General features: G+C 35.8%; 2 protein-coding genes across 3 annotated transcripts; one reads left to right on the forward strand and one right to left on the reverse strand.

Annotated features, from left to right (window-relative positions):
- The first annotated feature begins 4,627 nt into the window (after positions 1-4,627).
- Positions 4,628-261,595, forward strand: LOC150105034 (MAGUK p55 subfamily member 7-like). Its single transcript, XM_090395105.1, has 17 exons — positions 4,628-4,642; positions 28,529-28,631; positions 42,437-43,358; positions 71,853-71,956; positions 100,707-100,825; positions 119,697-119,765; positions 147,851-147,928; positions 160,525-160,659; positions 178,210-178,291; positions 187,950-188,035; positions 219,015-219,277; positions 230,293-230,375; positions 230,486-230,572; positions 251,812-251,892; positions 257,196-257,398; positions 260,844-260,984; positions 261,162-261,595. Exons 1-17 carry the CDS (start codon positions 4,628-4,630, stop codon positions 261,336-261,338), a joined length of 2,748 nt encoding a protein of 915 aa, XP_090251231.1. The 3' UTR covers positions 261,339-261,595.
- An 85,820-nt stretch (positions 261,596-347,415) lies between these two features.
- On the reverse strand, positions 347,416-438,043 carry LOC150105035 (2',5'-phosphodiesterase 12-like). 2 transcript variants are annotated; one of them, XM_090396109.1, is made up of 7 exons: positions 437,110-438,043; positions 420,502-420,620; positions 396,152-396,311; positions 391,993-392,125; positions 365,766-365,921; positions 348,322-348,442; positions 347,416-347,948 (listed from the first exon to the last, which is right to left on the reverse strand). In XM_090396109.1, the coding sequence occupies exons 1-7, from the start codon at positions 437,940-437,942 to the stop codon at positions 347,689-347,691; spliced, it is 1,782 nt and encodes a 593-aa protein (XP_090252235.1). In that variant the 5' UTR covers positions 437,943-438,043; the 3' UTR covers positions 347,416-347,688. The 2 variants fall into 2 exon arrangements, with proteins under 2 accessions (XP_090252235.1, XP_090252236.1); XM_090396110.1 differs by lacking the exon at positions 420,502-420,620 and having other exon boundaries at positions 437,087-438,043.
- Positions 438,044-451,556: the final 13,513 nt, after the last annotated feature.

A 451,556-nucleotide genomic window follows, 5' to 3' on the forward strand; every position in this document is an offset into this window, starting at 1 on the left:
CACATGCATACATATTATTTATATAATAGTACTGACCATAGATGTAAATGAAATCATTTCGGAATCTTTCACGTTAAACCGGTGTATCCCAATATTTATTTCACCAGAGCGTATTTTCTTTTATTTGTTAAATATATATTTATAAACGGCTTATTCCAAAGTAAACCTGATTGGTGATGTTCACAACTTTGGTATAATTTCGTTCCAGATATAACAATTGGGTAGATGAAATTCTAATTAACACTACACCTTTTTTTTTTTTTTTTTTTTTTTTCCCTAGCAAAATTTTTAACTCTCGTAGTTTGTCTTTATACCGATTCAAGTCGATATGAGTATTTGCATACGTATACCAACTGACGAAAATGTAAAACATAAAACACAATTCTACTCAATTTACATTTTCATGTCATGACAATTCCTATCTTTCACAATCAATAGGTTAAAAATAAACTAGAAATGCTGCATTGTTGATTTGCTATTTCGATTATTTTAACGCGAAGCAAAAAAAAAAACCGTAATTAATAAACAAAAAAGGGCCCTCAAGCATAGAACATGAATGATCACCTACATTAAAACAGTAAAACTGTAGGGACATGAAATTTAAAATTACTTTCAAGTATTTCACGCCCCGCCCCACTGTTTGAGCACTGCTGTTTCATAACATTGCCGTAGAAACTAGCGACATCGTTTAGCGTCAGCGTGGTCAGATCTTGCTCTATTCCAGGAGTAAATCACGTTAAGTGTGTTATAGTATGTGTGATATTTAATTTAATCTCAAGCAAGCGCTCACAGGCAAGTAACTATCGTAAGCGTGGGAAAAAAGGATCCGTCATAACATGAGTAGAAAGGAAGAAAGCGAGAGAAAGAAAGAGAATGAGTAAATGAAAGAACAGTTGGGGGAGAGCTTGAAGAATGAGCATATCCACAGTTACAGTCAGGGCCGAATTTAGACTTGCTGAGACCCTAAGCTATACAAAACCCACAGGCCCCCTACAGTTTTAAATTATATCAGCTGGTCTTTTTGTTTTTTTTATTTGAGGCCCCGGCAGATTGCGAGGCCCTAAGCTGTAGCTTTTTTTAGCTTATACGTAAATCCGGCACTGGTTACAGTAGACCTATCTTAAGGAGTATACAAAGTCATTTTCTTTTTTTTTTTAAATGAAACTCGATCACCAGTAATAAGAAAACTACTATGTTTTTGCTTATCGAAAGCAAGTCTCACTCCAAAAGCACGATACAAAAAATAGTTTGATTTATTAGTTTGAACCAAGAAACGGAAGTTATATCAACTTGAATTTCTTGATATTAATTTAAAAATATACATTCCATAGCAGAATTGTGGTGGTTTTGGCCAAAATTGTTCACATTAAAGTCGAATCTTCTCTTAATTTACAAATTGAAACCCAGGATGAATCATCTATTCAAATACATTCTCTCCCTCCCACACACTATTTCCATAGGTGTGTGAGACGTGCAAGTTATTCTTGCTTCAAATCATATTACAAACTGTTTTAATTAATTTATATATTTTCTTATATCTGTTGAAAATTTATTATTTTGTTTATCTGTAATGCATGCTATAAGTTGAAATATATTGTTGTTCTTCACTAATTGTCTTCTGATCCATCTTTAGCATGTGACTAGTAAATGGGTGTAGCACTAGATTTTTAAATGTGGAAAGAGAGAAAATACATTATGGTATTGTTCACTTTATTTCTGGGAAATATTATTCAGTTACAATTATCCTTCATTTTGTGACAGTTCTTTTAGTTTAGCTTATGTAAATTTATATTACTGTGAGAATGACAGTTAAATGAATGTACTCTGCATGTGAGATATGACAGTTATTATCAAAGTGGGCTGTCCATCTTTGGAGAGGTCTCATAATAATAAAGATTAATAATTTTGTTTGGTTTAATTTTAAAATTTATCATGGCATTAATTTCAGCCTATTTTACAAAGCTGATTTTTCTTTTACTAGAAGTGGGCTGGTGTGGTTAATAAAATTTGCATTTATAATGCACTTGGCATTAAGGACGTAAATTTATATTCATAATTATTTTTAATTTTCAAGCTTTACATATACTTTAGTTCAGTCTGCTTTTCATTTCCAGTAAGCAATCAGAACACCTCTCAGGTCTTCTGATAATTGGATATAACCACAACTAAATGGAATAAATCTAACTTAATTACCAACTTAATGTTGGTATTTTTTGGAGTGCATATTTCTTGTCTTCTAAATTTTTGATTTATTTATAAATAATAAAAAAAAATTGGGAAAAGCTTAATTGTACCAAAAACCAAGAATAATCCTATCTTCTGCAGAAAATGTCATAATTCTTCAAATTACATCTTGCATCTTATGTCATCTGATGTGTGATCAAGGTAAATTTTACATGAATATTTTTGAGGATACTCAGCCTATTCGATACTTAAGCAGCTGCAAATGATGTATTAATAACAGACAGGTTACAAGTAGTTACTGCTGCAAATGAAAGTATTCAAAGAAAATTATCCTAGTCTAATCTTTTAAATGAAATCATCTAACCTAGTGAGACTATCTAAATCCAGCTATCAGTAACCTTTTCATGTCTACTGCACACAGGAACCTGAAATTGCGACAGGCTTGTCATTGCAAGTGAGAGAATAAACAGGATGAGTTGACTTGGAGAATGGACGTATTCATGATTATTATAGAAAAAAATTGAATGCATAAGACAACAATATGCATCTGTAGTTATTATGCTTACTATGTGCAATACTTTTTTTTTTCCTTACTAGATATGAGCATTCGCTTTTGAATGCTAAATAAAAATTGTTTCATGATTAATTATTAACTTATATCTCACATGATCTCAGAAGATTTTGTACATTTTCGAAAAAAAAAAGTGTCTATTGCACTTTTCACTTGGCACGGTTTCAATTGATCTACTACTATCTAAAAAGATAAGATAGTGTTTTTAGTTTTATATTTGTTACCTATTTTTTTAAATTTTAATTATAAATTGATGTTCACAAATGGCAGTGAAGTGTGGATCACTTTTATTCCTATTTATTTCATTTCTGCCTTCCACTATTTCTGCAAAATATGTTGTAAAAGGTTTAATGTTAATGTAACATTATTGGTGAAGGGGAAGTGAGGGGGATATTGATATGGATGAAAGGGTATTTCAAGAATAATGTCATATCACAAAGAAGTGTCAGAAAAGCATTTTAGAAAGAAATTTTGGATTTTTCAGATTAGAAAGATTGCATGTTAACATTTTAAAATGTTAAAAATTCTAAAAAAATTGTCGAATATGAACAGAATTTGTTTGATCTATCTTAGACTTCTAAAATCTGTAATTGAAGTTACAAAAATTAGAAATAACTATATTGGGAAAGTTTAAAGGCCAAACTTTAAATATATTTTGTCAAGCAGACAGACAGATAATATATGGAGGCAGTGGTGGCTCGTGGCTTGAAATCATGGGGTGCTGCTACTTTCAAAATACAGTATACATACACATTGTAAGTACAACGTATACGTGTTTGGATAAAATATCAAAATTATGGTAAAAATTAAACATGAAAAAAATATTGTTTATTATCGATAAAATTATACAGTTTGGTATAATTCAAAATTACTTAAAAATAAAATCCATTCTTCTTGTTTTGTTTCGAGCAAAAAGGTCAATAACTTTTTCCTTGATGTTTGTGTGACTGTTGAAGAATTTTTTCTCCGTTGAAATCATTGCAAATGCATTTAACCTATCCTGATTCATAATGCTAATCAGAAATGTTTTTATTCTCTTTAATGTTGAAAAACAGCATTCAGGCTCTGATGTAGTCATAGGAATTGTCAAGAGAATTTTTATATATACAGTAATTTCACTAAGAACACAATCCAAATTATTTTCTGTTATAAATTTTAACAAGTCAATTAATTTACAAAAATCATGCATGTCAGGTCTACTGTAAAATACTCAAAGTTCAGTTTCAAGTTTTTCTTTGTTGATCATGGGATATGCTTCAGTGGTCAATTTTATTTCTTCTCTAGGCAATTTATTCTTAAAATTAGCTAATTTATCCTTGTTAAATAATTTAGCAGTTACAAACACTCTACTACTGGCGCAAACTGCATATAAACAACAGTGGAACTGTGCGATGGACAGTGCCGAATTATGCTAATAGCTTGCATCTCACTGTGACGTGCATATGCTTGCGTGCGTAGCAATATGACAGCGTGGTAAACACAGTGTAGCTAGCATCCTTCGCCCTCTTAAGGGCTACAAGATGGATTTTTATTATTTTTTATACAAAATAAAAGAATTGTATTGGATTGTTGATGATAAAATTAATAAATAAATTAATAAATATATTTATATATCGAGAAAAATTGGGGGTTCTGCAGTGCCTATGCACGAGCCAACCCTATATGGAGGATTAAAATCCAGGAAAATGGAGGTGACTAGTGGAGTGCTGTAGGACTCTTGTACTGGAGCCACTGTTGTTTAATTTGTATTATACAGGGAGTAATTTGAGGGAGAACATCCAGTTATTTGCTGAATGGAAAAATGCAATAGTTAACCAGGATGATTTAAAAAGATTGATAGCATGGAAAAAAGATAATGTTAGTGAGTCTAACATGGGAAATCATAAGGTATGTACTTTGGAATGAGATTACATACTGTGTGATACACTGATAGAACTGGACCTTTAAATAGTGCTGCCAGTTCTGACATGAAGCTTTGTAATACACTGACAGAATTTCAGGGATGCTGTGCACAGTAATTACAATGAAACCATATCAGACCTCCTATGAAGAGGGATAATAACACACACTGAGTAGAGATGGGGAGATTATAATTCCTCTTTTTAAATGTTAGATACTGCTGCATCTTGACTTCTGTGAATGCACGGGTTGCGAAGATTGGCTCATAGGTGGAAAAGAGGGGACATGAACATGGTAGAAGCACAAGTTACCAAAGGCGTTTTATAAAACTCACATTATATTTGACAAGTATGGAAAAAACAAAGGGTCAACAATCATGTCTGTCATGATTGTGATTGATTTGTCGGTGAATGAATGTAAGAAGAGGTATGATGTATGACAAAAGGTTAGTGTGGACCTCCTGCAATGAATCTTCAGACTTTATGGAGTTACTTGTATAAATAATAATTTAAATTAATGTTATTAAAATATTTAAGGGAATATTTTAGCACCAAAGCTAGATAACTGGGAAGCCTGATAGCCTGTAAGGAATGTGAAGAACTGGCAAGGGCTTCTGACCTAGTGTCTGGTCCTCACCCACACATAGTATGTCCCATTATTAGATATTTACTTAGATATGGAATGAACAAGAATCTGCTTGCAATTTTGACTTAGCTAATCGAACTCTCTTCCATATTGGCTTAAACTACAACAGACATGATGGTACATGGCGAAATGTAATGCCGCATAGGGTGCTGCCCACTTAAATAGGTCCCCGCTGTTTTCTTCAGAAAACCCCGGTATAGTAATTTGTTCCAGTAGCTGACAGTGAAAAGTTTAGCTAATGGAACAAATTCATTGACAATAGAATTGGAAATAGGCATCATTAACCTGAACGGTATCACTGGAAACGAAATAGAACTTGCAGAAGAATTATTAGGAAAGTGTCATGTTGACATTACTGAAACTAAGAAGACTACAATAGGTGAGATATTGCTAAGTAATAACTAAGTTATGTTCTGGCAGCAGTAACCAGGGAAGGGAAGGAATAGCTATAGTAGTCAATACATTAAAATAAACTTCTTGAATGGCAGCTAGTTTCAAGTAAACATTGATGTGGACAAATTTCAAAATAGAAATTGAACAATGAGACTTATATGTGCCTGTGATTTCAAACCTGCTCTAGAGACCAAACATGGAATGTTTTGAATTGTTACAGATCTCTGATAAGTAGAGTGGTGGTCTAACACCAAAACATGAAATTGTTTTGGTGTGAGAAAACAAAATCATGAAAACAAAACCACCGTGAGATGTTCACAATGGGACTTAAACCCACTGTTTGTTGGTTGAAGAGTGGACACTGTATCCACTTGGCCAACAAGGCTAGCAAATGTCTCATATAATTGTTTTAAACTGGCTTGTAGTTTTTGTATCACTGATGATGAAATGAGTTATTCATTCTGTGATGATTTGTTTATTCACATTGTTTTGTCAGTGGGATTCATAAAAAAAAGTTCCTAAATTTCTCTGCCTCTTTCAATATGTCTTCATCTGAATGCAGAACATCCAGGCCTTGCTTTTCAAATTTTAAAACCATATATGTAATACTAAGCAGATAATGGGGTACCAGTTCAGTACTGCACTTTGGAAAGTATCAGCAGATGTGTATGGGGGAGTGATATCCCAGAAGAGGAAAGTCACTAGTCATCTGTTTTGGGGCCATTGTTGTTTAATTTGTATATAAATGGCATTGGAAAGAGCTTAAATGGTACAGTTGTTTGCAGATGATGCAAAGTTGGGGAGAGTTATGAGAAGTAAAGCAGATGTTGTAACTTTGCAAGTGGATCTAAATAGACCTGTTTGAATGGGCAAGTGTGTGGGGATGTCAGTTTAATGTTACAAAGTATAAGGCTTTAAAATTTGGTAACAAAGATGGGATGCAGGGGGATTGGAGGAGATAAAGGATTTGGGGGTTTCTGGTGGAAAGAGACTTGAAATTTTGTGGAAATTTTGAGGATGACACAGCAGATTATGGGATGTGATGTGAAGAACATTGACATGTAGAAGTAAGGATGTTTTGATTCTATTGTACAAGACTTTGATCAAGCCACATATGGAGAACAGATTTGGTCACCAGGTTTTCAAAAGGTTGATGAGATGATCCAGAGACGATTGACTAAGTTAGTTTCTGGTCTCTGGAATGTGAAATATGAAGAGAGCTTGAGAGAATGCAAATTACAGAACCTAGTGGCTAGAAGGAAGAGGGGAGAAACACGATTGAGATCTATTGGTTGGTAGGGATATATACCAGATTAACGTGGATGAGATTTTTCATAGAATGTCTAGTGATGAGAAGAAAGAGAGGCTATCTCTGGAAATTGTATAAGGTGGGTGGTGAGCAATGATGGACTGGGGTGCAAAGATAATTTTGCACCCCAGGCAGACTCCGTGTGTGATGCACCTAAGTTTTTTTTTTGTTTTTTTTTATTTAAGTACTTTCTAATTGTAGGTATAAGTATTTTTTCAAATTATTAATAATTTCATAACTTCATTATTTCTACTTATCATTTTTATTCACTCAGATATACTACATAAAAAAGAAACATAAAAATGATTATAAACAAAAATTATTGATTTTGCACTGTAATTTTAAATTAATCAGTTATAATTTAGATATATATATTTTTTTGATTTTATAATCTTTTATTCTTTCACTAATGTCTGTTTTCTGAGCAACAACATTTTCAATAGATAACAAGGCTAAAGAATTTAATCTCTCACTTCCCATTGTCGATTGCAAAGATGTTTTGATAAGTTTTAATTTGTGAAAACTTCTTTCAACCATTCCTACCGTTATAGGAATTGTCAGCAAAATTCTCAAAATTCCCACATATTTGGAAATATATTCTGCGAATTGCTTGCTTTTAAAATTGTAAGGTTTCTAATGGCAAATTGATGTTTTCCAGAAGTAAACTGTCATTTTTGAATTTGAAGTTTGCGAATCATTATTTTCATTATTTTTGGAAGCAGCACAGGCTCTAATGCCCGAGTGCCAGCCTTAGTTTTGGCGCCCCCTACGTTTGGTGCCCTGGACAGTTGCCCAGTCAGCCCACCCCTTAATCCGGCACTGAGTGTAAGCAAGGGAGTGAGGAGTAGATTTTTTGCATGGAGAGTGGTGGGTGATTGGAATGATTGAAGAGTCTGGTGAGTGCAGGGACAATGTATGAAATTAAGTCGAGGTATGATGAGCTATGCATATGAGAGTGGGACCTCCCATTACAAGTCTCTTGACTCCAGGTCTGTTGATAATAATAATAACAGCAGCATTCTTGATTATGGTCAGCATTGGTTTGTTAAAGGAAGGTGTTTTAGCACTCACACACATATTACAACAAGGTAATAAATGCACTAGACAAAGGAAATGTGTGTACAGTGGTATATTTAGATTTTGCAATGGCCTTTGACAGATTGCCACATAACACTTGGTTACAAAGTGAATTATACTTGCTGAGAAATTATATTCTTCTGTTTAATCTTTTATCCAAGTGCAAGCAAAGTTGCATGAAGTATCTTCAAGATTAGTACTTATAAATAGAAGCTGATGGCTTTGCATAATTTTCCTTAGTAGCCCATAATGTAAAGCACACTTCTATAATGCTATGTATTATGGGAGGATCACTACCCATACTGATTTCGACCTTTACTGAGGTACTGTTAAAGTACAGGGTACTTCTCCAAAAACTCGAGGTGATCTAGAAGATCACTCTAAATCAGGGGTCGGGAACCGGCGGCTCTGGAGCTGCATGCAGCTCTTGGCTGAACAAAGTGTGGCTCTTTTATATTGAATTAAAAGATACATAATACAAAGAACTAAATATTGTTTTTTGATACAGCCTCTTCGTGGTGTTAGATACTATGCATGTGACGTTGTTACGCATGAAATTTTATGACATGAACAACTGACAACTACGGTACATTTGAAATACCATTAAATGTTAACCCTGCCTAAGGTAACTAGCGCTAGCGAAAATTTGAACTAATTGATCAGCTGTCCTGTCAAACACCACGATTTTTAGATACATACGGATTTTAACTGTTAAAATAAATATGCTGTTAGTTAACTTATTTATTGTGGTACTAAACTGATGTTTAATTTAGTGTCAGCTTAGGTTAAGTTTTTTGATAATAACCCTCCTAATATGAGTTCAAGAAAAAGAAAAATAATCGAAGAAAACAGAGGATTCAATAAAATGTGAGTAGAGACATTGTGGATACATTTTCAAGGAAAACATTTAGCCTTCAGTAAAAAAAAAATATCCTGAGGGTGTTAATAGAAAAAAAAGCTATTGAAGAATTACAAAAGAAAACATTGCTTCAGCAAAGAAATTTGTCAACTTGGATGAAATCTTCGTCGAATACTACTGAAGCAAGTTTTTTGTTATCCCTTGAAATAGCAAATGTGGGAAAACCTTTTATCGATGGTGAATTTCTAAAAAATTGCATGTATAATATTGCTGAAATTCTATTGAAGGATATGAAAAATAAGGACGAGATACATAAAAAAAAATTAAAGATTTACCTCTTTCGGTTAGAACTATCAAGGAACTGATTGTAACAATTTCTACAGAAGTTTCAAATATGCAAATTATTATTATTATTATTGTTATTACATGGCACCTCCAGGGAGTCCAAAGACTCATCGAGGGAGGTCACCTACTCCATACCTCTCTGTCTCCACCACTCAATCCACCAACTATGTTCATCATCTACACCAATGCCATCTACCGCCTACCACCACCACTAGTATTTTCACAGACTATCACAAACATCCATGCCCACGGCAGGATACGAACGCAACCTTTTGGCTGGAGAGCGGATACGCTAACCACTCGGCCAACCACGCCAGCACTTACACTTATCCAAGTGTAAGCAAACAAAGTTTGCACCTGAAGTATTTGCAAGACTGGAGCAACTCGTATATATAGAGCTTCTATATAATTGTTGACAAATTGAACCATCCAAGGTCTGCCGATTTTATATCTATTGCGGTTGATGAATCAAATGATATTTCCGATATGGCACAATGTTGCTTGATGGTTAAATATATTGCATCTTCTGGTATTCGAGAAGAGCTTCTTGATCTGCTAACACTTAAAGGACACACTACAGGTCAAGATATTTCAGAAAACCTTCTAACAAGTTATTATATATAAGATGCCTCCATGGAGTCAAAAGACTCATCGCGGAAGTTTATAGAATAAAAATATAAATATTAATAATATAGTATGCATTGCGAGCGATGGCGCTCCTTCTATGATTGTGAAAAATAAGGGGCTTGTTAAATTATTCTCCACTGATATTCGACATGGAGTTATTTCATTTCATTGCATTTTGCATCAAGAAGCTTTAGTTGCAAATTCTTTGGGATTATTACCACAACTAAAAAGAGTGATGAATGTTGTTGTGCCAATGATCAATTTCATCCGATTTCAGACATTGAATCACAGACTTTTTGACACATTTTTAGAGGAACTAGGTAGTCAACATAAAGATTTAGTGACATTTACATCTGTATGATGGTTATCAAGAGGAAAAACATTAAAACGTTTTTTTCAGTGCTTAAAAGAAGTAACAGTTTTCTTAACCACTAAAAATTATAACGTAAATCATGTGGAACTTCTGAGTAATCCCGAATGGATACAAAATTTTTGTTTTATGCTTGATATGACAGAACATTTTAATTAGCTAAATTTGAAGTTGCAGGGGAAGGGAAACAGCTTTACAATTACTAGAGGAAGTCCTTACCTTTGTGAGTGTTTTTTCGAAGATGTTACTGAAGAAAAATTTATATATTTTGAAAATCTAAAAAAATTATAGATTGAATTTAAATCAAGAAAAAGTTGATTGCAAAATATTCTCTGAAATGATTACTGTAATTTTAGATTCATTTACAAGCAGATTTCAGGATTTTAAAAAATATCAGGAGATGATCAAATTTATATTACAACCGTTAATTTGCAATTTAAAATTAATAGATATTGAAGCTTTTCCTGGAATATCAATTGCAGAACTACAATTGAAGCTTCTGAAAATTCAGAATAAAAGCATCTGGATACAAAAACTTCAGGAAATGGTAGCACAAATTGAAGAAAATGAGGAAACTATGGAAGAAACACCACAGGAAATTATATTTAAATTTGGAATTCTTTCCCAACTAATTATTCAAATACCAGGCGATTTACTTTTGGGGATTTGACTCTTTTCGGTTCAACATACAATTACGAACAATTTTCCTCTTCAATGAATTACATTAAAAATAAGTATAGGAACAAATTGACTGATGAAAGTTTGAAAGCCGAATTACTATTAAAGTGCACGACATACAATCCAGATTTAAGTAAATTGGCTGAGAAGATGCAAAATCAAAAGTCTCATTAGTGAATTTTAAATTTAAACAATCAAATATCTATTAAAATACATAATATTGTATTTTTGTTCGGACTAATTCTTTTTGCAATACAAATTCTGACTTTTTTACAATATTATACTTAAACATGTTTTGTGATTAAAAATTTAATCAAACTTAATGTTGTTTTATTTATTGAACATATAAAAAATTTATATGCAAATATAAAAGTGGTATTTGATATCTGGAAATACTGAATTAAAAACAAATTTACCTAAGTTTGAACTAACTGCAACTTTGAGTCACCAGGAAAAATCGAATTGAAGTTGCGGCTCCCAAAATTTTGTTTAAATTAATTTTTTTGGTAAAATGGCTCTTTGGTTCAAAAAGGTTCCCGACCCCTGCTCTAAATCTTGCTGAGTAACCTGAAAGAATCACTAAATTCATCACTATCCTCAGTGGTTGCTCTGCTCAGTGAGGTAAAAACCAACTAAGCATGACCCCTACTCCCAAGGCACAAGCCCAAAGATGAACATTATCAAAATGTCATTACTGGGAGTTAGGATGATCTGATCTTCCCTTTCAGTTGTTTGACTGTAGGTGATGCTGTAGGCACTACCCACAAAGTATTCCTGGTGAGATTTTTACAAGGTAGTTCACCATTGCTATCTCCCCCCCCCAATTTTATCCAGGCTTGGGACTAGCATATGGCTGGGACATATTCATGATTCTAATCCATGTGTGTTTCACGGGGGCTAGTTTGCCTGTTCTGTGGGACAAAAAAACCCGAGTTTCCAGGTGAAAAAATCCCCTACCTCCATATGAGACCGGCTAACTCATATTTAGTCAAAAGAGACCAGATAAAGGTTCCTCACGTCGCTGACGGGAATCGAACTCGAGTCTTTCTAACCAAAGGGTTTTGTCTATATTGGCTGAGCTACAAATTAAATAATATTCTTGTGTAAACGTGTATATATTTTATAATGAGCTACGGAGGCTCGTTAGGATGATACCAAGGTTGAATTAGACTAGAAATCATATATTTCCCATACATACATACACACATATATATATATATATAAAGGTGCACCTTATTATTAAAATACTCTGGGTCAGAGATAGCTGTAGAAAGTTTTTTCACTTGGTTACAAAGTAAATTATGCTTTCCAAGAAATTCTTGTTTAATTTTTTTTTCAAGTGTAGGTAAACAAAGTTTGCATGTGAAGTATCTTCATGACTAGGCTACTTGTGACATGACATCAATTGCCTTAGTATCCTATAATGTAAAGCACACTTCTTTTCAGAAATGCATAATTCATGTTAAATTAAAGGTCAAACACACAAAATGTAGGTCAAAAGATCTGGGTAGTGATCTTCTCCATAATGCAAAACACACTTCCAAAAGGAGTGTGTTTTACATTATGGGATAATAAGGCAATTGTTAAGGTGATATGAAGTCATGAGCTTCTATATAAAAGAGCCTGGTCATGAAGACAGATACTTCACACTCAAATGTTGTATTTTTACACTTGGATAAAGGCTTAAACAAGAATATAATTTCTTGGCAAGTATGATTAACTTTAAGTTGGTAACTAAATTGAAATGGATGGTGAAGTTAGATAGATTAGTAAGTTGGAAAGGCAACTGTCAAAGACGTATCTGCAAGTTGCGTATGAGGTAGGAAGCATTTCCCAGAAGAGGAGGCCCTAGTGGTGCACTGCAAAGGCTAGTTTAGTGATCATTGTTAACGATATTGGCAGTGGTTTAACTGAAGATATGATTATTTTCAGATTATGCCAAGTTGTAGAGAAAGAAGTAGATCAAGTGTTGTGGCCTTACAGGAGGATCTAAATGTATTGCGTGAGTAGACAAGTAAGTAGAGCTATCTTTGGTGTTGTGAGGTGTAAGTTTTGAAATTTGAGATGCAGAGTATATAATTGGTAAGAAAATTTTGAAGGAGATGAGCAATCTGGGAGTGGTGAACAGAAACCTGAAGTTTAGGAGAGTCATATTGCTAAAATTGTGACAACAAAACATTAGTTATGGAAATGATGACAAGGACCTTGACAAATAGAAGAAAAGAAGTTATGGTTCCATTGTATAAGATCTTGATCAGCAACATTACTGTATGTTGCTGATTACACAGTTGTGCAAATCTGGTACCTTGTTTTTGAGAGGAATATTTCCACTGAGTGCATCATTGAAACAATAGGTACTGAAATATTCATTTCCCATTCCATTTTAAATTCTCATCCCCAATTTGGCAGTTTGGTGTTGGGTCTTTGGAATTATTTGTTGGGAATTTGGAAATAGTTCACTGTTTACCAAGGACTAAAATCTCTAGCTGTTCAAAGAGAACCTGACTAAGTTTCTTCTTTCTTAATCAGCACCCATACATGGTACTAATAAGTACTATAGTACTGTGTAGTCTTTCGGCAGCTGCAGTTGATATTAAAAAAAATAAGCAAGGAATTTTGTTAGCATGATTGTGGATGAGAAGTTGAAGATATATGATTTGTTAAAAGGCATTGGCAAGTAGCAACTAGCATATAATTCTCTAGTCAGACTACATCTACACCACCATGAAGACATCATTAGTGTCACTTGGATTTCAGGAGGAAACTGGAGAGAGTTAGAAATTGATTACGAAGGTAATATCAGGACTATGACATCACTCATAGGTGAGAGATGAATTTCATTACCTGGTGTGAAACCATCACCCTGCTTATTGGAAACCTAAGTGATTTGAAAAAAAAAAAAAAGTTCCATTTTTAGTCTCTGGAGCAGGATTTCTGTAGTATTTAATCTTTTGTATCCATGGTGCTAACACTAATGTATAACAGGCTAATATTATACTTTCAAGGGTGGGATTCACATAAAAAAGTGCTTTGTCCCCAAAGTGTAGTAAATAGGAAAAGACGCAACATGATTGACAACTTATAAGCTGTTAAAGGAGGATGTTTTTCTTGAAAGAAAGATCTCACTTTACTTTTCCTTACTTTCAGTAATATCCAGATCTCCAAACATAATCAGATTTCTCTTCCTGAGGTGATGATTTACATCACTAGCCCTTCCTGGCATACATATCAGCCATGGCATCTTCAACCTCTGAAAAACCTAGGTGGATGTACTTTCTGCTTAAGAGTACTACTTACCTGCACAACTGTTTACTGATAGCACTGCCTAAACTGATGCAGTGAATGGTACCTTAGAAGACTGAAATATAAATTTGACCATATTAGATCTAACAAATAATATATATATATATATATATACATACAGGGTGTTCGGGATAAATTTGACAGTTTCGTAAAGAAAAAGAAAATCTTCTTTGTATCTATTAAATTTAATGAATTGACAAAAAAACATTACAGGCAGAGTTAATTACAATACTATCAACAAGATTTACTCCAAATAACCACCATTAGCATCGATCACAGCTTCAATTCTGCTTCGGAACCTCGAACAAGCTGATGCTACAGTCTCCCTGGGAAGGGCCGCAAAAACTGTTTTAATTTTATCCATTAACTGGGCTTTTGTATTACTGGAAGTGCGATTGGTGTCTTTTTCAACTGCGCCCCATACAAAATAATCCATGGGGTTAAGGTCTGGGGAGTTTGGAGGCCAAACATTTGGACTGGTGAAGTCGTAGAAATTTTCAGACAACCATTTTTGACTTTTCCCAGAGGTGTGGCAAGGGGCCGAATCCTGCTGCCATACATACGGCCTACCATTGGCTACCCTTGTTATCCAGGGCTTGACTACAGTTAGCAACTCCACGAACAAAGCCCGAATTCCAATGTCAGGGTTCTTCAACACCTGTTCCTGCAGATTTGCGAGGAATTCTGCTGTACGAACGCAATCAGATCGTCTGCTAGGGATCTTTCTTCTTGCTACATCCTCGTAGTCACCATTGCAAGTCTCTAGTTCATGCCTGATTGTTTTTACTGTATTCAGGGAGCATTGGGCAGCAGTCGTAATATCCTTATTTTGATGGCGGGCACGAATCATCATGATACAAGTTATTCTCTTCCATGATTCAGGTGGGTTCCAGCTATCCATCCTTTCTGACATCTTGTATATGAATGAAGAAGGGTCCAAACTTTTAAATGAAGAGAAGTGTGTGTTAATACATGTAACTTACGGAAAAATATAATTAATTATAAATATGTCAAATTTATCCCGAACACCCTGTATATATATAATGACAAGGAAGATTTTATGTAGTACTATCATATCAGGAACTCTATTATTATTTATCTACTATTATGAAAAATATTTTTTGCATATTTAGATTTTATTCTGCTAGGGGTACTTACTAAACGATTAAATCTTTCATGTTTTCCCTTTTCTATATAAGTCCATATAGAAAAGGGGAAATAATAAGTTTAATGAATTCTTTTATTGAGTACAATGTCATTTATAAAAATGTATTTGTATCATAAGCAAGCATTTCATGGTTGTTTTGTGATTATTAGAAGTGGATGTGTCTGGATTTATACCTGCTTGAATTAGATGAAATGTATTGGACAACTTATAAGAGGTTCTATTAATATTGTGAAGTTTTGGATAACAGTCATTCTGCTGATTAGTGGAAGAATGATGGTAAGTATTTTTAATACATTCATAAGCTGTTTTTAAAGTATTACTGCATTTAAATAACTGCATTAATCTTACTTATTCTTTTCATTATGTCTTCTTCTTTCTGTTTAATCCTTGTTTATTCTAGAGTTTCTGTTTGGACTCTCCTGTAAGTTGGGTGGATTTTTTTGAACTTTGATATTCTTTTCCATAATTTACCATCTTCTTCACATTTTCATTAAGGGATACCATTATCTTTAATTTTAAATTAATATTGGCAAAAAAAACCAAATACATGTAAAATAAGACAATTTAATAATTAATGATTAGTCTTATACATCACTATTGTGTACTTCTTCAGATTGACAATGTATAAGTGAAATATGTGGATGATGTTTTCATCATTTGGCCAGGCTCAAAAGAATCTCTCCATAACTTCACTGATTTCCTTCATGATTAAAATCAGGGGTTGAAATAAATATCTGAAGAATGAATCCTTTCACACAGTTATTTCGGAGTGTGCTGAAATATTTTTTTTTTTTTGTAAATATATTTCTATCCTACTGAAACAGTTGATGTTTAAGTTTTAGGATATATGCCTTTTAAGGATTTAATATCCACTATTTCTATGATTGTAGTTCTTTATGTATTGTTGCTATTAACATGGAAAAGAATATTGATAGTTTCAATTTAATGAAATACAAAATGGAAATAAAAGTTTTATTTATGGAGAAGATATAAGTGCTGTGTGTGTGTGTTCCGTCATGGATTTAAAATAAGTATGTGTGTGTGCATGTGTTTAATCCAGAGGAATGAAATATTTTTTCATTCTGGTAAATTGTTCTGATTCCGAGCAAAAAAATTTCACTCAGAAAATAATGCTCCATCTGAAAAAAGCTGATACACACACCGCTTATATCTTCTCCATAAATAAAACTTTTCTTTTATTTCCGTTTTCTATTTCATTAAATTGAAATTATCAATATTCTTTTCCTTGTTAATGGTAACAATAAATAAAGAAATACTATATAGCTGGGGTGGCCAACTACACATCCTTTTTTTAGCCACGATAATTCCGGTGAGACTTAGAAGAGCTGCAACCTTTGGCGGATGCGATGGTACTGGAGTAAGTAAGTGTATGCGTGGCAAGGATGTAACAAGCTTGTAAGAACTGCTTTTGACTAATTACACACCTAATTTTAAGGAGCTTGCTAAGAAAATGGATACAAGGAAGGCTTTTACTAGTACATAAGTAACTAAAATGATTGTGTTTCAACTTTAAAATTATTCTAATTGTTCAACGTAGACTTCGTTTAATGTTTCAAATTAAACTTTTATTGCAGTAATTTTTATTGACCCTGTTTTTCTCTCTTCTCTTTTTATTTTGTTTCTCTTTTTTGTTGTCTTCTCTTCTCTTTTATTTATTTTTTCCTGCTAAATCATGAAGAGCTGCGTGATGCGTGGACGCAAGCTGCATGCGGCTTGAGAGCCATGCTGTGGCCACCCCTGCTATATAGAAATAGTGGATATCAAAGATCCAACATTATTTCAAAGCTGAATGTATGTAGAAACTGAAAGAACTCGACCTGAGAGCTTATGAGAATACAATTCTTGGCATCAGCGTTACACTACTTATATTATCAAATGCTGCTAATAAAAGGCGAATATACGGACACTTGGGCAGCAGTTGTGTTCATTACGTGCAATCTAGGGCAACTCTGATGCCAAGAATAATATTCTTATAAGATCTCAGGTCAAATTTATGAAACTTTTACAGTTTCTACATACATTCAGCTTTGAAATAATGTTGGATCTTTAATATTCACTATTCCTATAAAATTTATGTTACCAAAATGTATATATTGTTTTTACACACACACACACACACACACACACACACACACACACACACACACACACACACACACACACACACACACACACACACACACACACACACACACACACACACACACACACTCACTCTCTCTCTCTCTCTCTCTCTCTCTCTCAGATATAAGTGGTGCGTGTTCTATAATGGATTTTAAAAAACAAGTAAATATATATATAGATATAAATTGTTAAACTTGAACTTTATATTGGCTTTATTAGTTGACCAGAAATTTTGATGAAAAATATATGATTGTCTACAAGTTTCGCCAGCTGTTCTGTCTGGCTTCTTCAGGACGTGTAATGGTACATGGAACTAAATGTTTGCTAGTAAAAAAGAATGGAGTTACACTATTAAATAAATTAAACCGGTGCGTAACATCATAAACATGGAACGTGGTGTATCAGTCATTGTTTTTTGAGTGTGTTATATAGTTTTTAGTGAAATAAAATTCTGGTAAGCTGAGCAAAATCATTAGGCTTTTCCAGATGTCTTTCAGAATCATTCCTTGATTTCTGTTTAGATTTTCTCCAGAACGGAGTACCATTTGGCGTATTGTCTTGACCGGTTTAAGAGCAACTCTGACGTTGAAGGACTTAAGGAGTTTTGCAAATTTTTGACACTGAACCTGCATAAGGGATGCTGAGTTTCTGTTCAATATGGTGAGTCGATCTGAGGTGTAGGTAACGTCCGGTGTGTGTTGATTGGCAGTAGATTGTGAGCTGGATTTGTCCATCCTCTTGTTTCTTGATTGTAGTGTATCTAGAAGAGTCAATTGGCTATTCTTTTCAAGCTCTAATGTGAACTGTATTTTTTTTTGGTGGAAGGAATTTATTTTTGTAAGAAATTCAACACACACTGTACGTTACCTGCACTTCAAATTGACTCACCATATTGCACAGAAACTCAGCATAATTCATATGCTTAAGAATGGAGCGACCAGCATTATATCAAAAGAAAAAGATCTCCTTGATGAACTCACTCTCATATCTCAGACCCTGGTAAACAACGGTTACCCAGAAAATATAATCAAAAGGATTCTTCATAGAAACCCTCCACAACAGCAACCTTCTGTAATGCAATATACATTGTCCATCGTCATCCCTTATGCAAGCTCAGTGTCAACAAAAATTGCAAAACTCCTTAAGTCCTTCAACATCAGAGTTGCTCTTAAACCAATCAAGACAATACACCAGATTTTAAGATCACCAAAGGACATTAATGCCTTCTTCAAATACGCAGGTGTGTACAACATTCCATGTTCCTGTGGATTAAATTACATTCGGTAAACATCGAGAAGCCTGGAAATTTGAAACAAAAGAACGTGTAGGTGATGTGAACAATAACAGAACAGATACTTCAGGATTAGCCCATCACTTCTTGATCACTAACCACACCATCGACTGGGATAAAAGCTCCAAGCCCTCGATAGAAGAGGATTTTCGATGTAGAAACTTTAAAGAAGCGGCCGTGGAACTCTGCTCTGGAGAAAATTTAAACAGAAATCAAGGAATGATTCTGAAAGACATCTGGAAAAGCCTAATAAGTTTGCTCAGCTTACCAGAATTTCATTTCACTAAAAACTATATAACATGCTCAAAAAAACAATGACTGATACACCACGTTTCGTGCTTATGATGTTACGCGTTGGTTTAATTTATTTCATAGTGTTACTCCATTCTTTTTTACTAGCAAACGTTGAGTTCCATGTACCATTATACATGCCCTGAAGAAGCCAGACAGAACAGCTGGCAAAACTTGTAGACAATTATATATTTTTCAACAAAATTTCCAGTCAACTAATAAAGCCAATATAAAGTTTAATATTTGATAAATGACCAAATACAGCATAGAGAGATATATATATTGTGTGAGTTCAAGCATCTCATCATTGGTCTTCTGAGCATAAAAGTGGAGCTGAGATTCAGCAGAGAGAGAGAGAGAGAGAGAGAGAGAGAGGGGGGAAGGAAGAGAAAAAGATAGTGAAATAGTGATAGAACAAAGAAAGAAGCTCAGTTGACCAGATTTTAGCTGTTGATATACTGGGTCCTTCTAAAATGGTAGTTTGACTTTTCACTCATTAACCACGCTACCAGCCAAGACGTATATACAGTATACAGTAGACTCGCGACTATCCGGCCTCCGCACTGTCCGGAGCCCGGATTTTTATCACGGAGAATTATAATAATACAGTAATTCTCCATGATAAAATGAGGAATACGTACTGCAAGGCGTTGCAAGCGGGCGTCTGCTACAATCCTCCTACATGCTGTGTGCATAACACAAGTTGAGACATGCAAAGTGCGGATTTCCCCGCTTTGTCAGTTGTGCATCGGATGTCCACAAGTGCAGAATACGTTTGCTACTGTTCCTGGTTACATTAGTAAATTGTTGTTTGGTGTGCTTCATTGTTTTTTTATTAAAGATTACGAAATGGATGATAAACAAAAAAAGGTTGTAGTGACTATGAAGGAGAAACTCTGCACTTTATAGCAACTAGACTGGGGTAACAGCAAAAACTATTGCTTCAGAAGTAGGAGTCGGGAAAAGTACAGTTGGAGACTGGAAGAAAAATCGAGCAGAAATTGAAAAGTGGCGTGCTGCCCAAGCTAGTGGAAGTGGAATGAAAGTAAGAAAAATGATGGTGAAAGGTAAGCATAAAGAAGTTGAGGAAGCTTTATTTTTGTGGCATGAACATTTAAGAGGAAAAGGCTTGCCTGTTACTGGGCCGATATTGCAGGAAAAAGCATTGCAATTTAAGTGACAAATACATGTAGAAGGAGAAGATTCAGAATTTAATGCCAGTGATGGATGGTTAGATTGGTGGAAAAAACTATTCAGTATTTGCCAGATTACCATAAGTGGGGAGGCTTTATCTGCTGATAAAGAGGCTGTACCTTTGTTCAAAGACTATCTTTTTAAGCTTATTGAAAAGGAGGGAATTTCTGGGGAGCAGTTGTACAACTGCGATGAGACCGGTTTAAATTATAAGATGCTCCCTACAAAAATGCTTGCATCAAAAAAAGAAGCCGCTGCACCAGGATACAAGAAAAGCAAGGAACGAGTCACCATCTTGGCTTGCAGTAGTACAACTGGCAACCACAAGCGCTTAGGCTTACGTTAATAGGAAAATCAAAGAAACCTAGAGCTTTTAAAAAACTGAAAAATCAGGAATCACTACCCCTATATTACACACATCAAAAGAAAGCATGGATGAATTCAGAAATCTTGGTTCCATAACCTGGTTCAAAATGAATTCGTACTGACCGTAGAAAAACATTTGAAAAACAACAATTTGCCGAGAAAAGCTGTGCTACTTCTTGACAATGCACCTTCGCATCCTGCCAATGACGAACTCACAGATGGAGACATCAAAGTTTTATTTTTACCACCCAATGTGACTGCTGTTTGTCAGCCAATGGACCAGGGCATCCTTGAAATGCTAAAGAAAAAGTATCGTCGGCATCTTCTCAGTTCATTGATATCAGCGATTGATAATAATGAAGACTGCATAACCACTCTGAAAAAGATTGACTTGCTAGATGTCATAAGGTGGTTGGCCGAAGTATGAGAAGAGATTCAAAACATATCACTTGTAAAGTCTTGGAAAATTCTTTTGGACCATGAAAGTGGACATTTCAACCTTGGACCCGTGTGTGAAACCGAAGTGGAAGATGAAAACGATAAACTTGTTTCGTTGCTCAAAAATGTGCCGAGCTGACGATGTCAATGCAGATGACATTACAGAATGGATGTCAAATGAAGAAGTTGTTGAAATAACTGACAACGATATTGTGGAAATGGTGACACAGGGGGAAGAAGAAGAGGAGGAGGAAGGCATCCTTAGATGACAGGAAAAAATCTCATCCCACATTCGGAAGGGTTCAAGACAATTGAGGCAGCGCTGTAGTATATTAGTGAGCAGGAGGAAGCGATGCCAACTGATATCATCTGCTTGTGTAAGTGAAGGGACATTGTGTCGCAGAAGAGGGCTAAAAGGGCGAAGCAGTCATCTATCAAGGACTTTTTCAAAAACTAAAAACTGTAAATTTTGACTCTTTCATCTTAGGCCTACCTTTTCACACAAATGTGAAAAGGTAGGCCTAGAACTCTGGCCTATCTGGCTTTTGTGTTATCCGGCCTACCCTTCTGCCACATTAGGCCGGATAGTCGAGGGTCTAGTGTATACGTCCAAGTTACCATGGATGCAAAGTGCATTTTAAAATTGTAATACCTTTGATATTACATTGAAATATATGATGGATACGAAGTGTATGAGGATGTGTATTTGATCCATAATGGCCGGTAAGGTGGTTAAAGGAAAAGTCCCAAAAGGGAAAAATACATAAAAACCTAAAAAAGTAAACAAATAAGAAAGAAAAAAAATAATACCATAAAAACCGTATATGAAGAATTAAAAAAAAATCCTGCAAAATGGAATAAATTAATAAAAACAAGTGAGCAAACTGAGGAAACCTGGCCCAGGAGATCCCGTCCTAAAAGGGCTCAGGACTGCCTCAGTGTTGGCCTTCGCAGCCTGAATTTGTTCAGACCAATCCCTCTACATTGGAATAAAATGAAATTAGACTAAGATATTAAAATCTAAGTTTAAATGTCATGAAAACAATGATGTTACAGATATATGCAAACTTTAATTCTCCCTTGTATGATATGGTATGTGGTTGGTGGCCAACACCATCTCCTTAAAAACCATTCTTCACCAAAGAGGTATCTCCTGCTCCATGAATCAAGGGAAATAGGTGGAGAAGCAGTTCCTAATATGATGGTAGACTCTATTTTCTTCAGTGAGGAGATGTTCTTTACATATTTTCCATATATGATATATGATACTTTAGAACATTGATGAGAAAAAATATATTTTTATTTTTTCTAACCAGGAGGGGGGAGAACTGTAATAGTACTACTTCAGACAAAGTCGGCACTGAGATATTAAGCACCTCAGCCAGCCTATGTCAAATGCTCTGCACTGGTTAACACTGGTAGAAGAGATGCCCTACAGTTTCAACTGCATGGCATACTTTGCAAAAGTGGTCACAAGGTCAGGAGCCATATATATATATATATATATATGTGTGTGTATGTATATGTTGGATCTTTAATATCCACTATTCCTATAAAATTTCATCATCATCATCAAATTCCTGCATGTACCCTCAAGGGGTGTACAGCATATGATAGTACTACATGAAAAATTTACATCATTGCTAACTTCCTATCTACAATTTTCCTGAAAAATCACCAAGACTCCAACATTATCAGATCTTATTTTTCTATCTTTTAAGACACTTTTTAACATATCAATCCACCTATATCTTGGTCTTCCTCTGGGTCGTTTCGTCCCCTAATCTTTCTCAGGACTCTCATATCTGCGGTCTCTAGTCCTTGGTCAAGTGTTTTACTTCTGACCCAGCTCTCAGATACATAAGATAAAACTGGTTTGAACAACTTTTTTGGTCGGAACGTTAAATTAGCTCATACAGCTAATTTAGTGTTCCGACTAATTTCTCTCTTACTCCATATGAATTTATTCAATTGACTTCCTATCATACCAGCTTTGTTGATTCTGTTGTCTCTTTCCATATTTAATTTACCATCTTCACTAAAAATCGTGCCTAAGTAGTTGAAATGTTTTACTTGTTCCACAGGTTCTCCATTCACAATGGAGTTGACATTTTCAACGATTCTGCCTATTTTCATTGTATTTGTCTTTTTATTGCTGACCTTCATACCATATCTATTACAACAGTTATTCAATTTAGTCAGGGAATCTTGCAGACTTGTAGCGGATTAATTTAGAAGTATAACATTGTCTGCATAAAGCAAGGAGCTGATATTAACATCTCCAATTTTGATATCATGTTTAATACCACTTTCCTTCATAATGTGATCCATATAGATAACGAACAACAGAGGGAATAATGTACATCCTTTTCTCACACCAGATTTAACATTAAACCATCTTCCTGTACTTCCTTCAATTCTAACTGCTGACTTACCACTCAAATAAAGACTAAGTATTGCTTGATATAATGCCCCATTGACATCATATAACTGTAGCACATTGAACAGCTTCTCTCTCGGCACCTTGTCATATACCTTTTCCAGATCGACAAAACTTAAATACAGATCTTTGTTATATTTCAATGACTTCTCAACTATTTGTCGTAAAGTGAAGATCTGATCCTGACAGCCTCTATTTGGCCTGAATCCAGTTTGTTCTTAACCAAGCTTTTCTTCCACAATTCTTCTCAAACGTTTCTCAAATATACTTGTATAAATCTTCCCATGAACACTCAGTAGGGAAATACCTCTATAATTTTCATGTTCAGTTTTATTTCCCTTTTTATATATGGGTACTATGAGAGCTCTACTCCAATCATCGGGAATTCGTCCGTCTGTTCAGGCCTTCTGAAGTATGCATTGCAGCCACTGTAAGACTTTTATAACACAATACTTCAGCATTTCTGGTCGAATATCATCTACTCCTCAACCTCACCACATGCTGGCTGAGTCAGTCAGGGTTTTCTTCAAGGCTTGGTTCCTGTTCTCAAAAGCCTATTTGAGAACTCTTTCATTTTTTCTTAAATAATCTTTGTGTATTTTAGTCTACAGTTCATATCTGAGAGCTGCTCAACTTTTATTCTCTTGAAAACTTTCTTACATGTTCTTCTTTTCAATATGAAATTCAATTTCATCCTGCTCAAGACTAAATAGTGATCACTTCCAATTTCAAATCTTCTGTACACTCTGGTGTCCTGTACCAGGGAGAAAACATCACTCTCAACAATAACATAGTCAATGGGACTTTTCTTATTCCTTGCCTCTTCTCTCCATGTATATTTGTGCACATTTTTATGTTAGAAGATGGTGTTAGTAATAACCAGTCCATGTCCTGAGCAGAAATCCAACAGGTATTTGCCATTATTATTAGCTTTGCTCTTTTCTCCAAATTTTCCCAAACTATTTTTGTATGTCTGACAATCATTTCCTACTCTGCTATTTAGATCTCCAATAAGGACCAACTTTTCCTTTTTCATTATATCAGTTGCTTTCTCTAAAGCCTCAAAAAATTCCTCCATTTCTATCTTAGTAGAACCTTCTGTGGGACCATAGACACAAATAAGTCTCATTGTCCAGTTGCCCCATTCTGATATTAGCCCACATCACTCTACTTGAGACTGCCTGCCATTCAAGAAGATTAGCCTCGTATTTAGTGTTGAATACTATGCCCAATCCTTCTTTTCCTTGATTGTCATTTCCTGAACGTAACATTTTTTATATATTGTTCAGAAAGATCTCACCAGTTTTTGTCTTTATTGTTTCCATCACCCCTATTATGTCGATCTGGTACTTATCTAATTCCTCCATTTCTTAGTTCCATTTCTTTACCATTCAGGCTTCTTATGTTGATAGTACCGATCTTTAACTCTGGTGATGTTGAGTTGGGGTGTGTTTTCAGATTTGTTCCACTAGCTTACATTTCGCTGTTGCTCTGGTTTCCTGCCGAAAACATCGGGGCCTTTTTTAACTGGGTGACGCCCCAGCCGGCATGAAATTTTGTCATGTTGTACCATCATTTTGTATTTTGGTTTAAGCCAATAAGAATACAATTTGGTCGGCTAAATTCCAAATTGCCAGCCCATCCTCGTTTGTTCAGTATCCAGGTAGATAGCCAACAGGGTGCACCACGAGAAGGTGAGGATTGGACATTAGGTCAGAAGTCCTGGTCGGTTTTCCGCATTTCTTTAAAGGCTATGTGGAGGTGTCTTCTCAGTTATAAAGCTTTGACTCTTAAGCACCCCTATAAAATTTATGTTACTGAAATGATTTTTTTTTTTTTCTCAAATGGAAAATTTTTCCTCCAACCCAGAAATATATCTTCAAAGGAACAAGTAAATTGTTTTGATATGGATAGCTATCCAGATAGATAAAAAAGTTCCATTTGAATTGTTCTGAGAGGAACATTTTACATTACAATAAGAAAAAGATGATCCATTTCCTTCTTAAATGTTCTACCCTCAGTTGAAAATCATAACAATCTTACTTTGATGTATACATAAAAAAAAAAAGTTTAATACAGGTCGGTATCTACATGCCAGTTCTTATCCATCAAAACATTGAAAGAGAGAATGATTACATTATCAAGTGATGATAATAAAAGAAACAAGGAAATAACTTATATTTAAAAGGCTTAAAGACAACAACCAGATGACCAAAGGCACAGTTTCTTTATCTTATATCAAAAACATTACAGACAAAAAAGTAAAAGTTCTACAAGAGCATAACTTGAAAGCTGCCTTTAGACCTACAGAAAGTCTCCATGATGTTAAGATTGCAAAACAACTTCTTCAACCTATGAAGAGACCAGGAGTTTATAAAATCTATTGTAATTGTGGTCTTTGTTAAGTTGGACATATGGGACAGTCTGGAAAAATCCATCAAAAAGAACATTTCAGAGATGTGGAGGAAAAAATGGACATATAAATTAGATTGGCCTTTCACACCATTAACGAAAGCCATCAAATTAATTGGCAGTTCACTAAAATAGCATACTTAAAATTTAATACTTATGTATGCAAATTTAAGGAGGCTAGTAAGATGATACAATTTCCAAACTAGTGTAATAAAAAAGCAAGGTATGATCTTAAATCAACTCAGCAACATAAAAGATCTATGTATTGATCTTTTATGTTGCCTTTTTTACAGAACAAAGTATGATATGCTATGTCCTGTAAATGACCCATGCTCATGATATCTCGTTCCTACATTCAGCATATAGTAGGTGATGAATTAATTATAAAATGACAGTTTGTAATTCAGAAATCTCCTTGTCAATACCTCTTTATATTTGTGTTTCTTGTATCACTCTTAAGAAGTATGCAATAATGATATACAAAACTAGTCATTAAATGGTTTTACTGTTTTATGCAATTTTTGCCAATATTAATTTAAAAATATGGATACTACAAACCATGAAAATATAAAAACAGTTATAAACAATTATCCCTTTCTTAAATGCTTTCTTGCTACTATCACATCAAATGCTTTCCTAACCTGACTCTGCCTCATTCCTCCACAGTGTGTTGAGCCCGTTTAAGACAATTTTTTTTTTTTTATCTTTCTGACAACTAACTGAACTGTATACACACATTTTTCATCTCTACCCTTTCCAGTTATTGTTCTTTTTTCCTTCTAAGAATCCATTTTTGATCAGTACAGAGTTGATCATATCATGAGTTTATTTTTTTTTTAGGTTCATAGGAAACATTTTAGCATGTGCAGACATTATTTTCTATTTTGCTTGACCTACCTTCACTCTTTCTCTTATACCACTTTCATAACTTCCTATTTCCTTGCTATCTTGATTCCTAAGTAGTAATCCATCAGTTACCTGACCACAGTGGAAAAGTTATTTCCTGATTGAATAACTGAAGGCACACTTATATGGTGCTACCAAAAACTCAGTCAACATGCTAACCCATTCAAGGATGAAGGTCAGATGACTGAGAGATCATTGTATTTAAATTTTTCTCACATTTCACTATCCTAATTATTCCTAATTGTCATGAAAGTCACATTTATTTTCAATACTTACATTTGTAGATTTTCTTGTCACTCCACAGATTTTATTTGTATATCTTGTTTTGATTTTCACATAACTATCATCTCTTCATACAGCAGCATATCACAATGTGTCTGTTTTCTTTCACTGCTGCTAGAATTGCAATGGACAGAAATAAGTAAAAGGCTTATCCTTGATATAATCCTACCTTAATATCAAAATATACATAATATTGTTTTATAGGTTTTCATAGTCATGATGCTCAGTTTACAGAAGAAAGACCATTATAGGTTTCAATTCTCACTGACCAGAGGAACTTTTTTTAAAGCCAATTCATTGATCTTTGGCACATGTAAGCAGGATTTTTCGCTTGGAAGAAACTTCAGCTTGTAAAATTGATCATGGGCAACACAGGTGCATGCAAATAAAATATGAATTAAGATTAGGAACATGATCTCTTATGTTATTATGCCATGGGGATGCACTTAACCTTGTTAGTGGTGAAAGGTGATCTGACTGGTGATTCCAGAATGTTAGGACTGAAAAAAGAATATCATTTACTTCCTTTTGAGAATGAAAATGGGTTATGAAAATATGATTTTATTTTTACACCATTAATTTTTCTTATATTGGCTCTGCATTATTTTATCATTTTTTTTTTATTTATAACCAAGGCTTTTTTCCCTTCCCTAGCAAACTGCACTGGCCAGCACACCATTCTTCTTAATATGTATATATATATATATATATATATATATTAAGATTATTATTTAAGAAGCATATATATATATCTGTGAATTTTCAGCCTGGTTCTAGGTCCGTTCAGAATATATTATTTGCTTCGCATAATTCACACATTTTTTTCCCATTTTAAAACATGTCATTCACTGTCAGTTTATTTGATCAGGGGTGATTGTCAATGAATTAAATTAATTTAGGCAACACCAAAATGACATGTCTGTTATTGCTGATGTTATTAAACAAGAATTATTTAAGGAAATTGAAGACCAATAGATTCAGGCTTTTCTAGATGTTTCTACAGATATTTCAAATGAGCAGGAAGTTGTCCATTAAATGCAATATACTGGTAAAAATCAGAAACAGAAAGAGGCATTTATTATGGTAATTTCATTGAAGAACTTGTATTTGGTTAGTAAGCATCGGAACAGATGGAGCAGCTAACATGCTGAGAAAGAATAATGGGCTAGTGTCAAAATTAAAGAGAGATGTGCCAGATCTTATATCAACATACTGTATTGCACATAACTTGAATCTTGTTTTAAATTCTATTAAAGAAGTTCCTTTTGTTGCTAAAATTGAAACAGTAGTAAAAAATTATATACTTTTTTTAATAGAATTCATTTTTTTTAATAGAGCTATTTGAATGTTGAACAAAAAATCTTGGGAAAGAAAGAAATTGAGAAAAGTAGTAGCCATGTTACAAGGAAAAATCCTGAAGTTCAAGTACCTGCATTCAGTAAGGTTGGTGTCTGTTAGAGTGGGGGCAATGACTGCACTTGTTAACAACTACTCTGCAGTGGAACAGGAGATGATGCTACAACATCTCAAGTCTTGTTTAAGAAAATGAAGACATACATTGGCATTCAGATAATGAATGCAGAGAGCTATTTGAATGTTGAACAAAAAATCTAATAGATGAAGGAATAATCTGCTTGATAAAAAGATTTAGTGAAAATGAATCAGAAATTGCTAAAGCTGCCTCAAATTTACCTGTCCTGAAGATCTGGAAGATTTTGGGAAAGAAAAAAATTAAGATTTTCAGTAAATATTTCAATGATAATGAAGAAACAGTTTCGGTAAATTTGGGAAACAAATGGTAATGAGCTTAGAGTTGTGGGGAAGTATTTATACATAGAAAAGGTTTTTGAAAGAACAATGAGTAATAAGAACAGGTTTTTATTTCTTTCAAAACTGCTTGAAATTGTAGCCATTTTACTGGCAAGTATGTCATCGTATGATATTTTAGTCTGTAAATTTAATAAAAGGGAAACTAAGATCAATGAATTCCTCCTGGCTGAATGATTTATTCACTGTACGTATGAATGACTCCTCTCTGCAGGACTTTATTAAGGAAAAGATATGGAGGACATATGAAGTCCCTTATGTGAATGAATAATAAGCATTAGTGACATACATTTTAACCACCTTACCGGCCATTATGGATCAAACACGCATTCTCATACACTTCATATCCATCATATTTCAATGTAAAATCAATGTTATTAAAATTTTAATGTGCACTTTGCATCCATGGTAAACTTGACGTCCATAGACGTCTTGGCCAGTAGCGTGGTTAAACCCACATTGAAAGGAAAGGATATTCCTGTATAATTATGTGTAATGTGCATTAAAAATTAAATAATGTATTACTTTATTTTGTGATCATAATATTTAGCTTTTGAAAGCATTACTAATAACAATATTTATATAAAATAGACCAATACATTGGGCAAGCAATTTTTGTGTGTGTGTGTGTCTAGTAGATTTAAGTTATTTCTTGTGCTTCTAATTTCTAATATTTAAGTTATTATTAAGTTATTTAATATTAAAGTATTAAGTATAAATATATATTTAATACTTTAGTAAAAAAAACAACAACTAATTTTTATTATATTTATCTCTGTTTGTCATCATCATCAAATTCCTGTCATGTACCCTTAAGAGTCGTACAGGATATGATAGTATTACATGAAAAATTTACATCATTACTAACTTCCTATTTACAATTTTCCTCCCAATCAGTCTGTTACTTGTCAAGACTCCAAAATTATCAGATCTTATATTTCTATCATCTAAGGCACTTTTCACCGTATCAATCTACCTATATCTTGGTCGTCCTTTGGGTCGTTTTCCTACCAACCTTGCAGAGAACACTTGTTTTGCTAATCTTTCCTCGCAAATTCTGTTTAAGTGACCATGCCACCTGAGATTAGTTCTGCTAACTCATTCTGAATGCTGACAGTGTCAAGTTCTTTCCTAATATCCTTGATGTTAATATGATACTGCTATTGATGCCATCTGTTCGTGCCCCTCATCTTTCTCAGGACTCTCATATCTGCAGTCTCTAGTCTTTGGTCAAGTGTTTTACTTCTGACCCAGCTTTCAGATCCATAAGTTAAAACTGGTTTGAACACTGTCTTGTATACAGCTAATTTAGTGTTCTGACTAATTTCTCTCTTATTCCATATGAATTTATTCAGTTGACTTCCTATCATACCAGCTTTGTTGATTCTGTTGTCCATTTCTATATTTAATTTACCATCTTCACTAAAAATCATGCCTAAGTAGCTGAAATATTTTATTTGTTCCACAGGTTCTCCATTCACAACGCAGTTGACATTTTCAATGATTCTGCCTATTTTCATTGTCTTTGTCTTTTTATTGCTGACCCTCATACCATATCTATTACAACAGCTATTCAATTTAGTCAGAGAATCTTGCAGACTTGTAGCGGATTTATTTAGAAGTATAACATCATCCGCATAAAGCAAAGAGCTGACATTAACATCTCCAATTTTGATATCAGGTTTATTACCACTTTCCTTCATAATGTGATCAATATAGATAATGAATAACAGAGGGGATAATGTTCGTCCTTGTCTGACACCATATTTAACATTAAACCATCTTCCTGTACTTCCTTCAATTCTAACTGCTGACTTACAACTCAAATAAAGACTAAGTATTCCTTGATATAATGCCCCATTGACACCATATAACTGGATTGTATTGAACAGCTTCTCTCTAGGCACCTTGTCATATGCATTTTCCAGATCTACAAAACTTAAATACAGATCTTTGTTATATTCCCATTATTTCTCAACTATTTGTCGTAAAGTGAAGATCTGATCCTAACAGCCTCTATTCGGCCTGTATCCAGCTTGTTCTTCACCAAGCTTTTCTTCCACAATTTTTCTCAACCGTTTCTCAAGTATACTTGCATAAATCTTACTAGGAACACTCAGTAGGGAAATATATCTGTAATTTACACATTCAGTTTTATTTCCCTTTTTTTATATATATGGGTACTATGAGAGGTCTACTCCAATCATTGAGAATTCGTCCCTCTGTCCAGGCCTTCTGAACTATGCAGTGCAGCCACTGAAAGACTTTTATACCTCCATACTTCAGTATTTCTGGTCTAATATCATCTATTCCTGCTGCCTTTCCACATTTCAAGCCATTGATGGCTTTTTTTACTTCAAGTATGGATATGTATTCCTGACTGTATGCCTGTTGAGTGTTTTTTACCACTGCTATCACTGCTTGTTTCATTTAGCAATTTTTCGAAGTAATTACTCCATACTTCAAGGATATCTTTTTCTCCAGTTTTCATGTCACCTTTATCATCTCTAATTCATTTTACAACACACACTTTCCACCATTTCTGAGCTTCTTCAACACCCTCCAGAATATCTTGCTACCTTCTTGATATTTATTTTCTATGTTCTTACCAAAGTCTTCTCATGACTTTTGTTTAGCTAGTTTTACACAGTTTTTTACATTTGTCTCTGTATTCTCTAAGAGCACAAGCTGACTTATTTGCTAGGAACTTTTGATATGCTTTCTTCTATTCCTTTGCTGACTCTTTAACTTCCTGTAATCACCCTGGAGTTCTGATTTTTCTATCCTTGCAGACAACCTCACCACATGCCTCTTTGGCTGAATCAATCAATGTTTTCTTCAAGGCTTGCCACTGAATCTCTAAGGTTTGGTTCCTGTTCTCAAACACTTTCATTTTTTCTTCAATAATCTTTGTGTATTTTAGTCTACAGTTCACGTTGGAGAGCTGCTCAACTTTTATTTACTTTAAAACTTTTAAATATTCTGCTTTTCAAAATGAACTTCAATTTTATCCTGCTCAAGATAAAATAGTGATCATTTCCAATTTCAAATCGTTTGTACACTCTGGTGTCCTGCACCAGGGAGAGAACATCACTATTGACAACAACATAGTCAATGAGACTTTTTTATTCCTTGCCTCTTCTCTCCATGTGAATTTGTGCACATTTTTATGTTTGAAGATGGTGTTAGTAATAACCAGTCCATGTCCTGAGCAGAAATCCAACAGGTATTTGCCATTAGTATTAGCTTTGCTCTTTTCTCCAAATTTTCCCAAAATATTTTTGTATGTCAATTAATACTCTGCAATTTAAATCCCCAACAAGGTCTTTTCCTTTTTCATTATGTTAGTTGCTTTCTCTAAAGCCTAAAAAAATTCCTCCACTTCTCCCTTAGTGTAAAATCTTCTGTGGGACCATAGACACAAATAAGTCTCATTGTCCAGTTCCCCGTTCTTGATATCTGCCCACATCACTCAACTTGAAATTGCCTGCCATTCAAGAAGTTAGCCTCATATTTAGTGTTGAATACTATAGCTACTCTTCTTTTCCTTGATTGTCATTGCCTGAATATGACAGTTTGTATTTATTGCTCAGAAAGATCTCACCAGTTTTTGTCTTTTTTCGTTTCTGTCACACCTGTTAGTTGATCTGGTACTTATCTAATTCCTTAGCTAGCTCCATTTCTTTGCAGTTCAGGCTTCTTATGTTGATAGTACCAATCTTTAACTATGATGTTGAGTTGGGGTGTGTTTTCAGATTTGTTCCAGTAGCTGACTTTTTGCTGTTTGCCCTGGCAAAAACAACGGAGCCTTTTTTAACCAGGTGACACCTCAGCCGGCATGGAATTCTGTCATGTTGTACCATCATTTTGTATTTTGGTTTAAGCCAATAAGAATACAATTTGGTCGGCTAAATCCCAAATTGCCAGCCCATCCTCATTTGTTCAGTATCCAGTAGATACCTAACAGGGTACACCACGAGAAGATGAGGATTGGACATTAGGTCAGTTCTCCGCATTCCTTTAAAGGCTATGTGGAGGTCTCCTCTCAGCTTTATACAACTTTATACAGCTTTGACCCTTAAGCACTCCATCTCTGTTTGTTTACTTTAAAATTGCTAAAGAATATTTTAAAATAAATTATAAATCTCACATTAATATTGATATCATCAGATATCAATATTCTATTCAATGCAGTTTAGATCAATATTAATCTTCACTGCACTGACTCACTTGGAGATTGATCACAGGGACAGCTTCTTTTAGTGCAGTGTCAGCACTCTCTAGAGTCTAGATACTGCTGAAATCTAAATAAAGTTTAGATCAGTATCTAGACTCTAGAGATAATGGTAGTGATGAGAAGAAAAGCAATGATTATGAACAGTACAATAATAAGGATGTGTAGGAAGAGAGAGACCTTTATAATAAAGAAAGAATATAGTGAGTGAAGAGGTTCTGTTCATGAAATATCAAATTAATGATATATTCATTATGCTTGCCTGGTTAGCTGAGTGGTTAGCATATCTGCTCTCCAGCCAAAAGGCTGCGGGTTCAGATCCCACCATCGGCATGAATGTTTGTGATTATCTGTTAAAAGACTAGTGGTGGGTGGTAGATGGCATTGGTGTAAATGATGCAGTTCTCTGTAGTTGGTGGACTGAGTGGTGGAGACAGAGAGTTATAGAGCAGGTGCCCTCCATCGATGAGCCCTTGGACTCCCTGGAAGTGTCATGTAATAGTAGTAATAATAATAGTTAGCATGGGTCTCCATGATAAGTCCTCTGACTCCATGGAGACATCTGTATTATAATAATAAGAATGTTGATCTGTGGGTTGTTTGAGGATGGTTTGCATCTGAGCAAGAGAAGTAATGAGAAGTTTGATAGGCTGAGTGAAGGAGAGAGTTTGTCTTGGAAGAGAAACAAGGACTTATTTCCATATGTGAGCTCTCACAATAGGTATGTGCTGGATGGTGATGGTGATGGGATGTGTAATATGACTTTAGGGATTGTCTTTGAATGATATAGTTAGGTTAAGGGTTTAGTCCCACGTGACTATTAGGAATTGTATGATGAGAAGGGGGGTTTAATGAGTGCTTGAGTGTGCCTATTAAGATAGGATTGGAAGTGCAAACTCAGGGAAACTAGGGATTCAGAGAAAATGCAGATGAGGATATGTGTGTAGGCACCAATAAGAGAGTGTGTGAGTAGAGGAAAAGCTGGATTTAATTCCTGGAAGTTGTGTCGTGACGTTCTCTTTTTCCAATGTTCGAATCCGCCATCTTGTTATAAGTTACTTTCATAAAAAGAAAACAACCAATTATGAATTGGTCACCAATCCAAGGTAGAGAAATTTCTATTATACTGCACCACTCTAGCCTTACATTAGTCTATATAAAATAGCAGGATCAATTCACAGATAGTTAGTTAGCAGTCTCCTCATTCATTCTGGCCGAAGTATTTGTTTTCCACTTGGGATTCCTGAAAGATTCAAATTTTTTTTATGAACGGTGCAATAAAAAGGAATTCAGGCAAACACAATGATTAGATTAACAAAATAAAACATTTAATATAAGTTATATAATACATACATACATTTCACTTCTAATTTCAAACAATAGGATCAAGTTAAACATTAGGTCAAGTCAATCACATTAGTTCAATCTTCCAAAGCATCACATACACTTTCTCAGTTTCTGAGTCACAAAGTTCCTACACTTAATTAAATACAATAGAACTTCCTATCTGAATGGTTTCCACACAGTTCTCAGCTATGTCATATGCTTAAAGAACACCGCAGGCACTAATTTGCTGTAAATATCTCTCAACAATTTTTATTTTCAAATTCTCATTCGCAAAGAATTTCCACAGTTAAAGTTAGGTTAAACGTAGCGTAACTAACATTCAATTCTTCATACATTGAAAATGATCAATATGTCAGTGCTTACCAGAAACAGTTCCTAGTACATCAATTACATTGCGAATAACTTTCAAAATATATTTGTTGCACTTAAGAACACATTTATAAGACTTCTCTGCAATTATAACTAAAACACTATTAATCACGCTTCACAACTATGGATATCAACTGTAAGGTACTTTGATTATCCTTATTACCACTCATTAAATAATTAAACACTGTGCAGTTCTCCTTAGGGCGATTTGGAATTAAGTCGCAATTCTAGATTAACTGGGTTTAATCAGAATTCTTCACTGAACATCCAGTTTCTTCATATTATCTGATTGCAGCATTAAATTCCTTTAATTATCACTGGTGACTTTACTTTCAGCTAACTATAAAATTCACTTCGTCTTTTTTTGCTTATAATTATTATCGCCTTTAACTTCTGCCCTTGAGAACTTTTTATTTACTTCCACCTCTCTAGTTTATACCCTTGCTTCCTTTCACTTCAAAATTTCCATTCCAACTCCCCCTTGTTACCTCTATATAATTTTTTTATTATCCTTGTCCTAGCTCACGCTCTGTTCCACTTGCGCTTGCTTCTTCATGCGTTTCCATGACAACAAAACAAAATATAATAAAATTGAGCTATTACATAACGCTAAACTTTACAAACAGGAATAAATAGAGAATATTTACATTTCAAATAATACGCAGTTAATTTATCAAATACAAATTCTTATAATATTAACATAGTAATAAATAAAATAGCTTAATAATATTTAACACAGTCTTTTCATTATTAACACATATATCTTGATTAAATAATTAAATATTAAATAAAGTTAAAGGTAGTTATATGAATATTAAATTTTAAAATAAGTTGTTTACATTAAATAATATTTACAAGTCTAGCCTATGTGATGGGAGATCATGTTGGATTCTGAAGCAAATAATAATTACTTCAATCTCTATATAATCAGAATCCAACAGTTGCAAATCAGAATAGAATGACCATTATAAAGTGTAGGGATAGTTGTGGGCACAGAAAGCAACTAAGGTTTATCTCCAAGAGGAGATGATATGATTATTGGGAGAGAATATGAAGATTGTTATTTTAAGGGTGGAGAGGCATTACTAACGATAGCAGACAAAAAAGAGGAGTTCATCAGGAGATCAGTGGGTTGAAAAGCAAGCAGTGCATTTGAAGTCATCTGATGTGAGATGGAGACTAACAGGGCAAAATATGAGGTAGGTTCCAAACGTTTCTGGCCTGGCATACAAAATTTGCACCAGTTTTAAAATGCTATGCATGAAAGATAGCACCATCTATGGGGAGGATAGTGTACCATTTTCAACTCTCTACCAGCATCATTCAGTTGGAGGCACTCGTCTGACTAACACGTGGCATGCTAAGTGTTAGTCATTGAGTACTGCACTGTAATAAAGTTTTTCACCAAAGAAGGGTTTCTCCAAGTGCTATCAAACAGCAATTGAATGGTGTTTATGGAGAAGCTGCTTCTTCATATTCCACTGTGAAGAATGGGCTAAACAGTTTTGCCTAGGAAGAGAGAGAGAGAGAGCATTGAAGGTGATCCTCATGATGGTCAGCCTGTGGAAGTGAAGACTGAGGAAAATGTCTCTCTTGTTGAGGAGGTACTGCTCAGTGACAGATGGCTGAACCTCAAAGAAATCTCAGCAAGGTTGTGTGTTTCTATAACTGTCTTTTGCATCATTCATGAGAAGCTTCACATGATGAAGGTCAGTGTAAGGTGAGTGTCCCAACTTCTCTTCAGTTCAGAAGTAGCATTGTGTGACCTGTTCCCGCAAATTTCTAGAGCTTTGCCAAGGGAATCAGAGAGAAGTGCTGGAATCCACTGTCACTGGAGATGAAATCATGGTCCTTTATTATGATCCTCTTTCCAAAAGGGAATCCATGGAGTAGCACAAACTAAGTGAACCACCACTGAGAAAAGCCATAGTCACTCAATCCACCAAGAAGATCATGGCAACAATCTTTTGGAATTGCCAGGAATTCTCTTGATTGACTTCAAGGAAAGGCATACCACCATGAATGCAGAATATTATGCTTCACTCCTGCACAAACTGCATGATGCCATAAAGGAGAAGAGACAATGCTGAATTGTGGTGTTCACCTACTTCATGTCATTGCTTCAGTCCATACGTTGTTGCGAAGGCTGCAGTGAAGGACTGTGACTTCCATGAGATTGAACACCCACCCTTCAGCCCAGATCTAGCACCCAGTGAATGCTCCCCCCTTTTCAAAACGGAAGAAAGACCTTGAGAAAAAAAATTTGCAGATGACAATGAGATGAAAGATGCAGTTTCAGGTCATTTTGCAGACAAAAGTACAGACTATTTTTTCAAGGGCATAGAAATGTTAATTCTGATTCTGTTAATTCTGTGTTGATTCCTTTCTAATTAACATAGTTGTTTTCTTTCTATCACCTCTAAAAGTTCGTCAGACTAGAAACTTATGGAACCACCCTCATATATAGTTGGTTGCTGCTGTAGGCCAGGAAATGCAAAGGATGATGTGGATGGTATGCATCAGCAAATAAACTTAGTGAGTGAGAGTAGGTCATTACTGTGGGGGGGGGCTTCAACTATGAGGACACAGATTGAAAGGAATAAAATGACATGAAGCAGCATGTGATGGAGGGTACTAAGGGATTGAGTGAGCTGGGTCTTGTGACTGCATCACAGGATTTGTCTTTAACCAAGGTGTTTATTTATATTGTTGTCAGATGTAATTCTGTCGATTTCACCTGGGAGGTGGCTAATGTGGAATTCTCAGTAAAGAAGGATTGTATGTCAAATTACAGAGCTGGTAATTATGCCAAACATGTAAATGTGAATGCATAACTTGAAATATTTTTAAAATCAACAATTCTTGTAAAGCTATATGATTGTCACTTTGTTAATCTTTTACTGTTTCTTTATCTGCTAGTTTTTGTTTTACACCTGAAGAAAGTCCTATGTAATTAGGATAAAGCATTGTGTATTTTGATTAAAGTAATTATTAATATCTTATTTTGGTTTACTGCCTTATGAATTTATTTGTTTGATCATGAACTGGTAAAGTCTACGTGAACAAATGATGGACATCGCAAACATCCATGTCCAAGGCAGGATTCAAACCCAAAGCCCTTTGGCTGTGGGTTTGAATCCTGAGGATATGCTAACCACTTTTCCAACCAGGTCAGCCATTTTAGTATTACCTGCAAATATCAAGAGATATTGCAGGTAATGCCAAAATGGCTGGCCTGGTACAAGTGGTTAGCATATCCACTCTCCAGCTAAAGGGCTGTGGGTTTTTAAATCCTGCCTTTGGCATGGATGTTTGTGATGTTCCTTCATTTGTTCATACATACAATGCATACATTTTCTGAAGATGGACTGTCACACCAGGAGAAGTAGATGCCCTCCCCCATTATGAGAGGAGATGCCTTCCTCAGCATTGAGTGAGATCAGTGGCAGCACAACATATGTTGTGCATGACTCTCAGTCAAGAATATAATAAATTTAGTTTAATCCTTTATCCAAGTGTGAGCAAACAAAGTTTGCGCCTGAAAGTATCTTCAGGACTGGGGTAAGGTGGTGCAACACCAGGACGACTCCTTGCAAAGGTGGAGCAAGCTACTAACACTCCTATCTCAGTATCTCCCATAATGCAAAACACATCTCCATGTGGATATGTCTAATGTTATGCATTAAGGGAAGGGCCACTACCCAGACTAGTTTTGACCTTTATTGAGGTAGAACGGGAGTTCATGTCTTTCATCATCGGCCTTTGGAGTATAAAGATTGCTGAGGGTCAGCAGGTAGTAATAGGGGAAGTTAAAGAAAGGTAGAGTAGGATAGTAGGAGGTAAAAAGAGGCCTCAGTCAACCTGTTTAGCTGTATAATAACCCAGAGGTTGTGGCTAAAAGGTCTGTAAAACATAATTTCCTTACACCTGTTCTAAAAAAAAAACTTAAAATTTACACTTCACTTTACCCGAAAAACATAACTTATAAATCATTAATCCAGGTGTCTGGAGACGTCATCTCGTAACCCCTAAAAAAAAAAAAAAGAAAAAAGTTTGTTAAAATTTGGAACTTGGATTATTCTTAAACTATGCCTTACAACTAAAAACAAGAACTGAGATAGCAGGATCGTATTGAGGTGGACTTTATCAACCAGAGAACCGAGAGTTGGGGGAAGAACCCGGCCTGAGTGATGCAGCCCACAAGGAGCTGCACCGCCTCGACGTAAACCTTTGCAGCCCGGGTTCTCAGGTCTTCCCCCTCCTATGTGGACTAAACGTGAATACACAGAAACAAAACCAAAAGTAAAAACTTAGAAGGGGCTTTTTTTTTTTTTTTTTTTTAACTCATATTTGCCCTCCAATTTTTAATCGCTATCTCAAAGTCTTTTACCACGTTTTCCATCACTGTGAGTACGTGTACTGACTCTTCATCATTTAGTTTCCATATTCTCTTCAAGCTTTCATTCCATTTCATTCGGTGGTAATGGAAGTTATCCCACTTCATCCATATACTAAGACTATCTAGCTCGCCTTTACATTGCAAACAAGCATCTCCTTTTTCCTGTATGTGTGGACTTTGTTCCTTATCTCAGGTTTGTCCCTAAGATCAAGTAGGATTTGTCTTGTTATATTCGAATTTTCGTATGGGGGTTTTTCTCCTTCTACCGGTTTTGTAATGGGGTGAGAAGAGTCTGTTGGGATTGTCTGTTCCTTCCGTGGGTTTTGGATCGTTTCCTTGCTCTGTGTCTTCTTCTGATGAGGTTACTTCCTCATTTTCTGTGTTGTTTCGCGTTATTATCTCATTTCCTTCCTCATGTTCCTCCGAACTTGAGGCTTCTATTTGGCTTTCAATGTCTTGTTTATTTTGTTTCATTTCTCCTTCTTCTTCTGGTGTGATGGGTCATTTTGTTGAACTGGTATTGATTTCCATTTCCTCTGTTTCTGTGCTGTTATTGTTGCTTTCCATTTCAATGGTGTGAGATTTCTTAGCGTTCCGTTTCTTTTTCTTCCTAGTTTTTCCTCCTGCGTTGTTCCCGCTTATTGCCTGGTTTCCTAATGTAGTCGTCGCATTAGATGGGGTTGTAGGGCTGGAAACTCTTCTGATTCAGTTGTTTGTGGTTCGTTTACTGTTTGGCCGGTAGCTCGAGAGTCCTGTGTTGTGAGCTTAGGACTGATTACTGGAATGGCTACTGCCGCAGGTGTTATGGCACCTCCTACTCTTTCTGAAAGGGTCTGGTTAGGACAAACGTCTATTTTATGGGATGTGTTCCCACATTTACGGCACGGTGACTCACATTGATTCAATGTGTGTTCTGTCAATAAGCAGTTGCGACATGTGTTGTTTTTCGGGCAGTGAGCGCTAAGGTGGCCCAAAGCGGTGTACCAAAAACATTGTTTTCTTATGCCTGGATAATTGACTATTACTCTTGCTGAGCCTAAAAAAATCAAGTTGGGGACCTCTGTTTTCATCTCGATTGAAATGCTCACTTCCCCTGATTTCCACTCTGGGATATCCGCGTCTTGTCCGATTGTTACATTTCGGACAGTCCCCCACTTGGAGAAAATGGTTTTAATGATTTCCTCCCCTTTCTCTAGATATTCTAGAGGAAACATGTCAATTTTTATGGTTTTTAAAATACTCCCGACTAGGAAGGGTAGGTATTTTTTCCCTTCACATTCTACGCCTTTAAGGAGTGTTTCTCTTGTCTCTATGTTGTTCATTACTATTTGGAATTGTCCCCCCCCGTAAGGGGTAAGCCCGTAAATGCTTTCGTGACGTTGAGAAGAGCTCTCACAAACGTCGCTTTCTCTATGCTTGGGTCAGTTTCGATCCCGAGAGTGCAAACTCTTGGTAAGAATTTAGATATTATTTAAAGGCAAATACTTTTCCCACAGTAAAAGAAAGTTGAGTTCCCGAAAAGGGAAGACCTTAAGACAGGCCTGTACCGTTTGGCACGAGGCTGCAAGGAAAACCACCAAAAGAAAAACTATAAGGGTTCTTACCAAAGGATACTGCAATAGGAGCTCTCTCTCGGGATCTTGTAAATGGCAACTGGAATCCAACAATGGCACCTTTGTTGTAACAGGACTGGAATAGGAGCTCTCTCTCGGGTTCTGGTAACTGGCAGGTCTCATCAGTGGGAGCCAGGCTAGAAATATATTCAATATTCAAGAGGGATGGATGTGCAATATATGATCTCTCAAGTAGGATCCCATAGCCTCTCCAATCCAACTCTCACATCCACATGGTGAACCCTGAAACTCGAGAAACCAAGTGGAAGATTGAGTACTAATTGAGTACTTCCCAACCCATTGGGAAGCTTGGTTGGGTATAAATGAAAGAAGGGAAACTTGGAGCAAGTTTGACAGCCCTACCACCAAACTAGGTTGCAGATGGCCAGTAACCAACCCAGCTGAATCTTTTTCTTACTCCAAAGTCTCAGGAAACAAATAACCAAACTACCACTCTGGAAAATGATTCTGACAGGTTAACAGCTATGATAAATTTAGTTTAATCCTTTATCCAAGTGTGAGCAAACAAAGTTTGCGCCTGAAAGTATCTTCAGGACTGGGGTAAGGTGGTGCAACACTAGGACGACTCCTTGCAAAGGTGGAGCAAGCTACTAACACTCTTATCTCAGTATCTCCCATAATGCAAAACACATCTGCTTGTGTATATGTCTAATGTTATGCATTAAGGGATACCTTATCAGAGTCCTGAAGATACTTTCAGGCGCAAACTTTGTTTGCTCACACTTGGATAAAGGATTAAACTAAATTTATTATATTCTAACCAAGTGAAAAATAAACTTTCAACATCTTTCTCTAAATCCAGAGTAATTTATTAAAAAGGTGGCACACCATTTGGCAACTCCTATAGGTAGAGACCGCAATAATAGGACCTAAAGGAGAGCTTCAGTTCCAGATCAAAGAGAAAAAGCGTTTTTGATGTTGCACTACATTAAGGATCAGCTAGACAGCCTGTGCCTCCCAGTCCAAAAGAATATCCAGTTTCAGCAGCCTGAACAGAGAACTCCATGCTAAGGTTCTACCGTAGTACCCAAGCCTTGGTAAGACCTCTTTTCTCTTTATTTGTTGTTTTATCTTTCCCTTCTGGTATCTCTTTGCTTGCTCGACTTTGCCCACCTTTACATCCCCTTTCTACAGCCAGTAGTTAGGAATTCCTTTAACAATGCCGCTTTTTTTGCCCAGAACTAGGACGCTCAGTATTGAGGTCAAGCAGACCGTAAATGAGTGGGCATTAGTGAAAGCTCTGATAGGGACAGTAGGGGCAGTAAACATATACAGTTTCATGCCATACTCGACGGAGAGATTTCAAATCGTGGTCAAAAACGACCAAACAAGAATGAAATTATTATTGTTTGTCCCTTGTTTGGGACAAACAATCAAGCCTTTTTTAGTAGGGAGTCTACGCAAAACATTAAAAATAACCAGATTTCCCCTAGAATACCTGGAGAATGAAGCCGACATCAAGAAATTCTTTAGCCAATGGGGTGAAATTCATGATATCAAAGCGATTGAACACACAGAATACAAAGGCTGGAAAACAGGTGAAGTAGAAATCCAGATGGATATGAATACAAAAGTTCCCAACTTCGTTTTGCTGGTCCAAACAAGGTTTATGGTCAACTACCCAGGTCTTAAAAGATTGTGCTTTCGATGTGGCTCCGATAAACACCTCGGTCCAGATTGCCCGAGAATACAATGTAGAAACTGCAAATCAACGAAGCACAAATTAGAAAGCTGCACAGAACCTTGTCTTAAATGTGGGGACTTGACCCACAAAGTTAACACATGCCCGCACAAGACGCATTCAGAAGTAATTGGAGGGACCATAACACCGGTCAGGGCTACACCCACGGGAAAACCTGAGGCATTACCAAGGAGCGATTTTCCAGAGCTCCGCCATCAGGCCGAAAAAGGAGCATCAGTGGAAAACACAACCTCCACAAAAACCCCAATGGGTAAGATATCCAAGGCAACCCACCACACGAAGGACAAAACTGCCAACATCGAGATTGTAAATATCGAAACGCGCAGGAAAGAGGAAGAAGTTGTCACAACCAGCGCTCCAACAAAATGCACAAGAGAAATAGAAACAGAGGAAAAGAAAAAAGCTAAACAAAGCAGCCTACTGTCATCGGAGGATGAATCAGATAACACCCAAATTACAGGCCAACGTGGAGCAACAGGCACAAAGCCCCTCGACGTAGATGCAACAAGGCTGGGAAACCCTCCCCCGGTAACAAACGAAACCACGGAACGGACATTGCCAGCGACACAGATAGGGAATATGAAGGCCACCTCGTTATTGATACGGACGCAAATAGTACAAACAGGTCTGACGAAGAACCAGATGTGGTTCAAGTAGACCCACGAACAGATGAAACCCCCCCCTTCCTTTTAACATCAACATGGAATTTAAAATCGCCACTTTAAACACTAACGGTCTACGCAACCCTTTTGCGCAAAGCGCTGTCTGGAGGGTAATGTTAACGCACAAAATTAATATCCTCCTGATCCAAGAAACCCATTTCTATAAGTATTGGGACGTGGAGAACTTCTCGAGAGGCTACCCGGTCACCAGCTACTGGTGCTTCGGGAACGCACACTCGCGAGGGGTGGGGATACTAATTCACCCCCCAAATCGCGGGGGGTTCTTCAACGTCCAGAAAGACGCCACAGGATGTTTAGTAGCGGTGGACTGGAAGTACGGTGGCCGTACCATCCGACTTGTTGCAGTTTACGCCCCGAACAACCCACGCCGCAGAAGTGGTTTCTTCTCTGCCCTTGAAAACTATCTCCTGGGAGCAGACCACCTCATAGTAGCCAGAGATTGGAATTGTGTGGAAAACACACGTTTAGACAAAGTGGGCGGGAATGCAAATACAGGAACTGGCGGCATTGCCGCCTTAAAACGATGTTGTGTAAACTTTGACCTCATCGATGTCTGGAGGCAGAATAACCCCTTCCAAGTAGAGACAACGTGGTGCCGCAGCCAGATATTGACAAGACTAGACAGGGTGTACGTATCTCAAAACTTGGAACAACATGTTCAGAGGATACATCACACCGCAGTACACATGTTAACAGACCACAAAATGGTCATATTCAAAATCACACTCCCAGAGGTTATGGAAACAGCCAGAGGTCCTTGGAGGCTCCCTCCTACCTTTCCCAGTCTTTTTAGCGACCAGCTACAGAACCTTTGTGACAGATGGACAAACACCAACTGGGACTGGGAAAACTGGCTGCGCTTCAAGTGACAGGCTAAGGAACTGTTTCAAAATTGTGGGTGTGAAAGGGCCTACCAACAACGTAAACGGCTGAGGGATCTCTACAGGGAACTCGGCTGGTACCGAATAAATGAACGGAGCGGAGTTCCCTGTGGAGATCTTATCAGACAAGTAGAAATAGAGCTGCAGCAAGAGCGGCAGAGTAGAGTCGAGGACCTCGACTTTCGAACGAGACTCTATCTCAGAAATTTGGAAATGCCTTCCGCCGCATTCTACAATGAACAACGGGTGGCGGCAAATGACGAAAGAACGATTTACCAGATCGAAGAGAAGGGCCAAATTCTAAACTCAACCCATGAAATACTCCGTCATTTTCATCAGCAGTATCTCGGCATCTTCTCTGACCAGCAGGGCACAGATGACTTCAGCGAGTGGGATGTCAAACGTTTTCCTTATCATCTTAGTGCCCTGCATGACAGGCCGATAACTGCGGCGGAAATAAAGGCAACGTGCAAAACAATGAAGACAAAAAAGACCCCAGGGCTAGACTGACTGGGGATAGAATTCTATAGATCTATCTGGGATTTTGCACTGCTAGCATTAGTAAACATCTTCAACAAATTCCTCACTTCGGGAAACATTCCCGAGGAATTCATTAAGAGCTATACAATCTTTATCCCCAAGAAAGACCGAGATCGGACTTTGTCAAATAACTGGCGTCCGATCTCCTTAACCAATTTAGACTACGAGTTTTTCGCAAAAATTATCTGCACGCGCATTAAGGGTGGAATAGAAAATATAATGACAAGCTCACAGGTCTATGGAATCCCAGGTAGAGCTATGGAATTTAATCTCTTCTTGTTAAGAGACCTAATCAGACTGGCCAAGGAAAAAAAATACCCCCTGGCACTTCTCTCCACCGACCTGGAAAAAGCGTTTGACAGCGTCAACCACATGTACTTGCAGGACACCCTCAAAAAAATAGGTGTGGGCCCGAGACTTCAGCGTACAATTAAAAATATGTACACGGAGGCCTCGACACAACTGTCTATTAATGGGTTTTTGACAGAACCAATCCGCATAAAGAGAGGGGTTAGGCAAGGCTGCCCACTAAGCCCCCTCCTCTTTTCTCTAGCATTAGAACCCCTCTTCAACAGAATTGAGAACACCCCCGCAATTAACGGTATTCCACTGCCCCAAGTCTCCAGACAATGCAAAACAGTGGCATATGCAGATGATGTAGTGGCTACACTCAGAGATTCTGAGTCCATCTGCATCTATCTTGACATACTGCAAAACTTCAGCATAGTCAGTGGTCTCCAAGTTCACGCACAAAAAACTAGAATCAAAAGTTTTGGAAATTTCCATAACACTGGGCTTCCCTACGGTTTAACGCTGCATACGCAGTCCCTAACAATACTAGGCGTTCCATTTTCTGAGACCCTAGCATTACCAACTCAAAAATTACAGGAAACAAGCATGGAAAGGATAAAGCTGTTCAAACCAACCTTTTTCTCCTTTTATGGCAGAACCACAGTAATAAGAACAATCATTACCCCAATGCTGATGCACACAGTCAACATCACAGGCATCACACTGCTACAAGAAAATCAATTATCAAAAAAACTCATAGACTTCTTCTGGAATGAGAAAAAACACGAGGTAAAAAAAGAATACCTACAACTAAAACATGAAGGGGGGGGGTACGCTGTGCCCAATCTCAAAAGCTTGCTCCATGCAAACACATTCAAAACCGTACGGAAGGCCTTAAACTCAAACCACACTTCAGGCCTCTTCATTAGATATTTTATAGGATTTTTCCTCCCCCTCTTTGGGATCACGGACTATGCTGGACCCCACACAAGGGTTGTGCCCAAGTGGTACCGCACACTAGTGAAATCGCTCACAACACTCAGTGACAAAGGAACAGAAATCTTCACACACAAACCCAAAGCAGTATACTTGGATTTCTTGCAACTCTCCAGGCGTGATACACCAAATCTCATGACCAACAACGAAATTCTTTTTAGAAACATTAAAAATAGCTGGGGACAGCCTTTTCATCGGGATCTCGCCTGGCGAATAGCCTACGGGTGGCTCCCGGTGAAACAGGTTAAGTCCCAGTATGTACCCAGTTCATGCGACCCCCTTCTGTGATGTCTGCTGAGGCGTGGAAACGGTGGAGCATTTTTTTTATTTTTGCCCACCAGCCCAACGCATCTGGCAAAGACTGAGCGCAGCATTGGGAATCCCGATGCTGTCACTAGAAGAGGTCGTATGTCTACAATTCCCTCCACGGTCAACAGTCCAAAAGTTCGCTATCTTCTTAATTAACGTCTTAAAGTATCACATCTGGAAGGTACGGAAAAAATCCCAGGTACAGGACGCAAATTTAATGTACACAAGAATAAGGAAAGGTTTTTTTTTTCTATCTACCTAAATTCCTTGTGCAAGAGAGACATTTACTAGGAGACTTTAAATTTGTGAACAAATACTGCAAACCACCGAAAATATGCTTTCTCATACAGAGACGCATCAAGCCCTGTATATATCTTTAGAATCTACAAAACCTCACCTAACTCTCCCTAGGAAAAGTAATAACTATTCTGTCCTTCCTCGCCACAAAGCTTTCGCTGGCACGGATTCTCTTACTCCAAATAAGGGGAGTAGATCTGAGAACCCGGGCTGCGAAGGCTTACAGTAAGGCGGTGCCGCTCCCTGTGAACGGCATATCCCAGGCCAGATTCTACCCCATTTTAAGTCCCAATGGTACCAGGTCTGCAAGTTCTTCAAAACGTTCTTATTCATTTCAACTTACCGGACCTTAAGTCCTTTAAAAAAAAAAAAAAATCTAATCCGGGCCTTAAGTTCGAATTTTATGGTAAATTTATATATCCAGTCTGGACCATAAGTCCTTAGATTTTTCAATAACAGCAGTAAATTTTAATAACCTGGAATACAAATAAAGCTATTATACTTAGTAATAAAATTTACGAACAAACATTTAAACTTTAAAGTATTGTTCCAAAACAGGTCAAGGGATATCCTCCTTAGACACCTGCCTAAATTATTAAATTGGATAAATTTATATGCGAATTCTAGACAAAATTTTATGGTTAACTATTTTTTTTTTTTTTTTTTTTTTTTGAACAGGTGAATTGAGATTATGTGTTACAGACCAATTAGCCCAAAACGGCTAAACAGGTTGACTGAGGCCTCTTTTACCTCCTACTATCCTACTCTATCATTATCCTCCTCTCTTACTGTCTGCTGATCCTCAGCATGCTTTATTCTCCAGAGGCCAGTGATGAGAGACATGAACTCCCATTCTACCTCAATAAAGGTCGAAACTAGTCTGGGTAGTGGCCCTTCCCTTAATGCATAACATTAGACATATCCACAAGGAGATGTGTTTTGCATTATGAGAGATACTGATATAGGAGTGTTAGTAGCTTGCTCCACCTTTGCAAGGAGCCACCTGGTGTTGCACCACCTTACCCCAGTCCTGAAGATACTTTCAGGCGCAAACTTTGTTTGCTCACACTTGGATAAAGGATTAAACTAAATTTATTATATTCCAACCAAGTGAAAAATAAACTTTCAACATCTCAGTCAAGAACTTGCACTCATATAGTATATACAGATTTGCATGCTTTGCCTGTTTTGGGATTTTGGATCATTTAAACATTTTTATTATCAAAAGTAATAAAACCAAAGAGAACTTTAGCAATTTGCATAACTTTTTGAATGGATGAATTGTTTATCTAGTTATCATGCATTCACAAAAATAAATAAATAAATAGGAAAAAGTAATACTGTGAATCTAAAAAAAGTTTACAGATTTGGATATGAAAAACTTTATATCCTTGAACAAGCTAACAATCATGAACATGTGGCTGTTTTCCAATTTAACATTTTGCATTTAAATTTTCAGTTATAATTTAAGCTTATTTTAAATTAAAATGCAATGGATAATTGTGTTTCTAAGTGTTTTTAATTATTTTTGTTTTTTAGCAGCTAACATTTTTATATTAGCAACATAATGAAACAATTTAAACACTTTTATTTTTTAAATAAAAGTATTTAAATTGAAAAAAAAAAAAAAAAAAAACTCCTCCTCCATTGTTTGCTATAAATTTGCTTACCTTGTTTTTTTTTCCCAGTTAATCATAGTAAGCAGATACTCAGTGGATTATATATATAAATATATATAAATGTGTATTATAGTATTATTCTATTATATTGTTTTTCAATTTTTCAAAAAATTGAAAAACAATATAATAATAAGTATAATAGAATTTGATAGTATATCTGATCGAATAGCAAGTATTGTTGTTCAGATCTCAAAAAAGATACACGCTTGACATTATCTAAGTCTATGCACCAACAATAAGTTATACTGATGAAGAAATTGAAGACTTCTATCATGATGTATCCCAACTTTACAATAAAGGAAAACATGATTTCAGAATTGTAATAGGAGATTTTAATGCTAGAATTGGTATACAACAATCAGATGAAAGTGCAATAGGAAATTTTGGATATGGCATGAGAGATGATAGAGTTAATAGAATTTGCAGAAAAAGAAAACCTGTACATCATGAATTCCTTTTTCAAGAAAAAAGCACATAGGAATGGAAAAACTAGTGAAATTAACTATATCCTCAGCAATAAGAAAAACATCATTCAAGACTGTTCTGTTATAAACATCTTCAACATTGGAAGTGACCATCATAAGGTATGCAGTAAGATTCAAATAAACTACCAAAAAGAAAGAAGAAAAATGTTTCGAAAATCAAAGCAAAACATGGATGTACACAAACTCGACATTAAAAAATATATTCCAGCATGAACTAAACAATAGATTTAAAAATCTTATTATAGATGACAATGCTGATTCATCAGAAAGTAATGACATTATTACCCAAAACTTTTTACAATGCTCAGTTGAAATAGGTGGTGCCACAGAACAGAAACAAGACAAAATTTCTGAAGAAACAAAACAATCAAATAACCTACAGAATAAAATTGAATACACTGAATTGCAAAACAATCAGAAAATGTATCACGGAAGAAATAAGGAAATTCAATTGTAAATTCACGTAACAAACAATCGAAAACAACCATAGTCTCAAAAAAGCGAAACAGCAATAAACAGATGATTGCAGTCAAACTACAAGATGGGACCATAACCAGAGATAGATATGCTATAGCAAAAAGAATTGAAAAATTTTACTCAGTATTATATCAGGATGATGAATTAAATGAAGAAGACAACTACGAAATAGCTGAAGTATGACAGATTCTACTAGAAGAAGTCATGTGGAGCATCCAAAGCTTGCAAAATGGAAAAGCTGCAGGTGAGGATGGAGTTATAGTTGAACTTCTAAAAGCAGGTGGAGAAACGATCTACAAAATCTTGGCAAAACTATTTACCTTGTGTCTGAAGAAAAATGATGTACCAAGAACATGGAAGAAGGCTATCCTAATTCTGATACATAGAAGACCTGAGAAACTACCGACCCATCAATGGTTTACAAAAGTCTTGGCTCATAGGCTTTGTACTACTCTATACCTAGTACAACCAAAAGTATAGGCAGGCTTTTGAAGTGGCTTTAGTGCAATTACCACCACCTTAACCCAGTCCTGAAGATACTTTCAGGCGCAAACTTTGTTTGCTCACACTTGGATAAAGGATTAAACTAAATTTATTATACTCTAACCAAGTGGAAAATAAACTTTCAACATATTCAAGTTGTACAACAGATTATCGAACATGTAATGAATATCAGTTACCATGTCTTGGTTTTATTGATTATGAAAAAGCCTTTGATTCAGTAAAAACTTGTGCAATACTTAAAGCATTACGAAACCAACAAGTGGAGGAGCCATACGTCAGGACATCAAATCAGTGTTCACCAATGCCACAGCAGCAATTCATTTCAATGGAAACATCTCTTCTGTGGAATTACAGAGAGGTATAAGACAGGGTGACACAATATCTCCAAAATTATCCACAGCATGCCTAGAAGAAATATTCAAACTTCTTGATTGGGAAGGGAAAGGTATGAAGATAAATGGAAGCTGTTTAAGCCATTTATGCTTTGCAGATGACATAGTTATCTTTACTTGAACTGTGCATGAATTACAGACCTGTATCCATGAACTTCAAATTGCTAGCAAAACAGCTGGCCTGAAGATAAATCTAAACAAGACCCAAGTTATGTTCAATAGCTATGTCCAACCAGAAATAATAAAAATCAATAACAATGAAATTAAACAAGTAGATCATTACATATACTTAGGACAACAGATATCAATGGAACAAAATACCATGGACAAAATTAAAAGATGCACGATGCTTGGGTAGAAAGCATTTGGAAAACTACATTAAGTATTCAAAAGCCAACTACCATTATGCTTGAAGAGAAAGTTTTTAATCAACGTATTCTTCCTATATTGACATATGGCTATGAAACATGGACACTAAAGGAAGGAAATTCAAAAATTAAGAACAGCATAATTTGGTATGGAAAGAAGTATGCTTGGTATCACAAGATTGGATCACAAAAGGAATATGTGGATAAGAAACCAAACCAAAGTCTCTGACATCATAGGAAGAATGAAACATCTGTCCATATGACCAGCCCATTGCCACTTCAGAAATCCAACAGGTATTTGCCAATATTATTAGCTTTGCTCTTTTCTCCAAATTTTCCCAAAATATTTTCGTATGTCTGACAATCATTTCCTACTCTGCTATTTAGATCCCCCAACACGGACCAACTTTTCCTTTTTCATTGTGTCAGTTGCTTTTTCTAAAGCATCAAAAAATTCCTCCACTTCTACCTTAGTAGAACCTTCTGTGCGACCATAGGCACAAATAAGTCTCATTGTCCAATTCCCCATTCTGATATTAGCCCACATTACTCTACTTGAAACTGACTGCCATTCAAGAAGATTAGCCTCATATTTTGTGTTGAATACTATGGCTACTCCTTCTTTTCCTTGATTGTCATTTCCTGAATATAACATTTTGTATTTATTGCTCAGAAAGATCTCACCAGTTTTTGTCTTTTTTGTTTCAGTCATCCCTATTATGTCGATCTGGTACTTATCTAATTCCTCAGCTAGCTCCGTTTCTTTGCCATTCAGACTTCTTATGTTGATGGTACCGATATTTAACTCTGATGGTGTTGAGTTGGGATGTGCTTTCAGATTTGTTCCAGTAGCTGACTTTTCGCTGTTCGCCCTGGTTCCCTGGCGAAAACAATGGGGGACTTGTTTAACCGGGCAACGCCCCAGCCGGCATGAAATTTTGTCTTGTTGTACCATCATTTTGTATATTGGTTTAAGCCAATAAGAATACAATTTGGTCGGCTAAATCCCAAATGGCCAGCCCATCCTCGTTCATTCAGTATCCAGGTAGATAGCCAACAGGGTACACCACGAGAAGGTGAGGATTGGACATTAGGTCAGAAGCCCTGGTCGGTTCTCTGCATTCCTTTAAAGGTTATGTGGAGGTCTCCTCTCAGTTATACAGCTTTGACCCTTAAGCACCCCTGACTTATAGCTGGTGATTTATGTTTTTGCATTTCAATTTTCTTTATATTGAAATGCAAAAACATAAATCACCAACTATAAGTCAGTCACTGAACTATTATATATTTTACTACTCAGGTAAGTGAAGGTAGGTAAGAAAAAAAAAATTCAAAATCAAAAATAGTGGTCAAAGGATTGATGAGCATTACCAGTCTGACAGCAGAGTATAAATTTCAGGCAGGAAAAGGAAAAACTTTCATGTGGGTAATTACTACATGCAGAATTGAATTTGATAACTTGACATATGGGAATGTAAGCCATAACTAAATAAAACTAGATATGGATTACTTATGTAATTTTTATTTAACAAGCATAGAATTTTTGCCCTAGTGTCAAGGTCATCTTCAACATGACTTTCAAATTAAAGAAGTGGAATAGAAACGAGAAGAATCATCAATGAAAATTCATCAACTACATGTACATGTTATACAGTGACATGGTCTTAAATATATTAAGTCCTTAAAGCATTAGTAATTCAAGATCAAAATGAATACTACAGAAAATTAACCTTAATGCTACTTGATTATTTCACATATTGTCTTGCTGATGATTCTACAGCTATCCAGATTAAGAAATTAAACACATTGGTAATGTCTCTTGTTGGGATGAGGAAACCAAGAAGAAACTATAAAGCTATCATTGACATTTTCATTGTTTGTATGAACTTTTCCAAAATTCACAAAACAAATATTCAATTACGTCCTGTGGTAGACTTCATTGGCTCTCCTTGCTACAAAATTGCTAAACACCTTTCTAATTTTCAGCATTTATAGGAGAGTCCTCTTTATTTATTAAGAATAGTTTTGATTTTAAAGGAAAAATATCAGAGCTTCATCTTTGTCTCAGTGATATACTTTTCAGCTTATATATATATTGTCTTTATTCACCAGTGTTTCCCTAAATGGAACACTTGACTTCTTCAAACAAGTGTTTCTGGTGGATATTGTCCACCTATTTGACTGTTATTCACTCTGGCTACTTCACATGCCAGAATAAAAGCTTTACCAACAAATTGAAAGTAGTCATTTCAATGGGCAATCCTTTTTCTCCAACACTTGTTTACTTCATGGAATGATTTGAACAATAGATACCGAACAGCATCTTTTTTTAAACTGTCATTATGGTAAAGATATGTGGATGATATCCTTGCAGTTTGGCATGGTTCTTTTAAGGATCTACAAGTGTTTTTCACTAAGATCAACAGATTTTACCATTGCATCTGTTTCACTCTTGAGGTAGGAGAGGACAATTAGATTGCCTTTTTAGGTCTCCTGTTTTCTCAACCAGGTGGTAGCCTTCATTTCTCTGTTTTTAGAAAGAAAATCTATACTGGGCTTTACATTTATGATGTTTTACATCATCATACTTGTCAAAAATCTGGCAATTAAGACTCTGGTACATTGAGCTCACACTCTGCTCTACTGAAATGCTACTTTCTCAGGAAATAAATTATGTCAAGTCCACCTACCTTGCTAATGGCTTTACTGAGTCTTATGTCAACAAAATCATTGATGGTTATAGTTTTTTGTCTGCCTCCCAAGAGGTGGTCCATCGTGTCACCATTCCTTATGTTAAAAGTGTCTCTGAAGGTATGGCCTGCAAGTGTCCTTATACCCTATTAACAAGATTTCTACTTTTCTGTGCTCTGCAAATGATAAATTTCCATGGCCCACTCTGGATTCAATCAAATTCCTTGCCTATGTGGATTACCATATTTTGGCCAAACTGGTAGATTGGCAGCCATATATCATGAATGTATAGACTACATTCAATTCCATGAGCCTGAACATTCGGGACTTGCAGAACAAATTCTTTGGAAGACGATTAAGGTTCATCATAAACAGTAATTATTTTATGATGCTTATATAAAGAAAATTGTGAAACCTTTGCTACATCATCCCAATCTAAAATGATGGACTGAAATTACCCATTTTATGGGAAAATAGCACTTTTTCACATGATCTGCAAATAATTTTTTTAATTAATTTATGGTCTTTTATTTTAATCCTTTGGTTAGGACCATAATATATTTAAAACCACGTCACTCTATATCATGTACATGTAGTTCATGCATTTCCATTGTAGAATCTTCCAGTCTCTGTTCCACTTGTTTAATTTATTGGTGACACTGAGGTGAAAAATTCTGTGCTTGTTAAATAAAAATTACAAAAGTAAAATCACTATCAAGTTTTATTTATTTAACTTAACTGAATTTGATTTTCAAGGATAGTATATGTATAATAATCTTCATTATTATTTTTATTATTATCATCATTAGACTACCATAGATTTGTGCAGATCATTGTAGGATATCCTTGCTACTATGCTGTACTTTCTAGCAATGCATTCTACTTGCCTGCCACTCTCCAAGCAAAACAATCTATGCTTCACTCTCTTCATACAACTTCAAACTTTACACAGTATCATTAACATCCTATCCAACTTGCTGTGCTATTTATCCTCATGCCTCAACCTCCCCTTAACAAACTCGTGCTGATGCTAGAGAATCATCCTGCTCTTAACAATCCAATCAAGGATTCTAGCCCTCACCAATCTCCAGTATCCTTAACCCACTTTATAAAATGCAATTACCCCGTGGTTTAAAGTATCTTGCTTTTGTGTCCCTCTCCTCTCTCATGAAGTGGTACTTACTCTTTGTTCCCTCTTTTGGTACCTTCCCTGTTAAGCCTTCTTTAAACAAATAATTAAAAGGATTATTAACTCCCAGAATATTGTCTCAGCAGCATAGATGTAAACACAGTGTGAAATTTGTTCTTGAAAGACCTTGCTCTGCTTTTATTCAGGATGAAAAGAATCTTTATAAGGGCTTTTCAAGTAAAGATAAGTTAGCTTGTTTAATATGAAGGTGGCAGAAATCTTCATATGAGATAGATTTCCCTCCCAAAAAAGACCCTGGATTTTTCATTCCTCAAAATGGACCTATAACATGCAGTTAGCAGACATAATATGCTCACTTAGATTTAGTTGTTTCACCCACAGTTCTGAACAACACCACATGCAAAACAGGTAGACCAGCGAGATAACAATATTTTTATTTATTTATTTTCATCATTTTGAGACACAGGAGGTAGAATAACCTATAACATGTCATTTTCTTGAACAGTTGGAAGTTTTAGTTGCTAGGAAACACCGTATAGAAGGCTATTCCAGAGGACTAGGGGCAGATGGAATAAATGAGAAAAAGAGAAGCAGGTTGAATTGCAACAGAAGTTGCAATTCAACAGAAAAAGGATGCTAGACAACAATTGGTCTTGTTTTAACAAGCCTAGCTGAAAGTATGAGCCTTCGTAGCTCAGTCGGTATAGACAAAGCCCTTTGGTCAGAAAGACCTCGGTTTGATTCCCATCCAAGACGTGAGGAACCTTTATCTGGTCTCTTTCGAGTAAAGGTGAGTTAGCCGGTCACCCGGAAACTCGTGTTTTTCATCCCCCAGAATAGGCAAACCAGACCTGTGAACACACGCTGCTACAGACATAGGACACCTCCAGGAATAAGGAGTAACCAACCTATTCCATAGGATTTCACTGTGCCTACACAGTGAAATGTGTAGGTCTATGTGTGAGCATAAATTAGGATAACTGAAAGTGAAGGAATGATGGTTGCCAGTAAGTGAAGCAGTGTCCATGAAGGTACAGGTAGAAAAGACACAGATGAAACAGTGCATCCCCGAGATGGTGGTTGAGGTGAGTCAGTGAGTGAAGGATCATCTATCAACCAGATTGATCTCCTTTGGACAGTATGAAAAATTTTTATTTTAGGACTGTTTTGGGTACATCACCCCAATGTGATTAATATTCTGGGGTGAGCAGAATTTAGATTTCTACAGCATTAGAACCATGCCTTACTTCATGTAATATACATCTGTTAATTATCTGTAGACTGGTCCCTCCTCTTCCTTCCTTGCTTCTTTCTTCTCTTCTTGCTCCTTACCCCCAATGCTATTAGAGTATTCGAGGACTAGGGGTGAATCTTTCCTATTTTGCTGTGTCATTTCATCTTATGCACTATTGTGAGGCACAACCTGTCTGGCCAGCGTGGTGCTATAAGGCCAAATACCTCCCCATGAAGACAATGCAAATGATAAATAAAATAGGAAAATTACATACTGGCTTGTATGTAATTAAAAAGGGACACATCCTGGACTTAGGCAGAGGGTCTAGGTCGAAAAATATGATGCTTACAGTCTCCACCTCCTACAATGAGTTCACCTACATTGCACGATGGTAGAAGGATATTAGTAGGAACATATAATTGTAGATCTCTATGGGATGATGATAGATTGGAAGAACTGATAAGAAGGAAAGAAGAAACTCTCATGCATTTAAAAGATGGACATCTACTCTACCACTGTGAATGTGATTCTAGTAGTAAGACTTATACGTTGGTTAGACATAACTGGTAATTAATTTACGGAATTGACAACGCATATAAAGTAAATAAATTAAAGATAACTTTAATGAATCACTTCTATATTTCGGCAATGTCACATTGCCATCTTCGGGAACATAAAGATATGGTATGTGCACTAAGGAACTAACAAAGCAAATGAGGAAGAAAATAAGAACTAATTTTGTTCCTAAAGTCCTAATGGTGCCCTCTTGCGGGCTAATTTGGTAGTCTTGGCAGTTGGGCTGAAGTTCTCAAAATGAAAGTCTCCCAAATTTGGGGCAGTTTCATGCACCCAAATTTGTTGAGGTTAGAAACGTTTTTTAGAGCTGCTGAAGATTCTTTGAATAGTCTTTCGTATTTAAACTTGCTGCGATGGATTATTTTTGTCTTCTTCCAACGAATTTTATGGTGGGTATCTAAGGCATGGTCTGCCAGTCCAGAGCGGCTGTACTGGTGAAAACGGATGTAGTCTTGGTGTTCTGAAATCCTGATATTTGTTGTTCTGCCTGTTTGGCCAAAGTAGGACAATTTGCAGCTGCAAGGGACCTGGTATACACCAGGTAGGTCTAGGGGAAGTGGTTGGTCTTTGGTAGAGCGGATAAGGGATGCCAACTTTTTATATGGTCTGTAACAGGAAGTAAGGTCATATTTTTTGAGGATATTAGTTATTTTTTCAGAGGTGCCCTGGATGTAGGGGATAGTGATAGACTTTGTGTAGTCTTTATTGTGGAGGGGGGGAGGGGGGTTGTGGTTTACAGGTTTTAGTATTTTTTGGATTTTTTTGGGGTTGTAGCCATTGGCTAAGAAAGTGTTGAGGATGTGGTTTAGTTCCATAGTCAGGGCCTTGTCATCTGAGCAGATTAATTTTGCCCTGTTATATAGTGTTTTTATCACCCCATATTGTTGTGAGGGGGGGGGGGATTGCTGGTGAATGTATCTGCCAGTGTGGGTGGGTTTTCTGTAAACAGAGAAAACCAAAGATCCATCAAGCTGGCGGGTGATTAAAGTGTCTAGGAAGGGGAGGGTGTTGTTTTCCTCTTTTTCTAAGGTGAACTGGACTCTGGGATGTTGGTTGTTTAAGTGTGTTAGGAAGGAGTGGAGTGTATCTGAGCCATGTGGCCAAATAGCAAACACATCATCCACATAACGAAGCCAAATAGTGGGTTTTTGTGGGGCGGAGTTTAAGGCTTTCTCTTCAAAAGTCTCCATAAAGAAATTGGCCAAGGGTGGGGAAAGTGGTGAACCCATGGCTGTCCCCTCTATCTGTTTGTAGAACTTTCCTTGCGAAACGAAATAGCCTGAGTTCATTGTGAACTGAAATAGGGCTGAGATATCGGGAGGAAACTTGGCTTGGATGAGCTCAAAGGTTTCTTTGAGTGGGACATTAGTGAATAGGGAGGAGACGTCAAAACTGACCATTATGTCAGTGTGTTGGAGTGTGAGGTTTTCTATACTGGCTTTAAAGTGGGCCGAGTTTTTTATGTGTGATGGTGTGTTGCCAGTGTAGTGTGTGAGCGTTTTGGCTAAATGTTTGGCTAATTTATATGTGGGGGAATCAATGCCATCCACTATGGGACGTAATGGCACATTTTGTTTATGTATTTTTGGGAGTCCATATAATCGGGGGGGTCTAGAGTTATAAGGTTTAAGTTTGTTGGTGACTTCCACAGGCCAAGAAGTGACTTTCTTAAGGAGACTGTGAATAGTTCTAATCTGAGAGTTGGTCGGATTATATTCAATGGGGAGGTAAGTAGTACGGTCTCGTATTAAAGAATTTAGCTTACCTTTGTAGTCTTTTTGGTTAAGTAGCATAGTGGCGCTTCCCTTATCAGCTTTGGTGATTACTATTTTTTTGTTGTTTTTTAATTCTTGTAGGGCTGTATATTCGTTTTTGGATAAGTTGGATTTTGGAGGTTTGGCTTTAGTGAGAACACCGACTACATCCAGTCTCACGTTGTTGGCGATGTGGTTAGGCAGGTTGCGAATTCCACGCTCTATTTGGATCATGATTTCTTCAGCAGGTATCCTTTTAGGAGCTAGGGCGAAATTGTGACCACGTGAAAGTGCGGTGAGTGCTTCAGGCTTTAAAACTGCCGACGAGAGGTTGACTACTGTGTTAAGTGGTGGCTGGGGTACAGAAGTCTTTGTCAGGTTTTCGTATTTTTTTACGTGCCGACTACGTATTTTTTCGAATTCCTTTCTTGCCGATGTGCATGAAATGTCATGAAGTATCGACCATAGATCAAGGCCGAGTGTGTTAGGAAGCTCTTCCTCTAGTGCCCGTACGGTTTTGTTTTCCTCGGCAAGGAGAACGCGCGTCGCGGTAATTTGTTCTCTTAACAGGGCGAAGCTAGTGCGGTTGTAAATACGTAGAGCTTTCTCGGAAGTGAAACGGTGCTTTAGTTTGACACAGTTGGGGATCACTTTGTTTTCCCGGCAGTTATCCCACACTGGCAGATGCATTCACCAGCAATCCCCCCCCCTCCACAACAATATGGGGTGATAAAAACACTATATAACAGGGCAAAATTAATCTGCTCAGATGACAAGGCCCTGACTATGGAACTAAACCACATCCTCAACACTTTCTTAGCCAATGGCTACAACCCCAAAAAAATCCAAAAAATACTAAAACCTGTAAACCACAACCCCCCTCCCCCCCTCCACAATAAAGACTACACCAAGTCTATCACTATCCCCTACATCCAGGGCACCTCTGAAAAAATAACTAATATCCTCAAAAAATATGACCTTACTTCCTGTTACAGACCATATAAAAAGTTGGCATCCCTTATCCGCTCTACCAAAGACCAACCACTTCCCCTAGACCTACCTGGTGTATACCAGGTCCCTTGCAGCTGCAAATTGTCCTACTTTGGCCAAACAGGCAGAACAACAAATATCAGGATTTCAGAACACCAAGACTACATCCGTTTTCACCAGTACAGCCGCTCTGGACTGGCAGACCATGCCTTAGATACCTACCATAAAATTCGTTGGAAGAAGACAAAAATAATCCATCGCAGCAAGTTTAAATACGAAAGACTATTCAAAGAATCTTCAGCAGCTCTAAAAAACGTTCCTAACCTCAACAAATTTGGGTGCATGAAACTGCCCCAAATTTGGGAGACTTTCATTTTGAGAACTTCAGCCCAACTGCCAAGACTACCAAATTAGCCCGCAAGAGGGCACCATTAGGACTTTAGGAACAAAATTAGTTCTTATTTTCTTCCTCATTTGCTTTGTTAGTTCCTTAGTGCACATACCATATCTTTATGTTTCCGAAGATGGCAATGTGACATTGCCGAAATATAGAAGTGATTCATTAAAGTTATCTTTAATTTATTTACTTTATATGCGTTGTCAATTCCGTAAATTAATTACCAGTTACTGTGAATGTGACAGAAACTCAACTGGTGGTGTAGGATTCCTAATAAATAAAACAATCAAGAACAATGTCCTGTTTGTTAATAAAATAATATCAAGAATAGCTGAACTAAATCTCTTCATAAATAAAAGATACCAACTGAAAATTATACAAGTATATGTATAATTTGATGAAGAGATAGAAGATTTCTATGAAACATTAGAATCCACATTAAATAATTCTAAAGAATTCTACATAATTATAATGGGTGACTTTAATGCCAAGACTGGAAGCAGAGATGACCATGTGAACTCCATTGGTAAATTTGGATTTGGACAGAGGAATGAAAGAGGAGAAAGACTTATTGAATTTGCAGAAGAAAATAACCTCTTTATTATGAACAGCTTTTTCAAGAAGAAAATCAACCGAAAATGGACTTGGAGAAGCCCAAATGGACAAACTTACACTGAAATAGACTTCATCCTCTCCATCAGAAGATATATAATAAATAATACCGAAGTGCTTAATAGATTTAAGACAGGAAGTGACCACAGACTAGTAAGGGCAAAAGTATGGATCAACAAAAAATGGGAATGGAATAAGCTCATGAGAAAAAAGTCCAATTTAGTGAATTTACAAAACCTCTACCACAATAAAAGCTGTTATAGAGAATCACTCAAAAATGAACTAAAAAATTTAAACACAGCTACTACCATCGATGATACTAATTAAATATTAACAAAATCTATCTTGAATTGTGCACTAGAAATAGGAGGTGTAAAAAGGCACCAAAGAGTGGAAAAACCAAGACAGGAAACCTAGATCTGATGAAGAAAAAAAGAGACATGAAAAGAGATTTGAATGACACCAATAAAATAGAATATACAGAAATTTGTAAAACTATACGTAAAAAGATGAAACATTAGCTTAAATCGTATAATACTAGGAAAATGAAAGAAACAATAGAAAACAATAGTAATATGAAGATCCTAAGACAAACATTATCAGTTGGAAAAAAGGAAATAGCTGCTGTAAGAGGGAAAAAATGGTGAACTTATAAAAAATAGAGATGCAATAATCAAAAGAATTCAGGAATTTTATACTGAACTCTATGAAGACAAAGACCGGGACATCCAAGAATCATCTATGGATAACTCGATTAAGGAAGAACATGATGCCCCTGAGATCTTACAAGGTGAAGTGAAATGGCACTCCAGGAAATGAAGAATGGAAAGGCCCCAGGAGAAGATGGAATTATGGTAGACTTCTTAAAACTAGGAGGAAGCCCTGTCATCAAGCAGCTGACTAAACTCTTTAATAAATGCCTAAAACAGAGAAAATTTCCAAAAAATTGGAACAAATCACTTCTAATATTAATTTTTAAGAAGGGCAATAAGGAAGAAATTAAAAAATACAGACCTATAAGCCTACTCCCCACCATATATAAAGTTTTCACAAAATTTTTAAATAATAGAATAAAATCTAAACTAGAGGGAATGCAATCCTGTGAACAAGCTGGATTTAGAAAGAATTACAATACTTTGGACCATATTCACACATTAAGACAGCTCATTAAAAAATCAATTGAATACAGTAAACCCTTATGTCTGGCCTATATAGACTATGAAAGAGCATTTGATTCAGTTAAAACATCTACAACACTAAAAGCACTTGAAACCCAGGGAACTGAGAAACCATATATTGAAACACTAAAACATATTTACAATAATGCAACTTCTGTAATTAAATTATATAAAAACAGTGAAAGTTCCCAATACAAAAGGCATCTGATAAGGCGACACCATATCTCCCAAATTATTTACAGCTGCACTAGAGGAAGTCTTTAGAAGTCTTGATTGGGAAACAAAATGAATAAACATAAGTGGAGAAATGCTGCATCATCCGAAATTTGCAGATGATATTGTCCTAATAGCAGATAATCTTGACAATCTAGAAGAAAGGTTAAATCAGCTAAATGAAGCCTCCAGAGTAATTGGATTAAAAATAAATAGAGAAAAAACAAAAATAATGATGAATAAATATATTAACCATGAACTGTCAAAGTTGAAAACCATTAAATAGAACAAGTTAATTTATGTGTATATTTGGGCCAATTGTTATCCTTTGTGGAGTGCCAAAGAAAAGAGATTGAACGAAGAATGTTCTTGGATGGATGGCTTATGGGAAAATGAGGCATATTCATAAGTGACATCCCTATGAGTCTAAAAAGGAAAGCTTTCGACCAGTGCATACTTCCTGTCCTAACATATGGAGGAGAAACATGGACTTTAACAGAAGCCCTAAACAAAAAGCTGAGAACAACACAACATCGCATGGAAAGAAGTATGCTAAAAATAACATTAAGAGATAGGAAGACAAATACCTGGATAAGATCTCAAACAGGTGTCATGGATATTGTAAAATACATTAAACAGGCTAAGTGGAGATGGGCTGACCATATTGCCAGATGAAATGATGGGAGATGGACTAGAAAAACAACAGAGTGGAGACTAATGGATGGAGCAAGACAAAGAGGAAGACCGAGAAGAAGGTGGAGGGATGAGCTGGAACAAATTGCAGGAGTGAGATGGATGGGAGAGGTAGAAAATCGAGTGATCTGAAAAATCATGATGGAGACCTTTGTCGAGCAGTGGACAGAACCAAACGGTTGAAGAAGAAGAAGTAGCTGGTTGGGTAAAAAGTAGTCTTGAGAAGAAAAGAATGCTTAGCTTTTTTTAGAGGTTGAGAAAGCTATTGATGTGATGAGTTTATGTCAGGAAGATAAGGTAAATGTCAATCCAAGGAGTGAGATCGGATCCTGTCTGGTGAATTGTGTATTACTAAGAGTAAGCTTAGTAATACACAAATTTAGATGAGCTGAGTTCATTTTGTGATAAATAAGGCAATACTGAATAATAATATTTGGTTAACCGATCAAGTGTTGATCAATTTTATTAATTAACTGGACCAACTAGTTTCGCCACACTTATCTGTTGGCTTCTTCAGGGCACTTACATATAGGTTTAAACATTCTCACAATTATGCGTAACTGCAAAACTGACAAGAATAAAAACTGACTAGAATAATTACAAATAAAATAGTATCGAACGTGAGTGAAACACGTATCGCATGTACAAGATCAGCTAGCTGTTGCTGAGGAACCTTCTGTAGTTTGTATTAAAGTTCATTTCTTCTGTTTTTAAGGCTCTGATTAGGGTTTTCCATATCTCTGGGAGTATTAGGCCTTGATTTCTGTTAAGGTTCACAGTAGAACGGGCGACTGTGGCTGCTTCTTTGAACATTCTTGAATGGTAATCTTCCTCTAAGTAAGGGGAACAGCTTTTGTCCCACTCGATGACATGGTTAGTTGTGGAGAAATGAGACGATAGGCCAGAAATGTCCTGTCTGTTGTTTTTGACATAGCCAATGTGCTCCTTTCCTGATTTCGAGGCTTCTCGAAGTCTGTCCGATGTAATTAGAGCCACATGAGCATGGAATATTATAGACTCCAGCATATTTGTAGAAAGGATGAAAAGGAGCACATTGGCTATGTCAAAAACAACAGACAGGACATTTCTGGCCTATCGTCTCATTTCTCCACAACTAACCATGTCATCGAGTGGGACAAAAGCTGTTCCCCTTACTTAGAGGAAGATTACCATTCAAGAATGTTCAAAGAAGCAGCCACAGTCGCCCGTTCTACTGTGAACCTTAACAGAAATCAAGGCCTAATACTCCCAGAGATATGGAAAACCCTAATCAGAGACTTAAAAACGGAAGAAATGAACTTTAATACAAACTACAGAAGGTTCCTCAGCAACAGCTAGCTGATCTTGTACACGCGATACGTGTTTCACTCACGTTCGATACTATTTTATTTGTAATTATTCTAGTCAGTTTTTATTCTTGTCAGTTTTGCAGTTACGCATAATTGTGAGAGTGTTTAAACCTATATGTAAGTGCCCTGAAGAAGCCAACAGATAAGTGTGGCGAAACTAGTTGGTACAGTTAATTAATAAAATTGATCAACACTTGATCGGTTAACCAAATATTATTATTTACTAATTTATGATCAAGAAAACAACCTTCATGATGAAGGCAATACTGAGTTTTGACAGCACTGAAGGTGATCAGGTTTCTTGCTCTATTTAAAGATTCAAGATCATCTGGCTGCAGATGATCTTGAAGCTTGAAATGCATGAGTACTACATGGTTTTTTTGAATGAGTAGGATGAATGAGATATACTTCCATCAGCAAAGCTGTGAATAGGGTTAGTGGTGATTGAAAATGGGTCATTTATGCATAGGAGAAAGAAGGCATCTGAGAGAACAGAACCCTGTGGCACTCCTGCAATGGTGGAAGTGGAGAGAAAGTCATCCACCACAACATGCAGTAAACAATCAGAGAGAGAAAGAAAGAAAGTAGCATGAAGACCAAAGGATAGCAATTTATTGAGCAGGCTTTGATGCCACACACAATAAAATGATCTGAAAATATCAAGAGTGATGGCATATTTCTTAAAACCTTTCAATGGCTGTTGTCCAGGTAGTGGGTAATGTTGGCTAAGGGGTCATCTGTGGATTTAGAGTGGTGGAATCCATTCTGATAGTCATAGATTAACGTAGGCTTCCAAGTAGTGGAGAAATTGACTACTGATGACATTCTCCATTAATCTGGAGAGGATTGAAGTGATGGTGTTCAGTGAGTAGTTGGTTTGCAGACTTTTAACCCTTTTTCAGAATAGGTTGGATATGATTGCTTTCATTCACTGAGATAAGTGTCAGCTGAGTATTATTATGGGCTACTGTTCTTAAACCATATTGTTCTTAAACTCATCGAGAGAGGCCCTAAACATCATGTTAAGCACTATCCAACATTTGTGCAGTATCTATCACCCTTTGCTTTGTACTCATTATCAGTCATGGCACACCCACAACAGACTCTGGCAACCTATTCCACTCATTCACACTCTCCAAGCAAAAAAAAACCTAGTTTTAATAGCCTTGCTAACTACATTCTTACTTATTTCCAAGGATGCCCCCACAATTCTTCCACTACCAGACCTATTCTGAAAAATTTCCTCTGAATTAATCTTGTAAAACCTCTTCGGTACTTTATATGTCTCAATCATATCACTCCTTTTCTGCCTGTCAACCAGTTTCTGTAACCCATAAATCCCCAACCCATTTTTGTAAGGTTCATTCCATACACCTGCTACCATCTCTGGTCACTCACCTCTGGATCCTCTCCAGAGGTGAGTGACCTCAACTCATCACCAAGAAATCCTGGTTACCAGGATTGTTACATGGGATCTTATCAAGGCTTGATAAAAAGGAATAATAACCTGCTTGTCAAAGTACTCTTCAGTAACCAAGTAATCTGATGAGCTGCTTTAGCCACTTTTGTTATGTGCCCCATAAACTTTAACTCCCGATCCACTAACATCCCAAACGTCAATTTCCTGGAGTACAGTTCCATCAATTTGGTATACAGCTGGTAATCTTTTTCACCCCAAAATGAATAACTTTACACTTTGCGACATTAAACTGACATCCATTCTCCTTTTCCCAGTCTATCCAAATCATCCTGCAAAATATTAATATCTATATTAACTATTGATCTACCCAACTTTGCATCATTGGGAAACAACTGAACAATTTCTCTCAGATCCTTTCCTATATCATTAATGTACAAATTAAACAGTAGTGACCCAAGAACAGAGTCCTGCAGTATGCCACTGGTACAGGCCTTCGTCTGGACTCTACTCCTAAATAAACTACTCTCTGATATCTCTCCATCAACCACCCTCCCATCCACCTCACAACCCTATATCTATCCTCATGTGCTGTAGTTTACTAATTAGAATTCCATGTGGTATCCTGTCAAATGCTTTTGCAAAGTCTAGCAGTATCACTGTAAACGCATCACCTTTATCCAGCTCAGCTGTCACTGTATTATAAAACATGAGCAAGTTACTGAGGCATGAACTTCACAAAACCATGTTGCCCCCTGCTATCCATTCCTGTATTTTGCTCTTGACCAACTTCTCCATTACTTTGACAAGAACGAGATGCTGATCAGTCACTAATTTGCTACATCAGTCTTGAAGCCTCCTTTATGCAATAGAACTATTTTCTCCTCTTTCCACCCCCTCTGGGACTAACACAGAGCAGCAACTTTGATTAAACAATATAGTCAAAGGCACTGACAATTGCCTAGCACCTTCACATAAAACTCGATGGTATACCATCTAATCCCATAGCTGTATTCACATCAAGGTTCTGTAATATGCTATGCATCCTCATTTCATTTACCTGTTCCCATAAAAGTCTTTGCCTCTCTCGTTACGGCAGTATCTCCACCTGGATGATAAACTCTTGCAAAGTGTTCCCTTAGTAATTGTATTATTACAACTGATTCAGTGACCTCCCCTATCATCAGCATTCGTTACAATCATTCTGCCATAAACATTCCTTCTTTTACTTGCAACATATTGAAAGAACTGTGTGCAGTTATCTTTGACCTGTACTGCTCATTTCCTTTCATACTCTGCTTTTGCCTTTCTTACCACACTTGATACCCTTCTGGCCTATGCTTTGTACTGCTCATGTGCCTATTGGTCTCCTTGAATTCCCTCCAAAATTTTTTTATTTTTTTTCAGCTCCAGCTTAATGAGATATTCATCCATTTAATTCCCACTTGATTTACTCTCTCCTGACTCTCACTCAAGCAGCAGTCTCCTAAGCTTGTCATACTTACCAGTCCTGTAATTCCTGGTTGGCCAAGTGGTTAGCATATCTGGTCTCCAGCCAAACAGGTTGCGGGTTCAAATCCTGCCGTGGGCATGGATGTTTGCAATTGTCTTTAGGTAAAAGATGAATTTCATCGCCCAGCTTGAGACCACTGCTCTACTTATTGGAGGCCTGAAGTGATTGTAAAAGTTCCGTGTTTGGTCTCTAGAGCAAGGCTTCTGGACCATGTAAAAATAAATAAAAAATTACAATAAAAATATATAAAATTGATAAAAATGGAGAAAAAAAAATCCTTAGCCCACGCACAGTAGAAATGTGTACTGTAGGTTTAGTAATAACCTTTCGTGGGTAGTAACCACATAAAAAAAAAATATATATATATATATATATATGTACATACCCTCTCTTAACTGAAAATTCCACACATTTAGCCACCTCCCAGGTCAAGACCATATGACCACTTCACCAATTGGCAGCAACATGGTCATATTGGTTATAGACAAATTCTCAGCGGCAATTACTAGATCGAGCACTCTCAAACCCATATATTCCATTATATGCTGCCTCAGGTAATTATTCCTTAGTAACTGCATAAATTCCATTTTCTTCCTCCCATGTCTTCCAATCCATGTTCCCATAGTTGAAATCCTCCATAATAATTAGCCAGCCTCTACTCATTGAGCATATTTGGCAATGCATTTCTATCCCTATAATCTTTTCCATCCTCTGGTCTATATCAGCATCCAACTTAGGTTATGCAGGAGGAGTGGCGTGGAGTGAGTTTGACAAGTGAAAGGACTTATACAAGAAGGATGGTTTGCATCTGAATGGATTTACTGTTTAATCTGGAAAAAGTGTTGTTGAATGAAGTGTTAAGTGGATGTGCAAAATCAGGGAAACGGATTTGACATCAGTGTATATCTTGTTCAGCGTTGCAGACATCAATGTATATTTTGTATCAGTATCAGTGTATATTTTGTTCTGCTGGCCTCTATCTCACACCAGATAGCCTCAAATATGCTATTTTCATTGGACTGCAGTTGAATTTCTACTCTCTTTGGTTGCAGTTCATCAGCTATCATTAATAACATTTCATCCCCATTCTTTTCTCTGTATCCTCAGTGAACACACTTATACCCTTCACATTCTATCCCACTAACTATATCATATTCTGTCAACCATGTCTCACTAATGCCAATAACCTTTGGCCAGGTGAGGATGAACTAACCAATGCTAACAATTCCTCCCCCCCCCCCTTGTTCTGAATGCTCCTGGCATTAATGTACATAAAGTGCAAAAGCTCTTTGGGCCCACCGTTATCCTGATGCTTTATACTAACTATCCTGTTCTGGTTTTTTACGAGTGGTACTAACTTACGCATTTTATACACATTCTTACACTCAACTGCCTGACTGATGTCTGCATATCCACTCAACATCCCTCTCCCCTCTCTCCCCCAAAAAAAGCTCTGGTTTCCCTGATTTTGCACATCCACTTACACTTCATTCAACAACCCTTTTTTCAGAATGAAAAGGGAAAGCTCTGGTTTCCCTGATTTTGCATATCCACTTACACTTCATTCAACAACCCTTTTTCCAGAATGAACATCAAATCCATTCAGATGCAAACCATCTTTCTTGTATAAGTCCTTTCACCTGTCAAACTCACTCCACACTACTCCTCCCGCATAACCTGTGCATAAAGTCATTCACTATTATGGCCCTCCTCATCAGCTCTACTCTGTCATATTATGGCAACAGACTGTTAACTCTCTCCCTCCCTCTTTTCTTTTGCTACTTCCAGTAATTCTTTCATGTCCTCTCTTATACCATACTTTTCTCCTTTCAAACCATTCGTTCCAGCCAAATGTAAAAAAAAAGATGCATTTCAGTGCTGAAGGGTTTGACTTTTTTTCAGATTCTTTATTCATCTTGTTTTTCATAATTTTCAGCACAATAACAATAAAGCACTAAAATGGAAAATGATAATGTCGGAATTAATATTGAACATGCAGCAGTGGAAACAGAGGAGAACAAAGTAAATAGGGAAATAGTACACTTGAATGCTATCCTTTGCAGGACAAAGTGCATGATAGAAAATTTGCAGAAGCAGCAAGAGATTAGCAGGGCTGAGAAGAGAAAAAAGCAGATGGTTCAAGGTAAAAATCGAGATCATGTCATCAAACAAGAAAAACACAGTAAGGAGAAAATTATATACAGGGGACTTGATGATCAGAGGAGTACTTAACAAAAGTATAACAATCTTGTTTCCCTGGTGCAAAAATTAATGATATTAGTCATGCCATCTGGATGCAAAAGGTAAGATAAAAGAACTAACTGTCTTGGTTGGCTCTAACGATCTGAGAGGTGATAGATATTCTATGAGGGAGAATATGAAGGAGTTGTCGGATGAAAAAAAAATGAAGAACAAGAAGCTAAAAATTGTAGGTCTCCTGCCATGCTATGATAGTTGAATTCAGGAGGAGGGTGAGGGCATTAATGGTAAACAAATCAATACACACATTGTGCAAAAGGAATGATGTGGAGTTTGTGGACCTATGGTTTGTGTTTGATGAAAAGAAGAATTTGTATAAAGCTGATGGACTGCATCTAAATGGTTTTGGTGTTAGGTGTCTAAAGAAAACTTTGTTCACCAAGCATGCTGAAACACAAATCCAGGAAAACTTAAGCAATTAGGGTGGATGCAGGAGAATGGGTGAAAGAACCCATAAGATGAGTGAGTGTGAGAATGACCAGCAAGTGCAGAATCTAATCTCTCAAGCGCCAAAATATTGAATAGGATATTCAATTGAGGAAATAAATGTGGTTAACGGCCTAAAGGGATGCTGCAGTTTCTATATACTAATATAGAAATTATGAACAAGAGGGATGAGTTTTTGGCATTAGTTAGTGCAACCACACCAAAAGTAATCGGTATTAGTAAGACTTGGTTAACAGCAGATGATGTAGTCAGGGATAGAATGTGAAGAGTTTAGTATTTTCAGGGAAGATAGAATGAAGGGATGGATACTGCTTGATAATACAGAAGTGCAGCCCAGAAGAATAGGAGATAGATGGGAGGGTGACTGTTCATTTGAAGCAGTCTGATGTTGAGATCAAGGCCAATAAGATAAAGTATATGATTGGTTATTGCTATAGGCCAGGTAGTTCCATGGATAACTTGGAAGACATGCATCAGCAAATTAGTATGAGTAAAGGTCAAGTGATTATCGTGGGGGACTTCAACTATGGACACATAGATTGGAAGGAAGAGAGATCACATGGTAGGAAGGAAATTGAATTTATAGACCTGCCGATAGATAACTACTTGAGGCAGTATGTTATGGAGGGGACAAATCATCATGGTTATGAATAGGCTTAGTTACTAATAAAATGTTACAAAGTAATTGTTATAAATTAAAAAAAAAAATGTTCAAACTTTATTTCCAATTTTTGCATTGATAAACATCATTATTATACTTAATCCTGACTTCTCAGGTCAATATATTTAGGATAAATCAAAACCCTTTCAAATAGATCCTTTTACTTTTCTGTAAGGTGGAGATCTCTGTGTCTAGGAACTAAAATTCTGCTAGTTATTGTAAACTATCTTGCTTTTAATTTTAGAAGATTTGGATTCTATGGAATACTTAAATATCCATATATTTTTATTGCATATATTCAGGAAAGTTATTAATAAAATCAGATGAGTCATAATTTTAAATCAAGTTAAAGCAATAAACGTTTGCACTAAGAAACTGAAATTTTGGAAAGTGACACATTAGCCTGTATGGATGGAACTTGCTCTATCTTTGTGTGTACTGCTAAAGGACGGTATTGTCTTTTAGCATGTTGTACCATTTTGTCATATGATTTCATTGACCAGATTTTCAATAAGTTTTGAGGAATAGACAAATTCGCCATTGAATTCACTAGTTTATGATAGTCATGTTTTATCTATAATATTATAAGCTATAATAATAGACAAATTCGCTATTGAATTCACTAGTTTATGATAGTCATGTTTTATCAATTTTTTGAAAGCTATAATATCATTTTGTATTCATTGTTTTCACTACTGTTATGTGGCATCTCCAAGGAGTTCCTCATTGTGGGATGGACACTACACACAGCTTAAGCAGCGTGATTGTTTTAAATGAATGGAACTCAGCATGATTGTGTCTACATTTAATTTTAATACTTTTAAGTTAGAATTATGGATTATAAATAAATTGATTTACAGGAAAAAAAACATCGAAAAAGTTCAGTGTCAATAATAAATGTTAGAATAAATCTTCAGAGTAAATTAGATAAAGTTCGTTTAAAATACAGCTCAGAAATTCTTTCCTTTATATTTTTAGAATCTCACTACACTAAAAGCATGAAAATATTTCTTATAATAATAAAAAATTATAACGAATATTTTACTTTTACTTTTGAAGTTGCTTTGAATTCGGGTTCTATGATCTCTTCCCTGTGGCCATACTGAAAGACAGCCCTTATCTCAATATGATTAGAGACAAATAACGTGTATGTTCTGAAATATAAACAAGAATTATTAAAATTAGCGGCACACTTTCCATTTGTACACAAACACTGTTGATACCAAGTCGTTACCTCCTTTAGAATATTTCTGTGAAATCATTGTCAGCCCTAGGTTAATTCATGCTCTATTCATCTTTCCTCTTCCTAACATTATAGTGTTGTGTAAACGCTGAGGTGTTTCCGAGTGCCAAAAATAGCGTTGAGAGAAGAAGGATAACACGTGAAATACTAGCAGTGATTCTTTGGGATGTCGTAAGAAAAGTACTTTCGTTTATATTATCGTGACTAGTGAAAGAAAAAGTTTGTTATATGTGCTGCTATTCGTTGCATGTTTTAATAGCTTGTTCTTTCACATTCTTTTCATTGAAGGGTATGGTACTCAATTTAGTTCGCCAGGCAGCGAGAATAAAAAAAAAATGAAGAAAATTTACGCGTTGCTGTAGCGTGCTACTTTAGTGTAATGTTTCGTTATTGCTATATTAGTTAACTTTAATTCGTAATATAGTCGCAGCAAAAAGGAACGTTTATTTACAATTTCTTTGAAATGCATAATACAAAATTTCCCCTTTTCTCCTAACAAAATAAAATTGCGGTTAAGTAAAACGTAAATTTTAGAGGTGCCCTTCATTCAGATAAGGACATTTAAAAAAATGTATATATATATTGCTCAAATAGCGCAGAATTTCAAGTAGTGTATATGTTAGATTTTATGGCCGACACAGGTCGTGAATATCATGGAATCACTGTAGCGTATATTTTAACCTAAAAGTCTTATCTATCCTTGTGACAGATTTCTGTTTTTGATATTCAAGTGGAATTAGACACACAGACTTGCTTGTTTCAGTTGTTTGGTAGTTGAATCGTGTGAATAAATTTGTAAATGCTATCTTGAACAATATGCATATGAGGATTTCCACCTGTTGATGAGAATGAACTGTTTATGTTGTAGGAGAACACGTGGACGCGATCAGAAAGACGTACTTCACAGTGACGGACCGAATGTCAACAGTATGTCGGGAGGGACAATCCAGAACGGCGCTGGTAGCGATACAGGTAAACTTTTTTTAAGACGAAATATTGAATTACATATTTTCTAATGGGAAGTCTTTCACTAATATACTTGCATTTTGTAATAAGATGACTACGGTTGATTCATTTACTGTGATATTTCTGGATTTTTGAAAAAAAAAGCATATGACAGACTACCATATATTATTATATCGTTGCATAAATTACGGCAAATGGATTGGATCGGAAACGCAACCCCTTAATATCTAATAGATATTAAAGGGCTGTGTCTCTGAGGAAGAGAGTCCCTAGTAAAGTTTCGCGAGCGTCTATTATGGGATTATCACCGATGTTTAATCTGTTTGCTATTGATATTGCGAGTTGTTTGCAGATAATGCAATGTTGGACAAAACTATTAAGAATAACATGGTGGCCTATACCGATTTGAATATATGGGTGTATGAGTGGGGATGACAATTTATCATCAATAAATGTAAGGTTTTACATTTTGGAACCTGGAAATGTAATGCTGTATATCACATTGGGTGGTGTTGTATTACCTGAGGTGGAAGAAGTAAGAGATTTTGGGATGGTGGTGGATAGAAAGTTGATGTTCAAAGGACATATTGCAAAAGTGATAAGAACAACATGACGAAATGCCACTATAGTAAGAAGAACATTGATAAATAGAGATAAGGAGGTGGACGTTCCAACTGTACGTGAGATATGGTCTAATCAAAACCTACTACTATGCACAGATTTGGCCACCTGGATTTCTAGGTGAGAAGCAATTGTGTTCCGAACCAGCATGAAGATACCACTCTCAACAATAACATAGTTGATAAGACTTTTCTTGTGTGTGTTTTTTTCTTTTCTCTCTATGTGGATTTATTATTATTATTATTATTCCTGATACCTCCAAGGAGTCCGAAGACTCATCGCAGAAGGACACCTACAACTGTCTCAACCACTACACCGAACCTCTACTATAAATCAACGCCATCTACCGCCCACCTCCACCACCACAACAACTAGTATTTTTTGTCTGTAAATTGCATGTGTTCTGAAGGGCTGATTTGTCTGTATACGGGATGAAAAACCCGAGTTTCCGGGAGAAAAAAACCCTGCTACCTCCGTATGAGATCGGCTAACTCACCTTCAATTGAAATCGTCCAGATAAGGATTCCTCCTGTCACGACGAGAATCGAACTTAGGCCTATTCCAATCGAAGGGCATAATGTACCGTTGTTCTTCCAATTGCACTACGGAGGCACTTTTGCACATCTTTATATTGGCACATGGTGTTAGTGGTGACTAATACATGTCCTTAACAGAAATAAAACAGGTATTATTTTCATTGTTATTAGTTTGTTATTTTCCCAAAATAATCCTATAAAATCTGGTATTGATTTCCTTAATTGTTTATAATGCCAACAAGGATTAACTTTTTCTTAATTTCAACTGCCTTCTCTAATGACTCAAAAAATTCATTCACTTCTTCCTTAATACAACCTTTTGTGGAATAATAATATTGCTAATACGTCTCATTGTCCAATTTCCTATTTTGATGTTTGCCCACATCATTCTACTTAAAATTTCCTGCCATTGATGAAGATTATCCTGATGTTTGGTGTTGAATACAATAAGTACTCTATCCTTTTATTGATCACTATTGTCCAAATGTATAACAGCTTGTGTGTTATTTAGAAGTATATCATCTGTTTTTATCATCTTTGTTTTGGTAACGTCAATTATGTCAGTGTGGTATTCTGCTAATTCTGCTTACATGATGATCAAAATTATAGTATCCCTGTTTAAGGCCTTGTGGAGCACCACCCAGTGATCCAGATACAATAAAACTTTATCGGAATACATTGTGTATCATATGGAAGCGATATCTGAGGGGGGGGGGAGTTCAAATTGAACACCAGGGCATTGTAAACACCAAATGCATGGAATTTGCATATCACGTAATGTGGCAGTTGCCAGGAGGGTTTAAAAAGATGGTCATGAGATTTTTCCCTTCATTCTGGTTGTTAATACTGTCCACAGTGATGGCACTAACCTTGTCCCAACATACTTTGCTTGTGAAGCTGTACTACCTAACCAATTTCAGTGCTGTTGCTGCACTCTGTGAATTTTCTCACCTGAATAAATGTTGATAAGGGCTACTATCTTCATGTTCTCTGTGATGAATCTGATCTTCTGTTAATATCCTAAGTCTCCAGAAGTATCTCCACTGCTTGTGTACAATGTGGTGTGGCATTTGTCATCCATAAAAATTAATTCTTTGCCTACAGCAGCACCACGGAACAATTGAACATGACATTGAAGAACTTTGTTGCAATATTGTTTACCAGTCATAGCTCTGTTTTCCAACACTTGCACCCCAGTGAGTCTATTAAGCATAATGCCTCCTCACACTATAACTCTAGCACTGCCATATCTATCTTTTCAAGAACATTCTCACGATGGTAAGCAGTACCACTTTCATGCCAGATCAAGTGTCTAGAATCAGAGGAAAGACTAAAACAACTTTCATTTGTAAAGAATACATTAACCCATTGGTGTCTTGTCCAATTTTTATGGATACAGCACCACTGAAAATATGCTCTATGATGAGCTGTGGATAAAGGAATGCAGACTACAGACCTTCTGGCAGAGAGACCTATTTGTTACATATGTCTTGTCACAGTTTCGCGAGATATCCACTTACCTGTGCTTGAATGGAGCTGGCTTGCAAGCTGACATGCCTTGGTGCATCGATTATGTTTTGCTGTTATAACCTAAATTCTGTCTTTGTGTTCCATGGCAGAGCAAGAGTGACCTCTTAGCAAATGTCTTGAACATGTTCCATTGGTTTGAAACACTACCCAGATCCTGTATCCGTCACTAGGTGAGATTCCAAACTCTCTAGCAATATCAGTAATTCTGCTGCCTTCTTCAAGCTTTCCAATAATTCTCCATGTGAAATCGTATAGATCAGGTGTTCCCAACCTGGGGTACCCGTACCCCGCTGGGGGTATGGGAAGCTTGTCTGTGGGGAGTTACGGTGAATAGCAGGCAAATAAGTATATTATGCTATTAATATATTCCAAAAATAGTTATGCTATCAACATTTCAGGGCTATTCTGTGTTGATACTGTCTGTCAGCCACACAAGCAACATTTCAGGTCTCTTTTCGGACACAGACACGGTGAGGTTGCATAGACTTTTTTCTCATTGCAGGGACCGATAACTCAAAATGCCCAGTTAAGATTCAAGATAGCTAGTGAAATTGCCAGATTGGTGCTCCCTCGAGGCTTGCCTCCGTGGCATCTGCACCTCCTGCTCACGCGTGTGACATACTGTATGGTACACACTCCAACTGCTTCATTTCGACATGCTCACAGTACACACGTTTTAGAGATAAACATAGGTTAGCTAAATTACTTTTGTTCACCTCACTTCTGCTGAGTAAATTTTAATCTAATTGTAAGTAGCTTATAGTTTATTTTTATCATCATCAAATTCCTGCTATGTACCTTCAAGGGGTGTATAGGATATGATAGTACCACATGAAAAATTTACATCATTATTAATTTCCTATCTACAATTTTTGTCCAAATCAGTCTGTTACTTGTCAAGACTCCAACATTATCAGATCTTATATTTCTATCGTCTAAGGCACTTTGTACCGTATCAATCCACCTATATCTTGGTCTTTCTCTGGGTCATTTTGCTGCCAACATGGCAGAGAACACTTGTTTTGCTAATCTTTCCTCGCCCACTCTGTTTAAGTGACCATACCACCTGAGATTAGCTCTGCTAACACATTCCTGGATGCTGACAATGTCAAGTTCTTTCCTAATATCCTTGTTTTTAATATGATATTGCCATTGATGCCATCTATTCACGCCTATAATCTTTCTCAGGACTCTCATATCTGTGGTCTCTAGTCTTTGGTCAAGTGTTTTACTTCTGACCCAGCTCTCAGATCCATAAGTTAAAACTGGTTTGAACACTGTCTTGTATACAGCTAATTTAGTGTTCCGACTAATTTCTCTCTTATTCCATATGAATTTATTCAATTGACTTCCCACCATACCAGCTTTGCTGATTCTGTTGTCTATTTCTATATTTAATTTACCATCTTCAGTAAAAATCATGCCTAAATAGCTGAAATGTTTTACTTGTTTCACAGGTTCTCCATTCACAACACAGTTGACATTTTCAATGATTCTGCCTATTTTCATTGTCTTTGTCTTTTTATTGCTGACCTTCATACCATATCTATTACAACAGCTATTCAATTTAGTCAGAGAATCTTGCAGACTTGTAGCGGATTTATTTAGAAGTATAACATCATCCGCATAAAGCAAAGAGCTGACATTAACATCTCCAATTTTTATATCATGTTTAGTACCACTTTCCTTCATAATGTGATCCATATAGATAATGAATAACAGAGGGGATAATGTACATCCTTGTCTCACACCAGATTTAACATTAAACCATCTTCCTGTACTTCCTTCAATTCTAACTGCTGACTTACAACTCAAATAAAGACTAAGTATTGCTTGATATAATGCCCCATTGACACCATATAACTGCAGCGTATTGAATAGCTTCTCTCTTGGCACCTTGTCATATGCCTTTTCCAAATCGACAAAACTTAAATACAGATCTTTGTTATATTCCCATGCTTTCTCGACTATTTGTCGTAAAGTGAAGATCTGATCCTGACAGCCTCTATTTGGCCTGAATCCAGTTTGTTCTTCACCAAGCTTTTCTTCCACAATTCTTCTCAACTGTTTCTCAAGTATACTTGCATAGATCTTGCCAGGAACACTCAGTAGGGAAATACCTCTGTAATTCTCACATTCAGTTTTATTTCCCTTTTTATATATGGGTACTATGAGAGCTCTACTCCAATCATCGGGAATTCGTCCCTCTGTCCAGGCTTTCTGAACTATGCAGTGCAGCCACTGTAAGACTCTTATACCACCATACTTCAGCATTTCTGGTCGAATATCATCTATTCCTGCTGCCTTTCGACATTTCCAGCTTTTGATGGCTTTTTCTACTTCAAGTATGGATATGTATTCCTGACTGTATGCCTGTTGAGTGTTTTTTAGCACTGTGCTGTCATCACTGCTTGTTTCATTTAGAAGTTTTTCAAAGTAATTACTCCATACTTCAAGGATATCTTTTTCTCCCGTTTTCATGTCACCTTTATCATCTCTAACTCCTTTTACGGCACACTTTCCTCCGTTCCTAAGCTTCTTCAATAACCTCCAGAATATTTTGCCACCTTCTTGATATTTATTTTCTATATTCTTGCCAAAGTCCTCCCATGACTTTTGTTTAGCTAATTTTACACAGTGTTTAGCATTCTTGCATTTGTCTCTATATTCTCTAAGAGCACAAGCTGACTTATTTGACAGGAACTTTTGATATGCTTTCTTCTTTTCCTTCACTGCCTCTTTAACTTTCTGTGTCCACCAGGGAGTTCTGATTTTTCTATCCTTGCAGACAACCTCACCACATGCCTCTCTGGCTGAATCAATCAGTGTTTTCTTGAAGGCTTGCCACTGAATCTCCAAGGTTTGGTTCCTGTTCTCAAACTCTTTCATTTTTTCTTCAATAATCTTTGTGTATTTTAGTCTACAGTTCACATCTGAGAGCTGCTCAACTTTTATTCGCTTTAAAACTTTCTTACATATTATTCTTTTCAATATGAAATTCAATTTTATCCTGCTCAAGACTAAATAGTGATCACTTCCAATTTCAAATCCTCTGTACACTCTGGTGTCCTGCACCAGGGAGAAAACATCACTATCAACAATAACATAGTCAATGAGACTTTTCTTATTCATTGCCTCTTCTCTCTATGTGAATTTGTGCGCATTTTTATGTTGGAACATGGTGTTAGTAATAACCAGTCCATGTCCTGAGCAGAAATCCAACAGATATTTGGCATTATTATTAGCTTTGCTCTTTACTCCAAATTTTCCCAAAATATTTTTGTATGTCTCACAATCATTTCCTACTCTGCTATTTAGATCAGATCTCCAACAAGGACCAACTTTTCATTTTTCATTTTGTCAGTGGCTTTTTCTAAAGCCTCAAAAAATTCCTCCACTTCTACCTTAGTAGAACCTTCTGTGGGACCATAGGCACAAATAAGTCTCATTGTCCAGTTCCCCCATTCTCATATTTGCCCACATTACTCTACTTGAGACTGACTGCCATTCAGTAAGATTAGCCTCGTATTTTGTGTTGAATACTATGGCTACTCCTTCTTTTCCTTGATTGTCATTGCCCGAATATAACGTTTTGTATTTATTGCTCAGAAAGATCTCACCAGTTTTGGACTTTTTTGTTTCAGTCACCCCGATTATGTCAATCTGGTACTTATCTAATTCCTCAGCTAGCTGCATTTCTTTGCCATTCAGGCTTCTTACGTTGATAGTACCGATCTTTAACTCTAGTGATGTTGAGTTGGGGTTTGTTTTCAGATTTGTTCCAGTAGCTGACTTTTCGCTGTTCGCCCTGGTTCCCTGGCAAAAACAACGTGGGCCTTGTTTAACCGGGCGACGCCCCAGCCGGCATGAAATTTTGTCATGTTGTACCATCATTTTTAATTTTGGTTTAACCAATAAGAATACAATTTGGTCGGCTAAAGCCCAAATTGACAGCCCATCCTCGTTCGTTCAGTATCCAAGTAGATACCCAACAGGGTGCACCACGAGAAGGTGAGGATTGGACATTAGGTCAGAAGCCCTGCTCGGTTCTCCGCATTCCTTTAAAGGCTATGTGGAGGTCTCCTCTCAGTTATACAGCTTTGACCCTTAAGCACCCCCAGTTTATTTTTAGCCTATTCTAAAAATGAAAGGATAGATCAAGATTTAAATACATTAAAATATTATTTATTTTTTAGCTTATTTTTAAAATGAAAGGTTAGATCAGGATTTATATACAAAAAAATATTATTTTTGTGGACCCAAGGAATGATCACTCCAAAGAAAGGTTGTTACCAAGATTCATATGTGCAATATGGTTTTACTTTTGTGCTTCACAAAGAAGGTGTGCAAAAGCCGCAATGCTTCATTTGCTCCAACATATTCAGCAATGGCAGTATGAAGCCATCAAAATTGAGAGAGCATCATCAGAATGTTCATCCCGAACATTCTAACGAGTCAGAGTCCTCATTTAGAATAAAACGAGCATGATTTGGTTCTTCGTGACCATGGATTTATTACCCCGAAGAAGCCAGCACTAGAGGCCAGTTATCACGTTGCATTGAAGTTCGCCAAAGAAAAGAAACCACATACAATTGCTGACACATTAGTGAAGCCATGTGCTATGGACATGGATGAGTTGATGTGTGGTAAAGAACCAAAAGAGAAAATTGCACAAATACCATTATCAAATAATACAATTTGTGATCGGATTCGAGAAATGTCAGAAGACATACGTGTACAGGTAGTGGAGGAAATCAAGAAAAGTCCGGCAAGAATTAGTTTACAGTTGGATGAATCAACTGATGTCTCTAACTGCGCACAGCTTCTTGTTTGTACTGGATATATACATCAGAATGAAATAAAAGATTGTTTTTTTTTTTTTGTAAACCCTTGAAAGAAACAGCAAAGGTAATGGACATTATGAATTTGGTGAATGATTTTTTTGATTCTAATGGCCTTTCATGGGAATTAGTAGAATCTTTTTATACTGACGGTTCTCCTGCTATGTTGGGGAAAAAATCAGGTTTCACCACTTTAGTTAAAGAAATCAACACAAATATTTTTACAAGCCATTGCATCCTTCACTGGTATGCTTTAGCATCTAAAACACTTCCACATAATTTGAAAGCCGTGAATTTTATCAAAGCAAAAGCATTGAATCACCGTGTGTTTAAATCTTTGTATGAAGAGGTTGGAGCAGATCATATCGTATTGCTGCTTCGTACAGAAGTACAATGGTTATCCAGAGGAAATCTTTTAGGAAGGGTTTTTGAACTTTGAAATTTAATTGAAATTTTTTTAGTCAAAAAAGAATCTGTTTGCTTCATATTTCAAAGATCTAACTTTGAGATTTCTCTGGCTTATCTTTCTGATGTATTTGGAATTCTTCATTCTGTGAACATTTCACTACAAGATACAGATGTCATTCTTGCAGAGGCTGAAGAAAAGATGCAATCATTTCAAGAAAAATTGACTCTGGGGAAGAAGGGTGGAGTTAGGTAACTTTGTCAGTTTCAAATCTCTTGATGAAATCACTTCAGATCCGGCTTATGAACTAAAACAGGAAGTTCGTGATAGCATTATATTGCATTTAAAAACTGAAAGAAGCACTTGCAAGAATAATTTCTCCTGACCAAATGAATGAAATCTGGATACGTAACCCTTTTCATATTGAGTGACAATGACCCAGTAAAAGACGAGCTAATTGATCTCCACAATAACAAGAAACTCCGAATTGAATTCCAATCAGTGAAGTTACAAAATGTTTGGTGTACACTTGGAGAAGCATATCCCGTTATCACCAAACGTGCTTACATGTAATAATTCCATTTATAACAACTTATCTATGTGAATCAGGATTCTCAGTTCTATATTCAATGATATGTGGGTATCTATTTCAAAAACTGTACCAAGAATAAAACTGTTGGTGGATAAGAAACAGAATCAAGGGTCTCACTAGTCGATTTTACAATTTTATGATAATGTAACTGAATTATTTACTGATTAAAGCTTTTATGAAAACTTAATTACTGTTTATTTCTTATATTCTTTGAATCTGTATGGTAAACTTAAGAATTTATTTCTTATTATAATGAATGGGGGGTACCAGATAATTTACTAAACGCCAAGGGGGTATGGGGACCAAAAAGGTTGGGAATCCCTGATCTAGATGATGTCGTTGAGACCATTACAAGGCATCCAAGTTTGCAAGTTTATTTTTTCACAAAAAGAGCTTCTTTCAAACACAGTTCACTTAGCTCAGTCTTTTGTCCTTTATCCTGTTGAGTGCTACCACGTGAACCCCTTTGCCCATGATTTGAAAATTTGGATGCGTATCTGCTTTTTCCTTTTTGAAGTTACTTTTAATTTCAAGTTAGTATTATCTGATTTTTTTGTAGAGACCAGTGTCACCTGTAAAGAGATACTCTAGGCACTATGAGGATGTGCATTGTAGTCAGAGTTGTATATATATGTTGTCCAAAACTTGGAGATTTTTAGGCCATAATTTTTGTTTAAATTTGGTTGTTTTATGAATGTCTCACATTCCTTCTTAAATATTCTTTCATACTAGGTTCTTGTGTAGTGTAAGAGTTGAGTGTTTCAGCTTCCTACCTATTTCTAGTTTCTTTCAACTCTTACACCACTTAAGAACCTGGTATGAAAGAAAACTTGAAAATTCATATGAGATATTCATAAAACAACCAAATTTAAACAAAAATGGCAGGCTAAAAATTTCCAAAGTTTGGACAACATATATTACAACTCTGACAATAATGTGCACATCCTCATATTGCCTCATTACAGGTGACATTGATCTCTACAAAAAAAAAAAAAAAAAAAAAAAAAAAAAAAAAAAAAAAAAAAAAAAAAAGAGAGAGATAAATTACATCAGATAATGGCAACTCAAAAGTAAAATTAACTTCAAAAAGAAAAAGCCAACATGATATCCTAATATCCTTTTTATTTAATTTACATATAGGCTAAAGGACTCTAGGCTAAACACCATTGGTTAAACCAGTGAATGAATACAGTAATATAATATCAAGATTAAAAGTAAGGTGTTATAACCAGATGTTATAAGGATATTCCTGATTGGCTGATGTATTTAATGATCTTACCTGGATTTTTTTTTATTTGAAATTTTATGTTATTTATTATTCTGTTTAATTTTATTATTATTATTTATTTATTTATTCTGTACGACAGGAGGTCGGGCTAGATAGGTTAAGTAGTTTTAGACAATGTGACTTACTACGATATGTTGTGAGTTGTTATGTAGTATGTACAGTTATCCCTTTACTTACGTAAGGGTTCTGCTCCATCTGGAAGGACGTGTCTATACATTAAATCAACAGAGTTATAGGGGTTAGGGACTTAACCATAATAAGTATATTGTCATTTTAATTTTTAAACCCCTTATAAAACTATACTGTGTGGTACTTTCTTTTCACTCTTCCTTTTCTCGTTCTTCTTCTTCTTCTTCTGCAACATATTGTTCCTCCAGTTCGACCAATTCTTCATTTGTCAGCTCATCAGGGGGCACTTTCTATGAGTTGAATTATGTCGTCATTATTCACTTTGAGGTTGAGATTGTTTGCTAGGCCCACTATTTCTTTATTCAATTTTTTAAATTGAGTAAAACTTTGATTCTGTAATGATAATACTTAAGGAAGGTAAAACATACACTATATGTTAATTAGAATAACTTATTATTTCCAATATTTTGGCAGAGTCAAACTGCCATCAACAAGAAACAAAGAACAAATTGATATGTGCATGCAGGCAGTACATAGGGTAAGTATGAGCAAAGCAGAACAACAAAAGCAAGTCTAAAGTCCTTAATACTGCTTCCCAGATTTGAGGAAGTTTCATAGAACTAAATTTGTTTAGATTCTTAAGGCTGAGGCAGATTCTAGGAAAAGTCTTTCATATTTAAATTTGCTCCTGTGAAGTAAGGTGGCCTTTTTCCATCGTATCTTATGGCAGGTGTTTAAGGTACAGTCAGCAAGTCCTGAGTGGCTGTAATGGTGAACCCGGATGTAGTCTTTGTGTTTTGACAATTCTTATGTTGGCTGGCATGCCTGTTTGGCTATAGTAGGACCTGCCTGTTTGGCCACAGCTGCATGGTACCTGGTAGACACCTGGCAGGTCTAGGGTTTGTTTTTGAGAAAGGGGATAAGGGATGCAAATTTTTTTTATACGGTCTGTAAGTGATTACATGGTATCTTTTGAGGATTTTTGTTATTTATTCTGAAGTGCCACATATATATGAGATGGTAATAGATTTGGTGTAGAATCTCTTTCGGAGGAGGGTGTTAATATTTTTTGGATGTGGTGGGAATTGTAGTCATTGACTAAGAAGATGTTGTGAATGTGTTCAAGTTCAGTGGTTAGGGTATTGTTGGAGACGATCATTTTTTTTTCTATTGTACAGTGTTTTAATAATCCCATACTGTTGGGATGCGGGGGAAGGGGGATGAGACTGTTGGAGAATGCATCTGCCTATGGGTCTTCTGTAAATTGAGAATTCCAAGGATCCATCAGGTTAGCCTGTAATCAAGGTGTTTAGGAAGGGGAGACTGTTATATTTTTTTTTCCAAAGAGAAACTGAATCCTAGAATGCTGGTTATTAGGATGTGTTAAGAAGGTATTTAGAGCCCCCCTCCGAGCCATGTGTCAAAGGGAGAAACAAAATGTGCCATTATGGCACTGATTCACCAACAAACTAGCTAAACATTTTGCCAAAGTGCTTACCCAATGTGAAGAGGTGCTGCCAGTATATTGGGCAAGCACTTTGGCAAAATGTTTAGCTAGTTTGTTAGTGAATCAGTGCCATAATGGTACATTCTGTTTGTGAATTTTTGGCAGCCCATATATCTGACGATTGGGGGGGGGGGAGAATAGAATTGTGTGATTTAAATTTATTTGTAATTTCCACAGGCCAAGGTGTGCTTTTTAAGGAGCCAGATGGATCATTGGCACTCTCAATTTACAGATCCCCCCCCCCCTCCACTCTCTCCCTCTCTCTCTCTCTCTCAGACAGGTACATTCACCAACAGTTACATCACCTCCCCTTTCCCAATAGTATGGAATTTAAAACTCTGTGCAACAGGGTAAAATTGATTAGCTCCAATAATAATGCTCTCACTACTGAACTTGAACACATTCTTAACACTCTTTTTAGCCAAAGGCTATGATATCCCCATCCAGTCCAAAAAATATTAAAACCACAAAACCCTTCTGATGGTGGGGGAGGAAGATCCACCTCCAGATCAGAAGCTACACTAAAACTATTACCATCCCATTTATCAGTGGGATGGTAATTTAGAAAATCTAACAAAAAGCCTCAAAAGATACAACCTTGTAACCACTTACAGACCACATAAAAAATTAGTATCCCTTATTCCCCTCTCCCAAAGACAAGCCAGAGTTCCTAGGCCTGCCAGGTGTCTGTTAGGTATATCATGTAGCTGTAAGCTATCCTACTATGGCAGCAAGCAGGCAGGGCAGCCAACATAAGAATTGTCCATGCCTTAGACCCCCACCATAAAATACAATGGAAAAGGCCATCTTACTCCACATGGCTGGCTGGTTTTCCCTTTCAGTCGTTTCCAACTGAAAGTTGTAGTTGTAGGTGACTTTGTAGGCATTGCCCACAAAGTATTCCTGGTGAGATTTTTACAGGGTAGTTCACCATTGCTTCCCCCCCCCCCCCAGTTTTATCTGGACTTGGGTCTGGCACATGGCTGGGACGTATTCATGTGTGTTCTGGAGGACGAAAAACCTGAGTATCCAGGTGAAAAAATCCCCACCTCCGTATGAGACCGACTAACTCACCTTTAGTTGAAAGAGACCAGATAAAGGTTCCTCACATCACTGATGAGAATCAAACCCAGGTCTTTCCGACCAAAGGGGTTTCATCTATACTGACTGAGCTACGGAGGCTTTTTACTCCACATGAACAAATTTAAATTTGAAAGGCTTATCTTAGAATCTGCCTCAGCCTTAAGGTACTTATGGCAAGACTTATATGTTGTGACTTCCTCAAGTAATATCACTTTGAATAACCAATGTATAAGTCTTGAAGTGGATTTTGGTGTAGATCAAACTTTAGGAGAGGGGACGAGAGTAGCCATCTTCATATGATGTTTGAAAGCAGTGTACAGATCATATTTCTTTAAAGTTCTGGCTCTATTTTCTGAGGGTTTTATATTTTTTATATACAGTCATACCCGAAAGTTACGCGGTAGGTGGGACCAACAAAAAGCACGAAAGTCTAATTCGCGTAACTCGGGTATAATTTTGCATGCAAACATACAAAATATTAGTTAATTGGGACCAAAGGTTTACATAAAACACCTATTTTTTTAAGAAATATAATCATAATTGTAGTTTTTCGTACATAAAAAAAAAGAAAGTTATTTCGATGTCAATGGTTTCATAAAATCTAATAGATTTGTCTGACGGCATAATGTCTTTTTCTTGACACGCAAAATTTCTTCATAGCAAGCTAATGATTTTTTTATTCCTTACCTTGTGGCTACAATTCATTCCTCGTTAGAATCTATGTCCTCCAAAATCTATAAACCTTTCTTTTATGATTGTTCTTACTGTGGAGTCTTGTAGATCAAACTTGTTTGCTAGCTCACAAATTTTCATTCCGCCTTCAAAATCCTTAACAATATTGAGTTTTGTTTCCAAAGTCAATGTTTTTCTTTCCTTGCTAGCTGTAGAAGAATCGGACTTGCTTCCTTTGGACGACATTATTATTTTTTGTGTGATAAAATTTTTATCAAGAACATAACATTAAACAATCGCAAGGTTTGTAGACTATAAAAATCCTGTATGAATGGAGACCGCGCAAAACACATCAGTGCTTGTTCACAGCATGTGCGACACTGGCGAATGCGGCCGGTGCCGGAAAGATACGACTAGTGGTGAAGCGGGATGGGAATACGTACATATATGAAACCGCTTAACTCCGGATTCACGTAAGTCAGGGTATGACTGTATATATTTTAATGCTGTGTTTGTGTGTGGGTGGGTAAGATGCAGCGGCGGCCAGTGAAAATTTTTAGTGGGGGTGCTACATATACAAAAAAAAAAAAAAAAAAAATCTTTTTTTTTTTCTAATCAGTAACCAATTTATTGTAAATTAATAAATTAATTTACATATTAAAAAATTGCTTTATTAAAAATATTTCGCCCTCACCAAACCAATTTCTCTACCGCCTCTTTCATTCCATTTACTTACAAACACCAATAATAATAGTTTTGTATCTCACAGAAATAACGCGCGCAAGCATACGATACACTGCTCAACCGAGCAGTGTCAGAATGACTTGTTATTTGCAATCACAAGCGCAAACGAATATCAGCTAGTCCGGCTGCATTTGGCCAAACCGCGATGACTCTTACACTGCGTTAGATCGCAGTGTATTTGTTTCGTGTAATGATAATTAAAAAAATATAATTCTTTTCATATTTTTAACAGTGAGACTCATCATAATTCAGCCTTGTATCTATAATAAATAAATAATTATATGTTATTTTAACAGAATAAAATAAGATTTGCAAAAAATAGTTCACCCTCACTTCTAACAAACACCAATAATAAAAATTTCATATCTCACAGAAATAACGTGCGCACGCATATAATACACTGCCTAACTGAGCAGTGTCAGAATGACTTGTAATGCGCAAACGAATATCGGCGAGTCTGGCTGCATCATGATGATATCAACACTGCATTAGATCACAATGTATTTGTTTCGTAATCTAAAGCGTTAATCGAACAATTCCAATTATTAACTATTCAATCACTGTCGAAACATAAGCTGTAACCTTTAACATGCTCTGTTGCATTTATGTAATGTTATAAACATTGTTATTATTTTGAAAGGTTATTTTTCACTTGGTCAGACTATAATAAATTTAGTTTAATCCTTTATCCAAGTGCGTGCAAACAAAGTTTGTGCCTAAAAGTATCTTCAGGACTGGAGTAAAGTGGTACACCACCGGGCAACTCCTTGCAAAGGTGGAGCAAGCTACTAACAGTCCTATCTCAGTATCTTTCATAATGCAAAACACATCTCCTTGTGGATATGTATAATGTTATGCATTAAGGAAAGGGCCACTACTCACACTAGTTTCGACCTTTATTGAGGTAGAATGGGAGTTCATGTCTCTCATCATTGGCCTTTGGAGAATAAAGCATGCTGAGGATCAGCAGACAGTAAAAGAGGAGTATGATATAAGATAGAGTAGGATAGTAGGAGGTAAAAAGAGGCGTCAGTCAACCTGTTTAGCCTTATTGGCTAATTGGTCTGTAACATATAATCTCAATTTATCTGTTCAGAAAAAAAGGTTAAACATAGACTTTTGTCTATAGTTCACATATTATTTTATCTAAAGTAATGATTTACTCCACTGTTAATGGAGGTTCTTTTTATGTTACTAGATATAATATCCTTATTTTTATTCCAGGTAAATATTTTTTTTTTTTTTTTTTTTTATTTATTATTTTTTTTTAAGACAAGATGTAAATAATAGGACTTATTTAAATATTTATTTTAAATCTAAAATAATAGGACTTAAGGTCCGGTAAGTAGGAATGAAGAGGAACTTACCGAGGAACGTGTATACCTGGTACCACTGGGACTTAGAATGGGGAAGAGACTGGCCCGGGAGATGCCGCTCACGAGGAGCGGCACCGCCTCGCAGTAAGCCGTCGCCGCCCAGGTTCTCAGCTCTCCCCCCCTTGTTTGGAGTAAAGAAACCGTGCCAGCGAAAGCTTTGTGGCTAGGGGAGACAGAGTGGTTATTCTTTTTCCTGGGGTGGGGGGGGGGGGATGGTGGGTTTTTTTTTGGTTCTAAAGAGATATACAGGGCCTGATGCGTCCCTGTATAAGAAAGCATATTGTCGGTGGTTTGCAGTATTGATTCACAAATTTAAAGTCTCCTAGTAAGTGCCTTTCTTGTGCAAGAAATTTGGGTAAGTAGAAAAAGAAACCTTTTCTTATTCTTGCATACATTAAATTTACGTCTCGTACCTGGGATTTTTTCCGTACTTTCCAGATGTGATATTTTAGTACATTGATTAGGAAGATAGCGAACTTTTGGGTTTTTTTGACTGGTGGCGGGAATTGTAGTCGTACGACCTCTTCTACTGTCAGCATGGGGATTCCCAATGCTGTGCTGAGTCTCCGCCAGATGCGTTGGGCTGGTGGGCAAAAATAAAAGAAGTGGTCCACCGTTTCCACGTCCCGGCAGACATCGCAGAATGGGTCGCACGGGTTAGGTGCATACCAGGATTTCACCTGTTTCACCGGGAGCCGCCCGTAGGCTATTCTCCAGGCTAGATCCCGATGAAAAGGCTGTCCCCAGCTATTTTTGATGTTTCTAAAGAGAATTTCATTATTTGTACTAAGATTGGGTGTATCACGCCTGGATAGCTGGAAGAAATCCCAGTATACTGCTTTGGGTTTGTGTGTGAGGATTGCTATTCCTCTGTCTCTGAGTGTTGTGATCGATTTCACTACTGTACGGTACCACTTGGGTGCCCCCCTTGCACGGGGTCCAGCATAGTCCATGATCCCAAAGAGGGGGAGGAAAAGTCCTATAAAATATCTAATTAGTAGGCCAGAAATGTGGTTGGAGTTTAAGGCCTTCTGTACGGTTTTGAACGTGTTTTCTTGTAGCAAGCTTTTGTGATCGGGCAGAGCATAACCCCCTTCTTCCTGTTTGAGTTGTAGGTATTCTTTCCTTACTTCTCGTTTTCTCCCATTCCAGAAGAAATCCAGGAGTTCTTTTGATAACTTATTTTCTTGTGCCAGTGTGATGCCTGTGATATTGACAGCGTGCATCAGCATTGGGGTGACGATTGTTTTTATTACTGTCGCTTTGCCATGAAAGGAGAAGAAGGTTGGTTTGAACAGCCTTATCCTTTCCCTGCTTGTCTCCTGCAATTTTTGGATTGGTAGTGCTAGGGTGTCTGAAAAGGGCACGCCTAGTATAGTTAGGGGCTGTGTTTGTAGCGTTAAACCGTAGGGAAGTCCAGTGCTATGGAAATTTCCGAAACTTTTGATTTTGGTTTTTTGTGCGTTAACGCGAAGACCACTGACTATGCTGAATTTTTGCAGCATGTGCAGATAGATATAGATGGACTCAGAGTCTCTAAGTGTATCCACTACATCGTCCGCATATGCCACTATTTTGCATTGTCTGGAGCCTTGGGGCAGTGGAATACCGTTAATTGCGGGGGTGTTATCAATTCTTTTGATTAGGGGTTCTAATACTAGGGAGAAGAGGAGGGGGCTTAGCAGGCAGCCTTGCCTAACCCCTCTCTTTATGCGGATTGGTTCTGTCAGAAACCCATTAATAGATAGTTGGGTCGTGGCTTCCGCGTACATGTTTTTAATTGTACGCCGAAGTCTCGGGCCCACGCCTGTTTTTTGTAGGATGTTCTGCAAGTACCTGTGGTTGACGCTGTCAAACGCTTTCTCCAGGTCGGTGGAGAGAAGTGCCAGGGGGTATTTTTTTTCCTTAGCCAGTCTGATCAAGTCTCTTAACAAGAAGAGATTGAGTTCCATAGATCTACCGGGGATCCCGTAGACCTGTGAGCTTGTTATTATATTTTCGATACCACCCTTAAGGCGTGTGCAGATAATTTTTGCAAAGATCTTATAGTCTAAATTGGTTAAGGAGATTGGGCGCCAGTTATTCGACAAAGTCCGATCTTGGTCTTTCTTGGGGATAAATATGGTATAGCTCTTAACAAATTCCTCGGGGATGTTTCCCGAAGTGAGGAATTCGTTAAAGATGTTTATTAATGCTGCCACTGCAAATTCCCAGATAGATCTATAGAATTCTATCCCCAGTCCGTCTGGCCCTGGGGTCTTCTTTGTTTTCATTGTTTTGCACGTAGCCTTTATTTCGGCTGCAGTTATCGGCCTGTCATGCAGGGCACTGAGATGATCAGGAAAACGTGTTGCGTCCCACTCACTGAAGTCATCTGTGCGCTGCTGATCAGAGAAGATGCCGATATACTGCTGATGAAAGTGACGGAGTATTTCGTGGGATGAGCATAGAATCTGGACCTTCTCTTCGATCTGGTAAATCGTTTTCTCGTCATTAGCCACCACCCATTGTTGGTTGTAGAATGCGGCGGAAGGTGTTTCCAAATTTCTGAGATAGAGTCTCGTTCGAAAATCGAGGTCCTCGACTCTACTCTGCCGCTCTTGCTGCAGCTCTATTTCTACTTGCCTGATAAGATGTCCGCAGGGAACTCCGCTCCGTTTGTTTGTCCGGTACCAGCCGAGTTCCCTGTAGAGATCCCTCAGCCGTTTGCATTGTTGGTAGGCCCTTTCGCGCCCGCATTTTTGGAACAGTTCCCTAGCCTGCCACTTGAAGCTCAGCCAGTTTTCCCAGTCCCAGTTGGTATTTGTCCATCTGTCACAGAGGTTCTGTAGCTGGTCGCTAAAAAGACTGGGAAAGGTGGGAGGAAGCCTCCAAGGCCCTCTGGCTGTTTCCATAACCTCCGGGAGCATGATTTTGAGTATGACCATTTTGTGGTCAGTTGTCATGTTGTGCACTGCGGTGTGACGTATCCTCTGAACATATTGTTCCAAGTTTTGGGACACGTATACCCTGTCTAGTCTTGTCGCTATCTGGCCGCGGCACCACGTATTTTCTACTTTGGAGGGGTTATTCCGCCTCCAGATATCGACGAGATCAAAATTAATACAGCATCGTTTTAAAGCGTCAATGCCGCCAGTTCCGGTGTTTGGATTCCCACCGATTTTGTCTAGACGTGTCTTCCACACAGTTCCAGTCTCCTGCAACTATTAGGTGTTCTGCTCCCAGGAGATAGTTTTCAAGGGCAGAGAAGAGACCAATTCTGTGGTATGGATTGTTCGGGACGTAAACTGCAGCAAGTCGGATGGTACGGCCACCGTACTTCCAGTCCACCGTTACTAGGCATCCTGTGGCGTCCCTTTGGACGTTGAAGAACCCCCCCCGCGATTGGGGGGCGAATTAGTATCCCCACCCCTCGCGAGTGAGTGTCCCCGAAGCACCAGTAGCTGGTGACCGGATAGCTTCTCGAGAAGTTCTCCACGTCCCAGTGCTTAGAGAAATGGGTTTCTTGTATCAGGAGGATATTGATTTTGTGTGTTAACATTAGCCTCCAGACAGCGCTTTGCGCAAAGGGGTTGCGTAGTCCGTTAGTGTTTAAGGTTGCGATTTTAACTTCCATGTTGGTGTTAGTATGAGGGGGCGTTATCTGTTGGTTGTTCTAAGCAGGCCAGTTCTGGTTCCTCGTCGGTGCTGGTTTCACATTCAGCACCCGAGTCAATGACGAGCCTGTTTGGGGAGTCCCTCTCCCCTTCGTCTTCAGAGTCCATTTCGTGGACTTGTGGTTCTGTCGGTTGATCCCTTACTGGGGGTAGGCTCTCTAGCATTGTTATGTCATTGTCGAGGGGCTTTGTGCCTATTGTTTGACATCGACCTTTAGTATGGGTATACTCTGTCTCGTCCTCCGATGACATCAGGCTGCTTTGTTTCGCTTTTTTCTTTTCTTTTGATTCCGTTTCTCTTGTGCGCTTTGTTGGGGCACTGGGTGTGACTTCTTCCTCTTTCCTGCGCATTTCATAGTTTGCCACCTTGATGCTGGTGATGTTGTCCTGTGTGTGGTGGCTTGCCTTGGATATCTTTTGGGTTTTTGTGGAGGTTGTGATTTCCGTTGATGCTCCCTTTTCAGCCTGTTGGCAGAGCTCCGGAAAATCGCTCCTTGCTACTGTCTCAGGCTTCCCGATGGGTGTAGCCCTAATCGGTGTTATGGTCCCTCCAATTACTTCTGAGCTTGTCCTGTTTGGACATGTGTCCACTTTGTGGATCAGATCCCCACACTTCAGACAAGGTTCCGTACAGCTTTCTATTTTATGTTTTGATGCTTTGCAATTTCTGCATTGTATTCGAGGGCAATCTCCTCCAAGGTGTTCTTCCGAGTTACATCTAAAGCACCTTCTTTTCACACCCGGGTAGTTGATCATTACCCTTGTTCCCCCCCAAAAAAACGAAGTTGGGGACTTCTTTTTTCATTTCAATCTGGATTTCGACGTCTCCTGTTTTCCATCCTTTATAGTCTGCGTACTCCATTGCTTTAATCTCGTGAATTTCCCCCCATTGGCTAAAGAATTTCTTGACTTCAGGTTCGTTCTCTAGGTATTCTAGTGGAAACCTGGTTATTTTTAGCGTTTTGCGTAGGCTCCCTACTAGAAACGGTCTGATTGTTTGTCCACAACAAATGAAACCCTCTAATAATTTCTTTTTTGTTTGTTCGCTTTTGACCACTATTTGGAATCTATTGTTCCCATAAGGTATAAAACGTATATATTTTCAGCCCCTACTGTTTCGATTAGAGCTCTCGCTAACACCCGCTGATCTACGGGCTTCGTGAGCTCGATACCGAGCGTCCTAGTTCTAGGCAAAAAATGCGACATGGTTGCAGAAATTCCTGACTACTGGGTGTAGAAAGGGGATGTAAGGGAGGGCAAAATCGAGGAACGTTGGGCGTTCCTCGCCGCAAACAAAGCGATACCAGAATAGACAGATAAAACAGGCAATAAAAAGAAAAAAAGGTCTTACCAAAGCTGGGGTACTACTGCGGAATCTGAGCATGGAGCTCTCTTTTCGGGCCGTTGAAACTGGATCTTCTTGAGAGGTAGACGTCTGCCTTCGGCCGGAGCTTTCTCGGGGGGTCCTCGGGAACTGTCTCTGGAATCCGCTGCGTTCTGTCGATGTCGATATTGAGATCTCTTCAGTGGGAGCCAGGTCCAAGTGGAGATACCAAGGCAGAAGAATTAGCAAGGTCAACTCCTCCTATAGGAGTTGCCAAACGGTGTGCCACCTTTTTATTAAATTACTCTGGATTTAGAGAAAGATGTTGAAAAGTTATTTTTCACTTGGTCAGACTATAATAAATTTAGTTTAATCCTTTATCCAAGTGTGTGCAAACAAAGTTTGCGCCTGAAAGTATCTTCAGACTGGGGTAAAGTGGTACAACACCGGGTGATTCCTTGCAAAGGTGGAGCAAGCTACCAACACTCCTATCTCAGTATCTTTCATAATGCAAAACACATCTCCTTGCGGTTATGTATAATGTTATGCATTAAGGGAACGGCCACTACCCAGACTAGTTTCGACCTTTATTGAGGTCTCTTCAGTGGGAGCCAGGCCCAAGTGGAGATACCAAGGCAGAAGCATTTGCAAGGTCATCTCCTCCTATAGGAGTTGCCAAATGGTGTGCCGCGTTTGGCAACTCTTATAGAAAGAGACGAAACCACCCATCACCTACACACACAATGAACAACCAGTGAGGAAGCTAGTAGTCCGATCACAGAGTGCAGGAGGGAAGCCTTAAGCTGACATGATCAAATGCCTTTGAAATATCGAGAGTGATAACGTGGGTTTTTCCAAATCTTTCTTTGACCTGTGTCCAAAGGTGGGTGAGATTAGCTAGGAGGTCAGCTATAGAATGAGAATGGTGGAATCCATATTGGTAATTGCTAATTAACTCATGAGTCTCCAGGTGGTGAAGAAGCTGATTGTTGATAACTTTCTCCATTTTTGAAAGTACTGAGGTGAGAGCAATGGGATAATAGTTAGATGGCTGACTTTTACTCCCTTTTTTAGGACAAGCTAGATGTAGAATTGTTTCCATGCTGTTGGATAGCTTATAAAGGTGATACAGGCATGCAGTGGACAGTTTGATGCTGGGATTGTTTGGGAGGAGGACAAACTGTAGAAAAGGAGACGTAAATAAAATTGTAGTCAGAGTTGCCAAGGAGAGAGCAGACATCAACAGTGTACTTAGAGGGAGAGGAGGAGGAAGATGAGGATTGTCTGGTATTCGGCTGGTAAGTTAATCATTTGTGTTAGTTCATGACTTGATGACAAAAGATTCAGCCTCCCTTGATCTGTGAAGTTGAATCATCTGCATCAAATGTATGCCATCATTTGCCATTTGATGTATGTAAGTGTGAAGTAGGGGAGCCAGTTTGTATTATAGATGTTAACATCCCTTAGGAAGACAATCTCATAATTTAGGTAATTAGTTTGTATGAAATTATTTGATGCAATCTATATGATGAGACGACTATAAGAAAAGTACAGTGGTATCTCGCTAATCCGAACTAATAAAAATCGTGCTTGTTCGGATCTAACAAAAAGTTCGGATTAGCGAATTTTAGCCCAAGAGACAACAATAACTAGCTTTTAAGACAAAAATAATCAGATTCCAATGGTGCATCAATTGAATTCTGTAAATAAATGTAGTATCTGATAGAAAAAAGCTACTATACTGTAACGTAAAACTTAAAAAATAATACAGTACACAAGCTTATTTTAATAAAAAATTTAGTTTGTATGTACCTGTATTGTTGAGGATTCTGATTTAATAAAACTGCAATAAAAAAACTATTAGTACATAACTTAATTTGTGTAAAAAATATTACTTTCTTGTACACAACCCACAAAAAAAAAAATTTCAAAATAACACAAAAAAGTTTTTTTTTATTTCTTTGTAAAAAAAAAGTCACTGATTTTTTTTGCTTCTTGGAAGCTAAACCTTTTTCGAATGCTTCTTCTCAGAGCTGCATTAGCAATAAAATTTTGTGGAATGGCGTATCATTCTGCTTAGCCCATTCTATACACATGTTAAAACTGTCAACTGCCTCTTTATGTCATCATCATCATGCGTATCAAGGATTTAGGCCTAGCATGTCCTGTTCTGGTCTTAGAAGTCATCATTGAATCGTTTAAGAGGATGTCCTGGTTTTCTTTTTCCTAATGGCTTGTACTTTAAGGCTTGTTTTGGTAATCTTTCTGTTTTCATTCTTTGAACACGTGTTCCATCCATTTATGTTTATATTTTTTAATTTTTCTATTACTAGTTCTTGGTTTAATTTTTTCTTAATATCTTTGTTTCTTTTATGATCAAATAGGGTATACTTTGCAATTTGTCTCATAAACTTCATTTCTGCTGTTGTTAATCTTTGTTTGTCTTTTTGTTTTATTGTCCAGATTTCACTTCCATACATTAAGACCGCTAGGGCTAATGTATTGTATACTTTTAGCCTGGTTTGTTTTTGAACTAGGTTTGGTTTAAATATAGAGTTAATTACACCTGTTATTTTTAAATATTTTGCAATTTTTACGTTTATATCTTTATGTGTTACTCTTTTTCCATTTCGTAACATCTATTTGTGATATTTCAACATCTGGATTTATATTTTTAACCAAATTAGGCACGTTTTGAATTTCCTCTTTTTGTGTATCACCATAGTTATCTTGGTAAATTCAAGAAGGCCACAGTTTTTTCCATGAGGCTCAAATTGCCAACAGAAATCAGGTTCGGCAGCTTCCCAGGCAAACGTGAACACACAAAAAAATCAAAATAGACCTACACCATAACTGTACAATCGACAACATGAAAAAATACTCTACTGTAATAAAAATAAAATAAATAATATTAGTTAAAATAATAATTATTAAATAAAAATAATAGTACACAATATAATAATACGTAATAAATAAAACTTTTTTTTCTTTCGAACCCCAGTTCAGATTACTGGAGGGTTCGGATTAGCGAGATACCACTGTACCTCAAGAAAAATAAAAAGTCTTATCCATATATTTGTAGACCTGGAAAAGGCATATGACAGAATACCAAGGAACCTAATCTACTGGGCCCTCAAAAGGAAGGGTGTAACAGAAAAATTAGTAAGGATTATATAAGCAATGAAAAAACCAAGACAGCAGTAAAAACAACATCAGAACAACAGAATTTTTAACATCAAAGTGGGCTTGCATCAAGTCTCTATTTGTGATTATTTTAGATGCACTCAGTCAAGGAGTAGCCAAAAATACACCGTGGAATATATTATCTGCAGATGACTTGGTTATCACAGGTAAAACTGTAGAAGAGGCCCAAAAGTTTTACAGAGTGGCAAGATACCTTGGATTATGCAGGTCTAAAGATAAATACTAAGAAAACTGAAATAATGGTTAGTGAGAGGGAAGGACATGAAGAAACTAGTATAAAGGATAGAAAAGGTGGTATCTTGAAAAAAGTTGACCATTTTAGGTACCTGCAATCAACCATAGAGAGAGAAGATACATGTAACTTGGCAGAGAAAGAATTAGGGCACGTTGAACTAAATGGAAGGAGATATCAGGAGTGATATATGACAAAAATGCATTAAAAAAAGTAAAAACAAGGTATATATAAATCAGCCATTAGACCAGCCTTGTTGTACAGAGCAGAGACATGGGCAACAAAGATAACTCAGGAGGAACAATTGGAAAAAACAGAGATGAGGATGCTAAGATGGATAAATGGAACATCAAGGAAAGAGCCTAGGAGGAATGGAGATATAAGGAAGGAGATCAGGGTTAGCAAAATTAACGACAAAGTGAGAGAAAGTAGATTGAGTGAGGTGAGCCAGCCATGTATAGTGAAGACTAGTAGACTACCCAATTCAGAGAGTACCTGTCACTCCCATTCACAACAATGAAAGTGAAGGGTAAGAAAAGGAAGACCAAGGAAAAGATGGTGGGAAAACATCAAAAGGGATACGGAAGAAGCTGGAGTGCAAAGGAGAGAGGCCCAAGATAGAAATAAGTTAATAAGAAAATTGTCCAAGTGGCAGACCTCAGGACTGTGGAACTAAAATGCCAAAAAGAAGTTTGTATGAAATAATTTAGTGACACGTAGTCAAAAAGGGTAGCATAATTGTCTGAGTTAGTGGAGTGGTTTTTTTTTTTTTTTTAATTTGTGTGGAGTCCCCCCCCCCATCCTCGACCGCCCCTTGGGAACTGGTTGAGCCCTCGTAATGAAGGATTAAGTACTATATTCTATGACTGTAGCCCGTGTGTGTTCACTGGGCTGGTTTGCCTGCTTGCTGCATGAAAAACCCCAGATAAATGGGGGGGATAGAACCCTGCTGTCCATGCTCAAGACCGCCCTAACTTGGCTATGTCTGAGAAAGATCCTTTAGCTCCTCACGTTGTCGACAGGAATCGAACCTAGGATACCCCTTCCCTGGGCATATGGTTGTGAAGCGTATAGCCACTAGGCTAACCATGCAGACAGTGGAGTAGTAAAAGGTAGACTGTAAAGTAAGGCAAGGAAACCTTGAGGCCAGAGCAGAAAGTGGGGATTCTGGGATGGATAGCCTTTGGCAAAGGATATCAGATTTTAAAAAAGTATGTGTTCCTTCCTTTTTTGTGGAAAGTGTTATGCAAGTTGTAGTTGGGACAGTTGAGGTGAGCTGTGGTCATGGAGGATGCTAACTGGGGTTCTGTAAGGAAAAGGAGATCATCATGTTTTTTTTTTTTTGATGTATCTAAGTGATAGTGTATATCACTGATGTTTGTATTGATGCCTTGAATGTTAGTGAAATGGATATAGAAATGTTTTTTTACGAGAACAAATTTTTGTGTTGTTTGGGGTGGGGAGACTTTTTATTATTTTTCTGTTCAGTTTCACTCACTTTGGGTTTTTTTTTTTTGTAATGGAGAAACCCATTTACGAGGGTGGTCTGGAAAGTTCTCGGCCTAACAATGAAAAAACGAATTTATAATTTCAAAATTATTTTTATTTTTCAACATAATCTCCCTTAAGACTAATATATTTATTCCAGCAATGCTCCAGTGCCATTATCCCATCCCTGTAGTGGTTCTCAGTAAGATCTGCAATCACGTCTTGATTCGAAGAAAAATGCTGACCAGCGAGGAAGAGTTTTAGTTTTGGGAAGAGATAGAAGTCAGAGGGAGCCAAATCTGCAGAATAGGATGGATGTTCCAACAATTCATAGTGCAGATCCCTTAATTATCCCATTGCCAAAACAACTTTTGGGGCAGTTGCATTGTCCTGATGAAAGATGATGTTTTTCTTCTGCGAACTGGGTCTTTTCTCACGAATTTTTTCTTCTAGTCTGGTTAAAAGATTGGAATGGTATTCCCCAGTAATTTTTTTACCTTTATCAAGATAATTAATAAACAAAATGCCCTGAGCATCCCAAAACACCAATGCCATGACCTTTCCTGCTGATGGAACTGACTTTGTCTTCTTTGGTGCTGAACAACTGGCTTCTGTCCACTATTTTGACTGCTGTTTGGATTCTTCTGTGTAATGGTGAATCCAAGTCTCATCCATAGTAATAAATCGATGCATAAAATCAGTTTTATTCTTGTTAAAACTCTTGTTAATTCAGCACTGTTCAGAGATTTTCATGCAAGTGCGTTTTTGATTTGCTGTGAGCAAGCGCAGCACCCATCTTGTGCAAAGCTTTTTCATTTGCAATTCTTCATGCAAAATATATCCTACACATCTTTTTGAAATGCATATAGTCTCAACAGTTTCACATACTTTGACTCGCCGGTTGTCCAACACCATATCGTGCACTTGATCAATGATTTCTGGTGTTGTTACACTTTTTGGACGTCCTTCACATGGATCATCTTCAAGGCTGGTATGGCCATGTTTAAACTCGGCAGCCCATTTCTTGTCAGAAATGAAGGAGAAGAGTGCCCATAAACTTTTATGAACTTCGAATGAATTTGTTTTGGTTTGAACCTTTTTTTACAAAGAATTTTATCACCGCATGATACTCAATTTTATCCATTTCAAGGGATACAGCACTTTTTTGCTTTAGACAGCTGTATAAAACAAACTACTTGATAGAATGACTTACAGTTTCACATGGATGCTTATGAAAGATGTACCAACTTAGAAAAAAAAAATCTTAATGATAATGTTGCTATCTATTGTCAAGGCCGAGAACTTTTCAGACCACCCTTGTACACTTATCTTCTAAGCTGCCTTGAATCCTATCAAATAATAAACAATCATCAGTATGGATTCTACCACTGTCAACCAGTAGGCAATCTTCTTGCTTAGAATTCTCACCTTTGGACAGATGCCAGAGAGGGGGGGAGGTGACCCAGAGAGAAGTTTTGGTAATCTCAATTGGTTGCTCTTGATACCTTTAAAGGATTTGATCATGCCTGACACAAAGGCCTGTTAAAAGTAGGCTTCAATCATTGTCTGTCTTTTGACTTCTGCAAGTGGGTTGCCAGCTTTCTGTCTAAATGTACATTATGTGTAATGGTGTGGATGAATCTTTATCCTCACCCTTTGCAACTAATGCTGGTTTTCCACAAAGCTCTTCTTTCACTTACTTTCTTCCTTTATAACTCTGACCTTCTTCATTTGACTGCAAGTGTGATATACAGTTTTATTGATGACAGTTTGCTGCTCTTTTCTTTCTCATTTGACAAACCTTGTACTACACTAATCTGCAAAACTTCGAATATTAACTTCTACACCCTTAGTTGTTTCTTTCAAAAAAAAAAAAATAATAATTCTTTTTACAACTCAAATCTGTGTATAAACTCCAATGTTTCTTGGCATCAACATATTACAAATATTGCCTTATAAGCATCCAAGAAATTAAGTTTTCTCTTTCATTCAAGGCATTACTTTACTTCTGAACAGTTATTAATTCATACAAATCATAAATCCATTTACCTGTTGAATGCTGTTTTCACATTTGGATGGTGTCCCTAGGAGCTCCCTAAATTAAATAATTGACTTGGTACAAAAAGACAACAGTTGATTAATGATTCATAACCCAACAATTTGCACTACTTTCTTTCACAGATATTCAGTCTTTTGCTTGTATTTTCTACAAATATTTCCATGGTCACTATTCATCACAATTAATATCAGTTCCCCCAACTTACTTTAAATCTCTTAAAACACATGTAATGTCCATTTAACACTCCTTCACTTAATAAGTTTCTTCTTTCTCCTTAACTTTCTGACAGTCCACTGTACTGATGTGGTATAGGTTGAAGAGCCTCTGATAATGAATAATAAACAATCACTCATCCTTTTCACATAAGCAAAAAATGCTGAAATGTTTTTTTGAATAAATATTTGATTGAAACAAAGATTCATACTTTTCTTGGACATTATTCTGCATTTGACACAATTGTTTCTCAACATAATCACTTGTGCAAATGTTCGTGTAATTGATGAGTTCCTCATGATACAACTGGATATCTTATTGGGCCATAGCTTCACTGATGTTTTGACTTTATAATTTTATTTACAGGAGTATTTTGTCAGCTTTGGGAAGAGATGGAAGAATGTCAGGTGGGGCCAAGTCCAAGCTATATGGTAGGTGGCTCAAGACATTGAATCTATAATGATAAATTTCTGCAAATGTTGGATGGTGGAAGTCCTGAAGTATCTTCAGGACTTCCACCTTTACTACAATTTGCTTTAGTCCTGAAGATACTTCAGGTGCAAACTTTGGTTACACATAATAAATTTAGTTTAATCCTTTATCCAAGTGTAAGCAAACAAAGTTTGCACGAAGGAAGTCCTGAAGATGCTTCAGGTGCAAACTTTGTTTGCTTACACTTGGATAAAGGATTAAACTAAATTTATTATAGTCTAACCAAGTGGAAAATAAACTTCAAACATCTTTCTCTAAATCCAGAGTAATTTAATAATAAGGTGGTACACCTTTTGGCAACTCGTATAAGTAAATATGACCTCTCCATTGCTTCTGCCTTAGTATCTCCACTTCTGGGTCTGACTCCCACTAATGAGACCACAATAAAGGTCGAAACCTGTCTGGGTAATGGCCCTACCCTTAATGCATAGCATTATACATGTCCACAAGGAGATGTGCTTTGCATTATGGGAGATAGATACTGAGACAAGGAGTGATGAGAGCTTGGTCCACCTTTACTACGAGTTACCTCAGTCCTGAAGATACTTCAGGTGCAAACTTTGTTTGCTTACACTTGGATAAAGGATTAAACTAAATTTATTAGAGTTTTGTTTATGCTTTTGTATGGGTTTGTTTCATAAAAAATAAAATATGAGGAATTATTTTTCAGCATGAACTTATATTTAATTGCATTAATTCATTAATTAATATCAGAAAATTTAGGTATTTAAGTTAATAATATAAACAATATTTAAATTTTCAGCTTTACAGTCATTGTTGGCATCATTGGACCAGGTGCATAAAAAAGTCGATAGCAGTGAAGAAGACAAAGTGTTTCTCATTAAGCTTTTACAGAGTCGTCACTTGCAGCCATTGATTTTGGTATGTGGGTGTTTTGCTTATAATAAAAGTGTAATGTTAATTTTTATGTAAGAAACTTTTAAGCACTACACACTCGCACACATTTGGAACACAAATGATGGTGGCAAAAAAACATTTTTCCATCTTTCTAAAGACAGAAAAATTTTACCAAAGCATTGGTATTGTTAGAGCCTTAACAAAATACAGCTATTTGAATTTACTCTTCTGAAGTTGTCTTAAAAACATAACCAACATGTTTTATGGTAGTGACAAAATACTTTATACAATATTTAAAACGGTTACATGTTGCGTGTGTACACACACACACACAGAGTAGAATTCATTTAATTAGAGCAACTGCTTATTTGGGGCAAATCTTAAAGAATAAAACAAAATTGAGAAAATTGCCTGAGTTTTCTTCACTTAATTGAGACAGCAAGCCATTTATTTGGGGGACAGGACTGGTGCCTGCAACAATCAAGATTCTCTCTCTCTCTCTCTCTCTGAGGTAATCAATTGTAAATGTCAGTGGTTTAAGAATTATTGGCAAAAGGAGTGCACAGTTTATACTGTGTCAAACTACAGCTTGTAAATGACTCATCATTCCTCTCACCAACTCAAGTTATGCAATGTATTACTTCCTAAAGGGGGGGGGGCAATAGTTTCTAATTAGTGTCAGTTGAATACACTTGTCATCTTTCATGCTGAGCCAACACTCATCAGAAAAATGTAGAGATTTTTCAGTGCTCTGTTTTTGGGTAATTTTGTTTTTTATTTTATAAAATTTTGAGCCCTTACCAAGATGGCACATAAAGATTTGTAACTAGATGAAAAAATTGCCTTATTAAACCAAATCAGAGGCTATTCTCCCTGTCATCACCATCTGGTGGAGATAACTGGGGTACCAACATTTATTTTTGCATGTTTGATACAACAGCGGGATAAACTGCGAGAAGATTGAACATGCCATAGAAAACAGGGAATTTCCCAAAAAACGGGAGCTTGAAGGTGAGGATCCTGATATTGAGGATGCTTTAAATCAATGGTTCTCCATTATAACTGAACAAGGAGTGTGCATCAATGGCCCAGTGTTAAAAAAGAAGTCGGAGGAGGTTGCTAATAAGCTAGGTCATGATGATTTTAAATAGAATTACATTGAAGGACTTAAAGAATGACAGGTCATTGTCTTTGTTGATATTGACAATGAGAGAAATTTAAATATGTACATATTTCATTATTATATTTAATTGTTAAAATGATTTGTTGCTCAGTGAGATGTTAGCTTGTCTTTGTATTTTAACTGTCAACATGAAACTTTTCTTTGTATTTTAACTGTCAACATGAAATTTTGCTTAATTGGGCCAAAATGTTTTAGTCCCATTGTGTCTCAATTAAATCTACTGTGTGTGTGTGTGTGTAGCTTTGTATATGCAGCACCTTTCAGCCATCTTAATTATCTTAGAATGATTACCCTGCATTAAAGATACTGCTGAAAAGCCTGTGCAGTACAACCTCAGGGCTGTTTTTAACTGTCCTATGCTCTGCCAAGGATTTTTCTTGACCTGCTTTCATATAACGATATGTTTAGAATTATTCCATATTTACAACAAATTGATAGACCTACAGCCATTACAGTCCATCATTCCTAGGCAAGTAACTTATTCTTTTTCAACCTGAGTTTACTGATGAGTGAAAGTTCTCCCCCTCCCCTTTTCCCATTCTTATTTCAGCTTTTCTCATCTACTGTACTTTAGTGATCATTAAAATTTCATCTACTAATTAAATAACCTTTATTTAATTTTCAATGATTTAAATATCACAGTACAATATAAATACAATATACAGTTATAATATAAATTCACAATATTTTAACTTTTAAAATATCACAAATATTTTACAATGATAACCTCATTTCATGTGAATAACAAAAAGGTGATTCATACAATTGCAAGTGCTGCTTTCTATAAATAATGCCTCATTATACATAACAGAACTTGTTTAACTGGAAAGTGCTTATAAAAGTTCATTGATTCATTTCAAGATCACAATCTTCAAACCTTTTGGAATGGTTAGAAGAATGCAAAAGAGCTTCTGAACAACTTGAAAGAGTTTCTGAAAACACTTTATGTCTAAAACTGCTTCTGTGAATTACTTGGTATTACTCCAAAGGATTCTGTGGCTAGTTTCACCATGCCAGCTCGCTCTGTATTTATGAGGTTTGATATGGCACATATAATGCATGCTTACAGTTCTCTTCACTGGAGGATGGCTTGTCTACCAAAATGTTAGTCTCACATCAGATTCCCACATCTTTCCATCTTAAGGTGAAGAAGTTATATTAATATGGCACTTTGAATGCACACAGGAATATATGGAGGTATCTGCTTGTTCTTTTTAGAAAGCAATAAACTGTATAATTTATTGAAAGGCTTATAGATAGCAGATAACAAGAACTTTTTCAATATTCTGTTATCTTATTCTGAAATGCTTGATCCATGTGGGATGAGAGCTCTTTTTTTTTTTTTTTTTCAGGTGTCATTGTATGTAATTCTTTGGATAATCATCATCATCATCAAATTCCTGACATGTACCCACAAGGGGTGTACAGGATATGATAGTACTACATGAAAAATTTATATCATTACTAACTTCCTATCTACAATTTTCCTCCAAATCAGTCTGTTACTTGTCAAGACTCCAACATTATCAGATCTTATATTTCTATCGTCTAAGGCACTTTGTACCATATCAATCCACCTATATCTTGGTCTTCCTCTGGGTCGTTTTCCTGCCAACCTGGCAGAGAACACTTGTTTTGCTAATCTTTCCTCGCCCATTCTGTTTAAGTGACCATACCACCTGAGATTAGCTCTGCTAACGCATTCCTGGATGCAGACAATGTCAAGGTCTTTCCTAATATCCTCATTTTTAATATGATATTGCCATTGATGCCATCTGTTCATGCTTATAATCTTTCTCAGGACTCTCATATCTGTGGTCTCTAGTCTTTGGTCAAGTGTTTTACTTCTGACAGCTCTCAGATCCATAAGTTAAAACTGGTTTGAACACTGTCTTGTATACAGCTAATTTAGTGTTCCGACTAATTTCTCTCTTATTCCATATGAATTTATTCAGTTGACTTCCCACCATACCAGCTTTGCTGATTCTGTTGTCTATTTCCATATTTAATTTACCATCTTCAGTAAAAATCGTGCCTAAGTAGCTGAAATGTTTTACTTGTTACACACATTCTCCATTCACAACACAGTTGAGATTTTCAATGATTCTGCCTATTTTCATTGTCTTTGTCTTTTTATTGCTGATCTTCATACCATATCTATTACAACAGCTATTCAATTTAGTCAGAGAATCTTACAGACTTGTAGCGGATTTATTTAGAAGTATAACATCATATGCATAAAGCAAAGAGCTGACATTAACATCTCCAATTTTGATATCATGTTTAATACCACTTTTCTTCATAATGTGATCCATATAGATAATGAATAACAGAGGGGATAATGTACATCCTTGTCTCACACCAGATTTAACATTAAACCATCTTCCTGTACTTCCTTCAATTCTAACCACTGACTTACAACTCAAATAAAGACTAAGTATTGCTTGATATAATGCCCCATTGACACCATATAACTGCAGTGTATTGAATAGCTTCTCTCTTGGCACCTTATCATATGCCTTTTCCAAATCGACAAAACTTAAATACAGATCTTTGTTATATTCCCATGCTTTCTCGACTATTTGTCGTAAAGTGAAGATCTGATCCTGACAGCCTCTGTTTGGCCTGAATCCAGCTTGTTCTATACCAAGCTTTTCGTCCACAATTCTTCTCAACCGTTTCTCAAGTATACTTGCATAGATTTTGCCAGGAACACTCAGTAGGGAAATACCTCTGTAATTCTCACATTCAGTTTTATTTCCCTTTTTATATATAGGTACTACAAGAGCTCTACTCCAATCATCGGGAATTCGTCCCTCTGTCCAGGCTTTCTGAACTATGCAATGCAGCCACTGTAAGACTCTTATACCACCATACTTCAGCATTTCTGGTCGAATATCATCTACTCCAGTTGCCTTTCCACATTTCAAGCCTTTGATGGCTTTTTTTACTTCAAGTATGGATATGTATTCCTGCTTGCATGCCTGGTCAGTGTTTTTTACCACTGTGCTGTCATCACTGCTTGCTTCATTTAGCAGTTTTTCAAAGTAATTACTCCATACTTCAAGGATATCTTTTATTCCAGTTTTCATGTCACGTGTATCATCTCCAACTCCTTTTCCAGCACTCTTTCCTCCATTCCTAAGCTGCTTCAACAACCTCCAGAATATTTTGCCACCTTCTTGATATTTATTTTCTATATTCTTGCCAAAGTCCTCCCATGACTTTTGTTTAGCTAGTTTTACACAGTGTTTAGCATTCTTGCATTTGTCTCTATATTCTCTAAGAGCACAAGCTGACTTATTTGCCAGGAACTTTTGATATGCTTTCTTCTTTTCCTTCACTGACTCTTTAACTTCCTGTGTCTACCAGGGAGTTCTGATTTTTCTATCTTTGCAGACAACCTCACCACATGCCTCTCTGGCTGAATCAATCAGTGTTTTCTTGAAGGCTTGCAACTGAATCTCCAAGGTTTGGTTCCTGTTCTCAAATTCTTTCATTTTTTCTTCAATAATCTTTGTGTATTTTAGTCTACAGTTCACATCTGAGAGCTGCTCAACTTTTATTCGCTTTAAAACTTTCTTACATATTATTCTTTTCAATATGAAATTCAATTTTATCCTGCTCAAAACTAAATAGTGATCACTTCCAATTTCAAATCCTCTGTACACTCTGGTGTCCTGCACCAGGGAGAAAACATCACTATCAACAATAACATGGTCAATGAGACTTTTCTTATTCCTAGCCTCTTCTCTCCATGTGAATTTGTGCACATTTTTATGTTGGAACATGGTGTTAGTAATAACCAGTCCATGTCCTGAGCAGAAATCCAACAGATATTTGCCATTATTATTAACTTTTCTCTTTTCTCCAAATTTTCCCAAAATATTTTTGTATGTCTCACAATCATTTCCTACTCTGCTATTTAGATCCCCAACAAGGACCAATTTTTCATTGTGTCAGTTGCTTTTTCTAACGCATCAAAAAATTCCTCCACTTCTACCTTAGTAGAACCTTCTGTGGGACCATAGGCACAAATAAGTCTCATTGTCCAGTTTCCCCATTCTCATATTTGCTCACATTACTGTACTTGAGACTGCCTGCCATTCAAGAAGATTACCCTCGTACTTTGTGTTGAATACTATGGCTACTCCTTCTTTTCCTTGATTGTCATTGCCTGAATATAACATTTTGTATTTATTGCTCAGAAAGATCTAACCAGTTTTGGTCTTTTTTGTTTCAGTCACCCCTATTATGTCGATCTGGTACTTATCTAATTCCTCAGCTAGCTCCATTTCTTTGCCATTCAGGCTTCTTACGTTGATAGTACCGATCTTTAACTCTGGTGATGTTGAGTTGGGGTTTGTTTTCAGATTTGTTCCAGTAGCTGACTTTTTGCTGTTCGCCCTGGTTCCCTGGCGAAAACAACGGGGGCCTTGTTTAACCGGGTGACGCCCCAGCCGGCATGAAATTTTGTCATGTTGTACCATCATTTTTAATTTTGGTTTAACCAATAAGAATACAATTTGGTCGGCTAAATCCCAAATTGCCAGCCCATCCTCGTTCGTTCAGTATTCAAGTAGATACCCAACAGAGTGCACCACGAGAAGGTGAGGATTGGACATTAGGTCAGAAGTCCTGGTCGGTTCTCCGCATTCCTTTAAAGGCTATGTGGAGGTCTCCTCTCAGTTATACAGCTTCGACCCTTAATCACCCATTCTTTGGATAACTTTGTGGAAAATACTTGTTTTGGTGTATTGTATTAAATTGTATACTGTTCTTTGATAAGGCAGTATTTATGACTCATCAAAGATATGGAACCATTGGGGTGAGCTCTGTTTAATGTTTTCATAACATATTTTTTAGCAAAGAATGAAGTGCTGGCTTCTGCATAAAGTTATCTCCCTTTAAAGATCAGTAGCAACAAGGAAGCTGATTATTATTATTATTGTTGTACAGGCACCTCCATGGAGTCTGAAGACTTATCGTTGGAGACCCAAACTATATCCACACAATCTATTATACCATTATACCTCTCCTTGAACCCATTAATGGACAAAGCACTCACAACTGACTCTGGCAACCCATTCCACTCATTCACAATTCTCCAAGCACAAAATCTAGTCTCGCATTCTAACTACCCTGTATTCAATGTCCAGGGATGATCTCTTGTTCTGGGCCCCCTCTAACCAAGTGCTGAAACATTTCCCCTGCATCAATCCAATAAAACCCTTTAAGTAACTTAAATGTTTCTATCATATCCTTTGTCTCCTATCAACCAACTTCTGCAATCCATACACCCATACAATCACTCTATCCTCATAGGGAAGGAATATTCCACAGTGAAAACCTACCGTCTTGGTCGCTTGCCTCTGAATCTTCTTCACTGCTTCCTCATGCCCAAGAAAACCCAGGAAACCAGACCTGAGCACAATAATAATCCAGATGTGGACATATGGATTATTGTCTTATAAAGGCCTTATAAAGATTACTTGCTTCAATAGCCAAGTAATCTCGTGAGCTATCTTAGCAATATGTCCTCTAAACTTTAACTCTGTCTACCACCACCCCTATATCTCTATTTCATCTGTTTCCTGGAGTACAGTTCCATCAATATGGTACACAGCTTGTAATCTGTTTATCTCAAAATGCATAATTTTACATTTTTCCACATTAAACCAATATCCATTATCTTTTGCCCATACTAATAGCTTATTTTAATTGTCATTCAAGCTCCCCAGATCACTTTGATTAACTATTAATCTACCTAATTTCACATCTTCATCAGCAAACAAATGAATATTTCCTTTCAGGTTATTCAGTTGTGTGTTGATAGTGACAAGGTCACAGAAGATAATAAAATAGTTGAGTTAATGAGTAATCACTTTGCACAAGTATATCATTCAATTGAGGTTACTGCATATGTGACAGAGATATGTTGTGGTAAAAGAGATGGATGAATTGGAAGTTCTTAGGATATTGCAGAATCTCAATGTAAATACAGCTATAGGATTAGATGAGATATCAACTCAAGTTTTGCGAGAATGTGCCAGGGTCTGACTAGACTCTTTAAGTCTCAGATGTGGTAAAGTTTCAAGGGATTGGAAAGAGGACATAATAAATCCCTTGCATAAAGACTGCAATAGCAAATTATAGACCTATATTATCATCATCATCAAATTCCTGATATATACCCTCAAGGGGTGTAAAGGATATGATAGTACTACATGAAATATTACATCATTACTAACTTCCTATCTACAATTTTCCTCCAAATCAGTCTGTTACCTGTCAAGACGCCAAAATTGTCAGATCTAATATTTCTATCTTCTAAGGCACTTTTTTACATGTATCAATCCACCTATATCTCGGTCTTCCTCTGAGTCTTTTCCTGCCAACCTAGCAGAGAACACTTGTTTGGCTAACCTTTCCTCTCCCATTCTGTTTAAGTGACCATACTACCCAAGATTGGCTCTGCTAATGCATTCCTGTATGCTGACAATGTCAAGTTCTTTCCTAATATCCTCATTTTTAATATTATATTGCCATTGATGCCATCTGCGGTCTCTAGTCTTTGGTCAAATGTTTTTTTACTTCTGATCCAGCTCTCAGATCCATAAGTTAAAATTGGCTTGAATACTGTCTTGTATACAGCTAATTTAGTGTTTTGGCTAATTTCTCTCTTATTCCATATAAATTTATTCAGTTGACTTCCTATCATACCAGCTCTGTCGATTCTGTTGTGTATTTCCATATATTTAATTTACCATCTTCACTAAAAATCGTGCATAAGTAACTGAAATGTTTTACTTGTTCTATAGGTTCTCCATTCACAATGCAGTTGATATTTTCAATGTTTCTGCCTGTTTTCATTGTGTTTGTCATTTTAATGCTGACCTTCATACCATATCTATTACAACAGTTATTCAATTTAGTCAGGGAATCTTGCAGACTTGTAGCGGATTTATTTAGAAGTATAACATCATCTGCATTAAAGCAAAGAGCTGACATTAACATCTCCAATTTTGATATCAGGTTTAATACCACTTTTCTTCATAATGTGATCCATATAGATAATGAATAACAGAGGAGATAATGTACATCCTTGTCTGACACCAGATTTAACATTAAACTACCTTCCTGTACTTCCTTCAATTCTAACTGCTGACTTACATATAAATTTTACAAATCTGAAAACAAACCCCAACTCTACATCACCAGAGTTAAAGATCGGTACTATCAACGTAAGAAGCCTGAATGGCAAAGAAATGGAGCTAGCTGAGGAATTAGATAAGTACCAGATCGACATAATAGGGGTGACTGAAACAAAAAAGACCAAAACTGGTGAGATCTTTCTGAGCAATAAATACAAAATGTTATATTCAGGCAATAACAATCAAGGAAAAGAAGGAGTAGCCATAGTATTCAACACAAAATACGAGGCTAATCTTCTTGAATGGCAGTCAGTCTCAAGTAGAGTAATGTGGGCAAATATGAGAATGGGGAACTGGACAATGAGACTTATTTGTGCCTATGGTCCCACAGAAGGTTCTACTAAGGTAGAAGTGGAGGAATTTTTTGAGGCTTTAGAAAAAGCAACTGACACAATGAAAAAGGAAAAGTTGGTCCTTGTTGGGGATCTAAATAGTAGAGTAGGAAATGATTGTGAGACATACAAAAATATTTTGGGAAAATTTGGAGAAAAGAGCAAAGCTAATAATAATGGCAAATATCTGTTGGATTTCTGCTCAGGACATGGACTGGTTATTACTAACACCATGTTCCAACATAAAAATGTGCACAAATTCACATGGAGAGAAGAGGCTAGGAATAAGAAAAGTCTCATTGACTATGTTATTGTTGATAGTGATGTTTTCTCCCTGGTGCAGGACACCAGAGTGTACAGAGGATTTGAAATTGGAAGTGATCACTATTTAGTCTTGAGCAGGATAAAATTGAATTTCATATTGAAAAGAATAACATGTAAGAAAGTTTTAAAGCGAATAAAAGTTGAGCAGCTCTCAGATGTAAACTGTAGACTAAAATACAGAAATATTATTGAAAAGAAAATGAAAGAGTTTGAGAACAGGAATCAAACCTTGGAGATTCAGTGGCAAACTCTGAAGGAAACATTGATTGATTCTGCCAGAGAGGCATGTGGTGAGGTTGTGTGCAAAGATAAAAAAATCAGAACTCCCTGGTGGACACAGGAAGTTAAAGAGGCAGTGAAGGAAAAGAAGAAAGCATATCAAAAGTTCCTGGCAAATAAGTCAGCTTTTACTCTTACAGAATACAGAGACAAATGTAAGAAAGCTAAACAGTGTGTAAAACTAGCTAAACAAAAGTCATGGGAGGACTTTGGCAAGAATATAGAAAATAAATATCAAGAAGGTGGCAAAATATGCTGGAGGTTGTTGAAGAAGCTTAGGAATGGAGGAAAGAGTGCTGTAAAAGGAATTAGAGATGATAAAGGTGAAATGAAAACAGGAGAAAAAGATATCCTTGAAGTATGGAGTAATTACTTTGAAAAACTGCTAAATGAAACAAGCAGTGATGACAGCACAGTGATAAAAAACACTGACCAGGCATGCAGTCAGGAATACATATCCATACTTGAAGTAGAAAAAGCCATCAAAGGCTTGAAATGTGGAAAGGCAGCAGGAGTAGATGATATTCGACCAGAAATGCTGAAGTATGGTGGTATAAGAGTCTTACAGTGGCTGCACTGCATAGTTCAGAAAGCCTGGACAGAGGGACGAATTCCCGATGATTGGAGTAGAGCTCTCATAGTACCCATATATAAAAAGGGAAATAAAACTGAATGCGAGAATTACAGAGGTATTTCCCTACTGAGTGTTCCTGGCAAGATCTATGCAAGTATACTTGAGAAACGGTTGAGAAGAATTGTGGAAGAAAAGCTTGGTGAAGAACAAGCTGGATTCAGGCCAAATAGAGGCTGTCAGGATCAGATCTTCACTTTACGACAAATAGTCGAGAAAGCATGGGAATATAACAAAGATCTGTATTTAAGTTTTGTCGATTTGGAAAAGGCATGTGACAAGGTGCCAAGAGAGAAGCTATTCAATACGCTGCAGTTATATGGTGTCAATGGGGCATTATATCAAGCAATACTTAGTCTTTATTTGAGTTGTGAGTCAGCAGTTAGAATTGAAGGAAGTACAGGAAGATGGTTTAATGTTAAATCTGGTGTGAGACAAGGATGTACATTATCCCCTCTGTTATTCATTATCTATATGGATCACATTATGAAGGAATGTGGTATTAAACCTGATATCAAAATTGGAGATGTTAATGTCAGCTGTTTGCTTTATGCGGATGATGTTATACTTCTAAATAAATCCGCTACAAGTCTGCAAGATTCTCTGACTAAATTGAATAGCTGTTGTAATAGATATGGTATGAGGGTCAGCAATAAAAAGACAAAGACAATGAAAATAGGCAGAATCATTGAAAATGTCAACTGTGTTATGAATGGAGAACCTGTGGAACAAGTAAAACATTTCAGCTACTTAGGCACAATTTTTACTGAAGATGGTAAACTAAATATAGAAATAGACAACAGAATCAGCAAAGCTGGTATCGTGGGAAGTCAATTGAATAAATTCATATGGAATAAGAAAGAAATTAGTCGGAACACTAAATTAGCTGTATACAAGACTGTGTTCAAACCAATTTTAACTTATGGATCTGAGAGCTGGGTCAGAAGTAAAACACTTGACCAAAGAGTAGAGACCGCAGATATGAGAGTCCTGAGAAAGATTAGAGGCGTGAACAGATGGCATCAATGGCAATATCATATTAAAAATGAGGATATTAGGAAAGAACTTGACATTGTCAGCATGCAGGAATGCGTTAGCAGAGCTAATCTCAGATGGTATGGTCACTTAAATAGAATGGGAGAGGAAAGATTAGCAAAACAAGTGTTCTCTGCCAGGTTGGCAGGAAAACGACCCAGAGGAAGACCAAGATATAGGTGGATTGATACGGTACAAAGTGCCTTAGACGATAGAAATATAAGATCTGATAATGTTGGAGTCTTGTCAAGTAACAGACTGATTTGGAGGAAAATTGTAGATAGGAAGTTAGTAATGATGTAATTTTTTCATGTAGTACTGTCATATCCTGTACACCCCTTGAGGGTACATGGCAGGAATTTGATGATGATGATGATGATGATGACTTACATATAACTGTAACGTGCTGAATAGCTTCTCTCTTGGCACCTTGTCACATGCCTTTTCCAGATCTACAAAACTTAAATACAGATCTTTGTTATATTCCCATGATTTCTCAACTATCTGTCGTAAAGTGAAAATCTGATCCTGACAGCCTCTATTTGGCTTGAATCCAGCTTGTTCTTCACCAAGCTTCCCTTCTGCAATCTTTCTGAACCATTTCTGAAATATACTTCCATATATCTCACCTGGAACATTCAGTCGACAAATACCTCTATAATTCTCGCATTCAGTTTTATTTTCCTTTTTATATATGGGTACTATGAGAGCCCTACTCCAGTCATCTAGAATTTGTCCCTCTGTCCAGGCCTTCTGAACTATGCAGTGTGGCCACTGTAAGACTTTTATATTTCTATACTTGAGCATTTCTGGTGGAATATCATCTACTCCTGCTGCCTTTCCACATATCAGGCTTTTGATGGCTTTTTCTACTTCAGGTATGGGTATGCATTTCTGACTGCATGCCTGGTCAGTGTTGTTTACCATTGTGCTGTCATCACTATCCTATCCCAATGGCTTTAACACGCCTTTAAAGCCCACAACATTCCAAGCATGCTTGTATTTCATAACCGAAATACGAGGATAGAATGGTCACTCCTATGCCTCAAGGTATTATTAGCTGTATCCCTGTGTGTTCACGGGGCTGGTTTGCCTGCTTGCAGGATGAAAAACGCCAGATAAACTGGTGGAAAATCTCTACTGCCCGCGCCCAAGACTGGCTAACTTGGCTATGGCTGAGGAAGATCCTTTAGCTCCTCACGTCCCTGACGGGAATCGAGCCTAGGACACTCCTTCCCCAGGCATATGGTTGCGAAGTGCAAAGCCACTAGGCTAACCGCACGGACGCTGTCATCACTGCTTGTTTCATTTAGCAACTTTTCAAAGTAATTACTCCATACTTCATGGATATCTTTTTCTCTTGATTTCATGTCACCTTTATCATCTCTAATTCCCTTTACAGCACTCTTTCCTCCATTTCTGAGCTTCTTCAACAACCTCCAGAATATTTTGCCACCTTCTTGATATTTATTTTCTATGTTCTTGCCAAAGTCCTTCCATGACTTTTGTTTAGCTAGTTTAACATAGTCTTTAGCTTTCTTACATTTGTCTCTGTATTCTCTAAGAGCACTAGGTGACTTATTTGCCAGGAACTTTTGATATGCTTTCTTCTTTTTCTTCACTGCCTCTTTTACTTCCTGTGTCCACCATGTAGTTCTGATTTTTCTATCCTTGGAGACAACCTCACCACATGCCTCTTTGGCTGAATCACTCTGGGTTTTCTTCAAGGTTTGCCACTGAATCTCCAAGGTTTGGTTCTTGTTCTCAAACTCTTTTATTTTTTCTTCAATAATCTTTCTGTATTTTAGTCTGCAATTCACATCTGAGAGCTGCTCAACTTTTATTCGCTTTAAAACTTTCTTACATGTTCTTCTTTTCAAAATGAAATTCAATTTTATTCTGCTTAAGACTAAATAGTGATCACTTCCAATTTCAAATCCTCTGTACACTCTGGTGTTCTGCACCAAGGAGAAAGTATCACTATCAACAATAACATAGTCAATGAGACTTTTCTTATTCCTAGCCTCTTCTCTCCACGTGAATTTGTGCACATTTTTATGTTGGAACATTGTGTTAGTAATAACCAGTCCATGTCCTGAGCAGAAATCCAACAGGTACTGGCCATTATTATTAGCTTTTTGCTCTTTTCTCCAAATTTTCCCAATAGATTTTTGTATGTCTGACAATCATTTCCTACTCTGCTATTTAGATCCCCAACAAGGACCAACTTTTCCTTTTTCATTGTATCAGTTGCTTTCTCTAAAAGCCTCAAAAAATTCCTTCGCTTCTACCTTAGTAGAACCTTCTGTGGGACAATAGGCACAAATAAGTCTCATTGTCCAGTTCCCCATTCCGATATTTGCCCAGTCACTCTACTTGAGATTGCCTGCCATTAAAGAAGATTAGCCTCGTATTTAGTGTTGAATACTATGGCTACTCTGTATCATTTATGTGCAAATTAAATAGTAAGCTTCTAGCACTGAACCTTGTGGTTAACCACTAGTCACCTTCTTTTGCTTGGATTCTTATTATATCCTCCATATACCGCTTTTTGATATCTATCCAGTATGTCATATCCATCCCCATTTGTTTTAATTTGCATAACAGAGTTCCATGTGGTATTCTATCAAATGCCTTTGCAAATTTCAGCAGAATCATTGTTTAGCATTTCCTTTATCCAACTCGGCTGTCACTCTGTTATAAAAAGTTAGTTAATTATTAAGGCATGACTGACCTTCACATATAGTTTGATATTCTTATCTGCCCATTCTTGAATTTTCTTTTTGACCATTTTTTGCAGTACTTTTACCACCACTTCTGAGTTACTGGTTGGGTCTTCATAACTTATTTTAATGGCATTAACAACACCAAACAAAGTATTTTATAAAAAAAAATATGTTTATTAACTGGCTTATATTTTACTGAATTTCAAATCATCATCTTTAGAGCACAAAACAGCATGTTATAGTTTATATGTAACAATGAGTAAGTGAAGGAATTTAAATTTTAACAGACAAAATATCTAAAGTCCTAATTTGGAACCCTCTAGTGTTGTAAAAAAAGAAGTATTACAGTTATGTAGGAGTTGATCTTAAGATACTCCTAATTTATGGTGAATTAATATAACCATATTTGTTCAAGTTAGAATTCTTTATAACCATGGCTTACTCTGAAAATAATCTCTCTGATCTCTAATGACTTGTAAATAGCACATTAGTTTTCTTCCATCAAATCCTGTGTGAAGAGGTGTCCAAAGCATTGTCTGCCAGTTCTGACTTGCCATAATAATGGTAGCGAATGTATTTTTCATGCTCTTCAAGTCAGATGTTAACAAATCTGTCTGCCCATGGTAGGCCATGTCACAGTTACAAGGAAATTCATACAATCCAAGATATACTAGAGGATGGAGTTTATTCTTAGGCGAGTTGATCAGAGTTGCTTATTTAAATTAGAAAATTAGGACTTTAGATCTTTTGTCCATTACAATTTGAATTGTTTCACTTACTCATTGTCGTATATAAACTATAACCTACTACTTTGTGCTCCGAAGATGCTGATTTGAAATTCAGCGAAATATCTTTTTTATAAAATAGTTTTTTTGTTGTTGTTAATTCTGTTAAAATAAGTTATGAATAACGTTCAACACCTAAACTTGTTTGTTAGACTGATTGGTGTATAATTTGCTACTGCAGTCCTCTTCCCACCCCCTTGAAAACTCTACAAGAGCTGAGACTTAAAGAGCCTAGCCAGAAGCATTGCTAGTTCCCTTTCACATTCTCACAAAACCCAAGCTGATATCCCATCTAATCCCATGTCGTTGTCAACATTGAAATCAGCTTCCCTTTTCTTAACTTCAAAGATTAAGCTGAAATGTAAAAAATGAATAGAACCAACCAAAGGTGGGGAATGAGTAGAATCAATTAGGACTGCCAACATTGGGTTGTCAATGCTGATTGGTTCTCTCTTTTCCTTACTTGCTATATGGAGGTGTTTTCACAGTTAATGATGAAAGCACTCCCAGAAAAATAAAAAATAATATATTAAGCCAGAAAACAGTTGGCAGTTTTCTGTTATTCTTCAAACAACATATGTTGTTTGATTTTTATGCTGATGATGCATGTGATATATAGGCAAAAATTCAACTAACAGAGTTAATTTTATGTAAGCCCTCCTCTCTTTATTCATTTTATGTCTACTTACATTCCTATCATGAAAAGGATACATAGCCACTGACTTTCAGATATTAATGAGAACAATTTAAAGTTGCAACAGACATAAGAAAGAACTAAAGTCTTGATTTGGCAATATCAGCTGTTGGTTAAAACAAAAGTTACATGGATTAAGTCTTAAAATGATGGCCTCCCACATTTGTGGAAAATTAATACAGTTTTACCTGTTAAGGTTTGAGCATCGTCTCTGCTGACACCAAAAACAGTCTCTCCAACTTGTAATAACAGGTTTTTGTGTAGCACTTTGGATTTCCTCCATCTCATCCTGTTTGAGGAGTATCTAATGCATTGTCTGGCATCCCAAACAGTTACAGTGAATGTGTTTCCTATGTTCTCTCAAGCAGATGTCAGTAGATCTTCCTGTCCATAGTAAGCTCAGTCAGTTTCGATGCTGCCCTTTGGTTGGAAAGACTTGGGTTCAAATCCCATCTAGGACGCGAACCTTTATTAGGACTTTTCAACTGAAGGTGAGTTAACCAGTCTCATACAGAGGTGGCGGAGCTTTTACTCCCAGAAACTCAGATTTTTCATCCTGCAAAGCAGGCAGACCAGCCATTAGAACGTGTGCAATTAACAGACATAGCCTGAGTTGCTTTGGCTGTAAATCCAAATAAACCCGAACCGAACCATAGTAAGCCAATTCATAGACACACTGAACTCATACACTCCTGAATGTGATAAAGAATGGGGTTTTGCTAATTTGATGTATCATTTTGAATATAGCATGGAGTTTATATTTATTAACTAATATGGCTGTTTTTTTAGATATGCCCTGGATATATATGAGTTAGGGATAGTTTTGGGTCTTGTGTATTGGGGGGGGGGGTCTAGTATTTTATCTAATTTATAGAAGTCTTCTAATTTACCAAGCAGCCAAAGTCTCTCTCTCCTGCTTCCCTCACAGGTAACTCCCCTTTCTTTTGTAAAATATTTTGTTTAAATTATATTTAAAATTGAAACATCATGATGAGCTTTAATATTGCATCTGTTTACATAATGTACCACTCAGCAATAGTCTCCCCCCCCCTTGAGAGAACATGTGGGGATATGACAAACATATCCTCACATGTCCCAAGGGACACAGAGGTCTGACATACGTCAGTTTTCAGGCTGAAGTTTACCCTGTGATAATGGCCAGTCCTCAGCAAAGTGCCAGCAGCATCGAACAATTGATCCTCTTCCAACTACTAACTGCCCTCAGACTTGTTTAACTTTTTGTGGGAGCTATTAGTATCAGAGACTCTACCAATTGACCAACCTTTGCCACACCTTCATCCAGGCCCAACAATCAGGTATCCTAAAATCAATAACACACAGAGGGCTGCCTATTTCAGTTTCTGTGACTGAACTTATATACCTTTAAAATTTTAGTCAATGGCTGTTAACTAAAACCTTATTAACATAAATAAAAAAATAATATACTAGCACCCCAGTTGTCCTCCTCCTCTTCTGATACACAACACCACCACAAAACTCTCACCATCCTGTTTATCTAGGGTGTATCCAAAAAAAAAAAAAAATAGCTAGAATGCTTAATAAATATAACCTACACACCACATTCAAACTATATATCAAATTATCAACCTTCATCTATTTGCCTGGAGACACAGCATCCTTTTTTCTCATCCAGTATTGTACAAAGTACAAAGCCATGAGTTGGCTTACTGTGGACAAACAGGAAGATCTGTTGACTTCCACCTCAGAACATAGATTTATATTTGCAGCCATTGTTAAGACATGTGAAGACTGTCTTAACCAGTCTTGACATGTCTAGTAGACCATTTGCATAGGATTACATGGCAAAAAAAACCAAAATGCAACATAGAAGTCATTATAAGTCAGAGAGACTGTTTTTGATGTCAGCAGCAATGAGGAGGTGCTAAATTAGTACTTGAGTTATTTTTTTTATGTCAATTAAAGTTTTAAATTGTCCTCACTAATGACAGATTGTCATTGCTTATGTATAATGACAAACTAATTGTACTCAGATGTTAGAAAGATAACAAAGCATTAGCAGTTAAACAAAATATTTTAGACTATTGATCCACTTTTGATTGACCAGTGCTGATTGTGTAGTACTTTTGCAGAACAGCATGCATGCATACATGTTTGCACATGTTTAGAATTTTCCATAGTTTGGTCTATGGCCCAGTACAGACCTTGGGAAAAAAAATTACTACCCTCATAAAATAAAAATACAAAAATTCAAATATGGCATATGAGCTGCTAGAGAAAATAAAGTTATAAACAATAAAAAAATAAATAAATGCACAACAGAAATGTGTAAACTGTCATTTATTCAAGTGTGCATGTATACATATACACATAGAAAATACAGTCTGGGTTTATTGCCCAAATGATATCAGATACTAATAAAAAATATCAGACAATTTTACTTGTATTACAAATTTACTTATTTAATTCATTAAACTGCATGCATGCACACTTGCATATATATGCGATGGGCTGCCAAAAATTATATTGATAAGTACTGATTTTTGGTTATGTAAAGTTAGGGAAATGCTTCTCTAGTTATTGAGAATAAAGATCAGTATTCATGTTATGTATTCACTTCTGGAACCAGCTCAAAGTGGATTACTTCATCCAAATGGTTAGCATTGTTTTGTTGAACTGACATCTTATCAAGACTAGACATGCTACATAATCCATATTGATTTTGTATTTTGAAATTATTGAAACAGGCACATCATTTTACTGCAGGTAACAATGTGTTTGATAAGGGATTCATTCAGAGTGTTGTCAACTAATCTACAGATATTGCAAGTCTGAGTGTCAACTTTTGTGAAATATTTTGACAGCTTCTTTACTGACCAAGATGATATATTATAATTTCCTTGAAGTACTGATTTTAGCTAACAGTCTACAAGCATTTGTCTCATCAGCTTTGACTTGACACAAAATTTTGAAATCAGTGGAGTAGTTGTCCAGATCAGGTTATTTTTTTTTTGGAATGACGGTGCTTGCTCCCAAGAGAACAAGCATCATTTACTAATTAGATAGGCATTATTATGACAGAGTTAAAAAAGAATATAAAGACAAATTTTAAAAACTTTTGAGTCACCCTTGTAATTGATATTTTTATTTTATTTTATTATTTTTTTTTTTAATTTCAACAATGAGGACAGTGATTCTGCCCTCATTGTTGAATCGTTTTAATTGCAAATGAGGACGATTTGTGATTGAGCACTTCTGACAGAAAATCTGTTCATGGGGCTAGTTGATTAAGCATAGTATAAAACAATATGTGATTTACTGTGCTACACAATTAAACTGTATGAACTGTTTCTTTGTGAAACAGTTCATAGTTTAATGCATACATCACACATGAATTATATGCATATATTTAATGCATAGCATACATCACACATGAATTATAAGCTGTGCATTCAGATTTATAATAAGTCACCTCTCACTATATCACCAGCCTAGTTTGCTACAGTTAGTACTCTCCCTATGGCAATATAGAAAACTCCCAGTCATAGCTCTATAGGCATTTACTGTTCTAAAAGAAATTCATTATTACAAATCATCCATTGTAACAAATTATTCTTTTGGTCGTCCTTGTATAGTGAACATTGACTGCATAAATGCAAGTAAATAATTTGTTGCCATGCACTAAAACTGTATGATGCATTTTTTGTTTTAAGGTACATAATAGGATAATTGGCCAAGCATTGCATCCATGCAGTTTAGAAGCCAGACAGCTTTCATCAGAGGTATTAGCTAAATGTTTTGAAAATTGTGCTGTTTTTTATTATAATAATTATTATTATTTTTGAATAACATAGTGCTTATTTTCATTCCTTCACAAAAGTATTATTTTTTATCTGTTTTCAAATTTTGCTGAAATACCATTCATTTTCCAAACTCATGTAAATACATAGGGAAATATGTTTTTATTATTATTATTTTTAGACTTATTTAGAACTACTTAATGTTATGCTCATCTATATATAGTTATCTTTTATTTGAAAACATTAGTTTTTAAGTTTTAAAAGAGGTAAACCATGAGTAGACATATCGATACAAAATAAATAACAGAAAAAACTCGCGTAGAAAGATTATTTAATAGTATAATTTTCGCCTGTGTGTCACAGGCATCTTCAGTACATTAAGCTCAAAATTAAACACTAACTGACAATTCCAAAAAGCGCCCCTAAGTAGCTGGTGTAAGATATAACTAAAAAGGTCAATAACTTTCCTAAAATAAAATAAAAATAAAAATAAAAAATTAATACAATAAAAAGTTAAGAAAGATTAGCTGATTTGTAAAGTACTATCTCCCATAAAGGGGATAGACGTAAGCCGTCGGATCTGTTTAAGTTAGGAGAATGAAGTAGAGTTTCACATGTTTCTTTATAAAGGCGTTCCATGAGAAACTGACTTTTGTGAAGAACTCTTGTCTTTCTCCAATGAACTCTGTGTCTAGTGAAGATGGCATGTTCAGAAAGTCCAGACTTTTCAGGTTTTAAGTATTCAATATAAGATTGGTGTTCTTCTAGCCGAATAGAGGCAGATCTTCCCGTTTGTCCGAAATAAGATAATCCACAAGAGCACGGAATCTGGTAGACACCTGGATGATTAAGATGTGGAAGCTTGTCCTTAGGAGAAGTGAGAAAGGTGGAGATTTTTCTAAACGGTCGAAAGGCAACAAAAATATTCAGTGGTTTTAAAACTTTTGCTATACGTTCACTGATGCCTTGTACATAAGGGATAGTAATGCGCGTTATTTCCTCTGTGTTTGAAGAGGAAGACATTAAAACTACTCAAAGTTCTTTTAATGAAGCAATTCTTATAACCATTAGATAGAAAGGAAGTTCTTTCTGTAAAAGATCGTCTGTAGAACAAAAGGCGTGGGCCCGATGAACCAGTGTTTTAATAGTTCCTGCATTAACAGATTAATATTCCTTAAACGATGTAAGATGGCCCAGGTTATTCCAACCTGTTGTAAAATAAAAGAAGTTTTTAGGTCCCCAAAAGCTCATCGGATCTACTTCAAAAGCTAGTAAGTCTCTTTTAAATATTCAGCTACACGAAGCTAAAAAATCTCTTGCCATCTTAAATAGAGAAATTATGGATATAAAAAATGCTCTGGAATCTGTTTTAACTGTTGAAACTTTTACTACTGTAATGCGCATATCTTTGAGTTCTTACTTAAGGTCTTTAACGATTCTCGTGACAAGCTAAAACGCAAATTTGAATCACTAGTCAGCTTACCTAGATCCAGTAATAATACTATTGATATAGATAAAGTAGTCATAAATGTTTCTGGATGTCCAAAACGTTAACAGACTGTGAACGTTTTGTTTTATCAAAAGGATATGATTTCGCTGTTACGCCGAATAAGGCGCCAATTATGGATTTTTTTCATAACATAGACAGGGGTATTCGATCCTTATCCCAAAAAACAGCCAACAGATTATGTTTTGAATGTGCACAAATTCTTTTTCATGCCAAGCCTCCTCGTCCTAATCTTTCTTACTCTGGATGATTAAGATGTGGAATAATAATCGAGTTTAAAGCATTGAAATCACTGAAGAATAACAATAATTTAATAATTACGAAAGCTGATAAGGGGAAGGCTGTAGTGATTCAAGATAGGAAGGAATATGAGAGAAAAATGTCTCTTTTACTTCGCGACTATTCAACTTATAGGCCTCTTACATCGGATCCTACCCGGAGTCAATTGAAGAGACTTAATTCTCTTATAGATAATGTATCTACATGGAATGAAGATCAAAAGAAAAAACTTAAAACCTTCTTCGGTCGTCCACCTAGATTGTATGGTCTTCCAAAAGTTCATAAACCAGGCATTCCGTTAAGACCAGTCGTTGATTGTATAGGTTGCCCCACTTACAAAATCTCAAAATTTTTATCAAATTTACTCTCCTCTTCAACTAGAAGAACTGATACTTATATAAAAAATACTTTGGATTTCAAAAATAAAATTTCAGATCTTCATTTGGACGTTTCTGATATCATGATCAGTTTAGATGTTGTTTCTTTATTTACAAATGTGCCTCTTTCGGAAAGTATTGAATTACTACAACAGGAATTTCCTTCAGACATTGTAAACGTATTTGATTTTGTAATAAATTCTGGTTATTTTTCCTTTAAAAATAAGTTGTATCAACAAATTGAAGGAACAGCAATGGGTAATCCTCTCTCTCCTGCTATCTCCAATTTCTTTATGGAACATTTTGAACAACGTATCTTTGACAATATTTCTCCCAGACCTACTCATTGGTTCAGATATGTTGATGGCATTTTTGCTGTATGGAATGGCTTTTCTGATGAACTTCAACAATTTCTCACTAAGTTAAACGCATTTCATCCTAGGATCAAGTTTACTCTAGAAGTAGAATCAAATAAGCAGTTAGCCTTTTTAGATCTTCTAATTCTTCGCCAACCAGATGGTAACCTACATTTCTCAGTTTATAGAAAGAAGACTCATACAGGCTATTATATCCATGCGGAATCTCATCACCATCCCAGTCAAAAGGCAGGAACTATTAAAACACTGGTTCATTGGGCCCTCTCCTTTTGTTCTACAGACGATCTTTTACAGAAAGAACTACAATATATAACTTCTTCCTTTCTATCTAATGGTTATAAGAATTGCTTCATTAAAAGAACTTTGAGTAGTTTTAATATGTCTTCCTCTTCAAACACAGAGGAAATAACGCACATTACTATCCCTTATGTACAAGGCATCAGTGAACGTATAGCAAAAGTTTTAAAACCACTGAATATTTTTGTTGCCTTTCGACCGTTTAGAAAAATCTCCACCTTTCTCACTTCTCCTAAGGACAAGCTTCCACATCTTAATCATCCAGGTGTCTACCAGATTCCGTGCTCTTGTGGATTATCTTATTTCGAACAAACGGGAAGATCTGCCTCTATTCGGCTAGAAGAACATCAATCTTATATTGAATACTTTAAACCTGAAAAGTCTGGACTTTCTGAACATGCCATCTTCACTAGACACAGAGTTCATTGGAGAAAGACAAGAGTTCTTCACAAAAGTCAGTTTCTCATGGAACGCCTTTATAAAGAAACATGTGAAACTCTACTTCATTCTCCTAACTTAAACAGATCCGACGGCTTACATCTATCCCCTTTATGGTCTGAGATAGTACTTTACAAATCAGCTAATCTTTCCTAACTTTTTATTGTATTAATTTTTTTTTTTTAATTTTTTATTTTTTTTTTATTTTAGGAAAGTTATTGACCTTTTTAGTTATCTTACACCAGATACTTATGTGGCGTTTTTTGGAATTGTCAGTTAGTGTTTAATTTTGAGCTTAATGTACTGAAGATGCCTGTGACACACAGGCGAAAATTATACTATTAAATAATCTTTCTACGTGAGTTTTTTCTGTTATTTATTTTGCATCAACATTAGTTTTTGAATTATCCATATACAGCCAAATCTCTCTATAACTAATCTATATGCACCACAGAATAGTTTACTATAATGAATTTTTTTAACATAGCTTGCAACCTAAAAAGCTTTGGTTAGGACTTTTTTGATAGTTTGTTACAGTGGCATTTGCTATAGTGAGAGTCACCTGTATAAAGGATAATTTAAAGAGACTCTTTTGCAGATTTTAAATATGTTCTTTAATCTCTTGTATTAACTGTGATAAAAAAAAATATTGTATGTAAAAAAACAGTGAGGCAGTGTACTGAGGAAACAGAAAGTTGGTTCTGATTTTTTCCTTTCCTTTAGTGTTACACGGTGATCAGCATTCATTTTAGGCAAATTAATGGACTCTACAACTGTGTTATAAATAACTATTTTAATTTCTTGATGTTTCAACCTTCATATTAAGATCATCATCTGGAGTATACACATATATACAGAGACAAGTTGAATTACATTTTACACAGTATGCTAAAGAGACAATGATTTGATCAACTGTTATTCTACTGGCATGACCTCTAGTGAAAATAAATTTAAAAAAATTAAAATAAAAAAATTACTTTAAAAAAACTACATCAAAGCTATATTCTATTCTATAATAGAATTCTATTATAGAATATAATATAATATTCTATATTATATTCTATTTAAGATAACATCAGAGAAACATTTCCTCATGTAGATAGTTTTATTACAGTAACAATGATTTCCTAATTTAACATGACAATTGTTAGATTTAAGATCCTGGATTATCTATGGTGCTATTTATAGTTAACTCTTAGGGAGAAGGTTAAGTGGGTAAAATATGTGCCTTCCATATTCTTGGGATAGTTAGACCATCATTATTGTTAAGATTAGGGTGGTTGATAAGAATCTCACAGGCGTCCTTAAATTTACGTTCATACCATGTTTTGGTGTGATGTTCCAGTCAATTCTATGTTACGTGTTCAGGGCATGATCAGAAAGGCCACTTCACCATAGTTATTATATTTAATGTGTCGTTTATATTCCTTTTGTCTGATAGGAATTGTGTGTCCCGTTTCCCCTGTATAGGGTAGATTACAGGTGCAATACTCCAGGGTGGGCCAGCAGAGGGAGTGAATCCTTGGATAAGTTTAGTAAGCTCTTTAATTTTGAAGGAGGTTTAATGGTGGCTTTAAGGTTGTATTTCTGTAGTATTCTGTTTATTTTATCTGATGTTCCTTTAATGTATAGAATGGTTACAGTTTTATTGTAATCTAGTTTATCTTTGTTTTAAGTGAGGCCTTGTAGAGAAATTTGTTGATAGTATTTTGTTTGTAACCATTTTTTTTTTAGGCAAGTATTGCTGTTAACTTTAAATTCATCCTTAAACACTTGTTCATTGGAGTAAATCTTCAAAGCCCTGTTTTTTAGAGTATTAATGACACCTGGTTTTTGTGTTGGGTGGTGGTGGTGATAGGAGTTTATGTGTCGGTTTTTGGTAAACAGTGAAGGAAAGACTGCCAGAAAGAAGACGTGTGACAAGTGTATCTAGAAATGGAAGTGCATTCTGCTTTTCATTCTCAATTGTGAACTGTGTGCCTTTGTAAAAATGCATCTAAAATGATTGGTTCTAATTTAGAAGCTTCTACTTGAGTGATATTTTTAATAATTAGTGGTATTCTTGTTGCTGAGGGAATTTCAGAGGAAATTTACATTCTTAACAATAAAACATGTTGATAATGTAAAATAGTAATGTCAACCAAGTAGTAACTTCTAATTTTTTTTAATCTGAATCCTTTCAAAAAGGATGCAAACTTATTGTACTTTAATAATAGGTGGACTAAGGGTTAAATAAATCCAGAAGCTCTGCTCTTAGACCACCAGATGTAGCACTTTTGCAAGCTACTTCATGCATCTAATAAACAGGATAGTGATCTCTCACTAGGCATTGAAAATCATCTACTACCCATTGACATTCACGAACATCTCTGCCTGCATTCAGATTTGAATTCATGACCTGTTTGGTTGGAGAGTGGAATCATTATCCACTTGGCCAACCAGGCTGGGAAATTGGCATTTTTTAAATGAGTAAATCATTTGAGCAGTGACCGGATAACCCTAAGCAGTTATTTCCTAATTTGTATCCTTAAGGGGTATGCAGGGTACTATAATAGTACTGTACCCTGCATACCCCTTGAGGATATGCATTTTTAATATTAATTTGTTATTTGAGGTTTCCAGTATGTTACATATTACACTTTACTTTAAGGCAGTGGTTTCCAAAATGTGGTACGCATACCCAAGGGGATACGCGTGTCGATACATGGGGTACGTCAAAAAAGTTTTATATTGATAGGAAAAAAATTAAGTAATTAATTAAAGATAAAGAATATTACTTTCTTTCATCAATTAAACATATATCTAATATAGACAAAGACGTTATAAAGATCCTGTAAACTTAAATTTGCAAGTAGCGCAAATTGGGTGACTTTGCATACATAATCGTCCATGGCAAAGCTGTCATGTTTTTTAAAACTAGGGAGTAAATCTCTTACTTATCATTGTCATTGTTTGTAGAGCATCCTAGTGTTGACAAGCCGAACTAGAGAAGAAAAATTGCTTAGTTATCCTGCTATCTACAGATGACACCACAGTTGTATTAATTATTTGACTATTAGTAGTAAGTTTAACGATTTTATAGTATATATTGCTTCTGTGCAATTCCAATGCCTTTTTGTGCTTACTTTCACATTTACACTAGAAATAGTGAATTAATATTATCAAAGTTGCTTACATTTTTTAAAAGTGTTTGATATTATCAATAGTAAATGAATTATATTTACATTTTACAAATTAATCCTCACAAAATGGATAAATGGTTAAAAAAATTTCCTCCGAAGATACCGCAAATTGAAGATAATTATGATAGTACTTCTACATCAGACGAACAACAAGGAAAAGATAGGATTGATTCTTCCATTCAAACAAGTTCATTATCAGTCAAATTAGGTGATAAAAATATTAATCTGAAACTTAACAAAACCTTGCCCAAGAAAGTTCGAAATTATCAAGAAGACTACTTGAAATGGGGATTTGCATCAACGATAGTCAACAATGAACCTCGTCCTACATGTGTATTGTGTCATGAGACGCTATATGTAATGGAAGTATGAAACCATCATTATTAGTAAGTTTGAAGATATGTAATTCTCAATCCAACAACTTAAAAAAATTCACTAAAATTAACGATAAATATTTGGAGGCATCTCTTGAGGTTGCATTCTTAATTGCAAAAGACCAAAAGCCACACGTAATTGGGGAAACATTTGTACTCCCAACCGCCATAAAAATGGTAGAAATAATCATGGAAAAGAATATGCAGATAAACTAAAATGTATTCCCTTATCAGCAAATACTATTGGTAGACGTATAGAAATCATTGCAGATAATTTAAAGAAGCAACGTATCGCAGCATCAGAAACCATCAAACCAGAATTTCAAGAAATTATGAAAGAAATGCAAGGTCGTTTTTCACATTAAATATTGTAATAAATATGTTTGTAAGCTGTTAATAATAAAAATATCTAGCATTTTTAATTATTATATGATGATGCTAGACATATTTCCTCTTTATAATACTTATTACAATAGATTTTTGCTCAATCAATTGGGAGTGTGCGCTATTTATTTTTTCTGTCTTGTGGGTATGCAATCAAAAAAGTTTGGAGACCACTGCTCTAAGGCACTAGTAATGCATCAATCCACTTATATCTTTGTTTTCCTTTGGTATGTTTTCATGCCATCCTGCCTAAACCACTGTTTATGATAATACCACCTTCTTCTTGTTCTTCTTCTTCTTCTTCATGTAGCATCCTCAGTGAGAGGGTGCAGCACCATATCCTTCCAGTTCTTGGTGGCTTTCCTTTTTGTTTCTGCATAGCCATGTGATCCTGTCGATTATCTTATATCTTCAAGCCATGTCCTTCGTTTTTTGCCTCTTGATCCTTTTCCCAAAATTTTTCCTTCTAAAACTGTTAGTATTTTCTGTCTTTCTGAACCTCTCAGTACATATCTCACCAATCTCATCTTTCTCTGGATCATTTCCTGTGATAAAGATCTCTGTAGGACATCTGTATTTGTCACATGTTCTGTCCATGAGATTTTCAGAGCTCTCCTATAGCACCACATTTCAAAGCCCATTATCTGTTGTCTTACCACCTTATAATACCACCTTAGATTAGCTCTATTAATTCTTAAATGTTAATAATGTCAAATTCCTTTCTACTGTTGCCATTTTTAATGATTCTACCATTGATGCCATTCATTTTGCTTCCATTGTGCAATGGATTGCATTTCACTTCCTTATTTTCCTTAGAACTTGCATATATCTTGGTCTCTAGAAGTGACTATTTTATTTCCATCTTTCAGATCAATTAGTACAATACTTTTTATGACTTATTATCTGCTTCCAAACTAAATTTGGTAATACATCTAATAATAGCATAAATAAAACTGGCATATAGTGCGGAGTAGCTAGAGGAATAAATTTATATAGAATAAGAAAGAAATTAGCCAAAACACTAAATTAACTATAACCTACTCTATATATATAAAAAGATGAGCCAAAATTTGAAACATTTTTATAATGTTTTTTGTCTTACCTGCTTACCAGCCCAGAACTCAGGGAGTTGGGAACCGTAAGTGCCAGGGGAACAGAGCCCCCCCCCCCCCAGTGTGTGTGTGTGTGTGTGTGTGTGTGTGTGTGTGTGTGTGTGTGTGTGTGTGTGTGTGTGTGTGTGTGTGAGATAATGTTCAAACCAGTTATAAATTGTGTTTAGTTAACATGTCGACTACCATTAGCCTAATGTGTAAGCTTGCTGCTGGTGCCAATAGGTTCTTAGTGGTTTTTTCTTCAAAAAGTTATAATTGTTGGTACATTTTTTACTTTGTCACTGAACTATGAACATTAATTAAATTAAGGGGATATTAGATCCCACATTGTTTTAAAACCGAATAAGAAACTCAAAGATTGGAATCAGAGAGTTTCATGCCGAATATAGTATATAAAAACTATAAAAGTATCGGCGAATACTAGCGTGAGCTGAATGCAAGTAGTCCTAGAACGTAGTACAAACACGGGCAACTTGTTGCAAAGGTGGGGAAAGTTCTGATCACTATTCTTTGGTATTTACCATAATGTAAAAACACATTTCCTAGGAAATGTATGCTGTTATTACATTATGGTAGGGAGGTCACTACCCAGGCCAGTTTCAGCCTTTATTGAGGCTTCATCAGTGAGTAGCTAGACCAAATTATTAATACCAAAGGGTATAGCGAAAATAACTTATATACTCTGCTATAACGAGTTGTCCAAAAAGGTGCACTCATTAAGTTACTTAAATATAAGGAGCCAACAGGCTTCATTTCGGCGATATAAACATTAATTAAATTAAGGGGATATTAGATCTATGAACTTTTCTTTAGTAAAAAAGGTTGTTCAGAGCTTGTGTGATTATATTGATTGGAAGATTCTGTTCCCATGTGGGTAGTTGGTGATGCACCACTTGTATATTAATGTATAGTGTGAAAAATACGATATAAGATAACTCATAGTTGGTAACCTAATATAGATAGCCAAGGCCAAATACGAGTTATCTCATAGTTGGCCTTGGTCAAATGTTTTAGTTAAGAATGCAATCAATGTTTTCCATGCTTCTGCCTCTTTTCATAGTTTTGTCTTTTTATTTCTGATATATATACCAAATTTGTTGTGAGAAGGGAGGGAAAAGTGCAGTATTATTATTATTATTAAACCTTCAGGGAGTCAAGGATTCATTGAGGCACTGTCATGCCTTCTCTTAAACTCGTTCAAATTAGATGCACTCACTACTTCAACCAGCAAACTGTTTCACTCACTCATAATTCTTTAAGAGAAAAAATTTAGCTCTCATCCATTTCTTAACCTTGCACAAAGTTAATTTCCAGACATTCCACCTTGTTCTCTCCCTGCCTTCCATGTAATGAAAACGTTTATCAACAGATATTCTCTAACACTCTCAAAAGCTTATAGACCTCTATCATATTGCCTCTCTTTTCACCTGTCTGCAGCCCACATACTCTGTCTTTCCTCAAAATCTACATTCCATAATCCCAATATCATTTTTGTAACTGTTCTTTGCTCCTTTTCCACATCTGTCACCCAGGAGACCAAATCTGTACACAGGAGTCCAGTTGTGGTGATATCAAGGCCTTGAAAAGAGGCAGAATTACTTTACATATCAATGTTCGTTTCAACATCAAAAGTATCCTCTGGGTTGTATTTGCAATTTTTGCTATGCAACTCTTGAACTTCAACTTTCTATAGATCATAACTCCAAGATCTCTAGCTTCATCAGCTCCAAGCATAATCCCACCAATATAATATACTGTTAGGCATTTCATCATGCCAATGGACATAATTTAAACTTGCTAACACTTTCAGCCTATTCAAATCGCTCTATAAATGCTGATATCAGTAGCATCTTTGATTGCCCTACCTATGTTTGCATCATCAGCAAACAATTTAAGATCTGCTGTCAAGCCCTTTCCAGTATTATTGATATATAGATTAAACACCAGTGGTCCAAAGACTGATTCTGGAGCATACCACTGGTCACCTTAAATCTGGCAGATTCACCTCCTCCCTCCATATACCGCTTTCTGTACCTGTCCATCAGGCACGCACTTATCCAAACCAGTAGTTACTTTCCGATCTTATGTTCTCCAGTTTATGCAACAGCCTTTCATGTGGTGTTCTATCAAATGCATTAACAAAGTCCAACAATATCATATTGTATCCACTCCCATTATCTAACTGAGTCATAACATTGTTATAAAGCATGAGCAAGTTGTAAAACATAACTTTCCTTTAGTACACCCATGTGTGTGAGATGTATTCAATGTGCAAACTAAAGGAGATGTGGAAAAAGATTGAAACTAGAGAGAGAGAAAGAGGGTGTGTATATTAAATGTTTCAAAATTGAGTGGCTATTAGGTGACAAGAACAGAGCAGATATTTGTAGAGTGGACAGTGTTGATGGTAGGATGGAAAATGTTGGAATTAAGTCAAACGTATGGTGGTGGAAATACAGGAGAACGAAATGGATATAAATAAAGAAACAGCATGTTTGAATGTTATCCTTTACAAGGAAAAATGCAAAATTGAAAAGTTGCAGAAGCAGCAAGAGATTAGCAGGCTGAGAAGAGAAAGAAGCAGGTGGTCTGAAGTAATAATAAAGACCAAGCAAGCAAACAAGGAGAAAATACTGAAAATGTTGAGACTTGATGATCATAGGGGTATACTTAATGAAAGTGTAACAAAATCATGTATCCCTGGTGCAAAAATTCACAATACTAGTCATGTCATCCGGATGTAAAAAAAAGGTAAGAAGAAAGAGCTAATTGTCTTAGTTGGCACAAATGATCTGAGATGCAAGAAGTATTCTGTGAGGGAGAGTGTAAAGGAGTTAGAAGCAAAACTTCATGAGTGATAAGGTGAAGATGTCTCCTGCCATGCTATGATAGAGGCGAACTGAGGAGGAAGGCATTGGTAACAAATGATCATATATATGTGTGTGTGTGTGTGTATATATATATATATATATTGCAAAATTTTTATTTATGATATATAATGAGTATAAATTTAATTTTTGATTGTGTTTACTCTTCTATGATCTATTTTTCCTTTCCTTAAATCATGGCTTATGTTGTATTATTTATACTTGTTATTTCTTCAACTCTAAAATTTTTGTCCTACACAATTCTTACAGACTCTATCCTTATTATTACCTCTAACCCTTGGCCACTATTAGTGTATTGCCCACGTGTGCAAAACTCTATAGACAAAGGAAATGCCTCTGGCTAGAGCCGATTCTTTTGTCAGTATACTAGTGTTAACCCTGTTTCAAATTTTGGAAAATTTATTTGTTTACACTGTGCCATCAAAATTCTATAGATAAGAGAAATTTCTTTATCTAAGAGCAAACACCTGGTATGGCACACAATCCTGTATGCTTTCCTTTCTCTATTTCTAACCACAATAATCAAATATATTCTTATTTCACACTGCAGTTGTGACTGTCTCCAATATATTTATGCATAGGTTCTCTTTATGAGTGGTGCATTGAGATTAGTGATCAGGCAAGTTATTTGGTTGACAAGAAAAAATTTATTCATTACTAATAAAGCAAGTTACAATTAGTTTTGTAGACACTAACTTAACTAGTGTTGGTATGAAAGGTAAATAAGATAACTCGACGTAACATGGACATTCTAGTTCCCTTACAACATGAAATATTATCAAACACTATTAAAATAGGATGTCCTTCTAATTACTTAACACTCCTAGATTATTTTCACACAATTATTTGTTCCAGAACTACCCGACCATGGCAAACTAAAATATTTTCACACTGCACCTATACGCATGTTGGCATTCTACTTGGCCGCATCGCTGCTTTCATTCATCTCATCCCAACCTCACTAGAACTTTCTTTCTCCGGGAACAACTGGAATTTTCCAAGTTTTCTGACTCAGATCAATCATTTCCTATTCATGGTTCAACTCCTAAAGTCCTACAACACTTCATAAATCACAATTCGAATTAGTCCCTTTTTCCATCACAATCTAACTTTCTTTGTATATAAAAATTGAAAAGTTCTTACTTTACGGAGGTGTCGGGATCTCACTGGCTTATACTTGTGATCATCAATTGGAATTATACGGCTCGCGTTTTCTTCATCTGGTCCCTTTTCGACGAGGTTACCTGGCTGATATGTTCCTTAGGTTCTTGCTTCTGGAAGGTAGATATACGAATATGATCACGATTCGTTTGCCTACAATGTTAATGAAGCACTGCTGCTGATGTTGGTCCACGGGGTTCCGCATTTTCTTCTCGGCCTACGCTGACCTTTTGCTATGCCGATACCTATAGGCATGTTGGCATTCTACTTGGCCGCATCGCCGCTTTCATTCATCTCATCCCAACCTCACTGGAACTTTCTTTCTCCGGGAACAACTGGAACAGGTAAAAGGCAAAAGCAAAAAGCCGTGTTTTCGTGTTGCAAAAAACTATATACCTCCTTGATGACCTTCACACGGCACCTTAATTCCTCTGCACTCCGTTCCGACGCTTCTCGTTCTCGTCCACGGGAGATCCCCCCCCCGTGCAACGTAGACCTTTGCGTACGTGATGGCCCATCAGGTCATGATTTAATCTTTTTATCTTGCCTGGGATTTTAGCCTAATGTTCGCATATTAACACATACTTCACCCATTCCTAAATTGCTTCTCTCCTTTCTTTTTTTTTTTTTTTTTTTTTCACATAAGACATTTGACAATACAATAATCAGCAAATTTCAAATCAAGGATGTTATTATCATTTCATTTACATTCAATTTCTTTTTATTAATATACAAGTCTTACATCAAGAATTTAGGTACGTGTTAAATCTGAATGAAAGGCAGTACATTATAAATTCTCTTTCATTCAAGATTTAACAATATATATATCTGATCAACACACGGAAGGCCACAAGACCTATAGCACATTAGTACCATGTCAGGGGCAAGAGGAATGGAAGAAAACAGGAATCTGTTCACATTTTTCTTGAACAGCTGAGAATATCTTGCTGCCTTCTTGATATTTATTTTCTATATTCTTACCATGACTTTTGTTTAGCTAGTTTTATACAGTGTTTAGCTTTCTTACATTTGTCTCTGTATTCTCTAAGAGCACAAGCTGACTTATTTGCCAGGAACTTTTGATATGCTTTCTTCTTTTCCTTCAACTGCCTCTTTGACTTCCTGTGTCCACCATGGAGTTCTGATTTTTCTATCCTTGCAGACGACCTCACTACATGCCTCTCTGGCTGAATCAATCAATGTTTTCTTCAAGGCTTGCCACTGAATCTCCAAGATGTACTGTACTGGCCATTATTATTAGCTTTTTGCTCTTTTCTCCAAATTTTCCCAAATTATTTTTGTATAGCTGACAATCATTTCCTACTCTGCTATTTAGATCCCCAACAAGGACCAACTTTTCCTTTTTCATTGTGTCAGTTGCTTTTTCTAAAGCCTCAAAAAATTCCTCCATTCTACCTTAGTAGAACCTTCTGTTGGACATAGGCACAAATAAGTCTCACTGTTCAGTTCCCCATTCTCATATTTGCCCACATTACTCTACTTGATACTGCCTACCATTCAAGAAGATTAGCCTCGTATTTTGTGTTGAATACTATGGCTACTGCTTCTTTTCCTTGATTGTCATTGCCTGAGTATAACATTTTGTATTTATTGCTCAGAAAGATCTCACCACTTTTTGTCTTTTTTTTTTTTTTTTTTTATTGCAGTGACCCCTATTATGTCGATCTGGTACTTATCCAATTCCTTCGCTAGCTCGATTTCTTTGCCATTCAGTCTTCTTATGTTGTTAGTGCCGATCTTGAAGTCTGCTGATGTTCAGTTGGGGTGTGTTTTAGAATTTGTTCCAGTAGCTGACTTTTCGCTGTTTACCCCTGGTTCCCTGGAAAAAAACAACAGAGGCTTTGTTTAACCAGGTGACACCCCAGCCTGCATGGAATTCTGTCATGTTGTACCATCATTTTATATTGTGGTTTAAGCAAATAAAAATACAATTTGTTGTCCAAAATCACGAATTGCCAGCTCCTTGTTTGTTCAGTATCCAAGTAGATACCTGACAGGGTGCACCACAAGAAGGTGAGGATTGGACATTAGGTCATAAGCAGTGATATTCTATATTAAAATATAGAATATCATTGCTGGCTTGGTTGGCTGATTGGTTAAATGTGCCCAATCTCCAGCTAACAGACTGCAGGTTTGAATCCCCACCTTGAGTGTATATTTTTGTGAATATTTAGATGCGAGATGAAGTTCATCATGCAATACGAGGACTATCTTACTTATTGGAGGCATAAAGTGGCTTGAAAAGTTTATTTAGTTTCTATTGCAGGATTTCCTGATATATAAAAATAATAATAAAAGCAGAAGCAAAAAAACCTCAGTCCATTTACTTTACTGATGTCTTATAGGTTTACAGCCGTTTGTGGATGGGATTTATCTTGTTTGTTTGCAAGAGATATAAAAACATATTTTACATGTGTGAAAAAAATTATCTAATTTGAAATATGATGAGAGATTAGTCCTAGCAGTGAATTCATTTGCTGATGGTAAATTTTTCACTTTTTTTGAGATCACGTCAGTAAAATATAATTATTTGTGTTCTTGCATTCTAGTGAAAATATTAGTAGCAGAAATTATTTTTGTCCTATTTTCAAATGCTTTCATTTAAAATTGTCATCTTAAATGTTTATAAATGGCATGATGTTTTCACATAACATTTATTGAAATAAACATCGACTTTTTTTTTCTTCTTCCCTGAAAAATTCTATTATATGGATTTTCTTCATGCTTACAGTTTTAGATGAGTTATTTTAATATAATGTTAAATTACATTACTCACTTTCCAATTGTGAAACTTTTTTTAACATCAAAAATTTCTATTTCACCGAGACAATTCATCGAATGAACTATTGATCGCTGAAAATGTTATTCGCTAGAAAATTGAAATGATATTGCATTGATACCGATATATGAAAAGTAAATGCAGTGCAAGATAAATTTCACAAAATATAATTTTATTATGTATCTATGTATTAGTTTGTGCGGTTAGCTGAGTGGCTGGTTGCTTCATAACCATATTCCTGGGAAAGGAGTGTCCTGGGTTCGATTTCCTTCGCTGACGTGAGGAGCTTAGGATCTTTCTCAGACATAGCCAAGTTGGCCGGTCTTGGGCGAGGACTGCAGCGTTTTTCTCCCCAGTTTATATGGATATTTCTGCCCGCAAGAAGGCAAACCAGACTTGAGAACATAATGTTTCTACAGACATAGGATACACTTGGAGGCATAGGCCAACCACCTTATCCTCGTATAATAACAGGGGCCCAAGAACAGAACTACGGTTCTGTTCTTGGGCCCCTGCTGTTTTAACAATGGTTCTGTTGTGGTAATCTGTCAGATGCCCTTATCTTTTTCCCTTATGATTTTCTCTTATCTAACACACTCGTGTCTGCACAGTTAGCCTAGTGGCTATGTACTTTGCAACCATATGCCTGGGGAAAGAGTGTCCTAGATTCAATTCCTGTTGATGACATGGGGAGCTTAAGGATCTTCCTCAGCCATAGCCAAGTTGGTCTTGGACGTGGACAGCAGGGTTTTTGTCCCAATTTATCTGGGGTTTTTTATCCCACAAACAGGTAAACTGGCCCCATGAGTACACACAGATACAGTCATGAATATCACCCTTAGGAGATGCAGCAGAGGAGTGGCGAACTGGCTGCATTAATATGCCCGTAACCTTTCATTAGGAGGGGACTCAACCCATCCTAGACGGATGAGAAGGATAGGATAACACACTCATTACCTTATCATAAAATTCAAGCAAATTGCTCAAAAAGACTTACCCTTTACAAATTCATGCTGACCATCATAAAGAATACAATGTTTATCACCCCAATCTTGTATTCTATTCCTAACCAATCTCTCTAACACCTTGACTACAACTGCAGTTATACAGACTGGCTTATAATTGGAAATTTCTGTCCTGGAACCATGCTTGTGGAGTGATACTATTTTGCCTTCTTTCCACTCCATATAAATCTTATCTGCTGCAAGACTTTCATTAAATAACCAGATCAAGGGCATAGCTAACTGTTATGCACATTCCTTAAAAATACGTGATGATATACGCCATTCCCACAACTGTGTTAACATCTAACCCAATCAACACCTGATATACCTCTGATTCTCTCACTTCCAGTACTCCTGATACTTTCCTCCCTTCTACATATTACATGGCATCATTTACACACTATGATATATATGCTGATAAAGTGCCCATTCATTAATTCCACTATATCCTTTGCAACTGCCACTCTGCTATCATGACTATCCACCATATGTCAACCTGCCATAATTATTCTTCCTCTTGATTGGCATATAGCAAAAGAATTCCCATGAATTAACCTGGGCCTGACCAACTAATTTCCTTCATATTGCACCTTTTCTTTCTTTACTATGCTCATCACCCTCCTAGCCTGCACTTTATACTCTTCATGGATCTGGTCACTACCAACTGTCTTGTCTTCTACTCTAATATTTTCTTTTCCAACACAGCTTGCTTGATTTCACTGTTCATCCATTTTACTCTTATTCTGTTTACTTGCTTAACCCTTGGGCTGCAGTTATACATTGTTTGTGGCAAATACTATCTTATGAATTTCAATGCACTGTCAGCATCTTTTCTGCACAGCTCATCTACCCAATGTATTGATTCTAGTTGACTACAGAGTTTCCCACAATCACCCCACCTTATAATTTGACATATATCCTTTTTTGGTAATAACTTTTTCTCCATGTATCAAAAAAGCATCTCATGATCACTCTCACCAACTGCAGCAGTGTCAGTAGCTCATTAACAACTACATCTTGTGATGTTATCACCAAATCCAAAACACTAAAGCCTCTAGTTGCCTTTGGTCACATGCTGCTTAAAATATTTATCCCTCAGAAATTCAACAAACTCACTCTCCTTATTCCCATACACTTTCTCCTCATTCCAATTTGCATAAACTTTTCACAATCAGTATTTTCTCTGTGTTCCATGACCTATAATAATATCCTATCAGATATACTAGCCTGTTAATTTCAACTTCACCACACAGATTCAAAATCTGCACGTGTACTATCAACTTCCACAGTTTGTTGGCACAATTCTTCTGCATTCATTAACAGTTATGTGATATGTCAAAGTCAAAAACAATCATGGATCCTATTTATCTCATCCAGTAATCAAACAACCATTGCAGAAATTGTAAGGGATAAAATCCAAGAAATGAAAGGTACATACTGAACACACTGTCTGTTTACTTTGGAACATAATAGATGCTGATTCTAAAGTTATTGCAGATGCTCGGGGAGAAAATTTAGCCAGAATCTCTGCAGCAAACTTCATATCATCCTAAATTTTTAATATTGAAAGAGAAACAGCAGAAAAATGTTTCTACCAATGGGCTTGAGCTATACAATCATCCATTTGTTAAGAAGGATCTAAAAAGATGTCTTTTCCCCAGCACAGTAGGTTCTGATGGCATCCAATATGAGATGATAAAACATATTCAATAATCTCCTTCTTTAACTATACAATAGAATACTTAAAGATGAAGAATTTCCAGATTTTTGGCATAAATCAATTTTCATTGCCATCCCAAAACCTGGAAAGGATCTATCACAAGCAAACAATTATTGACCTATCACTCTGACCAACTGTTTTTGTAAGATATTGGAAAAAATGGTAAATAACATACTTCTCTGTCATTTAGAATGTAACAAACTTCTTTCCACACACAGTATGGCTTTCATAGACACTGATCAACATTGGACCATTTGGTCAATTTAGAAGCATATATAAGGGACACTTTCTTGAAACAAGAACATCTGGTTTAAGTCTTCTTTGACATGAAAAGAGTTTGACACAGCCTGGAGATAAGGCTGATAATTGTTTGCTTGTGTTAGATCCTTTCCACCAAGACCTCTTTAATCTTGTTCTGAGATGACACCTTTCTGTGTTTATTAAAAACTGTCTAGCTGAGTCTTCCAAGTCCACGTGGGAAGTATGCCATTGTTCTCATATCATCAAGAACAGAGTTTTGCCCAAGGCTCTGTCTTACGTGTGACACTTTTTGCTGTCAAAGTTAACTTAATCATTGAACAGCTTCTTCCCTTTGTAGGTAATGCTCTATATGTTGACTTCACAATTTACTGTCACTCTTATAACATTAGTGTGCTTGAAAGACAACTTAAGCAAGATAAACAATTTCAGCTAATTGGTTCAGGTTTTCAGAAGAAGAAAAAAAGTGTCTGCATACATTTTTGCCAAAAATGCACTCTTCACCCAGATCCAGAAATAAGAATAGGACAAACTGTTATTCCAATAGCAACAGAAAACAAGTTCTTGGGACTCATCTTTGACAGAAAACTTGCATTCTTTGCACACATTTGTCCACTAAGAGAAAAGTGCAGGAGAGTATTGAATCGCCTGTGCACTCCATACTCTACTGAATGTGGTGAAGATCAATCTTTATTACTTCATCTTTATCATATGTTTATACATTCAAAGCTGATTATGGATCTCAGGTCTATGGTTTCATGTCATGTTCTCAGGTCTATGGATATAGCCCTCGCCATCCAACACAAGAGCATCGAAGTAACTGAAGATATTCTCACAAATGACCTTAGAACCATTGGGAAATACTTTCATAAATGGAGACTAACACCAAACCTCAATAAGACCGAGGTAGCTCTTTTCACCTAAACACCAAATTGTCAAATAGGAAACTTCAGGTCAGCTTTAACAACACAATGCTGCAGCACCAAGATTTCCCTAAATATCTGGGTGTTACCTTGGATAGAACACTACCTTTCAAAAGACATCTGGAGAATCTCTCTTTAACGATCAGAACCCGTAATAACATTATACAAAAACTGTGTGGTTCTACATGGGGCTCTTCTGCTATTACACTGTGATACCGCACGTTGCCCCTAGTCTACTCTGTGGCAGAATATTGTTCACCAGTATGGCTAAACACTCCTCATATCAAGAAAATCAACACACAAATAAATGCAACGATGAGGACAATAACAGGTTCAAATCTGCTCCCCTCTACTGGCTTCCAACTTTGAGCAATATTGCACCACTGAACCTGTGCTGACAAGATGCTCTAGTAAAAGAGTACAAAAAAATAAACAGCAATCTTCTGTTGCCAGTACATGAAGATCTCCCATATATAAATATGAATTGCCTTAAATCCTGATGGCCTCCACTAATACTGACTGAAGAACTAGTTAAATAGCAATTTCAATATTAATTCGAAATGACTAGAAACTTGGAAAGAAAAATCGCCATCTTAACAAGTATATCCTTTCCACCCAAAATCCAAAAAAGATTGAGCTTCCACATCATCTGTGGAAAAGCCTAAATAGAATATGCACAGAATATGGTATCTGCACAGACAGCTTACACAAGTGGGCAAGATCACCTACACTCCAATGCGACTGTGAGGCCATAAACCTAACCATCCAGCACATTGTGGAGGACTGCAGCATAAGCACCTACCTGGTAACCTGAGAGACTTTTTTGAGGCAAATCCTTCAGCTCTTGATTGGCTATCTGAACTAGGCTTAAAATTTTAGTGACTTTTTTTTTACCTGATATTTGTATATGTGCATTACTTATCTCATTCTTATTGTCTGCACAAATATGTATTTATATATTCTGATGTCATGTGTCTTTATTATACCATATGCTAAATAAAATAAATAAATAGGTCTATGGTTCTGCAAGGCATAACTGTGTCTACAATGGTTGGATCCCATCCATCTTCAGAGTATAATGATAGCTACTAGTGTCTTCCTGATTTAAGGTGACGAATGGTGTACCCCAAGGATCAGTCCTTGGATCACTGTTGTTCAGTCTATACATTAACGATATTGGAAGGATCTAAGGAGATGTTTCAGTTGTTTGTTGATGGAGATAAGATAGGTAGGGCAATCAGGGATGCTACTGATATCTGGCACCTACAAGAATGATTATTGACTGGAGATTTGGGCAATGATAATAGCTGTCAGTTCAGAGTTAGTAAATGTATTTATATTAGCTGTGTTATGCTATAAGAACTTGATGGGGCTAGGGATCTTGTTTTCATTGCCAATATTTTCAGCATTTTCTCCAACCAGGTATATATTATCTGCATATCCTAATATTACTGTTTTGTTTGTGTTATCTTTTACAGTTTCCCAAATACATTTTTCTAATGCTAAATTAAAAAATGAGTGAAAGGGCATCTCCTTGCTTCAATCCTGTCTTAATATCAAAAGGCTCAGATCTAATTTCATTAGCTAATACTATGTTTCAACTGTCAGTGGTGCAAATTTTGATTCAACATATCTTATGAGGTATTCCTAGTTCATCTACTACTCCCAAAGGCCTTCTCTTTAAATGCTTTTCTTATGCTTCTTTAAAGTCTATAAATAAAATTTGAACCTACAGATTATATTTACATTTTTTTTCCAGTATTTGTCTGTGTAAAAGTTTGGTCAACTGTCAATCTATTTCTTTGGAATCCTGCTTGATATTCACCTATATTTTCTTCAGCATAAGGTAAGATTCTTTTTAGTATAATATTGGATAAAATTTTGTAACCTGCTGACAGTAGCGATATCTCTCTGTAATTTCCACATTCATTTTTGTTTCCCTTTTTATATATTGGAATGATTAGCGATTTTTTTTCATTCTGTAGGTATCTCTTATTTTTTCCATATTAAATTTACCAGCTTGTGTATGAGTGACTAATTCACTTCTCCTATATTTAATGAGCTCGGCTATTATTTCATCAGTACCTGGTGCCTTGTTATCTTTGAGCTGCTTTATACTACACTGTCTGATCAAATGTATCTGGACACCCCTCTGTAATTTGTAAACTGACATCTAGATGTCACTGTGACCTCACTTACCGGTATAAAAAGAGGCACAGATCTGTGTTATTCAGTTATAAAAAGTACGAGTAAAATGGGTAGGTCAAGGGAGCTCAGTGACTTTGAATGTGGACTAGTTATTGGTGGCAGCATCAGTAAGAAATCTGTTAGAGACATTTCAACCCTCCTCAAATTACCCAAGTCATCAGTTGGTGACGTGATTGTGAAGTAGAAACGTGAAGGCACAACCACAACAAAGCCATAGTCAGGTATGCCATGTTTAATGACAGACAAGGACCATTGAGTGTTGAAGAAGGTGGTTCGTGGAGATCGCCAGACATCAAGTGAAACAATCACCTGGGAGTTCCACAGGGCTACTTACTGTCCAGCCAGCACCGTGACTGTGTATCAAGAGTTAAGAAGAATAGGTTCCATGGTCGAGCAGCTGCCCATAAACCAAACATTTCTCCTGTGAACGCTAAGTGCTGCCTGCAGTAGTGTAAAGAGTGATGTCAGTGGACAACTGAAACGTGCGATTTGGAGTGATGAATCACACTTTACCATGTGGCAGTCTGATGGGAGGGTTTGGGTGTGGCAAATGCCTGGAGAATGATTCCTTCAAGCATGTGTAGTGCCAACAGTGAAATTTGGAGGAGGTGGCATTACAGTGTGGGTGTGTTTTTCATGGAATGGACTTGGCCCTCTTGTAACACTACACAGAAATCTAAATGCAGAAGGGTACAGGGACATTTTGACCCGTTGTATACAGTAGAAGATAATTTGGTGATGACTGTTGTCTGTATCAGCATGACAATTCTACTTGCCATAAAACAAGGTCTGTGAGGTAATGGTTTGTGGAGAGCAACATTCCAGAAATGGACTGGCCAGCCAAGAGCCATTAAATCCCATAGAACATTCTGATGAATTAGAACACCAACTTCACTCCAGACCCCAACGACTCACATCACGAACTGTTCTGGCTACAGCTCTTCAAGAAGAATGTGCTGCCATTCCGACACCTGCTAGAAAGTCTCCCCAGCAGAGTTAGAGCTGTCATAGAAGCAAATACTCACCCCTTATTAATGTCCACTACTGGAAGGTGGGTCACAGGGAAAGTCTGATTACGATTTCGAGTAGGTGTCCAGATATTTTTGATCAGATAGTGTACTTAATCTAGTGAAGGATTAAATATTTTTGGATGACAAGTATGGTAAGTATTCTGTTTAAAACACTCAGCAGGTTCATCACAATTTAAGAGTTTGTTCATGTACCGTCTCCACCTGTTTGCTATTTCATCTCTAGTGGCTCCTGTTTGTCCATTGCTATTATTGATTATTGTTGTCTTCCTATGGGGGGCATGTTTTTTGTTTTTTAATTTCATGGAAAAATTTTCTAGGGTTGTTACTGTAAAGTATTTCTTATCATCATCAAATTCCTGACATGTATCCTCAAGGAGTGTAGAGAATATGATAGTACTACATGAAAAACTTACATCATTACTAACGTCCTATCTACAATTTTCCTCCAAATCAATCTATTACCTGTCAAGATTCCAGCATTATCAGATCTTATATTATTTCTATCTTCTAAGGCAGTGCTTCCCAAACTGTGGGCCATGCCCCCCTTGGGAGCCGTAGGTTTTGTTGAGGGGGGGGGGCTGTGAAATAATGAAAACAAATTTAAAATCTTTTAAGACTAAGTAGATTTTTTTTATCTTAAAAGAAACATATTTAATTTTTATTATTTATTATTTCTTTTTTGTTGTTTTTTATATTTTAATGGGAAAAAATTGCACATTGGTGCGGGTTCACAAATTTTGCTTCCTGCGTATTTCGGCGTTTAATGAATATTAGTAAATATATGCTTATTCATATAAGTTTCATTTCAAAGCAGAAATCTAAGAATTGCAGTTTCAAATATTTCATCTGATGTTGGTGTAGCAGTATTGAAACACATCCATCACATTAAATTGTTATTAAACTTCTTTGATGTTTTTAATTCTTTCTTTATTACTAATCGTTTTATGTTTCATGTGCTTGTACTGCAAATGTACAATAACAATATATCTATCTATATAAAAATATGAGATAATGTGCCATGTCAAATGTGTATATAAAATGCTAAAAATGTAATATTTGCATTTGATTTTTGCAATATTCGCTGTGTATGTTTTGTATTGAATATAAATACAATAAATATTATAATAATATATGTCTATATTACGATTTTTTTTCAAGGGGGGACGTGAAATATTTTAATTTTTCCAAAGCAGGCCCTGGTATCCAGAAGTTTGGGAAGCACTGTTCTAAGGCACTTTTTACTGTATCAATCCACCTATATCTTGGTCTTCCTCTGGGTCTTTTTCCTGCCAACCTGGCAGAGAACAGTTGTTTCGCTAATCTTTCCTCTCCCATTATGTAAAGTATTTCTGGATTTCTTCAATCTGTTTGCATGAAAATTTTCTTTTCTGTTGTCTTATTATTGTTTTGGCTTCCTTGCTGCACTCTTTGTATCTGTAAGTGGTATGCATATCAGTTGGGTAATTAAGCCAAATGCTTCTATCTTTTTTTTCTTTTTCTTTACTGCCAGTTTGCATTCATCATTAAACCATTTTTTGTGCTGTATTATTACAGTGTGAAAATTTTATATTATTATTAATTTAATATTGACAGTTTTCTTCCAAATTAGTCTTGTATCTGTTAGGACTCCAATATTCTCAGGCACTTCTAAATGCATTGGTTTACTTGCATCTTAGTCTTCCTCTGTCTCATTCTTGCCATTCTGGCATTTTTGCCAACCTTTCATATTCCTTTCTGTTTAAGTGACCATATTAGCAGAGATTAACTTTCTCACATGTTCTTGAGAACATGTGAGAAAGTTAATGCTAACAATGTCAAAGGTTTTTTTTTTAATTTTTTTTTAATATCTTCATTTTTAATAAGATTATGCCATTGGTACCATTTGTTCACTACCCTAACTTTTCAGAACTGTCACATCTTTGTTTCTATTCTCTGATCAGTTGGCTGATTTATACCTCAGGTCTCAGAACCATAAGTTAAAATTGGTTGGAACACTGTCTTCTATACAGCTACTGTAGAGTTATGACTAATTTCTCTCTTATTCCATATAAATTTATTCAGTTGACTCCTTACCATACCAGTTTTCTTATTTTGTTGTCTATTTCCATGTATAATTTGCATCTTCACTAAAATCTGTTCCTAAATAACCAAAATTTTTATATTCTGTAGCTTTCATATTCATGATTCAGCTCATGTTTTCAAAATTCCTGCCTATTTTTATGGTATTTGGCTTCTTATTGCTGATTTTCATACCAGATTTGTACAGCAATTATTCAGTTTAGTTAAGTAATTCTGCAAACCAATATTGGAATTGTTTAAGAGTATAATTTCATTCGCAGAAAGTAAAGTGCTGAGATTAACATCTTCAATTTTGATATCAGACCTAACTAATACCACTTTTTTTTCATAATGTGTTTCATGTAGATGATGAACCACAGTGGATATAGCATGCACCCTTGTCTCACACCTGATTTTACAACCTATCTTTGCGTACCTTCTTCAGTTCTAACTGCTGATTTACAACTCAGATATAGAGTGTATTGCTCAATATAATGTCTTTAACACCATATAATTGTAGTGTTTTGAACAGCTTTTCTCCTGGCACCTTGTCAGATGCTTTTTCCAGATCTATAAAATTAATTATACATCCTTGTTATATTCTCATGATTTCTCAGCTATTTATCTTAAAATTAAAATAAACTTGTTCATTTACAAGTTTTTCTTTCATTATTTTTCTTAACCTTTTCTCAGGTATGCTTGCATAAATCTTACCCAGAACAGAATGCTCAATAGGGAAATTTCTCTAATTTTTTACATTGTACCCATCTTTCTTTTAAAGATGGGTACAATGCGAGTTACTTTTTATACCCATCTATAAAAAAAAAAAGTCAAATTCCAGCTAGGCCTTCTGACTATACTATGTAAAACTTTAATATCCCTCTGCATCTGAGCTTTTTTTGTTGTCATCATGCGGCCTGGTTGACCGAGTGGTTAGCTTATCCGCTCTCCAGCCAAAAGACTGCGGGTTCGAATCTTGCCATGAGCATGGATGTTTGTGATTGTCTGTGAAAATACTAGTGATGGTGGTCTGGGGTAGATGGCGTTGGTGTAGATGATGAAGGTAGTTGCAGTTGATGGAGACAGAAACTCGTAGAGTAGAGTAGATGCCCTTCCTCGATGAGTTTTGACTCCCTGGAGGTGTTACACAATAATAATCTATTCCATCTTCCTTTCCACAATTCAGGTTTTCAATAGTCTTTATATCTCAAGTATTGATATATGTATATATATATATACTGCTAATTGTTTTTGTCTTTAATATTTTCTACTACTGATCTGTCACTGCTTATTTCATTTAACAATCTTTCAAAGTCATTACTTTAGATATCTAAAATATCTCATCGTCGTGTGAGCAATTCAGGTATAGGCTTTTTATATCCTGTTCCTGCTCTGCAGATGAAGTTGGTCTTCCATCTTAGTCTTGGACATCCGTGGTCTCTTCTTCCTGTAGGTTTATATTTATATGCTAGTTTGGAAATCCTATTGTTATTCATCCTTTCTATGTGGTGTAGCCAGTATTCTTCTATTTCTTCTATGATGTTCTTTGTTCAGTTTAGTTCTTTTAGTTCTAATCGTTCTCTTATTTCTGTGTTTTCTTTTTATCTAACCTAGTGAGTCCCAGGAGGTCTTAGAAACTTCATCTGTGCTGCTTTCAATCTTTGTCTGTTTCTTTGTTTTAAAATCTAGATTTCACTCCCAAATTTGAGAGATGGTTTAGAGGTCATATTATATAATCTTGAGTTTCTTGAGTCATTTGTTTTCCCAAATTTCCTTTAATTATGCCATTCATTCTGTTGTAAATTTGTAGTTCTTGCTTCCAATTGTAAATCAGTATTGTATTGTGAGATTATATTTCCTAAGTATTTGAATTCTGTAACTTGTTCTATTATTTTATTGTTAAGCATAATTTTGACATTTTGAATGGTGTTTCCACACATTGCCATAGCTTTTGTTTTTGTTTCAGATATTTTCATTTAAAATCTTTTTGCTATTTCATTTAGATGGTTGGTTGCAATTTGGAGTTTATCTTCTGAATTTGAAATTAGTACTTGATCATCTGCATAAAGCATTGTATTTAGCTGTTTATTATTTGTTAGTTTAATTCCATCTTGGACAGTTGTTTTCCATTCTTTTAGGATTCTGTTTATATAAATGTTGAATAGGATTGGGGAGAAGCCGCAACCTTGTCTTACCCCTTTATTTATAGTTAGAGGTTCTGATAATGTTCCATCTGCAAATTTGATTCAAATTTTTGTTTCTCTGTATCGACTTTTTATTGCTTTAATTAATTTAGGAGGTATTTTATCATCTTGTAATATTTTCCAGAGTAGATTTCTGGAAAATTATCATATGCCTTTTCGTAGTCAATAAATAGAAGAAAAGTGTGCAGGTTAAATTCTTTTCTTCTTTTTTTTTCTGTGATCTGTTGCATTGTGAAAGAGACATCTGTGCATCCTCTCCCTCTTCTAAACCACAATGTTCTTCTTCTAAATAATTTTCTGTATATTTAATTAGTCTGTTGTTTAAGATGTTTGCATATAATTTAGATGCTGTTATTAAGAAAGTAATGCCTCTGTAATTTCCACATTTGTCCTTGGGACCTTTTTTGTGAATATTTATTACTACTCCAGTTTTCCATTTTTTGGGGATCTTTTGAGATTTTCAGATATTATTGAAAAGTTTAAGTAGGTTTTCTTTTAAGCTATTGTCTGCATATTTAAAGAGCTCAATGTATATTCCATCCAGGCCCAGGCTTTTTCTATTTCTTGAGTTTTTTAATTCTTTTTCTAATTCTTCCATTACTATTTCTTTTATACTTTCCTGTATATTGGTATCTTCAATTTTGTGATTTTTTCATTGTTTTGTATTTCTTGTTTTTCATTCATCTAAAATGTCTTTATCTTCAATTTTCATGTCACCTCTAATTTCTTATACAGTACTCTTTCCTCTATTTCTAAGCTTTTCCCAATAGCCTCTAGAACATTTTGCCACCTTCCAGATATTTACCCTCTACCTTCTTACCAGTCTTCTCATGACTTTTGTTTAACTACTTTTACACATTTCTTCACTTTCTTATATTTCTTTCTGTACTCTCTCAGAGCACATGCTGCCTTGCTAAAACTTTACTCTTTACTCTGCTACACACACATCTCACCATCTTCTCTACTACTTAATTCTCCAACTACACACAATGACACTACTGCCATTAATGCCATCTACTGCCACCACAAACAAAGTATTTCTTGTCTATAAACTGTGTTTGTTCTCATGGCTGATTTACCTGTACACTGGGTGAAAAAACCCAAGTTTCCAGGAGGAAAAAACTCTACCACCTTCATTATGAGATCAGCTAACTTGCTTTCATTCGAAAAAGTCCATATAAAGATTCCTTTCAGCATGATGAGAATCAATGGGTCCTTTCCAATCAATGGGCACATTGTTCTTCCACTTGCACTACTGAAGCACTTAAATATAATCCATATTTCAATATTTTCCTTGCCTCTTCCCTGTTCCTTAAATAATTTAATTCAGTAAACCATTTCATTCAATTCCATTCCATTTATTATTATTATATTTTTTCTTTATAATTTATTTCTATTTTTTTTTGTGATATTTATCTTTTTGTTTGATTTAGTGATATCTTTCTGATTACTGATTGAGTTTGATTTGCTTTATTTATTGAACAGGTTAGACAGTTATTAGTGCAGAAGTTTTCACCAGAAGCCAAACAACTATGCCAGCTTTTAAGCAAACCTCACATTGTGGTATGTTATTCTTCTCTCTCTTTCCCTCTCCCTCCCTCGCTCATGTAGCTGGGATGATATATTTCCAATTTAGTATATACTTATTTTAAAAAAATACTTTTTTTTTTTTTTTTGGTATATTACAAAATGTTGCATATTTATGGGAAATATTCTTTTAAGGATCAAAACTGTATAACTGAGAGGAGACCTCCACATAGCCTTTAAAGGAATGCAGAGAACCGACCAGGGCTTCTGACCTAATGTCCAGTCCTCACCTTCTCGTGGTGCACCCTGTTAGGTTTCCACTTGGATACTGAATGAACGAGGATGGGCTGGCAATTTGGGAATATAAAATGATGGTGTAATAATTTTCATAATTGTTATTTATATTTATGTCGAACTGCACCAATTGTAATATTTAGTTTTTTATTATGTTACCTTTTTTCTCAATGTGTTCCCCTCTTACTTCATTATTTTTGTGGTTGCTCAAGCTTGTACAAAATGCCTAAATGTTCTAACTCGCGTATAATACTATTATTTAACTTTAGTCCTTTCACAATCTACTTAGCTTTCTTCCTCCCTTTCAAGGCCATAAAGTATAGTCTCACACATGCTAGTATCATAGACTTATGAAAAAGTCTCTGGCTGGGACAAAATCCTTAATCTAATTTGCTATAATTCAAAATGTATTAGTCCTTAAAAATTTATTTTTGATAACAACTGCACCATTAAGGATCTTGTAAAAGAATATTCTATCTTTCCTTTACATACAAGAGAATATGTTGAATTTTTTCTTGACAATTATTCATAAGACTATTACACTTTTTTTTATAAAATCTGTATCAAGTAGCTTTATTTTTATCCTCCTACATGTTTCGCCAATCCTTTTCTATTGGTCCTCAGGGAATACAAATCAGTAAGCAAAAATGAAGGTTACAGACTAGGTTATAACCGATGGTTCTTTTTTGCTTACTGATTTGTATTCCCTGAGGATGCCAATAGAAACGGATTGGCAAAACATGTAGGAGGATAAAAATAAAGCTACTTGATAAAGATTTTATAAAAAAAGTGTAATAGTCTTATGAAAAATTGTCAAGAAAAAATTCAACATAATGAACAGGATCAACGAGTTCACCAAACAAAAGGTACGCAATCTCGAAGGTTTAAAATGCAAAAAAGCTAGGTATTTAAACCATCTGAATTTTTTAAAAAGATGTAGAGACAATAGCGTGATCCCAAAATTTCTTCGTTTGAAACAATCTTATAAAACTAGACAAGCCAACTTGATTTACCAACGAACTTCGTATGCTCTTCTTAGAGAAAGAATTCGCCATATGAGATTCATGCTTAGCAAAATAGACTCACAGTGCTATAATTTATTTACAGATATCTCTAATAATCTTGATGCTGAGACATGGCAACTATTAGACAATATGATTAACCACAGTTTTACCAAAACATTTAATCACAGCAAAAAGACACAAATTGATAAATTCAGTATACTGTATGATAATCATAACAACTGCAAACCGTCTCTACCAGATAACCAAGTGATAATTAACCTATCTAAACACGTTTTAAGTAAACCTGAGATCTCTATCCTCAAAAAAGGTTTCAACTTTGCTTTAAAACCCACTGTCATTCCTAAAATAGAGTTCATCTGCAACTTAGAAAAAGCCTTCTCATTACTACCAGCTCCAACAGCTAATGACTTGCGATTAAAAAGCAGCATAATCCTTTCAGCTCAGTCAAGATCTTCTAACACCAACTCTAACCAAATGGAAAGAAGAACGCTTCTCAAATTAAGGAATAATAAAGATATCATCATACTCAAAGCCGACAAAGGTAATAATACAGTTATATTAAATACTTCAGATTATAAAGAAAAAATTAAAACTCTATTATCTGACAGGTCTGTATATGAAGTTCTCAGTAGAGATCCTACGACAAAAAATCATAATGACACCAATGAATTATTACGTGGAATGAATAATTGGCCTATAGAAATTATAAAAAAATTAAAATCTATGCATCCACTTACTCCTAGATTGTATGGCCTTCCAAAAATTCACAAAGAAGGTATACCATTACGTCCAATAGTTGATGGAATCTATTCTCCCACTTACCAACTATCCAAGCATCTTGCGAAGATTTTACAACAACACATTCACGTCTCGGATACTTATATTAAAAACTCAAAATATTTTATAGATAAAATAAAAAATATCCCTATTTTTGAAGAGGATATACTAGCAAGCCTGGACATCACATCTCTGTTTACTAACATTCCAGTGGTTGAAGTCATCAACATCTTAGAGAAATTGTTCCCAAGAAACATCACTACTTTGTTCAATTTAACTTCTAACTATTTCATTTGGCAAGAAACGTTCTACAAACAACTAACTGGATTAGCTATGGGTAGCCCCCTCCCACCTCCAGTTGCTGACTTATTCATGGAAGATCTAGAGAAAAAAATCTTAACCCAGATCGTTCCAAAACCGAAAATTTGGTACAGATATGTAGATGACATCTTTATCATTTGGGATCATACAAAAGAAGAACTAATGAATTACCTCAACCAAATCAATAGTTTCCACAATACCATCAAATTCACATTAGAAATGGAGAAAGATAAAAAACTGCCATTCCTTGACGTTTTAATAAAGAAACAATCCAATAATAGTATCAACCTATCTGTATACAGAAAACCTACAAATACTGGACGTTACCGACATTTCAACTCAGCTCATTACATAGCTCAGAAAATTAGCATTATCCATAGTCTCAAGAAAAGAGCTATACAGTATACGACAGACAAGGATGACCTACTCACGGAATTAACCACAATATCCAGAGAACTTTCTTTAAATGGTTACCCTAAAAGACTCTATAACAAGATTCTATTTACTGATATACCACATCGACAACGTGATGACGTCCAATACATCAGTACAATTACGATTCCTTTTGTCAACAACCTTTCCAAAAAATTAGCTAACCTTTTAAAACCACATAAGATCAGAGTGGCATTCAAACCAATCAACACTATTCGGAAATTTTTAAGATCACCGAAAGATCCTCACCCATTCTACAAATACTCTGGAGTATATAATATTCCTTGTTCATGTGGTATTAGTTACGTAGGTCAGAACATCTAGAAGCTTCGAAACGAGAAAGAAAGAACACATAGGATATGTCAGAAATAACAGACAAGACATTTCAGGCCTTTCATGCCACTTTGCCTCTACTAACCATCACATTGAGTGGGATAAGAGCCTTATGCCATACATAGAAGATAACTACCATTCAAGAACCTTTAAAGAAGCAGCTGCAGTCGTCCGTAAAACTGAAAACCTAAACAAGAATCAAGGTCTAATTTTACCAGAAATTTGGAAAACTTTTATCAGATCATTAAATATCAAAGAAATGAACTTTCATAACAATTACATCATGAGTCATTACGAATAAATCACGTTAACGAGACACGCACATTGTCACGCACAATACCAATTTTTTGTATGATTTAGAACCATCGGTTATAACCTAGTCTGTAACCTTCATTTTTGCTTACTGATTTGTATTCCCTGAGGATGCCAATAGAAACGGATTGGTGAAACATGTAGGAGGATAAAAATAAAGCTACTTGATAAAGATTTTATAAAAAAAGTGTAATAGTCATACAAGAGAATAATTTAGCTAAGCACATATAATGATCTTTAAATCAATTTTATCTCAAGCAACTCCGAATTACTCAGTCATGGCTGTTACTTTACTTAGGTCACACAGGTTCGATTTGTTTTTATGAGACAGTGCATTGGCTAACAAAGGTCAGGCAATCTATTAACAAAATCAAACGTGTTTATTCTAAGTAGGACAATTCATATACAAAAGTAAATAGGACACGTCACGTGTCAGATTCTCCACACATTCATTAGAACAATTCACTTAAATCATTAGATAAAGAAATTATCTACACTCAACTTATTAAACACATGGATGGATTTTAGCACACATACCCTTACTTTCATTACTATTAATATAAGGCTGAATTATACTATACACGTTGTAAGCATCAGATAACATAAGATAACTCTTATGTTATATGATGCTTCAGATAACTATTATACACATTCAAACTGACGTTCGGCTTTCTGACCTCTTCAACCACATTATACCATTAGCTAAACAGAATTAACATCTATCTCTTCTGTACACGCAATCTAGGCTATTAACATAAAGCAGTCTACTTACAAGCTCAGTATGTCACGTACAATCCTGAATCAAAGAAAGGGCAAGGGTGAATTCCGCTAGTTCCTTTCTTTTGACGTGCACTACGGTTGTGATTGGACACTATCCAACGGTTGTCGTCTTGCAGATTCCTTCCTTGTAACTGTAATACGTTTTTTTCATCGATGGTAGGAACTTCGTCAGCTGCTACAAATTAGCACGCGCGTGGATCGGTACATTCTTTGAAGAATTTCATGGAAGAATATCTTGTAATACTGCCAGCGAACTTCCCATGATTTCCAGAACTTACTGCTCGCGGGACACGACTCCTCGAAAGCTTGTCACAGGAATGAAAAAATAAGCGATCCCTCGAGCCTAAATCTCTGCCTTTTATATCATATCCAAAAAAAAAACTGGATTTACTGGTTATGCTCTTATCATCCACACTTACACTAGGTTTTAGTGGCAGAACTCGTAGTCCAGTGACCTTCAGTTTTTTTAGCCTAAATCTGTCTGTGCTTTCTAGTTACAATTACTTGTGGTTCTACGCTCAATTATTCTAACATTATATTACAAAATTATTACATTACATTACATTAAAATTATATATTTTAATGGCCTATGTAAAATCGATATAGGTGAAAAATATTTCTATTTTTCACCACACGAGATTTACAATGGTACAACATTACAGAATTTCATGCCGGCTGGGGCATCACCCAGTTAAACAAGCCACCGTTGTTTTCACCGGGGAACCAGGGAGAATATCGAAAAGTCAGCTACTGGAAGAAATCCTGAAACACACTCCAACTCAACATCACCAGAGTTCAAGATTGGTACTATAAACATAAAAAGCCTGAATGGCAAAGAAATTGAGCTAGCTGAGGAATTAGATAAGTACCAGATCGACATAACAGGGATGACTGAAACAAAAACGACAAAAACTGGTGAGATCTTTCTGAGCAATAAATACAAAATGTTATACTCGGGCAATGACAATCAAGGAAAAGAAGGAGTAGCCATAGTATTCAACACTAAATACGAGGCTAATCTTCTTGAATGGCAGGCAGTCTCAAGTAGAGTAACCAAATATGAGAATGGGAAACTGAACAGTGAGACTTATTTGTTCTTATGGTCCCACAGAAGGTTCTACTAAGGTAGAAGTGGAGGAATTTTTTGAGGCTTTAGAAAAAGCAACTGACACAATGAAAAAGGAAAAGTTGGTCCTTGTTGGGGATCTAAATAGCAGAGTAGGAAATGATTGTCAGACATACAAAAATATTTTGGGAAATTTTGGAGAAAAGAGCAAAGCTAATAATAATGGCAAATGCTTGTTGGATTTCTGCTCAGGACATGGACTGGTTATTACTAACACAATGTTCCAAAATAAAAATGTGCACAAATTCACATGGAGAGAAGAGGCAATGAATAAGAAAAGTCTCATTGACTATGTTATTGTCGATAGTGATACTTTCTCCTTGGTGCAGAACACCAGAGTGTACAGAGGATTTGAAATTAGAAATGATCTCTATTTAGTCTTAAGCAGAATAAAATTGAATTTCATTTTGAAAAGAAGAACATGTAAGAAAGTTTTAAAGCGAATAAAAGTTGAGCAGCTCTCAGATGTGAATTGCAGACTAAAATACAGAAAGATTATTGAAGAAAAAATAAAAGAGTTTGAGAACAAGAACCAAACCTTGGAGATTCAGTGGCAAACCTTGAAGAAAACCCTGATTGATTCAGCCAGAGAGGCATGTGGTGACGTCTGCAAGGATAGGAAAATCAGAACCCCATGATGTACACAGGAAATTAAAGAGGCAGTGAAAGAAAAGAAGGTAGCATATCAAAAGTTCCTGGCAAATAAGTCAGCTTGTTCTCTTAGAGAATACAGAGACAAGTCTAATAAAGCTAAACAGTGTGAAAACTAGCTAAACAAAAGTCATGGGAAGACTTTGGTAAGAACATAGAATATAAATATCAAGAGGGTGGCAAGATATTCTGGAGGTTGTTGAAGAAGCTCAGAAATGAAGGAAAGAGTGTTGTAAAAGGAATTAGAGATGATAAAGGTGATATGTAAACTGGAAAAAAAGATATCCTTGAAGTATGGAGTAATTACTTCGAAAAATTGCTATGAGATCAAGCAGTGATAGCACTGTGGTAAAAAACACTCAACAGGCATGCATTCCAGAATACATATCCATACTTCAAGTAGAAAAAGCCATCAAAAGCTTGAAGTGTGGAAAGCCAGCAGGCATTGATGATATTAGACCAGAAATGCTGAAGTATGGAACTATAAAAGTTTTACAGTGGCTACACTGCATATTTCAGAAGGCCTTCACAGAGGGACAAATTCCTGATGATTGGAATAGAGCTCTCATAGTACTCATATATAAAAAGGGAAATAAAACTAGAGTGAGAATTACAGAGGTATTACTTTGTTGAGTGTTCCTGGTAATATGCACGTATACTTGAAAAACGATTGAAGCATTGTGGAAGGGAAGCTTGGTGAAGAACAAGCTGGATTTAGGATCAGATTTTCACTTTATGGTTGAGAAATCATGGGAATATAACATGACAAAATTGAAGAAAGGAAGTTAGTAATGATGTAAATTTTCATGTAGTACTATCATATCCTGTACACTCCTTGAGGGTACATGTCAAGAAAGATCTGTAATTAAGTTTTGGAGATCTGGGAATGACATATGACAAGGTACCCTGAGAGAAGCTATTCAAAACACTACAGTTGTATGGGTCACTGGGACATTATATCAAGCAATTCTTAAGTCTTTATTTGAGTTGTAAGTCAGCAGTTAGAATTGAAGGAAGTACAGGAAGATGGTTTGATGTCAAATCTGGTGTCAGACAAGGATGTACATTATCCCCTCTGTTATTCATTATCTATATGGATTCACATTATGAATGAAAGTGGTATTAAACATGATATCAAAATTGCAGATGTTAATGTCAGCTCTTTGCTTTATGCAGACGATGTCATCATCATCAAATTCTTGCCATGTACCCTCAAGGGGTGTACAGGATATGATAGTACTACATGAAAAAAATTACATCATTATTAATTTCCTATCTACAATTTTCCTCCAAATCAGTCTGTTACTTGTCAACACTCCAATATTATCAGATCTTATATTTCTATCGTCTAAAGCACTTTGTACCGTATCAATCCACCTATATCTTGGTCTTCCTCACGGTCGTTTTCCTGACAACCTGGCAGAGAACACTTGTTTTGCTAATCTTTCCTCGCCCATTCTGTTTAACGACCATACCACCTGAGATTAGCTCTGCTAACGCATTCCTGGATGCTGACAATGTCAAGTTCTTTCCTAATATCCTCGTTTTTAATATGATACTGCCATTGATGCCATCTGTTCACACCTATAATCTTTCTCAGGACTCTCATATCTGCGGTCTCTAGTCTTTGGTCAAGTGTTTTACTTCTGGCCCAGCTCTCAGATCCATAAGTTAAAACTGGTTTGAACACTGTCTTGTATACAGCTAATTTAGTGTTCCGACTAATTTCTCTCTTATTCCATATGAATTTATTCAGTTGACTTCCCACCATACCAGCTTTGCTGATTCTGTTGTCTATTTCTATATTTAATTTACCATCTTCAGTAAAAATCGTGCCTAAATAGCTGAAATGTTTTACTTGTTCCACAGGTTCTCTATTCACAACACAGTTGACATTTTCAAAGATTCTGCCTATTTTCATTGTCTTTGTCTTTTTATTGCTGACCTTCATACCATATCTATTACAACAGCTATTCAATTTAGTCAGAGAATCTTGCAGACTTGTAGCGGATTTATTTAGAAGTATAACATCATCCGCATAAAGCAAACAGCTGACATTAACATCTCCAATTTTGATATCATGTTTAATACCACTTTCCTTCATGATGTGATCCATATAGATAATGAATAACAGAGGGAATAATGTACATCCTTGTCTCACACCAGATTTAATATTAAATCATCTTCCTGTACTTCCTTCAATTCTAACTGCTGACTTACAACTCAAATAAAGACTAAGTATTGCTTGATATAATGTCCCATTGACACCATATAACTGCAGCGTATTGAATAGCTTCTCTCTTGGCACCTTGTCATATGCCTTTTCCAGATCGACAAAACTTAAATACAGATCTTTGTTATATTCCCATGCTTTCTCGACTATTTGTCGTAAAGTGAAGATCTGATCCTGACAGCCTCTATTTGGCCTGAATCCAGCTTGTTCTTCACCAAGCTTTTTCTTCCACAATTCTTCTCAACCGTTTCTCAAGTATACTTGCATAGATCTTGCCAGGAACACTCAGTAGGGAAATACCTCTGTAATTCTCACATGCAGTTTTATTTCCCTTTTTATATATGGGTACTATGAGAGCTCTATTACAATCATCGGGAATTCTTCCCTCTGTCCAGGCTTTCTGAACTATGCAGTGCAGCCACTGTAAGACTCTTATACCACCATACTTCAGCATTTCTGGTCGAATATCATCTACTCCTGCTGCCTTTCCACATTTCAAGCCTTTGATGGCTTTTTCTACTTCAAGTATGGATATGTATTCCTGACTGCATGCCTGGTCAGTGTTTTTTATCACTGTACTGTCATCACTGCTTGTTTCATTTAGCAGTTTTTCAAAGTAATTACTCCATACTTCAAGGATATCTTTTTCTCCCGTTTTCATGTCACCTTTATCATCTCTAATTCCTTTTATAGCACTCTTTCCTCCATTCTTAAGCTTCTTCAACAACCTCCAGAATATTTTGCCACCTTCTTGATATTTATTTTCTATATTGTTGCCAAAGTCCTCCCATGACTTTTGTTTAGCTAGTTTTACACAGTGTTTAGCATTCTTGCATTTGTCTCTATATTCTCTAAGAGCACAAGCTGACTTATTTGACAGGAACTTTTGGTATGCTTTCTTCTTTTCATTCACTGCCTCTTTAACCTCCTGTGTCCACCAGGGAGTTCTGATTTTTTTATCCTTACAAACAACCACACCACATGCCTCTCTGGCAGAATCAATCAATGTTTTCTTCAGAGTTTGCCACTGAATCTCCAAGGTTTGATTCCTCTTCTCAAACTCTTTCATTTTTCCTTCAATAAACTTTGTGTATTTTAGTCTACAGCTTACATCTGAGAGCTGCTCAACTTTTATTCGCTTTAAAACTTTCTTACATGTTATTCTTTTCAATATGAAATTCAATTTTATCCTGCTCAAGACTAAATAGTGATCACTTCCAATTTCAAATCCTCTGTACACTCTGGTGTCCTGCACCAGGGAGAAAACATCACTATCAACAATAACATAGTCAATGAGACTTTTCTTATTCCTAGCCTCTTCTCTCCATGTGAATTTGTGCACATTTTTATGTTGGAACATGGTGTTAGTAATAACCAGTCCATGTCCTGAGCAGAAATCCAACAGATATTTGGCATTATTATTAGCTTTGCTCTTTTCTCCAAATTTTCCCAAAATATTTTTGTATGTCTCACAATCATTTCCTACTCTGCTATTTAGATCCCCAACAAGGACCAACTTTTCATTTTTCATTGTGTCAGTTGCTTTTTCTAAAGCCTCAAAAAATTCCTCCCCTTCTACTTTAGTATAACCTTCTGTGGGACCATAGGCACAAATAAGTCTCATTGTCCAGTTCCCCATTCTCATATTTGCCCACATTACTCTACTTGAGACTGACTGCCATTCAAGAAGATTACCCTCGTATTTTGTGTTGAATACTATGGCTACTCCTTCTTTTCCTTGATTGTCATTGCCTGAATATAACATTTTGTATTTATTTCTCAGAAAGATCTCACCAGTTTTTGTCTTTTTTGTTTCAGTCACCCCTATTATGTCGATCTGGTACTTATCTAATTCCTCAGCTAGCTCCATTTCTTTGCCATTCAGGCTTCTTACGTTGATAGTACCGATCTTTAACTCTGGTGATGTTGAGTTGGGGTTTATTTTCAGATTTGTTCCAGTAGCTGACTTTTCGCTGTTCGCCCTGATTCCCTGGCGAAAACAACGGGGGCCTTGTTTAACCGGGCGACGCCCCAGCCGACATGAAATTTTGTCATGTTGTACCATCATTCTATATTTTGGTTTAACCAATAAGAATACAATTTGGTCGGCTAAATCCCAAATTGCCAGCCCATCCTCGTCCGTTCAGTATCCAAGCAGATACCCAACAGGGTGCACCACGAGAAGGTGAGGATTGGAAATTAGGTCAGAAGCCCTGTTCGGTTCTCCGCATTCCTTTAAAGGCTATGTGGAGGTCTCCTCTCAGTTATACAGCTTTGGCCCTTAAGCACCCACCTTATGCCGACGATGTTATACTTCTAAATAAATTCGCTACAACTCTGCAAGATACCCTGACTAAATTTAATGACTGTTGTAATAACAAGACAATGAAAATACTCAGAACCATTGAGAATATCATCAAGTGCATTGTGAATGGAGAACCTATAGAACAGGTAAAACATTTCAGCTACTTAGGCATGATTTTTAGTGAAGATGGCAAATTAAATATGGAAATAGACAACAGAATCAGCAAAGCTGGTATGGTAGGAAGTCAGTTGAATAAATTATTATGGAATAAGAGAGAAATTAGTCAAAACACTTAATTAGCCATATACAAGACAGTGTTCAAACCAATTTTAACTTATGGTTCTGAGAGCTGGGTTAGAAGTAAAACACTTGATCAAAGACTAGAGTCCGCAGATATGAGAGTCCTGAGAACGATTAGGGGCATGAACAAATGGCATCAGTGGCAATATCATATTAAAAATCGAGGATATTAGGAAAGAACATTTACATTGTTTGCATCCAGGAATATGTTAGCAGAGCTAATCTCAGGTGGTATGGTCACTTAAACAGAATAGGAGAGGAAAGATTAGCAAGACAAGTGTTCTCTGCCAGATTGGCAGGAAAAAGACACAGAGGAAGATCGAGGTATAGGTGGATTTATACGGTAAAAAGTGCCTTAGAAGATAGAGATATAAGATCTGATAATGTTGGAATCTTGACAGGTGACAGATTAATTTGGAGGAAAATTGTAGATAGGAAGTTAGTAATGATGTAAATTTTTCATGTAGTACTATCATATCCTGCTCTTGAGGGTACATGTCAGTAATTTGATGATATTCTTTTTTGATTAAAATAAATATGTAGATTTATGTTGCTTTTCTATTGAATATCCTAATGTTTTTAAATATTCAGTCGTTGAATGATGAATCATTGTTATTAGGAATGATATATATACTTAATTATATATGTCATTAATTGATGAAATGATTTGACAGAAAGTTTAGCCACATTCACTTTCCAACCAAAAGTTGGAAATCGAATAATATTCAGTTGTGATCTAATAAAGGAAAGTTTGCTCTCAGATGGCATTTCAATCATGTACTATCCTGTACAAACATTCAAGTATTAGTATACAAACATTCCAAATTTCATTTCAGAGGGGAAGGATAGGCAGATATTATTTAGAGAATGAATATATGCTGTTTTTTTTTTTTTTTTTAATCTAGCCTACAGAAAGGTTATAAACCTGTAGTACACTGTGCATTGTCAATAGACTCAGTTTAGATAATCTAGAAATCCTGCTCAAAGACCAAAAGTGATGAATTATTTTCAAGCCATTTCAGGCCTCGAATAAAAGGATAGTGGTCTCATGGCAGGCATCAAATTTCACATTTATTCCATGGTGGGATACAAACTCTAACTCTTGTACCATGGAGATGCTATCTACTCAGCTAACCATACTAGCAATTCTTGCATAGCAGTTAAGCATTCTCAAGTACATAGTTAACACATTGCTGAAGAAATGCCTCACATTATGACCAGATTGGTCTAAAATAATGATGGACAGGAGCCAGCTCATTAAGAAGGCCACTTATTCCCATCTTACTGTCAGATGAAATAACTGGCACTACATGGTGTGCAGCTGTACTATTATATAGCTACACACCATGAATTTTCACAAAGATTTGCTTTAGCCCACAAGCTTTTTGTTAACAATAATAAATACCCATCGTTGATTGGCATAGCCTACACATGAAAACTGGATGGTAGAACAATAAAGATCAATCCTGTAGAACAATGAGCAATATTACATAGTTTGTTTTCCAGCCATCTCTGGGATGTCTGAAAATAGAAGAATTTAAATTTAAATTCTGAATTTTAAAAAAAGAATAATAATTTATTAACTTCTCTTTTTATGTTAAAAAAAGTATTTGAATATTTGTTGGGAGTGATGTTTGTCATTTTCTGCCAGTGTTTAACTCTTTTTTTTTTTTTTTTTTTTTTCATTATTGAAACATTTTGGAGTTGATATGTTGAAATAGTTTCTGATATATTTTATCTCAGGCTCTTCTTCAAGCTCATGATCAGATAGCTACAAAGGACTTCCTTCCAGCATTACCAAATGTGCCTTGTTTTGAAGAAGATGATGAAGAAGAAAGTGTAAAAGTTGTGCAATTGATCAAAAGCAATGAGCCTTTGGTTTGTAATATATATATATATATTTTTTTTTTTTTTTCTGAAATGGGGATATTTGACATTGCATTAGAAATTAATGTATATTAAGATTAATTTGGAAGAAAGTTATTGATAGGAGGCCAGAAATAATAAATCTTGATCTTGTAATATTGTCTTAATATCCCTTGTCCTTTGAGGATGCATGTCAGAAAATGATGATGATAATCACAAGCAGATACTCCCACCCATAAATCATTGTCATCGATGGGTAAGTCAGATATGGGGGGGGACATAAAAAGAAACATCAAAATGTTCAGCTTAATAGCAGTATTGATTTTTTATTAAGCCCTGCTATTTTATTTTCTACATGCTCCAGTTACATATAGTGTATATACTGCATGTATTAATTAACATTTATATATATATATATATATATATATAGAGAGAGAGAGAGAGAGAGAGAGAGAGAGATGTGTATATATATAGATAGATAGATAGATTTATTTACACACTATATAATCCTGATATTGTGAGTAGTTTATATTACATTACAACAATAGGAATTGATCCTGCTGGCAAGCTTAAATAATTTTGAATTATACTTTGGATAAGTCTCTATTTTGACACTGGCCACTCATCTCCTGAAGTAATGATGTGTTGTATTAGAGTTATTCAGATGGAGTCCAGAAGCTGACAGTCAAAGAGTAGGTGATTGAGGCATGGAGAACAAATGCAGAATGGGTTCCAGAATGTGGAATCTATATAGATAGTGTGCCATTTTTAATGTTCCATTAATAACGTGGTTAACCCTTTAACATACAAAGACATCTGTGACACATCTTTTGTTGAGTGCATCAAAATTGATTTTGACGTATTGCAGATGTTACAAAGTTCGCGTCAATTTCAAACAAATTTAGAGTTTAAAAATAATTTATATGTCAAAGGGTTAAACTTGAAGAGATCAGCTGGCATCTGCTTCTGATACTTGGCATAAATTCTTTTGTTGTCGATCCATATTTAGATGGTTTTATTCTTCTTCTTCCCACACATCGAGGCATATTTCTTCTGCAATTGTTTTGTTGCTGAGTTTGAATACTTTTTATAACTTATTTCTAGCTGCTCATTTATTACTTGTTTCTTTAGCCAATTGATTCACTCTCTCTCATTTCCTGCTGCTTCAGTTTGTGCCTTAACCCACCAGAATTTAATTTCCCATCCCTGTAGACTGAGATTCCTTACCCAATTTCTTTTGTGCTCTATTAACCACCTTACCGGCCATTGTGGATCAAATACGCATCCGCATACGCTTCGTATCCATCATATATTTCAATGTAATATCAATGGTATTATAATTTTAATATGCACTTCGCATCCATGATAACTTGAACGTCTATAGACGTCTTGGCCTGTAGCGTGGTTAATGCTAGGTGGTTGTTTTAAGTTTTAATATATCTATGGTCATTTTACTGTCATGATAGATTGCTGCAATCTTTTGATGAGAGGTGATGAGTTCTAATTCCTGGATATATGACAGTGAGTAAACTGTAGCATGAAGCAGTGTTGTTATATAATAGACTGACTGTGATATACTGTAAAAGAGCAACTGACATTTCTTTCTTAAAATAAATATAAAATTGGAGGAAAACTCACGTAAAAAACATTATTAATATAGAATTTTTGCCTGTCATAGGCATTATCAGTACAGTATCACAGAATGGTAATTAAACAGTAACAGACAGTTCTAAAAAGCACTATGTGAATATTATCAATAATTAAGCACATGCATGCACACACACAAAATAAAGTTAGTAATTTGTAAATCTGCTAATCTTTCCTGTCTACCATAAAGGGAATAGACATAGACTGTCAGATCTGTTTAATTCAGGACAATGAAATAAAGTTTCACACATTTCTTTATAAAGCCATTCAATGAGGAAATGACTTTTTTATGAAGGACTCTTGTCTTGTTCCAATAAACTCTGTTTAATGTCGATAACATGCTTCACAAGTCTATACTGTTCAGACCATGGTATTTAATATTAAGACTTGTGTTCTTCTAGATGAGCTTGTTCTTAGGAGAAACAAAAAAGGTGGAGATTTTTCTGATGGACAAAAATGATTTTTCTGATGAACAAAAATATTCAGAAAATGTGTAAAACTTTATTTCATTGTCCTGACTTAAACAGATCTGATGGTCTATGTCTATCCTCTTCTCATCTCATCTCATCTTCCTTTTTCCCTCTTTTACCTTGCGGTGTTGAGGGTTTATTAATCGTCGGACCTAAACCATTTACAGGATAAGGTGGGCAGCCCTACTCCCCATTGTATCCTATTTCCGTAGTGTTGAGTTCTCAAGGCCAGTTTGCCTGCTTTGCGGGATAAAAACATCTATCCCCTTTATGAAAGATAATACTTTTTAAATCTGTTAATCTTTCCTAACTTTAATTTGTGTGTGTGTGTGTGTGTGTGTGTATTTATATATATGCATATACAGTCATCCTTCGAATTATGTCCGTTCAAAGATACGTCCGTGATCCCATAAGGGAATAAATAACATTTTTGGCTATACTTTCGAACAAGACACAAGCAAGCATAAAGTAAAAAGGTTTCTATTTAGCCACAATGCATCATGCGCAGTGACAACAGCACATTCAGTGCCAAGTTCAGTCGGCAATCGGCACGCGTCTTCAACAGTTCCTCTGTTGATTTTGTGTTTGAGAAATAGGTTATTTGTGTTTTTATCGTTAAATATTTTGAGATATTTTGTGCAACATGGCCTCCTACACTCCCAATCAAAAAACCTGGTGAATAATCACAGAAAATGAGACTTGCAATTGATCTTGAAATGAAGTTGCAAGTTTAAAGTAACATGAAGCTGATAAAGCCCATCAATGTGATCACACATGACTTCGGATGGTCTCATTCTACAGTGATGGCCGTTTTGAAAAATAAGGATAAAATCGTAGAGGCTGCAAAAGAATCTGCTTCCATTAAATTGACGATAGTGACGAAGCAACGAGAAGGTCCTATCGGTGATATGGTAAAGCTACTTGCATCATGGATAGAGGACCTAAATCAAAAGTGAATACCCCTAAGCACTACGACCATAACCGCTAAGGCACTAACATGTTGAAGGAGAAAGCAGGGCCTGATTATGACTATGAATTCAACGCTTCTGGTTGATTCATGAGATTCAAGCAGAGTTTTGCACTGCATAGTGTGAAAATGTATGCTGATGAGAAGGCTGCGAAGGAGTTTGTAGAGAAATTAGATAAAATTATTACGAGGAAAATTATTTGCCACAGCAAATATTTAATATGGATGAGACCTTGTTTTGGAAAAAAATGTTTGAGCTGACATTCATCCACCAAAAGCTAAAATCTATGCCTGGTTTCAAAGCTCTTAAAGAATGTATTACGGTTCTGTTAGGGGGTAATGTGGCTGGATATAAACTGAAACCATTTGTGATATGGCACAGTGAGAATCCACAAGCCTTCAAAAATATTAGGAAGCATACTTTTCCAGTTCATTATCGGAGCAATAAGAAGTCATGGATGACTCAAAAAGTGTTGTTTGCAGATGCCTTAATGAACTGTTATGCAAGTGAAATGGAAAGTTATTGTGTGAAAGAAAATGTAGAATTTAAAATTTTATTAATTCTAATGCTCCAGGTCATCCACCTTATATCCTTGATCTTCACCCTAAGATCAAGGTCATGTTTCTTTCTCCAAACACTACTTCATAGTTTATAGTTAGGAATGTTAAGTGTGTCTGAACAGTAGATGCAATCATACTAAGCCATATTCTTGCCAAGGTAGCAGAATTAAAAATCATGTGTATATTATTATTATTATTATCATTATTATCTGAGACCTCCAGGGAGTCAAGGACTCATCGAGAGAGGCTGTAAATTACCCAACCCAGCTATCATACCTACCCTTGAATTCATTCACACTAGATGCACTCACTACCTGTAAGGGCAAATTATTCCACTCACTCACAGCTCTCGGGGAGAAAAATCTAGCTCATACCCCTTTCTTGACTGCAAATAAATTTAACTTCCATGGATGCCCCCATGTTCTTTTCCCACCTTCCATATATGCTTTTAGAATTATGAAAATGGAGAATAAATTACTCACATCCAGAAAGAGCATTGTGCAAGCTATCAGTCAGTACTAAATTCATTCAATCTTCTTACTCAAAACTGCACAGAAAAATTCTGAAAAAGAGGAGCAGTCAGAGGCATGTCCATTCTCATTTGAGCACTCAACCCCTAATGTTTTTGTGTGTGTGCACGTGTATAGGCATCTGTTAGTATCAGTTTTTCTTTCTCTCACTATGCAGCATATAACAGAACTGCTCTGGCTGAACAATTAATTATTAACACCAAACCTCCATGAAATCAAAAGAATCATTGTGAGATGTCACATTGTCTCCTCCAAACTTCATCAAACTGTGCTTAAACTCAAGTTAAGGGGATAATAAATCCCTCATTATTTTAAAGCCAGATACGAAACTCGGAGATCGAAATCTAATAGTTTCATGCTGAAGAACTATCAGCGAATCCAAGCGCTTAAGTCATCACTTGGGTAGTACAGTACTATGGCAACTTGTGTCAAAGGTGGAGCAAGCTATGTCACTATCCTTAATATTTTCTCATAATGTAAAATGCAGCTCCTAGGAGATGCATTACTGTTTTACATTATGATGAGAGGTCACTACCCAGACCGGTTTCAACCTTTATTGAGGTCTCATCAGCGCGTAGGTAGACCTGGAATACCAAGGTTTAAGTGAACCGAACTTACATATATATATATATATATATATATATATATATATATATGACTACTACTATTAACTCGTGGTTGGGATTTTTAATATAAACTGACTAAAAACCCGAGAGTTATAACAAAATGAGATTTATTTGAAAAACGCAACATGTTTCGTCGAGATTGACTTCATCAGGCGTTAAGAACATAGAAAGATATTAAAAGACACTGAAAATAACATTGAGACACTCTAAAGCTATACAATTATAAAGTTATAATATTCGACTGTAAATTACAGTTATTATGAACTTGAACTATAGTCCGTGTTAAAGTTCTATTGTTGTACACTTGTGCGTGTGTGGAACCATGCAATCTCCAGTATCTGATAGTAGAGCTGAAAGAGTCAAGCAAATTATAGCTGAGATTATTGTTCATATGAAGAGGGTCCAAGGTGATTTCTTTTGACTCTACAATGCGGTGTTCTACCTCATCATTGCAAATGTGTAGGTTTGAAGTTGTTGTCCAATTTACTTCATGTTGGCGGCTTTTGTTGTTCGTGTTTATTGAAAACAGGACATGGCCTGATAGAGCAGTAGCTCTGGTTCTCTTGTAAGCAATGTCTCTCTGATGTTCCTCGAGACGTAGGAGGATAGATTTCTCCGTTTGGCCATAGTAAGGTTTTCCGCACTCACATGTGACTTTGTATACACCTGGGAATTGTAGAAGATTGTGAGATTGTTTATAGTTGTTGAAACATGATCTTATTTTTGGCAGAGTCGAGAAGCACTTTGTATGTTAAACTTCTTTAGGATTCTACTCAGCTTTTTGGATAGTGTGCTGATATATATATATATACACACCCCTACTAACGAATTGCCAGACCAGTGTACCCATATATTATTATTACTACGATAAAGAGCCAGGTCTACCTACTTACTGATGAGACTTCAATAAAGGTCGAAACCAGTCTGGGTAGTGACCTCTCCTCATAATGTAAAACAGTAATACATCTCCTAGGAGCTGCAGTTAAAATGCCCAACAATATTATGGCATCCAAAATGCCTTCAAATGTCAGCAGTACATTTGCAAGTTAATTTATAACTGTTTGTTCTCCTGTAATGCATATTTTAAGAACATATATATTATTTAGAACATTTAGAGGAAAGATATCTGTTCTAAATCCCAAATCCTCTCTCTCTTTCTCTCTCTAGATCTGTTATATGAATGATATTTGCACCATCTGGAGAAAATTGCATCAAGAACTAAAGTCTTCCTGCAAAAATTCAATGACATCTATCTCAGAATCAAATTCACCTTAGAAATATAAAGCAAACTTTATTCTTTCTTGATGTCCTTATAAAATGACAGCAAACAGTTTTCTCATTATCTCTCTCTCTCTACTGTTAACATACTTTCTTCAGCCATTATATTTATCAGACATCAGCTTGCATCCTTTGCAAAAATGAAGCCCACATAATCTGTTCTTCAGCAACATTTTTTCAGCAGGAAATCTCTATCAAGAAAACCACTTCACTGAATTTTTATAACCCAAAGATTATTATTATTATTATTATTGCATGGACATCCCCATGTAATCCAAAGACTTATCACAGGAGACCTAAATTATGTACACAATATTTATCACACTCTCCTTGAACTCATTAACAGACAAAGTGCTAACAACTGACTCTTGCAACCCATTCATTCACAACTTGCCAAGTGAAAAATCTAATCCTCACTCCCCTACTAACCACACTTCTATTCAACTTCCAGGGATGCTCTTGTTCTGCCTCCTCTAGCCAGGTGCTGAAACATTTCCTTTGCATCAGTCCTATGAAACTGTTTAACACGTTCAAGTCGGGAAGGTCAAGTTGCATGTCTATCTTTCTGATGGGACCTCTCGTTACCTTTTGTGTACCACTTCTCTGTTGTGTGGGTGGGCTGATCGGATGCAAAGTTTTTAGAATTTTATTGCCGCTCCCGCATTGAGTTGATGGGCAGCCTCAATGGCACAAAGTTTATGCACCATGTTTGTTGCAACTCTTGCGGTAGAGTTTTATTTGAAGATGGCATTTGTGATCTGTCTTAATAGCATCGAAAATTTCAAATGCAATCAAACAAACACTTATTTCATGTAATTGAAAATTTGAGTTAGGACAATTGTTTTTAGTTAGATGCTGTGTTTGGTGATACAACAAATGTTTTGCTTGAGTCTATGTAGCATAGTTTCTGTGGGAGGAGATATGTTTTATTAGGTAGTGCCTTTTTTTTTTTTATCCCAGTTGTCTCTAATTTGCAGTATTTGTTGACTTTTATATTACACAGACTGCAGATATCTCTGTACCTTATTCAGTGATACAATAAAACTACTTATTTTTCTTGCATCTGCAGTATGACTGTTAGTGATTTATATTTTGCAAACAAATGCTTTTCCATCTATTCATAAGTTTGTTTGTTTTTTTAATTTATGTCCATCATAAATGCAAATATGAAAGTCTACAGTTTATAGGATCACATATTCTTCACTCCATCCCGAGATACTTAGAAGTATACATGTAATATCACAGATATAATTATTCGTACTCCATTTTACAGTACTGAAAGTATTTTATTCATGCCTATTCTTTCTCTTCTTTATATTTGCTATTGTTTACATCTTTTAGTAAATCAAGTATAGTAATCAATAATCAGTTATCATTCTCATTAATTATTGTTGTTGTTTTTTTAATATATTCTGAAAGAACTTTCCTTTTCACCTGTCCTCCTCTCCTCAATGCAGGGATTAGTTACAATTGAAGTAACTGTTATGAAAAGACTACAACATGCAGGAATGAAATTGCTGGTAAATTCACTGCTTCGACAGATGGTTGGGTTCGTGGTGAGCAAGATACAATCGTCCCAACCTGAACGTGTTAAGTAACTTAAATGTTTCTATCATACTTACTTTATCCTCTTCACTCCACCTGGGAGTATAGGTCTTCCACCACCATTTTCCACCAGACTCTGTTTTTGGCGTCTGCTTTTATTAATGGTTCTAACATTCAAACATCCCAATCTAAGTTTGTGTTTTGATAAGGTGGCTTTCACAAAGGTGCCTCATGTTCACGGCAGCTCATATTCTATTTTCTTTGTCCGATATCACAGTTTGAAAGGTTTCAGTTTGCACAGCAGAATTTTTTTTCTGAGACTGGGTTGCTAGCCCTGTGCTCAATGCTCCCCATTTATCCAGGCTTGGGACTGGCATGCCAAGTTTTCACCCAGCATGACTGGGTTAAATGTTTCTATCATATCCCCTCTTTTTCATCTATCAAACAACTTCTGTAGTCCATGCACCCTCAATCTATCCTCATAGGGAACATTCTGCAGATCACTCACTATCTTGGTTGGCACCTCTGAATCCTCTCCATGATCTCCTCAGTTCTAAGAAACTCAAGAGATCAGACCTGAAAACAGTGTGGGTGTATCAGGTCTTTATAAAGAGGAATAACAACTTATCTCTACTTGTTAGTGTGTTCTTCAATAGCCAAGTGATATTTTGAGCTTCCTTAGCAGTATGCCTTCTGAACTTCAACTCTTCAACTCCTGTTTCGTGAAGTAAGTTCCATCAATGTAATACACAGCTTGTAATCTATTTATCCCAAAATGCATAACTTGACATTTCTCCACATTAAACTGATACCCATTATCTTTTGCCTGACAGACAGCCTATTTAAATCATCTTGCAAGCTCTCCACATTGTCTTCATTAACTGTTACTCTACCCAATTTAGCAACAGCAAACAACTGAATATTTCTCTTCAGATTATTTCCTATATTATTTATGTACCAGTTAAACAGTAGTGATCTTATCACGGAACCTTGTGACGCATCACTAGTCATCTGCCTTCTCCTGGATTCTGCTCTTCCATATACCACTATCTGTCCATCATCCACACTCATATCCATACAACCAGTGTAATATCCATCCCCATTTCCTCTAATTTGGGTAACAGAGTTCCATGTAGTATTTTGTCAAATGCCTTTGCAAATTCAATGGAATCATCATGTAGTCATCCATTTATCTAACTCAGCCGTCACACTATCATAAAAAACTTAGTAAATTACTGAATGGCACTAACTCTTTACAAAGCCATGCTGCCTCTCATAGAGTATTCGTATTCTTATCCATCTATTCATACCCATTCATGAATTCACTCTTCGACAACTTTTCCATTACTTTTACCACCACTCCATAGATACTATAATTTGCTACTGCAGTCTGAGCACATCCTTTATGCAAAGAAATTATTTTGTCCTCCTTCCACTACCTTGAGGCTCTGCTAGAGCTGAGACTTAAAGAGCCTAGTCATAGGCATTGCCAGTTTCCTTGCATATTGTCATTTGATGTAAGCAGATATCCCATATAATCACATAGCCATATTTACATTGAGATTTTACAATGCCTTAAGAGCCTCCAAGTCATCCACCTCTGTTCCCACATCAGTCCCTGTTACATATGTCATATCAGTAACCTTCCTCAGATGATATATCCTTGCAAGGTGGTCACTCAGTAACTCAACTGTGTTATCTTCTTCTATCACCTCATTACCCTCAGCACTCATTAGTTATTGTTCCATTGTCATTCTTCTTACTTGCCACATAATGAAAGAACTCTTGGATTTTCCTTGGCCTGATTAGCTAGTTGTGTCTTCTCATAGTCTGATTTTGCCTTCCTTACCATGCTGGTCAGCTTTCCTGGCTGCCCTTTGTACTGCTCATCAGCTTGCTGTCACCATTCTCCTTGTGCACTCTTCACAACACTTTCTTTGTAGCTCCTGCTTGATGGTACTATTCATCCATCTAACTCCTACCTGGTTAATCCTCCTGACTGGGTATTCTTCAATTCACATCATAACACAAGAAAAGGAGTGAATAATATTTATTCAAATATATTTTGACCTGAAAATTCCCTTGGCCACTAAAGATGATGGCAAATGGTTTGTGTTCTACTTTAATACATAGTAGAATATGAACAGTGGATTTGAAACTGTGAGAGCTGCATGATGTTATACATGAAACAATGTAAACATAACTGAGGAAACTGTATTATTAATTAAAACTTTAATTATATGTAATTAAAATAAGACTCCCAAATCTTTGATAGTGAGAGGCAGTCTTTCTGATTCAAGTTTAGATGATGAAGTAAGGCTTCAATGTGTTGAAATTTATGGATTAAGCATGTTTCAGACAATAGGATATTGTGTTCGGTATCTATTCCATGTTTTGCAAGGCCATATTTTTTGGGTTTCCTATTTATGATATAAGACTGGTGTTCTTGAATTCTTTTTTTCTGCTGAACAACCAGTTGTCCAAAATATGAAAGGTGACAGTCACAAGGAACTTGGTAAATGCCAGGGAAGAGCAAGAGGGTAGCATTTATTTTTAGATGATGGGAACTATGATAATGATAGTTTATTGACTGGAATAAATGTAGCCACTAGATTCTATTTCTTAAGAATTCTAGAACCAATTTCTAGAATAACAAAGGTTCCTCTCTTGCTCTTCTTGGCATCTACCAAGTTCCTTGTGACTGTCACCTTTTGTATTTAGGACACACAGGATGTACAGTAGAAAAAAAGAATTCAAGAACACCAGTCTTATATCATTAATAGGAAATCCAAGAAATCTGGCCTTGCAAAACATGCAATAGATACAAACCACAATATCTTATAGTCTGAAACATGCTTACTCCATCGTCGTCATAAATTTGAATGGTTATTTAAAGAAAGCACTGAAGCCTTGATTCATCATCTGAAACTAAGTTGGAACAATTGCCTCTCACTCAGGTATGGAAGATTCTTATTGTAATTACACATCATTAAAGTTTTAATTAATGATAGTTATTAATTAATGATAATCTATATCATTAATTAATTTTAATTAATGATACAGATATTAGTTATTAATTAATAACTAATAATACAATGTCTCCTCAGTTATGCCTTTGCCACTAACGATGGCCTATAATTTTCAGTTCAAAATATATGGTCTTTGAATAAATATTATTCATTCCTTTCCTTGTGTTATCTTGTGAATTGAAGAAACCATATGGTACTCACCTTAGTAAGATGTAGGACTGCCTGTGGAGGCCAGTCAAGTGTGGTGATGACCATGTACGCAAACCATTCAGTTGCAGCAGCAACCTTGTGGCATGGTGCATTGTCTTGCTGAAAGACAATAGTCAGTTCGGTAGAAACTCCACAAAGTAGGAAACATTGCATTGTCCAGAATGTTCAGATACCTTTCAGAATTCAGTGTTCATTGCATCATAAATAGAGGTCCAATGCCAGGAAAAACAGGAACATACCATCATACTGCCACCTCTAAATTTCATAGTTGGGATTACACATTCTGGTAAGAGACATTCACCAGGCATCTGCCACATCCATCTGCTCGGTGGTGGGTGTAGCATGATTCATCGCTCCATAACAAAGCTTTCCAAGCTTGCACATTCCACTGTATACTCTCTTTGTACCACTGAAGGTGACACTGCATGTTGGTTTGGGTAATGTGGAACTTTCATATTGCAGTCCTACCATAGAAACCCATGCTGTGAGCCTCGGCTCTGAATGTTTTTTTGCATATTCATGTTCCTATCAATGCCCAGAACTCTGCATTCAGTGTGTCAGCCAGCAAATGGCAGTTTTTACATATTATCCTTTATAGCACCCTTCAGTCACTTTCCATGAGTGTGGTGGGTCATCCACTGTGGGTAGCACTTCAAGTTGACTCCTTGCACGTCTATCTCAGTGTGGTATTGTTGACCTGGGATGGTATAATTTTTCAACAATTTGCCTAGCAGATAGGCCTGCAACTTGGCATCCTATTTCATCTGGAGAGAGTTGCACTGACTTGGGCACATCATATTCCTCCATTTATATCGGTTAGAAACACGTGACTTGTTATATGGCATGATGTGCCCATAGGGGTGTTCATTGACTTCTTTCCAAGCAGTGTATCTCTAATAGAACAATTACAATCTGATATTGCTTTCTCCGGATGCCTATTAACTATCTCCCTGCTAACATCTTACCCTAATCATGTTATAATTAATTATCTTGTAATTCCCCATATACTCCTCCTTCTTGGCATACAATATCCCAACATTTTGCAACCTCCTAAATCAAGATTGCACGATCACTCTCCCCAATCAAAGGCAATGTGGGCATCTTAGTTATGGTTACTGGTTGTTTAACAGAGACATACATGTTAGACATACTATATATTTTTTTAATAAATTGGCATCGTCAATTTATTCAAGTTTACTATTAATACTGGCTATTTTACTTGGCATAATAAATTATTTCAGCAGATCAAAGGTACTGCAATGGATAGTCCTATATTACCTGCTTTGGCTAATTATTTTATGGAGCATTTAGAGTGTCGAATTTCTATCACCATTTCTCCTCAGCCTCACATTTGGCTACATTTTGTGAATAACATCTTTACAATCTGTTCTCAATCTGAAACAGAACTTCAGTTTCTGATATAATTAACTCCTTATATACTTGCATCAAGTTCACTATTGCATGTGAATCCAACAAGAATCTTACCTTTTTGGATACTTGAATACATTGTAACTCTGCTGATAAAACTGAATTATCTGTTTACTGGAGGCCATCCTTTACAGGCAGATATATCCATGCATCTTCACATCTTTCTTTCACAAAAGAATAGGTATTATCAAAAGCCTTGTACACTGAACTGGCATAATTTGTTCTTTTAAGTCTCTTCTATTAGAAAAATAAAATAAAACTCACTCTATTACTTAACAGATACATCAAGACCTTGATACAAAAAATATTTGATAATTATCATCCCTCTTTTAATTTGCAATCTGATGTTAAAAGATCAGCATACTCCACCTTAAAGGAACATCTGAACAAATAGCAAGGACCTTTCACAGATATAATTTGTACATTACATCCAAACTACCCTGGAAGTTGTCATATTTCTTACTACCTATCAAAGATACATTATCACCTTTATCCTTGCCTGGTGTTTATCAGATGCCCTGTTCTTGTTATCTTTGCTACTTTGGACAGACTGGCTGTTCTGCTACTATTAGAATCGAAGAATATTAAGATTATATAAGATTTTTGAATTTTGAAGGTTCAGGCCTTGCTTCTCATGCTATTGACACTTGACACGGAGTTCACTAGACCCGTATCAAGATGCTACACAACAGTAGGTCCAAATTTGATCATCTATGTTTTGAATCATGTGAAGCTCTACACTACTACCATCCTAAACTTAATCGGACAGACTGTATGCCTATTTCTAAGGTTTGGAAAGTGATGTTAATTGTTTATATTTTTATTTTATTATTTTAAAATTAATTAATTACACATCTATTCCCACTTCTCTGAACTGTAATAGTGTTTCTTTCTACTGGACAGCTGCAACCGAGACATATGATATTATATACATGCTGTATGACTTATTCTTGTATTCAGATTTTAAATATTACTAGTTTTTTTATCTTCTTCCTGAAAGAAGTTCATGACATATTGAGCAAAATATATACAGGTTTCCCTTGATATATGCGGTTAATTAATCCTCGATGGACACCGCATATATCAAAACTGCATTATTCAATGTTAAGAATTAGTGGGAATAATTATAATGAATTCTGCAAAATATAAAAATTTAAACATCATTTATTTTTTAAGGTGACATGTATTTATATATTTTATTTATACATATTTGTTACATAAACACTTATATAAATATTTATTTTTTATAAAAAAAACTTATCTAACGTAAATTGAACAGTGGTAGCTTTTTTTTTTCCTCCATGATTTTGCGTTAACAATCAATTTGTTTATCTAAACCGTGACTAACGTTCATGCTAGTGAACTATCACTAGCATGAATGTATCTAAAGCTTTTTTTTTCTGTCCATGATTTTGCGATAACAATCAATTTGTTTATCTAAACCGTGACTAATGTTCATGCTAGTGAACTATCACTAGCATGAATGTATCTAAAGAAAATTACTATCAAATAGTGATTTTCTTTAGATACATCTTCCATTTCTTCAGTTTCCTTTCCTTCTTCCTCTTCGTATGCCCGTTGATATTCGATTCCAAGAAGATCTTCGTTACTTAGGTCTTTCGAATGTGATTTCCCGAATATTTTCTGAATCGACATTCTCAAAGCCAAGAGCACTTCCAATCAAAACAATATTATCAATAACTTTGTTGACGGGATTAATAAAACTACCAAAATTATTTGCAGATTCAGGCAAAAGATTCTTCCAAACTGCTCTCATACAGTTGGCTGTCACTTCTTCCATGACTCGTGAATGTTTATAACTGCTTGTTTAATATCGTATTTTTTTCAAAATTCCTCTGTCGTGGTTGGATCGTCTCCAGTTGTAGCTTGAATTGCCTGGGCGAAAGTTCTTCTAATATAGTAAGCCTTGAATGCAGAAATGACTCCCTGATCCATAGGCTGTATCAAAGATGTCGTATTCGGTGGTAAAAATACAACCTGCACATTACTATTTAAATCATTAAGTGAGATGGAATGTCCAGGGGCATTATCCAATACTAAAAGAACTTTGAAAGCTAAATTATTTTCATTGCAGTATTTTTCAACTGCGGGACAAAAATGCAAAGTGAACCATTCTTCAAACAACTGTTTGGTAAGCCATGCCTTTTTATTTGATTCCCATATCACTGGAAGGGATTGTTTGTTACAGACTTTAAAAGCTCTTGGGTTCATTGTTCGATAAATTAGTATTGGCGTTAATTTGAAATCACCTTCGGCATTACATCCAAGTAAAAGTGTTAAGCGATCTTTGGATGCTTTATAACCAGTTGTGGTTCATTTTTTTCTTGCTAAAAATGTTTTTGTTGGCATTTTCTTCCAAAACAGGCCAGTTTCGTCTACGTTGAATATTTGATGATCGTCGCACCCATTTTCTTTAATTCAGCTGGATATCTGGCTGCATCTTTATCAGCACTTGCTGCTTTGCCTGTTAATTTTACATTTTTCATTCCGGATCGAGATTTGAAATTTTTTAATTTCAAATCTCGATCTTGCAAAAAATCTTGCAAAAAATGTTGCAGTCACACCTTGATATTTTCTTTAAGTGTAGAAAAAAGGCTTGAAGCCTTGAGCCTAAGGTTATTGCTGTCGATGGGAATACGCTTCTGATTACAATCTTCTAGCCAAAGAAATAGTAAATCTTTCATTTTGATCATTAATGGATTTCTATTCCTAGTAGACTGCATACTCAAAGATGCAGATACTACTTTGCCTTGTTCGCGGTACTCAATCGCTTTATTTAAAATGGCCCATATAGTTGATTCACCAAAGCCTAGAGCTCTTCCAATATTTGCTTTGCTTTCTCCGTTATCAAACCTTTTAATAATGTCAATTTTAGTATCCAAAGTAATAAGTTTTCGCTTATTACTCTTTTTCGAGGCCATGGTTGTGAAGAGTAATGCTTCACATAATTTGAAAATTACGTGATATACAGATAGGCCGTAAGCGTACACTGTAATACATACACATATACGTCTGTACGCGGCACTCTCTGCTGATAAATTGAAGCACTGAGACTGAGGCCGAGTTACAAATGTTGGAACACGACTCGTACCACTTGATCTGATCAGTTTCATTGACCAAGTCTAACGCTTTGCTTATTTTAAAACTTTTTGGGCTGCACTAATCAAATTTGATACCGCATATATCAAGTTTATGGTCACAATAATTTTTTGTGCACTAATCAAAACCGCATTAATCAAAGCTGCATATATCAAGAGATACCTGTATCTTGTCTTAAACTTTTCAATAGCCATTGACATTCTTTAGCTGTGGACTTCACAACTGCGACTGTCTTGAGGATAAGGTGATTGGCCCTATGTCTGTAGATGCATGTGTTCACGGGGCTGATTTGCCTGTTCTGGGGGACAGAAAACCTGAGTTTCTGGGTGAAAAAACCTCCCTACCTCTGTATGAGACCATCTAACTCACCTTTAGTTGAAAGAGACCAGATAATTGTTCCTCACATCTTAGACAGGAATTGAACCCAGGTCTTTCTGACCAAAGGGCTTCATCTATACCGCCTGAGCTATAGAGGCTTGCGCAAAATATATATAGGAATAATAAGTTATATTTGGTTTTCTCTTACATTTGGTTATGGATAGTTCTTGTGATTCTGTGACCATGTCCAGTACTCTCATACCCTAAGTCCCCTCCAGAAAAAATTATAGACAAAATAGCAACTGTTTTTCTCCCAGTTTGACAAGAAGAGGTGATTCTCGTAGGATATCTATTTTGAATGTATTACTCGTATCCTAAAGATATTTCATCTTGCAGTCATGTAAAAAACCCATTGACCAAATCAGATTACTTTTACCTCCTCTAAAAGATAAAGTACAACTGCTAGGCTACCTGGAATCAATAATATTAGCCACAGGGTCCTCTGGAATAATGCTAAGCTTCTACGTAGAGGCACCTACAAATTTGTGCCAATTCAAAGAAAGTGCTGAAGTTCATCTTCTATATCTCAATAAGAGACTTAACTTTTTATGCCAAAAGGCTGGTGAAATTGATCATTAAAAACTGTATTTCCTAATTTAAAAAAAAAAAAAATGTGTGTAGGATCCTAATAATGCAATAATTTTTAATTCAATGTTCTTGTGACCACACATGAGCATCCCAACAATAATAGTGGTCTAAAAATCTCAAGACTATGGATGGCATACATTAAAACATAACATCTGTTTCAAATTCCCCAACAATCCCCATTCAGAACTTCAAACAACAATTTCAGATAATGATATGCTTACATCATTGATGGTGGATTTTTTCTGTTATTCATTTGTTTACACTTGCTGATGGTTTATGGGATATAAAGTGAAATATAGATATCTAATTTATACTTTTAATTAAACTTCTTTACTGTGGGCATGTCTTTTCTTATCCTTTTTTAAATAGATTTTGCATAGTTATCATTAGCCAAGAGCCTTTTGCATAGGAATTTTCATGGGTGATGTTTCACTGAACTGTTCCATCATTATTCCTCCACTCTCCTTTAATTTTGAAAAAACACAAACAACTATTCATCTTAATACCTACATTCAGTTTCAAAGTTTCTGAACCAACTTATGCTCCTCTTTTATTCCATCAACCTCTGTTTTTTGGGACTTTCTTCCTCACACTCTTTTTCTACAGCCTTCAGCTGTTCAAGAACCACATCAGCAGATTCCATATTCTTGTTCTTCATGTTCTTCACTTCTTGTTCACATTGTATTTATAAGTTTTGACACCTCTGGTGTGTGTGTATATGTGTGAAAAATATTGAAATTTTAAAAAAATATAAAAGATCAAACCTGCTACATAGGAGTCCCTATATGTATTGGTACATTCTGTCTGCCTATGCATGTTTTATTAAACATGAACAATAACTGTATTTTGTTTACTTTTTTTCAACAGGATTGGGTAATTATAATCAAGAATTCAAATATAATGAAGCTTATTTAATGTATTTTTTTAACTCTGCATGCTGATGTCACTCAATATTTTCTTTGTTAATTTATTATAATTATCTAACTGATTCTAAAACAATTATTCAAATTAGAAAGAAATATATATATATACATACATATACACACAGATACTGTTTGATTCAGATGATACCTTTACTAAATTTATAGCTACAGATATATTTCTCTGGTACCAAATGATGCCAGTGAAGATTCCTCAGCAGTAATAGTACTTAATGTTGAACTTAAGCCTTGTTTATTTTTATAGGGTGCTACAATTAAAATAGACGAATCTACAAGAGCTGTAGTTGTTTCACGTATAGTTCCAGGAAGTATAGCAGACAGATGTGGTTAGTAAAAATTAAACTGATCGATTCATTACATTTTTGTTGATACACTAAACACCTCATTATTGACATAAGTTTATAGAATTTATGATTTTGATAGTGATTTTACTTTACCAATTAAACTCAAGAATTATGTTGGTCTTTCCCCCCCCCCCTCCACAAAATTCATATGAATTACTTGGGTTATTGAGAAAGAAACTATTGAAAATAATTTAGTACCACTGGTAACAAACCAGAATGGGATAGTTAGTATAAAGCATCAAGATAGCGGTGGACTTAAGGGACTTTGCACTTTATGTACATTAATCCAGGAGCATTTGGAACAAACAGGAGGAATTTTTGGCATTAGTTGGCTTATCCTGACCAAACATGATTTGATTATCATGATAATTAATGGTGTCAATATACAAAAATGCTATTATGAATTAGCATTTCATAATAGCTTTTTTATTATTGTAATTTTCATACTGTGAACTGTGCACCATGTTACATACACCTGGTTGATATATCTTAGGAAAGTTGAACATTCATTAATTGAACAATCACATTAGTTTCTGACACTAGAGCACCATCTGCATCGATATATTTATATGGAATTATACCCATCATTTATGAGGAATTACATTCTTAACCAGTATTTATTAGGGTCAAAGCTGTATAACTGAAAGGAGACCTCCACATAGCCTTTAAAGGAATGTGGAGAACCGATCAGGGCTTCTGACCTAATCTCGAATCCTCACCTTCTCGTGGTGCACCCTGTTGGGTATCTACCTGGATACTGAACAAACCTTGGATGGGCTGGCAATTTGGGATTTAGCTGACCAAATTGTATTCTTATTGGTTAAACCAAAATACAAAATGATGGTACAACATGACAAAATTTCATGCCAGCTGGGGCATCGCCCGGTTAAATAAGACCTGCGTTGTTTTCGCCAGGGAACCAAGGCGAACAGCGAAAGTCAGCTACTGGAACAAATCTGAAAACACACCCAACTCAACATCACCAGAGTTAAAGATCGATACTGTCAACATAAGCCTGAATGGCAAAGAAATGGAGCTAGCTAAGGAATTAGATAAGTACCAGATCGACATAATAGGAGTGACTGAAACAAAAAAGACAAAAACTGATGAGATCTTTCTGAGCAATAAATACAAAATGTTATATTCAGGCAATGACAATCAAGGAAAAGAAGCAGTAGCCATAGTATTCAACACAAAATATGAGGCTAATCTTCTTGAATGGCAAGCAGTATCAAGTAGAGTAATGTGGGCAAATATGAGAATGGTGAACTGAACAGTTCCTATGTTGTGCCTATGGTCCAACAGAAGGTTCTACTAAGGTAGAATGGAGGAATTTTTTCAGGCTTTAGAAAAAGCATGTGTGGACAGACTTATGTGTTCGTCGAACATGTTGTTTATTATTTTAACGGTATAATAGAACACAGAAACTAAGTAAATAATTAATTTATTAACTTGATGCTGATATTTCGCTGGTATTATAACCAGCATCTTCAGAGCACAAAAACACTGTTTGTCACAATACGCGAGACTAAAACAACATGGTGTACATTAACAAAATTGTAGCAGCAACACAAAGACTAGAGTCCTGATTGGTCAAGATGCTGGTTATAATACCAGCGAAATATCAGCATCAAGTTAATAAATTAATTATTTACTTAGTTTCTGTGTTCTATTATACCGTTAAAATAATAAACAACATGTTCGACGAACACATAAGTCTGTCCACACGTTTAAGGATTCTTCACGGAGACGATATCGTACGCAAGACACGACGATATGGTAAGTGGAAGTTGAAATTGGCGCGGCAACTAAACAGGTTAGCCTTCTTAAAGAGGTGCCGAGACACCAAATTAATACCGAACTGTTTTAAAATCAAAAACAAGTTCCACTCGGCCAAAGCCCAACGCATCTATAAACGAGCGAGTGTAGCGCTTTTACGCGAACAAATTAACACCACTCGCCGGGAATTAGCACAAGCAAATACAACCATCAGCGCATTACGAGAATCACTACATAATATTCTAAATACGGAACTTTGGCAGATCTTAGAGAACATCACCGACGCAACGGCAAAAAAAGAATTCGACAGAGTCAAAAAACCGGCACCAAAAGAAGTTCGAAAATCTACAACAACGGAACACCATACAACGACCGCAATTACAACAAGACCTCGTCGTTGTGAATCTATCGTCACTCACCTTAAGCAAAGAAGCCACAACTGCTTTAAGTCGAGGGCACAACTTTGCCATAACTCCCAAGCAAGTTCCAAAAGCCGAAATAATGGCGTCCATCGAACGAGGAATTTACGACCTGCCTCCAACAATAGCTAACAACATACGTTTAGATGTGGCCAACATCCTAATCAAGTCCAAGCCTCCAAAACGTAATATCCCACATAAGGAATTCATGGCTATAAAAGAGCTACACAACAACAGCCAGATTACCATAACAAAAGCAGACAAAGGAAATGCAACCGTGGTGATGGACACAACTGAATATGAAAACAAAATGCACACACTATTACAAGATCAGTCAACATGCAAAATTATAGATCGCAATCCCACCAACACACAAAAGAATAAGGCGCGAAAATTATTAAAAAAAGTCACTTCCTGGCCCAAAGACACAGTTAACAAACTCAAACCCTTCCATGTTAGAACACCGAGGATCTATGGATCACCAAAAATTCACAAACCAGGCACACAACTACGCCCAATTGTGGACAGTATAAATAGTCCCACATACAAACTGGCTAGACATTTAGCAAAGCTACTAGCCACTCTCACTAACAATTCTCCCTCCTTTATCAAAAATTCAGCACACCTAAAAAGCATCTTACAACACCTCACCCTAAAAAGCTCAGACTTAATAGTAAGCTTTGACATCACTTCACTATTCACAAATGTACCACTAATAGAAACCCTCAATCTACTGAAGTCACACTTCCCCCCTGATATATTTGAACTATTCAAATTCACAATACATGCAGGATATTTCACATGGAAAGGGAAAATATACAAACAAATTGATGGGACAGCCATGGGCTCCCCCCTTTCTCCCCCCCTAGCCAACTTTTACATAGAACACCTGGAAAAACAAGCAATCAATACAGCCACTCTCAAACCAACACTTTGGCTACGCTATGTTGATGATGTGCTTGCCATTTGGCCACATGGCCCTGAGACATTGAAAACATTCCTAGCACATTTAAATAGCCAACACCCAAAAATCCACTTTACTATGGAACCGGAAGCCAACAACTGTCTGCCCTTCCTGGATACACTCATTACACGTCTCCCAGATGGTTCCTTATCATTTTCAGTTTTCAGAAAACCCACACATACAGGCAGATACTTACACAAACAATCACACCATCATCCTTCTCAACAATATGGCATTTTAAAAACGCTAACCCATAGAGCGAGAGCAATCTGTTCAAATGACAAGGCTCTTACTGCTGAACTGACTCACTTACGCCACACCTTCTTGGCCAACGGCTACAATCCACAAAAAATAAACAAAATACTAAACACTCCTAAGAAACCCCTCCCACCATCCACCACAGAGAACTACAACAAAACAGTCACCATCCCTTACATTAAAGGCACATCCGAAAAGATCTCAAGAATTCTCATTAAACATAAACTACGCACTACATTCAGACCATGTAGCAAATTAGCCACCCTCATCCGCTCACCCAAGGACAGCATTCCTCCTTTATCACATCCAGGAGTCTACCAAGTACCCTGCTCATGCAATCAAGCCTACTACGGTCAAACAGGAAGAACTGTGAATATCCGCATCAGCGAACATAAACGATACGTCCGGAAATATCATTATGGGAAGTCGGGCCTAGCAGACCATGCTCTGGATACCCCTGCACACAGGATCAACTGGAAAAACACAAAAGTACTACACAGAAACCCATATAAATCAGAGAGATTGTTCTTAGAGGCGACAGAAGCCCTAAAACACACCCCAAATCTCAACAAATATGGCTGTATTAACTTACCGAAGATCTGGGAGACAGTCATATTAAGGAAAAACTAGCACTTTTCTAGGACTCTAGCAATATATGATAGCGTTTTTTTTTTGTTTTTTTTTTTTCCTCAGATAGAGGGCGCCAAAATCAGGACTCTAGTCTTTGTGTTGCTGCTACAATTTTGTTAATGTACACCATGTTGTTTTAGTCTCGCGTATTGTGACAAACAGTGTTTTTGTGCTCTGAAGATGCTGGTTATAATACCAGCGAAATATCAGCATCAAGTTAATAAATTAATTATTTACTTAGTTTAGAAAAAGCAGCTGACACAATGAAAAAGGAAAAGTTGGTCCTTGTTGGGGATCTAAATAGCAGAGTAGGAAATGATTGTCAATCATACAAAAATATTTTGGGAAAATTTGGAGAAAAGAGCAAAGCTAATAATAATGGCAAATACCTGTTGGATTTCTGCTCAGGACATGGACTGGTTATTACTAACACCATGTTCCAACATAAAAATGTGCATTGTCTCATTGACTATGTTATTGTTGATAGTGATGTTTTCTCCCTGGTGCTGGACACCAGAGTGTACAGAGGATTTGAAATTTGAAGTGATCACTATTTAGTCTTGAGCAGGATAGAATTGAATTTCATATTGAAAAGAATAACATGTAAGAAAGTTTTAAAGCAAATAAAAGTGGAGCAGCTCTCAGATGTGAACTGTGGACTAAAATACACAAAGATTATTGAAGAAAAAATGAAAGAATTTGAGAACAGGAACCAAACCTTGAATTGAATTTTTTCAGCGATGCTTAGGGACATTAAATTCGATTAATAGCAAGGCACTGGAAGCATCCTACCTCTTAAGTTTGTGCATAGCGAAAACAGGAAAACCTCATTCTATTGGGGAAAATTTACTACTTTCAGCTATAAAAGATGTTGATTTGATTCCTCTTTCAGATGACACCCAGATTAATGATATGGCAGGAGACGTAGAATCTCAGTTGATCGAAAGAGTTAAGAAGAGCCTTTATTATGTGTTACAAATAGATGAGATTAATGATGTTACAAATGATGTGCAGTTAATATGCTGTGTAAGATATAAGATATGCACATGATAATAACATTCATGATGATATTCTGTTTTGCAAAACTTTGTCATCCAGAACAACTGGAGAAGAAATATTTCATACCCTCAATAATTACATAATACACAAAGGGATCCAGTGGGAAAAAAGTATGGGCTTCTGTTCAGATGGAGCTCGTGCTATTACAGGCAGGCATGGTGGGGTTGTTTCTAAGGGCAAGAAAGTAACTCCGGATGAATTGGGTACATTGTTTTATACATAGGAGACATTAGCCTCCAAAGGAATGCCACCAGAATTTAAAACTGTGCTATACAACGCTGTAAGGTAGTCAATTTTATTAAAGCTCGACCGTTAAATAACAGGTTATTTTCAGTACTCTGCAATGAAATGGGCAGTTAATATATACAACTTTGGCTTCATTCTGAAATTCACTGGCTTTCCAGGGACACAAAGTACTAACAAGGTTATTTCAATTAAGGCATGAAGTTTTATTGTTTGTAAATGAACTTAATTCTGATTTTGCATCATTCCTTGTTGACGAAGCATGGTTATCAACACTATCCTATCTTTCAGACATTTTTTCAAAATTAAATGAACTAAATCTCTCCCTTCGGGGAAATTCTTCAACTGTTCCTTGATGCCGATGACAAAATAAAGGCATTTGAGAAAAAACTGGTGTTATGGATTAGTTATGCAAAAGACAGACAATTTGCACCCTTTTCCAACATTTGAATCCTTTTTATTGGAAAATTATATTTTTGTCGATTCTGAGTTTCTGGGAAGGATTTGTGAGCACCTCAAAACTCTGAAACAGAACTTTAAAACATATTTTCAGAATAACTGTTATAAGAAATTTCTGTGGATTCGTGATCCATTTCAGGCTTACAGTCATGAGAACGACCTTTTTATTGAAAAAAGAATAGTTAATTGAGCTTTCAAGTTACAGTAGTGGGCTTAAAATGCAATTCCGTGATTTGGTTTGGCTCAATTCTGGATCTCGCCTTCAGTGAGAAGTGAATTTCTTGAATTATCTGATGAAGCATTGAAAATTGTCATGCAATTTTTTACAACTTATCTTTGTGAGAAAGGATTTGCATTGCTCCTTCAAATAAAAACAAAATACAGAAGTCTTAGTGTGTGTGCTGATCTTCGAATGAAGTTGTACCAATATTGAGTCAGATATCCAGCAACTCTTTAAAGGCCGAAAACCTCAATCATCTCATTAAAAATAAATAGTAATATAATTATATCATATTATTTATTTGTTTAATAAAAATTAAAACTTTGTTCAGTGATGATACACTTTTAATCGTTTACTTCCAATTTAATTAATTATGTTTCTATATGTATTCAAAACATGCTTTTAGATTTATTATGTTATAAATGGCATAGTTTTTCTCAAATGTTGGTAATCCCCACATAGGTTATTTTTTTAAAAAATTACAGAACTTAGTGGTCCGTAGAATTGTTTTAGGCATTTTACTGGTCCTTGGGCTTAGAAAGGTTGAGAAATGCTGCTCTAAGGAGTCGAGGACTCATCGAGAGGGGGGGGGCATATGTCACCCACACCAGCTATCATACCTTCTCTTAAACTCGTTCATGCTAGATGCACTCACTGCTTCAACAAGCAAGCTCTTCCACTTGCTCATAGTTCTGTGAGAGAAAAATCTGGCTTTCACCACTTTCTTAACTGCACACAAACTTAACCTCAGTGGATGCCAACCTTCCATATAATGAAATATTTTATTGACTGATATTCTCTAACACACTGTCAAAAGTTTATAGTCTGTCATATCTGCCCTCTTTCTCTTGTCCAAAAGCATCAGCAACCCACATACCCTCTACCTATCCTCATAATCTACATTCCATTATCCGAATATCGCCTTTATAACTCTTCTTTGTACTCTTTGTGCAGCTTCTTTATTCCCTCTGAACCTAGGAGATAAAATCTCTGCACAGTGGTCCAGGTGCAGTCATATCAAAGCCTTGAAAAGAGCCAAAATGACTTCCATATCTTTACATGTTGATGTCATTTCAACTTGGCAATTATCCTGTGGGTTGGTTGTATTTGCGATTTTTGCTATGTAACCCTTGAACTTCACATTGCTATCTGCCATGATTCCGATTCTCAAGCCTTGTCAGTTACTACAAACATTATCCTACCAATATAAATATGACATTGAGTCACACCAATTGCATAACTTTACATTTACTAACATTGAATTGAGAGCCATTATCTTTTGCCCCACATTTCCAGCCTATTCAAATCACCCTATTAATAATCTGTATCAGTAGCATCTCTGATAGCCACACCTATCTTTGCATCATGAGCAAATAATTGAAGATCTCCAGTCAGGCCGTTACCAATATCATTGATATTAAACAACAATGGCCCAACGACTACTCCATGGGACACACCACTGGCCACCTTAAATCTGGCAGATTCACATCTCCCATATACCACTTTCAGATACCTCTCTCTGTCAACCACTCACTTATGTAAGCCAATAGTTTATATTCCATTTTTTTATTAATGGTGATAATTTTAGAATAGTTGGTAAAATCTTTCATACAGAATTTGTGTATGAGAGAGAGACCCACACTGGAAGGTCACAAAACTTATAGCATATCAGTGCCTGTGTAGGCAAAAAAAAAAGATAAGAAGAATCATTTATTTATTTATTTATTTATTTTTACAGTTCATTGAGTTTCAAGCTGGACTATAAAATGGTTGTTACCACCAGTAGCCCTTGTTCTTATGGTTTTAGAGAAAGTGGAGATAATAACAGTGGCCAGTTCACCAGTGCACTGTCCATGAAAATTATTATTATTGTATGGGCCATGGAGTCCAAAGACTAATTGCAAGGAGACCCAAATTATCCACACCATATATCATACATCTCCTTAAACTCATGAACAGACAAATGCTAACAACTGATTCTGGCAACCCATTCCATTCATTCACAACTGTCCAATTGAAAATTCTAGTTATCACATTTACTAACCACACTTTTACTCAACTCCAGGGATGACTTCTTGTTCTGATGTTCTTCCCTTCTCTAGCCACTAAAAAGTACACAAGCCCACCAATACTCTTTTGTCCAACTGCGGTGTTCCTGTGCCCAAATTCTTTGGGCTCTTTTGTGATTTGCAGTAAGTGGAATGCAAACAAATGGTCTTCAAGCATATAAACCTATAGCATAACGATTTCGTACTGTCTGTGTCGATACCAGCCGCCCTGTTGCTGCAGCAAGTTCGCTTCGAAGTTGTGTTGCGTTAAATGTTCGATTTCTTCTGGCAAGTAATGACAAATATTGATCATCTCTTGGAGTTATTGATGATGGGTGACCTTAACCTTATCTTTGGCAAACATTTCCTGTCTCCAGAAAGCGATTCTAAATTGCGCTTTGCGATACACAACGTGTGACAACTTGCTGTGTTTGTCCAGCTTCTAATTGACCATTGGCTCTCTCCAAGCTATGGATTACAGATATCATGTTGCTCTGCCATTTTTAACAAAATAATGAGTGGTAGGTGACACAAGTTTACAATTGAAGTGCTAATTATGCACTGTGGAAGTGAGCAGAATCCGCCATGCTTTTATACCCCACATGCTAATATGGCTAAGACACGTTTTGACAAGTCTTAACATGATTTTGTATGCAGCTGCATGTTCTACACTATTGTATATTAAGAATATTTTAAAATAAATGTGTTACATTTATAAATTATTTTTATAACTTTATAATTTACAAGAAAACCAAAAAAAAACCCTGCACCCCCCCCCTCCCAAAAAAAGTTTACATGACCAATGTTATTTTCTACCACTAAACACTTAATTAAGATAACTGAAATTGGGTTTTTATTCGTTGGAATCTGATACAACTAGAAACTGACTAGTTTCGCCACATTAACTGGTGACTTCTTCTGGGTTAGATGAATATACATACGAGGTTGGCCTGAAAAGTTCTCAGCCTAACAAGGAAAAAACAAATTTATAATTTCAAAATTATATTTATTTTTCAACATAATCTCCCTTGAGACTAATACATTTATTTTATTTTGCCTGGCAGAGGTCTGCCAATCCATATGATGGCAGGCCTCTATGCCAGACCTAAACAAATGCTCTGGAAATGCCAAGAACAAATATACAGGTTTCTTCAAACCTTTCCATAGCACATGTCTAAAGGTCATGATGAAGAGATTATCTTTGGATCTAGGGTGGTGGATTCATTCCATACTGATGGTGAAAAAGCAGTCTGTTAATGACCTGCTCCATTATCATATCTATCACAGCTTCATGAAGATTCTTTTTTACAGTTCATTTGCTTAGTTTGTTTAATACAGTTAAATATCAAGTTCAATCTGCATATACTATGAAGTCCTAAGAAAAAGATTTCATTTTCTATAAGATACTTGCCTACCCCTTCCCTCCTCTTTAATAGTTTTATTATAGTCTCACTGAAATGGAAAAACAATAGTTATTGGAGGTCTTATAACCTTAGTATTCCTCAAAATAAAAAGCAAAAAGCAAGTGACTTTTCACATTCTTTCTTATTTTTCATTTCAGGCCTTATCCATGTAGGAGATGAGATAAGAGAAGTGAATAACATTAGTGTGAAAGGAAAGACTCCCCGAGAAGTGCTGAGCATTTTGGTAAGCTTTTTATTTAAATCAGGTTTGTTTTATAAACTGAATTATTAAAGAAACATAAGATATAAATCACTTTAACTTTTGTATTCTGATTTTTTTCCATGGCTTGATAATAACTGGACACTAAGAACATATGAGACATATCAGAAACAAGGTCTGGTCAAGAATTAAAAAAAAAAAAAAAAAAAAAAAAAAAAAAAAAAAAAAAAAACGGGTAAAGAAGAAAAAAAAGGTTTTATTATATGCTGAAATACCTACATATATGCTTTATTTTTCCACATAGTCACTATTGACTTCCAGGAATTTTTGGTATCATAGCATCAGCTTCTTCATATCTATGTAAAAAAAAAAAAAAAAATCAGTCAGCGATTGCACTCACTGCCAGTGAGTGCAACCACTCTTCTTCAGGTCCTCATCTTCTTTCAAGCACTGGAATGGAAGCCACTGCTTCATATGCAGTTACAGGAGGTAGTCACTTGGTGTGAAGTGGGGGCTGTAAGGTGGGTTGTCAAAAAGTTCCCACCCAAACTTCTGCATTTGCTGGACACTTTGAGCTACATTATGAACTTCACACTCCCAAGTAAAAGCACAATCCATGATGACAGCATTCCTTGTCTTTTGTTCTGAATTACTTGTCTGAGTTTCTTCAGCGTTTCACAATATGCATCCGTATTAATTCTGGCTCCTTGCTGAATAAAATTGACAAGCAAGATACTTTTTCAGTCCCAGTGGGCATAATTTTTTTACTGACAGTGCCTGTTTGAATTTTTTTGCTTTCAGAGATGATGAATGATACCACTGCATTGATTGTTGTTTTGACTCAACATTTGTGTATAATATCCATGTTTTGTCAAGATACAAGAAAAAAAGTTTGTCTCCTTCATTTTCGTAATTCTCCAAATATGTTTGAGCTGATTCCACTCATTGCTATTTATGCACATCGGTCAACATTTTTGGACCTATCTGGCACAGTTTCCTATACGCCAGCTTTTCTGTCACAATTTCATGAATGATTTAGTATGAAACATCTGGAAATTAAAAAGTAAGTTCTGTACTGAAATAGTGATTCATACGAATTTTTGTGTTTGCTCTTTCCACCAAATCATCTTTCACCACACTTGGCTGGGCACCTCTTCATCCTGAACATTGTTGCACCCTTCTTTAACCAGATGACACCATTGCCTAACCTTACTGTCACTCGTTACATCAGGCCCATAAACCTTATACAGTTGTCAGTGAATTTCTGCAGCATTTTTTTTTTTTTTTCACCAACAAAAACCATAGCACATCATGAACCTCAACTGGCAGAATTTTTTTATCGTAGCACTCATTATAAATTATTCATAGAAGACATCAAATTGCTGACATGTACCCTCAAGGGGGTATCAGGATATTATGATAGTACTACATGAAGAACTTACATCATTACTAACTTTCTATCAACAATTTTCTTCCAAATCAGTATGTTACCTGTCAAGACTCCAACATTATCAGATCTTATATTTCTGTCTTCTAAGGCAATTTTTACCATATCAATCCATCTATATCTCGGTCTTCCTCTGGGTCTTTTCCCTGCCAATCTGGCAGAGAACACTTGTTGTTTTGTTAATCTTTTCTCTCCCATTCTGTTTAAGTGACCATACCACCTGAGATTAGTTCTGCTAACAATGTCAAGTTCTTTCCTACTATCCTCATTTTTTAATATGATATTGCCATTGATGCCATCTGTTGACACCCCTAATCTTTCTCAGGACCCATATGGCACACAATTTCCCAGCCTTTCTCTCACAATTTCATGAATGATATGGTGTGAAGCATCTAGAAATTTAAAAGAAAGTTCTGTAGTGAAATAGTGATTCATACGAATTTTTGTGTTCATTCTTTCACCACACTTGGCTGGTCACTATTTTCTTCATCATGAACATTGTTGCACCCTTCTTTAAACAAATCACACCATTGCCTAACCTTACTCATATCTGTGGTCTAACCAAGCTCTCAGATCCATAAGTTAAAATTGGTTTGAACACTATCTTGTATACAGCTAATTTAGTGTTTTGACTAATTTCTCTCTTATTCTATATAAATTTATTCAACTGACTTCCTACCATACTAGCTTTGTTGATTCTGTTGTTTGTTTCCATATTTAATATACCATCTTCACTAAAAATTGTGCCTAAATAGCTGAAATGTTTTACTTGTTCTATAGGTTCTCCATTCACGATGCAGTTGATATTTTCAGTATTTCTGCCATTTTCATTGTCTTTGTCTTGTTATTGCTGACCTTCATACCATATCTATTACAACAGTTATTCAATTTAATTCAGAGAATCTTGCAGACTTGTACCAGATTTATTTAGAAGTATAACATCATCTGCATAAGGTAAAGAGCTGAGATTAACATCTCCAATTTTGATATCAGGTTCAATACCACTTTCCTTCATAATGTGATCCATATGATAATCTACATCCTTGTCTGACACCAGATTTAATAGCAAACCATCTTCCTGTACTTCCTTCAATTCTAACTGCTGACTTACAACTGAAATAAAAACTAAGTTACTTGATATAATGCCCCATTGATACTATATAACTGTAGCATTTTGAATAGCTTCTCTCTTGGCATCTTGTCAAATGAATTTTCCAGATCTACAAAAGTTAAATGCAGATTTTTCTTATATTCCCACAATTTCTCAACTATATGTTGTAAAGTGAAAATCTGATCCTGACAGACTCTATTTGGCCTGAATCCAGCTTGTTCTTCACCAAGCTTCTCTTCTACAATCCTTCTCAACTGTTTCTCAAGTATACTTGCAGAACCAGGTTCGATTCTCGTCGTGACGAGGGGAATCCTTATATGGACTTTTTCAGTTGAAGGTGAGTTATCCGATCTCATACAGTGATGGCAGGATTTTCTCTCCCAGAAACTCGGGTTTTTCATTCCATGTATGGACAAATTGGCTTTCAGAACACACACAATTTACAGAAGAAAAATTATGTTGTTGGTGTTGATGGGCAATAGATGGCATTGATGGTAGCAGGGTCATAGTTGAAGAATTAAGTAGTAGTAATAGAGAGGATGAGATGTATTTAGCGAAGTAGAGTAGTGTGCCCTCCCACAAAGAGTTCTTTGACTCCCTGGAAGTGTCGCATAATAATAATAATAAATCAAAGTATAAATCTTTCCAGGAACACTCAGTAGGGAAATGCCTCTGTAATTCTCACAATCAGATTTAGTTCCTTTTTTGTATATGGGAATTCATCCCTCTGTCCAGGCCTTCTGAACTATTCAGCTGCTACTGCAAGACTTTTATACCTCCGTACATGAACATTTCTGCCTTTACACATTTCAGGCCTTTTGATGGCCTTTTCTACTTCAAATATGGATAAATCTGTGTCACTGCTTGTTTTATTTAGCAGTTTTTCAAAGTAATTACTCCATACATCAGGGATATCTTTTTCACATTTTCATGTCACCTTTATTTCTAATTCCTTTTACAGCACTCTTTCCTCCATTTCTGAGCTTTTCAACAGCCTCCAGAATATGTTCTTGCCAAAGTATTCTCATGACTTTTGTTTAGCTAGTTTTACACAGACTTTAGTTTTCTTACATTTGTCTCTGTATTCTCTAAGAGCACAAGCTGACTTATTTGCCTGGAACTTTTGATATCCTTTTGTCTTTTCTTTCACTGTCTCTTTAACTTCTTGTGTCCACCATGGACCTCTGATTTTTCTATCCTTGCAGACAATCTCATCACATGCCTCTCTGGCTGAATCAATCAGTGTTTTCTTCAGGGCTTGCCACTGCATCTCAAGGTTTGGTTCCTGTTCTCAAACTCTTTCTTTTTTTCTTGAATCATGTTTGTGTATCTTGGTCTACAGTTAACATCTGATAGCTGCTCAACTTTTATTCACTTTAAAACTTTCTTACATGTTCTTCTTTTCAATATGAAATGCAATTTTATCCTTCTCAAGTGTAAATTGTGATCACTTCCTCTTTCAAATTCTCTGTATGCTCTGGTGTCCTGCACCAGGGAGAGAACATCACTATCGACAATAACATAGTCAATGAGACTTTTTTTTATTCCTTGCCTCTTCTCTCTATGTGAATTTGTGCACATTTTTATGTTGGAACATTGTGTTAGTAATAACCAGACCATGTCCTGAGCAAAAATCCAACAGGTGTTTGCCATTATTATTGACTCTACTCTTTTCTCCAAATTTTGCCAAAATGTTTTCGTACGTCTCACAATCATTTCCTACTCTCCTATTTAGATCTCCAACAAGGCCAACTTTTCCTTTTCATTGTGTCAGTTGGTTTCTCTAAAGCCTCAAAATATTCCACCACTTCTACCTTAGTAGAACCTTCTGTGGGACCATAGGCACAGATGTCTCATTGTCCAGTTTCTCATTCTGATATTTGCCTACATCACTCTACTTGATATTCCCTCCCATTCAAGAACATTTGCCTCATATTTAGTGTTGAATACTATAGCTGCTCCTTCTTTTCCCTGATTGTTATTGCCTGAATATAACATTTCATATTTATTGCTTAGAAAGATCTCACCATTTTTTGTCTTTTTTGTTTCAGTCACCACTATTATATCGATCTGGTGACTATCCAATTCCTCAGCCAGTTCCATTTCTTTGCCATTTAGGCTTCTTATATGGATAGTACCAATCTTGAACTCTGGTGATGTTGAGTTGGGGTGTGTTTCAGGATTTGTTCCAGTAGCTGACTTTTCGCTGTTCTCCCTGGTTCGCTGACGAAAACAATGGGGGCCTTGTTTAGCTGGGTGATGCTGCAGCTGGCATGAAATTCTGTCAATATTGTACCATCATTTTATTTGTGGTTTAAGCCAATAAGAATACAGTTTTGTTGGCTAAATCCCAAATTGACAGCCCATCCTCATTCATTCAGTATCCAGGTAGATACCTAACAGAGTGTTCCACGAGAAGATCAGGATTGAACATTAGGTCAAAAACCCTGGTCGCTATGTGGAGGTCTCCTCTCAGTTATACAGCTTTCACCCTTAAGCACCCCTTCGTAGAAGACAACAAATGATAACAACATGATGAAATGTTCCCATATCTTATTTGGTAATAAATTCTGAACAGATCTTACTTTCTGGGCATGTTTTGTATGTTCCTTAATTGGAAAAGACCTGAGTTCAGTTCTCATTATAATGACAAGGAAACTTTATATGGATGTTTTCAACTGAAGTTGAATTAGCCAATCTCATATGCAGTTAGCAAGATTTGTTCTCTTAAAAACTTGCATATTTTTCATCCTGCAAAGTTGGCATATTGGTCAGAGAACACCTTTTTACAGACAAAAATACTGTGTGGTGGGTGAGAAGGTGTAATGCAATGCCGATCATGCAGTAGAGCAGCCTTTCATGGTAAGCCATTGGACTCCATGGAGGTATCATGTAATAATAAAAATAATATATTCTGGTATAAATTCCACATTTTAATGAAACTTCATAAAGTATGAGACAGAACCTGCAAAAGTCAAAATGCTATGCTTACATAGTCTGAGATTTAATCTGCTTCAAAGTAAACTATTTCTAATGCACTTGTTACAACATCCCTGCTGCTAGATTAGAAGCTCAGTAGTATCGGCATCATTAATATTTAGCTTTCATATTTCTTCTAAAATTTTCAGTTTGAAAGGAAAAGAAATTTTAGAAAAAAAGAAAAACTGCACAAAATCATAATATGAAGAATATTTCATATATATTGAGATCCATGTTGCATCAAAAGTTGGACTGACTGTGCAAATCCTGTTGATGATATGAGGAACATTAATAATGACTTTTCAACTTAAAATTGGTTAGTCAGATAGGTAAGCCTTGTTCTTTCTCTTCCCAATACTCACATGTTTTACTCCATTAACAAACTAGCCAGAAAAGGCAATTAAACAGGCATAATATGCTTATCTCATGATCTTAAACATCAGCTTTAATTCCTGTCGTTTCAATGCAGCAGCATTATGAGGCTCTCATCTTCACATCTTTGCTTAATGCCTGAATTGCATCATAAGGAATTCCTACCACTTTAGATATTTTTGTTAGTCACTATTCGCTCATTTTTTACAAAATGAAGCATATCAATTACCGGTTATTCATTTATAAGAGCTTTTCAACTGACAATGAATTAGCCAGTCTCATACAGAAGTGGTAAGTCTGTTCCTTCTGAAAAACTTGGTTTTTCATCTGGGGTTTGATGGGGGGGTAATAAATCAGCTGACAAACATATACAGTTAACAGATATATTGGTTTTCATAGCTTAAATTCTTCAGCTGTAATTTCAACCAACCCATTACTTGTTGAAAGTGCAAGATATTCCTCACTTTCAATGGATGTTTGTTCTTAATTGAACTATGCAAAAACTCTTACATAATTTATTGCATGATCACTTAATGTGTTTGTATTCATGTTTCACTGGCTGGCTTTCTGATTTTTACAGAGAAATTATTGCACATACACACATTGTTCTTAGTTCTCAAACATGAATTATAACCTGTAATAATAACAGTGACTTTTACTGCTGATTACAAATGACTGAAGCAATACAATGAGGTTCTTCTACACACAGCAGTAACTCATTCGAAAATAATAAGACACCAAATTCAGCTTTTATTGTATTATGTCATCCATTAGGAATAACATAATGCTACAAACTGAAATATTGCTATATGTACTCTGAGTATGTTCAGGACAATAGAGGTGGAGAGAGAGCAAGAGCAATATCTGTGATTAGTTGTTCTGCAAGATTCTTAAGCCAGAAGGATTTCTATAATAGCAGAAGAAAAAAAGCATTAAGGTAACAGTGAAACTAAACCTTTGAATGCAAGCTGATCTGCATTTTAAATATAATAGTCAATGTTATAGAGAAAGTAGTGAAATGGAAACGGCAGAGTGCATTTGGTACCTGTTCATTTAATCTTTATTCTTGTAGATAAGCTTATACGTTGGTGATACATAACTGTTAATTTTAAGGAAAGAACAACGTATATTATTATATTAACTAAATAACTTTAATTAATACTTCCAATATTTTGGTAATGTTACATTACCATCTTCAGGGAACATAAAAATTAATGAAATGTGCACACAGGCACTAACACTGAGCAAAAAATGGCTGAAGAAAACAACTGAAGTCACCTAAAAGGTGCCACCTAGTGGGCCAAATTGGATATTAATCTTGGCTGTTTGGACTGATGTTCTAAGAATGCAAGCCTCCCATATTTGGGGCAGTCTCATGCATCCAAATTTATTGAGGTTTGGGGAGATTTTTAAGGCTGAGACTGATTCTAAGAATAATCTCTCATATTTAAACTTAGAATCCAGTTGTTTTGTTAACCCCCCCCCCCCCTTCCACAACAAGGACTACTCTAAATCTGTCACTATTCCTTATATTCGTGATACTTCTGAAAAGTTAACAAAAATCTTAAAAAAATATGACTTGACAACTTGTTACAAACCATATCAAAAATTGGCATCTCTTATCTGCTCTCCCAAGGAAAAGCCACTTCCTCTAGACCTACCTGGAGTTTACCAGGTCCCTTGTAGTTGTAAACTGTCTTACTATGGCCAAACAGGCAAGACTGCTAATATCAGGATATCTGAACATAAGAATTATATTCGTTTCCACCGTTATAGCCACTCAGGACTTGCTGATCATGCCTTGGACACCTGCCATAAAATAAGTTGGAAGAAAGCTTCCTTACTACACCACAGCAAGTTTAAATATGAGAAATTATTCTTAGAATCAGTCTCAGCCTTAAAAAACTCCCCAAACCTCAATAAATTTGGATGCATGAGACTACCCCAAATATGGGAGGCTTGCATTCTTAGAACATCAGCCCAAACAGCCAAGATTAATACCCAATTTGGCCCACTAGGTGGCACCCTTTAGGACTGACTTCAGTTGTTTTTTTCAGCCATTTTTTGCTCAGTGTTAGTGCTTGCGTACACATTTCATTAATTTTTATGTTCCCTGAAGGTGGTAATGTAACATTACCAAAATATTGGAAGTATTAATTAAAGTTATTTAGTTAATATAATAATATACGTTGTTCTTTCCTTAAAATTAACAGTTATTTAATCTTTATGTTAGTAGCATTGAGTGATGCAAATATGCAGCTGTTTATTGGTGATCTGTTGGGAAAATAATGCATCAGTCAGTTATAATTTGGAATTATATATGACATGCAATTTAGATTTAAAAAGGGAAGATATTTCTTTACAAATTGCATAATTATGATCAAGCCACAAAAGTATTAAATTAGGGCTTTAAGTATTCATCTGGATTAGCAAAGATATATGAGAGAGAGAGATACACAATAAGCTAAATTTTAGATATCGGTATCTTTGAGAAAAGCAAAATGCTAAAGAAAAAAAGAAAGTGATGCATGCGGCTACAGGGATTCATTTTTGTGCCTGTTCATTTAATCTGCACATTGTTGAATTAAGTGATTTATGTTTATAACTGTTGATCTAGCAATAGAACCATGAGAATAGGGATGTACTTCAAGACAAGTGAGTTAGCCAGTTAGCTACTTTGGGTTTTCATTCTGCAAAAACAGAAACAAACCAGAAGAGTATATGCAATTAACAGTGTAAAACAATGGTCTTATAACCTTATTTTATTCAGCTGTAATTCAAAACCACTTCCAGACAATGTGAATGCTATGACATTGTGAACAGAATAAAGGAGCACACTTTTATTGTGTTCAAATGTGATTTGAAAATACTTGGTCATTGTTGAGTCACCATATTATAGACAGCTTCTCTGAAAAAGTGAGGAGGCAAAAAAGGTTTCAGGATACTAGAACCAACTGGACTGCTGTTGTACAGATCTGGTCTCATGGGTTTCTCATGTGATACAGAGACAGTGGAGAGCAAAGAGGAGTGTTAAAGTTGATATCAGGCCTGTTGGATTATGAGAGCAGACTGAGAATTTGTGGGCTGCAGATACTAGAAGACAAGAGAAAGAAGTGATCACCAACTAGAGGAAAATTTGATACTTCATTTGTAATAACATCCTCTGGTGAGATAATCAAATCCAAGACTCTTATTCTCATGTACCTAATGTTATATATTGCTTAAGGTAGTCATTCCTAAAAACTCAAGAAATTCATTCTCTTTGTTCCCGGATGCGGCTGCTTCATTCCAATTTTTATTATCAAAATAAAAATCACCCATAATTAAATAAGCTAACTAAACATACCGAAAACACACTAAAACTAAGTTAAGTAATGAGCAGCCTTAGACATGCCCACCCTTCAGAAACTGCACTGAATTGAGTAATCACGAGGATGATTTTTTAAAACGAAAATGTTTTTCTAGTAGTCTTCTGGATTTTATTAAGGCCTGTGTAGCCTCTTATCAGCATATCTGGTTCTGTAATGCTAGAGCACCAGCAGAAAGTCTACTATAGATATAATTCTAGTCACCATCTAGAGGATCTTTTCCTTGGCCTTTTTTCAGCATATTCTGAAGTTAATCTTTAGCAGCTAGTAGATTTCTTCACTTTCAGAAGTATATGTTTTTAACCTCACAACAAAAATCAACCTTAGAACTCTCCTTGTTTCAAACAATAATTTATCTATTGGATTTATTCAGTTAGATTGACTCACAAGAGGTGTTTATTCAGTGAAATTAAGTATCATGTGGATATTCTAAACTTCAGTGAGACCAAGGACTTCATAGTGAGAAAGTTAATCTTCCAAAAAAAAAAAAAAAATGCTATGTATATCGTATTTTGTCTTGTTATCATTTGTATATTGTCCGTCATTTAAAAATCTGTTTCATCATGGCTGAAATATTTTCAAGTTTGATATATTTATTTATTCATTCGTGTGGGATTCCCCCTGTTCTTCCATCATCCCTTAGGACTGGTTGAGCTGTCCTAGTGAGGGATTAAGTATGTATTTTATGACTCTAGATCCATGTGTGTTCATGGGCTGGTTTGCCTGTTTTAAGGGACAAAAATTTGAGTTTCCAGGTGAAAAAAAACTCTACCTCCATATGAGACCAGCTAACTCACCTTTAGTCGAAAGAGACCAAATGAAGGTTCCTCATCATGGACGGGAATCGACCCCAGGTCTTTCCGACCAAAGGGCTTCATCTATACCAACTGAGCTACAGAGGCTCTAAGTTGATATATGATATGTGGATTGACAGAGAATCTCTACTTTGTAATGAACAGCATGGGTTTACTTCAGGAAAGGTCATATTTGAACAACATGCTATTCTATAATAATGTTACTGTTGAATTAGACAAGAGGAAATGGATGCACTATGATACTTTTTGGTCACCTAGGTTTCTTCTTGATGGGGAGGAGGTGGAGAGGATCCAGTGGTGAGTGACCAAGATGATAGCAGATCTATGGAATGAACTTTATGAGAACAGGTTGAAGATTTGTGGGTTGCAGAAATTGGTTGATAGGCGGAAAAGGGGAGATATGATTGAGACATTCAAATTGCTGAAGGGTTTCTATAGGATTAATTCAGAGGATATTTTTGAGATCAGAACTGGCGGTGGGAGAAATAGGGGACATCTATGGAAGCTGGGCAGGAGTGTGGTTAGCAAGGGTGTTAGAGCTGTGTTCTTTACTTTTAGAGTGGTAAATGAGTGGAATAAGCTGCCGGAGTCTGTTGTGGGTGCTACGACAGTGAATGAGTTCAAGGCAAAGTATGATAAATACTGTGAGAATGTCGAATAGTTGTGTGGACATGATGTTTAGGGGCCTCCCTCGATGAGTCTAAGGACTTCCTGGAGTCGCCCGTAATAATAGTAATAATAATAATACTTTTTGGATTTTGGATTAGGAAATTAATAATGATGTAATTTTTTTCATGTAGTACTATCATATCCTGTACACCCCTTGAGGGTACATGGCAGGAATTTGATGATGATGATGATGATTTGGATTTTGCTAAGTCTTTTGACTTTCAGGAGTCACTTCAGTTTGCCAATAAGCAGGATAATAATAAAAATCATCTATTGTGAATTTTTCATTACCCCTTGATTTTGCAATTAGCTTTTTCATCAAGGGAATAATATAAAAAAAATAATAATATAATATATGTATATATCGGTACATAATATAAATAGAAGTTTAGAGGCATTTAATAGCAAAATTAAGTCTATTATAGTTTTGTTTGTCTGGGTTAATGCACATACACACACTTTTGTACCTCCTTCAGTTCAGATGTATAATTTGAAATTACAGAAGAAGTTTTTCTGAATATCTGTATTTTCAAAAGAAATACAGTAGACCCCTCACACACCCACTGCTCTTAATGACCTAATTGGTTCCTGAAAACTTGTCATTAAGTGAACCATTGTAAATCAAACCCTGATTTGCCACAAGCACATTATCATGAATAAAGATTTCATTCAAGAAATACATTTTGAACTATAAAATATTACACTGAAATGGCTGCAAACTAAAATATAACACTTAAATAATGAAATGATAAAAAAAAATATTATGCAAAAGTAAAAGTATTAAAAATGTTACAGGGTTTACTGTCTAAGCATTCCTGACTGAGACTAAGATCTTTATGCTCCATTTAAAATTAGATCATCACTTTCCGAATTTCTTAAACTGGAGCCCGTCTTCATACTGCTTATATTCTCGGATTCACTTTTGCTGGATATTTATGAAGATCCAAATAATAAATGAAAAATGAGAGCAAGGCGAATTACAACAGTTCACTCCAATTACAGCCTGTAGTCCGGTTCCCCTCTGCACCTGTGAAGTGATCTCCTCACAATGACCTGTGCCTTTTTTTTTTAATGCAAATATGTATACAGTATTTTCTGATATAAAATTTAGATATTGGTTAAATAGTAAAGTACATTGATTCAATTATTAGAAATCATTCATACTAGTCAAAAATTTTATTCTCAGTTATAACCTCCTGATCACCTTCCTTCTGTTGCCTGGTAATAAAATGGTCATGAAATTAAAAGTTGAACATAATGTCATACTAAATATCAAAAGTGAATTTTTTTTAGATTTATTTTTTCAGAATTCATTATTTAGAATTCAATTTTTTTTAGATTTATAACAGCTGTATTCTCATATTTTTTGAAACATATCATTGTGCATTGAATTAAGAGGTATTGCTTATTCTTATATAAAGAAATTTAATGGCAAAATAAATGTCTTAAACTGATTTTTATAATTTGCATTTCTCCTGTGTCTTTCAAATGATATCCTGGTTGCTTTCTGCATGATCTTTAGGAGGTAAGATAATTTTTTATGCTTGTTGTAAAAGCATTCTATAATGATATTATTATTTTGATAAATTATATAATTATCTACTTTTTAATTCATAATTATTTTTTAATTGATGACATGTTTATTAATAGCCTGTTTATTGTAGAAATTATTGTACAAATTGTAGAAATGGAATGCATCCTTTCTATCTTTCTCTTCCTGCTTGCCACCAACTTTTTTATATATCACCGACGTGAGAGGCTGTAAGCCTATAGCAAATCGATGCTGTGTGTGTATGGACAGGAATTAAGAGAAAGATAATTTATTTATATTCTTTTTGAAGGACTAAAGATTGTAGTTGGGAATATTTATTAAAAAAGTTGTTCCACTGAACTTAGAGTGAAAGATGAATCTGAGTAGCAAGTTCAGTAAGTTAGCAATTCAATCATTAAAAGGATGTTCTCTCTGTGAGACAGTGGCTGGAGATTGTCTAAGTCACGAGGGGGGGCGGGATTCTTCAATTAGCTGAACTGTTCTCTTTTTTATCCCATTCATTGAGAGGTCACAAGACCACATTGTCAACAGTGTCTTGTGTGGGCAAGTGCTTAAGGAGAAAGATGGGCTCAGTTAACAAGCTTCTTGAAAGCTGGGTGTTGTATTCATTAGGAAAAACAGTATGGAGGAGACTGTTCCAAAGAACTGAGGTAATGAAGGTAACAGATGGAATGAAGGAAGAAGATAGATATGTTTGAAGTTGGAACTGTGTGGATTTTGACCAGTGGTTGCTTATGTTCTTACATGATTATGGGAAAGTAGAGAAATTGTAGTGGCCAGTTTGGTGGAACAAGTCATGAAAGTAGCTATAAAAAAGCATGGTACAGAAACAGAGCACTTAACTAGAGGCGGTCTATGAGAGAAGGTTAACCTATTAAGCAGATTTCTCTTTTTTGTGTATAATCATGAATTTTTAAGGAAGTTTAAGGTGCACCACTCCATTTGGGAGAAGTATATTCTATGATCATATGGAAAAAGAATACCAAGTTTAAGAGGCTGAGGAAGCTATGGATGTAATATATTTATGCCAGATGTAAAAGCTAGCTCAAGAAGGGAAAACTGATATTGACTGAAAACTGGAACATTATCAAAAGTGAGAGAGAGAGAGTGAAGTAGAGTCTTTCTTCTGGATAATAATTCTGTGTTTTGATAGCATTTTGAAATTCACTAGAATATCTTCTTCATCCCACTTAAGAATGGCTAGCAGGTTATTGTTTAAGACATCAGTTATGGAAGATCTTGAAGCTTGAATCATTTCAGTACTACAAGGTTTCTCAAGTGAAGAAGTGGAGTGCAAAGTGCTTACTATCCTCAGTAAAACTGTAATGAATAAGGTTTGAAATTAGAGAGAGAGATCATCAATGTATAGGAGGAAGAGTGTGGGTTAGAGAGTATATCAGCCTGTGGTACTCAGTCATTGATAAAAATCTGATGAGAGGAAGCTATTCACCTTTACATGCAATGAATGATCAGAGAAGGAGAAGTTGGCAATCCAATCAAAAGGGCAGGCGTGGTACTATTATAGGGTGGTAACTTGTTGAGAAGACCTCGATGCCACGCATGATGAGATTTCTTGGAAATATCAAGAATATCTACATGAGTTTCTCCAAGTCTTTCCGTGGTCTGTGTCAAGGTAGATAAGATTAGCAAGAAGGTCTGCTCTAGAATAGGAATGACTGAATCCATATTGGTGATCACTAATTAACTGATCGATCTCCAGGTAGTGAGTAAGCTGGTTGTTGATGAATCTTCATTACTTTTAAGAGTACTGAGGTGGGGACAATGGAACAGTAGTTTGATTGCTGGCTTATCTCTCATTTTTAGAGACAGGCTAGAAAAAGGCACTTGTTTCCATATTGTTGGGTAGGTGTCAGATGAATATGACTTGCTAATATAGGCTATACAGAATAGGTGTTAATTCTGGAGCATAGGCAACTGGAAGAATACCATCTGGACCAGAGACTTGTTAGCAGCAAGAGTAACGAGGATTTTTTATAATGTCGTTCAGGCAAAAGACCAGCAGATGCATGCTGTGAAGGTGTGACTTTCCTTGGTTATCTGTACAAAAGTTGGAGGAAAAGACTGATGCGAAGAGTTCTGCCTCATCTTTGATTTGATTTGTATAGTGTTAATATAGGTTAGGTAATGCTTGGAATGAAAGAAAAAAATCTTTTAATTATTATTTTTATTTTTAATTTATTTTTATTTTATTTTTATTTTTTAGATGCTGATGTAGTAACACTTGGAAATATTGCTTCCAAGAAACATGAGAGTTAGAGAAATCTAATTTTTCTAGAGATTTGGATATTGTCTGGATGTTGGAGCTAGAAATAAGTCACCATTAGTTTAACTAGTATTGAAGTGAATAAGGTTATCAGAATTCCACTCAAGAATGAATTAGAGATCAAACTTTAGGTTTTTAGAAGTGATATTCTAAAAAGTTTGGTTATGCATAGTATAAAGTCTGTCAAACAAGAAAGAGGAATGCAGTGTACTGCACTACTCCTTCTCATTTGACAGACCTTGACTATGGAAGCATCTTAAATATTATAGCATTTCAGTTTTGTTTAAAAAAAAATGAAAGCAAACTGTGGATCAAATTTGCCAAATAGAGAGGGTCACTGATATATAAAAAGAAGAGAATAGGCAAAAATGCAGAGCTCTGTGGTAATCCAAGCATTAATTGGAAAGTTTGAGGATGAAGATTTATAATGCAAATGATGTGCAACGAGAGAGAGAGTGCAACAAGTTGTGAAAGGCAGAAGACAGATCATAGAACGAAGCTTATTTAATAGGCTTTGTGCCAACCCCAAACAAATGCCTTGGAAATATAAAGAAAAATTACTTGAGTTTTGGTTTACATTTATTTGTCATTTGTCACCAAAGCTGGGTGATAGATCCCCTCTTGGTTGAAAATGGCAGAATCCATAGAGAAATTGGCTGTTAATAAATTTCTTCATTTCTTTAGAAAGAACTGACATGAGAGCTACTACAGATACTACTAATTACTTTGATTATTAAGATTTGTCTATCCTTCTTAGGAATAGGATTGATATGACTAAATTCCATTCCTCATATTAAATATCATAGAATAGGAAAATGTAAAGAGGTGGCACAAAATGTCAGTCAGTTCTGGACCAAAACCTTCAGAAAAATAAAACCTGAATAAATGCTAGCAGAATTGTGACACTCTAGATACCAAAAGGATATCCATTTGAGATACACTTTCAGTTTTGGGATTAGGTAAGATTATTTTGACCTTATTTAAGTTAAGGGATATTACATCCCATATTGTTTCTTTGCCGAATAAGAAACTCAAAGAGTTTCATGCCGAATATAGAAACTATATAAAGTTCGGCGATTCCATGCGTAAGCAAATATCTGGATAGTGCAACACCTGACCCATTTGTTAGTGCAAACTGAGGCAACTCATAGTAAGGGTGAAGCAAGCTCCGATCACTATTCTTGGTATTTACCCATAATGTGAACTTAGCTCCTAGGAGCTGTATTACTGTTCTTATGAGAGAAGGAATCGACGAACTTTATATAGTTTCTATATTCGGCATGAAACTCTTTGAGTTTCTTATTTGGCTAAGAAACAATATGGGATGTAATATCCCTTAACTTAAATAAGTTCATGTCGCCGAATTGAAGCCTTTGGCTCTTCATATAATTAATAATTTATTAGGACACCTTCTTGGCAATTCTCATAGAAGGGATATAAGTTCTGTTCGCTACAAACTTGGTATTAACTAGGTCTACCTACTTTCAAGTTTCAAGACCAGCTGCTGTTTTTTCCCGAGATCAAGAGCCTGAAAATCCTGTACGAGCCCTGCTGCATGATACCTGCAAGTCAACTTGGTAAGACCCTTATCCTGTTATTTTCCTTGTTTTTCTCTGGTATTTTTGATCTTGCCTGGTGCCTGTCTGTCAGTCTTCTGCCTGTTAATAGGAGATTTCTACGAATGGGGAATGCTTGGCGTTTCTCTTTTTTCCTTCCTTTTTTTTTTGGGGAAATTATAACAAGGATATTCTTAACTTTCTGATATGACTTCCTTCTTACCTAGAGTGAAAACCCTTGGTTTCGAGGTAAAATCTAACATCGAAAAGCTGACATTCACGAAAGTTTTAATAGATACTGTAGGGATTAATAATATATTCGGATTTACCCCATACAGGGGAGGGAGGTTCCAGGTCGTTGTAAAAGACGAAGCAACGAGAGAAAAACTCTCTTTAGGAGTTCAATGTGAAGGACAAAAATACCTCTCTACTGTAATAGGAAGTATGTTAAAAACGATCAGAATAGACAGGTTCCCAGTAGAATATTTAGAAAGTGGGGACGCTCTAATTAAGAATCTTTTTTCCAAATGGGGAACAGTTAAAGAAGTTAGAATAATGCAGGACAGTGACTTCCCAGAATGGAAGTCGGGGGTGGTATACTTCTCCATGGAGATGAAAACACCCGTTCCCAACTTCGTCTTTATCGGTTCAGCTAGGGTAATGATGAATTACCCTGGTGTCAAGAAGCAGTGCTTCAGATGTGGATCCTTCGAACATATGGTGGCAGACTGCCCCAAAGGCAAATGACAAAACTGCTTGACAGCAGGACACACGTTCTGGGTCAATGCAATCAATCATGTTTAAAATGCGGGGACACAAAACACAAAATAAATGCATGCCTGCAAAGAACACATGCAGAAAGAATAGGAGGTAATATAACCCTGCGATGGCAGAGCAAGATCCTAACGTGTTGAAACAAACCACACCAAGAAAAACAGAAAAGAAGTGCTCCGTCAAAGTAGAATCCCCTACTAGTAAAACAGAAACAAGAGAAGAAAAAATGGAAACAGACAGTGCCGCAAAATGCACGAGAGACTCAGACATGGAAGAAAATAAAAGGACAAAAGCCAGCAGCCCAAATCCAGCAGAAAATAATAGTGAAACCCCCAACACCAGCAGAGGCAAATTTAACAACAATGGAGGAACCAGGAGAACTGGAATCCCAGATCTCTAATGAAGACGATTCTGACAACGATATGAAATTCTAGGATGGCAACATGGAGGATAGCGATAAAACCGCCCCCCCACAGAATTCAGGGAGTTTTTTTTTTGTAAAAGATGCAACCCACCCAACCTCTATAAACCAAAGTTTAAAAATTGCAACATTAAACACAAGCGGTCTGCACAATCCTCAGGTGCAAAGCACTGTCTGGAGACTGATGCTAATGCATAATATCAACATTTTATTCTTACAAGAAACCCACTTTCACAAACACTGGGACGTGGAGAACTTTTTGAGAAGCTACCCGGTCACCAGTTACTGGTGTTTTGGGGAAGCTCACTCGCAAAGGGGTGGGGGTACTAATTCCCCCCTCCCCCCAATCATGGGGGGGATTCTTCAGTGTCCAGAAAGACGCAATGGGATGTCTATTGTCCGTGGACAGGAAGTACGGTGGCCGTAACACCCAGTTTGTGGCTGTCTACATCCCGAATAGGCCCCACCAACGAAACGGTTTCTTTGCCGCACTGGAAAACTATTTTCTAGGTCTGCAACACCTAATCGTGGCGGGTGACTGGAACTGTATAGAAGATGCACAATATGACAAAATAGGCAGAAACGCTAATAATGGAACTGGCGGGTTTGCAGCACTAAAACGTTGCTGCGAAAACTTCGACCTTGTTGATATCTGGAGATGGCAGAATCCACTAAAAGTCGGAACAACGTGGTGCCATGGCCAGATATCAACAAGGCACGACAGGTTCTATGTATCCCAGTTTTTTGAACCACATGTTCTTGGGGTACGTCATATCGCTGTGAGAAGTCTGCTAACAGACCACAAAATGGTCCTATTAAAAATAAGGATACCAGAAATAATAGAAACAGCCATAGGTAATTGGAGGCTCCCTCCCAATTTCCCCAGTCTTTTTTTAGTGATAAGCTACAGAACCTCTGTAACGAATGGAGAGACACCAAGTGGGACTGGGAAAAACCTGGCTACAGTTCAAGTCGCAGGCAAGGGAATTCTTTCAGCGGTGTGGGCATGAAATGGCACACCAACAGACACAATATCTGAGGGATTACTATAGGGAGCTCGGCTGGTACCGCATCAGCGAGTGGAGAGCAATTCCCTGTAGCGATCTTATCAGACAGGTAGAAATCGAGCTACAGCAAGAGTGGCAGAATAGAGTCGAGGACCTCAGTTTTCGAGCGAGACTCTATCTCGGATATTTGGAAACACCTTCTGCCGCTTTCTACAATCAACAATGGGTGGCAGCAAATGACGAGTGAACGGTTTACCAGATCCAAGAGAATGGCCAACTGATAAAATCAACCCCTGAAATACTTTGCTTTTTCCATCAGCAGTACCTCGGTGCTTTTTTCTGATCAGCAGAGCGCAGATGTTTACAGTGAGTGGGATATCACACGTCTTCCTTAGCATCTCAGTGCTCTGCATGACAGGCCAATAACTTCTGAGGAAATAAAAAAAAGCTTGCAAAACAATGATGGCAAGAAAAACCCCAGGGTTAGATGGGTTAGGGATAGAATTCTATCGATCTATCTGGGACTACGTACTACCAGTTTTAGTAAAAATATTCAACGAATTCCTCACTTCGGGAAATATCCCCGAGGAATTTGTTAAAAGCTACACAATTTTTATCCCAAAGAAAGATCGGGATCGCACCTTGGCAGATAGCTGCCGATCGATCTCCCTAACTAATTCGGATTACAAAATATTTGCAAAAATTATCTGCAACCGCATCAAATGCGGTATAGAAAGAATCATAACAAGCACCCAGGTTTACAGAATACCGGGTAGATCGATGGAATCAAATCTCTTTTTCTTAAGAGATCTAATCTGACTGGCCAAAAACCAAAATTACCCTTTGGCACTTCTCTCTACGGATCTGGAAAAGGCGTTCGACAGCGTCAGACACATGTACTTACAGGACATCCTTCAGGAAATAGGTGTGGGCTGGAAGCTTCAGCAAACAATCAAAAACATCTATGCAGAGGCCTCCACCCAAATAGCTATCAACGGGTTCCTCTCAGAACGAGTTTCTATTAAAAAGGGGATAAGACAGGGCTGCCCACTAAGCCCTCTCCTCTTCTCACTCGCATTAGAACCCCTCATAAGAAAAATAGATACCTTCCCTGCAGTTAGAGGAATACCGTTACCCCTAGTCTCCAGACAGAGCAAAATTGTAGCATATGCTGATGATGTAGTGGCAATGCTCAGAGACTCTGAGTCCATCTACATTTATTTCGGCATTTTGCAAAAATTCAGCATGGTCAGTGGTCTTCGCATTAATACTTCAAAGACAAAAATTAAAATTTTTGGAAATTTCCATAGAAATAACCTTCCCTGTGGTTTAGTCCTATTTACTCAGCCCCTAACAGTACTAGGCTCACGGCGAGCCCAGTACTGCCTGTTAAGAAATTGCGAAAAGAAACTAAAACCATTTAAACCCAATTATTTCTCCTTCTATGGAAGAACAGTAATAATAAAAACTAATAATCTCCATGCTAATGCATACAATAAATATAACTAATATAAAAAAAACCCCAAGAGAATCAACTTTACAAAATACTAATAGATTTTTTTTTGGAACGGAAGAAAGCATGAGGTTAAAAAAGAATATCTAAAACTCAAAACCAATCAAGGGGGTTTCTCACTTCCGAAATTAATCTGCCTATTCTATGCAAACACTCTCAAAACCATAGGGAAGGCCTTAAAATCTAACCATTTTTAGATTTCTAGGGCATTTTCTCCCCTACTTCAGGACCATGGGACATGCTGATCCCACGCAAAGGTTGTGCTAGAATGGTATTATCCACTATACCGGCAGCTTAAAAAATTTAAAACTGAAGGGATGGAAATCCTAAAATTAAAGCCACAAGTAAGATATTGGGAGTTCTTTCAACTTTCCAGATGTCATATGCCAAATATAGAAACTAACATGGAAACGCTATTTCAAAATATCAGAAATAGCTGGGGACAGCCATTTCACCGGGATCTGGCATGGCGAATAGCCTATGGTCAGCTACCGGTGAAACTGGTTATGTCCCGATACAATTCAAGACCGTGTGACCCCCTTCTGCGGCGTCTGCCAGAGCGTTGAAACGGTTGGGACATTTCTTTTACTTGTGTCCCCCTCCCACCTAACATGTCTGGCAGAGATTAAGGATAATACTTGGAATCCAGCTAGCCAGATATTTGCTTATGCTTGGAATTGCCGAACTTTATATAGTTTCTATATTTGGCATGAAACTCTTTGAGTTTCTTATTCGGCAAAGAAACAATATGGGATGTAATATCCTTTAACTTAAATAAGTTCATGTCGCCGAATTGAAGCCTTTGGCTCTTCATATAATTAGTTATTTTGATATGGCATAAAATCAGATGTATAATGCGTGTTGTATATTTGGATTCATAGCGGGACATTTACTGATGTCATGTTGTTGTTGTGTGGGATTCCCCCAGTTTTTCTCATCTGTTCCTTAGGAGTGGCTGAGCCCTCCCAATGAGGGATTTTAAGTGTATTTTTTAACTATAGATCCGTGTGTTCATCGGCCAGTTTACCTGTTCTTATACAGTTTACCACTGTATAAGACTGGCTTGCTCACCTTTAGTTGAAAGAGACCAGATGAAGGTTCCTCATGTCGTGAATGGAAATCGAATCCAGGTCTTTCCGACTAAAGGACTTTGTTTATACCAGCTGAGCTACTGAGACTCTTACTGATGTCATGAATGCAGGAATTGGAATTTACTACAAAAATTGGATTTTGTAGTAAATAATTCTGCAGAACTATTGGGATGTTAAAGAAGTAGAAGGAAGGTTGACCAAAAGTTATGGCCACTAGCTTTGGTTAGAGAAAAGAAAGCAAGATTGCCACTTAGATGCATTAAACTTATCTGGTAGTCGTGATGATATATTGTGGCTTTTGAATCTTTCAGAATCAGTTTTGTAATTGATTTGTATTTGATTCATTATCTTGAACACTTAACACACTTTTTCAGGAATAAAGACATGAATGAATGAACCATGAAGATAGGATTAGGAGTTGATAGTTTTATTCATCTTATATTTAACTGTATACAGCCAAAAAAAACATGGTTTTGAAGGTTGAGAGAAAGAGAAGATTCTTCTTTTCACGTTTCTGGATAAAAGTTAGCTGATAGTGGTAAGCACATTTCCTTCCACATAAAGTAACAAGATGAGATCATGTGATAAAGTAACAAGATGTGATCATAATTTGAATAAGTCCACAATGCCTGATGGAAATTCGTGAGCTAGAAATTTGATTGTCTCAGTATGAGGAATATTTGTGAAGAGAGAGAGATGCAATGTCATCTGAGGATACCAATTTTATGTCTTTCATTCTTGTGAGAAATATTATTATTATTAATATTGACATCTCCAGGGAGTCCAAAGAGTCATCGAGGAGGGCACCTACTCTACAACTCCCTGTCTTCACAAACTCCACAACTCTCAATCCACCATCCACCACTAGTATTTCTACAGACAATCACAGACATCCATGTCCACAACAGGATTCGAACCTGCAGCCTTTTGGCTGGAGAGCGGATATGGTAACCACTCAGCCAACCAGGCCAGCATTCTGTGAATTTTTTTTTTTTTTTTTATCAAAGAAGCAGTAGCCAATGAGAGAACAAAGAAATGGAATCCACAATAGGTCTGAGTAGAGAATTACTTTTACGTAAGTTTGGGTTATAATGCATACTGTGTCTGAAATCTACATGTGCCAGATTTTTTGATGAAACAAGATTAAAAATTCCTTGTTCATTGTTGCATTGATCAGGATTCCTAAACATTTCTCATAATTCCTTGAATTTCTATTGAAGCAGTTGTGGTTAATATTGCCCATTTCTATACACTGCTACAGAATATGTTGATTTCTTTCTGTTTGCATTAGAGGGTAGTCTAGATTTATGTTTGCTTTTCTTTTCCATATCTTTGCCATGTACCATCAGTATCATACGAAGTGTGTGTCTTCTTTTCATCCTGAAGTGCATTACTTTACATTTTACAGCATTGAGTTGATAATCATTGAGTTGAAAATTAAAAAATATAAACATAAATGGATGGAACACGTTCAAAAAATGAAAACAGAAAGATTACCAAAACAAGCCTTAAAGTACAAGCCATTAGGAAAAAGAAAACCAGGACGTCCTCTTAAACGATTCAGCGATGACTTCTAAGGCCGGAACAGGCCATGCTCTTAAACGATTCAGCGATGACTTCTAAGGCCGGAACAGGCCATGCTAGGCCTAAATCCTTGATACGTATGATGATGATGATGAGTTGATAATCATTGCCCTTTACCCACACTGCCAATTTATTTAAATCATCCTGTATCTACATCATATTTATCAACTATTGCCTTCCCTAGTTTTCATCATCAGAAAACAACTAAATACCCCCCCCCCCTTCAAATCTTCAACTATATCAGAGCCCAGGGACATTCCACTAGTCACCCTCATTCACCTTGATTCTACTCCACCACATGTCACCCTCTGATGTCTGTCTGTCAGCCCCCCCCCCCCCCCCCACCTCCAATCCATACCACCAGCCTCATATCTATTCCCATTTGCTCTAACGCTGTGTAGCTATTTCCTTATCCAACTCTGCTGTTTGTCAACTTAGTATTTCACACAAACAAATGATTTTCATGCCTTTGGTTGTTTTCTGAGTGGTGGATGGGGAGGTTTTGGAGAATGAAGAAGACTTTAGATCTTGCTTGAAGAGTGAATACCACTTTTATTTTAATATCCTTAATTTTGTAATATCTTTAAAATTTGTGTATGATAGATTGGATATAAAGAAGGGATAATACTCTGTGGTCCTGTTTATCCAGACTACTGGTTTTTAGGAGACTAGTGTGGAATGTTCTTTAATCATTTTTTCCATTTTGTGATATAATTGGTGACTGAAGTGAGATGACCCTAAAAATTCATAATTTTCCAATGATTTCTGTGCATAAAAGTATTCAAAGGTATACTACAATTAATGTATTGGACCAGTTAAGATGAGCGCTGATGCACTATATGCTCTTAAAGCTTTCGTACATCAATAAAAATGCAATCGTATGGTCAAATTGACATGGATTTTGTAGTATAGGTTGCATTAGCCAAACAACAGCACACCCAACCTAAATGAGCATGCAACGCCACTGCTAACCATTCTCTTAGACAGCTTCCAAGTGTGACACCTTGTTTTTTTCCTACTCCCCATATATTAAAAATTTTCTTCTGCGTCAATCTTATAGAATCTCTTTAGTAACTTATAAGTTTCTATCTTATCCACCTGTTAGCTAAACCCTGCAACCCACACATCCTCAATCTATCCTCATAGAGAACAGTCCACAGATCTGTCACCAGCTTCTTCACTCGTCTCTGAATCCTCCCGATCCACAAAAAACGCAAGTGATCAAATCTATGTACAGTACTTAACGTGTTACTGAATCATAGCTTTATATAACCTCCCTGTCTTTACTTGTCATTGTGTTCTTCAGCATCCAATTAATCCTCTGACCTATTTTGCCAACTCTTGAATATGTCCTCTGAATTTCAAATCTCTATCAACTATCACCTCCAGATCCTTAGCTTCAATTTCCTGTAAACTAGTACCATCAGTATCATACGAAGTGTGTGTCTTCTTTTAATCCTGAAGTGCATTACTTTACATTTTACAACATTGAGTTGATAATCATTGCCCTTTACCCACACTGCCAATTTATTTAAATCATCCTGTATCTACATCATCTTTATCAACTATTGCCTTCCCTAGTTTTCATCATCAGAAAACAACTAAATATCCCCCCCCCTCAAATCTTCAACTATATCATTAATGTAGTACAGAGCCCAGGGGGCATTCCACTAGTCACCCTCATTCACCTTGATTCTACTCCACCACATGTCACCCTCTGATGTCTGTCTGTCAGGGCCCCCCACCCCCAATCCATACCACCAGCCTCATATCTATTCCCATTTGCTCTAACGCTATGTAGCTATTTCCTTCATCCAATTCTGCTGTCACTTTATTATAAAATGTGAATAAATTACTGAGGCAGGACCTACTTTTTCCAAAGCAATGCTGCCCCTATAGAGTATCATATTCCTATCCACCCATTCTTGAATTTTACTTTTAACCAACTTTTCCAATACTTTAACTATCACCCCAGAGATGCTAATTGGTCTGTAATTTGTTACTAGTGTTATGGAGCCATCTTTATGTAATAGAACTATCTTACCCTCTTTCTACTCCCTTGGAACCTTGCCAGAGTTCAGATTTAGATTAAACAACTTCGTCAGAGGCACTGCCAGTTTGTTTTTACATTCTTGTAGCACACGAGAGTAGTACATATTCAGCCAGAAATGCTTAAATATAAAGGTATAAAGTTTTGCAGTGGCTACACTGCATAATTCAGAGGTCCTCACCAGAAGGTTGAATTCCAGATGATTGGAGTAGAGCTCTCATAGTTCCCAGCTATAAAAATGGGAATAAAGCTGACTGTAATTCCAGATGAATTTCCCTACTAGGTGCTCCAGGTAAGATTTATGCAAGTATACTTGAAAAGAGGCTGAGAAAAATTGTGGAAGAGAAACTTAAGAGAAGAACAAGTGATCTGGCATATTACAGTGTGACCATTTGCTCCAAATATTAGAAAATTTTCTATAACTCTTAAGCTCTGTCCATTAATTTTGTGAGTAGTACTGACAATAAAACATCTAACTCATTTTGTCCATCCATATGCAAGTTATTTCAGTACTCTTGCCAGTCGGATTTTATTAAAATTTGGTATTTGGAATCCTTGTAAAAATTTGTTACACCATCAGTTTCTATTTCAGTGACGCAAAATTGAAATTATATATTGCATTCTGGAAATTCCTAAATCCCAAAAGGTAATAAAAATTGGGATTTAGGATGTACATTATGTGGTTCAGTTTTGGTCCAATCAAATCACTTGTATCAGAAAAGTTTGGTAAAATGATTTGAACTCATAGTAATTCCACAATGCATGCATTTAATGAAATTTGTCAGGTTGTTTTCAGTTTGATTTTATTATGACCAAAAGCACATATCCTTCTCATAAATGCACTGCAATTTTTGACACACTCATCTGATTTTTACAAAAGTAAAACTCAGATAAAGCAATAAAACTGTTTTTGTAAAAATACTACTATTCATTATTCTTGAATAATGTAAATTTGTCTTAGACATCATGATAGTTTGCGTGCAAAGGTTTCTGTGGTTCAGTAGTTCAAGAGATAGATTCCAGTATTGAGACCAGATGTTTATTAAATACGAACAGGATACGTGAAAACCCGACAAGTTTCATAAGTCATATGACTTACATCATCGGGAGCATTGGTGTATAAAAAGTTAAACACAACTAGCAAAGATTAAATTCATATTGTTTGTTGGAACATTGTTATTTGTTGTTATGTTCTGTGCTTCACGTGTGTTATGTCTGACATCTGAGGAAGTTAGATTTTTTATCAGAATTCTAAGCATTTTTGCCGCTTCCTTGAATTTCCTTATGAAACAGTTTTTATCAATATATGACATGATCGTTTTTTTTTTTTTTTTTTTTTTTTTTTTTTTTTTTTTTTTTCAAAGTACTTTATGGCCAATGGAAATTGTGTGGAATGCTAGGCCTGATTTGTGTTCTCTTCTTATTTTTATGTCTTTTTTTATGTTCTGTCATACAGATTTCTCCTGATCTTCCCATCTGGCCATGTCATATAACAAATGTCACAAGGACAATAGATTTCATAGACCCCTGGTTTTTTTATGGGATGGTGCGAAGGTTTCAGTGGATGTAGGAATCTTGATATTTTTTCTAAAGGGAGAAAAGCTACTTTGAAGTTGTACTTGTGGTGCAATATCACTAATCTGTCTGTGACATTTTTGATGTATGGTAGTGAGATTGCATTCTTGAAATCTTGTTTTTCTACATTGGTTGTGGGAGCTGTGTTCAGAATTTTCTTGATTGTTTTTGGCTCAAATCCATTAAGTGTGAGGCGCTGTGTTAAGTAGTGTAATTCCTCATTTCGTTTTTTTTTTTTTTCATGCTGGATATCTTATATGCTCTGTCTCTCAAGGTTTTTATTATACCTATTTTTTGTGAGGGGTGGTGGTGTGAGGCTGCATTAAAAAATCTTTCTGTAATTGTCAATTTTCACAAGGAAATTCAAGGAAGCGGCAAAAATGCTTAGAATACACAGTGCAACAAAAAACGAAGGTTTGATATTATACCAAGTGTGGTCGGAATTCATAAAAAATCTAACTTCCTCAGATCTCGGACATAACACACGTATAGCACAGAACGTGACAACAAATAACAATGTTCCAACAAACATTCAGTAACGAATGTTTCAATTTTTTCAATCTTATAATTAGAAACATCTAATGGACTATGAATTTAATCTTTGTTAGTTGTGTTAAAACATATTTTCCTAAAGCTATTATTATTATTATTATCATCATATGACCTCCATGGATTAAACTAATTTTATTATATTTCATCATCGACCTCCATGGAGTCAAAGGACTCATTGTAGGATGTCTATACTCTCTCATGCAAAATGATCATCGAACATGCCTTAAACATGTTCACAGTTTCTGCACTCACCACAACTTCCGAGTAATGCATATCACTCATTAATCACTCTTCATACAAAGAACCTGTTTCTCACTCCCCTTGCTCACACCCTCTTAAACAGCTTCCAGGTATGTCATTTAGTTCTACCCTTGCCTCCCTCTACTTCACAGTTATCTGGGAACAATCCTCCATCATCTTATATGTCTGTCATATCCGCTCTTCTTCTTCTTCTATTCACAAGGCTTTATAAATTTCATTCCCTCAGTCTCTCCTTGTATTTGACATTCCATAGACCTGACACTAATTTAGTAAATCTTTTCTGGACCCTGTCTAATACATCCTCATCCACCTGAAAACCAGATGGCCAAATCTGCACAGAGTATTCCTTATGTGGTCTGATCAAAACTTTATACAAGGGAATCATAATCTCTTTGCTACTGCATGTCAAAGTCCTCCTCATGATTGCCATAATCTGTTGTTGATGTGCTTAGAATTTTAGCAATGTGACCCCTAAACTTCAAGTCTCTGTCCACCATCACTCCCACATCTCATCTTTTCTGCCTTCTTCAAAATATCTCCATTAATTGCATACTCTGCATCCCAACGATACCTACTAAATTTCAAGACCCTGTAAAGTGCAAGGTCTTGAAATTTGGTAGGCATGGTTGAGATGCAGATAGCGCCACTCACATAGTCTATTCAGATCCTCCTGCAAGGCCACAGCATCTGTTCTACTTCTCATAATTTTTCCCAACTTTGCATCATCAGCAGACAGCTCCACATTTCCAGTTAAGCCAGTCTCAATGTCATTAATGTACAAATTAAACAATAATGGTCCCAAAACAGATCCCTGTGTCACTACACTAGTGACCTTCCTCTTCTGGGATACCACTTCTTCATACACAATCTGCTGATACTTATCTGACAGCCAGTCAGCTATCCATTTCACTAGCCTGTTGTCTGATCTGATCTGTTTCAGTTTAGCTACTAGCTTGTCCTGTAGCAGTCTATGAAAGGCCTTTGAAAAATCCAAGTATACCCTGTTATGCATCTCCTTTATTGAGTGAATTTGTCACCTTGTTGTAATATGTAAGCAGAGTGCTAAAACATGACCTCTCCCTAACATGCCCATGCTGACCATCATAAAGAATACTGCTATTGTCAATCCATTTCTAAATCCTAGTCCTCATCAGCTTCTCTAAACACCTTAGCAACAACTCAGACACATGGATTGGCCTATAATTTGTGACCTCAGTCTCCACCCCCCCCCACCCTATGTGAAGTGGAATAATTTTTCCTACCTTCTATTCTTTTGTGTGATAAAGGTGCCATTAATTCCATAGAACATTCCCTCAAGACATGTGGCAATATATTGTCAAGTCTTTATGTTAATAATACCCTATTAACATAAAGTTTACTTAATTCCTCATATACTTACTGCTCATTCACCATCAGTCCCACTACCTTACTCTCTACATTCCAGCTTCTCGTGATGTTGCCATCACTGATAAACTGATCATTGAATACTTCCAACTATATCCTCCACAACTAGCCTCATCCTCCCATAGTCATTTTTTCTTCTCCTTACCACATATCCAAAGAACTCATTAGGATTTTTCTTGACTTGATCGGCTAATTTCTTCTCATATTGCACTTTTGCTGTCTTTACCTGTAGCCTTTGCCTTTAGTTGTAATCTTTACCTTTAGCTATGTTAATGTTAACTTTAGCTATGATGTTAACTGCTCATTGAGTAATGATGTTCCATATCTGGAAACCATATGTAAATATGGCTTGACTGGTGTACAGATGAAGTTTGGGATTTGCAGTGATGAGATTAGATTTCGAGATGTTGAGCTTTTATGGGATTTGAAGAGTTTGTGCTTTCTTTTCACTATGTCATTTCAAGTCTGGATGTGTGGGAACCAAGGGTACTGAAAATCATTTACTTCAAGTGTGGGGTCATTTATCCTAATATTTCCTTCTGTTCTTTAGGACTTAAATTTTACTGCCATTCGCTTCCAACCCCATCAATACTGCATTTTACATGAATTATCCAGGTAGTTTTGGGCAGTCTGAATGTCAGAGTCAGTCAGCACATCATCGTATGAAAAGCAGAGACTTTATGTAGGTTTCTCCTGCTGAATCTTCAAGACTTATTTCATGCACATTTCCTGAAGGTCTGAATACATAGTCAATAAAAGGATATGGTGCTAAAGAACTCCATTGGAAATAGGAAAGTTCTCAGTCATCTCCATTAATCATTACTCCTGCATGCTAATTCTGGTACAGTTCTGCTGTTGCTTTGATTATTTTCAAGGGTATGCCATAGTAACTGAGAATTTTAAAGATCCTTTGTCTGTTGATTGAATTGCAGGCTTTTGAGAAATCCACGAAGTTTAAGATTAAGGGGAGATTAGTATCTCTTGCTCCTTCTAGCACCTTATAAGGGCGTGTTTGGTATTGCTTCTGTTTTTCAAGAAACCTGCTTGATTTTTGAGCAGAATAGGTGCTTCGTGTGGTTCATTTCAGTTTAGAAGCATTCTTTATAGATTTTCAGTGTGGTAGGAAGTAGTGTGATTCATCTGTAATTGTCTGGGTTGTTTAGAATGCATTTTTGATTATTGGCATTATATTAAGCCTTCTTCCCATTACAATGGAATGTTGGATGTAGGTAGAGCTGTATTACAGATATTTAATAGTTGTTTCCAAAGCTCTTTTCCTCCATTTTTAATACAGTAGCCTCTGCTGTTATGCCATCCAATCCCAGTGCTTTCTCATTCTTTTGGGTTTTTAGTGCAGTTTCAAATTCTTGCATTGGAAATTGTTAAACATAATGGGAAGTTTTGGATTATTATTTCTAGCAAAGCACCTATTGAAGTTCACTGCTGAATTATTCAACAATTTTTAAAATGGTTTTTCCATTCTAAGAGTTTTTCATTTTTGTCTTAGTCTCTTGGGCTTCCTTTCTTTGGTGCATAAGGAATTAGCTGATTGGTACATTTCTCTGATTCTAATTTCTCACAGATAGTCTGGGTATGGTTTCTCTTGTCATTTTGAAAGGGCCTTATGTACTTGATCATTTAGTTCTTTGAGCTGAGTACATGGTTTATGCAGCCTATAATTTCTGTATTACTGCTTAATGTCATTGCATTTCTTTATCTGTTCTTCAGTGCTTTGTGTTACCCATTTCCTTTGAGAAGATGAAGTTTTGGTGACCAAAGTTTTTGCTGCTACTTCATGACCTGTGCAATATAAGTGAGGCTCTGGTATGGTTCTTCGAGCATTGGGCCTACTGTTATTTTATTTTGTAGTGCTTCTTTATACTGGGTTTTTATGGTAGGAAGAGTTAGGTCATTCCAGTGATATTTATTTGCTGTTTGTGTTTTAGGTTTAAAAGCATGCACTTACTTTCTGTGATCAGAGTTTAGTTCTATGTTGTTGTATGCTCTGGAGCTTTGAGCTGATCTCACCTACTTCTTCCATTGATTAAAATATGATTGATTTGTGACCTTGTTGCATTTGAATGTCCCCAGGTTTGTGGGGAAATTTGCTCTGTAAATTGACAATGTTATAAGTGTTGCAGCAGTACGATAATAATAATTCTTCTACCAACTTGATAGAATTTAATAAAATTTGGGATTGAGGATCACTGTTAAATTTGTCATTTCATTTCAGTTTGCCATGATATATAGAACATATACTAAAAAATGACTTCTGGGTTAATGGTATTAATATCATGAATGGTATTACAAGCAACACAAGAAAGAAGGCCATTGCAAAATCTCTCCTATTTTATTATTTTCAGCAATCATTTCTTACTTTTAAGTTTTCATTTATTTTAAAGATTCATGTCTGCACTTTCATACCTGTTGATATTCATTTTATAAATCCTAATCTTTCCATGTTGACATAATACAAAATCCACTTCTAATTTGTTCATTTAACAAAAAAAGTTTACCCATCCATGAAGTAGCAAATCAGTACATAAATTAGTAATTTATATATTAACATAGTTTTATCACTGAAAGAAATACTTTTTTCTTTTTTTTTTTGCTTCTAGCATTGTAGGGAATGTACCATTACTTTCAAGTTAGTTCCAGTGATTTCAAATACTGCCAAGCACAAACCATCAGGGTTTGTGAAAGCCAATTTCAGTTATGACCCATTGACGGATCCAGAAATTCTTTCTAAAGAAGCTGGTTTAACATTTCAAAAGAGAAGTATCTTGCATATTGTTAATCAAGATGATCCAAATTGGTGGCAAGCATCCCATGAAGGAGATACAAGATTGGGATTTATTCCTAGTCACACATTACAAGAAAGGTAATGTATGCTATGGAATGAATGTTGATAATTGATAAAATAATACTTTGCTCTTTATTTGAAGAAATCCTACTGTTATTTTTTATGAGCACCATGTAGTTTGTTCCAAAGAAGAGTGTCCTTATATATCTGCTTGCTTCTGAGTGGGTAAAACTTTGCCAGCACCACCAGCAGGTGTAGGTCTTAATTTCACTTACATGAATGTTTTTGAAAGCCTTTAGGTGGTAGGTGATTTTCTTCACCTGGTGTAATGCCACTCTACATACTGGAAGTCTGAAATGGCATATGGGATTGGTTTCTGGCACAGGATAATGACTATAAATTCCCATTTGTGTATAAAGTGTTGTTAAATCATCATTTCATTATTATTATTAGCTTCATATAAGCAGTTTTCTTCCAAATTAATCTGTCATTTGTTAGGTTTCCAGTATTACCAGTTACGTTTTGGTCTTATGAAGCATTGCATCAATTTACTTAGAACTTGGTCTTCCTCTATGTTTATTTCCTACCATACTTGCAATACCTCTTTTACTAACCTTTTCCCTTCCATTTTGTGTAGGTGACTATACTACCTTAAGATTAGTTTGGCTTATACATTCTTGTGAATAATACCTTATATATATATATATATATATATATATATATATATATATATATATATATGAGGCTAGTCTGAAAAGTTCTCGGCCTGGACCATAGATGGCAACATTATCAACGATTTGTTTTTCCCTAAGTTGGTACATCTGTTATAAGCATCCGTGTGAAATTGCAAGTCATTCTATCAAGTACAGGTAACCCTCATATAACACGGTACTTATACAATGCAGTTTCGACATAACATGGTCTACAATTTCTAATAACCCTTTATTTCTTTATTTTTTCATATTTTTCACTGCGGGACTTAAAAATCAAATTTTATCTTCGTTAAATTTGTGTCTGCCTGTATCGTGAAAGTAGTTATAAGTATCGAATTTAGTTTTATTGCATCACTGAATAAGGTACTGTACAGAGGCTTTTGCAGTCTGTGTCATTCTCAACAAATAGTGCAATTAGAGACAGATGGAATAAAAACGGCACTAAGTAATAAATCACATGTCCCCTCTCACAGAAACTATGCTGTATAGACTTAAGCAAAACATATGTTGCACCGAAACACAGTATCTAACTAAAAACTATTGTCCAATTTTTTAATTATGAAATAAGTGTTTGTTTTATTGCATTTCAAATTCTCGATGTCATTATGACAGATCACAAAGGCTAACTTAAAATAAAAGACTACCAAGAATTGAAACATGCCATATAATGAACGTGTGAGTTCGCCTGCCACCTCAAACGCAAACAAGAAGCCATAAAATTCAACCAAGGGTTGAAACGTTTGTGTGAGTTGAGCCAGTCAGTAATGAGAAGTTCCACTGGAACGATAAATGACACCCTGTTGGAATGTGTTAAAACTTATTGTGAATGTTGTTATGACAGTTTCAGATGTTATGGAATTCGATTGAAGAGAATTAGCATTTCAACTCAACACTTGTCGGTTGCTTTTGTCTTTGGGTCGTGCGATCTTTTGTTAATACTGCACTAATCATATGTGCATCTTTATAGCTGTTGTCTTGTGTAAAACAAAATTCAGCTTGTACATATTGTAACAATTAAAAAAAAAAACTTGAATAATTTATAAGCGTATAAAAGGATATCATCTGTAAATCGTTGACATGCCAGCAAAATTCTCAGATGTGCCACCTCTGGCACGGGTGCCATAGGTTTGCCATCTAGGGTTTACTCTATAAAGTGTTTATTGTTGAAAATTGTCTTCGTTTTCTGCCAGGAAAGCGCATTTAAAATCATAAGTGTGTTAATCTCAAGCTGAGCAGTTTATTTTCTGGTGAGTTACATACATATGAGAATTATACAAATGATATCCAAGCGATTTCAAGTGGTGACAACCTCCATCCACTTAAAGAACATCTACGAAATGTTATTTCTGAAGACAGTGATGATGATTAAAATATGCACTTTATTTTATTGTGTCTAAAACATTTATGCATTATGTGCAATGAAATTTATGTACAATTTGTAATTTTTATAATTTTATACTACGTATTTGTCTCATAGTTTATGTTTTCTTAACTTACATGAATTACCTGAATTAAATAAAAAATTGTTTTTGTTGGATATGTCGTTGTTTATATAATTTAGAGAAAAAAAAACAATTTCGGAACCTAACCCTACTTTTTCTATGTGATATAAGTCTCGTATAACGTGATTTATATAATGCGCCATTTCTATGGAACCTAACATCCGCATTATACGAGGGTTGCCTGTAGTTTGTTTTATACAGCTATCTGAAGCAAAAGTGTTGTCCTTGAAATGGATAAAATTCTTTGTAAAAGAAGATTTAATGCCAAAAGAAATTCATTCAAAGTTCATAGAAGTTTATGAGCACTCTTCTCCTTCGTTTTCAAAGATTAAGAAATGTGCTGCCGACTTTAAACGTGGCCGTACCAGCCTTGAAGATGATCCACGTGAAGGACGTCCAAAAAGTGTAACAACACCAGAAATTATTGATCAAGTTCACAATATGGTATTGGATGACCGGTGATTCAAAGTATGTGAAATTGTTGAGACTATAGGCATTTCAAAAGAACATGTAGGATATGTTTTGCTTAATTATCTTGAAAAGGGTAAAACAATAATCGGGGAATATTATTCCTATCTTTTAACCAGACTAGATGAAAAAATTCGTGAGAAAAGACCTAGTTTGCAGATGAAAAAAATCATCTTTCATCAGGATAATGCATCTGCCCATAAATGTGTTTGGACAATGGGAAAATTAAGGGATCTGCATTATGAATTGTTGGAACATCCATCCTATTCCCCAGATTTGGCTCCCTCTGACTTCTCTCTCTTCCCAAAACTAAAACTCTTCCTCGCTGGTTAGAGTTTTTCTTCGAATCAAGAGGTGATTGCAGTTGTAGAGGGGTATTTTGCAGATCTTACTGAGAACCACTACAAGGACAGGATAATGGCGCTGGAGTTTCATTGTTAGGCCGAGAACTTTTCAGACCACCCTCGATCAATAATACAGAGATCCATTATATATATATATAAAATAGTTCTGCCGTTGATGCCATCCATCTCCTTAAGTTTCTCAGAACTGTCTCCAGTTTTTAAATTTCTAGCCCAACTCTTATAAAATCAATTGGAAAGGCACTAAGTCCCTACACCACACCAAATGGTTTGAAAGAAAGTTCAAAGAAGTCTGTGAGTGAGATACTGAGCCATCCTTCAAATCTAAACAAAAATGATGGATTAATAATTCCAAGAATCGGGAGGACCCATCTTTAATTCATATAGCATCCAAAACAACCTCAGTAGAAGAAAATCTTAATATGAGAGGACTATAGAAAGAGTTTAATGTAGTTGTGTTATATTTTTTTTTAAAATCATCTGTATATTATTATATTGATATGTATAAAAGTTTATTTTATTGTGTGAATTAATTGTTAATTTTGTTTGTATTCTATTTAGTAATAGAATACCTACAAATTGACCTATGATAAATTTTTTCAATTTACCATAGATCAGGCTAGGGTAAATGATTAACAGAGCATTTAGATACTTTGTATAGTGTAATGTAGCGTGTGTCCTGTACATATATATGTTTTCCTGATGATGATGACCTCAATGCAGAGATCCAAACATCATGTATTATTTTCTTAATTTTAAGTAAAGTAATTACTCCAACATGTGTGTTTTTGTCTCCATAAGTTCTTCACTGTGAATGCTGACCACTGTGTAACCTTAAAAGAAAGAATATGATAGCAAATGATTCAACATGTAGGTTGTGTAGAAAGAATGAAGGGAGGTTTTTTGATTTGTTGGGTGAGTTTGAAGGAAGAAGGGATTTAAATAAGAGGAATGGCCTGTACCTGAATGTATATGCAGGCCATAAGGAAGGAGCAATTGAAGTGGTGCTTATTAATGAAGAAGTGGATAACATGAGTTGAGTGTAGAGAATGAGAGAACAAGTGTGCAAGACAAACAGGAAAACAAGGGGGACTTAGGGTGGACAGGGGAACACAATATGAGAAAGGTTGATGCCCCAAGAGAATGTGTATGTGTAAACAAAAAGGGAAGGAATGACCTGGGATATAGGGAAAAAACTGGATTTGAAGAAGATTCTGGGATGAGTAAGGGGTAAAAAAAAAGAAATGGCTGGAGGAAAGTATGAAGAAGACTCATCTGGTATCAGTGAAAGTTGTTATAGATCCAGGAATGAGCTGTTATGTTTGTATATGAATGCTAGAAGTATCAGAAACAAGGGAAATGAAATGGTTGCATTGATTGAGGTTGTTCACCCAAAAATTGTTGGAATAAGTGTGACATGGTTGGATGAGGATGGTATCCTGATGATGTACTGTATTTTGTGAAGATAGAAAAGATAAAAAGGGAGGTGGAGTGCTATTGATTATTATTATTATCTGAGATCCCCAGGAAGTCAACGACTCATTGAGAGGCAATAAATCACCCAAACCAGCTGTCATACTCATGCTAGATGCACTCACTCTTCTGCCAGAGAAAAATCTAGCTCTTATCCCTTTCTTGCCTGCAAACAAACTAACTTCCAAAGATTCCTCCTCTTCCCCCCCCCCCGCGTGTTCTTTCCCCCACCTTCGATATATCGTAAAACTTGATATCCTATAGCATCCATTCAGAAGTTTATAGACCTCTATCATATTACTTCTTGATCACCTGTTAACCTGTTAACCATCCACATACTCGCAATCTGTTCTCATAATCTAAATCCCATAATCTAGATATAATCTTTGTAAGTAATTCTTCTTTGCACCCTTTTCACAGCTTCTTTATCCCCTTTTAACCTGAGAGAACAAATCTGTGCACAACAATGCAAGTTCAGTCTTATCAAGTTTTATAAAGAGGCAAAATTACTTCCTTATCCTTAAGGTTTGCTTCAACATCGCAATTATCTTCTGAGTTATATTTGCAACTTTTGCTATATGACCTTTGAACTCAAATTCCTATCCACCATTATGCCAAGATTCCTAGCCTCATCAGTTTCTTTGTAGCATAGCCTCACTAATATAATATTAGTGAGATTAGTGGTTACGCTAACCACTCAGCTGGCCTGGCTAGCCGAGTGGTTAGTGTATCTGCTCTCCAGCCAAAAGGCTGTGGGTTGGAATCCTGCTGTGGGCATGGATGTTTGTGATTGTCTTTGGAAATACTAGTAGTGATGGTCGGTGGTAGATGACATTGGTGTGGTTGCGGTCAGTTGGTGGAGACAGGTGCCCTCCCTCGATGAGTCTTTGGACTCCCTGGAGGAATCTAATAATAACAATAATATGCCACTGGAACTCTAATCATGCCAAAGTGCATAACTTTACACTTAAACAAACTGATAGCCATTTTCGTTTGCCCGAATTTTCAGCCCATTCAAATCATTTTGTAAGTTCTGGATATCAATAGCATCCCTGATCTAAAAGGATGCTGATCACCGTGTCTGCACATGGTGAACAGCATACTTTTTAGTAAAAGTATGGAGACTACAACCATGTTAGGAATAATTATTTTAATTTCCCGACGTTTCAATCTTCATATTAAGGTCATCATCTGGAGTATACACATGCACACATATATATATACAAAGACAAGCTACATTGCATTTCGAACAGTAAGCCAAAGTGACAATGACTTGATCAATCATTGTTTGATCTGGTCTGACCCCAGATGAAAAAAGTGAAAAACAAAAAAAAAAAAAACTACATGAAAGCTTTATAACATCGTCAGAGAACAAATTCATATAGATAGTTTAAACACAACAAAGTAGTGGCCTAATCCATAATTTAACAAGAGTGTTATATTAGAGTTATGATCCTGGATTACTTACAGTCTTAATTATAATTAACTCTTAGACCAAAAGGTTAAGTGGGTAAAATATGTGCCATTCATATTCTTGGGATTTTAGACCACCATTATTGTTAAGATTAGTGTGGTTTATAAGAATTTCACAGGCCTGCTTAAATTTACACTCATAATAATAGGTGCCTTTCCTGTCAATTCTATGTAGAGTATTCAGGGCATGATCAGAAAAGCCAGATTGCAGATAGTGTGAATGAATTCAAGAGGAGGTGTGACATATGATGTGAGTAATATGTGGCCTTCCTTGATGAGTCCATGACTCTCTGGGGGTCTTTTGTAATAATAATATTTGATGTTGAATATCATCATCAAATTTCTGCCATGTACCCTCAAGGGGTGAACAGGATATGATAGTACTACATGAAAAAAAAAATTACATCATTACTAACTTCCTATCTACAATTTTCCTCCAAATCAGTCTATTATTTGTCAACACTCCAACATTATCAGATCTTATATTTCTATCGTCTAAGGCACTTTGTACCATATCAATCCACCTATATCTTGGTCTTCCTCTCAGTCGTTTTCCTGCCAACCTGGCAGAGAACACTTGTTTTGCTATTCTTTCTTCCCCCATTCTGTTTAAGTGACCATACCACCTGAGATTAGCTCTGCTAATGCATTCCTGGATGCTGACAATGTCAAGTTCTTTCCTAATATCCTCAATTTTTAATATGATATTGCCATTGATGCCATCTGTTCACGCCTCTAATCTTTCTCAGGACTCTCTTATCTGTGGTCTCTAGTCTTTGGTCAAGTGTTTTACTTCTGACCCAGCTCTCAGATCCATAAGTTAAAACTGGTTTGAACACTGTCTTGTATACAGCTAATTTAGTGTTCTGACTAATTTCTCTCTTATTCCATATGAATTTATTCAATTGACTTCCCACCATACCAGCTTTGCTGATTCTGTTGTCTATTTCTATATTTAATTTACCATCTTCAGTAAAAATCGTGCCTAAATAGCTGAAATGTTTTACTTGTTCCACAGGTTCTCCATTCACAACACAGTTGACATTTTCAATGATTCTGCCTATTTTCATTGTCTTTGTCTTTTTATTGCTGACCTTCATACCATATCTATTACAAGAGCTATTCAATTTAGTCAGAGAATCTTGCAGACTTGTAGCGGATTTATTTAGAAGTATAACATCATCTGCATAAAGCAAAGAGCTGACATTAACATCTCCAATTTTGATATCAGGTTTAATACCACTTCATAATGTAATCCATATAGATAATGAATAACAGAGGGGATAATGTACATCCTTGTCTCACACCAGATTTAACATTAAACCATCTTCCTGTACTTCCTTCAATTCTAACTGCTGACTTACAACTCAAATAAAGACTAAGTATCGCTTGATATAATACCCCATTGACACCATATAACTGTAGTGTATTGAATAGTTTTTCTCTTGGCACCTTGTCATATGCCTTTTCCAAATCGACAAAACTTAAATACAGATCTTTGTTATATTCCCATGCTTTCTCGACTATTTGTCGTAAAGTGAAGATCTGATCCTGACACCCTCTATTTGGCCTGAATCCAGCTTGTTCTTCACCAAGCTTTTCTTCCACAATTCTTCTCAACCATTTCTTAAGTATACTTGCATAGATCTTGCCAGGAACACTCAGTAGGGAAATACCTCTGTAATTCTCACATTCAGTTTTATTTCCCTTTTTATATATGGGTACTATGAGAGCTCTACTCCAATCATCGGGAATTCGTCCCTCTGTCCAGGCTTTCTGAACTATGCAGTGCAGCCACTGTAAGACTCTTATACCACCATACTTCAGCATTTCTGGTCGAATATCATCTATTCCTGCTGCCTTTCCACATTTCCAGCTTTTGATGGCTTTTTCTACTTCAAGTATGGATATGTATTTCTGACTGTATGCCTGTTGAGTGTTTTTTAGCACTGTGCTGTCATCACTGCTTGTTTCATTTAGCAGTTTTTCAAAGTAATTACTCCATACTTCAAGGATATCTTTTTCTCCCATTTTCATGTCCCCTTTATCATCTCTAACTCCTTTTACAGCACTCTTTCCACCATTCCTAATCTTCAACAGCCTCCAGAATATTTTGCCACCTTCTTGATATTTATTTTCTATATTCTTGCCAAAGTCTTCCCATGACTTTTGTTTAGCTAGTTTTACACAGTGTTTAGCATTCTTGCATTTGTCTCTGTATTCTCTAAGAGCACAAGCTGACTTATTTGCCAGGAACTTTTGATATGCTTTCTTCTTTTCATTCACTGCCTCTTTAACCTCCTGTGTCCACCAGGGAGTTCTGATTTTTTTATCCTTACAAACAACCTCACCACATGCCTCTCTGGCAGAATCATTCAATGTTTTCTTCAGAGTTTGCCACTGAATCTCCAAGGTTTGATTCCTGTTCTCAAACTCTTTCATGTTTCCTTCAATAATCTTTGTGTATTTTAGTCTACAGCTTACATCTGAGAGCTGCTCAACTTTTATTCGCTTTAAAACTTTCTTACATGTTATTCTTTTCAATATGAAATTCAATTTTATCCTGCTCAAGACTAAATAGTGATTGCTTCCAATTTCAAATCCTCTGTATACTTTGGTGTCCTGCACCAGGGAGAAAACATCACTATCAACAATAACATAGTCAATGAGACTTTTCTTATTCCTTGCCTCTTCTCTCCATGTGAATTTGTGCACATTTTTATGTTGGAACATGGTGTTAGTAATAACCAGTCCATGTCCTGAGCAGAAATCCAACAGATATTTGCCATTATTATTAGCTTTGCTCTTTTCTCCAAATTTTCCCAAAATATTTTTGTATGTCTGATAATCATTTCCTACTGTGCTATTTAGATCCCCAACAAGGACCAACTTTTTCTTTTTCATTGTGTCAGTTGCTTTTTCTAAAGCCTCAAAAAATTCCTCCACTTCTACCTTAGTAGAACCTTCTGTGGGACCATAGGCACAAATAAGTCTCATTGTCCAGTTCCCCATTCTCATATTTGCCCTCATTACTCTACTTGAGTAATAAATTTGAGTTGTAAGTCAGCAGTTAGAATTGAAGGAAGTACAGGAAGATGGTTTAATGTTAAATCTGGTGTGAGACAAGGATGTACATAATCCCCTCTGTTATTCATTATCTATATGGATCACATTATGAAGGAAAGTGGTATTAAACCTGATATCAAAATTGGAGATGTTAATGTCAGCTCTTTGCTTTATGCGGATGATGTTATACTTCTAAATAAATCCGCTACAAGTCTGCAAGATTCTCTGACTAAATTGAATAGCTGTTGTAATAGATATGGTATGAAGGTCAGCAATAAAAAGACAAAGACAATGAAAATAGGCAGAATCATTGAAAATGTCAACTGTGTTGTGAATGGAGAACCTGTGGAACAAGTGAAACCTTTCAGCTACTTAGGCACGATTTTTACTAAAGATGGTAAATTTAATATAGAAATAGACAACAGAATCAGCAAAGCTGGTATGGTGGGAAGTCAATTGAATAAATTCATATGGAATAAGAGAGAAATTAGTCAGAACACTAAATTAGCTGTATACAAGACAGTGTTCAAACCAGTTTTAACTTATGGATCTGAGAGCTGGGTCAGAAGTAAAACACTTGACCAAAGACTAGAGACCGCAGATATGAGAGTCCTGAGAAAGATTAGAGGCATGAACAGATGGCATCAATGGCAATATCATATTAAAAATTGAGGATATTAGGAAAGAACTTGACATTGTCTGCATTCAGGAATGCGTTAGCAGAGCTAATCTCAGGTGGTATTGTCACTTAAATAGAATGGGAGAATAAAGATTAGCAAAACAAGTGTTCTCTGCCAGGTTGGCAGGAAAACGACTGAGAGGAAGACCAAGATATAGGTGGATTGATACGGTACAAAGTGCCTTAGACGATAGAAACATAAGATCTGATAATTTTGGAGTCTTGACAAGTAACAGACTGATTTGGAGGAAAATTATAGATAGGAAGTTAATAATGATGTAATTTTTTCATGTAGTACTGTCATATCCTGTACACCCCTTGAGGGTACATGGCAGGAATTTGATGATGATGATGACTCTACTTGAGACTGACTGCCATTCAAGAAGATTAGCCTCGTATTTTGTGTTGAATACTATGGCTACCCCTTCTTTTCCTTGATTGTCATTGCCTGAATATAACATTTTGTACTTATTGCTCAGAAAGATCTCACCAGTTTTTGTCTTTTTTGTTTCAGTCACCCCTATTATGTTGATCTGGTACTTATCTAATTCCTCAGCTAGCTTTATTTTTTTGCCTTTCAGGCTTCTTATATTGATAGTACCGATCTTTAACTCTGGTGATGTTGAGTTGGGGTGTGTTTTCAGATTTGTTCCAGTAGCTGACTTTTCACTGTTCGCCTTGGTTCCCTGGCGAAAACAACGGGGGCCTTGTTTAACCGGGCGACGCCCCAGCCAACATGAAATTTTGTCATGTTGTACCATCATTTTTTATTTTGTTATAACCACTAAGAATGCAATTTGGTCGGCTAAATCCCAAATTGCCAGCCCATCCTCGTTCGTTCATTATCCAATTAGATACCCAACAGGGTGCACCACGAGAAGGTGAGGATTGAATAATATCAACTAAAATTTGTCAAATCATCCTAATTCCAATTTAGTGAAACATTTTTAGTAACAAAATTAAGCAAAACAAAGATGTCTGTATTATATAAGCCAAAATGGGTCATTTAGTATACTGATGATGTCTCACTATACAACAGTGTTATGATAAAACATGCTTTTTTCCCTCTCAATATTATCTCTGATCCTTTCCTTGTTTTTAAATCTCAGATATAAATTTCTTTTGAATGAATTCATAATAATAATTTATGATCTTGTAAAGAAATGCCTTAAGTTACAATATTTTTTATTATATATATATATTATTATATTTTACTGACTCTTACTATAGCGGACGGCACAATAACAAACTTAATCACTATAACAAATGGTTCTTGTGATCCTTCTGAGTTTGCTATAGTAAGAGTCAACTGTACGTGCTGCACATACAGTTTTAACTTTTAGATTTTGATAACTAGGAGAATGGCACCAGTATGGGACAGTATTTCTTTTTCACACTCATATGCAAGATGGGATCATATGTTCACTAATGGAGAACAAAGTAAGTCATTTTTAACCTCTTGGATGACTGTATTGTATTATTTCTGTATGTTTCGTAGAATTAAGGAAAAGACTGTAGATATAAAGGAATAATTTTCTTGTTACATTCAGGTTTTGATATTAGAAGTATTCCAGCTTATGAAGAAGTTGCCAGATTATATCCTACACCAGGTTTATACAGACCACTTGTGTTAATAGGTGAGTACCTAGTGAAAAGAATGTCTTAGAACAGTGATTCTCAAACTTTTCCTTATCACAGTTTCCTTTGTATAATTATTTGTGTAATAGACCACTTCTCTACATTTTAATCCTGAAGCTCATATATTTGTCTTACTTTAGCATATGCAGTGCATACAGGATTTGTCACTTGCATATTTTATTCATAGTCTCTGCAATTATTAAAATTCACTATTTTTGACAGTTTAAAAATAAAATTTTTTAAATGAAACTAAATATTAGAAAAACTTCAAAATCCAAAACACTTCACAAATGCTATCACCTCCAAAAAAAAAAACTAAAATACTTTTCCCTTACCTATAATGATTACAACATGGTATCCTCAACACTTGCCATAACACTGTATACTCCATCTTTTCCACCAAACTAAGATAACTCATAATCAAAAATATCTGAACACCCCCTTAGTAATGGTTATGGCTATATACATTGCAATACTGACTGATACAAGTATAAAAGGAACCTCACATTTTGCAATGTTCATAGACAAACATTAACAGTAAAATGGACCCATACTGAAGAGCTTAGTGACTTTCAACATGGCACTATCCTAGAATTACTACAACAGCATACCAGATTCTAGTGAAAAGCCTTCCCAGAAGATTGAAGGGTGTTATATCAACAAAGGGTGGAGTAACTCCATATTAATGCCTTCCACATTATAGAGAGAGTTGGGATGAGCAGATATCTGGATATTTTGATCAGATAGTTTCTGATCTCTCTCTCTCTGCAAGATATTCAATTCAACTCAAAGGATATATGCTTTCCCAAGCCATTGAACACTTGAGTGGTCACTTTCCCTCCAGACTACTGCAAATTCTTTATCACTCCTTCAGTCTTTCCTACGTGACTGCCATCTATTCTACAGTATAACAAGCCAGCTTTCAGTCCATTTAAAAAATTAAAAAAAAGTCAGAAAACAAACTACCATCCAGTTACTCTCACTTCAGTTGTCTCAAAAACCATGGATAAGCATCAGTAGCCAACTTCTTCACCCACCTGAAGACTCACCACCTAATTCATGACTAGCCCAAACATTTCCATGGCTTGAGCCATGAAAAGGTTCAGAGAAACTCACCTGTCTGCTCTTGACATTTCTGAGGCATTTGATCACATCTTGCATAGAGATCTGTTCAGAAAACTACCATCCTACGGTCTGGTTTATCTTTGCAATTGGGTCATCAGCTTCCTCTCTGGTCACTCACTATGCGCTATGCTAAATGGTTGAATCTCCACGGATTTTCCTACTAATGTTAGAGCATTACACAGCTTCACTTTCACCCACTCTCTTCTTCCTGTACATAAATGTGACTTACTTTCACTGATTTCAGATTCTTTCCATAGCACACTCTATTCCTCTTTTTCACTTGACATACCCTATAGTGCTCAAAATTAGAAATTTCAGGATCTTCTATAGCCAATGTCCTAAATTCCGATCTCTTTGCTATACTTCAGTGGGATGAAGATGAACTGCATTGCTACCAAAACATCAGATTTCTCATCCTGTCTAACCTACATCTCCAGCCTTTCCTGGCACAAACACATCTCAGCCTTAGCTTCTGCAGTCACCAAAAAACTTTGTCTACTTTTCTACTCAAGGCACTACTTTTTACCTAGGCAACTGCTAACTCTGTATAAATCTTGAATCTGCCCAAAGACCAAAGAGGACAGTCCAGTTAATTGATGACTCTTCTCTCTCACAGATCCGTTCCAATTCTTCTCTCATAGACATTCAGTTTCTTCCTTATTCCTCTTTTCTAGGTACTTCCATGGACACTGCTCTGCTGAACTGGCCACTATCATTCCTTCACTTTCTTCAAAACTGGAAGAACATGAGCAGCTGCTGGTCTAACATCCGTCTACTGTCCAACTTTAGACTTACTGAACAAGCTTCTGACTCTTGCATTCCATTACTTTAATTTTTTTGGAACAAGCATTTTATGACTTTGAATGCTTGTTCAACCTTCGGCTGTTCAAAAAACATGCATCGATAGATTCCTTCTTTTTTATGCTCTTTCCCATACATACATGCTAATGTGCTATAGGTCTGGGTCAGATACATGAAGAAAGGAAGCAAAATGTTTGGTTTTAGTCTACCTTTAAAATAGCAAGAAAATAATCCCCGTGAAATCTCGAAGGAAACTGACAACAACCCAAAAGATTTTAATTCACCTTTAAACAACAGAGCAGCTACTTCCCCAGTCTCTCCAATTTCTCTCTCTCTCTCTGTCTCTCTCACACGCACACACAGTTACTAAGTTACAGGAAGCATGTGACCTAGTGTTTTCTTTCATTTATTCTCAGGTTTGATAGTGCTACAAAGCCAAAGAATGTATTCCTCTCACTACCCTTCAAAACCTAGTTAATAGATTTCTTTCCAGTTAATGTATAGTCCATCTTTTATCCCTGTGTCATGCCTCATAAGGTATGATGCCAGGATCTGCCCCGGTGGCACTTTTTGGTGTTTAAGAAATCTTGTCGTACTGTCTATAAAACAGCAATTGAGTGATGAAATAGACTTCGACAACGTCATCGATGATTTTACGAACAGAAAAGCAAGAAAAATAACATTTTAGAATGTTGGAATTAAAGTTTTACTTCAAAAATAAACATGATGTTTTTAATTTATTTCTCTATACGTCATTTTGACTTTTCGTAATTGTTTCAAAAACCTAAGTAGGAATTCCAACGTTTCGGAAAAACTGTGCCATTTATAACATAATAAATCTAAAAGCATGTTTTGAATACATATGGAAACATAATTAATAAAATTGGAAGTAAACGATTAATAGTGTATCATCATTGAACAAAGTTTTAATTTTTATTATACAAATAAATATTAAATAATAATAAAATAAATAAATAATAACAAATAAATAATAAATAATAACAAATAAATAAATAATATTGGGTGCTTAAGGGTCAAAGCTGTATAACTGAAAGGAGACCTCCACATAGCCTTTAAAGGAATGCGGAGAACCGACCAGGGCTTCTAACCTAATGTCCAATCCTCACCTTCTCATGGTGCACCCTGTTGGGTATCTACCAGATCGGCATAATAGGGGTGACTGAAACAAAAAAGACAAAAACTGGTGAGATCTTTCTGAGGAATAAATACAAAATGTTATATTCAGGAAATGACAAGCAAGGAAAAGAAGGAGTAGCCATAGTATTCAACACAAAACACAAGGCTAATCTTCTTGAATGGCAGGCAGTCTCAAGTAGAGTAATGTGGGCAAATATCAGAATGGGGAATTGGACCACACAAGGTTCTACTAAGGTAGAAGTGGAGGAATTTTTTGAGGCTTTAGAGAAACCAACTGACACAATGAAAAGGAAAAGTTGGCCTTGTTGGGGATCTAAATAGGAGAGTAGGAAATGATTGTGAGACGTACAAAAACATTTTGGCAAAATTTGGAGAAAAGAATAGAGTCAATAATAATGGGAAACACCTGTTGGATTTTTGCTCAGGACATGGTCTAGTTATTACTAACACAATGTTCCAACATAAAAATGTGCACTAATTCACATGGAGAGAAGAGGCAAGGAATAAAAAAAAGTCTCATTGACTATGTTATTGTCGATAGTGATGTTCTCTCCCTGGTGCAGGACACCAGAGTGTACAGAGAATTTGAAATTGGAAATGATCTCTATTTAGTCTTGAGCAGGATAAAACTGAATTTCATATTGAAAGGAATAACATGTAAGAAAGTTTTAAAGTGAATAAAAGTTGAGCAGCTCTCAGATGTGAACTGTAGACTAAAATACACAAAGATTATTGAAGAAAAAATGAAAGAGTTTGTGAACAGGAACCAAACCTTGGAGATTCAGTGGCAGGCCTTGAAGAGAACCGTGATTAATTCAGCCAGAGAGAGACATGTGGTGTGGTAGTCTGCAAGGATAGAAAAATCAGAACTACCTGGTGGACACAGGAAGTTAAAGAGGCAGTGAAGGAAAAGAAGAAAGCATATCAAAAGTTCCTGGCAAATAAGTCAGCTTTTGCTCTTAGAGAGTACAGAGACAATGTAAGAAAGCGAAACACTGTGTAAAACTAGCTAAATAAAAATCATGGGAGGACTTTGGCAAGAACATAGAAAATAAATATCAAGAAGGTGGTAAGATATTCTGGAGGTTGTTGAAGAAGCTTAGAAATGGAGGAAGGAGTGCTGTAAAAGGAGTTAGAGATGATAAAGGTGACGTGAAAACAGGAGAAAAAGATATCCTTGAAGCATGGAGTAATTACTTCGAAAAATTGCTAAATGAAACAAGCAGTGATAGCACAGTGGTAAAAAACACTCAACAGGCATACAGTCAGGAATACATATCCATACTTATTATTATTATTATTATTGTTCCGGGAAACTCCAAGGAGTCGACAGACTCATCGAGGGAGACCCTAACATCATGTCAAGAACAACTATTCAACATTCACACAGTATCTATCATACCTTGCCTTGAACTCATTTACGGTCGTAGCACCCACAACAGACTCTGGAAGCCTATTCCACTCATTTACCACTCTCCAAGTAAAGAACCTAGCTCTAACACCCTTGTCAACCACGCTCTTGCCCAGCTTCCATGCATGGCCCCTAGTCCTCCCACCACCAGTCATATTTTCAAAAATATCTTCTGGATCAATCTTATAAAAACCCTTCAGTAATTTGAATGTCTCAATCATATCACCACTCCTTTGCCTATCGTCCAATTTCTGCAACCCACAAATCTTCAACCTATTCTCATAAGGTTCATTCCACAGACCTGCTATCATCTTGGTCACTCGTCTCTGGACCCTCTCCACTTCCTCCCCATCACGAAGAAACCCTGGTGCCCATAGCTGGGCACAGAAGTCCAGATGGGGTCTTATCAAGGCTCGATACAGAGAAACAACAACTTGTTCGTCTCTGCATGTTAAAGTATTTTTCAGAAGCCAAGTGATTTGGTGAGCTGTTTTAGTTACTTTTGCAATGTTCCCCCTAAACTTCAATTCCCTATCCACCAACACTCCCAAATCCCTGGCCTCATCTATCTCCTGGAGTATGGTTCCACCAATGCGATATACTGCTGCTATTCTTTTCACCCCAAAGTGCATAACCTTACACTTTGCCACATTAAATTGACATCCATTTTTCCTAGCCCAGTCCTCCAAACTATCCAAATCATCCTGTAAAATTTTGACCCAACTTTGCATCATCAGCAAACAAGTGAACACTTCCTCTCAGATCCTTTCCAATATCATTGATGAACAAATTGAAAAGCAGTGGTCCAAGAACAGAGCCCTGTGGCACTCCACTAGTCACAAGACGTCTTTTAGACTCCACTCCTGAATAAACCACTCTTTGATATCTCTCCTTCAACCACCCTCTTATCCATCTCACCAACCCTATATCTATACCCATCTGCTCCAGTTTATTGATTAGGGTTCCATGTGGTATTCTATCAAAGGCCTTGGCAAGGTCCAGTAGTATCACTGTAAACCCATTACCCCTATCCAGTTCAGCCGTCACTGTGTTATAAAACGTGAGCAAGTTACTGAGGCATGATCTACCCTTCACAAAACCATGTTGTCCCCCATACAATATCCCATTTTCATCTATCCAATCCTGTATTCTTTTCTTGACTAATTTCTCTAAGACCTTGACAATGATTCCTGATATGCTAATCGGTCAGTAATTTACAACAGCAGTCTTGGAACCACCTTTATGCAGTGGAACTATTTTCCCCTCTTTCCACCCGCTCGGGACTAACCCAGACCCGAGACTCAAATTAAACAAAATGGTCAAGGGTACTGACAATTCTTTAGCTGCTTCTCGTACAACACAAGCTGGTATACCATCCAATCCCACAGATGTATTGACATTGAGGTTATGCAATAGACTACTCACCTCCACTTCATTAACCACAATTCCCGTATAATCTACTGGTTTATTCGTTTCTGCAATGTCACCACCTGGATGATATACTTTTGCAAAGTGCTCACTCAGTAACTCAACTATCTCAACTGATTCAGTTACCTCCCTACCATCGGCATTCTTTAAAATCAATCTGCCATGTACATTTTTCCTTTTACTTGCTACATATCTAAAAAACTGTTTAGGATTCTCTTTAGCCTGCATGGCCAATGTTCTTTCGTAATCCTTTTTTGCTTTTCTTACCACACTCGTCACCCTTCTGGCCTGCGCTTTATACCGTTCATGTGCCTGCCGGTCACCCTTCTCCTTAAATTCCCTCCATAGTTGTTTCTTTTTTTGCAACTCAAGCTTAATGGTGTTATTCATCCATTTAACCCCTACTTGATTTATTATTCGGACTCTTGGTATACAGTCAACCATTGCCTCCTGCAAACAGTTCTTAACTACCTCCCATGCACTATCAACTTCTAGTCCTTGCTGTTGTACATGCCATGGCACTGAACCAATCAAACTCCTAAGCTTGTCATACTTTCCACCCCGATAATTCCACATGTACCCTGTCTTAATTGAAAATTCTAGCGTTTAGCCACCTCCCAAGTTAAGACCCTATGATCACTCTCACCGATTGGTGGCAACGTGGTCATATTTGTTACAGCCAAATCCTCAGATGTAATTACTAGGTCAAGCACTCTCTGACCCCTAGTATTTTCCATTACATGCTGTCGCAGATAGTTATCCCTTAATAACCGCATAAAATCCAATTCCTTCCTCCCGTGTGTCCTCTCCTCACTCCAATCAAAGGCTTGAAGTGTGGAGTGGCAGCAGGAGTAGATGATATTTGACCAGAAATGCTGAAGTATGGTGGTAGAAGAGTCTTATAGTGGCTACACTGCATAGTTCAGAAAGCCTGGACGGAGGGATGAATTCCCGATGATTGGAGTAGAGCTTTCATAGTACCCATATATAAAAAAGAAAATAAAACTGAATGTGATAAATACAGAGGTATTTCCCTACTGAGTGTTCCTGGCAAGATCTATGCAAGTATACTTGAGAAACTGTTGAGAAGAATTGTGGAAGAAAAGCTTGATGAAGAAAAAGCTGGATTCAGGCCAGATAAGGGCTGTCAGAATCAGATCTTCACTTTACGACAAATAGTTGAGATAGCATGGGAATAACAAAGATATGTATTTAAGTTTTGTCGATCTGGAAAAAGCATATGACAAGGTGCCAAGAGAGAAGCTATTCAATATACTACAGTTATATGGTGTCGATGGGGCATTATATCAAGCAATACTTAGTCTTTATTTGAGTTGTAAGTCAGCAGTTAGAATTGAAGGAAGTACAGGAAGATGTTTAATGTTAAATCTGGTGTGAGACAAGGATGTACATTATCCCCTCTGTTATTCATTATCTATATGGATCACATTATGAAGGAAAGTAGTACTAAACATGATATCAGAATTGGAGATGTTAATGTCAGCTCTTTGCTTTATGTGGACGATGTTACTTTTAAATAAATCTACTACAAGTTTGCAAGATTCCCTGACTAAATTGAATAACTGTTGTAATAGATATGGTATGAAGGTCAGCATTCAAAAGAGAAAGACAATGAAAATAGGTAAAACATTTCAGCTACTTAGGCACAATTTTTATTGAAGATGGTAAAGGAAATAGACAACAGAATCAACAAAGCTGGTATCGTAGGAAGTCAATTGAATAAATTCATATGGAATAAGACGAAATTAGTCGGTACACTAAATTAGCTGTATACAAGACAGTGTTCAAACCAATTTTAACTTATGGATGTGAGAGCTGGGTCAGAAGTAAAACACTTGACCAAAGACTAGAGACTGCAGATGTGAGAGTCCTGAGAAAGATTAGAGGCGTGAACAGATGGCATCAATGGCAATATCATATTAAAAACGAGGATATTAAGAAAGAACTTGACATTGTCAGCATCCAGGAATGCGTTAGCAGAGCTAATATCAGGTGGTATGGTCACTTAAACAGAATGGGCGAGGAAAGATTGGCAAAACAAGTGTTCTCTGCCAAGTTGGCAGGAAAACGACCCAGAAGAAGACCAAGATATAGGTGGATTGATATGGTACAAAGTGCCTTAGACAATAGAAATATAAGATCTGGTAATGTTGGAGTCTTGACAAATAACAGACTGAATTGGAGGAAAATTGTAGATAGGAAGTTAGTAATGATGTAAATTTTTCATGTAGTACTATCATATCCTGTACATCCCTTGAGGGTACATGGCAGGAATTTGATGATGATGATAAATTATATGATCTAATTATGTTACTACTTACTTTTAATGAGATGGTTGAGCTTCTTGTCCCTTGCAGAGTTGCTGTATATCTGGCTCAGTATTGGTCAAATTCAATCGAAGATCGGTACACACACACGAAGACGATTTTTGTATTATGTTTTTATTTGAAGGAGCAATGAAAATCCTTTCTCACAAAGATAGGTTGTAGAGAACTGCATGATGATTTTTCAATGCTGCTTCAGATAATTCAGAAAATTCACATCTCACTGAAGGCTAGATCCAAAATCGAGCCAAACCAAGATCACTGAATTGCATTTTAAGTCCACTGTCACTTGAAAGCTCAATTAACTGTTCTTTTTTCGATAACAAAGGTCGTTCTTGTGACTGCAAGCCTGAAATGGATTGCAAACCCACAGAAATTTCTTATAAAAGTTATTCAGAAAATTTGTTTCAGAATTCCGTTTCAGATTTTTGAGGTGGTCACAAACCCTTTCCAGAAACTCAGAATCAACAAAAATATCATTTTCCACTGAAAAGGATTCCAGTGTTGGAAAAGGTGCAAATTGTCTGTCTTTTACATAATTAATCCATAAAACCAGTTTTTTCTTGAATGCCTTTATTTTGTCTTAGGCATCAAGAACAGTTAAAGAATTTCCCTGAAGGGAGAGATTTAGTTCGTTTAATTTTGAAAAAATGTCTGAAAGATAGGATAGTGTTGATAACATGCTTCGTCAACAAGGAGCGATGCAAAATTAGAATTACATTCATTTACAAATAATAAAACTTCATTCCTTAATTAAAATAACCTTGTTAGTACTTTGCCCCTGGAAAGCCAGTGAATTTCAGAATGAAGCAAAAGTTGTATATATTCACTGCCCATTTCATTGCAGAGTACTGAAAGTAACCTGTTATTTAATGGTCGAGCTTCAATAAAATTAATTAGCTTTACAGCATTATATAGCACAGTTTTAAATTCTGGTGGCATTCCTTTGTGCCATTGGATCCCTTTGTGTATTATGTAATTATTGAGAGTGTGAAATATTTCCTCTCCACTTGTTCTGGATGGCAAAGTTCTACAAAACAGAATATCACAAAGATTATTTTCTTTATCATAAATTAGTAAATAATAATATTTGGTTTACCGATCAAGTGTTGATCAATTTTATTAACTGAACCAACTAGTTTCGCCACACTTATCTGTTGGCATCTTCAGGGCACTTACATATAAGTTTATACAATCTCAGAATTATGCGTAACTGCAAAATTGACAAGAACAAGAATATTCTAGTCAATTTTTTATTCTTGTCTGTTTTACAGTTATGCATAATTGTGAGATTGTTTAAACCTATATGTAAGTGCCCTGAAGATGCCAACAGATAAGTGTGGCGAAACTAGTTGGTTCAGTTAATAAAATTGATCAACACTTGATCGGTAAATCAAATATTATTATTTAAAACAAAATATCATCATGAATGTTGTTATCATGCGCATATCTTATGTAGCATATTAACTGCGCATCACTTGTAACAGCAGTAGTCTCGTCTATTTATAACGCATAATAAGGGCTCTTCTAAACTCGATTAACTGAGATTCTATGTCACCTGCCACATCATTAATTCTGCGACTGACAGTGTCATTTTAAAGTGGAATCAAATCAACATCTTTTAGTAACTTGTTGCCAAACATCATTTTTATCACATCTTTTATAGCTGGAAGTAGCAAATTTTCCTCAATAGAATGAGGTTTCTCTGTTTTTGCTATGGGCAAACTTAAGAGATAGGATGCTTCCGGTGCCTTGCTATTAATGGAACTCATGGCCGAAACTATATCTTTCCCATGATTTAATGTCCCTAAGCATCACTGAAAAAATTCAATTGGCTTATTTTTCACATCACAATTTAGTTTCTAAATGTCATCGGAGTCAGGTTTCATGCACTCATTCGACAACACTTCATAACACAAAACACATTGAGGTTTCTGTCCACTTTCATCTCCACACCAAGTAAACCCAAATTCCAAATATGAACTGTTATATTTCCTTCTTCTTTAATAGTATCAGATTTAACTGTTACCACTTGTATCATGATTAGGGTTAGCATCACCTGTTTCATTTGCCCTTCTTTTAAAAGTCCTAGTTCTAAGCCACTTTTCCAATATTAAAAAACGTTTCCGAAAAATATATAAATATATAATACTGGGGTTAATTCACGACACACTTTGTCCAAGTATCACTTAGCACTTCTGAAGATATACTGAGCCTTGGTTGAAGGAGGGAAACCTTCAATAATAAAAATCAATAAACAACAAGCCATTGGTTGAAATGTGGATAACACATGTTCACTTCAAATCTGACAAAACAGGAAGGGAAGGCGGAAGCAATAAAACTATATTATTGTTCATTCACCCCTCTTTTATTATTGTCATTCTGCCGCTACAAATTTAGTGGCAGAATGACAAATAATAAAAAGGGTGAAGTGAACAACAATATAGTTTTATTGCTTCTGCCTTTGAATTCTGATGGTGTTTGTTGTTGTTGTTTTTTTGAGTCTCCATTTGATTTCAATAATTTTTACTTACTTATTCAAGTTTATTAGATAATTAAAAAATATATATTTATTTAATTAATTTAAGTCTGCCTGCAGACCACAGGTTGAGGAAACACTGCTGTAATAGATTGAAGATAGACTTTTCCATGTTGTAGAGCAGATGCTGGATAAGCAGAAAAGAGTATGAAGATGATTGCAGATATTAAGAAAGGCTAACACAGTATTTCATGTCCATTTCTGATCAGCATTTTTTTTTGCAAAAAATTAATTAACTGTTGGTCAGATCCCTGATTTTATCAGGTCTTATATTATGATCTTCTAAAGCACTCCTAAAATCAAATAACCTATATTATGGTTTCCTATGAGGCTTTTTTCTTTTCATACAATTTTGCTTAATTATATTGCTTATCTAGTCTTTCATCTCCTATTCCATTTATGTGATCTTAATGGCTAAATTAGCCCTGCTTACACATTTCTGAATGCTGTAATAATATCACGTTTTCTTTTCTAATATCTTCATTTGTAACAGTGGTCTGCAGTTTATGACATCTATTTACTTTTAATTTTCCTCAAAAGTTGTGTATGTAGTCTTCAAACTTTGATCAGTGATGCCACTACTAGCGCCCAAATGTTAAAATGTGTTTCAGTGCTGTCTTATATGCTGCTAGCTTAGGTTTTTTTTTTTTTTTTTTTTTCAGCTAATTTATTCTTTGATCATAAATTTATTCAGCTGCCCTCTTATACCAGGCTAACCTGTTCTGCTATCATTTCCATATTTAATTTTGCCATTAATTTGCCTAAAAATTTATTCTAAATGTAACCTGCACTATAGATTCATTGCTAGAATGCATTGGATGTTTTCTGCTTGTTTTCATAGTTTCTTTTTTTTTGCTGATTTCTTACCACATTTTTCTTAGCATGTATTTTATTTGGCTTGTATATGAAGTCATATAGAATATCTTTTATTTTAATATCAGCCACCATCATCCTCAGATCATGCACAGGATGCTATGATAATGTAAAATGATAATGTTAGTAGTAATGTAAACTTATGATACTTCATGAGTTTACGTTACTACTAACTTCCAGTTGACAATCTTCTTCCCAGTTAGTCTATTATTTGTCAGAATTCTGGTATTCTCAGATATTACATTTCATCATGGAACGGCACAAACTATTCTAAATCAGAGCACCTAGATCTTTATCTTCCCTGGATCTTTTTTCCTGCCATCCTTGATGAGTCTAGAGCAGTGATGGCGAATCTATGACATGCATGTCAGCACTGACACACTTGAAGGTTTCAGGTGACACACCTTGTATGTTGAAAGATATTGGTATTCTGATGAAAAAACTGCGATAAATTGTGTAAGATTGCTCTCAGTTAAGGCGAAGGTAGGTTTCGGTTCATTGAAAGAATTATATTTTATAGTTAGCCTATTTCTATTTTATTTTGTAACTAGCCTATAAACAACGAGCGTTTTTTTACGTTTTCTTTCTTAATCATTATAATTTCTGCATAATCATATGATATTATAAAAACTTATAAAAATTATTATCAATATTATACGACACAAACTTATAAATACATGCTTTATATATTATAAACTTAAAGTTTTCATTTGACTTCTGTGTGAAATTCATTCATGCATGCATTCCAAGTCTCTCGACTGAGTAGTACAAGTTCTAAACATATTTAAAACCACTTTAACAGAAAATATAATTCGCAGCATTAAATATTGAATTTATCTGAGTAAATAAGGAAAACGTTTTTATAGTTGCAATAAATTCAGTAAATTTTGTTAAATAATGCATATAGTAACAACTTACGATGACATCGCAACAAAACCTACTAAATAGCTGCTATGTAGTAGCATGATAGAGAGTAAGACGTAACAAGGTTGCTACGAATGTTCCGGTAATAAATTTGGCAACCCTACTGAAAAAAGTAGTGGTAGTTTTGCATGGTCTGCCATTTAAGTAATTTGAGTTGTTGGTGTATAGTTCATTTCCAGTAATTGTTAGTTCTTATTAATTATTAATGCTTAATTATCGCTGTATATAATTGTGCTGTTTTTTAATTTGTGAACCCTTTTACAATGGCAGCTAACACTAATAAAAAACTAAAATTATCACAGAAAGGAAGTGGAAGAAATTTCCAAGATGCCTGGACTGAACAATATGGTGTTACTGATAGAGGCGATAAAGTTCTCTGTAAATTGTGTGGTGAGCTATCTGCAAGTAGAACTTGGAATGTAAGAAGACATTTTGAAACTAAGCACAAATGGCTCCTAGAAAAACTTTTGAAGAACGCAAAGAATACATATTGCAGCATCTAAAACTGGCAGAATCACAATCAGGGACTTTAATTAAATTTGTTTCAGGATCTTCAAATTTAGTAGCTGCAAGTTACAGTATTTCACATACTATTGTTGATGTTGGGAAACCACTTAGTGATGGTGATTATATTAAAGAAGCTTTTGTAAAGTGTGCACCATTTTTATTTGAGGACTTTCATAATAAGGAAGCTATTGTAAAGTGCATGAAAGAGTTACCATTAAGTAGGAATACTATTAAAGACAGAGTTATATCAATGAATGCTAGTATAGAAAATCAAATACAACAAGCTTGAACTCATGCCATTATTTTTCCATTTGTCTCGACGAAACTACAGATATTACATCATCAGCTCGATTGGCTGTTATTGCAAGATATGTTCACGGTGATTCTATGCACGAGGAATTGATAAAGTTAAAAAATTTACTTCAAAACATGACAGGTAAAGACATATGCGACTGTGTTGTTAAAGTGTTCCATGAGAAACAGATTTATCGAAAATATTTTCGGTTACAACTGATGGCGCGCCTAATATGGCCGTAATGTTGGTTTTATCAAACAATTTACAGAATATGTTGGTCATCCCCTGGTTTGTTTCCATTGTATTATACATCAGGAGACACTGTGTGCGAAATCAGGCTTAAAGGATTTGTATGATGTGATGAGAATTGTGACAAAGGTAACTAATTTTATTGCTGCCAGGGCTTTAAACAAACGAGAATTTAATTCACTTTTAAGCGAAGTTGAATCAGTGTACAATAGTCTATTAATATACAATAATATTCGATGGTTGAGTTGTGGCCAAGTACTTCAACGGTTTGTTGAATGTTTAAATGAAATGAAATTATATTTAAATACGAAGGACATGTAACACGAATTTTCTCAGTTGAACGATTCTGCTTGGCTCAGTAAGCTGATGTTTTTTACAGATTTTTCATTGCATCTGAATGAACTTAATATACAGGGTGTTTCAAAAAGAAAGTCCCGGTTTGAAAATTGTATATCTCTGCAACCACAAACCACAAATGAATGCGACTTGTACCATGTGAACAGCCTTGGCCCATAGTTTGATGACGACCATTTGGGCGCTAGTAGACTTGGATGCCATTACTAGCACCCAAATAGCCTCTACGCTTAGTTAATGAGAAGATGGCGTCTAGTCAACAGAAGGCGTTTTGCATTCTCGAATTTAGCAAGACTGAGTCCGTGATTACGGTGCAGCGTGTGTTTAGACGATGTTACGGAATTGATTCACCACTGGACAAAAACATTCGTCGTTGGTATCGACAATTTCAAGAAACAGACTGCCTGCGCAAGTCCACTCATTGTGCTAGCCGAGAACTTACCATCCCTCATGTGACTGTTTGGCGTGTGTTAGGACACCGTTTGTTTATGAAGCCAGACAGATTGCAACTCTTTGTATAGGTGACAAAAAAAAAAAAAAAAAAAAAAAAAAAAAAACATATTTTTGTGCTAATCTGTTAGAGGACACAGAGGAAGATATCTTCCTACAAAGGTTGATTTTTAGTGATGAAGCAACCTTTCATATAAGTGGTAAAGTTTCGCACCACAATGTTCGCATATGGGGACTTGAGATTTCACATGAAATTGTACAACATGAACGTAATTCACCAAAACTTAATGTTTTTTGCACGGTTTCTGTTAGAAATGTTTATGGCCCTTTCTTTTTTGAGGAAAACACTGTTACGGGAAACTCCTATCTTGAAATGCTGCAGGACTGGCTACTTCCACAGCTGAATGAAGAATCTGAAGATTACATTTTTCAAAAATACGGAGCACCGTCACATTGGAACCTCCAAGTTCGTCGGTTTCTAAACGAAACATTGCCTCAGCGTTGGATTGGATGCACAGGACCCCACGACTTGGCACTACACTCTTGGCCTCCAAGATCTCCAGACATCACACCTTGTGACTTCTTTTTATGGGAATATGTAAAAGACTGTGCTTATGTTCCTCCATTACCCGCTGACTTGGATGAGCTCAGAACCAGAATCATGGCTGCAGTAAATTCTGTGACAGAAGACACTCTCAGATGCGTTTGGGATGAATTCAGCTATCGGCTTGGTGTTGTCCGTGCAGTAGGTGGAGGGCACATTGAGCATTTGTAATTGAATGAAACTTTAGGCCTTACTTCATACTTGGCAATTTATTTTGTAACTGTACCACATTTTCATTATTAAATATAATTATTTGAAATCGGGTTTCGGAAAATCTGTCGATGTTATATGTTTGGCACAATCAAGAACTTTGAGAATAAACTCAAAATATTTCAACGCGATTTAGAAAGTAACAATTTTAAGTATTTCCTAAGAGTGAAAAGTTTTTTTTTAATGAAACCATCCCCAAAAATTGTAAACAACATATCAACCAAACTATCGAAGTTCTAAAGTCAGTGACTGAGCAGTTTTCTTCTAGATTCAAGCAATTTCGAATGTTTGAAGAAACAATCTAATTCATAAAGTATCCTGATGAAACAGAATTCATGGATCTTAAATTAGATGGCTTTGAGTGGTTGCATTTAAAAGATCTAGAAATGCAACTAGCCGACTTCCAGTGTAATCCTATCTGGAAAAGAAAGTTTATTGTTCTTAGAAATGAATTAGAAGAACTTGAGCAGGAATGTCTGCATGATACCGCATGTAAAAATTCATACTGTGAAATTCTAAGCTTGTGGAATAGCCTTCCCGAAAACTTTCATGCTCTTAAAATCTTTGCTAAGGTTCTTCTAACAATTTTCTGTTCTACATACTCTTGTGAAACTCTATTTTCTGCCTTAAATAATATCAAATCGAAAGGAAGAAATAGATTGAGCAATGATTTGAGCACTGCCTGTGTAGCATTAAAATGTACACACTATAGCCCTTCTATAAAGCAACTTTTTACTAGTAGTCAGCAACAGAAAAGTCATTAAATGTACAGTAATGTAAGTTTGTAATTTCACTTTATTAAATTAATTGTATAATATGAATTTCATAGATTTTATATCAATATCCTATTAAATAAATAGCCTAATATGATATGTATAAATCACCATCTATGATTAGTTAATTTATTAGACTAGATAATGCATACTTACATTATAAATTAGTTAAATTTATAATGCATGTATGCAAGTGGCACATCAACGTCAATATTTTAAAAAAAAAAAAGATGTTTGACACACCTGGATAAAAAGGTTTGCCATCACTGGTCTAGAGCAATCATGTAGGTTTCACCCAACCTTTCCAAACTGTGTATCTACATTTGAGTTGGCAGAGAGACCTGTTGAGGACTGAAATTTGCAAACCTTTCCTTTTCCATTCTGTTTAGTTCTGCTCTCATATTCTTGAATGTTAACAATGTAAAATTCCTTTCTAATATCTTCATTTTTAATACATCTGCCATTGACGCCATCTATTTGCTCTTACTTTTTCTCACGACTCATGTCTGTGGTCTCCAGTCTTTGATCAACTGTTTTATTTCTGTTGTATTTTTAACCTCTGAGATCTATAAGTTAAAATTGGTTTGAACATAGTATACAGCTAGTTCAGTGTTTTGATAATTTTCTCTCTTATTCCATGCATTTCATTTAACTCCCTACCAAACTGGTTTTACTAACTCTGTTGTCTGCTCTCATATTTAATTTGTCATCCTCACTAAAAATTGTGCCTAAATAGTTGAAATGTTTTACTTGTTCTATAGATTCTCCATTCATGGAGTATTAATATTTTCTATGTTCCTGCCTGTTTTCATAGTTTTTGTCTTTTTATTGCTGATTTTCTTGCCAAATTTGTTGCAACGGTTATTTGATTTAATTAATGAATCCTTCAGGTGCATACTCAATTTATTTAAGAGTATAAAAATTATCTTCATAAAGTAAAGAGCTGAGATTAACATCTTCAGTTTTGATATTAGGTTGAAATGCCACCTCCCTTATAGAGGATAAATAACAGTGAAGATAGTGTGCACTCTTCTCTTGCACTGATTTTACATTAAACCATCTTCCTGTATTGTCTTCAGTTCTAACTGCTGGCTTACAGCTTAAATATAGACTAAGCACTACTTGGTATAATGTCCCATTTACACCCTATAACTGTAGTATTTTTGAAAAGCTTTTCTTTTTTTTTTTGTATGCCTTTTCTATTATTATTATTAAACTACGTCCGTGGGGATGAAGTTTAATAAGGTTGTGGAAAGGATCCAGAGACAAGTGACAAAGATTGTGGCAGGTCTGTGGAATGCTCCATATGAAAATAGATTGAAGATCTGTCAGTTTTTGACTTTAAAAACTAGCATAGATGAAGAAGCGACATGATAGAGGCAGGCATATAAGTTATTAATAGGGATTTTATAGGAATGACACTGAAGACTTTTTTCAGTACACGGCAGGAAGGGAGAGAATGATATCAGTACCCATGAGTGGGTACTTGATATGTTGTAGGTTTACAACCTTTTGTGGGCGAGTCACATGGGAAAAAAAAATTACTCCAAACATCCAGAATATCTTTATTTTAATTTTTCACCTTTTTCATCTGATTTTTTCTACAGTATCTTGCTTCCATTTCTAAGCTTTTTTTTCTGTAGTCTCCAGAATATTTTGGCACCTTCCTGATATTATCTTCTGTATTCTTATTGTATTTCTATGACTTCTGGAAAGTGGTACAAAAATAGTTTAATACTGCTTTCCTTACACATTATTTAGTCCATAAAGAATTATAAATAACAGTGGCAATCTTGTCTTGATTTAGCATCATACTATCTTTTTCTGCATCCTCCTTCAGTTGTAATAACTGTTGATCTACAACTTATGATATGTAATTACTCTTTATTATATGGTGTTTGATCATTTTTTTCCCTCCTTGGTGTGTTATCATATGCTTTTTCAATATTAAGATCAGGATCTAGATGCTTAAATAGTGATCTCCTTATTATATCTTGCTTTTCAACAAATTTTCTTAGTCTTTTCATATGTAGGATTTGAACTTATAATTAAGATTTTGGATTGTGCAATGTGTGACAACTGCAAAATCTTCATACCATCATATTTCAATTCAAATATTGTCTACTCCATTTTTTTCACATTTCATATTTATTATTAGTTTTATTATATGGGTATCTCCATGGAGTCAAAAGACGCATTGCAGGATATCCACTAACCTTTATACACACAATGCCTATCATACTTCTCTTTAAATTCTTTCATTCACTGTCAGGGTGCTCACAGTTATTTCTGGCAATCTATTCCATTCATTTTCTACTCACCAAGCAAAAAATCTAGACTGCACACATTACTAACCACACTCTTACACAATTTCAAGGGGGGTGATCCCCTCAAATCCCCTAGTTCTCTTCTCTCTCTCTTTGTCATATATTGAAATTTTTTTTTGTGTCAATCTCCTAAAATCTCTTTAGTAACTTATAAGTTTCTATAATGTCCCCTCTCTTCCACCTATCAATCAACTACACTTCTTTATAGGGAACATTCCAGACCTACCACTAGTTCGGTCATCTGTCTCTGGATTCTCTCCACCATCTCCTGATCCAAAAAAAAAAAAAAAAACCTGACTAAATCTGTGCACAGTAGTCAAGGTTAAGCTAAATCATATCCTTATAAAGATAATAATAACCTCTCTATCTTTACTTGTTGGTGTGATTTTCAACATCTAAGTAATCCTTTGAGCTATTTTGCCAACTTTTTCAATATGCTCTATGAACTTCAACTCTTAGTCTACTATTATATCCCCAAATCCCTATTCTCATCAATATGATATGCAGCATGTAATCTTATCATCCCAAAGTACATAACCTTACATTTTGTAACATTAAATTGGCAACCATTATCCTTCACCCATGCTGCCAATTTATTAAAATCATCCTACAGGTATACATCACCTTCATTGGCTATTTCCCCTTCCCAGTTTTGCATCATCAGCAAACAATTGAATATCTCCATTTAAGTCATACCTTGTATCATTAATAACAATCTTTAATCACAAATTAAAGAATAGTGGCCCTAGTACAGATCCTCTGCTGATCATTCTTCTGGATTCCACGCTGCCATATACTACTCTTTGGTGTCAATCAGCTGTTTTCCTCTTCCATTCTCATTCACTCCAGTTTATGAGAGAAGAGGTTTGAAAAGTTTTGATAAACACCTAGAACAAGAATGATATTAAAGCAACTGATATAACCACAAGAAAGGACATGTCTTAAAAACCCTTTAACCCCCATGTTTCATCAAATTGTAATAATTTGTTCTTTTCTCTTTAAGATATATAAGAAGACGTGTCAGAGGTTTTGAATAAATTCAAAGACACAGAGGTGTGGGCCATCATCAATTTTTCATGCTGCAAGAAAAGTCTGCAGCTAAGATTCACCAAATTTTGTGTGAGACTTTAGGAAACTGTGCCCCAGCATATCCAACAGTTGCCAGGTGGGTGGCCAAATTTAAAACTGGGCATCCTGAGACAACAGATGCCTCCAAGTTGGGAAGATCTTCCACAGTGATCACACCTGAAAACATTGATGCAGTGCATGCTGTGATCCTTGATGCTAGATAAATACCAGCCAAAAACATTGCTAAGACTCTGGAGATATCCAGGGAATGAGTTAGGGTCATTATCCACCAACATCTGGACATGCAGAAGCTCTCAGCAAAGTAGGTCCCCAAATGTTTGAATGCTGACCAAAAGAAAGAACGCATGCTGTCAATTAAAAAAAATTTGGGGTCATTATGAGAAATCAGGTGCAATTTTTTTACTCATTTTGTGACTGTTGATGAAACATGACTTCATCACTATGACCCAGAGACCAAACAACAGTCAGTGGCATGGCACAAATGTTCTCCATGGCCAAGAAGTTCCAAACCCAAAAGTCAGCAGCGAAGGTTCTTGCCATTGACTTTTAGGATATGGATGGTATGACCTTACTAAGTACCTCAAAAAAAAGGTGGTTCTTGCCATTGTCTTTTTAGGATATGGATGATGTAATCCTTACCAAGTACCTCAAAAAAGGTGAAACTGTTACAGCAGCAGTTTATTTAACAGCTCTGAAGGAGGTACTGAAGAAAAAACACCATGGGAAACTGAGCAGAGGTGTGTTGCTTTTGCAGGTCAATGCACCAGCTCATAAAACCTTGGAAGTTTTTCCACGTGGTTATATTGTAACTTAAAGATGCCATTCTTGGTTTCATTTTTTATCCAAGTGCAGGCAAACAAAGTTTGCACCTGAAGTCACTCCACAACTGGGCTACTTGTACATAGAGGCTAATGACTTCGCATCATTTGCCTTAGTATCCCATAATGCAATGCAGAAATCATTACAGATATGTATAATGCTATGCATTATGGGAGGAGCCACTACCCAGAAGTAATACCACGGTGGAAGTAATGCAGAAGGCATTACTTCCATATACAAGTAGTCAAAAGGTGTCACACCTTATTACTAAAATACTCTGGATTAGAAATAGATGTTGAAAGTTTTTCCACTTTTTATACTGTAAATTAAAGATGCCAAGAAGTTATACTCTTGGTTTTATCCAACTGTAAGCAAACAAAGTTTTCATGACTGGGATACTTGTACAGTTTTCCTGTTCTGAGGAATGAAAAACCCGAGTTTCCAGGTGAAAAAAAACCCCTCTGCCTCTGTACGAGACCGGCTAACTTACCTTTAGTTGAAAGAGACCAGATAAAGGTTCCTCATGTCATAGATGGGAATCAAACTCAGGTCTTTCTGATCAAAGGGCTTCATCTATACTGACTGAGCTACTGAGGTGCAAATCCATGTATTTAGTAATATATAAAAATGTCAGGGCTGGTACAGTGGTTAATGAAAGTGTCAATTTTTTTTAATTATTTCTTTTGTTAATTAACCTATGCCTTTAAAAGAAAATTGTAGGGAGGGGATCAAACAAAGTTCATTCCATTTTCAGGTAATTCAATTTCAGATATAGTTAAAGGATAATTATAGTTGTTTGGCAACTGCTAATTTGGAAGTTGAACCACTTGAAAAAAAAATGAAATTTGTGTGCACTTGCAAACCTACACACACACACAATACAAAGAATAGGATTTTTTTAAAAAAATCAGAATCTGTAGCATACTATTATTTCATGTATTTCACTTAACATTGCAGGTGCTCCTGGAGTAGGAAGAAATGAGCTTAAACAAAGACTAATAAGTTTAGATCCAGTTCATTTTCGAACTACAATTCCATGTAAGTTATAAAACAGAAATTTAATGAATCTAATTGCATGTTTACCATTATGGATTGATGTAATGTTGATAACTCATCATTTTAGAGCTGCTAATGGCAATTTATTATCATTATTACCATGTAATATCCATCTTTTTAATTACCTTAGAAAAATTAAACTTTTTTTTTTTCACCAATTGTGACATCATGAAATATCTCATTCCCCACAAATTTCCTGGATAATGAGGAAATTTCACTCTATTCTATTATAATTTATCTTAAACAAAGAGTGCAGTTCATGTCAAGAAGTATATCACTATCCATACTCCTCCTTAACTGTCTCATATATTTCATTCAGATCCTTCCACTTTTCATACTTACAAAAAATAATAGTAGTACATATTCAGAAAAACTATTCATCATATAGTAAGTTCTGAAGTAATATTGGAACCCCAATATCTTGTGACTCAGAATACTTGGAACCCAACACTGTAATCCACATACAAACCAATAAATGAAACAGGTACTTCCTTGTTCCTACTGGTGAATGTTCTCTCATCTCATCTGGTTTTATACTCCAAGGTAGGTGTATCAGATATTAGGACAATCCATCACTATTACATTTTTGTGACTACTTGTCAGTCAGTAACTTTCTTCTAAATTAGTCTATTATTTGTCAGTTCTGTAATTTGATCACCTCTAACATGATAGTCTTCTAAAGCACTCTTAACTAAGTCCACCTGTTTTCCTCCTGTGGATCTTTTTCTTGCCAAGCTAGCAGCAAGTAAAACCGGGCATGGTTGTACCCACTATTTGTTTTCAGAATTTTCTTTACCAAATGAAAATAGTTCAAGATCATGGCTAACTGAAACAGGGCTGAGATATAGGGAAGCAATTCCATTTGGATAAGATCAGAGGTGTCTTTGGGACATTTGTGAATGAGGAGGAGGAGACATCAAAGCTGACCAGTTTTGAGTAGTGTGAAACCTTGTATAATGTGGACTAAAGTGGATTGAGTTTTTATATGTGAAGAGGAGTTGCTTTGGGTTTGTAGGTGGATGAGGCTATGCCATCTACAATTAGGTATCTTGCAAACAAACATATGCTCTCTCATATTACCGATATGAGAGTTCTCAGAGAAATTAGGGGAGTTCATGATTGGCATCACTGGAAGAATCTTATAAAAAATGAAGATATCAGTAAAGAATTTGACATTATTATTCAAATAACGTGTCAGTAAAGCTAATCTGTGGTGGTAGGGTCAAGAGATATGTAGATTGATTCTATTAGTTAATAACTCAGAAACCTGAAATGAAAAGTCTGATAATATTGGAATACTGATAGTGACTATTTTAAAGAAAAATTGTTCATATGAAATTAGTAATAATGTAAACTTGATCATGTACACCCCTTAAGAGTACATATCATGGAATTTGACAATGATGATGGAACATCCTCATATAGTACCTTATTGATCATCAATTCCTAGTTAGAAGTTGAATGCCAGATGAATAGACTAGAGCTCTCATGCTACCTATCTGTAAAAAAGGGAAATAAAACTCAATGTGAGAATTACAGAGGAATTTCTCCACTAAGTGATAAGCTTTGTCTACTACTAAGGTAAGATGGTGGTAAATGTGAAGATGAAATTAAAAGAAGGATAGCCATGAGGGGGGGGGGGGGTTGCTGTGTTAAACCTGACAAAAATTATGAAAGATAGAGGTGTTAGTAACACCACAATATGTTAGAATTGTCAAAGCAACAGTATTTCCAGTAGTGAGTATGGATGTGAAAGCTGGATAAGAAAACAGACAAAAAGCAAATTGATTCATTTGAATTATGGGCATGTAGGAGACTATTAAGAATCCCATGGGCTACAAGAATGGCTAATAAGAAGCTTTTACAGAGTATAAAGACAGAATGCTCCTTAGAGGCAGTGATTGCTAAATAGAAGTTAATGTACTTTGGTCATATTATGCAAGCAGATGAATCATTGGGAAAGGTTGAGAGCATGAGAAGGAGAGGAAGACTGCAAAAGAGTTGGATGGACAACATAAAGGAACTTATCAAGTGGAATTTACAACTGGTGAAAGAATAGACAAGAGACTGACTGAGATGGAGAAGCTTTGTTCACAAGATCACAGAGAGTTGAAAATGACTGGATGGCACGTAATAGGAGAACTAGGGGACACCTATGGAAGCTGGGCAAGCATGTGGTTAGCAGTGGTGTTAGAGCTGGGTTCTTTACTTTTAGAGTGGTAAATGAGTGGAATAAGCTGCCAGAGTCTGTTATGGGTGCTATGACAGGCGAGTTCAAGGCAAGGTATGATAGATACTGTGAGAATGTCGTATAGTTGTGTGGACATGATGTTTAGGGCCTCCCTTGATGAGTCTAAGGACTCCCTGGAGTAGCCCGAAAATAATAATAATAATAACAACGAGGTAAGATTTATGCAAGCATAGTTGAGAAGAGACTAAGAAAAAGTTGGAGAAGAACAAGCTGGGTTCAAACCAAATAGGAGTTGTCAGGATCATATTTTCCCTTTATGACAAATAGTTGAAAAATCGTAAAAATATACAGTAATAAGGAATATAACAATCAGCCTGGTTGGCCAAGCGGTTAGCATACCAACTCTTTGACCAACCGGCTGCTGTTTCAAATCCCATCTTGGGCATGGATGTTAGTGATTGTCTTTAGGTGGAAGATGAATTTCATCGCCTCATGTTGAGACCACTGCCCTCCTTATTGGAGGCCTGAAAAAGTTCCATAGATTGATATGGAGGATAACTGTTGACAGGAGATTAATACTAATTATTACTAATATTATTATACAGGTATCTCCATATAGTCAAAAGACTCATTGAGAGAGATCCATTATTCACACAATGCCTATCATGCCTTTCCTTAAACTTATTTGCTGACGAAGCTTAATGTAAGCTTAATACTGTCATAACATCCTGTATACCACTTGAGGATATCAGGAAATTGATTTTTTTCCCTGTGAACCCAAAGATGTGCTCATATCTATTGGTCAAATGTTCCCTATTACTCACTACTTGCCATGAAAAGAAACTGTTTTCTATAGTGATTAGATATGCTTTCTAATCACTATAGTCCACTTCCAGAGGTGAATTCAGTACCCCTTAGAAACATTACACTAACTTTCATCAACATTTGCCATTATAATTAGTCTAAGTTGGCTTGCAGAGATTGTGTCAGATATATATCCTTTACCACTTGCCCATCTTATTATCATCAGGAAGTGACTGGATATCACACTCAAGAATCTCCCTAATATAATTAATATACAAATTAAACAACAATGTTCCAAGTACAAGACCTGTAATACACTATTCATTATCCTTCTCCTCATAATCTCAGCACCACCATATATTAATTTCAGATACCTACTGGTTAGCCACTTTTCCATTCATGTCAGAGTTTTATTTTGTGAAGCCATCTCTCTGAGTTTGTATAACAACCTTCACTGTGAAATCATATCAAATGCCTTGGCAAAATCCCCAAGTATATCATGGTATATCCATTCCCATTATGCAACTGTGCTACCATTCTATTATAGAATTTTGTTAAAGCAATTCTCTCCTTTAACAAAAACCATGCTATTTACAATAGCATGGTTTTTGTCCTGTATATATATACACACACACACATATTTAACTAAAAATGTAATACCTTACTAGTATTTCCTTACTTGGTAATTTCTTCAGTAAAGTTTGTATTAAAAAAAAATGTGTAGCTATGCCATTTTGTAAAATGCTAATTATGATATTCATCGGTATCAAGAAAGAAAGGATTCATCTCAAATTCTTTTTAATTCTGGAATATAAATTCTTGATAGAAAATTTGCATGTTAGTCTTAATGGCCTATCATGGCCAAGTAGCTTGGCTTCTTGGAAACCTAAGCAACTCTTCTGGTAAGGCAGTTAATCCTGTCTCTTAGAAAATATATCTATGAGAAAATAACCAGATTTGGAGATGCTTTACACCTCTAGAGTGTATTTCAAGAAACAGTACATGCCTCTGATTAAAAAGATTCAATTTCAGACATATCTTGGATGCAGGAAACATGAGTGTTTTTCAGGTGAAGTGAATTGCTCACTTTTATTATTAATGGCAAGTCTTCTCTCAGAAAGAGATTTTTATTCCCTGCAAAAACAGATCTTAAAGAATACATACAAAACAGACAAACATAGCAGGTAACGACACGATTAGTCATTCCAGCTAGTAAGCATTAGGATTAAAATACAGTTATCCCTTGATTAATGCTATTAATTAATCCCTCGATGTTACCACATATATCAAAATCGCATTAATCAAATATAATAATTAATGGTAAAAATTACAATTCGTCCATGATCTATTACTGTATTAATAATTCGTTTATATATGGTACTCTTTTAGGAAAGATAAAAAATGAATACAAAGTGAATGTTTAATAAATGCTTGTACCTACATTAGTTAATGCAATTTTTTATCAAAAAAAGTTATCAAGAGTTGTTTGAACAGTTTTAGTTTTTTTCCCTATCAGCATAAATTCTACAATAACAAGCACAATGACTCCCTAGACCACGGCAAACAAACATTCTTCAATTAACATATGGATCCGTATCCATTACTTGCTGTCTAAGCAATTCTAAACTGTGAAATATTCCATCCATTTCTTTGATTGTTACCTCCTTTGGAACTTCATCTTCTCATTCCATTTGTTCGTTGTCACTGAAATCTTTTGAATTCGAATCCAATAATTCTTTAACATCCTCTGCATCAACCCCATGAAAACCACCTAAGTCATTAACACATTCTACAAAAGGTTTTTCCAAACAGCTCTCATGCAGCTAGAAGATGCATGCTCTCACGAATCATGAATGTTTTCAATTACAAGTTTAATGTTAACATTTTTCCAAAATTGAAATTGAAAAGTTGCAATGACGCCCATGTCCATGGGTTGTAGCAATAATGTCTTATTTGGTGGAATTTTGATAAATTTAAAGGTACATTAATTAAAACTCTTGCCGCGTAATAAAGGGATTGTCGCAATTAATTTTGCCGCATTAAGTAAGGGATACCTGTAGCTAAGTTACTTAGTCTTATTAGGTCACTTGCTAAGTACTTAAATAGACACTGAGCACATTATCCTGTAATATGTTTATTTGTACTCATTTGTTTTACCAGTTTATTCATCTTTTATATTGTTATCTAGATAATCGGTTTCGTTATTTATTATTTTTCATTTCTTATATTACGTCATCATACCAAATTGTTTAGCATATGCATATTCAGTATATATATTTTTTAATCCTAGATACTAGCCGCCCACCCAGACCAGTAGAAGAAGATGGTAAAGATTATTTCTTTACAACTAGAGAGGTGATGGAAAAAGCCATTCAGCAGGGAAAATTTGTTGAATATGGAGAGTATAAAGGAAACTTGTATGGTACTAGTTTGGAAACTGTACACTTCTTAGCAAGGAGCAGCTGTGCTTGTGTTCTGAATCCTCATCCTCATGTAAGTGTTCAAAATAATTCACTGATATTTTTAGTGCTGTTAATTTATACAAAATAATAATAATACAGTTAATAAAGTCTCATTCCAAGAAAGTAATATAGTTATTACTTAGAAGATAGACCTTCATGTTACACCTATCACAAATATTTGTTGTTAATTTGTTAAACAATTTGTAAAGCATGTTAATAAATATGTTTTAATTTGAGTGAAGAATTAAAAAAAAAAAATTATTGTAATTTGGCCATATTATAAATTTTATATACTCATTATACCAGGTAGACATGTTATACATAGAATAACTTGAAAGTTATTTGCACCTTGTGAACAGAACTGCATTGCATCTACACTCCCCCAAAATCACAGCTAAATCTGCTGATGAAGAAAATTGATATGTATAAAATCTACTGTACTTGTGGGAAAAGTTACATCAGAAAACTGATCCTTTATCCAAGTGTAAACAAACAAAGTTTGTGCCTGAAATATAATCAGGACTGTGGACAACTCGTGTATAGAAGCTGATTGACTTCACATCACTTGACTTAGTATCCCATAATGCAAAGCACATATCCTTACAGGTTTGTATAATGCTATGCATTATGGGAAGGGTCACTACCCAGACCAGTTTTGTCCTTTATTGAGGTCTCGTCAATGGGAGCCAGACCCAGAAGTGATACTAAGGTTGAAGTAATGCCAAAGTCATATTTTCATATGAGTAGCCAAAAGGTGTTACACCTTATTAACTGCTGAGATAATTCACACCCTTTTCCTCTGTCTCTCTCTCTGTAAATAAAAATCAAGATATGATCTTACACAGTCCTTTTCTTTAGTGTGACACAGCGATCAGCATTCATTTAACACAAATTATGGACTCCACAACCATGTCTCTCTCTCTCTCTCTCTCTCTCTATATATATATATATAGAGAGAGAGAGAGAGAGAGAGACTAGCTAAATTACATTTCACACAGTATGCTGAAGAGCCAATGAATTGATCAACGGTTATTTTACTGGCCTGACCTCTAGTGAAAATAAAATAAGATTACAATAAATAAATTAAGTAAAATAAAATAATTACATCAAAGCTATATTCTATTTAAGACAATATCAGAGAAACATTCTTTCATATAGGTAGTTTTGTTACAGTAAAAATCATGTCCCAGTTTAACATGACAATTGTTATATTAGATTTATGATCCTGGATTACGTATGATCCTATTTATAATTAATTCTTAGGAAGAAAGGTTAAATGGATAGAATATGTGCCTTCCATATTCTTGGGATTTTTAGACTACCATTATTGTTAAGATTAGGGTGATTGATAAGAATCTCACAGGCCTCCTTAAATTTACTTTCATACCATGTTTTAGTGTGATGTAAACAACAGGTGCTTTTCCAGTCAATTCTATGTAAAGTATTCAGAGCATGATCAGAAAGACCAGCTTGACCATAGTTATTATATTTAATGTGTTGTTTATGTTCCTTTTTTTTTTTATAGGAGTTGGCTTTCTGTTTCCCGTGTATAGGACAAATTACAGGTGCAATGAATACAGTATACTCCAGGGTGGGCCAGTGGATCCTTGGATGAGTTGAGTAAGTTCTTTAATTTTGCAGGTGGCTTTAAGGTTGTACTTTTGTAGTATTCTGTTTATTTTGTCTGATATCCCTCTAATATATGGAATGGTTACAGTTTTATTGTAGTCTTATTTATTTTTGTTTTTAAGTGAAGTCTTGTACAGAATTTTGTTGATAGTATTTTGGCTGTAACCATTTTTTAGGAAGATATAGTTGATAACTTTTAATTCATCTTTAAATGCTTGTTCACTGGAGCAAATCTTCAGAGCCCTGCTTTTTAGTGTGTTAATGACACCTAGTTTTTGTGTTTGGTGGTGGTAGGAATTTATTATGTATATATATTGGCCAGTATGTGTAGGCTTACAAGTAAATATTGAAGGAAAGACTGCCCAAAGGAAGACATGTGATTGTGTATCTAGAAAAGTGTGTTCTGCTTTTCAATCTCAGTTGTGAATTGTTTGTATAGGTGGCCGAGGAAAGTGTCTAATGTCTGGCAGCCATGGGCCAGATAGCAAAAACATTGGCAACATATCTAAGCCATGTCTATCTATATCTAAAACCTAAACTTTAGGTTTAAAGGAGAGGAATCTAGAACACATTGCTTAAAATGTTCCATGTAAAAGTTAGCAATGGGGGGGGGGGTGAATAATGGTGAGCCCATGGCTGTGCCTTCTTTTTGTAGGTAGAAAGTGTTTTGCTACACAAAATAGCGAACGTAATGCATGTTCAAAGAAAAGGATAATAGAGTCAGCTCTATTATACTACCTTCATGCCATATAGAAAATTGGTCTACTTTTCAAACAGTTACCTCTAACTCTTAGATCTTCCAGAGGTTTACTCTGAATCCTGTAGATACAAATTTGTTTATTATAGTGACTGACAGAATAGCAGTTATCAGGATCACAGAATCCAAAGAGATTACATCTATTTCCACCACTACAGCCACTCAGGTTTAGATGATCATGCAATGGACACTCATCACAGAATCTGTATTACTGCATCGAAGCAAATACAAATTTGAAAAATTTTATGAATTGGCTCCTATTCTCAACTGCGCCAGCAAATATGGTTGCATGTGAGGAAAAGCAAAGCCTACATGCTTCTAGCAGTAATAAAGAAAATCACCTGGTGGATGTGCTTGGGTCTTACTGGCTGCTTTGTTCGAAGTTTCCAAGATGAGAATTTCCCATGAGTTTTGATGTCACTTCATACAGAACATTTTGACAGTTTCTAGTTTCTATTGACCTTGCCAAACTAGTGAAGATTCAATCATATAGATTCCCTTAGGTCATTGACTTTGCTAATAGTCTAAAAGTTCTTGTGGCAGGTTTTGTTTCTGTGGTTTGACAGTCTTTGGATTCAGAGCAAATCTGGTCTCCAAGAATGATGTTGTTAGCCTTCAACTTTTTTTTTTCTTTTTTTTGAGCCAGCCAAATGCAGTGCTCTTTTTTGCATTCTAGTATATTTTGTCTGCAATATGCAGTTTACAATTCAATTCATAAAGTAAAGGTTCTAAAATTCAGTGATTTTAATCACCCATTCTAAGTATCAAAAAAATGACTAAAGCATTAAACATAAATACTTTATATATACTTTTATTTGCAATAACAACTTATTTAATTTGCTATAGAGTACAAATAATAAAAAATAAATATAAAATCTTAAGTTCTGAAACCTCTTAGGGAATGAATTATATGCCTTGAACAAAAATCAAAAATCTTTGTGCTTGCCTCTGATAACTAGGGTCAAATAATAGTGATGCGTTATTTCAGTACCTTACATTAGTCAAGTATTAATATAACATTAAAAGATGTATATTAAAAGTTGAAACATTTTTACTATTTATTGCAAGTGATTAATGTTGATCATTTTAGGCACTGAAAACACTTCGCACGCCCCAACTGAAACCATTTGTAATATTCATCAAGCCACCGCCCTTTACACGGTTGAAGGAAACAAGAACTCACTCTTGTGCTTTGTCAACCTTTGATGAAAACTACTCTCGTGGTTTTACAGTGAGTTCTTTTTTTATATATAATCTATAAAAAAAACAATTTTACCATATATTTTTACCTTATCACTTTTGTTGCATTTGCTTATTTTTGCATTAAATACGAAGTACAGATTTATTTACAAAAAAAAAAAACAAATGAAATACACAATAGTAGTTTGACTAATATATTTCTCATTAGGATGAAGAATTTCATGAAATTTTAGAAAGGAGTCAACAGATAGAACACGTATACGGTCACATGTTTGATGCCACTATTATCAATGATGACCTGTCTCGAGCTGTCCAGGACCTTTTGTTTCTTGCCAGAAGAGTAGAAGAAGAGCCATTTTGGGTTCCATCTCACTGGGTTCCATAGAACTATATTTATCATGAAGTCCATATAAGTGTTTTTAACTGTATATAGTATATATTACAGGTTCCTTCACTTATTTAGACATAAGTGAAATTGTCTGGATTTTTACCATTGAAAGCTTAACAGCATATATTTTCAATGTAAAACAGTTCATTTTATTTCTGTTACTTCAGTAATTGATTAGATAAATATTTTGCTGGGATAGTCATATAAATTCCATTATTGCTATGTATATTGGCCACAAACCTCATAGAAATAGTTGATTTTATTATGCAGGAAATATCAGTTTTTAAATATTTGATACCAAAGTCATCATCTTTATCATCTTTCAAAAATTATAAATACTGCATATATTGGAGCAAATTTCTGATATTTTATTAAGTGTGATCTATATATATGTAGACACACACACACACATACACACACACACACACACACACACACACATACACACACACACACACACACACACACACATACACACACACACATTTACATATATATACTTCCATATATGTACATATGTATATGTATACAGTTTAGGTATTTATATAGTATAGAATGTTGTGAAACATTGACTTACCTATGATAATCTATCATAAGCTCAAATCCTAGATATATATTCATTATGTTATTCCTACACAGTATATTGTAATATAGGTATAACAGTTCAGCTGGAATTTTGTTTAGAATTCACATGAATTCTCTCAATTTTGAACATTTTTCTAAAGTCTGTCAGAATGTGAACACATTTTAAAAACTTTTCTCTTGTTCTCTTTCATAAATATATTTAATTATTTACTGTTTACTGAGATATGATTAAATGCATTAAATATCATACTGATATATCATCTTTAACATCACTAAATGAGTCAAAACTGTACTTAATATCATGTAATTCCACACTCAGTATTCCAGGTGTTTATAACTGTAGAAAAATAATACATGTACCAAACAGTTGAATTAGGGATTTTCATTACATTTTGTTAGAAAATATTCAGATGAAATGTCTTTGTCATTTGATTTTTCCAAGACTGAAACTAATTATAAGTAGTATAAGCATTTGCTCTGGTGGGGTGGGATGGGGGGGGGAGGAATCCATCATTCCTAGAGAAAAGCTTGGATTTTGTTGTAGAAAACTGCAGATTAGAAATTTCAGAAAAAAAATTAGCTGCCTTTAGCATCCCATTAGTTTTTGAATACCACTTGTAAGTTTCCAGGTTTTGTCATGGAATTGTAGTAGTATTTTTTTGTGTGTACTATTGAGAGAATTGTTTGCAATCCATGCAATTATTTTATGCAAGTATTGAATTTTTCTTTGAACTGTTATAGCATGAGACAATTTAATAAATGTTACATGAAATTAGCTGACTTTGTAAGATATTTACAGTTATGCACATTTCCTTTAAAATGTAAGCAACAGAAAAAAAAATTGAATAATGATATTTCTAAAACAAAATAAGACTTTCTTCTGTTATTCTGAATATATTAACAATGTGGATTTTTCCAAAAGGCATGTGTTTTGCTTCTTTATTTTTAATGAAAATAAGTTGGTACATTATTAAATGAACATGTTTTAAAAAACCTTTTGTAGCTGATAGTTTTGTATGTAGGTCAATAATAAATGAGAACTGATTACATTACTAATAATTTGCAAGAATTATAGATTTACTGTAAGAATCTATTCCTAGTCTGCCCAGAAAAACAGTAACTGTATATTAAGTCTAGTTTTTATTCTTAATAAGCTAGATTAGAAATATTTTATATATTCGAGGGGAAAATATCTTTTACAGTTTTTGGGTATTCTATTGAAGATTCTTTGGGTTTCAACTATGCTATGAATAGTTTCATATTTTGAGGTTTTCTAAGTAAAGTTTTTCATCTGTATTATTTAAATATAGAACAATATTTTAGTAAAATATTATATTGCTAAGGATCATAGAATCATTTGCATCATCATTACATGTTTACTGTAATTTATTAAAATATATTTCATCAAGGAAAGAGCAATACATGAAAAATAATGAAATGCACTGCCAAAACATATTATTTGCAGAGTTATTTTCTTTAATTAGTTCATTTAGTAATAAACATTAACCTGTATATAGAGTATATATATTAGCATATTGTATGCACAGTAGTGAATCATATTAAAATTTGTGTCTGGCACATGAATTTTACTGTGTTATATTGAAAATATCTACTGGTGATATAACAATAAACAACAACAAAAAAAAAAAAAAAAAGGGAAAAAAAGCAATCTAAGATTGAGTTACTAGTGCAGATGGAGGGTGCATTCCTTCTCTTTGAAAGAAATACTAGTATACATTTGTTTAATTATAATAGAATTCATTAACAGTACAGCAAGAGTTTATATAAAAGATACACTATACTGATTTTAAATTGAAGTTTCCTTTTCTCCCCCTCCTCCATTTTAGTAACTGAAAAACAGTCATAGTAACATTGCTTTATTTTATTACTTACATTTTTTTGAGTATGGATTTTTTGCTTGTAGATTATAATAGTTGATATATTTTACCACATTCATGACGTATGCAAAAAAAAAAAAGTCTCCAGCACAGTTGGTTCCTAAGTCTGGGAATTTATGTTGCAAGAGACTTCTGAATGGTTGCAAATTCCAAAAACACTCAGGTGAACTTGATGGCTAAAAGCATTCAATTTCTAGTTAATAATTATAATTTCCACATTTCTTCTATTCAGTAATCAAACTTTATTCAGAAAAAAATAAAATTGAAAGAAATTGAACAATAGTCAACAGTTTTTTCCTCTAAATGTTTTCTTTAACATGGTTATAAATTTATGATGAGTGGCTGGATTGCTGAGTAAAGAGAATAATTAAAGAATATAGTTGCAAGTTTCAAATATTTGGCTTAAAATAATGATGGATTTTTAATATCCTTTGATTTAAATGATTTCAGATTTTCAGATATATAAAATTTCACAGTTTCTCCCAAACATATGTTAAATGCACAAACATGCAAAATGAACAAGAAAATACATTAAACATTTTTTTTATGTTGAGAGACAGTGCTCTTCCCCCCCCCCCCTCCCACTCCAATTCTTTGAAATTTGTTACCTAAGGAGTTACCTGAATATAATTCTGTACTGCCACCCTCAGCCAGCTGGTTAAAGACATTCCAGGTATGTGCTTATGGTGTAATGAAATATTCAAAATTATATTTCATTTTAATACTTTATGTAATGAGCCTGTGTAGCTCAGTGGATGTGGCGTTTGCACACCACCGCGCTAGGCCGCACGAAGGAAGTCTTGGTTTCGAGTCTAGTCGGCGACTAGAGGAAATTTTTCTAAGCCTTTTTTCGACCGGTTCCCGAGTTAGTCGATCTCTGGCACGGGCAAGCAGGTTTTTCCTCCCGGAAACTCGGGTTTTTCGTCCTATAAACTCAAGAAAATCGACCGTAGAACCCACATTATTTCAGACATTAAAAATATATTGTGTTAGGGTTAGAGACCACGAGATGGCGGCACATTTGAGCCGTCTCTCTTCACTGCGTACCGCTTAATTAGTGATAGCCTTGGGCCATCTGTCTCTGATTGGGTACCAGTGGAGATTGAACTGCCCACTCAGTCTCCAAAAGTTAGATAGGGCTAAATGGCCTCGCCTACTCCCGTATATACGGGAACAAAAAGGCGTTAGCTGATTTTTTTTTTTTTTTTTTTTTTATGTAATCTACATGTTTCTCTATGTTTTGTATGTGCTATGTAATAATTTTAGATGAATGCTGTAATTATAAATAGCATATTTCATGAAGGTTAATAGGCTAGCTTATAACTGTCCATGGGAATAATTATTTATTGGATGAACAATATAAAATTTACTTCAGAGTCAAATGTTTCTACTAATTAACTAGCCACTCTTTTTCTAACTGAATTGTTCTTTTTCTCATTCTGAATATCAACATTTCTCATTGAATTACTGAGAGTAAGAGATAAAGAATGGAAAGCAAATGGGAGAATATGCATAAATTCTCCTTATACTATGCATTTTTGATTGCTTTTTGATTTCTTATAAGCAATGCTTAGGAAAAAGAATATGTCACTTGATAGTTTTTTTTAAGGGGAAAAAAATTATAACTAAGAGACTTCTCTCTCTCTTTCTGTGTGTGTGTGTGTACCTAAATGTATACATTCAACTCTTACTGTAGTATACTTCGGGATGGTTTGCCATAGTCAATTATCTTTAGAATAGGATTGTGTATATGGAACTTTGGCTGGGTCTTCTCTATAGTTTGTTATGATGGTGTTTGCTACCATGAGAATCTCTTCTCTTCTTCTTCCTAATGTGGATTTTAGGCCAGGTGTTCTGGTCTCATGCATCTCTTTCTTGGTCTTTAGAGAGAATCTATTTTACGTAATTATAAAAACGTATCCAGAATTTTTATATATTAATTATGCAGGACATTCAAGAAGGACTTTATGCCAGTATAAAAAAGTACCTTAAACTGAAAAGTATCTTGTAAGATTTTATTGCTTAGATTAATTCCTTCACCATTTCTTTATCAGTTAAATTTTCAGTATTTATTTCTTTTTTTATAAGATATTTAATAGTATATTCGAGTGATTTATGTTAACAGTGATCGTATGGGTGACGGAAATTATTTTCTCCCTGTCCTAAGTAAATTTGTGAAATTAAAACTGGAGTTAGATACACAGGGTGGTCATAAAGTCCTGCGGTATTTCTAAATTTTAATAACTAAGATATACAAATAATGGAATTATTTAGTACAAATTATATGAAATTTCAAGTCTTAAAGTTTTATTCTTAATGCAATTTTTAATTATCACGTTCAGCATGGCTGCCATCATTGTTGATACATCTTTCAAGCCTATTCTCGAACTCTGTGAATACATTGCATAATTGATGCATTGATATTGCTCAAATTACATTTGTTATTCTAACCTTGAGTTCATCCAAAGAACAAAGTTTATGAGGACAAGTGTTTTGACATGGCTCCACAAAAAAAGAAAAAAAAAAAAATAATAGAGTTAGAATAGGTGAACACATAACAGCCAAGCAATTCATCCACCTCTACCAATCCATTTGTTCAGGAAGGCATTATTTAAAAACTGTTGCATATTCAATGCACAATGACAGGGTGTTCCATCTTGCTAAAAGATATTAGTGTTTGAAAGATATAATCTCTGCATTTCGGGGACAAATGAAGTCTGCAACATGTCAAAATAACTCTTCATTAACTGTTGATTCTTCAAAGAAGAAAGGACCTATAATGTGAGACTTTCTAATGGCACACCACGCATTAACTTTTGGAAAGCTCTCTTTCATGTTCCAGCCTTCTGATTTTTTGGCTCCTTATATGCAGCATTTGTGGTAGTTGACTTTCCTATAGACATGGAACATTGCCTCATCAGAAAAGGTCAACATGTTAAGAGACACACTGGAATTCTCGATTTCTGATTTCATCATGTGGCAGAAATCTTCTCTTGTGGTAATCTTCTTCTTGTAACTTTTGAACCAGCTGAAGTTTCACTTTCAGAATTTAAGGAATGTTATTTTAAAATATTTAGCTTACTAGATGCATGCCACCACAGTGATTTTTCCCCCCCTCCTTTCAGAAACTTCTGTGACTTTAGCCACAGTCTCCTCACTGATTTGGGGTCTACCAAATTGTAGCTTGTCATTAACTGATCCACTTTCTTTAGAATTTTTCTTCTCTGCTTATTGACTTTTTTTATGGGCTACATCTTTTTTTCATAATGAGTAGTGAACTTTTCTTCTCACAACTGTTATTGATTTAAACTCTGCAAGCCAAAGCATGCAGTTAACTTTTTCTTCAGTTTTGGAGTCATTGAATATCTACAAATAAAAGAGACATTGATAAAATAAAAAATATAAATACAAAAAGAAAAATCAGATTTTCATATTAGTATATAAAATTATTATATAAAAATTTTTAAGACTTGAGCTTTTATATAATTTTTACTAAATAATTCCATTAATTGTATATCTTCAGTTATTAAAATGTAAAATTGGTGCAGGACTTTGTGACCAACCTGTATGAAAAACAGTATGACTTTAAATATAACTCATAGTTAAAGTCTCCTAATATATATATATATACACATACACACACACCCCTCTAATCTCACTATGAAAGTGTGGTGAAATATTGATATCCTTTTCTTCCACTAAGAGTAAGATTAAAAAAATATATCATCCCACTCTTTTTTAAAATGGCTGTAAAGAAATTTTTGATTGAACAGAACTTGGAATTTACTACTAAGTTAAATTCATCAGCATGCAGGATATTTTTTGCCTTTCTATTCATAAATACTATAGAATTTCAAGATTGCTTTAAAGATGTAAGCAGGATAGATGACTGATGATAATGTCAAACGAGTGTGAAAATTCTTGATTTCTGATCAGAATCTCAGATATTAGTTTCTATCAGAGATCACAAAAAAAGCAGGACGACAAAATAACGAGGAACATAACATGAAAAAAATAAAACACTTTTTATTAACTTCTTTGTTAGACTTTTAAAATTCATCACATTTATTGGCAAATTATATGAAACATAGCAACCATGTTCCACTTATGAGTGCTTGCACAGTTTTGTTTTACTCAAAATTATGTGTTATTTTAATCTGTATTCTAATTAGTAATGCTTCAATGTAGTTATTAAGACTTAAACCAAGTAATGATTTAAATGAAAAAAAAAAAATTAAAAATAGATTCTATTGTGCAGTGATTATTTTTATGAAATGTTTAGTTCTAAATGTCAGTTAAATTTTGCAAATAATGTCTTTCCATAACACATTAGAAAGAATGAAATGAATCCTTGTCTTCTTGTATATTAAATAGGCTTGTACATTTTAGTAGTTTATCACATATTGAATAATCACTCATTTTTCCACATTATCCATGATTGGATGCAAGTTATATAGTTGATTCTCACTATAGCAAATATCATGATAACAGACTATAGATGAAGTCCTAACCATAGTTCCATAGACACAGTCCTATTCCAAGGAGAATTCACCATAGCAGATTATCCACTAAACCAGGGGTTCCCAACCCTGTGCCCGCAGGTACCATGGCGCCTGTCGACCAATTTGTGTGTGCCCGCCACTGTTCAACTGTGTGTCGTATAGTCAGAAATAATCATGCAACAATTCATGGCATGCTATATGACGCATGCATTAATGACACATGACGAGTGTTAAACGCATACAATGTAAAGTAGACGCGCATTCGAAGTTGTTCATTCCAGTTTAAGAACTGGAATATCATCATATTCTCCTAATTATGAAGCACTGGCCAATAAAATGGAATGCCAAAGATCACACTAACTTACATATATATTTAAATTTTTATATAATGTAAACTTTGTATGTATTCATTTAACAAACGAATTCAAAAAATTTGCTTGAAAAAATAGATGGTGCCCGTTGCCCTACCGGTATTTCAGAATATGCTCTAGGAAACAAAAGGTTGGGAACCCCTACACTAAACCAACTACAGCAAATTTGTAGAGAAGGTCAGCTGTATTCAGTTAGTCATATTATACTATTATTCCAACTCCTTTTTCTGAGAGATTCTTGAATTAATAATTTATTTGTAAAGGACTATGGCATGTGACATTTTGAGCTTACTCACATGATTCTGAAATTTGTTAACAGTATTATGTTGTCATTCTGAAAATTGTTAGGTATTTTTGCAGGAAATAAATTTCGGTTGACCTTTAGCTTATGAACTAATCAAATGGGTTAAAAACTTCTTTCAGTTTTATTTATATATATGTTCTGTATATGTAGATATATTAGTGGTTTGTAGAAGTGAGATTGGGAGTGGGAATTTTGTGGATTATAGACTTCATCCTCCCAAAAAAGATGTCCCTATGGTGAAGGGTTAGCATACAAAAGTTTTCACTGTCATTTGGGCACAGGTTGTCATTGTATTGAATTTAGTTGATAGCATTAGTCAATAATAGTATAAAATTTAATTTTAAAAGTTAACTGCTTCTCTAGGAGAAATCAAATTTAGTAATCTTCATCTTTGGAAACTTTTGATATACCACTGATAGATTTTGTGTGTGTGTGTGTGTGTGTGTGTGTGTGTGTGTGTGTGTGTGTGTGTGTGTGTGTGTGTGCATCAATGCACATACTTATATATGTAACATTTTGATAAGTTCTTATGCTAAAACTTTTTACCACAGTAAATAAACATGAAACAGGACCACCAGTACTTTTAAGTTCAAATATATCTTTAAAAAAATTTCTGGATTCTTTCATAATGGATTTAGATCTACTAATTAAGGGTAATTAGTCAGTATGTGTGATCAACTGATTACTTGTTTTAGCAAACCTAACAGAAACTTAAAACGTATTTTAGTATACCTATTCTACTTTACTAATACAATGGTGCCCTGCAATTCAACACTAGTCCATCACTGAACTAATGTTGAATTGCGGGACAATATTTCTTATATAAATCTATGGAAAATAGATTAATTCATTGTCAGACCTCCTAACGGGGGAGTGGGAGAGACAGACACCATATTATTTACTTTACGTATTTTACTATTGTATACACAATACATACAATCTATTGAACCTTAGATGTTGGAAGAGAGTCTTCTTTATCCTGTTTTACTTCTTATCTCCTCTTTGCTTGAACAGGGATGAGGAACTGATCAAGGGCGGACTGTCTCTTTATCTTTTTCAAGATGGTTTTGAAGTGATGCATGATGGTGTTGTTAAACAAGTCTGTCATTCTACTCACATCAGCAGTGTTGGGGTGCCATTCCAAACAAACAGACTGCACCTTCTTCCAATGGAATAAAACTTCTTTAATGGCAGCTGTTGGCATCAGCCCTTTTTCCCTGCCATCTTCTTCTTCAGGTGAAATTCCTCTTTCTTTCTCTCTCTCTCTCTCTCTCTCCTTTGTTTGCTGTTTGCTGAGTTCTTCCATGGTCAGTTCGTCATCATGATCCTCCACAAGCCCTACATCAGCTTCATCGACCTCTTCTATGTCGAGATTCTCTGCTGTCGAAATGATCTCTCACATGGCTGCAGCTGCTTGGTCCGCACTGTTGTCATCCTGAGAAAAATTACGAATGAGTTTCTTCCTCGATACACAAAGGGTTCTCTGTGTCACTCCATCCCGGGCTGTTTTAATAAAGGAAATGGTGTAGAGAATGTTGAACTCAGTCTTCCAGAAGTCCTTCAGTGTCTTGTCAGAAGTGTGAGTCATGTTGAAAAGCCGTGAGAACAAAGCCTTGGTGTAAAGTTTTTTTAAAACACGCAATCACTTCTTGATCCGTGGGTTGGATCCGTGATGTCATGTTTGTAGGCAAGAACTGGACTTTGAAGTCAAAGTCAATTTCAAGAATGTCCTCTAAGTCTTGAGGATAGGCACTAGCATTGTCAAGGATCAGCTGTGCTTTCAAAGGCAAATTGTTGTCAGGGAGGAACTTCTTCATGCTCAGGACAAACACCTCAAAAATCCAATTTTTCTAAACTTGCTGGTCTATCCAGGCTTTTGCACTGGATTTCCACATCACTGGCAGTTTGGACTTAATGATTTCTTCCCAAAGCACTGAGGATTTTCTGAGTGGTAGACCAGAAGTGACTTTAGTTTAAAATCTCCACTTGCATTTGCTGCCAGTAACAAGATAAGCCTATCTTTCATAAGCTTATGTCCTGGGAGCTTCACTTCTTGCATGATTTAAGTTTGATTTGGCCAGCACTTCAAAAATAACCCAGTTTCATCCCCCTTAAAAATTTGCTATAGCAGGTAGCCTTCCTTCCTGATTAAATCTTCATTTTTCACAAACGTTTCTGCAGCCTCTTTATTTGCACTTGCAGCCCCCCCCCATCTGAGAACATTATGGATGCCTGTTCTACCTTGGAATCTGTGAAACCAGCCTTGACTTGCTTTGAATTCCTCAGTTCGATCTGAGGTACATCCTGGGGTTTTCTTCTGCAATTCTTTAAAAATTAGCCTAGCCTTCTCACAGATCATTGCCTGAGTTACTGGATCTCCCTTCATCTGTCTTTCTCTAATCCAGGTGATAAGCAGCTTTTCCATCCCTTCATTGATTGAAGATCTATTCTTGTCAGAAATCTTCATTGCACCAGCAGACACCCTAGCACCCCCATAATCTTCTCTCTCTCTGTTGCCAAAAGGTTTACCACAGTTGACCTAGGAATTCCATACTCTTGAGATACATCTGTAATTGTTCTACCTTTTTGCACTTTATCTACAATTTCTTTCTTCTTCTCTATGCTCATCCAAGTGTGCTTCTTTCCTGAATTATTCCTCTGTTCACTTCTCTTTGGACCCATTCTTAAATTTCACTCAAAAAAATAATAACTGCAGATGCACAAAATTTTTACTTTCTGAAAAATGCAGAATTGAAAATTAGCACAAACAACACAAGCCAACACCAATGCAGGCCAACAAGAAATGACAAATAACAAATGACATCACACAATTCCATGCATGCACATGTGCCGGCCTGCGAAATCCAACTGTTGAATTGTGAGGCACCACTGCACTTTATTCAAACAAAAGTAGTACATTATGATGATAGTTCATTATGAATTGACTAGTAAGATGAGTTTTTTACTGAAATAAGAGCCAACAGGCTTTACTTCAGTTAAGTAAAATTATTCAGAATTAAGTGGATATTGAATACCACATTATTTCTTAGCCGAATAAGAAACTCAAAGATAGGAAATCTAATCTAACAGTTTCATGCCGAATATAGAAAACTTTATATATATATATATAAAAAGTTCGGTGAGTCCAAGCATAAGCCAACACCTGGTAGTGCAATGCCAGGGCAACTCGTAGGAAAGGTGGAGCAAGCTCCGATCACTGTCCTTAATATTTTCCCATAATGTAAAACACAGCTCCTAAGAGATGTATTACTGTTCTACATTATGAGAGATTATGAGAGAAGGTCACTACCCAGACCAGTTTCGACCTTTTTTGAGGTATTTTTAAGTAAAGACCTCTCTAAAAATTAGGCGATCCCCCAGACCACTCCCTACAAGTGACCGTCCAACTCAGCGTTGTTCCACTCCGTGACAGGCTCACCCCATCACCGAGAGGAACTTCTCAGCATTGGCTCTACCTGTGACAGGCTCACCCCACCACCAGCCAGAGCCATAATCTCAGCGATGGCCCTTCCCAAGCAGAGCCTCTCATATATCCAGGAAAACAAACCCACATCAGTGAGTAGGTTTGTTTTCCTAGGTAGATGTAATACTAAGGTTTCAATAGTCAGAGCTTATTTCTTTACTGTAAGTTGCCAAAAGGTGCACAAATACAATTACTGAAATAAGAGCCAACAGGCTTCACTTCGGCAAAGTAAAATTATTCAAAATTAAGTGGATATTGAATACCACATTATTTCTTAGCCAAATAAGAAAATCTAATCTAAGAGTTTCATGCTGAATATAGAAAACTTAATTTTGAATAATTTTACTCTGCCGAAGTAAAGCCTGTTGGCTCTTATTTCAGTAATTGTATTTGTGCACCTTTTGGCAACTCGTACAGTAAAGAAATAAGCTCTGACAATTGAAACCTTAGTATTACATCTAGGTCTACCTACTCACTGATGAGACCTCAAAAAAGGTCAAAACCCGTCTGGGTAGTGACCTTCTCTCATAATGTAGAACGGATACATCTCCTAGAAGCTGTGTTTTACATTATGCAAAAATATTGAGTTGCACTGCCAGGTGTTGGCTTACACTTGGACTCGCCGAACTTTATATATATAGTTTTCTATATTCGGCTAAGAAATAATGTGGTATTCAATATCCACTTAATTTTGAATAATTGGTTTTTATATTTCTTTATTTTTAAAGTTATTAAATTATTTTTTTGGAGTACATGATCACATGATCAAAAATTATGGTTATAAGCCACTTGGGATTTCTGACAGTTTTCAGTTTTGAAGAGCTTCAAGTTAGCATTGCATAACTAGACATAGTTAACTTATGCATGCATGTGTTTATTGTAAGTTACTTGTGTTTTCAGTTTAATTTAATTTTAATTGTCTTTCTTTCTTTTGCTTGAGAATCACTTATGATTGGTGTTATAAGAATTTTAAATAGTGGATTTGTTTCCATTGCTATAAATTGTTAAAAAAAAATATATATATATATAAATCTTCATTTCTCTTGTTATTATTTGAAAGTTTAACAATGTATTATGATAAAGACCAGTATTTCATGTTATATCTCATCTCTATTATCAATTTTTGAATGTGCTTAGTATTCATCAAGTAAAGCAGTACATTGAGTGAGTTTATTTTATTTTGTACTTTTTTTAATGCTTATACTGAGCTGTCTTCATTAAATGATTGCACTGTTTACAAATAGCAAATATATACAGAAAATTTTATATATACTTTTATTGTAGTCGTGTTTAGATAAAAGAAAAAAGATATTGTAAAAAATAAGCTATATCTGCAAATATTTAAATACATATGCAGTTTAGTTAAACAAAATCTAAAGAATAAAATTTGTCTGTAAGAGTAGCAGTTTTAGTTTCTTCTGGAAGGGAGAGAAATGGATGTTTGTCATCTTTTGTTATTTTGGTCTGTGAGATCTAAAATATACTTCATATCCAATGCACCAAAAAATACAGATATTAAAGTTATTTTATATCATAATCTACTAATATCATTAGGTTTATATTTACTTCATGCCACAAAATCAGTTCATTTATATGTATTTTATCATTAATTACTTAAAATTTTACCATTGATGACTTAAACGACCTGAACTTTTTAGTTAAAAAGTTCAGGTCGTTTTATTTCAAATAAAATATACATGCAGGATATTTTGAAACAACATTTGAAAATGTTTGGTGTAATTATAACTCTGAAATACTTATGCTATATGATAATGGTGAGATAAGTTTCATTTAAAAACTTATGTGTCATTAAGACCATATTTCTAGTTTCTCTTAGTATATATTTACTTATTCAGTAGTTATATTTATTCTGCTGACACACATTGTTCAATTTTTAAGGTGCAGTAGCTATGACACTATTTATTTGAATTTTTTAATAATAAATGTTAGCAAAATTACTGATGCTGACAAAAAAAGACAACTAATTTCCATAAATATATGTATATATAGCTGCATAATGTAAATACAAGGAAAATAACATATTATTTATTGAAAATCATTGATGACTTAAAATTTTAGTTAAAAAGTTTGGGTTTGTTTTATTTCCAAAGAGAAAGGATGTCAGTTTAATGTGGCAAAGAAGTGTAAGTTATACATTTTAGAGTGAAAAGATTACCAATTGTGTACCACATTGATGGAACTATACTCCAGGAAACTGATGAAGTCAGGGATTTGGGGTGTTAGTGAATAGGGAATTAAAGTTTAGAGAGCATATTGCAAAAGTGAATAAAGTAGTTTGTTTGGATTACTGGTTACTGAAGAATACCCTGACAAGCAAGTTATTATACTTCTTTATAGAGCCTTGGTAAAACCCCATCTTGACTACTGTGCACAGATCTGGTCACCTCGGTTTCTTGGGGATGAAGATGATGCAGAGAAAAGTGACCAAGATGGTAGCAGGTCTGGAATGAACCATGAACCTTATGAGGACAGGTTGAAGATCTGTGGATTACAGAAATTGGTTGACAGGTGGAAAAGGGATGATATAATTGGGACATACAAATTACTGAATGTTTTTACAAAATTAATACAGAGGAAATTTTTCAGAACAGGTCTGGTGGTGAGAGAACTAGGGAACTATCCTTGGAAACTGAGTAAGAATGTAGTTGCAGGATCGTCATGACTAGTTTTTTGCTTGGAGAGTGGTGAAATGAGAGGTTGCCGGAATCTATTGTGGATACCATGACAGTGAATGAGTTCAAAGCAAAGTATGATGATAGATACATAAATGTCGGATAGTACTTGGCATGATGTTGCATGCCAAGTACTATCCGGACTCATTAAGGGAGGCCTTAAAGAGTCCAAGAACTCTATGGAGTTACCTAATAATAAGAATATGAAGATTTTGGATAGAAAATAAGCTTCTATCTTCAGTAATAACATATTTCATGCTTGAAATATGATATCTGACAGATTAAACCTAAATAACAATATTAAGGTTCAGGATACCATTAAATTTTTTAAATATCTTGTACTCTTAATATTGTTATTTAGATTTAATCTGTCAGATATCATATTTATATCTCAGCAAGTTTTTTTATTATTATTATTCAGTAGATCACTTTTTCTTAATTTTTTTTTTTTTTTGCTATGGTTTATATATAATTATAACATGAAATGTAGTTCAAAATTATATTAGTGACATACAAGTATCTATTCAATCATTAGTGATAAAGAGACAATAAGAAGAACCTACATTTGATGACGTAATGCTTTCTACATCATTTTAGTATTTGGTTATAGCATAAAACCTAAATTAACTGAGTGGTATAAATACCATTATAATTTGATAAATCATTTAACCAAAGAAATTGTTTCAAAAATAATAAACTTAAGATATAAAATAAGTTTGTGAGAAAATTAAAACATTGAAAGGCTGCCTTTCAATTCTTGAATAGCTAAAAACCTGTAAAAGAAGATGGACAATCAGTAGGAAATTTGTTAGTCATGAGGAGCCATTTTGAATATGGCCATCCTCAGAAGTATGAAAGAATATGAAAAAAATAATAGAAGTACTTCCTATATAGATGGCACTGGCTGGCATGAAGTACTCTGATTGGTTATAAGTTCAGATTTGTTTTAATATGATGGAGATGCCAAACTTCTGAAATAAAGTAGAGGTGGTGAAGATTTATGGTGTTACAGTTGGTTTTGATTGTTGCTATTGCATAATTTAGTTTCATTGTCTTGAAAATCAAAGATGCATGAGTTACAAATTTAGTAGCTGTAGTTTTGGGATTTTTATTAATTTATTTCTTGTTCTTTTTTTTTTTTTTATAATTTTATGAAAATTTCAGTAACAAAATACAGCAGTTCCTGAAATTTTGATATTGGCATGGGAAGCTGTTTGCTATACTACATTATGATGCTGGAATATTTTTTGATCGGTATGCTTTTATATACATCTGAGATGCCTAGTGAATACTATTTTATGGTGTCTGTATATTTGAACATATATTTGAAAGTTTTTTTAAATATTGTGGATATATGAGAGTTTATTATTTTGGCAAGAAAGTTAACATAATTGATAGTCATTGTGAGTATGACGAATTTAGACAAACTTGTTTCAGGTAATTTATTTTACTCTTTAAATCATAAAATGCAGCAGTATTTTTTTTTTATTTGGCTCCCACTTACAAAAGGTAGGTGGTCTAAAGACTCTTTTTTCATTTTTTTTATTAATTTTATATGTATGTATATTTGTGTTTCATCGTTTATTTTTTACATGGTCTAGAAACCAAATATGGAAACTTTTTCAAGTCACTTCATGCATCCACTAAGTGGGCAATGAAATTTCTCTTCCACCTAAAAATAATCACAAACATTCGTACCCACAGCATTATTCAAACCCATACAACCTGTTATTTGGAGAGTGGATATGCTAATCCTTGACCAACTAAGCCAACAGATATAAATAGTATATTTACATGCATTTATAAATTGCATTAGTGCAAACGATTTTTTTATGGGGTAAGGGTGAAATAAGTGAAAATGTAAATAATTACCTATATTGGTTAGCTTATAGTATGTTTTTGTAGTAATGCAAATTTCTAATTTAGTTAATATTAAATTTAGAAATTGATAGTTATTTTGTTCATAACTGCGTAACTCAAATCTATGTAAGTTAGGGACTTACTATATTTACATTTCAACCTGTTGATAATACTAGGTAGATACTAGTAAAGCTCTCTTTCTATACTGCAAAATTAGTTTTCCGTGTAATAAAGTCAGTCACTCTCTACACCATGCAGTTTTCTGATAATATACTAGATTGTTGACTGTTCCAGTGCATCCTGTCTATAGTTTCTTGCCACCTCAAATTCTCTAAATGAGCCAAACTAACCAATTTCGAAACACAATACTGGTATTGCATGTTACATCGAATTATGTTGGTTTTTATATATATTGTAGTCATTTTATATGTGTAATTTAAACAACATTATTATATAGCATAAATCAAACCAGAACACCATTGGTTCTTTATTTTATAAAGAATGCCTCTGCTTCTTTACCTCATTTTGTAAAAGAGGTAGAAATTTCATAATTTTTTTAATAGTTTAATCTTCAATAATGATGACTTACTGTTTTAATTATGATTTTGGTGATATTCATGTGGTCATAACAAGATAATTATAGTAGCTATAATTAAGTTTAATGCAGTTAAAGCTTTAGATATTATAAAAACTTTACACTGCATGCTATGCCATTTACAAGAATATGCTTAGACACAGGCAGCTCCAGATTTATGCATAAGCTATATGAACTGCTGCTTAGGGCCTCACATTACAAGAACCTGCACCTCAGTGTAGATTACCTAAAATTTACTAAGTGGGGAAGGGTCTCTTAAAAGTTGTAGCTTAGGGCTACAACAACTTTAAATCTTTGCCCTTGACACAGGTACTATATAAAATAAGCAGGAATATTAATAGATTTTAAAGATCCATTACAGTCTTTAAGGTTTAAGAACATAAATGGTCAAATGTTGTGTAGCATAAAAAAAAAATTTCAAAACAGATGTCAAGTAATTAAAGAAAATCATAAAAAGATGTATTTCACACTCAGTTCCAATCCTGTTTCTAGTCTTGTCACTTAAATACCTTGTAGTCTCAAACCTGGAGAGGAAACATAACTTAGGTATTCTATTTAAAAGCTTCATGTCTTGTGGCTTTATAGCTTATAATGATATGCTTTCATTATGTCTTTCATTCATTATTGTAGTAATTTATTATTTTTTAATTTAATATTTAATGGGTGCAGTTGATTTAGTGCTGTAGCATATGATTTTGCTATGCCTGCACAGTTTTGGTACTAAAACTGATCTGTTTAAATCAAAATTGAAATTCCATGAGAAATTCAATAGAGATTCTAAATACCAAATATCAAAACTCATCTAGTCAGAGTAGACAGACAGGCTGAGCAAGTTGTTGAAATACACTATAAACAGTTTCTTTTTAATATTTTTCAGTATGTTATAATAATTGAAACATTTTCCTAAGAAAAGGTTGGCTTGTTTTGTTTTGTAAACAACAACATGCCTGTTAGCTTTGCTTTTCTCACTAATGCTTATAACATACATTCTTCTTGAACAAATAATACTTAAACTGTAGTATATGTAATGTGCAAGCAAGTATCAATTACTGCATTATTATGACGTATTGGTCACTAGAGGATGCACTAGAAACAGGCAGTTTTTTAAAAAATGTGATTCCCACCCATTGAAGGCTTACAACCTTCAGTGGGTGGGATTCACAGGGAAAAAAAAAAAATTCTTCTGCACTTAGCACTAATGTACTGTGGGCAAGCTTGAGGGGGTAGATAATCTGAAAATCTTGCCTAGAGGCCAAAATAGTGATTTTAATAATCAGTATTTTGGCCTCTAGTTAGTTATTCACATGACACTGTTTTGTCACTGTATGGTCACTTCCATACCTCATTGGGTTTAGGGAGTGGAGTCTTCTGCTAAAAGAAGTGGTTTGGTCTCTAAGCAAGGTTTACTAAAAAAAAGGGATAAATGGCTCTTTTAACAATCACTATTTTAATTATAGACTAAATAAATTTCAAAGAAAGAAAGAGCAATTTGTGCATGATTTAACCAAATTGAACTTTTGATATTAATTTATATTAGTATTAATATAAATTAACTTTTGATAAAATTAGATAACAGACAAGTGGTGCTTTTCTTTAAAAAAAATTGTTTATTGACACAGGTTCGTAAAAATTTTAGGAGACAGATAACTTAATTTTTGGTATGTCATAATATTACAAGAAAGAAACAGTCATATTCATTTATATGGTCACTTTTCTGCAAACAATTTTTACATTATTTATGACGATATTAAAACTGAAATGTTTCTGTTCTCTCTCTTAATATCAGTTGAAAAACATTTATTGCAATATAATAAATTGGAGGTATGCAAAAAAGTGCCCTTACATTATAACAGAATATTTCAACTCTGTGATTCAGTGATTCATATAGCCTCACAATGATTTAAATGCTACAGAATTGTATAGAGAAACGCTCTCTGCAGCCACTATCCAGATCTGTAGGTGATATTTTTTTACTAAGTAGCTGGTCATAACGTGTTTAGTATTTACTTAACTTTTGAAATTAGGAAAAATAATAATAATAATTGCTAAAAATTTCATTGTCGGTTAAGTGGATCTTAATTGTAAAAATGAGTTTTAAATAATAAAAATAATTACTGGTGAAACCCAGCAAACTGGATTGTCTTATTGTAAAATGATCCTAAAAACATTAATGTATTACTTTATTTACTGTTAGTCTAATTTCAAAAGATACTAAAGTAGGTACAGTAGAGAAGCGATATTAACCGTCCTCCAATTAAGCAATACTCTGTTTGAATGATTAAGAACCATCTACAGTATTTTTAACCAGTAGCCTCCACAGAATGAGTTTGTGTGTGAGGGTTATGCATCTGTATTCTATTGCCTACTTGTTTATGTGGAGCAGCAAAGGAAGGTGGCTTATACAAACATACCCCATCTGAAATTCTAGCATATTCTCACTACTAAGAAATTAATCTGGAAAATAAAAAATAACTCTCAAATTACCTGCATCTTCAAACAATATTCTATTTTCTGTTACTAAACATTTTCAGTTATTCAACCATATCGTGGTTCTATTTAGGTCGGCTAATCGTGACTCTACTGTATTTAAGCAGTATAAATGGAAAAAATTCATTCTCTGTCTCTTAAAGCTATAAAACAATGAATAAATATTAATTTCTGAATTCATTCTAATAAAAGAATTTGGAATTCAAGTTGAAACCAGAAAACTTTTGTTTCTAATATAGATTTAATCAGTGTTCATATTTTCTTAACTGAATGTTATTTATACAAATTAGTTTTTTACTATAATTATAATATTACATTTTTCATATTTAACACTTAGAAGTTACATTAATAAAAATGCACTTACTTTTGAAGTGTAAAGGGGAAAAAATAGTTATTATAAATAAATCATTGCCTATTTTCTTTAGTGCTCTAAGATTCGTTTTTCTATAATTAGTAAATATATAAACAGCATAGGTTATAAGGATTTTTTATTTCACTTGTCAATCATAAATCATTTAGAAAGCAAATTAGTTTATAGATAACTTTCCTTGTGATACAATGAAAATATCAAATACATCTTGAATTTACAAAATATGACATGTAGTTTTATTTTGTTATGAAATGGATTAATGTAATTAATTAGTTCAAATGGAATTTTTGATATTTTTTAAATGTTTCTTAAAAGTCAGGTTTTGCAGAATACATTTCAAAAATATTTTTTTAATTTGTTTTAATAATTTTACACATCAGAATATAAGAAAATTGGTTAAAGCTTTTAAAACTGTTTATATGATTTTTTAATTTAAATATTCACGTTTTTCAGCCAAGTAAATCTTATCATATCATTTTTTTATATGTTGGCATTATTATTATATGAAAACTTAATGGAGCTTAGCAGTTCATCACACATGATCATTATTTAATCCACTTGCTCTTTGTTCTTAAATGTTGTCATATATATTTAGAATTCTGTATGATTTATTTAATTGTGTTAATATTTCTTTCTTAAACTATTATTGTAATTTATTTGTCTCTTAAACTGAAGTACATCTGTCATTGGTATATATTACCTACCTCACTGGACTTGAAGATAATACTACAGAAGTTATATGTATTGTGTATTGGTGGTGATGTTAATGTAGAATAACATTGGCTAATTAGCCATAGGCATTAATTAGCTCTCATCCAATGAACAGTTAATACTGATATAACCCAGAAATGTACTAAATGATATATATATATATATATATATGTAAATGCACTGGAACTGCTGCCTGATTAGGAAACTGTATAAGTCTGTTAGCTTTATACCGATCAGACAACAAATTTTCTTTTCTTTTTTTAAATTCAGCAAGAATGAAATATGCAACCTGGGGATTCTGATATATTAGCAGAAATTTAAATTATTTTTATGTTGGTTAAAAGACTAATTAATATTCCCTCCAGTTTCACGATAATACGTTCACGCCGGGATGTGTCTTGTGCTAACTAGTGCGAAATAAGACGTGACACAGTCTGTCATGAACGTGTTAATCAATGCCAACATTTAAAAGGATTTAAAGCAAACTGACATGTGATAAGTGCTTTCCTCATTGTAGGATTTCTATCCATCCTTTTTTTAAATTCACATTAATCCAAGATATTGCCAAGTAGAACATAATCAGCAATCATTCAGTTTAGATGTTTATTGGAACAAATTTTAAACAAGTTGTATATAGCATTGTACATAGAATAGAAGAATAGTCCTTCATAGGTCCTGAAGTTTCGTCATTTTTTTAAATATACACTGCTGTTATGAGAAATATTACATTTTGATATAATGTTTTCATTTTTGTGTGTTATCTTTATTGTAGTTCATTTTAGTGCCTTTTTGGTGTGCAATAAAGTTTTGCCTAGATGACTTAATAGGAATGTTTTGACCCTTTTGTTTCAGAGAAGTGAACTAAACTCAGGCTATGTTCATTACTGATTTATACCGGAAGGTCACATTAAAATATTTTATAAAAGTGTGAAGCACAAATCCATGTACAAATCACTGATGACACTGAGCATCATGTGTTGCTTATGGTATAATTATGACTTGTTCTGAAGAGAACGATGCGTGTATGTATGCACGTGTATGACAGGCAGCTATATTTTGTACAATTAATAAAATTTGTAACATTTTTGTTAGTAGTGACTGTTATGAAGTATTAACTGTTTTTCATTATGCAGATTGTATTATTTTATCCTAGAAGTTGTTAAAAACTCTGCTTTTTAATGATAATAAATAGTTTTCTTCTGTATCTTTTTTTGTCTGGATTAATTATTAAATGCTCTGCTAAGAAAGCAAAAATGCATATGTTTAATACTACTAATAATAAAGCATATTAATAAAATATTATGTATTTGGTTTATTCAGGAAGGACTGATAAGATAAGAAGGGGAGAGGAATGGTACTGCTAATGATTGCAGAGGACTTAAATCCAACCAGAACAGAAATCTTCAATGACAGTGGTGGTACAGGAAATGGGTATGAGGCTGTTTAGTTAACAGGGCAAAATACACAATTGGCCTTGCTACAAACCAGGATCTGAAGAGGACTGTAAACTGCATAGATAGATAAATAAATCTTATGAATACAAGGAGGTCTATCATGGTCAATTGTTTGAACTGTGAGAATATAGATTGGAGGGAGGAGAATGCATGTCAGACAAGAAAAAATGAATTTATAGAACTACTCAAGGACCTTAAACAGCATGTGATGGCAGAGACTTTAGGTATAAGAATATCGGATCTAATAAAGCATCTCAGAATATGTCGATAAATGAGTTGACAATTATGCAGTTTTCACTGTGAGGTAAAACTGCTCCCTATTTTTTAGTTGTTGCCCATGTCTCACATATATCTCATCTTCCTTTTACCTTGCGGTGTTGAGGGTTTATTAATCATCGGACCTCAAGCCGTTCACTGGATAAGGTGGTCAGCCCTACGCCCAGATGTATCTTATGTCCTGTAGTGTTGAGTTCTCAAGGCCAGTTTTCCTGCTTTGCGGGATAAAAAAAAAAACCAGGATAAACTGGGGGAAAAACCCTACTGTCCACGTCCACGACTGGCTAACTTCGCTATGGCTGAGGAAGATCTTTCAGCTTCTCACATTGTCGACGGGAATCAAACTTAGGACACTCCTTCTCCAGGCATATGGTTGCAAAGCACGTAACCACTAGACTAACCGCTGGGGTCTATAAATACTGGAATAATGCATATATTAAAGAGCTTTCTTTGTAGGCATATAGGTAAATCTCCTAACATATAATATTTATTTATGTATCAAGATGCTTTTGTACCCTTGTTTCTTCATTGCTAAGGTGGTTAAGTCATCCCATTGGATAACTTCACTGTTAAGGAGGACACTAACTTGTAAAAATAAGGACGTTGTTCTCTCGCATCAAATGCTTTGATAACATATTTGGATTATTGTGAGAGCACAGCATTGACTAAAAAAGGTACATATTCAGAACTAAAGGTAAGTGATGATAATAAACTGAAATGACAAGTTGAGGTAGTGCCTTCGCATGAGAAAAATACACCACTTAAGTAGGCTATTGACAAAAGTACTGAAGGATATGTGTGAAGAGTCAGCAGTGCTCCTTATCTAGTTCAACTTGAGCATCCAGTATATGCATGATTCCTAATGAGTAAAAGGAGAACAAGATATTCCATTATACAAAGGTGGAGCTAAAACTGATGCAACAAAGACCAAATAGTGTATTGGAAAGGCTGATTAGGATTTATGTCCAAAGGTGGGTAGACAACACTGATATTCTCTATAGAAATGTGTATTTGTTAAAGGTAGGTCTTGCTTTAGCAGTTTGCTCCTGTTCTATAATAAAATGGCAACAGAGCTGCATGAGGAGAATGGATATATATACCACAATAACCTCTAGATCTTGACAGGATTCCACATTGGAGATTGTTATATATACTCCAAGTGAACGATTTGCAAAATAAACTTGTGACATGGATTGGACAGTTGAGTGACAGGTATCAGAAAGTGATGTATGGTGATGGTGCTGAATCTCTGAGAAGGTAGAGGAGGGTGACCAGTTGTGTACTACATTATTCTGTACTTGTGTCGTTTAACTTGTATATTAATGAGGAGGATCTTGAGTGTGATATCCAGCTATTTACTGAGTTTGGAAGAGCATTCAATATGTTCAAATAAACTGGTAGGGATAGAATACCTGCAGATTGATTTTAACAGATGAGTTATATGGGAAAATGACATTGATTTCAGTGACATTCAATGACAGTGGTTATGCATATTTTGGATGGAGGACATTGCAAGTAGAGTATTATGTTATAGTACTTTGTTGCAAGTGGTCAATGAAGTTGGAGACAGGATTATTGTGGACAGTGAATTGAAGTTTAAGTACCACATTGATAAGGTGGTTAAGTCATCCCATTGGATAACTCCTCTGTTAAGGAGAACAATAACTTGTAAAAATAAGGAAGCATTTCCAATGCTCTGATAAGACATTTGGACTATTCTGTGCAGATATGGTTACTTGGGGAGACCATATCTAAGGAGATAGAAAGACAATGGAAAAGATCTACCAGCAAGTAATCGAGATAACTAGTTTATGTAATTGTGCATATATGAGGTAGATTGAGGGAATGTGCTCTTCCGAATGTAGGAATTGGTGGAGAAAACTTGTGGGAAATCCCTAGAAGTTGTCTCTGGGCGTAGTTAGAAGTATGTGATGTCTAGGTTTTTCTCGTGTTAAATGTGGAATGGGTTAACATTATTAAGTGTGTAACAGGTCCTTCCTTGATGAGTCAGGCTCCTCGGAGGAGCATTTATAATAATAATGATAATTCTCTCTCTTAACATTTAATCTGAGAACCAAAATCTTTCTCTTTAGCATATTAAATTCATGTGAAATATAAATCTTGTTGTGTGCATCAGTGCAAAAAATAGTGGAAGATTTAGACCTCAATCCAATCCCATATTATAGTCTTTTTTTTTTTAAATATCATTCCCACATCGAGAAGTTGCTTTTTTACTCATACACAACAGATTAATGCTGTGTATGGGTAAAAAAGCAAAGGGAAAAGTAATCTATTCATATTCTTTTTGAAGTATGTTGAAGTATTTGGGGGGGGGGATACATCATAGGGAAGACTCTTCCACAGAACCTCACTGAAGAATGGCAAGGTGATCTTAAGGCATCTTATGAAAATCGAAATGGATGAGATTTATGAAATGAAGAGGAGGAGTGGAGGTGGGGGGGACACAGCATCAACATAACTGTGGGATAGGATTTGAGGTCACTGAATAAAGGTGTATGTATAATGGGAAGAAAGTAGCAAAAGTATATAGCCCTTACAATTCTCCAGAAATCTGAAGAAAAGATGTTACATGTTTTGATATAATGGACAACCAGAAAACTGGCTACCCAATTATAAAGGTGAGAGATAAACTATAGAATGGTTCGTTAACCGGGTTTACAGCCAAAGAAGCTAAGGCCATGAGGCCAGTATATTATGTTTATAAGTTGTGTATTCTTTTGGACAGTTGGGATGTTTTATGGGAGAAAAACTTGTCATTTTTGTATGAGACTAGTTAAGTGACTGAGTTTCTGCAAATGGCATGACATTTTTTTCTGCAGGAATCATTTATAAATGCTTTTCATTTGAAGTGAGTTAATCAATTTCATATGGAAGTAGCAGGTTTCCATTCTACACACACACACACAAAAATAGCCTTAGGTATGTTTGTAATTCCATTTTAAACCAAACCAGTTTTCTATCCTTATACATTGCCTGTATCCAATGCAGAGACGGTTGTCTAGAGGATTTGCTATTGATCAATAGTGATGGAATCCATATTTATTGGTCTTCCAGTCAATAAAAAATTTCATTTTTGGTGACCTTCATTTTCAAGAAATCTGACAAAGCAATACACTTTGATGACTGACTTTTAACTTCTGTTTTGTGGAATGGGCTAAACATAAGGTTCTTGTAATGCTGCAAAATACATACCAGATGAAAATAAAAATTTGAAGAGATAAACTTTGAGCATAACTAGGAGGACAGAAGATTTAACAGTATACAATCTCTTCAAGATTCTTGTGATAAAAAACCAAAGAATGCATGCAGTGTACCATTCTTGTACTGTAGGAGGCAGTTTGCACAGATCATCCATGTAGTAGTCAGAGGTAAAAAATAATGATGCCAGAAGTTGGTTTTGTCTTAATTGTGCCATAGTAGTATCTGAATATCAGAGAAGTGGAAGAGTAGAAGTTGCACTTAATAACCTTGACTAGAAACCAGAATATATATATGACTGACGTGAGCATAAAACATTATTTTCTTTACTTGTGCCATTGAATAATGTGAAGAGCATCTCTTAAATAAAAGGGCTTTTTCAGCCCTTTTATTTAAGATATATATATATATATATATATATTCACATGCAAAAAATGATTTTAAAAAAAATCAGCCAACACCTTTTATTCCCATATAGGGAGTAGGCGAGACCCTATCTAACTTTTTTTTTTGGAGACGATGGGCAGTTCAATCTCCATTGGTAGCCAATCGGAGATAGCCTGCCCAAGGCTATTGCTAATCAAGCATCATGCAGTGAAGAGAGACGGCTCAACAAGTGCCGCCATCTCGTGGTCCCTAACAATATTTAATGTCTGAAATAGTGGGTCCTACGGTCGATTTTCTTGCGTTTACGGGACGAAAAACCCGAGTATCGGGGAGAAAAAAACCTGCTTGCCCGTGCCAGAGATCGACTAACTCAGGAAACGGTCGAAAAATTTCCTGTAATCGCCGACTAGATTCGAAAGCAAGTCTTCCTTCGTATGGTGAAGCACCGTGGTGTGCAAACGTCACATCCACTGAGCAAAAAATGAGTGCATAATAAAATATTACAATATAAATAAATGCGCAGAAAATCTCTCTTAGAAAAATTGAATGGCTTAAAGCAGGTATTCGCCCTTCTCTTGACATTTTGCACAGCTGGTAGCTCTTTAGAGGCAAGACATCTGTGTAGTACCAAATTTGTTTTTATTTACTAAAGAGTCAAAAGGCTTCATTTCGCCGATGCAAAATTATATAAATCAAGTGGATATTATCCACTTGATTTATTTTGGTTCTTTATTTTAGTAAATACAGTACTTTACGCACCGACCGAGAGTTCGCTTACGAAAAGTACACCTCTCTGACACTTCGAGTTTCTTAGTACCGAACGAGAGTTTTTGCTATTTAAGGTTTCTTTCGGGATTTCGCTCCTGATGAGGTGTGGGGAGGTTCCCTTGGGAGAGCAGTTTGAGTCTCCAGGGAAAGCGTTTTCTGTCGTGGTCCGTGTGGGACTTTGTCGGTGGATGCTTTCCCCTTTAATATGAGGTTCTGCTCAGTGGTAGGGTGAGCCTGTCACTGAGTGGAACCAACGCTGAGTTGGACGATCTTTTGGTCACTCGTACTGAGTGGTCCGGGGATCGCCTAATTTTTAGAGAGGCCTTAAGTATCTGCCTGGTCTCTGAGGAGGACCAATCAGTTCGAAACAGCTGTTAAGCTAGTGAAACCTTATCAAAATGGACCAATGGGAGGCGAATATATGGACTCTTGGGCAGCGATCATGTTCTCCTATAAGGTCCAGCTAGGGCAACTCGTAAACGAACAAAATCGGCGAGTGTATTCCCGTAAGCTCTGGTCAAATTTCGTACGAAACTTTTAGTCTGTATTCGGCTTTGAAATAATGATGGATTTAATATCCACTTGGTTTATATATAATTAGTTTTTAGTTCCCTACCCACACGCACAATAAAGCCATCGGGGTTGTTCAACAAAAGCTTGGTGTGGCATCAGCGCATACACATAATTCGAAGAACAATGTGCTCTTTGATTGGAAAAGACCTAAGTTCTAATCTCATCGTGATGAGAAGAATATATGGAATTTTTCAATTGAAGGTGAGCTATCCGTACTCATACAGCATTAGCAAGATTTGTTATCCCTCATATAGGCAAATCATCTAAGAAAGCATCTGTTAGAGCCTTGTTGTTTTCCAAGATATTAAACTGATTTTTGCAGTCGGTAACATGTATGTAGCTTACACCACCTTTGCTACGAGTTACCCTATCTCTAGGATTAGCTCCATCCATCAAGAAGAATTCAAACACGCATGCGCACACACGCACACACACAAATGTAATAAATAGAAAAGTTTTCAGAAAATAGAAAATAGTGTCCTTACTACATATAATAAAGTAAAAAAAATGTAACTAAGTGAATATCACACCATTCACATACAACGTTGAAAAAAACAAACAGCAAAAACAGAAATTAGGAAATATTTTACTTAATGCTATAAAACACAGCATTCGTTTTTATCAATAGGAATAGTTTTGCTCACTGTCTATTTTTTTCAGAAGACGAATGAAAATGTCCCTGTCCCTCCCAACAGACATCATGCTGCAAATGCAAGAAATACAGGTTTATTTTACACGAAATATAGGATGCAGACAGAGAACATATACACTATCTACCAATAATTGTTCAGACACTAGCAATTAAAATTGATACCAACAGGCGAACCCTAATATCGGGTATGTCTACCTTTGGCTTTGATCACCTGCACCCTTTGAGGGAGGCTTTCTACCAATGTGCAGAAGACATCAGGTGGAATTTTTCTCCATGCCTCCATAAAAGCAGTATTAAGTTCAGCGACAGATTGAGGGTGTGCTGCTCTGGACCTCAATCGCCGTTCAAATTAGTCCAACAGGTGTTCAATGGGGTTGAAGTCAGGACTCTGTGCAGGCCAGGGCAGTCGTTTAACAGCATCTCTTCATACCATTCCATAACAGCTGCAGCTTCGTGGCATGTGGCACTGTCATCTTGATAGTAACATGGATCTGTTCCATAAAAACTCCACAGTGTAGGCAGCACCAGATTAACCAGAATATTAAGGTGCTGAGCTGCCTGCCTGGAACCACAACAATGACCAGGTGGCCCCACTCCAAACCAGCTGAATGTACCCCACACCATTACTTCTCTACCACAAAACTTTACTGAGGGTGCAACCACAGTAAAGTTTGGTGGTAGAGAAGTAGAAAGAAAGCTTGCAACACACTGGTAACAAATCTTCACCGGGCTGCACCCACACCCTGCCATCAGACTAGAAACAGGGCAGTCGAATCCTGAAACCTTGGTCCAGAGTACCGTTTTCCACTGGTCAATTGTCCAGTTCATATGATCTTTGCACCAGGCCAGACAAGCCACCTTGCTCGTTGTTGTGATGTTCGGCTTGTGTGCCGCTGCTCCTCTTCCATGGAAACCCAATAAATGGAGTTCTTTTCGTACAGTATTAGTGTTCACCATGGTGTTACTGGCGCTCTGGAACTCATCACGGATTGTCTGTGCCGATTATGGCCAGTTTTTGCGTGTCACCTGTTTTAACACCTTCCTGTCCCTATCAGTCATTTTCGGTCGTCCCCCCCCCACCCTTGGTATTTTCCTGCACTAGTGATGTCAGAAGTCTCCATTTGTTGATCACATCGCCAACCGTTGATTTTGGATGCTCGAGTTGAGCGGCAGTGGCGCGTATGGACATGACACCAATGTCACAACCACGATGACACCTCTCGAAGTCATTGAGTTCACGTTGTGTTGCTATACCACCTGTATTCAAGTGCTACGAATGAAATACAGTAGTCCTCCCTTATTCGCAGGTGATACGTTCCAAGATACCCTGCGGATAGTACCGAACTCTATATATATATTGTTTTCCACACCCTATACATACATACCTATGATGAAGTTTCATTTATAAACTACGCACAGTAAGAGATTAACAACGATAACTAATAATAAAATAGAATATTTATAACATACTGTCATAAAGTTATCTGGATGTGAGTGGAGTCTTAGCAACCTCAGAACACGTATTTTTTAATGATTTATTTATTATTTTATAAAGTGAAGAACTTTCGTCTTTTTCACTTAAAAGGAAACACTTACTCTCTTTGGCATATCCGAATTGCCAGCATCACTACTCTTGCGCTTTGGAACCATTATTAAGGCGACAAAATGGCAGACTGTTGGCCCACGTGACTGATTCACGTAATCATGCGTTTGAAACGTGTATGATGCTCGCACCAAATGTACAATGCAATTCCTTATCAAAAGCGAACATCTGGAAAACTTTTAAAACAATTTCTTTAACAGCAAGTTATAAAAGCAGCTAAAAAGTGCCGAAACTAGTTCTGAAGTAGATAGATTTGGAGCCAGGTGCTAGATTAAAATTTTTGGAGCAGGGAAGAAAAAAAAGAGCGAAATTGGCAACACTGCTGATAAGCGAGAACTACTCAGAATGGCGCGCAATTCCAGATATTCCTGATTTCAGAAAAGCTGCAAGATGCTTGTAGCTTTCACCACCTAGTCAACGAGTTGCCGTGGTGTTGGACTACTTGTGGGATCAGCCGAATTGTCTATTACTAAAAGAAAAACCCATACGATTTCATTTCGGCGATGTAAAATTACATAGGCAAAGTGGATATAAGATCCAACATTATTTCAGAGCCTAATGCTTAGCTTGCATTACTTTAGTCAAGTAGTGCAAGCTGAAGCAACTCTGGGATGCCGATGATTATATTCTCGTCAGCTCTCAGGTCAACTTGCAAGGCCTTTGATAAGGTCTGGCATCAAGGCCTTATCTTCAAACTAATTGAAAACAATATCCCAATTAAACTAGTGAAATTCATATATTCATATATTAATGAAACATACATGCAAGTAAAACTCAACGGAATTGTTTCTTCAAGGCGCAAAATTCTGGCGGGAGTACCTCAGGGTTCTCTTCTGGCCCCAATACTTTTCACAACTTACATTGCAGATATTCCTCTCAATCCAAGAACAACTACTACGGCCCTTTATGCCGAACGACACCGCTATTCTAGCTAGATCGCTCAGCCCTCGCCTAGCAATCACTAGACTCCAAGGAAGTATCAATGAGCTAGCAAACTGGTTCACTAACTGGAGGATTCAAGTGAACCCCCTCAAAAGCTCAGCCATGTTTTTTCAAGAAGAAAGGTCTGCATTAAAGAAGCCATCCTGCTCTCTGGTCATAAGATCCCATGGCAATCTGAGACCAAATATCTTGGGGTATTAATGGATAAGAAACTCCTATTTAACCAGCACATCAATCTCATTGGCTCCAAATCTTCCAAAGTAATAGCACAGCTCTATCCATTGATCAACCACAAGAGCAAATTGAACCTACATAATAAATTGCTTCTTTAGCGGATGGTAATACGTCCAGTAATGAAGTGTGGAGTCACACTTCAAGATCAAACATTTCGAAATTAAAGAGGATCCAAAGCAAATGCCTTAGGATGATCCTGGATGCACCGTGGTTCATTAGAAATTCACCGAGAAACCGGCATTCCATACATTTCCTCCTTTCTTCGTAATCTTGCAGAAAAATTCTTCATGAAGTCAAGTTCACATTCAAACCCACTAATCGTACAAGCTGTCAATTACAATGAGACTGATTACTACAAACACAAATGACCGAAGGCTATTCTTCTCTCAACTGATCACAGCTAACACAACTGCTCGCAAACCTCCCATTCCCAAACAACTCTCATTACAGATAAAGGGGAATATGAAAAGCACTAGTGCTTCACCCATCCTGTCAGTAATGTTAATGGTAAAAATGGTAAATGGTCAACTTGCGAAACTTTCATAGTTTCTGCAAATATTTGGCTTTGAAATAATGTTGGATCTAATAACCACTTTGCCGATGTAATTAAAAATTGTTCATTTTTGGAATTTTCCATTTAATATCTTCAAATCGGGGTTGACCACGGATGGGGGGGGAGGAGCAGGAACTACGGTACTGCTTCTTACTATCTGTGCACCGTTTTTTATGTTATTAACAAACCTGGAATGTTCCATAACTTCAAATAACGGGGGGGGGGGGGTCCGGACAATTATTGATAGTGTATGTACCGTATGTAGCGACATTAGTGTAAATTGGAGACATCTAGAATTAAAATGTCACAACTCTGTATAATGATTAACAAGTCCCTTCACACAGACACCATGTATTTATCATTATTAAAACTAGCATGTGATATTTAAAATTTTAAAAATGTTACTGCTCAACACGGAAGAGACAGTACAGTATACACCGGCTAGCGAATTCCCTTTTGAAGGAAAACTCGAAATTTGACAGCCAGAAGTTAACGTGTTATAGCTACGAAATCTATGAGATGCACTCTAATGTTTTCTATTATTTTCATTTTAAAAATGCGTTGGTCGCAACCTACTGAACTGATTCCACCTAACAGTCGTGACCCACAGGTTGAAAATACGGCGAGTTGTGTGGGGCAGTGTGTTTTCCGGCGATAAGGCCTTGGAGGTATCATGTAATAATGATATATATCCTTAAAATAAACTTTCAAAAATTTCTTTTTTTTTTTTTTTCAATTGCGTAGCTGAAAAGAAAACGCCTAAATAGTTTTAGTATTTAATTGAATAAATAGGAACAGATAAAGCACAAATGCAGTCCCCTACTACCAAAAATTTTACGCTCCGTCTGTCCCAATTTGGGAAAGTGACAGAAGTCAGACGAACCGGTTGTGCAATGGAACAGCCTCTCTCTGGAACTTCTGTTTTATCATGACTATGTTTATTCTAACTATAGTTAGACATCTCAAACCAGGATGCAGAACATTGGGGATCATCCAGGTATAAGAAGGGTATACTCACTTATAAACTATACTATAATTTATACCTTTTGTTGCTTACCATCCCTCCAAAAGAAAAAGCAGCGGTCGCCCGCTGCTTTTTCTTTTGGCTGTAGTTCCAGCCAAGGAGAGTCCTCTCCAACATTCACAGTCATGAGGATCTTATTGAGACTGGTTTGTAGAGGGAAGATTAGAGAAAAGAGTAAGGATATTCTGGATTGATGAAAGGAAGGAGCTGTTATTTTATTTTCTTTACTGGGATAAGGGTTCTTCCTAGTGAGAAGTGTCAGTCTCTTTCCTGGTTTCTGTTCACACTGCAGTCTTGGCTATTTTAAATTTATATAGAGGGTTAGTTTTGCCTGTTGCAATACAGATTACCATTTTAGTTTGCTAGTTTTATAGGTTAGTAACCATTTTTCAGTTACATTTGCTTAAGGTTAGTTTCTTTTTTTAATATTATCTTCTTATCAGTTACCTCTTTGTAAGGTTATTGGTGTTAATTATGCACCCTAATTGATTTAGAGCACTTGTCATTATTCTCGCATAGAGGCCACGTTAGTAGTATGGGAGGCACTAGTGACAAGATCAAGATCAAGATAAGATAAGGAATCGTGACGTGATTGGTTGATGACGTCATTGTGTGCATGGCTTCATGGGTGTGGAATGTTTGGAATTTCCGTGTGGGCAAGTATGTCACTGGCTTCTGCTCTTGTGTTTTGGTTCGCGTATGGGATTATGGGTGATGATAGAGATAAGGATTCGTGTTGTGATTGGTGGTGCACTAGTGACAAGATGAAGATCAAGATAAGATAAGGAATCGTGACGCGTATGTTTGTTGTTATTGAGTTTGGAATTTCGCTGGGGGCCCTCGTCTGTCGGGGACATCACGTGGTGTGATGGGTGATATTTAGAGATAAGAATCGTGACATTATGTCTTTGTGTTGGTTTGGCTATGGAATTGTGGGCTATGTTTTGAGATAAGATATCTTTGAATTTTCCCAGGGTGACACACATCCGTCATTGTCGTCTGTGGGAATTCTTAGAGTATGTTGTGCCCCCCCCCCCCCCCACCCCCCCCCCCCCCCACCCCCCCCCCCCCCCACCCCCCCCCCCCCCCACCCCCCCCCCCCCCCACCCCCCCCCCCCCCCACCCCCCCCCCCCCCCACCCCCCCCCCCCCCCACCCCCCCCCCCCCCCACCCCCCCCCCCCCCCACCCCCCCCCCCCCCCACCCCCCCCCCCCCCCACCCCCCCCCCCCCCCACCCCCCCCCCCCCCCACCCCCCCCCCCCCCCACCCCCCCCCCCCCCCACCCCCCCCCCCCCCCACCCCCCCCCCCCCCCACCCCCCCCCCCCCCCACCCCCCCCCCCCCCCACCCCCCCCCCCCCCCACCCCCCCCCCCCCCCACCCCCCCCCCCCCCCACCCCCCCCCCCCCCCACCCCCCCCCCCCCCCACCCCCCCCCCCCCCCACCCCCCCCCCCCCCCACCCCCCCCCCCCCCCACCCCCCCCCCCCCCCACCCCCCCCCCCCCCCACCCCCCCCCCCCCCCACCCCAATGATATTTATGTTAACGGGGTTTCCCTTAAGTTGTAACAGCATTATCCGTTCAGAAAATGGAATCCAATTTATTACTGATTTATTGATTTCTTCATCTACTATTACAGCTACACCATGTCGATGTTTGTTCTCATCATTCCCAGAGTAATACATTGTCATATTATCTTGTTGACACTTTCCAGATCCTGGCCATCTTGTCTCGCAAATTCCCAAAATCCGGATGCCCAGCCTCTTCATTTCTCTTGTGGCATTTCTTAATTTGCCAGCTTCATACAGAGTTCTGACATTCCAAGTTGTAATTTTAAAAGTGGACACCATTTTGAGCCCAGAGATTCTTCGCACCCCTGTCCCATTTAAGGGACGCCGGGAACTTGGAGCCAATTGTAAGGGTTTGCTCGCCATGGTGGTTGTTCTGGAGACAAGGTAGAGCAGTAGTTTCTCCGTTTGCTTTCTGCTCCGCAGTATTACAGACGTACACAATATAATCATATTGCCATCTGCAAATCTCTGATCACAAGTTTTTCCATCATCATTTGGCTTCAACCTTGTGTCAGTACTGACAATGCTGCTTCCCAATGTCAGGGGCGGTGACCCCAGCAGGTACTTATTTAATGGCGGCACTACTCGCCATGTCACCGAGTTGTCATTGGGCTTTGTGAGGTTTTACATTCATTCATTGCTTGTGGCTAATCCAGGGATGTTCAGAATTTAGAACAAAGGACTGAGAATAAAATAAAAGGGCAATACAGCACGTGATTCGAGGCTTTTTCGACCTGATTTTCGAAGCTGATTTTCGCTTGGACCGTGGCTCTTCACCTACGGGGGCTCCTTCCTCAGTAGGATGATCGTTCTTCCCGCCGCGAATGCCAGATGTATGCCTGCCGCCCGCTCACTCTAGGCTGCGGATAGCTACGCAGAACTCCAGTGCGTATGTCGAAGGAAAACTATCGAAGATTGACCTGTTCTTTGTTTCTACGTGTGTCACTAAAGAAATCGGACTTTCCTCTCGAGATTTGTTAACAAGTAAGCCTTCATTTTGTTTGCTGTATGTAATACGATTGTAACTAGAAACCGTAATAGAAAAAGAGAGGTTATATGTTAACTGGCGGTTATATGTGAATAATTTTATAAGGGAAGAAGTTGTTTTGTTACCGTTGTCTAATTCATAAGATGCTTGAAATAAGGCTGAAATAATGTTATATAAGTAGTGAATGTGTTGGAAGAGAATTAAGTGTAATATCATTCCTAGAATAATTGTTCATGCTTATGAGCTAGATTGTGCCCTAGAAGATACTTTTGTATCAAGCAAAAAAGTGCATTTTGTTTAAGTTAATTTTTAATCAATTTTCTCTATGCTATGTATCATGTCTTTGGCTTGATAATAAACATGTTTTGTTTTTATAAATACCTGGTTCTCATTCCTAAGCCAATGCACTGTCCCAAAAAAACATTAACGAATCTGCGGGAGTAGAATTCTGTATTGAACCACGACTTGCAATTTAGGAAATTGTATAGAAGTGTTATATTAGTTTTTGTCTTCTTCTCGCCCTGACTTTCAAAGATAAAAGATCAATTAAGTGGCGCAGTCGTAAAGAAAAATAAGTTTCTTAATTGATATTGTGCGATTGCTCGGGGACTGTCACGTTAGATAGATCCTCAAAACGAGGTGTCTAACTAGCAGCAGAAAAAAAAAAAGCGGGGGGGGGGGGGAGTAATGTTAGGTATCACAGCAAACCTGAAAAATCTGGATTGGCTCAGCACAGGATTGAAACTAACCACAACATCCTTTGGTCAAAAACTCGCCTCTTACATAGATCCCGTTATAAATTTGAACATTTATTCAAAAAAAGTGTAGAGGCCTTACTCCATCGTTCTAACCTGAATCGGAATGACTGTATATCTATATCAAAAATCTGGGAAAGTCTAGATGGCGTTGATGGAGACGATTCGTAGTTGAGGTTCGGTGTAGTGGTTGAGACAGTTGTAGGTGTCCTCCCGCGATGAGTCTTCGGACTCCTTGGAGGTGTCAGGAATAATAATAATAACTCATTAATTCATATTAATTTTATGTTATTTAATATTATTAATTAATATCTTTATTTCAATCATGTCTCTGCTTAAAAATATTCCATTTAATACTTAGTGATATAACATCACGTGGCTTGTTCTATTTTTAAATGATCTATTGTTAGTATTCCACCTTGTATTTTTTTAAAACTGTTCTTGTAGTGCCACTGAAGATGGTCTGCTATTTCCAGACCGAAATATTTGGTTAATTAAATATCTTTCTTGTGTTTGCGTGCATATATTATTCAATGTTAGGTAAGAAAGTACATAGACAGATAAAATAAGTATAAACAAAAAAAAAAAAGCTAAAACGAAGAATAGCAAAATATTATGCATAAACCATAGATATCAGGATCACATTAGAGTTTGTCTCTTAAAAGCTCATTTTCTGTCAGATTTAGAGAGAATTATCCTGAGGACATTGAGTTGGAGTTTGCAGATGAAATGGTTCATTTCAAGTATTTCACAGTTGATTAGAAGATTTCAAAGTTGATGAAACAGTGCCAGCATCGCGATCGTGCAAACTCAGTTTTGAATTTATGATGCAATCAACATTCCCAAATGTTATGACAGTGTTAAGAATTTATAGGTGTCTCATAATCGCGAACGCTTCTGGTGAACGAACCTTTCCGAAGTTAAAACTGCTGAAAAATTGTCATCGATATTCAATGACACAAGAACGACTGAACTCACCATTATGGCCACTGAATATGACGTCATGCAAAAGGTATACTTCCAAGATATCCTGAAAGATTTCGCCACAAAAAAAAAAAAAAAGAAAGAAAAGAAAAGAAAAAGAGGAAAGTGAATGTTTAAGTTTTGTTTGTTTATTAAAATTAAAACATCCTTAGTTTTTGTTTAATAGTATTCAATAATTATTGTTTAATAACATTAATAATTGCAGGCGTAGATTTCTATGGCTAATTGGTTCAAAAGATATATTTCGGTGATTACACCACATTTTTTTATTATTCAGTTATATAAAACACTGAAATAATAGTTCCCGACAAGTTTCGTAAATCGTAGGATTTACATCTTCAGGGGGTAAATAGTATAACTTAAAGTTTAAACAAGAGAATTAATAAATACAAATCATAACCGTCTGGCTATTCATAAAACTCAAATAACAGAATGCAGATATATAACGTTATTGACGTTGAACAATACTGGACGATGTCACGTGTTCTTGTTCTCGTTCATACAGTCTGAGCCCAGATTGAGGTAGATTTTTTATTAGAGCTGACCACACTTGATGGAGAATTAAAGCTTGATTTTTATTGCATTGGGTTGGTTTTTTTAGCATATTAGCAGCTTCTTTAAATTTTCTTATATAACTGTTGTTTTCTGTGTATGACATCGTCGTTTTTTGCCAGAATACATCGTGTCCAGTGGAAGTGGTATGGAAAGCAAGACCCGTTTTTTGTTCTCTTTTGTATTGTACGTCTTTTTGGTGTTCAGCCATGCGTATTTCTCCAGATCTTCCTGTCTGTCCTACGTAGCAAATGTCCAACGTAAGTGTCCAACGCAAAAGCCATGGATTTTGTAGACTCCTGGTTTTTTAAGAGGATGATGAGGTGGTTTTGGTGGATGTAGGAATCATGAGATTTTTTCCACAGGAAGGAAGGCTACTTTTATGTTGTGTTTGTTCATTAATTTGGCTAGCTTGTCTGTAACGTTTTTGATATAAGGAAGCGAGATTGCGTTTTTGTAATCCTGTTTTATTGTGTTGTTAGCTTTTAAGGATTCTCTTGATGGTTTTTGTTTCATATCCATTCTGTTGGAGGATTTGTGTTAAGTATTTTAGTTCTTCATTACATCTTTCTTGTGTGCTGGAAATATTGTATGCTGCTAATATGCTAAAAACCCCAACCCAATGCAATAAAAATCAAGCTTTAATTCTCCATCAAGTGTGGTCAGCTCTAATAAAAAATCTACCTCAATCTGAGCTCGGACTGTATGAACGAGAACAAGAACACGTGACATCGTCCAGTATTGTTCAACGTCAATAACGTTATATATCTGCATTCTGTTATTTGAGTTTTATGAATAGCCAGACGGTTATGATTCGTATTTATTAATTCTCTTGTTTAAACTTTAAGTTATACTATTTACCCCCTGAAGATGTAAATCCTACGATTTACGAAACTTGTCGGGAACTATTATTTCAGTGTTTTATATAACTGAATAATAAAAAAAAAATGTGGTGTAATCACCGAAATATATCTTTTGAAGATTAATAATTGTTAATGTTTGTTTTGTGTAATAAAATTCGTTTATTAAAATTGTTGGTTAGTAAAATTAAAAACATATTAGGAGATAATTTGAGAGGGGGGCGCGACATTTCGACTGGCTAGGGCCTCCACAGGGTTTAATACGGCACTGCTACTAAGTTACATTACTGTCTTCATATCAACAATTTTCCTCTAAATTAATGCTGTTGTTCATGAGCGATTATTAACAAGTACCTTCGACAGGGTGTAGCCTAGAGGCAGCCTGCTTCACGGCGCGGCTTAATAAGGGCACTCATTCAGCCATATTGCGGTAGGCGCCGTCGCTACGCTAACAATTCATGTTAGCGTAGCAAGTGCGAAAAGAAGTTTTTCCAAGCTTAAACTGATTAAAAATTATTTGCGAACAGCAATGACCCAAGAAAGATTGATTGGTCTAGCAACTATATCGATAATGGCGGACATAGGTTATAATTTAAACTCTTTTGTGCGATATCCCAGTAGAGCAAACATTTAATTAATATCATTATGTAATCGTTTTGCATTAATGTTTCTCTTGTAATAAAAACAAAATAGCATTTGGAGATTTTCTTATATTTTTGTCTTATAATTCATCAGGGACGATGTTTAATTGTTTGCCTCAAGGCGCGATCTAATCTGGCAACGACCCTGATTATTAACTATAATTGCCTTGATCTGGAAATGGACTTGCGATTAAAACAGAACAGTCCATACAAAATAGTTGTAAACAGTCTCATTACTTCTCAAACATTCAGGAACAGCCAACACGTATGAAGTAAGGTCAGTTTTCGTAGTCCAAATGGCTGCCGAGTGGTCTAGTCAGTTTTCTAATGCGTTCACTAATTGCAAGCGTGGGCTGTGTATTTGTGGTATTGTGTAGGCTCAAAGTTTCATTTTGCCAGGAACAGCCAAGTTGCACTCCCAACATGCAGCTTATGTATTTGGTGATATCCGATTGTGATAAATGTCACAATGCAATAGAACTCTAACCCATTATATGCTTTTATTTTAAAATTATATATCTTGACACTGAACGTAATTCTTGTGGATTTATTAGCCCTTTCAGCACCGGCCCGAGAAAATTTGTGAGTGTGGGCAAGATTTTTTTTTTCCTGCCCTTCGGTCGAAATTGTATATGTATATATAAAAATTATATATATATATATATATATATATATATATATATATATATATATATATATATATATATATATATATATATATATATATATATATATATATATATATATATATATATATATATATATAGTGAATAAATAAATAATACTAATAAATAAATAAAATATTTTTGTTTATTATATAATGAGTAGATAAGTCTTAATTTAGAAAAACTGTGCTCTGCACTTGCAACTCTAGTTGGGATTCTTAAAAGAATTCATAGTGATGTGTACACATTAGGAAAAAGACTTATGCAGTTATTTGCACAAATATAATTTAATACTTCTTTGGGAGAATAATTATTTGATATCCTCAGAGAAAATATCTTTAATTCATCTAATAAATCTATTGCTGAAATATCTTTTTTGATCACCATCAGACAGAACAGTTTCTAAGTCGAAACAAGCTTTTTTTTACTGTAGCATTATCAAATTTTAAGTTACCAATGTTAAAGAGAAACCCCAAAATTGATTCATATTTATTTAGCTGTTCAAATCTCTCAGTAATTGATGTTATTGCTGAATCAAGAATTACATTTAAAAAATTAATTTGAAACTGTCTCTCAAAATTAGTAATTGATTTTACATGTCGAGTTCGTGTGCTGTCGTTAGTTGGGAAATCATCATTTAACCCAATATTTAGAGAAAAGTTATGGGCTTGGTGCTTAACTTTCAAAAAATTATTTTCGCTTCTGTATGACTTCAAGAATTTTTTCGTGACATTTAATGATTTCAAGGCTTCCGTAATATTGCAAGAGATATTTTGCAATTGTTTACTAGATGCATTGACTTCAGTTAGAATGTCAAACCAAACAAATGTGCCAAATATAAACTTGAAAGAATTATTTTTTTTTTGCTAACGAACTAGCTTCCAATTTTGTTTTAATGCCTTGTTGCCCAATTAAGCGGTCATCTTCCGTGATGAAAATTAAAGCTTCATGTATTTCTTTTACTTGATTTCGTATTACTTTTACAGCTTCAACGCGACTTTCCCATCTCGTCGTGCATAAAGATTTTAAAGTAAAATTTTGGATGTGATTTAGAAGAACTTCCCATCGATGACTTGATGAAGAAAAGAAATTATAGATTGACCGAATAATGTCAAAAAATAAAACCGTATCTCCATTGCAGCTGCTGCATCGCTCAATACCAAGTTCAAGGAACGCGTACAACACGGAACAAAAAATGCTCTAGGATTTTTGTTCCTTAAAAGTGCTTGTACCCCTGCATTCTTCCCCTTCATATTTGAGCCGTTGTCATATCCCTGACCACGGATATTTTGAATATTTAAGTTTTTTTGTTCTAATAATTTTAAAATTACTTCAGTCATACCGCTTCCTGTTGTATTATCAATTTTAATAAAATCTAGAAAATGTCCCTCTATTTGTATGATATCTTGGGTTCCTTCATTTTCTTTTTCTTTTATAGAAACATATCTTACAATAAAAGGCGGTGGCTGATTTTTTTTTTTTTTTTTTTTTTACAATTAAGGACATTTGCTCCTGCCGCGAAATATCAGTGGTGCAATCAACAATTATTGAAAAATACTTAGCATTCATTATTTTAGATACAATTTTTTTTTAATTTCATTACTCAATACATTAATGATTTCGTTTTGTATACATTTCTCTAAATAATGAACGTGAATTTCATTGTTTTTTATGCGTTCTACATGTTTTTGTAATACGCTGTCAAATTCGGCGAATAATTCAATCAGTTTCAAAAATTTTCCATTATTATTTGTATATAGAGTATCTGAACTTCCTCTGTTGCAAAAGAAAACGCAATGTTTTCTTTTGCAAGAAATTTAATAACCGATATTATGCGTTTTAAAACATGCATCCAGTGTTCTTGTTCTTTTTTGAGTAATTTTAGCTGATGGTGATCAATTGTAGTTTCATTTTTTAAACGCTTTTCCAAATCAGTCCATTTTTCAAAATTATTAAAATGTTCTTAAGATTTTTGTAGCGCTGAAGAACTTGGGATATATGTTTCCAATCGTTATTTCCTTCCGAAATTAAGTTCATAGTTCGAATATTAGAAAATAATTTGCACCAGAAACAAAATACTACATTTTTTGAAGTTGAGTAAATTAACCAAGATCTTTTAATCGTTTCTCCGTTACTCAAAATCCTATTATAATGCGATACATGAAAACTTCTATTATGTTCATCGCGTGGAAAAAAAAAAGTCTCTTTTGATTCAGCAGGATGACCTCGTTTTACTAATATATCAATTATTGAATTGGACAAGTTTGGCCATAAAGCTGGATCGTCAAAAAGCTCGTAATTTAGTGTTGTATTTGTATTTGAAGTCGAAGCTATTGGATGTTTCTCAAGAGCCTGATTATCATCTGAACTCAAATTCGAATTTTCAGACTCATTGTCAGTGGGGGATTCCACAGGAACGTCGCTTTCACAGACTCTTGTTTCTGATAATTTTAAAAATTTCCACAATTGATTTTCTTGCCGAGCTCGAATAACTTCTCGTTCTGCTCATCTTTTTCTGTATTGATGACCAGAAAGGGTTTTCATTTTGTTTCTCTGGTCTGCCATTGTTGTCTGTTTCTGAAATCATAAAAGATTATTATTTTTTCATAAAGTATGAGCCCAAAACAAAGTAAAAAATTTAGAATTGAATCGTCATTTGCCAAGTCTAGTCCCTTTACAAAATAATTTTTATCCGATTTTACTGCATTAAGAAAACAAATAAATTAGCAAAATAAAATTAAAAATTACCTTGTTTAATATTAACGTAAAACTTAATACATAAGTCAACGGGCACAATTTCAAATTATTATTATTATTATTATTATTATTATTATTATTATTATTATTATTTCGGGCTACTCCAGGGAGTCCTTAGACTCATGGTGGGAGGCCCTAAACATCATGTCCACACAACTATTCGACATTCTCACAGTATCTATCATATCTTGCCTTGAACTCGCTCACTGTCATAGCACCCACAACAGACTCTGGCAGCTTATTCCACTCATTTACCACTCTAAAAGTAAAGAACCCAGCTCTAACATCCCTGCTAACCACACTCTTGCCCAGCTTCCATAGGTGTCCCCTAGTTCTCCCACCACCAGTCCTGATCTCAAAAATATCCTCTGAATTAATCCTGTAGAATCCTTTTAGCAATTTGAATGTCTCAATCATATCTCCCCTTTTCCGCCTATCAACTAGTTTCTGCAACCCACAATTCTTCAACCTGTTCTCATATGGTTCATTCCGTAGACCTGCTATCATCTTAGTCACTCGCCTCTGGATCCTCTCCACCTCCTCCCCATCAAGAAGGAACCGGGGTGACCAAATCTGGGCACAGTAGTCGAGATGAGGTCTTATCAGGGCTCGGTACAGAGGTACATATATGCAAGAGTTCGTAAAGTTAAAAACAACATGGCTATAGCTACAAAGAAAATGAAATGAAGAATTTATTTAAAAAATCATTACTAAGATAAATCACATATTTAACTATAAACTTACCTTCATAAATACGAGGTAACAAAATTCATTCAGCAAGCTAATAATATAATACCCATTAATACAGGGAGAGCGAACTGGCATGATAATAATAATAATAATAATAATAATAATAATAATAATAATAATAATAATAATAATAATTATTATTATTATTATTATTATTATTATTATTATTATTATTATTATTATTATTATTATTATTATTATTATTATTATTATTATTATTATTATTATGAAAACATTCATGGAGTGAGTCAAAGACTCATTGTGGGAGGTCTACTATTATACACATAGCTTATTATACTGGGCCTTAAATATATTTACTATCTCTATGCTCACTACGCTCTCGGGCAATGTATTCCAATCACTCACTCCATGCAAAAAACCTGCTCCTGACTCCCTTTGTATGAGAAAGATGAGCACACCTTGCTCACACAAATTCCAAATCTCCTTATATCGCTTGTTGCTTTCTTTACTTGCTCTTCCTTTTCTCTTTTCCTTTTGAGAAAAGTAGCTCCCGATAACTTTTTCTCTTTCAAATTACTGATCTAAATGACAATAAATTTCCTATTGATAAATTATTCTATTTCTATTAATTATTAATTTAGAGTTAATTTATTATTTTCAAGAGTTTTAAAACAATTAAACTTATTTTAAAAAAATCGATTTAAAACAGTTGCCGTCTACAGATTTTTACTATAAATAATTAATTTATACAATAATTTGAAAATATGATAATTAAAGGTTAACTATAATTATTGAGGGCAATGTAAGAGATATAAAGTGTGCTACCAAGAGCGATTTTGGCATTTTAGCAAAATGAGCCTCTGATTAATATGTTTATAATTTATAAACTATTATCTTTAAAATTTTATTTGTCTATCAAAAATCAAAAATAAGTACACAATTAAAAACAAAGTCAAAAATTGTCCAAAGTCACTTAAACACAGAATACACAAAAAACACTCAATATGTTTCACATTCAAAATTGAAATGACGCTGAAAAGTAAGTGCATATCACGCTGTTTCGTCTATCCAAATTCGAAGCGGAATTTAAGAAAATGAACAGCATAATATACACCTATGTTTCAGACTAAATATTTGGATAGATCAGTGTTTCTGAAACTTCAGATATCCGTGTACCCCTTCTTTAATTTTCATTATTTCCAAGTACCTTATCAAAATAATAATAAATAAATAAAAATATATTTCATTGTAAATGTCTGTTTTATTTGAATTTAGATTTTGTTGTTTAAATGTGCACATTTAAACAACAAAAATATGATTTATTTTTAATAGAACAAAATTTATAAAGATACTATACATTTTTACTTAATATAAGTAATTTGTCATCAATGAGAGGAGTGAAATTACTTATTTCTATATCTGCTATATTGCTCTCTTTTGTGTGTTTTATAAATCCAGTATTTAACGAATGATCCATACTAAAGAATTTGAAATCTAAAAAAAATTACCGTATTTACTCGAATATAACTCGCACTTTTTTCCCAAAATTAAAGCTAAAAAATCGTGGTGCGAGATATATGCGGGGATTTTCGGAAACTAAAGTTTTCAGAAAAATAAACTGAAAATGGGTATGACTTACCAAGAAGCTTCTATTCTTCATCACTTCTTCTGTCCTCGAGAGCAGTTCCTTGTGTGCAACGTCAAAATTATCTACCCAAATAGAGCAGAACGCAGAACGATACTGTTTTGATGGGTGAAGCATAAATGCTTTTCATATTCCCCTCCATCTGAAAAGGAAAGTTCTTTGGGTGGAGAATTATTGAACTTTAAGCTCGCCCTGAAAGGGCAGTGAGATTAACTGTGTTCAGCTGAGCATAGAATTGATTTGGGTCTCTTGTATTTGCAGAAATCTGCTTCATTATAGTCTGAAGCTTGCTTGATCAGTGAGTTCGGATGATTAATTGTCTTGATGAAGAACTTTTCAGCTAGGTCATAAAGGAGAGATGTGATATAGGGAATGTTGACGTTTCTGTGAATTTGGGAGTTTCTGACAAACCACGGATCATTCAAACTCATTCTCAGACATTTGTTTTGTATTCTCTGCAGCTTTTGAATATTTGTTTTCGAAGTATGACTCCACGCAGGAGTTACGTAAGTCATGACTGGGCGTATTACCATCTTGTATATGAGCAGTTTGTTCTGAGTATCGAATGTACTTTTTCTGTTGATCATGGGGTAGAGCAGCGCTATTACTTTGGATGTCTTTGAACTTATGTGTTCTATATGGTTGGTGAATTGTAGTTTTTTATCCAGAATTACCCTGAGATATTTGACTGTATTCTGCCATGGGATTTTAACACCTAGTAAATGTATATCTTCCTTGATTTGAGTCTTTTTTTTAGTGAACAGTATGGCTGAGCTCTTTTGTGGATTGGTTTGAATTCTGCAGTCCATCACCCATTTTTCTAATGTGTGAATGCTGCTTTGGAGTTTCTTGATAGCTAGTTTGGAGCTGAGAGATCTTGCTAATAATGCAGTGTCATCAGCATATAATGCAGTGATTGTTGAGCTTGGGTTTTGAGGGTATCAGCAATATAGATAGAAAACAGCAAGGGGGCCAAGAGTGAGCCCTGCGGCACTCCACCAGAACTTTGCATCTGGTTGATACAGTTTCATTTATTTTGACTTGCATGTATCTGTCTCTGAGGCAAGAGTGAATTATTTTAACTAGATTAGTAGGCATATTGAATGTGATGAGCTTGTAGAGAATACCTTGATGCCACACCTCATCAAAAGCCTCTGCAGCATCTAAAAAGACTGCAGCTGTATGAAGGTTCCGGTTGAAGCCTTTGGAGATGTATTCGATCAGCCTGTGGATCTGCTAAATGGTGGAGTGGTTTTTATTGAATCCAAATTGATCATTTGGGATTATATGTAGTTCGTCCGTTTGTGATTGAAGCCTAGTAAGGACAACTTTTTCTGCAATCTTTCCAAGGTTAGACAGAAGACTGATAGGTCTATAGCTTTCACGGAGTTGAGCGTTTTTTTCCCATCTTTTTGATTGGTGTGACATTTGCTATTTTCCATGTTAAGGGGAAATACTTAAGTCTGAGGATGGCATTAATTATGTTGACTAGATGTACAATGGCTTTTCTGGGGCGTAGTTTAATTATTTTCTTTGTAATTCCATCTGAACCTGGAGCTTTATTGTTGTTCAGGTGGGTTATAATGTTTATAACTTCTGTTGGAGAAGTGGGTGGTGTGAGAGGTTCTAGGTCATTTTTTGTTGTGTTATGGCCTGCCTAACTCGGCGGCGAATCATGTAGATGAGATTGATGTTCAAATTTTCATATGAGGAGTTGCATTGAGTTTCCAAGCTGTCGGCCTGAGCCTCTGCCTTTTCCTTGACAGTGTGAGCTATTCCTTTCGTGGTTTGAATTGGGAGTAAAAGTTGCCTTTTGGTGCAGAAGGTTCTCAGAAACTTCCATATGGAGTTGTCTTCTGGGTTTAATTTCGTTAGCTTAGATTCCTATTCTTGATTTCGATGTTTTTGGAGAGCTTCACGGACTTGTCTGTTTAATTTAATCAAATTTGCTTCATCTTGAGGGGCTCTTGTGTTATGATACCTCTTTCTAGTTTTGTTTTTCAGTCTAATTAAATCCATGATTTCCTCAGGGACCCGTCCATTAGTGTGAAAGACTGTAGTTTGTGTAATTGACTTTATTGCATTTTTGATTTGACTGGTAAAGTTGTTTGCAGTCATTTCTATCTCCTCTGTAGTGTGAATAGTAGGGACTGGGCCAATGTGATCAGGTAGGATTCTGGAGAGTTTGTCCCAAGATATGAAAGAGTGTGGAGGGGAGAATTGTTCTCGTGTACTAAGTTGAAGCAGAATAGGGTTGTGATCGGACGAAAGTTCATTTATTGTTTACAGCTGATATTGGTATCTGATGTTTTTGAGGACGACTATGTCAATTACATCTGAACTTCCAGTTGAGCTGTGATGGGTGGGCTCTGTGGGTCATGTTACAACAATAGAATGTTGCGTTGAGTAATGGTTCAGAGTTCGACCTTTGTCGTTGATTGTGGAGCTATGCCAGGCTGTATGTTTGGCGTTAAAGTCACCAGCCATGATGATGGAGTCTGTGAAGCCGAGAATGGAGTCCAATTCAGATACCAGCAATGGAATGCTGGGTGAATTATATACAGCATAGATTTTGATATTGTCGGTATGAATTTCAGTGCCTGTTATCTCTAGGTTCTTGGTTTGGGGATTGGTCAGAACATTGTGGCTTAGATAGTTTTTAATGTATGTAGCTGTTCCTCCTCCACTGCTGGTGAGTCTATCTGTTTTGAACATAATATAGTTCTGTAATTTGGGATTATTAGCTGGCCTGAGATGAGTTTCATTTACCAGTATTATGTCAGGATTATGTCTGTGAGAGAACTCTTGCAGCTCCGGAATATTGTTATTGAGCCCGTTGGCATGCCATGCAGTGATCATGAGAGAGTTGGGATGGAATTTTCTTCTATTCATTGTTGAGGGTTGTCAGAATTGAGTGGGTACCTTGTAGGAATCTTTTCGTGGAGGAAGGCGAAGTATTCGTCATACTGAATTCTTGTAACATGGTAGCTAGTGAGGCAGTTAGTACTGATGTTAGATTTGAGCCTATATGGTCATGAGATGGAGTAACCTTTGTTCGTGCTGCCTCTGCATAAGTTTTAGGCATTTGTTTCCTTTCTCGAGTTGTCGGGCTGGAGATAGTTTGGACTGGGGTGTGACTAGCACGACTGTCTTGAGCATCACTGTAGTGTGTTGGAAGGGTAGTTTTTGTTGGCCCATGGTTCTTTAGGTGTGTAATGCATCCCTTGTAGTTTGCAGGGTGAGGTCCTCCACAATTGGCACATTTAGCTGGAGTGGATCTTGGTTTTGAACACATGATGGTCTGGTGGCCCTCGCCACATTTTAAACACCTGTAATTTGCCTTGTAAAGTTTTTGGGCATGGCCAGACCTTTGGCACTTATGGCACTGCTCAGCTGTCGACTTCTTCCTTAGTGGGTTCAGTAGAAATTCTGAGGCCACATATCGTTATTAGTTCATAAATCTCTTTCTGTGTCTTATCAATTTCTACGAGTACCAGTAGCATTGGCCATTTATCTGCCATGAGCATCCTGCTCACTTTCACTGGTGTTTGGTTCCGACTCATAAAATCAGTGGTGATTTTTCACAGGTGACACCCTCGGTCACTCTGCGAAGCACAACCTTGAGATTCTTCTCACTGGGTAAAGCAAAAGTGTGATATGGAAGACTTTTGTTATCCATTAATCTTGTCAGCTGTCTGTAGTCAGTGACTGAGGCTGGCTGGATTTTGACTCCTTTATCTTGATTTTTAGCCCAGGAATATGCAATTTTATGTTCCCTAAGGGCTGTTGTGACAGTGGTCCATTTGTTCTTGTCTCTATTACCGGTGGAACCTTTCGATGTTCCTTGGGACTTCTAATGTTGTTATGTCTTCATCCATCTCGTCTTCTATCGTTCTTCTTTTGTTAGAGTGCTTCCCTTGAGAGATGTTTTGACAGGGGGATTTTGGTGACAGAGCAGCAATGAGATCCTCTTGTGAGATCTCATTCTCCTCCTCCTCTCCATCCTGATCATTAGAGTGAATATATTCTTTTATAAATCCTGGCCAGTCAGATTCTAACTTGCTTATTATGAGTTTGAGTATCTCTAGAGACTGCTCCTTGTTAAGGATCTGGATCTGATCTTTGATGTTGTCCATGTCAAATTGGCGATTTCCTGCCAGCAGAAATTGGTTAATAGCAGTATAATAATCCCGCAGGGCAAGGAGCCTGCCAGCAAAGTATCCTGTAGACCTAGACGGATTATTAGCAGTGTGTAATCCTGCAGGGCTTGAAGCCTGGCAGCAAATGTCCTGTAGGCTGAGTTGGTCTACTAGCAAAGTCTTCTTAGAACTTACTAATTGGGGAAAAGGAGTATCAATATCTCACTTGGCCACAGTTTAGAAACCTACCTCCCTATAAAACCTTAATACCACCTCTGGTCCTCATTGCAGGTGGGGGCCTGCTGGCCATTTGACCTCTTGCAGATTTCGTGCAGAGGGGGAGACAGTAGGAATCACACTATGTTAGCAATAGTGCAATGTGAGATTACTGAGAAACCTTGTATGTAATGTAGTAAGGCTCAGTCTAAAGTAACACGCCCATTCTCATCAAAATCGCGTACCTTCCATTCACCCAAATAGAGACATCTTCTTTCCCATTATATTAAGTAAAAATTACCAGTAATTTAAGACTTGAGATACGTAATGAACAATCCCTGACAAATTACTAATGAGAAGTGAAAGATGTGCGCGATTATAGCCAATAGAGAAAAAGCAGCTATTAAGAAGTGCATATGGTTGATGCAGTATTAACAGAAGATCGCGCGACCCAAACAAAAAGCAACAATTAAATGGAAATGCTAATTCTAACTGGCGTCAATGCACTGGCGCTGTTTTCCTTGACATAGCCAGTGCATTTGACAAGGTTTGGCATTATGGTTTGCTATACAAACTGATATCATCTAGTGTACCAATCGGAATCATTCATCTTATAAAGGTATACCTCTATGATAGGTGCATGCAAGTCAGGATGTGTGGGGTAGTCTCGACCCAAAAACGCATCTTGGCTGGAGTTCCACAAGGATCCTTACTAGCACCAATCCTATTCTCCTTATACTTGTATGATATACCACACAACCCATTATCTTCAATTAAAGCCCTCTATGCTGATGATACAGCGATATTAGCCAGATCTTTAAAGCCTCACCTAGTCATGAAGAAACTGCAAGAAAACCTACTGCTAATCGAGCAATATTTTTCGAAATGGCGACTCCAAATGAATCCCCTGAAGAGCATAGCCGTCCTATTCTCCAGAAGATCACTGCTTCCTAAAGAAGATATTCTCCTTTTCAACACTAAAATTCCGTGGAAAAATGAGATCAAATATCTTGGTGTAATACTAGACAGAAAACTGACTTTCAGCTCCCATATCAAGACTCTCTGTGCAAACACATCAAAATCCATAGCCCAGCTCTATCCGCTAATTAACAGAAACAGTAAGCTGAGTACCAGAATAAAACTTCTCATATACAAACCGATGGTTCGTCCAATACTCACCTATGCTTCACCAGCCTGGAGTCATACTTCAAATTCTAATATTCTCAAATTACAACGTATCCAGAATAAATGTCTCAGATTGATCTTGAGCGTCCCATGGTTCGTCCGAACTGTCCAGCTACATCGGGACACAAATGCCCCCTATACTTACACTTTCATGCAGACTATAGCAATCAAATTTTTCTCAAAAGCTTCTGTGCACCCTAACAAACTGATTCAACTACAGATTATGACGAAATGGATCATTTCAAATATAAAAGACCTAAAGCCATCCTGAACTTCAACACTGAGGACTAATCTCCTGGCCCACTCAGGGCAAGCAATTAGCTCATAAACTTTCTCCACTCACAGTTTCTCTCAAGATAGCCGGTAATATGAAAAGCTTTTGCTTCACCCCTTATGTCAGTAAAGTTGATAGTTGATAGAAATGCTAATTCTCTTAAACCGATTTCCATAATATCTGAAATATATTCACTATATATTTCTTAGTTTTAACACGTTCATGTCGGGGTAGTGTCAAGCAAAACCTTATGTTGCATCGGTAACATGTAGTTTTGCTTAGGCCTATATAGCAGTTTCTTTTGGATGGGAGATGTAATTCATTAGTTAGTGTTTTTATTCCCAGTTGTCTGTAATTGCACTATTTGTTGAGAAATTTATTACACAGTCTGCAGATGTCTGTGAACCTTATTCAGCGACATAATAAAAGTAATTGTTTTTCGTGTTTCTGCAATATATTTGCTGTTATGGATGGCATATTGTTTACTGCAGGGAGCGAGGAGAATTCATGCATAATATAATTTAACATATATATATATATATATATATATATATATATATATATATATATATATTATTGAAATTAGGATTTACTCGGGATGTATACATTTATAAAAATAAATTTAACTGACTAGAACCCGAGAAAGTATAACAAAAACCTTTAATACATCACGACTAGTTTCATCGGTGCTCCGACTTCTTCAGGTGAGAAACATAAGATATAAAAATAACAAGGTAAAAAATGGACTTTCCAGCTTAATAAAAAGCAGAATAGTAACAGTCATATTTGAATAGGTGACCGCGTGCTACCGTTGGCATGAGTTGAATGTGTGCGACAGCTAATTTTAGAGCACCAGTACTGGATTACTGCGCTAATTACAGAACTATTTCTTTTGATTCGATAATTCTTCTTTCGAGTTCATCCTTGCATATATATAAATTAGTAGTGCGTTCCCAGTCAACTTGATGTGGCTGTTCTCCAAGGTTAGAGTTTGCCGAGAAGAGGACATGAATGGAAAGGGCGCTTGCTCGTGTTCTACTGTAAGAGATGTCACGTCTATGTTCCTCAAGACGAAGTGAAACAGATTTATCTGTCTGGCCAAAATAAAGTCGACCGCATCGCACAAAACTTTATAAACACCAGGAAAATGCAGTTGGTTGTGTTTTGGTTTTGGTCGACTCAGAAAAGAACTTGTTATTTTTATATCTTGTTTTTTATTTCTCACCTGAAGAAGTCGGAGCACCGATGAAACTAGTCGTGATGTATTAAAGGTTTTTGTTTCGATAATTCTTCTTTCGAGTTCATCCTTGCATATATATAAATTAGTAGTGCGTTCCCAGTCACTTTCTCGGGTTCTAGTCAGTTAAATTTATTTTTATAAATAAATAAATAAATAAATAAATAAATAAATAAATATATATATATATATATATATATATATATATATATATATATATATATATATATATATATATATATATATATATATATATATATATATATATATATATATATATAGACTATAAAAGTTTATGAGATTCACATCGTATAATACTTTATGGGTTGTTTCCTTCAGTATCTAATAAGTGGGTTCAAAATGTTTAGTTTTAGTATGTATGATTATAATATTTTTATTAATAAAATATAATAAGCACATATTTAACTGTCGATGAGAAATGACACATTTTTTTATTTAGTAAACTAAATGCTGTATTTTTGTAAAATATTGTTGCCGTAATACGGCTGAACGAGTGCCCTTATTAACACTCAGGAGCTCGCATCGGTAATTTTGCAGTGTACGACGCGGTATATCTGAGAGAGAAATTCATTACTAGTATGTGCTAAAATGAAAAAAAAAAATAAAGAAAAAACACTGCAAATATAATACATGATGGTACAAATGAAGTGAATATTGATTCCAACATTATTTCATAGCCGAATATAGAAACTACAAGAGTTTCGTGCCGAATCTATAGAAACTAAAAGTTTCGGTGGAAGCAAGCATAAATAGTGCCTTATGGGCAAAGCAAGCCCCGACCACTTTCCTTAATATTTTCCATAAATGTAAAGCACATCTTCTAGAGCAGTGCTTCCCAAACTTATGGATGTAAAGCCCCCTCCCCCCTTTGGAAAAATTAAAATATTTCACGGCCCCCCCCATCGAAAAAAAAATCGTAATACAGACATATATTATTATAATATTTCTTGTATTTATATTTAATACAGTTTATATTCAAGATTTTGCGTTTGTAAGCTTTTTTTGTGCTTCTTATCAATACCCTTGAAATGAAACTTATATGAATAAGCATATATTTACTAATATTCATTAAGCGCCGAAATACAGGAAGCAAAATTTGTGAACGAACACTAATGTGTGATTTTTTCCATTAAAATATAAAAAAATGACATAAAAGAAATAATAAATAACAAAAATTCAATGCGTTTCTTTTAAGATTAAAAAAAAAAAAGAACTACTTAGTCTTAAAACATTTAAAATTTGTTTTCATTATTTCACGGGTCCCTCAACAAAACTTGCGGCCCCCCAAGGGGACCGCGGCCCACAGTCTGGGAAGCGCTGTTCTAGAGCAGTGCTTCCCAAACTTCTGGATGTCAGGGTCCCCTTTGCAAAAATTAAAATATTTCACGGCCCCCCCTCGAAAAAAAATCGTAATAGAGAGATATATTATTATAATATTTATTGTATTTATATTCAATACAAAACATACACAGCGAATATTGCAAAAATCAAATGCATGTATTACATTTTTTGCCTCTTACCGTTTGGTTCTGAAGACGACGTGGGCTGTTCTGGTAAAATATGAAATACTGTCCTTTTTTTTTGAGTCTGTTTCTGCTTCTTCTAATTGTTCGCGGGATTTTTTTAAATTTTTTATCAGCCACTTCTCCATCTCAGGGTTAAATTTTTTAACGTAGAATAGATCAAATAATATCACCACCTACCGATAATGGCAGACCACAGACTGATAACATGAAATTAGTGAATATTACCTGAATAAGAGAATCCCCAGACAAGGAATATTTTTCTCTTTTGTGACTTTTCTCCCTTAAGCCTAACGCGAAACAGACAGCAAAGGCTGGTTATTAAAACGTCCATATGATTGGTGCGGTATTAACAAAAGATCGCGCAACCGAAAGATAAAAGCATAGCTGACAATTGAGTTGAAATGCTAACTCTCTTCAACCGAATTCCATATGTGAAACTGCCATAACATTCATTATATATATATTACTTGGTTTTAACACTTTTACGAATTTTAAAACGTTTACAATTTTAACATGTTCGGTTGAATTTTATTGCTGCCTTGGGAAATCGAACTCACACACACATCTAATTAATAGCAATAGTTTTTAGTTAGATACTATGTTTGCCCATGCAACATATGGTTTTGTTTCAGTCTATACAGCATAGTTTCTGTATGAGGGGACATGTGATTCATTAATTAGTGTGTTTTTATCCCAGTTGTCTCTAATTGCACTATTTGTTGAGAAATATATTACACAGACTCCCCATACCTTATTTACTGGCATAATAAAAGTACTTGTTTTTATTGCCACTGCAGTATAGTGGTTGTTAGGGAGGGGTGTTGTTTACCACTGCAAGCGAGTTACTATCTCCCTACATGAACTTGTTTAAGCCTTTTTTCATGTGTCAAGTATATGCGAAACTTTTATTGGTAATAGAAAACTAACTCGGATGACAGTGATAATATAAAACGAGTTTTGATATGTATATAAAGTCAATATCAACAGTCCCTGATTACGAGCGCTTGATGAAAGGGACAGAAAGATTTGGAGCTTCCCTGGAGAGCATTCGAAGTAAATACAATTAACCACTGCTTTGAAATTAAACATATGAATAAACAATATTTACTAATATTCATTAAGCACCGAAATACGCAGGAAGCAAAGTTTGTGAACCAACACCAATGCGTGAATTTTTGCATTAAAATATAAAAAATAACAAAAAAGAAATAATAAATAATAAAAGTTAAATACGTTTCTTTTAAAATAAAAAAAATCTTCTTATTCTTAAAACATTTTAAATTTGTTTTCATTATTTCACGGCCCCCCCTCAACAAAACGGCCCCCAAGGGGGCTGCGGCCCACAGTTTGGGAAGCGCTGTTCTAGAGGACATGTATGATAAAATTTTTATTCTTTATATTTCTTTGTTTCAATAATTTCTAGATTGTAACTGAAAATAAATAAACCATCATGTATTACTGAAGTAGAGAGCCATGATGGTTTATTTATTTTCAGTTACAATCTAGAAATTATTGAAACAAAGAAATATAAAGAATAAAAATTTTTGTTACAAAATAACGCAAACATCGATAATGAAAGAAAATAAAACTAAACAAATGCATTTAACATTAATTAATCAGAATCTTCAATAGTTGGATTTACAAAACTGTCATAACAGTCATCGCAAACAATATTGCTATGCTGAAAGCATAATACTTTTTACAATGCTTGCAAAAATATTTTGATAAGCGACTCGTTTTGGATGCATAGCACATATAATGTCTTTTTTTGTTTGTTGAGGGAGCCGTATCTATGTCATCATTAGAATTTCCTTCAAATTTTGTCTGAAATTGATGAAGATACGGGTGTAAAGGCCTATTCACACCTGCAGAGATTTCTGAATGCCTTTTTATTTGTTCTGACACTAACTGCATTACGAGATTTCTAATAAATATTCTGCACCGTATTTTCACATTGTTGTTCAGCATATGAATAATCTGATCATTTATATTTATATTTATGAGCTATACTGACATCGGAGCTCGCGGTATCTCTCAGATACAATTTACTATCAAATATCACAAACCTTTACAAAAAAAAAAGCGTGTTCAACCAAACTGATAACAAAGAAAAAAAAAAAAGTGCGGAATATCACTTGTAACATACGCACCCGCAGCTAGTCATGACCTTCAACCTATACAATAAAATATCTATGTCAATTAGCAAGTATCAGTCAGATCTTCCGGAACCTCCACATGGTCAAATATCACAAATCTTTGCATAGCACGTGTTAAACCGAACTGACAGCAACATCATATATTACGAGTGCAAAATAGCACTCGTAATATACTCACGCGCAGCTACTCATGACCTTCAACCTATACAATAGATAGATTAAAGAATATTCATGTGAACAATTAGCATGTATCTGTCATATCAGATGCGAGCGCCCGAGTGTTAAGCAGCGCCATGAGGCAGCCTGCCTCTATGCTACATCCTGTATTGGTCCCAGGAATTATCAAAATAAAAATAATTATTTGGAGCTTATATAATTAGAATAAAATATAATTATCTTTACAAATATGTATATATAAATTTAATATTTTAAAAAAAATTTTTTTCTGCCTCCAGTATAGTTGTAACATAAACTCTAAGTTTTCCGCCTTTTTACTTTTCCGCCTGCGGCATTCGCCCATTCCGTCACTGCCTCGTGCGGGCCTGAGCCCTTTCAAATGATTTTCTGTTGGTTTCACTATGCATTACTGAACTGTATTCTTTACTCACACAAACTATGCATCAATTAGCATCAAGATGACTCGAGGCGTTGTCTTGGTGTTCGACTCCATTAATATATGTCATGAAAGGAATGTTAAACTGGTTTGTGATCCGCAATATCTTTTTGATGGAGATAATAACAAGCACTTCAGTGTGAAGTTTAGCAAGTAAACTGAAAATGAGGCTAAATATTATTATTATTATTATTATTGTTGTTGTTGTTGTTATAAAAAACCTCCATGGAGTCAAAGACTCATCGTGGGAGGTCCACTGTTATACACAGTAAATAGTAGAGGACGTTACTTTTCCACCCCATCAGTGTATCCCAGAGCATCCATATGTCAATCAATAATGACAATTTTGTTTGGTAGGAAAGCCCGGGATTCGAATCATTTTTGGATTCGAGCCCTGGATTTTTAAACTTAAAGTGAGCTAATCAATCTCCTACAGTCATTCAGTTTTTTCTGCACCTTCCTAGAGAATACAAGAAATTTGCAGATAGAAGATTCGCACTATCACACTATTAATTAAGTTTCGCAGAAATCTGATTAATAGCGTGAGAGGGTGATGAACCTATCAAGAGATCAGTTGCAAGAAAAATGAAGAAGACTCATACTGGTATAGTCCAACCACAGAAGCGAGAGCTATCGTTGGCAGACTGCCAAGAAGAGTCACGTTGAAGGGGTGAAAGAAATAAGGCGATGTACGAATTGGTCACCAACACGCGAAATCAGATGCTTTATACGTAAAATTTTCCAACTGTTATACACGCAAAATAGTTACCACTTTAAAAACTATCATGATCATAAAAGATAAGTTAATTTTCCGACGTGTAATACTAAACACTTGTCCCACACTACGGATTGATTACTCTATTATCGGAATGGATTCTTTTTCTTTTGACATTCAGAAGTGTTGAAGGGTTTTGTATCTGTGGGTGTACTATAAGTAGGAAAATTAGCAGAAAATTAAATGTTTTATAGAATCGTAACAAATGACATGACAGCTTATAAACCATTCAGTTATCTGCTCAGAGCTTACTGAAAATGGACCTCGCTTACCTGAGTAGTTAGTCACACTCATGAATCAAACCATTATGTCCATTCGGAATGCTTTCAGCTAACTATACTGCACGGTTTATCAGAAACGTGCTGGTAGTGGACATATCCCAGTGTGGGGATCGTTCTCATGGACATCACTAGGTTCGTTCATTGTCATTGAAGTCGCGCGGTTAGTCTAGTGGCTTTGCGCTTCGCAACCATATGTCAGGGGAAGGAGTGTCCTAGGTTCGATTCCTGTCAACGACGTGAGGAGCTCAAGGATCTTCCTCAGCCATAGCCAAGTTAGCCGGTCTTGGGCGTGGACAGCAGGGTTTTTTCTGCCAGTTTATCTGGTGTTTTTCATCCTGCAAGCAGGCAAATCGGTCCGAGGACACACACACGGATTACAGTCAGGAAAACTGACCCAACCATAGGTCTGATTCTTCAGCCTATACCGGTTCCGGAGCCGGGATAAAATATCGGGGACTAGATGGTACTGTGAACTCCCGTAAAAAAGGGGAAACGCTGTATCATCACACAGAATTTATTTATTTATCCTCATTGAAAACATTCTGACTGCTAATTCTTTCCTAGGGATTGTTTAGGATCAGGTATTGACCTATATGGTAACAATGTGGCCCAATGGACTCTTTCAACAAGACAATGCCTTGATTTATCAGTCTCGCATTCTGTAGCTTCACTGGCTCTAATTCTACTGATATGAATTGCAGTGAACATTTGTGGAATCATGTGAAACTGAGTATCCACAGGTGGAAGCCAGAACCTTGCTCAGTTACCTACCTCTGGGATATTATTTTGCCTGGCCCATTCAAAATATTCTAGTGGAGTGAATACGAAGACACGTACAAAGGATATGCCAACTAATTGAGTCGAATACTCTGCCAGGTTGGTGGTCATGATATTTTGTCTTATGAATGTACTGTACACGTCTGTAATAGATTAGAGGGACAGTTCAAGCACCTCACTAATATAGATTTCATATGCCATGAATCAGTTTCTCCTGCAGTAATAACACTTGTAGTTTTGCATTAAAATAAAAACACAGGGCAACAGGTAAATTTAAGTAAGAAAATAGATAAGGTTAATAAATAACAGGTTTAAAAATCAGTAATAGGTGAAAAAATATATAAATTTTCTGAACTGCTTTGTATCACTGGTGACTAATTTTTTTATGACGAAGACTTAAATTTTTCCTAGATAAATGTGAAATTCAGATGGAATTACTACAGAATATTGAATATAATAAAGCCATCCCGTATTGATTAACCAGAAAATTTACTAAACAGAATTCTTAGGTAATTCATTTCAGATAAACTAAAATGAGAAGCTGGTTACCTTCCTTTTGTAAATTGAGAGATTAATGGATGAAACAGAAGTCAATTAAGCAGTAAATGCTTAATTGACTTCTGTTTGCAAAAGGTAGAGAACTTTTCCTACTTATTGACTACTTGATTTATTTTCTTGACTCTAGTCAAAAAGTCTAATACTATTTCCATGAAAATATCCTGCATCATTTCCTATGCATGACAAACATTCTTCTACAGTGTCTTGTGTTATAACTAATAATTTCATATTTCATTAACAATCATGATAATTAATTAATATCAAGATCTGTGTAGAGCCTAAAACACTATTAATAAACTCACAGGTAAAATATGAAACTTTTATATTTCAGTTATTTGTTTTCAAAATGATAAGGGCTATTTAACACTGTTATTATATTTAATTTATTTATTTTAAATTATATAAATAAATATAAGATGGAACCTTCTGTGGTGCTAGACCGAACAAAGGAAGAGCATCGCAAGTTCTATTCTAGTCGCGGATTAGAGGAACTTTTACTAAGTTCCTCTAGTCCGCGTAAGTAAGCTTTTTTTCAACTGGTTCCTGGAGTTAGACAAGCGGTTTTTCTTCCCGGAAACTCGCGTTTTTCGTCCCGTAAACTCAAGAAATCGACCGTAGAACCCACACCGTTTTCAGACACTAAAACATAGTGTTAGGATTAGGTACCACGAGATGGGGGCTATAAAATTTATATTTAAATACTAAACTTAAATATTAAGTAAAGCACCTCTGTAGTTCAATAGAGGTGACATGCCTATATGGAAATAGAAGGCATTAGCTAATTTTTTTTTAAATATTAAGTTTAATGAAAAATTAAGTAATTATTAAATTTATTACATAGAGATGCCTGAGTAGCTTTGTATTAATGTTATTTGCATCCTAGTATTATGCCACCTGAAGAAAGATTCTAGGTTCGATTCTAGTTGACTACAGGAACATTTTCTAATCCTTTTTTTGATTGGTTCCTGAGTTTGTCGACGTATGGCATGGGCAAGCAGAAATTTTCTCCGTAAACCAGATTTTTCATCACATAAGCTCGAGAAAATCTACTGCACTACCCACAATATTTTATTTTAGACAATAATATATATTTGGTGTTGTTTAGAAATCGTGAGACGACAGCACTTGTCTTCTGTATTCTCTTCACTGGTGTATGCTATTTAAAATCAGTGATAGATCATAGTGGAAATACCTCAGTGGAAATAATAAAAATACAAAAAGTTCCTTAGTCACCTACGGTAGGAATGCACTACAGGTTTTTAAACATCTTGCATGGGTGGAGGTCATAAAAAATGTGACTGTGCTTGTATAATGGAGACTAGTTGGAAAGCATTGCACATCAGATACATGTATCCAGGGCTGGCGGAAGCAAGCATGCAGAGCATGTGGGTGCCGCTACTAAGGGGGTGCCGCCGCCGGGGAATGGTTCATAAGTCCATTTTTAAGAAACAAAATTTTTATCATAAAAACAAAAAAATTCTTAGAATGATCAATATTAAAATAAATAACGCGGATACACCAAATAAAATTTTTTAAAAAATTGTATATTGCTGCCTCTGATCAGCCAGCTGTTTACAATTTTTGTAGCCAGAGCAGGCTAAATGTTTGCCTGCAGCATGTTGTGTCTACTGCAGTCTATCTAAAGTGAAACGGTGAATGGTTTTTATGCGCAGAAACGAATTTTCGTACAAAACATTTGTTGCTAGCTAACCAGTCATCATATAGTATGCATCTCTGTAGGCTACTGACAGTAGGTAGTGCACACTATTATTTCGTCTCTGTGTCGCGTTGTGTAATAATTTCTCGTGGGTATAAAATAGAAATAAAATCAAAAATCAAAAAAAAGTTATCTGGTGCACAAAATCGTAAGCGTCATGCTGCAAAAGAAGCAGATATTAAGAAACAAACTGGGGCTCTTAATAAATTTGTTAAAATATTCTGATGCAGATTGTAACCAACACGATACATCAGAATTCAGAGCTGAAGAACCATGCCCATCATTAGTTTGCATGAAAGTACTATTGCAACTATTGAACCAGACAGCAAGACACATGATTTAAGTGAAAATCAGTTAGGAGAAGATTTAGTTGTAGTTGACCATGAAACATAATTTATTCATATGGAGTTTCTTCCCTTTTCTCTCCCATCCCTATTGGGGCGAGTTGAGCCCCCCCCCTCAAGGGGTTAAGTATTTATAGCTGTAGATCCATGTGTTCATGGGGTGGGTTTATCTGCTTGCAAAATGAAAAACCCCAGATAAACTGTGTGAAAAAACCCTGCTGTCCATACCCAAGACCAGCTAACTTGGCTATGGCTGAGGAAGATCCTTAAGTTCCTCGCGTCGGCGACGGGAATCGAACCCAGGACACTCTTTCCCAAGGCATATGGTTGCATAGCCACTAGGCTAACCGAGCGGACACCACAAAACTAACACATTGTTAGTCCCTGTAAATTTAGAAGATCCAGGTGAATTGGAGAAATATTAATGAAAAATTATGAGTCGTTTTAATTGAAATGGGGCTTCAAAAGAAAAATATAATATATCCCAGAGATATATATGGTCGTAAATTTGGCGAGCCGTATTATAATAGAAAAATGGAAAACGTTGAGCTCGTGCCAAGAACATGGTCATTTATTCCGAAACTTTAAATTCTGTTTTTTGCTTTTGTTGCAAACTTTTCGCACCTACTGAATCAAGAATTCTTGTAGAAGGTTATAACGATTGGAGAAATGTAAGTACAACTTTGCACAGACATGAGACTAGGTTAACTCACATTGAAAAATTTCTTAAAATGGAAGGAACTTGATAAAAATTTAATAAACAAAACTACTATTGATTGCCAGACTCAAAGCATGTATGAAATGGAAAAGAAACATTGGACAGGTGTTTTAGAATGCTTGATTGAAATTATAAAATTTCTTGGTAGCTGAAATATGAGATGATTTTGCAGATCATCTCATAAATTATATGAAAGGAATAACGGCGATTTTTTAAAATTAGTCGAACTGTTTGCGAAGTTTGATCCAGTTATGGAAAATCAGTTGAAAGGGCCCTACAATGAAACAACAATAGATTACGCTATTTGAGTAAAGACAGTCAAAATGAAATATTGGAAACTTTAAGTAACGCAATCAGGGGTACAATTTTATTATCAATTCAAAAATCTAAATATTATTCCATATTATTCCATAATTTTAGGCTGCACACCTGATGCAAGTAAAAGAGAACAAATGACCATTATTATTTGTTTCCTGTGACAATGGAATTGTCAAGATCAGGGAAAACGTTTTAGGTTTTGCAGATATATCAGATTCCACAGGATGTGGTTTATGTGCAACAATAATGGAACAACTGAAAAAATGGACCATCCCCATTGAAGACATACGAAGTCAAGGGTATGACAATGGGGCAAATATGAAAGGGAAAAAATATGGGCTCCAAAATTTGCTTTTGAACAAAAATCCTCGAGGTTTTTAAGTGCCATGTGCTGCTCATACTCTAAATTTAATTATTAACGATGCAGTCAAAGTGAATGAAGATACAATTAGTTTCTTTGCAATTATTCAAGAAATATAAAATTTCTTTTCATTCTCTTACAGACGTTGGGCAATCCTTTTAAAGTTCATAAAAAAATTAACATTGAAACAGCCATCAGAAACACGATGGGAAAGTAAAATTAATGCAATCCGCCCTCTACGATATCAGTTAAGAGAAATTTAAGATGCTCTTTTTGAAATTTTAAATAATGAAAATTTTAATAAAGAAACTTAGCATGAATCACAAACATTGTGCTAAAATAAAGGACTACAAATTTATTTGCTCTTATAACTTGGCATGATTTACTTAACAGAATAAACCCTGTGAGTAAAATGCTTCAAGATAAAAATATGAACATTACACTTGCTTTAGAATCTATCGAAAACTTACAAATAATTTTACACGAGTATCGAGCAGATACAAATTTTAAAGAAGTTCTAACAGCAAAAGAACTGAGTGAAGAGGTGGATGGAGAACAAGAATTTAAAACTGGTACGGAAGTTCTACGACGAAAGAAGACACGACAGTTTGACTACGAGCATCATGACGAAACGCCACAATCGCCAGAAGATAAATTTAGAGTGAATGTGTTTTATACACTTCTAGACGTTGCAATGTGTTCGTTAATAGAACGTTTTGAACAACTAAAAACATATTATAATTTCAATTTCTTGTATAGATTATTACAACTTAATAACGAAGATTTGCGAAAAAATTGCGACGATTTAGAGATTCTCTTGATGGACGGCGACAATAAAGAAGTAAATGCAATAGAACTATATGACGAGTTATTTGCTTTCCGGGATATTTTTCAGAAGGATAATTTAAATATTCAAAAGCCCTTTTGATATTCTTAATTTTATTGTGTCCAATAATTTATCTTTCCCTAACTTTTCAATTGCTTTAAGAATACTATTAACATTACTTGTTAGTGTAGCGAGCGGTGAACGTTCCTTTTCCAAGTTGAAATTGATTAAAACCTACTTAAGAACAAGTATGTCACAAAAAAGGTTTGTTAGTTTGGCGTTAATAGCTCTATTGAAAATTATATATGTGCAAAATTAGACATTAAGACCATTATTTCCAATTTTGTGAATATGAAATCAAAAACCCTAAAATATTAATTAAAAAAAATTTCAAGTATATTTATGTAATTTAATTTGTTTTGTTATTCTGTAAAGATGTTATTTTTTGAATACTTTTATTAAATGTTCTAATTATTTCTGAATTCTTTTCTTATTTTCTCATCTACCATGAGTTTCTTTTATTTTCCTAAAAGACATTTCCACTTATAAAAATTATTAAACATTTTTTACAAGTTACTAAGAATTTTGTAACTTGTAAAATGCAAGAATTTTTTAAACTTTAGTTCAAATACATTTTAACTTTAATTAAAATTCGTGTTAATTTTGTTAGTAATTCGGGTCGGTGAGAAGGCTATAATCTCTGTATCATTATATTTAACTATTAAAGTGAAGTGGCTTTATCAAAATTTGCTTTAACTTTTGAGAATTTTTTAAATATTCGGGTTTTTGACGATTATCCTGCCTAGTCAACACCCCCAGTTCGTTACATTTAGCGAACCAACGTGTGGCTGTTCTTTCAAATAATTAAAATTTTTATTATCGTAAAAGAATCACACATGCCCGGGTCGTTACAGGGGCGCTTAGATAGAAAGTGCATGCGGGCGGCAAAGACCCTAGCACCGGTTCTGCGTGTATCGTTTCTTTAGTTTGTGATAGCTGTAACATTTATGTGAGGATGCTTCTTTCAGTTTAGATTACAGCGACTTTTGTAGTACAAGGAAAATGAACATCTCACATTTTGTTATATTTTGAAAAGTGTAAGTTATTTACACTATGAGAAACAACTCGGCGGAATATTAACCATGTCGTCGTCAATATGGATAAAATACATCACTTCTCTACACTTCGTATCCATCACATATTTCAATGTAATATCAATGGTATTACAATTTTAATATGAAATAAGCATCCATGGTAACTTGGACGTATATATACATCCTGGCCGGTTGGGTGGTTTATACTGCAAAGGCTGTGAAAAGTTTCCCAGAATATTTTTGCTATATCTCCTTAGGCAGTTTCCACAGAAACGTGTCAATTAAATTGCATTCTATCGAAATTGCCTGTTGGTTGATTCATGGCCACATAATTGCATATCCTGCTGAAGAATCTAGGATGTATTTAGTCATTAGAATTTCTGATTTCGTACAGCTAGTTAAGATAGTGTTGTCACTGTTAACCCCATTCTTCACAAGTGAGTGAAGAATGAGTCAGTGCCAATCTAATAGATGAGGCAATTGTTCTCATGGCATTGATCTTTGGAAAGATTCATGCTTTTTTTAACCGTTACTTTTCTTCTAGAAACAAGATATTGAAAATAAATAAAATATAAATCTTCCGACGTTAGTCTTATTTTCTGAGTTCCTTTTAGAACGTTTTGAAGACTGGAGGTCTATCCCGTACCCATCACTGCAGTGAGTTCAAGCCATCCGTGAATTGCTTTCATGGGGAAAGATGAGTTTCTGCAGATAATCTCAGCTGTGAATATAAACCCCATCATGCATATATTATTATTACCCCAAGACCTCATGGGTCAAAGACTCATCTGGGAGGTCCTTTTTCACACACAGCTCATCATACCGTGCCTTGAACACATCCAACCTCCTTGCAGACACCACACTCTCAGGCAAGGCATTCCAATCATTTACAACTCTGCACGAAAAAAGCCTGCCGCTCACTCCCTCTTTATAGTTTCCAGGGATGACCTCTGGTTCTCCCCCAATCTCCCACTATTTTCTGCAGAACTTCTCCAGCATTGATCCTATAGCAACTCCTTACCAACTTATAGGACTCTATCATATCTCCCCTCTTCCTCCTGTCCACCACACTCTGCAAATTATATCTCAATCTTTCCTCATACTCGACATTCCAGAGGTCAGAAACTACCTTATTCAGTCGCCTTTGGACCCTATTATATTATGTCTTTAATAGTGTGAATTCTGTAGTCGATGTTCTTAGCTGCAGGTTTAAAAACTCAAGTTTTTGGTAGGACAAAATTATTTTCTTGTGCTAAATGTCAATTTGGGGACCTGTCAAAGAAAGGCCTAACAAAAGTTCCTTTAATTGATAACTAGAATTGGACATCCTGCAAATAGACTATGAAAACAAACACTATATCCGGATGGAGTTTTAAGAATGAAAATTGAAGCAACTAGGCCATGAAACTGTTGCATGCTGTTCTGCTAGTTGAGTTCAAGAACATCGGCTTACCTTGAATAGACAGTAAAGGAAAGAGAGATTAAGGGCGGCTGAGATCATCTGATGCACTGAATGAATTAGTTCATGTTGAAGTATGGGATTTGAGCTTTAAGAGATTATTTTGGTCACATGATAACTTCAGGATATCAGCTAGTAGTGGCACCATATGAGGAAGTATGTTAAAGGTTTGAGAGAGGGAATCATAAGAAACTGTTTCTGTTGTAGTAAGGAATAGTGGGAATTTCAGTGAGATAATGCTGGTAGTGAGCATCTCAACGTGTGGGAAAGGAGCCACCAATAACTTACGAGTTATTGATCGGAAGAAACTTGTCTCTGTCTACTGGCAACTAGAACCAATTTTCCCTTTGCTACTGGCTCATCTAAAAAGTAAAGTGCCTCACTTCAAACATAGCATCCTTAAATTACATCATAATCCTAATAAAACTATTACTAATTTCCTTCAGATAATGTCATAGTTGTTCCCTAAGGTTGCTAATAACATCGCTTCCGGCTGATTTCTTCCCCTATATTAAGATGCTCACCACCACCACTGTCCCTGCAATTCCCGCTATTACTTACAATATGAAGGATCAGTGGTTAAATTCAGCCGAGGAAAAAAAAAATATTCCGGGTCTCAACCAAGAATTTTTTTTTTTGACTTTTCTCCCTTTATGGTAATTATGCCTACATTATAGTGTTATTATTCAACAATTGTTTACAGTTTTGAATGTGTACATAAAGTCAATATCAACAGTCTCCTGATTATGAACGCATGATGAAAACGACAGGGAGGTTTGGAGCTTCCTGTAATACGTTATCTTGTAGCGATTGACAAGCAAACATTATTGCAGCGTAGTGTAGCGGAATTTTGACAGACTCGTAGCGATATTTTGGTTTCCGGTTGGCAACACTGTCAGCAACAGTAACCAACCAATAATAGAAAAGCAGATTAGAAGTTGTTTATCAGAGCTCGTGATTGTGAGAAGCACAAAGAAAATTTTTGTGTTTATGTAAGTATTTCAACTATACATTAAGTACATTGGTACCTTCTTTAAACGGAAAAATAGCTCAGATGACAGTGATAATACAAAACGAGTTTGCAATGACAGTTTGTGTATAGTTTCTGAAGAGAAAGAAGTCTGTAACGAATCCACAGAAACACTGGATTCCCATCAGTTGCAACGCAATAACATTAATACGTTGTATTTGTATTTACACACTTTCTCTTCCACACTGGTGGTGTGGAAGAGAAAGCTTGATGGCTTTAACTCCACCAGAATAAATAAATAAAATTTTTAAAAATGTTGCGACAATCTAGCAATAGCCTCACATTTATGATCCTTACTTTAAGGGCTCTGAAGCTTATTCGTTTAGAATTTAACCACTGTGTAGGACACATTAATAACATCATTAACTCCAGAATGAGGTCAGTGACCTCATTAGCAGTTCATTTAAAAAACAAATGGGTAAATGACTGTTCAGAAATATCTATATTTTTAAGATATATTTCAAAAGCGAATTTACCTGCAAATATCTCAGGTTTGTTTTTACATCTAGAATGTGCTCTCCAGCAGAGGCAATAACAAAATTATGCCACTGTATTTGAACATCAAAATAACTCATAATGCAAAAGACACTTTAAGGCGAAAATCTTTGGTAGAACAGTTCCATATATTTAATATTGCATAATAAACATAATGTCTGTGAAAACTTTGCAATATTCCTTTGTCACCAATAAAGTGCAACTTCATATAATGTTCATATATGTCTCAAATTATTTTTTGTTGAATTGAAAGAATTCATCTTGCATGTCTAATTCAGAAAAATAAAAATCCCGAGTCAAATACCTTCTCCTCTCATAATGCCTGTAGTTTAGCAGATAAAATTTAGTAACTCAGATTCTGGGAACAAACGTGGCTGTCGGTGTCATGCATCTTTGGGGGAGAAGAGTTGAGAATAAATCAATTGGCTTTGCAATTTAATGAAAGAAAGTATTTTATTGGACAATCTATTGTTGTTTCACCAATGATATGATCAATATCTTCACATCCGAGTAGAATCATTTTCAGTTGAATTATTCATACACACCAACATACAAAATTGAGCATTCCTATTATATTGCACAATCTTTCACTTTGAAATCATGAAGTCAATCATGAGTAACTATTATGTCACTATTGGGAATCAGTAGCTTATATGGGTGGTGAGGCGAGGAGTTATTAGATAATCATCACACCTTAGAGAAGAACAGTTGGTGACATGGAGATCGTTAATGAAAACTTCACAAGCTGTGTTCATTAACCGTTTCTCCCTCCCACCCCCAACTTTTCCTGATAATGAGTTAAATCCTATTTCCTGCAAAAGAAGCAAAAATGGAAGTGTTATCTGCATTGAAGAATTTTAGGTTCGATTTTATTTTCAGAGTAGAGGAAGTTATTCATTTACTCTGATTTTTAATTCTGTAAGCCAGCAAATTGTACACACATAAGTAACAGCCTTTCATCTAAAAACGGAGTTTCTGCAGGTCGGTCAGTTTGGTTGAAAAGCTTAGTCACGATTCCCTCTAGAACCTTTATAAAGACTATTCAAGTTAAGGTGAGTTAGCCAGTCTCCTACAAAAGTGACAGGGTTTTTCCTCCCGGAAACTCGGATTTTTCATCCCACGCAACAGATATACAAGCAGAAGAACTCATGCTGTCAACATTTAATTCAATCAATATTAATCCAACAGCTGGTTAAATGCAAAGGCTAACATCAACAGAATCATTTCTCTTATTTTAATGATTGTAGTTTTAGTTGCATACCCTCATTAATTTAATTTATTAAATTAACGAGGATTAATTTAAAACTAATTTTAATTAATTATAAATTTATTAATAACGTCTTTTTTATAAAATAGTTCGTTTGGTGTTGTTAATACTGTTAAAAATAAGTTATGATTAACCTTCAACACCCAAGTTTATCTGTTAGTCCTTATCTCTACTTGTTAGAGTGTTTTTCAATAGTCAAGTAATCAAAAAAAAAAAAAAATCAGCTAACGCCTTTTTATTCCCGATATACAGGAGTAGGCGAGGCCATTTAGCCCTATCTAACTTTTGGAGACTAAGTGGGCAGTTCAATCTCCACTGGTACCCAATCAGAGACAGATGGCCCAAGGCTATCACTAATTAAGCGGTACGCAGTGAAGAGAGACGGCTCAAATGTGCCGCCATCTCGTGGTCTCTAACGCTAACACAATATATTTAATGTCTGAAATAATGTGGGTTCTACGGTCGATTTTCTTGAGTTTACAGGACGAAAAACCCGAGTTTCCGGGAGGAAAAACCTGCTTGCCCGTGCCAGAGATCGACTAACTCGGGAACCGGTCGAAAAAAGGCTTAGAAAAATTTCCTCTAGTCGCCGACTAGACTCGAAACCAAGACTTCCTTCGTGCAGCCTAGCGCGGTGGTGTGCAAACGCCACATCCACTGAGCTACACAGGCTCTTCAGTCAAGTAATCTTATGAGTTAATTATTATTATTTATAGCATCTCCATGGAGTCCAGAGACTCATTGCAGGAGACCCAAATTAACCACTATACACAATCCTATCATACCTCTCCTTGAATTTATTCACCATCAGGGAACTCACAACCAATTCTGGCAATCCGTTCCACTCATTCACCTTCTACATGCAAAAAATCTGGTCTGCACACCCTTACTAACCACACTCTTACACAACTTCTACAGATGGCCCCCTTTTAGTTCTCTATTTTTCATATATTGAAAAATTTCACTTGTGTCGATTTTATAAAACCCCTTTTAATACCTTAAAAGTTTCTATAATGTTCCCTCTTTTCTGCCTATCAACTAAACTTTGTAACTCACAAACCTTCAGATTATCCTTGTAGGGAGTATTCCACAGACCTGTCACCATCTTTGTCACTCATCTCTGAATCTTTTAACCCACCTCCTGGTCCTCATGATACCCAGGTGACTGACCAAATGTGCACAGCAGTCAAGATGTGACCGAATCACATCTTGACTGCTTTAGCTTTATAAAGAGGGATAATAACTTCCTTATCTTTATTTGTTAGCATGTTTTTTTCAACACCCACGTAATTTGTTGAACTATTTTGCCAACTTTGGCAATATTTCCTCTGAACTTTAACGCTTTGCCCACCATTATCCCCAAGTCGCATCAATTTTCTGCGAACCAATACCACCATTACCTTTATCCAATTCTGCTGTCACTTTATTATAAAATGTGAATAAGTCACTAAGACAGGACCTACCTTTTACAAATGTATGCTGCCCAATATAGATTACTGCATCCCTATCCACCTACTGTTGTACTTTACTTTACTTTTCACCAACTTTTTCAAAAATTAAACAACCACTCATATTATGTTAATTGGTCTGTACTTTGCTACCTCTGTCTTGGAGCCTGCCAGAGATGAGACCTAAATTGAACACCTTCGTTAGAAGCAATGCCAATTCTCTTGCACATTCACGTAGTACACAAGATGATATGCTATCCAGTCCCACTGCTTAAAAAACATGCTGTGTTCACGTTTTTTAATATGCTGAACACCTGTTCATATGCATTTCTGTAACATCAGCAACTATAAAATCACTACCTGATGATACACCTTTGCAAAATGATCATTCAGCAACTGAACTAATTCATTTGGCTCAGCTACCTTCCTAACATGAGCACTGTTTAAAGTGATTCTACCATAGTCATTTTCCCTCTTACTTGCTACATAATGAAAAATTCTTTTGGGTTTACTTTGGCCTGTTTGGATAATTTACTCTCATTGTCTGATTTGGCCTTCCTTACCATACTAAAGTCACCTTCTTGCTTGCACTTTGTACTGCTAATGAGTATGCCGATCACTTATTTCTTTATATATATATCCTCCATAATGTTTACCTTTTTTGCAGCTCTTGCTTTATATCCCTACTCATCCACTTAATTCCAACTTGGTTTAGCAATGTTCTCTAAATTTCAACTCTCTATCTACTATGACACTTAAATCCCAAGTTTCATCTGTTTCCTGGAGTACAGTTCCCTCAATGTGGTACACAGCTTGTAATCTATTTATCCCAAAATGCATGACTTTACGTTTCTCCACATTAAACTGACACCCATTATCTTTTGCCAATACTGACAGCCTGTTTAAATCATCCTGCAAGCTTTCCACATTGGCTTGATTACTATTACTCTACCTAATTTTGCATAATTAGCAAACAATTGAATATTTCCTTTCAGGTTATTTCCTATATCATTTATGTACAAATTAAACAGAGGTAGTCCTAGTACTGAACCTTGTGGCACACCACTGTCACCCTGCTTTTGCCTGGATTTTGCTCCTCCATATATCAATTTTTGTTATATGTCTAACAGCCACTCTTTTATCTACATAACCAGTGTCATACCATCCCCATTTGTTCAAATCAGTGTACCAGAGTTCCATGTGATATTCTGTCAAATGCCTTTGCAAAATCCAGCAGATTCATTGTGTAGCCATTTCTTTTATCCAACTCAGCTGTCATTCTATTATAAAAAGTAAGTAAATAACTAAACTAAGACATGACTAATCCTTAACAAAGTCATGTTGTCCTTCATACAATATCATATATAGTCTTATCTACCCATTCTTGAATTCTCTTTTTGACCAATTTTTTTCGGTACTTTTATCACAACTCCTGAGATACTGATTGGTCTATAATTTGCTACTGCAGTTTTAGAACCTCTCTTATGCAAGGAATTATTTTGTCCTCCTTTCACTCCCTTATAACTCTACAAGAGCTGAGACTTAAATGAAAGAGCCTGGTCAGAGGAATTACCAGTTCCCTTGCACACTCCAGCAAAATTTGAGCTGATATCCCATGTAATCTCACAGCTGTGTTTACATTGAGATACTGCAATATCCTAAGAACCTCCAATTCATTCACCTGTTTCCACATCAGTCTCTGTCACATAAATCACAGCAGTAACCTTAACCTCATTTGACTGATATACCCTTACAAATTGGTCACTCAGTAACTCAACTATTTTATCTGCTTCTGTCGCCTCATCACCATCAGTGCTCATTAAGATTAATCTTTCATAGTCATTCTTCCTCTTATTTGCCACATACTGAAAGAACTCTGGGATTTCCTTTGGCCTGCTTGGCTTAATTCTTCTTATAATCTGATTTGGCCTTCCCTACCATGCTAGTCACTTTCTTGCCTTGCCTTTGTACTATTCATGAGTTTGCTGTTCACCTTTCTCCTTATATACCCTCCATAGCAATGACATAAAAAAAAAGGGCCTTGGCCTTCTTAAGATTCTTCTTGAATCTGTTCCTGAATAGAACAGCAATACTTATGCATGCTAGCAAGCCTTGTCTGCTGTCTGGCAGAGCACACGGTGGATTTTTTTTGCTTGCATTGCATAGAGTTGAAGCTTAGCATGGTAGCAGCCTTTGCATGTGGTTGTGTTGGGCTGTAGTTCGCCACAGTCTTCATGTGAATGGCCAAGATTTGTAACACAACCAGTTTTGGAGAAATGAGAAAGAAATCTTTCAAACCACTCAGTTTTTGGGATTTCAAGCAATTTGAACAAATTGAACTGCCTTGATTAGAACCAACAATTTGAAAAACAGCTGTCAGGTCAGTGAAAAATAAAACCCTGAATAAAAGGCGAATTTACGGGGTCTAGGGCAGAGTCCATATCTTTAAGTAGTGCAAGACAAGGTTATTCCAATGTCAAAGGTTACATTCACCGCTTATTCGGGGTTTTTATTTAGTTTTTATAATAGTCCTACCTGGCTATAACACTGATGGTTTAATAATACATTTGACATCCATAATTTTAATTGCAGATACATGTATGATAAAGACATGTTCAGCCAAATCAGCTAGACATTTGACATGTTTGTATAACTTGAGTCTCAGTTCAGGAAAGATACCACACCACAAGAATGGAAAGAATGTATGATAGCTCCTTTGTACACAGGTGGTGCAAAAACTGAGATGTCTAATTACCAAACTATCAGTATCTTTGATGTGGTGGTGAAGATTTTAGAGAAGTTGGTGAGAACTCACATAAGAAATGAGTAGATAGACAAGCTAAACACTGCAAGGAACAGCATGGTTTTACCAAAAGAAGATCATGTTTCAGCAAATTCCTCATAATTTATAACAATATTATAGCTGAGTTGGATAAAGGGAATGGATACACTAATGTAAAATTCAATGCAGTAGGGATTTTTTTCTTAACTTTGCATCGACTTTTACAGAAGTCACGAACATTGTATATAGAAAGAAATAGTGATATTTACGCTGATTGTGGAAATTTTGTTTTGTATATAAGGTTTATATTAACAGTAGTTATAAATTTTGTTTTGTGTGTGAATCAAAATACTATACAAGTATGTATTGAAATGGAATGTTAAGCTGTGTATTTCAAGGCCAATGCCTTTGAAAGTGGCCTGTGATTTTAGTGGTTCCAAGTTGAAAGAAAGTTTAGAAGCCATATTTGGAAATTGTAAAGTTCCTTCAATTGTTCAAAGCTTCTAAACTTTTTTTTATTTTTGAAATTTTTTTAATTCCTAAGGCATGTCCCAAGGTCAGTGCAGCAACAGGCAGCGAACAACAAAAGTAAACAACAACTCGAAGGTTATATCCCCTTTTTTTTGTGGGAATGCTAGGGGTTCTCAATTTTTATTCCAGGGACTGCAACAGGAAGTATAAGACAGGATCCAGAAGTATCCAAGGGGGCTCTTTTTATCCAGGTATCCAGAGGCAAGAGATTGAAGCTGTAGCAGGTGTAGGCAGCGGTGCGGCGGCTGTATGTCGGTATGCGTAGGAAGAAAGAAGCGGGTATGCAGACTCCTCACGTAGCATCTCACAATCCAGAATTTGCGAGTCTGTTCAATGTCCAAAGAAAAGTAGGGAATCGTATATGGAGAAGTCAACCATAATATGCGTCAAACCCTGGGAATTCTTGGAAGTGTGACGGCGCTAAAAGAAAGAAGCCTGCACGAGTGTAAATGGCCCAGGACGGAAAAGCAGTATCAGTACGACATGATCCGATCCTCCGAAAATCTTCTACAACGCAACAGAACCAGACCAAAGGAAACTAGCACGAATGATGAGGCCCAGAAAGAAAAGACACCTGCAGAACCAGATAAGAGACGAAAGAGCCAGTTCTGATAATTGTGTCATGAGAAGAACAGTGGGTACTTCCTTGAAGTATTTATATATTCGGCAGGATGTTTATAAAGATAAATTATGTTTGTATGTTCCGAACTTATGAGGCTAAAGAAATACTGGTAGTGAATTAGATGTAGCATGCTTGTTGTTTGAAGTATATATATATATATATATATTCAGCCGGATGTTTATAAAGTTAAATTGTGTTTGTATGTTCTGGACTATGAGGTTAAAGAAATTCTAGTAGTGAATTAGATATAGAATACTTGTTGTTTGAATATATATATATATATATATTCGGCAGGACATATATAAAGTTAAATTGTGATAATCTGTCATCGACTAAGAGGCTAAAGAGTAGCTGATATAAATTAGATAATGAGATAATAATTCTTTGCAGCAGAATGAATGAAATCATAGAGTGGAATAAGATAGTATTGATGCATGTTTTGTATGTACTATGTATGAGATTTTAATTCTTAACAGAATTAAATTCTTAGCAGAATGAATAAGATTATAGATTGGTAAATGATAGTATTGCTCTGCATTTTAATGTGTGTATATCAGGTGAGGTTATAATACTTAGGAGCAGAATGAACGAGGTTACAGATTGGCATCTGATAGTATCGCTGTGTATTTTAATGTGTAAATATATTGCATGAGATATAATTCTTAGCTTTTAATTTTCTGTAGTTCCAATTCAATTAAGAAACTGTATTAATGTATCCTAGTTTATTTTTTCACTTGGTTAGAGTATAATAAAATTAGTTTAATCCTTTATCCAAGTGTGAGCAAACAAAGTTTGCGCCTGAAGTATCTTCAGGACTAGGGTAAAGTGATACAACACCAGGGCAACTCGTTGCAAAGGTGGAGAAAGCTACCAACACTCCTAACTCAGTATCTCCTATAATGCAAAACACATCTCCTTGCGGATATGTTTAATGTTATGCATTAAAGGAAGGGCCACTACCCAGACTAGTTTCGACCTTTATTGAGGTCTCTTCAGTGGGAGCCAGACCCTAGTGGAAATACCAGGCAGAAGCATTAGCAGGTCATCTCTACCTATAGGAGTTGCCAAATGGTGTGCCACCCTTTTTTAATAAATTACTCTGGATTTAGAGAAAGATGTTGAAAGTTTATTTTTTCACTTGGTTAGAGTATAATAAAATTAGTTTAATCCTTTATCCAAGTGTGAGCAAACAAAGTTTGCGCCTGAAGTATGTTCAGGACTAGGGTAAAGTGATACAACACCAGGGCAACTCGTTGCAAAGGTGGAGAAAGCTACCAACACTCCTAACTCAGTATCTCCTATAATGCAAAACACATCTCCTTGCGGATATGTCTAATGTTATGCATTAAAGGAAGGGCCACTACCCAGACTAGTTTCGACCTTTATTGAGGTCTCTTCAGTGGGAGCCAGGCCCTAGTGGAAATACCAGGCAGAAGCATTAGCAGGTCATCTCTACCTATAGGAGTTGCCAAATGGTGTGCCACCCTTTTTTAATAAATTACTCTGGATTTAGAGAAAGATGTTGAAAGTTTATTTTTTCACTTGGTTAGAGTATAATAAAATTAGTTTAATCCTTTATCCAAGTGTGAGCAAACAAAGTTTGCGCCTGAAGTATCTTCAGGACTAGGGTAAAGTGATACAACACCAGGGCAACTCTCCTATAATGCAAAACACATCTCCTTGCGGATATGTCTAATGTTATGCATTAAAGGAAGGGCCACTACCCAGACTAGTTTCGACCTTTATTGAGGTCTCTTCAGTGGGAGCCAGGCCCTAGTGGAAATACCAGGCAGAAGCATTAGCAGGTCATCTCTACCTATAGGAGTTGCCAAATGGTGTGCCACCGTTTTTTAATAAATTACTCTGGATTTAGAGAAAGATGTTGAAAGTTTATTTTTTCACTTGGTTAGAGTATAATAAAATTAGTTTAATCCTTTATCCAAGTGTGAGCAAACAAAGTTTGCGCCTGAAGTATCTTCAGGACTAGGGTAAAGTGATACAACACCAGGGCAACTCGTTGCCCTGGTGTTGTATCACTTGTATTAAAAAGGGTGGCACACCATTTGGCAACTCCTATAGGTAGAGATGACCTGCTAATGCTTCTGCCTGGTATTTCCACTAGGGCCTGGCTCCCACTGAAGAGACCTCAATAAAGGTCGAAACTAGTCTGGGTAGTGGCCCTTCCTTTAATGCATAACATTAGACATATCTGCAAGGAGATGTGTTTTGCATTATAGGAGATACTGAGTTAGGAGTGTTGGTAGCTTTCTCCACCTTTGCAACGAGTTGCCCTGGTGTTGTATCACTTTACCCTAGTCCTGAAGATACTTCAGGCGCAAACTTTGTTTGCTCACACTTGGATAAAGGATTAAACTAATTTTATTATACTCTAACCAAGTGAAAAAATAAACTTTCAACATCTTTCTCTAAATCCAGAGTAATTTATTAAAAAAGGGTGGCACACCATTTGGCAACTCCTATAGGTAGAGATGACCTGCTAATGCTTCTGCCTGGTATTTCCACTAGGGCCTGGCTCCCACTGAAGAGACCTGTTTGCAGCAGCCCCGAGAGAAAGCTCCATGTTCCAGTCCTTCTTCAAACCTGTTCCAGCGGATTCCAGCAACAGTTTAGGTGAACCGAGAAGAGAGCTCCGATTGAAGTCGTGCCTTGGTAAGATTCCTTTGTTCTTTTTTGTGGTTTTTTTTTAGGCCTATACACTGCATTCTGCTACTTTATAGGAAAGGAATAGACTATCCTTGGAAAGTCTTCTTCCTTTCTTTGTCTTCAAGTAATGTCTTCGGTTTTACCGAGGGTAAGAACCCTCGGGTTCGAAATTGATGCTAATATTGAGAAGCGGACGTTTGCGACGACTATAATTAACTATGTTGGGGCAGACAACATTTCTGGCTTTACCCCTTACGGGGGGGGAAGGTTTCAAGTTGTATGTACTAACATTGCAACTAGAGAAAAATTACTGACAGGAGTCGAGTGCCAGGGAAAAGTTTTTCATCCTTTTGTGGTAGGAAGTCTTTCCAAAAGTGTAAGAATAGATCGCTTCCCACTAGAATATCTCGAAGAAGACACTGACATCATAACTAAAGTCTTCTCGAAATGGGGAGCTGTGCGTGATACAAAAATTGGCACGGACGCTGACTTCCCTCAGTGGAAGTCAGGTGAAGTCACCTTTTCCATCATGATGAAGGCAGAAATTCCGAATTTCGTCAAGATAGGATCGGCCAGGGTAATGGTCAGCTACCCTGGCGTAAAGCGACAGTGTTTTAAGTGCGGTGCCCTCACGCATCTCGGGGCTCAGTGCCCGAAAATGAAATGCAGGAACTGCCTGACAGCGGGCCATACATTGCAGAATTGCCAGTCGGCCTACTTAAAATGTGGTAACACAGACCATAAAGTGGACACCTGTCCAAGTAGAAACCATGCAGAAAGAGTGGGAGGTACTATTACGCCCAACACTGCAACACCGGAAAACAATATCAGTGGTATGGAGCAGAACGACTTCCCAACCCTGGAGGCTGCACATGAAAGGGCAGCAACAAAGAATCACACCGCCACATCGCAAAATGAAGTAACAGAGAAACCGACAGGCAAAATTGTAGAAGCAGCCAGGAAAGACACAAAGCATGAGGAGCCAGCCAACGACCAAACCACCGCCACAGAAAATAAACAGAAACACCAGCAGGAAGGTCCTATCATGGTACTTGAAAAAATAACAGAAGAAGAAACAGTAGAAATGGAAATTCATAGCGAAGAAACCACACAAAAAAGGCCAGGCAGCCCTGAAGAAGGGAATGTAAAAAAACCAAAACCAGGGAGTCCGGGCATAGCTGAACCTGGAAAGGTAATAGCAGAACCCACAAAGTACCCTTATGCAAAAGCCAATGCGACAATACTACATCTACTAAAAGACTTCCCCGAGGAAGAGAAGGCTTTACGAAATGGTATAGAAGCATTCGGGGATATCCTACTTATCCTCACAGGGAAAAACGGGCCTAAAGTGGTAAGCGCAGAGTGGAACGATATGTTTGTTGAAGACATAGACGAAATCACTCCAGAACAAATCGAAGAATTTATTGATGCAAAGGATGACACAGGAGCAGCATTGTACAGAGGCCTAGGAATGTTAAACTATGCCCGCGGAGAAAAGTTAGCAGATCACATCCTCAAAACCCACAACAACAGAAAGCAGGAGGATGTAAGCCTTGCTTAACAGGCAGACAAGTCAGTAGATTCGTCGTACTGAGCGACCAGACTCAGGAGGAAAAAAAAAAAAAAAAAAAAAAAAAAAAAAAAAAAAAAAAAAAAAATCCCTTTTTCTCTTTCCATTTCAGATTAGAATTTTTGTTATGAAAAGGTATTTGTCTATTCCACAGGAGGGGGTACCCTGAGAACCTGGGCTGCGAAGGCCTACATCGAGGCGGTGCAGCTCCTTGTGAGCTGCATCACGCAGGCCAGGCTCTTCCCCCGCTCTTCTGGTCATTCAGTTTGAAGTTCCGAAATTCACCTAGTTTCTTATTTCTTTGGTTCTGTCTTACAAATTGTTATATGTACGTTTTAATGTCATTTACCAGTTTCCTTTTTCATGTGTTGCTTCTTTCATTTGTTTTTCCCCCGCTTTCCTCGGGCGGTCATCTGAAGAGGTGACCGACCGAGGAAAGCTGAAAAGAACGGATGGAGGGAGATAATGTCGGAGATCTGCTTGGTGCTGACATTTAAGTCAGGCCAAGTAGATCGACTGAGGCCTCTTAACTATCTACTACTATCCACTCTACCTTTCTCCTCCTCTCTCACTACCAAGCTGACTCTCAGCACAACTTTTTTTTTTTTTTTTTTTTTTTTTTAAATCTAAAGAGGCCAGTGATGAAAGGCATGAACTCCCATTCGACCTCAATAAAGGTCGAAACCAGTCTGGGTAGTGGCCCTTCCTTTAATGCATAACATTAGACATATCCGCAAGGAGATGTGTTTTGCATTATAGGAGATACTGAGTTAGGAGTGTTGGTAGCTTTCTCCACCTTTGCAACGAGTTGCCCTGGTGTTGTATCACTTTACCCTAGTCCTGAAGATACTTCAGGCGCAAACTTTGTTTGCTCACACTTGGATAAAGGATTAAACTAATTTTATTATACTCTAACCAAGTGAAAAAATAAACTTTCAACATCTTTCTCTAAATCCAGAGTAATTTATTAAAAAAGGGTGGCACACCGTTTGGCAACTCCTATAGGTAGAGATGACCTGCTAATGCTTCTGCCTGGTATTTCCACTAGGGCCTGGCTCCCACTGAAGAGACCTCAATAAAGGTCGAAACTAGTCTGGGTAGTGGCCCTTCCTTTAATGCATAACATTAGACATATCCGCAAGGAGATGTGTTTTGCATTATAGGAGATACTGAGTTAGGAGTGTTGGTAGCTTTCTCCACCTTTGCAACGAGTTGCCCTGGTGTTGTATCACTTTACCCTAGTCCTGAAGATACTTCAGGCGCAAACTTTGTTTGCTCACACTTGGATAAAGGATTAAACTAATTTTATTATAATGTATCCTAGTTTAAATAAATGTGTTTAATATGCTAAAGAAGGTATATTCACTGATCCTTATTCCAATGCACTGCTTCTAAAAAATGCGAACCTGTGTGCAAAGTTAAATAAGAGTAGCCACGACTGACAAATAAAGCCTGAGATTGAATTAGAGAGATACTGCAGGTAATCTAAGCTATATTTAACCCAAAAAGGGAATCTTGGTGGTGCAGTCTAACAAATAAATTTTCCAAGGTTCTCAAGGTATTGGATATTAGATAATGTGTGGTAACTTAGATAAAGGTGTAGAGAGTATAAAGTAAGAATTAGAGTATACAGAAATAAAGAAAGTAAAGTAAAGAAAGAATAGAGTTTAGAGTAATAATGGTAAAGTAAATAAAAAATTCAGAAAGTTGAAGCAAGGATAATTTAGAAAAGGATTAAAATAATTGATAGAGACAGCAGAACAAAGAAGAATAGATAAAAGTAAAGTAAAAGTGTAAGATATACAACAAATGAAAACAAAACACCCCCATTTTTACACTATGATACCGTTGAATTTTGCTAAGGCATCTGATAGGATACCACATGAAAGATTGTTTCATAAAAACAATTCCTCATAATTTATAACATATAATTGTATACACATATATATATTTATATTTATATATATATAAAAAAATTTTAATTTAATTATTATAACTGAATAATTAAATAATTATTTATATTATAGCTGAGTTGGATAAAGGGAATGGATACGCTATGATACTGTTGGATTTTTCTAAGGCATCTGATAGGATATCACATGAAAGATATGTGTATGGAATATAAACTCTTGTCTTGGATAAGTGGATGGTCGACAGACAGATATCAAAGTGGTATACAGCAGGTGTGAATCTGCTAGATTTAAGGGAACCCTCGATGTACCCCTGGGATTAGTCCTTGGACCATTGTTGTTCAATATTATACATTCAAGACATTCAGTAACAGGAGACATTCAATTGTTTGCTGATGATGTAAAGATAGGTAAGGCAATCAGGGATGCTATTACTGATATCTAGCACTTTCAAAATGATTTGAATAGGCTTGAAATTTGGGCAAATAAAAATGGCTTTCAATTCAATGTTATTAAGTGTAATGTTATTAATACCAGATTTAAGATCATTAATGCCAGATGCAAATGTTATAGGCATTAGTGATACTTGGCTAACAGCAGATGATGTAGAATACATGTGTAGAGGCTTAAGTGCTGTGAGGACATCATGTTGGAGGCTTAATGGATATTTTTACAACACTTAAAAAGAATTAAAATAGACTTTAATGCTTCCTATATTTCGTCCTAGTCACTAGGACATCTACGGGGATTACAAAAAAATTAATGTAACATATGCACAAATAACAAACAATACTAATATAGGAAGCATTAAAGTCTATTTTAATTCTTTTTTTAAGTGCTGTAAAAATATCCATTAAGCCTCCAACATGAAGCAGATGATGTACTGTGAATGGTTTAGTATTTTTAGAGAAGATAGGATGCGGGGGGGGGGGGGGGGGAATTGCTGATGAATTGCAACCAAAAAGAATAGGAGACAGGTGGGAAGGTGATTGTTCATTTGAAACAATCAGGTGTGATATTGGGTAAGACAATCAGGTAAGACAAAATATACAGTTGGTTGTTGCTAGAGAGTTCTACAGATGATTTGGAAGACATGCATTGCCAAATTAGTACAATGAGTACAGGATGAGCGATGATTATTATGGAGGACTTCAACTAAGCAGATATAGGCTGAAAGAAAGAAAGATCACATAGAAGGAAGGAAATAGAATTTATACACTTGCACGAAAGATAATTACTTAAAGCAGCATGTGATGGAGGGGACTAGGGTTGGGAGGGTATTGGACCTGGTGATAGGATCAGAAGAGCTATCCATAACCAAGGTGACAACATTGCCTCCAATTGGTGAAAGTGATCATGCAGTCTTGACTTGGGAGATTGTAAAACATGAGGAATATTCTATCAAGAAGGGGATATTTATCGAACTACAAGGCAAGTGATTATGCCATGCTTAGGAAGCTTAAATCTGTAACATGGCATAAAACACTGCAGGGTAAAGATGTTAGTAGTGCATGGTATATATTTTTTACTAAATAATTTAAGGAAATTACGATGTCAACTAGGATATACATTAAAATAAATTTTAATATACTTCAACATTTTGGCAATGTCACATTGTCATTTTCAAGAAACTTAAGAACAAGACACATGCATGCAGGCACAACAAACAGTAAGTGAGGAAGAAGCAGGAAGCTATTATTTCTCCTAAAGTCCTGATGGTGCCCCCCCCTAGCAGGCAATGTTGGTATTCTTGGGCGATTGGGCTGAAGGTCTTCTGATGTAGGTTTCCCAAATTTGAGGCAGTCTCATGCAGCTAAATTTGTTGAGGTTTGGATTGTTTCTTAGGGTTGAAGCTGATTCCATGAAAAGCCTTTCATATTTGTATTTACTATGGTGTATTACTGTGGCTTTCTTCCACTGTATTCTATGGCAGGTATCCAGCGCATGGTCAGCAAGACCAGAGTTGCTGTATTGGTGAAACCGGATGTAGTCCTTGTGTTCTGAAATTCTGATATTTGCTGTCCTGCCAGTTTGGCCAAAGTAGGACAGCTTACAGCTGCAAGGGACCTGGTATACACCAGGTAGGTCTGGGGGAGGATCTTTAGTAGAGCGGATAAGGGATGCCAATTTTTTATATGGTCTGTAACAAGAAGTTAAGTCATGTTTTTTTAGGATTTTTGTAATTTTTTTCCGAGTGGTTTTAGCACATAGCTAAGGTGCTAAAACCACTAAATATCTGTGTGGCTTTTCGACCCATCAGAAAAATCTCCACATTCCTAATGTCTCCAAAAGATAAGCTCCCACATCTCAGCTATCCAGGTGTCTACCAGATTCCCTGCTCGTGTGGATTATCATATTTCGGACAAACAGGAAGATCTGCTCAGGTCCGGTTAGAAGAACACCAGTCGTACATCCAGTACCTTGAACCCGAACAGTCTGGAATTGCAGAACATGAAATCAACACCAGACATAGAGTTAAGTGGAACAAGGCAAAAGTCATTCACAAAAGTCGGTTCCTAATGGAACGGCTATATAAAGAAACATGTGAAACATTACTTCACTCCTCTAACCTAAACAGATCCGATGGTCTACGTCTTTCCCCCTTGTGGGAGATAGTACTTTATAAAGCAGCAAATCTTTCCTAACATATAATTGTATACACATATATATATTTATATATATATATATATATATATATATATATATATATATATAAAAATTTTTTTAAAGAAATTTAATTATTATAATTGAATAATTAATTATTATTTTATAACTAAATAATTAAATTTAAATAATTAAAAATAAATAAATAATAATAATAATTAAATTTAGGAAATTTAACCTTAGCTACTTAGGTAGCGCTTTGTGAATTATTGTTTAATTAGTTAATAAAAAGTTATTGTTTAATTAGCCTTGTACCTGTGATGATGCCTGTGATACTCAGGTGAAAATTCTACAAATAAAGAATAATTTACATGAGTTAATTCCGTTATTATAATAGTTAGTAATATGTCTACTCATGGTATTTCCTTACTGAAACTAATATCATTAAGCATGAGCTACAGAAGAAGAAGAAAATGCTGTGGAAAGTATAAGGAGAAAGGTGACGAGCATGGCAAAGAAGGCAAAATGAGATTATGAGAAGAATCTAGCTGAGCAGGCCAAAGGAAATCCCAAAGAGTTCTTTCATTATGCGGCAAGTAAGAGGAGAATGACTATGGAAGATTAAGTTTAATGAGTAATGATGGTCATGAGGAGAAAGAAGCAGATAAAATAGTTGAGTTACTGAGTGACCACTTTGCAAGAGTATATCATCCTAGTGAGGTTACTGCTTTAACATATGTGACAGACACTAATGTGGGACCAGAGGTGATTAATTGGAGATTCTTAGGATATTGCAGAATCTCAATGTAAATATACACCTGTGGGATTAGATGGGATATTAGCTAGGGTTTTGCAAGAATGCGCAAGGGAACTGACAATGGCTTTGACTAGGCTCTTTAATTTAAGTCTCAGCTCTGATAGAGTTCCAAGGGAGTGGAAAGAGGTCAAAATAATTCCCTCGCATAAGGGAGGTTCTAAAACTGCAGTAGCAAATTATAGACCATTCAGTATCTCAGCCATGGTGTTATAAGTACTAGAGAAATCAGTAAAAAGAGAATTCAAGAATGGGTAGATAAAAATATGATATGGTATGAGGGTCAACATATCTTTGTGAATGGTCAGTTATGCCTTAGTAATTTACTATCTTTTTATAATATAACATCAGAATTGGATAAAGAAAATACTCAGAAAATAGAAGCTAGAGATTGGGAGGGGGTAGACAAAGAGTTAAAGTTTAGAGGACATACTGCTAAGGTAGTCCATAAGATTACTTGGCTATTGAAGAACACATTAACAAGTAGAGAGAAGGAAGTTGTTATTCCTCTTTATAAGGCCTTGATACGCTCACATCTAGATTAATGTGCTCAATTTTGGTCCCCTGGGTTTCTTGGGAATGAGGAAACAGTGGAGAGGATTCAGATGTGAGTGATTAAGATGGTGAGTGGCATGTGGAATTTTTCCTATGAGGATCAGTTGAAGGTGGACTGCAGAAGTTTGTTGATAGAAGAAAAAGAGGGGATATGATAGAAACATTTAAGTTGCTTATAGGATTTTATAGGATAGATGCAGGGGAAATGTTTCAGCAGTTGTCTAGGGGGGAGGGACTAGAACAAGGGGGGGGTGATCCCTGGAAGTTGAATAAAGGTGTGGTTATTAGGGTGTAAGGACTAGATTTTTTGCTTGGAGAGTTGTGAATGAGTGGAATGGGTTGCCAGAGTCAGTTCTGAGTGCTTTGTCTGTTAATGGGTTTAAGCAGAGGTATGACAGATTGTGTAGATAGATTGTGTCTCCCGCGATGAGTCTTCGGACTCCATAGAGGTGCCAGTATAATAATAATAATATTAGCAGGATTATGCTACAAGAAACTGATGAGGGTAGAGATCTTGTCTTTGTGGTAGATTGAAATTTGAAGTTCAAAGGTCACATAGCAAAAATTGCAAATACAAGAGGATAATTTCAATGTTGAAGTGAAGCTTGACACATAAAGATAAGTCATTTTGCCTCTTTACAAGACCACACCTAGTCTACTGTGCACAGATTTGGTCTCATGAATTCCAAAGGGATAAAGAAGCTGTGGAAAGGATGCAAATAAGAGTTACAAAGATTATATCATCATTATGGAATTTAGAATATGAGTGTAGATTGCGAGTATATGGACTACATATGAACAGGAGAAAGAAAGATGATATGACAGAAGACTATACTTCTGAATGGGTGTTATAGGATATCGTCTGATAAAATTTTTCGTTATGTAGAATTTTGGAGAGAACATGGGGGATGGACATCCATGGAAGTTTGTTCATAGTTAAGAAAGCGGTAAGAGCTAGGTTTTTCTCTCAGAGCATTAAGTGAGTGAAATAGTTTGACTGTTGAAGTAGTGAGTGCATCTAGAGTGAATTAGTTTAAGAAGTTTAAGGGAAGGTATGATAGTTTGGGTGATGTACGGCTTCCCTTGATAGTGCTTGACTCCCTGAGGGTCTCAGATAATACTACTATTAATAATAATACTAATAATCAGTTTTCCTCTTTTATCCACATTTTTACAAAACATTTCTATGTATCTGGTATTCATACACTACTCTGCTGTTTAAATCTCCAACAAGAATTAGCTTTACCTCTTTCTTTATATCAGCTGCCTTATCTAACTTTTTTTAAAAAAATTCCTCCATTTCTTTCTCAGTAGAACCTCCTGTGGGACCACATGCACCAATAAGGCTTACTGTCCAATTACTTATTCTGAAAATTTCCTACAACACTACTAAAATTGCCTGCCATTTCCAAAGTTTATCATCATGTTTAGTGATGACTACACATCCTTTCTGTGATGACTATTGTTTAAATATAAAATTCTTATAGTTATTATCAACCAATCTTATCTATTTTAGCATTTTTTTTCATCTCATGAATATGATCAATTGTCATCCAATAATCAACTGGTGTTGACAATGCAGAGAAGTAAATTGTCATCACCAATTATGTTGACAACGTACTTCTTTACTTTTCCACATTGTATTTCTTACATTGATGGTGACTAGCTTTAGTTTTATTGCTGTCGCAATTGAACAAAAGTCATATTTAAACAGTCCAAAGTTAGAGCTAACTTTTCAGTATTCACCTCTGTTCTGTGATGAAAACAGAAGGGCTTGTTTAACAAGACAATCCACTAGCCAGCATGATGATTCATCATGTTGGTACTATTATCCTGTTTGTTTTTAAGGCAATACAGAATTCAATTTGGTCAGCTAAGTTCTCAAACTCTCAGTCCATTCTCATTCACTAAGTATCTAGATGGAAAGATAATAATGGAGTGCCCTATGGGATAGTGAGGATTGAACACTGGGTCAGTTCTCTGCATTTCTTTATAGGCTATGTGGGGGATCTTCTCCCAATTGTCTAACTTTGATCCTTAATTAACTCCTTAGTCATTATCAACAATCACATTCTTAGTGTTTGGAAGATGAGAGAGAGATCTACTAGGATGAATGTAGTGAATGGAGCAGTGTGTGTGTACACAACAGTATCTATCAATTTCTTTCTGTAATAGTGTCAATGAAATAAAGTAATCATTTTCATACTATTATGGAATTAATACAGGTGACTTGTTTCTATCTTTTCTGCTTCTGTCTTCTATTTCATTTTTCTGTGGATTTATATTTTAACATTATTCCTAGATATCTTTCTTTGGGCATTCTCCTTTCATATTCAATCTAATTTATCAATAATGTTGCATTTTCTCTATTATTAGTTTTACTTCTAGTTCTTTTAATATTTCTTCATTATACTTATGGCCATAATGCATAACCAGTTTTGCACACATATTTCCATTAATGTAATTCTTTGATGGCCTTATTTCACTGTCCATGTCTCACATCCATATTGTAATACTAAGTACACTGATACACTGTTAATTCTTATTACTGTTTTCTTTATAGGCTATGTGATGGCTTTAAAATTCTGCATATTAATCCTGCTCCTATTTTGAAAAACTTGTGAATTTTGTTATTACCATCCTTATGTTCATTACAGGAAATATGCCATATGCAATTAAAAGTATCGACTTGTTCTGTTATATTGTATAAATAATGCACTTTTGAATACACTGTTTTTAGGTGAAGAATATGCTAAATTTAAGCCAAACTGGAATTGCCTAGGCTAGTATTTTGTTTGAGAAGAAACTGCTGTGAGAAACCATGAGAATATAATAAAAACTTGTAATATGGATTGTATTTAAATTTTGTTAATCTAAAAAAAAAAGAAAAAAAGTATAAGATAAGGTGCCAAGGGAAAACCTATTCAGAGAGATTAGAAAAGAACTTGACATTGTTAATATTCAAGAATGTGTAAGCAGAGTTAACGTAAGTTCACTTTTAAAGAATGGAAAATGAAAGATATTTAATTTCAAAGAAAGTTTGAGGGGGTAAAAGGCTAGAAACACAAAGATTTGTGGGTTGTCCAGCTAGGAGTGCTTTAAAAAATCGAAATATAAGAGCTGATTGTATCAGAGAGCTGACAAACGACAGACTTAGAAGTATAGTACTCATTGAAAACTAGTCATGATTGTCATAAGCTGGTAATTAGCATCTTAGAAATTTGCATAATAGCTGAGAAAGCTATTATGCAAATTAATGTTATTATTTACTGTGATTTTTAATTTCTCAGAGATTGCTGTTAAACTGCAGTATTAACATGCAATAAAAAAAGAAAATAATAAATAAATAAAGTTTCCGACATCATTTAAAAAAACAGTGGATTATTGTAATTTTCTTGTGCAGGTAGTGATATATATATTTTTTCTTTCTTTTACATTTACTGTTACTTTTACTGACTTTTGCTTGTATTCGGAAAGCAAACAATTTCCATAAATTTTTACAGTAGCACCAAATAATTATGCTCATGGATATCATCTTTATTAATAGGACCACTGATTTCATTTTCCAGACATTTTTCTGAAAGGGATGATAAGGATCCCCCCTTTTTTTTTACCTTCCAGAGAAATGTCAATATAAATCCTAGTTTAGATTTTTGATTTATTATTTTAATAATAAAAGAACTGTTAAGTGGTATCTCCTCAGTAGAAAATCAAGCTTCTAATGAAATCTAGTTCACACATAATCCACCACTACAATTTTTTTTTTTTAATGTTTGCAACTGAATCTATTTATCTCCATTGTAGGGTCGACACTAATGCTAAATGATCTGATGGAAAGAGCATACTAGGCAAACCAACGTTCTGCCTCACTTGCTCAGGAGAAGGCAATGGAACAACTTCAGCTACTTGAAGTTTGCTTGTATCATAGAATATATAATCTAAGCACCCAGAAAAATCAGCAGTACAGTTTGTATAAGGTGGACATCCATAAGTGCTATCAAAAGATAAATCATGACTAACTGAAAGATCAAGCACAGCCTCTTCTTCATCTGAAAAATAAATGTTACAAAATAAATTCTAAGATTTCTCTTCTCCTGTCTCCAAAAGAAATAAAGCTAATTAATGCAAATAAGTCTGAAGTAAATCATAAAAAAGATAAATAAAGGGTATAAAAGAGTTGATGAGTTTTAATAATACTAAACAACAACTCAATACAAAAGTGATTTGTGAGAACTAAATTTATACACAAATATCAAAACATGCCCATTATTTTAGCAATGTTTTAGATAGCATTATAAAACAGAAATAAAACATCAAGAAAAATGTATACAGTTTTTAGCTTTAATATTAAAATATAAAACTGAGTATTGGTAAATAATAAAAATTTTAAATGCAGTCTTGGGGAAAAAAACAACAACTTACTACTCTTCCAGTCTGCACAGTCCTTGCTTATCCAGCCTTTAGTTATTAATTGATACACTCCAAAATCTGGACGACTGTTAAAGTCTCCACAAAACACTGTAGTCATAATTATAGAAGGATCCTAAAATCAGAAAAAGAATGATACAATGTAAGGGGGAGAGGGAATTGAAATGGTATCCATTACAAATTAAAATAAGAGACAAAAGTTGTTTTTTAAGGTGTCTAAAGTTACAAGATAAATGTTTGCCACAGCGCAATTAGAACAAAAGTCGAGAAGAAGGGCTGTGATTGCTGAGTATATGAGAAGATTGTGCAGGAGGAACGGTGTACGGTTTATTAAGGTATGGAGTGAATTTGATGGATGAAAGGACATATATGCCTGACAGACTACATTTAAATGGTTTTGGCATTAGATGTTTGGAGAAAGTGTTGTTTAGTGAGAGTGTGGTACTGCAAAACCAGGGAAACTAGAGATATCAGGGAAGATAAAATCAAGCATGTGTCTGGTCACTGCTGTGATAAATGAGTATGTGTATAGTAATCATTATGCCAAATAGGATTTCACAGGTTTCTAATTTGAAGGAATTGGTAATGACATTACACAAGAGTAATTATGGGTACAAAAGGATGTTAAAATGCATGTACATGAATGCAAGAAGTATCAGGAATAAGGATGAGGAGTTTTTGGCATAGGTCAGCTTGACTTGGCCAAAAATTATTGGTATCTGAGATCTGGTTGACTGAAAATTATATAATTACAGGGATAGAATGTAAAGGGTATTGTATTTTCAGGGAGGTTAGAAGGAACAGGACAGGAGGTGGGATATGATAGATGAAGAATTACAACCAACAAAATTAGAAATTAAAGAGGATTTTAGGGGAGATGGTTCATTAGGCTGTCTGGCGTGAGGTAGAGGCCAACAGGACAAAATATGTTGTTGGATGGTGCTATAGACCAGGGGGGGGGGGGTCCACAGGAAGATGTAGATGCCATGTATTAGTAGATTAGTACAATGAATGTAAGTTGAACAATTATTATGGGAGACTTTAACAATGGGGACAGACTGGAGGGAGGAAAGGAGTCATAGCAAGATGGAAGTGGAATTTATACAGTTGCTAAAGGATAATTACATGAAACAACATGTTACAGAGGGGACAAAGGGTTTGAGAGTGTTGGATCTGATAACAGCATTGGAATATATATCCATAACCAAGGTAGACACTGCCTCCAATTGGGGAGAGTGACCATGCAGTCTTGTTCTGAGAATGTAAAATTCTCTGTCAAGAAAGAGTTTATGTTGAACTATAAAGCTGGTAATTATGACGAACTTCAGAGTCATCTTGGAGCAGTACCATGGCTTGAGAAGCTACAAAGAAAGAATGTCAATGCATGGAAAGTAGTCAGAGATTATTTATAACCAGCAATATCAGAGTGCATAGTCAAGAGAATAAACCAAGTAGGAATTAAGTGGATGAGTAGAGATATACAGCAAAAGCTAAAAAAAAAGAAAACACTGTGGAGGAATATAAAGAAAAGGTGATCAGCATACTCATAAGCAGTGCAAGCAAGAAGGGTCACTAGTTTGGTAAAAAAAAGACAAATCAGATTATGACAGAATATTAGCTAAGCAGGCCAAAGTAAACCCAAAAGAGTTTTATTTTATGTAGCAAGTAAGAGGAAAAATGACCATGACAGGATGACTTCAAGCAATGCTCATGGTAGGAAGTTAACAGAGGTAAAACAATAATTGAGTTGTTGAGTGATAATTTTGCAAAGGTATATCATTCAGATGAAGATTTTACAGTTGACATGATAGAGATACACATCAAAATTGAGGTAAATGAAGAGGAAGTCTTCAGCATATTGAAAAATAAGAAAAAATATTGCCATCCACTCCCACTGTTGTGGGAGTGGATGGCATGTCAGTCTGTGTACTGTGTTAATGTGCAAGAGAGCTGGCACCGTGTCTGATAAAGTTGTTCAATCTTAGTCTCAGATCTAGCAGGATTCCAGAGGAGTGGTAAGAGGGCAAGATAAAGGTAGCTCAAGACTGAAGCAGAAAACTACAGACCAATTAATATATCATGAGTGGCTGTTAAAGTATTGGAAAAGTTGGTTAAAGGTAAAATCCAATAGAGATGAAATACTCTATAGTGGGCAGCATGGCTGTTTAAAGGGTAGGTCTTGTCTTAGTAATTTATTCACATTTTATAATAAAATGATATTATAAATTGGATAAAGGAAATGGCTACCCCAATACTGCTGGATTTTGCAAAGGCACTTGATAGAATATCACATGGAAAACTATTATAAAAACTGGAGAGGATGGGAATGGATATGAGGCTAGTAGCATGGATAGGAGGGGGGGGGTGGCTGACAGACAGACACCAGAGAATAGCATACGTTGCAGCAGAATCTAGGAGAATGAGGATGACTAGTGGAGTGCCACAGGGTTATGTACTAGGGCCACTACTTTTTAATTCATATATCGATGATGTAGAGAAAGATTTATGAAAGGATATTCGGTTGTTTGCTAATGATGAAAAACTAGGGAGAGCAATAGTTGATAGAGGCGATGCAGATATCCTGCAAGATGATTTAAATAAATTGGCATTGTGAGTAAAATTTAAAGAAAAGGACTTGGGGATAATGGTGGACAGAGAAGTGAAGTTTAGATGGATGGTATATTGCAAAAGTTAGTAAAATTAGCTGAAAGGATTATTTGGATGTTGAAAAACATGCTATCAAGTAAAGATAGAGAAATTATTATCCCTCTTTATAAAAATATGATTCAGCCACATTTTGAGTACTATGCAGAGATTTGATCATCTGGGTTTCTTGGGGACCAGGAGGTTGGTAGAGAAGATTTAGAGAGGAATGACTAAGCTGGAGAGAGGTCTGTGGAATGAGGACAGGTTGAAGGTTTGTGGGTTACCAAGTTCAGTTAATAGGTGGAAAAGATGGAATATGATCGAAACTTTAAAGATATTAAAGATATAAAAATTATTATACAGTTTCATGTTGATATTGTATAATAATAATAATTATTATTATAAGCTTTTTAAACTGAATGTCCCAGAATTTTTGTTTTACAAAAAAAAAAAAAAAAAAAAACTTTCATTTGCTGAATACTGCACTCTCATAAGATATCAATAAAAAATCATTTAAAAAATTGCCATTTATATATAATTCACATCTCAGAGTTCTGCATGGTTTCTTTTAAAAATTTCCTTACTCTTTTTTCTTTTTGATGTGATATTCATTTTTAACCTGATCAACTAGATGATAGTCACTTCTCATATCAAATCTGGTGGGCACTTCTCTGTCTTGAATAAATATGAAGACATTCCTATTAATAATAACTTTTAATAATACGTTTATTGTTTTGTATGTTTTCTCTCAATGTGAATTTCATATCTAAAAATCTAGCAGGAACTTATTTGTTCTGTCCTTTTCTCCAAAATTTCCCCAAACATTGCTGTATGTCTGGGCTTGACTTCCTACTCCTGTTAGGTCTCTGTGACAAGAATTAATTTTTTTTTTTTCCTTTATATCAGCCACATTCTCCCATAATAGCAGTTTCTATTAAACATCATAAACAAAAATATACATCACTGTTCTATTTTCCATTCTGAAAATTTCTTACATCACTCTACTTGTAATTTGCTCCCAACTGAAGAGGTTTATTTAATGTTTAGTGTTGAATACTATAACTACTTCCTTTTTCTGATCTTTGGTGTCTAAGTAAGCAAAACTATAAATGCTAATTAGAACTTTAAAAACATTTTTTTTTTTAATTAAGAAAAACAAATCTCATCTTCAAAACTTTATAGTATATTCTGATATCTTAATGTGCTACAAAAATTTAAAATTGATTGTATATGCTTTCATTTCTAAATTAATACAGAAGAAAACGTTTTTGGATACATATAATAATAGAAGAACATTTTTTGGGTAAATATCATAATACAGAAGACAAGTTTTGAGGTAAATATCATAACATTACATTCTATTATGCTCATAATGAATTTGGGTTGATTTTAATTTAGTTTTTTTATTTAGCGTTGTTCAACCTTCTCTTTCTCTCTCTCTGTCAAATATCAACACCACCTTCTCACAGTGCAGACTTTCTAAAAAAGGATGCAGGCAAATCCAGCAAGCATTCCCACTGGATTCCTGTTCTCTACTGTGAAGTGGTAGATGCCACGTTCAATTTAAAGAACAGACTCCAATTTATGTTCCTTCTTCTCTTCTGTAATGTAATGTGAATGATGCCTTTCAAAGTCATGTTAAACGTGCTCAGAGATCTAAATCTCCTCCTCCTCCATTATCAGGAGGTTTCCTGGTCAGGTATTGCATAATCTCACTGATCCATATTCTACCAAGTTATGCTTTGGGGGAGAGTTAAGAGTAGTGGTATATGGAAGGTAATATCAAGGCCATGTTATGGCAAGAAGATGACTGCTTGCTTTATTTGTGTCATGTCCAAGAGTATCTTTTCTCAGCATGTTCCTACCCTATCCTTTCAATCTATTCTCTAATCAAAATGAAATGTATAACGAACAATTTATTGTCACCGAAATTAAAATACAACACCCTCAAAATTTAATTTCAATAAAAATGACAATTTACAAAGCATGCCAAAATCTCTACAAAAATCACTTTCACATCAATAGCATAAATGCCAAAATAAATGTGGCATCCATTTTGGCATCCACCTGTACTTACAGACATCTAAGACCAGACCTATTTTTGACAGAAACCCTCCTTCCAGCCACTCCCAACCTCATCTGATATACTATGATCAAGTTATCTCCTCTTGATAACTCAGATCACAATCACATGCAACTTTCCTCTCTCACAGAATGTCCTCCTTTCAACCACTCTCCACCTCATGTTCTTTGGCACTATAAAGGTACTAAATGGGATGACCTCTGGAACTTCTATTCCTCTTTTCTTTCCATAGTCAGACTACTTGCTACTCATCTGATCTAAACACATGCTCTGAGCAAGTTACAGAAATTATCCTTCTAGCATGAAAGCCTTCATGCCTTCAGCATAAGTGGCTTGGCTTGCAACAAGAACCCCCAGCTTTATACTCAGCCTAGTCTTAAGTACATAATAAATGTACTTAAGATTCACATATTTTCATCTTTGAGTATTTCAAATATACTAACCAAATACAGCATTCTCCTGCATTGTTGTTTTCTAATCAACCATAAAACAGATTGTTTCCCCCACTCTATGCAGAAGTATTCAAAGTTATCCTGCAATTAATTGCATTGGACCAATTAAGATGAGTGCTGATGCGCTATGTCCTCTCAAAACTTTCATACATCGATAAAATGCAATCCCACGGTCATGGGTGTCCGCAGAGGGGGATGGGGTACTTCTCCCCGGATCGATTAAAAAATTCCACAAATTATAATCGTAAATTTTTTTTATTTTTAAAGATGGAGGCCACCTGCTTTAGACATTCCAAGTGCTCTCTTTTCCCCCATTTTGTGGTCTGCTCTGTAAGTCCTAGGTCAAATCTACACCTGATTTTTTTGTGTATTTTATTTCCACATGTAGTAGAATATGTAAATCCAAAATAACTTTGACTGAAGCATATCTTCTATGAAAAAAAATTGCCTCAAAATTTGCAAAAATTAAAAATTGCTGAATTTGATGTCCAAAAATTATCTGGAAGACCAAATAAAAATATAAAATTTTTATGTAAGAGAGAGAGAATCTTAATGGGTCTCTATAAAGCAAAATTGATTCTATCTTTCATTCCTACAACCTTTTGAAAATGAAGAAAACCACAATTTTTTTGTTACATTATTCAGCATATCTAGAACACCAACCTATCAAGTCAATTTTTTTAAGGATCATAAGTGGTGTGCCATATGAAATTGTGAGAGTGTAAAAAAATAAACAAATGAATGTTTTAAAAAACTTTAAATTTACATACAGGTGCAGAAATCATCATCATCATCATTAATTCCTGATATGTATTGTCCAGGAATGTTCAGGCTACTATGATAACTACACGAATAAGTTTACATTATGAATAATCTCCTATGAACAATTTTCCTCCAAATTAGTCTATTACTTGTCAGCAATCCAATACTGTCGTATCTAAATTTCATTCTTCTAAGGCAGTTCTGACTGAATCAATCCCACTAGTCCTTGGTCATCCTCTGCTTTTTCCTGCTATCTTGTCATCAAACACCTGTCTTGCTAACCTTTCATCTCCCATTCCATTTAAGTGACCATACCACCTTCAATTAGCCCTGTTCACACACATTCTTGAATACAATGTTAAGTTACTTCCCAAATGATGGCTCTTTTTGTAGCTACCTGGATTTCCTAACTTGCATAAAGCATTGAGTGAATGTCTAATTAGAGGAACTGTAATTTAACTTGTTATATTTTATAATTTACTCTATTTAATTTTCATAAATGATAAAATAATAGTCATTGAGGGTTATATGGTCCATGTCTGGTTTTAAAATTTGATATTATAAGAATTTAATCAAGGAAAGGGAAAGATAACAACAGGAATTACATAAAACACTAAAATTTTCTTGTCCAAATCTGTAACAACTATGCAGAACTTGTGGCAATACAGGCAAGTATGAACATGAGTGACTTATCAAACAGCATGTTGATGCATGTCTGGTTAACATGGGTTTTAGCCCAGTTTAATCTTTTCAACTTTTGTCTGAGAGATAAAAATGGCCTTTTTTGTGGAATTCTAGCATTTAGACCAAATTCCTGCAGTCTGCGCTGAACAGTCCTTGCACTCAACTTCACATTGTATTGCGCCATTTCATCTTGTATACACCCAGATGATTTTCTTCTGTCACGTAGGCACAGTCTCTCAATTCTTGTATCATCACTTGCTGTTGTGCACCTTGTCCTGCCTTTACCGTCTGGTTTTGTAGTGACTGAGTCTCCTTATACCTCTTCAAAAATTTAGAAATGCCACCTTTGATTAAGTTTCCACCAATTTTTCTTCTAATTTCTTCATAACTGTAGCCTTGTTCACTTAATAGTATTATTTTACATCGCTTTCTGGGTGACCAGTCAACTCTTTGCGCTATTTCTTTAATTTTATTACGTTTTACAAGTTCACTAAATGAAAGAACACAAAAAAAAAACCCAACTAACTTGATAGCAATCACATAACACACTGACAAATGTCCTCCTTTCAGCTCCAATACATGACATCAACAGCTGAATCCTACTGTGATGACCTTATTGGCTCATTGCCAAAACAAGATGACACCTGATTGGTTCTCTAAACACTCATGCTCATTGGCTACATTCAAATGAAGGAAAGCTACTTCATATCAACCTAAGCAAGTTGTGCTTCTTTTTTCTGGTTATTTGGCTATAACTTTTCATAGAATACAGATAATTGAACAAACTTTGTTACATTACATTCTTGATTAAATTATCTTTCCATTGATATATAATTTTATGGTATTACACCAAAAATAAAGTGGTGTTTGAGCCATCAAACCTCAAAAATGCACTTTTTCCAAAAGGTTTCCACAATTTTGGCCACTAGTGTATATTAGAGGATAAAATCATCAAAGCTGATAAAAATCAATTCCTTAAATTTTTATTAAGAAGATCTTTAGATACTTTGTATCCTGGTTGAGATGATTCAGTTTTAGCAAGGAAAGTTTTTGTTGGCATACGCTTCCAAAAGAGATCAATTTCGTCAGTGTTAAATATTTGCCGATTGTCATAATCACCCTCCTGAATTATCCTCTGCAATTCTTCAGGAAACTTGGCCTCAGAATCTTTATCTGCACTAGCAGATTCCCCAGTTATTTCTTATGTCATGCAGTCGTTCGAGTTTTAAAATGGTCAAACTATACTAAACTTGCAGTAAAGCTTTCACGTTCCTCTTGAAATTTGGTCGCTTTCAATGAGGTAAAAATACTGAGAGCTTTTGCCTGAATATTCCCTGTACTAAGAGGTATTCTTTTTTGGTTATAATCCTCAATCCAGAATAATAGAAGATGGTCCATCTTGATCATTAAATGCTTCTGTTTCGGGTAATCTGCATGCATAAAGAAACATTAGCAACTTTTCCTTGTTCTTTGTATTCTTTGCGCTTATTTAATATAGTCCAAACTGTAGACTCGCCGTATCACAAGTCTCGCACAATCATTGTATTACTAGTGCCAATGTCTCTTAATGACCTCCAGCTTTTCCACTTGCTGCAGATTGGAAACAAAAATTTCACGTAACATAAAAAAAAACACGTTAATTGATTAATCACTCACTTAAAGCAGGAAATGGTATCATTTCGCTCAATCGCGCTAACTGATTATCACGCATATCGATTTTGTATTAAATGAGGTTTTCTGTATATATAAATATAAGAAATATGTAAAAATTTGCTTTCATTTATATGGTACTAAATGTTGCGATCCATTTGCAAACTGTATAGACACACAGATGCACAAATGAAAAAGCTATTTCAAATTCATTAAGAGGAATTACTCTGGAACTACATGAAAAAATGAACATGAGAAAAATGAACTGCTAGAAATTATACTCATCGCTTTGAAAATTTAAATAAAAATTGGATGATAAAGAAGTAACGTATTATAACAAGGTCTTTGATATAGAATAAGTTCAAAAATCAGGATGAATCTCCCTTTTGCTAGAGAAATTATTTTTTCTAAAAGAAAAAAAAAATCATAGAGTAAGCAGTTGAAAAACTATCAAATAAGATCAGAAGAAAATCCAATTCCTTGTCTTCAGTTCATTTGATGAAAAGCAAAAAAATTTTAAACCTCCTCATCATCATCATCAAATTCCTGCCATGTACCCTCAAGGGGTGTACAGGATATGACAGTACTACATGAAAATATTACATCATTACTAACTTCCTATCTACAATTTTCCTCCAAATCAGTCTGTTACTTGTCAAGACTCCAACATTATCAGATCTTATATTTCTATCGTCTAAGGCACTTTGTACCGTATCAATCCACCTATATCTTGGTCTTCCTCTGGGTCGTTTTCCTGCCAACCTGGCAGAGAACACTTGTTTTACTAATCTTTCCTCTCCCATTCTATTTAAGTGACCATACCACCTGAGATTAGCTCTGCTAATGCATTCCTGGATGCTGACAATGTCAAGTTCTTTCCTAATATCCTCATTTTTAATATGATATTGCCATTGATGCCATCTGTTCATGCCTCTAATCTTTCTCAGGACTCTCATATCTGCGGTCTCTAGTCTTTGGCCAAGTGTTTTACTTCTTACCCAGCTCTCAGATCCATAAGTTAAAACTGGTTTGAACACTGTCTTGTATACAGCTAATTTAGTGTTCTGACTAATTTCTTATTCCATATGAATTTATTCAATTGACTTCCCACCATACCAGCTTTGCTGATTCTGTTGTCTATTTCTATATTTAATTTACCATCTTCAGTAAAAATCGTGCCTAAGTAGCTGAAATGTTTTACTTGTTCCACTGGTTCTCCATTCACAACACAGTTGACATTTTCAATGATTCTCCCTATTTTCATTGTCTTTGTCTTTTTATTGCTGACCTTCATACCATATCTATTACAACAGCTATTCAATTTAGTCAGAGAATCTTGCAGACTTGTAGCGGATTTATTTAGAAGTATAACATCATCCGCATAAAGTCAAATTTTGATATCAGGTTTAATACCACATTCCTTCATAATGTGATCCATATAGATAATGAATAACAGAGGGGATAATGTACATCCTTGTCTCACACCAGATTTAACATTAAACCATCTTCCTGTACTTCCTTCAATTCTAACTGCTCACTTACAACTCAAATAAAGACTAAGTATTGCTTGATATAATGCCCCATTGACACCATATAACTGCAGCGTATTGAATAGCTTCTCTCTTGGCACCTTGTCATATGCCTTTTCCAAATCGACAAAACTTAAATACAGATCTTTGTTACATTCCCATGCTTTCTCGACTATTTGTCGTAAAGTGAAGATCTGATCTTGACAGCCTCTATTTGGCCTGAATCCAGCTTGTTCTTCACCAAGCTTTTCTTCCACAATTCTTCTCAACCGTTTCTCAAGTATACTTGCATAGATCTTGCCAGGAACACTCAGTAGGGAAATACCTCTGTAATTCTCACATTCAGTTTTATTTCCCTTTTTATATATGGGTACTATGAGAGCTCTACTCCAATCATCGGGAATTTGTCCCTCTGTCCATGCTTTCTGAACTATGCAGTGCAGCCACTGTAAGACTCTTATACCACCATACTTCAGCATTTCTGGTCGAATATCATCTACTCCTGCTACCTTTCCACATTTCAAGCCTTTGATGGCTTTTTCTACTTCAAGTATGGTTATGTATTCCTGACTGCATGCCCGGTCAGTGTTTTTTTATCACTGTGCTGTCATCACTGCTTGTTTTATTTAGCAGTTTTTCAAAGTAATTACTCCATACTTCAAGGATATCTTATTCTCCTGTTTTCATGTCACCTTTATCATCTCTAATTCCTTTTACAGAACTCTTTCCTCCATTTCTAAGCTTCTTCAACAACCTCCAGAATATTTTGCCACCTTCTTAATATTTATTTTCTATATTCTTGCCAAAGTCCTCCCATGACTTTTGTTTAGCTAGTTTTACACACTGTTTAGCTTTCTTACATTTGTCTCTGTATTCCGTAAGAGTAAAAGCTGACTTATTTGCCAGGAACTTTTGATATGCTTTGTTCTTTTCCTTCACTGCCTCTTTAACTTCCTGTGTCCACCAGGGAGTTCTGATTTTTTTATCCTTGCACACAACCTCACCACATGCCTCTCTGGCAGAATCAATCAATGTTTTCTTCAGAGTTTGCCACTGAATCTCCAAGGTTTGATTCCTGTTCTCAAACTCTTTCATTTTCTTTTCAATAATCTTTCTATATTTTAGTCTACAGTTCACATCTGAGAGCTGCTCAACTTTTATTCGCTTTAAAACTTTCTTACATGTTATTCTTTTCAATATGAAATTCAATTTTATCCTGCTCAAGACTAAATAGTGATCACTTCCAATTTCAAATCCTCTGTATACTCTGGTGTCCTGCACCAGGGAGAAAATATCACTATCAACAATAACAAAGTCAATGAGACTTTTCTTATTCCTAGCCTCTTCTCTCCATGTGAATTTGTGCACATTTTTATGTTGGAACATGGTGTTAGTAATAACCAGTCCATGTCCTGAGCAGAAATCCAACAGATATTTGCCATTATTATTAGCTTTGCTCTTTTCTCCAAATTTTCCCAAATTATTTTTGTATGTCTGACAATCATTTCCTACTCTGCTATTTAGATCCCCAACAAGGACCAACTTTTCCTTTTTCATTGTGTCAGTTGCTTTTTCTAAAGCCTCAAAAAATTCCTCCACTTCTACCTTAGTAGAACCTTCTGTGGGACCATAGGCACAAATAAGTCTCATTGTCCAGTTCCCCATTCTCATATTTGCGCACATTACTCTACTTGAGATTGACTGCCATTCAAGAAGATTAGCCTCGTATTTTGTGTTGAATGCTATGGCTACTCCTTCTTTTCCTTGATTGTCATTGCCTGAATATAACATTTAGTATTTATTGCTTAGAAAGATCTCACCAGTTTTGGTCTTTTTTGTTTCAGTCACCCCTATTATGTCGATCTGGTACTTATCTAATTCCTCAGCTAGCTTCATTTCTTTGCCAATCAGGCTTCTTACGTTGATAGTACCGATCTTTAACTCTGGCGATGTTGAGTTGGGGTTTGTTTTCAGATTTGTTCCAGTAGCTGACTTTCCGCTGTTCGCCCTGGTTCCCTGGCGAAAACAACGGGGGCCTTGTTTAACTGGGCGACGCCCCAGCCGGCATGAAATTTTGTCATGTTATACCATCATTTTTTATTTTGGTTTAACCAATAAGAATACAATTTGGTCGGCTAAATCCCAAATTGCCAGCCCATCCTCGTTCGTTCAGTATCAAAGTAGATACCCAACAGGGTGCACCACTAGAAGGTGAGGATTGGACATTAGGTGAAGCCCTGGTCGGTTCTCCGCATTCCTTTAAAGGCTATGTGGAATTCTCCTCTCAGTTATACAGCTTTGACCCTTAAGCACCCCGTGAGACAAGGTTTAAGACACCGTGAGACAAGGTCTTTTTGAGACAAGGTTTAATTTTAAACCTTGTCTCAAAAAAGCTGGACCACTACAAAATCAGAGCCAAATTAAAATGTAGTGAATACAGATGACCTTTGAATAACGTGGGGGTTAGGGGCGCCGACTGCCCCTATTGTTCGAAAATCCATGTATAACTTTTGACTCCCCAAAAACTTAGCTACTAATAGAAGCCTTACAGATAACATAAACAGTCGATTAGCATATATTTTGCATGTATGTATATGTGTATATATCCTATATTCTTATAATAAAGTAAGCTAGAAAAAAGAAAATATTATGAAGAAAATAACATGGAAGAGAAAATACATTTACAGTACTGTACTATATTTATTGATATGGTAAGTTTATGTCATCTGTTTACAAGATGAATCATACGTCTGTCAGTGCTTACACCAATATTGTCTTAATAGATACAAAACACTGTAGATGTTATACATATTACTAACACTAGACATCAAAAATGAAAAGATAATGCGAAAAAGAAATTCATATTTATTTACAGGTATAACAATTCATGCATCGATCATGAAGCAGCAGCAATATGATTGCTTTATGGTAGCCTAGTGTAATCGATATGATTGCTTCGCAGTAGTCTAGCCAATACACTAATGCAGCATTTCCTAGATTTTTCCTACGGTGGAACACTTCACAAATCCTGAAATTTTCACGGAACATCTTGATTATTTTGTAATGTATTAATAATTAATTATGGCATAATCATAAAGAGTATTAGTACACTTATGCATACGGTGTGACATGTTGACAAATATAAAATTACATTTAAATCAGTTATCAATCACTGGACTAATGAAATCTTGTAGCATATTGTAGTTTCCTCAGGCCAACATCATTAAATTAATTTGTGTTGATTTTCATTGATATATCCCATTCTGATCAGCAAAAATTTATAATATTATTATAAGTACCTACGAGTGAATGCAGACTTTTTCTCCTGTGTGCTGGTAGTTTTTCCCTCCTTTTGTTACATCCTGCAGATTGCTTTGTAGGCTGGAGGTGGATGAATCACTATCTGTTGTGTCACAAACACCTTCAATAAAAGGTTTCTTAACACCAAAAAATTAATATGAATAAGAGACAAAGGCCCTTGTCTCTTATTCATATTAAAATTTAAATCTGTAGGCCTATTACTTTTAAAAAATCACAGCACTGCGGTTTCAAAACAAGCACTTGTCCCCCTACAATACGAACTGCCAAGAAAGTATTTAGTATTACTAGATTTGAGAATACAGACTAACTTGATCTTCAGTTTCAGTGGAAAAATTTTCTTTATGCTTCCTTGCTAATTGTTCACTAACATTTGCGACACAGATGTTATTTCGTTCAGTTTTGAGAACAGAGGATATGCCCATTGGTGTAACCGGCTTGCATGCAATTTTCATGACCGGTCATAAAGAGCGGTATTCCCTTTTCCGAATATTGAAAGATTTCGATGTGTGAAAATTAATGATAATTTATGAATATTTCCATGTTTAAAAATATGCGACTTGGTCACTGACTTCTGCAACACAGATTAATCACTTTCCACACAACACAATTTGGGAAACCCTGCACTAATGAATGAATCGTTATAAAATTTTTATTTAATGCTAATTAATTTAACTAACTAATTAATAACAGTTAATTTTATACAGTTATGATTTAATACTGCATCTTTACATTTGTTTACATTTCTCTCGACTGCAAATGGCCATGTATGGACAGTCTGTAAGTTTGATAAATTTTAACTTTTTATAATCGATTTCTGTATACTTTATGGTAGTAAATGATAAAATAGACCAGTATATTTTACATATATTTTATGCAATCATGACAAATCTAACTTTTTTTTTTCATATTTTCGATATTTCTAGGATACACAGTTCGTCTGCAAGTTTTTAAAATTGCTGCAAATCACTAAAAAAATTTCCAATATATTTATTTTAAAAAAAATGCATATAAGTAGTACTGTGCAGTTCAAACTTGTGTTCTTCAAGGGTCAACTGTACTTAGAAATGCTAAAGCATTAAGACAGAAATATGGAGTACTACCAAGTGTTGAGAAAAAAAAAAAAAAGAAGTAAAAATAGGTTAGGCGATGATATCATTAAGTAGGAGGTAGACTTCTCTTTAAGGGATAAAGTAAGTAGAGTTATGCTTGGAGCCAAAGATTGTATTAATATAAAATTTCTAAGTGAAGTAACATCAATGGGCAAAAACATCTGGTACTCTTCAATTTGAAAAAAGTATATAAAGTGAAAAAAAAAAAAATACACACAAGGAAAGATTTTTCTAAATTTGACACTGAAACAAAAACTGCCTGTTAACTGGTGCTAGTAGCACTCTGTGTGTGTTCTCAATACATCAAAAAAGTGAAACCAATGCTGGAAGCTACGAGTATTAAAGTTCTTACAAATCTTTTATTAAGATGAATGTGATGACTTGAAAGAAAACAATGCTTTTGCAATGTCAGGAATGTCATCTCATCCTCATCACAGAAATTTGTGATGAGATGTTGACTGCAATTAACTATAACCAGTGGGATCAACTGAACAATGTGAACTTGTCATTGTGGTGAAAAGTAAAATATCATCATCAAACTCCTAACACATCTCCTCAAGGGATGTACAGGATATTAATAGTATAACACAAAAAACATACATCATTACTAACTTCCTATCAACAATTTTCCTCCAAATTAATCTGTTTATTTATTTATTTATTCATGTGGGCCCCCTTTCCACCACTGTCTGTAAGGACTGGTTGAGCCCTCCTAAGGTTCCTCACATCACAGTCAGGAATCGAACCCAGGTCTTTCCGACTAAAGGGCTTTGTCTATACTGACTGAGTTAAGGAGGCTCTAATTAATCTGTCATCTATCAAGATTCCAATATTTCTGTAAACCTGTGGATGGGCTAATGATTTTTTTTTCCCCTATTTTTATTCATTTAATTTTTTTCTTGTTTATGTTTTATTTATTTTTTAGATAATTCAGAAACCCTGCTTATACAGACCAAACCTAGAACTTTTTCAAGCCACTCCAATAAGCAGGGCAGTGGTCTCACACGAGGCAATAATTTCATCTCCTACCTAAAGATAATTACAACATCTATACCCACAAGAGGATTCAAATCTGTGATTTTATTTTCATTTTTGAAAATAAAATATTTTCAAAAATTGTATTTTTGAAAATGTTTTATTCTACTTTTACATTAATGCTGGTGACATGTAACAACTCATAACATGTAATCTGCTTGCTTCACACAATTCAATAGGTTCTAAAAAATTATGAGGTTTCTTCATTTTAAAAGGCTGTAGGTATGAAAATAGGTGAATAGGACAAAGTTTGCTTTAAAGTATAAAGAGTATCTCTCATAAAACTTTCAAATTTTTATTTGGTCCTCTACATAACTTTTTTGGACTTGTCAGCTTATTTTAATTTTTTGCAAATTTTGAGACAATTTTTTCCCAATACAATCAAATTCCACTACTACAATTATACATAAAACACGGATTCAATCTGGGGACTATAATAGGGTAGAATATAAATTGGGAGAAAAAGAGTACTGAACACCTAAAGCAGGTGGCCATTATCTTGAAATAAAAAAATTAAAAAAAAAAAAAAAAACGTTTTTCTATAAATTCAAATAAATGATCAAAAAGCACACGTTTCAAGCATTAAAATCACAATAAAACAGAAATTGGACCATCTGAAATTGTGAAAATTCTGTGGATCTCCTAAATAAAAATGGTTGCAATAATTAATAGGATGTCAGGAGGGGGGGGAAAATTCTTTCATCTAAGGCAGTGTTTCTCAAAGTGTGGTATGTGTACCCCCAGGGATACGTGAAAGGTCTTCAGGGGGTATGTGGCAATTTTCGGCTATATGCATCATTAACGCATGGAATCATTATATTTCTCAACAAATAGTGCAATTAGAGACAACTGTGATAAAAACAGCACTAACTAATGAATCACATCTCTCCTCCAACAGAAACTGCTGTATAAACTATGTTGCCAGCGAAACATATGGTTTAGCTTGCCACCACCCCATCGTGAACATGTTAGAACTAAGAAATATATAGTGAATGTGTTTCAGATATTATGGAATTTGGTTGAAGGGAATTAGCATTTCAACTCAACTGTTGAAATGCTAATTTGTCTTTGGTTCGCGTGATCTTTTGTTAATACTGCACCAATCATATGCACTTCTTCATAGCTATTCTACGTATCTCAAGTCTTGTAAATTACTGGTAATTTTTGCTTGAAATAATGGGAAAGAAGATGCTGCTATTTGGGTATATGACTTTGATGATGCACATAAGGAAACTGTTTTCCCATGCCAAAAGTAGCGATAGCGAGTAGGAGCTTCTTGGTTAGTCACACCATTTTCAGTATTTTTTCTGAAAACTTCAGTTTCCGAAAATCCCTGCATATATCTCGGCACCACGATTTTTTAACTTTAATTTTGGGAAAAAATGTGCGAGTTATATTCGAGTAAATACGGTAATTTTTTTAGCTTTAAAATTTTAAGTATGGATCATTGGTTAAAGATTGGATTTATAAAACCCACAAAAGAGAGCAATATAGCAAATACAAGCAGCTGTAAGCAACAAGAAAATGTTGATATTGCATCTGGATCAAATGAAATTGATAAGGGCGTGTCGTCTGACATCTCTAGAGAACCAACTAAGAAGAAGATGAATAATCTTCGTAAGTATGATATGAATTACTTGAAATGTGGATTTTCATGGACAGGAAATGAAGAGGAACCTATTCCAAATTTTGGTCTATTAAAAATAAATCATATTTTTTGTTTACATGAACATATAAATTCAAATAAAATAGACATTTACACTGAAATATACTTTATTTATTTATTATTATTATTTTAATGAGGAGATACTTGGTAATAATGAAAATTTAAGAAGGGGTACAAGGATATCTGAAGTTTGAGAAACACTGATCTAAGGGTGACAAAATAACTGACTTTCATCAAAATTAAAAATTATGCAGCTTCAGTTGCCTGATGATTTCACAGTGAATCATCAAACAGCAAGATTAAAATATTACTATGTAAATATTTGCTACAACAGTGTTCATTATGGTACAAGTTGACTATAGTATAATTCTGAACATTATATGCAGTCAATTTTGTTCGACTTCTTTTGACATATCAATAGATATTGAAAGAAGATAGGATAAGACAGATTCTAAGATAGGTTTAAACGGTAATGCATATCAAATTATATGAAAAACTTGCCTGCTGCTTCCACTTCAGCAGTAATTCTTCTAAGTACCATAAACACATAGCCGTCTGAAGTAACCTAATATGAGCAGCATCTGGATCAAAACAGAGATGAACATTTGCTACTAATATTTGATGCTTACGTATATCAATACATTCCAAAACTAAAGTCTGGAAGAGGGGAAAAAAGAAAATTTCAATGGATGAAAATATAAAACCAACAAAAATGTGACTTAATAAGAATATAAGATTATAATCAGAGATATAAAGAGCACTTTTAACAAGTGCATGCTTTCATTGGTTCTATAAAATAAAGTTACTGACATAAAAGTAAAAAATTGTATTATTTTAAAGGTATATATATTATATACATCCGCTTGGTGTCGCACTGATTTGATCGTCGGCTTGTCGAGAGCTCCTGAAAAGATTAGTAGTATTTTGTGTTAACATTGGCAATTTTACTAGAATTTTAAGTAGTATTGTTTGCTTTTTGCTTCTTGGTGTGTCTGTGCAATTTTTGTGTGTTTTCTGTTATTTTAAGTATTATTTTTAAGATAAGATAGGTCGCCATATTTGTTTAAGAGTTTTGATGTAAACAAATTTGTGCAATGTGCTGTCTGTGAGATGTATGCTTTGCGAAGAGCGGTGGGAGTCTAGTTAGAGGGCGATAGTGGAATTAATATGTGCAGAAAGTGTAAGGAGAATGAGGATCTCAAGCATGTTTTGGGTGGCGAGAGTGATATCGTTAACGATAGTCAGAATGTAGAAAATGGCGGTGTGATAGAGAATTGCATGGTAGTGCCAGATAGGTTTGAGAGCATCGTCGAAAGTGTAAATGAAGGTAGAAATACAGAACGAATGGATGATTTGATTGATAATGAAAATGGTGAGATAAATGCGAGTAGTGAAATTGCGCATTTGAATGGAGCGATACACAGAGCAAAAAGGCAACCGGAGCATATGGAAAAATGTGTGCTGAACATACTGAATAATAACCGGCGAAAGTCTGTGACGACAAATAATAGAATGTTCGTAAACGTCAATAAAACGAAGGAGCGAGTGCTGTATGGGGATTTGCTATTAAGAGGTGTGATAGTTGAGAGTTTAACGAAGTCGTACCAGCTGGGTGCGAACATAAAGGATGTCGGCGAATCTATTCGAGTGCAAAAACAGAGGGTGAAAGAGATGATAATCGTGGCAGGAACAAATGATTTGAAAGAGGACAAAATGGAAATGACAGAGGATGTGAGGGAATTACTTGAGGTAGCAAAAGAGAAGAGTGAGAGAGTTAGGATGGTGAGTATTTTACCGCAGTATGACAGTGAAGTGTTTAGAAGGAGGGACATAATTGCCAATGACTTTATGCGTGGGTTATGCATGGAGAGTGGTGTGGAATTTGTGGATGTGTGGAATGAGTTCGATGGGCGAAAGGACTTATATAAGCTTATATAAGATGGATTGGTTACATTTGAATGGAGTTGGTGTACGGAGGCTTGAAAAAGTGTTGATAAATGATGTGGAAGTGGATGTACAGACTCAGGGAAACTAGATTTATTAAGGGGGGGAGAGTAGATATGCAGACTTTAGGGAGGTAGTTGAGTGTATGAATGAGTATATTATGCCCAAGCGAGTACGAAGGACAACACATCAGAATGGGATAGTTAGTATAAGGCATCAAAGTAGGGGTGGGACAAATGGGCTTCTGCAATTCATGTACACTAATGCCAGGAGTATTAGGAACAAGAAGGAAAAGTTTTTGGCCTTGATTGGCACTTCCAGGCCACAGGTTGTTGGTATTAGTGAAACATGGCTGACAGAAGATGATAAAGCTAGTGGGATTGAATGCGACGGGTATAGCATGTTCAGGAGTGACAGGGTGAATAAAAAGGGGGGGGGAGTGTTATTGATGATAGCTGATGAGTTGCAGCCAAGGAGTATAGAAGTTGAACTGCAGGATATAGAAAAGAGCACATTTGAGGCTGTTTGGTGTGAGATAGAATCTAGCAGAACAAAATATACAATTGGGTGCTGCTATAGACCAGGTGATGGAATAGATGGCGAGGATAGTATGCATAGGCAAATAGAAGAAATGAGTGGAAGGAGGGTAATTATTATGGGTGATTTCAATTATGGTAACATTCACTGGAAAGAGGAGAGGGCACATGGGAGGAAGGAATTGGATTTTATGCGGTTATTAAGGGACAACTATCTGCGGCAGCATGTAGTGGAAAATACCAGGGGACAGAGAGTGCTTGACCTAGTAATTGCAACTGAGAACGTGGCAGTAACGAACATGACCATGTTGCCACCAATTGGTGAGAGTGACCGTAAGGTCATGACTTGGGAGGTGGCTAAAGGAGTGGAATTTACAATTAAGATAGGGTACATGCGGAATTACCGGGCTGGTAAGTATGACAAGCTTAGGTGTGTGTGCTTGGCTCAGTGCCATGGCATGTAAAACTGCAAAGGCTGGATGTTGATAGTGCATGGGAGGTGGTTAAGAAGTGTTTGCAGGAGGCAATGGTTGACTGTATACCAAGAGTCCGAATAATAAATCAAGTAGGGGTTAAATGGATGAATAACACTATTAAGCTTGAGCTGCAAAAAAAGAAACAATTGTGGAGGGAATTTAAGGAGAAAGGTGACCAGCAGGTGCAGGAACAGTATAAAGCTCAGGCCAGGATGGTAACAAGGGTGGTAAGAAAAGCAAATGTAGATTATGAAAGAAAATTGGCCATGCAGGCTAAAGAGAATCCCAAACAGTTTTTTCAATATGTTGCAAGTAAAAGGAAAAATGTTCATGGTAGAGCGATCTTAAAAAATGCTGAAGGTAGGGAGGTAACTGAATCAGTCGATATAGTGGAATTACTGAGCGTGCACTTTGCAAGAGTATATCATCCAGGTGGTGACATTGCAGGAATGGAAGAACCAACAGCTTATACTGGAATTGTGATGAATGAAGTAGAGGTAACTAGTCTACTACAGAACCTCAATGTCAATACATCTTTGGGATTGGATGGTACACCAGCTCGTGTCGTACGTGAAGCAGCTAAAGAATCATCAGTACCCTTGACCATTTTGTTTAATTTGAGCCTCAGGTCTGGGTCAGTCTCAAGGGGGTGGAAAGAGGGGAAATAGTTCCACTGCATAAAGGTGGTTCCAAGGCTGCTGTTGAAAATTACCGGCCAATCAGCATAACAGGAATCATTATCAAGGTCTTGGAGAAAATAGTCAAGAGGGAAATACAAGATTGGATAGAAGAAAATGGGATACTGTATCGGGGACAGCATGGTTTTGTGAAGGGTAGGTCATGCCTCAGTAACTTGCTCACGTATTATAACATAGTGACGGCTGAAATGGATAAGGGTAATGGGTTTACAGTGATTCTACTGGACCTTGCTAAAGCCTTTGACAGGATACCACATGGAATTCTAATCAGTAAATTGCAGCATATGGGGATGGATATAGGGGTGGTGAGATGGATAGGAGGGTGGTTGACAGAGAGATATCAGAGAGTGGTTTATTCAGGAGTAGAGTCCACAAGACGGCCTGTGACTAGTGGTGTGCCACAAGGATCTGTTCTTGGACCACTGCTGTTTAATTTGTTCATTAATGATATAGGAACGGATCTGAGAGGAACAGTTCATTTGTTTGCAGATGATGCAAAGTTGGGTAGAGCAATAGTGAATGCAGATGACGTTAAAATTTTGCAAGATGATTTGGATAGATTGGAGGTCTGGGCTAAGGAGAATGGATGTCAATTTAATGTGGCAAAATGTAAGGTTATACATTTTGGGTGAAAAGATTAGCAACAGTTTACTACATTGGTGGAACTGTACTCCAGGAAATTGATGAGGCATGAGATTTAGGAGTGTTGGTGGATAAGGAGTTGAAGTTTAGGGGGCACATTGCAAAAGTAGCCAAATCAGCTCATCAAATCACTTGGTTGCTGAAGAATATGTTGACAAACAGAGACAAGCAAGTTATTGTTCCTCTGTATTGAGCCTTGATAAGACCCCATCTCGACTACTGTGCCCAGATTTGGTCACCTAGATTTCTTCTTGATGGGGAGGAGGTGGAGAGGATTCAGAGGCGAGTGACCAAGATGATAGCAAGTCTGTGGAATGAACCTTATGAAAACAGGTTGAGGATTTGTGGGTTGCAAAAATTGGTTGATAGGCAGAGGAGGGGAGATATGATTGAGACATTCAAATTATTGAAGGGTTTCTATAAAATTAATTCAGAAGATATTTTCGAGAACAGGGCTGGTTGTGGGAGGACTAGGGGACATCCATGGAAACTGGGCAAAAGTGTGATTAGTAAAGGTGTTAGAGCTGGGTTCTTTACTTTTAGAGTGGTGAATGAGTGGAATGCGCTGCCAGAGTCTGTGGTGGATGCTGTGACAGTGAATGAGTTTAAGGCGAGATATGATAGATACTGTATGAATGTCGAATAGTTGTGATGAATATGATTTGGAGCCTCCCTCGATGAGTCTAATGACTCCCTGGAGTTGCCCGTAATAATAATAATAATATATATGTATATATATCAATGCATTCCAAAACTAGTCTGGAGGAGGGAAAAAAGAAAACTACAAAACTTAATTCTATAAAACAGAGAAAAAAATTCCTCATAGTTTCTTAATGCTTCCTAAGATTTATATTCTTAATTAACAATAATAATAAATAATTTCACTGTTAATTTTTAACTTAATTTTCATTTTGTTAGTTTACAAGGGCTTCAAAAGTTCAGTGGCCAAAATCATCTACTCCTGTAGTAAACATCACTTGGAACTTGACTTTTGAACTATAGTTCCTAATTACACATTTGTGACAATGTTGGAATAATAATTAAATTTAACTTTACTTCTAATTATGCAAATAACACCTCTGTATTGAGGCCATCATCAGGAAAACATACATATGCACAGGACAAAAGCTACATGACAATACAGGAATACCTTGTATAGTGCGGTTAATTGGTTCCAAGAAGCGTCCGCGTTATTCGAGGTCTATTTATAAAGGTTTTCAATTTAATTTGTTTATTACAAAAATTTAGGATAATAAAAATGTTATTTTTATTAACTAAATAACAAATAAAATTCTTTTAAACTGATATAAAAGTTGTAGAAAACAAAACAAATATTGCTTCAATTTTAGCATACAGTAATTTACTTTTTACTAAAGTAGTCTTTTAGTGTTCGTTGAACCATCCTTGTCTTCTTTGTCTCTTCAAGTACTGGATCTCTGTAGCATTTGATGGCATTATTGAGACTTTGTCTCACTTTGATGCTTCTTTCCAAATTCGGGTCGGCATTTATGAGAAAGTCAGAAGTTTCATCGATTTTTCTCACAAAAGTTGAAAGGTCAGCAAAGGAAAATTCTTCAACCATGACATCAGTGGGGTCATCTTTGTCTTCTTCTGCTTCATAGGCTCGTTGTTGTTCCAACTCCAAAAGGGTTTCATCATCCAGATCATTTGAATGAGAATCAATACATTCGTTCACATTGTTACAATCTAAATTTATAAAACCAAGATCTTTGCCCATCTGCACAATTTCTGTTGAGATTTCCTCTTTCTGTGTTGCAAAGGCAACAAAGTCCTTTGAGCAATGCGGCAAGATATTATGCCATACGGCTCTCATGTTGCTTTGAGTCACCTCTTGCCAAGATTCATAAATATTTTAAATGGCATCTTTTATGTTAAATTTCTTTCAAAATTCACTCAAAGTTCAAGAATCTTCTTCTGCTGCAGCTTTAATAGCTTGAGCAAAAGTTTGTCTTAAATAGTAAGCCTTGAAAGTGGAGATGATCCATCGGCTGCAGAATTGATGATGTTGTGTTTGGAGGAAAAAAATGAATCTTGACATTTTCATCTAAGTCAGTCAATAGAGTTGGATGGCCTGGTGCAATGTCCAATAAAAGCAAAATTTTAAAAGGAATATCATTCTTTTTACAATAGCTTTCAACTCCAGGGAAAAAACAAGTTTTAAACCAGTCTTTGAAAATTGAATGAGTCACCCACGCTTTTTTTATTCGAATGCCAATGAACAGGTCAATTGTTCTTTGTAAAGCCCTTAAGAGCTCTTGGGTTTTCCGTTCTGTACACTAACAGTGGCTTCAATTTTAAATCACCTGATGCATTACCTCCTAGTAAAAGTGTCAATCGGTCTTTTGACACTTTATACCCTTTATTGCTAGAAATGTGTGCAATGGCATTCTTTTCCAGAACAAGCCAGTCTCATCAGCATTAAAAATTTGATCATCTGTGTAGCCTTCCTCCTCAATAAGCTCCTTCAATTCATTGGGAAATAATTCTGCAGTTTTAGTGTCAGCACTTGCGCATTCACCTTGGATTCTTACGTTATGGAGTCCCATACGTTTTTTGAAATTGTAGAACCACCCGCGACTTGCTATAAAAGTTTCACTGGTCGAACCTCCTTCATTTTCACTTTCATTTTCTTTTATTTTGTCATATAGACTTGTTGCTTTTGCCTGGATTATCATTTGACTCAAAGGAATCTTTTTCTGATTACAATCTTCAATCCAGATCTTAGAAGGCGTTCCACATTTTCCATTGTAGAAGATCGATTTCTCGTGATCACTTTTGACATATAAGAAGCAGTGCTCATTCCATGTTGTTTAATCTTTTTTTTTGCTCTGAATAATTGTTCGTACAGATGACTCATTCATTGAATTCTCACATGCTATTTTAGCAAACGAAGCACCATTCTCATGACATTTTATAATTTCATGTTTCTTTTCTGTCAACCACTTGCGTTTTTTTGTTACTCCAACAGTGTCTTCTTTGTTTTGTCTCTTTTCACTCATACTTAAATAATAAAAAAATAGTAAATACTAATATTAACGTAAATAATAAAATGCCATGGGGAAAGAACGTGTCTACGTGAGAGCCAATCTAACGTGGCTCTCGAATGTCACTTGCGGCACCCGGGAGTCGCCGGTCAGTATTGACAATGTTAGTGTAATAATAAAAAATGCGTTAGACCAAACCAGCGTTGTTCAAAACCGCGTTATACAAGATATTCCTGTAGATGAAAGTAAGATAAATCTAAATGCTTTGTTAATTGTGTACCCTCATTTGACACCTCTGGTGAATAAACTAATAATAAAATAATAATAATAATAAATAAATAAAAAATCATAAAAATATAAATTAATTTATTAACAAAATATTTTTTCTATATAAGTATAATAATATACAGATAATAAAAAAAATTTAAATAAATAAAAATAAAAAAGTTTTATAGCAGAACTATATTAAACTGTTGAATTTTGAATGAATAAAATTCATTAGGAATTTATTCAATTACAATTTAACAAGTTAAACCTTTAAAGGATATGCTTGCATCCTAGTATATATTATATATATCTTGACAAATATAGGATACAGTGATTAAGAAGAAAAATTGTGTGTATTTCAGTGTAAAAGAATTTCTATTAGATTGTATGTTTGATATTGATGTTTGGTAAATTTTATATTACTTGTTAAGATTGATACACAACGAATTGCTGTATAAATTGTATAAATTGCATGTAACAAAGTGAGAACACAAAGTCATAGTACAAGGGCAAACCATCGGATTAAGAAGTTGCCCGAAGCGGTCTCACGTGTATATGGCACGTGGAGACCTAAGCTGTTCGGAGAAGACACTACGGAAGCGAAATCCACGTGTACAAATAAAAATGTGACAGGTGAACAACTTAGGTTACAGAGAGTACCGGTAGGGGTTGGTATAAAAGAGTTAGGAAACCCCCCCCCACGGGGCACTTTTTTGTGGTTTTCTCTTCTTTTCTCTTACACTGCACCAAAACCAGGCCTTTGGTGCAGTGTTATGACCTGTGCTTTTCCATTTGATTCTGTGACATATTTAAAGTGTATAGTTTGACAGGACTGTTTTACCATAGCAGAAGAATTTACTGTGGCATTTATGTTTTCGTCTTTCAGGTTGCAGGTGCAGTGAATTTTGCAAAGTAGAGAAGAGGATCTTTGGATGAGCTGAGCTTACTTTTGAATTTTGCAGGAGGTTTGAAGATTGCCTTAACCACTTTACCGGCCATTATGGATCAAATACGCATCCTCATACACTTCGTATCCATCATATATTTCGATGTAATATCAATGGTATTAAAATTTTAATATGCACTTCGTATCCATTATAACTTTGACATCTATAGACGTCTTGGCCGGTAGTGTGGTTAATGTTGTATTTATGTGGTATTCCATCTATTTCTTTTGATATTCCCCTAATGTATTGTATGGCATCATTCTTGTAATTTTTTTTTTTTGCTTTTAATGCTATTATTTGTTGTAGCCATTTTTTTATAAACATTTGCCTAATAATTTCATATTCCTTCTTCAGCACCTGCTCACTGGAGCAAATTGTTAGGGCTTTATGTTTGAGGGTGCTGATAACACCTAGTTTTTGTGCTGGATGATGGTATGAATTTTTATGTATGTATTGGTCTGTGTGCGTGTAGGTTTGCAGTTAGACCATGAATGAAGGGCAACCTGAGGGAAGACACGTGATAGGTGTGTGTGTCTAGAAAAGGAAGAGAGTTATTATTGATTTTAATCTCAATGGTAAATTGGATATGCTTCTGTTGCTTGTTCAGGTGGCCTAGAAATGTATTTAATGTTTTGCAGCCATGGGACCAAATGCTGAAAATATCATCAACATATCCGAGCCAGACTTTTGGGTTTTAGGCTAGCAGAATCTATAGCTTGTTGTTCGAAGTCTTTCATGTAAAAGTTAGCTTGGGAAGTGGGGAAGGGAGAGCGCTCATAGCCGTAGTCTTTTTGCAGGTAGAAATTATTTTGCCACATGAAATACTCAGAGCAAAGTATGTCGGCAAAAAGGGCCATGATATTGGGCAATGTTCTGCATGAGAAGAATAGTATCACTGATCTGGACATTAATGAAAAGGGCAGTTATGTCAAAGCTGACTAATAGATCTTCATTGTTGAATGTGTGTTTTTAATTTTGTTGAAGTGTTGTGTATTTTTTATGTAGGAGGGGGAATGACCTACCAACTCCTTGAGTTGGTAGGTCATTCCCCCAGTTTCTTGGCTAAGTGATAATTGATAGATGCCAGTTTCTTGGCTAAGTGATAATTGGGGCTGTCAAATGTATGTTGGATGTTTCCATCTGTATTTTATTGGCTATATTGGAGGGAAGGGATTTTAGACCTCTTTTAATGTGGTATATGAAGTCTAGTTTGTTTATGATTTGGTGTGATAGCATAGTTTAAGCTTTTTTGCAGAAGTAAGAGTTCTCCATCATTAAGGTTGTAGATGGATGTGTTGATAACTTGGCCATGGTCCGTTGGTGGTTGGTTGTTCCTTACGTCATTTGTTTGTGATTGGCTGCTCTTCTGGGCATGGCATCTGGATTGACTGTTGCTTTGTTTTAGTCTTTGGAACTTCACTAATAGTTTTTCTTTGTTTTCACATAACGTGTGCTTTGCAAGTCATCTATGATCCTCTCTAGAATACCTCAAATGTCAGAATTTATATATCTTGATAGTTTTACAACTAATTTTAGTTGTAAAATGTTGTTTTGGGTAATTGCTAAATTTCTGAGGGCCTCATGGATTTGTTCTCTCAACATGACTTTTTCCCATAAGGGAATAAATATAAAGCACTTTGGCTGAAGTCAACCTCCTTTTAAGCTTAATGCAGTTAGGTATCTGGTTGCTGTCTCTACATCATTTTAGATGTAGAGATAGAAACATCTGTCTGCAACAATCCATCTATTTCCAATTCTGTTTTAAGTAAACATACTATTATAAATTAACTCTGCTTATGCATTTTAAATATTAATCATATCAAGTACATTTCGGATATCTTCATTTTTATTATGAGAACTATCTACACATAGACATAAGGATAAATGAAATAAAAATAAAAGTAAAAAAAAAATATTTGTCATAGTGCAACTTGAAAACAATAAGTTGCCTTCAGTGGAAGGTAGGCTAGTATTACACGGTAGAACATTAACAATCGATTATACAAAATAATCGATTGTTAATTATAATCAATTATATATATATATATATATATATATATATATATATATATATATATATCATCATCATCATCAAATTCCTGCCATGTACCCACAAGGGGTGTACAGGATATGATAGTACTACATGAAAAAATTATATCATTACTAACTTCCTATCTACAATTTTCCTCCAAATCAGTCTGTTACTCGTCAAGACTCCAACATTATCAGGTCTTATATTTCTATCATCTAAGGCATTTTGTACCGTATCAATCCACCTATATCTTGGTCTTCCTCTGGGTCATTTTGCTGCCAACCTGGCAGAGAACACTTGTTTTGCTAATCTTTCCTCGCCCATTCTGTTTAGGTGACCATACCACCTGAGATTAGCTCTGCTAACGCATTCCTGGATGCCAACAATGTCAAGTTCTTTCCTAATATCCTCGTTTTTAATATGATATTGCCATTGATGCCATCTGTTCACGCCTATAATCTTTCTTAGGACTCTCATATCTGCGGTCTCTAGTCTTTGGTCAAGTGTTTTACTTCTGACCCAGCTCTCAAATCCATAAGTTAACACTCGTTTGAATACTGTCTTGTATACAGCTAATTTAGTGTTCCGGCTAATTTCTCTCATATTCCATATGAATTTATTCATATGGAATATGAGAGAAATCGCATAAAGCAAAGAGCTGACATTAACATCTCTAATTTTGATATCATGTTTAATACCACTTTCCTTCATAATGTGATCCATATAGATAATGAATAACAGAGGGGATAATGTACATCCTTGTCTCACACCAGATTTAACATTAAACCATCTTCCTGTACTTCCTTCAATTCTAACTGCTCACTTACAACTCAAATAAAGACTAAATATTGCTTGATATAATGCTCTGTTGACACCATATAACTGTAGTGTATTGAATAGCTTCTCTCCTGGCACCTTGTCGTATGCCTTTTCCAGAACGACAAAGCTTAAATACAGATCGTTGTTATATTCCCATGCTTTCTCGACTATTTGTCGTAAAGTGAAGATCTGATCCTGACAGCCTCTGTTTGGCCTGAATCCAGCTTGTTCTTCACCGAGCTTTTCTTCCACAATTCTTCTCAACCGTTTCTCAAGTATACTTGCATAGATCTTGCCAGGAACACTCAGTAGGGAAATACCTCTGTAATTCTCACATTCAGTTTTATTTCCCTTTTTATATATGGGTACTATGAGAGCTCTACTCCAATCATCAGGAATTTGTCCCTCTGTCCAGGCTTTCTGAACTATGCAGTGCAGCCACTGTAAGACTCTTATACCACCATACTTCAGCTTCAACTTTATATATATATATATATATATATATATATATACTGATCTGATATCTTATAAGAATGAAACTTTCACAGATTTATGGGAAGGAGAGGCATTTAAATGAGGATACTGCAGCAGGACTTCAGAACATCCCATTCAAATTTAAAGTGGCATCAGTGGAGTAAGCGCATTCTAGATCAGAAGATTTTATGTCTAGTGTCAATCCTATGCTGTACTAGACTAGATTCCTTGGATTTCTTATTACTGATGTAATACTAACACTGGTATTCTGTTAATCCTTCTTCACACAGAACATCCAGTCTGTACAAAATAGAAGTGGTAATCACACAGAGAACTTCGTAGATGCCAGGTAAGAGAAGATTGTTTATTTTTAGAAAAAAAAAGATAGCCTTGTGAAGAGTTTGTTGGTCGGAAAAAATGTAGGCACTAGGTAGTGTATTTCTTGAAAATTCTTGAAATTGGTTTCATATTACCTGAATCACATGGAACTGGAACTCTCCAGTACTGGTTCAGGGTTGTTGAAAGGGCTTACATTAGTCAAAGTCTGTTGAGAGAAACCATTCATTTGCATAATGCATTGGATGTTCAGTAGTTCTAGTTCAAGAGCCTGTGGATTAGAGCATTTGATATGATACGAGTGTGATGCCGCAAAGTTTTTATAATTCTAATTTCCTGGGATGAATGGTGCACAGCCTGCTGCTGTATGTAGCAACCAGTGAAGGCAGGCTTGTGGTAGATGAAAGCAGCATAGGACTGATATCGACCACAGAATCTTCTAGTCCAGGACATGACTAGTCTACAGATGCCGCTTTAAATTTTTTGAAAATCTTTAAGTCTGAGAAAGCCATATTTTAAACAGATATTGTTTTTTTTTTCATATATATTTTTCCCACATTGTATCATTCTTTATACCACCATGCAGCTCACATTGTAATACTAGCCTACCTGCCACTGAAGATGATCTATTATTTTTGAGGTTGAAATATCTGGTAAATAAATAAATATAAATATATATATATATATATATATATATATTGTTTTTTTTCTTTTTTTTTCCTGATAGTTATCATTCGAGATTTACTCGAATGATAACTATCAGGTTTTAACTTAGACATACAATTTGGTTAATAAAGGAAACATATAAATATCTATGTGTTCTTTTTATTTACACTACATGTATTTCCTCTACATGTTCCACTGTCTATATGGCTAACAGCATCACCAGGAGGTTGCTCAACTTAAGTAAAAACCGTCAAAAAATTAAGCATTTTACTAACAGTCATTAATATCTACAAGTTGATAAAACCGGAATGATAGTTTAATCACGAGTATCATTAGGTGTATTATGTGCAGTCTCTACATTGTTGCAAACTTTGTGATTGATGGCATAGGAGAGGTCGTTAATGTTACAGATATCAATTAATGACTTCCAGATGTCATGAAGGTTCATTTCTTGATTTCTATCTAGTGTGCCTTATGAGTGAACAAACTGGGAGGACTCCTTGAACAATCTTGTTGAAGTAATTTCTTCTAAGTGGGGCATGATGGATGCTTTCCAATTTACCATGTGATGTTCTTTGAAAATATGCACTACAAGTCTGCTTTTTTTTCCTTCCCTTCTGTTTTTTGTTGCCTACATGTTCTTTGTTGTAGATATCGAAACTTCTCCGATCTGACTGATGTATATCTTTCAGCAAGAATAGGAATCTTGTATATACCGAGATATTTATAAAAAGGAACTTTGTCTTTATAGGGAAGCATAGAAAGCTTTATAAGGTGTTGACTGGTTTGACGGCTGTTCTGATGTTGACTGCTTTTAATATTTTGACTATTTTTCATCAGAAAATAAGTTTCTTTAGTGCCTTTTATTGAGTATGTATTTTAGAGAAACTAATTAAATAAAATTTGAAGTTTCGTTCTTTTAATTTCAGCATTTTTGGATATGTTTAAAGCTGTATTTTTCAAGGTTTTGATAATATCTAATTTTTTTTAGGGTGATGGAATGAGCTTGCTTGTAGGTAGCTGCCTGTGTGGGTTTCTTTCCTATAGACGTCTAATGATAATTCTTTAGCAATGTCTTTGTTAACAAGGATGTCTAGAAATGGTAATTTTCCATTTTTTTCTACTTCTAATGTGACTTTTATTTTCAGATGTTGATTATTCAGAAGATATATGAAATCTTCTCGGTATTTGTGGGTTTGTTTCCAGATGATAAAGATGCCATTCACATATCTCCACCATATATGCAGTTTTAAGGTTGCCTGAGCTATGGCTGATTCTTCAAATTTCCACGTATAAGTTGGTGATTGAAGGCAACAGAGGTGAGCCCATTGCAAAACCATACATTTAGTAGTAAAATTTTCCTTTCCAATGAAGAATGAAGATTTTAGACAATGTTGGAAGAGATGTGTGATGTCTGGAGTATATCTATTGATTCTTTCCTCCAGACATCAATAGATAACAACAAAACCACATCTACACTAACTGATACATCTGGTGGGGAAATTTGAATGTTTATCTACAAAATGAGTCATATTTTTCAAATAAGAATTTGCATGACTTGAGGAGGTTAGATAACTGTTTAGAGAGAAGAAGGATGTCTCTCTTATGAACTTTAAGCATGCCATATAATCTTGGATTGATCGAGTGTTCCAGATTTCAGTTGTTTTTGAAGTTCTTCTGTAAATTCAAAAATACTGGAGATTAGATCATTGGTTTTTAAGTGTAATAACCATGTGTAGACTATGATATCAAGATCATCTCAGTGTTATTGGGCTCTTCCACATATTTGGAAATGGAGCATGATCCCACTGAGGTCATCGCTCAAAAGGCAAGCTAAATAGAAATCAAGGAATGATCCTTCATAAAACATCTGGAAGTCATTAATTGATATGTGAAACATTAAGAAACATTAAAGATCTCTCCTATGCCAGCAATCACAGACAGAGTTTACACAACAATGTAGAGACTGCGCATAACACACCTAATGATACTCATGATTAAACTATCATTCCAGTCTTTTCAACTTACAGATATTAATGGGTGCCGGAAAACGTTTTTTTTTTTGGTGTTGTTCTTGTTGTCGGTTTTTACTTAAGTTAAGCAATCTCCTGATGATGATGTTGTTAGCCATGCAGATAGCAAAACATGTAGAGGAAATAACAACTAATATAAATAAATAAATAAACATATGAGTGAAAACCTGATAGTTATCATTCAAAAGTTTTTTACTCTTATTTTTATTTGAATTTTTATATTTGAAATTTGAAAATATTTGAAAATATTTGAATAACCTTCTGAATGGGTGTTGCAGAATATTGTCTGATGAAAATTTTCATTATATGGAAGGTGGGGAGAGAACATGGGAGCATCTGTGGAAGTTAAGTTTGTTTATGGTTAAGAAACTGGTAATCAGCTTAAGGCATTAACAATGCATATAACGGATATTAATTAAAGCCATTAATTTCACCAGTACAGCCACTCTGGGTTGGCAGACCATGCCTTAAATACCCGCCATAGAATTTGTTGGAAGAAAACTAAAATAATACACCGCAGTAAGTTCAAGTACGAAAGATTATTCATGGAATCATCAGCAGCTCTAAAAAACGTTCCCAAACCTCAACAAATTTGGGTGCATGAAATTACCCCAAATTTGGGAAGCCTACATTATGAGAACTTCAGCCCAACAGCCAAGACAACCTAATTAGCCAGCTAGGGGGCACCATTAGGACTTTAGAAACAATATTAGTTTCTTGCCTTCTTCCTCATTTGCTTTTGTTAGTGGCTGCGTGCACATACCATATTTATATGTTCCTGAAGATGACAACATGACATTGCCAAAATATTGAAGGTATTCATTAAAGTTTGCTTTAATTAATATCTGTTATATGCGTTGTTAATTCCTTAAGCTAATTACCAGATCTGCCTGTCCAGAGGTGTTAGGTAGCAGCCCTACCACTGGAATTACCCAGCGACAGGTTGGTAACCTGTCCTGGGGAAATTCAAAATACTTTCAAGTTTCATGCAAAGAAAAGCAGGAAGGACTGTCAGGGAAAAGACCACAACCCAAGAAACAGTAAACGAAATTGGAAAAAGGAACACATAATGAAGATTGCAACATGGAATGTGAGAAGCATTGCACACAAAGAAGAAGAACTTGATAAACAACTAAACCAAGCTAACATAAAGATATGTATAGTAACAGAAACAAAGAAAAAACAAAAAGGTACAAAAGAAACAATCAACTATATACAAATCTACAGTGGGGTAAAAAAAGAAGAAAGAGCAAAAGCAGGTATAATGATTATGGTACATAAATCCCTAAAGAACAATACTGTATACTACAACTATTTGAATGAAAGACTAATAGAAATTAGACTCAAGACATTAAGAGGCCACATAACAATAATTGGTGCATATGCACCAGAAGAGGGAAAAGAAGAAGACAGTAATATATTTTATAAAGAATTACAGAATGCCATAGATAAAACAAACAAAACTGACTATTTACTGCTAGCAGGAGATTTAAATGCCAGAATAGGAAACAAAAATACAAAACAAACATAGGTAAATTTGGCAAAGATACATGTAATCAAAATGGTCACAGACTGCGCGATTTTGTCATTTATAATAATATGAGAATAATGAATTCAAGGTTTAAACACAAGGAAATGCATAAATATATTTGGTCAGCCAGAGGATACAAATCAGTAATTGACTATGTTATCACAAATTTTAAATTAGCAGAGTTAATTTTAGACGTAAGAGCATATCGAGGCTTTGAATTAAACTCTGATCATTATATGGTAACAGCAAAAATTCGTTTTAAACCAAAGTGGCTAAAAACACATAGAATTGAAAATTCTTACCAGCCAAGCTACAAAATTTCTTCATTACAGGATCCTCAAGTTAGACTACAATATCAAAAATGCACAAACTTAAAAACAGAAACCACACATGAATCAAGTGACATAGAAGATGAATGGGAAAATTTGAAACAAATTCTCACAAAAGCAGCAACAGAAACCTTAGGAATAAAGCACAAATGGATTAGAAAAAGAGGACTACGAGACTAGAACAAAGAAATAGAAAATATAATAAAAACCAAAAAGGACAGTTACCAGAAATGGTTAAATTCCAAAACAATAGAAGCAGAAATAGAGTATAAAAGAAACAGTGCATTGCAAAACGAGAAGTAAGGAAAAAACATAGAGAAAGATGGAACAATTTTGTAACAGAACTAGAAAAGGATTTATTTAAGCCACAACCCAAAACCTATAAAGTAATAAAATACATGAATAAAGAAATAAAAGAAAAGATAAAAATACAAACAATAGATTTAGAAAAATGGGTGACCTATTTCCAAAATCTCTGGACAGATGAGAACAATGAATTAAAATTTTATAAGACAAAGAATGACCTAATAGAAAATATCACAATGTTAGAACTGAAAAATATAATAAAGAAGATGAAAAATAGGAAAACACCAGGAGAAGACAATATAAATATAGAACTATACAAAAATACAGGTGAAAAATTTAATGAAAGACTTATGAAAATTTTTAATATGGTTTGGATGTCTGGAAAAACCCCTAACTCTTGGATAAAAGCACTGGTTATCCCAATCTATAAAAAAGGAAATAAAGACAATTGCAATAATTATAGGGAAATTAGCCTGCTGAATACAGAATATAAAATATATGCAGGAATATTAAAAGAGAAACTAAGCAGCATTGTAGAAAACAAATTACTAGAAGAACAAAATGATTTCCGAAAAGGGCGATCCTGCATAGATCCAATTTTTACTTTAAAATTATTAATAGAAAAGAGAAGAGAATTTCAAAAAGAAACACACGTGGCCTTTATTGATTATGAAAAAGCCTTTGACAAAATTAGTAGACAAAAATTAAATATTAAATCGGTTAATATTTAAAATATTAACCGATTTAAACATACCAAACCAACTTTTACAATCTATTCAAGAAACATATACAGGAAATAAAATAGCAGTTAAATTAGAACACACCTCAGAATGGAAAGATATATCAAGAGGAGTACGATAAGGATGTACCCTCTCACCTCTGCTTTTCAATATATATATAAATGAAATATTAACAATCTGGAAACAGCATAACCCATTTGGTATACAAATGACCCCGCAAATGAAGATAGATACACTACTATTTGCAGATGATCAAATAGTATTAGCTACATCAGGAGATGACTTACAAAGATCATTAAAATCATTAAATGATATCTCAAAGCAATATAATATGACAATATCCAAAGAAAAAACAAAAATAATGGCATTCAAAGGAGAAAACCCAGTAAGAGGTAAAATAGTGATAGATAATAAAATACTAGAACAAGTAAACACTTTCAGATACTTGGGATGTGATCTAGCATACGAAGAAGAAAAAGACACAGACACTAAAATATCAAACTTTGTCAAAGTAAATGGCATAATATATAATATATTTAAGCCATCCCTGGTACAAAAACACACTAGAATCAGACTATATAATGTCTTGTCAAAACCAACTCTACTATACGGAAGCAAAACATGGACCATGAAAAGGAAAGATGAAAAACGAATTCAAACAGCAGAAATGAAGTTCCTCAGAAAAACAGCTGGATATACCAAGTGGGACCACAAAACAAATGAAGAAATCTTACAATCCCTGAAAATAAAACCAATTAATTACTACATAAGACAGTATAAACAAAAATGGATAGAACATTTAAATCGAATAGACAACAGCAGACGACCAAAAATATTATACAGATACAAAATAAGTGGAAAAAGAAGCATCGGAAGAGCAAGAAAGAGATGGCATGAGACCGGAACAGGCCACATGGCCTAAATTTCCATGTTAGGAAGAAGAAGAAGAAGAAGAATTACCAGTTATGTATAACCAACGTATAAGCCTTGCTACAAGGACTTTGGTTAAGGAGTAAGAGCTAGATATTTCTCTCACAGAGCAGTCATTAAGTGGAATAGTTTGCCTCCTGAAGTGGTGAGTTTGGGTGATGTATAGTCTCCCTTGATGAGGCCTTGACCCCCCTAGAGATCACAGATAATAATAACAACAATGGGAGTAAAAATTTAGTCTTGGCAATCTTATTTTGGCTAAAATAGTTTGTTCTTCTTAGTATGCGCTCATGAATCTTTTCTAGAATGTTCAGTAAGGAAATTTCTCTGTTAATTCTACACCAATTTTTATTTCTCTTTGGATAATTTGAAAATTTACTGGGAAAAAAAAAAAAAAATATATATATATATATATATATATATTTATTTTTATACTGATCCTACACATGAGAAGCCACAAGACTTATAACACAACAGTGCTATGTGTGTGGACAAGTAGTCAAGGAGAAAGAATAAATTTATTAAGAAGTTTCTTGAAAAGCTGGAAGTTGTATTCATTAGGAAAAACCATATGGGAAACATCCAAAGAACAGAGGTAGATGGAATGAAGGCAGAAGATGAGAAGTTGGTTCATCCACCATTACACACAATAAATGAATAGAAAGAAGCTAGTAATCCAATCGCAAGAGGAAATCATAAGATGGTAGCTTCTTCAGAAGGCCGTGATGTCAGAAATGATTAAATGACTTAGAAACATCAAGAGCGATCACATGAGTTTCTCCAAATCTTTTCACTGCCTTGTCCAATGTTGCAAAGGTTAGCAAGGAGGTCTGCTACAGAAGGGGAATGGTGGAATCCAATTAACTCATAAATCCCAAGGTAGTGAAAAAGCCTGCAGTTGATGACCTTCTTCATTACTTTTGATAGCACAGAGGTGAAGACAATGAGACAAAAGTCTGATGATAATAAATTTAGTTTAATCCTTTATCCAAGTGTGAGCAAACAAAGTTTGCGCCTGAAAGTATCTTCAGGACTGAGTTAAGGTGGTACAACACCAGGGCAACTCGTTGCAAAGGTGGAGCAAGCTACCAACACTCCTGTCTCAGTATCTCCTATAATGCAAAACACATCTCCTTGCGGATATGTCTAATGTTATGCATTAAGGGAAGGGCCACTACCCAGACTAGTTTCGACCTTTATTGAGGTCTCTTCAGTGGGAGCCAGGCCCAAGTGGAGGTAGTCTGGGTAGTGGCCCTTCCCTTAATTTTGCAACGAGTTTCCCTGGTGTTGTACCACCTTAACCCAGTCCTGAAAATACTTTCAGGCGCAAACTTTATTTGCTCACACTTGGATAAAGGATTAAACTAAATTTATTATACTCTAACCAAGTGAAAAATAAACTTTCAATATCTTTCTCTAAATCCAGAGTACTTTATTAAAAAAGGGCGGCACACCAAGTGGCAACTCCTATAGGTAGAGATGACTTGCTAATGCTTCTGCCTGATACCTCCACTTGGGCCTGGCTCCCACTGAAGAGACCTCAATATCGACATCGACAGAACGCAGCGGATTCCAGAGACAGTTCCCGAGGACCCCCGAGAAAGCTCCGGCCGAAGGCAGACGTCTACCTCTCAAGAAGATCCAGTTTCAACGGCCCGAAAAGAGAGCTCCATGCTCAGATTCTGCAGTAGTACCCCAGCTTTGGTAAGACCTTTTTTCTTTTTATTGCCTGTTTTATCCGTCTATTCTGGTATCGCTTTGTTTGCGGCGAGGAACGCCCAACGTTCCTCGATTTTGCCCCCCCCCCTCCTTACATTCCCTTTCTACACCCAGTAGTCAGGAATTTCTGTAACCATGTCGCATTTTTTGCCTAGAACTAGGACGCTCGGTATCGAGCTCACGAAGCCCGTAGATCAGCGGGCGTTAGCGAGAGCTCTAATCGAAACAGTAGGGGCTGAAAATATATACGGTTTTATACCTTATGGGAACAATAGATTTCAAATAGTGGTCAAAAGCGAACAAACAAAAAAGAAATTATTAGAGGGTTTCATTTGTTGTGGACAAACAATCAGACCGTTTCTAGTAGGGAGCCTGCGAAAAACGCTAAAAATAACCAGGTTTCCACTAGAATACCTAGAGAACGAACCTGAAGTCAAGAAATTCTTTAGCCAATGGGGGGAAATTCACGAGATTAAAGCAATGGAATATGCAGACTATAAAGGATGGAAAACAGGAGACGTTGAAATCCAGATTGACATGAAAAAAGAAGTCCCCAATTTTGTTTATTTGGGGGGAACGAGGGTAATGGTGAACTACCCAGGTGTGAAAAAAAGGTGCTTTAGATGTAATTCGGAGGAACACCTTGGGGCAGATTGCCCTCGAATACAATGCAGAAATTGCAAATCGTCAAAGCATAAAATGGAAAGCTGTACAGAACCCTGTATTAAGTGTGGGGCTCTGACCCACAAATTGGACACATGTCCGTACAAGACACACTCAGAAGCAACAGGAGGGACCATAACACCGATTAGGGCAATGCCCATCGGGAACCCTGAGAAAATATCAAGGAGCGATTTTCCGGAGCTCGGCCAGCAGGCTGAAAAGGAAGCAGCAACGGAAACGAAAACCCCAAAGATACCCAAGGCAAGCCGCCACACACAGAACATCACCAGCATCAATGTGGCAAACCATGAAGCTTGCAGGAAAGAGGAAGAGGTCACACCCAGCGCCCCAACAAAGCGCGCAAGAGAAACGGAATCACAGGAAAAGAAAAAAGCGAAACAAAGCAGCATGATGTCATCGGAGGACGAAACAGAGACCACAGGTCAACGTCGAACAATAGGCGCAAAGCCCCTCGACAATGACGTTACAATGTTAGAGAGCCTACCCCCAGTAATGGATCAATTGGCACAACCCCAAGTCCACGAAATGGACTCTGACGAAGACAGGGACTCTACAGACAGGCTTGTCATTGTCTCGGATGCTCAAAGTGCAACCAGCTCCGACGAGGAACCAGAACCGGGTTTCATAAAACAAACACCAGATAACGCCCCCCCCTCATTCTAACACCAACATGGAAGTTAAAATCGCAACTTTAAACACTAACGGACTACGCAACCCCTTTGCGCAAAGCGCTGTCTGGAGGCTAATGTTAACACACAAAATTAATATCCTCCTGATACAAGAAACCCATTTCTATAAGCATTGGGACGTGGAGAACTTCTCAAGAAGCTATCCGGTCACCAGCTACTGGTGCTTCGGGGACGCTCACTCGCGAGGGGTGGGGATACTAATTCGCCCCCCAATCGCGGGGGGGTTCTTCAACGTCCAAAAAGACGCCACAGGACGCCTAGTAACGGTGGACTGGAAGTACGGTGGCCGTACCATCCGACTTGCTGCAGTTTACGCCCCGAACAATCCATACCACAGAAGTGGTTTCTTCTCTGCCCTTGAAAACTATCTCCTGGGAGCAGAACACCTAATAGTTGCAGGAGACTGGAACTGTGTGGAAGACACACGTCTAGACAAAATAGGCGGGAACGCAAACAACGGAACTGGCAGCATTGCCGCTTTAAATCGATGCTGTATAAATTTTGACCTCGTCGATATCTGGAGGCGGAATAACCCCGCCAAAGTAGAAACTACGTGGGGCCGCGGCCAGATATCGACAAGACTAGACAGGGTGTACGTGTCCCAAAACCTGGAACAATATGTTCAGAGGATACGTCACACCGCAGTGCATAACTTGACAACCGACCACAAGATGGTCATACTAAAAATCACGCTCCCAGAGGTGATGGAAACAGCCAGAGGTCCTTGGAGGCTCCCTCCTACCTTCCCCAGTCTTTTCAGCGACCAGCTACAGAACCTCTGTGACGGATGGACAAACACCAACTGGGACTGGGAAAACTGGCTGACCTTCAAGAGGCAGGCTAGGGAACTGTTCCAAAAATGTGGATGCGAAAGGGCCTACCAAAAACGCAAACGGCTGAGGGATCTCTACAGGGAACTCGGCTGGTACCGGACAAACGAACGGAGCGGAGTTCCCTGCGGAGATCTCATCAGACAAGTAGAAATAGAACTGCAGCAAGAGCGGCAGAGTAGAGTCGAGGACCTCGACTTTCGAACGAGACTCTATCTCAGACATTTGGAAACACCTTCCGCCGCATTCTACAACCAACAACGGGTGGCGGCTAATGATGAGAAAACGATTCACCAGATCGAGGAGAAGGGCCAGATTTTACGCTCAACCCACGAAATACTCGGTCACTTTCATCAGCAGTATATCGGTATCTTCTCTGACCGGCAGGGCACGGATGACTTCAGTGAGTGGGACGCAACACGTTTTCCCGATCATCTTAGTGCCCTGCAGGACAGGCCGATAACTGCAGCCGAATTAAAGGCCATGTACAGAATGATGAAAACAAAGAAGACCCCAGGGCCAGACGGACTGGGGATAGAATTCTATAGATCTATCTGGGAATTTGCATTGGCAGCGTTAATAAACATCTTTAACGAATTCCTCACTTCGGGAAACATCCCCGAGGAATTCGTTAAGAGCCACACCATCTTTATCCCCAAGAAAGACCGAGATCGGACTTTGTCGAATAACTGGCGTCCAATCTCCCTAACCAACGTAGACTACAAGATTTTTGCAAAAATTATCTGCACGCGCCTTAAGGGTGGTATCGCAAAAATAATAACAAGCTCACAGGTCTATGGGATCCCTGGTAGATCTATGGAATTCAATCTCTTTTTGTTAAGAGACTTGATCAAACTGGCCAAAGAGAAAAAATACCCCCTGGCACTTCTCTCCACCGACCTGGAGAAAGCGTTTGACAGCGTCAACCACAGGTACTTGCAGAACATCCTACTAAAAACAGGCGTGGGCCCGAGACTTCGGCGTACAATTAAAAACATGTATGCGGAAGCCACGACCCAACTATCTATTAATGGGTTTCTAACAGAACCAATCCGCATAAAGAGAGGGGTTAGGCAAGGCTGCCCGCTAAGCCCCCTCCTCTTCTCCCTAGTATTAGAACCCCTAATCAAAAGAATTGATAACACCCCCGCAATTAACGGTATTCCACTGCCCCAAGGCTCCAGACAATGCAAAATAGTGGCATATGCAGACGATGTAGTGGCTACACTCAGAGACTCTGAGTCCATCTATATCTATCTGCACACGCTGCAAAAATACAGCATAGTCAGTGGTCTTCGCGTTAACGCACAAAAAACCAAAATCAAAAGTTTCGGAAATTTCCATAGCACTGGACTTCCCTACGGTTTAACGCTACAGGCACAGCCTCTAACTATACTAGGCGTGCCCTTTTCAGACACCCTAGCACTACCAATCCAAAAATTGCAGGAGACAAGCAGGGAAAGGATAAGGCTGTTCAAACCAACCTTCTTCTCCTTTTATGGCAGAGCGACAGTAATAAAAACAATCGTCACCCCAATGCTGATGCACACTGTCAATATCACAGGCATCACACTGGCACAAGAAAATAAATTATCAAAAGAACTCCTGGATTTCTTCTGGAATGGGAGAAAACGCGAAGTAAAGAAAGAATATCTACAACTCAAACAGGAAGAAGGGGGTTATGCTCTGCCCGATCACAGAAGCTTGCTACAAGCAAACACGTTCAAAACCGTACGGAAGGCCTTAAACTCCAACCACATTTCTGGCCTACTAATTAGATATTTTATAGGACTTTTCCTCCCCCTCTTTGGGATCACGGACTATGCTGGACCCCGCGCAAGGGGGGTGCCCAAGTGGTACTGTACAGTAGTGAAATCGATCACAACACTCAGAGACAGAGGAATAGCAATCCTCACACACAAACCCAAAGCAGTATACTGGGATTTCTTCCAACTTTCCAGGCGTGATACACCCAATCTTAGTACAAATAATGAAATTCTCTTCAGAAACATCAAAAATAGCTGGGGACAGCCTTTTCATCGGGATCTAGCCTGGAGAATAGCCTACGGGCGGCTCCCGGTGAAACAGGTGAAATCCCGGTATGTACCTAACCCGTGCGACCCATTCTGCGATGTCTGCCGGGACGTGGAAACTGTGGACCACTTCTTTTATTTTTGCCCACCAGCCCAACGCATCTGGCGGAGACTCAGCACAGCATTGGGAATCCCCATGCTGACAGTAGAAGAGGTAGTACGACTACAATTCCCGCCACCAGTCCAAAAAACCCAAAAGTTCACTATCTTCCTAATCAATGTACTAAAATATCACATCTGGAAAGTACGGAAAAAATCCCAGGTACGAGACGCAAATTTAATGTATGCAAGAATAAGAAAAGGTTTCTTTTTCTACTTACCCAAATTTCTTGCACAAGAAAGGCACTTACTAGGAGACTTTAAATTTGTGAATCAATACTGCAAACCACCGATAATATGCTTTCTTATACAGGGACGCATCAAGCCCTGTATATCTCTTTAGAACCCAAAAAAAACCCACCATCCCCCCCCACCCCAGGAAAAAGAATAACCACTCTGTTTCCCCTAGCCACAAAGCTTTCGCTGGCACGGTTTCTTTACTCCAAACAAGGGGGGGAGAGCTGAGAACCCGGGCGGCGAAGGCTTACTGCGAGGCGGTGCCGCTCCTCGTGAGCGGCATCTCCCGGGCCAGTCTCTTCCCCATTCTAAGTCCCAGTGGTACCAGGTATACAAGTTCCTCAGTAAGTTCCTATTCATTCCTACTTACCGGACCTTAAGTCCCGTTATTTTAGATTTAAAATAAATATTTAAACAGGTCCTATTATTTACATCCTTTTAAAAAAAAAAAAAAAAAAAAAAAAAAAAAAAAAATATATATATATATATATATATATATTTACCTGGAATAAAAATAAGGATATATCTAGTAACATAAAAAGAACCTCCATTAATACTGGAGTAAATCATTACTTTAGATAAAATAATATGAGAACTATAGACAAAAGTCTATGTTTAACCTTTTCTGAACAGGTAAATTGAGATTACATGTTACAGACCAATTAGCCAATAAGGCTAAACAGGTTGACTGAGGCCTCTTTTTACCTCCTACTATCCTACTCTATCTTATATCATACTCCTCTTTTACTGTCTGCTGATCCTCAGCATGCTTTATTCTCCAAAGGCCAATGATGAGAGACATGAACTCCCATTCTACCTCAATAAAGGTAGAAACTAGTCTGGGTAGTGGCCCTTCCCTTAATGCATAACATTAGATATATCTGCAAGGAGATGTGTTTTGCATTATAGGAGATACTGAGACAGGAGTGTTGGTAGCTTGCTCCACCTTTGCAACGAGTTGCCCTGGTGTTGTACCACCTTAACCCAGTCCTGAAGATACTTTCAGGTGCAAACTTTGTTTGCTCACACTTGGATAAAGGATTAAACTAAATTTATTATACTCTAACCAAGTGAAAAATAAACTTTCAACTTCAAAAGTCTGATGAGTGTCTTTTTTTATCTTTCATGTTAGGAACAAGCTGAATAAAAGTTCACTTCAATGTTGCCAGAATGAAAAGACAGCTTAATATATAATGAAGAAAGTGGTTTAATTCTGGAGACATACCATCTGTATTAGGCCACTTAATATTAAGATTAATGAGGGTTTTTCTGATATCCTTCTGGCAAAAGATCAGAAAATGTATGTTTTGAGAAGCTCATGTATTGTAGGAGGTGATTTTATGTTTTATATTTAATGCTGGATATAAAACACATGAACAAGGAGATTTTTATGCTTAAGTTTATACTGTTGACTCACTTTAGTAAACTTACAGAGACTAAAGAAATAGTTTGTTACAGTAGAAGGTTTGCTACAGAGAATTTTCTTTAAGCATTGATGTTATGGGATTTCGGTTAGGATTTTATGGTAGTTTGTTCTAGTGAGAAAGCACTACAGTGGTGTTTGCTATAGCAAAAGTGCATTGTATAATGTGACAACTTAACAATAATGACATATAGAACTAAAATTCTTCAGAACTTATCAAAACATTTTGAAAAAACACCTTACCTGAAGAATGCTACATCTTTTAAGTAATCTTCTATATAAATCCTTATTTTTAAATACGTTAATAAAGATATCAGAAAAAATTGGTTTGGTATGTAGTGCCTCACCAAGATTAATACTCTGGTTACTCACAAGTCTGGAAAAAAAAAAAATTATAATTCATCTGCTATATGAATTATACTAAGTCATACATATAAATAAATCCTGCTCATCCACTTATGGCACAAACAGTTTCTAGATTTTGCAAACTTTATGTGGGATTTGATATAAAAACATAATAATTATTAGCTTTACAAATAACTTCCTGCCAGCTGCTCTTGTCTGCAGAAATACTTCTGAGATGAACATTCTAATCATATAAATAACTGCAAGAACGGTGAAGAGATCTGACATATTAAGTGGCATAAAACAGTAATAAGGAAATTTATGAAATTCTGTATAAACCTTTCAGAAGTTCATTACTCTCTATCATATCACCCCTCTTTCTCCTGTTTGCTAGGTTCTACAGACTACAAATTCTCACTCTATCTTCATAATCAGTATTCCACAATCTTGATATCATTTTTAGCACTCTCCTTACTGTATCAGAATCACTACGGAAACCAGGAGGCCAGGCTTTTGCAACTGCAAGAACGGTGAAGAGATCTGACATATTAAGTGGCACAAAACAGTAATAAGGAAATTTATGAAATTCTGTATAAACCTTTCAGAAGTTCGTTACTCTCTATCATATCACTCCTCTTTCTCCTGTTTGCTAGGTTCTACAGACTACAAATTCTCACTCTATCTTCATAATCAGTATTCCACAATCTTGATATCATTTTTAGCACTCTCCTTTGCACTCTCTTTACTGTATCAGAATCACTACGGAAACCAGGAGGCCAGACTTTTGCACGCAATAGTCCAGTGAGGTTATCAAGGCCTTGTAAAGAGGCAAAATGACTTCCTTATCTTTACATGTCACAATTCATTTCAGCATTGCCATTATTCTCTAAGTTGTATTTACAATTTTTGCTATATGATCCTTGAACTTCAACTTCCTATCTACTAAAACTCCAAGATTTCTAGACTCAGTTTATTCAAGCATAATCCGACCAATATAATAAGACATTGGATATCTAATCACACCAAAGTGCATGACCTTACATTTATTAACATTGAAATAACAGCCATTTTCACATGTCTACAATTCCAGCCTATTCAAATTATTCTGCAATTACTGCATATCAGCACTCCTGATTACCCTACCTATCTTTGCATCATCAGCAAAATAGCTGTATGTCAAATGTTAAATTCTTCCCAAGGTCATTAATGTACAGATTGAATAACAATGGACAAAGAACAACTGATCCCTGAGGCACACCACAGGCTACCTTGAATCTTGCAGACATACCCACCATATATGACTTTTTTGATATCTGTCAGTCAGAGATCCTCTTCTCCATGCCAATAATAATAATAATTATTATTTTATTATTACGGCCGACTCCAAAGAGTCCTTAGACTCAACAAGCCCTAATCATCATGTCAAGAACTATTCAGCATTTGCACAGTATCTATCATACTTTGCTTTGAACTTATTCATAGACATGGCACCCACAACAGACTCTGGCAACCTATTCCTCTCATTCACCATTCTCCAAGCAAAAAACATAGTTCTAACATCCTTGCTAACTACACACTTACTCAGTTTCCATGGATAGCCCCTAGTTCTCCACCACCAGTCCTGTTCTGAAAAATTTCCTCTGAATTAATTTTATAAAAATCCCTCAGTAATTTGAATGTCTCAATCATATCACCCTTTTTCTGTCTATCAACCAATTTCTGTAACCACAAATCTTCAACCCCGTTCTTGTAAGGTTCATTCCATAGCTCTACTACCATCTTGGTCACTCGCCTCTGGATCCTCTCCGCCTCCTCCCCATCACCAAGAAACCCTAGCACCTAGATCTGCATGCAGTTGTCAAGACAGGGTCTTATCAAAGCTCAATAAAGAGGAACAATAACCTGCTTGTCTCTGCTCATCAAAGTATTCTTCAGTAACCAAGTGATCTGCTTTAGCCAATTTTGCTATGTGCTCCCAAGTCTCTGGCTTCATCAATTTCCTGGAGTGTAGTTCCACCAGTGAGGTATACCGCTGATAATCTTTTCACATAACATGCATGATGCATAACCTTACATAAATTTAGTTTAATCCTTTATCCAAGTGTAAGCAAAGTTTGCACCTGAAAATATCTTCAGGACTGAAGTAAGGTGGTACATCCCTTGGCAACTCGTAGCAAAGGTGGACCAAGCCCTCATCACTCCTTGTCTCAGTATCTCCCATAATGTAAAGCACATCATGTATACTGTTATGCATTAAGGGAAGGGCCACGACCCAGACCGGTTTCGACCTTTATTGAGGTCTCGTCAGTGGGAGGCAGACCCAGAGTGGTGATACTAAGGCAGAAGCAATGGAGAGGTCATATTTACCTATACGAGTTGCCAACCGATGTAACCTTATTATTAAATTACTCTGGATTTAGAGAAAGATGTTCGAAGTTTATTTTGCACTTGGTTAGACTATAATAAATTTAGTTTAATCATTTATCCACATGTAAGCAAACAAAGTTTGCGCCTGAAAATATCTTCAGGACTGAGGTAAGGTGGTACATCCCTTGGCAACTCGTAGCAAAGGTGGACCAAGCTCTCATCACTCCTTGTCTCAGTATCTCCCATAATGCAAAGCACATCCTGATGTAATTAATTAGAAGAAACACACAGTGAAAATTATTACAGTAAAAAAAACATCCTGATGTGCTTTGCATTATTGAACATCATTGAGCTCCAAGAGGTATCTAAACATTCTGGACAATGTAATGCTTCCTACTTTGTGGTGATTCTATGGAACTGACCATTGTCTATTTCAGCAAGACAATGCACTGTGTCATAAGGCTGCTGCTGTAACTATATGGTTTGTCAACATATATGTTACCACAATTGACTGGCCTCCACAGAGCCCTGATCTCAACACCTGTGGGATGAAATGAAGCATAAGGTTAGGTCAACGGACATCTGCCCCACAACAGACCAGGAACTCATTCATACGTACAGGAAGAATTGTCCAAAATTCCCATTGATCTCTATTATATGCTTGTGGAACATAAGCCCTGTAGGATTGCTGTAGTCATCGCTGCGAAAGGAGACCCTACATATTAAGGTGGGCACTGTAGCTGTTTGTTCCTGACACTATGGTGTCTGTTAACTTCTTTCCAAGCAGTGTATATATATATATATATATATATATATATATATATATATATATATATATATATATATATATATATATATATATATATATATATATATATATATGGTGTCCAAATATAGTGTCTTACAACACCAATAAAATAGAATTCAGTTAACAACAAGATGGAGACTTCATTATGCAACATTCAAACTCATTAATCTCACAGTAAAAGAGAATGATTATTAAAAGAATCTCAATAATCACTCACTGAAATCAAAATTATTTCTGCTAGAAATTTGATATTTAAAGAAAAAAAAAAGGTTTTATAGGAATGTTTTGTAAATATAATGAATGAATCAGATAATACATTATTATCTGAAGACTCATCGCAAGAGGTCTACTACATTAACACCTGTACCTGTCATTAATTCTTGTCATATTTTGCTTTGAACTCATTCACTGACAAAGTACTGACAAACTGACTTTGGCAGTCCATTCTACTCATTCAGCATTCTCCATGAAAAAAATAGTCTTCACACCCTTGTTAACCACACTCTTATTTCATTTTCATGGATGGCCCTCATCCCCAGCTTTCCTCACATTATTCATGTATTGAAATATTTCTCCCGTATCAATCCCATATAAAAAAAAAACCCTAAGCAACTTATATGTCTCTATTATATGCCCCTCTTCCTTATTTGCCTATCAATCAGCAGTAGGGTAAAATTACTCTCAACTCTGCAGTCTCTCCTCATATGGAACATCCCATAGACTTGACCACCATCTTGGGCCTTGCCTCTGTTCCACCTCTTCCACATCTCCATCAATATGGTACACAGCTGGTAATTTGATGTGTTCTTCAACTAATACGCTATTCAGCAATCAAAAAAATAAAAATTTATATATTTTAAATAGCTGAAATGCACAAATTACCTGAATTTTGAAGTCCTATAAAAACAAGCAATTCCATGTGTATATTGAACTCCTTTTACAGAAAAGAAACCTTCAAATCCATATTCCTTAAATAATGGTAAGACAGTAGGGTAAAATTGTTTGCCAACCTCTTGTAAGCAGATAAGATCTGCATTGTACCCTACATTACAAACAAATAATTAAATAAGTAAATACACACATATATAAGGCTTAGGAATATATACATGTATATTGTGACAATTCAGAAACTTTTATATTTTTACATAATTTTTCACCTCTGGTTAACATTAGCCTTTATAATAAGATATAAAATTTTGAAATAAAATCAACATTTACTAAAATCACAGAAAATTTAAAACAAATCAGTGTATTTCCCATGCAAATAATTTTGAAGCTTGTGTAATTTACTAAACATTATTTTTAACAATGATGGTTAGTAAATAAAATAAAATTATCCATTATTGATCCTTAGAATTATCCTGACAAATCTGAAAATAAACCCCAACTCAACATCACCAGAGTTAAAGATCAGTACTATCAACGTAAGAAGCCTGAATGGCAAAGAAATGGAGCTAGCTGAGGAATTAGATAAGTACCAGATCGACATAATAGGGGTGACTGAAACAAAAAAGACAAAATCTGGTGAGATCTTTCTGAGCAATAAATACAAAATGTTATATTCAGGCATTGACAATCAAGGAAAAGAATGAGTAGCCACAGTATTCAACACAAAATACGAGGCAAATCTTCTTGAATTGCAGTCAGTTTCAAGTAGAGTAATGTGGGCAAATATGAGAATGGGGAACTGGACAATGAGACTTATTTGTGCCTATGGTCCCACAGAAGGTTCTACTAAGGTAGAAGTGGAGGAATTTTTTGATGCTTTAGAAAAAGCAACTGACACAATGAAAAATGAAAAGTTGGTCCTTGTTGGGGATCTAAATAGCAGAGTAGGAAATGATTGTGAGACATACAAAAATATTTTGGGAAAATTTGGAGAAAAAAGCAAAGCTAATAATAATGGCAAATATCTGTTGGATTTCTGCTCAGGACATGGACTGGTTATTACTAACACCATGTTCCAACATAAAAATGTGCACAAATTCACATGGAGAGAAGAGGCAAGAAATAAGAAAAGTCTCATTGACTATGTTATTGTTGATAGTGATGTTTTCTCCCTGGTGCAGGACACCAGAGTGTGCAGAGGATTTGAAATTGGAAGTGATCACTATTTAGTCTTGAGCAGGATAAAATTGAATTTCATATTGAAAAGAATAACATGTAAGAAAGTTTTAAAGCGAATAAAAGTTGAGCAGCTCTCAGATGTGAACTGTAGGCTAAAATACACAAAGATTATTGAAGAAAAAATGAAAGAGTTTGAGAACAGGAATCAAACCTTGGAGATTCAGTGGCAAACTCTGAAGAAAACATTGATTGATTCTGCCAGAGAGGCATGTGGTGAGGTTATCTATAAGGATAAAAAAATCAGAACTTCCTGGTGGACACAGGAAGTTAAAGAGGCAGTGAAGGAAAAGAAGAAAGCATATCAAAATTTCCTGTCAAATAAGTCAGCTTGTGCTCTTAGAGAACATAGAGACAAATGCAAGAATGCTAAACACTGTGTAAAACTAGCTAAACAAAAGTCATTGGAGGACTTTGGCAAGAATATAGAAAATAAATATCAAGAAGGTGGCAAAATATTCTGGAGGTTGTTGAAGAAGCTTAAGAATGTAGGAAAGAGTGCTGTAAAAGAAATTAGAGATGATAAAGGTGACATGAAAACAGGAGAAAAAGATATCCTTGAAGTATGGAGTAATTACTTTGAAAAACTGCTAAATGAAACAAGCAGTGACGACAGCACAGTGGTAAAAAACACTGACCAGGCATGCAGTTAGGAATACATATCCATACTAGAAGTAGAAAAAGCCATTAAAGGCTTGAAATGTGGAAAGGCAGCAGGAGTAGATGATATTCGACCAGAAATGCTGAAGTATGGTGGTATAAGAGTCTTACAGTGGCTGCACTGCATAGTTCAGAAAGCATGGACAGAGGGACGAATTCCCGATGATTGGAGTAGAGCTCTCATAGTACCCATATATACAAAGAGAAATAGAACTGCATGTGAGAATTACAGAGGTATTTCCCTACTGAGTGTTCCTGGCAAGATCTATGCAAGTATACTTGAGAAACGGTTGAGAAGAATTGTGGAAGAAAAGCTTGGTGAAGAACAAGCTGGATTCAGGCCAAATAGAGGCTGTCAGGATCAGATCTTCACTTTACGACAAATAGTCGAGAAAGCATGGGAATATAACAAAGATCTGTATTTAAGTTTTATCGATTTGGAAAAGGCGTATGACAAGGTGCCAAGAGAGAAGCTATTCAATATGCTGCAGTTATATGGTGTCAATGGGGCATTATATCAAGCAATACTTAGTCTTTATTTGAGTTGTAAGTCAGCAGTTAAAATTGAAGGAAGTACAGGAAGATGGTTTATTGTTAAATCTGGTGTGAGACAAGGGTGTACATTATCCCCTCTGTTATTCATTATCTATATGGATCACATTATGAATGAAAGTGGTATTAAACCTGGTATCAAAATTGGAGATGTTAATGTCAGCTCTTTGCTTTATGCGGATGATGTTATACTTCTAAATAAATCCGCTACAAGTCTGCAAGATTCTCTGACTAAATTGAATAGCTGTTGTAATAGATATGGTATGAAGGTCAGCAATAAAAAGACAAAGACAATGAAAATAGGCAGAATCATTGAAAATGTCAACTGTGTTGTGAATGGAGAACCTGTGGAACAAGTAAAACATTTCAGCTACTTAGGCACAATTTTTAGTGAAGATGGTAAATTAAATATAGAAATAGACAACAGAATCAGCAAAGCTGATATGGTGGGAAGTCAATTGAATAAATTCATATGGAATAAGAGAGAAATTAGTCAGAACACTAAATTAGCTGTATACAAGACAGTGTTCAAACCAGTTTTAACTTATGGATCTGAGAGCTGGGTCAGAAGTAAAACACTTGACCAAAGACTAGAGACCGCAGATATCAGAGTCCTGAGAAAGATTAGAGGCATGAACAGATGGCATCAATGGCAATATCATATTAAAAATGAGGATATTAGGAAAGAACTTGACATTGTCAGCATCCAGGAATGCATTAGCAGAGCTAATCTCAGGTGGTATGGTCACTTAAATAGAATGGGAGAGGAAAGATTAGCAAAACAAGTGTTCTCTGCCAGGTTGGCAGGAAAACGACCCAGAGGAAGACCAAGATGTAGGTGGATTGATACGGTACAAAGTGCCTTAGACGATAGAAATATAAGATCTGATAATGTTGGAGTCTTGACAAGTAACAGACTGACTTGGAGGAAAATTGTAGATAGGAAGTTAGTAATGACGTAATTTTTTCATGTAGTACTGTCATATCCTGTACACCACTTGAGGGTACATGGCAAAAATTTTATGATGATGATGATGATGAGAATTATCCTGTAATAAAACTTAAGTAGTTTTTAATGTACATCTTATCACAGGATAAGACTTGAAATTGATCAATTTCCTGATGTGTACTGCCAAGGGGTGTTAAGGTTACCATGACAGCACTACATTTAAGTTTTCATTATTATTGATCTCCTATCCACAATTTTCCTCCAAATTAGGCTATTACTTGTGAGCACTGCAATATTGTCTTAGAACATTTCGTTCTAAGGCATTTCTGATTAAATCAATCCACCTAGACTTTGGTCTTCCTCTGGGTCTCTTTCCAATCATTTGGCATTAAATACCTGTTTTTTGATAACCTTTCTCCACCCACTCTATTTAAGTGGCCATACCACCTTAGATTAGCTCTTTACATTTTTTATTTATTTATTTTTTTTTATCCCATGGTATTATTACACCCAGATCATAGAGGTCAAATTCATGCATTTTATAAAGCATCTTTTCTGGGTTGTTATAAAGTTCACATTTAAAAATATTCATACAAGTCGGTATAATGCAGTGGTGATGCTTTCTTGATGTTACAGATTTTACAGATGAGGAAGACTTTTATGCCATTGCTAAACTTGATTGGTCTTGTGTGGCTGGTCTTAAGGCAAGAGATCATGGTAGCGGCACAGCAATTAAACTTGGAGTTGATGGTAGCTCCTGATTTTTTTGCTGAATACCAGTGGTGAGTCATGTCCTAGAGAATCATTCTTTTTATGTTTTCTTTTTGAGTAGTTTTAAAAAGATCAAAATCTGTGATATCACTTGATGTTGCAGCCATTTATGCTACTTCATCTGCAGTTTCATTTCCCTTTAATCCCACATGGGATGGAATCCAGTGGAAAATTATTTTGGAATCCTTACGTAGTTTATATTTTTTGATATGTCTCTAAGTATTTCTTTATGGCTAGTGTAGCAGTTCTTAATAGTTTTAAGGGATGCTAAGGAATCTGTAAAAAATATAAATTCCTTTAGGTTTTGTTTATTCAAATGTTGCAGTGCTGTGTTAACGGCTATTAATTCTGCATGGTATGAGCTGCATCCCATACTGTTGGTTGTTTTTAGTTCTATATTTTGAGAGCCATAGATGAGCATGCCACTCCCAGAATTGCCATTTGGATTTTTGGAGCCATCTGTGAAGATCTTTATTGAGTCAGGGGATCCATATTTCACTATTTCTGCAAGAGCTAATGATCTCAAGATTTCAGGGTTTTCTAGGGTTTTTCCCTCATGTTTCTCTATTTCAAAATTAATAACAATATTTTTCTAGTCTTGATTTGGAGGAAATGCTAGGTAGTTGGCTATTTTATTTGGACAATCCAAGGGAATTTTATTTTCCATAAAGAAAAAGGGAAAAAAAAACACTAGAAAATTTTCTAAAAATCTTTTCATAATTAAAATTAATTTTTTTATTTATGCTGTGTCACATTTTCTATTTCTATACTACTTATGAATTAGTGATCATTGCAGATGCTCAGTCAAAAGTTGTATGCGATGTGTAGTGTGTATTCTCAAATCATCTACTCAAACCCCCCCCCCATCCCCAAGATTAAATCCTCAGTGTGCCACTGATTAAGAGTATACCAAAAATTAACAGAAAAGTAGGATGTTCTGTAGTTTCTACATATTAAGGACAGCAGAGTATGAATGTAGACTTTCAGTTAGTGAATATTCCCAATAGTTGTCTATCAAGTCCATGATAAATAATTAGAAATTTTAGCATGAACTGTGAGTTTTGATATACACGAAAGAACTTTGTTGACATTAAGTTTATATTTACTAATTGTACAATTTTGCCAGCCTGGTAAATAGATCATAAATTTGAACTCAACATGGGGGGTATGGGTGTACATAAATGTCTTCAGGTGAGGGTAATATATGACTTTTGGACATCAAGAAGAGAACATTCTTTTGATTTTTTTTTTTACATCAGTTCCACACGACATGACAGTGTCAGGTGTTTGCAAGTGGTTAGAAAGAAAAAAGAAATCTGTTGATGTTTCTTGAAGATCTGATGATTATATTATAATCATTGGGGAAAACAGCATGAGGAAGACTGTTCCAGAGAGCTAAGTTGTAGAGAATGAAGGAGGAGACGGAGAAATTTTCGATAAGAACTACTAAAGTGTGTATTGGTGTTGACAACAGCTTCTCATGTTTGTACATGAACAGAGAAAAGTGGATGAATGGTAATGGCCAATTCAGTGGAGCAGCACTCATGGAGATACCTACAGAAAAAACAAAATGCAATAATAGTGTCTATGGGAAAACAACTGGAGGGAGTTAAGAGAGAGTCATCAATTAAGCAAACTGCTCTCTTCTGAATACAATTAGACATTTCTGATGGAGGCCCTAGGTGTGCTGCCACAAAAGATAGTAGCTTGGTAAGAAGGCCACAATGCCCAATTCAGTCAAATGCCTTGGAAATAGAGTGACCACTTCAGTCTCTCCAAACTTTTCCATGGCCTGCATCCAAAGGTCAGTGAGGTTGACTGGATCTACTGTGGAACAAGAATAGCAGAGTCCATATTGGTGATCATTAAGTAAATGGTGAGTCTCCAGGTAGTGAAACAACTAGCTGTTGATGACCTTTTCCATTATATTTGAGAGTACTGAAGTCACAGCAATAGGGCAATAGTTTGATGGTTGACTTTTATTTCCCTTTTTGGGAACAGGCTGGATAAAAGCTTACTTCCAAGCAAGCTTTTACCATACTCATCTGGCATTTATCTAACAGTTTGAAAGCAAACTGTTAGATAGATGCCAGATGAGTATAATAACTTGAAAACACAGTGCAAAATGGGTATGAGTTATGAAACACAAGGTTTTAGTACAACTGGAGGAATACCTCAGGGACAGGAGACTTATTGGTATCAAGGCTACTGAGTATTTTCCTGATGTTCTTCTATTGAAATTTCAGAGGCATACAGTGGACAGTTCAGAAGAATGTGAAGAGATTTGCATTGCTCATCTATATAACAGCTTAAAGGAAAAAACTTTTATCTTTAGGAGCTTTACCACTGTACCATCAGGATGTCACAGAGGTGAAACATGAAAGGACAGAAGTTGTCTCCCACAGTCTTGGTGAGAGACCAGAAGGCCCGACTGCCATTTGAACAAGAGACAAGATTAGTACATTTGATCCCTGCCAAGTCTGCTTTAATGTAGAGGATTTCTTTTTTTATATGTTATGAGATGTAGCATAAGCTGAGTGAAAGAAGGGATTTGACTTAAGCCAGTAAACGCATATTGAATTTCTGGCTTGGACTGCTTTGGCACAATTGTGACAGAAATCCTCAAGGTTATCACAGTTGGCACTGTTGTTTTGCCAATTGTATGAGATTGAGAATGACTGGGAAGATGATCTGTAGAGAAGGAAATGTGAACAAGGTTACAGTCAGACTTGCCAAGGGAAGAGTTAACACAACTTTGGAGGGTGTACTGGTTAAGAATAGGTCCAGGGTGTTGGGAGAATGAGGAGGATTATGTGGAATTCTGGTGGGTTGATGAATAATTTGTGATAAATTGTTATTGACAGCCAACAGTTCTGCTTTTCTTCCAGGTTGGTCTCTTTGAAGTTGGAGAAGTAAAGCCAGTCTGAATTGTATATACTGAAATAACCAAGGAAGGTTATATCACTGTTAGGGTAATTAGACTGTCTGTGATTGCTTTCAGAGAGATAAACAGTCAAACAGGTTGGTAAAGTCACTGGAGTTAGGAGAATGGGAGAGAATAGCAAAGGAAGGCAATAAAGTGAGGTAAGGAAATCTGGAGGCAAGGCAGATCACATAAAGGGATTCCATGTCTGATAACCTTTGGAATGGAATATATGACCTCAAAAATGTACAATTCCTGCCTTTCTTACAAAAAAACATCATGGATATAATGAGGAAAGCCGATATGAGATACTGTCACAGAGGATGCCAATTGTGGTTCAGTGATGAATAACATATCAGGTTTGGATGTCTGCATGTTGTAGTAGTGCATATTACTGATATTAGAATCAAGACAACAGATGTTGGTAAAATCAATCTGGAAGTGTGTTTTTTTTTACATTTTTGGAGAATTTTTTTTTAACTACAGAGAATTTGCTTGAATTGGGTTTAGAATTTTTTATTTTATTTTTTATCTTGTCTATCATGGGAGTGAGCAAAATAATGATAACATTTATAGTGATGATTACCATTCTCACACAGGGAGGGAGGGAATGGCCAGGTACCCAATGTGGATACTTATTCGATGTACCTCAGAAAAATATTCAGAATTTCAAAGAAATATAGAACAGAAACCAGAAGACTTCTTAATTTCTAAGCAATTCAGGATTCATCTGATATCTTTCTTTCTTTCTTTCTTTCTAGTAAAAGTCCAAAGGAAATATGAAATAAGCTGTTCTTGGTATAGTGAGAGGTGATTTACCTTAGTGATGTATGCAGGACATGGAGAAAACTATTGCTAGGTCAGTTTTTTTTTCAGTAATCTTACAAGAATATCATCTATAAATGAACAAATGAGGAAACAGGGAAAGAAGAATTGCAAATAATGGCTTTACTAGAAGGTACAATACAGCTCCTATTTGACCAAGAGGCAAAGTTTCTGAAGTTTTCCATGTCTTCTCCCCCCCCCACACACACACAAGCTGTACTGAAGGCTAAGCATGAAAGCTGAAGTGTGTCTCCAGCCACTTGTGCTATGCTGACTTTTTTGGTTGAAATGGCTCGACATGCTTACTGGAGTGGATAGTGAGCAGGAATTTTGATTGGAACTGGTTTCATTCCAGCAAGAGATGTTTCGGTTATTCAGTCAGAGTAGGTACTTAGTTCAGGAGAGTAATACACATTATGCATCCCAAAAGAATGAAGACAGAAATCAATTCCCTTTGGCAATGTATTCCCAATGTCCAGTGAAGCTTCAGAGTACCAAGGGAAGACAGTATTCATAAAAGGAAAATTTGGAGAGGATTATGGTCTGAATTACCAAAAGGAGAGTTTAAGCATACAGTATACATGGAAGGAGAAGCGGATGGTTGGTTATAATTACTATAAAGAAAGATATTAATGAGACCAGTGTACTGTGTGTTTGATCCCAAATTAATCAAATTAACCTATCAGGATGAAAAACCAAAGTTCCGAGGAAGGGATAAACCCTACTGTCTTTCTATGAAGCAAGGTAACTCATCTTTGGTTGAAAAGCCATTAAATAAAGGCCCTATGCATTCCTGAATAAGACTCAAACAAGTAAGGGAGAGCAATTTTGTAACATTTTCACAATTCTGATACAGGGATATTGAGAAGCAGTTAAAAAAAGATCAATGGTTCTGGGAGGATTAATAGTCAGTGTGTTAAGGCAATTGCTGTCCTTGCTGATCTGGTTGGCAGAATGGATAACATCTTCACACTCCAAGCAACAGACTGTTGGTTTGACTCCCATAGAGGAGCATGGGTGTTTGTGAAATGTCTATAGATGAATTCCTCAACCATCCAGCATAAGATACAACTCAAGTAGTGTATTAGACTTTGCAGCAGCAGATGTAATCTTCATTATTTTAGTTTCTAAAGTTGGATGTGCCTGAGGATAGCATTACTGAAGTTTAGTTTTGGACTCGAAACAATTCGACATCATGTGTTTTGTTGTTGTTAAGGCCAGATGTGTGCTCACCAAATCTCGGAAATTTTGAGACCATCGCTCTTGTTTAGATGCAGTTGTTTCATGAAAGTTTTATGCTTCTTTAAATTTTATTTCATACCATACTCGTGTTTGATGTAACAGATCCTTTTCCAATCAATATTATGGAATGTCTCCAGAGCATGATTGGAAAGTGGGGGGGGTTTCCCCATGATAGATGAAAGAGATATGGTTTTTGTGTTTTCCTTCCTAGATATTAGGAAGGAAAACACAAAGGTTTAATTTTCATAGAGGGTTCAAAGGTAGTTTTGTTGTACTCTTGTAAATTTCTACATTTTCAGATAAATCTTTAATATATGGGATAGATATGACTTTGCTGAAAGTTATTGGTTTACTTTACCTTTTTTTCTTTTTAAGTATTTCCTCAATTTTCTTTTAAATATATATGTTTTTTAAAAGGTGGATCTAAAAGGCAGATCCACAGTAATTCTATTTTGAGTTCATTTTCAGTGGAGTAAATTGCTACTGCTTTATTTTTGTTTATTATCCCTCATTTCTATGTTTGGCTGTGATAGGGTCTACAGATACCGCCTGTATGTACATACAAGGTGGTATGTGTAGGTTTGTGATAAAGACTAAATAATTGGCAACCTGACAGAAGGCAAGTTATGAGTGTATCTAAGAACAGTAAGGAGTTTTGCTTTTCTACTTCTACTGTGAATTGCATGCACTCATTTTGTTTGCTTAAAGGACTATAGAAAGTGTTTAAAGGTTGCTGGCTGGGAAGAACCCAAATTATGAATACATCATCTGCAAATCTAAACAGAAACTTAGGTTTTAAAATTGCAGATTCAAAAGATTTGCTTCCTGCTAGAAAATTTCCATATAGTAGTCTGCAAGGAAGGGAAGATAGATGAACAGCCATGGAAGAATAAAATAAAACCTAATAAGGGTTCTTACATCATGTCTTGAAATTCATCTATCATCTAAAACAGTGCTTCCCAAACTTCTGGATGTCAGGGCCCCCTTTGCAAAAACTAAAATATTTCACGGCCCCCTCGAAAAAAAAAATCGTAATAGAGAGATATATTATTATAATATTTATTGTATTTATATTCAATACAAAACATACACAGCGAATATTGCAAAAATCAAATGCATATATTACATTTTTTGCCTCTTACCGTTTGGTTCTGAAGACGATGCAGGCTGTTCTGGTAAAATATGAAATACTGTCCTTTTTTTTTTTTAGTCTGTTTCTGCTTCTTCTGATTGTTCGCGGGATTTTTTTAAAATTTTTTTATCAGCCACTTATCCAACTCAGGGTTAAATTTTTTAACGTAGAATAGATCAAATAATATCACCATTTACCGATACTGGCACACCACAGACTGATAACATGAAATTAGTGAATATTACCTGAATAAGGGAATCTCCGGACCAGGAACATTTTTCTCTTTTGTGACTTTTCTCCCTTTATGGTAATTAAGCCTAACGCGAAACAGACAGCAAAGGCAGGTTATTAAAACATGCATATGATTGGTGCGGTATTAACAAAAGATCGCGTAACCAAAGGATAAAAGCATAGCTGACAATTGAGTTGAAATGGTAACTCTCTTCAACCGAATTCCATATGTGAAACTGCCACAACATTCATTATATATATATATATATATATATATATATATATATATATATATATATATATATATATTACTTAGTTTTAACACTTTTACGAATTTTAACACGTTCGGTTGAATTTTATTGCTGCCTTGGGAAATCGAACTCACACACATCTAATTAATAACAATAGTTTTTAGTTAGATAATGTGTTTACCCATGCAACATATGGTTTTGTTTCAGTCTATACAGCATAGTTTCTGTATGAGGGGATGTGATTCATTAATTAGTGTGTTTTTATCCCAGTTGCCTCTAATTGCACTATTTGTTGAGAAATATATTACACAGACTGCTCATACCTTATTCACTGGCATAATAAAAGTACTTGTTTTTATTGCCTCTGCAGTATAGTGGCTGGTAGGGAGGGAGTGTTGTTTACCACTGCAAGCGAGTTACTATCTCCCCACATGAACTTGTTTAAGCTTTTTTTCATGTGTGAAGTGCGAAAACTTTTATTGGTAACAGAAAACTAGCTCGGATGACAGTGATAATATAAAACGATTACGAACACGTGATGAAAGGGACAGGAAGATTTGGAGCTTCCTTGGAGAGTATTCGAAGTAAATACAATTAACCACTGCTTTGAAATGAAACATATGAATAAGCAATATTAACTAATATTCATTAAGTGCTGAAATACGCAGGAAGCAAAGTTTGTGAACCAACACCAATGTGTAAATTTTTCCATTAAAATATAAAAAATAACAAAAAAGAAATAATAAAAGTTAAATACGTTTCTTTTAAAATGAAAAAAATCTACTTAGTTTTAAAACATTTTAAATTTGTTTTCATTATTTCACAGGCCCCCCTCAACAAAACCTACGGCCCACAGTTTGGGAAGCACTGATCTAAAAGATATTACTGATGAAGAAAAGTCCTTCCATAGAGTTTTAGGTGATAATTCTTGAATGAAAGGCATTTACTAACTCTAATTAAAACTGAAAGCTCCCATATAACTGTTTGAGTGTTATCATTTCTTTTAAATATCCCATCTTCTTTCTATGTTGGGCTCAATAACTGAGCCATGGCTTATTTTTTAAACTTAATCATCTGATAGAATCATTAAGTTTAATGATCTGACAGTTAACGCTACCTGCATAGCATATTATGTCAGTTGAAAAACATGAGTTTTTCAGGAAGAAACGCCTGCCACCTCCATGTGAGACAGGATAACTTAACTTCAGCTAAAAATCCCTGATAAAGTTTCTTTGTGTACAAGATGGGATCTGAACTAAGGCCTTTCAAATAATCAAAAAGCATCACTAAAACTGACTGAGTTACAGAGGCACTTCTTTAAAAATATATATATATATATATATATATACAGTAGTATCTCGCTAATCCGAACCTCTTTAGTCCGAACCCTCCAGTAATCCGAACTGTGGTTTGAAAGAAAAAAAGTTTTATTACATATTATTATTTTTATTTAATAATTATTATTTTAACCATTATTTATTTTATTATTATTACAGTACAGTTTTTTTTTTTTTCATACTGTTGTACGGTTACACTGTAGGCCTATTTTGATTTATTGTGTGTTCACATTTGCTTTTTTATACTGTACAGTATGTGCTATACTGTCGGCATGAATCATGCTGTCGAGAGTCATGGATAAAACTGTGGCCTTCTAGAATTTACGAAGATAATTACGGTGATATACAAAAAGCGGAAATTCAAAACGTGCATAATTTGGTTAGAATTATAAATTGAAATGTTGAAATTTCAAAACAATATTAAGGAATGGAAAACAAGTAGAACCGAAAGTGAATTCGAAATCAAATCGTATGCTGAAATTATAAATATGACGCTACAGAATGAATTAGAAGACGATGATGACGGTAAAGAACTCGAAGAAAAAAAAAGTAAAACATGGAGAGGCAGTTGACAGTTTTAATGTGTGTATAGAATGTGTTAAGCAAACTGATACGTCATTCCACAAAATTTTATTGCTAATGCAGCTCCGAGAAGAAGCATTCGAAAAAAGTTTAGCTTCCAAGAAGCAAAAGAAAACCAGTGACTTTTTTACAAAGAAATCAAAAACTTTTTTTTTTTGGTGTTATTTTGTGAATTTTTTTTTTTTTTTTTTTTGTTGTTGTGTACAAGAAAGTGATATTTTGTATGCAAATTAAGTTATGTACAGAACTATGCAATTTTATTAAATCAGAATTCTTCACAATACAGGTACACACAAACTAATTTTTTTTCTAAAATAAACTTGTATACTGTATTATTTTTTAATTTTTATATTACAGTACATTAGTATTTTTTTTTCAGTTACTTCATTTATTTACAGAATTAAATTGATGTACCATTAGAATCTGATTATTTTTGTCTTAAAAGCTAGTTATTGTTGTCTCTTGGGAGAAAATTCGCTAATCCGAACTTTTCGCTACTCCGAACAATCACTGTTTTTATTAGTTCGGATTAGCGAGATACCACTGTATATGAGGGTAGTCTGAAAAGTTCTTGGCCTAACAATGAAAAAACGAAATTTATAATTTTAAAATTATTTTTATTTATTAACATAATCTCCCTTCAGACTAATACGTTTATTCCAGCAATGCTCCAGCCCATTATCCCGTCCCTGTAGTGGTTCTCAGTAAGATCTGCAAAATACCCCACTACAGCTGCAATCACCTCTTGATTTGAAGAAAAATGATGACCAGTGGGGAAGAGTTTTAGTTTTGGGAAGAGATAGAAGTCAGAAGGAGCCAAATCTGGGGAATAGGGTGGATTAATTTTCCCATTGCCAAAACTTTTGTGAGCAAGTGCATTGTCCTGATGAAAGATGATTTTTTTCTTCTGCAAGCCGGGTCTTTTGTCAAAACAAAATGCCTTTAGCATCCCAAAACACCGATGTCATGACCTTTCCTGCTGATGGAACTGACTTTGTCTTCTTCGGCACTGAATAACTGGCTTCTGTCCACTGTTTTGATTGCTGTTTGGATTCTGGTATGTAATGGCGAATCCAAGTCTCATCCATAGTAATAAATCAATGCACAAAATCAGTTTTATTCTTGTTAAAACACTCCAAGCACTGTTCAGAGATTTTCATGCGAGTGCATTTTTGATCTGCTGTGAGCAAGCATAGCACCTATCTTGCGCAAAGCTTTGTCACATGCAATTCTTCATGCAAAATATATCCTATATGTTCTTTTGAAATGCCTATAGTTTCAGCAATTTCATGCACTTTGACTCGCCAGTAATCCAATACCATATCGTGCACTCGATCAATGATTTCTGGTGTTGTTACACTTTTTGCACGTCATTTACGTGGATCATCTTCAAGGCTGGTACAGCCACATTTAAACTCGGCAGCCCATTTCTTAATTGTCGAAAATGAAGAAGAGTGCCCTTAAACTTTTATGAACTTCGAATAAATTTCTTTTGGCATTAAACCTTCTTTTACAAAGAATTTTATAACTGCATGATAACGTAATTTTGTCATGCGGTCATATTGTATTTTAATAAATTTAGTTTAATCCTTTATCCAAGTGTGTGCAAACAAAGTTTGCGCCTGAAAGTATCTTCAGGACTGGGGTAAAGTGGTACAACACTGGGCGACTCCTTGCAAAGGTGGAGCAAGCTACCAACACTCCTATCTCAGTATCTCCCATAATGCAAAACACATTTCCTTGCGGATATGTATAATGTTATGCATTAAGGGAAGGGCCACTACCCAGACTAGTTTCAACCTTTATTGAGGTCTCTTCAGTGGGAGCCAGGCCCAAGTGGAGATAACAAGGCAGAAGCATTAGCAAGGTCATCTCCTCCTATAGGAGCTGCCAAGCGGTGTGCCACCTTTTTATTAAATTACTCTGGATTTAGAGAAAGATGTTAAAAGTTTATTTTTCACTTGGTCAGACTATAAAAAATTTAGTTTAATCCTTTATCCAAGTGAAGAGATAGAAGTCAGAGGGAGCCGAATCTGGGGAATAGGGTGGATTAATTTTTCCATTGCCAAAACTTTTGTGAGCAGGTGCATTGTCCTGATGAAAGATGATTTTTTTCTTCTGCAAACCGGGTCTTTTGTCACAAATTTTTTTCATTTAGTCTGGTTAAAAGATAACCAGTAATAAAAAGGTGGCACACCGTTTGGCAGCTCCTATAGGAGGAGATGACCTTGCTAATGCTTCTGCCTTGGTATCTCCACTTGGGCCTGGCTCCCACTGAAGAGACCTCAATAAAGGTCGAAACTAGTCTGGGTAGTGGCCCTTCCCTTAATGCATAACATTATACATATCTGCAAGGAAATGTGTTTTGCATTATGGGAGATACTGAGATAGGGGTGTTTGTAGCTTGCTCCACCTTTGCAAGGAGTTGCCCAGTGTTGTACCACTTTACCCCAGTCCAGAAGATACTTTCAGGCGCAAACTTTGTTTGCAGACACTTGGATAAAGGATTAAACTAAATTTATTATAGTCTGACCAAGTGAAAAATAAAATTTCAACATATTGTATTTTATCGTAATTTTATCGTGCGTGTCTAATACAGACAATACTTTTGCTTCAGACAGCTGTATAAAACAAACTACTTGATACAATGACTTGCAATTTCACATGGATGCTTATGACAGATGTACTAACTTAGAAAAAAAAATCTCTTGCTGATAGTGTTGCCATCTATCGTCAAGGCCGAGAACTTTTCAGACCACCCTCGCATATAAGGAGAGGGGTCGGGAAAGTTTTGATAGACAAAAATTATATTAATGCAACTGATATAACCACATGAAAGAACATACTAGTAGCAGAGTTATGAAGGTAACTTATGTTCTTATATCCTCGTATGTTCTTTCTTGTGGTTATATCAGTTGCTTTAATATCATTTTTGTTCTAGGTGTTTATTAGAACTTTCAGACCCCCCCCCATAGCTTTCTACACTTTTTTTTTCTATTAATAACAATTGTTATGGCACAATAACTTTCAATTAATACTGCTGAATTCATATTATATCCGGTCTGGTTCTAGGATATTTGGTAAATGTCAATTTGTAATGCTGTAGAAAGCTAAACAATTTTTTTTCAAATCTTTACTAATAATACTGAGTTGATTTATTATATTTATTCTTTTATAAGTGTAGGAGATGGACTGAGTATTTAGATGTAAGTAAAACATTATATTTCCTTAAATTAAATATACTGTTGGTATGGCACCTATGCACAGAAGAACAAAGGCAACCAAGCTAAATATACAGAAAACTATATGGAGGAGCAGAACCCAGTGACTAGTGGTGTGCAAGGTTCGGTGCTAGGACCATTACTGTTTATTCTGTACATTAAATAGTATAGGAAACGTTTTAATATAAGAAAAGTTTTAGGTGGGAGATGAATTTCATTGTCTGGTGTGAGACCACCACCCTGTTTAAGGGAGGCCTGAAGTGGCTTCAAAAAGTTCCATGTTTGGCCTCTAGAGTAGGGGTTCTGGATTATATAAAAATAAAATAAAAAAATTACAAAAAAATATATAAAATTGATAAAAATGGAAAACTCACCTGCAGTACAAAATGTACTATAGATTCATAATGACCTTTTATAAGTGGGAACTACACATAAAAAAATAAAAAATAACCTGAAAGGAGATATTCAGTTTTTTGCTGATGATGCAAAATTAGGCAGAGCAATAGTGAATCAAGGCAATGTGGAAAGCTTACAGGATTTCCCATACTTGACAGCCTATTTAAACCATCCTGTAAGGATGGTTTAAATAGGCTGTCAATGGGAAAATGATAATGGGTATCGGTTTACTGTGGAGAAATGCAAAGTTATACATTTTGAGATTAACAGATTACAAGCTGTGTACCAAGCTTTATTACGTCCAGGAAATGACCTAATTGAGGGTTTGTGGATTGCAAAAGTTTGGGTTCATAGGCAAAAAAAGGGAAAGGGATATGATAGAAACATTTAAATTACTTAAAGGACTTTATAGGATTGATGCAGGGGAAATGTTTCAGCACTTGGCTAGAGGGATCAGAACAAGAGGTCTTCCCTGGAAGTTGGGGAATGAGGACCAAATATTTTGCTTGGAGAGTGGTCAATGAATACAATGGATTGCCTGAGTTGGATGTAAGTGCCTTGTCTGTTAATGGTTTCAAGGATAGGTATGATAGATATTGTGTTGATAGTTTGGGTCTCCTACGATGAGTCTTAGAACCCCACATGGAGGTGCCTGGGTAACTGATTAATTGATAGCCTGCTTGGCTGAGTAGTTAGCATATCTGCTCTTCAGCCAAAAGGCTGCAGGTTCGAATCATGCCTATAGGCATGGATGTTTGTGATTGTCTATGAAAATACTAGTGGTGGTGGTGGACGGTGATGGCATTGGTGTAGATCAGGGTTTCTCAAACTGTGTTCTGCGAAAGGTGAATCGATGTTCCACGAGAAGTTCTGGAATTTGTCATATTTAGTTTTCTAAGCATTTTTCACGAATAAATATTTTATAGTAGAAATATTCTGAGGAGAATAATATTCGTGAATATGTCGAGAAGCTCAGATCCAGAACGCCTAATAACATCTGTGTAGCAAATGTTAATGACCAAGCCGTGTATTTTTAAACGTGGATTATTCATGATTTATCATTAATTTTCACACATCGAAACCTTTCAACAAAGGGAATACCGCTATTTATGACCAGTCATAAAAATTGCCTGCAAGTGGATTATAAAAATGGGCAGCGTATCCTCTGTTCTCAAAACTGATGGAAATGACATCTGTGTAGTAAATGTCAGTGACCAATCAGCAAGGAAGTATAAAGAAAATCTTTCCACTGAAATTGAAGATCAAGGTAGTCTGTACCCAGTTCTCAAATCTATTAATACTGAATACTTTCTTCGTATTGCAGTGTGTAAGTGCTTGTTCTGAAACCGTGATTTTTTTGAAAGTAATAGGAATACAGATTTAAATTCTAATATGAATAAGAGACAAGGCACTTTGTTTAATTTTGGTATTAAGAAATCTCTTACTGAAGGAGTTTGTGACGGAACAGATAGTGAGTCATCCACCCGAAGCCTACAAAGATCTCCAGGTTATACAAAAGGAGGCGAAAACTACCAGCACACAGGAGAAAAAGTCTGCATTCACTCGTAAGTACTTATAATATAAATTTTTGGTGATCAGAATGGGATATGTCAATGAAAATCAGCACAAATTAATTTAATGATGGTTTAATTAATTAGTATCAATTATTAATTAATAAAAAATCAGGTAAATTACCAATTAATTATTAATTAATACATTACAAAATAATCATGGTGTTCCTTGAAAATTTCAGGATTTGTGAAGTGTTCCGTCACAGAAAAAGTTTGAGAAACCCTGGTGTACATGATGATTGTAGTTGCGGTTAGTTGTAGTTGGGGAAGAGCCTCTGTAGATCAGTCAGTATAGACAAAGCCCCGTTTGGTTGGAAAGACCTGGGTTCGATTCCCGTCGTGACATGATATGACATGAGGAACCTTTATCTGGTGTCTTTTGACTAAAGGCGAGTTAGCTGGTCTCATACGGAGGTAGGGAGTTTTTTTCACCAGGAAACTTGGGTTTTTCATCGCCCAGAACAGGCAAACCAGCTCCGTGAAAACACATGGATTACAGTCATGAATACGTCCCAGCCATATGCTGGTCCCGAGTCCAAATAAAAATTGGGGGTTAAGGAAAGCAATGGTGAACTATCCTGTAAAACTCTCACCAAGAATACTTTGTGGGCAATGACTACAAAGTCATCTACAGTCAGAAACGAATGAAAGGGGAAAAAACAGGTGGCTGGTGAAATGAGTGGTGGAGACAGAGGTGTAGAGTAGGTGCCCTCCCTTAATGAGTCTTTGGACTCCCTGGAGGCATATGTAATAATAATTCCCTCATTGTTATAAATATTACCTCTATAGGTAATATGAATCCCATGTTCTAACAAACTAGCATCCATCATTCTGCTTTCATTTAGGCCTTTATATATATATACACACACACATACATTTCTCCTATACACAAAAGGCAGAAGTGCTTATGGCAAACAGATGTCATGTGTGGGAAGGGTCAAGAATAGAGTAATCTTCTTGAAATGTTGGCAATTCTTTGGAAATGCTTCATGGGGGAAGGCTATTTCACAGAACTGGGTGGAAGGAATGAAAGATGACTGGGAGGAACAGGTTTGGTGAGTATGCAATTCAACTGTAAAGGGATGTTAAGCAACTGTTGCTTGTATTCCCATAAATCTGGCAGAATTGGAAGGCATAACAGATGCTAGTTCTGATGAAGTGACCATGGAAACAATTGTAGAAGAGACACAATGCAGAAACTGATCTAAGAGAAAGTGGCTGAAGAAAGTCTGCAAGAGAAATGTCTTACTTGACTGTCCTTTTCTAAACAGCTTCAGGAATTTTTAGGAGGGTCTTAGGTGCACCAATTCATACATGACAGCAATATTCCAATATTGGTTGGAATATTGTTACTTACTCTGTAAATTAACAGTTTGGCTGAGAAGTACTGTGTTAAGCAGAAAATGATGCCAAGTTTTTATGGAGCTGATGATGTTATAGAAGTGATATGATTGTGCCAGGAGGGGGTTTGGAGTAAGATCTGAAGATAGAGATTTGGTCTAGGCTGTTGAGCTGAACATTATCAAAAGTAAGTGGAGAAGATCTGAGGTCTTTTTTAGGGGAAAAGAAGCAAAACTGCATTTTGGGATCATTGAAGTTGAATAGGTTGCTTTCACCCTGATCAAGGATACTGTGGAGATCAGTGTTCAGGACACTTATTACAGATGATCTTGAAGCTTGAGATATTTGAGCACTGCAAGGCTTGTCACATGAGTAGGACAAGTGAAGTGTGCTATCATCAGCAAAACTATGAATAAGATTTGCAGTCAATGAGAGAAGGTCGTTTATATAAATCGGGAAGAGGGAGGGGGGGTGAAATGGCAGAGCCCTGAGGGACACCGGCACACTGATAGAGGTCTTCGGAGAGAACACCATCTACCATTACACGTAGGGATCGATCTAAAAAACTGGTAATCCATTTACATAATGATGAAGGCAGTATAAAATGATGGTAGCTTGTTGAGAAGCCCTCAATGCCTGACCCTATCAAAAGCCTTGGAAATGTCAAGAGTAACGGCACAGGTTTCTTCAAACTTTCCACAGAATGGGTACAAAGGTGCGTGACATTTGCCAGGAGATCTCCTGTGGATCTAGAGTGGTGAAATCTATACTGATCTCAAGGTTCTTGAGTAGTTGACCGTTGATAGTCTCCATTACTTTAGACAAAATTGATATGAGAGCAATAGATATGGTAAATATTTATATCCTTTTTAGGAACTGGTTATATGTGAGTTTTTATCCATAATGAAGGGTGGATGCCAGCTGAGTAGAGTTAAGTGAACAGGTGTTAGTTTAAGAGGTACATCTATTGAGCATAATGGTGGAATTTCATCAGGACTGGCTGCCTTTATAGTATCTAAATTATTCAAGAATCTTCTGATGTCTTTCTGGCAGGAGGTCACAGGAGGCATGAGATCAATGTTCTAGGCAAGGCAGGAGATAATTTACCATGGTCAATTATGCAGGAGTTGAAAGAGAACAATGAAGCCAAGACAACAGCCTTGGCTTCATTGTTATGTCACAATGTTACTGTTAGGGTGAGATAAAGGGAGTAGCAGAGATGGACAAAAGTTCAGCCCAACAGCTTTGAAGAAGGACCAGAAGGTACAACTGTCAATGGTAAAGTGAGTTTTCTACATTTATCCTTATTGAATTAAGACTTTGCCCTTTTACTGATAGTTTTATAAGTGTTGTGGATAACTATGTATGCTGTGAATGAAGTTGGTGTTTTGGTCTCAAGTCACTTGTGAAAGGCTGTTAGCTTTTCTTGGACAGTCCTAGCACACTTTTTAGAGAATTGTGGTTTAGATATTCATTGGGGGGAACAGAGTGAGGAATGAAAGTTTCCATTCCAAAATGGATTATTTCTATAACAAGATCACAACAGGTATCTGGATCTGAAAAATGAAAACAGTAGTCTAACCATGACAAGAAGGTCCATCTAATAGACAAGCTTAGGTGTTGAACATTATTCATAACTTAATTTTAATGGTATTAACAACACTAAATGGACTAAATTATAAAAAAACTATATTTATTAACTGGAAGATCTGTTAGCATCCCCCTTGGAGAACATGAAAAATACATTCACTACCATTATTATAGTGTCAGGACTGGTAGACCATGTTTTGGACATCGCTTCACACAGGATTAGATGGAAGAAATCCAATGTGATATTTAGAAGTACAGGTAACCCTCATATAACGTGGATGTCAGGTTCCATAGAAATGCTGTTTTATATAAATCGCATTATGCAAGACTCAGATCACATGGAAAAAGTAGAGTTATGTTCCAAAATCGATTTTTTTTTTTTTTTTTTTTTTTTTAAACGACAGTGACATACCCAACAAAAATATATCTTTATTTGATTCAGGTAATTCGTGTAAGTTAAGAAAACATATACTATGAAGCAAATACAGTATAAAATTATTAAAAAAATTATAAATTGTATGTAAACTTCATTGCACATAATGCATAAATGTTTTAGGCAAAATAAAATAAGGCATATATTTTAATCATCATCACTCTCTTCAAAACTAACATTTCGTAGATGTTCTTTATTTACAAGTGGCAGGACGTCGTCATCATTTGAAATCTCTTGGGCATCATTTGTATAATACTCACTGCATACTTCGGCTAGTTTAGTTATCAAGAAGTCAGTAATAAGAGCTTACTTATCACTATGCTGCAATTTTTTATTAAGTTCATAATACGGAGCTAAACAAATATCCAATTGTTGCATGAATTTTCCGGAGCGCTCCATTGAGAGATCATTATTCATAAAATAACTTTCTTGTCAAGTTCAATCCTTCTACTAATTTCTTTAAACTGAATTCTTTATGGATTCATCGCAATCAAAATATTCAGGCAGAACTTTCCACTCCATTTGGTTCGACATCATCTATTAATTGTACCAGTTCCTCCTTGTTTAAATCTATTTCCCCATCAATTAATCACTAATTTCGTTTTCAACCATATCGCAAAAGCATCCTAAGTGGTCATTACTATAAAAATACATTTTTTTACATGAAAAAAAAAAAGCATTACATATTGCATGTAACTCACCAAAAAATAAAGTGCTCAGCTTGAGATTAACACACTTATGATTTTTAATGCACTTTCCTGGCAGAAAACGAAGACAATTTTCAACAATAAACACTTTACATGGTACACAATTGATGTACATCTGTGCTAAAGGGTATTTCCCCTAATATAAATTTGCTACTTATAACTACATGTGCGATATGGGCAGATGCAAGTTTGATGAAGATAAAATTTGATTTCTAAGTCGTGTGTTGAAAAACATATGAAAAGATAAAGGGTTACTACAATTTGTAGACCGCATTATATCGAAACCACATTGTATAAGTACCACGTTATACGAGGGTTACCTGTAGTTACAGGTTAGAAAGGTTATTTTTAGAGTCAGCCATGGCTATGAAGAATTCTCATTACCAAAAATTTGGGAGACTGTTATCTTAAGATCAAGTCCTACATATCTGTAATACTTCTCTTTTTTAACACATTAGAGGGTGCCAAATTAGGACTTTAGATCTTTGTTCATCATAATTTGAAGTGTTTCACTTACTTATTGTCAAGCGTAAACTATAACATGCTGTTTTGTGCTCTGAAGATGCTGGTGTGAATGCCAGCAAAATATAAGCCAGTTAAAAACTTTTTTTTTTGATAATTTCATTCATTTAGTATTATTAATATCATTAAAATAATTATGAACATGGAAAGGAGGAATAGAAGTTGCACAAATCCTCCCACTTGGCACTGTTGTAATGCCAGAACTGAAGTCGTGAATGATTGAAGGAAGGATTATCCAACCAGAGACAAAACTTGGATGAGATTGTGGTCTAAATTGCCAAGAGGAACAGTTCCTGAACAGAATACTTAGAAGGAGAACTAATTAAAAAAAGATTTAGAGTATTAGATGAGAAGAGGATTGTTGGGAATTCTGGTAAGAAGATGAATGATCTGATTTAAGTCATTGCTTACAGCAAAAATCTTTGCCTCTTTTCTAGCTTGATCAGCGAAATTCGAAAAAAAGGGAGCTAGTTGGAATTGTGGACATTGAAATCACCAAGAAGGATGACTTCACTGATTGGAAATTTTGACTCTATGAAATCGAGCTTTTGAAGATAAGAAGTCAAAAAGGTCAGAATGATTTTCAGAATTGGAAGAATGATAGAGCCAGCAGATGAATGAAACAAAATATGGTGAGATTCTATGTTAGCTATCCTTTGGAAAAGAATATCAGAATGCACAAAAGTACAAGTACTCCCTTATGGTGGAAGGAGTCGTACAGGGTGCAATATGAACAGTTAAAATGAGCTGTGGTTGATTTAGTAGAAATTTGAGGTTCCAGTCAGAAACAGAACATCAGGTTTGGATGAGTGAAGATAATGATACATATAATTTGAGTTACTGTTGATGTCACAGATGCTGGTAAAGTGAATACAAAAATTTGTGTGATTTGAGTTTAAAATTTTTTTTTTAAAATTTTTGATTTTTAATAATTTTTAAAACATTGTCCAACATACCATTACAGTCAAACTGCAAGTACACTGAGCCTGTTTTTCCTTGTTCTCTTTTATTCAGCTTTTGTTATCTAGAACAGCTTTCCTCCCAAAGTGTTTCCCAAAAACAATCTCCAGCTTTTCAAGGAAAATATCAATGGGTTCCTCCTTTCCCAATCCTTGCCTACATCTTACATATGGCACTAATGTTCTACATGTTGTTCTGTCTCTTGTGTATGGAACTGATATAATAAAACAACAGTAACAAAAAAGAAAACCATTAGAAAGGTGAACAGAGATTATGATGAACATATAATTGCCAGATGATTTAAGAACATTATAAAGAATGGGGCCAAATTATCATACATGCAATTCATGTACTGCTTTTGAGCTTACTTCCATAATTCTTTGCTTAATTGCACTATTTTTTTTTTTTCAATATAAAAAGTAGCTTGAATGAACTTCACCTCAATCTCAGCTATGAACGTTGATGTGTGAAGTAGTGATTCTTCACAGTGAAATATAGCCTCAGCATGAAGAATCACTGTATTCAATTAGTCAGCTGCAAACTATCCATCTCTCATACAATGACTCAAAAATAGGATTATGGTTAATGAGTATATTCAGTCTGGATAAATGAGTGGATAATGTCTCTGTTTTGCTACAAACAAATAGGCTATGGATTTGTATTCCACTATGACATGGATATTAGTAAAAGTTCTTGAGTGGAAGAAAATTTTCAATTCCAAGCGCAAGGCTGTAACCTTGCTTACTGGTGGTCTGAAGTAGTTTGAATAAAATACAGGTTTTACTATCCTAAATAATAAATTCTATATTTCTTATGTTTTGCATATTTCCTTAAATTTATTTACATCAGTACTCAGCTAATTGCCATAACCTGATACTGAGAGTTTTTATTGTAAGACAGTTTCATGCTTACCTAAAATTTCTTTGAGAAGTAATTGTGTTCTGTAACCCCAAGTCAATGCCATTTCAGGGCAATAGGGAAAGAAATCACGATCAGCACGTGCTAGGATATTGTAAGTCATACATCTTATGCTGAAAAAACACTGTAATTTATCATGATCTAAGCAAAACAAACTGCAAAACCGTTTTAAAAAGTACAAAAACAACTCATTGTTAATAATAATGAACTTGGAAAATCACTTTTCATTATAAAAAATTCTCAAATAATGACAAAGATAAATATACAAAAATCGAGAGATTAAACATTTATGCCATGATTCATGTACGTGGTTCCAGTGGCGCACCCAGGATTTAATCTTGGAGGGGGGGGGCGAGTTGAACGGATAAAAATATTTTTAATACAATAAATTTGTATTAAAAATATTTTTATCCGTTCAACTAAAATTCATTAAATTTCATTCACTCAATAAAATTCATTAGGTAATTATAAAAATTTATTTAAAGAATAAAATCCAGTTTTCTTTTCTTTTTACAAAGCTCTTGAATTATTTCAGTCGTGGTTACATTAATCTCTCTCTCTCTCTCTCTCTGTATATATATATAGCAAAGCCAGTCCATTCAATCGTGATTGTGTCATGGTAAATCTTAAATAGGTTTTTAAAAGGCGTAAGTTAGAAAATTACCTTTCACTGATGCATGTTGTTACTGGAAGCGTTGCAAATATTTTTAACAAGTTATAGATGTTAGGATATCTCATTTTGTAACACTTTGAAACTGCATCAATGGCATTTTTGCATGGAGCTATTGCAAACGGTTTTTCAAATTTCTTATACCACAACTTGAATTCGGCATTCAAAATTGCTGGATTTGTATAAGGCAAATCACTGCCATAAAATTCACACAATTGACGAATATCTTCCATTGCACTTGCTGTTGGAGCATCTTTTCCATTTGGTAGAAGAGAAAAAAATGTATTTCAAAATGTTGCAGTGCCGAGTGAAACGTTCATGAAGTTGAGTCAATATTTGGTCAATAAATGGAATGAAATAGTTCTCCTGAAATACTCTTATAAAGAACCGGCTGGAACATTGGACCTTAATGTTTGTTTTGATGAAGTCCTTGGCTTTTTAATGTCAATATTACAATTATTGGCTTTTATACAAGCTTCATCGTAAATATCTTTAAATGAAGAATCTGGTGTTTCACGAATGGTATTTAATTGAGCCACATCATCATCAACAAAATTTAGGGCAATTAAGAGGTCAGATTTTTGCATTATTTTAGACAATGGTAAGGTGCATGCAAATATTTTTTGCAAGCTAAATAAAGATATTATAAATCTTAAAAGATATTAATATTATAATATTATAAACAACAAGGACGTCCTGTCTTTTAGGGGTATTGAAGAAATTGTGTAACTTTCTAATTATGACAATGCAATTTCTTATTTGTATTCACAGATATAGCATTTCCAAGTGCCAAATTCAAACTATGCGATGCACAATGAACATATAAAGCTTGTCGATATTATTGTTACATAACATCTCCAGGTAGTCCAAAGACATATCGAGGAAGGGCACCTACTCTACAACTCTCCATCTTCACCAACCACAATCATCATCATCATCTACACCAACACTGTCTACTGCCGACCACTACCACTAATATTTTCACAGACAATCACATACATCCATACCCACAGCGGGATTCGAACTCGCAGCCTTTTGGCTGGAGAGTCGGTCAACCAGGCCGGATATATAGATAAAAAATTAAAACAAAGTTTTAAATTTTATTAAACAATTAAATAATATGATAGAATTATGTCACTATTTACTTTTAATGAGATGGATGAGCTTCTTGACCTTGCAGAGTTGCTGGATATCTGGCTGAATATCAACTTCAGTAGAAGATTAGCACACATACCCACACTAAGACGAATTCTATATTTTGTTTTTATTTGAAGGAGCGATGAAAATTGTTTCTTGCAAAGATAAATTGTAGAAAACTGCATGACGATTTTCGACTTCTTCAAATAATTCGGGAAATTCACTTCTCACTGAAGGCGCGATTCAGAATCAAGCCAAATCATGATCGCGGAATTGCAATTTAAACCCACTGTCACTTGAAAGCTCAATTAGCTGCTCTTTTTTCAATAATAAGGTCGTTCTTGTGACTGCAAGCCTCAAACGGATCACGCGAAATCACGGAAATTTCTTATAAAAAGTTATTCAGAAAATGTTTCCAAATTCTGTTTGCGGTTTTGAGGTTTGGAGTTTTGAGGTGGACAAACCCTTTCCCAGTGGTTAAATCCTAAACTAATAAGTTTTGGGACCCTTTACAAAATAACTAATTGTATTTACCTTTTGAATATTATCCGGGGAAGCTCCAAACCTCCCCGTCCCTTTCATCACGCGTTCATAATCAAGCTACTGTTGATACTGACTGTATATACACATTCAAAACCATAAACAATGGTTGAATAATAACACAATAATGTAGTCATAATTACTGTAAATGGAGAAAAGTCACAAAACAGAAAAATGTTCATACAAACTAACCAATTGTATTTACCTTTGAATGCGATCCACTGGTCGAGTGTCCAGCAAGTCAGCAAATCTTTCCTTTCGTTAAGCGTATTAATATTATCGCATTGCAACTGACGGGAATTCTATGTTTCTGTGGATTCGTTACAGACCTCTTTCTCTTCAGAAACTACACACAAACTGACATTACAAACTTGTTTTGTATTATCACTGTCATCCGAGCTATTTTTCGGTTTCAAGAAGGTACCAATGCTTATCCATAACTGAAATACCATACTTACTCACATATAACTCTCACCGCTGATTTTACTTTTCAAAAAAAAGAAATTAAAAATTAAAAATTTTCGCATATACCTAGCAAATGAAAAAAGCTGAAACATGTTCAGAGCAGGGCAATAGTAACTTGCTCCCGTGGTAAACAACACGCCCTCCCCCAATAGCCACTATATTGCAGAGGCAAGAAAAACAAGTACTTTTATTATGTCAGTGAATAAGGTATAAGCAGTCTGTGTAATATATTTCTCAACAAATGGTGCAATTAGAGACAACTGGGATAAAAACGACACTAATTAATAAATCACATGTCCCCTCATACAGAAACTATGCTGTATATATAGACTCAAGTAAAACCATATGTTGCACCGGCAAAGATGTTGAGGCAGAGATGCCTGAGGAACAAACAGGTTTTAGGAAAGGTAGGGGCACCAGAGATCAGATATTTTGCCTTAGACAGATCATAGAAAAATATAAAGAATTCAGACTCCCTCTGGTAATGTGTTTCTTAGACTACTCTAAAGCTTTTGACTGTGTTGAGCATGTGAAACTGTGGGAAGTAATGGAAAGAATGGGTTTTCCTCAACACAATATCAGGTTGATAGCCAACTTGTATAAGGAGCAAGAAGCCACAGTAAGAACTGGTGTTGGATTAACTGACTGGCTTCAAGTTGGAAAAGGAGTTAGACAAGGATGTTTACTTTCTCCTCACTTGTTTAGTATATATGCAGAGGACATCATGCGTGAAGCATTGGATGAGCTCAGGACAGGAATTACGATAGGAGGTAGATTGATCAGTAATCTGAGGTATGCTGATGATAGTGTACTCCTTTGTAATGACATGGAAGAACTAGGATAATTCTTGACAAAGTTAACAAGATCAGTAATAACAGAGGACTTCAACTCAATTCTAGCAAGACAAAGATCATGGTTCTCAAAGGAAAAACAAACAGACAAGCTCTTGAGAAACAAATGTATCTTAATGGAAAAAGAATTGAGGAAGTCAGCAAGTTTGAGTACCAGGGATCCATTATTAATGTGAAGAATTGCTGTTCAGAAGATGTCAGAAAAAAGTTAGGAATGGCTAAAACAACAGTCAGCGACCTGTCTAAAATCTGGAAGGATGGATCTATCTCCATGGGAACAAAGTTGAGGATTTTGGATGCACTTGTTTTTCCAACAGCGACTTATGGATGCGAGACTTGGAACCTAAAGAAGTCAGATAATAAACGGATATCTGCTTTTGAGATGTGGTGTTACAAAAGGCTGTTGAGGATATCATACACTGAAATGCGTACAAATGAATGGGTGTTAGAAAAGATTAGTAGAACTTTAAGGCTCCTTAAGGATATTGACAGAAGAAAATTAAAATATTTTGGACACATAGAAAGGATGGAAGGAGGACTTCTCAGAACAGTAATAGCAGGCAAAGTTCCTGGAAAAAGAGGCAGGGGTAGACCATCAAGGAGATGGATGGATGGCGTGTGTGGAGTGACTGATCTTCATAGAGTTGAGGCTGCCAGAAAGGCAAACAACAGGACTACATGGCGAGGCCTAGTGTGCAACATCATCAAGCATCGGAGTGACCATACAGCATCTGTAGATGCCCAGTGAACACAGACAAGGCACCAGCAAACACAGTATCTAACTAAAGATACTGTGTTCAACCGACAAAGTGTTAAAATTCGTAAACGTGTTAAAACTAAGATATATATATATATATATATATATATATATATATATATGTATATAGTGAATGTTGTTATGGCAGTTTCACATATTATTGGAATTCGGTTGAAGAGAGTTAGCATTCCAACTCAATTGTCAGCTTGCTTTTCAGGCGATTTCCGAAAAATATATAAATACTGGAGTTAACTCACAACACATTTTGTCTAAGTGTTACTTAACACTTGTGAAGATATATTGAGCTTTGGTTGAAGGAGGAAACCTTCAACAATAAAAATTAATAAACAACAAGCAATTGGTTGAAATGTGGGCATGTGGACAACACATGTTCACTTCAAATCTGACAAAACAGCAAGGGAAGGGGGAAGCAATAAAACCATATTGTTTTTCCCTTCATCCCTCTTTTATTACTCGTCATTCTGCTGCTACAAATTAAAATAGTGGCAGAATGTTCATTCCATAAACATTCTGCTGCTATTTTTTTTTTAAGTATTCATCATCATCATCATCAAATTCCTGCCATGTACCCTCAAGGGGGTGTACAGGATATGATAGTACTACATGAAAAAAATTACATCATTACCAACTTTCTATCTACAATTTTCCTCCAAATCAGATTGTTACTTGTCAAGACTCCAAAATTATCAAATCTTATATTTCTATCGTCTAAGGCACTTTGTACCGTATCAATCCACCTATATCTTGGTCTTCCTCTGGATCATTCTGTTGCCAACCGGGCAAATAACACTTGTTTTGCTAATCTTTCTTCGCCCATTCTGTTTAAGTGACCATACCACCTGAGATCAGCTCCGCTAAAGCATTCCTGGATGCTGACAATTTCAAGTTCTTTCCTAATATCCTTGTTTTTAATATGATATTGCCATTGATGCCATCTGTTCACGCCCCTAATCTTTCTCAGGACTCTCATATCTGTGGTCTCTAGTCTTTGGTCAAGTGTTTTACTTCTGACCCAGCTCTCAGATCCATAAGTTAAAACTGGTTTGAACACTGTCTTGTATACAGCTAATTTAGTGTTCCGACTAATTTCTTTCTTATTCCATATGAATTTATTCATTTGACTTCCCAACATACCTGCTTTTCTGATTCTGTTGTCTATTTCTATATTTAATTTACCATCTTCAGTAAAAATCGTGCCTAAGTAGCTGAAATATTTTACTTCTTCCACTGGTTCTCCATTCACAACACAGTGGACATTTTCAATGATTCTGCTTATTTTCATTGTCTTTGTCTTTTTATTGCTGACCTTCATACCATATCGATAACAACAGCTATTCAATTTAGTCAGGGAATTTTGCAGACTTGTAGCAGATTTATTTAGAAGTATAACATCATCTGCATAAAGCAAAGAGCTGACATTAACATCTCCAATTTTGATAATCATGTTTAATACCACTTTCCTTCATAATGTGATCCATATAGATAATGAATAACAGAGGGGTTAATATACATCTTGTCTCACACCATATTTAACATTAAACCTGTACTTCCTTCCATTCTAACTTCTGACTTACAACTCAAATAAAGACTAAGTATTGCTTGATATAATGCTCCGCTGACACCATATAACTATAGCGTATTAAATAGCTTCTCTCTTGGCACCTTGTCATATGCCTTTTCCAAATCGACAAAACTTAAATACAGATCTTTATTATATTCCCATGCTTTCTCGACTATTTGTTGTAAAGTGAAGATCTGATCCTGACAGCCACTATCTGGCCTGAATCCGGCTTGTTCTTCACCAAGCTTTTCTTCCACAATTCTTCTCAACTGTTTCTCAAGTATACTTGCATAGATCTTGCCAGGAATACTCAGTAGGGAAATACCTCTGTAATTCTCACATTCAGTTTTATTTTCCTTTTTATATATGGGTACTATGAGAGCTCTACTCCAATCATCGGGAATTCGTCCCTCTGTCCAGGCTTTCTGAACTATGCAGTGCAGCCACTGTAAGACTCTTATACCACCATACTTCGGCATTTCTGGTCAAATATCATCTACTCCTGCTGCCTTTCCACATTTCAAGCCTTTGATGGCTTTTTCTACTTCAAGTATGGATATGTATTCCTGACTGCATGCCTGGGCAGTGTTTTTTACCACTGTGCTGTCATCACTGCTTGTTTCATTTAGCAGTTTTTCAAAGTAATTACTCCATACTTCAAGGATATCTTTTCTCCCGTTTTCATGTCACCTTTATCATCTCTTACTCCTTTTACAACACTCTTTCCTCCATTCCTAAGCTTCTTCAACAACCTCCAGAATATTTTGCCACCTTCTTGATATTTATCTTCTATATTCTTGCCAAAGTTCTTCCACGAGTTTTGTTTAGCTAGTTTTACACAGTGTTTAGCATTCTTGCATTTGTCTGTGTATTCTCTAAGAGCACAACCTGACTTATTTGACAGGAACTTTTGATATGCTTTCTTCTTTTCCTTCACTGCCTCTTTAACTTCCTGTGTTCACCAGGGAGTTCTGATTTTTTTATCCTTGCAGACAACCTCACCACGTGCCTCTTTGGCAGAATCAATCAATGTTTTCTTCAGAGTTTGGCACTGAATCTCCAAGGTTTGATTCCTGTTCTCAAACTCTTTCATTTTTTCTTCAATAATCTTTGTGTATTTTAGTCTACAGTTCACATCTGAGAGCTGCTAAACATTTATTTACTTTAAAATTTTCTTACATGTTATTGTTTTCAATATGAAATTCAATTTTATCCTGCTCAAGACTAAATAGTGATCACTTCCAATTTCAAATCCTCTGTACACTCTGGTGTCCTGCACCAGGGAGAAAACATCAATATCAACAATAACATAGTCAATGAGAGTTTTCTTATTCCTAGCCTCTTCTCTCCATGTGAATTTCTGCACATTTTTATGTTGAAACATGGTGTGAGTAATAACCAGTCCATGTCCTGAGCAGAAATCCAGCAGATATTTGCCATTATTATTAGCTTTGCTCTTTTCTCCAAATTTTCCCCAAACATTTTTGTATGTCTGACAATCACTTCCTACTGTGCTATTTAGATCCCCAACAAGGACCAACTTTTCTTTTTTCATTGTGTCAGTTGATTTCTCTAGAGCCTCAAAAAATTCCTCCACTGCTACCTCAGTAGAACCTTCTTTGGGACCATAGGCACAAATAAGTCTCATTGTCCAGTTTCCCATTCTCATATTTGCCCACATTACTCTACTTGAGACTGACTGCCATTCAAGAAGATTAGCCTCGTATTTTGTGTTGAATACTATGGCTACTCCTTCTTTTCCTTGATTTTCATTGCCTGAATATAACATTTTTTATTTAATGCTCAGAAAGATCTCACCAGTTTTTGTCTTTTTTGTTTCAGTCACCCCTATTATGTCGATCTGGTAGTTATCTAATTCCTCAGCTAGCTCCATTTCTTTGCCGATGTTGAAAGTTTATTTTTCACTTGGTTAGAGTATAATATATTTAGTTTAATCCTTATCCAAGTGTGAGCAAACAAAATTTGCGCCTGAAAGTATCTTCAGGACTGGAGTAAGGTGGTACAACACCAGGGCAACTCGTTGCAAAGGTGGAGCAAGATACCAACTCTCCTGTCTCCGTATCTCCTATATATAATGCAAAACACATCTCCTTGCGGATATGTCTAATGTTATGCATAAAGGGAAGGGCCACTACCCAGACTAGTTTCGACCTTTATTGAGGTCTCTTCAGTGGGAGCCAGGCCCAAGCTGAGATACCAGGCAGAAGCATTCGCAGGTCATCTCTACCTATAGGAGTTGCCAAATGGTGTGCCACCCTTTTTTAATAAATTACTCTGGATTTAGAGAACGATGTTGAAAGTTTATTTTTCACTTGGTTAGAGTATAATAAATTTAGTTTAATCCTTTATCCAAGTGTGAGCAAACAAAGTTTGGGCCAGAAAGTATCTTCAGGACTGGGGTAAGGTGGTACAACACCAGGGAAACTCGTTGCAAAGGTGGAGCAAGCTATCAACACTCCTGTCTCAGTATCTCCTATAATGTAAAACACATCTCCTTGCGGATATGTCTAATGTTATGCATTAAGGGAAGGGCTTACCCCAGTCCTGAAGATACTTTCAGGCGTAAACTTTGTTTGCTCACACTTGGATAAAGGATTAAACTAAATTTATTATTACATTTCTTTGCCATTCAGGCTTTTTACATTTTACAAAGTCAGCTACTTTGTTCCAGTAGCTGACTTTTCGCTGTTTGCCCTGGTTCCCTGGTGAAAACAATGGGGGCCTTGTTTAACCGGGCGACGCCCTAGCCGGCATGAAATTTTGTCATGTTGTACCATCATTTTTTATTTCATTTAAATATTCATTTTATTTTAATAATTTTTACTTACTTATTCAATTTTAATTTGTTTTGTTTGGATAATTAAAATGTATAGATTTATTTGGTTAATTTAAGTCTGTGGACCACCTGTCACATCTTCGCAAACCATAGGTTGAGAAACTGCTATAGGGTTCTCTCACCTTATGTGACCGCTAATTCATAAGTAGTATAGAAATAGAAGACATGACACAACATAAATAAAAATGAATTTTAATTAGGAAAAGTATTTTGGAAAATTTTCTAGTGTTTTTTAACTTTTTCTTTTTTTTGGGGGGGAAGACCCTTGGCCTCCTCCCTGGGTGCACCACTGCGTGGTTCATTATTACACCTATATGCATCTAAATTACATAAAAATAATTAACTATTTTAACTAAAAAAAAAAAAAAAGCTGATAATTAATGAAAAATACTCCATTATTGCAATTCTAATCCAAATACACATTCGACAATATTTGCTAACATTTTTAATTCCTCTTATTATATTGCATTGCTGAACTGCATCCTATGTCAATGTTATTAAATTATTTGTTACTTGCCCATGGTCTAATTAAAACCATATGGAACATAGTAATCTCTTGAACTACTACCTGTCTTATATTGTCACTACACTATTTCACATTCAGATGACATTTCACATTCAGATGAGCACAAATATCCTCCTATTACTAATAAGATTAGTAATAGGAGGATATTTGTGCTCTTGTGCTATTACTAATAACAAATATCCTCCTATTACTAATAAACTACTAATAGGATATCCTCCTATTAGTACTGCTATAAGGCTGTTTGTTGGAGGATAATTTTGATATCAATCAAGAGTGGAGACGCCAATGGGAGTTGGAAGGTTCTGCAAGTCTGGACCTGCAAACTTGCAGGTCCAGACTTGCAGAACCTTCCATGCATAGAAGAACCACCACCTGGATATGACCTTTCACACAAAACTTGAGTTACCCTAAACCGGCTAAGGACTATCCACAATTGATGTGCAGACTTTTTTTTAGAAGTGTCAGAAAATTCGTTTCCCACAATGTGACCGTGGAAGTGAGAAGCAGACCATCGTCATATTCGCCAAGAATGTCCACTGAGAGCCTACGAAGGAGAGGAACAAGATTTCCTAGTTCCAACATTCGCGACCATTGACTGGATTAATAACTTAGATATAAACCTGTAACATCTGACTGACAGAAGCCTCTTAATTTTTCGTATTTGTAATTTTTACTGGTGCTGTTTATATATTTAATGTGTTTGTGTTATATACATATATTTAGAGATGCCAAGTTTAGACTTTTTATATACACATGCCTATTTTACATTCTAACTTTATACATATTTTTATATTTGTTATCTATACTGTATGTTTCTTTTCCTTGCGATGTAATAGCCATATGATAAATAAATAAATATGGTGTCCTGCAAAGTGAAGTAACAGATACAGATGGAAAAATCAAAGAGACAATTGTTGTGGGAGAACATTTTTAAGTAAAATTAGTGTCAGAAAGGGGGGTATTAGTGAATAAAGAAGTGATGGCCAAACTCACCATGATAACAGTGTTACTTAAAACTAAATTTTGGATAAAAAACTTCATGTGGGTGAAATTTTTTTAAGTAACACTGTTATCATGGTGAGTTTGGCCATCACTTCTTTATTCAGGGAGTATTCCACAGCACTATTACCAGTTCAGTTACTCATCTCCTGATCCCCATGAAAACCAGATAACCATGCAGAGCTACTCAAGATGTAGCTGAATCACATTCTTATAAAGAGGGATATCTTCATTTGTTCCTTTGAGCTATTTTCTGAACATTTGCAATATGCTCTCCAAACTTTACAAACTCTGTGCCAACCATTACCCCCAAATTCCTAGCTTTATCAATTTCTTACAATTCAGTCCCATCAATGATACACAGCACATAATCTTTTCAATCCAAAGTTCATAACTATATATTTTGCATCACTAAATTGACAATGTCGTCTGTCTATAGGACAAGCTTATACAAGATTCAATGTTTATAACACCAGCAGGCTGCCTGCTTCCAAATGCACAGATCTAGCAGGTAGAGAGGTCGAGACATTTACAATCACAAATGATCTTGCACAAATTGTTCACATGCTCACCACTAGCAATCCATTAAGTACACTGCGAATGTTGTCTGTCCTGTAGACAGTTCAGATCACAATTGTGCAGATCTTTTCCCCCATCGGGCAACACATACCATACAAAACCATTAACATCCATTGTATAGCATTACAAGAAAGCCCAGTGCAATGATCTTCGCAACTCCTATGCTTCTTTTCCCAGGTTAGATTACAGTTTTCAGGCATCTGAGCCCAGCCGATGTACAGAATGAATCACAGAAATAATTCTTATCACCATGGAAACATTTATTACCCACTCCACCCTAAATTTTTATCTGGTATCTAAACTCTGGTTCTCCTATTTGCCAGTGTACAAAAAAAAAAGTCAGGCATACTGCAACTGGCTTGCATACAAAACTCCATATGCTTATACTGCATACACCAAAGCCTGGAATAGCTGCAAGAAAATTATCACCAAATCAAAAACAGACTTTTGAGAGACCTAAAATCAGAACACTTGCATCTTGCCCGAATGCAGCCATGCCTTCTGGGTTCTTGCCAAAGCTATTTAACGTAACTTCTGTCCAATACTACTCCCATCACTATTACACCCAGATGGTCAACTGCATCATTACTCACAGAAAAAGCCAACCTCCTGGCTTCGTATTTCTTCTCCAATTCTTGCATAGGTAATCATGGTAAATGTTCTCTAACCATTCCAAACACTCAAAGCTGTGTTCAACCTTTCGCCAGAGATCAGAAAAAGTTTGCTCAAACTGGACACCAAAAAGTCTCCTGTCCCTGATGGTATTCCTTTGAATGTTCTAAAAGTCTGTGCTCAAGACTTGACTCCCACTCTATGACACCTATTTAAACTTTCTTATTTCACTGGTCTTTATCATGCAGTCTGGAAATTAACCCATATACAACCTATTCCTAAGAAGAGTGATAAATCTTTACCTTCAAACTATGATCCAATTTCTCTCGCCACAATTCTTTCTAAAGTAATGGAAAGCACCATCAACACCTAACTTTTAGGTTATCTTGAAGCCTCTCATCTAATAAATGACAAAGTATGGATTCCATCACTGCAGATCAACAGGGAATCTACTAACATATGTCATCCACCTCTGGTAAAACACCATGGAAGGTTTGGTAAATCTAAAGTGATTGCACTTGATATCTCCAAGACTCCTAACCGAGTCTGGCACAAAGGTCTATTAAGTAAATTCCCATTATTTGGTCTGCTCACTGACTTCTGTAATTGGACAGCCAGCTTTCTGACTGGACACTCCGAGTGATGGTAGAATCTCTCTTGGCACAAACATATCACAAATATTGCCATCTCTGCATCCAAAAAATTGGATGCAGAGATGGCAATCTCTTTTACTAAGAGCATTACTTAACTCCAAACAGCCCTTACTACCTATGCAAATCACAATTCCATTGAATACTGCTCTCACAACAGGGGTGGTACCCTAAGAAAGGCTGGTACCCTAAGAAAAGGACAGGCAGAGTGATTGTTGACCTTTCACTCACTTTCATATGCATTGTTTCTGCAGTCCACATCCTCTATAAATACTTCTATGGGCTGCTGTTCATCAGAATTGGCATCAATAATTCTCCTAATATCTGTCAAATCCATCCAAATGCTTGCAGAAGCCAATCAACACTATCTCTTAGTTCAACTCCAAATACACAGAACAAATTCCTCCTCCTCTTCGTTCATCCTCTCCATTGCTGCCCTATGGCACAGTCTTCCATCTCGTGTTTCTCAAGGAATACGATCCACAGCCTTTATGTAAACAAGTTCCTTATTGCCATGGTACTAGTGTGCTATATTATTATTATTATTTGACACCTCCAGGGAGTCCAAAGACCCATAATGAGAGTGTGCCAACAGCATCGAACAATTGGTCCCCCTCCAACTACTAACTGCGCTCAAACTTACTTAACTGAGCCATTAGTAGCAGAGGCTCTACCAATCGACCAACCTTGCAGGCAAGGTTTACCAACCTTTTGTGGATGGGTTTTCCATAAAAAAAAAATAAATAAATAAAGAGTAGTCAACGAAAAGCAGTAAGATATGCTGCTTTGAAACTAGGCATTCCTAGAACAACAGTTCACCGAATTCTCAAAACAAAATTACACAAGTGAGTATACATAATTCAAATCCCAAAAATATTTCCAGAAGAAGAGTGTAAATCAAAAGATTAGCCATGATTTTAATCATGAAAGAAAGTAACACCTAATTTGTTGATAATTTATTGTTTGGCAAGTAAGCAACATTTCACATCAGCAGCAAGGTTAATCACCATAATTGACATATTTGAGGGAAGAGGGACATAAGAAGTTTGCAAACATGAAAGAGATTCCCTTAAAGTGAACATCTGATATACTTGAGGAAAACTGAAATTGCATATAATTTGTAAATTCCTTTTTGAAGAAGGCATTATGAATGGCAAAGCTTGTTTAAACATGCTGCAGAATTGTCTTGTTCCTAAGACAATCAAGACTTATCTACAGTCTTTCAGTAAAATAGGGCACCTTGCCACTTTATTGCCAGGGTTCAAGAATTATTTAAATGAGGTTATTCCCAATAGATGGATTGGAAGAGATGGGCTAACACCTTCGCTATCTCACTTGTCTGCAGTAGTTTTCCCTTTTTCCCTCCCACCCCAAATGATATGTTAAAGCCAAAATTTAATCAATAAAGCTTTGATCTCTAAACAATCTTCATGCTTAGGTAACAAATGTCAACACTAAAGCTCTCAAACATGTTCAGGGGACTTCAATATTGTGCTTTGTATCAAAATAACAGTGGATACAATTAACATTCCTAAATTAAATCTTGGATAAATTTCCTGTATGATGCATTTTGCTTATATCTGATACAAAAGTACTGTCATTCAAATTTGAAACAGCACAAAAACTTTATAATCACCCTGTACAGGCTTCCATATTTTTTTAGTCCAGTATCAAGCAAATCATGAAGAAGATTGTATTCTCATTATTATTATTCAGGCCTCCATGGAGTCAAAAGACTCATCGTGGGAGGTCCTTCCTAAGAACATAAAGTCTGTCAAGACTCATCGAGGGGAGGTCCCCCCCCTAAGAAACACAAAGTATATCATACCACTCCTTAAACTCATTGACTGTTCTCGCCCTCACCACTCCATCAGGCAATGCATTCCACGGCTCAACCACCTTCCATGCAAATTGTATTCTCATATGTCAAAGCTTTTGAAAACATTCATATTAATTATTTTAATAGTAATAGCTCAACAACCCCAAAACAATTTATTAAGCTGCTATTTAACAGAATCTCAGACTAGCATCCAGAGAACATAAAAAAGGAGAACGAAGATAAACTAAAAAAAATCTTGTCAGAGAACACATAGACATAATTATGGAAACACGATTACATAGTTGAACTGTAAATTAAAGATGCCAAGAAATTATATTCTTGGCTTAATCTTTTATTCAAGTGTAAACAAACAAAATTTGAGCCTGAAGTATTTTCAGGACACGACAACTCATATATAGAGGCCAATGACTTCGCATCAATTGCTTTAGTATCCAATAATACAAAGCACATATTCTTATGGACATGTATAATGCTGTGTTATGGGAAGGTTCACTGCCCAGACTGGTTTCGACCTTTATTGAGGTCTAATCAGTGGGAGCCAGACCCGGATGTGATACCAATGTTGGAAATTTTTTTTCCACTTGGTTAGACTATAATAAATTTAGTTTAATCCTTTAATCATGTGTAAACAAACAAAGTTTGCGCCTGAAGTATCTTCAGGACTGAGGCAACTCGTGGTAAAGGTGGACCAAGCTCTCATCACTACTTGTCTTAGTATCTCCCATAATGCAAAGCACATTTCCTTGCAGACATGTATAATGCTATGCATTAAGGGAAGGGCCACTACCCAGACTGGTTTCGACCTTTATTGAGGTCTCTTCAGTGGGAGCCAGACCCAGAGGTGGTGATACTAAGGCAGAAGCAATGGAGAGATCATATTTACCTATACGAGTTGCCAAAAGGTGTCTCACCTTATTATTAACTTACTCTGGATTTAGAGAAAGATGTTGGAAATTTTTTTCCACTTGGTTAGACAATAATAAATTTAGTTTAATCCTTTATCCAAGTGTAAGCAAACAAAGTTTGCACTTGAAGTATCTTCAGGACTGAGGCAGCTTGTGGTAAAGGTGGACATTATGGGAGATGCTAAGACAAGCTCTAATCACTACTTGTCTTAGCATCTTCCATAATACAAAGCACATATCCTTGCAGACATGTATAATTCTTTATCCAATGACACTTGGATAAAGGATTAAATTAAATTTATTATAGTCTAACCAAGTGGGAAAAAACTTCCAAAATCTTTCTCTAAATCCAGAGTAATTTAATAATAAGGTGAGACACCTTTTGGCAATTCGTATAGGTAAATATGACATCTCCATTGCTTTCACCTCAGTATCACCATCTCTAGGTATGGCTCTCACTGAAGAGATCTCAATAAAGGTCGAAACTGGTCTGGGTCCGCTTTTACCACAAGTTGCCTCAGTCCTAAAAATACTTCAGGTGCAAACTTTGTTTGCTTACACTTGGATAAAGGATTAAACTAAATTTATTATTAAGGTGATATCAACATTGTAGTAATGCAGAAGTCATATTTCCATATTCAAGCCAAAAGGTGTTACACCTTATTATTAAAATACTCTGGATTAGAGATAGTTGTTGGAAGTTTTTCCACTTGGTTATACAATAAATTAAAGATGCCAAGAAATTATATTATTGGTTTAATCCTTTATCCAAGTGCAAGCAAATAAAGTTTGCACCAGAAGTATTTTCAGGACAGGAAAATTCATATATAGAGGCTAATATCACTTGCCCTAGTATCCCATAATGCAGAATGAAGGATTAAACCAAGAATATAATTTCTTGGTATCTTTAACTATAGTATAATCATGTGGAAAAACTTCCTGCAACTATCCCTAATCCAGAGTATTTTAATAATAAGGGTGACACCTTTTGGCTTGAATATGGAAATACCATGTTGGTATCACCTCTGGGTCTGGCTCCCACCGATGAGATCTTAATTAAGTCGAAACCGGTCTGGGTAGTGAACCTTACCATAATGCATAGTATTATACCTGTCCGTAAGGATATGCACTTTGCTTTATGGGGTACTAAGGCAAGGGATGTGAAGTCATTAGTCTCTCTATATAAATTGCCCTGTGCTGAAAATACTTGAGGCGCAAACTTTGTTTATACTTGGATAAAGGATTAAACCAAGAATATAAAAACTTGGCATCTTTAATTTATAGTATAACCAAGTGGAAAAACTTCCAATAGTTGAACTGGTTGGCCAAGTGGGTGAAATACATACTCTCCAACAGCCTGTAGGTTTGAATGTCACATAATGCATGGATATTTATAAAGCTAACTCTGGACAAGCTTGTATTCTCTTTGAACTTATAAGACTTTTTTTTTTACAAAAAATAAAATAAAAACATCCAAGGGTTGGGATGTCTTTATATATCATTACAGAATCAACTAAATCTTGCTGTCATTAGCATAATTTGAAAGGACTGGTGTTCTTATGTTATTCTAGGATGCAAGTACACTTTATTCCAGTAATGTTCAATTTACCTTTAGTAATTTGTGTTCCATACCTCTTAACATCTGTTAAGTCTTTTGTATATAAGTGTCTTTCTTCAAAGGGATAAACACCTGATGCTTCCTTCACAGTATTCAATGAAACTGCTTCAACATCAAACTTGTTTTCATTTTCTGACCTAAATGTGCATTTGATTTTTAATCTCCTTCCTATGTCGTTGTCTGATGTCACCAAACAATAACCATTTCCTGCTTCTATCCACACATCTGATTCTGAGTCTTTCAAAACACAATCATTACCTTCTATCTCTTTTATAGCAGTCTTCGATTTATGCTTTTCATCTTCAAAGAGAGATTTATACCATAAAAACTCGTGATTAGTAACTTCGAAATCAACTTTTGGACATAGTGGGAAACCAGCCATTATGTAATCAGGCAAGCTTACCACTGGGTTATTCACACATACTTCGTATTTTACATCCCCAATATTGAGTACTGCTCCATTTTTCCATGCATCCTTATTTTTTACATGTGGTGAAACAAATTCGCCATTAAAACTGAGTGATATTTCCAAGTTTTCCAATAACTTATCTATTTCTAAAACCAGTTCTCCTTCACCTTCCATTATTTTCTTCTCTCTCTGGACATGATATGATATACTTTTAACAACAGAAGCATATAATGATTTCAAGTTAGCATGTTTACAAGGGCGGAATCTAAACAGTTTCTCTGACATATTTAAACAGCCATATTTAAAAGAAAGTAATAAACGTTTATGATCGTCTTTAAAATGAACGGTTGCCTCTCTCTTCCTCAAGGTTGATAATATTCGTTTAGAGTAAGGAATGTCGGAAAATATTACTAGTGCGTTGCGAAGTATTGTTACCATCCTGAAAATATATTAATAATATAGTGATTGCGCATTTCGCTTTCTAAAAAGTACATCATTGTACCCATGATGTTGAATTTAAACGCAAACTAAAACACACCATAAACACAGCACATGCAACAAACATGAGTGCAGACAAGACCACACGAAAAAAGCGCCAATCAATCATCTAAATTGAGTTCAAAAATCGCAAAGGAGTAGCCAAAACGAAGGCATAATAATAATAAAAAAAAAAGTCATGAGAGAGAGAGAGAGAGGAGTTTAATATTGAGGAAATAGAATTTGCATCCTAAGCGAACGAGGAAACACAGTTATAAGTTCGAATCTAGACTAGAGAAAACTTTTCGAAGCTTTTCTTCGTCTGGTTCAGAATTAATTGAGTTCCTGCATAGGCTGTTCGGGAACGCAGATTTTTAATCCCAATCCACAAAAAATCGGCAGCAGTCACATAGTGGGTTTTAAGTTTTGGATCGAGAGATTTCTTCAGTTATAATCGGTGCTCTCCACCTTGGATACCGATTAAAATCATTGATAGCCTCGGGTCTGTTGTTAATTATTGGTTAAGGGTGAAAACTGGTTGCTCATGAGCGACTTAAAAACCTCGCATACATCCTTAGTAGTATAAAAGGCATTAGTGGATTTATTTATTATTATACTTCTAAATTCAAGATATGACGATCTACTTGTCTATTTAAATAGGATAGATAGATAGATTGATTGATCGATTGATTTTTGTATTTAAAAATAACAATGTTATGTACAGGATTAACCGGTTTTCGTTCTCCGCAGTCAGGTAGAGAGGTTACATGCCCATTGATTGTTGGGGTCAAATACATAAGAATAACAGTTGTTATAAAACAATATCACACTTTTCGTACCAATAACAGTTATATTGGCATCAAACTCTACTTTACACGAAAATAACAGTTGCTATAATACAATATTACATGAAGGTAACAGATTAGCATTATTCACATTGTTAAGCAAGAAAATCTCTTTATTATCCTTTCTTTGAGAGGGGAGCAACGATATCAGTTCTATGTTGGAAAGTGGACTGTGGTGCAGTCGCCTTCTGTTTGAAGGCTGCAGTGACTAGTAACAAGATGGCGGATTAGAACACAACATGAAAATAGAACGTCAATTCAATTTGTCGTGACGTTCTATTTTCATGTTGTGTTCTAATCCGCCATCTTGTTACTAGTCACTTTCATAAAATAAAACACAACTAATTGTAAATTGATCACTAATCCAAGGGTAGAGAAATTTCTATTATACTGCGCCACTCTATCCTTAGATAAGTTTATATGAAACAGTACGATCAATTCAAAGTTAGTTAGCAGTCCTTTCATTCAATCAGGCCGAAGTATTTATTTTCCTTCTGCGATTCCCGCTAGATTCGAATTTTTGTGAACGGTGCAGTAATAAGAAATTCAGGCAAATACAATAGTTAGATTAACCAATGAAACATTTTAATATAGGTCATATAACACATACATAAATTTTACTTCTAATTTCTATATACTAGAAACAAGTCAAACATTAAATTTAGATAATCTCAATAGCACAATCTTCCAAGTCTTCACATGTACTTTCTCAGCTTCTGGGTTACAAAGTTTCTGCACTTAAATTAATATAACGGAACATCCAATCTAGTCAGTTTTCACACAATTCTCAGTCATGCTATAAGTTCAAAATATTACAAGCACTAATAGCTGAAAATATCTCTCAAACAATTCTTATCTCCAACTCTCATTCACAAAGAGTTTCCACAGTTAAGTAGCGTTAAGCATAGCGTAATTAACACACAATTCTTCAAGCATAGAAATAATACACTATGATAAACCTTACCGGAAATAGTTCCTAATACATCAATTATGTTGTGAGCAAACCTTTGGAACTTATTTATCTTACTTAATAAAAACACATCTACAAGACTTATCCACGGTTATACTTAAAGCACTATCAAACGCACTTCAGAATTCTAGACTTCAATTACAGGGTACTTCAACTATCGTCGTTACCACTCATAAACTAATTAAACACCGTGAGGTTCCTTTTAGGGCAAATCGGAAATAAGCCACAATTCTAGAATAGCCAGGTTCATTCAGAATTCTTCCTTAAACATCCAGCTTTTTATTTTATCCGATTGTAGTATTAATTTCCTTTTCATTATTACTGCTGATTATACTTTCAGCTAACTATAAAGCTCGTTTCGTCCTTGCTCACTTATAAAAAAATATCCACTCAACTCCTACCCTTAAGAACCTTTTATTTACTTCTACTTCTCTAGTTTATCACCCTGCTTCCTTTTAGTTCCAAAATTCCGTTCCGACTCCCCTACTACGTATATATTTTCTCTTCTTATTTAGCCCACGCTCTCCTTCACTCGCACTCGTTTATTTCACGCGTCTCTATGACAACCGATAAACGTAAACATTCTCGCGAATCTTACACTAGGCTATACAACTACATTGAGTTATTACATAACATTAAGCTTTCACAAAACAGGAATAATTAGAATATTTGCTTTTCAATAAATGCGTAGTTAAATTACAAATATAAGTTCTTACAATATTGACATAACAATAAATAAAATAGCTTAATAATATTTAATACAGAACCTCTTTATCATTAACACTTTCTTTTGATTAAATAATTAAAAACTTGATATAATTAAGGCAGTTATATGATATCAATTATAATTTATTTTATTTACATTAAATAATATTTACAAATATAGTTCTTGTGACGGAAAATCATGTTGTATTCTGAATCAAATAACATTTATTCTAATTTCTACATAATCAGAATCCAACAATATGAATCTATCGAATTCATATGGAATTGAATTTGACTGTATTTGTTTGATAAATTGCACTGGTGGCGTGAGATTCTTTAATGTATGCCAAAGCTATTTGGTTAACAGTTAGTGCTCTCCCCTCTTGTGGAGGCAGAGGCGCATATTGCTGCCCGCTTTTCCTGGTACTTGCGTGAAAGGTTTAATGAGTGTCCCAGTTCTTATCCACGTAAGAGTGAATGTTTTCTAGGTAAATTCCGAGGTATTTGTTTCTCGCTGCAGACCAATGACTAGACATTGGGAAATCAGTTCAGTTTTTCCATCTACTATTCCACAGTCCTGTAGTATGATGTCCATTTAGTTTGGCTCCTGAGTCCGCCTGGTATCGTTGGTATGCTGTTTGTGTGTTATAGCTCCTCTTTGTGGGCAATAACTGTAACATAATCAGCTTATGCTGTCAGTTTATGGCTTGATAAGAAGATTTAGGACTGCATATCCTAAGAAGTTGTGATGGCGAGCATGCTTACTCTACCTAAAAAGGACTCTATTGCAATTGTTGAAAAAGAACCAAAAGTAGGCAGCTTTGTTTAATACCTCTACTGTATGGTACAGATATGAAGAGCTTGTTGTTTATTTTCATTCAAAAATGTGCTTTAGCATATAACTTCTTAATGGATTGAAATAAGGCTTGGCCAAAGCCATAGGATTTCAAGCAGTTGAATAGGTAGGGATGTTGAATGCGGTCAAAAGCTTTTTCTTGGTCTAGTATTACAAGTCCATGTTTCACTGTTGTTGTTAGCTATGCCTATCAGATCCCTTATGAGGTGTAGTTTTTCGTGGATAGATCGCCCAGGGATAGAATAGCTTTGGTCAGTGGCATAGCTAGAGCTTTTGTCGCCCTTTTCAATATAAGTGACTTTTCAATATATTTGGCTTTTTTTAGTATTTAAAAATACTAAAAAAAGTCAAAAAGACATAGCATTTTTGACAATCTGAAGCTTAGTCACCGTCACCGCTGGTAAGACTGGCTGGCGTTTTCGCCGCAGCTCCTTGATCATCGTAAACTCCCAAATGCGTAGCAGTATGATAGATTTGTTTAAATATATTCTCTAGACCAGGGATGGGCAACTTGTGCATGCCAAAATTGCGAAATCTTTGATGCAAAATTTTCTCACGTGCCAACCGAAATTTTGGAGAACATTTTATTATTTGGTGTCTTTTAAGTATTGGGAAGACTTTTTCAAATAATCAAAAATCACACTAGAATGTTAAAATCAAATTTTAAAGACGCAATTTTTAACATCAGCAAAAGAGTAAACAATAATTCTGATCTTTTTTTTTTTATATAAAGATCAATCAGACATAGGTTTATTCAAGTTTCCCAATATATTGCAGTGCACAATCTCATAATCGTTTTACTTGACTAAAGCACAATAAAAGAAAATAAAATTAAAGATATAATTGTATTACTTCTTAATCCCTTACGAGTAATACACAAAAATTACAAACAAAATAAATTGTTATTTTACCTACATAATATATTAAACAGAAGTTAATCTTTACCATTTTTAGCAAAAAACTCAAATCAAAACTAAAGAAAAATAGTGGAAATTTTATTTATTTAGTATCAATGAGACTTTAGTCACTGCTGCATCATTAATGACAATTAATTTATATCAGGTTTATATTTTGTAACCTTTAGAGATATGCATGCGCTACTAGTTTCATCTGTAAGGCTACTCCTGTTACGAGACTTAACAAAGTTCATCACTGAGAACAATGATTCACAAGAATACGTAGATGCAAAAATGGATAATAATGCTGTTGGAAGGGTTTTTAAACATACAAAAGTTTCGGGAATAGCATTCCAAGTTCTTAGTACCTCTTTTACTGCACTTCTTTCTGTTACTCCCGTATCTAATCGCTCCTTTTCAATATTTTCAGAGTCAACTCTGAGGTCAACAAATTTCTGCCTCCAAATTGAGCTAGTTTGAAAATCAATGAACTGCATTTCAAAATCATCCATATTTATCCACGAAAACATCTGCAAGTTTATTTGAAGATGTTTTCGTGTTCTATAGTTTGAGGTTCAAGTCATTTAAATGTTCGCAAAAATCTGTAATAGACATGAGTTTAAAAACCTACACGATGTCATATATTTCTTTATAGGACATTTATTGATTAGTCAAAAAGAAATTATCCAGGCATTCAACAAATAGTTTCTCAACAAGACCTCGACTAAGCCAACAAACGCTGTTGTACATTATTAGTCCTTTGTACACCGAATCCACTTCATTCAAAAGATTCTAAAATTGTATTTTATTCAAAGCAAGTGCAGAAATGTAATTATCAACGTTGATTACTGTTTGCATCACTTCTAGAAGTCCCTTTAGGCCAGCGTTTGCACATAAATTCTCCTCATGTAGGATGCATGAGGAGAATGATTCGGAACTATTAGTGGATGACCAACGTATTTTGGAAACAGATTTACAAGTTCTGCTTCCTTATCAATCATGCTGGGCACACCATCTGTTGATGGATGCCCCTTTTGAAATATCAATTTTGCTAAATAGATCATTTGTTCCTAACTGTGTTACATATTTCAACCCCACGTATGCTCAGGTAGTGTTACAAGGTTAATCATCTCTTTGCATACTTCATCCCTACAAATCGAGCAAAGATTGCCAGCCTAGCTGATAATGTAATGTCTGTGCTCTCATCAACACAAATAGAAAAGAACTTACATGAAGCCAAATCTTTTGTAATTGCTCTGATGTATTCTTTTCTAACTTAAGTATTCTATTCTTAATTGTTTTTTTTCCTACTCAGACAATTCTTTAATGCGCCGAATAATTTTTACCTTTTCTGAAAGATTGTCAAAAATGAATGGAGCACATTCTAGCCATGCTTCCCTAATACACTCCCCATCACTGAGTGGTTTTCCACTTTGGGTAATAACTTTTGAAACCTCAAAACTAGCAGCAACTAGGTTGGAACTAGGCCTACCTGAAATAAATTTCATCAAAGTATCGGACTATTTTTTGTCTTGCTCAGTTCACGAGAAATTAATTTTCTTTTTCATTGCTCACTTTTGTTACTTAATTTCTTCTGAACAGTTTCCAAATATCTCTTTACAGAAGAAGTCTTACAAACAACTGATTCGAAACATAAAATGCATAATGTTTTATTATCTTTCTTAATCATGCGTATTTTTCAGTCCAGTATTCTTTAAATCGTCTAATATCCCTTTCATTTTAATATCTATCTTTCTTTGCTGCTGGTGTTGGTGGTGAAATTCTGCTATTAGAAAGAAATTAAATAATTGCTTTATTCACACAGCTCTTAACTTTAATGAAAATCCGATTATGGTGCAAAAATGGACAGAGACATATAGACACTGACAAAAATTATAATTTGGACTCGATCTCATCGTAATTACTCTCCATATACCAACCAAGTTTAAGCAGACCAAAAATTGGTACAATTATAAGCCGACCTGCACACGCAAATGAAAAAAGAGGGTATGCATGCAATTTAATCACGTGCAGATAAAACTTCATAATCTTGAATATTGATAATACATTTCACATAGCTTTAAAAATAATTTACCATATTTACAGGACTATAACTCACCCTTGATTTTACTTTGCGAAAAAAGAAATTGAAAATTTCCCGTATATCTAGCACAGGAAAAAAAAAGGTTTAATCATGTCACGCCAGGGCTATAGTGACTCGCTTTCCATGGCAAACTATGCTACCTCCCCAGTAGCCAATAATGACTGCAGACACAAGTAAAAGCAGTTCGTTTTATTGTATCACTGAATAAGGTACAGACATATGCAGTCTGTGTATTATATTTCTCAACAAATAGTGTATAGTATTTCTCAACAAATATGGTACTAGGCCAGTAAAGATATAACGGCTATGAAAATTAGAGACATCTGGGATAAAAATGGCACTAACGAATGAATCACACGTCCCCTTCCCACAGAAATTATGCTATTAAGACTCAAGCAAAACCACATGCTGCACCAGCAAACACTAAAAACTAGATGTGTGGGAGTCTTTCCCCCAGCTCAAATGCAAAGCAACAATAAAAATCAATGGAAAGTGTTAAAATTCGTAAACGTGTTAAAGGTAAGAAATATGTAGTGCGTACTGTTATGGCACTTTCAGATATTGAATTTGGTGAAGAGAATTAGCATTTCAATTCAAAAATTATCTGCTGGCTTATCTTTGACTTGCGCGATCTTTTGTTAATACCGCACGAGTCATATGCAAATCTTCATAGCCGTTATATCTTTACTGGCCTGGTACCATAGCTGTTTGTTCATTAGTCGTTCGTGAAGGATTGTTCATTAAGTATCTCAACTCTTGTAAATTACTGGTAATTTTTGCTTGAAATAATAATAATAATTATTATTATTATTATTTCGGGCGATTCCAGGGAGTCCTTAGACTCATCGAGTGAGGCCCTAAACATCATGTCCACACAACTATATGACATTCTCACAGTATCTATCATACCTTGCCTTGAACTCGCTCACCGTCATAGCACCCAGAATAGACAATGGCAGCTTATTCCACTCGTTTACCACTCTAAAAGTAAAGAACCCAGCTCTAACACCCCTGCTAACCACACTCTTGCCCAGCTTCCATAGGTGTACTAGTTCTCCCACCACCAGTCCTATTCTCAAAAATATCCTCTGAATTAATCCTATAGAATCCCTTTAGCAATTTGAATGCCTCAATCATATCTCCCCTTTTCCGCCTATCAACTAGTCTCTGCAACCCACAAATCTTCAACCTGTTCTCATATGGTTCATTCCATAGACCTGCTATCATCTTAGTCACTCGCCTGATGGGAAAGAAGATGGTGTATTTGGGTAGAATGCACACAAGGTAGGAAATAGCAATTGCAATCGTGGTGCGAGATATATGCGCGGATTTTACGAAAAAAACTGAAAACTTTAGTTTCCAAAAATCCCCACATATATATCGCACCACAATTTTTAGCTTTCATTTTGGGAGGGGGGGGATTCGAATTATATTCGAGTACATACGGTATGTTTATGGCAATGTAACGGAAATTTGCTTTCATATCTAATAAGTTAAACGTATTAATTGACAATAAATACTTCCAATCCATATTTTAATGACTTACAATTTAATAAAATCCAAATCCATATATATATATATATATATATAGACTTTTAAAAACGGATACGTTCTTTACGAAACATGAAAAGATATATCAAATGATGGTAAAGGAGTCACGGCACGTTTGGTTGCCTGACGAATGATGCAACAACTGAACTGGACGAAACTTGTACATCAGTATATCACAGATATATAGATAGCTTGGAAATCAGATGTTTGTTTCTAATTTTCTTATTACTTATTATTACTAAAACAGCTGCTAGGGTTTGCTTATTTATTGCATTTTTATTTGGTATCGCTGTACTTAATAAAATTGAATTATATTAATTTAAAATATACAAGTCAGCGAAGATGTTTAAAATATATTTTTTTATTTAATTATTTTTTAAGATGAGCCCTGTGTTACGTGCCGGAAAAGTCGTTGGCGTGCCACATTTGTCAGGCTGCCAAGGGTTGTCCACCCCTGCTCTAGATTAACCATACATAAAGAATATAATAAATATTTTTTCAACGGCTTCGATAACGAGCCAAATAATATAAATGTGTAACAGATTAAAATAACTGCTCTTGGTTTCGAATCTAGTCGGCGACTAGAAGAAATTTTTCTAAGCGTTTTTTCGACCGGTTCCAGAGTTAGTCGATCTCTGCACGGGCAAGGGGATTTTTTCTCCCGGAAAATCGGGTTTTTTGTCCTGTAAACTCAAGAAAATCGACCGTAGAATCCACATTATTTCAAGCATTAAATACGAGTGTTAGGGTTAGGAACCATGAGATGGCGGCACTTGTTGAGCTGTCTCTCTTCACTGCGTGCCACTTAATTACTGATAGCCTTGTGCCAGCTGTCTCTGATGGGTACTAGTGGAGATTGAATTGCCCACTCAGTCTCCAAAAAGTTAGATAGAGCTAAAATCGGCCTCGCCTATTTTCCCTATATATATATATATATATATATATATATATATATATATATATATATATATATATATATATATATACACGAGAATAAAAAGGCGTTAGCTTATTTATTTATTTTTTGATGATGAATTAGGCATTTTAGCATTTTTAGGTAAAAACGGAATCATGTGTGTTAATTTTTATACACTGCATAAACGCATCAAAATGGTTAAACAAAAACCGTAATATAATAGGGAACGACAGCGATATTATATTACCGGGCTCTAAAATCCTGTCGATGGCCTGTTATATGCAAAATTAGAAGAATAAAAAAAAAAAAATACGTTTTCGCAAATGTGTACTGACTGTGTGGTGCCAGCTGCTGAGAAGCAGCCGCCACAGTATAAGCAATAAACCAATAAAGCAATCGCCTTGCCGTGCGTTTTATTGTTTTATTTTTAAGAATTTGAATTATAGTATGATAGGGATATGTAATGATTTGTTATATTTATATTTTATTTATTTTAGTTGTAAGTATAGTTGTTAAAAACTAATTATTAATTAAGTAATAAAAAACATATATAAAAGAATCGTCGACAAATAAAATCGTGTCTGATGTGATACCCCCCCAAAAATGCCTCCCCCCATTACTACGCCACTGGTCTATTATTTCGCTCAGCTCAGGTTTAGGTCTATTGGCAATGGCTTTTGATATTATTTTACAGTCAGTTTATGATGGAGATGGATCACCAGTTTCTTAATTTCGTAATATCTCCTTTCTTTGGGATAAGCTTAATAAAGAGATGTCATATTGGGTGGGAAGGAATTGGTATTGGTTTCGACATATATCCTGTAGTGGATATATGGCGAAACCAATATGTCCAAGCTGTTTCCAGAGGGACAGCTGGGACATACTGCATAGACAGGCTCAGTGGTGAGCCTGTCTATGCCAGGAGATTTATCATTTGCTAAAGAGGTGCAGTCAGTTATCAAATCGTGTAGCGTAATGGGAAGTTCTATCTTATGCCACATTGTGGTGAGAGTCTTTTCATATCACAGAGAATTATATCAGTGGCATCCATGGATGTTGAGTTTGCTTGGTATAAGTGGCACTGCAAGTACTACAAAAACAAAGCACATAAAACAAAAACTTCTGAATAAACTACTCTTATCCACCTCACCAATCCTGTATCCATCTCCATGTGCTGCAGTTTATTGATTAGAATTCCAAGTGGAATCCTGTCAATGGCTTTTGAAAAGTCCAGTAGTATCGCTGTTAACCCACGTTTATCCAGCTCAGCTGTCACTTTTTTTTTTACATCAGAGGTCAGGCAAATAGTTTTAATGGTTAATTGATTAGTAAGTTTAGCATGCAATGTAGATTGTAGTGCAGCTGTTGTTTTTTTTTGTGTGTGTGTGTGTATATATATATATAGATAGATAGATATAAATAAATAAAAGACAGGACACATGTGGAATTATCGGGCTGGTAAGTATGACAAGCTTAGGAGATTGATTGGTACAGTGCCATGGTATGTACAACTGCAAGGGCTAGAAGTTGACAGTGCATGGGAGGCGGTTAAAAAGTGTTTGCATGAAGCAATGGCTGACTGTATACCTAGAGTCTGAATAATAAATCAAGTAGGAGTTAAATGGATGAATAACACCATTAAGCTTGAGCTGCAAAAAAAGAAACAACTATGGAGGGAATTTAAGGAGAAAGGTGACCAGCAGGTACATGAACAGTATAAAGCCCAGGCCAGAAGGGTAACGAGTATGGTAAGAAAAGCAAAAAGGGATTATGAAAGAACATTGGCCATGCAGGTTAAAGAGAATCCTAAACAGTTTTTTCGATATGTTGAAAGTAAAAGAAAAAATGTATATGGCAGAATGATTTTAAAGAATGCCGATGGTAGGGAGGTAACTGAATCAGTTGATATAGTTGAATTACTGAGAGAGCACTTTGCAAGAGAATATCATCCAGGTGGTGACGTTGCAGAAATGAATGAACCAATAGATTACACGGGAATTGTGGTGAATGAGGTGGAGGTGAGTAGTCTATTGCAAAACATCAATGTCAATACATCTGTGGGATTGGATGGTATACCAGCTCGTGTCATACGTGAAGCGGCTAAAGAATTGTCAGTACCCTTGACCATTTTGTTTAATCTGAGTCTTGGGTCTGGGTTAGTCCCGAAGGGGTGGAAAGCGGGGAAAATAGTTCCAATGCATAAAGGAGGTTCCAAGACTACTGTTGTAAATTACCGACCGATTAGCATATCAGGAATTGTTGTCAAGGTCTTGGAGAAACTAGTCAAGAGAAGAATACAGGATTGGATAAATGAAAATGGGATACTGTATGGGGAACAACATGGTTTTGTGAAGGGTAGATCATGCTTAAGTAACTTACTCACGTTTTATAACACAGTGACGGCTGAACTGGATAAGGGTAATGGATTTACAGTGATTCTACTGGACCTTGCCAAAGCCTTTAACAGGATACCACATGGAACCCTAATCAGTAAACTGGAGCAAATGGGGATGGTGAGATGGATAGGAGGGTGCTTGATGGAGAGATACCAGAGAGTGGTTTACTCAGGAGTGGAGTCCAAAAGACGGCTTGTGACTAGTGGTGTGCCGCAGGGTTCTGTTCTTGGACCACTACTTTTCAATTTGTTCATTAACGATATAGGAAAGGATCTGAGAGGAAGTGTTCACTTATTTGCTGATGATGCAAAGTTGGATAGAGCAATTGTGAGTGCTCAGGATGTCAAAATTTTGCAGGATGATTTGGATAGTTTGGAGAACTGGGCTAGGGAAAATGGATGTCAATTTAATGTGGCAAAGTGTAAGGTTATGCATTTTGGAGTGAAAAGATTAGCAACAGTATATCACATTGGTGGAACCGTACTCTAGGAGATTGATGAGGCCAGGGATTTGGGTGTGTTGGGGGATAGGGAGTTGAAGTTTAGGGGACACATTGCAAAAGTGGCTAAATCAGCTCATCAAATCACTTGGTTACTGAAAAATACTTTAACAAGCAGAGACAAACAAGTTATTGTTCCTCTATATCGAGGCCTGATAAGACTCCTTCTGGACTACTGTGCCCAGATATGAGGTTTCTTCTTGATGGGGAGGAGGTGGAGAGGATCCAGAGACGAGTGACCAAGATGGTGGCAGGTCTGTGGAATGAACCTTATGAGAACAGATTGAAGATTTGTGGGTTTCAAAAATTGGTTGATAGGCGGAAAAGGGATGATATGATTGAGACATTCAAATTACTGAAGGGTTTCTATAAGATTAATCCAGAAGATATTTTCGAGAATAGGACTGGTGGTGGGAGGACTAGGGGCCATACATGAAAGCTTGGCAAGAATGTGGTTAACAAGGGTGTTAGAGCTAGGTTTTTTACTTGGAGAGTGATAAACGAGTGGAATAAGCTGCCAGAACTGTTGTGGGGTGCTATGACCGTGAATGAGTTCAAGGCGAGGTATGATAGACACTGTGTGAATGTCGAATAGTTGTTCTTGACACAATGTTAGGCCCTCCCCTCGACGAGTCTGTCGACTCCTTGGAGTTGCCCAAAATAATAATAATAATGATAATATATATGACCTTTGTGTGAAAGTTGAAACATCGAGTGTATATTTTGGTTTATATTAAACTAAAGTTTTACTCTAACATGGTAGTTGTATCCATAAGTTTCATAATGTATTCTGAACACCGTTTAAGCATGAAAGAAAGAAAGAATAACCTTCACAAAGCATGTTACCTCCATTCAGTATCCCATTTCAATCTATCCATGCCTGTATTTTATTCTTGACGAACTTCTCCAGTACCTTGACAACAATCCCTGATATGCTTATCAATCGGTAATTTGCTACATCAGTCTTGGAGCCTTCTTTATGCAATGAAATTTTTCCTCCTCTTTCTGGGTTAGTCCCAAGGGGGACTACCCTTGAGCCGTTAGACTTAGATTAAACAATGTAATCAAAGGCAATGACAATTCCCTAGTACCTTCACATAAAACGAGCTGATATACCATTTAATCCCATAGCTGTATTCACATCGAGGTTCTGTAATATGCTGTGTGCTACCATTTCGTTTACATGCGTTCCCATAGAAATCTTTGCCTGTTTCGATATGATTTTGCAAAGTTTCCACTTAGTAACTCTATTATTTCGACTGATTCAGTTACCTCCTTACCATCGGTGTTCATTAAAATCATTCTGCCATAAACATTTTCCCTTTTACTTGCAACATATTGAAAGAACTCTTTGGGCTGTACTACTAATTTCCTTTAATACTTTCTCACCACACTGGTACCCTTCTAGCCTGTGCTTTGTACTGTTCATTTGCCTGCTAGTCACCTTTATTGTTGAATTTCCTCTGGATTTTTTTCCTTTTTTTTTGTAGTTCCAGCTTAATGATGGTATTTATCCATTTAACTCGCACATAATTTATTCTCCTGACTCTAGACATGAAGTCTGCTATCACTTCCCTCAAAAACACCTTTACCACTTCACATACGCTATCCTTGCAGTTTCACAAGCCATAAAATTGATACCAGCAATATCTTCAGCTTGTCATACTTACGAACCCTGTAATTCCACAATGTACCTTTTCTTAACTGAAAATTCCAAACATTTAGTCACTTCCTACATGAAAGGCATATGATTACCCTCACCAATTGGTGGTGATCTGGTCATATTAGTGAAAAGTCAAATTCTCAGATGCAGTTATTAAATGTAGCTCTTTCACAC

This window comes from Typopeltis vanoorti, chromosome 7 (assembly GCF_054136105.1).
Source record: "Typopeltis vanoorti isolate ZY-2024b chromosome 7, IOZ_Tvanoo_1.0, whole genome shotgun sequence".
Taxonomy (NCBI): Eukaryota; Metazoa; Arthropoda; class Arachnida; order Uropygi; family Thelyphonidae; genus Typopeltis; species Typopeltis vanoorti.

Bases quoted from the DNA above. Each gene is read 5' to 3' on its own strand.
- LOC150105034 (XM_090395105.1), top strand. The intron at 100,826-119,696 runs GTATGTGGGTGT...TTTTGTTTTAAG, and splicing joins ACTTGCAGCCATTGATTTTG to GTACATAATAGGATAATTGG. The intron at 119,766-147,850 runs GTATTAGCTAAA...TTTATTGAACAG, and splicing joins CCAGACAGCTTTCATCAGAG to GTTAGACAGTTATTAGTGCA.
- LOC150105035 (XM_090396109.1), bottom strand. From the start codon at position 437,942: ATGGTAACAATACTTCGCAACGCACTAGTAATATTTTCCGACATTCCT. The intron at 420,621-437,109 runs GTATGGAACACA...GTGTTTTTTCAG, and splicing joins GACTTAACAGATGTTAAGAG to CATAAGATGTATGACTTACA. The intron at 348,443-365,765 runs GCAAGTTTTTCA...TTCTGATTTTAG, and splicing joins TGCTGAAGTGGAAGCAGCAG to GATCCTTCTATAATTATGAC.